This window comes from Peromyscus californicus, unplaced genomic scaffold, assembly GCF_007827085.1.
Source record: "Peromyscus californicus insignis strain IS unplaced genomic scaffold, ASM782708v3 Scaffold_3__1_contigs__length_106647218, whole genome shotgun sequence".
Lineage (NCBI taxonomy): Eukaryota > Metazoa > Chordata > Mammalia > Rodentia > Cricetidae > Peromyscus > Peromyscus californicus.
In genome coordinates, this window is record NW_026294551.1 from 33,832,937 (window position 1) to 34,408,237 (window position 575,301).

Consider the following 575,301-nt stretch of genomic DNA (forward strand, 5'->3'; position numbering starts at 1 on the left):
TAAAAAATAACAAAGAAAAGAAAAAAAATGAAGTATATTGACCCAACCAAAAAATTAGCTACCTTGGGGCTGGAGAGATGGCTCAGCAGTTAAGAACAAACTGCCTGGTGTCTGTAGAAGCCAACAAAAGACATCAGAACCAGGTGGTGGTGGTGGCGGCGGCGGTGGTGGCGCATGCCTTTAATCCCAGCACTCTGGAGGCAGAGGCAGGCGTATCTCTGTGAGTTTGAGGCCAGCCTGATCTACAGATCGAGATCCAGGACAGGCACCAAAACTACACAGAGAAACCCTGTCTCAAAACAAACAAACAAACAAACAAACAAAAAAGAAGACATCAGATCAGATCCCCTGGAACTGGAGTCACAGATGGTTGTGAACTGCCATGTGGGTGAGAGGAATCGAAATCAGGTCCTCTGGAAGAGCATCCAGTGCTCTTAGCTGTGGTGGTATTGTGTTCCCCAAAATATTGTACACCCTAATAAACTTATCTGGGGTCAGAGACAGAACAGCCACTAGATACAAAGGCTAGAAAATGTAGCACTCACACCTTTAATCCTAGCACTCCACAGATAGAAATCCCTCTGGATCTCTGTGAGTTCAAGGCCACATTGGAAATGGGCAGGCATGGTGATACACACCTTTAATCCCAGAAAGCAGCCTTTAATCCCAGGGAGTGGTGGTAGAAAGCAGAAAGGCGTATAAGGCATGAGGACCAGAAACTAGAAGCATTTGGCTGGTTAGGCATTTAGCTGGTTAAGCTTCTAGGCTTTTGAGCAGCAACAGTTCAGCTGAGACCCATTCTGGATGAGGTCTATTTTCTCTATGTAAGATCACATCACTCATACATGCAGAGTCTTACATCACTCTTTCCCCCAACTCTGCCCTCCTCAGAACTTCTAATTGATCAAAAAATGGTGTATTAGTTTTCTATTACTGTGTAACGCCATCACCAAGTCAACATATGAAAGAAAACATTTACTTAGGGCTTATGGTTTCAGAGGGTCAGAGTCCATAATGGCAGCATGAAGGCATGGCAGCAGGAACAGCTGAGAGCTCCCATTTTACTCTGCAAACAGGAGGCAGAGAATGAGAGCATTGAGACTGTCTTTTGAAACCTCAAAGTTCCCCCAACTCCTGTGACACACCCAATAAGGCCACACCTCCTAATCCTTCCCAAACTGTTCCACCAACTGAGGACCAAGTATTGGGATATATGAGTCTGTGGGGTGTGTGTGGGTGTGTGTGAGTATGTGTGGGTGTTATTCTCATTCAAACCACCACAGATGGTGGATGGACCCCTTGTCTGAGTCCTGATCTCAACAAGAAGCTTTCAGTCCTTGGCCAGCAAGTATTAGGTAGCAAACTGGTTTTCTTTTTAAATTATTTAATCAGTGTATTGTGTGTGTGTGTGTGTGTGTGTGTGTGTGTGTGTGTGTGTGTGTGCATGCACACAGGTATGTGATGTATGCCTGTGGGCACATGTGTCATAGCATGCACATCTGGTTGTCAGAGAACAACTGTGTGGAATTGGTCCTCTCCAGGCTCACGTGAGGTCCCTTCATCCCCTTCACCATCCTGCCGGCACAGTGAACCATTGTTCTTAGGAAGGTCAATGTGGGTCCCTTCTACTCCTAGGTTGTTTAGCAATTGTGTCCTGCAGGAGTGTGGTGTGTTTTTTCCCAAATGATTTTTCCATATGCATGGGGTTGGTGGAGCATCTTCCCCTCTGAGAATGCACTGGATTTCTTTTCTAATACCCAGTACTTTTCTGATAACTTTAGCCAATTCTTACTTATTTATTAGATCAAGGTGGGTGTATCTGTTCTTACCACTGTGACTTAATGCTGCACTGGAGAGTCTCACGGTATAATGCAAACAAATAAATAATAAAATAAAATAAAAATTAAAGCTCATAGTTATTGGGCAAGAAGTAAGGTAGTCCTTATCCACTGATGGTTTAAAACATACATGGAATCCAAGAACAGTATAAAAAACTGTAAGAACTGGAGAGATGGCTCAGTGTTTAAGATCACAGTCTGCTCTTACAGAGGACCTGGGTTTGGTTCTTAAGAGCCATATCAGGCAGCTCACAACTGCCTGTAATTTCAGTTCCAGGGGATCTGATGCCTCTTCTGGCCTCCAAAGGCATCTATGCATGAGTATACACACACACACACACACACACACACACACACACACACACACACACACACACATACACACACACTAATTTTTTTCCAAAAGCCATATAAGTTACAGTGGTGTCACAAAAGCACAAACATACTAAGAGGAAAATTTAACAGTATATTTATAGCATCTCCATGTTGAAATACTGAGAGAATTTACAAGTTCCTTCTCCAATTCTGTAACACCAGAGAAGTATCCAACAATCAAGTTCAATTCTGATGCCAACTATTCAGAATTACTCGCACCCACAATTCAAGAGTTCAGTTCTGTAACACCAGTTCTGGAACACCCTAGATTTAGCCACCAGACACAAGTGGAGTGTGCCTGATTATAAATCCAGGGGTTTTCACAACCACTTCCTCATGCTTGGTCTTTCAGGAGTGACCCCCAGTACTTAGCAAAGCACTTTGTTTACTATTCCCAGCTGTAAGGCATACAACTGGAAGGGACGGAAAAGATGTGATAGGCACTGTGGGTGATAAAATGTTAGTAGCAATTTATCCTGGGTGACATCAGTGTCCTGCCCTAGTCACCACCAGGAAGTATCACTAGATGATTAGTATGGATTATGGTTAGTTTTTATTGTTATTTCCATAGTGACCAAAGTGAATCGCCTCCATCGTCAGGGTAGTCCTGACTGGTGACACCTTCTCAGAGTGGATGTCCAGGGGTTCACATGATTGAATTGTTCCTGGAGTCAAACCAGAGCTGATGACCATACAGAGATCCCCTGACCTTGACTGTCCTAACATTTACACTAGCTAAGCCAGACAATAGGCCTTTGCTTCCCCATTGCTTAGGTCTGAAATGTGAACGTCAACTCCAGAGGACGCCCTGCTTATACCGAAAGCTCCGAAGACTTCATTTGAAGAAGTCACTTCGATTAATCTTGGCATCTGGATAGAAACGAAATTTGGGACCTCAATTACCTGATTGAGTCCCACGCAGCCTCCGCCAGCAGTAATATTAATGAGGGCAGCAATCACTTCTCTCTCTCCGAGGCCCGATTGCAGCCCCATCCCCAGCAATCTGTCCTTCAAGTGCACCGGAAGTGGCATTATTTTCTCCTCTGTTGGAGAGAGAGGTTCAGTTCCGAATCCTTAACCCTCTGTGCTCCGCTGGCTGTAGAATGTTCAGGGTGCCGCTGTTGGATGAATCTGTCACAGTCAGAAGCAGTGAGGGTCATCTCAACCAGCACTCACCACGCGACTTGGAAAAGAGGCTTTTCCAAGCCCATTCATCAGCTGAAGAAACTGAGATTACAAGAGTCTAAGTCAAGCTGGATATGATGATGCTTATAATCTGAGCCCTTAGGAGGCTGAGGCAAGAGAATGGGAAGTCTGAGGTCAGCCTGTGGCCACTGAGGGACAGAGCTGTTTCTTTTCAAAGGTTTGCATGCTCTGGGGACAGAGACTTCTCCTTGGTTCTTGGTAAAGAAGGATAATGAAGGTGAAGTCTGATTGCAAGAGTGCCTGGGGGAGAAAGAATTTGGCTGAGGAGACAGGAGGGGGGCTTTCGGCAGGCAGGTCGTACCATTCCGCCAGCCTCCCAGGCAGCAGTCTGTGTCTCTGGCCTCCATTTGTCTGAAGTGCCTCCGTGGTGACCCTTGTCAATCACACCCCTAGTGAAATATGGGTGGCATGCTTTTGATCCTGAGCCACCTGGCATGCATCTGGTCAGCTGCCTGGCCAGTGGGCATGCACTCAGAAAGTGAATTCCTCAGAGGTGAATCAGCAGGATGAGTGAGTCCCAGGAGCAAATCCTCATCAACAGTGGTCAGGCGGTGAAGGCCAAGGCCACGAACCAGGACAAGATGGAGAGCCTTCTCCCAGCTCTGTTCCCATCACAAGCACCAGCTGGCAACTGCTAGCCTGTCTGAGGGCGGAGGGCAGAGTGCTGTGAAGAGGGTGAACAGAGCAGCCTGAGCTTCCCTCCCTCCTGTTTTTTTGTTTTTTTGTTTTTTTGTTTTTTTTTTTTTTTGTTTCCATTGAAAAAAGAGCTAGGAAGGCCTGGTGACGGTCACCTGTAATTTCAGTGCACATAATTAGAGGCAGGAAGACCAAGAGCTCAAGGGTCCTACCCGCTATGGGCCATATGAGACATGTATTCTCTGACTATGGCCTTTGGCTTGGGGCTTGGCCTTTGTTTTACTTTGCTTTTCTCTTACTGTGGTAAACACCATGGCCAGAAGCAATTTATGGAGAAAAGGATTTACTTCAACTTCCGTTCCCAGGTCACGGCCCATCTTTGAGGGACTTTGGCGGGAACCTGGAGACAGGAACCATGGAGGATCGTTGCTTGCCAGCTTGCTCTCTGACTCACTTAGCTGGTTCTCTTATGCAGCCTAGGTTCTCCTGCCTAGAGACGGCGCTGCCCATAGTGGGCTCAGCCCTGTTCTATCAATCATCAACCAAGACAGTACCTACCAGACATGGCCACAGGACAATCTAACTGGGGCAACATTTTTGATGGAGTTTTCCTCTTCCTAGGTTGTATCAAGTTGACAATAAAAACTAGCTAGGGCAGCCTCGAGACTTGCTTTGGCCAATAGTATGTGAAAGTGATAAGGACTAGAAATGGGCTTGTGTGTTTGGGACTGCCTCCCTGTGCCCCTTGAACAGGCCTTAGACTGGGCAGGATAAGCCAGGCATGGTGACATACATCCTTAACCCCAACATTTGGGGAGTGGTGTCAGGGCGGACCAGGAGTTCAAAGTCATCCTCAGCTACATAGCAAATTTGAGAGTAGCTTGAGCTACATAAGATCTGGTCCCAAGCAAACAAACAGACAGACAGGCAAATGCAGCTAGGCATGGCTCTTTAATCTCAGCATTTAGGAGGCAGAGGAAAGCAGATCCCCTATAAATTTGAGGCCAGCCTGGTCGACACAGTAACTTTCAGCCAAGACTGCATAGTGTGACCCTATCTCAACAACAACAACAATAAAACAATAACAACAACAACAACAACAAAACAAACAAAAAGGTGAGCAAACTGGGTTTAGCGGCCCATGTGCGAAGTCCCAGCACTCGGGGTGCTCACAGGACAGGAAAATGAGATTTGCTTCAAGAGACCCCACAATGCGCGTCTGACGTAGTGAGTGCATTGAGCTGGATCTAGGAAAGAATCTTTCATCAACTGAAATGCCAGGAAAATGGAATGTTTGACTGGAGAAAGGTCTTCCACCCCAGAGGGCTTGGAAACGGCAAGACAGGCTCTACTGCGCACCACAGAGTCTTTTATCTTTTTGTGATGATTCTCTTGGAAAGAGAAAATACTCAGACTCGAATTCATTTGTAGAGAAGGCACTTAAGACCCAGAGAGGGCAAGGAACTCCCAAAATTCAACAGTCAGGGAGGCTGGACCCAAACCTGCATGTGCCTGCCTGGCGTTAAGATCCTGGAAGTGGCCAGGTTGTGGCGGCGCATGTCTTTATTCCCAGCACTCGGGAGGCAGAGGCAGGCAGATCTCTTGAGTTCGAGGCCAGCCTGGTCTACAGAATTCCGGGACAGCCAGGGCTACACAGAGAAACCCTGTCTCAAAACAAACAAACAAACAAAAAAAAACCAAAAAACAAAGAAACAAACAAGATCTCGGAGCTGGCTTCCAGAGAATTCTAGCACTCAATGGGAAATGGATTCTAGTGTGGGCCCTAAGATCATTCCTGGTACAGAATGAAGTCTTCACTGGTGATGGGTGTGTTTTCACTACAGGGAGGAAGACAGGGAAATAAGTGAAGTGACTTTTAAAAATAAACATGCTTTACTGATTATAGGTAGTTTTCCTTTTATCTGACATTCTATTGTCTCAGTTCTTCAATTTAATCAAATAATTTTTTATTTTTATTTTTATTTTTTTTAAATTTCAAGACGGGACTTTCTCTGTGTGTGGCTCTGGCTGTCCTGGAACTCTCTCTGTAGAGGAGGCTGGCCTCCAACTCACAGAGATCTGTTTGCCTCTGCCTCCTAAGTTTTTAAACCTACCTTTTACTTGGGCATTGTGGTGCATGCCTATAATCCCCAGCACTTGGGAGTCTGAGGCAGGAGGATTGCCACAAGTTTGAGGCCAACCTGGTGTATGTATCGAGATCCAGGGCTACTATAGTAAGACTCTCAACCACACAAATAGAATGACAGGCAAAGGAAAAGTTAGCTTTTCCACCAGCAGGATGGCTCAGTGGGAAAGGATGCTTGCCAGGCAAGCCTGGGACTTCAGTTGGATCTCCTAGACCCATGGTGGCAGGAGAGAAGCAAACGCCAGTTGTCCTGTGACCTCCACATACACACCCAATTTTAAATGTTGCCATTTACTATTATTTCCTTTTTGCTATGGTGGGGATGAACCCAGGGCCTCACACACGCCAGGCAAACGCCATACTGAGCTACTTCACCCACCCAGGAAGTTGTGCAAGCTTGGCAAAATAAAGCATTGTGAACCTTGAAAGTCTTCCCAGACGTTTAAGAATGACACAGGCTGTGAAACAGGAGGTCTAGAAGCCACTGTCTGGATGACCTCCAGGGACATTTCCAAGCTAATCTTTCTATAGCCTCTCAATTTTTAAACCGGAGAGGTCAAGTATGGGCTTGGCGGGCCCCCGGGACGCCCTTGGCCAGCAGTTGTCTCCAGGCGAGGGAGCCGGCAAGGTTGGCTGCCTCTCCTGAGCACAGGAGACAGGCCTCTTAAATTGTGCTCTACACAAAGGCAGAGCGGCTGGCTTTTTCTCTCAGGTGCCTGTTTCTGCTGATTCAGTGGCAACCAGTCAGCTGCGTCCCCTCCGTCTCTGTCACAGCGTTATGATGGAGATCGAGTTTCTCGTCTCCATGCCGGTCCCAGATGAGTCGCCAGCAGCTAAGCCCGGCCTGTTTGATATGGATGACACCTCCTGGCAGACACCATACCCATTGTCCATCACTCAGGGCACAGAAGCCTGGCTCAAAGGTTACCCGGGCAGACTCTTAACCACCAGGAAGTTAAGCAGAACAGGCTTCTGGGAGACTACAATCCTACTGTTAGCAGGGTTCTGCTCTGGACTCCCCTGGGCTCCCAGGCCTGGGCGTTCTGTGAAAGAATTCAGATGCAATGCGCTGAGCTCAGTGAAGACAGAATTTATCAGTGTAAAAGGGGCCATCGCAAGGGAGGAAAGCACACAGGGAGTGCTGTGGAGGAAGACCCTTCCGTGGGTGAGCCTGGACAACGGCCGACTTGCATTTTTACGTTTTAAAAAGGTTTAGTGTGTAAGTGCGTGTGTGTGTGGGGGGGGCAGGGTAGGGAGCTGGGGGAGGGCTGTGGTTCTCTCATGGCACCTTTCTGTAGGTTCTGGGGATTGACCTCAGGTCTCCCGGCAAACACGGCAAGTGCCTTTATTCACTGAGCCCTCTAGCAGCCTATGTATGTGCCAGGATACATTTTTTTCAGGTAGGATTTTTTTTTTTTCGAGACAGGGTTTCTCTGTGTAGCTTTGCGCCTTTCCTGGAATTCACTTGGTAGTCCAGGCTGGCCTCGAACTCACAGAGATCCGCCTGGCTCTGCCTCCCGAGTGCTGGGATTAAAGGCGTGCGCCACCACCGCCCGGCAGATTTTGTTCTGTTGAAATCTTCAACATAGACAGCTTTAATGAGGGATGTTTTCCTGTCCAGGTGATTGACAGGCCCCTTTGGATTGACAGGAGGGGCAACAGTCTGCTCCCGTTCTTTATCAGAAAGCCTCTTGCTAACTGCTGATCTTATTGGCTCCTGGAACAGGGTTGGTTTTTTTTTTTAATCTAGTAATGACCCTCGGTCAGTACAGGAGTTGTATCTCCCCCAGGACTAGAGACAGGACAACCCAGGCATCTGTCCCACCCAGCAGTCCCAGTAGTTTTATAAGCTGTTGAGGGGTTCAGCCCCAATGACTTCCAGTTCTAATTATCTGAGTAGCTACTTAACATTATTTCTTTGTAGAACAACTTCATTAAGATACAATTTTTATGCTGTACGATTTAGTCAAGGTTCTATTTTTTAAGTGTATTCACTGATATGTGCAATTTCACTACTTTTTATATCTTAAAAAAAGACATCCCTTGCTGGTCACGATGTCGTACTTGGGATATCCTGGCACTCTGGGAGTTGAGGCACGAGGACTCAAAGTTCAAGGCCAGTCTGGGCTGCTTAATGATTGAAGTGTGAATCTAATTAATCGTATCAATAAAAACCAGGAGTCAGATGTCGGAGTAACAACCTGAAAGATCAGAGAAGCAGAGGAGCAGCCACCAGCGACTTCTGACCTCTCCAGATCCTCCAACAGAAAAGGCGGAGATCCTGTCTCTGCCCCACCTTATCACTTCCTGTCTCCCAAGTGCTGGCTGAGATTAAAGGCACGAGCCACCACCGCCTAACTTCTTTGGTTAACTAGTGGTTAGCTCCACCCTCTGATCTACCGGCAGCTTTATTTGTCAGAACGCAACAAAATATCACACAACAAATGATGCTGTATCGAAAACAAACAAACAAACAACAACAACAAGACACCCTCTGCCCTTTAGCCGGATGCCCCAGAATGCCCCAGCCCATGTCCTTCTTTCTGGGCATTTGATATAAATGCAGTCAGGCAGTATGTAGCCTTGTGTGGTGAGCTCCTATCAAGTAGTATAATGGTCCTGGGGCTTATCTCTGTTGTAGATTTCTCTTTTCCTTTTTTTTTTTTTTTGGAGCTGAGGACTGAACCCAGAGCCTTGTGTTTGTTAGGTAAGCACTCTACCATTGAGCTAAATCCCCAACCCCTTCTTTCGTTTTTAAACTTACTTGTTAGAGCTCTTTCATTACCAGAGACATTAGGGTCAGAACCTGAGCCCTGACCGCCTTCCAGTAGACCAGGCTTAGTCACTCCCCCTCGGTTGGCCAATTGAACAAACAGGTATTAACGATGAATTTATTCATGGCGAAAACCAGAAAACGAGGGATTTATTCTGTGTGACCACATTAGGAAGAGGAGCAAAGGAGCCCAGTGAACCCCAAGTCCACCGTCCGGGTCCTGGCATTAATAGAAGACAAAAAGGATGAGTCGATAAGCAGCCTGGATCACGGTGTGGTCCGGCCCATCACCATGGTCTCAGCTTCAGTCTCTCTTGCATGGTGGTCTGGCAAATTATCAGAACTTGGTGAAATCTCTTCCTGGGAGACAAGTTCCCACTCTGGTTGACTCCAGGCTTCAACCTTTTCCTTTCCCAGCATGAGATTCTTGGGGAAATTCCAATTTCTTGGGGTCCTTTTTTTCAATAATCTGGCAGACAGAGAGAAGGGCACAAGTGTCTCTTTAAAATATCCTCCCTCCTGGGCTGGAGGGATGGCTCAGTAGTTGAGAGCACTGATTGCTCTTCCAGCAAACCCGGGTTTAAATCCCAGCACCCATATGACAACTAACTAGCTATAACGCCAATTCCGGGACATTCAGTACCCTCTTCTGGCCTCCGAGGGCACTTCATGCATGTGTGTAATGTACAGAAATGCCTGCAGGCAAAATACCCACTCATATAAAATAAAATTAATCTTTAAAAAAAATCACCTGCTGGGACAGTTACACTTTTCGATTCATAGTGAGGTTGAACAGAAAGCAGAGGCTTCCCACCCTACCCCATCTCCATGCCCTCCCATGCACCACATCTCACCATCAATGTCCACGCCAGATTGCCCACGTTGGTTACAATTAATGAGCCAACCCATCAGCTGAAGTCCATAAAGTAAACTAAGGTTCACCTTTGAGAGGTGTGTGTGTGTGTGTGTGTGTGTGTGTGTGTGTGTGTGTGTGTGTGTGTGTTATTTTGTTCTGAGACAGGGTATATGTAGCCCTGATTGGCCAGGACTCTTTATGTAGACCAGGCTGACCTCAAAATTACAGAAATCCTCCTGAGCAGTGGAATTAGAGATGTGGGTCACCATGCTGGGCTCACCCTTGGCTTTGCACTTTTTTTTTTTTGGTGACTTTTAACAACCACATAATGACATGTATTCACCTTTAACATACCAGACAGAAAAGTTTCACCGTCCTGAAGACCGTGCGCTCTCTCCTGCCCCCTCGTCCAGAGCGATTACTGCTCTTTTCACCATTTCTGTGCTCCCAAATGTCACCCAGTTTGGGGTCTTTTTCACCACGGCTTCTTCCACTTAGGGACGTGTCTCCTCACAGTGTGGTCCCTCACTCCTCTTCAGCTCGCCATAATATCTGATCGTCTGCTTGTGCCACAGTTATTTACCCATTCACCTGCTGAGTGAGGCTTGGGTGCTTCCCAGTTAGGGCAACCACATACCTATTATGTATCATTCCTTTTCATGCTTGAATGATAGTCCGTCGTATGGATATACCACATTTATTCATCCACTTCACTGATGGTCATTGGGTGATTTCCTCCTTTTGGCTATTGTGAGGAGTGTTGCTGTGAACATCCTTGAAAATTTTTATTTGAGTGAAAGCTGAGCCCATTTTCTATTCTTTGGGTCATATGGTAACTCTGTGCTTAATTAACCATGTGATAAACTTTTCCAAAATGACTATCACTTTGCCTTCCCACCAGCTGTAAAGAGGATTTTAATTTCTCCACATTCTCTACAATGCTTGTTGTTGTTATTGTTTTATCCGGTTATCCTAGTGGGAGTGGGGGGGCAGGCATCTCACTGTGCAGGGGAGTGGGGTGGCAGGCATCTCACTGTGCAGGGGAGTGGGGTGGGGGGGCAGGCATCTCACTGTGCAGGGGAGTGGGGTGGCAGGCATCTCACTGTGCAGGGGAGTGGGGTAGGGGGGCAGGCATCTCACTGTGCAGGGGAGTGGGGTAGGGGGGCAGGCATCTCACTGTGCAGGGGAGTGGGGTGGGGGGGCAGGCATCTCACTGTGCAGGGGGAGTGGGGTGGCAGGCATCTCACTGTGCAGGGGAGTGGGGTGGCAGGCATCTCACTGTGCAGGGGAGTGGAGTGGCAGGCATCTATCTCACTGTGGGTATTTTGCATTTTCCTAATGATCACAGAACATCTTTTCATGTTGCTCACTTGCCACTCGCTCATCTTCTTAGAAAAAGATCCCTCTGTCTTTGCTTATTTTTAGATTGTTTGCTTATTTTTGTTTGTTTGCTTTTGTTTTTGTTTTTTAAAAAAGAGTTTCTCTGTGTAGCCCTGGCTGTCCTGGAACTCACTCTGTAGACCAGGCTGGCCTTGAGCTCAGAGCTCTGCCTGCCTCTGCCTTCTGAGGACTAGGATTAAAGGTGTGTACCACCACCGCCCAGCACAAGCTTTTTCTTAAGTTCATATTGAACTAATTTGTTTATTTCATTCCTTCATCATGGTGCATGAATGGAGGTCAGAGGGGAACTTGTGACAGCTGGTTTGTTCCTTCCACCACATGGATCCTAGGGGTAGGACTCATGTCATCAGGCTGGGAAAGGAGATGCATTTGTGTGTGGAGCTGTCTTGTTGGCCCAGGAGATGTTTTTAAAATACACCTTGTGATGGTTCATCTCTATCATCAGCTTGCCTGGATTTGAAATTACCTAGGAGACACACCCTCGGCTGTTTCCAGAGAGGCTCACCTGAGGAGGGAAGACTCATCCTGGATGTAGGTGACACCACCCCATGGACTGGGGGCCCAGACTGAACAAAAGGCACACAAGGAGGAAGCCAGCTGAGCACCAGCATTTGCTTCTCTCTGCTTCCTCATTGTGGATGCAACCTGGCCGGCTCTCTCATGCTTCCGACACCCATCTTCCTGCCGTGACGGACTCTGTCTCCTCAAAGCATGAGTCCGAATAAACCCTCCCTGCTCAAATTGCTGTTGTCCAGCATTTTGTCACAGTAGTGAAAAAAAATAACTAATGTGCATGCCCGAGCGTGCACTTAGGATCCAAGCCCTTTTTCCTAACCACCCACTCCTACACAGTGCTCACTCCCCTCTGTGACTCCTGCAACACTGGAGAAAGAATGCAAGACTTCTGCTTTAAACTCATCAACTTCTGGGCAGAGATCTAAAAGACAGCGGAGACTGAGAGAGAGGCCCATACACCAATGTTCATATCAGCCCCATTGGCAATAGTGCTGAAGACCATTAATGACTGTGTGCATAAGCAAACAGTGAACACACACAGTGGAACAGTATTCAGCTTAAAAAAAATGGAATTTGGGGTTGGAGAGATGGCTTAGTGGTCAAGAGCGCTTGTTTTTGCAGAGAACCTGCATAGTAGTTCACAACCATCTGTAACTCAGTTCCAGGGGATCTGACGCCCTCTTTGAACTCAGCTGGGACCAGGCACACATGTGGTGCACAGATATACATGAAGGTAAACACTCAAACACATAACAAATAAATCTTAAAAGTTTGTTTTTAAAAAAATAAAATTTAAGGGCTGTAGAGATAACTCAGCCAGTAAAATGTGTGCCTTGCAGGCCAGGGACCTGAGTTCAAGTCCCAGAATTCATGTTAAAAATAAAAAAACTAGGTGTGGTGGCATATACTTCTAATTCCAGTGTTGGTGCCTGGGGCTTGTTGGACAGCTCCCCGCCCCCCCCCCCCCATACACCCCTACTAGTGAAAATTCTGGTATTTGCTAACATAGATAACTAATCTTGAGGATTTAGCATTGAGTGAAATAAGCCAGAGACAAAAGATAAATATTACATGATTCCATTTACATGAGTTCCTTAGTCAAATTCATAGAGTCAAGAATTAGCGTGATGGCTGAGGCACCCCCCCACACACACACCCACACCCCCCCAACCCCATGAGGAGAGATGGATAAATGAGGGGTCAGGGTTTAACAGATACGGACTTGCAAATGGAGCAGTTGTTGTACAAATGCAGGAAGTTGTGGAGCTAGAGGATGCTGATGGCTAGGCCTCCCTCAGTGAACGCACGCAACAGCCCGTGACTGTACACTCACAAAGTGAATTTTACACTGTGTGTATTTTATCACAGAAAAAGTGAAATAAAAAAGCAAGGAGGAAGTACTAAGGATGTAGCCCAGTTGACAGACTATCTGCCTAGCATTCACAAGGCCCTGGGTTCAATCCCCAGCACCGCATAAACTGGTCGTGAGGGTGCACACTGTAATCCCAGCGCTTTGGGAGATGGAGACAGGAGGATCAAGTTCAAGGCCAGCAGGACTACACAGTAAGCCCAAGGCCAGTCTGGATTGCATTAGCCCAAACAAAAGGAAAGTATCAAAACTCACCCACGGACTCATCAAAAAGCTGTGTCCTCTGTGGGGCCGTGAGTTTCCACAAAGTATATGTCAGAAACCAAGTGCAGAGCTGGCAGCCAAACCTCACCAGAACGTGTGTAGGAACAGGTAGAAGAGGACAAGAGCCGGAAAGTGACATCCAGGGTAGCTAGCCTTAAGGGAGATTCCCTCTGAGTTTAGTGGCCATGGTGATTAGCAGGAAGAGATCGGGCTTCTGAGTCAGTTTGACTCCATGTAACACTGGGCAAGTTATCTTCTCGCTCTGGACCTTGGCATCTCCATCTGTAAAATAGAAGAGACCAGGTGCCATGAATGTGCCAAGGGATGCTCAGAACCAGAGAAGTAGGCATAGAGACCAGAGCCCTTGAAGACCATGCCCATGCTGCCTCCAGCCTTGCTGTCTATCTGATGCTTGATTTCTCCGGTCCTCAGTTTCCCCATTTTCAAGGTAAAGGTGCTTATGTCTGTCCCTGTTACATACTGTGAAGGTGTCAGGTTGTTGACAAAGCATTATGTAAATGGAACAGCCTCATAATGGTGATAAAAAAATAAATAAATACTTGACATTATAACGAACCATTAACACAGGGTACTGTGATTAATTAAAAATGATCCCGCATATTATGCAGCCATTAAAACAGATAATTATGAGGCAAGCAACACCATTTGTGGCAGGTAAGAATGCTTCCAAACCTGTACAAGGATCAGACCTAAGTAAAATTGGGTGTCACATAGACAAAGCCTAGAAAAGACAACAATAATAGAAAAGTGATTATTGAACAGCAGCACGGAATGGCTTAGAGGTAATTTAAACACATTTCTTTAAAGCCATCAATATTTAGTATTAATAAGAATATGCTTTTTAGAGCTGGGTGTGGTGGTGCACGCCTTTTATCCCAGCACTTGGGAGGCAGAAATAGATGGATCTTTGTGAGTTTGCAGCCGGCCTGGTCTACAAAGAGAGTTTTAGGACAGCCAGGGCTACACAGAGAAACTCGGTCTTGAAAAACAAAAAAGAATATGCTTAAAAAAAAGAATTCATTGTGGTGTGGAATTGTGTGCAGACTGCCTGCATTTGAATTCTGGCTTAGCTGGAGGGCTAAGAAGAGTCACCACAGGAAGGCACAAGGGCTAGCCCTGCAGATCCCTACGCTGCTGCCAAGGCTGTCCCTGCCAGCTCGTCTCCGTTCCATCTCCCACTCAGGTGTCAGCACTGGTATGCCAAGGCTCCTCCTGGTATCACCGTAGTAGAAGCAGGGTGGTTCCCAATCTGACACAGATTGATACATCTCTATTTTATTGGTCACATATCAACAGAGCATAGGACATGTAACTGCTTTCTGTTGAATTTTGCATGGGTATGTGTGTACGTGATATGTGCGTGTAGATGTGTGTGTGGGTATCGGAAGACAGCCTTAGGGGTTGGTCCTCACCTTCTACTTTGCTGGAGACTGGCTCTCTTCACGGCTGCTTGCACCAGGCTAGCTGGCCCCGGAGCTTCAGGAGATGCCCTTGTCTCCACCTCCCATCTCCCGGTAGTGGTGCTGGGATTACCGGGGCGTGCCACTACGGGGCCTGGCTTTTATGTGGGTTCTGGGGGATCTACCCTCAGGTCAGCAGGCTTGCACAGCACACGCTTTACCTATTGAGCTATCCTCAGCCCTGGGTATATTTATGTCAGTGAAAGTCTTTTCTTCCAGCTCAATCCCCAGAGCAGCTGCTGCTCACCTTCTGAGCTGCGGTTCCTGAAGTTCCGATCCCTAAGTAAATGCCACCATTTCTTTATTTTACATCTTAAATCTATACACACACTTTCTGCTACATTGGAGAACTTTGCTCACTCATGCCCTCTTCTCGCTCATTTCCCTGATGTAGTCACATTGCTCTCTCAGCTACAGCTATCACTTTTAGAAACATGCTCACACTTCTGGTCCATCCACTAGCTCCTTCCACGAAGGCTCACTAGAGCCGCAATAGAATAGGCAGCAACTGCCTCAGCCTCCCCGCTCTCCCCACTTCCTTCTCTTCAGGTTTCTGTGTTACACAGCCAACAACAAGTATCCATCTATTTCTCTGTAGAATTGAAAGTAGACAGGAAAGAAACTGTAGCCATGTTATCTATGCGCACACACCCTCTCCCGCCAACATTCCATAAACAATATAGTCTAATGACAACATTGCATTAGATGCTGTGTGTAATGAAGGGGAAGTCTAGTGTACAGGATGGGCACAGGTTACATGCAGTTACGAGGCCATTTGACGTAAGAGACTTGAGCCTTCGAGACTTTGTGCAGCCACACTGTCTACTTTCCCATCGTCTTGACTGAAAGCACTCTCATTTTGTTTTATAACTCCAACCACGCCTTTCAGGCTGTTTTTTTTTTTTTTTTTTTTTTTTTTTTTTTTTTTTTTTTTGGTTTTTTTGAGACAGGGTTTCTCTGTGTAGCTTTGTGCCTTTTCCTGGAATTCACTTGGTAGCCCAGGCTGGCCTCGAACTCACAGAGATCTGCCTGCCTCTGCCTCCCGAGTACTGGGATTAAAGGCGTGCGCCACCACTGCCCGGCCAGGCTGTTTTTTACTGTGTGGATGAGGGGTGTGGTGGTGGGGCAGCACACACGTGGAGGTCAGAGGACAACTTGTAGGAGTTGGTTCTCTCCTTCCACAGCGGGTCCCAGGGATCGAACTCAGGTTGCCGGTCTTGCACAGCAAGGGCCTTTTCCCACTGAGCTATCTCTCAGGTCTTCCCTGCTTGTATTATAGGTTGTTGAGTCTAAGATCAATAAACAGGGTCTCCAATAATGAGACCACGAGCATCGTTCTATCTCATTTATACTTACTTTTATTTTAAAATTATTTACTGTTATTCTGTGTGCACAATGAGTATGTATGGGCGTGCATGCCAGAGCATGCCCGTGGAGGTCAGAGGACAGCTTTGAGGGGTCAGTTTTCTCTTTCCACCTTTGGAAGGTTTCCAGGTTTACCTACAAGCACCTCTATCCGCTGAGCCACCTGGATGGCCACTAATGTCTGCTTTCTTGTGATACTGTAGTGGTATTCACTCTGCCCATGACCTTGGGCTGTATGTCCGAAGGAGGCGGTGCTTCTTGCTGTCGTTAAGTGAAGTCACCTATTTAAAGGAAAGGGAGAGGGGTCACGAGTCCCCTTCTCCTTGGTTCCTGGTTCCTGGCATGAGCGGACCGCCAGGTGGATTCACTCTGGTCAGAACAGAGGATGACTTCAGCTGTACTCGGTTCTGTATTCGTGAGTGTATTTCCTCAAATTATATCCTAATAAATCTCCTAATACTCCTTAAGCAGACTCCCGTGGATTCTCGCTTTATGACACTTTTTTGATGTGGAATTTGAAACATTTATTATTTATTTAAAGTTTTTTTGAGACCCAGTTTCTTATCGCCTATGTTGGCTTTGAATGCAATATGTAGCCAAAGATGACCTTGAACTCCTAATCCTCTTACCTTTACATCCCAAATACGGGGCTACAGCCCTACACCACCATGTCTAGACACTTTTCTTTCTTTCATTTATGTTTTCACTATTTGACTTCATCGTATTTTCAATTTCCCCTAACTTTCCATCCCAGTTGAAATTCTATTGATTTTTGCCTCCCCGCTGAGCCCCAAGTTCTATAACTTTCCATTCTTCAATATAGACGGCCATCATCCGGGGACCTCCTGCGGTGATGTGAATGAGCGATGTCTCCCATAGGCTCAGACATTTGAATAATCGGTTCCCAGTTGGTGGTGCTGGTTGGGAAGGTGGTGCAGCCTTGCTAAAGGAGCCGTGTGTGTGTGTGTGTGTGTGTGTGTGTGTGTGTGTGTGTGTGTGTGTGTGTGTGTGAGGGCGCAGGCTTTGTGAGGGTACAGCCTCATCACACTGCTTGGCGCTGGCGGTTGAAGATGGGATCTCTTGGCTTCCTGTTGCAGCAGCTGGCTGTGGTGTCTCTCCCCACGATCGCGGGCTGTCCCTCTGGAGTCATAAGCTAAAACAAACCCTCTTCCTCTGTAAGCTGCTCTTGGTCAACGGCATTTTATCACAGCAACAGCAAAGTAACTCATACACTTCCCTTCTCTGCTCTCCTGGGTCCCGTCGGTTTCTGAGATTTTGGCGGCCATTCCTGGTTTCTTCCTTCTTATTTTGCCAGAGCCTATCATCAAATAAGGTTTTACATAAAGGTGTGCACAGTCGATATCCCTGAATGTTTTATGATTGGGAATCTAGTCTACATTTTCACTGGATTGATGGTTGACAGAGGCACTGAGACCTAGGGAGTAACAAGTCAAATGCCCTTAGAGCGTGGAAGGCATGAATCTACTGCCTTCTGCGATGATTTTTCTGTTGAAACACCTCCACCCCCACCACAACCCTGTAGCCCAGGCTGGCCTCAGAGCTCAGAGTTCCAAGCACAGAGCTAATGGCCATGAGCCATTACATTTGGCTTTGTTCCTCTCCTTCCTTCCTTCCTTCTTTTTATCCTTCCTTCTTTAAAGAATTTTTTTTTTTTTTAAACAGCATTGGGGATTGAACTCAGGTCCTTGCCAACACTAGACAACTTATCTACTACTGAGCTACCTCCCTGGCCCTCTCAGCCAAACTTTATTTGGGGGAGCGACTGGGAATCAAACTCTGGGTCTTGCACGTGCCAGGCAAGAGGTCCTACCACTGAACTCAGCCCCTCTGCCCTTTTTAGCTGTTTCGATTACCCAAACTGACCTCAAACCCGGTGCCTTGATCCCCACCGTGGCTTGGACTGCAGGCCTGCCCTGTGCCTGCTTTATTCCTTCGTTGTTTTGATGGCCTATGGGGTCTCATATGCGGCACAACATGGTCGTAACACTTGACTAAGGAGGAGCCACCACTGTGGTCTTGTTTAATGCTAAGGAGCCCGGCCTCCCACGGAAGCTGTCCTGGTGCACTCGGTATCCTGGGCTACCTGTTAGCTCCCAGGGCCATTCCTAGGTGTGGTCTCAGTTCCTTCGGTTTTCTGAGATTTTTCAGTCAGGGGTCTGCGGCGTCCTTGGCTGTTTTGAAAGTGTCTCGTGTTTCCCTTTGACCATTTTCTCTGCCTTTTTGTTTTCCTTCTTCACAAACTCCCGTAGGTTAGCCAAGAAATTTGATCCTCTCTAATGTCCCTCATTTGTCGGCTCCTGATTTCTTTTCTCATCTCTTTGTCTTGACACTTTTCAAGTTCAAATATTTAAGTTCAAGAACAATTTCTCTCTCCCGGTTGTGACATCAGAGTCTTCCAGGAAAATGTATTTTCGTTACATTGTTTCTGTAATAACAGAGCGACAGCCATTTCAAACAAGTTTCACTTAAGAGTTTAAGAATTACCATAAAAACAGAAAGCGAAATTGCCTTTAATGAGGGAGGCTCTGAAAATGTAAGTACAAAATGAGAGAGGGCTTTTAGAGATGCAGTGAGGACTGTGGTGTGTGTGTGTGTGTGTGTGTGTGTGTGTGTGTGTGTGTGTGTGTGTGTGTGTGTTTGCTGGGGATTTAGCCAGGAGAAAAAGCAGGGTGATGTTACCTAGCTGGGTCAACAGGATTTCGGTGCATCCTGTGCCCTCGTCCCAGCCAGCTTCATCTCTGCTGAGAGGTGGGTAGGGATGCTGAAAGGGACTTTCCCGGAGCAAGGCAGTGAGCCTGTGAACATGGGAGCTGATCTAAGTACGAGGGGAGGGGAGAAGTTAAGACGCTTGGGGAAGGAAGTTTAGATAGCGGTCCAAGGCTGGGCTTGAGTGTCGGTGTAGGACTGACGAATCAAGGAACAGAGGGACCATGGGGTTAGCTCAGAATGCCTGCTTAGCATGTGGAAGGCCCTGGGTTTGATCCCTAGCACCACAGAAAACCAAGAATAGCAGCCATAAAAGGAGGATGAGGATTTAGCTGGGTGTAGTTGTGCATTCCGGTAAAGGCAGAAGGATCATGAGTTCAAGGCCCGCTTGGGTTACGTGTAGCACCTAGCTACAAAAGCAAGCAAGAAAGCAAGCAAGTAAGCAAACAAACAAAAACAGAAGCCAACCAAACAAAACAAAAAACAACGCCCCCCCCCCAAATACCAGAGGCGTTAAACTGTTGGAACAACCAAAGCTGTGTGTAATTAAGAAAATCGGCATCATCAGCCCATTCCAAAGTCAAAGCCTTTCCCCCTATGTGTAGGGTCTCCTTCCAGTGAAGACAAGGCAGTATAGAGACCCAAGCAGAAGTTCAAGGCCTCTGGTGTTCCAGGACTGTGTGTATGACGCCCGCCTGGGAGCCCGCCTGTGTCTTTGTTTACGATGAGATGCTTGCTGTCTGGAGTGTTGTATTAAGCACCAGAGACCCCATCCCCACCCTAGCTGGGTTTCACTGTGAGAGTAAGAGGCGCTAAGTATCCATGTGTGTACATCGGGGCCACTGATTCGGCCATGCAGCCACCACAACTACCCAACTGATGCCTCTTCTGTTTCTTGCTGGAGTTGGAACTCCGGGCCTTGCCCGTGCTAGGTAAACATGCTACCACCGAGACGTGCCCCAAGCTCTGGTTCTTTTCCTTTGTGCACAAGTAACTGAGGACTCAGGTCACACCTGGCAGTATTATCCTTTAGAGAACTTGTAACATGGTAGTAGGGCTGTTTGGAGCATGGCCAGGTGATGCTCGCCTTTAATCCCAGCACTGGGAGGTAGAGGCAGGTGCATCTATGTGAGTTCAAAGCCAACCTGTTCTACATAACAAATTCCATACCAGCTAGGGCTACACAGTGAGACTCTGTCTCAAAAACAGAAATAAATAAAAATGTAAAAATGCCTTTTAAGCTGGTTAAATAGTTCGGCTGATGGAGGCGTTTGCCACCCAGGTCTCATGATCACACGATCTCACGATTTGATCCATGCTGAAAGGGTCACAAAGTTGTCAGCTGACCTTTACATGTGCACCATGGCATGGATACACCCTCCCCCACCAAAAATAACAAACATTTTTTTTTTAAGATTTATTTATTTATTATGTATACACTCTTCTTCCTGCATGCCAGAAGAGGGCTCCAGATCTCATTACAGATGTTGTGAACCACCATGTGGTTGCTGGGAATTGAACTCAGGACCTCTGGAACAGTAGCCAGTGCTCTTAACCTCTGAGCTATCTCTCCAGCCCAACAAACAATTTTTTAAAAAGAGGAAGGCCTTTTGTATCAAGTACCTGGGTTATAGCTTGTTTATATTGAAATAGTAGTCTAAGTCTCAATTTTTTAATCTATAAAAAAGGCAGCCTCAAAAAAAAATTAAAACAAAAAAAAAATTTAAAAAAAAGGCAGCCTCATCAGCAGCCTCAGTGTCCATGTTTTCAGCTACTTGAGCAGAAAATTCTAGAAGTATATACCTCAATACATTTTAACTTATGAGCTAATTGGGTGATGAAAGCTCATGTCATTCTGCTATGTCCTATCCAGGACCTGAATCACCCCTTTGTCCAATGTATCTGTGCTGTGTCTGTTACCTGCTCTGTCATCACTGAGCGGTGGTTCCAGCCACCAGGATGACTTTGAAGGTGCTGCCATGATTCCGCTCAAAATGAGAAGGCCAGTAGGGGCTTAATGCTGTCCATCAAGTCCTAAGTCATTCTCCCCACCCCACCTCATCTCCAGTACAGCTCAGCAAGGTATTCTAAAAATAAACACAGCCGGGCGGTGGTGGCGCACGCCTTTAATCCCGGCACTTAGGAGGCAGAGCCAGGTGGATCTCTGTGAGTTCGAGGCCAGCCTGGACTACCAAGTGAGTTCCAGGAAAGGCGCAAAGCTACACAGAGAAACCCTGCCTCGAAAAACCAAAAATAGATAAATAAATAAATAAAATAAAATAAACACACATACAGGCCAAAGAGAAAGACAAATTCATACAACTCTTATCACAGTAAAGGCTGGCATTCTGTTCTCTTATTGGTAGATATGAGCTTTTTGTTTGCCGGAGGTTATTGTTGTTTGTTTTCAACAGCCTTGAACTTGTCATCCTCCTGCCTCAGCTTGCAGAGTGCTGGGATTCTGTAAGTAGTAAAGAGTGTATGCACAGGATGGGACATGGGATATGCAGGTGTGTTTGTCACTTTCCTCACTGGTGTCCCTAGACACCCACAAGAAGAACCTTGAAGGAGGAAGGCTTCATCCTGGCTCACAGTTTAAGGAAGGATTCAATCCATCATGGCGGGGAAGGCAGGGTGGCTGGATTAGGAGGCAGATGGTCACGTGCTCCTAGTCAGGGAGTAGGGAGCAAATAGGAAGTGGGGTTAGGCTATAAATCTCGTGGCCTGCCCCCAATACAGCTGTAGTAGGCCTAAGTAAGTTTTTTTCTTGCTTCTGGACCTCACATTGGTGTGTATGTGCGTGCGTGCGTGCGTGCGTGTGTGTGTGTGTGTGTGTGTGTGTGTGTGTGTGTGTGTGTGTGTGTGTTCACACGAGTATGGGGAGGCCAGGGGACACCTTTGAACATCATCTTCAGGAACACTGTCCACCTCCATGGAGACAAGGTCTCTCACTGGCTGGAACTCACCACTCAGGCTAGACTAACTGGCCAGGTAATCCCAGAGGACCTGTCTCTTCCTTCCCAGCCCTGGATTGCAGGTTCAATGCACCAGGTCCAGCTTTTCATGTGTGCTCTGGGGTTTGAACTCAGGTCCTCATGCTTGTGAGGCAAGCACTTTATTAACTGAGCCATCTCCCACATCTTTACAGCGACAAAGCTGTAACAATCCAACTTGGCAAGGTATCCTTCAAGAGTGGTCACAGTGGCATTGCTTGTAATAGCAAACGTTTGGAAGTAAGGACTCTAAATGGTCATCAGTGGGGAAATAGTTGGCTGTGTTATGATACGTTCATGCCTATATGCTAATAAAAGGAAAGCAGTGTGCTCACATGAGTTGAGATACTTTGTTAAACTGTAATCTATATGCTGTAGGTGCACCAATTCTGAGGATAAGTCTCTACGTATGTTGACAGATGTATTCACCTGTATCACCACCCTGATCAAGGCAAGAGTGTTTTCTTCACTAACAGTTTCTCTCCTGCTCCCTCCCTCCACTCCATACCATGTGGTTACAACCACTCTTCTGACAGCTAACACCACAGATCCATTTTTTTCTATTTTTTTTTTCATTTTTCTTTTAGGTGTATGGGTATTCTGCCTGTATCTATGTCTACATGTGTGTGCAGTACCCATGGAGGCCATTCAGATGGACTGGAGTGACAGATGGTTGTGAGCCACCTTGTGGGTGCTGGGAATCAAACCCAGGTCCCCTGGAAGAGCAGCCCATGCTCTTAACCACCGAGCCATCTCTCCAGCCCTTTTACCCCCTCTATTTGTCACTTTAAAATTTTCTAAAGATCTGTTTTATTTTGTGTGTAAGAGTGTTTTGCCTGCATGTATGTGTGAGCATCATGTGTGTGCCTGGTGGCCTCAGAGGTCAGAAGAGTCTGTTGGATCCCCTGGACCTGGAGTTAAGGATGGTTGTGAGCCATCATGTGGGTGCTGGGAAGCACACCTGGGTCACATGGGTAGGGTCCTCATCTAATAGAGGCAGTATTCTGTTAAGAAGATATGCCAGAGAGCTTGCTCATTCCTATAATGTTGATCCTTGATCCTGCACTTCCAGCCTTGGCACTTCCTAGCCTTGGCACTTCCCAGCCTTGGCACTTCCCAGCCTTGGCAACTGTGGTATCTCATATGGCCACCTGAGCAGACCAACACAGTGACTGTAGAGCAGTGATTCTCAACCTTCCTAAGGCTGCGACCCTTTAGTGCATGTTGCTGTGACCCCCCAATCATAAAATTATTTTTTTGTTGCTACCTCATAACTGTACTTGTGCTACTGTTATGAATTGCAAAGTAAATATCTGATATGCAGATATCTGATATGCGACCCCTGTGAGAGAGTCATTCGACCCCCAGGGTGTCACAGCCCACAGGTAGAATATTCCACTCTGTTTATAAACCAGGGTTTGTGTACTTTTCATGGATGGATATTTGGGCTATTTCAGATTTGGTGCATTGGATGTTTATACAAGACTTTTGTGCATATACATGTGTATTAATTCTCTTGGATGTGACCTGGGAATTGAATTGCTAGGGTATTGTCTTAGTTAGGGTTTCTGTTGCTGTGATAAAACGCTATGACCATAAGCAACTTGAGGAGGAAAGGGTTTATCAGCTTACAACTCTCAGGTCACACTTCACTCAGCAAACAGGGCAGGGAGGGACCTAGAGGCAGGAGCAGATGTAGAGGGCATGAAGGAGTGCTTCTCACTGGCTTGCTCCTCATCGCTTGCTTAGTCGGTTTTCTTATAGCATTCAGGACCACCAGCCCAGGGGTGTCATGGCCCACAGTGAGCTGGGCCCTTTCATATCAACCATCAATCAAGAAAATACAGCATAGACTTGCCTATAGGCCAGTCTGGTGGGGGCATTTTCTCAGTTGAGGTTCCCTCTTCCAAAATGACTCTAGCTTGTGGCAAGTTGACACAAAAATTAGTGAGCACTGGGATATAATGAGTATATATTTAACATTATTGTTTCACTGGTCCTGTTTTCCTTTCTCTGGGTACCAAACTCCCAGCCTTACATATGCTGGGCATGTACTCTCTATCATGAGGTTACATGTCCAGTTCTTGATTTTTTTTTTTTTTTTTGAGACAGAGTCTACTCTGTAGCTCAAACTGACCGAGGATTACAGATTAGGTCCTGGGGTGATCTTGAATTCACTCTTCCTATCCCAGTCTCCTTCCTGTTGGGATTACAGATGTGAGCTACCATGTTCTGTTTATTTTTCCAGGTTTTAGAAGTTTTTATACAGTATAGCATGAATCATTTGTCAGATATAGGTACTGAATGTCTGTGGTTTGTCTTCTCGGTGTCTTAATCATGCATTGTGGAAACCAGAAGTTTTAAATTTTCATGAGGCGCAGTTTGTTTTTCTCTTTTCCCATCAGTGTCTTTTGTGTTAAGAAATCTCCTCAGATTCCAATATCATTTGTGCCTGTTTTATTCTAGAAGCTTTATAGTTTTAGTTTTCATATAAAGGCCTAGGCTCCATTTGAGTTACCTTTTAGGTATACCATAGAGTATGGGCCAAGGTTCATTATTTTTTTCTCAATTAAATTGCCTTTGAAGTGGTGTCTAAATCAGTCGTGGTTGTATATGTTCCTACCTATTCTACAGGTTCCGTTTGATTGACTTCTGTCCGTCTTTGTGTTAACGCTGTTGCAAGACTTGAGCCCAACAACACAGATCTTCCAAGTCTGCTCTTACTATGACTGTTCTAGGTCATTTCAATGTTCACTTAAGTTTTAGAGTCAGCTTGTCAGTTTCTATAAAAACAACATCCAAAGCTTGCTCAGGATGCTGAGAAAAATGACTTCATGGGTAAGAGCAATTGCTGAACAAGCATGAAGATCCCAGTATTCACATAAAAAGTTGGAGGTGGCCCCATGCTCCTGTAACCCAGTGAGAGGAAGGTCTCTGGGGTTTGCCTATGACCAGCCTAGCTCCAGGCTCAGTGAGAGATCTCATCTCAGGTGACTAAGGTAGAGAGTGGTAGAGTGGGTACCCGACATCCTCCTCTGGCCTCCATGCATGCAATACACACACATATACTACACACACACACACACACACACACACACACACACACACATACACACACACCCCTTACTAAGATTTTGTTAGGATTACAATTTGTGGGAGAATTGAGCTCATAGCAATATGGAGTCTTCCAATCAATGGACATGAATCTTACCATTTATTTAGATCATTTCAAATTCTTCTCAGTAATGTCTTGGTTTTATTAAAATTTTCTCCAAAATATTTAAGTATTTTGTTGTTTTTATAAATACCATTTATTACATTTTATTTTTCACATTTTATTTTCCAGTTATTGTTAGGCAATATAATTAATCTTTGTTTGTTTGTTGGGTTTTGCTGTGCAGCTCAGGCTGGCCTGAAACATGTGTAGCTCAGATTGGCCTCAAAGTCTCTTCCGTTCTGGGATTAGGGGCATGCTCTACCAGGTTCAGTTTACAATTTTTGTCCACTTACTTTATCTTGTAATTTCTTTTATTAGTTCTGGTATGATTTTTATGGATTCCTTTGGATTTTCTGGGTATTAAGTCATGTTATTTACAAATAAAGGCAGCTTTATTCTCATTTGCAATCTTTTTCTTTCTTTATCTTCTTGTATTGGCCAGCACCTCCAGAACAATGGGGAAGAGATTTGTGAAGAATTTGTAGGCCCAGGGAGATGGACTCAGTAAAGAGTTTGCCACACAAGTGTGGGGACCTGAGTTCAGATCTTCAGAACTCATAAAAAGCTGAACACAGTCGAGGGTGCTTAGAATCCCAGGAATTGGGTTGGAGGAGAGGAAAAGATGGGAGATTCCCCAAAGCTCACAGGCTGGCCAGCCTAGCTTCAGAATCAGTTAGAAACCCTGTCTCTCGGGCTGGAGAATGGCTCAGAGCACTGACTATTCTTCCAGAGGTCCTGAGTTCAATTCCCAGCAACCACATGGTGGCTCACAACCATCTGTAATGAGATCTGGCTCCCTCTCCTGGCCTGAAAGGATACATGCAGACAGAACACTGTATACATAATAAATAAAATAAATCTTAAAAAAAAAAAAGAACGAAACCCTGTCTCAGCCAAGCACTGGTGGTGCACACCTTTAATCCCAGCACTTGGGAGGCAGAGGCAGGAGGATCTCTGAGTTCGAGACCAGCCTGGTCTACATAGTTCTACAACAGCCAGAGCTACACAGAGAAACCCTGACTCAAAAAATAAAGGTAGGCAGTGGTTAAGAGCACTGGCTGCTCTTCCAGAGGTCTTTAGTTCAATTCCCAGCACCCACATGGTGGCTCACAACCATCTATAGTGGGATCTGATGCCCTCTTCTGGCCTGCAAGTGTAGCTAGAGTTTTCCTGCCCACAGTCAGGACAAATCTCTCTCACCTGCCAGTCCCACAGCCACTCAGACCTGACCAAGTAAACACAGAGACTTATATTGCTTACAAACTGTATGGCCATGGCAGGCTTCTTGCTAACTGTTCTTACAGCTTAAATTAATCCATTTCTATAAATCTATACCTTGCTATGTGGCTCGTGGCTTACCGGCATCTCCACATGCTGTTTCTCATCGTGGCGGCTGGCAGTGTCTCTCTGACTCAGCCTTCCACTTCCCAGCTTTATTCTCCTCCTTGTCCCGCTTATATATCCTGCCTAGCCAATGGCCAATCAGTGTTTTATTTATTGACCAATCAGCAACACATTTGCCATACAGAACATCCCATAGCACATGGACACATGCAGATAGAGCACTCACATACATAAATAAGTCTTTTGGGGGAAAAAAAAGGTAAGGGCAAGAGAGATGATTCATATGATTATTTTTTGTTTCACATTGATGACATATTTTTATTTACAGAAATAAAAATTATTATTAAAAACAGTGCATCCACACTTGAATTTTTGTTTCTAGAAATTTTTAAGTCCCAAAATGTAATGTAAACAGACTCTTTGAGGAACTCAGAGGCCTGTGAAAAGCAAATGAAGGCAACTGACCCACTGTGGTGGTTATTCTAGAATCAAGTATATGTTGAGAGCTTTATTCTGCAGTCTGTCCATCTCCTCAAGCACTTTTCCCACCTTCTCACTGCCTGGGTTGGGTCATTTGTCTTTTTCCTTCTTGGCTTCCTTGAGATTCAACATAGTGTCTTCCACTTGGATAATTTCTGGAGACAACATGGCTTCTATAATTACAAAGCTGGCCATCAATAGCTTCCAGCCTGTCTTCTGGAAGGTGTCCAGAGGAGCAGGGACAGATAAGGACAGCAGAACTAAACTTTGCAATTGCTTTCTGGATAGTCTCGACCTGAGGGAGATAAGCAAGGAGGAGAACACCAGGGCTAGAACCTCTTCCAACTCATGACTCTGGGAGTTGTGCCTCTGTAGATGTACCCAACCGTCTTATTAAATAAGAAACACAGAACCAATGCAAAGAAGAAAGCCAAGAGATCAGAGCTAAGAGCCTTACCCTGCAGCTAGCCTCTTAAGCCAAGAGACCTCTCCGAAAGAGACCTACTTCCTGTGTGTTTGTCTTTATATAGTCTTTCTGTTCTGCCTTCTCATTGGTTGTAAACCCAAACACATGACTGCCTCGTCACTGCCTGTCTGTAGAGACTTCCAGGTCTTCTATGGTTGGGATTGAGATTAAAGGCGTGTGTCTCCAATGCTGGCTGTATCCTTGAACACACAGAGATCTACCTAGCTCTGTCTACCAAGTGCTGGGATTAAAGGTGTGTACCACCACCGCCACGCTCTTGCTATGGCTCTAATAGCTCTGACCCCCGGGCAACTTTATTTATTAACATACAATTAAAATCACATTTCAGTACAAATAAAATATCACCATATGCCTCCATGATGGAGAAGCTGCTTTTGGATGGGAGGAACGCTAGACTGCCACCCTTGGGTGAACTCACACCTGGGGTGAGAGCATCAACGGAAATCGATCAGAATTTTTGCATAGGTCAGAAGGTGCCTCATAGCAAATCACCTGAACTGGATTAGTTCAGGGTGACAGTTCATCACGTTGGGGAAATCAATGTGGCAGAAACTCAAAGCAGCAGGTCACATTGCATATGCAGTCCAGAAGCAGAGAGGATGAATGAATGCATCTGCTGAGGTGGTCACATGTGTTCCCCTTCATTCTGTTAATAGTGTGAATTACATCAATTGATCTTTCAGTAGTGAACCATCCTTGCATTCTCGATCTAAATCATATTTACTGATAATGCATTTTTGTATATTGGTGCATTTGATATGCTAATGGTAGAGGGATCTGCCAGAAGTGACAGATCAGAGTCAGGCTACTGCAGTGGCAGAAGCATGCAAGGTATGGAGCACAGGAAACCTCAGGGAGGGGACTCCAGACATCCGTGAAGAGTTCACTACAGGTGACTGGATCCCTCCCATGCTGCTCATGCTCAGTGTGGCAGCTGGACAGAGACTCCAGAGACAAGAACATCTGGAGCCCTGGAGCTCTGCTCTAACCCTGTTGGAGAACACCAAGTACACCAAGAAAGACCCTAGAAAGAAACAAGGACAGGGACTGGAGAGATGGCTCAGCAGTAAAATCACTGCTCTTCTAGGGAACCTCAGTTCAATTCCCAGCACCCACACGGCGGCTCACACCTGTCTGTAACTCCACTTCCAGGGGAGTGAAACCCCCACACAGACATACATGCAGACAAAACACCAATGCACATAAAAATTAAAACTAAATCATTTAAAAAAAAAAAAAGGTTTAAGAGCTGGAGACATGGCTCAGTGGTTAAGAGCACCGACTGCTCTTAGGTCCTGAGTTCAATTCCCAGCAACCACATGGTGGCTCACAACCACTTGTAATGAGATCTGGTGCCCTCTTCTGGCCTGCAGGGACACATGCAGGCAGAATAGTGTATACACAATAAATAAATAAATCTTAAAAAAAAAAAAGATTTATAACCAGTTGGGTGGTAGTGGCACACACTTTTAATGCCAGCACATGGGAGGCAAAGGCAGGTAGATCTCTGTGAGTTTAAGGCCAGCCTAGTCTACAGAGCGAGTTTCAGGACAGTCAGAGCTACACAGAGAAATCCTGTCTTGAAAAAACAAAAAACAAACAAACAAAAAGGAAGAAATAAAGAAAGAGAGAGTGAGAAAGGACATAGTCCAGGAGGAAGGGCTGAGCCTTTGAATCTCAGTGCAGACTGACAGAGGCCAAGCTTGTGTACGAGGCTCTCTTCCAGGTGATTCTAAGTTGTGCTGATGTGACAGAACTAACCATTACAGAAGGGCTTGCTCTGTCTCATAGTTTGAGGGTGTGTTCCATCATGGCAGAGAACTCACAATCACAAGAGCTTGGGGAAGCTGGTCCGTCCTGTCTGCAGTCAGGAAGCAGAGGCAGATGAATGCTGGTGTTCATCTCTTTGTCTCCCTCTTTATTCAGACCAGGACTCCAGCCCATGGGATGGTGCCACCTACAGTTAAGGTGGATCTTCCCACCTAACCTAGCTAATTCCTCACAGACATGCCTGGAGGCTTGTCTTCTAGGTGATTCTAGAAGATTCTAGATCCTGTCATGTTGACAACGTTAACCATCACACTCACATGACAGTAGAATAACCATGTTAGAAAGAATAATTCAGTGTCACTCAGAACATTCACAGTGCTGTATATAATCATCATGTCAATCTAGTTCCAAAACATTTTTATCACTACACAGTAAAGCCCTAAGCAGGGCCTGGTGGAGTAGGCCTATAATCTCAGCCACTTTGGAGGCAGGATGATACCAAAGTCAAGGCCTGCCTAGGACAGAGAGCAAGTTCAGGGCCAGCCTAAACAATTGAGGTTCAGTCTCAAAATAAATACTAAACACATAGTGCTATGTATGGGGGCTATGTCTGTGATCTTAGTACTCAGGAGGCCAAGGCAGGGAGAATGAATGCTATGAGTTCCAGGCTAGCCTGGGCTACAGAGTGAGACTCTGTCTCAAAAAACTAAAATGTCGGGTTTGGTAGCACAGCCTTTGATCCCAGCACTCAGGAGGCAGAGGAAGGCGGATCTCTGTGAGTTCAAGGCCAGCCTAGTTTACATAGTGAGTTCCAGGCAAGCCGAGGTTACATAGTGAGACTTTGTCTCAAAACAAATAAAGAACTAACTAAATAAAATAAAAGACTTCAGTGATGGAGCATTTGCCTAGCATGCCTAGGGCAACCCTGTGGCAACTGAGCAGTCCCTGGTGATTTACTGGTAATAAACCATAAAGAAATTCATTTTAAAAAACAATTCTTAGGTAAACTTATATTCTACCATTTATTAAAGATGAAAACAAATATGATTACTAATGCTAGCTTATTTAGACATAACGAGTTAAGTTTTGCCTGGATGTTTGACACTGTAGGTGGAGGGTACCTTCAGAGATTTTTTCAGAGTTGACCATTATTTCAATTTCATAATTGAAAATGATGAGAACATCACTGTGTATAAATACATAGTACAAAACAGTTTGGAGCCATTTCAGAAGTTGCTAGAAATCCTGCCCCCATCCCAAGCCAAAATTAATTTAATACTCTTTTTAAAAATACAACTAATAATAAACGGGACCTCTTGAAACTGAGAAGCTTTTGTAGGGCAAAGGACACGGTCAACAAGACAAAATGACAGCCTACAGAATGGGAAAAGATCTTCACCAACCCCACATCTGATGTCCAGAATATATAAAGAACTCAAGAAACTAGACATCAAAATACCTAACAGTCCAATTAAAAAAATGAGCTATAGAGCTAAACAGAGAATTCTCAACAGAAGAAGCTCAAATGGCTGAAAGACATTTAAGGAATTGCTCAACATCCTTAGTCATCAGGGAAATGCAAATCAAAATGACTCTGAGATACCACCTTAGACCTGTCAGAATGGCTATGATCAAAAACACTAATGACAGTCTATGTTGCAGAGGACGTGGAGCAAAGGGAACACTCCTCCACTGTTGGTGGGAGTGCAAACTTGTACAGCCACTCTGGAAATCAGTATGGTGCTTTCTCAGAAAATTGGGAATCAATCTCCCTCAAGACCCAGCTATACCACTCTTGGGCATATACCCAAGGAATGCTCAATAATACCACAAGGACACATACTCAACTATGTTCATAGCAGCATTATTTGTAATTTCCAGAACCTGGAAACAACCTAGATGCCCTTCAACTGAAGAATGGATAAAGAAAATGTGGTACATATACACAATGGAGTACTATTCAGCAGAGAAAAACAATGACATCATGAGGTTTGCAGGCAAATGGATGGAACTAGAAAATATCATCCTGAGTGAGGTAACCCAAACCCAGAAAGACAAACATGGTATGTACTCACAACTCATAGGAGGATACTAGATGTAAAACAAAGATGACTAGACTGCAACCCACAGCTCCAGGGAGGCTACCTAGAAAACAGGACCCTAGGAAAGACACAGGGATCGTCCCGAGACGGAGAAATAGATGAGATCTACATCAGCAAACTGGGGGTAATGGGGAGTAATGGAGGGCAAGGGTAGGGGGAAAGAAAGCTTAGGGGAGCAGGAGGTCCTAGCTGGATCAGAAACAGAGTGGGAGAACAAGGAAAGAGATACCACGATAAATGAAGACACCATGGGAATAGGAGGAAGCAGAGTGCTAGAGAGGTCCCGAGGAATACACAAAGATGACTGCACTATAGACTACTGGCAAAGGTCGAGAGGGTGCCTGAGCTGACCTACTCTGGTGATCAGATGGCCAAACACCCTAACTGTCATAACAGAACCCTCATCCAGTGACTGATGGAAGCAGATGCAGAGATCCACGGCCAAACCCCAGGCGGAGCTCCAGGAGCCCAATAGATGAGAGAGAGGAGGGATCATATGAGCAAGAGATATCAAGACCATGATTGGAAAAAGTACAGAGACAACTAGCCAAACTAGTGGAAACACGTGAACTGTGGACCAATAGCTGAGGAGTCCCCATGGAACTGCACCAGGCCCTCTGAATAAGTGAGACAGTTGTTTAGCTTGAACTGTTTAGGAGGCCCCCAGGCAGTGGAACCGGGACCTGTCCTTGGTGCATGAGCTGGCTTTTTGGAACCTAGTGCCTATGCTGAGACACTTTGCTTAGCCTTGGTGCAGGGAGGAGGGGACTGGACCTGCTTCAACTGAATGTACCAGGCTCTGCTGACTCCCCAGAGGAGACCCTGCCTTGGAGGAGGTGGGAATGGAGGGTGAGTTGTGGGGGGGGGGGGTTAGGCTGAGGGGTGGGAGGAGGGAGGACAGGGGAATCAGTGGTTGGTATGTAAAACCAAATAGAAATTCTCTTAATAAAAAGAAAAAAATACAACTCAACTCAGCAACTCAAAGAGCCACTTATTTCCTTTTTATTTACTGTGTATTTGTGAATGCAGAGGGGTGTGTGTGCACCACAGCAGACAGAAGATAACTTTTAGGAGTCAGTTTTAGGAGGCAATGGAACCTGGGGATCAGACTCAGGCTGTCAGGGTTACATAACACGTGCTTTTACCCTCCTGAGCCATCAAACGGCAATTTTTAAAATCAATGTGATCCAAATATATGAATATACTAATTATATCCAATATACTATATATCCAAATATACTAATTTCATCCTTATATGCTGAGGAATGACAGCAGGACTACAGGAATGATCTGTTTTCTATAATTAAACCACCATCTTCTGTAAAAGCAGAAGACTGAGGATATGTTAAAGCTTTTCATCATGCCAGTCTCGAACCCAAGCCCCAATGTTTCTTCATGATTTTTTCATGACCTGGTGGCATGCAAAGAGTCGAGTGTATATGTGCACTTAAAAACCAAAGCTGCAGAGCTAGACAGGCTCATGATGGCCCTTGTGTGAAAAGCCACCTCACAGGGGTCACCTCAGGAAAGACGTAAGACAACCAAGCCACTTGGCATTTGTAAAGAAACAAAGGTTGGCCAGTCATGATGGCCCAGGCCTGTGATCCTAACACTTGGTTGAGAATTTGAGGCCCGCCTGGGTTACACAGGAGACCCTGTCTCAAATATCTCAAATAATAAACTAATAAATAAGTAAATAAAAAGAGGGGCTTGGGAAATGGTTCAGTCAGTCAAGGGCTTCCCATGCAAGCATAGGCACCTGAGTTAAGATCCAGAGCACCCATGTAGAGAGCCAAATGTGATGACCACACCTGTAACCCCAGCACTGAGGGAATGGAGACAGGAGGGTCCCTGGGGCCTAGCTGAATTTATGAGCTTCGGATTCAGGGAGAGATCCTGTCTCAAAAAGATTAGGAGGAGAAGTACGGAGGAAGATATCTGATGTTGACCCCAGCCTCCACGTGCACACACATGCACATGAATGAACACATGCATGCACATGCACACGCACACACACACACACACACACACACACACACACACACACACACAAGCAAGCTTCAGCTATCAGCTGTGTCCTGCCTTGTTTGGTATACAGCTCCAGGCCTTATAAACACAGGGCTTTAAGGCTGTAAAGAAAATCCTCACAAGGAAATTTCCCCCAATGGAAAGCTAAGTAGACTGCAGACCCTTGCCCTTCACACAATAGAGCTGCCTACGGGCTCCGGACGAGCTGATGAATACCACCGTCCAATTCTCTCAGACGTTATTGAAGGATCATTTCCTCCTTTGAAGTAGAGCGAGGGCATTTGTGTGTGTGTGTGTGGGGGGGGGTGTTTCCAAGCCTGTAAGCCTCAAAAACAACCGCCCCTCAAATTCCAGTTGTGGGGTGGCTCTTCCAAAAAAAAAAAAAAAAAAAAAGAAAGAAAGAAAAAAGAAAATAATTAGAAAAACACTTTTATCTTCCTGAGAGATAAACTCCAAGATTCCAAAATACCCCCAAAGTGAGAAAAATGTATTGTCTAGTATGTGTTTCAAACATGGGGACAGGAGAGTGGAGTGGCTGACCTTGGGCCTGGTGTCTAGGATCCCTTTCAAAACAATGCTGCATGAGCGCAATGCCCCATCAACTCATGAGCCAGACAGCTGAGTTCCCATGATGCAACTCGCTGGCAGGTTAAGAGAGCACATCTCTCCTTGAGTCACGTGTTCCTGATCGCTGTGAAACTTTGCGAGCTATTGCTGGTGTCCTGGCTGCCGGGAGTCGTTGCTGCTTGTTTGATGTTACGTGATTGTTAGTTGATGCACTGACAGCGGGTTGTGCGTATATTTTACTTGCTACTAAAAATTCTTCTTGTGCCAGGCGGTGGCGCACGCCTTTAATCCCAGCACTCGGGAGGCAGAGCCAGGCAGCACTCGGGAGGCAGAGCCAGCCTGGTCTACCGAGCAAGATCCAGGACAGGCACCACCAAAGCTATACAGAGAAACCCTGTCTCAAAAAACCAAAACCAAAATCAAAACAAAACAAAACAAAGAAATTCTTGTGTGATTCAAGGAATTCTGGTGATATCGAACAATGGCTCTTGTTTTTCTGAGTGAACAAATGCTGGAGTTGTAGGTAACGAATGTGGAGAGCTTCCTGGAGGGGAGGCATCAATCAAAGCCAAAGTAGGGCAAATGCTTAGCTTGGCCTCTTCTCCGGAACCAGAGAGGCCGCTGGCTCTATGGGCACTCTAGCAGTCCTGAGGCTCACAGCAGAGGACCAGAGCATCCTGCTGAAGCCCTCTCTTGTTCTCCGAGCATGCTCATTACCATACAGATTCTAGGGTCTGCAAAGCTGGCAGTATTGCCTATGTTCCAGGATGTCCCAGGCCCCAGCCTAGGCTGGAGCTGACCTCCCTGGGAGTTTGGTAGGGTGTGGGAGTCCGTTCTCAGGTTCCTTGTGGCTTTACCCAGCAGGTCCGCATAGAGGATGATTAGGACCACGGGCCTGAGTGCAGGTGTCTGAGATGGTCTGCACTTGGCTGTGCTGGGGGAGGAGGTCTTTTGCTCCACCCCTTGGCGTCTCTATAAAAACCCTGGGACAGAGACAGTCGGGGCCCGTTGGAATAGGTTTCAGGCCCTCTCGAGGCTATCCTTTATTTTCTATCTGTTTATCTCCGCAAGATTCTCCGCAATAAATCCTTCTATCTAATATTTCCTGCTGCTCGCACTCAAGAAAACTCTGGGGAACTGTGGGGGTGGTTGGGTAAACGCCCCACAGTAGGGTATCTACAAATACGGGTGTCTGTGATCTTGGTTACTCCTTTGTTTCTTTTGAAAATATTTTATTTTTATTTTATTTGGGAGTGGGTGGGATGTGTACCATGGCTCTTGACTTACAGGAGGCAGTACTCTCCTTCCACATGTGAGTCTCAGAGACTGAATCCAGGTCATCAACTTTGGTGGAAAATGACATTATCTGCTGAGCCATCTTGCTGGCCTCGTTTCTTTGCTTCTTCATCTCCAACACAGACCTAGAGTCTCATGGTGTCAGTATTACTATTAGTCACAACCGGTCACAGCCAGCATCTACTGAGTGTTGACAGTGTGGGAGTCTGCTGTACTCTTAGAATGGGGTATTTTATTTGATATTCCCAAGAATCCGCTAGGGTTTAACCCTACCCTACAATAAACAGCCTGATGCGGAGAGGCCAAGCGACTTGTCCATAAGTGGAAGAGTAAGAGACAGACTTAGACAATAGATCTGTAGGGGATCTGCAGGGGGAACTCTGATGAACAATCTCTGTCTCTGTATGACCTTGTTTCCATGAGTGTGGGCAGATCCCGTGACTATTAACAGTACTTGGTAGTGGTGATAGGTATCATACGCTCCCCAGGATTATATGCCTTCTGTAAAATGCTGTATTAGGCAACTGGAGCAAGACAGTCTCCTGATGGCTTCAAGGAAGCAAAGCATCCCTGCAGTGAACTATTCATGGGCCAATCCCCATGGGGAGAATGAGTGGGTAACCTCCAGGGAATGAAGTCTTCTTCTATTCCCAGCCAGGGAGAACTTACACACACACACACACACACACACACACACACACACACACACACACACACGAATTGGGACCTCACATCTCAGGGAAGCACACAGACTGGCTGTGTCAGTTACTCTTCTGGTGGTGGTGAGCAAAGACCTGACAGAATTCAATCAAGAGAGAAGAGGCTTAGTTTGGCTCACAGTTTTAGAGGGCCTATATAAGCCCCTGGAGCCACACGAGTGACCAGGCCCCTCCCCTGAAGACCTCTAACTGCCAGGTTCCACCCACAGAATACTCTCACTGCCCTAACTTCAGGACCCTGCCCCCATTCTGCAGAGCAAAAAGCCCAGTCTCTGGACATGAAATCCCACCAATCTCCACCCTGGAAAGCTCCACCCTGAAAAGTTCCACCCCCTTCCCAAGAAGCTCTATATAAGCCCTCTTCTATCCTGTTTAGTTTGCTACTGTTTCTTGCTGGAGCAGAGGCAGCCACCCTCCTGGTATTTTCCCTCCCAATAAATCTCTTGGGTGAGGTTTGTTGTGCGGTGTGACTTTGTGGTATTCCTTGGCTTCCAGCTGCCAGGATACCTTCCCATCCGAGCTGCAATGCTTATTACATTTGGTGCTGTGACTCAGATAGGCTCTCCTAGTGCCTGCATTTCCCATCCTGGTCTAAGCTGCCCTGGGACCCTATCCTCCATCTCCAGTCCACCTGCAATAGACTCACCTTCTGACTCACTGCTCGCTCCGCACCCCATCCACTAGCACCAAATAGGCAAGTTTTCCCTTTGGTAGGTGTAAATGTTTCCCTGAGTCTGAGGAAGTGACCGTTGAGTGTCCAGCACCCCTCTAGTACTCTTGGAAGCGGAGTTACCCTCAGCCACGGTCTTTAAGGCTACATCTGGCCCTCTTCACCTGACCACACTCCCCCACCCTTGGAGCTGCAATCAGGCAGTTTCCTTCGGCCCAGCTGGGTTAAAGCATCCCTTTCTGTGCTCCCCGCCCCCACCCCCGTCTTCCCCACAGAAAGGAGCCACAAAAGCCTCCTTTTTCCAGTCCTTTCCTCTGGATGAGACCCTGCCCTGGAGCTCAGTTTTCTCTTTCCTTCTCGCCTCTGTGGAAGCCCTGGTACCAGGCACCCGAGTCTCTCCACTGGCTTAGCCAGGCTAAGCTTGCTACACTTGACCCCTTTGAGTTGGGTGACGACCCTCTAAATGGCTTGTTTCTCATTTGTTCGGTCCTCCCTGAGTCCAGGGGACGCCCGTGACTACAGGCTGCAGTGACCTTTTCCCTCACCTCTCTCATCCATGGGAACTCAGCACTCCATACCCTCCCATTACCCCTTGGGATGCCTCTTAGAAAACTTCCAGCCTCTCTACCTGACACCTGACCTGAAGGGCACTAAATTTACTCGTTTTTGCAATCAAATTTGGCTTCAATACCCTTAGATAATCAATCCAAAGGGCCACCTACTGGCACCTTAGATCCTATTATTATTCGGAACCTTTGCAAATAGGAGAGAGATTTCCCCAGTCCTTATTTCTCTTCTCCAAGCCCTGTTTGTTTTTGTCTAGTCCCCCGCCCCAACACACTGTGTGAATGCCCTGTCCTTTAAGTGGGAGTTACGAGCGATGGAGACCTAGAGGGAGGGGGAGAAAGCAAAGGGTAGGCCAGCTGCAGCATGCCCACACCCTGCACACACTCCTCCCTGGCTGGTGCATCTCTCAGCTCCTTCCTGTGGTGTCCTCTGTCTGTGTCCAGGGTTCAAACATCCCTACCTTAAAGCCTTCTTTGTTAGCTCACTGGATTCAGTTTTTCCGGGATTCAGGGGTCTTTTAGGTATGAGGGGCATTGGACCACTTTTATGCTGTCCCACTTCAACTGAAAGCTGACTCTGGAGTTAGGGTGTGGCTCCCCCTCCTCTAGACCCAAGCATGCTTGTTTACAAGGTTTCCTCCAAAGTCTCTGTCCCACATCAGGCGAGCTACCTGTTTTGTGAGAGAAAGGAGAGCAAAACAAAATCAAGGGACAGGCTATTCCCACTGGGGACTACTGCTACTCATCTCATGCGCTTTTGGTTTTGTTCTCTAAAGCTTTTGCTAGGTCTAAATCTTGCCTCAAAGATCTGTAAGCATGTTGGGTAAGGTTACCAGTCTGAAAAATCTGTAACACTGGGGTTAATAGTAAAAAATCTATACTTAGGTAATCTTAAAGGAACCATGTGGTGTGATGCCATTTTAGGATAAACCAACCAAGGAGGAAACAACTCCCAGCTACGAAGCCCAAGCCAAATAATTCCTGCCCTATTTTCTATCACACTAGTGAACCTTCCCTTATCAGCCTCAGCCAGTAGCCCCTTCTCTTTCATGTTTCCCTTTCTCCCTCCTCAGCAACAGGCTGCCCACCCAGTCAGGGCTGAGTGTGTGGCATTAAAGCACAGTACTCGATATCACATGTAAGACCTTGCTCTATGAAAACCAACTGTATATCCAATATATTACCCAACAGTACAACCTCACCTTCCACGATGTTTATACGATTCTTGCCAACAATCTTCTCCCGGAGGAGTGTAGGCAAGTCTGGGGCCAGGCGGTGGCAGTCCCCGACGAAGACCCTGAATGGGATTACAGTACCCCAGGAGGCATCCTAGCTAGGAATGGATTTATAACTTGCCTCCTGGCCAGTATCCACAAGACCACCCTTAAGGTGGTAAGTTATGAAAAAGTCCAAGGGGGTCATCCAGGAAAAGCACGAAAACCCATCTCAATTCCTAGGCCACCTTACAAAGGCCCTCTTGCAGTATCCCAATCTGGATCCCGAGACCCTGGATGGGAAACAAGTTCTTATGACCTACTTCTCCCAGGATTTCCCTGATACTAGGGCCAAACTCAAACGTCTAGGGAGAGGACCCCTGACTCCACAGGCAGAGGTCTTCACTGTGACCTTCAAGGTAAACCACGGGAGAGAGGAAAAAGCCCCAAACAAAAACACCTGAGGAAGGCCAAGGCCTCTCAGCTGGCCAAGGCAAAAACCCAGGCTCTCTGGTCTCCTAAAGCCCAAGAACCTCTGTGTCCTTGATTCAAATGCGGTCAGGAGGGCTCATTGGGTCCAGGCCTGTAAAAACCCTCATAAACCACCCAGACCATGTCCAAGGTGCCATCAACAAGGACACTGGGGTGTTGGTTGCCCCTATGTCCCTTGCAGCATGGGGACATCAAGCCCAGATGGCCCTTCATCTCACCTCCTTGGTCTGGCCATGAATGACTGAGGGGGCCTGGGGTCCCTTGGCCTGGCCACCGCCATCTCTGACAGCAAGCCTCAGGTAGTTATCACAGTATCAGGGCCATCCTTCTCCTTCCTTCTGGACACTGGGCCCACTTCTTTGGTCCTGACGAAGTTTTAGGGACCCACCTCTCCTTCTCATTCTTCTATTTTTGGAGTAAGGAGACAGCCTTACCAGGCTCACCAAACCCCAGCACCGAGCTGTATCTTTAGGGGTATTTCCCTTACCCATTCCTTCCTAATGGTGCCAACCTGTACCATCCTCTTGCTGGGAAAGGACCTCCTAGCCAATGTGGGAGCCTCTGTTTATTTTGTTCCCCCCATTCGTTTGACCCCAAGCTCACCAGCCATTCCCTTCCTCCTTCTCCAAACCACACGATCTGACACACCTCTTCTTTATCAATCTCTCAGGTAGATCGCTGGGTATGGGACACCTAAAACCCCTCTACAGCCAAACATCACAGCCCTTATCATTCAACTACAAAACCCCAACAAATATATAACCCAGGCTCAATATCCATGTTCTTTCCAAAACCTCAGGGGACTTAAGTCTCTCATCTCTGACCTAAGAAAGAATCTTCTGCTCCTCAGTTCTCCCTTTAATACCCACATACGCTCAGTTATAAAAACCAATGGAACCTACCACTCGGTTCAGGATCTCTGACTTATCAACTCAGCAGTAGTTCCCCTTCACCCCATAGTGCCCATGTCTTAACATTTCAAAATGACCCAAGTTGCTGATTTGACTCTTAAGATGTGTGCAGACCATTTGTTTCTTCTGGCTTCTGCTACCCATCATATTTAGTTCCAAATTCTTCGGCTGCTTCTCCCTCCACCTGCTCTATCCATCCATCTCTCCTCACCTACTTGGTAAACGTCCTCTCACTGGCTCCTGGAGCCTGCTACACCCTCCAGGGCCTCACCATGTGGGCAGCCCTCCCTGTTTTCTGGCCTCCTCCCCCTAGGAGCTGCCTGCTAAGCCCCACAGCTTCCTTAAGCCCATCTGGGCCTCTTGTCCCCCCTGTCTCTCAGCTCCCACTTGGAACTCATAGAAACTCCCTCCAGCGAGTTCACTTTGCGACCCTTCCCCACTTCCTCCATGGACTCCGATTTTATGAAAGCCTCTCTTTGGCCTTAGTACAATTCAAACGGCCAAAACTGACATTCTCAATTTTCAATGATGATGACTTCTGCCACTGTACAAGCAAATGATCCAAAATTCTCTTGTATCTAAACTTGCTTTCTTTTCTTTTTCTTCTTACCTACACCTATCTGGGGTAGCTCTTACACATGGATGTTTATTGTCCAAGAGACCCTCACCTCTAATCAACAGTCCGTCCTGGCTGTCAAAGGCTGCTTCAGTCTCCTCTAACTCCCTATCCATCTCTCCATCACTGGGGCTTATCACCTCTGCATGCTTTCTCTATTCCTGTATGATAATTCCTGTACTGAAAATAAAAATCATAAAAACAGGGTTTATGATAGAATTTAAAAAACAATGCTTGCCGGGCGGTGGTGGCGCACGCCTTTAATCCCAGCACTCGGGAGGCAGAGCCAGGCGGATCTCTGTGAGTTCGAGGCCAGCCTGGTCTCCAAAGCGAGTTCCAGGAAAGGCACAAAGCTACACAGAGAAACCCTGTCTCGAAAAACCAAAAAAAAAAAAAAAAAAAAAAACAATGCTTGTTTAATGAGGTATTAAAGCTGCACCTTCATGTACTCATACAGGAACGTACAAAAGTTCTAAAGGTCTGAGAATGTGAAAGCTTAAGTGAGCACTGAGGATAACTTCAGTTCAGAGGGTCTAAGAAAGTGTTGTCTGGGGATGTGGAAGCTTAAGTAAGTTTTTTTTTTTTTTTTTTTTGAGACAGGGTTTCTCTGTGCAGTTTTGGTGCCTGTCCTGGATCTCGCTCTGTAGACCAGGCTGGCCTCGAACTCACAGAGATCCGCCTGGCTCTGCCTCTCAAGTGCTGGGATTAAAGGCGTGTGCCACCACTGCCCGGCAGCTTAAGTTAAGCTTCAAAGGTATAAGAAAGTGCTATGTAAATGAAAGATCTGAAGGTGTAAGAAAGTGTTTTAAGGTGTCATGTAAATGAAAGTTCTGGAGGTATAAGAAAGTGATTTAGGGTGATGGAAAATGTTTCAGATTTCTTTCTTCTCTATGCTACTGTTAAATCTATCCTTAATGGTTCAACTAGAGCACTTACACAGTAGGGTCTGGAGACCACTCACCAGCAGGTTGCCAAAAGGAGATACTTATCCCTATGACACCTAAATCAGCTTCTAAAACACCTGTTCCCTATTCCTTCTTTCTCTATGATCAAATTAGAGATCACTGTCGATGTTGGCCAGATGTAGGCTGCCCTTAGCAGTCCTATAAGAGATAAGATCCGACAACTTCAGAAAGACCTTCAAAAACGTAAGACACAGCTTGCTGCCTCTGGCCAGTGGGTCACTGAGGGTTCAGTATGACACTGGATGCCGCCCTTCTCACCCTCTTTCCCTTCTCTTCTTAATCCTACTGTTTACACCCTGCCTTATAAACTTCCTGTCTAGATTTCTTCAACAACAGATCCAAGAGATTTCTAACCAGACTTTCAACCAGTTACTATTACAGGATCGCCAGTCCCTAGCTACGGGGCCAGAGACCTGCAGCATGTAGTTACATCCTGGCTGTAACCAGGATGCCCAAAGAACCTTGATCCCCTGATTCAGCAGGAAGTAGTCTAATGATAACATCGCCCCCTTTCCTGTGACCTGATTGTTTATCATTACTAAACAAAAAAGGGGGGAATGTAAGCACCTCGAGCCAGGCCCCTCCCCTGAGGACCTCTAACTGCCAGGTTCCACCCACAGAATACACTAACTGCCCTAATTACTAGACCTTGACCCCACCCTGCAGAGCAAAAAGCCCAATCTTTGGACATGAAATCCCACCAATCTCCACCCTGGAAAGCTCCACCCTGAAAAGTTCCATCCCTTTCCCAAGAAGCTCTATATAAGCCCTCTCTGCTGTTCAGTTTGCTGCTGTTTCTTGCTGGAGCAGAGGCAGCCACCCTCCTGGTATTTTCCCTCCCAATAAATCTCTTGGGTGAGGTTTGTTGTGCGGTGTGACTTTGTGGTATTCCTTGGCTTCCAGCTGCCAGCATACCTTTTCATCTGAGCTGCAAGGCTTACAGCCTAGGCAACCATACGGGGAAGTCATGATGGAAGGCTTCGAATGTTTGAGGTGCAGCTTGTTCACGTCCTGGTAGGCTGAGAAGCAAAGAGAACAGAGCCAGGAGTGGGGATATAACTATCAAAAGCCTGGCCTGAGGGGCCAACCTCCACCAGCTAGGCACCACATCCCAGCTGGACACCGCATCCCAGCTAGGCAGACTCCCCAAACAGCACCATCAGCTGGGGTCCCAGTGCTCAAAGCTCGAGTCTAGAGGGTAGGTCCACTTCATATTCAAATAGTAACTAACACTGGCCAGTTCCTGGACTTCAATCTGTGAGACCCTGAGCAGAGTGTCCTCCAACCCAAGCTCAGACTCATGACCAATAAACAGAGATACCGTGTGTGTGTGTGTGTGTGTGTGTGTGTGTGTGTGTGTGTGTGTGTGTTAAAGATGGAATCTTATGTAGCCCAGGCTCACCTCAGACTCACTGTGCTTTTCCTGTTTCAGCTTCTTGGGTTTGAAAATTACAGGTATGCGTTATCATGTCCAGCAAGTATGTTGTGTTAACACGGTTTGTCTGTGTTGATTTCCTACAGCTTTTTCCTAGAAACTTAGACACAGAGAGACTAGAGAGATGGCTCACGAGTTAAGAGCATGTAGTCCTCTTACAGAGGACCTGGGTTCAGTTCCCAGCACCCACATCAGGCAACACATGCACACAACCACAATTTAAAAAAAAAATAAATAAAACTTAAAAAAAAAAAAACCCTACCAGCCCATGAACTTAACCTCCCCAGTTTATCTTTGCAGCAGTTGCCTACACTTTGTGTCCTCTCCCCCTACCTTTTCCTCTCTCAAGAAGTTCCCACATAGTATCTTTGAAAGGGACCAGTGTAAGCCCGGTGCGACAGTGCATGCCTGTGTTCCCATCATTCAGGGAGCTGAGGCAGGGGGATGATGAATTGAAGGACAGCTGGGCTGCAGAAAGATACCCTGTCTGAACAAAGCAGAGAAAGATAGGGGAGGGGAGGGGAGAGGAAGGGAGGGGAGGAGGGGAGGGGAGGGGAGAGGAAGGGAGGGGAGGGAAGGGATGGAAAAGGGAGTGGAGAGAAAGGAAGAAGTGGGAAGAAGAGGGAGAAAGAAAGGAGAAGACAGACTGGGGGGAGGAAAGAGGAGGGGAGGGAGGGGAAGAGGGGAGGGAAGGGAAGAAAGGAGTGGGGGAAGGAAGGAAGGGCAGAGGACAGGGGGGAGGAGGGGAGAGGGACTGGAAGGAGGAATCCTGACTGTGTTCTGCCCAGGAGGCGGGAAACAGTGGGCCACGCACAATCAGCTCTCTATCTGAAAGTCTGATCAGCAAGACGCATGTGCTGCCGGCTGGCTGCCTTGTGACAGTTCTAGGCAAGTGGAGCCTTTGGATTAGGATTAAAGCTGTCACCCAAGGATCAGACCTAGCAGGAATGTGTCCCAGTGGTACCATGCAGTGGGAAGGGAGTATTCTGAGATCTGAATCAATGCTTATATAATTATGGTGTTTAATTGCATTAGCGCAGGGCTTTTGGGGCACATTTCACCTTGACTTTGAGGGCTGGAATTTAAAGTATGGCCTGCAGGCCACATGCAGTTGGAACGGTACCACATCTGTTAGATACTTTCAATCTATTGACTTCATTGAGCATGCCAGGAAAAAGTCAATAGCACAGAGCCAGGCCGCCTAGGCCGCCTGAGTGATTTTTCCAAAAATAAAACCCGAGTCCTGTGTTCAGAGACCAATAAAAATGAAAGGTTCTCCTTTTCTTGTTGACCATACATGTCCAGGCAGGCCTGTGCAGAGCCTTGGTGAACAAGGACTGCTGTGTAAGAGTATAGAAAGGCCTTCCCAGGGGACACTGGGTTCCTTCACTAGTTACCACAGCAAAATGGGAAGCCAGGCAAGTCTCCCCTCCAGGCAGAGTTGACACTGTCCTGGGGACCATGGGGTCACCTTTTCCCATCATGGTTTTCAAAGAAAGGGATAGGACATTCACAGCATGAACCTCAAGGCGCAGCCAGCTGAAGGCTGGGGTCAAGGGAGTAGCCTGTCCAGCCTGGAAGTGGCTGCCATGTTTCTCTGCAAGCTGCCCAGAGAAGAAAGACTCGTGGTTCATCTTCTTGTAGGGTCTCCAGGCACTAATGCCTTGTGTCTGTGTGCGACCGGAAGTGAGAGAACGCTCACCTGTTTAAAACTGTCCTTTGAGGTTGAGATGGGACTGGGTTGGTAGAAAGCTTGCTGGGCATGTGTGAAATCTTGGGTTTAATCTCCAGCACTTAGTAAACTGGAGATGGTGGACATACCTATGATGTCAGCATAAGCAGGAGGATCAGGAGCCAAGACCATCTCTGACTACATAGTGAATTTGAGGCCAGCCTGGGTACATGAGACTTTTGCTCAAAATACAAGGCCTTTGAGCAGCCTTAATAGGTAAAAGCACTTGCCACCCAAGCCTGATGATCAATTTCTGGAACTCACAAATGAAGGAGGTGTCTTAGTGACTGCTCTGTTACTGTGAAGAGACACCATGACCACAGAAACTCATAAAACAAAGCATTTAATTGGGGGTTGGCTTACAGTTTCAGAGGGTTAGTCCACTATGGTCATATCGGGGAGCATGGTGGTACACAGGCAGACACGGCCCTGGAGCTGAGAGCTTTATACCCTGATCCACAGGCAGCAGAGAGAAAGAGAGAGAACCTGGGCCTGGCATGGGCTTTTGAAATCTCAAAACCTATCCACAGTGACACACTTCCTCCAACAAGGTCACACCTTCTAATCCTTCTCAAGTAGTGCGTGCACCACCACTGCCTGGCCTAGAGAACCAATTCTTAAAAGTTTTCCTCTAGCCGGGCGGTGGTGGCGCACGCCTTTAATCCCAGCACTCGGGAGGCAGAGCCAGGCGGATCTCTGTGAGTTCGAGGCCAGCCTGGACTACCAAGTGAGTTCCAGGAAAGGCGCAAAGCTACACAGAGAAACCCTGTCTCGAAAAAAAAAAAAAAAAAAAAAAAAAGTTTTCCTCTGATTTCCACACATGGTCTGCAGCATATGTGCACACCCCATTATCACATCCCCACACACCCACCAACACCAACACCAACACCACCACCAACAACAAACAATAAAAACAACCAGACAATCATACTTAAAGTAACACTGAGCTTGAGCTTGGCTGTGGCCCTGGGCTCCCTGGCTCTGGAGTCCCTGAACTCACAAGCAAGAAATTTCTGAAAGCTAAACATTTAGTCTTAGCTGAACTTTAGGGCCTTGGCAGAAATGGAAGAGGACTTCCTCTTCCCTGAGGGTTGGATAGGAGCAAAGGTCCGAATCAGGGCCTTAGAGGAGGAGCAGCCTGGTCTTGTGGAGAAAAGAGCCTAGAAAATCAGGATTCCAGGGCTACCATCACACCTGCCACTCAAGTGGCCAGGTATAAGCTGGGGTCTCAGGTCTTGGAGAGGATCCAAAAACCAATAGAATTTTGGGCCAAATAGAGACAAGTAAGGTTGGATGTGGTACCTATGTTCCTAGCATGCAGGAGGCTGAATCAGGAGCCCGGGCTAAACAGTGAGACCCTGTCTCCCAAGAAAACAAGAGGAGGGAGAGAGACAAGAACCAACTTTAACTAGTCATTAAGAAACAACACCTAAGAAGATTCTGGAGAATCACAGAACAAAGGTGCGAGAGTCCCCAGGATTGTCGCTCACACCCCAGCTGTGAAAGATGCTTGCGAAAGACAACTGACCGGTCCTCAGAGACCTCGAGGGAAGAGGGTGCCAAGACCCCTCTCCCCATTGTCTTGCTCACTTCAATAAGTAGGGTGAGATCTCACCCATGCTGTGTGTCCCTCCTGAGTGTAACTCCATTCCACACTTCTGCACTTGAGACCTGTTCGGTGTCAAAGTCCATAAGTGCTTGATTGTTTCCACTTTATGTTGGTTATTTCTTATATTGTTCCCTCTTTCCAGGTCTCTCTCTCTCTCTCTCTCTCTCTCTCTCTCTCTCTCTCTCTCTCTCTCTCTCTCTCTCTGTGTGTGTGTGTGTATACACCTGTCTCTGTCTCTTTATTTTTTGGGGTTTCTTCTTCTTTTGTTTTGTTTTGAGACAAAGTCTTACTATGTAATCTTGGTGGCCTGGAACTCACTCTGTAGACCAGGCTATTCTGGCTTTGAACTCACAGAGATCCACCTGCCTCTGCCTCCCAAGTGCTGGTATTACCGGTGAGCTCCACCATGCCTGGCACTAGTTCCCTTACTCTGAAGGCCTACATTAAGTCCTGTTCATTTCACTTCCCTCCTGCTCAGCTAAGGGGTCTGAACACCTGTCTATTGGGGACCCTTCCTTTCCTTCCACTCCTAAAGGGGACACACTAATCTGCTATCATTTGCAAATAACTTGCAATATGAAGATGTCAGCAAAGGCGGATGGGGTGGTAGCCCTGTGATGGGGCTTTCACAGAGCCCCAAAGGGACCATTTGGAGGCTTACTTATGAGAAAGGAAGCATTGTCTATATTTGCCTCCAGAGTTGGAGATTTCTGTGTCACAAACCAATGACTTTAGCGATCATAATATTCACGGGCTTTTCCCGTGTAGGAGGGCTATATATTCCACTTTACTTCACGTATTTATTTGTTTGTGTGTGGGGTTGTATGGACTTGTGAGTGTGGATGTGTGCACAGTTTTGGTTATGTGCATGTGCAAGTGTGCATACGCGCATGCGTGGAGGCCAGAGGCTGACTTCAAGTGTCTTCCCTCAGTCACTTTCCACCTTTACGTTTTGAGACAAGAGTTTCTCACTGAACCTTAAGTTCATTGATTGGCTAGGCTGGTTGGCCAATGAGCTTCAAGGGGCCTTTCTGTGTGTCTCTCCCCCCCAGGCACGTACCATCACACCCAGCTTTTTATCTGGGTTCTGGGGATCTGAATTCCGATCGTCATGGGTGCATGGCAGGCATGTTACTGACTTAGCAGCTCCCAAGGCCACATTCCCACTTTATTAAGGGTGGACTTGATTATATGACCTGGGTCAGTGACACTTGGCAGAAGTGACCTATGCCTCTTCTAGATAGGAGCTTAGGGGACCCATGTGAATTCCTATGACATAAGCCTAGCAATAGCCTGCATAGGAGGCACCCCAACACCCCAAGTCCTGAAGTGAAGGATATATGACAGAACGATGCAATGCCACAATTGGCCAATTATATGACTAACTTAATCGAAGGAGCCCCTGAGACCTCTGGAATCACACAGGTCAGAGCACATATCCAGTCTGCTCAGATGGAGTACTCAGGTGTGTAGCAGGGTCCTGTGCTGTTGTTCCCTTTGGGGTCAGGGGCCAAGCAGGTGCAGAGTCAAACCACACAGACTCTGGGAGAATGTGGAAACAACATTTATTCAGGAAGAGGCAAGCCTTATATACCCTCTACCCCACCCTGGGGGGAGGTCTGATGAATATGCATCTGCTGGTGTGACATGGCTGCCTCTCATTGGTCCAGGTCATCTCCAGATCATGTTTCAGCTGCTGTTGCTAAGACCATCAGGCAGACCCAGGCTGGCTCTCAGAAAGTATCTTTTTTACTTGTTTGGGCCGTGTGGCCCTCAAGTCCATTAGGGATAGTTATCCTACACAGGTGGAGTACCCAGATAAAGGCCTGCTTGCTGGCTCATGCCCATAATCCCATCAATGCAGAAGCAGGAGGATCACTGCAAGTTTGAGACCAGCCTGGTCTACATAGTGAGTTCCAGGCCAGCCAGGGCTACACAGTGAGGCCTTGTCTTAATAAAAGGGTGTACGTATAACTTGGTAAAGTGCTTGCCTAGCATGCACAGGACCCTAGCTTCAATTCCCAACACTGTATACACCAAGGATGTTGGCACATGCCTAAAATGCGAGCCCTTGGAAGGTAGACACAAGAGGGTCAGAGGTTGAAGCCGACCTGGAATATATGAGAACCCGTGTCAAGATAAAACAAACAAGGGCTGGAGAGATGGCTCAGCAGTTAAGAGCACTGGCTGTTCTTCCAGAGGTCCTGAGTTCAATTCCTAGCAACCACATGGTGGCTCCCAACCATCTGTAATGAGATCTGGCACCCTCTTCTGGCCTGCAGGCAGAACACTGTATACATAATAAATCTTAAAAAAAAAAAAAAAAGATAAAACAAACAAAAACCCTAAAAACAAGAACAACAATAAAGATAGCCCAGTGCAATAATCCAACATCATTCTAGCTACCGGAGTGCCTGAGATGTCCATATAATATTTCATTGCCATTCTGTGCTTAAGATGAATCTTGTTTTCTGAGAAAGTCAAGGGAACACAGCGATTAGGTCACTTTCCCAGAACTGCAGGCAGAGCCAGACTTCACCCTCAGAAGGCTCAATCCCTTGCTTATTTTACCCCAAGGAGCTGCTTCAAGAGACCCTGGCCGGCCTCGAAGCAGTAGCACATGAAAGATGGCAGCTTCTGACTGGGTGTCCTCATCCAATTCTGTTTTTAGCTATCATGGCTCACAGTGCTAGGTTTCTGGCCTTTATCCTGGGTTAATGACTGAACACGTAATTGAGCTCCTGTAAACTTGAAGCGTCACAGGCTTTTAAAAAATGAGGTTTCGGGTCTGAGGGGATGACTTCATAAGGGCGCTTGAGGCAGAGCTTGAGTTATACCCCCCAGGACCCTGGACCCACAGGAGAGAAGGAGAGAACGGACTCCTACAAGTTGTTCTCTGACCTCTATACATTCCTTACCATGTGTGTGCACACACACAATAAGTAAATATTTTAAAAAATTTAAATGAACAAACCCCAGAAACCCTTTGCTGTTAGTGCCCATCTCCCCGTGTCAAAGTGGCAAAAAGTGGGTGCTTGACCTGAGCCTCCCATACCTCCCGAAGGAAGTCTGATGAGTGGGTTTCCTGCATTTGGGGGAAGGTGCTCGTCAGTCTCACCTTTGTGTGGCCGGCCAGTCTAGGCTTTGTGGGGAGCTTAGCAGAACAGGCTCCCCATTATCTAAAGGCCTGGGGCTCGATGACAGCTTTCCATTTCTGAGCTTGGCAGAACGGCCACCTTCCTCAGGAAACTCTGGCCGCTGTCTCCCCGGGAGAGGGAAACTTCTTGAAGGACCCCTTTCAGGAGAGGAAAAAAAAAATCACCGCCAAAGCTCCCATTGGCATAAACACACCTATTCAGGGCTCTCTTGCAGATTTCTAAAGAGATCTTTAAGTAGGAAAGACGCAGAAAAAAAAAGCAAAAAGGGGATTCCTAGAATTTGATTCAAAATGTGGGGACATAAATAAGAAAACAGCTCACAGACGAGGATTGGGGAGGGGAGCACTGAAAACCCTCGCAAGTTCTCCAGGCCAAACCCTTCATTTGGATCGTGACATTTTTCCTACTTGAGTTTTTACATAAATGGTTCTCTGGCTGTCTAGGCTATAATTTGTGTAACATTTAGCGATGGAAAAAAAGTTTAGACGAAAGCAACCGATTCACTTCACTTCTCAAGAAGCTGGCTTGGAGCTTTCTGCTCTTCTTAGAAGTTTACTTTCTTTATTAAAAACAAAAAATCAAAACCTTAACAATGGGCTGAGAAGACGGCTCCGTCTGGAAAACGTTGGTTGTGTAAACATGAAGACCTGAGTTTGAGCCTCAGCGCAATGTAAAAAGCCGGGCCTGGTGGCATGCACTGTACTCCCAGAACTGCGGAGTGGAGTCAGGCCGATCCTCAGGGCTTGTTGGCTGGCCAGCCCAGAGTAACCTGGCGGCCCCAGGTCCTAGTGAAAAACCTCGTGTCAAACAAACAAACAAACAAACAAACAAAAACAAAAACCAAACCCAAACCCAAACCCAAACCCAAACCCAAACCGAAGGCAGATGGTGCCTGAGGTACCATATTGGAGGGTGATCGCCCCCTACCCAAGCATTCATACACATTCGAATACACACCATTTTAAACGGTGTGTTGCGTTCATTTTTTTCTTTTTAAATTTTTTTATGGTGCCGAGAAATGAACCTACAACCTCATGCATTCTGAGCAAGTGCGCCAGTATTCAGCCCTGTTTTTTTTTTACTTTATTTTTAAATTTTTTAATTTATATGTATTAACAGTGTATATTAATAGGTTGGTGTGATATTTCCACACAAGTTTTCAACCTGCTCTGATGAAAGGCATCCTCCCTTAATCCATCCTTTCCCTGAAATTTCATATTTTGAAGGAGAGGTTTGAGACAGTTTTGCTAATATAGCTCAGGCTATCCTTGAATCTCAAGCCTCTTGCCTCAGCATCCTAAAGCTGGGATTACAAGGGTGTGCTGCCACATCCGGTTTTAGAAGCTCACTTTAAAAGATTTCTCTCTCTCTCTCTCTCTCTCTCTCTCTCTCTGACAGTACCTCATTTTTCCAGGTTGGCCTTGAACTCACTAGACAACTGAACTACCTTGAATTGCTGATCCTTTTGCCTCCACTCCGGAGTGTCGGGATTAAAGGGGTCCACCACCATGCCTGGAGTTTCTGACCAAAGCTAACCTTCACGCTCATTCTGAACTATACAAGTCAAAGACCATCCTTCAACCTGGGCAAAGGTGTGGCATGAGAAACAGAGAGAAAAAAATTAGTGGTCCAGAAGGAGTCACCTATGAGCATGCCAAGAACAGGTTGCTTATGTACCGGATGGTGATGGTTGTGTATGAATGTGTTAGGTTACTGCATGCGGTGGAGAGGTTGAGTGTGGCTAGCTCACCCTTGGGGGCGGTGGCATAGCTTCACACCGTATCTTGGTTTGGACTTAGAGTAAGGTTTCTGAATTGGTTTGTGAAATGTGACACTAAGAGGTGTGTCTAGGCAGGGGCTTCTGGGCTGCAGTCATATTGTACTGCAAATCTGCCCACTTTTCTGAATTATTCTGAAAAACCCTTTCCCGTTCCTTTCGTCTCCTTTCTAAGCTTCTCTTAACAGCTGGGGCCTTTTCCAACGGCATTGGGCTTCCTCACCCACAGAGGAGAGCCCATCACCATATGGAGGAATGGACCCAGGGAGGAGTCAGACACTCAGCGCTTACTTCCACAGGGCTGACTCCTTCAGTAGCCATAGGGCCAAAGTGTCTCCCGCCTTAGGATAACCTAGGATCAATCAATTAATTAAATAATTAATCTTTGTGCCTTTATGAGTGCTTTGCACGTCTTACAGAAGGAGCCCGAGTGTGGCGGCAGAAGAGGCTATTAATCAAACTTTGTGAATCTGGGTAAAATATGACCCACTGAGGCACTCCACTTGAAATTTCTCTGCCCTTAGAGCTCTCTAGCGCTCCTTCCGGAAGTTGGGACTGGGCTTCCGTCCCAGCCTTGAAGAGCTCTACGTCACATGCTCTGAGAAAAGGGACTATACTAGTGGGTCACTGGGTTCCCCACTCCCAATCCACCCATTGGGCACAATAAAAAATGTGAGTTAGCCAGGCAGTGGTCGCACCCGTCTTTCCCAGCACTCGGGAGGCAGAGCCAGGCGGATCTCTGTGAGTTCGAGGCCAGCATGGGTTACAGAGTGAGTTCCAGGAAAGGCACCAAAACTACACAGAGAAACCCTGGGGCTGGAGAGATGGCTCAGAGGTTAAGAGCACTGACTGCTCTTCCAGAGGTCCTGAGTTCAATTCCCAGCAACCACATGGTGGCTCACAACCACCCGCAATTAGATCTGGTGCCCTCTCCTGGCCTGCAAAGACACATGCAGGCAGAACACTGTATACATAATAAATAAAATTAAAAAAAAAAAAAAAAAAAGAAACCCTGTCTTGAAAAAAAAAAAAAAAACAAAAAACCTCCTCCCCCAAAAAAAGGAAAAAAAAGAAAAAAGAAAAAAAATGTAAGTTAGCTTGTGCTAAAAACCCATCATAGCAGGCATTACCCAGACTCTTTCTAACTGTGCCCTACTCTGCTCACCTCTGAACAAACAGCTACTGATTTGCTTCTCAACAGGTAATCATGTTCTTTGGCACGGGTACGGGGCAGGGGACTTAGGCAGTCCTTAGAGAATGAACCACGATTGGTCCAAGCTAACTGCTATTAGACTCCTGCGCTCATGTTCGATGGAAGTGATGGATAAGTGATGTCTGGAGTGTAGCTCAGTCATAGAGCACACGCTTAGCATGAACAGTGTCCCAGGTTTGACCCTCCAGTGCAAGGAAAAGGAGAAAAAAAACCTTATTTGACCCAATCTTGGCAAATACTAAGAAGTAGAGTGCTTGGGCTTCTGGGAAAGATTTCCCTGATAAAAAGGGCACTGAGGGGCAGTGAGGTGGCTCAGTAGGAAGAAGAGCTTGCTGTCAAGTCTGAGGAGCTGAATTCCATCCCTGGATCCATATGATGGGAAGAGAGAACCAACTCCTATAAGTTGTCCTCTGACCGCCACACATGAGCTGTGACAGACAGACAGACACACACACAGACAGACAGACATACACACACAATTGTAATCATTGTTTTAAGTACAATGAAAGAAGCACTCATTCTTTCCCTTCTAGCCTTTAGACTTTTTTGGTAGATAGGAAGTGACGTTGGGAGGCGTGGCAAATATATCCCCATAAAGAGAAGGCCAAGGAAACCTTTCAGAAGCTGGCCCAAACCCTGGCGGCACTGAGCCGCTGATTTGATATAAACTAGGGACGGGACTCAGCCCGCCACACCTGTGAGAGCTGAGCTGTCTTCTCACTGATCGGGCCTTGCTCCTGAGTTGTTGAAGCTGGTGTATGTTGGTGAAGTATTGTGAGTACCACTTTTGCCCTTGGTTTAGAACCAATACCTGTGGAGTTTATGTTACCTTAGCCGCTGTTCTCTTGCTGTGAAGAGACACCAGGACCAAAGCAACTATTAGGAGAGAAAGCATTTAACTGGGAGCTTGCTTACAGTTTGAGAGGTTTAGTTTAGTCCATTATCATCATGGTGCAGAACATGAGGTCATACAGGCAAGTGCTGGAGTAATAGCTACATCCTGATCAGAGAGAGAGAGAGAGAGAGAGAGAGAGAGAGAGAGAGAGAGAGAGAGAGAGAGAGAGAGAGAGAGAGATTTGGGCTTTGTATGGGCTGTTGAAACCTCAGAGCCCATCCCCAGTGACACACTTCCTCCAACAAGGCCACACCTCCTAATCCCTCTAATCCTTTCAAATAGTGCCAATTCCTGGTGACTAAGCATTCAAATATATGAGCTGATGGGAATCATTCTTATTTAATCCACCACAATTATTCTGTAAGGAAAACACACTCCTCCACCCAATTATATAGCTACTTCAACTGGATAGACAGTTGTCTGCAACTAACAGGTCCCTACCTTTGCAGTCAGGAGTCAAGAGAAGTTGGTCACTTCTGAACCATGCCTGTAAGGACTCCCATGGTGTGTGTGTGTGTACGCGCGCGCGCGCGCGCACACACATGTGCGTGCGTATGCATGATGTGTTTGTGTGCATGACATGTGTGTGTTGGGGGGCAGTGCACATCCCATGGTGAATGGGTGGTCAGAAGACAACTTTGTGGAGTTGGATCTCTCCTCCCCGCTTTATGTGAGTTCTAGGGATTGAACTCAGGCTGCCAAGCTTATGGGGTGAGTGCCTTTACCTGTGGAGCCATCTTGCCAGCCTAGCTCCCTGATATTTTAGAGGAAGTTGAGGTGGGGAAAAAGCAAGGTGACATCAGTGGCCTGGGCAAAGGAGCTATCCGAGCTTGATCAGGGTACTGAATCTGTTCTTCACTGAAGGGTTGAGATGGACATTTATCCTCGTTGACAGAAAGCGTGAGAGCCAGTTAACCTCCATCTCATCTGTCCACTTGCTTTTTTGCCATACCATTTGATGAGCACTATTGATAATGTCTTTTTTAGAAATGAAGCTTGGGGATCCATCGGTCAGCCAGCCAACCAATCAATCTTGTTGTTATACACCACCGGGAACTAGAGGTAACTTCAGGGAGAGGGTTTGTGGGTATGCGTGCTACACTGTACTCCCATTCCTTCCGCTACGTTCATCTTCCCTGGACCATGGACAAACACACGGGAAGAAACAGATCCCGATTCTGTTTCCCCTGCTAAGTACATGTATGTGGTTCATTCAAGGGACTACTAAATGATTTGACCAAAGAAAGAAACAAAATAACCAATTAGACCTTTCAAAATGCCTGTTTTTGGTGGGTGTGGTGGTGCATACCTGTAACCCCAGTGTAGAGGGAAGTTTCTCTGCCCGCCAGCCCCACAGTCCCACAGCCCCCTCTAAAATGATCACTCAGAGGCGTATATTAATTACAAACTATATGGCCTATAGCTTCAGCTTCTGGCTAGCTAACTCTTTCATCTTAAATTAACCCATTCCTATTCATCTATACGTTGCCATGTGGCTGTGGCGTTACCTGTCTGCTGACATCTTGTTGCTCCTTTGGCGGCTGCTGGCATCTCTCTCAGCTCCACCCTTCTCTCTGTATCTCTGCTTGGATTTCCTGCCTGGCTGTAAGTAAGCTTTCTTGCCATAAGCCAAAACAGCTTTATTTGTTATCCAATGGAAGCCACACATATTCACAGCATAAAGAAAGACATCCCACAGCACCCCAGCTCTTGGGAGGTTGAGGAAGGAGGACTGAACATTTGAGACTAGGCACCCCAAAGGGAAAGTCAAGAGTTCAAGGCCAGCACTGTATACTGAGAATCTGAATTTAAAAAATAAACAAAACAGCCGGGCGGTGGTGGCGCACGCCTTTAATCCCAGCACTCGGGAGGCAGAGCCAGGAGGATCTCTGTGAGTTCGAGGCCAGCCTGGGCTACAGGGTGAGTTCCAGGAAAGACGCAAAGATACACAGAGAAACCCTGTCTCGAAAAACCAAATAAATAAATAAATAAATAAATAAATGAATAAACAAACAAACAAACAAACAAACAAACAAACAAAACAACAACAAAAACTCATCTTCTACCAAAACTTGATGTTTTGTGTGTGTGTGTGTGTGTGTGTATGTATGTGAATGTAAGTGTCCAAGTGCATGTGCATGCAATTAACATTTGCACATGTGCATGTGTGTGAGACATCCAAAGGACAACCTCAGCTGTTATTCCTTGGACACCACTCACCTTGTATTTTTGAGACAGTGTCTCTCAATTAGCCTGGAGATCGCTAATTAGGCTGGGCTTGCCAGCCAGTTGGCTTCAAGAATCCACCTGTCTCTACCTCCCAACCCTGGATATAAATAAGCATGTTGTGCCATCATGCCTGGCTTTGGGATTATTTTTTTCTTTTGGTGCCACAAAGCTATGTAGCTGCCTGAAAAAAAAATTTTAATTAGGGAAATAAGACTATCATATCCCACTTTCAACCCAGTGCATTCAGAAATACAGTAAAAAGGAATCGCTCCGTCTTTCCACATTTTTTTTTTTATGGCACACTTTGTGCCTAGAAAGGCTTTCTTTGAAATGGAAAAGCAACTTTCCTACTAAATATGATGATGAGAAGCAGAAACACTATTCTTGAGGTTAAAAAAAGGTTTTTCATGAGTCTACTAAGCCTTGTGTTGGAGCTCATTGAAAAGCTGACTTAGAGAAACAAGATAAAATGGGCCTCTATCTCTGCTAAGGATCTCTCTCAACGCTACAGCTCATCCCGAGGCTGCTGAGATCAGGGAGAGACTGTGTGTAAGCTGGTCTTTAGATGGCCATCTGAAAACTCATCAAATGGCAAAACGTGAAAAACAAAATCACCTCTGAAACTTTCAAATTGCATTGATCTGCGGCAGAAAGCCCTCACCACAGGAAGAGAAATGATGGATGAGGGCTCATGGGAGGGTTTTCTTTAAAGTGCTTTGTGGGGTGTGTGTGTGTGTGTGTGTGTGTGTGTGTGTGTGTGTGTGTGTGTGTGTGTGTGTTTTAATTTATGTATGGAATTGCCTGCAGACAGTAAATACACTATATTTGCTATATTTTGAGGAAGATAAAATTATCAGGCTGTCTATGTATTTCAAAGCCAGCGAAAACAAAAACAGCTTTGAAGCCTCTCCTCCTGGATTTTTTTTTTTGTCCTAATCTTCTAAGAGATGGTCTTGATAATATTTATTCTTTTTCTTTCCTTTCAAATACAGTTGAAAGTAGCATTTTCTTAGTTAAAATAGCAATGCAAGCTTTAATTAGGTCAACTAAAGTACTCGTGGAACCTGGCGGACGATTGAAATGATCCTGAAGGACAGGCAGGAGTTCCTGAGCAGCACAAACTACCCTTCGGTCTAAACACCTATTCTCCCCTGTCCTTAAGCCCCAAGCCTGGGTGGTGCCCACCAAGAGGGCACCCTAGGCTTTTGTGTAGCAAGTTTCTCACATAAATCCCTACATACCATCTGGACAGGTTTCTCTGTGACATTTCCCCCTCTAACAGGGGGAGTAGCCACCCATCTCCCATGGGCCCAGGATAACTTACAGGGTTTCTCTTTGGATCTGTGGGCCAAGGGAAGGACCATACTTGATGCAGCCATAGAGGACTGACCAGAAAGACTTTGTTTTACATTTTGAATACTCTAAAACATCAGTTTCCCACAGAATCCCATCCTGTGACTTTCTGGCCTAGGAGAAAAACCGAGATAACTTTGTAGAGGGCAAGGCAGTGAATGTTTCAGGCTTCTGGACAGAAATAGCAACCAGCAGTATGGGATCACACATGCGTCCCTTATTCCATACAACTTTATTCATAAAAATAGAGAATGGGGTGCTGGAGAGATGGCTCAATGGTTAAGAGCACCCACTGCTCTTCCAGAGGCCCTGAGCTTGATTCCCAGCACCCACATCTGATGGTTCACAACCACCTATAACTCCAGTTCTAAAAGATCTGACACCTTTTTCTGATTCCCCTAAAGTACTTGAACACACACAGACATACATACATAAAAATAAAGTTTTTAAAAGTATTTTAAAAACGACAACGAGCTGGGCAAAGTGGCTTGTACCCTAGCCCTTGGGGCAGAGGCAGAGGTCAAAATCATCTTCAGCTACAAAGTGAGTTGAAAGGCAGCCTGGGTTACATGAGACCCTGTCTTACAACACGTAAACAAAGCAAGAAAAGGCAGGGCTTGGGGACGTGTTTGCCGTGCAGGCATGAGGACCTGAACTGAATCCCTAGCATCCACATGCAGTGGTCTGCTCACCTGTGATCCCAAGCACTGGGAAGGAATATGGAAACAGGAGACCCCCTGGAGCTGGCCGGTCAGCCATTCTAGTCAAATCAGTGAACTTCAGGTTCAGTGAGAGACCCTGCCTCAAAAAAAAGTGGTGCAGAGCAGTCAACGACTCGTTTCCACAACCACGTGCACACAAACACATGCATGAATGAGTGCGTACACACACATACACAAAAGACACCATGCCTTAGAGCCATTCTTGGAACATCTCTTGGGTTGCTTTACCGAATGTGGCCCAGTTCCTAGTTTCTGCCTGGTGGTACCCTGGCGGCTCTGATGAGGAGAGCGAAGGCCAAGAGCGACTCCCACCCATTTAGTTACACAGGCTACCTGAGCCCCAGGCCGTGGATTTGCCTGATGGAACCTGTTGTGCTCACCAGGGTGCAGACCCACACATTAATGAACCAGTTGGCTGCCCTTCATCCCATGACCATCGCATCCCTGGTCAGATACTCTGTTCTTGTCTCCTTCACTCTCTCAACTGATACCTGATCACAGAATTGTCTCATGAATAATGGTTGATAAGATGGAAGCATATTTAATTGCAGCATCTAAGGCTCTTTATGGACTGGTACAAAGGCTGAATTACCCACCGGGAGAGCAGATTCTGTGGTTTAGACCTTCAGTGTCCCCTAACGGGCGTGTGATAAAAGTTTGGCCTCCACGGCAGGATTGATGAGAAGTTGTCTGAAGTTTATTTTCATGCGGCTATGATTAAATAACCTGACAAATGTAGCTTAAGGGAGAAAGAGCTTGCTTAGAGTCACAGTTCTGGGGGTCAGTACATCCCAGTGGGGGGGGGTCATCAGGCAGGAGCTTGAGGGAGCTGTCCACATCCCTTCTCTTATCAGAAACAGAGTCACGGACGTGGGCCGCTGTGTGACTCCCTTCTCCATTCAGTGGTCCAGGACACAGCCGGGGAAACATGGGTGGGTCTTCCCGCTTCAGTTAGTACAAACAAGATAGTCCCCTACAGGCATGTCTAGAGGCCCACCTCCTACGTGATTCTAAGAGTCTGTCAGGTTGACACCATTAAGCATCACCCTTAAGGGGTGGGTCCTAATAGACGCCCTTAAGTTATTTGAAGACTATCTTTCAAGGAGACTATGGGAGTCTGTCTCCCTCCCTCTCTTTTACTTCCTGGCCATAAGTTGAGCACATGTCTCCACTATACATTCCTATGATGATGGGCTATTGTTCCACAGGCCCAAAGCAATGAGGACAATTACACATGGACTGAACTCTCTAAAAGTGTGAAGGAAAATAAAAATGTTCTCTATATGAAATTGATTATCAAAAGTATTTTATTTGCTTGTATGTGGGGAAGGTGTGTGTGTGTGTGTGTGTGTGTGTGTGTGTGTGTGTGTGAAGGTACACTTGCCCATGTGTGCACACATGGAGGCTAGAGGTTAATATTCAGTGTCTTCCTATATTGCTCTTTACCTTATTCCTGACGCAGGGTCTTTCACTAAACATGGAGCTCACTATTTTAGCTAGGTCGGGCTGGCCACCAAATTTCCAGAATCTGCCTGTCTCCACCTCCCAGCTCTGGAGTTATGGAAGAGTGCCACCATGCCTACTTTTCTCACGGGTTCTGGGGATCTGAACTCAGGTCCTCACACTTGCATAACAAGCACTTTACCCACTGAGCCGTGTTCCCAGCCCCTCACGTTTGATATTTAATACAGTAACAGAAAGCTGGTTAATATGGTAGGTAGAGTACCTGGGGCCCATGGGTGTTTTCGGGGGCCAATGATCATATTTTGGTTTAACTTACTCTAGAGTAGAAGAAGAAGAAGATAACCATAACTGTAGTAATGTGTCTGTCTGAGTAACGGTTATCTTTCTACCACTTTAGTTGTTAAGTATACCTTCAGAAGAGGCCCACAAAAGAAATAGAGTCTTTCTTAAGGCTTGTCATATAAGGCAGCTGTGGTGGTCTGGATGAGAATGACCCCCATGGGCTCATACATACGAATACTTGGTCCCTAGTTAGTGGACCTGTTTGGGAAGAGTGAGGAGGAAGGCTTTCAAAGGCCTATGCCATTCATTTTCTCTGCCTTATGGTTGCGGATCAAGATGTGAGCTCTCAGTGACTGCTCTAGCGCCATGCCAGCCTGCCTGCTGCCATGCTCCCCACCATGATGGTCACGGACTCTAATCCTCTACCGTAGCAAACCCCAAATTAAACGCTTTCTTTTGTACGTTACCCTGGTCATGAGGTCTTATCACAGCAATATATCACAGTAATTATGAAGACAGCATACCCCGTTAAATTTGAATTTCAGATAAACAATGAATATTCCAGTCTGAATTTATTATGAATACTACATGGGTGGTATTCATTATAAAGAATTATGTGGCTGGGTGTGGTAGAGAAAGCTCACAACCACAGCCTTGGCAGGGCTGAGGTAAGAGGATTTCAAGTTCTAGGCCAGCCACATAATGAGACTCTGTCTGAAAAAAAGAAAAAAAAGAGAGAAAGTTTATTTGGAATTCAAATGAAACAGGCATCCTGTGCTTTATTTACTAAATCTGGCATCCCTACAGGGAAGTCGGTGTGCCTCTGGCTGGCGTCAGCTGTGGCTGCAACCCCCCCTCCCGTGCTCCTTGAAGTGTCTTACATTAGACTTCTCAGAAGCAGGCCTTACAATGGGGATTTCTGGGCTAGTGCTGTAGTTAAGGAAGTGCTCCCAGGAGAGACTCAGTGAGGAAACAGGAGCAGGACAGGCAAAGGTGAGGCTCAGGCCAGGTCCCCCCTCCGCCACACACACACACAGTAACCTTCGAAGTGTCCAAGGTGGAGGAGTTGAGCGGAGTGTTTCGTCAGAGCCAGGGCAGAAGCAGAGGCTGGTGTGAGCTCAACTGGTTTTATTCCCTGACCTTTCCGTAGATCCAAAGGAAAATGATAAGTCAAGCTCATAAAATGGGAATGGATACAGCTTCCTCCTGCCAACCGTATGTCACAAGAGAGGCCTATTCCTCACAGAGGGGCCCTACACCTCATGAAAGGGGCCTATTCCTCACTGAGAGGCCCTACACCTCATGAAGGGGCCTATTCCTCACTGAGAGGCCCTACACCTCATGAAGGGGCCTATTCCTCACTGAGAGGGTCCTACCTCACAGAGGGCCTTATTCCTCACTGAGAGGGCCTATAGCTCATGAAGGGACATGTTATCTCACTAAATAGCCTGTACCTCATAGTGGGTCCTGAGCCGTACAGAGAAGACCTATAATTACTGAGGAGTCCATACCTCAGTGACTGGCCTATAACTCACTAAAGGCTCTTCATCTCCTGGAGGGGTCTATACTTCACATAAAGGCCTCTATTTCAGTATATTACAGGGCCTGTACCTCACAGAGGATCCTATACCTCAGTAAGGGAGCCTATACGTCACTGAAGAGGCCTGTACCTCACAGATGGTCCTATGCACCACTAGGGTGCCTATACTTCACTTAGCGAGGGGGCCTATATTTCACAGAGAAATCCATACCTTCGAGGGGCCTATACCTCAGAGAGGAGCCTATACTTCACAGAGGGACTTTGATTTCTCAGAGGAATTATGTCAAAACTCCTGAGAGGCTGCCTTATTACCATAGAGATAGCTTCTTGCTACCACTTTTCCTTGTTTGACCCTGTCACTGCATCATTAAGAGTATTCAGCTGCTCTCTCTCCTCTCTAGGCAGACTACATCTGAGCCTTGTCCCCAGAATACCCGTGTCCCATTCATCACACCTCTATTGTTCTCCAAGCACGCCGTTCACCTTCTCACCCTGTGATCTTCCTTCTAACACTTGTTCTTCCTGGAAAGCCATTCTTACCCTTTTCTAAATGGCTTTTATCCCCCCCCCCCCCCCCCTTTTTTTTTGAGACAGGGTCTTGCTACGCAGCCCAGGCCAACCTGGAACTTTCTATGTATCTCAAGCTGGCCTCAGACTCCCTGAAATTCTCCTGCCTCAGTCTCGCTAGTATTGGGATCGCAGGCTTGTACCACAAGGCTTGGCCTGGCTGGACCAGCAACATTCCCTCCTACCTCCACCTCTAAGAAAAGCTGCATTCTCCTGGGGCACCTCCCGTTCCTCTGCATGTCTGAGAAGTGACTTCTACTATACTGATGCATGTCCTGTCTGCTCTCTGACTCCCTGTGGCCTCTGCTCTGGCAGGGAGTGGATCTTATTCATTTGAATATTCCCAACACCTCACCCCTAGTGGTCCCTTAATTGTTTGCTGAAAGAATAGATGGATGGATGATGGATGGATGGATGGTGGATGGGTGGGTGGATGGATGGATGAATAGACGGATGGATGGATGGATGATAGATGGGTGGGTGGATGGATGGATGAATAGATGGATGGATGGATGGATGGATGGATGGGTGGGTGGATGGATGGATGATGGATGGATGAAGATATTTAGCCTGTTACTTTGCTCAGATAGACACTTGGCTACAGCTGGCCAGTGCTGCATTACTGTAGGCAATGGTATGTGTGCTGACCATGGCAGCAGAAGCACTGAAGATAAATGGGGAAAAGCAAACCAACAAACTTCATCCCTCTCTAGAGATGCTGGCTTCCACATCTGGACCCCACCCTGAGACCTTTCCCAACCCCACAGGAGTATCCCGGTGGATGAGTCTGTGATCCTCCTTATCATCTATCTGTCTGTCTATCTATCTATCTATCTATCTATCTATCTATCTATCTATCTATCTATCTATCTATCTAACACGTGTGTGTGTGTGTGTGTGTGTGTGTGTGTGTGTGTGTATGTGTGTGTGTGTGTATACGTGCATGCACAGTGTATATATGGGAGTGGGCACACATATACCACAGTGTATCCATGAAGATCAGAAGGCAGCTTGTGGAAGTTGGTTCTCTCCTTCTATCATGTGGGTCCCTGGGATCAAACTCAGGTTGTTAGGCTTGTGTGGCAGGTGTTCTTCCCCACGTTCGAATCACCATGCCAGCCCTGATGATTCATCAGCATCTCTGTATCGAGGTGGGGGATCCTGGCCCTGGTCCAACTCCACTTCTAGTTTAGAATGGAGTATTTGCCCCCTCTTCACCAGCCCCTCCCTGTTGGGGCTCTTCCCCCCCCCCCCCCCCCCCCCCCCCATTTACTGTCTTCCAGCTCTAGAACTTATGGTCAATAGCTTAATGTGAAGGGAACCAAGAAATCCCATGACCAGATTTGACCCTTCTGCCTTGAACACCATCCTTAATCAGATTTACATTCATATGTCCCTTTGGACATTCTAAGTGCCTCCTGCCTCTCTGTGGCCTCAGCTCACTCGAAGGCCCATTGCTATGGAAAGGCGGCAGGAGCTGAGCTGATGACTGACTATATAGCTCTCACAGGGCTTGAATCTGGTGTCTGGCAGCTGAGTGGCTTTAGCGAGGCTATTCATCTAGTGTCCTTATCCAACCATGGTACTAATACCATAGGACTGATGATACAATAGGCCATGTAATAGCTGCATGGAACATGGGCTCCACACTTCTTGTTGTTGTTTTTGCCATACCTGATCCTAGATTTACCTTCCTAAAGATCCTGGCAATCCAGGGCTCAAAGTGGCTTGCCATCTGAGAAAGATCCACAAGAGGTGTATACCCCTAGGACCCAAGACTTCCTCTAGTGTTCAGGGCAAGGGAGGGGGCCGTGCACCAGATGGACCTGGCTGCAGACACAGCAAGCAACTGAACAAAGATGTTGGGCAAGGAGCACCAGGTGCTGAGCAAGGGTCCAGAGTGCACAGCTCATTCCGACCAGGTGGAAAAGACAATCATTCTTAGGGGTCACAAGGAAACATGCTCCTGTTAGGAGGGGACCAAAGGGGACTGAACGGCAAAGGGAAAATGATGAGAAGAAAAACTGGAATGCTATCTTCACAGCTGGTCCAGGCTCAGTAGGAGGTGACGCTTGTGTGGGTGGGTCATCTCGGGCACCCTTGGCTGCTCCTCGCCCCCTTCAAAGACTTGCTTTCTGCACAATCCAGTAGGTACTGCAGCACCCGCCCCGCAGGAAGAGGGCTGGGCATCGTGTTGTGGCCCTTTCCTACCCTCGCCACTGACCACAGGCTCTGCCTCCTTTCTCTCGTGCCTTTCCCACAGCCAAGTCCAGAGAAGGGTCTGAACAGTTAGCGATGGCTGCCCTCCCTCTCTAGTTTGATTCAGATTGCCCCTGTGCAGCCCACATCCATGCATCCATCCATGCATGCATGCATCCATCCGTAGGCTGATCCTTCATTATCTGGCTACTCACTTATCTCCCAAATATCACCTATAATACTCCAAGCACAGAAGGGATACAGGGGGACTTAAGAAGGGCCAATCAGTTCCCTTGGTGCAAGAAGGAAGCTGTCAATAAATGATTTTAGGATGCTGCCACAAATGGCTATTCAGGGTACTATGGAATACAAGGTTTGAGGGACTGGGATTGTGGGTCACTAAAAAAAAAATGCATATTAGCTTGTCTCAAAGAATGAATCAGAGTGTGCCCAGATTTACAGATGTTCAGAAAACATCTAAGCGGAGACCAACAGGACTGTGACAATTTGAATAGGAAGCATCCCTCCAAAAGGCGGGTGGTACCAACACAGCAGGGTTCTGAGGCGGGGTTTTTAGAAATGAGTGGACCATGAGGGCTTTGACTTCATTAACGGATTGATCAGTTGATGGATTCATTATTTTTGGCCGTTACCAGCCGTAACTTCCGTTACCCAGTGGGAAGAAGTAGGGTATAGGGGTGCGGGTGGGGTGGCTTTGAAGGGTCTATCTTGTGTTCTCCCACTCCTTATTCCTGTCTATCACGAGATGGGCAGCTCTGCACGGCCACACCCTCTCTATTACTATGTTCAGCTTTGGGTCAGGCCCAAAGCCATGGGGCCCAGTAACCACAGACCAGAACCTCTACAACGGTGAAGCAAAGTAAGTCTTTTCACCCCCAAGTTGTTCAACTCAGGTATTTCTGTGACCCTGATGAAAGCTAAGGAACATTGATGGCCTCAGATGCTTGGATGTCTAGATTTGCCTGGCTTCCGGGAGAGCCTGGTTTGGCTATCACGTAGGGTAATTGGAGAATAATAACAGTTGGAGCTACAGAGACAGGGTAGTGAAGACTGGTTAATTTATTCACCAAATATTTACTAAGAACTTACTATGTGCCAGGACTGGTCTATGTGTTAGGGACAGAATGGTTAAATGTTGACTGTTTCCTATTCTTTTAGGTATTTCCCCAAGAATGACATTAAAATATTTTTTTATAATTATTTTATTGTTTTATGAGTCTGGGTATTTTGCCCACATGTATCTCTGTGTACCACATGCATGTCCATGGAGGCCACAGGAGGAAGTTGGATCCCATGGAACTGGAGTTACAGATGGTTATGAGCAACCGTGTGGGTGTTGGAAATCGAACCTGGCTCCTCTGGGAGAGCAGCTAGTGCTCTTAACTGCTGAGTGAGCTCTCCAGCCTCTCAAGAATGACATTTTGAGATGCCTTTCTTTAGTTCAAATGTCCTAGCTCTTAGAAGGATTAATATCTTGAAAACTTAAACAAGATGTCATTTGTTAAGGCTCATGAAGGACGGCCTGGCTGCTGGTTCCCTTCAGCCATGGCTCTAATGGGATCTGTTTCCATCTTAAACATTTGTTTGGGTATCGCCTTCATCCCTCAGGAATCAGCCATCTCCAGGTGGCTCCCAGGCTTCCTGAGTGGTCACAGAGGCAAACTGGCTTGGTCTCCTTGACCTAGAAATGAATGGGTAAGTTTGTGAACAAAAACGAAAGTCCATATTGGCAGTTCTGGTTCCTAGTTGGAATGATTCAAATGAGCCCGAGGGGACCAGGGTCGATAATTACAGACTCCTGGCTTCTGACCTCAGCACCTGCTTCAGGACATGGGAGGACCGATGTTCCATGGCCATTTGGAGGACAAATGCAACACTATTTCCTCATTTGCCACAGTCTGGTCTAGACAGCTGAAGGAAACTTTAGAATTCTTTCACACCAGGCATTTCATACGTCCGCACAGAGCTTGAGAAATGTTGCTGGATTTTCCTAGCTGTAGTGGTACAGTCCAAGAGGGAAAAAACAAAAAAACAAAAAAACCTAAAACATTCTTTCTTGTCCGGATAGCTCTGAGTTCAAATCCTGCCATTTCTTAATTATATGACCCAGACAGGTTAAGCAAACTTTGAGACTAATTTCCCTCATTTGTTTTTATGGGGCTGTATGGAATATCAAAGGATGTTTATGTTTTTGGCCAAGGCTTCAAAATACTGACGGAAAAAAGTAATAGGGGGCAGGACTGAAGAAATGACTCAGTGGTTAAGAGCAATTACTGCTCTTGTAGGGGACCAGACTTCAGTGTCCAGCACCCACATCAGGTGGCTCGCAACTGCCTATAACCCCAGCTCCAGGGGATCTGAAGCCCCAGCCTAGTGTGTCTCACGTGCACAAACCCACACTCAGACACACGTTCAAATACATAGTTTAAAATAAATCTTAAAAAAAAAAAATCAACGAACCAGGTGTGGGAGTGCACGCCTTTAATCCCAGCACTAGAGAAGCAGAGGCAGGCAGATCTCTGATTTTTTTTTTTTTTTTTTTTTTTTTGGTTTTTTGAGACAGGGTTTCTCCGTGTAGCTTTGCGCCTGTCCTGGATCTCGCTCTGTAGACCAGGCTGGCCTTGAACTCACAGAGATCCGCCTGGCTCTGCCTCATGAGTGCTGGGATTAAAAGCCTGTGCTACCACTGCCAGGTGGATCTCTGAATTTGAGTCCAGCTTGGTCTACAGAGTGAGATCCAAGACAGCCAGGGATACAGGGAGAAATCCTGTCTCGAAAAAACAAAAAAACAAAAACAAAAACAAAAATAAAACAAAACAACAACCACATCAACAACAAAAACAAAATCCAAAACCCCAAAACAAACCAGCAACAACAACAACAACAAAAACCACACAGACAAAAAAAAAAAAAAAAAAAGAAGAATATGCATCCAGTGTGTGGGAACGCAAATGAAATGCACAGCCTTTTCTAGCAAAGGGTTAAATGAGACAAAGGACGCTCCATCTTTAAAGAAATCTGTAAAGACACGTTTGGCAGAGAGCCTTCCCCAGTCAGCGTTTTTCTAAGGTCAAGGTACACGCTCAAGGTTGTCTCATGTTCTCCAAAGTCGCTGCCTTAATTTAGCCAATCACAAAAGGATGTGAGGCTGATCTCTGACCACTCAGAATGGGGCACAGGACCCTTTTGCATCAGGAATAAAAACTCAGCTGACCCTTGCTGGGAGTGCTTGCCAGCCTGACCCGGCCCAGCTACACAGCTGTACGCAGAAATGACACTTTCTGCCTTGCCAGAATACGTAGACTGTGTGGTCATTTTGTTGAGACCCACCCCACCCCCCACCCATTTCTAACATTCCTCCTGAAGTGTTAGACGACATAGACAAGGCCTTAAAGGATGCATCCTGGGACTGACTTTGAGACACCGGACTCCAGTATTCCTCAAAGGAATACCCAGAGTCTTAGAAGTTAAAGCTTGATTGAAAGTTGCCAATGAGACAGGGGATCAATTTCCCTTAGGAGAGTGCTTCCCCCTTACTACAAATTTAGAGAGTAAGAGTCAAAGAAACCCTAATTCCCAGAGTGGGGCATAAGGTGAATGAATTCCTTGCTAATGCAATAAGGCAAGAAAAGTGAAAGGTATATGGATTGATTGTAAAAGAGGAAATAAGACTGTCTCTATTCAAAAATGGCATCGCTGTCTGCATTTAAAAAGTCAAAAGAGCCGGGCGGTGGTGGCGCACGCCTTTAATCCCAGCACTCGGGAGGCAGAGCCAGGCGGATCTCTGTGAGTTCGAGGCCAGCCTGGACTACCAAGCGAGTCCCAGGAAAGGCGCAAAGCTACACAGAGAAACCCTGTCTCGAAAAACCAAAAAAAAAAAAAAAAAAAAAAAAAAAAAAAAAGTCAAAAGAATTAGCAAAAATAAGCAACTAAGAGATAACAGACAAGCTTAGCAAGACTGCTTGATGCCTAGTTAAAACACTAAACTCAGCAGGACGCTTACAGCCTACCAACGAACACTTAGTAGACTTTTTATGAAAGTTCTGTCAGCTGGATGCAGTGGTATGCACCTGTATCCCAGTCACTGGTGGAGGCTAAGGGAAGAGGAGCCCATGAGACCAGGAGTTCAAGGCCTGCCAGGTAACCTAATGAGACCTGTTTCAACTAACTAACTAAATAAACAAGTAAGTAAATTTAAAAAAGTAGTTTTCTTTTGTATTTCATCTTTTTTTTTTTTTTTTTTTTTTTTTTTTTTGGTTTTTCGAGACAGGGTTTCTCTGTGTAGCTTTGCGCCTTTCCTGGAACTCACTTTGTAGTCCAGGCTGGCCTCGAACTCACAGAGATCCGCCTGCCTCTGCCTCCCGAGTGCTGGGATTAAAGGCGTGCGCCACCACTGCCCGGCTTGTATTTCATCTTGGAGTTTCACAGCATGTTACTTTGCAACTCATTTTGAGCTAATTCTAGGGGATTAGGGAGATGGCTCAGTGGTTAAGAGCACATACTGCTCTTGCAGAGGACCCCAATTTGGTTCCTAGCACCTTTGTCATGTGGTTCACAACAATTTGTAACTCCAGCTCCAGGGGACGAGTCTAGCGCCCTCGTCTGACCTCCATAAGTACCTGCACTCATATGCACATACCCCTCACCACATACACATGATTAAAACTAAAATAAAGTAGCCATAGTGTTGTACATGGTAGAAGACTGAGCTCTTGGTCTAATGTTCTGTGTGTGGTATATGTGTATGTGCATATGTGTGTACTAGCCCACCTATGCATGTGGAGGCCAAAAGTCAATGTTGGGCATCTTCCTCTACTGCTTTCCATCTTAGTTTTTGAGTTATGGCCTCTCACTGAACCTGGCACTTGCTATTTTAGCCAGATCGGCTGGCTAGTGAGCTTCCAGGATCCGCCCATCTCGGCTCCCCAGCGTTGAGATTACAAATGGGTAGCGCCATGCCCAGAATTTTTACAGAGGTGCCAGGATCTAAACTGAGGTCCTCATAATCGCACAGCAAGCAGCTTGCTCACTGAGCTGTCTGTCCAACCTGCTTTTTCTTTTCCATTTTTTCTTTGTTGTTTGGGGTTGAGGATGACAATGTTGTCTTGAGGATCCCACAGAAGCCTCAAGGGAGGACAGTTCAGGCAGCTACTGAAGCTGACTCTTCTGCCTTTGGCCTTTGTCTCCATCCTGGGTCAGCTTGGGGAGCCACATGAAGCTCACTGAAGAGGTGGGGGTGACATGAGGGATTCCCAAAGGGGAGTTAATCTGGCGGACCTCTAGAATCCAGGAACCTCAGCTTCCAGAACTCAATAAGAGAGAGATGAAATATAATGAAAGTCTTTCAATTTCCTTTTGCATAAGCATGAATTATTCACCAAAGATCTAAATTCTGCTTTATTACAGCTTTAGATTTATCAAGGGGAGAAAATTCCTTTTCTTTTTCGTCTTCTCTAGAGAGGAAAGACGACCTCGCCCTGCTCATCAGCATAGTGTAATGTAGTGGTCACCTTTAACAGTGAAGAAGGGCAAAGTGCCCATGGGCAGGAAGCCAAGCAGTGTGGTGATCAACATATGTCCTGAATGATTACGCTGCCACACCTCTGCCCAGATGTGGCCAGGGTCGTCTCTGTCAGAGGGGATCACACACAACCTTTTGTGATGACCTTGATGCCAGCTGTTCCCTTTGTTTTAAGAACATTGCTGATCTGACCAACTTACATGCTGGTTCTGAAGTGGCCCAGCGAGGACCCTGCGAATGCCTTCTGACCTTGGCCGTGAAAGGGAGGTGATGCAATGGCAGTGGAGAACTCAAGGTCAGGTTTGAGCTCCTGCCTTCACTGTGTGAGTGCCGAGTTCTCCGCGTCTGTTACTCTCCATCCCATGATCCCGGAGGCTCAATCATTAGCCAGGCTGTGTGTAGTAGGTGACTCTGACCTACCAGAGACAGTGCCCTCCGGTATTTGGGCTCACTCTATCGGAAAAGCTGCCATGGTGCTCTGACAACCTGAGGAGTGATGTCAGATTTAATTTGGCTGCAAGGGCTTTGCAAACCTGAGGTGCAATGTATTCCAGAACCTGAGTAACTGTTGTTGTTATTGTCCTTTCCCTGAGATTACAGCTTCGCAAGCATTGTTTACGACCTTGGGTATAGTCCCTATGCCCCAGTGAAGGATGACTGGTTGGGCTGTCTTGACACCGATGTTACCCATGATTCTCTGAGGGTGAAGACTTCAGAACAAGGAAGGGGAAGGGAAGAAGTCAAAAACATCTCACCTTATATGTAGTCTGGGTATAATTTAATACCCACATGTGTTGTCACCCTTGTCACTTAAGTGGCACAATAGTGATGAGGTCACATGCTTGTGTCACCATATTAACTGCGATGTTTTTTTTTTCTTCTGCAAGTATGAGATATCCCAACTTGAGACCATGTGATGGAGAAGCCCAGATAGTGGGACAGCTTCAGGCACATCTGGATACAGGTGTTCATATCGTGGAATGAGGATGCAGTCTCCAAGTTTTCACTTCATCTTAGCTGAAAGGTGGAGAAGAAATCAGCTGCTGTTTATTTTTCCCTTGTGGAACCCAGGGCCTCACACATGGTAGGAAGTGCTCTACCACTGAGCCCCGGCCATGCTTTTGACTGTTTCTGAGTCTTATTAATTTCACAGACAGGCCTTGAGCATTCAATCTCTTACCTCAGCCTCCCAAGTAGCAGGGATGATGGGCCTGCACCACAGAGCCCGGCTAATCTCCAGTTTTAATTTTACTTGTGCCTGGCTTTGAACTCCACACTGGGAGATCCTTCCAGCTTTCCAGAATCACTAACTGTCCAACTAACAGTTCCAGCTCCATACAAAGACAGCTCATTTTTCTCAAAAACACCAACAGACCTTTGGTGAGTTCCAGGACAGGCAGGACTACAGAGAGAAACTCTGTTCCAAAAAAACCGACAACAACAAAAAGTCAAGGAAACGGTCCTGGGCTTAAATTGGGTGATTTCTGTAAAATGAGGTGAATACAGACAGCATGTGTACAAGTCACAAGCACTTAGTTGATGGTTATTTATAATAATCCATCAGTTAATTACATTTCTTAGGTTGTTTTTTGTTTGGTTTGGTCTGACTTTTGGGGTTTTTTGAGTCAGGGTTTCTCTGTGTAGCCCTGGCTGTCTTGGAACTCACTCAGTAGACCTGGCTGGCCTCAGAGATCCACCTGCCTCTGCCTCCCGAGTGCTGGGATTGAAAGCATGCACCACCACTGCCTGGCTTTAGGTTTTGTTTTTTGAGACAGAGTCTCATTGTGTAGCCCATGTTGGCCTGGAACTCACAATCCTCCTGCCTCAGCCTCCCAAGTGCTGGGATTACAGGTGTGAACCATCATTCATGGCTTTATTTATTGTATTTTAAAATTCCTTTATGGAGAGTAGATTAATCTCTGTATGTCTGGTGTCAGATACAATGCCCAATGCTTAGGCAACATATGACAACCTCCTATGGGATTAAAGAGTGAATCAATATGGACATGGAATACTGAAATGCATTACATTACCTCTAAAAAGAAATAGAGTGTTTAGGTTAATTTTATTTAATTAATTTTTAAAGCTCATTTTATTTATTATTTTTGGTGGTGATGTGTGTGTGTGTGTGTGTGTGTGTGTGTGTGTGTGTGTGTGTGTGTGAGAGAGAGAGAGAGAGAGAGACAGAGAGAGACAGAGAGAGACAGAGAAGGACAGAGAGAGAGAGCGAGCAGGAACACATGTGCCGAGCTGTACCTGCAGAGTTCAGAGGAACAACTTTTGGGAGTTGGTTCTCTCCACCCTGGTTGATCTCTTGAACTCTTGATGGTCCTGCCTCAACCTCCCGGCGCAGAGATTACAGGGATGAGCTTCCATGCCCACTATCTGTTAAGTATAATATCCCCCGGTAGTGGGAAACTCCACTGATAGAATAAATCAGATCAGGGCAAATCAAACCGAATTGAAGTCCAGGTTTTAATCTCAGCAAAGCATTCCCGGGTGGTCCCAGGGTAAGAGCAGAAACCCCCAAGGGGAAACCAAGTGGCAAGTCTGTAGGGTGGACCCAAATACCCTGTGGGCGTGGTCTTTGAGCAGCTCCAGGGGAGGAGCCGCTGCTTGGCTGGCTTTCTCATGGGCAGGATCTGGAGAGAGAGAGATGTAGCCGAGGTGGGGCTTCCACCTAAACACTATCTTCTTTTGAAAAAGATGAACACCTTGTTAAGTCCCGCTATACCGTCCTGACTTAAATGTTATTGTTGTGCATTTAAGTCCATCAATTTCCCTCTCTCAAAATCTCCCAAACCTAATATTGTTGCTGCTTTCCCGACTGGGCATTGCCGGCACCTTTTGTTTACATGCTTTTCCTTCCTGTCCCCCACACCTTTGTTTGGATGAAGTGTTATTCTGTCAGAACTGAGGGTGTGTTAAGACCAAATTCTCTCAGGTTTTGTCTGAAAATGACTTTTTGCCCCTTCATTACCGGTACGGGATTGAACACGGCAATCGCTGCCTCTCACCACAGTGAAGGTAACGCAAGCTGTCTTTGGGTTTCAGTGGCTGCTCATGAGTAGTAAGTTGTCTAGAACGCTTTTAAAAACAACCTGTGTCCTTGGGCCAGCAAGATGGCTCAGTGAGAAAAAGTACTTGCCCCAAAAGCCTGGTGACCCGAGTTTGAACTCTGAACCACACTGGAAGGAGAACATGGCTCCCAAAAGCTGTCCTCTGACCTCCACATGCATGCCTTGGCACACAGACACACAGTGATAAACACAACAGGAAATTTTAAAAGTCATCTGCTCTCTCTCACGATGTTCTTAAAATATCCTTTATGTCTTTGGTGTTCTGAAAAGATATCGATGGAGAGGGATGGAGAGATAAATCTTCACAGGGACTTATTCTAGGAAACCTGTCCTCTGATTCTCTGAGACTTTTTTTTACTAGGTTTTAATTATGTGTAGGTGTGTGCATCTATGTGTGGATATGTGCACATGAGCATGAGCATAGTTGCCCCTGGAGGCCAGACGAGGGCATCAGGCTCCCTGGAGCTAGAATTACAGGCAGCTGTGCGCCACCAGATATGGTTGCTTGGAACTGAACTTGGTTCCTCTGGAAGAACAGTAAGTGCTCTTAACCGATGAGCCATCTCTCCACAACCAAAGCTCACTCCAGTTGTTATTTCTTTTCTAGTTTTTTTCAGTTGTCTTTTTAAACCTCTTGGTCAATTCTGTGGCTTCTTGCATATCCTTTCATGAATGGGTTTTATTTTTACTGAGCGTATTAGACATCCTTCACTATCGCCTTTATCTTATTACTGCAGAATTCTGCAGTTTTGACCCCGCTTTCTGCTGCTTCCTATTCTTAGCTCTTAGGCGCTTTATTCCACTGTGTGGTTAGCTCATTTCTTTCTCTCTGCCACTTAACTTCTACCATCTTTCTTTGTTATTTTGGATGCAGGATACTTGGAGGTCTGGGATAAACTGGTTTTCTCTATAGAGGACCCCACTTTTGTTTCTGCCAGATTCCGGAGGCATTTCTGTTCCTGGGGTCATCCCAGTTATATTCACTCCACTTGGGGTATCCCGACCACCCACAGGGTGCATTTCTTTTGCCATAAACTTTTGCCATAAGGGAAAGCATCACAGATGGCTTGTGGCTTGACTGTTTGGAGGTAATTTCTGACACATATGTACACACACAAACACACACACACACACACTGTATATCAGCGCAAGTTTGAGGGAGTGCAAATTTGAAGGTATTTCTAAATTTACTCTAAGGCTGAGGGCATAGCCTTTGAAGCTGTTCCAAATCTGTGCCAGAAGATCACTTCCCAAACTCCTCCTCCTTAGGCAGGCCTCCTGTGTTTTTCTTCTTCTTGCGAGGTCACCAGCATCAAAGGTCAAGTTCTCCAGGCTCAGCAAATGCCCTTGGAACACGGATGGCCTTTCTGCCTCACCCGACTTGATCCCAGGTACAAATTCCTAACTTTACCACTCACTCTCCAAGGCTCTTGAAGGATTATGTTGCTGCCAGAATTTTCAGTTACTTTTCAATAAGTGTATTGATCTTGCCATGCTTCCAGAAATGGAAATTGGTCACACACAAAGGAAAAGGTTCATGTTTTACAATTCAACGGTCTTCATTAACGTAGTGCCAACAGACGGCATCCACTGAACGTTCAGTCCTGGTTTTGGAGGTTAATCTTACTGTGCATTTGAAAAGCGCTTTTAACTTTTAAGTTGTTTTCACGTGTATCTGTGGTTCTCAACGAAGCCAGCACTGCCCTTGGGCGGTCTTTATTTTATCACCACAGATGGGGACCTCAGGGACACAGAGTGGGGCATCTGGGACAATGAACTCTGCAATGCATAGGAAAGTCCAGTTTAATAAATAATTTGCCTGTGACCCCTAGGACATTCCAAGACTGGGTATCATATTTTGTCCTGTGTGAGGGGGTAGGGGGTTATTTTAATGCCTCACTTCTTAATATGACCTAGTTTATTGAAGAGGCTATTTTCTTTCATTTTTATACTTTGATGGTCTTTACTTCCTCTTGGGATATTACCATTATTAAGATTCTACCCCTCTGTTTCTTATCAGGTGCAAACAAGTGCTGTGGGTTGTCATTCATCCAACACTGGTTTCATTGTGCACACTGGCACCCCTGCTCCTTGATTCCCTGATCTTCTAAGTAAAAATGAACACATGGACTTTGACAAGTTACTGTCATCTTATGCTTCTCTGCTTACTAGCAAGCACTCAGCCCTGAACTACATCCCCGGACCTGTTTTTTATTTTCAGACAGAGTCTTGCTAATTTGTCAAGGCTGACCCTGAACTCCCTCTGTAGCCTAGGCAGGCCTCAAATTTGTTACCCTCCTGTCCAGTCTCTTGAACAGCAAGGATTCCAGGTCTGTGGCAGCAGGCCACGCTTTATTTCTTTTTGATAGGGTCTTACAAAGGCACAGTGCTTTGCTGGGGTCACCCAGCTTTCTCACGAGGGTTGATGACTGCGACCTTTCACCCCTCTGATTTCCCATATGTTTGTTTATCCTGTCATCGGGGCCCTAAGGAAATCAGACTTGTAGAAAAGGTAGTCCCGGGCTGGAGAGATGGCTCAGCGGTTAAGAGCACTGGCTGTTCTTCCAGAGGTCCTGAGTTCAATTCCCAGCAACCACATGGTGGCTCCCAACCATCTGTAATGAGATCTGGTGCCCTCTTCTGGCCTGCAGGGATATGTGCAGACAGAACACTGTATACATAACAAATAAATAAATCTTTAAAAAAAAAAAGAAAGAAAGAAAAGGTAGTCCGTACTCTCCAGGGGAGGAGATTTAATGGAAAAGCAGTGGCCAGCTAAGAACCACCCAGCACCACTGATGTCATCAGAGTGGCACAGAAGCAGAGGGACCACTACTGCAGGAGGGACCAGGGACAGAGGGATATCCGGAATAGGTTCACTGGGGAGGGCTTCAGGATGGGTATCAATCTGGCAAGGTGGTGTAGGATGGCTGGAGGAGGCAGCAGGGCATAACTCACTTTGTCCAAACAAAAGCAGCTAGGTTGAAGCCCAGCGTGGTGGCTCTCATCTCTAGGCCCAGCACTTGGCGGGCTGAGGCAGTGTTGTCCTAAGTTTGAGGCTAGCCTGGACTACAGAATGAGACCCTGTCTACAAAACAAAGGAGTTAGTTTTCCTAGAGCAGTGCCCACCCTACTTGGTGACATAATTCAGTGCCAGAACAGGCAGAATGACCCTAAGAGAGACATCACGTGATGCCACAGCTCACTGTCTACGAATTAGAGATAGGAAGGAGAGGAGGTGGGTTAGTACACTAATAGCTAACAGCAAAGGAAGATGTAAATTTATTTTCAGGGCAAATGAAGGGTTTAAGAAAGCTATCGCCGGGCGGTATGCCTTTAATCCCAGCACTCGGGAGGCAGAGGCAGGCGGATCTCTGTGAGTTCGAGGCCAGCCTGGTCTACAAAGCAAGTTCCAGGAAAGGTGCAAAGCTACACAGAGAAACCCTGTCTTGGAAAAAAAAAAAGAAAGCTACCTTTTGTAGCACTGTTTCTGCTAAGGAAGTATTAGAATCCACTGAAATTGCCTGAATCAAGGAAATGGGTGCACACGTCCTGGTACATTCAGTTACTTAGTACACTGTTCATCTAGCCTGCCTCATTCATAAGTCAATACACAGAGAGTGGAGTGTGAAGGGGTGACTAGGGACTAGGGTGACATACCACTGTAGCTTTAAAGGGACATGGGACCTTCAGATGCAATGAAGGGCTCCTGAGTAGACCATGGTTTGAAGAAATCCTGCGTGAAAGAAGTATGGAGAACACCCGAGAAATCTGTATATAGAGTGGGTATTTGTGATTATTAAGAAGTTATTGACTGGGCATGGTAGCTCACGCCTTTAATCCCACCACTTGAGAGGCAGAGGCAGGTGGATCTATCTGAGTTTCAGGCCAACCTGATCTACACAGTTAGTTCTAGGCTAGCCAGGGCTGCATAGTAAGACCCTGTCCAGGAGAGAGAGAGAGAGAGAGAGAGAGAGAGAGAGAGAGAGAGAGAGAAGGAGGAGGAGGAGAAGGAGAGGAAGAAGAAGAAGAAGAAGAAGAAGAAGAAGAAGAAGAAGAAGAAGAAGAAGAAAAGAAGAAGAAGAAGAAGAAGAAATTGTTTTCAAGTTATATATAGAAAATATCCCCTTTGGGATGCCTATGGAAGTATTTACAACAGAAATGTCTTGGTATCTGCAATTTAGTTAAACTATTTCAGCAAAGAAGTAGAAGTCACTAAGACCAAATGTTACTAGTTTTTATGGAGGAGATTAGTATATAGTTATTAGCTTACTCTTTCTATTTTTCCAAGTGGTTGATAATTCCCATAGCAAAAATTAAATTAAACCTGGCACGGTGATGCATGCCTTTAATCATAACACTCATGAGGCAGAGACAGGCGGATCTCTGTGAGTTTGAGGCCAGTCTGGTCTACAGAGCGAGTTCTAGGACAGCCAGAGCTACAAAGAGAAACTCTGTCTTGAAAAACCAACCAACCAAACAAACAAACAAATAAGGAAAGAGAAAGCAAATGCTTATGAATAATTTTAAGAACAGAGAAAATTACTTGTGATATCAGGTTAGTTGAAAGAAAAGCAGGAATCAAAACCTAACTGTGGTCTTCCCACCGTTTTAAAAACGAATAAGCACAAGCCATGAAAGATTCACGACGGGTTTCACACACTTTACAACTGATCTCCCACAACTAACTGTGCAGCAATGGTGCTGAGACCCCAGGCCTGCCCACTCTAAAACCCGAACCCCAGACATGCCTGTTCAAAAATCTGTTCTTTTCTATTAGCAGCCGTAGGCTTTCTCCATGAGCAACCAGATAGTAAATATTCTTGTTTTGCTTTGCTATGTAGCCTGGGCTAGCCTGGAACTATGTAGCCTAGACTGATCCTAAACATTCTATAGTGTTTCATACACCTTGAACCCAAGGTCGTCTTCCTGCCTCACCTCAAGAGAGCTAGGATAGCGGGCATGAGTCATCACACCCAGGGCAATACTTTCAGTTTTGAGAACCACATGGTCTTTATCACAACTACAGTGGTGCTGTTGCAGTAGGATCTAGAAATCACGAACAGTGCATAACCAAATAAATGTGGCTATATGTTCCAATAAAGCTTTATTGACCAAAACAACTGTTGGGCCAGGTTTCTGTTAGTAGCATTTCCAACCTGTGGCCCAGGGGGCCACCTGAACCCCAGGATAGATATGAGTGTGGCCCAAGATGAGATGGTAAACTCAAAACGTTATGAGGGGTGTGTGTGTGTGTGTGATTTTCTTTTTTTGGGGGGGATTGAGTAATTCAGTTGCAAGGTTCTTAAGAATGAACTGTAGATGATAATGTCATACAGAAATGTCAAAAGTTTGGACCCGCCTGTGCCCCTCCCTTCTTATGAGATGCTGACCTTGAAGAACTCAGGACAGATACACAGAGACCTTGTTGAGGGACAGGACAAAGAAGGAATTGTACTTAATTGCAATTCTCTCCTCTATACTTCTTGGCACTTGTCTGTATTTCCTTAACTCTTCAACTTGCATTGTTATTTTTATGTATTAGCTTTAAATATGTATATCGATTTATTTTTCCAACTCTTTTTCTACTTATTGTCTGGGCAACAAGTATTCCATTGCACATTTGCAAAGTTCTAAGCTGCGAGGACACTAAGGCTTCACTGTGAGAGGCCTCCCCACTTCTAAGCCACCTACATCCCTCCCCCACAGGCAACTAATGTTATTCCATTCTCTGTATTCTCCAAAGAGATGTTAGCCACATGCAGCTAAGTCAACAGAGCCACTGTGTTGGGCAACTCTCAGGGACACCATTTGTATTGCACTCCTGGGCTGCTACTGACATAGGGTAAAATGGGATTGTGTTCCCTGAGCTGCACAGCAAAGGGGTCTAACCAAGGATAGTTGTTAGCACATGTACACATGATGGCACACTTGCATATTCATGTAGGTACATTTTATATATATATATATATATATATATATATATTTATTTATTTATTTATTTATTTTTATAGATCGAGCTATCTGTCTATCCATCTATCCATCCATCCATCCATCCATCCATCCATCCATCCATCTCTACAGACACAGTGTATTTTTTACTATCCTCTTTCTTGGAACTAAGGTTAGCATGTTGTACACATTGCTGTGTATTTTGACCTCCCCCCCTACCACTTACTAATGTATCTTGACACTTTTGTTACATCAGTTTATAAACTGTCCTCTGGTTTGAGGATGGGGATAATGGATGGTAACCTTAGGGTGTCTTCCTCTGGAGTTCTTTATGTGCCAGCATTGTCCTAAGCACAATGCTGGTATCAACTCCTACAGTACTCAAGATGGCACTGAACTCATGATCCTCCCGCCTCTGCCTCCTAAGTGCTAGGATTAGAGGCATGAGCTACCACAGTTGGCTTTATTTCAACTCTTTTTTTTTTTTTTTTTTTTTTTTTTTTTTTTTTTGGTTTTTCGAGACAGGGTTTCTCTGTGTAGCTTTGCGCCTTTCCTGGAACTCGCTTTGGAGACCAGGCTGGCCTCGAACTCACAGAGATCCGCCTGGCTCTGCCTCCCGAGTGCTGGGATTAAAGGCGTGCGCCACCACCGCCCGGCCTATTTCAACTCTTTTATATCAAACTGAAACAATGGGTTTAAGCACTCATTAAAAAAATAACTGCCCTCCCCTCCCCGTCACCAAACTCTTAGCAACCACCGTTCTACCATTGTCATGAATTTGACCCCTCTGGGAACCTCCTATAGGTGGAATCATGCACTATTACCTCTTCTCTATTTGGCTTCTTTCACTTGACATAATGTCCTCTAGCCACTTACATTACACTATACTTATTACATGTATTATTTTTCATCTTTTTTATGTAGGGGTAATATTACACTGTATGTCTATACTGCAGATAAGCATTTGTTTATCTACTCATGTATTGATGGGCTCTTGGGCAGTTTCTACTCTTTGGATACTGTGATGGTGTTGTTGTGAACATCTGTGTACATCATATTCATTTCATGTAGCTGGAGAGTTTTTTCTCCAGGTCCCGCCAAGCCCCAGCAGTCTGACAGCCCACTTATAAAATAAACACACAGACGCTTATATTATTTAAACTGTTTGGCCTAATGGCTCAGGCTTCTTGTTAACTGTTCTTATATCTTAAATTAACCCATTTTTATAAATCTATACCTTGCCACGTGGCTCGTGACTTACCGGCATCTTCACATGCTGCTTGTCATGGCGGCGGCTGGCAGTGTTTCCCTCTGCCTTCCTGTTCTCTCAATTCTCCTCTCTGTTAATCCCGCCTATACTTCCTGCCTGGCTACTGGCCAATCAGTGTTTTATTTATTGACCAATCAGAGCAACACATTTGACATACAGACCATCCCACAGCAATTTCACAATTATTTTTTACTAGGAATGTGTCTTAGGGTTTCTATTGCTGTGAATAGACATCATGACCATGGCAACTCTTATAAAGGAAAACATTTAATTGGGTGGCTTGTAATTCAGAGGTTGAGTCCATTATCATCATGGTGGGACATGGCAGTGTGCAGGCAGACATGGTGCTGGAGAGGTAGCTGAGAATTCTACATCTTGTGCAGGCAACAGGTAGTGGTGAGACACTGGGTGTGGCTTGAGTGTATATGAGACCTCAAAGCCCACCTCCACAGTGACACACTTCCTCCAACAACGCCACACCTACTCCAACAATGCCACACCTCCTAATAGTGCCACTCCCTTTAGGGGCCATTTTCTTTCAAACCACCACATTCCACTCCTTGGCCTTGTAGTCATATCATAATGCAAAAATGCATTCAGTCCAACTTCAAAAGTCTTCATAGTCTATAACAGTCTCAACCTTATTTAAAAGTCTAAAGATCAAAGTCTCTTCTGAGATTCATGCAATCTCTTAACTGTAATTGCCTGTAAAGTCAAAATAAAAAAGCAGATCACTTATTTTCAACGTATAATGACACAGGATGTACATGACCTTTCCAAAAGGATGGAAACGGAGCATAGTGAGGAAATACTGGACCAAAGCAAGACCCAAAACCAGCTGATCAAACTCCAAACTCTGCATCGTCATGTCTGATGTTAAAGTGCTCTTCAGGTCTCCAACTCCTTTCAGCTTTGTTGACTGCAACACACTTCTTTCTCTTGGACTGGTTCCATTCCCCGTTAGCAGCTTTCCTCAACCGGTATCTTACGGCTCTGGCATCTCCAACATCTTGGGTCTCCAAGGCCAATCCAAGCTTCTCCTTCACAGCTTCACACAATGACCTCTCTGGGCCTCTATTCAAGGACACCCCTGACACATGCCTGGCCTCAGCAGCTTTCCTTAGTCTTGGGGGGAAATTCCATAGTTCCTTTCTCCTATCCTTAACTCCAGAACCCTGTGGCCAAAGCTGCCAAGTCTGCTGCTTACTGGGGCTGAAACATGGCCCCTCATTCAATTACATCTTTACCAGCTTTATGTTTTCCATGGTTTCCTTCACTGCTTAAGCTTGGCTGTCCTGGAACTTGCTCTGTAGACAAGGCTGGCCTCAATCTTAGTCTGTCTCCCAGGTGCTGGGATTAAAGGGGGTGCACAGCCACACCTGGCTTTAAGCTTTTCTTTAATTCTTTTTCACAAGTTGGAAACTTAGCAGGTAGGATCCTGCCCTGAGATCACCACTCCTTTATTCCATTTCTTAATCCGTTTATCTCCTTGAACACGGGATTTAGCTCTATTCCGCTTCCTGGTGCCCCTTTTCTCAATCTGTACATTTTGTATTTTTATTTTTATTTATTTTTTTTTTTGATTTTTCGAGACAGGGTTTCTCTGTGTAGCTTTGCGCCTTTCCTGGAACTCGCTTGGTAGCCCAGGCTGGCCTCGAACTCACAGAGATCCGCCTGGCTCTGCCTCCCGGGTGCTGGGATTAAAGGCGTGCGCCACCACCGCCCGGCCATTTTGTATTTTTATTTGCTCAGCGTGCTCCTTTTCCTTTGAAATCTTCATCAGAGTTACCACTAGTAACCACACAACAGAGTCTATACTGGGCTATTTTGAGATTTCCTCTGCCAAGGGAATTAATTCAAAACTCTTCACTTTATCCTCAGGCAGACTCTTAGGACAAGGGCAAAAAGCAGCCACATTCTTCACCAAAAGATCGTAATACTGGTCTCCCAACCACACACTAGCATTCTTTTCCTCTGAAACCTCTTGAGTCAGCCCCCACAGTTCAAATCCCCCTAGCAGCACTGTCCTCCAGGCTCCTACCAGGATGGCCCATTAAGCAGCACTTACATTATTCACCTGCTTTTCTAATCCAGTCCCAAGGTCCGTATTCCTTCAAACAAAAGCATGATCAGGCCTATCACAGCAATACTCCAGTCCCTGATACCACCTCCTGCCTTAGTTAGGGTTTCTATTGCTGTGAAGAGACACCATGACCATGGCAACTCTTATAAGAGTTTAACCAGGTGGCTTACAATTCAGAGTCTATTATCGTCATGGTGGGACATGGCAGTGGGCAGGCAGACACGGTGCTGGAGAGGTAGCTGAGAGTTCTACATCTCGTGCAGACAACAGGTAGTGGTCTGAGAAACTGGGCATGGCTTGAGCATATATGAGACCTCAAAGCCCACCTCCACAGTGACACACTTCCTCCAACAAGACCACACCCACTCCAACAAAGCCACACCTCCTAATAGTGCCACTTCCTTTGGGGGCCATTTTCTTTCAAACCACCACAGAATGTGTATGTTTAGTTTCATTTTTGTCTTATTTTGTTTAGGTTTATTTTTGTATTTTATTTTATTTATTTCTGCATGTCCTGAGCCCCTGTGCCCACAGGCCATGCACCTGCCCACTCGGTGATGTTTCTTTTACAAGTTGAGTGGGGAGCCGGATTTACACAGGATCGGATCCCTGCCTGGCTCCCTGTGTGATGCACCACCCGCTCGCTCTCCATGCCACTCCAATCAAATGCTCTGCAGCCTGATGTTTTGTGAACAAGTTCACATTCGCACCTTTCACTGAGTCTCGTGTTCATCCTGGCTATTTCTAAGGACTTCAAATCCACTTTTTCAGCTAATGATCTCCGAACACACGCTTCGTCTTAGGTGTGTATAGAGAACAAGACCGGCAAGGTCAGTACTCTTGTGAATGGGAGTGAGAAGCGGGCAGTGAGTGAGGGAACACGAATCAACACCATAACTGCACAGGGCGAGAAGTGCTAAGGAAAAAAAACAAACAGGATAATGTGATAGGAAGTGATGTGAGGTGAGGTGGGGAATATTTTCCATTTAGGTGTTCAACTTCTCTTCCCCTGGACTTTACAGACAGTTGCTAAAGTCTGGAAACAGCCTTCCTGTGTCAACACGCGCACCCTGTAATTTCAGTGATCATCTCTTGAATGTATCCCTTTTCTCGGATGATATTTTAATGTGGGCTTTTCTGAAAACAAAGCTGCCCTTTGGAAGAGTATTAAGGAAATTTGAGGCTCATTCGTTCAACAAATACTGGCTGAGCTCCCGTGCCATGTTCCAGAACGTTCCAGGCATCAGACCTGTGGCAACGAACAAGACAGTTGAAGCTCTGCTTGCACAGAGTTTCCAGATAACTCACTAGCAAGGAAAAAAAAAAAACTCTACTTGGCTAACAGCTCATTTTGAGAAGGGATGGGACTGAGGTTGCAGAAAAAGTTGACGGAGGTCAGAGCACGTAAGGCCCAGGCCCAGGGGTTCCGTGCAGTGGGGAGCGATGGGAGGCATCCATTTACATTCTGTAAAGTCCGCTTTGGCCACCATGATGGGACCAGGAGGCAAGGAGGACTGGTGGGCCTCTGTGAATACCCCACCTACGAAAGAAGCCGGCACACAAAAGACACGCAGGGCACACTGGGAGTTGGGGCTAACCGCTCGGGTGTGTGTGTGTGTGTGTGTGTGTGTGTGTGTGTGTGTGTGTGTGTGTGCTTACTTTGCATGCACAAGGCCCTGGGTTTAATCTCCGGTACCACCACTGGATGAAGGATGTGGGGAATTTAGGTTCAAGACCGGGCTGGTCAGATCCAGAAGCCGATGAGGGACTCAGGTGCAGAGGAAGGACTCTTGAGAGGAGGCACCGGCCAGGGCCGTTGGTTGTAATTTCCCCCAGTTGGCTTCAGTCACCAGCTTGGTTAAATGGAAAGTTTGAACCATCTGCGAGTAATCTGCATGCCTTTACTCACCTGCCTACCCACTCCCTCCCACAGAGGAGGAGGAAGAAAGAAGCCGAGCCCGGAGCCGGCACGGCTGCCTTCTCCACAATCATGTCTCTGTATTACAGTTCCTGTCACCTCACATTACACATGAATAACTAATCAACCAAACACAAGCCCACTGATGAAAAAAACAAGGCGTGTTGGATCTGGAGTGTGAACAGGGTAAAGAGTAATATTAATCCCACTGGTAAATAACAAAATGGGAGCAAACAGAAGGGATGTGAAGACCAGAAATGTGCCGAGGAGCACTCCCGGAAGAGAAAACCTCCCGTGAACAAGGTGGAGGGGGCCCACAGAAGGAGGTCTTCATACTCGCATCACAAAGATTTTTTTTTTGGCCCTTCTGTGTGACCATAAGGAATATCACCCAGGATCAGCTAGCTCTACTGGCCACTGAAACTCCACTCTGCCTGCCTCCCTCATTTTTACACAAGTCCCATCATGGTCTCCACTATTCCCTAGCTGTCATAAAGGTTATTCTGGTCACTAACTAGTACTAAAGTGGGAGCCAACAGAATTATTAGCTGTTTGAACTGTCATAACAGGTGGCAATATTCTGAGTGTATAATAGGTGTCTAATAAATGCACACTTCCAAGCCAGGCATGGCAGCACACCTTTAATCCCAGCACTCAGGAAGCAGAGGCAGGTAGAGCTCTGAGTTCAAAGCCAGATTGGTCTACACAGCTAGTTCCAGGACAGCCAGGGCTACACAAGGAAACCCTATCTCAAAAAAGCAATAAATGCACACTTCCCCAAACTTTTAAATGAAGTAAGTTTCTGCTTTCATTAGTTTTCTGAGGGGGTCTTGTTTTTTTCTTTCTTGTTCTATGGATTGAACCCAGGGCCATGCGAATGCCACATAAATGCTCTACCACTGAGCGACCCGCCAGATGTTAGGCTTTAAAGACTGGATCTCACTACAAAGGCCAGGCTGGCCCTGAGTTCAGGATCTTCCTGCCTTAGCTATCAGAATGTCAGGGTTACAGACATGCAGCATGATGTCCAGCACCATCTTCATGAAAAGTCTTGACTGCTGTGGATGAAATGTCCAGTCTTTATGTGCTGGCTAATTTTATGTCAACTTGACACAAGCTGGAGTTGTTTGAGAGAAGGGAGCCCTGGTTAAGAAAATGCCTCCAGAAGATCAGGCTGTAGGCAAGCCTGTAGAGCATCTTCTTTCTTTCTTTTTTTTTTGGTTTTTCGAGACAGGGTTTCTCTGTGTAGCTTTGCGCCTTTCTGTGGTGGTATTTTACTTGTACTGAAATGTGATTTTAATTGTATGTTAATAAATAAAGTTGTCTGGGAGTCAGAGCTATTAGAGCCATAGCAAGTGCGTGGCGGCGGTGGCGCACGCCTTTAAGGAGCTGGAGGGTGGTACATTCAGGCAGTGACGAGGCAGTCACATGTTTGGGTTTACAACCAATGAGAAGGCAGAACAGGAAGACTTTAAAGACAGACACACAGGAAGTAGGTCCTTTTCAGAGAGCTCTCTTGGCTGGAGAGGATCCCTGAATCAGGAAGGGTGAGGCTCTTAGCTCTGACCTCTTGGCTTTCTTCTCTGAAATGGCTCTGTGTTTCTTATTTTATAAGACCGTTGGTTACATCTACACCTTTCCTGGAACTCACTTGGTAGTCCAGGCTGGCCTCGAACTCACACAGATCCACCTGGCTCTGCCTCCGGAGTGCTGGGATTAAAGGCGTGCGCCGGCGAGCATTTTCTTAATAGGTGGTACCATCCCTGGGCTGGTGGTGCTGGGTTCTATACGAAAGCAGGCTGAGCAAGCCATAGGAGCAAGCCAGTAAGCAGCACTCCTCTATGGCTTTTACATCAGTCCCTGCCTCCATGTTCCTGCCCTGATTTCCCTCAGTAATAGACTGTTACCTGTAAGTGTAAGTCAAAACAAACCTTTTCCTCCCCAAGTTGCTTTGGTCATTGAGTACATCACAGAAATAGTAACCCAAATTAGTACACTCTATATCCAGTGAGTGGACTAGAAATGTTTCAGCCCTTGGCTCAATGACTTCTTTTTCTTTTTCAAGGTTTTATTTTGTTTTACGTGTATGTGTCTGAGTGTATATACATGTGTGTGCAGATGTCTGTGGAGGCCAGAAGAGAGCATCAGATCCCTGGAACTGGAGTTACAGGCACTTGTGAGTCCCCTGATGTAGGTGCTGGGAACTGAACCCAGGTCCTCTGTAAGAGCAGCAAGTGTTCTTAACTGCTGAGTCATGGTTCCAGCCCCCCCTCAAGCTTCCCGATAACATCTAATATTAGCAAAACTTCTACTGTCTTTTTTTTTAAAATAATGCTACTCTGTATCCTTACTACATACTTGGCTATTTGACTTATTTTTATTTTATGCGTCTATTTGTCTGTGTGAAAGTGTCAGATACCCTGCAAGTGGAGTGACAGACAGTTATCAGCTGCCATGTGGGTGCTGGGAATTGAACCGGAATCGATAATGCTCTTAACCACTGAGCCGTCTCTCCAGCCTCTTCTATTGTCTTTTATAACCTTGGATTTTCCTGGTTCTAATCTTTCATCTCCCCCCTGCCCCGTGTGTGTGTGTGTGTGTGTGTGTGTGTGTGTGTGTGTGTGTGTGTGTGTACATACATGCATGCGTGTTGTGGTATTTACCTGTGTGCATATGGGATGTCGGGTGTCCTGCTCTGTCACTCTCCACTTTACTCCCTTGAGACAGGAGTAGGAGCTTGGAGCTAGCCAGCAGCCAGCAAACTCCACTCCCCCAGCATGTAATAACAACAACTTTCACAGGGATGCTGGGGATTCGAACTCAGGTCCTCAAGCTTGTGCACCAAGCACTCTTACCCACTGAGCCATCTCCCCAGACTTTGGCTCTAATCTTTTCTTGTTCCTGGGTTCTCCTCTCTCCTACCCAGTGGTTCCTTTTCCTCCTAGATCTGAAAGTGCCTATGCCTCAAGAGTTCTGTTTTTCTCCCCTATCACTCTGAAGAGATTAATTGCATCACCGTTCAAATCAATGCATGTCTCCATCATCTGTCACACTGGATGCAAAGAACCTACTTGTGGGCTTGTCTGTCCTTATGGGACTTCAGGCTCCTCAGTGACAAATGCCCTAGATTTATCTTGGTATTCCCTCTGCCTGGTACACAGCACACACTGGCTCAAATGGGCAGATTCAATCCTTCAAATGACAGTGGAGGTAGACTGGGTTATTACTGTCCCTTTATATGAGTAGGGGACCCCCCCCCCCACACCGCCACACACACCACCACCCACCCACCCACACACACACACACACACACACACACACACACTGCACATCTCAATGAGGTAAATACCAGAGACATAATTCCAGGTCCTGGCTCCCAAAGCATCACGGATTTGGTGGAGAGCCATCCTGATATTGCCAATCTTGAAAGGATAGCGAGGCTTACTGTGGCGCCGTCTTGAGGACCAAGGTCCGATCCTTCTCATGCTCGTCTGAACAGGCTTGCCTTGCCAGCCCCTCTCTTAAAACACAGCCTGCAGGACTGAGCATGAAACTGTGTGTGGCCTGACCTGCTGGCACATGCTGGGATTACCGCCTCCCTCTTCGCACACTCGGCTGTACTATTAATAGAGCTGAAGATTGCATTAGGGTTCTCCCCAGTCTCCTTGGGCTGTGGGCTCACATCAAGCCCGTGATGGGCTAACTCCCCACTCTGTCCCCCCCTCCCGCACCCCTTCTGTTAGGCCAGGCCTCCCATCAACCACTTGGGCAATTCATTTTTTTTTTCCTAATGCTTGTAATTATCTGCGACCCACACTAGTAGACACAAAACCAGGTCTTGCCTTCCTTTCTCATGTAGCATTGGCTGAGCAGGTGATCTTGAAGGCCTGTTTAGAACCCAGAAATGGGGTGAATCTCTATTGAGAGGGCCTCCGGCATCATCACACCCACGAAAGTAAGAGGTTGGCGACAAAATTCACTTTTTTGAGTGCATTTCAAATTGTGTCATGTTCCTTACTATCTGCCTTATACGACGGTTCTGTTTTGGTAGTATTCTAATTCCAGTGTTGATTTGCAAAGCCTCTGGCTCCTCCTGCCATGGGGACAGCACATTTTTATTTGTTATGCCCTCTCCAGGCACCATTATTTTTAGCATGAATGTCTTGCCTAGCAAGCAGTTTGTGCTGCAGCCCTACTCCTTGTTCCCCTTACAGCTAATGCTTCTTTTTCACTCCCCTCTCCCATCTCTATCCTTCTGTGAGTGTCAATACCATGTTTGCCTAAGCAGATTTGATTCCGAGTTATCTGAATTCCCTTCCTTTTAGTTTTTTGAATTTTAGCTGATTGGTAATAATTACAGAAATTGCAATGTGGGCTATTGTGGCGGGTCTTGGCATCAACTACAGGAGAGCCCTCAACTGGTGAGATTTTGATGTCAGAATTTGGTAGCCAGAACTTGAACTCTAGGATGGGAGACTATCAAGGGAGGGGACAGACTCCTCTTCCCTGCTCCACCAGAAGAGGGAACCCACAGTAAAAGGTGCTGCCTCTGTTGACCAGACGAGGGCGCTCACAACCACAGTCCTCCAGAGTGCAAATTTCTCATACAAAGAGGCAATTCCTCACACAAGTCTGCGTAGATGTTGTTGGATTGGTCTTCTGGAGACACAAACAAATGATGGAGTGACACCCTTACCATGCTACGTGTATGGCTGCTGTGGTCACCTTCTGTACCGTATAAATGGGAACAAGAGTTTCTAAAACTAATGTGTAGTCGTGGGTCTGTGAGCCTGTTGGCTGTCTGCGGTGGATGGGCCGAGTGTCAGTGTCCAGAGTGACCACAGAGACTGTTGAAAAGTCCCAAGATACAACTTAGAGAGTGTGTGAGAAGGGGGGTTTGGGGTGGGGGAGACCCTGTACTTCCAGCTATGATATTTAGCCTTGGTGGAGGTGGGGGGGACGCTCCAAGGCCAGCAGAGAGAAGGTGGCCGAGGTACCATGTCAACTGTTTCCAGGTGGAGTTAAAAGGCATAGCTATTTTCTTCTGGGAGCCCGGCCCCTTTCATCAAGACTAAGTTGGTGGCTGATTAAAAAAGAAGAAATGGAAGATTAAGTCTGAGAGGCCAGAGGAGAAAATGGTTTCCAGGTGGGAAGCCCTGGACAGAATGGTGAGGCTGTGCAGCTCCTCTGTGAAGACAGCATGTGCTTGAGCCTACCCTCTCCCCCTCCCTGGCAACACTGGGCGACAGCCAGGCCTAGGCAGCAGAGGGCTTCCTAACAGGCGGGCATGAAGATGTTTAATAAAATATTTACCTCCATGTGTAAGAATAGCGATGACAGAAAGGCACGCAGCAGTTAAACAGTCTCTACCAGACACGGGAGAGCAGCCCTGGGGTATTTTCTTTTCTTTCTTTTTTTTAAGAACGGAAGCTTCCTGTGTAATTCTCGTACCCACCATACTCTGGGAGCCCGCCTCCTGCTGAAGCTGAGAGGCACCCAAGTCAAACTTCCAGCCCGCCGCTGGAATCTCCTAAAGGTGACCGTTTTCCGCTGAGGCTCGCCCACCCTCCCAGGAAGGCCCCTTTCCCTCCGCTGTGGCCATTCTGTAAGTCCTACCGTTCATGAGCAGTCTAGCTGGTGCACCTTGGCTGCGTGCTATCATTTGCAACTGTAGACGAGGAAGGGGAACAGACCGGGGTGAAGGGAGTAAACCTCTTCAACCGGAACACGGGATTTCTAACTCTGTCCAACCTGAACATGGAAAGGAAAAAATAAGAAAAGAAAGCTGTTGGATAAATAAATGTATTTTAAGTTCTTTTCACGCTTTGGCAAAGCTTCTGTAGTCTCTTCCCCAGTTTGGAAAATGAAAACAAAAACAAAACATTTTCTTTCTCGTTGAAGTTAAATTAGACTTTTGCATATGTAAACGTATCACACAAGGTTAGAAGAAAAATAATTACATATAAAGGTGTCAGACCAGTAAGGGTGTTTAAAAACCATTAATTTTGCTTTCTCTCACATCCTTCATCTTTTTGAGGGTTTTTTTTTGGTTACTGTTGTTCCCCCCCCCTCTCACCCCTCCACCCCCCACCCCCAGTTACTTCCTACTTCCAGTGGCTTTCCCGTACTACACAGTGCCAGAGGAAGGGCCGACTTAGGAACTCCATACACATGCTCATTTTCTATCAGAGGAACACAGACTAGCCCTGGACTTGGTAGTCATGGTTCCTGAGGAAAGAAACTATTTATTTATTTAAAGAAAATACAAAGGCCCCATTACTTTTCAACGGGGAATTTATACTTGGTGAAATTTTCATGAATAAAAACTCATTTCACTAAATGTTTTCTAGTAAAAATACAGGTCATTTTTATTTTGGGTGCAAAGTCTGGCGGGTCTGTTTTGAAAAGTGAAGGCTTGTGAACGTCTGGGAGGCGGAGAAATGAACAGACTCTTTAATAAGCAAGGCGCCCAGCATGGCAGAGAAATGCAATACCAGAAAGTAAACAGAGCATTGTGTGAAAAAGAGCAAGTTGAAATTAATCTTGCTTTTCCAATTTGAAAACACGCTCGTGGTTGTTAGCAACTGAGTCAAGACATTTAAATCACATATATACTTTTCTGTCTTGACAGTGACCTTTTCTGAGTATGCAGTAGGGAGAAGAAGATGAGCCAAGCCACGCTCCTGAAAGAGCATTTCAGTTAATTGAACATGAAATGTGTTGCAATCTGATCACATTAATAATACACGATTGCTGTTCTGTAGCTAATATGCAGTTCATTTGCTCAGGGTCCAACTAAAGCATTCTACAAATGTTAGCATATGAATCCTGCTGCAAACCTATACACTAAGCAGGTTGTATACAGTGCATCTTGAAGGATCTTTGTATTAGTTATCTGGGCTGTGTAACAAATCGCTCCAACACTCACTAGTTTCAGGAAACACTAGGTTTACTGAACGGTGGCTCAGTGGTTAAGAGCACTCGCTGCTCTTGCAGAGGACTGGGGTTTGGTTCCCAGCATTGACATGGTGGCTCACAACCACCTGTAATTCCAGTTCTAGGGGGTCTGATATGCTCTTCTGATTCTATGGGCACCAGTCACGCACATGGTATACATACACACATGTAGCTAAAACACTCATACTCCTAAAACGAAAATTTAAAAGTCTATTTGTAAAAAAAAATTAGGGTTATAAAAATCAGGCATATTTAAAATGACGAGCAACATGGGTGCTTGGTAAAATGCTTACCTATCATGCACAGAATCCTGGGTTCCATCCCCAGCACCCCACATGGTGGGCATGGTGTTACATATCTGTCATCCCAGCACACAGGGATGGAAGATTCTGGATTAAGAGCATTTGCTGCTCTTTCGAGGACCCAAATTGGTCTCAGCACCCATGTAGGGTGGAGCTCGACCTTCAGTAATTCGTCAGCTCCAGGGGAGCCGACGCCCTCTTCCAGTCTCACCCAGCACATGCACAACCATGCCTACATACACATACACAGACACATACATAAAAATAAAAAAAAAAAGATCTTAAAATAAAACATACAAGGCAAAAGAGGAAGACATAGAAAAATGTGTGACTATAGTGGAGGATTTTAACAGTTCTTTTGCTACCTCTATTAACATACATTTCAAATACAGACAGAAAAATTTGAGAAATTTTGTGAGAGACTGGCAAGTCCAGCATATAAAATATTTGAATCTTTAAAATCATGTATTTTGTATATTACATTTGCGTCATGTATGTCTGTACATGTGGGAGCATCACTGTACACACGTTGGGGGGTCAGACGACAACTTGCAGGGTGTCGGCTCTCTCCTCCCTCCCTTGACAACAAGGCCTTTACCCACTGAGCCATCCTGCCAGACTTCTATCACAGAGAACTTTTAATGTGCCCCTTTAAAAAGTGACATATGAAATAAACGAAATACTAGCAAGGCTACAGACAATCTAAATGGAATTAGCGAGTTTGATCTGGTCAGGTCCATGCAGAAAATTACTTAACAATAAGTGACATACACTTTCTAAAAATATACAAAGTATTTATAAAACATTGGGCATGTACCAAAGCAAGCTTCAGTCAGTCAAAAAGTTTGATTCACGTAGAAAGTGCCTTTTGAAAAATTCTAATTCAGTTGGTTACATATGAATAACATTTTCAAATACTTTTCACTTTTATATATTCTTTTAAAAATTTATTTATTTTTGTTTTACGTGCATTGGTGTTTTTTTGCCATGAGTGTCCAGTCCCCTGGAACTAGAATTACAGACAGTTGTAAGCTGCCATGTGGGTGCTGGGAACTGAACCCGGGTCCTCTGGAAGAACAGCCAATGCTCTTAACCATCTCTCCAGCCCCTAGAAATTCTTATTATTGCTAACTAGATAATCAGTTAAAAGTCTCCACATCTTGGGGAATGCAGTTTGAGTGATACCTAGGTGAAGTTTGTAACCTTATAAATCATAAAATGGAAGTGTGAAACAATTAATTAGGTTGTACATTGTGGCACACGGCTATAATCCTAGTATTTGGGGGCTATGAGAGACCCTGTCTCAGAAAAACCAGCCTGAACCAAGTAAGACGTACTAACTGTGCCATCAAGAAACTAAGACAAGGCTGCCAGAGGCTGGGAGTGGAGCAGAGCGCTAGAGAATTCACCAAGTAAGTATGCGTGAGGTTTTGTGTTCGATACTCAGCCCTGGAAAAAAGAAAGGGGGCAGTGAAAAGTAACAGAATACATTGGAGAGCAAAAAGAATGAAATGAAATAACGTTCAGTAGTTACACGTATAATCTCAGCACTTAGGAGTACATTTTTTTTTTAAAAAAAGATGTAATACTACGTAATACTCTTATTCTTAAGTGGTAAGGAAATAAGATATATCAGACCAAAAAGTAATGAAACAGGAAAAAAATAGTTACCAAAAAAAAGAAGACAAACAAACCAAAACCTAAAACATGATTTTTTTTTAAAAAAAAAGTTGTAGAAAGTAAACTCCAGTTAAAAAACACTCAGACCGGATCCGGGTTCAACTCCCAGCACCCACATGGCAGCTCACAGCTGTCTGTAACTCCAGTTCCAGAGGATCCGATACCCATGGTAAAACACTAATGCACATTAAAAACAAACAAACGAAAACAAACAAAAAAGCCCACTCAGACAGGGGCTGGGGAGAGGGGAGCTGTTAAAAGCAAGAACTGCTCTTACAGAGAGGCCTAGGTTTGGTTCCTACCACTCACAGGCAGTTCACAACTGTTTATAAGAAACACGCACCAAAACTAAACAAAAATAAATAAATACATCACAATTTAACTCTCCCCTTACAGATCTCGGAGGAGCATACACAAGGTCCCAGGTTTGACCTCAGCTCTACAGATAAAACAAAACAGACCAAATCCCTCCAAGAACAACACAGTCAGACCTCTGGCCCAGTTGATCTAGATAAGGAAAGCCATGTGGAGCATACCTTTGGGATGAAGCTGATAAGCATTATAGAAACCACTGAGTTTAAGGTATGGTACAAGAGAACTATTAGCCGAAATTTGTTATTGTTAGGCATTTGAAAACCCAAATGGCAGCAGGGTATGGTGGTACACGCCTCTTTAATCCCTGCACTTTGTGTGTGTGTGTGTGTGTGTGTGTGTGTGTGTGTGTGTGTGTGTGCGCGCGCGCGCGCGCGCGCAGAGGCAGGAGGATCTCTGTGAGTTTGAGCCAGCCTGGTTTACAGAGCAAGTTCCAGGACAGCCAGGGCTACACAGAGAAACCCCTCTTGAAAAACCAAAGCCAGTCAATCAACCAGCTAAACAAACAAACAAAAACCAAATCAATCAAACAAACAAAAAACAAATGGAATGGATAATTTCCTGGAAAAATATAGAAAAATTAAAAAAAAACTGAAGAAATTTATAATTATAAAGAAATGGAATCCATTGTTAAAAAAAAAACCTATGAAATGGCTATCCCAGACCCGGAAGTTTACCAGAATGTTCTAGAAAACGTTTAAGAATAAATATCATCTTTTTGTTGTTTGTTTGAGATGGGCTCTTATGTATTTTTGGCGGCTCTAGGACTTACTATTCGGATAAGACTGACCCTGAACTTACAGTGATCCTCCTGCCTCTGCCTCCCAAGTGGTGGGATTACAGATGTGTACCATCTTTAACACATTGTTCCAGAAAGTGGGGGAGAGGAGAGAGCAGCATTTTACCATTTTAGGAGGCCGGTCTAAACAGACAAAAGCATTAAGGGGAAATTGTAGCCAATTTGACTTCTGCACATGACCACACAAACACACAAAAAAGGCTCTAGGGCAAAACAGACAGCGACACTCACTCATCTGTCAATCCGTCCCCCACCAAAAGTATTTATTGCCAACCATGAACCAGCAGGTACTGTACTGGTACAAGGAGAGCAAAAATGGATGGGAGCCCGCGGCCTGGCTGAGATGGGCAATAAAGCAAATGATCACACAAGGAAAGGTACACAGAGGACCTTCTGCTGGGTTAAGTGTCTATCAAGAGACATTTGACCTGGTCAGAGAAGTGTGGGAAAGCTTTCCAGGCATATAAATGGACTAAGAGTCCTTGGGCAGCTGTGGGAGGCTGTTCCAGGGCCTTGGGTGAGAGAGGTCTGATATACAGAAGCAAGAGAGAGAGAGAGAGAGAGAGAGAGAGAGAGAGAGAGAGAGGGCTTTGATGAACCAGTGAGATGGTTCATTGGGTAAAAGTTCCTGCCACGCAAGCCTGACCTCACACCTGAATTCAGCCTCTGGAACCCAGGAGAAAGGAAGAACAGACTCCTGAAGGTTGTCCTCTGACCACAGACACACACGTGTACAATGGAAAGAAACGTAATAAAAAAAAGATGGATTTGAGCGATCTTTACGAGGTGAATTCCACAGACGCCTGGGTGAGCTTGCACACAGTGAGGTCAGAGTTCAAGCATGTTGTCTCCAGGCTGGCTGAGGACATTCATTGACAAGGATTCCAAAAAGAGGGGAGAACAGTCTGCGTGTGGCTTTGGCCATGTTGCATCTAGAATACCTTTAGGAAGGGGAAGTGGAGATGAATAGAGAAGAGGACACTGAGCCGAGCCTGGAACTCTGGTGAGGTGAAGGTTGGACATTTGGAGTGACATCAGCATGTAGGTGGTATTTAAATCCAATCCTGCTCAGAAGGTCATCCGGGGACGAGGTACCTGGAGGAGAGGATCAGGCTGGAGAAGCACACCAACATTTAAAGGGAAAGCAGAGAATCAGAAGAGGGCAAGAGGAAAGGTGACCCACGACCAGAGAACCCAGGGGAGTGTGAGAATGGGCAGAGAGGGGAAGGAGGAAGTCTCAGGAAGGAACAGCCTAGCCCGGTAGAGATCTTCACTGGTACCCTGAGAGAGCCAGCTAGAGAAGAATTGCAGAATCTTACAAATAAATACCCCAGTGCAAAGGGCAGCAGCAGCCGGGTCTGGGGGACAATGAAACTGCTCTGCGTGTTTATCCTGGTGGGCGTCATACAGTCTGGACGTTTGTCAAAACTCAGAATCACAGAGCAAGGGAAGGTCTGTAACCAAAATGTTACCACCTGGGGAAAACAACACCAAACCAACCAAAAACCTGCAGGAGGTTGGGCATGTGGCTCCCTTGGTAGACTGCCTTCCTTCCCGGCAAGCCCGAAGCCCTAGGTTTGATCCCTAGCATCGCATCGCATAAACCTGGCATAATCCCAGCAGCAGAGGCAAAAAGATCAGCCATTCAAGGCCATCCTCTGCAATCTAGGGAGTTTGCCATCAGCCTGGGCCACAGGAGACACTATCTTAACAAAACAATAATCTGCGAAGGGAAAATAAAACTTGGTGGTGGTGGTGATGGGGCCAGTGGCAGCTAGAGCTCTGGTGAGGATTCAAGGCCAACCTGGGGTGGCAAGATTGTCTCCGATAATACCAAACTAAGTAATAACAATGGATGGATGGAGCCTTCCCCTTGAGTGCTTTATCAGGCTCTGGCTTGGCCTCTGCAGTGCTAGGAGCCCGGTCCCCCCAGGTTTTCACTCAACCCACCACTTAACAGTTCAAGTCTACGTCAGGAAGGCAGCTACCCACTTCTGCCTAGTGAGGGACAGCTTGGATAGGTACGCTGCAGAGCCAAAGGGCACTGGACCTTGGCCAGGGTTCCTCTTAGGGACTAACTGGTTGAGATGGGAATACAGCCTGACAGCATGGCACCTTTGGGACTCCCATATTCAAGGAAGGGGCTGGATAAGGAAAGGAGGCCTCTCTACCTCTGATGGTCTGTGGTTCTGTGGTAAAAGTCCAAAATATAATCCAATTAGCTGTGTCGCCTGTATGTTGTTATTGAGCGTAATCGCAATAAACAACTACCAACATAACATGCGGCTCTTTAACACGTGGGTCCCCAGATGATTTGAGAATCAGTTTGGTTGGAGTGTCGGGAAACGGTATGGTGTGTGGTTTGAAGTCTTATGAAGTGCTTCCTAGAAGTTATATTCAGTAACCATTCATAATAAAACATGATCCATGTAAACTGGCAATTAAAAAGGGGACTTTTACATTGTGCTCTTCAAACGCTCCACCCTACCCCATCAATCCTGTCAGAGAGGCATTTTCCCAGTTTAGGGGACAGAGAGATTGAAAGTCCTGAGCACTCAAGGCTTTGGCTGGTGTTGAGATTTTCCAAACGTTCCGAAACCCATAGTGGGCACGGCACAGTTTTGGTGTTGAGTGTATTCCATTGTCTCCTAATTCTATGAAAATTAATGGAAAAGTGTTAATTGGGCATCAGTGCATGCTTAACATTAATCAGGGCATTTGATGAACCACAACTTTATGTTGCCCCTCATGCCATATTAACTTGGTTTATTGTAATAATTTAAAACAATAAGGATAATTGTATCCGTACTCTTTTAAATACCCCATAAATTGAATACAGCCTGAATCTGGCCAGCACGGAATCCGAAGTGTGCAATGTCTCTGGGAAGCTACAAACATCCTTTTGGAGTTTACACTTCTCCAGGGGAGGAAGGGAGCTTTTACTAAACACCTACTGCGTGCCAGGATCCGCGAGGCACCTTATGGCTCCGAAAACGGGGGAGGGGGACGCTTTGTTACCTCAAAGACCTCCCCCAGGTCTTGGGAGATCTAGGGCCATTTCACTCTGACGCACTGTTACTCTACATAGGAAGCCCGAGTAACTTTAAACACAATAAACAAAATAGGTAACAGACGAATAATCGGGGCGGGGGGAGGTTCTGAAATAACCATCCATCCTAGCCACCCTCGAGACGCTCCCCCACTACCACTCATTCTGTATAAACATTTGCTTGTGAACCCCAATCATTTGACCTTGACCCCTAAAAGCCCACTTTATTATTATTTTTAAATCGTGGTTTGAGTAACGCGCAAACCCCGTCTTGAGTGTTTTCTCGCCCCCTGGTATCGCGCCTGTTTCTCAAAGTTCCAAAATAACCTTCGCGGGCACGGCTCCGTACCTCTGCCGGGGGAGGGCGGGGAGCCGTGCAGGACGTGCCGGTGTGGAGCGGGAGCCAGAGAACTTGCCGCGCGAAGGGAAAATAAAACTTGTGGCTGGTGTTTGTGCGGGGGGTGGGGGTGGGGGGGGTGTCTCCTCCATCCCGAAGCCCCTCCGATTCCCGGGGTCTCGGGGACCGCACCGGGAGCGCAGGGTGTGGGTGTGCTCCCGGCGTCCTTGACCTAAATTTCCGCGCGGTGGCTGGAAACCGGGGCACAGAGGCAGGGCGGGCGGCGGGTGCCACCTCCAGGATCGGGCGCAGGGACCCGAGAACTTGAATGGCTAGCGCGAACTAGGGGGGTCCGGGGCGCTGCCGCCTCCCCGCCCGGCGAGCCGCCCGGGCTGAGCTCCCCGCGCCTCCCCCCTCCCCCACACCCAGCCCATGTGATCTGAGCCGACTCGGGGTGCACTTCCCGGCTCCCCGCCCCGCTGACGTGGGCCCCCCTCCCCCGCCTCGAGTCTCGGGGCTCGCGCGCCGCCCCCGGTGGGTCCCGCTGCCACGGGGGGCCGAGTGTGCGCGCGCGGACAGGCGGGGCGGGAGGAGGGGGGGGGGGGAAGCCGAACGGGGTGCGTGACGTCACCGCATTGGTTACACGACGTTCTAGAACTCCGCCCCACGTGCGCGGGGAGGAGGGGGAGGAGGAGGAGGAGATGGGGGTGGGGAGGAGGAGGGGGAGAGGTGGGGATGGGCCGGGGGGGGCGGGGACGGGGGGTGTGCGAGGCGGCGGGGCTGAGCTGAGCCGAGCCCACGTGTGACGGGCTCTCGCCGCTGGCCCGGCTCGGCGCTCGCGGAGCTTCGCAGCCGCCGGGCGGGGGGAGGAGGCGGGGGAGGAGGGACGGAGATCTGGGGCTCGGAGCCGGCCGCCGCTGCGCTCCGCTTCGCTGTGGGGCTCGGTGTGTCGGGGGTGGGGGGGCGGGGGGGCTCCGCTATGGAGGCAAATGGGAGCCCAGGCACCTCGGGCAGCGCCAACGACTCCCAGCACGACCCCGGGTAAGTTTCCAGCCGCTGCCCACCGCGCCGCCGCCGGCTCGCTCGGGGCTGTGCGGGCGACGGTGCGGAGCGGGGCATCCGCGCGCCCCCCGCGCCCCCGCGCGCACCCCTGGGGCACTCGCGCACCTTGGGGTGGCGTGGGGCGGCCACCTTCTCCCCCAGCCCACCTCCCGGCTCGCGCTCGCCCGCTCCCCCCCAGCTTTCCTTTTAGCTTTTGTAAGTTACACGTCAAAATGGCCGATCTGACATCGGTGCTCACTTCGGTTATGTTTTCTCCCTCTAGTAAAATGTTTATCGGTGGACTGAGCTGGCAGACCTCACCAGGTAAGGGAGGGAGGGGGGGACGCCTGGGTCCCCCCCTTCTTGGTTTCTTTATTGCTCTTTGTTATCCCAGTGTAAGAGCCCCCCCTCCCCGCCATTGGCTCCCCACTTCTCCTGTGCAAGGTTATTTTTTTAAATAGCAAATCCTTTCCGAGCCCTCTACGCGACCTCTGTTGCCGAATTTCCCCCGCGTGTGCAAAAATATTGCAAAAACAAAACAGAATAGCAACAGAAAACTACTTTTGCTTTTTGTCCTTGATCAAAATTTGCATTGCTTTTTCCCTCTCCACACCTTCTCCCACCTCCCCCCCATCTCTCTCTTTCTCTCTCTACAGATAGCCTTAGAGACTATTTTAGCAAATTTGGAGAAATTAGAGAATGTATGGTCATGAGAGATCCCACTACGAAACGCTCCAGGTAACGCATTTCCTTCTGGATTTTGCCTTTATTTTAGAACAAAGTTTTAGTTTTATTTTTGGAGGTGTCTTCGGAAGTAGCTAAGCGGATTTAGAATGGGGCTGAGGCGCGTGGCTGGGCTGGAACGTTGCTCCCCCCCCCCATAACCCCAAAGGTTATTGTTAATTAGGGCCGAACTCTGGATTCAGAGACGCCCATCTCTCCCGCTTGAAGTCATTTTCCTGTCGCGTCTTGTTCTCTTGTGTAAAATGACATTCAGCTTCATCCACTTTCCACATAGTTTTTTTTTTTTTTTAAATTTAAATTTTTGAGTGTATGTCTTTTTCCCTTTCCCAAACTCTGAAGTCCTCTCTTTGGGAGGTGGATGAATATCTTAGTGCCCGGTTTCCTTCGGCATAAAACAAAGCCTTAAGAAGGGAAGAGGAGGAGGAGGAGGAGGAAACTGAGGTGGCCAGAGTGGAGAGGCACCAGCGTGTTCCAAGTTACCTCTAGCCGCCCTGCCCCCCCCCACCCCCCCGGTCCCGCTTCCCCCACTAACCTTGGTATTTTTCCCTCGCAAGGCAGAGAGGGCTGTGGGCTAGGGGGAGAGTAGAGGGAGCTGGTGGGGATGGGGGTACGTGGGGGGGGGCAACTCTCGTACCCCAGTCTGCAATACAGGGTCTCCTTGTTGCTTTCAATGGTGTCACATTTTGTTTTTCTCCCTCTTTGTCTCCTTCCAGAGGCTTCGGTTTCGTCACCTTCGCAGACCCAGCAAGTGTAGATAAAGTATTAGGTCAGCCCCACCATGAGTTAGATTCCAAGACGGTAGGTTGCTTTGTTGTTGTTGTTGTTGTGGTTGTGGTGGTTGCTGTTGTTTGCCCCTTTTCGGCGCCGGTCTGGGCATTGACAGCCCTGTTTAAAGGGACAGCGCCTTCTTCTTTTGCTTCTACGCTAGAACTGGGTACTTTTAAACAGCTAGCGAGTTGGCTCAGAAGTTTGCCGCGGTGGCTGGGTTTGGGGGTTTCTTTTGTAGTCTGTCCCCACCGCAGCTTCAGACGCTGCCGGGCCAAGGCTTGTGGGGGAGGGGGGGGGGGTCCGTTCCCTGAGAGGGTAGCCTTCCGCCAGGGGACCTTGCAGAGAAACTCCACCGGAGAGCAAATGGAACTTTCTTTGTCAGCCGAGCCCAGCCTGTGGCGTTGGGATCGGCTTGTAGAAGGGAAGGCACTGCCTGCTTCCTGGTGGAGGGGGCAGGGGTTGGGATCAGGGGAGGGGGGCGCGCATCTTAGGTCCGGGCAACAGGTTTCTCTGGGAGGCCAAGTGATTTGAGATGTGGTTTGAGAAGGAAAGGGAGGGTAGACACTGGCCGAGCCAATTCGGGCATCCAGTGGGGTTACTCCACATGGCGTCGAATTGAAGGCTGATAAGGTTTCCAAGTGATTGCTCCCTGTCCCCCTTTCGGATCCTTTCATTGGTGCGTGGGTACTTTTAAGACGTTAGAAGTTCATAAAATCCAGAATTTGGAGGTGAAAGTCCCTAGGTGAGAGTAAGAGGAAAAAAAAAGATGTCAGTCTGGGATAATAAAGGCAATGATGGAGGAGGCTGGGCAGTCCCCAGTGGTTTGCTTAGCACCCCCCCCTCCCCGCTGGCTTCCTGACTCCCCTCCCTTCCCTGTGTGCTTACCAGAATTTCACCAGGATTTTTACCACTGCTTAAGGCAGAGGCCTCAAGGTGATATTCAGGATGTGCCTTTGGACTGCACAGGATGGTCCTGTTCTGTTGTGAGCTCGTGGGGTGGGGGGGTGGGGGGGTGAGGTAGCTGCCCACGGCAAACTTGACCCTCACTCTCTCTTCTGTAAAGTCCGCAGAATTCGAGGGTCTTCCGAGCTCTTTGGTCTTTTAACACTGAGTGGAGAAGAGCCCCCGTCAACCTTTCGTGCACTTGAATTGATTTTGCAAACTCACCCTCTTTATACGATCCGAGAGGTCAGATGTTGCCCTGACCCCCCCCAGAAAAGGCCTTACACACTTAGATCTCTTTATTAATTGCCCTAGACTTGTCATGCCTGCAGGCTCAGCCTGTTTGTGCCGTCAGATCATTTAATATCAAGAGTAATCATTGATAAGGTGATAAGGAATGTCTGAACAGTTTATTTCTTCCTCCTTGACTTCTTGGCTAGATCACAAAGCTAGGGAGATTTCGCAGGAAAAATTCAAAGCGGATTTGTGATTTCTCGTGCACTCCTTTTGCCCGGGTGGGAGAACTGGAGTTAGGTTTTAGTGGGTGCTGGTTAGTCAGATCCCTCAGGATCCATTGCTGGGCCTTGGGCTTTTCCACCTCTGTTTGTTTTGTAGACATATTTTGATTGCTATTACTTAGTATAACCTAGCTTTTGACTTTGTTTCAACGTTCAGTGCAGGAGGCAGAAGCGGTTGGTTTATTGACATGGAAACGAGGATCTTGTTTACTGTTACCTTAAAAGCTTTGTTTAGGTAAAGGCCATTCGCATCCAAAATAGTACCCTAGTGTTTTCTAGAGGACTAGAGCCAGTGCTAGCTCTGTACCTAAGTAACTAATGTTTTCATTTGGGGTAGTTTTCTTTCTTTCTTTTTTTTTTTAAATAGTTGACTGGGATGTACAAAAGGTTGGGATTTGCCTTCTTCTTGCCTTGACGCCTCCTAGGCCTCGGAGATCTCGGTGTGGAAAACTCTGCACATGGGAGAGCTCTGCTCTCCGTGTGACATGCTGATGTCACCACCACACACGTACAGGGCAGTCCCAAATTGGCTTTTGGTTTTGCGATTTTACTTTATTTTTTTTTAAATCTTAGTACTTCATTTTCTTCGCTGTACTTTTCTCGCCCCAGCTCCCAGCCCTTCCTGGATTGTACCTCTTTGTTTCCACACAAACAAGGTGACTTCTCTCTGCACCTGTGTGTTGTTCCTCGGAGCCATCAAGCCTGAGGAGTGCGTCTTTTGAGTGAACAGAGACGAGCATGTGTCTCCGTTTTGGCGACAGAATGGAAATCCACACCTGTTGTATTTCTTTTGTAGAGAAACTCTAGTCAGTGCTGGGCACACCTGTAGACGCAGTATTAATCTTGTTCCTAGATCCAAGACTTGGGTGTGTTTTAGCTTTTGAACAGTAATCTCTCATTTCTCAGGTGGTGCTTACAAGGTTTGATTTTTAGGTCTTTAAACTACCCTTAATAAAAGTGATTTTTGTCTTTGTATGTCTCACAGGCTGGGCCTCTAAGGGACCCAGGGATTATTTGGGATGGGGGAGGGGGTGGCGAGTGTCTCACCCCTGCAGTTATTCCCAAAGCATTATTTTCTTAAGCGACAGGTTCAGATTTACTTTTTAAAGGGCTAATTTATGATGCGGAAGCCAGAGCTCATAAATAAATAACTTGTAGCAAAACCTGTGTCTTTCTCCACGTTGAGCTGTGCTCAAAAGATGTGTGACGTTTAGAAATCTAATGGAAACCAGTGATGGGATTTTTTTTTCTTTTTAGATTCCTCCCTGTTTTTATCTAGGCAGTAACTTTTTTCTTCTCACGTCAGCTGTTAGACTCAAATGCTTTTGTGGGAATTGTAAAGCTAGTCACTGATGGAGAATCATGTGCTCTGTTAGCCAGCGGCTGATGAAGAGTGGGGAGCTTTTTCCATGGGGTGGAGGTGGGGTGGGGGGAACACCCTAGTCACTGCTAGGTTTCCACTTCTGTCCAGTCATTTTCTTTTTAACCCTCCCTGCAATGGCCCTTCTAAAATGGACTTTGGGTTGGTCGTGTAGTTTTATCCCTGTGGGTTTTTTGTTGTTGTTGTTGTTTTGTTTTTAATCCATGTGTATTTAATTTATACATTTACCTTTCTTTCCCTCTTTTATTACAGTTTTTTTTCTATTTTTTTTTAAAGAAACAAGTCACTGATGCCTGCTTTCTCTGAGATATACCCACAAGAAATGCAAATGATTTTTTTGAGGCAGGGTCTCACTAGAACTCAACTATGGCGTCCCAGGGGGGCCTTCCAACTCTCAGTGAGCCTCCTCCCTCAGCTTCTCACATGTGTAGGGATTCCAGGTGTGAGCCGCCATGCCTGGCTGTAAAAGACCTTCTTGATCATGCTGAGTAACTTTACTTTGCTGACACTAGTGAGTTAATCTGAGCTGAGCATTATGTTGGATATTGTTGATTTGTGACTTTTTTTTCCCCCTTTGGAATCCCCTTTCCCCACTTTGCCAGGGAGAAGAAACAATTACCTATTTACCTACAGCTGGAGGAACATGGCATTTAAATTTTTTTCCTTTAGATAACATTGTACCCATCATTTCTGGCCACACATTGCACATTAGCTCTGGGTACCATTTCGTATTCAGGGTCTGTGGAAGAGAAGTCCCGTGTCTGAGTAACAGTGCATGAGCTCTAGTTTATAAAGCCCTTCCTTCTCTAAAACACATGGTGGAACATTCCAGAAAGGTGAACTTCATAAGTCCCATGGGGAGAAGGATGGTAAAAGTCGACATCAAAGCTGAAGGAGCTTTTGAATTGCCCAAGAAGTTACTAAAAGCTGAGGTTTAAGCCTGAGAAATGAGTGATTAATAATTAGATGGTTGGTTATTCATTTTTGTCCCGTGCTCTCCAAGCTATTTCATTGACTTCTTCCTTTTTTATTTTTTTTACTCCAGATTGACCCCAAAGTTGCATTTCCTCGTCGTGCACAGCCCAAGGTAAGTAGGAGAGCCATGGATGGGATGTTAGCTAGACTTTGAAGTTCCAAACCGAGCACTGGCAGCTGTTGGAGGCTGGGGTTGTGCCTTCAGGGCGTCAGCAGAGGGAGGTGAAAAGCCCAGGTGAGCAGTTCTGTGAGGTATCCCTGCACCTCCAAGTCAGCATGCCAGTATGAGTTCCAAGCATCCAGCTGGGAAGAGGGGCAAATGTGATCCTTCGCAGGAGGGCGTGGCACCACCTGCCGCAGTATTTATTCGAGTGTTCTGTTTATTCTAAAGCAAGGCTGAGATCCCATTAGGAAAAGTTGGACATTTCCCTGTGCCTCTCTATGGAGGGCCCTCTGTCAAGCGAGGCCTTACAATCCGGAGGATTTGGAGAAGAGCAGATTTAAGTTAACAGCTTGTCCTTTCTTGGGGGAAAATAAAACACCTTTCATAGAACCCCCTAAAGTTGTAGATCTGGGGGAGGGAACTAGAGATGTTCTCAGGTTCAGGTCCTCTGGATCAATCAGAGCCAGTAGAAACAAACATAGCTCAGCTTCTGAGTTCCAGAGAGTTGGGGCCTGGATGGAGGAGGTTGAAACACCGTGGCCCATAGGAGTGGCATTGCAAGATGTACTTAAAGGATTGAGAGAGCGCTTGCATTTCTGTAAAGTGTGTAGTCAACAGTGTTTCCCCAGTGCCTGCCAGTTGTGGTTCTGAGGAGGCAGCTGGAGCCAGCCCTGCATGCAGCTCCATCAGGCTTATGGCATTCATGTTTCATTGGTTTTCTGTCCATTGGACCTCAGTAAATCCTGTATCCTTGACCTTCTTGGGGGTGGGGGCGCTATGAAATTTCTAATTGTGGGCGCACAATTGTCGACAATGGCTTTTGGAAAATTCAGTTTATTCCTTTAAGCGAAGGCTCTCAGAGTGGAGGGCCTCTAATCGTACGGAGGAGAAAATGGTTTTGCACGTTGGTAAAGAAATAAGGGATGGTATTTGGAGAATTTCAGGTCTGCAACCTGCCACTTGAATGAGTGAGTGAATCTTTTTTTTAAAAGATGGAATCCACATGCCTTACGTAAGCAGAAGTACATACTTGAAGGTGGCTTTTCCCCCTAACTCCTAAACAGATCCTAGCAATTAATGAAGAGCTTAGATTCCTTTATGTGGTGTAAACTTTGGGGTTGGCTCTAACTGTGTGTTGCTTCCCATGATGTGTGTGAGCCTTCCCATCTCAGAACCAGCAGTGTTTCCTGGGTTTGGAAGAGTTGCTACTTATTCTAGTGTGACTCCTCAAATTTCCAGGTTAGTCATGTGATCACTCCTAACGTGGATCCGATTTCCCTTTAGGGAAACTGGAAAAATCCTTAACTTGGTGACACCGCGGCTCCAGCCCTGTTCCCTCCGCCCCTTGTTTCCCTCTCCCCGCCGACTTTCTTCTTCAGCCAGGGGAAGGTGGTATTTCACGGTAATGTGCAGTGGCATTGGCTTTTCAAACATTCGCCTTGAGAACAAGATAGACAATGTCTGAGACTTGTAGAAGGAAAATGGACTTTGCCCATTTCCCAGCGCAAGCCTGGGGTGTTTGTGAGTTCTCAGACTTTTAGACATGTATTAATATTAAGCCAGTTGAAAAAGACCAATTGGCCTACAAATTCAGGGATTTAGGAGCGGGGACCCTATCTCTTAAAAAATTTAATGACAGGTCACTTTGTAAAGGACTTTGTTATCCTTTATCCACATCTGAATCCCAGCTCTGCCTCAGTTTCTTCGTCTCTGAACCTGGAGTGGATAGCAGCTCCTTCACAAAGGTTTTGTGAAAAATGAAAGCGTGGTCTGGCGAGGGCCTCACAGCGCATCATCGTCACCGTTATTATTGCTGGTTTAATCATCATTAGGATGGCGGTTGTTTGCAAGCTGGACCACCTGGCTTCAGATGCCAGCTGTGCCAGTCATTAACTGTCGTGAACTTGGCCAAATCACTTAGCTTCCTTGAACTTGCTTGCTTTTCTCATAGTTTCCTGTAAGTGAAATAAACATGCTTCTGGAAGGGTCTGATACATGGCGGTGCCAAAGACGGATCCACTGTTATTACTGATGATTTTTGAGAGAGGCCTTGAACTTGCAATCTTCCTGCCTCTTAACCGTTATTTATGGGAGAGCCTCACACTAGTTCTCGGAGAGGTGGAGTGATAATATTAATTGAATGTGTGTACCAGGCACTTTGTGAGGGGGTGATGTGTCACCTCCGTTGGACAGATGAGGCAGCTCAAACATGGAGGGGTTGAGTAGTGACTGATAGAGAAACACACACCTAGGCAATCTGCCTCTATAGTTAGACCCTTGACCAGTGTGTGGTCCTGTTGGGGTACCACTGGGCACTGCCTCCCTGTCAGGAGCGAGGGGACAGGGCTCTCTGAGGTCAGAGAGAGCAGAACCAAAGTCGTTCTGAGTGAAGGTCCAGGTCCTTGGGTTCTGGTCATTCTCCTTCCCTTGTGACGTCATCCAGTTGGAGGACGCTAGTGTTCTCTAACTGACCCCTTGGGGTATCCTTTCAGGTGCTTCTGGGGTTGCTCAACCCAGGTAGGCAGAAAGTTGTTGAGGTGCACATGTGTCATGGTTAGGAGCTGGAATAGCGTAGGCAAAGGACTTGCTCTGTTTGATTATTTTCCCACAGAACTGAGCCTGGCCATCAGGGTTCCAGACCAAGGTGACTGTTGGGGTCGGCACTCCTCCCAGCTGGTAGAAGTCTAGAACTTTGAGTGAAGCCTTATTTATGTTTTACCTTCCTTTCATAAAACTTGTGTGTGTCTCTGTGGGGCTCATGGTGACAGGGCAGACTGTACCCCTCTGTGTGGACTGGGTGAGGCTCTTGTAAACGGTGTGTCGGCTTGTGTTTCAGTTAAAACTCATTTCTCTGCTTCTGGCCGCCCCTCCCTGCTAACGGTTGCCAGAGAAATATTCCGTGGAGGTGTTAAACAAGACGGGTGGAAAGAAGCTGTAACTTGAGACCAAAGAAAATCTGTGGCAGTGAAGAACGGATTTCATACGAGTACTGTCATAATATTCTTTAATGTCTCGTATAAATAAAAATCTGTTTTGTCCAGAATTTTAATGAGCAACGAAGGCAGGCTGTGGAGTCCTGCAGCTCTCCCGTCTCACCCTTTGTGATGCGAATGTTCACAGGGCTTATTAGCGCGTCTAGGGACCACTCTTTGGAGGCCAGTGGCCATTCATTAGCAAAGTTACATTTTCATAAGGAAGTGTTGGGATCGTTCTGTGTCTGCCTATTTCACTGGGGGCATTTCATTTTGTAAAATACGTAAGAGGATTCTGCCCCACCTCCATCTTTTTAAAAATTAAAATGGTCACGATACTCTAAAAAGATGACTTAATTTGAAGCTGCGACAGACCAGAGGCTGACAGAGATCAATCACGCCGGGTCCTTTTTGTGTCTCCTTTGGGTCCAAGTGTCAGCTGCCTGGGAGAGTTTTGTTCCAGCCTGTGGCTTCTTTTTCTTTTGTGGAGGAACCAACAGACTCCTTAGCAGCTAAGGGCGAGAGTGGAGCCTGGGTGTGACTCACCATCTGTCCTAATTGTCCTTGGGTATAAGAACACTGTTTCCTGCTGGACAGTGATGGCGCACACCGTTAATCCCAACACTCAGGAGGCAGAGGCAGGCGGATCTCTGTGAGTTCGAGGGCCAGTCTGGGCTACAAAGTGAGTTGTAGGCCAGCTAGGGCTACACAGAGAAACCTTGTTTCAAAAAATATCAAAAAGCAAACAAACAAAAAAACCAAACAAAAACCCAAAAGTACAATCTCCACTTTTTCCAGTTATTGTTTTCCAAAGTTACTGTATTCAAGTTGACTTCATTTTTTTAATGGACACATCAAAGCATAAACATTGCACAGACATAAAAATAAGTTACATGTGGGGCTGGAGAGATGGCTCAGCGGGCAAGAGCCTTTGCTGCTCCTGGAGAGGACCCAAGTTCTGTTTTCAGCACCCATGTCAGGGAGTCAGACACTCTCCTGATCTCTGCAGGTACTTGCACACACTTGTCCCTCTCTTTCTCTCTCTCTCTCTCACACACAAAACCATTAAAAAAAACTTCAAACAAAAACGACTTATCAGCAGGGAGCATGTGCTGTTTTGATTCCTGTGTGTGTTCACTGTGTCCTGAAACTCGAGAGGCAGAGACCTTAACTGCTGGTGGAGAGAGATCTAGAGCTGTCATTTGTTCAGCCTGCTTCCAGTTGCCTTCAGTGACAGCTGGGGGCCTGTGGACATACCACTGAAATCCCATCAAGCCTCAATTTCCTTCTCTTAAAAAAAATGCTATACTCCTTACTATGTTATTTTGGAAATGAATACAGATTGTCCCTTGGGAGCTGTATATGGTCAAGCGGTACCCAGCACATGTCTGCTGATAGCATTATAGAATTATTATTATTATTATTATTATTATTATTGTTTGTTTGTTAAAGGTCTTATGTATCCCAGGCCAACCTCAGAATCATTTTGCAGCCAGTGATGACCTTGAACTCTTAGTCTTCCTGCCTCTGCCTCCCAAGTTCTGAGATTACAGGCTACCACACCCAGTTTTATGGAGTACTGGATAGTGAACCCAGGGCCTCATGCCTGCTAGGTAGCCACTCTGCTAACTGAACTGTATTCCTACCCTTAGAATTATCTTAATAGAGTCAAAAAAACTGCAAAAGTAAAGTGACTTCAGGAAAAAAAAAAAAACTTAATCGGAATATAAGTCCCCTGGCTGCTTGGAGCTTTTGGTGCTCAGTGCTCAGTAACTGAGTTGAATCCTTCCTGGCGTTTCCTCCCTGGAGGCAGCTGCCACCCGGGCGTGTTCTGTTGGGTGCTTACAAGTCACCACAACAGTTAAGCTCTGGAGGGTTGAGCTAGGAGCCAGGTTTTCTCATTCCCATCTTATCCTTTGACGTTACTTTAGGGTCCTGAAAGGTTCTCCGTGAAGCGTGCGTCCAGATGGGTGCAGTGGCAGCCGGTGCACACCTCCCGTTCTGGGGGAGTGGTTTCTTGGCAGCTTTTCCAGGGTGGAGGGTGAGATGCCGGCAGCTGGCCTTCCCTTGCCGCTGGAGTCCGGGTCACCCAGCATCTCGTCTTCTTGGATGATCTGCAGCTGTCATCTCGGCAGCCATGGCTCAGCAGCCATCCTGGCAAGTTTGCTTGGTCCTGCAAGGATGTAGTGGTGTGTCTGCGGCCCTTTTCCCCACCAGTGAGGACCTCGGAGGATTAATGGCTTAGCTTCTTGCTTGTCAGAGAGCCCTGCTCTTTCCCATGTTCCAAGTCCTTAGCAGGTGTCAGCTCGAGGAGGAGGGACACTTTGTCCTATAAATGTCCTCTCCCTGAACGTTGCCTTTCCTTCCAGGCTGGGATCCCCTTGTTCATGTCAGCCTGCTAGGATGACAAAGTCCCCGTGTCCCCTGTAATATGGCTTTTGGTAAATAGGTGAGCCTCCTTCCTGTCTCCAAGCAGGGAGAGGGACAGGAGAGTCTGGGGGCCCGTCTTTTGGGCCTCTTGATATAGTTTATGTTCTAAGTGTCCACTTTCAGATCTTCATAGCTAGAAATTCTTCAGCTGCCAGAATACACCAGGGATGTGTGACCCTCTTCTCCATCTTACTGAATTTAGAGTATTCATTTACATGAGATCATGTAATGGGACAGCAAGTGGCTGGCCCCAAGAACATACCTGCTCAGCCCTCAGCACACTCCAGCTCACGTAATCCTTACTCATTGCTGTCTTTGGCATGGGCTTTCATTTGCAGGAGATTTGAGAGCACCTGAGTGCTTCCTTGGGCTTCCTACTGCCCACAGAGCAGTTTAAATGCATTGGCCTTGGGTTTTGTCTCTTTCAAGATCCGTGGGAGGGTCTCTTTCCAGCTTGTCTCACATCTTTCCTTACTTCCATGGTCTTGGGACTGAGACCTTTGAGGGTCCCATCACTTTACGCCCTTTTCCCTGATGCATCCCATGACTGAGCTATCCCAGCTTCCTCACGAAGCCCAGTCCTCCACTGCTTTCTGATGCCTCGTTAAGTGGCGTCTTCACGCACACACCACTGAGCATTCTGATCTTACACAAGCCAAGACAGATGAAGCATTACCGGGCAGCATACTCTTCAGGGACCCCTGTCGTGTGTGTGGTGACTAAAATGAAGTGGCATGGAGCTCAGTTCTTTCTCTGGATTTCCAGCGTTTTAGCTTGTCCTCAGTTACGGTTCTCGCAGCCATGGCCAACTAATGGAGCACCTACATCCTCTAGAGGTTGGGGTGGGCATTCATTTGTTTATTGATCGTGGAGTGCCCAGTGCGTGCCAGCCACTCGGAGGCTCTGGACACAGTGTGGACAGGAGGACAGGGCCTCTGCACTCACAGAACCTTCATTCCAGCATGGCTGTGTGAATGGAGCACTCAGGTAAGGAAATCCCAGGTTATCAGGAATGAACTCCAAAGCCAGGCAGAGTGATGGTGAGGTGGGGAGGGGCCGTTCCTTCATTGAAACAGGCACTTGCCACTTTCAGCAGCTCAATGATTATTTACCAAGGTATTTTATTCTGAGCTTTACAGTATTTTACTTTCAAGCCTTATTGTCTCTACCAGATAATAACCCCAAAGGTATAAGTGCATTGTTTATAGCTAACAACCAGACCTCTTAGCTCTCCAAGAGGTTTTGTACATCATCTACTTGGATTTAAATGGAGTGAATGAAAAAATAATGGAGACACAGTTGTGGGGGTCAGTAACATCTGCTCCAAGTTGGGAGCACAGCATTGACCTGTGTGACAGGAAAGGACATGGTCTACACAGTAAAGGAAGTTGGGGACAGCCTATGGAAGAGGGACCTCTAGTCTGGAGGTGGTTTGCTGCTGGCTCTTGAAGAGCGAGAAGGAAGAAGAATGTCGGAATGCTAAGGCCGGCAGAGGGTGTGTATTGTGCAGGGGTCTGGGTTGAGCTTGGAAAGTAACACATGTTGGGGTCGGGTTTGATAGCTAGGCATTTTTTTTGGCAGGGGCTGGGAACCTGTTCTGTGTGCAGGCTCCCAGGGTCCCAAGGGTGCTGCCTGGGATGCTCTGAGATCTTCTGGACCCCCAGAGAAGCCAGAGTCATTGAGAATATGGTTGGTGCCACGTCTGGGAGACTGTCACACACTGGACTTGGTGCTTATGCTTAAAGGGTAATTCACATTGTTCTCCAGGGCTGTAGACCGTCTTTAGGTATGGGGCTATTGGGGAAACCCCCTCTGATCTTTGGGGTGAGTGACAGCTTACAGAGAATCTGCCGTTCTTATGTTTCTACCTCTTACCCCCCCTCTTCTGTTTTCTTAGCAAGGGACCACAGCGTAGACCACATTGTAGAGTTCTGTTCTCTGTCCTTGTCTAAGCTGTGGTCATGACCTCACCCTATGTGGAGAGTGAGGTGACATTTTCCCACATGGAAGTCGCCAGTTGCTAGTGACACCCATTGCCTGTTGCTCAGAACAATGGGCTTGTGACTTCATACATCATGGCAGCTTGTGATCTCCTTTGCCTGGTGGCCACTTAGAGGGAAGAACATGTGTGTTGGGAATGTCCATGTCTGCTTTCCCTGTGTGATGTGAGGGGCGTTGGGTGTGGTCTTAGGGCCACGCCCCCGCTGTTCTTCTATGGCACCTACCTGGGATGTTTGGTCCAGCTAAGCAGCTATCGTAATGGAGGCTAAATACAGCACTCTGTTGCCTGTTCTCTCTTCCTTGAGGATAGTGCCAAACTTCTAAGTATCTGGCAAGGCTCGCCCCCCACACCCCCCAGGGTGTATGCCTGGCTATTGTATTTTCTTACTTTAGTCTGAGATTTTGAATCTTCTCAAAGAAAAAAAATTTGATTTGGAAATAGAGTTAGGATGTACAGCATAGTCTCAGTATTCCGAACCCTTTAGTTCAGTTGTCACAGTGATCTTCTGTCATCCTTGATAGAACCTCCGCTCTACAGGTGGGCCAACTGAGGCCTGTGAAGGTAAACAGCTGTTTTGGAGCCACAGAAATAGCAGGAATCAGGTTTGGCCTTTGGACCCGAGTCCAAGGGAATCCTAAGGTCTCATTCCCCTCAACACTAAACTTTCACCGCTACATCCGATGTGAGTGGTACATTCAGCCTGAGACCTCTGTGCGCCATACTGTGAATGCAGCCCAGAATAATTGTAGATGACAGTGTCATGTCTCAGTGTCACATGGTTGGACACCTTTGGTAGACCTTAACTTCTTTTACTTAGTCTGAACATTATAAAGTACCCAGGCTGGCAGGTAGTATTTGTTACAGTCTATTCGCAAAGCTCCAGGGTATTTTCCATTACTTTTATGTCTGAGAACCTGTTGGCATAGTGAAATGATACTTTACTTACAATTTTATGCCTCAATTTTTTTTTTCTGTGAAATGGGACCATCTCTATAGTAACCCATCCTAGACTTGTTAAGGGGGATGAAATGAGGTGATGCCTCTGGGGGCACATTGTGGATACAACGGAAGCATGGTTACCTGTCTCTGTCCCCAGAGATGGCACTGTCCATACCATAAGAAGACTATACCCAGCAGCCTGCAGATAGCTTGGCGTGGTTGCCCTTTATGTGAGTCTAGCACACTGAGATGGGAAGCTTGGTGTCAGCCGCTCCCCCGGCTCAGGGGTCCTGGCTTTCAGGGCAAGATAGCATGCACCTCTTATCTTGGCAGTGCTCAGTGGGCGTGAGGAATTCATTTCCTTCTCTGTGTAGGATGCCTGTGTTTTTGCTGCTTTTGAGAGTAACATCCTAGGCTGCAGCTAGGGAAGAGCTGGAGACCCCACTGTGAGAGAGGTCTCCTCCAGAGCCTTCTCTCTCCCAGGGCTGGTCTTTATCTGCCTGGGGTAGTTCCACCAATGACTGATCTGAAAGCACCACGTTCATTTATTTGTCACTGGCTGTGACAGGCAAGTTAATGCTAATGGATTCTTTTTTTAGCCGGTTGTCTGGGATGTTTCTCCCAAATGTCCTGAAATCTATGGCATTAGGGGAATGTGTAACTTTTATGGTAGGGGAGGATTTAAAAGATAAATAGGGTTTTGTGTACAAGGGGTTTGCATTTAGGTTTGGGGCAAGAGCAGCCGTGGGGGGTGGGGGCTACGGGCGAGCACACAGAGTCGTCTTTTAAGAAATCCATTCAGAGCTCTAAATTGCTGTTTCTGTTTCAATTATGTGACAATTTCAAGGGTTTTGAAAAATCTAATAAAATGGTCCTGATGATGCATTCTGGGGACAGTGCTTCGGAAGATGCTGGAGAATAAATTCCTTGGGGGTCAAGAGATTGTCGTTCCTGCCACCTCTGGGCCTGCTTCATCTGAGTTTTTTACATTTTTATTGTTTTGAAGGGCAGGAAACGGTGTAGGAATGCATTCAGGGCTTCTTCCATAGCCTCCGCCGAAATGAATTATTCTCTTTGCGCAATTGCGAATACACGGCCACCACGCTCTTTTCTTTCTTTCTTTTTTTTTTTTTAAATCCTAAGATGACATACTGTAAACGACTTTCAGAGCATGATTTGTGTGTGTAGTGATGTTGAATAAAGCACCAAAGAGAAGCCACTAGAGGAGGGGGCTGAGTGAGATGGGAAGCTCTGTAAGATTTTTTTTCTTCTCCCTTTTCTCCCAACCAAAGCTTTTGATAGTTTCCCAGAGAACAGAAGTTTACAATGGAAGGGAGCTTCTGGCCTGCCTACGGAGCTGAGTGTAGAAAGACACAGTGTAGCAAATGGGACGCTGAGTGACACTAATGAGGTGACCGCTCTGGTGGGAGGGAGGCCAGGAACCAGCCAAGTCCTGGTTCCCATGATTGGTTCCCAGCTAATGTGTCACGCGCTTTTGTGTGCACGCATGTGTGCCTGTCCCTGTGTGTGCACAGGCGTGCATTTTTGTTTCCTCCTCTTTCCAGCGTAGGTTTGAATGCCAAGCCCTGAGAGTGTGTTGCAGTGCCCTGCGCCCAGATTGGCCGTGTTGGTGCCCCCCATTTCCAGTGGCTTCACAGTCAAGTATGAAGTTAAAAATAGATAAAAAATGATATTTATGTGTGTGAAAGTGTGCGTCTGAGTGTGCACACTCAACGCACCTTGGCATACACGGGGAGGTCAGAGGACAGCTTGCAAGAATTATTTCTCTTTTTCCGCCATGCGAGTCTCTGGGCTGAAACCCAGCTTAGCAGGCTTGGCAATGAGCGCCTTCCCTTCTGAGCCGTCTATTCAGCCCAGAAGTCAAATTTTAAAGCGGGTGCTGTTTTGTTCTACTCTGTGGGCACCTGCTGGAACCAGAATGGGTGATGTGTGAGGTCAACATCATAGAGCTGGACACTGTCGGTACACCGAAAGGGAGAGTATGAAAACCCATATTTTTATTTCTGAGATGGATTCTAGCCAGGGGAAGAGAAGAAGAAAACCTGTTAGCCACCAGGCATGGTGGTGCACACCTTTAATCCCAGCACTCGGGAGGCGGTGGAGGTAGGTGGATCTCTATGAGTTCGAGGGCAGCCTGGTCTACAAAGTGAGTTCCAGGACAGCCAAGAGCTGTTACACCGAGAAACCCTGTCTGGAAAAACCAAAAGAAAAGGATCTTTTCTGATAACACTTCACACTGGTGATATGAATAGGTTGTTGCAACACGTGCCTTTTAAATAATTTAGTGTCTTGGAGGGTCTTACATTTCCATGTTCAGTTTGGCGGGAGAATTTCCCACTATTTGAGAAGAACTGCAGCTTCACAGGTGGCTCCCCTGGGAATCCGGGGAGAGGCTTTGGGGATGCTGACTTTGTGGGCAGGCCCTCAGCGTCCTTGGCTTTGTTTCAGAAGGTCTCCTTCACTGTGACACTGGGATCATATTGTTCAGAGCGACAGGCAAGTATTGGAAAATCTGCTAGAAGCTCCTGGAGATCGGAGCTTGCCAGCACCTGGGTGGGGCGGATGGAAACGCGGTGCATATTAGCCTGTTTTCACACCTTTCAACCCTGTTCCCTTGGGGCTCGCTCCCAAATGTATCATTTTTATAGCCAGAGGCAAACAAACAAAAGAGTTTCACACACACATAAGATAATGTTTGGGAGAAGCCAGCCGGTTCCTCTCTCGTCCCATCCACCAGGGGGACGGGGATCAAATAAAGCTGTTGGACCTTGGGCCGAGCACCCCCCTAAGACTGCTCAGTGTATATGTTTCCTCATCTGTTTTCAAAGCAGATAATTGGTTTTAGTGAGAACTTCTGACTTGATTAGGGGGCCCTTAGGAAATTAAAATGTGTTTGAATTTCACAAGTATAATTTTAATTATACACATTTTGCATTTTTTTCACTAGGGAGCCAGGTTCAGGGCTTGTTTCCCTATACTAATAGGGGCGCTAAAGTAGACGATGGCAGAGCATCTTTGGCAATAAAAATCCTTGGATCCGGTCATGTTTCTCTTGCCGTATATGGTGGACGGGTTACCATCCCTTCATGTCCCATGTCCTTGTTAAAAATGGGTTTTCGCTGTATTCAGGCACCTGTAGAGCCGGCTGACATTGTGGGGAGTGGATCTTGTTATGTGTTTTTCTGCTGCACTCACCAGTAGAATTTAATTCAAGTCTGTAGGAGTGCAGGTTCTCTGTGAAGCCTGTGTTTGGCATGATGTCACCTTAGCGTGTCATGATCGTCCTTATCGCCCTGTCATCTTATTTTCTTGATGTCCGTGCCTTCCCAGCATCAGCTCTCCTGGCTGCCTCTCTTCATCATGACCCTCTGAGATAGAGGCAGGCTGCGGGGACCACCTGGCCTCCTAAGAGAAGGCCTAGTTGAGTTTATGGGAAATGAATCCTTTTCAGAACTTTCAGGGCTGGGCAGACAAAATCCCCCAAGTGCTAGGGAAAGCACATGTGGGTTGGAACTTAAGCATCCTCAGACATGTCCCTGTGTGTGGGGACTCTAAGGAGCTATCCAGAGGGTCCTCTGACCTTCTGTACTCTTGTCTTGCTTATTGGCAGAAGAGATAAAATAGAATAAATAGTTCTTCTGGACAGAGGCGTGAAAGTACCCTGTGAATGACCCTGAGTCATACAGGTTGGGACCTGAGAACGTGGGAAGTGAGTATCCCGCATATAAGCATATAAGCTGTATGCTCTCTATCCCTTGATCCCGTGCTTTCTAAGTCATGGACTTTACTGTTTGTGTCATTTCCTGTTGAGGTGTTACTGCCTCCTGGATTCCTGAACTTCTTGAGTTCGAATCCTTGCTCTGCCAAGTACCATCGGTGCAGCCTCGAGCACATTGTCCTGTTCTGTGCTCAGTTTTGTCATTTGTAAAGCCGACAGAATCCTAGCACCTTCACAGGGCTGTGGAGAGGATGAGCTGAGTTAACGTAATACATGCTTAGAGTGGTGTCTAGTATGTGGAATATTACATACATGTGAATTAGGAGCTGTTAGGAAGGGCACTGTCCAATGGCAAGTTTGTCAGACTCTTGTCTGCTTAAGATGGTGTATGTGCCGTGGTCCGCTGTCTTACATATTTATTATGTAATACTTGAGAAATACAAAAGAATGTGTATATGTGTGCATGTGTGCGTAAATGTAAACATGAGTGACTTGGGCAAAGCTTCAGTGTGATTTGGGTGTAGACAGGTGCCTGAGCTGTAGCAGATGAGTTGTGAGTTTGTGGGGAGCTTTGAACTCTGGGATCTAGTTTGAAACTTGGCTCTGCCACTAACTCTGTGGCCCTAGGAAGGTACGTAAATTTTGATTCTGCTCTTAAATATGGGAATAATGGAGTTGTGTGGGATAAATGAAGCAGCATAAATAAGATATTTGATATCTGGTTGGCATTTAGGAAATGCCAATTGTTTGCTCCTATAGGAAAAAATATTTTTAAAACCAGTTTTGGTTTTTTTAAGCCTGCAGTTAGAGAAAGCCACCAAAGGTTCAGATTTTCACCGCTTTATTTTTATGTGTCTGAGTGTTTTACCTGCATGTACGTGTGTGTGTGCCTGGTACCCAGGGAGGCCAGAAGGCACTGGATTCCCCTGTAACTAAAGCTACAGGTGGTTATGAGCCACCATATGAGTGCTGGGACTCGAACCGGGATCCTCCCGAAGAGCATCCAGTGCTCTTAAGTGCTGAGCCATATCTCTAATCCCTTAAATCCATTTTGAAAGCTGGTTATGGTGGCATACATCTGCAATTTCAGCACTCTGTAAGTGGCAGACAGAAGAAGCGGGAGTTTGGGGCCATCCTCAACTCCAAATATCTTGAACCAGCCAGTTACCAAAAAAAAAAAAAAAAACAAAAAAAAAACCAAAAAACAAAAACAAAACCAAAACAAACTCTCTTGAAAACGGGAAAGTTAGCTGGGGTTATAAAGGGCACAGGCCTTTATAACCCCAGGACTCAGGAGGCAGAGGCAGGCGGATCTCTTGAGTTGAGGCCTGCCTGTTCTACAGAGTGAGTTCCAGGACAGCTAGGGCTACACAGAGAAACCCTGTCTTGAAAAACAAAACAAGACAAAGGAAATAACAAAAAAACAAAACCAAAAGGAAAGAAACCAGGAAAGTTACAGAGCCCTGATGGTGGTGAGAACATCAGGCCTTAGCTGATGCATCATCTGCCCATAAGACATGAACGAGAGGTTGGTGTTCTCAATCTGCACAAAGCGGGCCGCCGCAGGGCCTTCATGCCACACAAACCCCATTTTCAAGGGTATAGAAATGACTCAGGATTCTCAGATGGCCCTTTAGCCCTGAAAGGTGCTTCTGTGTCATTGATGCTGGAGGCAAACTGGAAATGCAGAGCTGGGAGGTGAGAGTCTGATTAGAAGGGAAGAGTAGCTTCTAGAAAAGGTCTCCAGTTGTGAGTGAGAACAGGTGACAGGGATGAGGGGGACGATTGAGATGGGCACAGCTGCCTCTTCCGTAAAACCTTCGGGTCCTAGGGGATGTGGAACAATGGATTTTGCTCTGCAAGCCCATGAACCCCACTGCATGGGTGGGATAAGTTTGACAGAGCTCAGGAAATAACTGCAGTGCTCAGCCAGCGGCCTGGGAGATGCCGACCCTCAGACTTCCTGTCAGGGCTGGGAAAGCCTCAGGTGCCTTAGGACTCTGGAGTGGGGGCCTAGTCTCCTTGCTCTCTCCCACGTTAGGCCCCTCTACTTGATGTCCACTGGGTGGCATTTCCCAGGTGCCGGGAGTAATTGGAAGTGAACGCGCAACATGGTGTGAGGTGTGTGTGTGTGGATGTTAGTGTGTGCGAGGAGGAAGGATAGGGTAGGCAGAAGCCAAAGGGGGGTGGCCAGGAGGAGGGAAATAGCGCCAGATTACATTGACTAATTGTAGGGAAAAAGCCATATTTGCTGCTCCATTAAGTGGTCGTCAGGCTATGAAGCAGTTTATTGTAATTAATATAGAAACAGCAAATAAGTGTCGAGTTGGGAGTGGAGGGTCTCTGGGAGGCCTCCCTGCTTTGGCTCTCCGTGTTCACTGCCCAATTCCTTGTCCTTTCAGGGAGTCTCGGGGTGCACCATTGGTGGGAGGTCATTGGCCGCGTTTTCTGCTGGTTTATTGTGACACATAGGAAGCTCTCTTGCGGGATCTCTCTACTCCAGACTTCTTAGGGGTCTTAACATTTTCTGAGGGCGGAGGAGAGATGGGCCCACTCGCTCTGCTATTGCTATTCTTGCCACAGATACTTTAATTTCAGCACATGCAAGAGGCAGGTTACACGTCCAAGTCCATCGAGTTATGGGCCGTGTGGAGTTGTGATTGCTTTCCTTGATGATTTCTTGTTCAAATCAGCAGTGCTCTTAATTTTCCAGATGAAGTAAAAAGAAAATTGGAGACTCCCCTCCCGCCCTGTGTCTCTTCATCCAAGATTTTCTGAGCGTGACTCTGATTTGGAGGGTTAATATTAATTAGGAACCGGGCTAGACCTCGGTTGCTTGATGAGGTGGCTTCAACTGTCCTGAGAAATACGGCTCTCTTTGGCACATTTCTTTTTTATTTTTTTTATTTTTGGTGGAAGTTTCTGGGCTTTGAAGCCAGAGGAATACATTTGCAGAGAGAGTGTGAGACCGGAAGATGCTTGTTATGGTGGTGCGGTCAGTTCTGCGTCTGGACCCTAGAGGAAGGAACAGCACCACAGAACAGGAATGGCAGGTCTGAGTGCGTAGGGAGTGTGACGCTCAGTTCTTCATAGGCTAGAGTGTGACAGGCCCTGGGTGGGGCGGGGCTGGGGGTTGCTGGAGAAGATGGGCCTACTTACTGTGAGGCATGTGTTCTGTGCCAGGCTCAAAGCCGGGACTGGTGAGACAGCCTGAGGAGGGCAGCCCACTCTGCCCTGTAGAGTTTACGTCCTGCGAGGCCGTGTTCGGGAAGCAGCTAGTTTTCGCGTGATTCCTTACTGAAGTGCGGCTCCCATGAAAGCTCCCAAGATGGTGGCTGGTTGGTTTATCATAACAAGGAAACAGACATTCCGTCTGGTAGGGTTTTGGAGGGCTTCCTGGACAAGACTATCAAAGCTGGAAGAGTGAATGGAGAGAGAACTTGGGGAAGGGAGGACCACGGGCTCTTCTGCATGCTGAGAAAAGTCAGGGTGTCCAGCGTGCCGGGTGAGGAGGCAGGAGATTGGCAGTGAGGCTGGGAAGTGGACAGACCCTGGTTGTACTCTTTAAGGGCTAAAGTGGTGGGAAGGGAGTGTGGAGATAGATAGGCCATTCTGAGTTTGGGGAAGATTACTGACATCTGTGTCGGAAATGGCTTGTGAGAAGCCCGGACAGATGTGTGCTTGGGGAAAAAAAAACTTACCGCAGTCATCTGAGTGGGCAAAGATGGCTGACTGTGGAGCGTGTAGACCAGGAGGTGGGTCTGAGAGCCAGCATGAGATTGGTGGTTTGTGTGACTGGAGGAGGAAGTGTTGAGGGTGTGAGGCTGACTGGACTTCTTGTGTGTGCGAGGGGGCAGAGCCCCAGACCCTGCCTGCATGAGACGGCGGTACACAGGGAGATTCTCCTGGCTCAGGGTTGAGTATAACCCCTCAGTTGGACCTTTGCACAGTCCCTTTTACTTCTTATTCTTTTTTTTTTTTTTTTCCGAGACAGGGTTTCTCTGTGTAGCTTTGCGCCTTTTCCTGGAACTCACTTGGTAGCCCAGGCTGGCCTTGAACTCACAGAGATCCACCGGCCTCTGCCTCCCTAGTGCTGGGATTAAAGGCATGCGCCACCACCGCCCGGCCCCTTTTACTTCTTATTCTTACGAATGTTAGGCATTTTATTATTTTGTGTGTGTTGGTTGGAGGGGGTTGCATGTCATGGCATGCCATGCGGAGATCAGAGACAGCATTGTGGAGTTGGTTCTTTCCTACCTGTGGGTCCCAGGGATCAAACCTAGGTCCTCAGCCATGGTGACAGACACCTGGACCCGCTGAGTCATCTTGCCCTCAGAGAGTGCTTTCAGAGCCTTGTTTTCAACAGCCTTGCCTTTACACGTGACCACCATTACTCCAGAGGCACAGACACTGCTTTTGCCCAAGGGGGGTGGGCCGGTCCAAAGCCAGCACTTGGTCTCTGCCAGGCCTTTTGTAAAGAAAGAGGAGGAAGCTGGTACAGTCCACTCTATAGGGTAACTCAGAGGAAAGTCACGGCCAAGTACAGAAAAAAGGATGCTCTGAAACCAGGGTGGTAGAGGCTGAGATAAAACAACCTGAAGATGTGGTTTCCATCCGTTTAGAGCACATACAATGAGGGGTCAACAGAGGATATTACATTTAAAGTCTGTCCCTGCTCTGACCTCCCTGCTGGCTGTATTTCCCGTGAGGTCAGTTGCAAGGAGATGGAGGGAAGAGTTGACACCCAGGTTCAGTTTCTGACCATGCTGAGATACCCTTGTTTTACAACCTTAGTTTTCCCAATCTTGGCTTGGGTTGACAGACTCATTTTAAACAAAAAGCCAGGTGTGTTTTAGTGATGGGGGAGGGGCCCTCAGAAACATCCAACAGGGACTTTGAAAGACCCCAGAAAGCAGGTTGGTGGTCTGTGGCCGCAGTTCCCAAGGGTTGGGAAATATTAGTAACCAGGAAGTTTCTCTCTTATTTTTCTTACTGCTTCTCCGAGGAGCAGTCTGGAAGGTATATGGAGACGGGACAGGTCTGAAGAATTCCTGCCCCCTGCTGTATAATAAATCTGGTACTAAAATTAGTGCCGGCCTCCCAAGCCATAATTCTTGCTGAGGCAATAAAGAAGTGTGTGCGTGTGCTCATGCCAGTGTGCGTGTGTGAGTCCAGCTTGTCTCTCAGGACTGTGGGATGTCAGATGAGTAACTGGGTCTCACGATTGATTTTGTATGACAGCATCTCCTCCGCTCCCTGATTCCTCTCTCCCCCGTGATGGAAGTGTAGGGAGTAGGTAGATGGTGGGTAGAGGGGAAATATTGCCACTTGTCTTTCAGGTTTGTGTAAATCTCTGTCACGTAGGTAGATGTTCTCTGGGAATCTGTTGGAATGTTTTATAATTGAGTGTTTTACTTTGGTGACAAGACATTACTCAACTCCTCTCTGGCGTCTTCCTCATGCTCCGGGTGGGGCGAGAGTTTTCCTTCTAGGGAATTGTGTCCACACGAAAGGGACTCATTTGGGGTGGCCAGCTAACAGCTTTAATAATTAAGTGGGCATTTGGGTCCCTCAGTGCAGTTTTCCTCCTGTTAGGAACAATCTGCTTTTAAAAGAACACACTCACCTTTAAATGTAATGGCTGTGTCAGGAGTTGTATTTGATTTTCAATTGCCCATGTCCAGCAACGCTGTTATTCATTAAACAATAAAATGTTTTTAATCTTCCTGCAGCTGTGTTCACTGTACAGGACTTACTTTTGGGGAGGAGTGGGATGAGGGCCTTCCGTGTGCCCTCTCTTTTTCCCTTTTGTACTTATCAGGGCTTCTAGAAAGTGGGGATGGAATCCACTCCAGTGAACTTTCCCAAGTGAGTGGCCGGGAAGTTTATAAGCAGAGACCACCTGGGGTCTGTCTGGAGCGACTGTCCCGGAGGCTAAAGGGCTTCCTTTGTGGGCAGAACCCAGAAATGGGTTTGAATCAGGCCCTTTAAAAAGTCTGTAGCTTTTCCTCCTCACTCCCCGACCCTCCACTTTGGGAGGGCTTGGTTTGTCCGTCATAACCAGAAACAGGTTTGGAGCTCCTGATCCATTATCGATGCGTTTGAGACGAATACCAAACCCGAAGCCACTTCAAGAGCATGTGCCTATAGATACGGAGGAAAGAGAGGATGAGAGGGAACGGGGAAAGCAATAGTCTCTTCCAGATCTCCTGAAGCAGAAACAGAAAAAACCCAGGGCCCCCAGAAAGGCACAAAGAGGAAACATTCTGCTCAGAGCGATCACAGTTAGTGCTTGGGTGGGAGGCCCTGCCCAGTGAAGGCTGTCGGAAGAGTCAAGGACATGGTGCCCTTCCCAGGAGGTGCTCTCAGTGGTGCCTCTCGGATTGGGGCTGGTTATCTCGGGCTCCTGGTGGAAGAATACACGTTAGTGGCATGGGCAGGGAGCGTTCCTGTGCTGTCTGTCCCAGCTGGCCTATGTTTCTGTCCCAAAGATCCTTCAGTTAGGAACTATTGCAGGCTCTGTATCTGTAAACAGTTTCTAAAGGGACTCAGTACCAAGAAAAACTAGCCACCTTCAGGCAAATGAAGTGTTAGAGGACCAGGCTTTCCACTGGGAAGCACCTTGCTTTGAATTCTTGGATCAGCACAGCCCAAGATCTGTGTTTTTTACAGCTTGAAAAGGGCCCCCTCGAGTCGAGCCGTGACCGAGTACTGGTTCCTTTTCCTCCCTTTTGAATTTCTCCGTGTTACCATAAGAGTCTGAGTTGGCTGGGCTGTGCCCGACACCCCGCCTGGTTGTCCTGGTGACGCCTGGTTGCAAGGTTTTGAAGGTAGCCCTGCGTTTGTCCCCACCCCCTGTGACGTGTGTAGAGTGCAGCTGTGGCCCAGAATCTATTTGAACTGATCTGTCTCTCACTCCAAACAAAAAATAAACCTGAGCGCTCCATGTATGTATTTTTGAGGTGCGTGTGTGTGCTTTTTCTCTCGACAACTTCGTTCCCTACAGCTGTGCAGCCACAGCCTGGTTTGAAACCTGTGAAGTTTATTTGTCTTTAAATGACGAGGGTAAATAGGAGGGCAAAGAGGCGAGCTCTGACTCCTACCACACATCGAACACCGTAATCCTAATTTTTTATTTAAAAGCGTTTTGTTAGAATACCGTATGGGGAACGGGCGAGATGGCTCAGTGGGTCAGGCGCTTGCCACCCAGCAACGCAAGCCTGATGACATGAGTTTGAACCCCGGAACCCACATGAAGGTGGAGAGAACCGATTCCAGAGGGTTGTCCTCTGACCCCCGTCTGCACACCACCCTAGTAACAATTTTAAAATATTATAAGATAATTAATGCAAAGAAAGTTTTTCCATCTGCTGGAATTTTTCAACTATGCTTTTTTTTTTTTTTGTCGCCATGGAGATGAGAACTTGGGGCTCAGTGATGTCACCTTTCCCACTGGATGGGCTGGCTCTCCAGGACTGGACTCAGGAGGTCCAACCTGCTGGTAGAGGGAGAGAAGTTAGTTAGCCAGAGGCTTAAGGTGCGCCTGCTCCAGCAGCTAGTCAAAGCTCTCTTACCCTGGGAAGGCAAGTTGGCAACAATGTACGGGTGTTAAAACGGCTTTGTCTGATGTTCTTTAGGGTTTGTTTACTCTCTCTACTCTCCTTTCTCACAAGTATTTCTCTCCAGCTTTGGAAGACATTGCATTCCTGTTCAGGATAAACATGGAGCAGTAAGGTTGAGCTTGGCAAAGAGGGAATCTGAGAGAGTCTGTGGCTGGCCCTCACCCCACTTCCCAGGTGAAATAGCAGAGTCCCAAGACTGCCGCGGGGGCTGTTCAGAGTTACCCCATGTTCCTGGGACTGAAGTGTTTCTTTTTTGCTTTTTCCATGTCTTTCAAGTGGGTAAAGTGGGTAGCAATATGGCAAAAATCAGACAGCAGAGTCATGCAGTTTCACAGTGGGGCGGGAGGTGGCCGTTTAGGATGGGGTTTGCATGACTATCTCTGCTTCTGGTACAGAGAGAAGGTAAGGGAAAGAAGAGGGTCGGGGAGGAAGGGAGGGTGGGGGGGAGGCCAGGAGAGAGTCTGGGGAGGCTTCTCCCAGAGAGCTGTGTAAGTGTACATTATCAGCTGATGGGAGCCTTGGGAACCCCCGCTTATATTTGGGAAGCTTTTGTGTCTATCTGTTTTGAATTCTGTGGTCTAGATCTAGATGTTTAAAAGCCGTTACAGGAACAGTTCCTCAAAGAAGTATTTCTATGAACTTTGGTGGCCCTGGAACCCTGTTTTTCCCAGCAAGCCTCTGCATTTTTAGAAATGTTTTCTCATGGCCTGCCCCTTAGCAGAGGCCCCACAAATACTTTCTGTCATGTAGTTCTGATTTCTTGAGCAGGTGTTTGGGACTGTGAAGGGTTTTATTTAAAAAAAAAAAAAAATCTGTGGGCTCTTTGTCTGGGAGATCAATATCTTCTGGTGCTGCATGGGTGAGTGGGAGGAGGGGCCTGTGTGACGCCCCTGCGTTTCTGATGAGGGCAGGTGGAGGAGGGTCATGTGGCTCAGATGCAGTGCAAGCCCTTTCTTTCTGTTCGCCTCTCCCTTTCCTTTGACTGATAGCCAATTCTGTGTTCCATTCCTACCATGGAGACAGAAGAATTTCATGTAGGTCAACAGGACTACCAGCTGTAGCCGCCACCGGTTTTTGGCATTTAAGGAGCTAACTTTCAGATAGATTTGGATCTTCAGATTGAGCACCCGTTTTTAAGTGTTTCTGGGTGGGCAGACTCGGGAGGTAGTTTGTGGCACTGACACTTTTAAACTCCAGTTTCTCCTGGAAGCTGTGTGTCCTTGCCTTTTCCTCGAGGGTCCTAATAAGAACTGCTGGGCTAAATCAGCGTCTCTGAGAATCATTGACTCACTAATTGCTCATAAACGGAGCCCTGGCTTCCCCCTCCTGCTGAGAGCACTTTTCTCTTCCGCTCCTCCTCAGGAGTTAGGCAGACTTTCTGCAGGGTTTTAGAGGTAACCCATAAAAGAGTTTGGCCTGCTGCTGTTGCTAATTGTGCGCCTTGGAGGTGACCACATCACCAGCATCCGGGCTCCATAAACAAGGGGCTGCATGCCAGTGACCTTTCCTGCCTAAAACTGCAGGGCCCAAGGTCGCCAGCTTGATGGGGAGTGCCTTTCCCAGCCCTCTGTGGGCCTCAACTTAATTTGCTTGTTTCCTGAGGCAAAATGACCTCCCAGTAAACTTGCCAGTCAGTCTCCTTTTAAAGAGAACAAACGAAATGAGGCTAGGTGTGTTCTTTGGAAGGAATGGGCAGTGTGGGAGGGGCGCAAGTGCTTGTTAAAATGCCTACTTGGGGTTAGACTTGCGTGCGGTCAGTGGGTTAGGACTGGAGGCCCAGAGCGCAGCTGGCGCTGACGGGGTGGGGGCCACAGGAAGGTCGAGAGGCAGCTGCAGGGCAGAGGCTGTTGAAGCCGCATTGAATATTAAAAAGAAAGCATTCTGGGGCTGGTGAGATGGTGTAGCGGTTAAGAGCACTGGCTGCTCTTCCAGAGGACCCGGGTTCAATTCCCAGCACCCACATGGCAGCTCATAACTGTCTAACTAGAAATACATGCAGGCAAAACGCCAGTATACAGAAAATAAAAATAATTTTTTTTTTTAAAAAAGCATCCCCCCTCCCCCCAATCCACTGTTTTTTCTAGTATTCCTCAGATCAGGGATCTCAAGAAGCTTTTATTAATTTGTCTATTTTTCTGCTGAACTAAACTGTTACTGCAAAACTTCATCTTCTCCAGGATCTCTTATGGAACCCAGGAATAATAACACGGTAATCTTAAGGTAGCAGGGTGTAGATAATACAGGCCAGTTCACCCTTAGGAAAACCCAAGCTGCCTGGGCCACCTGATCTTGGAAGGCCCACCATGTGGGAGTTTGGGATGCTCCTTCCACAGTTTCTACTCAGCCTTGAGAGAGTGTGCTGGGGCAAGAGCAATTGGGGGCACTCTGCAGGTAGAGGATTGCCAGTATCCTAACCCCAAGTCTGGTTATTGGTTTGTGTTGAGTTCAGAATTCTGGCTCACTGTCCAGTCCTGGGCGGAAGCTGGAGCTGTGGTTCAGGAAGCATTGTGGTACCTTCCGCCTGTCTGTTCTTCCCGGAAGTATCGCACAGCCCTCTTCTTGCCTCGGTAATGTAAGGATCGTAAGGATTGTAAGTGGTGTGTGGACTCTCTTTTTCCAGGGGCCCCCTGGGTGAGTGAGTCAGGCTATTTCTATGGAGTGGAGCGTAGGCTGGGACTGGTCTCAGAAGCCCTGAAGGGATATTTGGGCTTCCTTCTTCATTATCTCTCCCTGTCTAAGATCAGGCACTGCTGTTTGGTGGTTAGAGCCTCTTACTTGGAGATCATTCTGGGATCCGAACCTTGACTGCGTGTCCTGGCTAGATGATGTAATCCTGGAGCCTCTCTCTTTAGCCACCAGTAGAATAAGGATGATCAGACTTGGTGGCTCCTGAGGAGGATTCACACTCTGCAGAGTACCTCACACAATGCCTGCCATCCCAGCAGCCAGCCTGGATGTAACGGTTGTCGCTGGGCCAGGGAGGAGATTTATGTTGTAGCCAAACCTTCCTCAGTGAGTCAGTCACCTTTGCTGCTTGGGCTGGGAAGCCACAGTGGGTGCTGTTAGGTTCCCTGTCCTGGTGAGTTAGCTGTGCCCCCCTCTCTCTGCCAAACCCCCCCCCCCCAGTGTCTGGGGAATTGAGGGTCGGTCTCACTGAGTCCCAGCCTCTCCTGGGTCAGCCCTTCTTTGCTTGGGTCCAGTCCCTGAGCCGTGTGTACAGGGCCACTGGTTCCGGTTGGTACTTAGACCTTTTTGGCTGTCAGGTAGGGGTGGATCTGTGTCATGACTAAAAGATGGCATTGGTGGCTGTTGATTCCTGCTTCTTTGGGTAGGAATGGGGGTGGGGTGGAGGATTTGGAGCTTAGGGGGATGGGTGATAGAAGGCACAGAGGAGGCCATGGTACGATTGTGGTGTTAATGTTTAATTATCGGTGGTGCCCTAGCCTAGGGTTTCACAGTCTTGACACTGTTGACATTTGGGGCCAGATAAACCTGTATGTGTGGTATAGGGAGAAAGAGATATGAGACAGGGAAGCACAGTGTGCCTGGTCTCTGCCTTGAGACTCCAGTGAACCCCACCTTCTCCACGTGGTTCTCAGTGTCTCCCAGCGGGGTGGCCTTCTGGTTGAGAAGCATTGATCTGGCCCCTTAAGTGGCTTCTTTTTAAGGAAGGGATCCTTTATGGGTTCTGAGGTTCTGTTCTGCATGCATTAGAACCTGCTTACGGAGTTCAAGAGCAGGAGGATGCCTGGAAATGTACAGGGTCCATAGCCAGGCTGCCGCAGGCCACCAGGCAAGTGCTCTTGGGCTGTGTGACCTTTCACGGACAACCCTCTCTGTTGTCCTGGGCTCGAGCTCCCATCTCTGTACGGGTTTTGGGGAAGGACCTTTTCCTCGAGAGCCATTGCCTGGTCCTGTCTTGGTGTCGCCACCACTTGCTTCCACGCTCACAAGTTGTGCCTGGCACACCCAGACCCATCACTTGTAGGAAGTGACTTTCCTGCACGCGGTGAATAGAGTTTAAGGCTTTGATGAAAAATGAATTATTTTTCAGAAAAGGTTTGGCTTGCCAGGACTCTGTGCCAGGGAGCTGCCATGCAGCAGGGGTGGGTGTGTGGGACCTGGCCTTGCGGTACGCAGGGTAGCTTGTTGGTTGAGAGCACAGACCTCCCAGGGAGTTAGTTACAAAGGTCCACTGTGGGGCCAGTTAAACAATCCCTCTGTGCCTCGGTGTTCTCATCTGGGAGATGGAAATGAGAGTAACAGTGACGGCTTTGGGTGGTCGTGAGCCTGAGGGAGCAAAGAGCTGAGCCTGGAACCTGGCAAGGGGTGTGGAGGGCACTGTTTTCACCAATGGCATTTTTCTGTCGTGGACTCGTTAGCTGTGCTCGTGAAGTTTTGTGACAGTGATACTTTGTTTTTATTACATTGATATTGTGCCCGGCGCGCATGTTCATTGTGGAGGTCAGAGGACAACTTGAGGGTGTTGGTTCTTTCTTTCCATCATGTGGGTTCCAGGGATTGAACTCGAGTTGTTAGTTTTGGCAGCAAGCCCCCCTTTTACCTGCTGAGCTCACTGGCCCCAGGACGGTGGTTCATAGTCTGATGGTGCAGCACGTTCTCATGGGCCCTTTCCTGGGTATGTCGAAGGTCCAAGATTCAGTGTTGCCTGTCTCTGGTGTCACCGACACGTGGTCTGCGGATGACCTAGTGACTCTGAAATGGCAGGGTCATGCTATCATTAGGAGCAGTGTCCTTCAGCACATACTCTTCCCAGCATCCTGATTTAGGCCTTGGGCCACTTGGTAGGCAACCGGGCCTGCAGGCTACTGATCACGGCCCTGATAGTGAACTGGGGACAGCATAAGGCTGAGGAGGAACTGTCTCCCTTGGCCTATGGAGCATCCCTGTCCCTGCTGTCTGCTGAGCCGTCTCCCCCACGCCCAGTTCTTGCTCTGCTGGAGCTAGAGCTGGAGCCGCAGGCCTGTTTTTCAGGTTGTGTCCTTTCAGTGGGTGACTGGAATGTGTGTGCCTGCAAAAGAAAACATCAAAATGTTTGGGGAGTGTTTTAGGAAAATAGCATGGAGCAGATTGCCAAAGGCTCGCTTATATGCCTCTTTTTCCTTTCCTTTTTGCTCTGTACATGTGCGATCAGCATCCGGGAACATTCTGCAACACAGCTTTGGCTTTTCTTACCCCAACTGTTCTTTCTTACAGCAGAGCGGATACAATTCAGCACCAATAATACTGAGCAATAAATAACCCCGAGAAGATGAATAGCCTTGTGTGGTGGTAAATTAAAGTTGATTTATTGCACATAATATATACAGGTGCTCCTAATGTAATTAAGCAGTGAGGCTTTTAAATGCTGCAGAATCTGAAAGAAGACCCAAGAAAATTGGGTCTTAATAAGGCTTATTGAAATAACAGCTAAACATGCTGCTTAGTACTATTAGGGGATGCTGAAAGATGGATCTGCTCTGCTGTGCCTCTCACTGTGGGATGGCACACCTGACCCACTGTCAGTGGGGCCTGTACTAGAATCGCTGTCTCCACAGTAGGACTGGGTTAGCTTGAGCTGTGCCTGCCCTTTGACCTTGCCCCTTGTATAGAGCCATCAGGTGACCAGCCATGGAGCAGGCTTTTGCCAAGTATAGGACAACGGAGTGAGGCTGTGGGATCGAGGCCTTGGTCTCGTTTGGCATCCCAGTCAAGCTGACAAGTGAGGGTTCATTCACAGAACAAGCTCACCAGTTGAGTGCCGGGGATGGGAGGCAGGATAGAAGTGGAAAACAGAGTCTATCTTTAGGGGTGGGTAAAGGGGTGAGAGTGTGGGGTGCGTGATTGCAGAGAGAGCAGTGGAGAATGTCCTTGGGAAATAGAATTGGGGATGAAGCCACGAGACGGGTTTACTCAGGAGAATGCCCGAGAGCCCAGTGCATTCGGAACTGGGAAGGCCTTGGAGAAACAGGGCAGGTCGGAGCTTGGGGGCAGTAGCCTGGCAGGAAGAGTAGGGTTGTCAGGAGGCATAGAGGAGTGATGTGGGTGGATTGGCGTTTCAAGCCTGAAGTAAGGGGACTCTGCTTGGAGATGATGGGATCATGGATGCAGGTGAAGAAGAGAAGAATTGGAAGTTAGATGTTTGAAAGTTCTTTGCAGCGTTGTGAGAGACAGGGCTTGGGGACCGGAACAGGGCACAGTCAGTGTGGATGGCAGGGCATTCAGAGTACATGCCTCAGGTTGATGAGGGCACTAGTGGGGTGGTGGTGGTGGGGTACACGAGAGAGGTAGATGAGCACTCGGCCAGTGGTGTCAGAATCCCTCCGAGTACTAATCAGGAGCGGAGGTGGAGGGGTTTCTCTGAGATCTTCAGCTGTCGAAGCGCCTGGGCTCCCAAGGGATACAGATGCCTGTGGACCTGTGGCTCTCATGGAGAGGTGGTGCCAAGGTTCTGCTGGAAATGATAGAGCTATTCCACAGAGTGATTGGGGTCGGAGGTGCCGGTTTGGGGTGTGTCTGGGGGTTGTCTTAGAGGCTGAAGACTCAGGAGCTGAAGGAAATAGCAGTGTTCATCAGTCCATCGAGGAATCTGTCCTCTCATTTGGTGTGCCCCACCGGAAGAAAACCTACCAGACAAGCACCCTGACTGTAGCAACAAAATAGGCCAGGGGGAGGTCATTCTTCTCCACCAAGGGTTTCAGAGTAAGAGCATTTTCAGTAATTAACTGACCTTTTGACTCTAAAGAAACTGTTTCCTGCAGAAGTCCTTTTCTGGGACTCATAAACTCAGTGTGCGTAGTTTATGGGACCCATCAGCTATGGCACCCAGTTTATCCTAAGAATGGTTCAAAACAGAAGCCAGGACTTGGTCAGTGACACTGAGCACCTGTGGCTTTCAGAGCTGTTCCTGGGTGGATCCCAAGCCTGGGGTCACAGGTCAGACTGAGGGGAGACACTCAAGGCTTTCCTGCTGGGAGGAACAGCCTCCCATGACACTTCCTGAGTCCTGCTTGGAGTAGGAAGCCATTGGGGGGTGTGTGTAGCTCTCTGGCCTGGCTCTTCACGATGGATCAGGGCCTGTCTGTACCTATCATTACTTGATTTTTTTTTTCTTTTTGCAGAATTAGAAAAGACTCAACTGTCTGATCAAAATTTCCTTCTGGGTATAGAGCACATCCCCTAAATATACAATCAGGGCTTCATTGTTGTCACGGACCGTGGTTCAGTAGATATTGAAGATGGATAGACGATGTGTATTCACTTTTTCTGAGGCTTGTTCAGGGAGACTGAAAAAGTCCCTTGTCACCTTTAAGTGGTTCTGTTCCTCCCTCCTGTTGTGGGACTCGAGGGAGATGGGGTGGAAGTGGCTCTGTCCATGACCCCCTAGGAAGGCTTCGGGAAGCAGACTTGTTTATTTTTGACAGCTAGAACAAATCCTGTATGGGGAGTATCCTGCTCTGACCAGCAACAAATTGAATATTCGTGTGACCTTTTTCTTCCATCGTCGGAGAGAGTGGAGAGGGATGAGAGCACAGCATCCTCTGTCATCAATCTTGCCTCCTTGTTTGCTCAGCGCAGCACTCTCGCAGGTACCGCTTGCGCATCTGCCTTTGATGCTCAAGTGCCGGCAGGTGCAAGGGGCAGCACCTCTGGGGCTGTGGCAGATGAGCAAGCAGAGAGTGGCCGGCCACGTTGGGTGCGGAGGTGGCGGGAGAAGGAATCGAGCTTATCCAGCTCTTCCCTCTCTGCTGAAACCAGCTGAGTGAGGGTGGCATGCCCAGATCAACTCAAAGCGGAGTGAAAAAGTGAATCCAGGAGTCCAGAAGCTTATGGGTACCACCTCGGGGCTTTCCCTGCCTCCCCTGCATGTCACATCCTCTCCAAGGCAAGTCATCTTGCCTTTGAACCATCCTGCCACAGCCACAAGTCAATTTATTCCTTCTTTGTGCTCTCAGAGGACCCTGCAACTTGGCTAAGAAGGAGGCATTTGTTAGTTCGTTTCTTCCTTCATTATTCATGCAGCTAGTAGTAATTAGCATTTGGCGGTGTGGTTGCTGGGGCTAGTTGAGTTGTTGTGCTCGGTCACTGAACAAACATTTGTGGATCCTGTGCCCTGGGCTGGATACAGGGTGTGGCTCTAGGGTTACTGAGATGGGGCCAGGGCCCCCTTTGCCTTTGGGTGTGTGGTCTGTGTGGGAAAGAGGGTCATTAAGGGGAGGTGCTGAATGAACCGGGGAAGGATGCTGAGGGTGGTTTGGGACCTTGGTGGGGTTGTGGGGTCGGGGGTAGGGGTGGCAGGGAAGATCTGGTGTTGGTGAGAGCTTTGTTAAGGTGTGCCAGCTGATTTGGACCTTAGAGAATGAATAAAAGCCCTTTAGGGTTGGAGAAGCAGAGACTGCTCATCCTTGAAGGTGGACAGGATTCTGGGTGTTTTGTTCCCCAGCATGGATGATGGGGTGTGTGTGTGAGCTGAGTGGCCTCTGCTCCCTTCTTTCTGTCATTCCCCTTGCTTGCCAGGGAGATGGCTCACAGTTGGCAAGGAGGAGAACAGCAAAGGGCGCTGTGGAGTCTGCGGGCTGAAAAAGAGCAGACATCAAAGCCTCGAGAGGAGAAAGATGAGCCTTGCCACGGTCACCAAGAGAAGGCTCCCACAACTATGAGCCCACTTGGTGGCCCTTCAACTAAAGGTGGCTCTGGGGAGACTTTCTCCCCCCTCTTCCGTTAGCAAGTGAGGTGGATTGAGGGGTCGCCCAGAGCAGCGTTGGAGATGGTATTGAGGCATTTGGTGGGGCCGCCTCCCCCTGGTGTGTAAACTCCATTTTTCTTTGTTCTAGCCAATGTTTTTTTTACTGATAGGAGTTGCTGAGGGGCTTGTGGGGGAGGGGGGAGGAAAGGCTCCTGTATAAACAGCTGTCTTGCTGATTCAATCTACAAAGTGGATTTTATAGCTCAAGTATTTGTTCTCGCTTGAAAATTCCCAAACAGCCCTGTCATTTCCTTAGCTAAGAGAAGGGGGTCTTTGAGATGTGGGGGCCATCTCCGCCCATCGAAAACCTTCGTTGAGGGGCGGGGAGGAGGAGGGAATTCCAGAGAACTTTCTTTGAACCAGTCATTTCTAAAACAATCTCATGCAAAGCGCGGAGAACTTTTCTTTGCAAAGTTTGAGTTACCAGTTTACACTTCTTTCATCTTGAGTTAACCACATTCTTTCTTTTTTAAACCCTCGTCTTCCCCAGTCATCACAGCTGAATACCTGCTTAATGTTTGCATGTAGACATTTCATTTTCTTTTTTTTATGCAAGATTTCATCATTGCGTGATCTGAGATAGTTGGTTGCCCTGAGATTATTAATAAATTGAGATGGTTAATGGTGTGTGACTCAGAACATATATTTAAAAACAAGTTGGAATAGAAATAGGTCTTTTACAAAATTAATTTTTTTGTTAGGCTCCTCTCTTGGGCCTTTTTGTTTGAAGCCAGATTGCTTTGTAGTGTTCATATAGGCCCGATTGCAATTAGCATAAATTACTTTTAAATACCGGCTAGTTGCTGTGGAGAGAGGCCAGGGCTGTGGCTGCTTATGGAGGGTTAAGAGCCTTGGTCATTGTCTGGGTTTTTAATCTCACTGTAGATCAGACTCTGTTCCCTTGGAGGCTGGCAGATTGTGTCGAAGATCGCCTGCTTTGATGGTGAGGAGGATTAAGGCCCCTCTCCAGAACCGGGACATTTCCTTCCCAAGGCAGAATAGATAATCATAAGACACTTGGTTTTGCAGGAAGTTATGTTAAATACCGATGTGGAGCCTGGGACAGAAAGCGGACGTCAGTGGAAACCTGGTGAAATCTAAACAGTCTGGAGTTTGCTTAGTAGCTTTGAACTGGTGTTGATTTCATACCGTGGTCAAGGTAGCGTGGAATGAAAGCTGGCGACATTAGGGGTGACTGAGTCAAACGTGCAGGGGACCCTCTACCTTTGCTTAGGCTTCCGTTAGTGCCAAGTTATTTTAAGATAAGACACAATTGAACGTAGGTTTGGGAGTTGCTTTAGTTGAGAGTGTTTCCATGCTTTCAGAATGATCTCTATGTAGGGAGGACAGGTTCTTCCTATTCTAGAGACTGAGAAAGTAAGGCCTCAGGGGCACCAGGGAGTTTGCCAGTGCCCATGACCCCACAGCGTCCTCCTCCAGCTCATGCCATCCCTCTACAAAATGGTAACCAGTGGGTCTCCTCCTTACCTCACTGCGTCTTCTAATTCTGCTGGCATCCACTGCCTGAGCTGGACAGCTAGCGTCTCTTCTCCTGTGAGGATCAGATAATTGCATTTAAAAAAAAAATACTAGTTTCCTCTCATCCCATGAGTATAAAGGTTTCTTCTAGAACCCTGATTGGAAGCTTCCTGGGAGTTGAATTTTGTCACTTTCTTTTTTGTTTTAAAAGTGTTCCTATTCCACAGATAACACATAGTTATGATGTAAAAATTAGCCATTAGAAAACGTCCAGCATTGTAAGGAATGGTTCCCAGGGCTCTTCCCCACCCTAGTGACACATTAGAATCCCCCCACCCCCACCCCCGTCTCGCCTATTTGTATCACGGATCTCTATTGAGGCTTACAATGACAGGTCCCTAGTATGAATATCGTTTTGTAGTATGCTTTCCAGTTGGCGGAGTCTCTTTGGATGGCTCTGCCTGTGGGAATTGGTTGTCTTCTTGTGTTTGTACTTTTAGGTTGTCCAGCACCATGCTGGGAGCCTTGGAAGCTTGCAATATGTGAGATTATCATTGTTACTGCTGCTCGTGTTGTTGTCTTAGAGCAGGTAGGACTGGATTTAGATCACATTCGATTCTTCTTTTTTTTGGGGGGGGTGTTTCAAGACAGGGTTTCTCTCTGTAACAGTTCTGGCTGTCCTGGAACTCGTTTTCGCTTTATAGATCAGACTGGCCTCGAACTCACTGAGATCCACCTACCTCTGCCTCCCAACTGCGGGGATTAAAGGCGTGCGCCGCCACCACTGCCCTGGTCACATTTGATTCTTATGTGCTTTAATGAGGAGAGAAGATGGAGGGGTGTTTTATGGTGTAGTGCTGGGAGTCGGGTGGGGGTTGAGGAGGAGGAGGGAGGGACGGAGGCAGAGTACCTATGATCAGCTTCCTGGCACAGATGCCACCTTGGGATTTCAGGGACAGATTTTTGAGCACTGGTGAGTGTATTGGGGAAGGGAATGGTAGACATGAACAGATCCCTTTGTATGGATGGAGACAAGGATGGATACAAAAGGTCTCTTCCTGGAAGTTCCAGATGACTGAGGATGTCCTCAGAATATAGCTAAGTTAAATCACAGGTGGACACGAAGGGTTGGGTTAGTGGAAGGGAGGGCAGTTTGGGCAGGGCAGGGGATACTCAACCTTTGGCCTCCAGTAACTCTTAGGGATCCCTGGAGCAGAAGGAAATAATGAACGGTACAGGGACATTTTCACCTGGCAAGTGAGTTGAGCCGAAAGAACTAAGTCTTCATTAAAGAGTTTCTTCTGTAAGAAGGAACCTGTGTTAGTCAGCTTTCTGTTATTGTAACAAAATGCCTGAGACAATCAGCTTACAAAGAGAAAGGGTTATTTTTGTTGAGGTAGCACACCATGGCAGTAGTGCCTAGGGCAGCAAAACAGCTCATTTTGTGCACAGGAAGCAAGAGAAGGCACCGGGGTTCTGTGGTCCTCTGCTAGGGATGTCCCTAACAACCTAAACACCTCCCAGCGGCTTTACCTCTGAAAGGTTCTGCTGCCCTTTAAGAGTGCGACCCAAGGGCCTGTCCTTCAGCGACACATGGCCCTTTTGGGAGCTGTTCAAGATCCAGACTGTATCAGAATCTGTGTTCACTTGCAGTCCCCCACAGGGGAAGCTTATCCAGAGAGATTCTGATTCTGAGCACAGCCCATCCATGAGTGAGGGATGGTGGTTGCCTCTAACTTGTTGGATTCTAGGGGGCCACTGGCAGGTCCCTGTTTCCCCTCTGGAGGTTGGGGTAGGGGTCGGGGCTCTACACACTGGATTCTCAGACCTACCTTATTAAGGAAAACGACCCAGAAAAGAGTTAGCTGTGTGGTTCCAACTCCACTAACTATGTGGTGTGAATAACAGCTTGCTAGACTAACCCTTGCTTTGTTACGGGAGTAGATACATTTCCCTTTTGGCCTAACCTTCCCCGGGCCACACCCCTAGATGCTTTACTTAACTCAAGGGGAATAGGTGGTAGTTACTATTGAGAGCCCTTCACAAGCAGGCTTCTGCAGAGAATGAGAGGTCCCACAGGAGAAGGCTGGCACCAAGAGAAGACTGCAACTTGAGTTTAATGTAATATTTCACCGTATACATTATATATATATACATTACATATATAATATACATTACACACACACACACACACAGCACACAAGGACGAACATCCACCTGTTGGCCATGTGGCAAACTGTTCTTGATAGTCTTGCCTTAGATTTGTCTGCCTTGTACCCTACCTAAGAAGACTTCATTTTCATGCAGACTAGTGTTTAATCTTAGCACTTGGGAGACTGAGGCAGGAGGATTGAAGGCTCCAGGCCAGGCCAAGCTATGCAATGAGACCCTGAGCATGAAAAGAGCAGACTGAGGCCTGTGGCATTCCTTTGTGGATAGCATGCGCGTCTGATACCTTAAATCTTCAGCTCTAGTATTCATTTTGACTTCTGTGTCTCTCTGAAACAGAGCCGCCGTGCACATTTGGGGTGTGTGCCCCGAGTGTATTAGGATCCACGTCTGGTAGCAGAATTGCTGCATCACAGTCTATGCGGGGGTTGGGTTTGAATGGAAACTGTTCTGAGGAAGCTCTCGGTTCCATGTCGTCGGTTTTATTTATTTTTTTATTTTTTTGGTTTTTCGAGACAGGGTTTCTCTGTGTAGCTTTGCGCCTCTCCTGGAACTCACTTGGTAGTCCAGGCTGGCCTCGAACTCACAGAGATCCGCCTGGCTCTGCCTCCCGAGTGCTGGGATTAAAGGCGTGCGCCACCACCACCCGGCCCATGTCATCGTTCTTATCGCCCTCCTTCCTCACCAGTCCTTACCATGGTCAGAGTCGTGCATTTGTGCCTATCTTGTACTTTAATTTCCATTTCACTAATCACTAACGAGGGGGAGCATCATGCTTGCTTCTTTTAGGGAGTGGAGTCTAAGCACTAACACATTAGATGCCGCGGACCCCCAGCTGCATGATGGTAGGCCGCATCTTCTTCAGGCTGCTCTCTTGCTGTGGGACAGCAACAGGCACATTTTTCAGTGTTTCAGTGAGAGTTTGGGGTGTGTGTGTGTTAGCTCCGTGTGTGGGGCTTTGAGAGCCTGATGAAGCTGATGCTTCCTTCTGCTGACCCCTTATTTTATTAAAAGTCCATGGGTGACAGCAAGCTGGCTTCAGCTCCATCTCGTCTTGCTTGACAGGGGCATGTTGTGCCTTTTAGTATAAACAGGCAAATAAATTAGAACTCAGGAGAGGTCCCCTGGGTTTGGTGGCAGTAAACCTTGAGGGTGGGAATGAGTCCAGGGAGGCCCCAGGGACAGCCCCAGGCAAACAGTGGTGTCTGTCAGGCCCTGGGAGCAGGGTGGGGTAGGGTATGATGGTGTGTAGAGGCCTGAGTAGGGCTGGGAGGATGGCCACAGCACAGGATCCTCTTGGGAGTCATAGGGTGGTTCCCCAAATCTGAACGAGGACCAGTAGTCGGGCAGGGAGAACCCTGCCATGCCAGAGGCTTTGGGGGAGGCAGCTTTTGTTTCAATACGTGTTCAGTTGAGTGCTTTTATGTGAAAATAGACCTTTGATGTGCTGGGAACGGAGAAGGAAAATCTGCTTTAGCACCTGGGAAAGAGAAGCTGCCTCTGGGGTGGGGGCAAGGGGAAGTGTTCTGTTCGGACAGAACAGAGCTGTGCACTCTGTGTGGGCTGTGGTGGACATGCTCATAACCCCATGAGAGGGTGGTGGGAGAAAGCACAGGCTTTGGGTCCAGCATGACATGTTTAGAAACACAGTGTTAAGGAGGCGCTATCGAAGGCTAGTGGCCTGTTTATAGTAGGGATAGATAACGGCCACATAAACACCACCTGTGCTTATGGACAAGGTCTAGGCGGGAACAGGACAAATAATAATCACTGATTTTGTTTGTCTGGTGGGCTAGTGGGTGTTTAAAAAAGTCCTGTGTTATTATTCGAGAAAAAGTCCTTCCTAAAATAAGCTTACCCTGAGTGGCCTGTCGTTCTATTAGGCCTCTGTGGATACCTGTCAGCTCATTCACTCACTGTGCTCCTGTTAGGCTGGGTTGTTTTGATAAAGACAGTACTAGTCCCTGCCTTCCGGAAGCTCAGGCACCCGTTGTGGGATTCTAGAAGGTAGGTGTCCCCGGAGTCATGAGCATCACCAGGTGTGGGACCCAGTTTGTTGCCAAAAAAAGTCAGCAGTCACAGAGACTTTCGGAAGGACCTGGTGTATGTGTGTGTGTGTGTGTGTGTGTTGTGTGTGTGTGTGTGTGTGTGTGTGTGTGTGTCTGTCTGTGTGTCTGTGTCCATGTTCCAGAAACATGGAGGACCTGGAGGAGAGAGATTGCAGTGGCGTGGCGCTCATCCAAAGGGGAGAGGCCAGAAAGGGGCTGTAGCATGTGTTCCTGGGTTTGTAGGAAAGGAGCGCGCGCCTAAGAAGCATTTACTCAGAATTCTGGCCCTGGTACTGACCATCTGTGTTTGAGCAGTAAGTTAGTTTTGGTTAGTTCTCCTTAAACATGGGATGTAATCTCGTCCCACACTCCTTGGAAAAATGGAGCATATCAGAAGAGGCCTCCCTAGAGAGGGTCTTGCTTACAAAGCCTCTGCAGCCCAATCCTCGGGGAATCCAGGCATAATGACTGTGCACTGAATACCCACCGTGTATTTTGAAGGGGTTAGGGAAAGACAGCAGAAATGGGACTGGCTGGAGCTTGGGATGCAGGAAGTTTACCCTCTGGGGTGGGGGCATTCAGGTAGGGAGAAAGCAGTCATAGGTCAGGGAGGCATGGTCAGGAGGTTCTGGAAGGATGGTTAGCAGCCCAGGCTTTGGGAACAGCCTTTAGTCAGGATTCCAGGTGAGGGTACGTGGGGTCTGCAAAACATCCCAGTCAGGAGCCCCAGCAGATCTCGTGTCCGACTCGTGGTAGTTGGCTGGCGTCTCATTAGTGCTGGAAGAGGGGCCTCAGTGGCTGGCGTGGCTGTCAGGGTTTAGAGAAAGCCAGGTGTCCCTGGAGTCGTGGTGTTGAGGGGAGGTGAGGGAGAAATTGCTTCCTTTGCTCTTTCCCTTAGCAACACACATTCACCCTGAGCTGATTGGGCATGCTCCTTCCAAACAGATAGCTTTCAGGAGGAGTTAATAAATTAACATTCGGGGAGAAGAATCTGCCGTGGTGCCAGAGAGGCCTTGGCTGCCAGAGCCAGAGACGTAGCTAACAGAGTCAAAACACGCGTCCATTGTTGTGACATCGGGCCCTCCTTGGAGTGTGCAGCTCAGAGAGGGGGCAGGAAGATGGATCCAGAGTGTTGAGTGTAGCCCTCGCAGCTCCTTTGAGGACACACTCTCACAGCATGGAGGGTGCCTGCCTGACAGGCAGGTTGGAATTCACTTGCGTGGGCTCAGGTCCCCTGGAGGCCAGGGTTACAGATTCTGTTTCTCTTTTCTTGTTGAGTCGACTTTGTCTCCCTCTGTCCTCTGACTACTGATGACACCTCATGAACCCACAGGTAGTGTGGAAAGCCCCAGCTGCGCTGTCAGATTTCAGACCGTTTGCACTGTGTATCGTTGAAGGGAATGTGATGTAGGTATGCATCATTGAGCACGTTTGGAGTCTTGACTGTGGAAGACAGAAGCCAAGGGAGTACTTGAGTTCAGATGTTTGCAATCAGCCTGGACAACATGGCCAGATCCCACCACCAAACAACTACCACCACCAAACTACAACCACCACCAAACTACAACCACCATCAAACAACCACCACCACCACCACCAAACTACAACCACCACCATCAAACTACAACCACCACCACCAAACTACAACCACCATCAAACAACCACCACCACCATCAAACAACCACCACCACCACCAAACTACAACCACCACCACCAAACTACAACCACCACCACCAAACTACAACCACCACCACCAAACTACAACCACCACCAAACTACAACCACCACCAAACTACAACCCCACCAAACAATCACAAGGACAGAACACATGCAGAGGGTGTGGCGCTGATGCTGTGTTGGGCTTATCCATCCAATAGGGATTTATTGGACACCTGCTGTGTGCTCTGAGGACAGCAGGGGACACAATGAACAAGGATCCCAGACCCAGTGGGTCTTTCTTTCTTACCATCCATTCAGGGTAGAGAGAGGCGTGGCTCCTGCCTCCCCCGGGGTGTAGAAAATGACCATAGACTCTGGGGCCACTGGATTCTGTCCCACTTACTTCATTGTATTCAGTGAGGAAGAGCTTTTCTAGCCACCACTTGAGTTTGTCTCTGCTTGTCCCTTACCACCTGCGGGCCTCTGGGGCTTGGAGTTCACGCTGCCTGTGGAGAAGAGCAGTTCCTGCCTGCTAATGAACAATCTCTACTGAGGCCCGCGGCTTACAAAGTTAGATTTCACCTGTACTTGGTGCGCACACATGACCTTATGGTAGTGTGGCCACAGAACTGTCCTGGCCAGCTTTTTGTGCAGATGTGGACACCTGCCCGTGCCCTAGCTCTTCTCCGTGCCCCAGCTGTGGATCTGAATTCTAGGCGAACAGCTCCACGACCATCTCACATGATGATGAGGCTGATGACTGGATATTTTGCTGGCTAATTTTATGTCAACTTAATATAAGCTAGAGTTGTCCGAGAGGAGGGACTCTCAATTGAGAAAATGTCTCTACTGTAAGAAAGGGGAGAAGGCAGGCCACATAGGGCGTTTTCTTAATTAGTGATGGATCAGGGAGGGCCCAGCCAGGGTGGTGCTGGGTTCTATAAGAAAGCAGGCTGAGAAAATTGTGAGGAGCAAGCCAGTAAGCAGCACCCCTCCATGGCCTCTGCATCAGCTGCCCCCTCTAGGTTTCTGCTCTGCCTGCTTTCAGTGATGAACTGTAATACAGAATGAGTGAAATAGACCCTTTCCTCCCCCAGTTGCTTTGGTCATGGGGTTTCATCACAGGCCCAGTCCCCCTAAACCAAGCCAGAAAGCCTAAGTGCAGGGGCAGGAAGGAGACTGTGTGGCCCCTCCTGTCTATGGAGCTTCGGGCTTTTGGTTAGATGCGCACACTCTCTTGGCTTCTTTGACCCATCACCACGTTCTCACCACTTTGCCATCAGCTCTGACGTATTCCTCAGTGCGCACACCGTGTTTTCCTGATTGAAAGTGTGGCACGAAGAGACCATGACATACCTAGCCAGGCTTCTCTAGTTGGGGAGTCTCAGGCTTGGAAAAGGAAATTTGCAGTTAAAAAAAAAAAAAAAAAGTCTTGCTGGGCGATGGTGGCGCACGCCTTTAATCCCAGCACTCGGGAGGCAGAGGCAGGCGGATCTCTGTGAGTTCAAAGCCAGCCTGGGCTACAGAATGAGTTCCAGGAAAGGCGCAAAGCTACACGGAGAAACCCTGTCTCGAAAAACCAAAACAGAAGTCTTTTCTCACATCTATTTCTATTGTGGGTTTGTACATGTGTAGTCAGAGAACACCTTGAAGGAGTCAGTCTTTCCTTCCACCATGTGGGTTCTGGGCATCCAGCTCAGGTTGTCAAACTTGACTATAGCTGCCTCTACCCTCTGATCCATTTCATTTGCCTGTTTTGAGGGATGATTTAAGTTTCTGATTTTTTTTTTTGTTCCCTGGACCTTCCAGTATTCCCCAAATCCTTACGTCCCACCCTCCATGTTTTCTGAAACTCCACAAAACCCCGTCTGATGGTTAATTTCCCGTTGTCTGTCTGGCTTGGCTCATGGTGCCCACTTGTGTGGGGAAACTCTCGTCTAGGTGTTGCCGTTTGGGCCTCTGTGATGAGGGTGACATTTTACATGTGATTATACACTAAGCAAACCTCCCTCCTTAATGTGGTGGACACTTCAGATTCTTGAGAGCAAGCGGTCTTAACAGTAGAATGAAGCTTCCTAAGGCAGGAAGATGGGGGGCGGGCTTGGAATGGACCCAGGAAACCCTCTCTGACTTTTTCTAGGCTGTCGGCCTGACTGCACATTCCATGATTCAGGTTGCAACATCAGCTCTTACCTGACCTGCTCAAAGAATTTCAGACTTGGTAGCTCTCGCAAATTGCACACCGATTTCTTAAATCGGTCAGTCCATCCATCTGTCTGAGCATCCATCCATTTATCTGTCAGTCAACTAATCAGTCAGTCTCTGTCTATTTCCTCTTGGTTCTGATTCTCTAGAAAACCCTGTTAGCCCCTATTGGAGCAATCGCTTGTTTGCTGGTTTTTTTTTCGCCCCCATGTTGGAGAGTGTGATGACGGGGATAATGCCTGTCCGGTTCTCATCTCCCTCTCAAGTGCTTCCAGAGAGCTAGTGCTCAGTAAGTATTCGAAGAGTGAGTGAAGGCATCTGTATTCCCTGAGAGGTGAGTGGCTCTGCTTCGTTGTGGTCTCTGCTCTCCCATTTATCAGTTCTGGGTCCCAGGTCCTTCCTTTGTGACACAGGGACCATCTCTGCCTCCTGGCTGGCTTTAAGGAGTAAATGAGATGGGGTTTCTGTTGGGTAGGAGTGGTTTGGAGTTAATCCAACACGAGGGGTGCCCTAGGCTGAACATCCCGAATCCGAAGTCTTCCCTACACAACCGCAGATGGAAAATTCCACACATGGTCTTGTGATGGATTGCAGTCAAATCTGGGCACACTAGAAATATTGCCTAAGATTACCTGCAGGCTGTGTGTTCAAGGTATACACGAAACATAAATGAATGCTGTGTTTAGACCTGGGCCCTATCTCAAAGACATCTCGTTCTGGATTATAGCAAACATTAGAAAACCAAACACGAACTTGAAACTCTTCTAGTACCAAGAATAGTGAATGAAGTCTACCCAGCCTGTCCTAGCAACCACCTCTGCCTCCGTCGACATTTTGCAAGGTTGTTTCACAGATAATGATAATGGGCAGAACATTCTAGAACAGTGGTTCTCAACCTTCCTAATGCTGTGACCCTTTAATACAGTTCCTCATGCTGTGGTGACCCTGAACCATAACATTATTTCCTTGGCTACTTCATAACTGTAATTTCGCTACTGTTATGAATCGTAATGTAAACATCTGTGTTTCCCTGTTGTCTTAGGCAAACGCTGTGAAAGGGCAGCTTGACGCCAAAGGGTCATGACCCACAGGTTGAGAACCACTGTTTCAGAACATAATGGGTGTCATAAGTGCCAATTACCCTCCAAGTGCCAAGCTCTTGCATGAACTTTGTCTTTAAATATAATTTCTATTTGTGTCTCGTGAAGCAGTTTTCTTCCACTCTCTCTCTTTTGGAGGCAGCATCTTGCTGTGTAGCCCAGTCTGGCTTCGAACACGCAGCAGTCCTGTCTCAGTCTCCCTAGTGCTGGAAATAGAGATGTGAGCCATCACACACAGATCCGTGTCCCAGGGTAAGGATGAGGAAATAAAACCCAGAGCTCTCTGTCCTACAGAGGACTCACTAGGTACCTTTGGGTTGTGTGCCTACTTAATAGTTGGGCTCAGACCCTTGGTGGGCCAGCACTGTTCTTTCCCCTGGGGTGTCTTTTTTTTTTGGAGTCCCCAACCTTTTGATTGCATTCCTACCGACTTTCGCTTGGTGTGGCTAGCTGTGTTTTCCCACAGTGCCGTGGGAGCCTGTGTGGCTTTTCATCTGTCCATCTGCTTCACTCTACCCTGACCGTGCCGCTCACCTACGTTTTGTAAAAAGTGAGTTGGTTGTTGGGAGAGGCTAATGACCACCGTGGAGATAGAAAAACCAGAGCTTCTGTCCCTAGGGCTGGGCTTCCCATAGACACTAGAGGAAGATAGTTCTCTGGCGGCGTGAGTCTCCTGCAGCCAGCTGTAGGCTGGCATGAAGTGTGTGTCATTGGGTGTATGGTGACAGTTGCGGAAGACCAGCTTGCTTCACTCCGTTCCAGACTTCAGCTTTGTTGAGGTGAAGACGAGCTTTATTTTATTTTTTTTTTCTAAAATTTTGATTGAGATTTTTTTTCAGATTTATGCATACAAATGGGGAAATTGTCAGTGTTATTGTACCATCAAAGTAATAATTGTTTTGAAATCTCAGAAATTCACTTTCATTGATGATTTGACTGTGTTAGCTCTATTGGCCTTTTTTTCTAAGATGGTCTTAATGGGGGCAATCTTTTGGGTTGTATTTCAGTGATTCCCCCAGGTTTCTTAGCACTTTCTCCTGGCCTTGGGTTCATGTTTGCTGATTAGGCTAAATTAGATGGCTAGGGAGCCCCAGGGGTCCCCATCTCACCCTTTCCCCAGCACCAGGGCTTTTTTTTTTTTTTGAGACAGGGTCTTACAATGTAGCCCTGGCTGGTCTGGAACTTACTCTGCAGATCAGGATGGCCTGACCTCCCAGAGATCTGCCTCTGCCTCTGGAGTGCTGGGGCAAACGTACCAGAGTCTTGTGCAGGGCTTTTTGACGTGGTTTCTAGGATTGCATTCGGGTCTCGTGCTTGCATGGGAAGCGCCTTCCTGACAGAGCTGTTTGTCCGCCTGTCTCTCTCGGGCTGCTCATTCCACCTCAGGCCCCCAAACTACACCCTCCAAACTACACCCTCCAACCCCGAGGGCCTTCTGATGTTGGTTTCCGAGGAAGGCACAGACCCTCTCAGTTCCATAGTACCCTGAGGCTAACCTCTCTCCCAGTGGAAGGTTTTCCTCACCTCCACTGAAGCTTCTAGGAAGGAATTTCAATGGTACCAGGACCTGGAGGACCACTTGGGCTATCTTATTTACCCTATGGCACCATTGACAGAATTACACCTAAGGCTGATGAAGGTGCCCAGTGTTTTCCAGGTGCTCCCATACAGACCTTCCAGGCCATGATGCTCACTGTCATGAGCTAGTGAGGCCACCGCCTTAGCTATTAGCCCCATGAGATCACGCAGAGAGGACTAACTAGTCTTCTTAGCAATGCCAGCCAGGTTTTCTGTGGGCTGAGAAAGCCTTTGAAAAGAAATGTTAATATTCTTCAATAAGTCAGAATGCCCCGCTGAGACTCTGAACATTTGCAATTCTGTAGTTGCTCTGTTCTCCTGGGCCAAATCATCACAGGGAATTTTAGCTTCAAGTTCGGGGCTAAGGAACTTTGCTGTGCTCCTGTCTTCCCTGGGAGCTGGAGGCTGTGTTCAGAGCGGGACTCCTCTTGTTCCTTGGATGGTACCCCCTAGTGCCAGTTTTATCCAGAAATTGCTTTGGGCTTTCTCACAGCTTAGATTCCCTCCTACCACCAGCCACTTCCAGCGTGGGCTTGGAGAATAAGTCGTTTTAAACCTCTGCTGGCCTCTTGTTATATGGCCCTACTGCGGGAAAGAGCGTCTGCTCCAGCATGGATGTGCATTGGGGCATTTGTACGGTGTACCCATTGTGTCTGTGGCTGAGGTTGCTGTAGAGGTATGTGCTGTGATCATTAGGGAACATCTGCACCAGTGAGCTTGTGATTTGGTCTTTGTGACTTGGTTGTCCTTGAGGGGAATTCTGGATTGTCAGGTAGCAGTTCCATGAGCAGTTGGGGGACAGGGTCCCTGCTTGGGACTCCTCCTGTCTGTGGATGACAGCCAGAAGGAACGAGAGAGAAATCACGACTCAGTGGCAGGAGGGCTCTGGAGGCTCCAGTAAAGAGCTTTGGGAATCAGTGGATTCAGAAGCAGTCTGGGTCTGCCATCAGACACAAGTGAGGGTCTGGTGCTGTCCACTGGGCCTCAGCTTCCTGAGCCTGGCTCCTTGTGGTGATTAGGAGTGAGAAGGATTCGGCTTCGGTGAGTGAATGGGTATGTGTGTGCGTTCAGACCTGGTGAGTTAGAAGTTGGCATAGGAAGGGGTGGACCACATCTTTTCTGGTGATGCTTCTTTCCTTCCTGGTCCCTGGCTTGTTTGGAGCTGTATCCTGCCTCTGTATCTCCAGGTAGGAATCCATGTACCGCCTCTTGAATTGCTTCTGGGGTAATTGACACATTGCTGATCTTCCAGAATGTGCTGGAACAGAACACCTGGTGACATCAGGCCTGAGAATGCAGGACTCATAGACTTGGAGTCTCTGAGAACATGTCTTCTTGTATGTGAAGGAAAGAACTTGTCTTTTCTTCCCAAGAGAAGGGAGAGAGGTAACTTAGTTCTTCCCTTGGCCTGAGACTTTCTACCTGTTCAGTGGGGACGTTAGTGTGTCCTTGCCTCTTAATGCATGGCAGGTGGGGGCTGGACAGTGGTTAAGAACTTTTGGTGCCATGACACTTTCGAAGAGAGCCTGAGGCCAGGCGGACCTGAGTTCAAATCCTTTTCTGCTTCCTCCTGGCTGGAGACTGTGGGCATGTTCAACGTGCTCCCTCACACTCAGTTTTCTTATCAGCACAAAAGACGTGATGATGAATTTTGACCACAATGGCAATAACTAACAGCTCAGGACCATTGTCGTGAGGATTTGGCGAGTTTCTGGCACAGAAATATCAAATTCAAATACCCAAGTTCCTGTAGTACCTGGAACAGCCGGGCACTTGGTGGTACATGGTAGCTCTTGTTAACTGTTGTTCGTAGGAAACAGGGCTGGTCCTATTGGAGTTCAGTCATGGAGGCTTTTGTTTCCTCCAAGTGTAGGAAGACTTTGGCTGTGGAAGTTAATGATGGGCGTAGGAAGCGTCAGGTCTTTGACTTAGAAGCAGATAATGAAGGGGTTCTGGGTCATTTCTGAGCAGCTCGGGGACAGACATGTTTCTTGGGCAGGGACAAACCTCTCTGGATTGTGAAGTCTTGTTTTGCAGTGAACACTTGGTAAAAGGGACCATGGTGACTTTGGACGCAGTGAGAGACGAACTCCTTGTTGTTCCAGGAGGCTTGGGGGGGCCGTAGGAGGAACCCCAAGTGCTAACGGTTGATTCTGTGAACACTGACCGCAGAGAGCTGTGAAGCTTGAGGAAGAACGAGGGAAAAGCCTGTTTGAACCTTCAGGGACAAGCCTGTGGAGGATTGCTCTGCTGTCCACCAGGAGAGGGGCTTCTGCAAGAACTGGGGTTACAGCGTCTTGGTGCCTCCAGGCGACTTCGGAGGGCAAAAAGTGCCTGAGGTCCTCAGCCTGGGTTGTAGAGCCCTTCCTGCTACCCCCATCCTTTTCAAAGATCATCTTCAAAGCCTCCAGCAGAGGAAACCTGAGAGGCAAGGGAGGAGCAGACCCGTGCACGGGGCGCCTCCCAGCCCTAGGGATGTGCCTGGTGGGGGAGAAAATGCTTTGCAGGAGTTTCAAGGCTAGCTAGCCTGGTAACCTTCAGAAAAGCCGACCACGCAGTCTTCCAAGTGTAAACTGACCCTGCAGAGATAGCGATCCTTTCATATTTCAGGTTCTGTGTGAAAGGGAAGAAAAGACATTGCAGGAAGGTGCCTGGGCTGTTCTTTACTGGCACGGAGGACACCCTAACTTTTAACTGAGCTCTCCTCTCTGCTCTTTGAACATGAAGGATGTCAGGATTTTGTAGTTGCGGGCATGAATGGACCTGCTCTGGCACTCTGAGCACATGTTCTAGGGCACCGTCTTCGTTCCAAGGAGGGTCAAGGTTTCCCTTTGCAAAGGTGAATGCTCCTTTTTATTACCTCACCTGGTGCTGTCTTCTCTCCTCGGGGCGGCAAGTGAAGCTTGGCCACACGCGGCATCAGATGTGTCCATCTGACAGCTACTTTGGTCTCTTGTGCTGGCATAACACATGCCCGCACATGGGGAGGTCCACACCCAGGGTGGGAAAGTAGCCGTCCAGATCTGCGTCACACTCTGCCCAGTGTTTAGTTACCACTGCCTTTTGACAAAAGAATTAGGCTGTCTTCCTGGTTTTGAATGGAAGACCTTTTGTGTATTTACAGCAAATGTGATAAATGCTAGTCTGTGGAAACCAGCTGCCCCCATGGCTGCGGGGCAGCGTCTCTTAACACCTGGCAGTTTGCATTTCAGTATGGTAGATTAAAACACACACGCGCGCACGCGCGCGCACACACACACACACACACACACACACACACACACACACACAGAGAGAACACCCCCAAAACTCAGCTCAAAACAGTGATCTCTCTTGGTAGCCTGGAGGGAAACGAGGAAGGAAGGAGCCGCAGACCCTGGCAGAGACAGGCGAATGGAGGCACACGTCTCCATGGGAAGGCAGTTCCTGAAGGCAGGAGGAGGCCATTGCATTCACTTCTGCCCCCAGGTCGAGCTGATGGATACCTTGCATATCCCAGTCATTGTGGTAGGCAGGATATCGTAAGCAGCAGAAGGTCAGGTGAGCCGTTCAGAATGTGGGAGGTCCAAAGAATGACCGAGGAGACTGGCCTGTGTGGGCAGCTCAGGACGGCCTCCTGGGGCAGGAGACTGGACTGGATCCTGAAATAGGGTATTAGTTTCTTAGGATCAAGGTAACATAGTGCCACAAGCTGGGTGACCTCAGCATCGGAAACATCGTGTTTCATAGTCAGGGGGCTCTGAGAGTCCAAGGTCAAGGTTCAGGACGTTGGTTCTTCAAACACCAGGAAGAATGGTTCATCAGTTCTGGGCCTTCCTCCTCTGCTTATCATGGCCATTTTCCCTTTCTCTACACTGTGCATTCGCACATAGGAGCACATGTGCCTGTGTCCCTTTATAAAGACAATAATCATGTCAGATGAAGGCCACTCCCCAGACCCCATGTTAACCTAATTACCCCTGTAAAGATCCTGTCTTTACATATGGTCACATTTAGAAGTTCTGGGGGTTATAAGAATTCAACATCAACATATTTCCAGGGGACACAGTTCTACCCATAGTAGATAGGAGGCTGGGTAGGAGAGGATGAAGAATGAGGAGTTTCCCACTCAAGGGAACAGCTAGGCACAGCCATAGAGTAAAGAAAGAGCAGTGTGCACTGTGTGGCATGTAAGTTAGAGAGCTGTGTATTGTGTGGCATGTAAGCTGGGTACTGGCAGGAGATGGAAAAGCCAACATAGAAAGAAAATAGCTCTTAAGGGCTTCCAGAATCAAGCTGAGGAGCCTTGGAATTTGCAGTCTGGAGCCTGGCAGAGCAGAGTGTGGACTGACCATAGGATGTTAACCTGGAGCCTGGCTGAGGTATAGAACCCCAGGCCCTACCCTGAGCTGCTCAGCCAGGTACCTGCATTTTAACATCCCCCCAAGTGAATCAGGGGTTGGCTGCAGCTTGGGAAGTGCTGATCTGGAGCTACAAGTCCTTGCCTTGGCTTCAGATGCCATTGTGGTCAAGCCTCGGGGTGGGGGTCGGGGGCTCCAGTGTCCTTGGTCTGCCTGTGGAGTAAGCTATGGGAGGGTTCTGCTCCCTGTGTGATTCTCCATTGCAGCTAGTATTGATATGGGCTGATGGGAGGAGGAAGTGTTTAAACAGGTGTGTGGGTTTGGGGGGAGTGGAAGGCGTGAACACTGTTCTTACCAAGAGCTGGGTTACCAAAGCAGCCCTGTGTTACCTGCTGTCTTGTTTGGAAAGGTCAGAGTCGGGAGGGACAAAGGCAGAGGCCGGCCTGATCACTAGCACTGTGTCTCTGTCATTTACAGGGCCCTCCGCAGAGGACAGTGGTTGCAGTGCTTGCAACATCTATTGGGTGATGGGGGTCCTGGTGGAGGTGGAGTTGGGGTGGGGAGCAGATGTGCAGGAGTAGAGAGGCATTCCCCGCCAGGTTTTCTGGAAGCATTGTACTGATTTCCCATAGCCCCCTAGGTTCTGGAAGGCTCGGCCCACTCCTCGGAAAGGATGCTTTTCATGGCTGTTGCGTGTACCAGATAAGCCCTCCAGAGCCCACTGGTGATAAAGGTGATCTAGAGAAAACAAACATCACTGAAAAGGCAAACAGACCCGAAACGCCCAAACAGCGTTTATCCCAGTTTAGCGCTGAGACTTGGATTAAGCAGGTCACATGGCCCACAACTTTCCTTCAATCCTTAGGAGACTTCTCCCATGGAAATCTTTTTCGGCAGCTTTGCAATTTTGATTTTCAGTTAATTAGATTTGTGCTGTTTGGGAGACTTGGTTAATGCATTTCACCCCACAGAGCTAATTTGCCTCTGTCTAAATTAGGTCTTTGCTATGGTGGAGGGTGTACACGGGATGCGGGGAATTGCGACTCGACCCACACGGGGCGCCGGGAGGCGGCTAGATGGTAAACAAGAGAGGCCTTCGAAATCACCACTTGTCATCATCGTCATTAGTGTGGGAGATCTGAGGTCCCACTGAGTGCTCAGAGAAAGGGCATCACGTGACTGCAGGGTGGGCTTGTTACACACCTCGTGAAACACAGCCCAGTGTCTCGCTGCCTTGTCAATCCCAGGCTGTCGTATTAGCCCAGAAGGGATAGCCATTTGGAGAGGGCAAGGCAGTGAGTGGATAACGTGGAATAAAAAATGTCTGGTTCCCCAACCCCTTAGAAGGTGTCTCAGCCAAACCTTCATTTTACAAGCTCAAACAGCCGAGGCCTAGTGTCATCTGCCTCAGAGTTTGGAAAATCACTTCTTTTCCTTCCTTTTCTTTTCCAGGTATCCTTGTCCTGCCCCACCTCCCCCAGCTTTGGCTGGATCTGAAGGATGGGGCAGGTTAATCTGATTGCATGGGTATTGAGAGATGACCAGAGACACCAGGTGGAGGTGCAGGGCCAGTTTTACGGAGTCATCACCAATGATGCCCTTTGTTCCCCTTCTCCAGTGTCAGAGATTATGTGTGCTAGTGATAGGAGACTAGGACTCATAATTTAATAATTGACATCCTGCTCATCTTCTCCAAAGGCTTTGAGACAGCCAAAAGAAAGGGGTGGGGAGGTGGACCTAAGGAGATGGAATCAGGTCTGCTCAGAAGGAGTGTTCAGAAGCCATATATGGGGATGGGCGGTATTTTCAGAGCCCCGCTGTCAATAGGGTCTGTGCCCATCGGACATCGCACATACTGGCTAGCCTGGAGTGGGGAACAAACCATTTCACCTCCTTTGTCATCTCCAGTGGGTTGGAAGTGTCCTCCCTACTGGAGTACTGCTGATCAGTGAGTGGGAGTGTAAACTCGATTAGCCATGTCTGTGAGGGCCAGGGGCGGTGGGGGGCGGGCAGTGTGCACACTTGTTGTTAACCATCTCTTCAGTTCACGACACCGACAGAGAGGATAATGTGTGGAGAATCCTATTTGAGGCATTTGGGAAAAGAGAGGCATAACCTTTGTCCTTTGGAAAATTATGGTCTCATCAGCAAGGCAGAACACACGCCCGAAGATGGCTTAGTGCCGGGAGAGCCTCAGCATTCACAGTTATCATTTTTAGCATAAGGCCCTGGTCCTCTGTATCCCAGATTATAATCTTGACACACAGAGTCAACAGCACAGAAATGCACATAAGGATAGACAACAAGACTGAGCTAGGGTTTGTTTTAGAGGCTAGGCAGCAGGCAGAGCCTAGGGAAGTGTGCATTTGGGAGCTCGGGGTAGGGAAGCCTTGGCTTTAAGCTGTGTATCTCAGCAAAGATGCTCCAAGGAAGGGCTTTAAAGCAGGATAAGGAAAGGTAGGCAACAGGAGCATGTCCGCAATGAGGGGTGAGGTTAGATGGGGATAGGGTGAGGGTTTTCACTGCTGCTGGCTGGCCGTCACCTGTGAACCTCCTTTATCAGATCTTTCCACCTCTTCCAGAATCTTGCATGGTTTTGTTTGGTTTTCTCTGTTGCAGTCTTTGGAACGTCAGCTCTTGCTCCACTTCTGAGGTTACCCCATTGATGTTTTCTATTTGTCGTGAGGGCCTGGTTAGAGACATTGTGGGTTATGCTGAGGTTGGGACTCTTGTTTATAAGAGTTTGAAGGGAGAGGATGTGGGAACGTCTTGTCTGAAACACAGGTCTGAAAAGGTGCTGGGGGAGAAATGGAAGACAGACATGAACCCTCCCAGTCTACCGCTGAGTCCAGACCCCCGAGTAGATGGAGTCTCCACGCAGCAAGCTTTCCTGTGCTGTGGTGCCTGTTAGGTGCAGAGAAGATGTTGTTGCACCACAGGAGCATCTGGGCTCCTCAGGATGCAGGGCTGATTTGTTAGGGGTACATTTCCTAATGCAGGTTGCGTGAAGGAATCAGGAGGCTGGCTAGAGAGATGTCTCTCTCTGCTTGGTGGTATGGTGGCTGCAGGTCTGACTCAATCCTTCATCTTGGGGTGTGTGGGCCCCCCAAATGGCACTGTCCTCTCAGGAAAGAATGGTAGCCATGGTTTTGTCACCTTCTGAGCTTGTAGAAGAGAGAACCCTGGGTGATGATACTGATCAGGGCCCTCTGTCCCAGGGTGGGCTGAGGTAGTTTAGGTGGTAACAAAGGAGGCATGCAGAAATGGTGGGGAGCGGAGAAAGCCTGTGCCATCATCACTGGTGACCAGAGGCCTTTTTTAGCACCTTCCAGGGCTGGGTGTTGTCTTGTCGGTCTCTTTCCTTCAGCTGGGGAAGCTGAGATTTTAAGCAGACTGACTGACTGACCTCTTCAAGATCACACGAGTAGTCTGGTGGCAGTGTTGGGACAGTGACATGAATGCCCCAGTTCCCACTGGAAATGCTACATTTCCTAAATTCAAGATGCTTGCAGTGACTTACACATGGGTGGCATTGGATCATAGTGGTGAAACTTCCAGACCTTAGCTTCAGTCAAATGGGGTAGAGACTGTTGATGGAGAGCTTGCTTTCTACCTGATGGTGCGATAGCGTGCAGATTGCTTTGAATACATTTGCTCAGTGTAATCCTAAACAAAATCGAAGCCTGTTGGGCGGCTTTTTGTTCAGCTCTGGTGTCTGATGGGAAAGCAGGCTCCCCTCACCTGCTTAGCTCCGCAGCTGGCAGCTACAGAGCCCATCCCAGGCCCCGTGTTTGGCTCTTCCCACTGTTTCTTTTTGAAGGTGGATGAACAGAACAGGCTGCAGCCTGGGAACCTCTGGATTGTTCTTGGTGTCAGCATCAAGTGAGTTGATGCTAGGAGTCCTGCTCCTAGCCAGGCCCCTTTCCCTGCCTCACCTCACTCTCAGCGTCTTTGGAACAACAATGGCTTCTTGCTTTAAGTGGTCACCGAGTTGCTGCCTACGAGTTTTCTGGACACTTGCTGCTGAACTGTGTTCCGATCGAAAGCAACACAATTACTCTCTGAAGCTTGAGGGCAATTGTGAACACTTACAGTCTGCCTTCTTGTTCAATACTTGCCTGGAGTGTCTCTCTGAGAGGGTTGGAAAGGCATCTTGGATGGAGATGGTGGTTGGCTCTGTTGCTGGGTTGGGCTAGCTGGGTTTTATTTTTTTTTTTGCCTCTGTTGGCAAGGGAGGGATTTTTTATTTAGACATTCACATGGGGACTTGAATCAGAGCGGAGGTGACACCTGGCCTTTCAGGTGCAAGCCAATTTGCAGAAGGCTAGAGAGGATGGCTAGGCATGCAGGGCTGTTCAGGGAATCCTCCGGGGAGAGGCCCTGAGGGGCGGCATTGTCAGATGTTCCCTGCCAGTTTGCACAGCGCTGGGAGGCAGTATTTTAAGACAGTTGGGGAGGGTCAGAGGTTCCTACCTTTAGAGACTCATCAAAGAGCTAAGTGGTGCCCAAAGGCAAAGAATGATGCTCCCGGAATTTTGCATCCTGTGCACATGCTCTTCCTTTGTCTCATTGGAATAGGAAGGCTGACTGAGGGGCACCTCGAGTCCCTGTGTTCTGATGCAGAGAGGGGAAAACTCTGTAAACAGATCCTGCTGTCTTTGCAGCCAAATCATGGGCCCGCCTGTAGGGAGGAAGAGGACCCAAGTACAGGGGTTTCTGCGGCTGTCGCTAGCTATTCTCTGGAGATGGAAATGGGTATCTAAGTCAGTCACCTTCTTATCTGGTCCCTTTGTCCCTCCTTATTCCTTCCTGCCTCAGGCTCAGCATCTGTGCCTGGACCAAAGTGAGGAGCGTGTAAGAACATCCCGTTGGTTCACCGGGGCATTATCAGGAGCCATGGATTTTGGGGCCTGGGGTGGCAAGGTATAGTGTGCTATGGCAGCTTCCCATGAACACCCTGGATGCTTCTCTGCCCTCTCTGCATATGGCCTGGCCGAAGGCCAGGAAAAGCGACCAAAGGTCTCCTCCTAGAGCTTTCAAGGCCGCTGGGTGGCTCTTGTCCCTCCCACGCAGGCTTCTAGTCACTGCTACAAACACCAGGCAGTAGGGGTGGTGCTTAGGAACACTTTGGGAACTGCCATTAGCTTCGATTGGCAAGGTGGCTTAGAACATTTGATCTGGATCAGAGAAGGGAAGGGTGGTGAGAAGCCCCGGCCCTAGCCTCAAGGTCCTCGTTGGGCCCCAGACAACTCTTTGGAGCACTCAGCCACCCCTCGGTGCTTCCCTCCTTCTCCACCCTGCTTTCCTGCTGGGAATCCCAGTGTGGCCTTGTAAATATTAGCTCTGGAAACACCCGAGCCTCTCAGGAGACAGAGAAGTCTGTTACACCAGAACGCATGCTGACCTTTCCCCTGGACGAGTCCGCGGAGTTTCGTGCAGGGGAAGGAGGCAAGCCGTCTCCCTCGTCAGCTCCCCGGGCAGCTCGCTCACCTGATGAGCCTTCCCACTGTGCCGGAGAGAAGGGAGACAGCTGGGAAGGGCCATGGAGGCAGAAGGTTGTGCTAGGGGATGCTCTTATTTTTCAGCCTCCAGAGACATCCTGTGTTGGCCAGGACAGCTTTGCACTGCATTTGAAACACCAGGTCCCCGAAGGCAGGCAGAGGGGCTGGCTCTTCTTGACTCCCAGCAGCATAGAGGAAGAGCTCTGGATGCCTGCCGGAGTCCATCCAGGGAATGGATCCTTGCATTGTGGTCATGAAGCAGGAGTTCAATGTCAGTCCCTTTAGAAGGGAGGCAGATACCCCTTTTCTTGCCTTTTTGAATGTTGGCTGCCCTCTTTAAGATCTGAACCTCCGAGTCCAATTAGAAGAACCTGTATGGAAAAATTTATTCCTGTTTCAGGAAAGGGTAAGAAAAATATTTGTTCCCATCATCAAAGTGGAAATTTAAGTCAATGACAATGGAAACTATTTCTGGCCATTCTCAGACCAGAGAGAGGAGGGGCTGAGTTGATTCAAGCAGGGCGGAAGAATTCAGGCACTGTAAATTTTAGGGGTGAAATAACAGCGTAGAAATAAAAACTCCCCAAGGAAACATAAACCAACCTTTAATCAAACATAAACAACAGGCCACAAGTCCCCTTCCCTAGCTGAGCTGGCGGCTCCAGGACTGCTAGAGTGTTGGATCATCTCCCTGCTTTTCAGAAGGTCCTTGTTGGCATCAGACAACTTTTTGGAGCACTCAGCCACCCCCTTTGCTGTGTCCTCCCCCCCCCCAATCTAAGTGCAGCAGTTGTAGTCCCTAGGTTAGGTGGCACTTGGAGGGCGTCAGGGTGAAGACTGGCTGAGAGGGAAGGCCATTTACAGAGTGTGAGTTATATTGGTTGCTTGGGGAAAATCAGCTGGGTTAGAACAGTCTAGCTGCTGGGAAGTGGTGTGTGTATGGCCAGTGCAAGGGGGCGGTGGCCGGTGTGTGGTGTGCATGATGCTTGGGGGGCGGGATACTAAGCCCATTGCTTTTGTGAAAGTTTGCAAATGCCCATTAGGAAAAGTCAGAGGAGCAGCTGAGCCCAAGCTACACCTCCCTGACCCAGTTTGGGGTCGTGAGCAGGTCTGTTTCTTGTTCTGCACTAGACAGGGATTCTAGGAGTTCCGGGTTCTAAATCTTGCAGCAAATTGAAGTAAACCTGAATCAGATTTTTTTTTTTTTTTTTTTTTTTTTTTGCGGGAGGGGGGGACATTCTGAAGAATTTGATCAGAAAGTTTAATTTTTCCCGTGGACTTCTGAGATCCACGTCTGAGAAATGGCGTGGGGTGGGACTGCGCCAGCGAGTATCCAGGGACGCGCTGGGTTTATCTGGATGCTTGGTGACCAGTGTTCTCTAAGGCTTGACTTGTCAGAGTTGCTGCTTTTCAGCCCTCCTCTTTGGGGTGGTCCTCTCATGTGAGGGCCACCTGGGCTTTTGTGACAGTGCTGGGTTCTGGCTTCCTAAGGGACAGGGACACGTCAGTTGGCATGAACTACTCTGCCAGCTGTGTGAGGGACAGTGGCTCCAGCCAGTCCTGGGGCCGCAGTAAGTAGTGCTTCTCTGCAGAGCAAGAGGTTCTGGTAGAAGCAGAGAAGGCACGTGGTGTAGGTTCCAGATGGACCATGGTGAGGCTGTAACGGAAGTACCAGTGGGAAGGGGCTCCCAGGTTTTTGAAGAGGTTTGGAATTTTCTCCTGCGTTCATCATTGTCTCGTCACCTGCATTTGTTCCTGCTCTGTGAGGAATGTTCTTCACGCCAGTCGCAGGAGCTGGCTTTCTCTTTGGGTGATGACTCAGTTTACCAGGTCATTACTTGGTATCTGTTATGCAGTGGTGTGTGTGTGTGTGTGTGTGTGTGTGTGTGTGTGTGTGTGTGTGTGTGTGTGTGGTGTGTTTTCAGAGTTAGGAACAGCAGCACCCAGTCCTTAAGAAATACGGGATTTTAGCTGGGCAGGGTGACTCTTGATGACATTAATCCAGCACTCGGAAGGCAGAGTCAGGCAACTGTGAGTTGTAGGTGAGCTTGGTCTACATAGTGAGTTCCAGGACAGCCAGGGCTACATAGACCCTGTCTCAAAAAAAAAAAAAAAAGAAAGAAAGAAAGAAAGGAGGTTTAGAGGAGCCGTCTGAGGCCTGGGAGCAGAGATGGTCACTGGTCTTTGAGTCACTCAGTGGTCCCACTATGACTAGTGGTCCCTCCGCCTCATCAGTAGTGTCCTTGACAGCAGAGAGGTGCCATTGTCTACCTTATGAACCAACTGTTCAGTTGTTGTCCTCCTGGGACTCTCTTCTCCTGACTGTCCTTGTCACCTCTCTTGGCTCTGTGGCTCGAAGGGCAGGTGGCCGGTGCTGTCGCCTCTTCTGATCCATTGCTAGGTGTGTTCCGTTTGCCTCATCGAGTCACAGAGCTGGGCCCGAGCTGGGCCCTATGCACTTTCAGTGGTGCGTGTTGCCAACTCATCCGTGACGCTGGAGGAGAGGAGAGAGGTGGTTGGTAAGAAAATCAGGGACTTCTCCCTGGGTTGTAAGGTGGCTCCAATAGTCACCTCGTCGTATGGTACCTCAGGATAGGTGACATTTATGTTGAGTCACTAACAAATGCCAAGGTGGGGGGAGAGGAACCTATAGAGAATATTCTGAAACGCCACGACCCATGATGAGCAGTTCTGAGATGGGCATGCAGGAGCACGGTGATGTTTGGCCTGGCCTGGTGACTTGTGCCTGCAATCCCAGCTGCTCTGGAGGTTGGGGCAGAAGGTTCCCAGGCTCAAAGGCAGCTTGGACAAGTTAGGGAAACCCTGCCTCCAAATGAAAATTTAAAAGGGACTGGAGATGTAGCTTAGCTGGAGAGGACATGCTTAGCATGTGCAAGGTCCTGGCTTCGATCCCCAGGACTGCCAGAAAAAGGATGTGTAGAAAGTGGCCCAGGATGAGCCCTGCACCCCCTGTGGCTGTGTTCCTGGATCTGGGTTACCCTCTTTTGTGTTATACTTTGATAAGGTGCCTCTGTACCACACCCCACCTCAACTCTGAGGCACTGTACCCCTTTGCTGCCTGAGTTGGTGTTGTCTTCATGTTTGACCTGACCAGGGATGGGTCTCCTGTCTGGATATTCCTTCCCTCCCTCCCTCCCTCCCTCCCCTCCCTCCCTCCCTCCCTCCCTCCCTCCTTCCTTCTTTTCTCCCTCCCTCCCTCCCTTCCTGCCCATGTACCTGAAAGCAGTATAATCATATTCTTCCTAAGTACAGGCTGAGCACAGTAGTAAGGGGAGGGGCTTTGGTGCGGTCTCTGTCACTTAGACTCTGACCCCAGCCTCATGCGTTTGTCTCTCTTGTTGCTCCTCCGGGCCCTCTTGGGCTGCCCGTTGTGGATGATGGCTGTTCCAGAACATTCTCTATAGGTTCCTCCTGACTCCCTTTGCATCTGCTGCTGCCTCCTCCAGAGAGAGTCACCTACCTGTCTTGAGGCTCTTGTTTCTCCTTCAGGTGTTCGTTGAAATTGCTTTTCCTGTCACCCCTATTTATTTGTCCACTCCCCCTTCTTTTAAAGTCCCTGTCTCCGTCCGTGTTACTGCTGGGCTACAGAGTCTGACCTTGTCTTCAGACCGCAGAGCCTCTTCATCCTGCTGAGTATGATGGTCCATGGATTTTGCTGAAAACCATCCCAGTGTCCTTGATCGGAAGCAGGCGGGGTAAATGGGTGCTGTGTATGTGATGCACACACCTGTTGCTTGTCAGCGATGGGAAACCTCTAAATCCAAGCCTTGGGTAAAGGATCTCAGACTGCCTGTTCAGGTTGGCCTCTTCCCACTGCAGTCGGACTGTAGACCATGTCTTGAGCAAAGATTTATGTTTCCTTAGCATCTTCAAGAGCAACTGGCAACACAAGAACAAATATCCCTAAGAGTGGGTTGGATGAATGGATAATTGTAGCCAGTGCTTGTTAATGTTATTAGGCATGCACTGAGTACCAGGCTCTGTTCTTAATGCTTTACCCACTTTCATTTGTCACTCTGTGTGATGGTCCTGCAGGAAGACACTCATTGGTCCCCAAGGTATAGATGATGGGAGGATCCAGGCACCTGCTGCTTCAGGAACTATCTTAAGTCTCATTGCTGGGAGATCGGAATGTAATCTGAATTCAGGAAGCCTGAGTGGTAACTGCCTGCCAGAGTGTCTGGGGAAGGAGTGGAGGTGTTACACTCAGTGGTTGAAACACAGTTGGATGCAACCTGGAAGCCCGGGAAGGCCTCTGCTTGGCCTTGCTCTGCAAATCTCGGCAAATTTGATGTCAGAGAGCACCCTGGGTAACGTGATAGAGTGACTGGCTATGGGGCTAATAAAGACGAAATCTCCATTCAGTGTTTCATAGAACACCAGTAGAAACCAGCACCACAGAAAGCAGGTCATTCACATCAAAGGAACGGCCGCCCTTTCTCATAGTGTCCAACATCTAGAATAGGACAACCCTGAGTGAGGCCCAGAGAGATGGAGTAACAAAGCCAGTGTCTGTTGAAGGAACTCAGACCCGATAGTCTTCCATGGTGCCATTTCTCTGTCTCCAAGGTGTTGTCCAGAGTGAGGGCAGGGCTGACCTGTGGCTTTCAGCCCATCACTGTGGAAATGCTACCCTTGGTTGGTTAGTGTACCAGCTGACTTTCTGCTTTGTGAGTTGGAGGGGGTGGGGGCTGACACCAGCAGTGTGCTCTCTATTCAACACATGTCTCTTTTGAATCAGTCAACTGAAATTTAGTCGTGCACACCAGCAAAATGTATCAACAGCGCCCTTCATCCCTCATCCCTCTCCCAAAAGCAAACTCAGAAACCTTGACCCAGCAGTTCCACCTAGAAGAATGTCATCTCAGGCAGTGATCAAACAGAGTTCTTTTTAAATCATAAAGGGCTTATTCAAGGATGTCCATTGTCACACTGTTTATACAGGAAAACTGAGCCACCCAGCTGCCCAAACCCAGAGGATTAGCTAAATTAGGTTGTATCCTTCTGATGTGTTCTACAGCCATGGACCTTGCTGATTGATGCTGAGGTGTTCATACCAGCTGGCTTCAGTGGCACTGGGGACCAGTTAGGAAATCTGGCTTTCTGTAATGTGGTTTCATTTTAGGTTTGATATAAATGTATAATAATTCATTTTTTAGAAAAGGAAATACATATAAAATTTTGTCCATGATCACATTGAAAAACCTAGGGATTGGAGAAAATGACCCAGTTGGTAAGTTGCTATGTCCTTCAATTCCCAGAACTGCGAGGGGACATTTGACCTGTGTCTGTGAGAGGCAGATCACAGCTGGAGAGGGAAGGAGCATATCCACTTGGCCTTGTGTGGAGACCTGGCTGCACACTTCCAGTAAAGGACAAGTGTCTTGTCCTGAGTACAGAAAGGTGCCATGCTCTTCTCTACACAGGCATTCGGGTCTCCCCAGTACAGCACCTAGACAAATGACCTCTGGGGTGTCCTCAGTGGCTTGTTCTTTTGTGAAAGACTGTAAACACAGCCTCTACTCCTAATGGTGAAATAGACAGTTAGTCGTGTTGTCTCTATAAAGCCTATCGATGAGGACAGAGAATATAAGATGGTAAACAAACAGACCTGAGTTAAAATCTGTGTGGCAGAGGGGAGGGAGGGTTCTTTCAGGCGGAGGGGAGGCCTCACCTGGGCTATCTGCAGGACACTGGGACACAGCTTACTTCCCCTCTCAAGAACTGCTTTTCTTGAGTTTCCCTTTTCAGAACAGCTCTGCATTCTACACAGAGAGGGTTATTACAGGTTTCCAGCACCTCCAACTGCATTTTGAAAAAGCCCCATTTCCGTTGGCTTGCTTATAAAAGACAAGTGAATAATTTGTTTTAAAAGGTAAATGGTAATACTTTGCATTCCCAAGGGCATGTGCTGTCCTTGAAACCTGAATGTCCAACAGTAAATTATTTGATTCCTTCCAACAGTACCCCTTGTGTGGAAGGCAGCTATAAACATCCATTAAGGGCAGACTACTGGTCAGGCCAGACTCAGAGCTGTGTACTTTCCTACCCAACTGGGTGAGCCAGAATCCCACTGTACCGTTTGCCTTGGGGTAGGGGTGGGGGTGAAACGGGGCCACTGAGGGTGTGAAAAGGTTTGCTTAAGACTTATTTACGTGGATTGGTGCAAAAGGGTTTGTCCAGCCTGCTCTGCCCTTCTGTGTGTTTGTTCCCTGCCAGCAGCTGATGGGCACAGGGAACTGTTCTGCTCGGCACCAGGCTGTTGAAAGCATAATCAAATCACAACCCTCATTTTCTGAGTTACGTAATTTTGCAGAATGGACAGAGAGGCTCCTGGGAAAACTGTCTTTCCTCCTGTGAATTTTCAGGTCCATTTATAAAATGAGAAGCTGGGTTGAATAGATGACTGTGAACGGGCCGAATAACCCCATTTCACCTCTCCGTGTCTCCGAGGTTGAGTGGCCTTTGCCCGTGGCGCCTTCATGGAAACTGTTCTAAATATAGTTCCTGTTTGTTGTTGAATAATGACACGGGAGGGCGGGTGGTAGGGTTTCCAACTCCTTTCAGTCAGCAAGCAGGACAGAAGGCATCTCGTCCAGAGGGCCTCTTGAGGGAATGTGCCCTCAGCATTCAGGTGGTGCGGCTACTCCGGCTTTCCTGACTGTGAACTGTGACCAGCATTCTCAGCTCCCTGGGACCTACCCAGTCTCTCCCCCAGAGCCTCTAATCGATTCCTAACTAGCCCACAAGTGAAGAGAAGACATATGACTGACATTTACTAGGCCCCGGATCTCTTGCTTCTCCATCCACAAGTCTTAGCTAATGTTCAAGAGAGCAGATAGCATCCAGAGCCATGAGTACCAGTCTGGTTTTTTGCAGGGCTCATCACAGGGTGCTAGAAGGATCATAGGCCAGGTAGGACCCCAGAGTTTCCAGTCTTTGGTACCTGTGACTTTCAATTCTTACTTCTGATCACACGATTGCTTTCCTTGCCCAAAGAGGCTTTTTGGTTTTGTTGTTCTGTTGTGTTCTAGAACAGCTTTAACTGAATAACGAACCGTTTTGAACTGGCCCTGGACATGCTATTCCATCTTCCTGGCTGTGTTTCTGTGCAGTTTCCCGATGAGCCCTCAGCTGCAGGCAGACCTGCTTTGAGGCATCAGTCTGGGGTCAAGTGACTGGATTTCTAGACATTTCCATAAAAGCTGCGTAAACGGAGGAGAGTTGAGATGTCAGGAAAGAGAAGCATGTGAACTGCGTAGGGCAGTTGTCTGGTGGACTCTGTTGCACCAGATGCCCAGGAGTTCTGCCATATCTGAGTGAGTCTCCTAATCTGGGAGGGAGTGCAGCTGGTGCATGGAGCTCCAGGGTGTCCTAAATCTCCGTGTCATATGACCCAAGACTACCAGATGGATGACCCTACCTGGTAATCACTGTTTAAGTGTCCCAGGCTCCTCTAAGGCCATCTTGATGCAGTGAAGGTCTGTTGGGCACCAAGGCATAGGAGGGCAGGTTTTCTGTGAAAGTAGAGGTGGTAGTGGGGTGCTAACCTCAGGAGTTACGGGATTACAACATCTTAAATTGCTTTTAATGTTATTGACTTGGTGTTTTAAAGGCATACTGAAAAACGGATCGTGTTCTTCTTTTGCCTAGTAATTTAGTAATATATAACATTTGCTTCTCTTTGAGGGTCTGGTAAACTTTATTCCTTGTGGGAAATACACTTTGAAATTTGATCCTGTTGCCCTTTTTACTTAGGTGGCCAGGAGCCTCGGAGTTCAATGTCAGGAGGAGTTCAATGTTAGGAAGAGACACTTCTATGAATCGGGTTTTCAGATTTATTTTACCACCTCCCTGTGAGAAAACTCTTTAGTGTGATTGGTTTATGTCTCATTGATGGTCATCCCAGAGCCTTTGGGAAAGAAGAGAGTTGAGAATCCTTTACATATAGTTCTCTAACAAAAATAGAGGAAGGCCCAAGGATTTCAGACTAGGAAGAAAGTTGTAGAACGGGAAAGCTCTCCGAAACAGATGAACAGATATACTTACTAGCATGTCATTCAAGAGAATAGATCTACGAACCAGACCTCCAAGACTAGCATTCTGGCTCTGTACTTTTATGGGCTGTGTGACGTGGATAAGTAGCTTGAGACTCTCTGTCACTTAGCCCACATCTGTAGAAGGGGCTATCTCCTGCTTCAAGGTTTGCTGGGACGATTAGCTGAGCTAATATACAGAGCCATAACCTAAGAAATGTGTGTAGCTCCTGAAAGTGTCCTGTTCGCTTTCCCTGTTGGCAGCATTTGGTCCACGTCTCTGCAGACGACACAGTGGCCTCTGAACGCTTCTCCCTGGTCTTCCCTTCCACTCTGACTTCTTTACACCCCAACTTTCTGAGTGTAATTAGCCAGGACGCCACTTGTGCCTTTAAATATTTTTTAGCGAGAAGACGACTTTCCCCATGGGTTGGCACACTTTCCCAGGGGACTAAGGAAAAGATGACATGCTTTATTTCTTGAGGCAGCACAGGCTTTGACTAGCCCCAGTGATCCCTGTGGCTTGGCAGTGATGGCTTCATCCTGGACTATGACATTGGAAGACCACTTTGTTTCTCTGTGCCTCAGTTTCCCTATAATACTACAAGGATACGTTCAATTCCCTTGTCACCTCCAGGGAAGCTGGATTTTTTTTTTTTTTTTTTTTTTTTTTTTTTTTTTTTTTTTTTTTTTTTTTTGGTTTTTCGAGACAGGGTTTCTCTGTGTAGCTTTGCGCCTTTCCTGGGACTCACGTGATAGTCCAGGCTGGCCTCGAACTCACAGAGATCCGCCTGGCTCTGCCTCCCGAGTGCTGGGATTAAAGGCGTGCGCCACCACCGCCCGACGGGAAGCTGGATTTTTATCCTGTGTCCTGTGGGTGGAGATTTTAAGCTGTGAGGGCTTGTTGGGCCCGTCTTCACGGAGAAGGATTAAAAAGCCAATAGTACCTTGGGATTGAAGGGTTCGAGTCCCATTTCTTCCCTGCTCCTTGACAGTGGCAGAATGCTGATAAAATGGAGGACTGGCTGAAATGAAAGCTTTCTTGCCATTTGGGTAGTTTGGATAAAGGGAGGCAGACTTCCCAGCTCCTCTGGCCCCAGAGATGGACATGTAGAGACCCACGGACCGGTGGAGGACGACACTCCCCAAGACCCCATCGAAATGCTTTTTCTCCTGCAGACTGAGTGCAGCACAGGAGATGGGAAGAGACGAGAGCGAACAAAAGCGGCCGGCAGACACGGAACTCAGATTTAGCCGCAATTAAAGCAGGAAGACTTGTACCAGCGCATTTTTTTTCTAATAATTACCCACTATTCTCGGTAGTTAGAGCCGGCACACCCTTGCCTGCCTGCTGCCTACCGTGTCAGTGGTTAGATCGATTTTCATGACTGATCTTTCCCCTGGCTTAAGTACACCCCAGCACTGTGTTGGGTTTCTCTGGACATACTCTGGTCTTGTTTATGGATACATATGTTACCTCCTACCCACATTGTCTTGAGAAATCAGTAGGTGAATTACTAGCTTTTCCTCTGAAATGGATCAATTAATGCATCTGTGATAGCATTCTAGAGCCAGGGTGGGGTGGCGGGTGAGGGGTGGGTGGGAGAGTGGGTGGGGCAGAGGGTGGGAGTGGGGGTGATGGTGCTGCTAGAATCCTAGGCCTGCACCTGCCTGACCGTGCTCAAGATGGTGGCGGAAGTGAGCCACCGCTGCCCTCCTTTACAGCAGCTGGCTCTCTGCAGGGAAACACCAGGACCCCTGGAGCAACCTGGGCCCACCTGAGTGTTCTTCAGTGGTTCACTGTGGGTGGAGCTTTGACTGTCTTCCTCCTGAGCCCTCAGCTGCATGGCCAATCCAGCCTCTATGCTTTGTGGAGCTTGAGGCTCCGGGGCCTAGTTCCTGGCTTTATATATATATATAAAAATATTTAAATAAAAAAAAGCTGGGCATTGTGGCTTTAATCCTAGCAACCAGAAAGAAGAGGCAGGAGGATATGTGAAACCCATCTCAAAAAATTAATAACACCAAATTGATGAAAAGCAAAAAAAAAAATCCCCAGGAAAACAAAAGAGAGAAAAACATTTAAATCAGTTTTAGAAAGATACTTAAAACATATAAATTTATGCAATACCAAGATGTTTTAATGAATGTATACAATGTGTCATCCATGTTAGTGCTAAATATACCTGTATTTATGTATTTATCATTCCCTTATGATGAAGGTACTCAAAACCACCCTTGGTAGCTTTTTCAGACACACAGGACATCATTATCTATCATTTTTTCTGTTTTAATATTTGTAAAATCTGAGTGCTTTTAGTTAATGTATATATTTAATATAGTGACGACTTCTTTTCTAAGAAAAGCTGCCATAAATGAAATTTAGGCCTTCTGGTAGTTTTTAATATACAGAAAACCAAGGAAATATTATCCAATCCTTAGTGCGAGGAATCGGCATCTCTGTTAGTTAGCCATTGCTGTGTAACAAAAGGCTGGAGTTCGCTACCTAGCTAAGCTGGCCGGCACTTCTTATCTCATGCAGGGATGTGGAACAGGTTTCTTAGCTGGAGGGTTCTGGTTCAAGGGTACTTATGAGGTGGAGGTCTAGTCAAAGTTCTGGGCTTCAGCCACATTGGAGGATCTGCCTCTGGGCCTCTTCGCCGGGCTGTTGGGGCCACTCTAAGGGTCCTCCCAGTATCTAAGCCAGCTTCTCCAGAGCTTAACAACTAACTACCGTATTCTTCCAGCTCCTAAAACTGTCTTCTAGGCTTGGCATTGCTAATTTCCCTGTGAGGAAACACAGGCTCAGGGAGGTTGGTTAACTTAACCAAAGTTACTGGAAGCCAGTGATGAGACTAGGCTTCTGTCTCTGGTAGCACCAACTAGTCTGTCTTCTTCTAGAGAGCGACAGTGTTGTTTGTGTTTTTCTAATGCTGTGGTCTTGGAGTTGACCCCAGGAACCCCCTGGGTCACCATGTCGCCCTCCAGCTGTCTGATGGGACAGGAGTGGTCAGTCCCCTGTAGTCACAGCTTGAATCATTGTCTTGCCTTTGAGATGTGTTTGTCTTTAGTGCCTACTCCTCACCCTTGGTTCTCCAATTCTTCCTTCAGCCTCATCCCTTACGGCTGGGCGTCCCTGAGGCGGGGCTGTTCCTTAGGGAAGGCATGGTTTCTGTGTGGCTTGCTAGCCACGGGGCTCAGGGACAGCGAGGATCCCTGGCGGCTGTCGATGTTGTGTTTACCACCTTGGCAACAAGCGGCTGCTGTTGGCACTGTGGCCCGGAGTCCTTGGCCAGGCACCTACTTGGGTTGGGGGGCCCCCACTCCATGGCATGAGTTGGTCTGTGGCCAGGCCAGAACAGTGGCTCTTTCTTTTCAGAAGTAAAAGATTATTAATATGCTTTTCTAATTTAGAAAAGCAATGTCTGCTCCTTATAGATGATTCACGGCGTTTTATAAATGCTAAAAGTGAATGTTTTTAGTATATTAGCATTCTTGCGCATTTGTAGATACGTTTAAGAACAGAATTGGAAAAAAACCCAGATTGTACTCATACAGTGGTGTGTGTGTGTGTGTGTGTGTGTGTGTGTGTGTGTGTGTGTGTGTTTCCAGCTTCTTTATTTAATAGTCTTTTGTAACTATTTCCACGTGTCACTAGGTGGTTCTCAACAACATGGCTTTTAATTGCCATGTAACATCTCATCGTCTCAATGTGAAGTATAGATATAGTTTCAATGCACCTCCCTGCCAAGGACAGAATGTGCTATGGTTTAGTTGCATACCACACAGGATGGCCCGGAGAAGAGAGGGCAGCAGCTTCCTGCCACAGGCCTGGGTTTGACTTCCAGTATTGCCACTTGAACACATTATTTACATTTGGAACCTCAGTTTCCGTAGCGTGGGGCCATCGCTTTGCACTTGTGAGGGTTAATGGGATGATGAATACCTACCTACCTGTAGGGATGCTAGCCAAGCTGCGAGCACCACTGTTCTTGTTGAAGACCCAGGCTCTGTTACTTCCATATTGGTGTTCCTCACAGACATCCCACAGTCACTCCTTTGAATCCTAGCTCTAGCGCATGTGTCTGGACATCGTCATCCTTGGAAGAGCTTTGGAGGGGTTTGTGTTTAAGTCAGGAGAGCTGAGTGTAGAGATGGACTTGTTGGATGACTGACTGTTCCTTTGGAGCTGAGAGCTGGGTATGTTTGAGGTGGCCTCAGCTGTAATGGTGAAAGGGACAGGGGCTGTCTGGGGTCTCTGAGGTGGAGGATGGGGGACAGGCACTAGAGCAAGAAGGGGCGCTAAGGCTAAATGCTAACCAGGGCTTGTGGTCTTATGGGAGAAATTCTTTCTGAAGAGTAGGTAAGTGTCTTGAGGCTGTCCATCTCTGGGACTTCTCTAGGAGGGAAAACAAGAGAGACACTGTCCTAAGTTGGAAAAAACAAGGGAGGAATTGTGGCCTGACTCCCACCCTGCTGCCGTTGAAACGGTTGGGTCTTCATGTGTGACATTCACTCACATGTCTCCACATGTCAACAGCTTTGCTTTGATCCTCATGGCCTCTTCCCTTGTCGGGCATAGTCTCAGTACCCACAGCACCCTTTCACCTTTGGTACTCAAGAAGTAAGTGTTGGATGAGTGACTGAGGACAGGAGAATGTCCAAAGGAATAATGACCAGCCAAATCTGAGGCTCAAATAGTGATTCTTGAAGGTTCGCAGCTAGGGACCCAGGTGTCAGAAAGAGTTCCTCCTGGCAGGTGTTGTCCTCTGGCCACATTTTGCCTCTCTAAACTGTAGCTAGAGTTTTCCTGCCTGGCCCACAGTCAGGACAAATCTCTCTCACCCGCCAGTCCCAGAGCCACTCAGACCCAACCAAATAAACACAGAGACTTATATTGGTTACAAACTGTATGGCCGTGGCAGGCTTCTTGCTAACTATTCTTACAGCTTAAATTAATCCATTTCTATAAATCTATACTTTGCCACGTGGCTTGTGGCTTACCGGTACTTTACATCTTCCTTGTCCTGATGGCGGCTGGCAGTGTCTTTCTGACTCAGCTTCCTGTTCTCTCAATTCTCCTCTCTGTTAGTCCCGCCTATACTTCCTGCCTGGTCACTGGCCAATCAGTGATTTATTTATTGACCAATCAGCAACACACTTGACATACAGACCATCCCACAGCACTAAACAAGTGGGGATGGCTTGCCTACCTGTTGAGGAATGGGGAGCCTGTTCAGAAGGGCAGCCTGCTGCTTGTCAGGGTGGGCACCAATCAGAAGACAGCACAGAGCAGGCAGTCCCGGGGGTGCTTTCCCTCAGTCAACAGGAGCCTGTGGGCAGGACTACTGGGAAGATGCATCTCTGGGGCCCATTGGCAGTGAATTATAGGGCACGTGGACATTCTAGGCCCATATTTCTGTCCAGGTGTCTGGGACGGCATAAATAAAGGGCAAGTAGCCTGGTGGGTCCTGTGCAGACTTGTTATACCCTGGTTGCTTAGCGACCCTGAAGGCTCCATAACTCAGTCTGGCCCTGCCTTGGGGGTCTGGCTGGTGTGAATCCACTGCCTCACTTAGTGGGCCTCCCTGTAGATCACTCCACAGTACTGTGTGCGGCAGGAACTTTTCATTCACAGCTCGGGTATCTGAGTCTTAATGCAGAGCAGATAATGTGGGCCCAGCAGTTTGTGGGGTGACTGCCTTTTCTCTTCCCGGCTTCACCTCTAGGAGGTACTGAGAGAGTGAGATGGATCCACGCCAGACTTAGCTCTCCTCTATCTTTCTGTCTCCTTTGCCAGGAGGGTCCTTTATCTGCTCTTCAATTCAGTGGCTTCTGACGTACTTTTCTGATCTGTGTGATTTGTCGGGGTGCCAGGCTCAAGTCTGAGGACTTAAAGAAGAGGGGAGGGGGCATGGGAGGACTGGAGACCCAGACTTCCTTTGTAGCTTTCAGAAGAAAAGCATGCCTGTTAAAAATAAATGACGCGCCGGGCGGTGGTGGCGCACGCCTTTAATCCCAGCACTCGGGAGGCAGAGCCAGGCGGATCTCTGTGAGTTCGAGGCCAGCCTGGACTCCAAAGCGAGTTCCAGGAAAGGCGCAAAGCTACACAGAGAAACCCTGTCTCGAAAAACCAAAAAAAAAAAAAAAAAAAAAAAAAAAAAAAAAAAAATAAATAAATAAATAAATGATGCAAATATTTATGTTCAATATATCAAAGAGACAAATGACATCAATAGAGATTATAGAGGCGTTCCTTCGAATTGTCCATCACACAGGACTCCTGGGACAGGCACGGGGCAGGCCCCAGGTATCAGTCAGCCTGGGTCCTTTGAGCAGTGGCTTTGCTTTTCGGCATTCTCTAGGGCAGTGGTTCTCAACCTTCCTGATGCTGTAACCCTTTAACACAGTTCCTCACGTTGTGGTGACCCCAACCTTACAAATTCCTTTCGTTGCTACGTCATACCGTCATTTTGCTACTCTTATGAATCGTTCCGTAGTAGCTGTGTTTTCTGATGGTCTTAGGTGGCCCCTGGGAAAGGGCGGGAACAGGTTGAGAACTGCTGCTGCTCTAGACGGTTGGGCTCTGAGGGCATTGTGTCATGGATTGCTTGCTTCAGGACTGTCTTGAAAGCCAGCTAAGACCTGGTGAGTGAGATGGTTCAGTGGGTCAAAGTGTTGACTGCCAAGTCCAACGACTTGAGTCCTGTTCTGGGGTCTGCGTGGCGGAAGCTGCGAACTCTCTCACACGTTGCCCTCTGCCCTCTGACTGTGGGACATCTATGCTTGATGTGCGCGCGCGCGCAAGTAAAAGCCATCTTCCTGTCTTCCTGAGCTGATTGCCTCAACGTCTGCCTTCACCCGCGATTCCTTCTCTCAGGTGTGTTTTGCTCTGTTCCCCTCCCCCCTGTCACCCGCCCACAGTTTCTGAAGTGGACTTGGTGTGCTGTCTGCAGTGGGGACTGTCGAGAGTACAACAGCCCTGCTTCCTGCCTTCTACTTCTCTCCATATCCCACCATGCTGCCGCTGTGTGAGAGTGAGCGAGCCCTTGGCTTCATGTGCTTAGAGCAACTGGGGAGCCTGCTTCTGCCTGCACAGGGCTCTCCATCACCCCTGGAGGCCCCAAGGCCCCCATGGCTCCTGGAAACGTGCTTGCTTTTCCGGGTCTCTGCTCTGTTTGCTTGGGCTAAGGTCTTGAGAGGGTTTCCCCAGCAGAATCTACTGACCCAAGGCCTGTCGGGGGCATCCGCCAGGGCTGCTGCAGGGAACGGGAATTAAATCAGCCCCTTTAAGTTCTGAAACCGGCTTGTGAGAGCCTTGGAAGCCAGCCCAGCTAAGTTCAAGTATGGGCTCCAGCCCCTTCCATCTCGTTGACCTTGAGTGATAATATGTAACATTATCTGGGCTCTTGGCACAGGTTGGTTCATCCGAACTCCATGATGTCTCAGGCTTTTCTGCAGCAGCCCTGGAGAAAGGCATCAGTCTTAGCCCACTTTACTAGACTTTAAAGGGACTCAGATGTGGGCAAGTGATGGTCTGCCAGGCTGGCAGCCCGACGGAGCTTGCCTCTGGCTCCGCCCCTGCCGGCGACTACACGGGGGTGTGCATGGCCGTGCTCTGACTTGCCGTCACTCCCAGGGCTCACCTCAGTCTAGTCTCTGCCACCAAACAGAGGGACAGTGTTCATACTGCAGGACTTTTTTTTTTTCGAAGCCCAAATGAGATGAAACGTAATAGATAGAGCGAATGTGAGTTTCTTTATTTTGTTTCCCAGGCACAGGGAGTGGGACAGGGAAACAGAGAGACATTCATGCCCTGCTTGGCAGCCTCTGTGGAAGAAGGCAGGCCCAGAGAGGGGAACTGTGGGGATCCCCCTCATCGTGAGTGACTGTTTCATTGGAGAGGTCCTCTCAGCCTGCCCCTCAGTTCTGAAGATAGAGTGGGTGCTTCCTGGACAAGGGACATGCTGCTAAGAGCCTTCCCTTAGACAGGCCAATCAGAGCAGAGATCTGGTACCCCTCCTGTTTCTGGGGTAGTGTGGACTCCAGCTGGGGCACCCTCTGCTGAGATCTCTGACAGGCCCCGTGTTGACAGTGCACCCGAAGTCACTGGCCTATCTTGGCTGTGTCTCTTGAAGCCCTGGCCCATGCCTCTGGAAGGAGCTTCAGCAAGGACACAGGGTCATCTCTGCACTGGATTTTCATTCTGCCTTAAACATCCGTTCGGTTCCAGTGTGCTCAGGTGTAGGTGCATTGCAGAGACACTCAGGTGGTAGCATGGCTGGGCTATGTGGATTCCCCACAAGGAACACGACTGAGTTGGCTGAGGGAAGGGGGTTAACCAGGGCTGAGTCTGGAAGGACACAAAAACCAGAGGCCAAAGCTAAGGAAGGGGGTTACTGGAGGATCAGGGTAGTCCCAGCATGTCTTACGACCTAATCAGAACTATAGTAAGCCCAGACTGGAAGGCAGAACTGGGGTTCTGGGGTTCAGATCTATATCTCCCCCCGCCGGGGGCAGGGTGGCACAGTACACAGAGGAGGCCTGAGAAATGGGAGCTGAGAGACTTATATGGAGATTTGATGGGGTGAGTGGAGGTAACCACAGTGAGCCCAGACCAAACCCACAGTGAAGGGAGCTCTGGGAGTGCCTGGCGGGCGGGCACCCAGCTGCCTGTGGGGACTGTGCAATGTTTGTGGTCAGGACGACTCGGGTATGGGGAGGCTCCTGTTGTCTTGTCTGGCTGCCATGACGAGCCTTCCTCCTGCCTCTGGTCTCCAGTCTGATGCGTCATCCCAGTGGCGTTACTTCTGGGGAGCGTGTTTTTTAGCAGGTGGGAGCAGTGGGGACAGAGCTTTGTTGGGCAGTTTCGCTTTTCTTGCTTATATTGGACACTTCAATGTGCTTCCCCCACTTCTTTTCTTGCTCTTTATTTATTTATTTATTTTTGGATAATGGCAAAATCGCCGCTCGTGGGCAGCGGCACAGATAATACAAAACAACGCTTTGAGAACAGCTTTATCTGAGCACAAAGCACTTGGAATTGAAGACCCCCAGGGACTTGCCTCCGCCGCTCAGCTTTCTTCTCCCCTCTTTCCCTTTCTTTTCACTCTCTCCCTCTCCCTCCTCGTCCTCTTTCTTTTCTTCATTCAGACTTGCAGTAGAACCGGAGTGAGCTGCGGATTGCCCTATTTTCGGCTGATTTGCATGTTAGAGAGAGCAGAGTAATTGGTGTTTAACCAGAACAAAAGAAGATCTGTTTTCTAAGAGAAAAAGAAGTTTTGAAGTAGCCCCCATGGCATCCGCCGCCGCCGTTGTCCCCCCTCGTTAGGAATTGAGTAGGACGGCCCTCGTAACGAGGGTGTGGGAGATACTGCTTTCCTTGGGATGCTGTCCGAGGTCATTGGTTTGAATGTTGTGTTTGATGTGGATCTGAGGGCTGTTGGCAGAACACCTCTTTGGGACATTGGACATTCTGTCCCTACGGGGGGATAGGCGATGAGAAGCTTTGCTGAAACTCTGTTGATTTCTTGGTTGAATGCACCCAGGGGGCCACCCTGAGCCTTGAGTCCTTCTCCACATCTTCAGCGTGCTGTAATGAGAAGCTTCTTGGCAGTTGTCACCGAGTGCTCTGGAGGGCAGAGGTCGGGAGAAGCTTGGTGGCTGGATCCTAGTGAAAGGATGAGGAGTCGTTAGTTTGGGGTTTTTTTTTTTAATCAGGGATGCTGAAATTAAGATGAATCCCTCCCTCACTTGGATCGGAGAGAAGAAAGATTAAATCTGGACCAGGAAAAAAACCTTCTTAAAAAATTACTTTTATTTATGTGTTTTCTATGTTTGTGTGCACATGTGTGCCTGCCGTGGCTCACTCGTGGAGATCACAGGATAACCTCTTAAAGAGTTGGCTCTCCCCTTCCTCCATGTGGGGCCCGGGGCTTGAACTCAGGTCATCAGGCTCGATGGCCGGTGCCTTCACCCGGGAACCCGTTGACAGCCCCTGTGTTGCTCATTCTTCAGATGCACAGAAACCTCTTTAAGCGATATGTGTGCTTCCTTTCCTTCTGAATTTCACCGGTGTCTGGTGGTAGGATAAAGTCTTGTGAAAATTAAGTCGAATTTTGAAGACTTTGGGGGAATGTTTCATCGACCACAAAATCGTCGTCGTTGTGAATTTGAAAATAAAATGCCACCGCATAGACTTGGAAACACCAAGGGGAGAATGACTTGTGTTCATAGCGCTCTAAACACCTTCCGGTTTCTGTTGCTGTAACTCTGGTTTGTATACGCATGCATGCTGAGGGCAGCCTCTTCCCTCCCTCCCTCCCTCCCTCCCTCCCTCCCTCCCTCCCCCCTCCCTCCCCATCTCTCCCCACCCCCTCAATGATGGGGTCTCCTCCTGGTTTGTAACTTACCACATCAGCCGTTCTGGCTGGCCAGTGAGCCTCACAGGTCTGCCGTCTTCACATCCTGGCAGTGGCATTCTAGTTTCAACACTCCCACACTGGGCTATTTTAACCTGGGTGCTGGGGATCAAACCCGGGTCCCTGTGCTCACAAGGTAAGCACTTTACCAACTGAACTGCCTCTCCAGCTCTAAGGACACACTTTGAAATGATCCTAGACTACACTGATTGCTCTGAGACTTGTGTTTAATCAAATATTTGTTTCATAATATCAGTTGACGAACTTGTGACCATGATCCCCCCCCTTTTTTTGGAGGTCACCTGAATTTGTGGTCATTCAGTATTATCTTGTAGAATCTGATACCAGATTAGAAAGCTGTAGCACATGATGGCTGTCCTCAGAAAGCTGTGCTAGAAATCAGTAACGCTGTATTTGTGTGTTACTTTATCTTTCTGGAAAGTCTGTGAGATCGGGAAGGGTTCTCGCTATCTGGCCCACTTTACAGATGAGGAAACAGAGCCAAGCTCAGAAGGCGGAGCTGAGCTGAGATGCCCCAAGTCCTAGACCTCAGGTCCTTAGCTTTGTCTACCAAATATCATCTTACCCTTGGTTCCTTTCTACTTCTGAAATCACTCAGAAGTTACAAGACCAGCTTTGTGAATAAGTCTAAGGGTTACCCAATATACCTGCCAGTCACTACAGACTTAAGCATAAGGATAGTTTCTCACCTAACTCCAGGACAGGTACTAACTCCCGGAAGTTAACTGAGGGTTAGGGATATATGGCTTAGTTGGTAGGGTACTAGCATTGGGTTTGGTATTTAGCAGTTCCTAAACCAAGCATGAGAGCATACACTCGGGAATCCCAGCATTTAGAAGGTAGAAGACAGTGTGAGCAGAGGTTCAAGGTCATCCTTGGCGTAGCAAGTTCGAGACTAGCTTAGAATATATGAGACCTTGTCTCAACAACCAACCAACCAACCAACCAACCAACCAGCCAAAAATACATTGCTGTATTCCTTTCATGTGCAGATGTACCACGTGTGTTCTGATTTTGCCGGTCAGCCTAGTATTGTCTGTGTAGAATTCTTTTCCCCTCCAGCACGGAGAGAATAGAGGATCAGGTGGGACACTGGTTTCTGTCCCTTCTTTGTCAACTTAATCTGGAATATTTCCGCAGCCTCACTTTGCCTCCACGTCATTGTCACTAAAAAGAATATACTGTTTCCAGGCTGGCAACACGGCTCGAGGACCTGTGTTCAGATCCCCAGTGTTCCCTTAGAACCAGGCTTGTCTGCATGCCTGTAGCTCCAGTGACTGGAACACGGGGTGACAGAGACAGGTGAATCCCGGCAGCTTGCTTTCCAGCTCGTCTGGCTAAAATGGTGAGCTCCAGGTTCAGAGACAGAGACAGAGACAGAGACAGAGACAGAGACAGACTCTCACAAAATGAGGCAGAGAACAGCTGAAGAAGACACTCTCGTTTAATATTGCCTCATGGTTGGAATCAAGTTCCGTGATCCTGGCCAGAATCTGAGGTGTTGGTTTTCATGTCCTTCCCACGCTCTCGTCTGGATGCTCTTGCACTTGATGTCCGTCTGCCTTTCTTTGATTACCTGGCCAAGGTGTTGTTTGATTTCTCTAGCGTGTAGTTATTGCATGGTGGTTTTTTTGGGGTGGGGGTGGGGGGGGAGGGGGAGGGGTGGGTGGGTGGGTGGATAGAGTTAATAAGCAGTCTTTGGAGGAGAGACTGATCATGCTCCTCATCAAAATTTCCACCAGACTTAGCATTTGCCTAAGATTCTTGCCTGATCTGGTGTTTACTGTGGTAGTTATGGAAGGGTTTTCCAGCTTCTTCGCTCCCTCTATTTACCACCTGGTCTGCTGTGAGCAAGAGCCCCTCCTTCCCGTTAATTTAACATCTACTTATTATAGAAATGAGCTCGTGGGATCCTAGTATCTCAGTGGCTTGAGATCATTGCTGGACTTAATAACTTTAGTGCTCAGATTGCCCCAAATCAGGCCAGTGGGAGAACCCTCCTTCAGGTTCTTCCAAATGTATTGAAAGCACATCTTTCCTGGTCATAACAAAAGTTGCAGAGCTCATCTTGTGTCTACCTGGCCTTAGACTTGGAGTCAGTCATCTCTCTAAGGCGCTGGGTCCCTTCACTGGGGAATGGAGTCAGAGTTCAAGACACCAGTTACTGGAGTATCTTTGCTTCCAGCCTATTTCCCTGGTGAGATCTGGGAAGCATGAGGGTTACTGTACACATACATGCTCACACCTGGGTGTACCCGTGCATGAAGTGCACACGTCCTTGCACATGCTTCTGTGAGCCCCAGCATTTGGCTTCAAGAGTTGAGTGGCCAGCACCGTCCTGTCATATCTAGGTTAGAGCTGTGGTGACCTACTCATGCCCTGTAGTGACCAACTGCCCTGTTGAGAAGTGTTTGTGTCTTGTTTGCTCCTACCCCACCCCACCTGTCCTGCCTCAGGAGTGCTAAGACACTGGGGTGCACTACCATGTCTGGCTTCAAGACCAGGAAATGCTTTGTTCTTGTTGTCTGAATCACGAGTTGGACATTTTACAAAGTGTCCTGTTTATAAGAGAAATGTAAACGATGTGAAGTCTGGTGTCAGTTCTCCCTCCCTCCCTCCCTCCACCCCTATTAGTTAACTTTTAGATAATGCCTTAAAGAGCCAAACTCCATCTTAGCTGTATTTGGAACACATCAGCCGTGCTCTGCCATGGAACCCCATGTGGCAAATGTACCAGTATCTTATGTGGCTGACCTCTCTGGCTTTAGTAGTCCATGTTCCTATTCACTGTGTTCTGGAAATGAATTCTGGCAACTGGCTCTTCCCCCTGCCGTTCACTGTACACAGTGCAGTGTGTTCTTGCCTAGTAAATTCTAGTAAACTAGAAAGTTCTAGGTAAAATAGGAGTTAACTCGACTAATCCATAGTCAGTCAGCCTATCAACATTTGAATTATGGGATCAATATTCCAAGACACGGCTTCCTTAACCATTGTTTTAAAGTAATGAACGCAGGGCTAGCATGAAGCTCAGTTGGTAGTGGACTTGTCTAGCACGAACAGTGCTGTGGGTTAATCATCAGGACAATATAACCAGGCTTAGTGGTACGTGTCTACAATCCCAGAGGTAGGAGGCTCAGAAGTTCAAGGTCATCCCTAGCTACATAGCTTAACACTGATGTGGGCTACATGAGACCGTGTCTTAAAGGGTGAGGGGGCAGAGAGCGTGCACCCAGGGTTTTTTCTGCCCGTAGACCTTCTAACGAAGGAACGAAGCAGGTCCTCGAGCAGGCCTGCCTGGGCTGCGCCGCTCCCTGACCTGTCTCTGTACTGTAGAAGCCGCTCCCGCAGGCAGTGAGGCAGAGCCGGCCTGGGCTCTCTCTGCCTTTTCCACTTGGCATTGTGGTATCACCACTCTGGGCTCTCTAATTGGGGTCATTGTGTCTGTGTGACTGGGACTAGGATGCTCTGCCGAGTTTCTGCCCACGGCACCCCTGGAAGCAGAGCAGCCGACTTTGGTCTCCCGTTTCTCGTTGGCCGGGGATGTTTGTCTCCAGTTTTCCACAGTAGCGGCCTCTGTGCAATTATCTGGGAATGACATTGCTGTCATTCCCTCCTCAAGCCACCTAAGCTATCTTTTGGTCTTTCTTAGGATATTGAGTTTCTAAGTCTGACGGTTCTTCCTTCTGTCCGCTCACTGCACCATTCTTAGCCCAGGCCCTGCATGTGGTCCGGGGCCGGTGGTGAGCTGAGGTAGGGTAGTGAACAGAAAGCCTGTTCGGTTCCTGTCTTCCTGAAGGGCACAGCCATGGGCACAGGGGTGTGCATTGTTCCTCCAAGCTCTGCTGCACATTCAATCTTTTCTCACTGACGTGTGGGTGCACACACTGTAGTTGAAAGAGGGGGATCGGTGGTATTGCTGTAGGAAAAAATATACTAGCCCCCCACATGGTAGGCTGTCAGTTCGCTTTGACGCTTCCCTGGTGCTTCCAGCAAGCACATCTCGAGACGCTTGGGCATTCCTAGGGTGCCGAGTACGGGTCTGTTAGACCAGGGACTGAGGGAGGTGGGCAGGTAGCAGTTAACACCTGGGTTGTTCTCTGGGGACTAGGGACCACTGGCCAGACTCAGGAACTCCACTGTTGAGGTGACATTTGTACCCAAGGAAGTCACCTCATGGATGAGTTGCATGATTGAGGTGGTCTCCCCAGGTCATACTCTAACACCGAACTGTGGCTTACCCGCGTTTTGTCACCGTTTCAATCAGGATGGGTCTGCTACTGCTTATACTCATTTGTGTTCACTGTCGGAGATGCTGCCTGGAAGTCTGCAGCCCACACGATAGACTGCAAGCTTTGTTTCTGGTTCAAGGGCTTCTTGTCCTCCTAGCAGGCCAGAGGAAGTGTTTGGGGGCGCAGGGAAACCTTGAAGTTCTGCAGCAGGCAGTTCCAGGGTGTCCCTCCATGGTGGCTCCTGACCACTCCTTTTCTCTCCCGTAGCTCTGAAAACGAGTTCTGTGATTGTGACCCTCCTCTGCCTACCTGCTTCCTCTTTTCTTTGAGGACCAATGTTATCTGACTTCTGATTCAGAAACTTGGGGGTCTGCAGGGTACACGCGTGCCTGCGTGCATGTGTGTGTGTGTGTCCTTGAACTGGTTGGAAAAGGGGGGACATTTCTAGAGAGTGCATCCTGGCAGAGAAAGCACCCGAGGTTCAGGCCTTCTCCTGGTGGCACAGCTGGAGAGTAACATTTAAATCTTCCTCCTAATTAACATTTCTGAGTGATCCTGACAGTGATTAGAGAACTACGGGAAGGCTCTCCAAAGACCAGGGGAAGAGGAACGGAAGAGAAAGCTCTAGAAAGATCGGCTTTACCAGGGTGAATTATATACATTTGTGTCCAAGCACTGTGGAGTGAATAACAGTGCTATAAATACTTAGACAAATAGACCACTTTTTATCAGTTTTATTATAATTGTTCACGCCGGTACACAAGTGTGCTTGACTTCCAGCTTGCCTGCCTGCAGTTAATGGCGGTGAAACGGAGAGATGAATGTCAGAAAATACTTTCCTTTAGGCCTTTTGAAGCCAGTTTGAGGAGCATATATACTTAGAAACATAAAGGCGGGGGTAGAAAGCCAAGAGTTTACTTTTCAAACCTAGGAGCAGTTCAGAATCCAATAGGACCTAACCGTCCATCCATTGTTGCCCTCTGAGAAGAATTAAAGTGTCGAGTGGCTCCAGCGGATATCCTCTTAGTGGTTTCTCGCTGACTGGTGCCATGTAAATTATAAAGGAACCATATGGAACTGCTTGGTATTAAGCGTTTTATGTTTTCCAATGATAGTTATTTTAGGATATAATCTTCACAAAATCTGCTGTTAATGACTGGTGTGTTTTCACCTGAGGTTGTGAATGCTCCAGTGCCTGTAAACAGTACCAGGGGCAGGGTGTGTGTGTGTGTGTGTGTGTGTGTGTGTGTGTGTGTGTGTGTGTGTGTGTATGTGTACACGTACGTACACGCTTGTGCAGCCACCTGCCTGTGCCCACTCATGAGAGGATAGAACCATGAACCATATTTCATGGTCTGGTGGACCGTATGTTACTTTCCGCCTTCAATTCCAGACACAGAGCTTTGGAATAGCCTTGTTAAGGCTTATGCTTATTTGTCCTGAGTGAATGCCAGTCTCTAGTATATTCAAGAAAGGGGTGTATCAGGAAGCACAGGGAGTCCTGGATGGGCTCCGTCTGCAATCGGCCCTCAGAGACTGCTCCAGGGTGATCAAATAGCCCCGCCTGTAAAGCCCTCAGAGACTGCTCCAGGGTGATCAAATAGCCCCGCCTGTAAAGCCTGTGGTCTTACGGCGCCTTCCTTTGTAGCCACTTCTCTTCACACCCACCACTTAGTTTTGCTGGACGGGGAAGCCTCTGTGTCCTTGCTGAGGGGATTCCCTGCCCAGGGCACACTTAGAGCCAGCTTTCCTGTTTGGCTTAGGCATCCCCTGGCCTTTAGCTCCTCCCAACCCTCTGTCCCCTCCTCCTCTGCCTGGTTTGTGCCACCCCCCCCCCCCAATGTCTTCACCCACAGCTCTTACGAGGCTTTCTCCACTCACTCATGTTAGCCAGGGCCATGTTAGCATGGAACAGATAGTTCAGAGAACAGGTCACTTGCAAGGCTTAAGAGGTAAGGACAGGGGTTGTTGTTCCACAAGGCACCGAATAGCTACAGCCTCTTTGCCAAAAGGGCCATGACTAGAGATGGGTTGTGGGGAAGGGTCCCGGTTAGGAGCTATGGGTGCAGAGGAAGAGGTAAACAGCCCAACAAGCAGAGATTGGACCCCAATGCCCAGCCTCAGCCTCTTCTTGCCTCCTCTGGATGCTGACTTCTGCTAACCAGAGCTACCCAGAAGCTGGAGACTGTGGGAGACCAAGGGCCCCATAGGTGGAGGATGGCTTTGGAGGGGCCGGTTGAGTGCAGGCACCACAGCCATGTCTTCTCTGCAGGAGGGTTCTGTCAGTAGTCACCTCTGGTCACCCCAGTTATAGGGGTGCCGGGACAGGGGCTTGGCCCGTCTCCGGTCTACATTAGTACCTCCCATTCTGCAAATCAGTGTGCCATTCTAGGCAAGTCAGAGTGCTTGTGTGGCTTCGAAAACCTCCTACCCTCCCACTTAGGAGCCTTCTGGCCTGTGTCCCTTCTTCATGTAAGTCCTGGCATCCCCACTGACCAGGTCATTGCCGGACCACGATTTGTGTTCATGCAATGAATGGGTGAATTAGACAACCAGTGAGTGAGGAGACATTGGGAGGAAGGTGTAGGGCAAGTCATAGTCTCATTCTGGGGTCCTTTCTCACCCTTAAGACACGGGAGGCATCCGCAGGGAGCCCAGGAAGGTTGGAGCGCCCAATTTGTTAAGTGTTGTGTTACTGACCAGGTACCCACATGTAGTAGACTCTTAACAAATGTCTGTCAAGTGAATGATTGGATATTAAGTCATGAATGTGAACCAAGATAGATTTTTCTTTACCAGCCTACTTCTGAGATTCAGCGGTGTGTGAGATCTTGGGCTGCCCACCATCCCTTTTTGGGGACTTAGGATGACTTTCATGTTTTTCCCAGGTAGGGAAATCTATGGCCACCAGTTCTGTTCATCCCCTGTGAGGGATCCTCAGATGCCTGAGTGTCTTATATAGTATATACTGTTTTTTTTCTTAGATCCTCTCTATCCAAGTGTGTGTGTGTGTGTGTGTGTGTGTGTGTGTGTGTGTGTGTGTGCGCGCGCGCGCGCGCGCGCGCACATTTACTTTATAAATTTAGTAGGAAGTTAACAATGAATGAAACCATAGATAATTTTTAGAATACCCTGTATTAATAGCTATTTAAAACTCCTGAGTTGTTTGTTTCTGTAATTTTTCATGTATCATTTTTGGGCCAGAGGTGACTGTAGGTAACTGAACCACAGAAAGGAAAACTGTAAATGAGGGAGGGCTACTGTGCGTTTGGATTTCTGAACTGAGGACTCCATTTGCTCCTCTGGTGTAGAGAGGGGGTTGTGGGGAGTTGAAGAGAAACAGGACTTTAGGGCTTTGAAGAAGAGAAGAGACTGATGGTACAGAAGGCTTCCAGGTATGTGTAGCCTTGTTGCTCATGGGACCCCGTGTGCATGCCCTTGCCTACCAGGCAGTACGATGATGTTTCTCCTTTTGCTCTCCTGTGTCTGTATGTGCAGTGATTCTGGGACATGGTATTGAGGGGCAAAGGCTGGGGGGCGGGGGCGGATAGGTGTAGGGGATCCCTGATGACTGGGCCTGGAGTCTGGGCCTTAGAAGAGTCATTTTGTGTGTCCAGGCTCCTTGGCCTCCTCCTGGTCTGTATGGTTTTAACTTGGAGAGAGCCCCTTACACTAGCTAGCAGTTACTGTGACCGGAAGGGCCCCTCCTTGGCATAGTCTAAGGCCGCTTGAGCCCTCCAGGTCTCTCTGCAGTTTCACAGTGTGATGGGAAGGATCAGGCTGTGGAAAGCGGGAAACTAGTAATGACTGGACTTGGTGAAGGAGACTCTATTCATTTTAGAGAAATGCTTAAAAACTAATTGGTTCTCTGCTCCTTGGCTTTATTCTGATGAAGCCAGAAAGAAAAGTCAAGATGGAGAATTTCCCACTGTGACACCTTTTATTTCTGGAAAGTTGAGTCATTTAATGATTCGAATATCAACAGCCCACTGGCCCATCTTTCCGCAGACAGCTCCCGAAAGAGTGTTCTCTTCCAGGGAAAGACACAGTTCCTTCCACTGGTGTCTTGCCAGTTCAGGGAGAGTCTGGATGCCTGTGTTCCTCAGCCTGTTGCTGGGCCTGGACTGGCCACGATAGGGTAGGCTTTGGCCTCAGCCCTCTGTTCCCACCGAAGTTGTCCATAATCCTGCTGTGGGGAAAGTTGGAACAGATGCGGCTGTACCTTCCCCAGTGGATAAAAGTCCAGGATGGATTTGACCAGACTCCAAGGCACCGCTGAATTTTCCTGTCCTGTGTATTTTCTGTCTTTGAGGACCTTCTAGGAGTGGGTGGCTAATGGTGGTCTTGGTGCACTGATGCATGGCATAGTTAGAGACAGAGAGGAGCATCTGTTTCTAACTTGGAACAGTGTGCCTGTGGGTGGTTCCTTAGGGAATGGTAGTGATGCAGTCCAGTCAGTGATGATATTTCACCTAGGAGGCTGTTGGCTAAATCAAAATCTTTGTTTCCTATGTGGGATCTCACCTCATTGTGCTCAGTGGATTTCCAGAGTTTAACTTTGTGCTGGCTAGTTTATGTCAACGCGACACAAGCTAGAGTCACTGGAGAGGACTCAGTTGAGAAAATGCCTCTATAAGGTTGGTTTGTAAGCAAGCCTGTAGGGCATTTTCTTAATTAGTCATTGATGGAGAAGGGACCAGCCCATTGTGGGTGGTGCCATCCCTGGGCAGGTGGTCTTGGGTTCTATAAGAAAACAGGCTGAGCAAGCCATGGGGAGCAATCCAGTAAGCAGCACCCCTCCATGGCCTCTACATCAGCTCCTACCTCCAGGATACTGCCCTGTTTGAGTTCCTGTCCTGATTTCCTTTGATGATTACCAGAGATATGGAAGTGTAAGTCAAACACCCTTTCCTGTCCGAGTTGCTTTTGGTCATAGTGTCTCATCACAACAATAGTAACCATGACTGAGACAGACTTGAGTTTCTCCCGCTGTATCCCAGTACATTGAAGAAGGGCTTATGGCTTGTCCTGTTATTTCTTCCTGGTTCGTCCTGGGTGGTGCCTAGGTTGGGATGGAGCCCCTACATCTCTTTCCCCATTTTGATGAACTGTAAGTCTGTGGCAAGGGTTAGCAAGCTCTTTTTCTTTTTAGTAAAGGGTCACATAATCAATATTTCACTCTTTGCAGGCTGAGAAGCAATCCTGAGGTGGTTGTATAGGTGTTCATAACTGCAGCCGGAGAAAACAAATATACACAAAATTTTCACTGATGAAATCTGAAATACAATAATAATAAAGTACATTTTTTTCATAACTCAGAATTGTCCTGAGAATAGATATTATTGTGGGGGAAGTGCATTTTGCCAAATTGGAGTTCAAAGTTATTATTTCTGCTGTCAGAACCACTGGGAGGTTCAACTGTGAGGTGTTCTTAGTCTGCAGAGCACGGAACAGTGAACAGCAGCCCAGATGTGGCTTATGCTGTTGGTCAGTAGGAAAACTCTGGGGAGTTTGGCTTTGGAGTGGGTCTTCTAGATGTAGAGTGTCTGAGGGTTCCATTCTGCGCCTGCCTTACCTATGGGAATTTTGTTACTCATTATATTGTGTCAGAGAGGGGACCTACTGAGAACACAGACCATGCCCTCGGGCAGCTTACATTCTAGTTGGAGGGAAGATAAGTAAATATAAAATATGATTTCCGCTCGTGGTAAATGCTGTTATCAAGTGCGATAAGTGATGTTTAGGGAGGTCTCTCCTGTTGCTGTGGTTTGATCATGTCCCCCAGACAGTCACATGTTAAAAGTCTAATGTCCAGGTTTATATACTGGTGGCATTTGGAGGTGTGAGGCCCTTGGCAGGTAATTAGCACTTGTTGAACTTGTGAAGATGGGACCCATAAGGTAGCATTAGTGGCTTTATTAGAAAAGCAGGGGAGAGCAGAGCTAGCATGCGATATCCTCCTCCTTGTTGTCATGTAGCCAGAAGGTTCTGGACGCAGCAAAATGTCATGCTTTAGACTTGCAAACTTTGAGAACCATGAACCAAATAAACTGTTCTTTACAAATTACAGGATCACAGTTATTATTTTTTTTATAATAATAGAAATCAGGCCAGCATATCATTTGGATAGACACCGGAATTAAAAGACAGAACCCAGCACTAGCGCTTTGGGTGCTGTGATCAAAAGGGTATTTTCAGGAAGGAACCAGCTTGTGAGTGAGAGGAGCATAGGGGATCTGATGGGAAAGGTCTGATGGGGAATGGGTAGAAGATGACTTTGAAAGAGGGAGGCAGAGGCAGGTGTAGGAACCCCTGAGGCTCACAGACAAGCGAGCGATGGGATGTGGTCCCGAGGGCTGGTAGACAGACAGTGATGGGGACACGGCCCTGAAAGTGTGGAGGCAGAGAAGGCTGTAACATAATTAATGGTGGAAGAAGGTTGCTCCCGCTGCCTGGCAGAGAGTAGAGTCAGGAAGGCAAACGTGGAAGTGGTTTTCTGGGGCCACAAAACCGACTGTTGAAATAGATTCTAAAAAATGTGGAGACCTGTGGTCAGTGTTAGGATTGTTTTCTGGGTCATCCATAAGTCAAGATCTTCTTGGTTTCAAGGGGTTCGGTGTGGAGCAGTTGGAGCAGAAAAGGGCCTCCCGTGGTGGTCTTTGTAACCGTGAAGTGAGTTTTTCCTGGCTTTATTGCAGGTGGTCCCAGGCTCTTCGATGCTGTCCTCATGGTTCTCTCTGCTCCTTGTCACTCCTTCTCTACTCCCTGGGTGGGCCTGTTTCCCACTGTCACGGTTAATCTCAACTATTAACTTGATGAGATCTAGAAACCACCAGGGATGTGGACTTCTGGGCATGCCCATGGAGGGTTCTCTTAGTCTCTTTGGTGGGTAGACCTTCCCACTGTGGGTGGTACCATTCTCTGGGCTGGGATCCCAGGATGAAGAAAGTCAGCCGAGCATAGACATTCATCACTGTCTGGTTTTTGACTGTGGATGAAATGTGACCAGCTGCCTTAAGTTCCTGTTGGCCTAGCAGTGGGACAAATAGTGAAGACACCCACCTTTGATAGACTAGTGCTTTCCGTGAGCTGGGGAAGATGGCCACCAGGATCCTGAGTTCATAGTGGCCTGACAACTCCAGGGGCAGTACTGCTTTCTTACTGCATTTACATACCACTGGTAAGGAAGTTCAGTGATTGGGCCCTGGTTTCTCAATTTGCATATTTTCCCAAGGAACTTAATCTATTGGCCCTCTTTCTTTCCTATTTGCATATTCTTCCAGGGACGTTTACTGATTGGCCCTGCCTTGTCCTAGACCAGTCTTCATTAATAGCCTCTTGAGGCCAGAACAATGTGTGTCTAATGTCTTTCCCTTTTGGTCTCCTAACCTTTCTCTCTTCCTTCTCTGGCTGGGGTCTGCCACTTGGGGAAGCATGCCAACATGCCGGTGAAACCTGTGTCTTTACCATCAACACAGCCGTAGAGGAGGAGACTGGTGCAGAACATGATTCTTTTACTCCAAGGCTTGACCCATGCAGTGGCCTGGATGGGTTCCAGGGTTTGATCCACTTCTTAATAACCTTTCCTTGGTCCTGGAAATGCCTCTTGACCTTTCTGAGGCCTAGCTTCCTTCTCTGAGGTCACTGAGTTATATAATATGACAAGATAGTCAGTCACCAGGCACTCTGGAAGATGCAGAGTGCCATTTACACGATGGCTGCTTATTGGTCTGTCTAAGTCACGGGACAGAGAGAGTGGCTGGGAGCAAGGAGAATGGTACAATTTTGTTCCGGACCTTACTCTCTGTGCACATACCATTTCTGGCTTCCTTGCGTAACTTCTTGCATGGTGGGCACGGCCTTCATGTTTGTCTTTTCGATGCTGTTGTGTCCTGATTAGATCTTGAGTAGAAATCCTTGGGTGAGGATGCTGTCTTGGGAGAACCACTCTGGATTAAGCTGTGTTTTCTGTCTTTTGGCCAGTGGTACTCTTAGCAGTATGACATACGCAGCATTTTAGATTGACAGGGAAGAAAGGACAACAAGTTCTATGTTGATAAGATTTAAGTAAGACTCAAAGGGAGAAAATAGAAGATGATGAAGGAAACACACAACGCTTCCAGCATTACCATGTACTGCCTTTGCTCCTGGTTCTTTAATTATACCCGTGGTCTAGCCGAGTGTACCATCTCAATACCCAGATGGTTTTTATGTAAAATTTTTTTTCAAATGTTAATTTCCAGTGACTGATGTTCTCTGCCTAAATCATTTTCCATTGTTCATATTTGATAAGAACTGTATTTGAACTGCTTCTTTCTAAGTTGGAGTCTTTTGTAATGGGGTTCTACTTAGTGGTTTTACAGGTGTATGAAAATGCTAAGCTGTGTATTGTACTTGTGAGTCTGAAAATTCTCAGTTGCAGCTAATTTAAGGGGGAAGAAAAATTAAGAACAGGTGATTAGCAAGCCCTCTCGGTTTTGAATGCTCTCGCCTTGGGGTTTTGTGTGTTCTTATTCGTGTGCAAATTGGCGTGGTTATTTTGGGCTTGAGATGCCAGGATCACACCGCCCTGCCAGCTGCCCTGGCCCTTTCAAGGGGGACCCTTCCCCAGTTCTCCAGGCTGAATTGTTCCTAGCTAGCTCAGCTTTGCGTTCACCCTAATGATTCAGGCCTTCCGGAGAAAACAAAGCAGGCCTCCCCCCCTTCTTCTTGAGGAGAGACTTGTTTATTGCCACAAAGGCACCCCTTCTCCTGGAGCAGAGGACTGGGCCTCTCTGGACAACCAAGAGCTGCAGCTTACAGTGACTGCAGCTCCTGTCTCCATTTGGGGGTTTCTGTTCTCTTCAATGGCGTCAGCTAGATGACTTAAGCCTCAGGATTGCCCCCAAAGCCCCAGTAGTCAGGCCTTGCTGCCACCTTTGGGGAAAGTAGCATTGGGAAGGCAGTGGTCAGGAGGGAGCTGAAGGACTGTGGTTCTCAGAACCGGAATGCAGCCACCCACATCCCACACTAGCGGGAAGGTGAGACCTCCAGATCCATCCTAGAGGTTTGTGCGTTTGAGGCCCCACTGGGTTACACTTGCTTAGTCCTGGTCCCTGTACTTGCCAGAGCAAGGAGCGCTCTGCATAGGCCACTTCGACTTGCTTAGTAGCAATGATGTTAATGCAGTTGTGCCGCCAGCCCCCTTTCCAGGCCTGTGTGGCCACATCCTGTTCATTTAAGGGTGAAATCACAACCTGCTGGACTTAATTTTCAGTTGAGGGGCTTTTGTGTGTCTCTTTCTACAATCAAAGGATTCTGTTATCATGCCTGGAGATTCCATCGGTCAATATGAAACGAGTGTGCTCCAGGGAGGAATGCACACGGTCAAGATCAAGAAATAATTTTCTTTTTTACTGGATGAGCCATGGCTCTTGACCACATCTGTGTTTGCCTCACCTTTGACATGGACTTGATAAGGCAGCCGGGGCGGCTGGCCACCCGGCTTCCCTGTGAGTCAGTCGGTCACACCCCTGCTTTCCTGCCTCCGTCTCGAGTGGGCAGTCCACTGGAACATCTTGGAGGACTGCTGTCTGCAGGTACTCCCCACTGGCAAACTTGGCTTCAAGCGAGGTCTCCTGATTCCCAGTTACAGACCGTGTAACTGTTTGCCTCCAAAGAAAGCAGAAAAACCAGAAAAATGGAGGGCAAAGAGAGGAAAAGACTTCGGTGGGGTTTTCTCCGTGTATTTTGTTTTGTTTTATAAATAGTGTTTTAGTACCTGCAAAACCAGAAAAACTCCTTCAGGGATTTTTCTCTAGGCTGGTTCTGGTCGTCCGCTGCCTGTGGCCTGTGGCCTATGGTTTTTCTGGCGACTACTGATTTATTTCAAGTTCAGGGTTGCCTGGGGACCACACTCAGGAGTCCGGATTTGCAGCTAGAGCTGAGCTGTGTCCCTGGAGTTAGGACCATTTTTCTTATTTGTACAGAGGCTTCATGTGGGCCAGTAGGACACTGGGAGTCAGCACTAAAGTTCAGGGATCATTTGGAGCCATGAGACTGGAGCGGGAAGGTGGACCTGAGATGTGAGTTCCTGATCCTTCCAGGGTAGAGGGGCTCTTGGAGACTGGCCCAGGGAAGTTAAAGGATGCTGTGAATACCAGAAGTTGGGTTTATGAAAAATGATTTTAGAGCAGATAAAGGAGTGCCTATTTTGCCATTGCTTCTAACAGTTGCGCAGGAATTCCATACCTAAAGTGTCTTGCATGTCAGCATCCAAGTATCTACTTGAAGGGGAAGATGTAGATAAAATGAGGTTAGGGTCATTTGCTTCTTTCAAATCCAGCTCCGACGGACATAAAGTAGACTCATAGTTCAGCTCAAGGTTCTTGAAGCCAGCAAGATGAGGGTTCCAGATCCTGCTTCCAGCATCTGGGGTTCTGAGCAGGGACATGCCTGTCTGAATCTTAGCCTCTTCATTTGTAAATACACACCCCTGGCTGTGAGAGTGTGCCCTCCAAGAAAGCGGGTAGTCGAATTACTGATAGTTTTGTCTGACAGAGTCACGAGCCCAGTCTTGGTTGGGGAAATTGTGTCTGCCTCCCAGTACTATGGTGGTCTGGTGACAGACATCCACATTACACAGAGTCTCCTACGTTCTGTCCCGGAAAGTTCCTGCTGTGGCTTGAGGTGAGCCCACTGCCATTTGCCACCCAGCTGGCTCACTCTTTTCTTCTGAGGGGAGGTGATTCCCCTGTGAGTGTCCCGGTCTCCTGGTCACGCTGCCTCCTTAAACATCCCGCCCTGTCGCTCTGTGGGACCTTTGTGACCTGGTAGCGAGGCACAGTCTGAGAACCTGGCCCTCCACCTTATCACTTTGGCACTTCTCACACTGTCACCCTGGTTCAGCACCGCAGAGGTGCTGTGGAAACTTTTTTCCAGAAAGTTCTTTGCCTTTGAGCATGGTGAGGAAGTGGTTGCTGGAAGTCAGAGAAGGTGCCGAAGGCTTCAGAAGCTGGATGCAGACCCTGGGAGAAGGCTGGTGTTTGCTGCAGACCAGGGCTTAGGGTAAAGGGCTGGAGCTAGCTAGCCTTGCCCCATGACCATCACACCTGCTCTTTTTCCAGTCAGTGGACTTTCTGCTCAGCCTTTGCAGAGGATTATGGGTGTAAAGAGTGAATCTACTTCTCTTTCCTGTCTTTGCCTCTTCTTACCCTCAGGAGCCTCTGATCATGAGGAGAGACTTCAAACAGTTGTTCTTTGGGGTGTGTATGATTGGACTGTGTGCCTGACACATGCTAGTCAGGACTCTACCACTTTGCTTCTATCTCCGGTCCCCATTTGCCTTTTTTTTTTTTTTTTTTTTGAGAGAGTTCTTTCGAACTCATTGTGTAGGCCAGGCAGACCTTGAACTCAGCAATCCTTCTGCCTCGGCCTCTTGAGTTGCTGGCTATGCAGGCCTGTGCCACCAGGTCCTGTTGGGAAGCAGCTTCCTGGAAGTGTCCCAGGGGCCACTTGCCTGCTGGGCTGGGCTCCCCTGGGGAGGATTGCCAGGCCCCAGCAGAAGATGGAGTGGGGGCTGGCAAGAGAGAGAATCCCCGACCAGGACTGTGCATCTCTGCTCTGCGGTCAGAGGTCCTGAGCCCCGTGTCCTTGAATGCTGCGCTGGCCTCTAGGGCTATAGGATTGGATTGCCGAGGCCGTTGAGATGGGTGTTGTTGCTGGCCACGCCTGTGACTCCGTGGAGAGAAGATGTGGGAACTGGCGTCAGCGCTCCTGGGGTGATTTGTCTCCAGTTTCCTAGTCTTATTAAAATTTAAAAATACCTTATTACTTCCACAGAAGAAAAAATTTAGAGAATGGGAAAAGTGAATATAACATTTTGTTCGATATTAAAAGTTAATTTAAGACAGAACCAGCGGCCTAGACAAGTGTCTTCTCTTCTCTTCATTTGGTGGCATAATTGACCCCTCACACCTCCATCCAGCTTCACACTAATTCAGCAGAGGCTAATTACAGGGCGCAGAGCTGCCACATGGGTCCGAGCGACATCATTCTCAAAGTTTGAACTTGTCCAGAAAATTTGCTACAGATTGTAACAAGTGGACTATTAACTCAGAGTGAGGAGAGGTCTGTGGTATCTCCCATTTAATCAAATGGGGTGTGTATCAAGAATAGACATTATACTTTCTGGACTACAGTTTAAAAGCCCCCCCCAAACCCTCCCCCCCCCCAGTGCTAGGGATTGAACCCAGGACTTGAGGCATGATAAGATAAATACTTTACCCACGAGCTGTCCTCTAACTGAAGTCCCATATTCAAACACACAATTTAGTGTAAAATCCCAGAAGATCTTGGGTCAGTTTTTTTATATATGTGGTCAGCCTTCCAAAGGTAGAACAATTGATTTCATTTTCTTACAGCTTCTGAAAAGTATCCTTGCCAAAAAAGCAGAAACGCTATAAAAAGGAGGGCTTCCTAAGTAGTTACATTATATCTCAGATGGCAGGATAATTAGTTCCCCGGAAGGGTGTGCGCCCTGGTGACCTCTGGTCTTGGCTTTTGGAAGTTAGCAAGCTTTATAACCTATACGTGGACTGGGACTTTGGAGGGGCCCGTGGGATTACCTAGACACCAGTGGAGCTGAGAACCATGGGAGCAAAGGAATTGCCTGGCTGTCCCTGTCAGAGAAGCAGCCAGCTTAGGCCAGTTCCCAGTTGCTCTGGGATGAGGGTGGGCTGAAGTGTTGTGGTGTTGCTCGTGTTTGAGGGACAAAAGGCTTCATCCTGCAAGCCAGGATCTTACGGTGTTCCTGAGAGGAAAGCTCTCCCGAGCCCCATGTCTGGAAAAGGAGGGGGTGAAGTCACATGTCTCAAGCCACCTGACCCACCACGGAAATGACTACAGGACCCAACTGTTTGCCCTTTGAGTTTATGGCTTCCTGAAGTGGCTGCTGTAATGATCCACTGACTGTTGCAACTGCATTTCCTGAAAATTTTATTTTATAGTTCTGAAGTTTTAGCTCTTAAAGCTTTTGAACTTGAGGTTTTAAGTTGGAGAAGCCATGTGGTTCTAGAGAGGAGAGTGCCAGGTTTATTTTTCATGCATGTCCACAGGGCCTGTCCCATCACCCATTTCTTCTCTCTTCATATGCTACAGCTTGAGAGTTCTTTCAGGACCAAAATCTGTACTAAGTTCTTTATCTTTGTGTTGTACCATTCTTACAATATTTTTGTTTGTGTGTGTGTGTGTGTGTGTGTGTGTGTGTGTGTTTAAAGTGGCTAGAAATGGCAGTACTCAGCTCAAGAATATCGCTTGTAATTGGAAAGTTTCTGTTTAAATAACGAGAGCCGCTGGTCTGAGGACATAGGTCAGTGCACCAGTTACCTAGTGTGAATGAGACCCTGGGTTTGATCCTCAACATCTAAAGTAAGAGCATTGCCCCTTCTTCCCAAGAAAGGTCTGCAGGTGGAGCTCAGTTAGTAGCGTGTTTGTCAAGCAGGTGTGAAGTCCTGGGTTCCACCCCAGCACCACATAAACTGGCGGTAGTGGCTCATGCCTGTGATCTCAGCACTCAGGAGGCAGAGGCAGGAGGATCAGAAGTTCAAGGTCGCTCTTCTCCACACTGTGAATTTGAAGCTAGTCTGGAATACAAAGGATGCTATCTCACAGTGGAAAAATGGGGGCTGGAGAGATGGCTCATCAGTTAAGAGCACTGGCTGCTTTTGCAGAGGACCTAGGTTCAGTTCTTTTCACCCATGTTGTGGCTCAAAACCACACAGAATTCCAGTTTCAGGGAATCTTAATTTTATACTTTCTTCGGCCCTCCATAGGCACCAGGCAGACATATGGTGCACATACACACATGCAGACAAAACCCTTATACACATAAAATAAATCTCAGAAAATTGAAAAATCCAGAGGAATAAAGCTGTTGAAATGCATCTGTATGTTGGTGGGAATATAAATGGTGCAACCCTGGAGGTTTCTTAGTAATTGGACGTAGGAGTACTATATGACTCAGCAGTTCTACATCTGGGTATGCGTGCACATGTGTGCACATATACATGTATGTATTGCATACATACATACACACTATATTTGGAAAGGCAGGAACTTGGATGGATATCTGAACATCAGTAATCATTTCAGCATTGTTTGTAGTAGTCAAAAGGTAGAAACCAGGTAGTATCCATCAACTACTGAATGGATAAGCGAGACATACAGACTAGAGTATTACGTCATCCAAAGGAATCCTGAAGACTGTGCTAAGTACAACGAACAGTCACAGAAACCAGTTCTGTGATTCCTCTCCTCTCAGGTCTCTGAAGGACTTGGGACTATGGAGACAGGAAGTAGTATAGTGGTCTACTCTTATATTATTTTACCACTAAAAACATAATAAGTAAAGACTGGTGGAGAGTCGTGTGTGTGTGTGTGTGTGTGTGTGTGTGTGTGTGTGTGTGTGTGTTGGGATCCTTGTCTTTCTGAAACTGCTTTGAACCCACACTGTGGGCGAGGCCTGGAGGCTCCTCCGCCCTGTGCTGATCTGTGTTTCTCTTTCCCGGGTCAGAAGCAGCTACCCCCCTGGAGCCTGCCTTTTCTCTTGTTCTATGTGATTATTTATTTGGTTCTGTTTTCAGTCACCTCTCACTGCATTTGGTAAGCGTCTATGACCTTATTTGTTACCTCAGTGAGACGTGCTGGAAGAACAAGAAGATCTCCTGTGGGTGCTACAGGCCTGAGGCTGGGCTGACGGCTTCAGAGACGGTGTCCATCCGTGCAGCAGGAACCCTGAGTCCTTAGGCAAAGGCCGAGAAAAGTCAAGGCTTAAAGAAAATAAGAGAAAATACATAGTTCGCCTTGCTCTGGAAACAACGCTTGGCTCCGGCACAGCAGGTGGCCGAGGAACTCAGTCTGGGGAAGGCATCAGGCTTGCGGTGCAATCAAAGTTAAGTGCAGAAATTTAATTAAACAGCATCAAGGATGGCAGAAACTTTGTAAAGCTGCAGTGCATTGTCAAATCCAACAGTTATTCCAAGGAACACAATCCACAGATGGTGTCTAATTGATAAATTAAAGTTCTCCTTTTCTAATGGGTTCGCATTTAAGCCCAGTTTCCCACCCATGTGCTGACCGCGACTTCTGTGAAGCTCCTTTCCTGGCTCTATGAGGCCTGCAAGGGGGGAAAAAAAACATACACCACACTGCGCCCCTGGTCAGCCCCTGGCAGGGCAGCGTCTGTTGGGAACTTGGATTTGAGTGTGAGGGACCTCCTGCCCCTGCCCCGCCCCCAAAGTCCTTCCAGCCCAAAGCCCCCACTTGTGGCTGTCTAGTCCTAAAAACAGAGCAGCCGGGGCACCTGGGTCCTGTGTGTTCTTTCTGCTCTGTTGACCTGGCTCTGGTGCTCAGATCTGCCTGGACCGTTGACTTTCCATGACCCCTCCTCCTCTCTCTCCTTATATCATCCCCGTCCCCCGTTCTCTTTCTTGCATTTCTGGCTTTTATTCACCATGGCACTAGATTTTTTTTTTTGGTATAAAACAAAAGCCTCAATTTATTAAAACAAAACAGAATTTAAAAACAAAATCCAACCGAGAGCCGTCTGTTTTTCAGACCTCGCAGCACTTCCTGTCTGTTAGCAGTTGCTATCCAGAGAACTGACTTTCATTTTAGAGAAAACATTTGCTGTTTGCAAAGTTCCAGTTATGTTCAGAGACGCGCATCCCGGGTTGAGATGCAGTGACACACACAAACGTGCCCTTGAAAGTCAGCAGATGGGAAAACTGAGGCGTGCGGTTCTGAAGAGCTCCGGCAGAGCACACTCTGTGAACTTCGGATTCCTGGAGATCCAGCAGAGGCCCTCGGACACACGGAGCTGTAGGCATTCATTCATTCATCCTGTCCAGTGTGCAGGAACACTTACTGTGCTCTTGGGGTGCTCACAGGAACTTAGAGAGGGGTAGGGGAAGTCACATGGAGCCCACAGGGACAATGGGGACAAACACCACAGATGCCACAGGTCGGCGCATTGGCACCTCTTCGCAGAGGTGCTCTAGAGGGAAAGTAGGGCGGTTGTAGGACCTGGTCTAGGGGCATCTGTGCGAACATCAAGGATGCACATCTTAGCACGAATGGAGAGGAGCCTCTCTGAGGGCAGCACCCGATGGCATGCTCGTGCTCTAGGAGAGTCAAAAGCAGGGCACTGGGAGAAGCTGGCGGTGGACAATGTCAACATGGCCGATTAATTCCTTTGTATTGAGCACTTCTTGCATGGCTGGTGGTGTTGGGAACTTAACATAGCCCATTTGTCTCTTTACTTTATTCCTATATATGTGTCGGAATCTTTCATCCCTGATGTTGAATATAGACCTTAGGGTTCTGCCTCTGCAAGGGTAGGTAGGACTCTACTATTGAACTACAGACCAGCCATAGCTCAGCATCATCTGTAGTGGGTGCCTGGTGCATTGAGGGTCTCAGCAGATGTTGAATGAATGAATAAACTCTCTCTATGATGGATATTATCCTGACTGACCTTGTAGTCAGGGACACTCAGGCTCACAAAATCAGTTTGTACAGGTCTATGGTTCTGATGGCTTCCATTTGTATGCTGAAGTCTGTCTGTCCCCACAGCCTGGAGTTTTGTCCACTCCTCACCACCCTTTAATGGGGTCACGTATGTATACCACCTGTTGGGGTGCTATAAATAATAGTGTTGGGGGCTGTAGATAATAGCCCTGCTCTCTTCTTAGGCTAAGTTGGTGTTTCCATCTCTTAGAGCAGAGGAGAAATAAAACAGCCTTTTTTCCTATAGTAGAGGGTCTGAGTGTTTGTTTTGTATACGCATGTGTGTTTATATGTGTGCCAGGTCCAAGTGTGTTCAGATGTGTGTTTTCTTCCGTAAGGTGATTGCTTAGACACACTGCACCTTTTTTTTTTCCCCCGAGACAGGATTTCTCTGTGTAGCTTTGCGCCTTTCCTGGAACTCACTCCGTAGTCCAGGTTGGCCTCAAACTCACTGAGATCCGCCTGCCTCTGCCTCCCAAGTGCTGGGATTAAAGGTGCGCGCCACCACCGCCTGGCACACTGCACCTTTTTATTGAGGCAGGGTCCCTTACTGACTTGGAACTAGCCAAATTGTCTAGGTTGGCTGGCCAGCAAGCCCCAGGGATCCACCCATCTCTGCCTTCTAGTTCTGGGATTACCACTATGAGCCATCATTCCTAACTTTAAAAACAACAACAAAAGCAATTAAAAAAAAAACACCAAAGCCACAGGATTTTCTGAGGATTGAACTCTTGTGCGTATACAGCAAGCTCTTTACCAGCTAGTTATCTTCCCTGCCCTAATTAATACTAATAGTAGTAATTATTATTATTATTTCAAGACAAGGTCTCTCTATTCCAGGCTGGCTTTGAACTCATGATCCTCCTGCCTTAGCCTCTGGAGGACTGGGGTTCAGGGAGTGTGCCAGCATATCCAGGTAGGGTCACATTTAAAACCAAAGCTTTTCTTTGTACAGGCGGCCTACCGGGGTTCAAGACTCAGCCATGTAACCTTGGCTTGATCTTTCTTTGCCCCATGTCCTGTTGTTGTCTTAGAACAAGAGAACAGAGGGGATGGGGAGGGAGGACGAGATCATCTTTGCTTGTTTGTTTGTTTATTGTGAGGATGCTGTGGCAGAACCCGGTTTAATCGTCTGCTGTTGTTTCCTTTTTGCATTGGTGTGGGTGGCTTTGGAAGCCCCTGTAGTTTATGGAGGCGAGCTGTGCTGCTCGGATGCCAGATGATGTAGCCGAATGCCTGCCGGCTGTTTATTTGCTATTCTGCCATTCTCAACACAGCGTTCTTGAGTTTGGAGGCCCAACACTGTTTGATCCCCCTCCTCCTCCTCCTCCTCCTCCTCCACCTCTAAATATAACCAGCCAGTCAATCAGTCTTGGCAGCCGTCAGGGCTGGGGCTGTCAGATAGAGCTTGCCTTGGATCCTCTGAACTGTTGGCTTGTTTTCCCAGCTTCCAAGTGTATTCAAATAGTGAGATCTGAATTAGCCTTGCAAACATGTGGGCAGGTGGGGCCTCCTGGTTGAAGAGGAGGCAGCGTTTTGGTATACAGTGACATTTTCCCCCTCCTCTACCTTCAGTAGTAGAGCAGAGACCGAGCTGAGCGGGGGAATGGCTTCACGCTTAGTGAGCAAGATGTGTGGGTGTGTTTTCCTGAATTGTGATTACATTTTTTTTTTCTTTTAAATTTTAAGTTTGTTGCAAGAGAGAAAATGAGAAACTGGCAGGTGGTGGGGATTACTCGAAGGCTGTGGTGGATGGAGGCGGAGTACAGATGTAGTTTGGGGGCGGTTTTCCCACGGTATTTCAAGTGGACTCTGATGCCCCCATCCTGGCTGTGGATCCGTGAAGAGCCTTGGGCTTCAGAAAGGACACAGCTTCCTGGACTGGGACAGCCCTTCCTGCTGTTGCCTGAGGCTATTCCTGTAGCCTAAGAACAGGGTGGCTCCTGGTCCCTCCCCAGAGGCTTGTTAAAGGGACCTGGGGGAAGCTACCAGAAGATGATAAATCCCAACCTGAGAGGCACCCTGGCGTCTCCAGGGAGAAGGGTTGCACACGCATTACCACCGTGTTCATTCCCAGATGCTTTTATCTGAAGCTTCATTTGAGGCTGGGTTCTAGTTGCCATGGGCATGGCCCGGGCACAAAGGTCTCCTGCACTTCTGCCAACTGTGTGGCTCCCTGTAGATCTGGGCAGTTCCACAGTTGGTGCCAGGGTCAGGTGCAGTCATCATCCACTGACAGGCGGGCGCACTGGGTTCTGTAGGGCTCCTGGTCTTTAGCTGAGTTTAGAGAGGGAGACCACCTTAGGCCCCAGAGGTACAGAGACCTGGGGGACATGGCCCTGCCCTCAGGTGGCTCCCGCACCCCAAGGTCATTCTATGAATGAATCTCCCAGAAGAGGTGTTTTCAAGTTGTGGTCCAGGACCCTTGGCTATCCATGACACCCTTGTATAGGATCTGTAAAGAGATATATATTTTTCCCATAGTCATTCTAAGACTTGGTCATTCTTTCATGGATATACAGTGGAATTCTGCAGAGGCTGTGTGACCTGCATTGATGTTTCAGTTGGTGATATATGTACATTCCTGGCAAAAAACCAAACCAACCAACCAGACAAGAAAACCCTCTGTTTAGATTTCTAAACACTAAATGTTGATATAATAGGCACATGAATTTATGGTGGTCTTTGCTTTTTAAGAAATAAAAGTGTCAGACTGGGGAGGTAGGTCAGTTTGTAAAATGCCTGTGAGAGAACCTGAGTTCAATTCCCAGAACCCATTGGAAACAAAAGAGTATACCCTCGTAGTCCCAATGCTTGGTGGTGGTGGTGGTGGACGGTGTGCAGGCAGATCACTGGCACTCACTGGCCTACAGGACAAATTCCAGACCAACGAGAGACTCTGTCTCAAAATCAAAACAAAACAAAACAAAACAAAAAAAACCTGATGACCTGACCCCAGAACATAGAACATCACAGAGAATATAGACAGCTGAATGGCAAGTTGTAGTAGAGCTGAGGTGTGTACAACCCAGCTCTGAGAATAACAGATTTTTTTTTAAAGATTTATTTATTTATTATGTATACAGAGAAGGGTGCCAGATCTCATTACAGATGGTTGTGAGCCACCATGTGGTTGCTGGGAGTTGAACTCAGGACCTCTGGAAGAGCAGTCGGTGCTCTTAACCTCTGAGCCATCTCTCCAGCCCCGAATAACAGATTTTGATCAGTGATCTGAGGCAGGAGGGAGACTTTCTTACCCGGGCTTTGAAGAATGAACAGGAGCTTATATTCTAATAAGAGCAGAATGCACAAAGGGTCTGCAATGTGAAATATCTTGGTGTGCCGTCCTTTCCTCCTCCCCAATCTCTGAGGCCTGAAGTAGTTTCACCATGGAGTTTTCTCTACCAGGGTTTCCATATTACGCTGCCTTCTGGGCATGTGATGAAATTTTGGGAAATGCTGAGAAAGCATGTCCTAGATTCTGTTGCGATCCCCTGGTGGGCTGGTGCTTTGGGGTATTTTCCATGACCGTTGAAGGTGGCTACGCTGTTGGCTACGTCAGAGCGACAACAGGTGTCACTGGCTTCATTCTTAACAGACCTCCTCCTTCTGTCATGGGGAAGCTTGGGGAGAATGGGAGCATGGGTTCTGAGCAGCTGCATGGTACAGGGCACTGTAACCTTGAGAAAGGTAGTGACCTCCCTGAACCCATGTGACCCTTAGGAATAGAGCAGGCAAGAGATTGTACTGAACAGACACACGTGCATCTGCCAGGGAAAGGGGCCCTCTTGTTGCTGAGTAATTTGTTTTGGATTTGTTCCTGGGAGATAGTCCAGGCCTTCTCCACTGCTCCTGGCTTTGCAGAGCCAGGTAGTGCAATGCCCAGACTAGATGTTAGTCAGCGCTGAGCTGGGAAGGGGGGCAAGCAGTGGCCCAGCCTGTACCTGGGTTAGGTGCCGCTCTGTGAGTCTCGTACTTGTTTGCAGAAGGTTCCTGTAAGCAGAACCTGGCATCCCATTTGAATGGGTGAGAAAACAGAGTCACAAAGGGCCTGCCTCAGTTTGTGTCAGGCTGGGCAGGCGTCAGGCTTCATGCTTTTTTGATCTCGATACTGTATCTGCCATGTCCCCAGAGAATGGTGGGCCTGTGATCCGGAGGAGTTCAGAGGAGAAAAGAGCCAGAGTAACCCCCATTCTCCCCTTAAGAACAGAAGTCAGAATAGAGGGCCCCAGAAATACAGAATTGTTAACCAGGCTGATTAATCAATAGACTAATTAAAAACCAGGCACCTTTGAACACCACAGCCGGGTTAATTGTAAACCAACGTTGAAGCGTTAAAACTTGCCCAGCCCGTGGCTTTGAATTATTAACTGAATGAGTTAATTCCAAGCCGTCAGCTTAGGTAGCTGTGAAAGCCGAGGTTAGTTGGAGAATTAGTGTGCCCTTTCCTGCCGAGGCCTGCCTTGGCGCCGTGATCTTCTTTATCGGGGCTGCTGTTCGCATTTTAATTTAGGATACCTTAAACATTAGGCAGACCAACACAAATTCAGATGAATTGTGGAGAGGGACCAGGAAGAGCCAGTAAAGAGTTGGATTACGTGTTTCTTTCCTGCTGAAAGGCCTGTCCTCGTGTCCCAGCATTCCAGTGGGAGAAAGGGCTCTGATGAATCTTTGCAGCCTGCAGCGTTGGCCGCAGATGACCCACCCCATCTGTGTGTGTTTCCGTCTTTGGAGGCCAAGGTCCGGGAGTGGGTTCTCAGGAGCCACCCCTGCACACCAACTCCGACCTGAGACCCCTGTAACACTGGGTGATGGCTGAGTGACCACCCCATGTTTCTGTGGGGGTTTTAAGCAGACTTTACCTGTTTGGGTAACTGGGTTAAGGGTCAGCCCCTGTGGCATGGTTTCATGAGTTTCGATTCTAACCTCGCTGGGTTTGTGGAGCCAGCAGACGCTCCAGCCCCTTTCCATGGAGTAAGTTTGTGCCACAGCCCCATGGAGTTTGCAGCAAGGCTTCCACGCCCAGGTCCCTCGGTGCAGGCGTGAGGGACCTCTCCCGACGGAGTCACAAGGCAGCTGGGCTGCTGCTGCTGCTGAAGAAAGTAGTGTTTCACTGAGGCTGTTGTACAGTGCCTGTTGTTTCTAGAGTTCTTACAAAGGGGTCCTGCTCGCTCCTCAGCGGAGCCCTGTGATCTAGCTGTTCTCCTCTACACGATGCACACGGGTAGGCTCAATGACGTCCCTGAGTGTTGCTGTTTTCTTCTTAATTTGCTAAATGGGCTTTAAAGCGGGAGATAAATGTAAATTTCAGCTCCATAAAATAGTCACTTTCAAATGCTCATGACTCAAATTAATTAATTAAAAAACAGCTTAACGCACTACTCCTGCTGACAGACACGCAAGCGTAATGGCTGCTCCGTTCGTTCACACAGCGGATGGCGTCACGGTAGGAGTTCCGTCTGCGAGAGAGCGGGCTTGACCCTCCTGACTTGGACGTTTACAGAGCAGAGAGCCAACCCTGGTTTGTTTGTTTAGAATATTGATTACTGCTTCTGCCCTCCTCCCAATCACAGAAACTTGAGGAAAACTTTGAGAAACTATCAGTATTAGGTAAAATGTCCTGAATCCCACAGTTACCATTTAGACATGATGGTCATTAATGCTTTGGTGCATTTTCTTCCATCCCCTTTTTTCAAGGCAAAAAAAAAAAAAAAAAAAAAAAAAAAGGATGTGTGTGTGTGTGTATGCATGCATGTATACATGCTCAGACATCATTTGCTGATTTGCTTTCAAAACTTATTATTATGGGGGCTGGAGAGATGGCTCAGTGGTTAAGAGCACTGACTGCTCTTCCAGAGGACCTGGGTTCAATTCCCAGCACCCACATGGCAGCTCACAACTGTCTGTAACTCCAGTTCCAGGGGATCTGACACCCACAGCAAAACACCAGTGCACATAAAATAAAAATAAATAAATTAAAGAAAACCCCTGCAATTAAAAAAAACCCTTATGAATCTTTCTGCATACCATTCACATTCATTTTTTTAAAGACATAGTTCTTACTGTCTACGTGGTATGGCGACTTAAGATTATACTTGATGTGATCAAAGCCTGTTACTAAATGGTTACCTTGTTGACAATTTACTGTAAATAGCACTGGCATATAAACTTATCTGCCCCGTCTTATAGTGTGTATCTAAAAGTGACATGGTAGGGGTTAGAGACCATGGATACTTTATTTGTTTTTGAGACAGGGTCTCACTTTGTTACCCTTCTGGTGTGGAACTCCAGTAGGTCAGGCTGGCCTTGAACTTGCAGTAATCCTCCTGCCTTAGCCACCCCACTGGCCACTTCGAATATTTCAGAGACGCTTAAAAAATACCTTATGTATATATGTGTATATATACATGCAGTATGAGTGTGTAATAAAGCTACATGATCAATAATATGTGATATTATGAATATTATGTATGCTTAATATATAGTATATTTTAAAATGTATTTTCAGTTGAAATTGTCCCCCTAGGGAAAATGGCACTATTTTATACTCTCGACAGAAATTTGGGATTTTAGCTTTTCTTGATTAGGATTTCTATTGCTGTGGTAAAACACTTTGGGCAAAAGCAACTTGGGGAGGAAAGAGTTTATTTCATCTTATACTTCCAGGTCATAGTCCATCACCGAGGGAAGCCAGGGCAGGCACCTGGAGGCAGAGGCTGATGGAGAAGGCCAAGGAGCGGTGGGTGCTGCTTACTGGCTTCCCCCCTGGTTTGCTCTGCCTGCTTTCCTTTAGACCCAGGACCACCCGCCCAGGGCAGCACCACCCACAGTGAACTGAGTCCACTGAGTCAATCATCAGTGAAGCAGATGCCCTACAGACTTGCTCACAGGCCAGTCCTCTGAAGGCATTTTCTTGATTATTATTGTTCCCAGATGACTCTAGCTTGTGTCAAGTCGACAACAAACTAAACACAAAACAAAAACAACAGCAACAACAAAATCTAGCCAGCACATAAATTAATTTTTAAAAAAATCAATAAGTTCTAAAAATAATCATAAGGGTTAATGGTAGAACACTTGCCCATCATGCATTAGGCTGTAGGTTTGATTCCCAGCACTGGAGGGAAAGAGAAACCAAAGCTCATTGTTCATAGTACACAATGCTGTTGGTGCTGAGGGCGAGGCTGATTTCCAGTCTGATGTCTCTTGGTCCACTTGGCCCTCTTCCCACTGCCTCCTTCTGTGCGTTTGGCAGAGTCTGTCTCCAGGGCTTGTTGACCTTCCTTATCTTCTGAATGCTCACCTACCTGCCTGGATATCTTACTTGGTTAACATTTATCTAAGTTTGTGGCTGGAAATAGTTTTCCTCTGAATGAGAACCTGCAGCACAACTGTCTCAAGAAAGCACTCACACAGGTATGGGAAGAGAGAGTGTGGGGACCCTACCCCGTCCCATCACCCCCCCCCCCATCCTGTGTTTACTACCGGTTTCCATCAGTGGGCTCCCACCCCCCTGAAGGTCCTTTCTGTAGTAGGTGCGGATAAACAGAAAAGCATATCACACCTGCCTTCTATTTCTTTCATTATACAAAAAAGCAACAGGTACTTTCTGTTGTTAAAAATGTAGACCAGACAGAAACCAGTATTGCCACCTGTTTCTAGAGGAACACACATCAGAGTCGTCACCCCTGCCTGGTTGTCCTTATCACTGTGTGTCCTTTCTTGTACAAGCCACACTCAGTTCCAGGTGTGAGGGCATGTCTCAGACCATGATTTGAAATTGATCACAAGAGTGAGGACAGTTTTTCTGAATATATAGATTATATTAACTGATTGTAAAACAAAAACAGAATTATGAGTAGGAAAGGATCCAGGATTTAAAGTCAGCAAACATTAGGCACGGTTAGAGAACATGGGCCTCCTCTTGTTTCGCTCTTTCATTTTATAGGTGAGAAAACGGAGCCCGGGTGAACATTAGTGTGTGCCTGCCCTGGGTCAAGCAGCTAGTGAAAACCAAAACTAAAATGTCAGACTGGTTTATGTCTTTTTGAGTGATGATAATGATCTGTTTTTAAAAACAAAAGAAGAGGCAGTGTTCTGGTCTGGTTTCAGTTGTAGAGAGCCGAGTCCGGTGCTGTCTAGTGTAAGCCAGAAAGGAATGTGTCGGCGAAAGGTACGATACTTGTAGAAACCATTAGAACATGTGGAGAACCCTCCAGGCTATGTGCTCAGGAACCAGCTCAGAGCCCCGCCGCACGTCTTGGTCTTCAGGTAGCCACCACCTCTCCGGGCATCGGGAGGTCATTCAGAGTCAGGAAGGGGATACCACAGCTGCTGTGTTCAGAATCGAGGCCACCATGCTGTCTCAATCAGGAAGCCTCCGTTGCCTCAGACTTTCCAGAAAAATAGATTCTGCGGAGACACAGGATATTGCCACTGAAATAACCAAACACCTCCCTGACCCCGCTGCCAGAGGAAACAAAGCCCAGAATATACCACTTCCCCCTTTGAACTAAGCTGCGGGGCAATCCTAAATAGTGATCCTCAGTTTTCTGGCCTTGCGTAACAGAGAGGCCTGGGAGGAGGCTGTTGGAATTTTACCACGTCACTTCAGCACCTGAGGTAGGGACCAAATGATAAGAAATAGGCTTGAAACCCCACCCCATCCCGTGTTACAGCCACATACCCCATACGGTAGACTAGCAGAGAAGGAAGAGCCCCCACAGCAGAAACCGTGTACATAGACCGGCAAAGGAGAAGCACTCCTCAGTAGACAACTAGAGAATCTAGAAGATGAAGTTGCGGAGAACATCTCGTCATAGGGTGGTGACGCCCTACCTTATATTGTTTTAAGACAGGCTGTTTACAGTTACCATTGCAGTTCTGTAACCATTAACGTAAGTGGTATGTGGTAACATGGCATGATCCTGGGTAAACTGAAGTTCAGGTCCAGGTCCAGACCTGTTAAAGGTTTCCCATCAGTTCCTTGAACTTGTATTCTGAATTTCCTCAGTATAGTTTATGTATTTATTTTATTTGCCCTCTACTTTTTCTGGGGCAATTTTCTTCATACTATGGGAGGATCCTACATTGCTTCTCCCATCCAAGTACTACTAAGGAGGCCCAGATCAGACAATCTCTTGTGTGTTCAGGCTGCAGGCTCTACACTGCTTTTCAAAGGATGGTTATTCCAGACCTCCCAGGGGAGGCCATTTAACCTTCATTCTGTGAATGGTTGGCATCTGGGTTGTGCTTTAGGCCCGACGGCAGCTGGGACGCAAGTCCCTGCATGCTATCAGGATGATCATCTTGGTTTCCAGACCCTCACTCCCTGGAGTGGGATTCTGGGTACTCCTGAACACTTTCATACGGATAGGACTAAGGGTTTGCCTCCCAAGTGCATACTATCTGGTGTCTTACAACTGTATTCAGGTTTGACTGGGTTCGTGTATCCTTGCTGGACCATGAGCATTATTTGCAAATCTCCATCAGATTGAATTAAAAACAGGGCTTATGGGAGAAGGAAGAGAAACGTCGACAGAAGTTCAAAATTTGGGGGATGGTGGCTGGAAGTATAGTGGTCATCACAAGCATGTCCTTGGTTGCAGGTGATCAGCATCCTTCCTGACTTGTTCTGGTCAGGTAGGTCGGCAGGAAGCTCTATGACTCTATGAAGCATTTTCTTGTGGTCAGAGGTGTGTCCGACCCATGGCTCAGATGCTGTGTGTGACTGCATGTAGCCCGGAATAACTGTGGGTGGTGCCTCGCACCAACTTAAAATGTGATTTTTTTTCAGGGGTGAGGGGGGATTAACTCAGTTGCAAGGTTTTCAGGCATGAACTTTGCAAGTGACAATGTCATATCGCATTGTCAAAAGGTTGGACATGTCTGGCTATATAGAAAGGAATGGAGAGAAAGCCTTAGAAAGTGAAGTAGCTTTGGAACGCACTGTTCCCTCCTGAGCAGTTTGCCCTTCTAGACCCGTGGGTACAGCTCTGCTGCCAAACCATCTCTGAGCATGTTCAAATAGTGACAGAATATAGCACTGGATGGGTTCTAGATGAGTCAGACTTCCCAGTGGTTGTGGAGGCCAGGTGGGGAGCAGGGCCATTAGCCGGGCAGAGCTTCTAGATTGGCTGAAGATAAGGAGAACAAGATGAGGAGACATCACACAATTAGGAATTCAGTACTGACTTAGGTAGGGAGTTGAAGACATACCCAGTGTCCTAGTGATGTTTTGTTTTGATTTTGTCAACTTGATACAAGCTAGAGTCACTTGGGGAGAGACCTCAGTTGAGAAAACGCCTCCATCAGATTGCCCGTAGGCAAGTCTGTAGGGCATCTTCTTGACTAATGATTGATGTGGGAGGGTACAAGTCACTGTGGGTGGAGCCACCCCTGGCCACAGGTGGTTCTGGGAGCTTTAAGAAAGGTAACTGAGCAAGGCAGTAGGCAGTGTTCCTCCATGGTTTCTGTGTCGGTTCCTTCCTTCAGGTTACTGCTCTGACAGCACTCTATGAGGAATTATGAACTGTCAGTTGAAATAAACCTTTTCCTTCCCACGTTGCTTTCGGTCATGGTGTTTTATCACAGCTGTAGAAGACACCCAGCAAGGGGAAGGGCACTGAGGTCACCCAGCATGGATGTTGTTGGAGGTTCCAAGATGCAGTGGCATGGTAGGACAGGGAGTGGTGGGGTAAACAGAAGATAAAGCTAGAAATGGGAGACTGGGTTCCCAGCTTTCCTGCTCTCTTCTGTGTGTGGTCCTGCACCTAGAGGACATCCATCTCCACAGCAAAAACCCACAAGTCCTCTTTGCTGGTTGCGGCTCTGACTACCTAGGGTCAGCTGCTAGGGTTGACCTGTCCTGTCTCTAAACTTGAGCCCACCTGCTTGCTTTAATTGCATGATACATGGATTCCCTCTTCTTCTCCAGAGAAGATTTCTCTCTCCTGGTGATCAGCTGTTGATGCCCCCGTAGGATTAGAGTTATTTCTGTCCGTTTCTCCCTCGGGCCGTGTTAGGGAATGAAAAGTTGCATGTTGGGGCAAGGGCCGGATGAGGCCCTTGGCAGGCTCATGAGACCCATCAGTGACCATGTCTTTGCAGTTCTGCACAGCATCCACATGAAATCTGACTGGATCTGCAGAGTGAAACTGCAGCACACCCCAGGAATGCTATCCCATTCCTAGTCGAGGGAACTAAGGCTCCTAGAAGTCACGTGTCTTGCTCAGGACAGAACAACTGGAACGACTCACAGTCCAGCCAAGCCTGGGTCCTGGAATGTGTGTGCAGAGCTTTCTGTACATGGAGCTGTGTGCCTGCGTACTTACCTTGACAGTGGCCACAGGTACTTCACATGTAGTTGTCAATGAATATGTTTCCATGGATTCTGGAAATGATACCACTTGGGGCGCCGCACATTCACTTCTTTTCCTACTGTTTACCACTGAGATGAGTAGGGATGGAGGAGGGTAAACCTTCCCCAAACGTATCCTGTCACCCCTCATCCTGCCTCAGAGGCTGAGCCATTGTGGGAATGTCTGTCTTAATTACTATATTTCTTGCCTAGTTCCCCAAGTTTAGGGATGTTGGCATGTCAGGCTTTGAGTGTGGGTCACTGTGGGGAGAAGGTTCCAGAGTATATCAGTCTCTCATGAGGACTGGTGCGTTCTTCTCAGATCCATAAGTGAGTGGCTGCGCCTGTTTGTGTGCTGGGCGTCACCTTGGTGAAGTACTGACAGGGGTCAGCCATAGACCTGAGCCTTGGTGTGGCGCTTGCCTTTTCTTCACGTGCTCTGCAGCCCCGTCAGAAGTGGTTACTGCATGCACTCGTCCCGTGTGCCCTGAACTGAGTGACTGAGTGACTTTACTCTTGCTTCATCCCGCTATCCACCCCCCCTACACACACACACACACACACACACACACACACACACACACACACCACACACACACACACACACACACACACACACACACACACACACACACCCCTCACACTGCTTCTGGGTTCCCACATTTTTATAAGCCAGGTAGTGAATGAACTCAGTGCCTTTGAATCTGCTCTCTCCCAGCCCTTCAATTTCTCAAAGTTCTGTTTTCTCCTCCATACACCCCGGGCCCATCTGGAGGGGGTATACGGTCTCCCTTGGAACTTAACAGAAGGGTGTCTTTATTCAGTTTGACTGCTGCTATTATGTGGTAAGACATTCAATAAAAGTCGTGATTTATGAGACTTGTGGCTACAGTTGGCTTTGGCTTCCCCCACCCCCATTAATTCTTTTCTTCTTTCTTCTTCTTCTTCTTCTTTTTTTTTTTTTTGCTTTGTCATCTATCAGTGAGAGAAAACCCAGGCCTGATAATTTCTTGGCACATCCTGTGTTCAGTTAAGAATGTCAGCTGTCAGCCTGTCAGGAAGTTATTTCTTGAATTGGTTTTTTACCTCTTGCCACAGTCCATAAACATGCAGAGGCCCTGCTCGGTCCTGGAGGCAGGTGATAAGGGGCCGTGGAATGCTGTGGGGAAAGGAGTGTGGCCCCCCACTCTGTGACCCCTCCCTCAGTGACCACGTGTGCAGCTCACAGTCAACTTGGGCTTGCTGGGTGGGAAGAGGGGCCCTTTAGAGTTTCCAGAGTTTTCTTTGTTCATGAATTCAGCGCTTCCCTTATCTTTTATTTATTATTTATTTTTTTGGCTTGGCAGTTTTAGAAATCCCTCCTCTGCTTTCTCTTTTCTTTTTTCAAAATATGTGCCTGTTGGATAAAAGGTCCTTGGAGTAGAGGGCCATATACCGAGTCCTGGCTGCTAAAGATAGACTAATTGATGGAAACAGGTTGTCATGCAAGTGTGGTGGGGGGCAGGCTGGAGACGGTGAGCCCTGGTAAATGCCACATTGACTCTTTACCCGGCTTCCCATCTACTACTCTTATTAGCTGTTTGCTGAAATGCATCCAAGGTTCTGTGGAGCCACCCACAATGGCATTAACCAAGTTGTGCCCTGCATCTTAAGCGCCTGGTTAAGGCCCTGGTACAGCAGTGGCTGGAATCAGTCCATGCTGGGCTCCGAGAGTGTGCATAAAGAAGCTTTTAACCCGCAATGGGTGGCCAGGAAGGACCAGGAAGGCAGGGCTGTGGAACATGAGCGAAGCGTGTGGCCCTTGCTTCTTGAAAGCGCTTTCATTTGGCTGGGAGCCGTGCTCCCCAAAGGCATTGAAACATCGAAGACTCTCATCATCCTGCTCTCCTAAGTGAGGGTGATTGGGAACAGGCTGAGAAGCCCGGAAATGCTCACCAGGCTCCCTGATTCTATTCGGAGTAGGTTTTCCGACTTTTCTTGGGTGAACCACTTGCGGGTAGGGGAGTTCTCATATGGAGTCCCCATAACACCAAGTGAATACAGGTTTTGCCTTCTGGTTATTGGCATCTTAGAAGGTAGATGCATTTTTGAGGGCCCTGGGGCCTCTGAATGTGCAGGTGTCCTACTCCCAGTAAGGAGTTGGCCTCGTCATATCTCTGCAGCCTGCCATCGCTGTGAGTATCTGTCTTTGTACTCGTTTCTGTTCGTATCAGCATTCACCAAGCTCTCATCTATCAGCTGAGAGAAATTCTCTCTCTGGTAGGCTCTCTGCTTCCCTCTGGGCTCATGTGTGCCTGGGAATGTAAAGCAATCATTTGCTTAGCACTTGGGCTACGTGGAGCCTTTTACCATGTGGGCCCAGGTTCTTCTGGCCTCTCACCTTCTGTGACCGCCTCCCCTCTTTCCACTCCTAGACAGGATTTCACTCTATAGCCCGGATTGGCCTTGAATTTGAGATCCCTCTGCCTCAGCCTCCCAAGTGCTAGAGTTTACAGGTATGTACCACCACACCAATCTCTTGATAGTCATTTCTAAAACTCCCAACTTTGAAGATGTTTCTTCCAAGTCCCCCAAACCCCTTGCCTCCCAAGCAGCAACAACCCTTGGTTCCCGTAGTTCTCAGCTGCCTCTCTTAGAATCAGCTAGTAATATACCCTTTTCTTGGTCTTTTGTGTTCTTGTTCAGTATGTCCCCATGGCAAATTGCCTCTTGAGAGCTTTCTTGTAGAAAGGAAACCTTCTTCCCCATGCAGGCTTGAGCATTGAAATGTGGTTGTCACCCATGAAAAATGTGAAATGTCACTGGATTTTAACTTAAAATTGCGTTTCAGTCACCCTACGTGGCTGGTAACTATTGGTCACTACAGATGCAAGTCTTTTTAAAAAAAATTTTAAATTTTTATTTTATGTGCATTGGTGTTTTGCCATGTGAGTTGGATCCCCTGGAACTGGAGTTACAGACAGTTGTGAGCTGCCATGTGGGTGCTGGGAATTGAACCTTGTTCCTCTGGAAGAGCAGTCAGTGCTCTCAAGCACTGAGCCATCTCTCCAGTCCCCCCGACCCCAGATTCAATTCTTGCATGTCTTTGCCCTTTCAGAAGCCCTGGCAAGGGGCTCTGCCATCCATAAACACCTGACACAGAGACATTGTCCTGTCGAATGAAGCCGAAATGTCTTCTTAGGTGGAGAGTTAGATTGGTGCGGCTTGTAGACTCTTTACCTGTTTTCCATTCAGTTTGATTTTTAAGTTAGTGGATTATGTCCTTGAGCACCACCGACGATTTGGGGATCCAGAGGTGAATAAGACATGGTCTCTGCCTGTAAGGAACTTATCTAACGGTGCTGGTAGGGAGCATCACCAGCCGGGTTCAGTTTGCAACCTAGGAGGGTGCAGAGAGAAGGAGGCTGATGTTTTGGAACGTTCATTCATTAGGCAAGTGTTCTTACTGCCCAGGTTCTGGAAGCACATCTGCAAGTAAAACAGAGAACCTGGCTTCACCAAGCTCGGGTGACTAGTAAACCAAGTCAATCTTAGGGTATAGTAGAAGACGAGAAGTTGGAAGAAGGTGTGCACAGTCCAGGAAAGCCTAGTGGTGAACGTCTAGCGTATGAGTGCGATTACTGGGGCTCCACAGTCTTGGTGAGTTGTGATAGGAGGCATGATACTGCGGGGTGGGCTGGGGTGGAGGTGAGGTTGGGGACAGCGCCCGTGAAGGCCTGAGGAGGGGAAATGTGAGTAGTCGGAGTGCAAGGTAGAGTGGAGAAATGAGGAGATTGGGAGCCCTGGAAGGGGAGTGCCCTTGGGGCCTCTCTTGGTGATTGGCTCAGTTGCTGATGTCTGTCTTCCTGATTTAAGGTGTTGGCTCTGCCCGTAGGACAATGGGCCCAATTATTACTTCCCTTCTGTCCATAAAGATTCATTCCAGGTATCTGCTCCCGGAGTCCTGATGACTGAGGGGCAGTGAGAACCTCGCCAGACCTCCTGCCGTGAAATCAGAGGAGGATCCTCTGCTTCGTTTTCAGGTCTTTCTTGGAGCGGACCGTCTTCTCTGGGTTCTCCCACCCTACCCCATGCTTTCACACATCCCTGTCCTGGCTCCATTGGGGACACGAAGAGTCTTTTGGGGGGTGAGCAGGCTTGGAAGCACAGGCAGGGCCAGAGGAAGACAGTGAGGTGTTCTGAAGGATAAGATTTGTGGGCCAGGGGAGGACCACATTTCCAGCAAGTGTGAGGGCGGCACGGGGAATGCGCCTCCCTGAGCCACAGATGTCCCCTGGAGAACAGCTGCACATAATGATCATAGTTTCTGAGGTATCCTGGGTTTCAGGAATGCCCATTTTGCTTAGGAAGACAAGGAGGGCCTCTGTGAAGGGCAAGAGAAGGCTCTTAAAATAGGCTGTGATCTGCCTGAGTTCAGGCAGCTGCTTGGAACTTAATGACCGATGTGCCTTTGCCCGCAGGATGGAGTCCAGTCTCCTTGGTTACAGTCCACAAGACTCCTGTGATATCACCCTTGCTGTGTCTCCGTCCTTATCTCCCAACAGTTGTTCTTTCCACTTGATTTCCGCTGCAGCTTTGTCAGACTCAGAGGGACTGAAACACAAGTGATGATATTTCATGCTTATGTGACTGTGCCTGTCTGAAAAACTTCTGCTCGACCTTCAAAACCCTAGTCCGGCATCTCATCTCTGAAGCTTTCCATTCATCTGACCCAGCACATCATCCTTCCTTCCATTTCTTTGGCATATTCATGCCATTGTGTGCATGTTCCTTAGGCTTCTGGGGGGAATCTTCCAGAGCAGAGGCTCAAACCTTTTAGTTTGAGATTCTAGGGCTGGTAGCGGTTGATGTGGTACTCATCATTAGTTAGTATCAAAGAATTAATAGCAGATGGCATAGGTGATGGGAATTTGCTGAAATATCTGTGAATACTGTTGCTTTCTTATCGGATGTCACCAGTGAGTTTTGACATTCAAAAATACCCCCATCCAATGGCCACCCAGTAGCAGAGGGAAGGGTTTGTCTGACTCAGTGTAGAGGGACCTGTCCATCACAGCACTTCCTGCTTCCATCTCTGTGGCTGTTACACAGAACTCTGGCCAGCTGTTTTCCTTAGGAACAAAGGCTTTTATCTCCCGAGAGCTCGTGCCCAGCTTCACAATAAGAAGTGCATGGATTACCCAAGAACAAGAGAGGAGGCAAATATGGTGTCCGGGGACTTGGAATCGTCTGCAGATTGCTTTTCTTTCTATACTCTGAGTACAGGCATGAGCAAAGCAGATAAACGCCCCCAATTCCATTCTGGTGGTAAACTGACCACTGTCTTGTCCTTGGAGGCATGGTTTCTGGGTGGTGAATTTGACTGAGTCCTCATCCCAACACCTGGTACACAAGCACACACAGAGTCCCAGTGTGTGTTTGTGTGTGAAGGGAGTGAGTGGCCCATGATGAAAGAGCTTTAACTGGATGGACAGCTTTTTTGTCCCTGATGCAAAGCAGTTGCCAAGTGCAAGGTGGGCGTGGCTACCATTCCAAAGGCTGAAGATACTCCTGCCCGAAGAGCACAACCATGGCCCACGGGAAGCAGTGGCGTTAACTGCTTTCACCCCCACGTGCAAGCCCATCCTGTCAGAAGTGCTCCTCCGAGAGAGCTAGGCACTGTGCACTGGGTCACGAGACTGCTTTCGTAGCCCTCTACAGTGAGCGCACAGTGAGTTCCCTGCACATTGGCTGATAGGTATGGCTCCCCCATTGCCTCTTAACCTCAGCAAACGGCCAGCCAGGCCAGTTCGTGGGACGTGCACGGCTTCTCTCTCTGGTCTGCCTCTTGCAAGCGCTCTTCCAACGGAGCCGACCTTGTGGCTATAAAACGTCAGTGGTGGCGCACCTTTAGTCAACTTCCTGGCTGGCCCCGCGCTGTCTCATGGTAATATTCTTGCTTGCAGGGTTGTTTCTCTTCTCTCTCCATTTACCCCACTGGAAAATCAAGTTTTCTTTTATGTGAGAGTTTATAGAAGTATGTTCCTGGCACGAGCAGAACGCGGATGTATTAGGATATTGGTGTAGCAGAGAAATATTACCTCTGAGGCGCAGATAGCTTTATCTTTCCCATAGAATGACCTTCCTAATGGGGAACAATTTGTTCCTCTCCAGAAGGTTCGGTGCGCTGTGGAGGTGAAAGCAGATAAAGCCATTGTCTCTTGTAGGCTGGCTGTGGTGTTTATGCTGGGGTGTCTTCAACCCTCCCAAATGGTTGTAAAGGCTTCGGCCAGAGGTGGGCGCAATCAGGGTGGTGTGTGGGGTAAGCTGAAGGAAGCCTGAGTAACTAGTTACTTAGCTTACAGAGCCTACTTCCGGCCTTTGCAAGTGCTTTTTATTCTGTTTATTTGAGAAGCAGGCAGGGAAGGTTTGACCCTCATGCCCAGGCGAGCAGGCAGAGGAAGAGAAGGAAAGGGGGTGGAAGAATGGGAAGGGATTGTGTCTACCATTCCGGCCCCAGGGCTAAGCATGTTTCATTTGCTATTTATTTTACTCCCCACCACCTTTTTTTAAATTTTTTTTTTATTTTAATTTTAAGGAGCGCACATGCACACACAAACAGTTTCTGGTCATGCAGTCCAGGCTGGTCTAGAACTCTCCACATCCCTGTGAGCCCAAGCATTCTAGCTTGCTGGTGCTCCTGGTGCCTTCATACGTGCTCTTGGTCTCATTTTGTAGAGAAGAAGATAGAGCTCTGTGGATTGTGTTCGAGGCCACTTCTTCATAAATCCACAGCAGGAGTTCCTCCTCTTTCTGGTCTGAGCACTTGGCCGGCTCAGGGTGCCGGGACCGGCGCCTGCTCTTGCCCTTTCTTCAGTCTCTAAATGTGGTGCTCTTCTCAGAGCCTCTGCCCTCTTGGGTTTAGGAAAATCGCCTTGCTTCTTTTTTGAGGGGTGAAACAGTTAACAATATGTAACTTTGGGTGTCCGTCTAACTGCAGACAGGTCTCTGGGTTTCCTCTTCTCCCTCCTACTTGTAGAAGATGGGGGAACCACACCAGCACTTCCTATGGGGACAAGAGGGGTTGATTCCTGCCCCTCCCACTCCACCCCATGACAGTTTAAATTTATGACTTAACAGAAGGTTGGGTATTTCGAAGACCACTCAGCCCAGGGTGCAATGTGCTTATCTCTCTTTATGTAACCCTTGCCTCACCTTCCTGCCTGTTAAACACCCTCCTCAGGATGTTTAGAACAGTGGCAGAGGCAGGAAGGAGTCTTGGGATGGGGAAGCTGACCCCTGACTGCATCTTAGTCAGCAGAACCTGTATCTAGGTATCTTCTTCCTGGTTCACGCCCTCTCTGTTGTCCAGACCTTCTTGCTAGAATTGAAACGGCTCGGCCTCCATCGTTCGCTCCACTTGCTCGCTCCACTTGCGGCAGATCTGTTTTTCTCCTTAACAAGACTGAAGAGCCCCTCCCGCGGTTAAGCCCTGTGGGGGTTCTGCTCCTTTCTCTGGCATGGCCTGCAAGGGGCTTCCTGTCTCACCTGCCCAGTTTCCTCTTTCCTCTGTGCCATACTAGCAGCCACCGGCAAATCTCGCTGGCCACTGGCGATGCTCGGGCTTCTGCTCTGGAGGCCCTTTCCCCTGCCTCTTCTAGGCATCCCTGGCTGACCCTCACACTTCAGGCCATGGCCAAACCCTGTGTTCCTAAGCCCAGCCTCTTCCTTGGCTGTGACCATCTTTGAAGTGGAATCAGCTCCCATCAACTTTGCATCCACCAAGCCTAACACAGAGCTTGGTCCTTTGACAGAGAGCCTTCTTCTCTGTGTTCTCACTCTGCTTGGATCAGTCCAGGTCTCTGGAGAGTGTTCTATGGAGATGCTTTAACGTACTTGTTTTGTGGTGTTCTTGCAGCAGTTCCCATAGGCATCGTCTCCATCTACAACATGCCCACTTCAAACTGCACACATAGGGAAGAGGCTGCGTTGGGACAGTGACCCAGCTCTTGCTAGTTCACACTTCCTGAGGGCTTCTGCATATCAGTTCATCTTTTTCTTTGTGTTCTGATGGAAAAGGGCCTGACCATCCATCCCGCCTCCCTTTTCTTCCCTGAGGATTCCCTGAAGTGGCCTCTTGCAGAGCCCTGGCTGCACAGTCTGACCTTCTGGGATGTATGAAGAACTGTTGATGCTGGGGTCTGCCTCTGGACCCCGGGATTGGGAGTCACTGAGGGTGGGGCTGGGCACAGTCTGTTGGCACTAAGATGGCAGTCAGGGCCAAGCGTCTGCGCAACGGGAGCACCAATGCCATCGCGCACAGCCCTCTCAGGGCCGTGGATTAGGTAAAGCGTGCTCATCAGGAGCTGATTGCCACGTACATCTAAACTATGGTAATGACGGTAATCAGGGCTAAGGGTTAAGGCTGCTGCCGTTTGTTCTTTTCATGAAATCAACTGGAGGGCTTGGGGGCTGGGGTGCAGGGGCTTCAGAACCTGCCAAGCAGCAGAGTTTTTATTCCATCTAAAGAGGAGCAGGCCAGGTTGTTGTTCTTAAATTACTGGAGGGATGGTTCTAGAATCCCTCTCTTGGACTGTCTTCCCGGGGTTCAGCAGCATCTACCGAAGCATGGCCTGCCTTAGTTGTGTATCTGAGGGTCTATAATCCTTGCTGTGTAAGTGATGTGACTTTTTTCAGTCCAGCTTCTCAGTCCATCCTTTTTGTTTCCTAAAGGTCATTGTGGAGGACAAGGAGACCCTCCACAGAGACAGGCAAAAGAGCAGGCATATGTTTTTGATTGTGAGGTGGTTTGAAACTTGTGGAAACCATCTACCACCCTGGTGGTATCTACATAGTGTTTGGGAGACAGAAAGGGATACTCTGAGCTTCCCATGGCTGCATGTGCATACATCCTGATAACTGTATATGGTCCAGATTCCCATGGCTATGTGTGCATACATCCTGATACCTGTATATGGTCCAGCTTCCAGGGAGGAGAGCTGCAGACATTGTTGAGCTTGGGGGTAGACACTGGAGGGACTAGAGCAGAGAGGTGATGGGATAGATCTCAGGGAGGCTGTTTATATACACAGGCTCAGTCAGAGGGTAGGTTTTCCTTAGCATTATTGTTGGAGGGAGCAGAAAATCAATCAATAAGCCAATCAATCAATTGATTTCTCTCTCTCTGCCTCTCCCTCGTGTGTGTATGCTCAATTATAATGCCACAGTAGCAGGTGGTCTCAGTGTGTGTTATTTAGGCTAAGATCTTATGCCCATTTGACAGAAGAGCAAAGTTCAGAGCTATTCGGGAACTTCACTCATCCCTGGTATACTATACAGAGATGTACTCAAACAAAGGCAAGTGTGAGGAGACTGACGAGAGACAGTCGAAACTTTCTTAAGATTGGGTAGACTGACTAGAGACAGTTGAAACTTATTCTTAAGATTGTGGTGCCTTTTTTTTTTTTTTTTTTTTTTTTAATCTCTGCGAAGAATCACTCTGGGTCTGTGTCACCACCTTGGGCATATTTCGAGGGAGTTCTCTTAGGGTGGGTGCCGAGGGCTCCGTGAGCACAGGCACTAACTAGAAAGGGTTTATGGCAGTCCACCATCCTGTCTGGCTTCTCTCCTCCCACTCTCCCCAGAAGTTCATAAGAGTTGCCTCGGCTGCCTGTCAGGGGCTCTGGAGGTGCCTCTTCTGCATGCAGGCAGGTGCACATGCCTTGCAGGGTCATCACAGTAAAGGATGCTCGTTTAATGTAATCGAATGCCGTGGCTCTAAAAGACACTAGGTTTTAATTGCCGCAATGTATAATTGTTGGAACACTGGAGAAAGTTTTTGGGGGGCTTTCGCTACAGTGAGTTCAACTCGTGCAACAGTATTAGGGTGTGTGTGCAGGGGGTGGGGATTCCCAAGGATAGAGTGATGGAGCAGCTGTCTGTGGGTACAGAGCAGCTTGGATGCCTGTGGCAGGGATGAGGGCCAGCCATCTTGCTCAGCGTCAGTTGCTGTGTGGATCACGCTCCTTAATTTCCTGTGCTTTTCCAAAGCAACACTCATCTCCATGCCTTTTCTGTTACCGCCTCCTCCCCTCCCCCATCCCAATATGATTCAGTGCCACTGTCTAGGATATTACTCTCTGATACGATCTGTGGACAGGTCACCCTGTGGCTGCAGCTTTCCCCCAAGGGTAAGAGGAAGTAGTATTTTTTAAATGAGTCTGGGAGGGAGCCATGCAGAGGGTTTCTGGGAATGAGGGTGGGGTGTGCGAGTGCCCGAGGAAAGAAAGCATCCTGATCATTGCATTATGAGATCACGTCCTTCTGTCAACTGAGTTACTGTTATTTTAATCAGAGGTAATGTTGTAACCTGACTGTGTTGTATAATTGTGTGTAAATTATATTCCAACCCCATATAGATGAAGGCTATTTTTTTCCCTTCCAATTTTAAAGCCAAATTGTAGCTTGAACCCTAGTGTTCTCTGGCAGATAGCTCTGGACAGGGGAAGAGAGAGAGAGAGAGAGAGAGAGAGAGAGAGAGAGAGAGAGAGAGAGAGAGAGAGAGAGAGAGAGAGAGAGAGGAGAGAGGAGAGAGAACACAGAACATTGGCGGTTGTTTTCCCAATTAGTTTCCCCTGAAGTTAAATTAATTTCTGAAGTAGGCAACATAAAATATTGTTACTTACACTTTTCCTTCTGGGTGTGCAACTGCAGGTGGGTGACTTGAGGCCCGTGGAGTTCAATGAGGACAGAGCAGGAGGAAGTACCCAGAGGGCACCTTCTGGGGTGCTTGGGTTGATCCTAACCTGTTTGCATCCAGGGTCTCAGGTGAGGGATCCCTCAGGCTTGATTTTGGAGTTATGCTGACATAGAATTTAAAAAGCCATACAAATTGAACGTTGAGACATACAGCTCGGTGGTTTTAAGTATATTCACAGATAAATGCACCCACTCACCCATCCACCTACCCATACCCCAACAAAATTGGGATAGAAGAACGCTTGTCCCTTGAAGGAACACCTTGGGGAATGGTTTTGGAGCCCTGGGTGGTGATGTTGGGAGTGCTCTTTGCCCTCAGTTCACATGTTTTCAGAATAAAGCCTGGGATCAAGTTCTCAAACGCAGAGGAACACTGTCATGTAGAGAGCAGCGTGTAGTCTGTCCTTGACTTTGGATTCGGTGAGCGCTGTGTTCTGGGGTTAATGGATAGAGAACCTGTCTAGGACCTTGGCAAGCAGTCCTCCTTAGTACACATCTTGCCTTTAAGTTGAAGATGATTCTTTTTGCTGAGTCTGGATTTCTCTGTCTACTTGGTGGTGGTGGTGGGGGTGATGGTCTGGATGCTTTTCAAGCCCCCACTGCATGCTAGCGTTCTAACACCTATCCCGAGTTTTTTCCATCAGAGGGTTCCCACGGCAAGAACATGGGAGAGAGGAACCTGGGCTTCTAGGGATGAAGACGTTCGTATTTTCAGGGGACTTTGAACTCTTTCCCAAGACCTGATAATAGCAAGAGTGGATTTGATTTCTCAGGGCCTGTACCCATTGAGGGCTGTCTAGATTCGCTTCCTACCTTTGTGTGCATTTACTGTGTTTAAGAGATATTTGGATTTTTTTTTTTTGGTCAACTTTCCTTCTGGGATTACTTTATCTTTGGGATTACTAGCATCTTTGGGGGCAATACTATTAGATCTAGCTTTCCTCTCTGTGTCTTCTTAAATATATTTCCGTCTAACCTCCCATCATTCCCTCTGTTTTACATGTATATATGCGCGCGCACACACACACACACACACACACACACACACACACACACACACACACACACACTATTTGCTTTATCTTACTTTGCAGAAATTTAATTGGTAGCCGGGAATGATGACTAATGCCTATGGTCCCCGCAGTTGGGAAGGCTGAGGCAGGAGGATTGCCACAAGTACAAACCTGGACTGTAGAATAAGACCCACAAATGGGTTGTTACTCTTGCGTGATCATTTCAAATGGAAGCATAGTTTTTGTTTTGTCTTCATGGAATTTTTAATACTTACCAAAAAATCTGCAACAAAATCCTCCCCACCCAGCATACCAGCTATCTAGTTTGAGGCAGGAAGGTGGGATGTCTTTGCAGCTGTAGTTAGCAGCTGGCTAAGGCCATGTGTAAACAGCAATTTTCAGAACTGGCATGCATGCTGGGCCTTTTGTAGCGCCAAGGGGTGTGTGGAGAGCTTTGGTTGTTTAGTTAAATTATGGGTGTAGATGCAAAACTTCACAGCGGGGCCTTGAGAACCTGACCATGTCCTGCTTCCCCATGTGCACACAAGCTGGAGATCACACACACGCGCACACGCGCGCACACACACACACACACACACACACACACACACACACACCCCTACCCACCCATACACCGCTTCTCAGAGGAACACCCTAAGCCATAAAGGGAGAGACACCTTGGGAAGCCTTGTAGTCCTTGTAATCCTGTGTTCACAGGGCTCTTGGATAGGTCTCTTGCATCCCCAGTAGTGTAAAGCACTCCAATGTGAAGATTTCCTGCAGCCTCCACCAAAACCCCCAAACCAAGGGAAGTCTAAGGTTAATTACCTGGGGGGTTTTGGACTGAGCTCTCTGTGGCTTTTCAATTTCAGTGCACTGTGGGAGGCAAGTGTGGCCCCTGATCATTTTGGTGTGCAGTGGCCAGTGTTCAAGACTCCATGTGTGGAGCCTGCTGATGTCAAGGTTCAGGAAGACGACACCAGTGATTCCTTCACCAGGTAGAAAGGATTTCTCATAACTCAGATGAGCATAGAGCGTGAGGCCAGTGCATACTTTCTCCTAGTCACCTCTTCCAAGGTCAGGAGAAGGTGAAAGTGTGGAGGGCTACTGGATAGTTTTGAAGAAGTAGAAGCCAGGGCTCAGGATGGACTAGAGTTACCCTGAGCACACACCAGCGTGATTTATTACGCATGAGCACACCTGTGCACACTTAACATCTACACACAAACCTTACATGATGTTTACTTGACTGTGAAGGCTCCTGTGTAGTTCCACGGGGAGCCTGAGCACAGCATCCCAGCCCTCTCTGCATCCTGCCCTCCTTAGTAGCCATGGAGATGGAAGGGAAAGGGAAGAATCTGTGATTGCGGGTCCTCTGCCTCCTGCATCCCTCACCAGAATGCAAATCACAGAGCAGTCTCCAGTCCGTTTGGTGGTAATGGTGTCAAGATTACCCAAGTAGATCACCCCATTGCCCGTCCTCCCATCCCAGAGGCTCTGGTGGGAGAGGTCATGATGCATAGCCCCCTGCCCCCCTGGCCGTGCGCCCCTCTCCTAAAGCAGCTAACCAAGCTGACGTTTTCCCTCTGGCTTTTTCATGTCTGGAAGGTTCTGATGAAACCAGTTTCTCTTTAGTGTTTGCTGAGGAGTGAGAGCCATCACTTTATCTGAGCCGGATCCTAGAAAGGATGTTTTAGTAACTCCGATGCTTTGGTGCATTGTCCAGAGCCTGGGTTTTCTCATCTTTCCCCAAAGGGGAAGGTTTTAAAGGCCTTTGTGGGGAGACTGTGTAGATTTATAGTTGACTGCTTGTCTCCATGTTTAGGCCTCTGTCTGGGCATGCTCACAGCTGCCAGGCAACAGTGGAACGGGTCTGAAGAGATCTTTTCATTTAACCGGTGGCTGAGCTTCAGGAGTTGAGATGAAGACAGGGCGATCGTTTTTCTTCTTTGGGTTCCCAGGAATGTTTGGAATCTAGGTAGGGCTTCAGCTCTGTGTCGCCCGACTCTGAGCAGTGAGCAGGCCACAGGGTGTCTTCCATGGAAGGTCCCACCAGAGGTGCTCTGAGGTCTGCACCAGGACGTCTGAGGCCATGTTAACATTTCTTTACAGGTTTAATTACTTAGTTGGAGTTGGGTGTGTGTGTGCAAAATTAAAGCATAGGATTATCAGGTATTACATAGAATTGAAAAAGTGTTTTTGAAATGACTGAGATTTAGGATGGGGTGATAGGAGTTGATTTCCTCTAGAGCTATTTGGATAAAATATTTTTCTGCTGTCCATTTATTTTAAGTATAAAGGATGGATTCAGTAATTAACTCTGGGCTCAGCTTTAGTGACCACTAAGCCGTCGTCTTCAATGTGCCCTGCTAGACTCTTTGGCATATGGTATTTAACTTAGGCCTCACGGGAGCTTGTGTGCTAAGCTAATTGTTCTATCTCCATTTTATAGTGGATTGAATTCCACGTTCTCTTAGGGTGCGTGCTCCTGTGCCTAGCACTTACTGGGTCTGTTGAGTGAATACATAAGGGAAGTTAGGTTAGTAGGATTTGACCATTAGTAGGTATAGGAAGAGATTGAAGTCTGAAGACGGCCCATATTAGTTAGCTTTGCTCATTGCTATGACTGAATGCAGCTTCAGGGAGCAGGGGTTTACTTTTGGCTTGAGGTTTCAGTTCAGTTTAGTGGAGGGAACAACTTCTAGTATGGAGACCTGGAATCAGTGTAGGAGAGTGAGTGAGTGTGAAAATAAACACATGAGCCCGGTTCGCTGCTCTTCCTACTTCTGGTTCCCTGGGCCCCTGGCCTTGGGCATGTGGTTCCCCCTTAGTTGCTGGTTAGTACCTGCCAGTGGGTACTCACAGTGCTCTCACAGACACACTCAGAGGTGTACTTTCCCGATGTCTTCGACTCTCTCCATCCAATCGAGTTCACAGGCAAGATGAACCTTTATGGGGCTTTGATAGAGTTTGACCGTCAAGGAGATCTTAGTCTATCAGAAAGTGAGAAGGGAGAGGAATGTCAGGAGCAAGAAGAGGTTGCTGCCAGCTCATCTAGGGAGCCTGGGAGGTGGGCACTGTGTTGTGGATCCCGGCAGGATCTTTTCGAGAGTGTCCTCATGTGCCTCGCCGTCTCATCCTTAGCCTTCGCCATGGGGAAGAGAAAACCAGTAAACCACAGCTTTAGACTCCCATGCAACAGGAGGAAGCAGCTGGCAGGCTCACAGTATCCACTTGAAGTAGTGCAGAAAGCCCTTCATGTGCTCTGGTTTAGGATCAGCCATTGGCCACGTGGCTCGTGTGCCCACTGAGAGCTGCCTACTAAAGCCTAAGCTTCCTAAAGTCTGGATGTCTCTTTCTGACTCATCCAACCCAGTCTCGGACTCATGAGGCTTGGGTGGCATGGGTGGCAGAGGGGACTTTGTGGACCTGGCACAGTACCTTGTGGAGTAGAGGAGAGACTCCAAATCCAGGAGAGTGAGTCCTATCTAGAGTTACATGTAATGAAACAGTGGAGTTGGGTTCCTGGTATCTTTTCTACTCAAACGTGTCAGCAGTGTGCCCTGGATGTGCAACATGACAACCGGGTGATGTGCTGTGGGTGTGTCGGTTCATTCATTCACTTTCCAAATATTTTAAGAGTCCTGGTGTGATCGCTATCCAGTAAGGTGTGGTACCCGTCCTGTATCCTACATCCAGCAGTAATAGCATAGATGACTTAAAATAATAATAATAAAAAAACTTGGTGCCTACTGAATTTTCTTACTCTTTGTTAGATTTTTATCTTCAATTATTTTATTTTATTTTTTCCTTTCGAAACAGGATCCCGACCGTCTCAAACTCTGCCCTCCTGAGTGCTGGGCTCAGAGTTGTGTACCTGCCTTTCAGTTTTCAATTTTGACATCAAGACCCCTACTAAGACATTTTCCAAATTCAGTCTTCTCCTCGATTGTTTATTCCTCTTATAGGACTTTTGGTCCTTGCCCTAAGCAGTTTGTGTGACATGGCTTCCTTTTCCCCTTCCTTTGGAGCTGCTCGGATTCTAGAACATGGGCCATATTTGCTTATTTTTGCACGCATTGGAGTTCAGTGTTAGCTTCCGTTTGCCTAGCCCCATTGTTGGTGTTGTAGAAGTCCTACAGAGTCAGAGCCTGGACATTTGAAGGAGAAAGTGATTTAGCATGAATCAGAGGGGTGTGTGTGTGTGTGTGTGTGTGTGTGTGTGTGTGTGTGTGTGTGTGTATAAGCTGTGTATGGACGCAGTGTCAGGTGACTTCAGAGGAGGTGAGATTAGCGTCAGGCTGGCTGGGATAGCACATGGATATTTGGGAGTTAGATGAAGGCCATGGAAACTTGGAAGATGGTTGCAGCTCGCCATGGGGAAGGTCTGGGAGTAGAGAGGCATTCCAGGGAGAAAGTCCTGTGAGAACAGAGGTGTGGAAACCTGGAGGTTAGTGGGGCTGGCGTAGGGTTGATCAAGTTGAACTGCAGGCAGTCCAGAGGGCGTTGAAGGTGCTCAGGGCAGAGTTCAGGGTGGTCCCTGAGTGCGAAGTCAGCACCTGTCTTAGCTGCAGGCCTAGGCCAGCTTGAGAACAGCTGAGCCTCGGAAGCACGTACCTCCTTTGGATTGTCTGTACAGTTGTTTTTTTAAGTAAGGGGGATTGAGCCAAGGCCTTGAGCATTTTAAGCAAGAGCTATCCCTCGTCCTTATGTATTCAATTAAAAACCAGTTTATTAGTTCCTTGAGAACTCTGTGCAACATGCTTTGATCATGTTCATACCCCCTCCCACAACTCTTGCCGGTCCCGCCCCCTTTCCCCACCCATCCAACTTCTTTAAAAAACCCATCAAGAGCAGTTGTGCTGCCCATATCGTCTTGGGCGTGCGGTCTTAATTGACAAGGTTTTGGCTACTATCTGAGCATCGTCTTTATGCATCTAGCTGTGTTTTGTTTGTGTCTCTTTGATTTTAAAATAGCCTGCTGTGGGATTTTTCTCGATATGCTAATGAAGCCATGTTTTGTGGCCACAGAGGTCCTAGGGGCCCCCTCTGCTGTCAAGAAGTTCCAGTCTGCTCTGGTAGGCTGAATGCCTAAGATAATTCGGAATAGCTGACTCCAGCATCCTTAACTATCTAATGGTCTGGTCCATGATGCTAGCCCAGGATCCAAACCGCCTTCCTGGAAGAATATTGGAGCAAGGCTTGTTGAAGTGTCTTACCAAACACTGCTTCTGATAACCCGGTTAACCTGTGCCCTCCTCTTGTCATCCCTTGCAGATGGTCACAAGAACAAAGAAAATATTTGTAGGAGGATTGTCTGCGAACACTGTTGTGGAAGATGTGAAGCAGTATTTCGAGCAGTTTGGCAAGGTAAGTGCTGCCCCGGATGGACAGTAGTCGTCCTTGAACTTCCCTGTTGCCATTTACATGAAACTGTGGACGCTGCAATGGGAGAGTCTGGCTTTGGTTGGCGTGGAACCTTGTGCGCCTGCAGGAACACACAGAGTGGCCTTTCAGTACTGTTTGGCTGTCATTTGCCAGCCGCATGGAGCCAGGACTGGGAAGGGATGTGGGGTTGTGACTCACAGGGCACAGGCGCCCACAGAAGCTGTGAGAGGTAAAGCCCTGTGAGCCAGTTCTGGGATTCCATACACCTTGTATTTCTGGGAGATGACATTCAGAAATGAGGATGTCTGGGGCCCTTGGCCGCAGAATGTTCCCCCTGTTAAGTGCCCAAGGAGACTTAGGAAAGATGTTGGCTGTACCCGTCATCATTCTGATCTGAATGCCCACGAGACAAGCAAAATGACATCCTGAGGTATGCTGTTAGGGCTAGGAGTCCTCAGTCAGGAAATGGAGGGTGAGGAGAAGGTGTGTGTGGGGGGTTAAATAGACATATGAGATTAACATCTGTGGGTGTTGGCTTTGTCAGCTGCTTTCTAGTTGGTGAAAGAGGCGTATGAGTGGGTTCTTCCTGAAGGTGGCCATCTCCCCAGATGTCATGCTGCCCTGGGCTGGCCTTTATGTGGTCCTCTTTCTCTAGCTCCCACAGAAGCCATAGCTCTAAGGAGGTTGACAGGTGAATGGCTGAGCTGGCCCTTCACTTCCTGCTTCTTTGAGTAATTGTGGGTGTTGTTACGGGAGCCCAAGCAGGGGACCAGCTCCTTCCATCATAGTTCTATGCCTTCTCTGCTGACAGGCTGACGTGGCAGAGCTCTGTGGTATCCTGGGAAGGTGCCGTGCCCACTCAAAGCTTTTATCATTCATTTACTCCCACGATGGCTGTCCTATTTGCCACAGTCCAAGACAAGGGCACTGCCACCCACTAGTTGGCCTGAAGGTTCTGTGCTTTTGCTCGCTTGCCCAGGGCAGTGGACAGCCATGACTCAGTCACCATTTGTGTCTCTTCATGAGCCACTGCCTGAGATGAGGGCCATGACCTTTATTTAGCTTTGAATTGAAGATACCCCCCCCCCCCCCCCCCCCGCCATCTCTTGTATTAATCAACTTCTGCATGGATGGGAGACCACACAATGAAGAGAAAACAGTATCTTCCAGTTCAGCTGTGCATTTGGCATGGCATGGAATTTCCCACCCAGGTGGGTTTTGAAAGAGGCCTTCCTCATAGTCCTTCTGAACGTCCGGTCTGGGGGCTGACTCCTTCTGGGTAGTTCACAGGGAAAGCAAAGTGTGCTGATGGCCATTGGAGTTACAGGGCTTCTCTTTGCAAGAGCAGTTTATGACACTAGGGGAAGTAGCCATCCTTGGCCCCGCCCTGCCTCGGGAGAAGGATTGGAAGTAATTAAATGAGACAAGTCCTTCTTGCACCATACTCTGGGGGGTGGGGGCTCTTTGCTTTCTTTCCGCCTTCAAATTGAGTCCAGGGGTGGTGTTTGCAAACACGAGGCGGGATTTCTTTTTCGAGCCACAACCTGCCTTGGAATCTCCTAGGCCCATTTGCAGGTGTCAGGGAGGTTGCTGCTGCCTGGATGAGCTGTTACTCTGTTCCAGACAGGCTCATACTTGACGCAGACGGCGCATCTCTGCACATCCCCAACTCGGCTTTCTTTCCTCTCGGATCTCTCCCTCTTCCTTCCTTCCTTCCTTCCTTCCTTCCTTCCTTCCTTCCTTCCTTCCTTCCTTCCTTTAGTTGTTCCTCCTGAGCACTTACAGTCGTGACTCAGAGTGTCAGCAAGCTTCGGCCTTGCCCACGGTGGCTTCCAGCACCGCCTTGAGAACACTTGCCCCTTTGTCTCGGCAGCAGTCACAGACCATCTTCCCCAACATGGCACTTGCTGGGTTGGATGCTGCCCAGTTAATTGTGCAGTAATCTTTGTGGATTCTGTCAGGATGCATAAACTTAGGGAGTGTTTTATTAAAGGACGAAGGAGGCTTTGGAATGTATCAAAACCTGTAACACTCTACTCACCAGCTAGTAGCTCCTTTCATACATGTGCTCTGAGTCTTATCTGGGCTTGCCTTCCGAAGAGCTTATTTGTCGGTTGTTGGAGTCTAGTGGCCCCTTGGGCAGGGTTCACCGCCTCTCTGGATTCTGGTATTGTTCATTTGAATCCAGAATGATCAAAGTAGGGAGAGTCTTCTCGTAGGCCTTGGGGACCATGAGTAAAAACCAGCTGTTGCAAAAGGAAGTGGGTAAATTGACACATTGACTTACCCTTTGTTAAAGTGTATTCTGGTGTGTGTGTGTGTGTGTGTGTGTGTGTGTGTGTGTGTGTGTGTGTGTGTGTGTACACACGCCAGGGGTTGTGGAGACTGCCACATGAAGCATCCTCACAGCATGCACATGCACATATATGCCTGTGTGAGGTTGTTTGGAGCTATCTTGAAGCAAATTAGTGAGGTATAAGTTTGCTGCCTCAGAGGAATACTGCTCACTGTCAAATACCAGGTCAAGCCATTCCTTTCTGTTATCTTGTTCAGTTTTTCCCTGGGAGATCGTATTTGAGTGCTGCTAGGAGAGGAAGACTTGGTGTCTCTGCAGTATGCACAGGAGAGTGCCCCAGACTTGGGCACCCCCACCTTCTGTCTGCACTGAGAAGAAAGATGTCCTGGAGCCTCCTCGATTTCGAGGACGGTAGAGACCATAGGGATTTAAGTTTGAGCCAGAGTGCACACCCTGCTGCTTCTCTGCTTCCGTGTCTGCACTTTCACCTCAGCCTCCATGCAGGGTGCGCCACGTTTTAGGTTTCACTCACCGTCATTTGCTGTCCTCTCCCTTTTCCTGTCTTGCCTGAGGTGGCAGCTGCTCCAGCTGTTTATTTCAGGTGGCAGTCCACACGGACGGGACTGCTGCTGTCAAGGGGCTGAGCTAAGGGGAGTTTAAATATGTCATTGCTGTGAGTGGAGTGGGTGCAGAATGACACACACAGAGCTTTAAATAGCTCAGAATGGAGGCTTAGCAACCCTTTTTGCTTTTTCCCATTTTCCTCTCAGAAGATGCCCCCCCCCCCCCCATTAAAAATGCCGATACTTGTTTATATTAAAATGTGGTCATGAAATGAAGCATGGGACTCAGCAAACTTAGATGGCTGTCCTTCCCCACTAGGTGGCTGTTTCTGGTGCCTTCCATGGAGAATGGCAAGGTAGAAGGTATTCTAAGGCTTCCTTGCTGGGCCTGACTATGGGATGACCTCCAGCAACACCTTGGCAGACCTTGGTTCTGGCCTCAGTTTCCCTTAGAGGGAAGCTGTTGACAGATTTGTAAAGGCTAGTAAATTGCTTTGCAACCCATATGGTCTCTATTGTAGCTTCTGCTATTGTAGGGTGAAAATATCTGCAGCCAGCATGTAAACAGATGGCTGTGGTTGTGTTCCAATAAAACTTTATAAAAACAAACAGAGAACCAGATTTGTTGACCCCTGAACTGAATTATTCCTAAGGCTGGTCTTTAAGCTGTGAAAGTCCTGTAGAGAATGTTTAGATGTAAGTAGATAGATTATAACCCAGTATATTTATAGACTAACAAAAGAATACATTGCTCACAGTAGTGAGCATGGTATGTAGTAAGCAAAACAATCTTCAACACAGTAAAGTTTATTTCTGGGCTTCGTGATTCAGGGACAGTGCATCTTGATTTGAGACTACAGTCTTTATTTGGAAAAGGGCACTATTTATAATCTGGAATCTTCGTCGTATGAGTAAGAACCAGGAAAACTGAGTAAGTTACTTTCAGTCTTCCTTTTCCAGGCACTGGGTCTACATGATTGAAACTCAGGACGTTCGGATCTTAATCTTAAGATAGTTTTACTGTGTGTTGATGTTTCTGTTTTACAGGTACATGTTTTGGTGCTAAGCTTTTAATGCATTTTAAAATGTGCTTTCAAGGGTGTCAAGTGAGACACATGGCATCTCCATTATGTGGGTGATGAAAAAGAAGTTGTCTAAGATCACACAGCCCAGGCTGGGTGAAGCCTGGGTGGGCACTTGTGGCATAAGCTAGCCTCCACACTCTTGATAGAACCCTGCCTCTCCCCTGGCAGGCAGCAGACAGCACGCACAGAGAGCACGGTTTATTCATTTGTCAGAAACGCTGATGTCCAGTAATTTATTTAACTGCCTTGGTTATTCGGTGAACATTATCTGTGTTCATGATTTCATACATACAGGAATGATGTATATAGACCATTCCAAAACCTGGCAGATGACTGATGCTCTGATATGCCAGAGCAGAGCCACCCCAAAGAGCTCATCTCTTAACCAAGGTGCCCTGGCCTGGGGAAACACTCCCTACACATAGGTTTTTCCTCCTCCTCCTCCTCCTCCTCCTCCTCCTCCTCCTCCTCCTCCTCTTCCTCTCTCCACTCCTCTTTGTCCCCCTCCTCAAGTTCCACTCTCTTACATTCTTGCAAGGGATTTGGGATCAAAGAGGATTGGAAGCAGAATGACCCCTCTGCCTTGTCCTGGATAGACTAGAAAGTTTCCCACTTCCTAGCTGCTCCAATGATGCCAGGGCAGCTCCAGTGCCCAGTTCTGCTCGCTAGGTGATGCTTACTTTACAGGAGTCCAGTGAGAGCCATGGAGGCTTCCAATTATACTTCACATGGCGAGCTGTGTAATTAGTTTGGAAGACTTATGCTTAGTCATTGGTTTATCCTAATCGGCTTTGGCTTTTCCCAGCAACAAAGTGAGCTTATTTTGCTAAGCTCAACCGACTCTGCACCCTTTCTTTGTCTTGCCGTTTATTGTCTCACTCCTTTCATTCTGTTTTACTGCCAAAGTTCTGTTTCATTAGGCCTCCAAGTCATTTCCAATCCAGTGGGCTGCTACAATCCGGCCTTTATCACCCGCTGCCCCGGTTCCCATGTCCCTTCTGGGCCAGGGCCTGAGCTGTGGTTTGATAGGAGGGCTTTAACCCCTTCCTGGGCCCGCTGCTCAATGGTGGTGGTGGGGGCATCAAAGAAGGACAGGGTTTGGGAAATGATGGCTCCTCAGGTCCCAGGGAAGAGAGCTCTCTGGGAAGGAGGTAGAGGGTTCTTTGTGCTCTCCTTGCTAGAGCTGAGCTGTGTGAAGGGCTGAGAAAGTTAGCCATGGCTCCAGAGAGTGGCGTCTGAAAGCCTTATGGGGGAAAACAACTGGAAAGCAGAATGAACTGACTTTTTCATATAGGGGTCTCCTCATTTATCCCGCGGATGTGGGGGTTGGAGGGTACATATGTTGAGAGTGTAAACCCGGTGCCTGCTGCTTTCTAGCCCCAGGCTGTAGGTAGGGGTATGGAGGTGTGTCTGTGACCACCATTCAGATTTCTTTTGCTACAGAAAGTGTGAAGAGAATGTTACCCAGAAGGAAAAAAAATGGTATAAAGCCTTTGAAATTCGAAAAAGCAAGAGATTTGTGAGAAATAAGGAGGCAAGTTACTGGAAGTGGACTGTGATCCTGGGGTAGATTTTTATCACCTCCAAATGTGTGGTACAGATAAACAGCTCTGAACGGTGCTTGATTCTCTCAGGAGCCTAGAAAACAAACATCTGTGTGTGTCCTTTGTGGCTGTGTGATGCTCTCACAGGGCCTTCATCTTCTGAAGGGGTTTGCGAACGTGGGCTGCCTGGAAGGTGGGACTTCATCAGTCACCTGCTTGGCCTCTCCAGAGTCTGGAGTGTTCCTGAAAGTGTCTTCACTTGCAAGTAGGGTCAGGGAGGTTCGTTCCTTCCCTCACTGGCCGGCCATGGTGGAATTGTAGGTTTACGTTTTCGTCCTGTGGTAACCCCTTGCAAAGCCAACCCTGTCTCCATGTTACTTCCATTGTCTGTCTGGTGTGTGTTGTTCCTCACTTCAGAAGCACCTCCTCGGAGAAGGGGACATGGGGAAGGTCCTCCATAGGGGACAGCAGAGAGCTGACTCATTTCCCATAGGCACCTTTTAGGCCCCAGGGCAGACTGCGTGACCACCAGTTAACAAGGTCCTTGTGCTGGCCTGTAAATCATCCTGGTGCTCCAAAATTTTGTGTTTTCCTGTTCACTTCAGCCTCCCAACTCTGTTTCTGTTATGACCAGTGGAGTTAGAAATAGATTCAGCTCCCTAGCCTCGATTCTCCTAAATCTTCATGTTTTTGCTTCAAACAAGAATTCCTAAAATAGACAGTAGATTTCCAGGAAAGCTTCCCATTTCCCTCTTAGTGTACAAAATATAGCCAGCTGCTAGGCAAAAGGCATCAGACATTATTATTGCACTGTTAACAGTGTTTTAAAATATACAAATAGAAAAATATCCCGATGCCTTCTGGGTTGCAAGCTGGGAAAAACTTTGAGATTATGTTAATCAAATGGCATGTTCATTTGCATACTAGGTAAAGGAACAAGGCTTCATCTATGGCTCTTTCACTCTCTGTCCCAACACGGTTTAGCTTTACTTAATTTGAAAGAAGGCAGGGCCCAGGAGCTCTTGGGAGCAAAGGAGTTAATGAGGCCTGTGGTGGGGAAGGGAGGGAACATGAAGTACTTCCAGGGGGCTCACCTTCTCAGAGTCCTCCTGGAGGCCTCTGAAGAGGTCACTTACAATGGAGTTGTTAGCATAAGAAAGGAAAGCTTTCTCTCCCGAGATGGTTTTCAGTGGGAACTGAAAATGCACCAGAAACCATGGCCCAGGCTTGTGCCAGTGGGGGCAAGGGGTGGTTCTTCAGGGAGAGAAAACACAGTTCATTTAGACTTGGCATAGACATCCAACTCGATTGTTCTGTGGAGTGAGCATTGATATGGAGATCCTGCCCCGCCCCCACCGCATCAAGAGGGCGCCCCATTACATGGGTCACGTATGCTTTTCTTTTTCCTTGCTCTCTCTTCTCCTTTCCCCCCCCCTTCCTTTGTCCTCACAGAAACGGTCTGTGTAGAATGGCCCGGTTTTTCGAGTTTTCTGCCCCGTAAGTTTTTACAGCTCCCTATTTGGAGACTCCGATATCTTTGAATTAGCCGTAAGTGGGCTGCCAGTCGGTGCTTTATTTACATTCGAAGCCACAGTAGAGAAAAGACCCGGGAAAAGCGTTAATAAGCAGGAAGAGGCAGAAGCATTGCATTTCTGACTCTTGCCAACCTCACCACTGCCTCTAAAACCAATCACGAGGCTCACGGCTGATATTTAATAGCTTTTAGCTGATTATTTTTCTTCTCCTCCTCTTTCTTTTCTATCCAAGTTGACCTGGGTGTACTTGAGCGGAAATGAAGTCATCCAAATGCTGAATTAGAATAATCACGGCCCTCTAAGAATGAAATGGAAGCAGAGATTAAACGGTGGAGGAAAGCAGGCATTACTAAGCACCAGGGAAACTTTGCATAAAATAAAGAGGAGATTGAGTTTGTCTTCTGCTGTTTTCCATTTCCCTGTCACTTCGTGCCATCTTTCTTGGTGTCGAGCTAATGGCAAAGCGGGATCTGCTTTGCTTTAAGGTCACATACTCTCTGCCACCTGGGTGTCAGGGCTTTCTTCTTTGTGTTTCTGCGGTGGAAGGATCCGGATGGAGGGTCTGTGGCTGTGGAGGGCGCTAGATTACTTGTTGCAGCTGGAGTGGGTGAGGCGGATGGAAGAGCGGAAAAGAGGGCAGGAGGCAGCATACAGCAGGCCAACCATCCTGATGCTGTGACTGACAGGTTCCTGGTCGGGCCAGGTAAAGGTAGAGTGACCAGCTGTAACTGTACTAGTAAGGGGAAGTGGAGTCTTAGCCCGACTGACTACTTTATGCCCTGGAAAGGCCGGTCAGGTTTGATCCCCATGACCAGGCAGATTTAAATACTCCTTCCTCTGTGTCCTGAAACGCTCATTCACACCTGTTTACATTTTACCCTCATGATTTATTCCAGCAACTGGGGTGGGGGGGCAGTTAGCACAAGAAATTGTTAAATGAGAAAGTGCTATGGGGGAGGCAGGAAAATTGGTAATGGTGGTTTGGAGGGTAGCCTGCCTTTGGGCTCCTGATTGACTCCTACTTGGGGATTATTTCTGTGACTATTGAAAATAAATAATAATAATAATAATAAAAACATCTGCCCTCACTCAGTGAAGAGTGAGCTTCTTGTAGTTAAAGAGCAAAGTGAGGATTTAATTAGATTTAAAAGCCCAGCAGAGTGGTTTGTTTACAGGAAGTGGTTTTTAGGTGGTCTGCTCTAGAAGATGCCGTTCCTGCAAGTGGGTTTCTTACAGTGAGAGATTCTTGGTTGTTGAGGTCGCTATCGGCCTTTTATAATTGGAGGCAGAGGTGAATATTTTCTGACTTGCTTATAGCGTGTTAGTGTTAGCATTCAAAGAAACCACTTATGGTGCTTTTCAGTTAAGGAAAAATAAACGAGAACGTGGAATGATCAGAGACAGGCTTTCTGACTGGGTTCCCACTTTGTTCTGGACTGTCAGAAAGGCATCAAAGGCCGCAGGGAGAGGACATGCTGTAAGCCTTCTAAGGCATGAGACCTTTTTTTTTTTTTTCATATTTGTCTCTTTAAAAAAACACCCAACCCCCCTTTTCCCGTGGAGTAGTGAAAGACGGAAGAATTATCAACCATGTAGCTGTCCCAACTTAGCTGCCGTCACTGTTCGGATTCAGGGATTCCTTCTGTGTCTACCTTTAACTCTTCTAGTTGAAGCCCTGGGTTCTTGCTTCATGTGAGATGCTCATGGTGAAGGATGGGTGCCTGACCAGCCACCCGGCATCTTCCTGGAGGTTACCAGTAAACACCTACACACACACACACACACACACACACACACACACACACACACACACATCTCTTTAGACAAGGACTTTAGCCCAGGCTGGCCCCAAACCCTGTGTGTAGTCAATAATAACCTCAAACTTCTGATCCTTCTGCCGCTGCTTCTTAAATGGTGGGCTTTTTAGGTACATACCACCACATCTGGTTCTATGTGTTGCTGGTGTTTGAACCCAGGAACTTGGGCATGCTGGGCCAGCGCTCTACAACTCATCTACATGCTAGCTAGGCCTGGTAACTGTTACTTAATGACTGTTTGTTAACACTTGTTATATAGAATAACTATTACGGCACAGAAGTCCACAAGTGTGTGATTCTTGTCGAAAAATACAGTCTTCTGTTTGCTTGAAAATAGCTCCTGGCCATGTCTGCCTACCTTTCTGGTTACAAGGGGGACTGCCTTTTCATTCCTTGACCTTGAGAATGAAACTCTGGGGTTGGTTACATTTTTCAAAAAATCTCCAGGTAATTTGTTATAGTTTTATACCTCACATGGTCTTCTAAAACCATTCAGCTCTGTCACTCTATCAGACAAGAGATAAACACAATATGGAAATAAATGTTGGTGGCTTTGTCTCAATAAAACTTTATTTACAGAAACCAGGAGGCAGCCTGATTATACAGCAGGCTGTAGCTTGCCAGCACACAAGCTTAGGATGTTGCCTGGTTCGTAGAAGGTTTTATTTATTTGTTTGTTTTTTCACTTCTCTGATTCAAACCCAACTCATCTACTTACTAGGGAGTCCTTTCACTCCTCTGCCTCTGTTTCTTTACCTGCAAACCAGGATAAGGACGGTACATCACACACACACACACACACACGTAATGTTTGCCTATTACACGTAAGATGACCATGAGAATTAAATGAACAACTGCATCTGGAGTTATTAGCATCCTGGCGGAAACAAAAGATCGTAACTCAGGTCTTTCACCAACCTGGGAACAACACAAACTGAAAAAGTTCTCTCCAGATCCTCACGACATAAAGATGAGGTTGTATCATTTTGATGAGATGTACCCCGAGTTCAGTCCAGCCACCTCTGTGATTCCAGTTGTACCCCGAGTTCAGTCCAGCCACCTCTGTGATTCCAGTTGTACCCCGAGTTCAGTCTAGCCACCTCTGTGATTCCAGCTTGTGGAAGACCTTCAGGTTGCTCTGCCTCTGGAGAACACAGGATTGTCCAGGGCCAAAGAGGAATTTTTGTAGTTGGACCCTGTGGATAAACTCTTTTAACTTTTCTGAATGATGAAGCCTTTTGGGGAGTAAAGAATATTATCTGGAAATTGTCCCAGGAATACTTAGCTGATGTTTATTAAAACACATTTAAATATATTGATCCACTAATGTGTTTACTGCATTTATTTTGCCTCATGGGAGAGCTTTTCACATCCTCACTAAGTTTTCTTTCCTTTTCCTGTACATATGATTCTCATAAGTTTGGTTTTCCGGCCTCCTTTGAATTTACAGCAAATATTAAGGGATGGGAAGATGTTAATAAACTCAGTGTAAAGCAGGGGGGAGAAAACCCTATAACGACAAAGAGCCTTAGATCTTCAAAGCTCCATCCACATCATGGGACCACTTAGTGCAGGAAAAATAGCCATTCCTCCTCATTAGGCCCAGAAAGCGCTGCGCCTGTGGCCTTGCGCACGGTTCGCTCTTGATTGTGCCATGCCATGGATCTCAAGGATGTTCTGGGGACCAGGCACTGAGCTGGGAGCCACTGTCCCAGGAGTAAATCAGACAGACACCAACCCTGCTTCCTTGTAGCCTGTTCGCGTGAGGTACAGATGGACAAGGACAAACTCTAAACTAGCAAGCAAATAATAAAATGAATTTCAAATTGTGTCAGGAAGAAACAAACCAGGCAGGGCTGGGGAAAATCCAGACCGGGTCTGTGAAGAGGGCGGTCTTGGATTATTTACCTGTAAGCCCAATGTCCGCTCTTTGCCTCCATGAGCCTTCGCATTCCAGTAAGCTGGGGCCCAGGCAGTTTACTGGTGGGGAGCCTCAGGACTGGCCTGGCCAGGTGCTTGGTAAATAGTCAAGGAATGATTGGATGAGGTCTCTGATTAGAGGGCAGAGCTGTGACAGTCATTAGGAAGGAGCTTCAAGTGGTGAAATTCGGATTGCTTTTTTTTTTTTAACTGGGCTTTAAGGGAGTATATTATTCAGCTTTAGCTGGGGCACTTTTCGTGGGATCCTGATATTCTCTTGCAGATCAGTGTAAATGAGAGTATCAGGCCGTAGCCAAGGCTCTGTGGAACTAAGATAGTATTTGGGCACCGTGGGCAGGGCAGCAAGGCCCTTCCAGAGCGGGTCTTGCCACAGAGGGTCCACACAGGACTTTTCCAGAGATGGAAGGCATGCTCGGAGGCTAACCCTGACGTCTCTGTAGTCCCTCTCCTCTGCTTTTCTTGCTGTCTTTGGTCTAAGGAAGAGCCTAGCTCTTTCAAGTGGCAGGACTTCTCAGGTGGCCTTCCTGATTTTTCAGGAGACAGTAGAAAGCCTTGACTTGGCCAGGCTCATAGGTGTATGCATCCTCCAGGGTTGGACACTAGGTGGTAGTTGGGGCTTCTCCCTGAGACTGACTGAATGGTGGTCAGCCAGGTTTGGGAATGCAAATGGTACAATTACGTTAGGCCCAAACACAAACATTTCTGTCATTCTGAAATCCAGTTGGCGCAAGGGAGGATGTGTTGGTGGGACATCTTCCCCTTGAAAGAATGAAGGAGCACCACTGTTACTGAGGGCGAACTCTCAGGCTTTGTTTAGATGACGTGGGATAATATTGAATGGTTGGGACTTTGGAATTCAGTTGACCTAAGCTTGAACATAGATGTATCGATTTAACTGTCCTGAGCCGAACTTCCTGTCTAGTTAAGTGGGCCTACATTTTCATTTACAGGGTTTGTAAGAGTGAATAGAGTTGGGGCTGGAGAGATGGCTCAGTGGTTAAGAGCACTGGTTGTTCTTCCAGAGGACTCTGGTTCTTTTCCCAGTGCTCGTGTGGCAGCTCACAACTGCCTGGGACTCTAGTTCCTGGGGCGTCTCATGCCTTCTTCTGGATCCTGCAGGCTCTGCATGCACATACCGCACAGACACATGCAGGCAAAACACTCATCCACAGAAAACAAAGTCAATACGTTTTATAAGCGTGACTAGAGACAAGTTTAGTCAGGGTCTGGTACCTAGGCATCCAGTGATGGCCTCCTCTTACCTTCTCTGCTTCTCCATCTGGCTCCTCCCTCCCTTTCTCCCTTCCCATAAAGTCTCAGGTTGCACAGTATGGCCTTGAACCTCCTGTGTGGTTGAGGATGACCTTGTCCTTCTGATCCTCCTGCCCCTACCTCCTGAGGGCTGGGACTACCGGCATGAGTCATCACACTTAGTTTTATGAGGTGCTGGAGGTGGAACCCAAGGCTTTGTGCATGGTAAGGAAGCCTTCTACCAGCAAAGCTGCCTTTGCAGGACCCTGCTGCCAATGACTGACTCCCCACCAAGTCTGCCTCCCCTTATAAGCACCCTGCTTTCGTCTGCATAGATCTCTTCCTTCTGCCAAGTTTCTAAGGGACTAGTTTCGTAGTGACTCCAGTGCCCTGCCTCCCTAGCACCTCCTCAGGCAGCCTTCTGACAAATTCAGCATCTTAGATACTGCTAGATTTAACCCAGCTGGAGCTACTGGGTGGGTGGGTGAGCAGGGAGGATTTGGCTTTTTCTCCTCTTATGCTAATGAAGTGAATATGGCAAGGAGTCACAATATTTTCTTTCCAGGCAAAGAAATGTTGTAGTAGAGAAACAGCATGCAGGGGAAGCAAATGTGAGCGCGCTGGATTCTCTCGAGGGAGGAACGGGACAAATTGTCAGCTTCTGTTGAGAAGATAATGCTTGCACTTTGATAAATGCCAAGTTTCTGTGGAAAGCCACCATCGTCTTAGTGATTCCCCCAAGTCCTCACATAGGCTGACAGCTGCAGCTTTGCTTAGACGCAGGGATTGGTTGGGAGTGGGGGCGTGTGTGTGCAGTTGGTTGGTTTGTGTTGAGAAATCTGTTCAAAGTAAGCAACTTTGTAAGGCTAGAGGTCCCCAGCGCAGCTAGAGGGGGGTCCCCACCCCTCATGGAAGAGGCACAAGAGACCCTGAAACAGTTATTCTCCCCTCTGCTCAGAAAGCTGCTGCTGTAACTCCATTCCAGTTGATTCCAACGGGCCTACTCTGAGAGAAGCGGCTCTTTCTTCAGACTGGGCTTTTTTCCATGGCTGGCTGTCCGCAGCATCCCTTCTTGATGAGGCTGTGTCTGAGTCGACTTCAGTACCCATCATGCCCTGGATAGCTTCTCTCAGAGTTACTCCTCGGGCGCTTTGTGGATTCTACTTAACCCCTTCTGCTAGGTGAAGCTGCCAGTCTCAGGCATGTGCGGAGGGAGACCTTTGACTTGGTGGGGTGGTTTCTGGCAGGAGGCTCTCAGGGTCCTGGAGACCATGGAAAGGGCTGGAGGAGGAGGGAGGTGTCCATCAGCTGTGGTCAGAAGACCCTGGCGTGGTTGTACTTGAACTCTCATCCATGCACTCAGTCACCATGTCTCAGGAGATGAGTACCATATTGGGCTTGAGAGCCCAGCAGGGCAAACTTGCTTGTCTCTGGGGAAACATGCACTCCAGGATTGGAGCACCGGAAAGTGAACTGCAGTTTGGAGACGGCAAGAGGAGCCGCCTGTCCTTCATTCCTGCCGTCTCATCTGTCCAGGGCCTGCGAAAGCTGGGCTGTGTTCTCCTTCATTTGGCACCAGCCTGAACATGGGCCTAGGAAGAAGTGCTTGGCAGGCTTTTGTTCTGGATCCATGGAGGATCAGTATGGACACAGAAGGCAGGGAGAAGCCCAGAGGTGACTCGCTTTGTGCACCCCTGGATAAGCAGTCCTGTGTGTACCCACTTCAGGAAGACCCAAATCATGATTGCCCATTCAGTGGGCTTGAGATAATGTCTTGCTTTGTCGCCAGCTGGAGAGGGGTGCAGGGGGCAGCCCAGATATGAACATCTACTGTCACCTTAGCCTCACCCTCACCAGAGGTGATTTGCCGACATCACTTGATTATTTGACCCCAGAGTTGGGCACTGGGAACCGTCTCTTTAATGGAAGAGAACCACAGGGAACATTGCAATTCAGTCCCATGGCTTCCTACATGCCTCTCCCATGGAATCTGCTCATGAAGTGATTGGGCCGCCCAAGAGAATGAAATGGCCAAAGCTGACTCCTCAGATGCACCTTGACATCTGAGTGACAGTTGAAGTAAAGGAAAGCCTGTATAAGTCTTGAAAATTAAATGCATTGAGTCTACCCACCCCTTGCCCCTTAAAGCAGCAACAACAAAAAATGCCATTTGTAGCTAGAGTTTTCCTGCCTGGCCCAGGGTCAGGGCAAATCTCTCTCACCTGGCTGTCCCACAGCCACTCAGACCTGACCAAGTAAACACAGAGACTTATATTGGTTACAAACTGTATGGCCGTGGCAGGCTTCTTGCTAACTGTTCTTACAGCTTAAATTAATCCATTTCCATTAATCTATACCTTGCCACATGGCTCGTGGCTTACCGGCATCTTCACATGCTGTTTGTCATCGTGGCGGCTGGCAGTGTCTCTGACTCAGCCTCCCACTTCCCAGCTTTATTCTCCTCCTTGTCCCGCCTATACTTCCTGCGTGGTCACGGGCCAATCAGTGATTTATTTACCAACTAATCAGAGCAACACATTTGCCATACAGAACATCCCACAGCAGCCGTTGTCTTCATAAGCATCAGGTACATTCAGTTGTCTAGTCCTCCGCTCGTTTCTTACTGGTATTTGAATTCTGAGCACCCTGCTCTTGAACCAGGGTTGGCAGACTTCACCTGGAAAGGGCCATACAGTACACACTTTCGATTCCATAGACCATTCAGTCTCCAGTTCGGTCACTGGGTTCTGATGTTGTGCACAAAGCAGCCACAGACAGTATATAAATGAACGTGCATGGCTGGGTTCCAGTTTTTATTTACAAACACCAGGCAGCAGGCTGCATTTGGACTGTAGCTGTAAGACACATCCCTCGGTCTCCACCTCGAGTCTCAAACTAATGATTTATATCCCAATATCATAAGAGTCAGTTGTAAACTTACTTGGGAAGCATGGGCATGCTCATTTGAAATAATAGGCCTTATAATGTCAGCAGTGGAGGCCCCTTTTCCAGTCTGTTTGGAAAAATCTTCTAGATTAGCCACAAATACATGGATTGTCTAGAGGAGGGCACGTGGCAGCCCTTGCCAACCATGTTATAGTGCGCAAGGAGCAATGGTCTGGGGCCTGGCTGCTTCTCTGGCATGGTCTAAGGTATTGTTGTTAAGCACCCGCTCTGGATGTCTGTGGTAGTCACCAACTAGAGGACTGTACCCATGAACACATAATGCAGTCTTGTTCGGTCACACACTATTTCTCCAGCTGCATTCCTGAACTCGTCAGGCCCGAATGGAAGCTTCATGAAGCTTCACGCAATGGCTCCTTGACTCTGCTAACTCACACTCATGAGCTGAGAATTTGTTTATAAACATTTTCCTAAAAGAAGACGAGGGGAAGAAAGATCCACATGGATTCGTTTCTGCCTCCTACCCCTGCTTTTTAAAACTACTAACAAACGCCGGGCGGTGGTGGCGCACGCCTTTAATCCCAGCACTCGGGAGGCAGAGCCAGGCGGATCTCTGTGAGTTCGAGGCCAGCCTGGGCTACCAAGTGAGTTCCAGGAGAGGCGCAAAGCTACATAGAGAAACCCTGTCTCGAAAAACCAAAAAAAAAAACAAAACAAAACAAAAAAAAACAAACTACTAACAAACAAAAAAACCCAAAAACCAATGATACTGACTTGATGGGCCATGAGAATGTAGAAGCCAACATTTGCTGATAGTTGCCTAAAGCCTGAGCTGAATTCAGCTAAACACACACTAAAAAGAGCGATATATTTATACCTGAAAAAAACTCGATTTGATGCAAGCTGCTTATTTCTCCATTGTGGTCACGTGGACCGAAGTTCTTCGTATGAAATGTAATTTACACAAATTAGTCCAAGGCAGGTAGAGTGTGAAATTAAATTGATGCCTTGATTTCTGTATTCTCCGGTAAGTATTCCTCTGAAACTTTGTCATTACTATGCTGGGAACTTGGACGCCCTCCCCACCCCACCCCCATCGCCTATCTCTTTCTGTTTTTAAACCGAGCAGTTCTGATTGGTTAGGAACACGAAACAACTTTAATTACAGGCTAAAGAGGCTTGCTTCATTTTACTTGGTGGCTAAATATTAGAGTAAGCTCCTTTTGGGCTTCTAGTGGAGGGTAGAAAACTTAGAACTTAATGTGTCTGTTAAACTTTCAATAATTGGTAGCAAGCCATTTAATTTCTTTGGCTGTGACTAGGGCCATTTAGTGGAGGGTTTGTATATTCAAGGCCCTTGGATAAGACAAGACAATACAGGACAGAGGTTCCAGGGATTCACTGTAGGCTTGCCCCATCTATCTGGACACCCTGTGTCCTTCCTATGTAGTCCCAGCCATCTCTGAGATCAGCTGTCAGCCACCTGGTGTCCTTGTATTAAGTGCAGGGTACCCAGGCTCAGCTCTGACCACCTGAGAGGAAGGAAGGAGAGCCTCTCTATGCTCAGAGTTAACCCCATGGCTCTCTGAGGGGCCTGGGCAGCACATTTTTACAAGAGCAAAATTGACTTGACCTTGTCAGCAGAGTGCCAGTCCTCCAGGATGGAGCCATCTGTTGGTCCTTGAAACACTGTGGACTGCCGTCCTCAGCAGAGGAGGCAGGGTGCCTCTCCAGGACCCAGGACCTCTGGTTGCATCCTTATTGGTAACTTTCTTTGAGTTTACCCTCAGCCAAGTAGGCCTGGGTCGGCTGCACTGACTGGGGAGTGACTCATATCTGTCAAATAACTACTGGCTGATGTTTGGAGGATGCTCTGAGAATGAATTACGGGCTCTCATGATTTTTATTTGTCTGTGGTGGCATGGGTATATTTATCTCTCTTGTCCATGCTCTCCCCCATCGCCAAGCCTTTGTCTCCATCTGAGTCAGCATGACATGGTTTGAAAATTGCCTGTTTGGCTTTTAATGATGATTAATGTCCATAGCCATGTTTCAAATTTAGGAGCTCTTGAAGTCTCAGAGACCGTTACCAGGAGCAACCTGCTGAGGGAGTCGATCACACACTGCACTTGCTCGTCTCCAGCCCGAATTGGAGTCCTTCTGAACATCTCCACCTTCTTGGATCTTCTCATGAGGAGCCGAGTGGGGCAGAGGGAAACACTCCTGTCTGGGAAGCTGATCCCATCTCTTGGTCCTATGTAATTAGTACTCATCATGAGGCATGTCCAAGGGTCACTCCTGCCCCCCAACTCCCCAAATCAGGGAGGCCAACGAGGAGCTTAATTTCCCCAGCAGCAGGTGCCTGCCATCTATCTGAAGGTGGTTGCCAACATCTGGTACAATTGCCTCCGCAAGCACAGTAACAAGGCGGCCTGCAGTTCAGTTGCGGAGCGAGCATCGCCGCTTTAATGATAACAAGCTGTTGGCCTCCCCTCTGAGATGAATCCATCTCACAGATGTTTGTCTAGTTTTGGCAATCGTATCGCACTATAGCTTTGGTGATTATGCTCAACTGGAGACTATTACAATAAAAGAAGTTTGAACTTGTTCCATTTTTACATCCCACCCCCTTCTCCCCTGTTCCGAGGTATAATTTATATCAGTGGCTGTAATATCAGTTCCATTACGAAGGCCTCTTTACTTTTTATGATGTCGGTGGAGCCGCAGCTTATAGCCTGCCTTCCCCCACAGGTTAATGTGTTTTAGCTACATCAACGCTTTTAATGTCCTCACTTAATGGCCCTGTGACAGTCCTGTGCCCTCCATTGAAACTGATGTTGACATGGGGAGGTCATGTGAGTACATCGACTTACTACCTCAGTCGTAGTTAGTGTGTGTGTGTGTGTGTGTGTGTGTGTGTGTGTGTGTGTGTGTAGGGAGTGGACATGGATCTTGGGGGAGGCTTGGCTGCATGTCCAGGACAGTGAGGAGATTGGAGAAGTGTTAAGAGACAGGTCCAGATCCACAGAACTTTCCAGACTGGTGTTGGCCTTCCTCCCTTCTCTTCTTTTCCATTGACTCTTGTTGCTCTTCCCTTTCTCCCCCAAAAGTTATAAAATGCATACTGAAATGAGCTAAGCAACAATATCACAGTTTGGGGAAATGGCACGTAGAAGACCAGTGCATAGCTCTATTTATGGAAAAGGGAAAGAAGCAACCAACCCATTCAAAACTCTATGCAGTGATGATACATACCAGGCATTTTCTTTTGTGTATGTATGCATGTATCTGATCACGTGCACATGTGTGAAGGCCAGTGGTCAATATTAAATGTATTCCTCATTTTCCCCTTTACTCAATGTATCTACCATATGCATTTGTATGTGTTGGTGTATGTGCATGGGCATATGTGTGCACATGGAGACTAGAGATCAAAGTCAGGTCCTCCTCTATCTTTCTCCACCTCAGTTTTTGAAACAAGGCCTCTCACTGAACCTGGAACTTGCTGATTCAGCTGAGTGGCAGGTCTCCTGGGATCCTCCTGTGTCTGCCTCTTAGGAGCTAGGGCTAGAGACATGTGCCACTGCGCTCAGTTTCTTATATGGGGACTGGGAATCGGGTCCTTCTGCGTATGAGGCAAGCATCTTGCTACCTAAGCCGTCACCACAGCCCATAGCAGATTCTTAAAACGTCAGCTTTCTTTTTCCTTTTTCCTTCTGTGATGCTGTTAAGCCCAGGGTTCTGAATATGCCAGGCAGGTGCTCTACCACTGCGCTACACCTCTAGCTCAGTAACAGCAGTGTTTGATCGCATCTCTTCTATGTGCTGGGTACTTAGCTGATTGCTCGTATTGATCTATAAATATACAATTCTCACGGCACCCCTTCAAGGTAGGCGTTCTTGGACCCATCGTCACAACTGAGGTAAGTGAAGCTCAGAGCAGGAAGGTGCGTGCTCAGTGCTTCGGAGCTCCTGCCAAGAGGCAGAAGATGATCTCAATTCTGGGCTAATGAGCTCCAAACCCATCTCATTCCCTGGTCGTCATTGTCATTGCTAATCTTGCTTGTGGCCCACACTGATGTCATGGAAAAATCTGCTCAGGCAAGATGTGGCATTGAGAGATAAATCACAGTCATCATTTAACATTTACACCCTCCTCCCCATTTTAATTTGGATATTACTTTTCAAAGATTAGGAAATGTAATTTTGGCAAGGTGGTATTTTTGGTAGTGCATTTAGGAGAGGATGAGTCAGCTTTAGCTGTGGACATCTTATTGGTGTTAGGGTACCACATGCTTCTTTTCTTGGCCAGAAATTGATTATTGTTCTCCAATTCTGGTGACACCTCAGGAGGCCTTGGCCAATGGTTCTGGTCACTTGTATAGGAGCTACTCACAAGAGACCAGGAGGTCCTCTTTGTAGCTGGAGTTTTCTCTGGTTCCACCCAGCCCTGTGGTCCCGCAGCCACTTATAAATATAATCATTCAGGGGCTTATATTAATTACCAATTGTATGGCCTATGGCAGGCTTCTTGCTAGCTAGCTCTTATAAATTAATCCATTTCTATTAGTCTGTGTTTTGCCACGTGGTCGTGGCATTACCAGTCTGCTGGCATCTTACTGCTCCTTTGGTGGCAGCTGGTGTCTCCTCCGCCTCTGCCTTTCTTCTTCCTGTCTCCCTCTTGGATTTCCTGCCTGGCTGTAACCTGACTCGCCATAGGCCAGAGCAGCTTCTTTATTAACCAATTATAGCAACACATATTCACAGCATACAGAAAGACGTCCCACAGCACCACCTCATCCTGGTCTCTGGACAGGATACTATACTGTAAGCAATTCACATATGTGAGCTTGTATCCCATTGAGAGAAAGAAGTTCTTATAGCAGTGTTTTATTATTACTATGATAGAATCTCATGTAGACCACATTATGGTCTTGCTACATAGCCAGTTTTGGCCTTGAACATTTTCTTTCCTATACCTCTTAAGTGCTGGGAACACAGGCATGCACCACCACAGCAAGCTTCAGCCTTGTGATCTACTACAAAATAAAAACCTGGGGTGGCTCACAAGAGACAATTGTTTTCACTAGTGACTGAACACACGAAACTTGAAACCCAGCAGGTTTTTGAATGACAGCCTCTTTGTCGTAGACTTAAGCTAGGTTTGTAACCTGGACCATATCTTCTCATTGAGAATTTGTTGTGTGACGTGGAACACCATCAACTCATTGTTTATTCTGTGCCTTCCAGATTTTCCCCAGCCTTAGATTTGTATTCTGTTGGCTGTGACCCCACCAGGTGATTTCCCGTGGTTGACGTGTCTATCTTACCTGTCTCAGTCCCTGGTGCTAGCTCCCTTTTGTGAATGGTCAGGATCCCTTAGTTGCCCAAGGTCAAGGCAGGGTTTGCCATGTGGGGGTGTCTTGTCTTTCTTGATTCCTCTGTGTTGGCACAGTTCCCCCAGGCTAGAAATCAACTGTAGGATTTTCACATCTACCCCAAGGGTGACATCAGCGTTCCTTTTAGGCTGTGCTTGCCTGCCCTTGCCCACCGAATTAGCTCTAACTTAGTGGTAGGTCCTGAAGCCAAACCGCCAAAATGAACAAAGACGCGGTGCAGTCTTTTCCACTTTCTCTCTTGCAGTAGTTACAATAGTATTAAAAATCCATTAAATTTTAATGTACCCTATAAAATATGTGCTCTTGTGAAAGCAAGCTCAGATAATTATTTCTGATGAATAAACCAAGAGGACAAGTATGTATGAAGTTCATGCTACAGCATTCAATTTTTATTATATACATCTCCTGCAGGGGCAAGCGTTGTGATGTTCCAGCTGGTTGTGGAGGGCCAGTTCTTAGAAACCCTTCGGGGGCAGTGTGAACCCTGAACTCTCCAGGGTGTTCTTAGAGCTCATTATTCAGGAAGAGAAAGAACCCTGTGTAGTGACCGCCGCCTTGTCTTAAACCGCTGAGAGCGAGGACGAAGGGAAAAATAGCACAGAAGAGCTGTCGTCCTTGGCTCCCAGGTAGACTGTGTGCCGTGGACAACCAAGTTAGACAAGTCCTTCCACCCAGTGGCCCTGTGCCCTCGAGCTGACTTCTGTATTTGTTACCTTAATAGGGTGGAGGTCGGCCATTCTCTCTGCTTTGGGGCTATTAAGAGGAGTCTACCTGGCTCAGAGAGGGGATTCCAATGTGTGGGTCACGCCTTTCCTTCCTTCTCCTTCTGAGGATCCTTTGAGACTCTTTGAAGTTAGGAGCCAGAGCTACCTCCTGACTTCTTGGACTCTGTCTGAGTGGTATAGAGTTTTACGACTGTTAGGCTTAGGGTTTCTTCTTCCTTTGGTGCTGGGATGGTATACCCAGGGCCTTGCATTTACTAAGCACTACCACCAGGCTGCCACCCCCAGGCCCCTGCTTGAGAAATAGTGATGCATCCTTGAGCTCCAGACCTGCATATGCCCCAGAGATGGAAGCTTAGGGTGGTGTCTGGCAGTGCCGGTAGTAGGTGGAAGTGTGTCCTGCAGAGTGGGTGAGAGGTTGATGGTCCCCTGACACTTGTCCCTTCTCAGCTGCCTCCGACCTTCGCACCTGATAACAGGTTTCCCCATCCTTGGTGGCACCCTAGCTGAGAACCAAGCAGAAGTACTTGGCTTTCAGACCCTCTGGGGTTTGTTGGAGGCTGTGCCTAGGAATGGACACCTGATCTGCCATGTGGATTTTGGGGGGTACCACTCCCCTCTTCACCTAGGGCTCAAGCTTCTTTCTGGGGTGGATTTGGTGTCCAGCAAGATCTGGTCCTGCAGGAGAGAGGGCAGAATTCAGGAAATGATTTCACAGTTGTTACGGTTTGCAAGCCATGGGTTTGCTCAAGCCTTCCCAGGGCGGCAGAGCTTCGTGTCCCTCACATCCGACAGCATTTGGCATCCTGTAGAGGGAAGGGCCAGGGTGGTAGGTGGGTTTCATGGCGGTATTCTGGAATATTCCAGGACTAGAGCTTCTGGGCTCAGGGTGAAGAGAGGGCAGCTTTTGGCACAGAGTTGGATGATCTGTGAATGACGGGAGTGTATTTTTAACTGTGTTGTGGTGTTGTTGGAAACAAAAAGGCGTACTGAACAGAAATGAACTACAGAAGGAAACAGCGAACTGGTGGCCTTGATCGTCATCTTCAGGAGACATCACAGCAGTGTTCTGCTGTAGCTTCCCAGAGTCCTGTCAGCACCCAAATAAATGCAGTCCTACATGTTCATGCAAATGGCATCGTATGTGGTGTTTGCCAGATGAGATGTTGCGTTCATCACTAAGTCAGAGGCATCTTTGCGCATCCTCTGCTGTTCCTGTGGTCTCACCATACCCTGCCTGACTTCAAACCCTCAGCTGGAAGCATTTAGGTGGTTTCTGATATCATTAGGATCGTTCTTTGGAATTACAAGCAGTCCTGTCAGAACCACCCTGGTGAATGCATTTCTTCCCGGCGCCTGCTTTACTCTGACCCAGCAATTCATTTACAATAAGGAGATAATAATACATTTTACAATTTGCTACTTATTGCCAAACTGCCCCACAGGGAGACTTGTACTAATTTACATTTCTCCCAGCGGAAGGCGGAGTCCACTCCGTGCTGGTTTTTGGACTCTGGAGTTTTGCACATAGATTTTTCTAAAATTTACATCCCCCTGAAATTTGCCATATGAACTTTTTTTTTTTTTAATTGGAGCGTGAGGGGTCGGTTTGACTTTTAAATGTGTTCTACACCGCTTCTCTAGCCCTTGGTCATCCCTGAAGCCTTGAATTGTTACTGGATGGACCCCGAGCTTACGTCCCAGATTGTCATCTTGGACAAAGGTGACACAAGATCAGCTGTGGGCATGTTTAGCTGTGATTCTTCGGGAGGTTTTGGTCGTTGTTTCTAGCTGTCCACCAGGCTTGTGCTATACTGGATATAGCTGAAGACAAAAAGTGACTTTTCCTCCCTTCTTTCGCATAATACATTCAGCAATTCCGTGCTGCCTCGCAGAAGCGTCGCCATTGTTATTTAAATTCTGCATTGCTCTTTTAAGATAAAGGTTCAGCTTGCTACCTGTTTATCTTTCCCCTGCAGCTTAGTGGGGACCACAGGCTGCTACTTTTGAGAGTTCCCCTGGAGGTGTAGGGCACAACACCTTGCACCCACAGGCGCCCAATGCCTGTTATTTGGCTTGTCTCCCTTTACAAAGTTTTAGCATTGGGAGTTCTGAGTCAACTTTTTCCCCCCATTGAAGACATGTTTTTTTGATCTTCTGCCCATTTTGATTTATTGAATGAAATAAAGAAACTGCCAGGAGCTTTTCATATAGCAGTTGCTGAAGTGGCCATGCAGTGACAATGTCCCCACCCTTGTGGGCACCCCAGACAGAGCAGAGGGGTCCCACAGTGAGTGCATTTCCATGTGGTGTCCAATGTCCCTTAGTGGGCAGAGTAGGGTGGGGGTGCTGAGGACATGGAACCTTCTCATCTGTTACCTTCTACATCTGCATTTGATAAGAACCTTCTTCATAGAAAGACCTGAAAGTTCACAGACCCCTGCTTTCAATAGCAGAGTGCCCTCTCCAGCCGCCGAGGGATGGTTTTAGTTAAGCATAGCTCGCTGGAGAAGTGTCTGGGGAAGGGATTAAGAGGAAGCCAGCACTTCTCAACAGAAGGCCCAGCTTCAATACTCCAGCATAGTTAGGAGGAGGTTTCTTGGCTTCTACACACTGGAGTGTCTATTTGCTAAGGTGTAGGTGCCCAGTTACTTCAGTTCTTACGATGATTTTTAGTGATTAGCCCTCTGTGGGCAGCCTCCGGTTTCCATTCAGTATATGTTCACAAGTCAGTATGTATTTGTGATACATTCTGTAGGCCAGGCATAGAGACGGCTAGGCATTGGAATCCAGAGCCCAATCCAGGAGACTCCCAGACTCTAATCGGTGACACAGAACCTTGGCCATAGCCCTTGTCCTTGGTGCTGTACACAACTTTTCTAGAATATCTGGCTCTTCCAAATGGGGGGGGGGGCACAATGGGGGGCAGACGGGGACGGGGGGAACGGGACACAACGACATCCTTCCTGTATATGAATGTCCTTAGCCTAACTCAGACTCCAGTAGGCCTGGCCTCGGTAGCTAGAGTCTTCTGATGTTCTTGACTATTCTTAATTATTCCTACTTTTCACATAGATTCTCCACAGCCAGCAAATACACAGAATTGTGCTAGGATTCCTGGGGTGAGGAGAGAAGCTGGTCTGCGTCTGGGAAACTTTGGATTTTATGTGTAGAAGATAATGTCATGCATTTTGACTTCCCCATATGGAGAGGAGAAGCTGATGGCTTGCTGTCAGATGCACGGAAAGTCATTTTCATAGGGCGGTGTCTGTGCCGACCACCCAGTCACAATCCAGTGACTCTCAGTGCCACTGACTTTCCCGACTGGATGTTGGCGCTTCCATCCACTCACCCGGCATCCAGGGAGGCTGTGATGACGGGGAGGACCATCTGTTAGAGACCAGATAGCAAGGACGTCCGCTGCACATGGAAGGTTGGCCCGAATGACCAGCTAGAGCTTTTGATGTTCTGCGTTGCCCCCCTTCCCCCCCGCCACTCCATTTGTCTTCTGTTTTGGGGTAGTCATCATTAATGGAGCTGTTGCTTTTTTGTTTAAAAAAACAAAAACAAAAACAAAACCACAACCCGTCAGGTCCAAGTCACTTACATTCATTATAGAATGTTTATTACAAAAAAAAAAAAAAAAAATAGGGAGAAAGCAGCTGAGCAAAAGGAAGTACTTAGTGTCATGGCGAGCCAGCATGATTAGCATTTTGGGTTGTGCCCTTCCAGACTTCTTTGTTGCTCCTTTGCCCTGCATGGACCCTGGAGGCAGGTGGGTTTGGCTGCCAGTTCTCGGCCTCATCACTTCCCAGCTGCTTGACCTTGAGCAAAGCTATCTATAAAAGCAGGGTGATGCAATAGAATGTAGTCTATAGGCTTAGGAGTCTTAAAGGAAATAGATGCACGTTAGTCCTTAGCAGAGGACCCCAGACACAGAGACTGCTCAATCCAGAGCTTATTTAAATCATATGTGTCTTATTATTCATAAGAGTGGGGGCTCCCTCCAGAGCCTTGGGGTAACAACAGATGACCGTGAATAAAAGTATCTACACATTGCCCATCCATTGGAAATTCTGTTGCTACTAAAGAAAACACACCCTGGTGTTAACTGTGGTACACTTTTCATGGTAAACACCAATATTGTTGTTGCATGGTAATTAGGTGAGAATGGCAAACAGGTCTCATCAGGGATTGTAATTCATTCCCGTTGCCTTTAAATAGTTTTTGTTTTTTCAATTCCTGCTAAGTCTCAGCTTGTCTTTTTGTCTTCTTGTGAGGTTCTCCAGCATCAGTAATGAGTGTCACTGGTCCCCTGGTGCGCATGCTTCTCGTGGGTAGGAATGATGGCTTCTTCTTTATACCTCTGTTTCTTTCATTCTGTTGCTATGATAAAATACCCTGACAAAAAGCCACGTTGAGAGGAAAGGATTTACGTCAGTTTACAGTTCAGGGTTCGGTCCATTGTTTTAGGGAAGTCAAGGCCGGAGGAACCTCAGACAGTTACATCACGTCAGTAAGAGCAGAGAGAAATTGAATGCATGTATGTTGTCAGCCCACTTTCTGCACTCTTACACAGTCAAGGGCTAAGCCCAGGGAGTGGTGGGTGGGTCTTCCCATCTCCATTAAGACTCTCCAGACAGACACTTAGAGACATGCTCATAGATCATCCTGATCCAGACAATCCTTCCTTCAAACTTTCTTCCCAGCGATTCTACATTCCATCAAGTAGACAATTACAACTAACCATCGCAGTACTTGACCCTGCAGCGTATTGGGGCCCAAGATGTGCAGGTGACCCAGGATGACTGCCCATGTCTTCAGTTCCTCACAAGTCTTCACTTGACGCATGTGCTCTAAAGACAATGCCTTTGCTTCCCCTGGATTTATTTTCTTAGTTGGGCCTCATGTTTACCCTCCTCTGCCCAGGAGGCTCCAGCACCACACTCGGTGGGTTCCATCTGTCTGTCATCTTCTCATGGCTTGCACTTGCCACGGCTCCCTGTTCTCTGTGCTCGTGGAGGCTTAGCCTGTCCTCGCACCAGAGAGTGGCTGAGCCATGCTGCAGAAGGGGAGGAAGTGGGTCCAGGCCACTGCGGTCAGGGTAAAGGGTGAGAGAAAGAAGCAGAGGTGCCCTCACATCCTGTAGACCTGGCTTGGCTGCCCTGCCCACGTCTGCTTCCTGAACTGGGTCCTGATTATGATTTTAGGAGCATGGAGAAGCTGTCTCCAAGACCCACGAACAGAAACCCCACTTACCCTGCCTTTGAGTGGATATGGTGTTCACTGTTTTAGGATCACATTCCCTCAGTGGTAACTGATGGTGGTGCCCTCCGCTGTGGCCAGGTAGCATGTCTTTGTATGTGCCTTGCACCTGGGTGTCTGGAGGCCAGAGACACTTGTGGTCTCATGAGGAGGGTAAAGGTCTCAGTAGCTCCTATCATCCTTAGACTGGCTTGTCAGATCTCAACCGCCTCTTTTCTGTCTCGTGGACGGCATTCCTCCCTTAACCTTACCCTGGAAGACTGGAGGGGCTGGAAAAGGTATGAGGCCTCAGGTTTGGTTCTGTATCTGCAACACATCTCCAGACCCCTGCTGCCCTGCCGTCCAGCAATGTCTATGTATCTGCCTGGGCAGACCTGCCATTTAACTCTAAACCTGGAGCCCTCCCTTGCTGTAGGCCAGGCTGAGCAGGGAAGGAAGAGAAGGCACCCCTAGCCTGAGTAACAACACCCAGAGCACCCCTGTGTATCCCACTCTCCCCACTCCACCCCGTTTCCCCCCTCAGCACGCTCAGCCTTTAATTGTAACTATTAATCACAGGAGTTGTGTCGCACTTCATAACCCTTTCATTAAATGTTAAACGTTAAAAATCGAGCTTTCTTAATTGAATTATTGAATCACCAGGCACTTAATGTGGCTCTGGTGAACGGGAACCGGAGACTTTCAACCTTGAAGGGGGCTTAGTTTTCTCATCTGGGACATGGAGGGTTTGTGAGGCCCAGAGGAGCCACAGCTGGTTGGTGATCCCTTGGTGGGTCTTGAGCTGGTGTTTCCTGGTGTGTCTGGTCTAAATTTGTGGCCGGTACGTTTTTCTAGGTGCTCCCAGCACCAGGGTGAGCTGTTCGTGCCCAGGCCTTTGATAGACCGTTCTTGTCTGCTCGAGCGGACTGGTCTTGAGCCCCTTACCCTTACCACCTTCTGCAGAGAGTCACCCCTGGATCCCCCTTCATTCTCCCGCCTGAAGCTGTCCCTAGTTCCTGCCTGCAGCCAGGCCCTCAACTCCAGCTGCTGGGCATTTGCAGTTTAAACAGTGCTGGCTTGTGAGCCTTCCACAATCCTCAGATGGGCCTCATTGCCTACTGTCTGGCTTCCCGCCCCACATTCCTGCCTGGGAGAACTTTGGTGTTCCTGACAGCTCTTTCTGATTCATTTCTGGAGCCTGATTTTATCTGCCGAGCACCTCCGGTGTTCACCTCTCCACATTCCTGCCTGCTGACCCCATCCTGACCCAGGCTTCTGCCTTCCAGCCTTGTCCCAGCTGTGCTGTCCGCTGCTGCAACACCACCCCTCCACCCCACCCCCACAATCTCTGACTGCCCTGGATGGCCTCTGTTCCCTACTTCCTGACAGTGAATCTGCAGTCCCCTCAACTCGGCACAGGTTGATGGGCCTCTTTTATGTGACAGGCGCCCATGCCAAATGCCTGCATCTCTTTAGGGCAAGGGTTTGTGACCCATGGTCGCACTGAGCAGAAAGGTATGTCGGGCATGTTAAGTAATGCTCTGAGGTGGTGTTCTGGCTGAAATGGAGTCCCGTACCCAATCCGTGTCCCTTTGGAACTTCAGAATGCAACTTTGTTTGGAAATAGGGCCTTTGCAGCTATAATTAGTGAGGCTGTGCCAGGCTGGGGCAAGCCCTGTCACCGAGACTGGAAGTTGGACTGAGAAGCCAGCTGTGGGCAGGAATGCTCTGTGAAGACAGAGATGTGCTCACAAGTGATGGAGCACAGCGGAGGGCTGAGCACCAGTAGAAGGTTCTCCCGGACTCTTCAGAAGAGCCAGCCCTTCAAACACATTGTTTTCTGACCTTCAGCGTCTGGAAAAATGAGACCACAGGCCTCTAGTGTCTGAAGGTCCCAGGTGCTGTGCTTGCTCATGGCAGCCTGAAGAAGCCAGTCTAGTGGGGAAACGCTTTGGAAAGCAGGGCGTCAAGTTCTGAGGCACTGTATATAGTGTCCCATCTCTCCCTGGCTGCATGGACTTCACCAGCATGAGTTTCCCTTGTCCTATCCAAGCATCACTGTTAGGGTCCCCAGCGTCCATCTGTGGAGTTGACGACCCCACAGAGCACCTCCTCTTCAGAGCACCCCCTCTTCATACATCCAGCTCATTTGCTCGCTTCCCCGCTTATGCCCCCCATCTCCTTCCCCAACAAATTGTTTTCATGATATAATTTTTTTTAAAATACAGATTTTATTTTGTGTAGAACAAAATAAGGTTGGAAGTAGAGTTTTTGCAAAGGTAACTAGTTTAATATGTGGTACACTGGATTGGGAGAGGCCCTAGTTTTTACAAATGTTTTGTTGTTGTTGTTTGTTGTTTTTCAAGACAGGGTTTTTCTGTGTAGTTTTGGTGCCTGTCCTGGAACTCACTCTGTAGACCAGGCTGGCCTCGAACTCACAGAGATCTGCCTGACTCTGCCTCCCAAGTGCTGTGATTAAAGGCATGCGCCACTGCCACCTGGCTAAAAATGTATTTTTACTTATATCCATGAGATGACTCAGTGGGTAAAGGTACCAGCTACCAAGCCTGACAATCTTAGGTTCAATCCCCTGGACCCATGTGGTAGAAGGAAAGAATTCACTCCAAAAGTTGTCCTCTGACCTCCATATATGAGTCATGGTGGGCATGCGCACACAGGTGCACGCAACACACACACACACACACAGAGAGAGAGAGAGAGAGAGAGAGAGAGAGAGAGAGAGAGAGAGAGAGAGAGAGAGAGAGGAGAGAGAGAGAGAGAGAGAGAGAGAGAGAGAGAGAGAGAGAGAGAGAGAGAGAGAGAGAATAAATACAAATAATTTTTATTACATTCTTGGTCATCAGGAAAACAGAACAGGCCACTGTAAGAGATGGTGTTTGGGGTTTCTTGTGGTGGGGTAGTTGGACAGGAAAGCTCACTCCCTCAGTAGCTTTGTGACGTTCTGGAGCCCAGTCATTTTCAGCAGAGGGAGGGAGGGCAGTGCTAGGCTGGGTGAATTAGCAGAAGCAAGACAGAGGTCATGAGAACTGGGATGGGGGAAGGTTGCAGGTAGGTCCTCTAGAGCCTTGTGAGCAAAGGAAGAAGTTCGAATTCTAAGAGCCACAGGAAGCCTCTGGAAGGCTCTCAGCAAACAAAGGACAAAGACTGTCTTTAAAGGTCACCCGGTCTGAGTTCCCTAGGGGTTGAGTTGGGGAGACCCGGGGCCACCAGAGGCAGCCTGGCCGATGCCCAACAATCCTTCTGTGGTGTTTCTCTAATTCACTGCCATCCTCCCTCGAGCCCCTTTGCACTTCAAGTCAATATAGCACGTTTACCACTTAATTGGAAAATCGTTTCTACTTGTCCATAGCCTCACCAGCCAAGGAAGCTGGGGGACAACTCTGTTTCAGAGGAGGCTCCTTGGGATGTCTGTAGGCCATCCATGATGGGTCCATTGCTCTTCTGGTGATGGGTTTATGTTCCCTATGTAACCATCTGAGTGGTGGGAGGAAACTCACTCTTCCTTGAAAATTCTTTGTGTCTAGGAAGTTCTGTATTTGAGTGTTAACTCAGCTGTCCTTGAGGAGACACGGAAAGGTGGGAGACTGGACCTCTGAGAGGCTGTGGGCCTTGAAAAAGAATGGAGCCCAGGTCTTTGGGGACCATGAACCCTGCAGTAACTCCCTATGCAGTCATGCTAGTGGCTTAGCTCTTTGGATGAATGTGTGCCCGGTGGTGGGGAAACACAGTGGTGAAACGGTTAAAACTAGGAACGTTTTGTAACAGATTGTGGAAGCAAGCAGACGTGTGTGCACTGCAGAGGTGAAGAGCTTTGGAAGGAGATAAACATGGAGTGGCATCTGGGTAGTCTGGGGTTAGGAAGTGGCCCTCACTGAGTCTCGGTATGCTGACCCATGAGATGGGAAGACTCATAAAGACACTCCCTTCCTGGGCCACGGCTGAGGAGTGAATGAGCAAATTCATGAAAGGCACCCAGTCAAGGGCTTGGCACAGGATGTCCACTCAGTAAATATTTGCCATTATGACGAGCACTGGGAGCAGATGATATAAGGAGGAAGAATGCCTGTTCATAAATTTCTGGGAAAACTGGTGTACTTGTGTTCTGGGTATTGGGTTCTCTGCAAAGAACAAAACCAAACAAAATCCCCGAGATCCAGCTTGTAAATAATGGGAGAGAGATCCAAGGTAGAGCTTGTTCAGCTAGGATGGACCTAGGCAGGTATGGGAAATAAAAGCTGAGAGATTGGTTCCAGAAAGAGGAGAGTGGGTGTGGGTAGCCCAGGCTAACTAGGAGGGGCAAGGAACCTTCCAGAGCATGCAGAGGTCGAAAGTTGAGTCCAACCTTAGAAGTAAGACTATGGGTTGCTGTGGACGTTCCAATAAAGCCACTCACTCCTCTGTGACAACTGTGAATCATAAAAGTTGGGCCAGTGGGGAAACTTCCATGGTTAGGGCACCTGCCACCTAGCCTCGAGAACTGACTCCTACAAATTGTCCTTCTGCCTCCATGTGTATGCTGGAGCACATGTGTGCTCATCCACTTGTATACTTGCACACACAGAATAAAACAATGTAATTTTAAAAACTCATACGAGTTTTAGACCTGGGAGGGAGCATTGAGCCCTCCTCAGAAATTAGACAGGGATATCATGCCACAGAGAGATGTTCAGGTTTAGAAGGAAAAGTTTTCCCCACCTACCTTCTCCTTCTCCTGGGGAGAGGGGAGGATCCAGCCACCTGCTGCTCCCCAGCTGAGAAGCCTTTGACACCAAACTCTAGGACATCAGAGGCATTGGATGTGTGCATATATTGCTGATGAGTCTCCAAAGTGGTATGGGAGACTTGTGTGGCTGGCGAAATGTCCACTGACCCTCAGGAAAGCCTTGCCCATCTCTCTGCACAGGGTGGAGTTTGGCATTTTCTTGGGAGTGTCTTTGCCAGTTGGTCACATATGCTTTTGGGCAGTAACCCAACTTTCAAATTTATGTTATTTCCCATCCTAACCCATTTCCTCATCAGCTTTTAAAATCATATTCTAAGTATTTTTGTAAGATTCTTCCAGTCCCTTTTGGAACAAAGTGAGGTAAAAATAAATAAATGAAGATGCTTGGCTTATTTTTCAGGTCGCCCTCACAGAAGACTCTGAGCCAGACCTCTTTGATGCCAGTAGACTGAGACTCACATTCCAGCTCTGGGAGGGCCTGACATGGGACTGCTGTTCCTGGGGATCTTAGCATGGCGACAGGATGGCCTGGGCATTGAATTGGGGACATGCGTGAAGGCCCGGGGAGAGAAAGACAGGCTTTTTTCGTGGGTGGACATGTAGCTGCTTCCATTCCTCACAGGGGCGCTTCCTCAAAGCTCTGTTCTTGGCTCTTTCTCTTCTTCCACACGGGACAGGGGTGCATTTTCCTGACCTGAGGTATGGGGAAAGAAAAGAAGAGGACTTGGTGTTCTTGTATTACGTGTGGATCAAACAATTCCCAATGGGGCCCAACCAGAAAGAAGTTACATCCTGTTTCTAGCAGCCCACAGTAAAGCATTTCCGCCTTGTTCGGTAAACAAATGCTTGTTTGTTTTTTTAGTGTTGGGGTTGAACCTAGGCCTTTGTGTGTATGCTAGGCCAGGGATCTACCACTGAGCTGCATCTCTCTTCCGGTGTGCATTTTGAGATAGGGTCTACCTAAGTTGCCAAGGCTGTCCTTGAACTGGCTCTGTAGCCCAGGCATCTCTCCTCAGTCTCTTGGGTAGCTGGACCTAGAGTCTGTGTCACTAGGCCTGGCTCAGTAAATGTTCATGCAGTGTTCCATCCCGTGGAAAGGGAAGGTCTGGCCTTCTCAAGGCCTCCTCAGCAGGGAAACTGACAGACAGCATCACACAGATAGGAATCCACTTGTAATTACAGATTGCCCTAGGTGCCATGGAAGGAAAACAGTATGTTCTGTGTGCAGGGGCCTCTCTGGGGAGGCTTGCCCTCTTCCTACAGTCTCTGTTGTCCATGCACTGTCCCTACTCACAGCTTGGAAGCCCTCCCCTGAGCCCAACCGGGTATCCACACAGGGGCAGGACAAGGATAGGAAGATGGTGAGAGCAACACATTTTCAGTTCCCCCCACTGGGCCACCTGTCCCAAACGGCAGGGTTCCCATGGGCAGCCCTCTGGGGATTCTGTAACGGGTGCCATTTCTCAGAAGGAGCTGGCCACGGAGATAAGACCACAATGACAAGGGGGCCATAAATTGTTACCTGTGCCCTCGGGGTACCCCGCCTCTTCCTCCATCCCCCTCCTTCCCAAGCTGTGGGGTTGGATTTAGCAACAGGCTTTTGGTTCCTGGGATGGAGAGAAAGCTGCCTTTCTGATGGCTGGGCATAATCGCCGAGATGCAGAGTGCTGATAGCAGGCATCAATTTAATTTCTGTTGCTCGGTGACAAGGAGGGGGAGGGGCAGGAAGGTCAGGGCTATTTTGAAAGCCACTGTTCAGTTAAGGAAACAAAATATTCCCTCTAAGGAATTTTCAAAAAATACAATCTTTCCTGGGTAGAAAAGGTGGAAGTGGGTTGAAGTGAGGGCTTTCGTCAGAAGAATGGGATAGCCTGGAAGACCCCATGCCGTGAGGAACCCTGGGCCCTAAACACAATCTCGCTGGTCAAGATGGAATTGCATCTCATGTCTCAGTCCTTGACTCCTCGGAGTCTCAGGGAAAATGAGGATACCTTCCTTAAGTGTCAGGTGCCTGAGATATGTGGAGGCCCAGTTGGTGCTGGGACGTCTGGGCTGCTATGGATTGTGGGATCTTTTTTTTTTTTTTTTTTTTTTTTTTTTTGGTTTTTCGAGACAGGGTTTCTCTGTGTAGCTTTGCGCCTCTCCTGGAACTCACTTGGTAGCCCAGGCTGGCCTCGAACTCACAGAGATCCGCCTGGCTCTGCCTCCTGAGTGCTGGATTAAAGGCGTGCGCCACCACCGCCCGGCGGATTGTGGGATCTTTCAGGCAGGAGGGCCAAGTGGGATTGGTGGATCTGGGTGAAGATTAGGCTTCCCTGGGTCTGTGACATTTCTTAGTCACACTGTGGGATTGTCTGACTCGGGGCACATTGCAGAAGCACCTTTTTGGCTGGTGGTAGAAACTGGATTCTTTGGGGGTGGGGGGTCGAGGGGTGCTGGAGCTGGGCCAGTCCTGCTCTTATCTGGAAGTAACATTCGTTATCAAGCACAAGATGGATGTTGAAGATTTTCTGTCAGCCACAAGAGAGGAATTTTGACTTGAAAGGACTTGCAGTCTGGAGGACTTAGGGTCATTTCCTAAGTTACTAAGTTCCCCTCTGATAGCCCCAAGTCTCGGGTCAGTGTGTGAGAACCAGAGAAAAGGAGTTTGAAGGAAGAATTGGAGACTCATAACCCAGTGCCTTAAAGGGTCCCCCAGCCTGTAAATGCTGCTTACAAGTTACCGAGGGAGGAAGAAAGCTTTGTGTGCCTCTTTCCAGCAGTCTGGAAGTGCTTTGTAATATTGTGCCTGTGAGATTTGAGCTGTGAGTGTGGGGTTCAGAATCAGGAAGGTTACCTTGCTGGGGCTTTTTGGATGGGCTGCATGATCCCATCCTTACCGTTGGATCCCCTCAAAGTCAGGGGGTTATTTGAGCCTCAAATCACCGTTGATCATTTTTGACTTGGAAATCATGGAAGTCGTTTTGAACCGTGGCTAACAGGATGGGGAGGCAGGGGGCAGTCAGACAGGAGCCAGAGAGGTGGTGATAGTCATCCATGTGCAAACAAAGGACTGAAGGAACAAAGGGTCAGCCCCTAGGCCCAGCTGCTGGGGCTTGCTCGGGAGAGGAAGCCATGAGCCCAATCCCACACCTTTATTTAATAAATGTTTGGAGACAAGGTTTCATGTAGCCTCTAGTACGGCCTACAACTTATTGTGTATTTGAGAATGACCTTGAGTGGATCCTCCTGTCTCTACCTCCCAAATGCTGGGATTACAGGTGCCAGTCTCCGGCTTCATTTCTTCTTAAACAATGTGTTTGCCATCTTGTGAATAAAGACTTCTTTCTGTATCTGTGAATGCAACCTCAGTCAGATATTCCTCTTCAGATAGGCCTACCCTGGGCTTGGGGCGCGTGCGTGCGTGCGTGCGTGCGTGCCTGCCTGCCTGCCTGCCTGCCTGCCTGTGCCTGTGTCTGTGTCTGTGTCTGTCTGTCTGTCTGTCTGTCTGAGTCAGAGCTAGGCTTTCTGTCCAGCATGTAGCTAAAACAGGTTTAAGAGCAGGTGGGGGACCCATACCACTGCCAAAGGTCAGAGGTCTTTGCTTTTGAACTGGTTTTCTGAAAAGTGGGCAGGTCTGTTTATAGCTTAGCAGATTTCTTCAGGTCTTAAATGAGTGGCAGCTTGTGCAGGCTCACATACTGGAAACTGAGGCAGAACTGGTGTGTGCCCACTGCTGTGTGGCTATGTCCCAGCCCCCTGTAGTCTTGAGTGAGGAGGGTGGGCTGCTGGTTTTGCCCTGGGTTTCTTTGTCCCCAGGAGAGCCTAGCTACACTGTGCCTGGTGGGATGATACTTGGAACACTCCAGAGACATCATAGGGACCAGACCTGGACCATTTATCTCTCCTTACCCCCAAGGAAACAGAAGCCCAGAGAGCAAAGGGCCCAGAACTGCCTCTGGTCTTTTTTCCTGAGGATAAGGGCTCTGGCGTCTCTTTCCTGTCAACACTGCCCCCTGCTGCTGCCCTGTAACAATGGGCACCTGGCCACACTGGAGATAATGTTTTCAGGCAGAGCAGCCGTATGTAGGAGGCTGTGACGCTGGTAACCCACGAATGTGAGGCCAGAGCCTTTATGTTTTGTTTCCATTGACGAGGATGGGTTTTCAGAACCACCCACTCCCTTGCCTGGGCTGGTGACTCATAGGGACAAGATGGCTGAGCAGGGAGAAGGAGGGAGTATACTCTCTCCAAGGCCCATTTTGATGCTGATATTGGACCCTGAGGATCCCCAGCAGCAGTGGCCTGAGTCTGAATAGCTCTAATTTGCCTCTTCTGGAGTCAGTCAGCTATGCAGGATGTCCAGAGCTGAGCCCTGCTGTGTAGTCCCACTCGGCCTTGCGGCCTGAGCTAGGCTGGCTGGTTTGGGCTGCAGGGATGAGGCTGGGGATTTTTAGGGAAATAGGAAAGTATCAGTACAGAGAAAGACTTCTCTGCAGTGACTAAGAGCAGCGTTTGATTTTCAGCTTTAGGGCTTTATGGTTTTTTGAACCTCTTCCCTCTTAGAGCCTACTTTGGGAGGAGGAGACCCTGGGGAGAACAGGCCCTTCTGTGATCGCCGAGCTCTCTTTCCCATTTCCTCTCAGCCTCCCTGCCTCCCTGCCATTGCAGTGGTTAACTGGGATATGAGGAGTGCCTCGCCCATGGCCTGGCACAGTGAGTATACAGGCAACATTAATAGTCACTGTGTTTATCAACATCTTTCAGGCAAATACAGTCCACACAGGGATTTCTTTTATTGTAATTTCACTGTGCTTACTTCAAGAGGAAGAGACTAGTGTGGAGGGACCCAGGAGCTGCATCCCCTCCCTCCCGCACACCCATTCCCTTGTCCAAGCCTTTGGACATGAAAGTTGGGTTTCGCATCACATAGTGGTCTTGTACATCAGTACAGCCGATTTTGATAAACCCTCAAAGGGTGTTGACCTTCTTGGTTTTCAAGCATGAATGACTTCACTCCCTTCAGGAGGAATTGCCATGAAATTTAAAGGCTTGAAGGGGATTTTGCATGGGAGTTGCTTTCCTTGAGCCGCATGGAGTTTGTCGGCTTCCTGAGAGGTTTCTGCAGCCGGACTAGTCAGCCATCTCCCCTCCCGCTCTCCCCAGAAGGAATGGATGTTTTGTTCAGTGTATTTCTTCTCCTGGGAAACATCTACAGCCCCACACTCTATTGTTCTAGGTGAGGTGGACGAAGACCGAGGGGATGTTGAAAAGACCCTGGAGAGGCCCCCAGGGCGAGTGGAAATGAGGAAGGCGCTGGCCTGTGGCCATGTTACCCTTCCTTTCTTCCTGACAGGTGTATGGAATGGCATCTCCTGCTGGCCTTCATGGAGCCTTAGGATATCTCTGGCAGACAGGGCTGGAAATTTGATGCTGTGAGACAGGAGGGCCTGAGAATGCTTATAAGAAACTGCCCTCATTCCAACCCAAGGGCTGGCGAAAGGCATACTGGGCTGACATACACTCTTTCAAGCTAACCTCAAAGGGGTTAGGAGTCACTTTCCGCCTGGCTAACTCTTAGCCTGGGGGGAAATGGGGACCGTGGAGGTTCAGGGCATAGCAACTAGCTCATGTCTGACTACTTGGGTACTTTGGGGCCCAGTTCCTCATTAGACAGCTCATCAGAGTTCATAGCCAGGGCTTGAGGGAGGAGAGGGTTGGAAGGGGTTTGTGGCTTTGAGTGACTTATATCTGGCCTCAGCTGTAGGTGAAGAGAGAGCACATGCTGAGCCCCTTGGGGGTTTCAGAGTCCTTGCTTCTCCTGGCTCCTTTCTCTCTCCACCCACTCCCTGGTTCGGCAGAGGCTTGCAGAGCTCCGTAGGGGCCTTGTGTTCTGGGGCAGCAGCTGTTGGTGCTGACTAATGGGACTTCCTGGCGGCTGCAGTGGCACACGTGGCTGTAGCCGGAACTACTGCCTCTCATCTGCCACCCTGTGCTCCAGCAACTCAAGAGGGGTTAGGGATGCTGCTGCTGCTGCTGCTGCTGCTTGTCATGGTCAGAGGCTGCTCTGAGGGAAAGCCTAGGATGCTCCAACTTTGGGCTCATAAGATATCTCTGTGCAGCAGGGAGTGTCCAGTGCCTGGGAAGGATACCTAACATCACCGGCGAAGTAGGACCATCCAAACTAGCCTGTTCTACCTGTGTAAGCCAGGCCCGCTCCATCTTGAGGCTTACTGGGGCTGCAGGCTAGACACAATTCGTCTGTAGCTATGTGTCCTTGGCAAAAACGTGCCCTTTCTGTGAACTCCACTTTTCTCAGAGGCAAATGGTCTAAGTATCATTCCTACCACACAGGCTTGTTGAGAGAGCCGGATGAGAGCCCAGCGACATGTCTGGCCCAGGGGCAAAAGCCAGTCTGCTTCTTCCTTTGGGAAGGACTGGGTTGATGTCTTTCTCTCCCTCAAATCCATAGCTGTTTGTTTGTATCAGGTCCTCTGATGGCCACTTCAGGAGTTGCAGCAGCTATCCACTGAGCTGGGGTGGGAGGTGGGGGCCTGGGACAGACAGGGGCCGAGCAAAGAGAGATGAGAGAACCTGAGCGTCTGCTGATTTTGCTCCCTTTCCCCTCTGCACACTCCTGTGTTTTCAAGCCTGAGAAGAGACCTCCAGGACCTTTCAGGGATGAGCATTGCTGAGTCCCCAGTAACCCCAGAGAGTTCCTGACACAAGGGCGGGTCTCCTTCATCCGACAGTCACAGCTAATGTTCCTGTAACATCTGGACGGAACCATCGGCAGCTTGAGGAGACAGCCTTTGTCACTTGCTCCACGCTGTAGATAGGGCTGCGAGGTCCATCTTGGAGGGGTGCACGTTGCTTAGAAGCACTTACCCCAGAGCGGTGAGATGGTCAGACCTTCTGATAGGCTGCTTTGGTTCCTGTAGAGCAGCTTTGTCCCAAGAAGAGTAGGAAACAAGATTCTGGTTACCGCCCGAAGGGTCTGGTGGCCTGGCTTGTTTCTGGAGGCCACATCTGTGTAGCCTGATACTGAATATGCTGTGGGAGGAGTGAAGGCCTTTCAAGGCACCCAGAATGAAAGGCAGGCTCAGTGGGGGCTGTCCTCTCCCTGACTGTAATTAAACCTCTCAATTCACTCTCCTTTTCAAGCACCAGCTTTTCAGGGGTTCAGATGACAGGACCCCCATTAATACTGGAAACAGGAGGATCCACAGGGCATGAAGCCCTTCCCTTCACCTTAGTGCTGAGTCTTCCAAACAAAGGGAGGAGGGAGGCGTTCTTGGTCCGGTAGCCTATGTCTGGGCCTGTTCATGGCGATCCCATGATGGCTGTTTTCTCCAGGATGCAGCGTCCCAGGGAGGTTTATCAGCTAAACCTGCCTGGCTCCAGAGAGGCCACCGCAGACTTCCTGATAAACACCCCCTGGTCATGAATGCCTTTGTGTAAATTTTTGGAGAAGATCCCCAAAAGCCTGCTTCGGGTCGCTGTACCACGTGTGTGTCTGGAGACGAACGGTGTGAGGAAGATATTTGCTCCTGAAATGAGACATTCTGTTCAATACCTAGGAGTCTTTCTTGTAACATTGAAGTCAGGTACTGAGCTGCCAAATGCCAGGGGTTTGAAGTTGAAAGTTGACTCTGCCCCCTGTAGTGACAAAGCTCTGTCAGCCTGAATTCCAATTTCCCGGGATTTGGGTCTGTTGACAGACAGCTTACTGTGCTTCTTCAGCACCTTTGGGTCTGTGTTTGCTGTGTGGTCGGTTTGGGGGTTTTGTTGTTGTTGTTTGTGTGTGTTTTGGTAGTTAGGGGAGGAACGGGTTACTGACAGGGCAAGGGGGCATTTAACCATTTATTCTTTTTAGTAGGTTTAATTGTATGAAGATTATAATGCATACAAGTGCCTGTAATTAGGGGAGTTGGTTCTGTAAGACAGTGTTTTAGTGAAGAAAATTACAGTGTTCATAAGCCGTTTAAGGAGGAGGCAGCATATATTAACATGCAACCAGTTTTTGTTAATTCATGCCAACTGTTTACCAGTACTCCCCGGAGGTATGTCCCCGAACCCCATGATGCTTCACTTTGCGATGCTCTCCGTTGGTCTTCTTGGGCTTCCCTGCAGCTAGACCAGGAGTCCCTGTTGTGTGAGGTTGGGGCCCAGGCCACTGGCTCTTTGCGCTGATGATGCTCATGCTCTACTAGTGGAGTGTCAGCCTCTATATGAGAAACCGTATCCGGGAAGATACTACCTCAGACCCTCAGCAGCATCAAGAACAAATGGAACAATGTCAGGTTGGAAGGGGCTGGGTGTGAGGATAGTTATTCAGGCATGGTGGGCAGAGCTGTCTCTCCAGGGATAGGACTGACCTAGGTTGGAGAGTTTCAGGTCAGTCACATGGTTTGTTTGGTCCCCAAGGCAAAAATAAGCTTTGTGAGTTCAGGGGACAGTCGACCTGAGGGCACCAGGGAGCCAGAGGCTTACACAAGGGAGGGGTCGGAGTTTGGATTTATTTTTGAGGCATTTGGAAGCAAGAAGGGAAGGGTCCACTGCAAGGTAAGAGTGGGATGTCTGTCTCTGCCCCTTGGGGACTCTGCCACATGTCAGTGTCAACAGTGTCAAGCATGTAGCATCACGCTTGTTCCTGGAGGTGAGCTTTGTCTTGAGTTTTCATGGAGACCCATGGGCGACAATTGAAGAAAAAAGTTGACCTTGTCCATGGGCCGTAGAGGTGGTGCACCCACATGCTGTGGGAACAGTATGACCGACTGACTCCGTCGAGAACAGAAAGCATGGCTCTCAAGGAGGCACGGGAGACCGAAAGAACAGATGGACTGGGAAGGGCTTTCTGGGACCTCCACGAGCCGGAGGTTCAGTGTGTGGGAGGTGCACTCTGTAATCTGCCGTGACAAGAAGTCAGTGTTTGGGAGAAGGGTTGGGGCAGGCCTTAAGGCTTGTGATTTTGCTGTGTGGGTACAGTCACATTAGCTGATGCTAGGTTGCTTCACAATAGCTTAACTAAACAGACTGCCTCCTTAATGATACTTCCGAACATCCTCTGACCATTCAAGTCAACGAGTTCTGAAGTCAACCCTGTTCTGAACGGGTGACCCCAGATAGAGTGGACTAGCTGTAGGTGACGTGGCCTGTGTGTGTCAGTATCCTGGCTCCTCCTGTCACACAGAGAATGCCCAGCTGCCCAGTCAAGCCGGTCAGAGGATAAGTATATGCAACAACTTTGGGAGTCTCAGGTTTTATAGCTGAGCCTTCAACACTTCCAGTGTCTGAAAGACAGGTGGTCAGTCCCCAGTGGGTTACTGGAGCTGGGAACTCTGTTCCATGCCGCCATTGTTCTAGAAATGAAATCTGTCTCTCCCCTCCAGCCCTGGACAGTTTGTCTGGTGGGCAGCCTCACGTGTCAAGAAGCTTTTCATCTGAAATATCTCTGACGTGTTTCTCCTGTTCCATTTAGGGTAAGCTGTGAATGCCAAGGTCTCTCAGTTTCGATTTCAGACAAGGGAGAGTCGAGGATAAAGTTACAAGTTACTTAACCGGAAGCCGGCTTGTGTGAGTCGGCTTCCTTGGCGGTCCTTGCTAGGGCTCTCTGGTGGGCACACTCCTCTGGCCTTGCCGAAAGACGATTAGCTAGGATGAAATAAAGATGTCCCTAATTGTGGTGTGGGAAAGCAATCCCATAAGCATTAATTTACTCAAGCCCTCAGAGTGTGAGAAAGAGCCTGCCTGACGTGTTTTTCTTTTCCATTAACACTCCTGTGATAAACAGCTTAGATGCCCTGAGAAAAATTAATGTAACTATTGTAACCATCGTGCACATGTAGGTAATTTATTAAGGACAATTAAAAGGCTTTAAAAATCATCCGTGAGGTAAAATGAACAGGAAGCTGGTACGTGGTGCCTTTTGGCAGGGAGCCCGCCCAGAGGTGTGTGGGGCCCTTCTCTTCCTATTGCCCTTACTCCATTAGCATGACCGGACACAGAGAACAGAGGTCCTGGTGCTCAAGCTGCTAATGGCCACCATTCGAAGCTGGCTCCCTCTCTAAGGGAGACGGTGAACCTGTCATTGGCACCCTCCTTTTGGGGCCTCTCCTCCAGCCCTCTGGGACTTGCAGGGTCATACCTGACTGTTGAACTGAATTGACATTAGCGATGAAAGCCTTAGAAACAGTTGGGAGAGAGAAAAGGAAGGCACATGAATCATGATGACACTATTGTGGTGTCATTTGCTACCTAGTAGCCTGGACCCCGGGTCTGGCACTGTGTTATGTGTCTGAACCGCAGTTCTTGCGTGTGAAGTTAGCGGTGTAATATGAATGGAGGGCAGTGCCGGGATCACATGTGACCAGGTATGCCGGAGTGTGGCACCAGGCCACCCATGCACTCAGTGCTCGGTCAGCGTTTACTCTTCTCTATTGTCATTAAGGGCATTGTTGTTACACTGCTTGCTAAAGGCCAAACTGAGATTCAAACCCAGAGTCTAACTCCAAGGCCAGTATCTTTGATGATGTAGTGGTACCTGCCCCTTCCTACCCCTCCCTCTGAGCACCCCCGACAGGTCTTATTTTGTAGGGATGCTGGTATAATGCTTCGTGTGAGTGCGAGAACACTCAACACTGCTGGGGGCATGGGGATCTTCAGAGATGGGGCAGGTGGTGCTCCTGGCTTCACCCAACGCCAGCTCCTGTCCTGAGTCTAAGCCAGTGTGTGGAGCTACTTTTCTTGTCATCACAAAGACAATGCCAGCCAGAAACAACCCAAGGAAGGAGCGAGTGCTCCCTCACAGTGTGCGGTTTCAGTTTATCGTGGCAGAGAGAGAGCCCAGCACATCACGGTGGGACCGGAAGCAGGGAGAAGAGAGTGACCGTCATTCAGCCGGCCTCCTCCTTCTCCTTCCACCTGGATCCTCAGGTGCTCCCCACATTCAGGGCTGGTCCTTGTCCCTCAGTTAACCCTCTGTGGGAACCCACTCAGCCGACCATGTGCCTCACCCATCTCCTAGGTAATGCTGAACCCTGCAAAGTTGACAGTGAAGTCCATCCATCCCAGCCCACTGCTGAGGGATGTTGGCCCCCACATGGGATTTTCTGCACATAGCCTGCTTGGGGCTAAGATTTGGGGTTTTTGTATTGTTTGGTGACCTGAGAAATCTTTGACCTTCTGACCAGAAGTTTCTTTTTTCAGTTACTTTTAAATGAAAATACAGTTGCGTCATTTCCCTCTCTTTCCTCCCTCCAACCCTTCTCATGTCCCCGCCCTCCTGTGTACCCACACTCCCTCAGATTTATGACCTTTTTCATTATTATTATTATTACACTCACAAATACATAAATAGCAACTTGCTTGTCTGTTTTTGCTGTTGTGAGTATGTGATGATTTCAGGGCTGACCACCTTGCACCTATAAAAGGGATCATCGCTGAGAGAGACTAATTCTCCATCTCTCAGCAGTCACTAGTTGTCTGTAGTTCTTTGTTTAGGGGTGGGACCACTGTGAGATCCCCACCCCCAGGTGGCTGTTACATGGCGATTGATATGATCATTGTTCAGATCTTTTTGGGCAGCCGTTTCTAGGAGACACAGTCTCACAGCAGCAGACTTCCTGGTCCTCTGGCTCTTATAGTCTTGCGCCCCCCCCCCCCCAATTTTTGTTTTTTTGAGACAGGGTTCCTCTCTATAGCCTTGGCTGTCCTGGAACTCACTGGCCTTGAACTCACAGAAACCAACCTACCTCTGCCTCTCAAGTGCTGGTGTTAATGGTGTGCACCGCCACTACCACTGCTCAGCTTCCTGCCCCTTTTCTGATGTTCCCTGAGCCTTAGGTGCAGGACTTATGCTATAAATGTATCCACTGGACTGGGCTTCCCATGACCTGTTGGTCTATACATTGTTACGGTGTTATTCTTCAAATGCTGTAGAGAGAAGGTTCTTTGATGAGGCTGATAGTACATTTATCTGTGGGTATGAGTATACGTTTTAGAATGTAGTTAGGAATTATGCTGGTGACCAGAAGTTTCTTAAACATAGATACATTAATATGGTGTGGCTTTTTTGGGGGTGTGGTGCCGTTGACAGTATTTTGACTGGCCTATCTTCATTTTATTCTGTTTTTCTCCAGGCTTGATCATAGACACATATGTTACATGTCCATTATAGACATATGCATCTATTTGCAAGAAGTAATTTTTAGTTCATGTACTGACTAGAAAGGAAAATGAAGTGTGTTAGCTCAGACACGTCAGACACGACAGATTTTCCCCCTCACATGCTGCAAATGAGCAGAGAAAAATGACTTGCTTTTGCTATTAAAAGCTAGAGAGCCTGTAAAAAATAGTAAATTATAGAGACATTATCAAAGTTTATAGGCACTAGAATTTGACCTTCAGCAAATTCAACATCACTGAGGGAACAGGGTTTTCTTTTCTTTCTCAAAAACGAAATTGGAGAGGGAGGAAAAAGATTTATTACCTTGTGTGGTTAAGTGGCAACAGGAAATGGCATTTCCCAGAGAGAGAGAGAGAGAGAGAGAGAGAAAGAGAGAGAGAGAGAGAGCGCCCAAAGTGCATACTTTACCAGAACTCAGTATCCCTTGAAAGATTAGAACTTGGGGCTGGAGCAATAGCTCAGTGGTTAAGAGCACTTGCTGATCTTGCAGAGGCCCTGGGTTTGATTTACAACACTCATATGAAAACTCATAGTCATCTGTAACTCCAGTTTCAGGGGACCCCATCCCCTCTTCTGAACTTTGTGGGCACCAGGCATACATGTGGTTCATATATATACATGCAGACAGAGCTCTTGTGTACAGAAAAATAAACTTTTCAAAAAGTTAAAACTTTATGGAAAGGTTGTTTCTTTGCACAGGTCGCCCCTCCTCCCACCCCGACTCTTACTTCATGAGTGTTCATACAGAGCTTTGCTGTGTATCTGTGCTTTTCTGTATCTGTACAGGGTATAATGGGGTATCACGCTTCCACAAAACTCTTCCCCACTTTACTCTGCCCTTTCCTGACGGAAGAGGAAACTCGGGTGGTAATGTGTCTGCAGTTGTCTTATTTCCTCTAGAGGTCCAGGTAGCTTCCTTCCTTTTTGATAAGGCAGATTGAGTCCTTGGGAATGACTGGCTGGCCGAGGCGGGTCCATGTCCAGAAGGGCTGAAGCACAAAGGACCAAATTCCCGTGTCACTTTGCCTTTGGTGACTTTGAGCCCTGTGTCCAAATGCAAGACTGTGTGGTCTTCAAGGCAGTGCTCTGGCTGACTTGACTTTCAGGCAGGGGCCCAGTTAAGGGAAGATAGCCTTCGTCTCCCTGGCAGATGTCTTGTCCATCAGCGCAAATGAGGTCCATGATGAAATCAGACACTGGACGTGGCGGATGGAGTTTGAGGAAGCCATCTTGGACGGATGTTATTTCTGCAGCAGTGGACTGCCATCTTTTTCGGGATTTTTTTCTCCCATCTGCCCATCTGTCCTGTGACATTGCTGCTGGATCAGGAGCCAGCCTGGAGGTGGCCCCTCTGCACAGGAAGCTTTTCTGCCTTTGCTCCTTACCTGTTCCTGCAAGTGTAGGAGTCTAGCTCTGGGGCTTTCTGAGGTTGGGGTTGAAAGAACGTGGGGACTCAGTTGATGGAGAGCGCTGGGCTCAGGCTGATCAGGCCTATGTTCATTCTAGCAGCCTTGTTGAGCTGTGGCCTTTAAAACTCCAGTTGAATGCTGCCCACCTTTTGGAAGTGACAGGGATATCTCTCGCCTTTGTTGGTATCTTAGTTACTTTTCTGTTGCCCTGTCCACAGTTCCAGGTTAGAGTCCATGACCCATAATGGTGGAGAGCATGGCAGCAGGCATGTGGGAATGGAGCTGGGGCAGTAGCTGAGAATTTACATCTTGACCCACAAGTGAGAGGCACAGAGAGCGGGGAGAACTAACTAGAGGTGAAACCTCAAAGCCGGCCTCCAGTGACACACCTCCAACCAGGCCACATCTCCTAATCCTTCCCAAACAGTTCCACTCCCGGGAGCCCAAGTATTCAGATATATGAGCCTATGGGAGCCATTCCCATTTGAACGTCACAGTCAGTTAGCCCTCAGGTTCCAGAAAGGAGACCGTGGAGAACGTCACCCTCACTGGGAACTGGGCTGAGAAGAGGCCCTACATTCTTCAGACTTTGTCGTTTTCATGAGTGACAACTTTCTCGTTCTTTCCTAAAAAACACTGTCCCTTGCTCTAATTTCCTGGTCCCAGGACAGGCTTCTCTGGCTGTGTGCTTACTCTTTAGGCTCTGTTTAACAGGCACTGGTTGGGTCTTCACCTCCAGCACCCTGTTAGCTAGTTTAGCACTTTCCATGTGTACCCAGAGAGCTGTTTCCGAGCGGGGTCTGAGGCATCCTGGCGTGAGGCTTCAGACCTTCTTCAACATGACTCTCAGTTCTCATCTTAATCAGTGCAGTAGGACTGTCCCTGCTTCAGCCTCCAGAGACCCCAGCAGCCCTGTCTGTCCTCACCGAGGGGAAACAAGCTGACTAGGACCACTCTGCCTACAGCCTGCAAACACTGGATTGCTCTTTCTCCTGATTGTATGTGCCCTCAATCTTGGACTGTAGGCCCTAGATGTGGGAGGCCAGGCAACGGTGGGGTCTGTCAGCACATCTACTTGCTGGCTTTTTGTGGAGATAAGGATTATTCTCTCAGAGTGTCTTTTTCTGAACTTAGGATATAAGGGGGGGGGGGACTACTTGTTCCTGGGAAGGCTGCTATCTAAGGAGGTTTTGATTATTTCAGAGTTCCCGTATATAGCTGCCAATCATTCCTTACCTACGATGAGCCAGTACTAGCAAAACATAGTATGCTTCATCACATGGGTGTTTTCTAAGCAACCACAAAATGGTGAGCATCACCATTCTTTCTCTGCCTGGGAATGGAGCCCTGCCCTTGGCAATGTGGGGAGCTGAGACACAGGCATGAGAGTGGTAGACTTCTGCCTAACGGAGATGGAACAAAGCTGCATAAGCAGCCTTGGCTGAGGAGCCATGTCTGGTCAAGGGGCTTCTCACTCAGACTTGTCACTTCTCTATAAGGCCACTGTCATGGTTTTCAAGGTGTCTTGTGACATGTCTTGAAACTCGATATCCAGGTGATTGTAACATATGATTGTAACGTAAGGATTTGGGATTGAACCTGCGTCCCTGTAATTTACTCTGTGGGGAGCAGTCAGCAGTTTTATCGGGCAAAATAAGCTTAATGTTAGCCCCGGAACAGCAGCCAGAGCAGGCAGGCAGGAGCACCTGCCTGTGCAGAGGATGCGCCCTGTGCTAGGCACACTCCTGCATTTAATCCTCACCGCAGGCCTGGTAGCAGGAGCTACATTTTAACCTCATCTTGCAACGAGTGAATGGATGTCCCTAGAGGTTAAGTGACTTGGTCAAGGTCACATGGCTAAAGGTTGGTAGAGTAAGGATCCCAACCTTGTCTGACCCCAGGGTTCTTACTTTTCTCTGCCTCACCAGAAACTGCCCCAAGCTGGGCAAATTCTAACATTAAGCAGAAAGAACTTCATGACCCTGTATTCTGTTATCTGGCTGGTGGTCAGGCAGACATCCAGAATGAGGTCTCATTTATAGAGCGAACCCTAGTGAAATTAGAACTCCCCACCTAAGGGCTGGATTGGAGAGGGTGCTCCCTAGAAGTTCTGATTGGATCGTGAGCATTCTTCTTAGCTGTGTTAACTGATTTGGGGGAGCCTGAGGCACAGTGATGAGATTAGCCTGTCTTTGGTAGCCTCCACAAACAGCCCCAGACTGTGGAATGTCAGACACCCTCTTCCTGTGTCTCCATGATGGTACCAGTGTGCAGCGGCCATGTACTTCTGCTTCCGTTCTCAAGGAACACATACCATGAATGTGTCCAGCCTACCTCAACCCCCTACCGCTGCCAATGCCGCGATGTTTCTGACTTGCTCGGCTTGAGTCTGAGTGTGCTTCTGGAACTTGGCATAAAGTAGTAAGTGTATAAGTGCAGGGGACCATAGACTCTTCACTAGCTCAAGGCCGGAAAGCTGCTTGCTAATCCAGCTCCCCATACTTAGAAGTAGGTGCTGCTGTGGTCGCATGTGGGCTTACAATCCACTTCGCGTGTGACCGTGGACACTGCTGGCCCGCTGTGTATGCCTGGGTTTCCCCACCTCCCTTACTCTCCCACGCTGCCCCCAGGAGATGCTCTCTGACCTGGTTCTCTCCCTGCCCTTTCTGTGGAGCCCATGCGAGGATGCCCTTTGCTTTTAGAACACCGCCAGCTGCCCACTGCAGCTGGCATAGGAAGCCCTTACTCTCTGTGCCAGTTTACAGAGAAGATGGTCCTGTGGTCACCCCCCTGAATAATGCAGAGGCTCCTCTGCCCCCTAGCCCTCCTGTGGGGAGCTGTGTTTGTTGTTGGAAACCCTTGGCGTGTGTCCCAAGACTTGAAACGAGGGCTTGAAGCCCTCCTTCCTGCATTAGCATCTATTTTCCTTTTGTCACAACCGACTTCCTGTCCTTTCGCTTGTGTTTTTAAGCCCTGGAACGTGTGAGTGGGTGTCGGGGGGATCCAAGTCCTTGTCCACTGCTTGCCTGGTTCTGGGGGACTCTTATGCATTAAAGATGACAGCTGTTGCAGAGAGCATTTTTAAACAGGCCCCGCTCCCTCTGTGTGCCCCCTGAGCGTTCAAGTTTCTGTGTATAGCAAGTCCAAAGCAAGCAGACACGTTCTGGAGAGTGGAGCTGAGGTGGGACTGAGACGGCTACAGTGGGGGAGAGCCCCCAGCTGCAGTTTGGAGCTGCTGGTCTCCTGCGCGTGCTTTGAGAAGTAGAGTTGCATCGAGAGCTTAGTGGAGCCTGTCTCTTGCTGTGGCCTGCTAGACAACCACGAGTGAAACTTGGGGTTTGCCCCTCCCTTAGGCATGCATGCTCACACTCCTGCACCCATGTTCTCTCCTTCCTTCTCCCTCCCCCAATATCAGTGAATTCACCTGCTCACACAGTCACACCCCGCCACCCCAGCTGAGGCCCACGCATGGGTGCTATGCCCAAGCTCTGTAGACAGAATTCTAGAAACTGATTGAAGCCTCCCCAAGAAGCCTTCCACTGTGCACCTTCTGCTACAAGTACAGCGAGGAGTCTCTGGGCAGCAGACTCAACACTTGGAACTCCCATTCCCCGTTAACAGTAGTGGCTGACCATCTGCATCTCCAAGCTTAGTATCATCCACTTGGGCACAAAAATGTTGTGTAATTCCTGTCGTTGGCAGGGAGCTCCTGGGAGAGAGAGAAGACAGGCACTCAGGCACAAGTCCACAGCACTCTTATTGCCTCCCAGCCTCTCTTAGAGGGAGAGAGCCACCCTGGTCCCCTGGTTTTTGGAGAGTTGGTCTTGATTGAGGACTTGCCAGAGGCCATGGTCGGGAGCCCAGTCAGAGCTGAATCCCAAGCCTGCTGGATTGAGTCACCAAATCATCACTGAACAATGCTGATGCAGCTCCCAGAGCTGCTACATCTTAGAGTTTATTTTAGGCAGATGATTGCCTTCTAGGTCATTTGCAACCATTTAACTATCCTTGGCAGGAGGACTGACTTGAGCCAAGGCTCTTGAGTTTGGAACGGGGCATCATCTTTTCCCACGTAGTCTCTATGTACCAGGCCTTATGGCTTCACTGGCATCCACTCCACTGTCCGGATGGAGAGGAGAAGGAAGTATGGCAGTGCCCTGTTCCACAGGCCTAGAGTTACCATGCTTGCCTCGATGGCCATGCCTACCAAGCTCACCCTCTCTCTGGGCAGAATTAGACTCTGTGTAGAGGACTAGACATTTTCCCCAAAGGCCACAGTTCCCCTACACATTGAGAGGTGTCGGACACACAAGTGAGGCCAGATAATGCAGCAGCTACCAACTTAAGCACTCCTTGAATGCAGGACTTCTCCGAGCCTTCAGTCTGCCGTTGCGATGTAAGTGACACTCCCCGAGCTTGTCTTATCGCTGAACTTGTATTAAGGCGGGGGTTGCGGGACTAATGTCTCTTGAAGTGTTCTGTGAGAAGCTTCTAAAAGTCTTTTACGTCTCTGAGACATCAGCTTCCTTGGCTGTACACAGTAGGAGCTAGTCAAGAGTTCTTAACGTCTTCACCGCTTCTCAAGTAAAATTTCTCCTAGAGACCCCGGGCCCTCCAAACACTGTTTCCCTCTTGAAAAACCAATTACTCAGTAAATATTAGGGAGTAAAGTGAGTTCTGACTTATAGAAATATATATCAGACATTTTATTGCATGTATTCAAATATATTTCCATACAATAGATCAACTTGAATGTACATATGCTTATGTATATGTGTACACACATATGTATCCACACATGTAGTATATATATTGTATAATATAGAGTCCATCAGTGGCTAGCAGAGCTTCAGTGTGATTATACAATGATTTGTCAAAAGCGGAGAACATAGACTCAGTGTGCAATTTTTGGTTAGCTTTTAGAAACTGGTTGATACCGTCTGGATCGTAAGGTTGGAAGTAAAGTCAGGAATTCCTGAATTCTTCATGTCTAGAAATATCTGTGATCTTGGATCGAGAACCTTTGGATTGGATGGAGACCTCTCTCCAGCTGTGGTTTCCCCCTTGTTCCTGCCTCTTGAGCCATGTGCCAAAATCACAGTGGCTCCACCCATAACACTAATCAGTGACCCTGTAAACTCCAGAATGTAACTGGACTGCTAATTGCTACTGGTGCTGTGGTTTGAGCCAGGTTTGGTGTGTAGGATGCACTCTTTGCAGGCCACAGGAGGATAATTTGGGAATTCTCTAGCCTGTTCTGGTGCCTGGCTGCTGGGCACCTGGCAAGTGCATTGGGCTGTTTGCTTTGGGTAACTATGGCAGCCCCTTAAGGGCCACTGGAGGATTTGATTCCAGTCTCGATGCCGATTGTTTGGTACACCACCCAGAAGAACGCCTGCCTGGCTGTGAGAACTGGAGAGACGTTTCCAGAGGCAGGCCTGTGCTATTTGGTGTTTTTCTTCCTGTGTGATGAGCAGGAAGAAAATTTCCTGAGCAAAGCTTGAGTTTGGGGATAGTTATTTGGCACAAAAGGTAACTGGCATGTTCGGGGACTTTTCTCACGAGCGTCCCTGTGACATTTAACAGATGGCCTTTGTGCTAAACCTGGGTCCCTGTCAAAATGCTCTCTGCAGTTATTTTGAGAAGGGATGGGAAAGAGTGAGGTGTAAGAAGGTGAAGGACTCGAAGCAGGACTGTTGACCAAGGTCAAAGCTTTTCAGCAAAGGGCGTTGAGAGGCATGGAGACAGGAAGAGAGATGTGAATCATCTGGCGCTTTCGTTTCTCTGATGTCAAAATAATGCAGGATCCTCAGCCCTTGACTCCTGGCTTCAGATCCCGGGAAGCTAACCCAGGCAACCTTTGGGGTTAGTGTGGGACCCTAATGCCTGATTAGACAGTTTTTCAGTAACTGTAATCAGACGTTAATTTGTGCACCTGTAGACCAACACCGTAGGACACAGCCCTCATGCTGGCAGTCCTCGTGGTAAGGGAGAGCCGTGGAGAACAGGATTGAAGGTACCAAGGTGAACGAGAGGAAATGGTGCAGAAGGTGGGCCACCATGCCAAGTGCGAGGGAAAGGGGCCTTGCAGGTGGAGCAGGAGCTGGAGGGACAAGTCCAAATGCCTGGTAGGATGGCTTGCTCACGGTTCTAGGGGAGGAGCAGCACAGACTGTCCTCAGAGCAACACAGAGCATGGAGTTAGAGAAGTGCAGAATACAATACTCAGAGCTGAAGCAGGGCTTGGGGCTGGGGTGAGGCGGGGAATGGGTAGGACCACATCTCGGGGGTACAGAGGAGTTATGGCTCCCAAAGGCTCTCTAGGTAGCAAGCAGAGTCTGTTCCAGGAGTGAAGATTGGCTGAGAGGGCAGCGTGTTCTCTGGAGGGTGAGGGTTATGTGCCCAGTCTGCACCAGGAGTGTGCTTGGGTGGCTGGTGAGAGATGAGGCAGCAGGATGTGTCAACACCGAGTTCCTCGCTGGGCAGCTTCTTTTGTTTTGTTTTGTTTTTCGAGACAGGGTTTCTCTGTGTAGCTTTGCACCTTTCCTGGATCTCGCTCTGTAGACCAGGCTGGCCTCGAACTCACAAAGATCGGCCTGCCTCTGCCTCCCGAGTGCTGGGATTAAAGGCGTGCACCACCACCACCCGGCTACACCACCACCACCCAGCGCTGTGCAACTTCTTACCGAGTGCTTCATGGGAAAGCAGGCTGGATTGTCTCGAGGACCCGAAGCAAAAGGCTGAGTTTTCCCTCATCCCAGTGTGCCATTCCTGAAGTGGGATTGGCAGTACTCACTCCCTGCATGTGTGAGCATGTGCCCACAGAATGGGCAACTGCTTCCTACATTTGACCCCGCTCGCTCAGAGTGACTGGGCAGGTGTCACCTAGTCTCTCTTGCCCCTATGTACATGGACAGCCTTCTGTCTGCTCCCTGGTGGCACCCAGTCACTCCCCAGGCAGATGTTGGGTAGTAATTAGTCAGCCCAAGCTTTGCAGGTCCAATGACTTGTTGGCTTAAATTTTAATAAGTACAGAAAAATGGAGTGCTGATTTATTAAAAACGAATCCTCCCGGGGGTAGCTTCAGCAGTGGGGCCTGGCAGGGGAGAAGGCAGGTGGTGGGAAAGTGCTGTGCAGGGGTATTGCTTCTGCCCTGCCTGTCTGCAGTGGGAACACAGGCCCGGCCACCGAGCCAGGGAGATGGCAGCCCTGTGCAGGCCTCCTTCGAGCCCTCCTTCCCCTTCTCCGGTCCTCTCTCTCCAGTGTGAGTTTGTTATGCATGAAGTAGAAAGTTCCACAGGTTTGTGACTTCAGCTGCAGAAAAACATCATGTCATAGCCCTAGAGGTCGTGAGGTGAAGTCACACTGCAGACTGAGGGGTTCAGGGTGGCCCTGTCCCAGGCCTCTCTCCTGGCTGTTGGCAGGCGACGACTGTCTCTCGTGTCTTTGCCAGTTTCTTCACATGGCCTTTTCCCTGTGCACCTGTCTGTGTCCCTGGGCCACCTTTTCTGTTAGGACCCCAGACCCGTTAGTTCGAGGTCCTTTCCTCCTTCTCATTGAACCTCATTTTAACATAACTAATTACATCTGCGGCAGCCTTGTTTCCAAATAGCGTCACATACTGAGGGACTCGGGGTTAGCATCACAGCAGCTTCGTTGTAAGGAAACCATACAACCTGCCCTAGCTTCCTTCTTCTCCTCCTCGTCTAGCCTTCTTGACCCCTCTGACCCCGCCTCACTGCCTCACACCCTGCACCCCGTGTCCTCCATTTCTGTGGCCATCTCATCCGCCCTCAGCCTTTTGTGGTTCACCTTACTATTTAGGTCACAGTCATCCAGCAGAAGTGGGCCAGTGCCTTTCCGTGAGCCGGATCCCCCTCCCTGCTTTCTGCAGCAATGGGCGCTGGCTGTGTTTACAGGAGCCCCAGACAGTCCCAAGGCTTCTCTACTGAGAGACTGAAGAAGTCCACTGTCCAGAGTTTACTTCCAAGCAGGGCTGTGAGGGTGGGGATGGGGAAAAAAGGAATCCGTGTGAGTCTGCAAACTTGAGAGAGAATTTCCTTTTATTGATCAAAAAAGCTTCCAGCACAGGCCAAGGACGTCCCCTGTATGGGCCTTATCCTCCTCAGAGGCAAGCCGTACAGGCGCAGTGCAGAGCTGGCCAAGTTGAAATCCAGAAAGAGGGGAGTGTTGGCCCCCCTAGCATCATGGGCCATTAAGTCTCTAATGTGGCAGAGGCCCCTGGGTTTGTCTTCTCTGTTAATTGCCAGGATGCTACATTTTTTTTCTCTGCTGCCCTGGATGGGTGTCATGCCTTCAAACACACATTCTTCTGTTGATGCTCCTTCAGTGGGCACCAGTGACGACCCGAGGTCATAGTCTGCAAATCTCAGACTTCACTACAGTCCTCATGAGTGAGCACCTCTCTCCCTGCTTATAGTTTGGTGGCCCCAGACAGATCTGTGGACTTGATCGTTCTCCACCTTCTGCTAGGACCCCTGGCTCATTTTCTGCCTGGGAACAGTGATGCTGGAGCTCCTAGCATTGTGGATGTGGTGATGGGGATGGCAGGCAGGTCTGGGGGAGCCTTTGACGAGGACCAATAGTTCTGAGATGACTTTTGCTCACGGGGACTTTCCAGGGTGAGTAAAGTTAGAGGCTCTTGGGGTTTTGAGAAAGCCACCTCTACCAAACCTCTCACAGTTTCTATTTCTGAGGTCACCCTCCTCCTGACCAAGGTTGCCCCTTGCCTGGTGGTCACTCACCACTCCGGGACTCTGACACACACACCCCCGCTGTCTCAGCCACCGTGTTCTCCTTGACTGGCTACCATAATCAGAATTTCTAGACTGTTCTTCCACCAGCCTTCTAGCCTTCACGGTCCAGTCCTGCCCAGCCACGTTTCCCTCTGTGTTTTCTGTGCTATAGTGTGGTCCACTTGCCTCTGTCCTGCGTGGGTAGATTCCCTACTCTCAAGCTTGTCAGACTCAGGTCCAGCCTTCAACACGAGTTCTGTTTAGTCGTCATCCTTGTGACTCAAGCAGGATGTCCCGCTCCTGTGTTACTTCAGTGTCACTTTCTTCTTTGCTGATCTAGACGACCCGTCTAGCATCGGCTACACTCCGAGTGTCATCTGCTGAGACTTGCTGGGTACCTCTACTTGGTCCCTCCGCGTGTTTAGTTTGGTTCAGTTTGGCCAACACTCGGATATACTCAATAAAACCTTCCTAGGCTTGGGGTGGTCCTGCCTCCTTGGTGGATACATTGAAGGATGAAGTGGGGGAGGGGGTTGAACGTGGGAGAAAGAAGTGGCGTGGAGGTGCAGCACAGCCGCAGAGCCGCCACAGAAACGGAGGCAGGTGAGAGGAGCGTGCGCCTCTCTTAAACCAGAGGGTCAGAGAGGAAACAGAGTCAAACCCCTTTCTCTGAGGAAGGATGTGAGGAGGACAGTTGATTGATGAGGGGCACAGGTAACTTCCCTGGCTAGTACCTCTTGGGTATACACTCTTCGAAGCCCTCGAGGCCACTCTGTGTCTGTTCCTCTCTTTGGAGACAGCTCCAGCGGGCAGCTTGCATTGGCCTCCTGCTTCAGCTTGGCAGGAAGATGATAGCTCTTGCCAGAAAGTCCTTAGTTCTGAGTGGAAAACAGTCCCCGTCTGGCTGGGACTGGGATTCACGGGTAGTGGTAGAAGTCTTTTGCACCCTAGCAGGCCATAGGGTTCATCCTCAGCAAAGAGGGGAGTTGGGGTGATGGGGCAGGGTGGGGGGGAGGGGGGAGAGGAAGAATGGACATGAGAACACGGCTCCATTGTCGGGCGCGACAGAGCCCGTGATTATGTGCACCTAACACGACGCACCGTATGTGACAGTGTCTTGTACTCTTCTGTTACGTGGTGCTTCCTGCTGGCAATTTCTATTTTATCCCTACCCTGGGAGCTGTCTTCCTGTCCCACCCATACACCCCCCCACTCCCATCTTAGAGTACCTGAGTGTATCCGTTTATGATGGAGCCTCAAAGAATAGTTTTAAACATAAAGATATTGCCTGTTCTGTTACTGTCATATTTCCGCTTAGGACAATGAAGTGACTGTTTCTGAAAACCTAAACAAAGGCACAGAGGAAGCATTTTGTTCGGACGTGAGCCAACCTATCACAAACACCCCATTTCAAAGGCAGCCATCCAGGGCTGGGTGTAGCTCAGCACAAGAGCATTTGCCTGGGTGAGGTCCTGAGTTCAAGCCCCAGTACCACTAAACCAAGCCTCAAACCAGCAAACACAAAACACGGAGAGATTCCTCGGTCTCCTTTCTTTAGTGGGGAGGTGGACCATTGTCCTGGCTTCCTGAGAAGCTGCTCTGGTTTTTATACCCTGATGAAACTAGTTCTGGTTGAATTTAGGGTCTCCCCGGGTACAATGGAAGACAGGTGGACTCAGATACAGGAGCCCAGTGTTCTGTCTCATGTCTCGGCTGCAGAGCCTAGGCTCCCAAAGCGTCCTGATAGAGGGGCTGAGCTCAGTTGTACACTCCAAGCCTAGTTCCCTTCCCTGGATGCCTCCTGAACCCCACCATCCACCCTCACCCCATCACTCTTCTCAAGTTTGTGGGTGTCTGAGCAGCCCAAAACCCGGGCTGTACTTAGCTGTGCGTTAGTTTCTTTAAGCCCCAAGAAGGCTGAAGAACATGAAGCTTTATTATGCTATGCTTTTAGAGACCATTCGCTCAGCTCTGAGCCTGGGAGAAGGTTTCCAGGGTCTATTAGGCAGCAAGTGCTTTGATGGCTTTGGAATCATAAGGTTGATTTGAAAAATTGCCACCTAATGGCTTACAACTGGAATAAATTTCCCGAAATTGGACCTTGGAGGGAGACTTGGGTGCACACGCGGGGGCTTCTCCCCAGTGCACCACACACCATGCTGGGCAAAGGCTCTGCTCTTTGTGGCCATCAGGGCCAGGAGGCCCCCGTAATTAGGCAGGGGACTCTGTCACTCTTCATTTCTCAATTTGGACTGAACATTGTTGGCAGCAGCTGTGGGGAGGCTTCAAACTGGAATTTCTCCCCACTGGCCTTTAAAAGGCCAAGGCCTGAGAATTCCTGAAAAATTAATGGGGTCTCTGTGGGTTCTTCCCTCTTGCTGGTAACCTGGCCTCTCCCAGGCCCGCCGCGGCTGCGCGGCATAATAGCTCTCAGCAGCCGCTCTTTTGTATGCAAATATGACCTAAAGAAGTCGGGGAGGCGGCCGGCCATTGTTGCCAGAGACCGAGATTTCAAACAGCCACCAGGCTTTAAAATATTCCAGGCAGATATTGAAAATGTCAGCAGCCGGTTTCTCCTTCTTCCCGAGCTCTCCTCCCCACCCACCCCCCCAAAGCCTCCACCCCACCCCTCCCTTCTGCCACCCACCCCACCATAAAATATAATCAAAAAAGCTGGTAAATAATTTAAAGAATTGCCTCAAAGGATTCGCACCACTAGAAAGAGACTCCTTCCCCTGGTTTTAAGTTGGGAGAAACTGTTTTCATCCCCCTCCCAATATTTAAAATATTCAGGAGTGTCCCGCAGGGTCTTGAACTCATAAGTGCCTGCATTTTTCTCACTGTGTTCTCATCCCCTCTTTTCTTTATTGATTTTTTTTTTAAGGTTGCTGTCGGCAACATTTAGGTCCAACTTTCAAATGAAAGTCGTATTTCAGATACGAGTCTGAAGTCAGACCGACTTGAGGTCTGTTACCTTCATCCGAGTTCTGGGTCCCTCCTGCCTCGTTTTACAGAGTGGAGCGAATCTTGGCTACTGGGACTTTTCATCCTGTTAGCTCCTTTCAAAGGGACCCCTTCCCTTGTGAGCAGAAGGCAGTGGTGCCTTGGATGTGGGGCTGTCGCACATCTAGACACTTCCTCAGCTAGGGCTGGACCTCCAGGCTCACCCTACATGCCTTGGGAAGGGAGAAAAGGCCTCAGCCTGGGATGGAGTGCATGATGGAGAAGTTCAAGTTCTGCGTTTCCCAGAAGTCCTGGGGCCAGGAGTATGACTGGCCTGGTAGAGGTGATTGTAGCTGGGTACAGAGCCTGCACAAGCACTGGGTGAATGGAAGGAAGAAGTGTATGATATATGAACAAAAGGAAGGACCGAAAGGAGAGAAAGAAGGACAGATGTGTAGATACAAGGCAGGTAAAGGCCTTTTAGGTGTTGGATGGATGGAAGGATGGGTGGAGAGATCCAGTTGGGGGTGGATGGGCAAATTCATTAGAGAATAGGAGGGCAGAAGAACAGGTGACAGAAATTTGGGTGAAAAGTAAACAGGTGGTTGGTAGATGGAAGAAGAATGATGGGTACTTGATTCTTGTTACGTGTTTTCTCATGCTGTACCCAACCCAAGCACCTGCTTTTAGAAGTCTGGGGCAGGTTGAAGATTACAGACCCTGTCCTTGAATCCTTACTTATAGGCGGGACCCTCCAAGCCTACTCTGATGGTGCAGTCACGTACTGAACATACTGGTCCCTCCCTCCTGCAGCCCATTCTGCCTGAGATTGCCCCTGTGAACTGATGTTGTCTGGCTCATAGATGGTTGTTGTCAGGATCTGCCAAAGAGCTTGGGCCCAGCAAATAAAGGTCACCTCGCTCGCACCCTGGTCTCCCAGCTTAGCCATTGCTCCGTGCTGGGCGAATGGCAAGGGGGCTAGGTTAGACATTGTTGTGTGGTTTTAGGGGACCTGAAAGAGTGTGTGCCTAGAGGTGCCAGGAGTTCAATGAAGTCCTGCTCGAAAGTCCTTAGGAACCTTCAGTGACTACTCGTTCCCTGTCTGTGCAGCTGGAGGAACATTTATCATTACCAAAGGTGGGGGAAGGGAAGGTCCCAAGGAAAATGTGCGGAGTCTTGGGCTCCGGAGGTGAAGCTTACTTGGCAAGGTTCCTCGGGCCTGATGTGAGCACTTTGTATGACTTCAGGCTGGCCCTGTGGAGCACAGCTGAGGATGGCCTGCTTTGGCAAGACCCTTAGAAGGTGTCCCGGGAGGAGTCCATCGCTCATCCTGTCTCCTTGAGACACAAGACTTTTTCTTGTTTCTGTCAATGACCTCCCTGTGAGATCTTCATCCTGGAAAGCTAAGGCTGGCTTTCCTCGACAGGCAGAATGCACGTGCCCTCTGTATTTATCCTCCAGCACGACGGCCTGTTGTTTCTGCCTTGGAGACTCAAATGAACCCACACACAAAGTTGGTAGCTGCCTCAAGAGACCATGGCGGGTATCAAGACCCCTCTTATGTTCTGAAATCTAGAACAGCCCCGGCTTAGTCCCCTCTGCGGAGTCTGCCAGAAAGACAGACATTTAGATCTCCTACCTCGTCTCCCAGCTCTGGTTCCCTTTTATTTTAAAACCGCTAAGAAGGGAGATACGAGGTCTGTGATCTGTAAGCATAAAGGATTTTTAAACTAAACAAGAAAACCAATTATTTTTCTAACTGCTTTACCCCTTCAAATCTTCCCCTGTAATGGAGATTTAGAACCCATCACAGTCGGGCTATTATTTCTGTGTAAACAGTGTCATGCCCTATTGCACCAGGCACACAGTCAATTTTTTCCATTACACTTAGACACAGTTGATGAGGGTGCCGAGTCCACGGTCTGCCGGGCAGGTTTTAGTCTATGGGTGTGCATGACCATGATCAGCAGTGGGGAAAGGGTTAAGAGTCCTATCCAGGGCCACTCTGTTAGCTACTGAGCCCTGTTACACTTCAGGCCCTGGCTTATGAGGCTCAGGGACAGAGAAGAGTTGACCAGACCACAGGGACAGCCAACCAAAGAATTCTTCAGGTGGATAGGATATAGTGGTCTGCAGGGTTCCTTCAGGGTCTGTTCATGGAGCTTCTGAAGTACACGTCTGTCTGGGTTCTGTGGCTGTGACAGGACACTGACCAAAAGCAACTCGGGGAGGAAAGGATTTGTTTGGCTTGCATGCCCCATCACTGTCCAACACGAGGGAACCCAAAGCAGGAACTCAAGCAGGGCAAGAACCTGGAGGTGGGAACTGAAGTACAGACCATGGCGGGATGCTGCTCACTGGCTTGATCTCGGAACTCATTTTCAGCCACCTTTCTTAATCTCCCAGGACCACTATTCCACTGTCTAGGAGTGGAATGCCCACAGCTTGCTAGGCCCTACCACATCAGTCATTAATTAAGAAAATGCCCCCCACAGACTTGCATTAGGGCCAGTCAGATGGAGGCATTTTCTCCACTGAGGTTCCTTCTTCCGAGATGACCCAATTTGTGTTAAGGTGACAGTATGACATCTGACTTACAGCTTGGGAGCCCTGGAATGAATTTTGGAGAACTGTAGCCCACAGGGCCCCTGTCTTGCAAAGCATGACATGCTAGAGCTTGCCCTGTGCCTTAAGGTTTCTGTCCCCACGTCCCCTTTGTCTGGCCTTTCTATCTTGCAGCTATGAGTCACATACTGCCTCCCTGAAAACTCCCTCTTTACCCCAGAGCTGAACCCCAACTGGATGGCTGTCCTGTGCTGGTTTGGGGATCCCTTGTTTTGGCATGCACCTGTCTGATTGTAACCACCAATCTGTCTTTTCCAGCAAAACCTAAGCTCCTTGAGGGTAGCCCTGTGCCCTCATCAACTTTGGATCATAGGGTCCAAGTCCATCTCCCCATTGTGAATGAGGAGGCACCCTGCAAGGATGGAGGCAGAAGGCCTGGCAGTCAGCCCAGCAGCTCACTGGGTGGGGAAGGTCAAGCAGCGAAGTCAGTGAAGAGATAGACGCTGGAGGCAGCTTGTCTAGGATCAAATCCCTCCGCTGTCACCTGGACAATCTCAGAGACGTTGTGGTCCCTTCCTCTGCAAAGTGATGGATAAGAACGTTTATCGGACGGGGCTGTTGTGAGGTCTGAATGGGTTGGCATGCTATCTCAGGGGCCGTTCTCAGAGCCACAGACTGTTCCTTTGTTCCTGGTGCATTTGGACCATCCCCTCCGGCTGAGCTTGCTTTCTGCCCTTGGAAGGCATTGCCTAAAGCAGTGGTGGAGAACTTCATGAGGGGTGTGTTTGCTCACGGTGTTGGCCACACAGTTGACCATCTGAGTAGCAGATGATCCTACCCACTGTTACACTACTGTTTCGTGTATGCCACTGGCCTAGGCTCTGGGGACTTGAGTATAAACCTTTTGTATTGTTCTTATAGCTTAGTCTAGAGATTGTAAAGCTAGATCACTGATGGACCCAGCCAGCCAATCTTTATGAAGCACCTTTGTGTACAAGCACTGTACTTAGAGATGAGCTGTTTGTCCTGAGTGCCTAAAAGAGTACTTTTGGAATTCCTTCAAGGAGGTTGATCCAGAGAGTCACTCAAAGTGTGCATCTCACCCCTCATCTGTAGGAGATGAAGCAGCTGACACACACACACACACACACACACACACACACACACACACACACACACACCAGGGTCTGTCCTTGAGCTTTATTTATCTAGTTGAGGCAGATGCTCTCTCAGCCTTTGGTTCTGCTGTAAGCCTCTAGGATTCACTCATGCCCCAAACCGCAGGCTTCCAGGAAGCTATGGACATCTAGTGATGTCTTCAACCTCAAAGCTCCTGGACTTTTTCCTCTCTGGGAACTGTCCTTTGGGCAGGCGTGCCCTCCCCTCCTCAGAGGCCAGTGGGATGGGTCAGGCTGGAGAGAGTGCTGGCGAGGCTGAAGGGCTGCTTCTCCCACCAGCGAGCGGACTGTGCTTCCAGCGGGAATGAGTGTCCACGTGATGGGTCTCCACAACAGTGACCCAAGAGGAGATTCGGATCTTACTGAAGATGCCTTTTAAGATGTCCTCATGGGTCTGATTGAGCATTGGTCCCAGTGCAGCTTGGCAGTCACACTGAGACTTGTTTCTGGACTGACCGCCTCCACGTGGGGAGAACACATAATGGGACGCACATGGTTTTCCCTAATGGGCCATTTTAGGGAGAAGCCCTGCAGATCCTGCCAGTCTGGGGTGGCAGCTGGGCTCCTGAAAGACAAGTAGAGGGCCGTCTACCACCTCCAACTAGAGGGGATGAGAAGGAGGGGGACCATCTTTTTAGAGGTTAGAGTGCCTTTGAGGCCACCATGTCTGAATTCTGACCCCACCTCCTGTCGGCCCTGCGGCCTTGAGCAGGTTATGAGCCTTATTTTGTTTATCTCTAAAATGGAGTGATGATGGCAGGAATAATATCTATAGGAAGATTGAAATGAGGCAGTGTATATAAACACTTCATAAATAGCGTGTGGCCATAGCAGCTGTTAAGATCATCATTTTCACCTTCAGACATGACTGCTGCCTTGTCCTCGTGCTGCGAGCCCCGAGCCCCGCATTCCTGGACTGTTCTTACCCACTTACAGGGAATGCTCCGTCACTGAGGTTTCTTACCAAGCCGCTTTTCATTAAATGTGCTAACCAGCAGATCACCTCCTCTTCCCAGGAGCGTAGGGCTGCCTGCCTGGGGATTTATGCGTGTGTTTTGTCTGTGATGCATAATACATATGCGTGTGAGTACGTATGTGCCTCCCCTCCCCCAGATGTATATATAAGTCATTCCCCAAAGAGAGATTTATTTCAAGGAACAAATGCTTCTGGTTAGCTTCTGTGTGGATCTGATCCAGCCCCAAGCTGTTAACCATGAGTAGAATTCATTGATGGCAGAAGGAAATGAAAACAAACGTTCCCTGACATGGGGCATTTCCGCTGGGGGCCCCTGGGAGTTCTCCTCCTCTATTAAAATATCTACCAAATTGGACAGAGGAACTTGGCAGCCACAGCCTGAGCCCTCCCATTGTTTCTGTGGGGAGGGTGTGGGCAGAAGCTGTGCTTTATCCTCTCTGTTCCAGAACCTTCTCCCTGGTGAAGTAGGTGGCTGAGTACCCCATGGCTGGGCAAGGGTCCAGCAATGGCCAGGGGTGAATGCTTTCTCTCTGGCCTACTGGAAGCCTCCACTGGTAAGTTTGGGGGGGGGGTGCGTGTAACCCAGGGAGCTTACATTCCTGAGATGGTCTAAAGCCTTCTGTTTAGCCCCAGCAGATGGAATATGAATGTGTTTTTGATCACAACCAGCTGACAGGAGCTGACCCAGACATTATGATTTGACTGTTTCTCCATTTGGTGCCCCCCCTTCCTTATGGGGAAGATGTTCCTTTTATGAATGAATTTGCTTCAGGGGACAGAGTTCAGCATGGAGGAGGAGAAGGAGATACATGCTCTCACGCAAAGTTGGGAGTGTTTGCTGATCTGTAATATCCAGGACCTTTTCTTCCCTTTCAGTCCCTAACAGTGGGTCACAGCAGCGTTTTCTGAGGCCTCCAGAAAGTTGCTAGTTGCATTCATTACACAGCCACCCTCTTTACTCTGTCTGCAGGGTAAGAATAGATGTCCCATTGTTCGCATCTTTATGCCATATCTCAGTGAAGTCATATAGTGTGTTAAAGTCAAATAGTGTGCAGAATATTTGCATTTCTGACTCTAAATAAGGGTTTTTTCACCTGCCCACAGGAAACTTTGCCATAGACAATGTCCTGTGTATCTCCCAGCCTCCTTGGTCACTGGATACCACAGATATCAACACATGACACACGTGTGTGAGTGCACGCACACGCATGCTCTTGACACACGACACAGAAATCAGTGTCTTCAGAGAAGGGAATTTTCCCTGATTGAGAACCACCTATTAAAATTCATGTTGTTAATACTTGGGTGAGAGTAGACAGCTGAGGAACCGCGTGTACTCAACAAACTTGTGACCGCTGTGTGCAGGCACTGGAAGGTGCTTGACCTCTAGTCACAGCAGGAGTCCCGTGCTCAGGAGCTCAGGGAGTTATCAGAAAGGCCAGACTAGGCTTCCTCTCTTCATAGAGATCTGGAGGACCACGGGTGCCTGTTGAAAGTGCTCCAGAAACACGCAGATCACGCAGGCCTGGCAAGAGTGAAACTTGGGGCTTTGTCTCATTCGTTCTGAGGAGCTGGTAGGCTGCGGAGGCCCCTAAAGTAAGCTCCCACCTTACTTCATTGGACCTGAGTACATTTCCTAACTCAGAACATCCAAAGTTGTTTTTCTTAAAATCCCTCACAGCTTTTGGAAATTTGCCTTTAAAGCAAACACATGAGGCAAAAGCTCCTGGGCCTTCGCCCTTGCAGTTTCAGTTAATTGGTGCCCAAAATATCTGTTCATACTACCCATAACCCCATGTGTCGGGGTGCGTCAGACGCAGAGACTCCAGGTTGGGTTCCTTGGGAAAGTGAGGACCTCCAGAGAGGAGGTAATGGGAAAGACTCTGTGTGTGTGTGTGTGTGTGTGTGTGTGTGTGTGTGTGTGTGTGTTTTGTGTGTGTGTGTGTGTTTGTGTGTGTGAGAGAAAGAGAGAGAGAGAGAGGGAGAGGAGGGGCAGAGATAGACAGACACACGGACACATTCAAGCACACAAAAGGAGGAGTACCAGGTTGTTCATTTTTCTCCTTTAAAAACTCCAAGAAGGCTTTCAGACTCCTCCTGTCTGCCTGTCCCCCTCCCGCCTGCAGAGATCTTGGTTAAGCCTTAAGCCTCAACACCACCAAAGAACAAAGCCGCAGACAATCTCCCCCTTCTGACAGTGTCAGCTGTGAACTGAAGATCTGAATAGCCTTTAAAATTGTTTTATTGTTGTCAGCGCTGCGGAGTGGTGTGTAATCTTTGTGTTCTGGAGAATCTTTAATTGGCACAAAAGGGCAGTTTAGCCGGCATCTTGGAGGAGGTTTGTCATGCAAACGGTTAGTGCCTGCCACTCACAACATGTAGGGCTATCTAGGCTGATTTGCATCAGCAGCTCCCTCTGGTTAATAGCCTTGTATGTTTCCTGGGGGTCCCTGAGCAGAAGTCAAGGGGAACCGAGGCACCTCTCCCGCCTCTGCACCCACACTGCTTTGCAGCTGATTGCCAGCTCCTGTCACCGTCCCCCGAGCCTGGGTGGGGTGGGGTAGAGAGGATGCAGTGGCTGCAGGAATCCTCAGTTTTCAGGCTGGTTTGCAGTCATTAAAAGCAGGGGACCTAGAGTAAGGCGCCTGGGTTTCTTTCACAAGCAAGGCACTGTCCTTACCGCCTGTGTGAATTGGGGGATGCTGGTGGTTGAAATGGCTGTACCCCACAATTTCAGTGCTTAACGCAACAGAAGTCTACTTCTTGCTCACTTGACTGTTCTGAGTGGAAGCTCCTGGTTGGCTTCTCTTCCATGCAGTGATTTAGGGACCCAGGTTCCTTGAGTCTTATAGTCTTGCCCTGCCTTAGGGCCCGGGCAGTGGCTCAGATCAGAGGGCCTGCACACTGAATGACATCTGTCTCATTTAACCTTGGCAGCTCTTGGAAGACACACTCCCAATTTCCAGGTGGGAAAATCGGGACTCCGAGGAGTCGGGTAGCTTGTCAAGAGTTACACCGGGAGCCTCATTAGCAGCCTTATCTGCCCTTATTTCTTGTTTAAAATGTGACCAGAGTTCTTCCTTTCCTGTAGCTTTATCCTACGAGGCCCTCTGCCCCTAGTTTAGTGGGTTTTTGGGTTTGGGGGCTTTGCTCTTGAGTGACAGAGGAGTTCAAACATCTGAGACATGTCTTAGCTTTGAAAAGGCACAGAGGCCGTGGGGGGGGAATCTTTTTCTCTGTCCTTCTTAGGTTCAGAGGTCTGCATCATAGCCTCTGTGTGTGTGTGTGTGTGTGTGTGTGTGTGTGTGTGTGTGTGTGTGTGTGTGTGTGTGTTCGAGGCGGGGCGGGAAGCTGTTTATCTGTCCTCCAGAGAGCTCAACACAGCAGGTGGGCACCGCAGAAGCAGTCTCTTGACAAGCAGGCCTCTCTCCTGACACAACTGTCTGTTAATGGATTCTGAGTCTGGCAGTTCCTCCTAAAGCGGACTGCCAATGAGCCCGCCTGTTCCTGTGCTTAATGCTGCTGATCAGAAATGAGTTTCCTTTTGACGCCCTGTGCTGCTCTCGACACGGCCTTGATCAAACAGCAGAGACTAGTTAACCATCCCTAGGCATCTCCTCCCATCCCTGTGCCCCCACCCTGTCCTACAAGCAAAGTGACATGGACAGCTGCAGGAAGATGAGCTTGAGACACCCCCCCCCCCAAGCTCTGCGAAGGCCGTACATGTTCCAGTAAAGCCCCCTGAGTGCTCTCAATGAGCGTCGGCCTCTCTATAGGTGTACACCCAACAGCGTAGACTCACTGAAAAGGCCCCCAGAGGGGGCCCTGCTCTGTGTGTCGCAAGTCAGGGACAGGTTTGCAACAACCATAACTCCCAGAGACCCACGGGCTCTCAGAGAATGTCCTCTCTTCATAGAAGGGGACTTAGCATGTCCTTCCCTCCTGGGAGATTCCTGGCAGGAAGGTTGGGAATGTGTGGCTATTGTAAGAAATAGTTGAAGCCCTGACTCAAGAGGCCGCCATGGCCCTGGTCCAGTCTGCCTGAGCGGCCACCGGGACTGCAGAGGGGCACACAGCTCTTCTGTCTCCTCTCTCTGCAAGGATGCTGACTGCAGCACAGAGCAGATTTAGAGAGGAGAGTCCAAGAGCCCCTGGCTGCCTGGTCCTGTGAGGACTTGCCCACTCTAGGGAAGTTTCCGGGGCAACTACGCACTGGCTCTGCAGCCTTACAGCAAGAGCTGAGCTGAGCTAGGCACATGGAAACAGGGTGCCCTGCTGACTGAGGCCCAGAGCAGACAGTCCATGAGAGTACCCCAGTTTGGTTCTGGGGAGGTTGGCAAAGGAGATAAAGAAGACACTTGTGAGAAGTACCACATGGAACGGAACATTCTAGAATCTTCTGTGCCTAGTTGACTTCTGTGCATACTCCTTCAAGGTAGTTCTTTTTTTTTTTCCCCCAGCACAAAAGGACAAGTTCAATGTCTGATGAAAAAGGCCTTCGTTACTTAATTCTTCTGTTTGGTTTCAAATTACAGGACTTGAAGCCTTTCAGACACTCTGCTAAATATGTTAGCTTGTTCCCCCCACCCCACCCCAATCAAAAAAGAAAAGGCCACGGTCTCTGGAGTCAGTATTTTAAGAGCTCTATCTGCCCCCAAACCAGGGGAGATAGATAGATGACTGCTGACATCTCTCGGTTCTGTTCAAGGCCAGCACTGAGGTCACTGGGTTTTTGAATTCTCATATTGAGCCAGCAGTGTGATAGAGGCCACCGTGAGGTCCCAGACTGCCTGGGGGGGGACAGTGCTGCTCAGAGTGGAAGGAGTTCAGGGTCCTAGCTAGGTTTCAGTGTGAAGCCATCTGGTGTTTGGCCTTGGGCCGGAGGCCAACCCATTTATTGCATTATTCCTTCTTCCCATCACTAAAATACACATTTGTTTTCTTTTTTAAAAGAAACAAACAAACCAGGACTCAACTGTGTGATCCTCTGAGAAGGCGACTCCTTGCCCTCTTTGCTGTCTGGTTGTTTATTCTTTCGTTTGTTCGAAGAGTCATTGAACGGCTGCAGAGTACCAGTGGCCTTCTGGGCACCAGGGATGCTTCACTGAACAAACCGGGCAAAATCCAGCCTGCCAGACGAACAGTGTGTGCTGGATGGGTAAAGGAGGTAGAAGAGAAAGTACTAGAAGAATGGGAGAGTGGCCTGGGCAACCTAGGCCACTGGGGGCTAGGGGCCTGATAGGATGGGAGTAAGGACGTGCCGAGGTTAGACCTGCAGTCTCGAGCTGTTTGTTGGAGGATGGGGTTTTGAATCTTGGGGTGAAGAAAGAGGTAGCCCCTCTCCACAGCTGGCACCAGGGATCCTGGATGAGAGGTTTCCCTGAGGCGTCTCAACACTGGCCTTCGGTCTTAACTAACTCCTTAGACTCATTGGTCTTCATGGCATTGCCTTTTCTAGAGTAGATTTGATTGTCTCGTTCTTCCTTTGAACAAACTATCCTTTATACTCCCATTTTTACAGCGAAGGTTTAATCTCAAGCCATATTATATTTAATGAGGGGTAACTCAATGTTTCTTTTGTACTGTAGCGGGAAGGACATGCCAGAAGTATCAGGGTTGGGAGTCTGGGTTCTCAAGTGAAGCAAAGCTGGGCTGGAGTTAAAACTCTAATTAGCGTGTGCCAAGTATAGCCCCAGAGCTGGGGACTTCGTTTGCCCTTGGTTGTAGGGAGTCACCTGACCAGCATAGCCTAGCCCTCCTTCCTGCCCATATCTGAACTGCTTTTTCAATGAGTCCTACTGTGTGCCACACAGGCTCCTTCCCAAGCCTTTCACATCCGTTTAATCCTCATTAACAAATCTGGGCATGGGGAGTCCCTTTTTTTTAAACATGTAAATTAACTGATCATCACAAAGATCCTGTAACATGCCCAAGGTCCTATAAGTTTTCAAATGTATCTCAGAAGGACTAGATGCCAGAAACCTCTGCTCCACACCGCCTGTCCAGTCCGCCAAAGTCCCAGTGGCCAGGACAAAGTGCTGTTTCAGATGGGAGCCTGGCAGAGCTAGGATGCTAAGAGGTAATGTCAGTGTAACGATGAAAAGCGAATACATAAATAGCCCATGTCCCAGCCCCTCTGTTAGAACCAGCCTTAGTCCTTAAGCCAGCAGCAGGACCCGGATTGCTGTTAGCCACAGGCTGAGCATTTTGAAGCTGGAGAAGAGATTCCTTGTCACTTTGATCTGAGTATCTGCCTTACCCCAAGCTGTAGAGGAACAGATTCAGAATCTTGAGATTGAATCATGTGAGCAGGGTACTCACCAGGCCTACCCCTACCTCTTGCCTCTGCTTGTCTAGACTTCAGGCCTCAGCTGTAGGGATGGTGTGCTATAAATAGACCGGAGGAAAAGGTTTAGCACAAAAATCCCGTGTTCTCAGAACCGCTCCACTGCTGTACTATTGAGCCAAGCTGTCCTCGTCTTGGTTTTTATTTGCTTGGTTTTATATTTGCTGTTGTTGTTTTTGAGACAGGCTTTCACTATGTAGCCCTGGCTGGCCTGGAACTGGCTCTGTAGACAATACTGACCTGTGATCTTCCTGCCTCCAGAGTGCTGAGATTAATGTATACTGTGTGTGGCTGCCATGAAGTTTTCACAAGTAACTTGTGAGTTACCGTGAAGGTAGCCATACCCCAGTGCAGCTTTTGAACATTTGAACGCTGTTTGAACAAGAGGATGACTTTAGTTTCATACCTAAGTGTGGCTAAAGCACTTTGCACCTCCCCACAGTGCCAGTGATGTTGGAGATGCTGACGGTGGACGTTGGTAGGGAAACTCACGGAGTTTCACACACTGTTCTCATTGGTCAGGCACAGCACTGGAAAAGCAGAGAGCCATTTCCTCAGGATTTGTGATAATTATGGACATCCTTAGGGCTCTTCCCAAGGTTGTTTAGCCATTCTGTATGGAAGGACACACGGGTCTCAGGGACAAGGTAAGGTGTTCAAGCGGTTAGCAGTTGCTCCTCTTGGGTTGATTTCCTGGAGGAGATTGCGGAATAGCAGCCAGCAGGTAGTAATGCTTTGCAAAGGGGATGTATCCATCCCACTGAAAAGCACAGAGCCCAAATAATCCCTAACCTGTTCCACCCAAATAGAGAAGTCAGCAAATAAGTCTACTTTCTTTTTTTTTAAAATATACTCTATTTTATATTTTTATGTGCATTTGTGGTTTTGCCATGGGTGTTGGGGTCCCCTGAAACTGGAGTTACAGACAGGTGTGAGCTGTCATGTGGGTGCTGGGAATTGAACTCGGGTCCTCTGGAAGAAAAGTCAGCGCTCTTAACCCCTGAGCCATCTCTCCAGCCCATAAGTCTACTTTCATTGTACTGTTTTCTTCATAAAGATCCTTTATGTCGAAGCTGAGTGACAGCGTATGCTTTTGCTACTAAAATGGCATCGCTGATATTAGAAGAACTGTCCCCCTCTCCTCCTCTGCTACTAACCTCAGAGCTTTTAAAGTGACAACTGGTAATTGTGGTGGAGAGTTATCTCTTCCACATAGTACTTCCCAGAGCCCCCGCAACTCTAACTTGGTAGGGTCCAAATATCCCAAGGAAGAGAAATGATTCATTTGAAAATGTACAGCTCACCTGAGGTCATTTGTTCCCTAACTTTTAGCCCTTTGTAGAAGAGGCAAAAAAAATTCCGGCAGCTCTGGGAGATCTTGGCCTCCAAGGGACTTCAATGCTGTCAGGATCAATCTAGACCTCTCGGCTTGAACACAGGGTTGTATATGCTTATTAGAGCCTCAAATGTGATTCGTCTTGATTGCAGCTTTTATACAAAGGAGTTAAGACATGAGGAGGAAAGATAATACAACTATAAACTGCAAGACAGGTTCTTATGAAATCAGTAAATTATTCATTTAACGGTTTGCTCCTTGTTGATTTCATGTTGCTATGACACCTCAAGATGGAAGCCGTTCTGTCCACGGGCGCAATAGGGGCCGAAAACAGACGCACAAATCCTGGAGGGAGGCAGATAATGCACTACGTACAACCTTCAGCTGGCCACTTGATAAATTGCCTCTTTATCTGGCAAATTCCAAGGAGATCTACTGGAGAGGACAGAAAGAGATATCTCACAGTGGCTAAGGTTTTTTGGAAGAGACCCAGCCGTCTCAGGGTTTGAGTCAGAATCTCTTTAAGAACACATTGTGAATGCATTGTGTGCCAACGGCATGCCTGTCTCCTGAGATGCAGGAAACACCGTGGGCTCGCTGTTTTTTTGGTGTCCTCACTACAGTGCCTGACTTCATTTATTACTTTGATGGGCAGAGAAAACTGCCTGCCGACAGTCATGTCCTTCCTTAGCTCTTCTAGCCTTACTTTTTAATCTTCCTCCGCTCATTTTTCTCTTGATAAACTGTTATATGCAAGAAATTTGGGCGCTCTGGCCAAGACTGTCTGTCAGATCTAATGGAGTTGCGAGGGAGAGGGAGTAGGAGAATTTTGTGCTGGTGTGGCTGTGAGGGTGGTAACTGATAGACCTTGGATAAGTCCCTGCCTCTCTGTATTCCTAGCCTCTTTATCCACAGCATGAGGCATTTGGGCAGGATGCCTTGGACTGTCCCTTTCTGCTCTGACACCCCACGTTCTGCACTTAACAGTTTTTGTTAATACTTAGTTCTTGAACAGTATCATTGTGAGGACCTGAAGACCATCTGTGCCTGCATTTGGAAAGTCAGGGCCAGACCCACCCCTAAATGCAATGGACTATGTGGGCATTTTCTTGGAGGAAGATTATTAAGAATGTAGCTACTCACTCTGACAGCTTGATAGATGTAGTGGTTTTTGCATGGCATCCATGTAAGAATGGACTAAGAGGGAGACATTTTTTGTTTAGCTGTATGTGTGTGTGTGTGTGTGTGTGTGTGTGTGTGTGTGTGTGTGTGTGTAAAGAGTGTTTTTCACTTCAATCAGATGTTAAAAGTTTGTACAGAAAAAATATGAACAATAACTGAATCTGATACCATTTTATATTTGATTCTATTCACCAGAACCTGCCTCCTATAATTTCTGCTTTGGGCCTTAATGCAGTAGTGATAATAAGTGCTATTATGGCCACTGTGAGTGGCTACTGCCATCCTTGTTTAGTGTGTTAGAGTCTAGCCAGGGAGTGGAAGCCATGCAAGTTATTTACAAAGAGGCAGTTACAGTACAGGGTAGAGGTGGGCTGCTGAGCCTGCTAAATAAAAACATTTCAAATCTGAATCAGGGGAGGGGCATAGGCTTTTGAGACTGACATCCAAGTAAATAAAGAACTAAAGTAGCTACAGAATATTCCAGAGATGTCTAGGAGGTCCCTGGATTCCCACACTTAGTATCTCTGAAGAGCAATTCAAGAGACTGGTTTATGTGTGGACCCACTCATATGAAGAGGGTGTTAGGGGTGGAGGTGAAGCGAGAAGAGGCAGGAGAAAAAGGCAGGGGACAAAGCCCTTTAGTGCATGAGAGACAACCTCCAACAGAGGGCCAAAGCATCACAACCAGAAAGACGCTTCTTGACAGGGAGTTGTGGAGGACCTCGACCCCCTTGAGGATTCAAAGCCAACTGTTGAGGTTCAGATCCCGACCTTGCCATTGACTGTCTAGGAGACTTGGCAGCATGGGTTCCCCATCACTAGTATGTCTGAATCTCTTAGAATTGGTGCGTGCCTCCTTTCAGTTTCTTAAAGTTTCCAAGCGACAGGGAAGCCGCTAGTTTGGGAGTCACACTGAGAACCAGTGCTATAATGTGTGCTGTGGACACAGCGTTTGAAGGACAAAGGACCACCCCTCCTCTGTCAAGGCTAGCAGAGGTATACTAAGTAAAACTTAGAGACAGAGATGCAGAGGTAGATTAGTTAAGGCCTTGCCCAGCATGCACAGAGCCCTGGGGTTAATCCCCAACACTACATAAAACAGGTATAGTAGCACATGTCTGTCACTGCTTTTGTGAGCTTAAGAAGTGACTCCTACCTGGTCTTAGTTACTGCTAAGAGAAGGGACTGTCACTGTCAGATTCATACAGCATCACTGGGGTCTGATGTTCTGGAATCACAAGCATATAAGAAAAGCTCCCTCCCTGATGCAAGAACCCCCCCCCCTCCCTTCACCACACCCCCATGCCTCAAAGCCTCCCTGTAGCACCTCTTAATGGTAGAGCCTAATGGGGAGCCAGTGGCAGAGCAAACATGTGATATAGTGGTTTAATAGGTCCTGGCACTAGATAGAACACCAAAGATAAAACCATGAATTTGCCAGTCCTGGTAGCACACACCTTTAATCCCAGCTCCTGGGAGGCAGAGGCAGGTGATCTCTGAATCCAAGGCCAGCTTGGTCTACAGAGTGAGTTCCAGGACAGCCAAAGCTACACAGAGAAACCCTGACTGGATAAAAATAATAATTATAAAAAACAACAACAAAAAAACCCAGCAATATGTGTTTGGTTGGTAGTGTACCTGCCTGTTATTCGGGAAACCCTGGGTTTGATCTCCTAGAACCACGTAAACTGGGTGTGTTTCCTGTATGTCTGCAGTGCTAGCATTTGGAAGTGGAGATTGGAAGATCAAGAGTTCAAGGTCATCTTTAGCTATGCCAGCCTGAGCAGCGGGAGACCCTGGCTCAGAACAAAGGCAAAAACGTAGACTAGTGACAGGCAGACAGGTTGTACTGTTGTTGAAGAACTGCTCTGATGGCATCTGTCCCGCTGAGCCTTTACTGGCTGTGTCCTGGCACACGTAACCCCTCCTTTCTGGAACTTCCTCATCACTGTGCTTCTTTGGCGATAGGTGTCGTCCGCCAGCAGGAAGGTGAGCTTTGGTGGAGCAGAACCATGCCCTCCTGTTTCTGGATCTCCCCTGGTGCCTGGGGCATGGGCTCCCTGGAGGTGCTCTGTAGAGCTAAGAACTTGCAGTTCCTGTGTGTGCTGAGCATGGTTTATTTTCCGTTCCAAACCAAGTTTCCTGCTTGGCCTTGGACACACAGGCTTGGACTATTCTAGTCCCAGCAGAAGTAGCCTAGGTGTGAAGTTGCAAGTCAGTTGTGAACTCCCCACCTCTGGCATGTCAGGGTGGAGGAAGGAGGTCATCAGGGCCGCCAGGCCTGCACCTATACTACAAGCCCGCTTCACTTGGAGGCTAAACCTGCCCATATCACACCAACATGTCAGACCCCTCTGAACTACCAGGTCCCCACCAGTAGGCCAGATCTATACCAGTATTCCAGACCTTCACCAGTGCATGAGATGTACACCTTTGCACCAATGATATACAAAATCCATTGCAGTATGCTAGATCTACCCCAATGTATCAGATTCACACCACTTCCACCCCACTCCTCACCTAGCCACCCCCCCCTCCAGATCCCCTTAGTGTTGCTGGGTCCGCCTCTACCCACACCTGCTACAGTATATCAGGGGTATGTCAGGGCGCTGGGTCCACACCAGCGCTCCAGATGTGTTCCCCTCTGTGTAAGCTCTGGAAAACCTAGGGTTGGGGACTTGGGTTTCTTGAGCCAAGCCCACGCCGTCAATCACCTTCCAAGAATACAGAGTCAGAATAAGAGCTTCTGCTGCTTCGGAAATGAGATTTCCACTCATGCAAATGGCCCTCTGACTTTAAACACCCACGTGGGTGGGGGCAGTGCGTTCAGCTGCTCGCTTGGTGAAGGAGGGGGACATCGCAGGGGGGTTTTGTTGTTGTTGTTCCTCTGGCAAAGGCGGGCCGAACGCTCCCTCTGATCAACAGGTTCACAAATACTATCTGAGACCCAGAAATGAATTGATCAGAGGCCCCACTCGCCTTGTGGAATTAGAGCAGAGATCCTGCTTTCTTTTCACTTGAGTTAATCCAAATGAGCTGAGTCTCCTTTCTATAGGGAAGGGCAAAACAAAACACATACCCAGCCCAGCAAAAGTGAAGCTTTTTTGCTGCCAAAATGAGACTCCAAAAATAGTTCAGGTCATTGGAATCACGAAGGAAATAGCATTTTATATAATCTCTCTCTCTCTCACAGAGAACTTGAAAGCGATTACTTTACATGCGAAGAGTTTGTGGGGTTTATTTCACCTACTTTTGTCTGCTGGCCAGCCTTTCTTGTCTTTGCTCGGGGTAAGTCCTCTGAGCTCCTTTACCCTGAATAGGGAGGATGTAAAATGGCCCCAGCTGGAGCGTAGAAAGAAGAGTCAGATCCAAAGAGTGCCTTCATCTCTGATGCCCAGACTGCTTAGTGGTGTTTATGGTATTGCCTCGTATTTGTGGATCAATGAAGATCCCCATTTGTCCAAAGGCCACAGAGACCCATGGGCCATTAGCCATCCATGTCCTTGGCTGCGGAGTCAGGAAGTGTAATTCAAGGAGAGAACCATGCATATACCAAGGGCTTTGGGATTGTAAAAGAGAGCAAGACCAATCTTGCCAGGCAGAGGAGGGCGCCTAGACTGGAAGAGCAGGGTGCCCCAGGGTGTAGCCTGAGGTTACAGATGTGGGACGTGCAGAGGATTTGGGGCTACAGTGTGAGGAGGTACAATGAGAGAGTCCAGAGCTGTGCTCTGTGGAGCCAGCTCACGGCGCTGCAACGCCAGAGTGTGGTGGGCTGTGGTGCCAGCCCAGGAGTTGTGTCCTCATTGTTGGGCGTCATCTGTGTGCCCCACATGGGCTGCACTCAGATCCTCTGCTTTTGTGCTCCATCTCAGGGGTTTAGGAACTTGGAAGGCATTTCCGTCCCTCCCTTTTTCTTGTCCACACATCCAGTCCTGTTTCTCTTCTGCACCCTGAAAACATGGCGCTCTCTCTCTCTCTCTCTCTCTCTCTCTCTCTCTCTCTCTCTCTCTCTCTCTCTCTCTCTCTCTCTCATTACTCTGCCATTGGATCTTGTTCTCCCAGCACTTGTCCTTGAAGTGACAAAACTCCTTTCTTGACCTTCAGGCTTGGCTTCCTCCACTCGTCCTTTATCTGCTGCCAGAGGAATGATTTCAGAAGGCTGGGCTGGCCGTGCCATTTCCCCACCCAGCACCTGCCTGTGGCCCTTGTCCCCCCCTAGAGGAGAGCCTAAGTAAAGTGCTTCAGCATGAGTGCTCCTCTGTTCCTCCCCACACAGCGAGGTTTAGTCACCCCAAGGTGAGGGATACCGTGCACTGTGTCGAGTGAGTGTTTTTAAACGAGCTGTGCCCTCTGCTTGGCTCTCTACCTTCCCACCCTCTGCACATCCATCCTAACACCAGCAGACGTCTGCAGACCTACCACCCGACTCCTCCCTTCCCCACCTGGAACACCGATCCGTGTCTCCCTCCTTCTGTTCCCATAATACTTCCTATCTCCTCTGTTCCCATGGCCCAGTGCCTTGTTGGTATTGTTTTTGCTTGTCTATCATGTTGTTAGATGGGCACACTTCCCAATCCCTAGCTCTGTGCCAGGCTCACGGTGGGTCCCCAGCTGATGTGTGTGTGGGGGCGGGGGTGGAGGGATACATGGAGAGAGCCCAGAGGAAGGAGAGCCCCCTGCATTTGTCCCGGTGATCATGCTGTTCTCCGAGTGGGCCTCATTTCTCCTGAGGGTGGAACTAAGATTACTGGAGAAAACAACCAGGGGGAAACTCATTTGTATATCGCCACCTCACCTCCCTCCTCCTTGTCCCAGGAGGAAATGATATTTCCATACATCCTAAACATCCGCCTCCTTTAGCATCTGCGGAAGCTCAGTTGAATAATGAAAGATAATCAGCAATGGGTTGAAATTGCCTTTCCTTTGGCAAGGTTTTTTTTTTTCTTTTCTTCTTACTGTCATGTCATAGCTTTTGTACTGTCATTGGGGCTTTTGTATGTGGACTGGGCTATGATGATTCTTCACCCAAGGTGATCGTTGGTGTGTGTGTGTGTGTGTGTGTGTGTGTGTTTGCCTTGCACTTTTCAGAGGCAGACATGGCTTAGAAATATGTTTAGATCGTGCAAAATGAAGATACAGTGAGGCTGACAGCATAAGAACATGGCAAGCAGGAACCCGATGTACTGGCCCAGGGCACCACACACCCTTCCTGAGGCAGCTTCCTGGAAGAAGCACTGCCAGGAGCTGGCCATGCCCAAGGCCGTCTCTCTGTTAGCCTGATGCTCGGTCATGTGTCATCAGAGCCATTAAGGGTCATTAAGAGCCTTGGTGTCTGGTCCCAGCTCTACTGCCAACTGGCTGAGTGGCCTTGGGCAGGCCGCATGACTTCTGGGGTCTAGACAGCACTCTCCTGTCAAAGGAGGGTTTAGATGCCATCTCTGGGGGTGTGGTGGAACTTCTCAGGAGAGAATGAACCACTTGGAGAATGAGGCAGGGGACAAGGGCTGGGGCTGCTGGGAGCAGGCGCTCTGAGGAGGGAAGGAGAGGGAGCAGCAAAGAGCGGGTCTACCCAGCAGGGAGGAAGCTGCCCTGAACTTGAGCCAAAGGACTCTAGACTTCCAACCATGAACTTTGGAATTCCAAATTGGCCAAAGCAACTCCTGGCCTGGGCCCAGTGAGACCAGCTGGTTCTGCCCAGAGGCTCTTCCAGAACTGCGGTGGTGTATGAGTCCCAAAGAGCTCAGCCAGACTGGTTCCTCTTCTTCCACCTCTTAAATCGTTCCCCTTGCCTCTCCCCTGGTGCATGAAGGACCCCATAGTATCCCGAAGAGCCCAGCATGTGCCAGGAACTGTGCCAGACACTGGCAACACGACCACCACATAGTCCTGCTGGTTCTGGTTATCACCCCACCCAATTGTGTTCCCCTTTGTATGTATGGGATAGGGGAAGGCATGGAGACAGGGGAGCCAGGACTTGTGGGAAGGGTTGACTTCTACTGTGTGATAGCCTCATTCTTCAGATGGTGAATCCTGTGTAAGAAACAGGACTTGGAGAAGAAAAGCAACAAGTGGATCCTCTTGTAAGGCCAAGCATCTCTTGAGGGTAGTAGACAAATGGGCATTGATGTTTGAGGACAGAACTGGGTAAGCAAGTGGGTATAGCAGGAGTGATTACAATGTCCAACTGATGGGTGCTCAGGAATAAAGTGTGTTAACTTTAAATTCAAATGGTGGCACCCCTCCAGGGACCCAAGAATGTGCCGGACCAAGAGCAAGCTGGGCAGAAAGATGGAGGAGGACCTTGGAAATCTTTGAGCAAGCTCTTTTCTCTTCATGATAAACCAGCTGAGGGTGTAGCTCGGTGGTGGAGTGCTCACCTAGCATGCAGGAGGTCCTACAAAATCTGTCCTAGCATCAGGAAAAGAAACGAACAAAAACAGCTCCAAGTGGGGAGTCACCCAGCTGATGATGGAACAGTCAGTGTTGAGATTTAGGAGATTATGTGTCCGTACCGCCTGGCACTGAGTAGCTGCTAGTCCTTTCTCTTACTTGTTTAGAGTATCCAGCAACAGACTCTCCCTTCTGACACCAGGGATCTCTAAGTGTGTGTTCTCCTAAATTAAGTATGTGTAGGATTGTTGTTGACACCTGAGGAAGCTTCGCAAGTATCTTAGGGTAGACACCAGGCCAAAAGGCTTATTCTTGGCAGGTGGCATATTTTTCAGCCTCTCAGATTCCCTCTGGTAGGAATCCTGTAGTCATCCTCTCATTAGATCCTAGAGAGTTTTGGGGCCCCTGCTTTGAAAGCCCGCCTCCATCATCCAGGAGGAGAGTGGGATGGCCTTTGCAGGGGCAAAGTAGTTGGGGTAGGTTGGGCTCACTTCTGTGCCCTGGTTCTCTAGGACAAAGAGACCTGGGGGATGGCATTTGGAATAGAACTCCAGGCTCAGGTTTCAAGATGTCTTAGGCCCAGGATGGCCACAGTCTTGGAGAGGAGCCCTGGTGTTGTGTTTCTGCAGGACGAAAGTAGGACGCATCCCCAAAGAACTTTGGTTAAAAGTTTCGATCTCAATTCCAGTCTTCCAGATTGTTCTGAGTGGCTGGCGTGCCTGGTGGAGGTAGGGGTGGGGTTGCATTCTCCTGACTCCACCACCACCTGTGCTATTTTTCTCTTCCTTTAGCCAAAGGCAGCAGCTTAGTGACTTAGCCGGTCACTTCGAAGGGCTCAGACTCTTTGGAGCCAGTGTGCAAGTTGGCAGCATCCTCAGAGCACCTGGCCAGAGTTCCTGGGGTGGGAGGGCGGATAGATGGGAGGTATCACACTGCCCCTTGTGGGCTGTGGTGCTCATAGCTTGTGGTTGCCTGGCACTGGGCTGAAGGGCTTCTGGGGCCTTAGAGCGTTCCTATGGTCTGTGTTCCTCCCATGTAAGACCTAACCTCCCACTCCTGTTTTCTTTCTGTATTCTGAGAACTGGTTGAAGCTTCTTGGAGTGCATGCTTAGGCACGGTACCATGCAGGGGAGCTAAGAGAAGGCAGGTCTGGAGTGATGGATGCGGGTATCATGAGGTTCCAGGATGTGGCCTCTGCATAGCCCGTCCGCTTTCAGTGCAGCTGAGGTGGCAGCAGGCAGCCGGGAGAACATTTGGAGGGAAGGAACAGTCAGCTCAGGGACCAGTGTTTGTGGCTGATCCTAGAGCAGACTGCAGTAGTGAGAGGGTCCCAACCCTTTGCGGGGCTTCCTGGGAGGAACAAGTGTCAGACGGCATTGGCATGGGACCCATGCGATCAGAGAAGATGTGCATTTGTGGAGGCGGAGATCATCAGCTGCCGGTTCTCCCTTCCAACTCAGGAGCCACTGAAGACCCCAGGGGAAGGCAATCCAGTGCCAGGTTGATGGCAGCGACGATTGTTTTTGCTGCGCCTCTGGTGGCAGGCATCTGAGGCCAGTCCCCTCCCTGCCCCTGTTAACTTCAGCATCTCTGGCCTAGCAGCTTTGCCTCTGTCCCCTCCTGCGTGATGAGCCACAGTACTGGCCAGAAGGAAGAGCCATGCTCCGAAAGTCACAGTTTTTCTCTTTTGGAACTTCCCTCTCCTGACGTGCATTAATGTTATAATTTGCTCTTGAGACCACCCAACTCAGTTGTCATTAAAGGTTTTTCTTCCTTCTTTCTCTCTCTGTCTCTCAACCCAGGTTTGCTCCTATTAACACAGATGAAAAAGATAGTTTCTGGTGTCTCATGTTCTGAGTTGCTTAAATCCTTCATTTGTAATTCTCCACAGCATTTCTCTAGTAGAGCATGGCTCCATCCCATTGTCAGGGTCTCAGTAACTCTGAAGGAGAGCTAGTGAGGATTGTCAGGGAAATTCTGCCTGAGCTCTGGTGGCGGTGGACAAGTGGGTGTCATGGTATAAATTATTCGATGTCTTCCCTCCCCACAGTCATCTTCATGATGGCGTTGTGGTTTAGGGTGACCCCTCCTGGGCCCTTTAAGGTGAAGACATCAAGAAGTGAAAACCTCACAGTAATTGACCTGATCAATACTCAGGGTCCTCAAATAGATCCCTAGTTTGGCAGCCCATGTTGGACAGGCACGAAGAAAAATCGTTCAGATGGATACTGCAAAGCTTGCAGCAGCTAAGTGATGCTCTTTCTGAGTGTGTCCTGGATCCCAGCCCCATCTACGGATGGGAGAATCCATTGAGTTCCTCGGCTGTTGGTTGAATATTTTTGTTCTCCCTCCATTTCTTACCAATTTTCCAGTGTAGGGAGCAAAAGTCAATTATAATGAGAAAAGCCAGGGCAAAAGGGCAGAGAGATGAAGCCCACTGTGCCACATTTTGGCATCAAGAGAACTCCATTCCCATTTGCAGGAGGCAATCCCAGACTCTTGCCCCAGCAATGGCTGTGCCGCGCCCCCCAATTCTAAGTGCTAGCCAGAGGGTTTGAAATACCAGCTGGGTACTCTGGAGGCCCGGCGAGCTACTCTCTCTCTCTCTCTCCCTCTGCCTGACATGACTTTCAGGAGTCTGGCAGGTGATTTGCATTTGTCAGGAACGTACAGGAATGATGGCATTATTCTGGGGATTTCTGATTTGTCACATGATACATTATGGTTGTAGAGTTGATACAGTCTGGTCACTTAGTTGATCTGTAGCCAAAAAAAGGAAAAGGAAAAATAAAAGGGGGAGAAAGCCTCATGCAGAGGCCTCTGACCTCACTTGTCACCCCCGATTCTTTTATCCTTTGCTCGTTGAGTGCAGAGAAACTATTAATAAAGAGGTCGATGTGGGGATGTCAGTGATGAGCGCTTGCCAGTGGACAGGACTAGGCCAGCGGAGGTCTGGGCAGATGGGTGCCAGTAGAATGTGTCAGGACTCCTGTTCCCTTGTTCTCTGAGTCCTTGCCACCAGAGCAGTCATTCGGGATCCGAGGCCACGGTCTGGAACAGACTGAAGCCCTGACAGGGAGGGACGTGGTTTTCTCATCTGCCTGTTGTCATTGCCGAAACCGCTCCAGCTGTCCAAGCTGGTTCACCCCTGGGAACGTGTCCGTGCCCTTTGCAGGTGGCATTAAAGGGAAGCATGTGGAGTCAGAAAGTTCTCATCTCCTTTGCAATCGGTCCTTGGAAGAAAATCGTCTGTTGGCGTGAGCCTGGGAGCTTGCACTTGGACCACATGCCCATGAGTCTACCAGACTGCTCTCGGCCCCTGAGAGTCCACCTTTAGTCACTCCCTGATGGGCAGCAAGCCTGGATTCATCCGCACCTTCGTCTTCATGAGCACCCTTACAGTAAGGGTTATGGTACTACCCTTCACAGATGAGGAAACAAAGGTCCTCAGTGCCCTCATAACAGGAAGTAATAATTCTTGTCAGAGTTTATTCGCTTTGCTCTAGTGTGCGCCTCCTGCAATAAGGGGGACTTGTTAATAGCCATTGTCCTGGTTGTATAGAGACGGCAAGTCTAAGGCCCGAGGTTTGTGATATTCCCCGAGTGAAGTTGGCGTGTCTGGACTTGGATGCAGAAGTCTCGTAGAGGGGCAGTACTGCACAAGATGCCTAATGGTTAGATCCCTTCCTGGTGCCAGGAAGAGACTCTGGACCGGGAGTAGAGGGGGATGGAGGTTCTCGAAGGGGGTATTGTCAGGGTGATGAGAACTGTGATTGGCTATGTCCCACCTTTGGTCTGAGCAGTGAGTGCTGCACCTTAAGCATCCTGGGCATTTTGTTCTCTACAACCCAGCAGATACTCTGAGCATCGCTCTTGGACCAGCCCCTGCCAGGTCCTTTGGCATCTACTCTGTATCTACCCGGAAGTAGGTTTTTGCCTCTTTCCTCAGTGTGAGGAGACTGAGGCGCAGTCAACTGAAGAAACTTGTCCTCAGCCACATAGCCAGACCCTGACAGTGCCACTTTGTCATTTAGCAAGCTCATAGCCCTTGCTTTATGCCAGGTTCCCTACTGGGGCACCAGGGAGAAATGACTGAGCAGAATGGAAACAAATCCTGGTCATTTAAGAGAGCTAAAATCTAGTGGAGGGAGACATGAGATAAACAGCAACTCAGATAGGAACTGAAATAACAACACATTAGGAAGAATGGGACAGAAATGGAGCCAGGTGCAGAAGAGGGGAGCCGTGTGGTGGGGGACAGCTTCAGAGCAGTTCAGGGAGTTGGTGGGGGCTGCGGTTGGTCACGGTGAGTCTCAAGGTTGCAGTTTCATGTCACTTGGTCAGGGTGAGTCTTGGGATTGCAACTTCCGTCATCTGGTCAGGGCGAGTCTGGAGAGGGCTTGGAGGAACATTCCTCACCAGATGTACGACCAGTTTGGTCTGATGGCCCCTCTTTAGACTGCGTGCGGGCATGACGTCCTAAATTAGCGGCCTGACCTCTCCCCACAGCTGTCTCCACTTGACTCTTTCCCTGCGGTGTCCGACGTCATTGCTCTGATAGTCTCCCCGGCCGCCTCCTCCTCGTTCTTCCTGGTCTTTCACAGTTTGGCCTTCAGCTTCGCTAGCTTGGGGTGCCACAGTAGCTCTAGAGTCTCCCCATCCTCAGACGCTCACCTCTCTCGTTTCCTCGTGTAAACTGGGATCCCTTCACCCTTGCACCCCAGCACCCAGAGTGGGGAATTAATGCTTTTCTTTTTTTTATTTGAGGAGATCTGTGGCTGTCATTTTTGATATCTTCTGTTTTTGTATGCAGGAACGCAGAGCACAATTAGAATACAGTTATATATCCTCATAGTTATTAAAGCTTGGATTAACATGACATAAAGTTTTGTCTGGGGAGTCTTTTGCTATGGCTCAGGGAGCATTTTCTGTGACAGTAATAGGCTACAGTTAATATACTTGAATGATACTAGAATCTGTGTTATAAGGCAGAACAAAAGGGGTTTATCTGCAGCTGAATTACAAAGGTGGAATTATCACAGCGAATGATCCACAGAGATCTGGGCTTAATTATTGTCGTTTGTGTCATTTTAGCATAATACAGGTAGTTACTGGGGCAGAGTAGATGTGCAGGAGGGCTGGCCTGTCAGTCACCTGCTGATACCCAGGCAGCCGCCCCCACCCCCACCCATGACCACCTTGCAGGCTTCCTGCTCCTCAGAGCCACAGAATCGCAGCTCTAGCCGTCTGTGACTGTACGGTGATGCTTCCAGGGTTACGGTGTTCTCTCAGTGTGTTTTTAGGGACTCCGTGTTCCACCAGCAGCCCAAATCTCTCTTCTGCCTCCACTTAGGTACCTTGCCCTTCCTGCTTGTCACACCCTCCATGAGGCTGATGAACAGGCTGATATGACAACTGTATTTTCCCTGCCCAGTACCGTAGCTGTCACCTTCCAGAACTTAAATGTTCTGACAAGCAGAGGAGGCGAGCTAATGTGCTCTGTCAGCAGTTTGGTCACGGAGCCCGGCTGTGGCTAGCCCAGGTGTCTGGCTGCAAAGCACTCAGGTAAACGACTTGCCCAGCTGCTTCAGGAGGACAAAGTGTGACAGCCCGGGAGTCGGGAGCACCAGGCAGCCCCCTCCTTCCTCCCGCCGTCACATCCGCCATCTTTCAGGAAAGCCGCAAGTTTCTTGTAGACTTCAGGAGAACACTAAACCTGAATGGGGTGGGCCAGCAGCTTCCCCTAACACTGTTTCCCAGTGTTCAAGGTCACCATTCTGTCATCTACCTGCCAGGCTTACAGTTCCAACTTATTTTGTTGGTGGCTGATTTCAGTTCCCATCTGACTATTAACTCCAAGAAACATGGTCAAAGTGTTTCCTTTGGGCCCTTTTTAATGTAGCTTTCTCCCACCCCACTCCTCTGTCAAATTTATCTTCTGAGCAGCTATCACATTGAGGCTTTTGGGGAAGCTTTTCAAAAACTTGTCCCACCTTTAAAGTCAAGGAAAGGCTTCCTGTCTACAAAGATGGTTCATGTCTACGGTCCCAGCACTCAGGAGGCGGAGGTAGGAGGATTGAAAGTTCGAGACCAGGTTGGCCTACGTAATGAGTTCCAGACCAGCCTGGGGTCCAGAATGAGATCCTATATCCTAAAAAGCCAGGGACAGAAAGCCAGGGAAGGGAATAGCCCTTGCCTGGCAGCCACACGTGGCAGGGAGTGCTCAGGGACTTTGCATGCCTTCCTCCTACAGTGAGAACGGGAAGCCTGTGTGCCTTGCTTGAGGTCATACGCCCGAGAACTCAAGAAGACAGATTTGAGAAGTCTATGTTCCAAGGCTGTGCTTTCGAACTAGCCCTGAATTTCCCTGTGGCCTTCTGAATTTGTCCGGTCAGGAACAGTGGGACCCGGAATGAAAATTCCTAGACCTCAGCCAGGAACTCCTGCTTTCAGGGAAGCCTGGGGCTACATATGCGTTTAACAAGGCCACCAGATGTGCTTCCTAGAATCACGAGTGGCTGGGGGCCACAGCACTGTTCTCACTGTCAATGCTAGCACAGCCCGAGTATCATCATGGACACTAACAATGGCTCTGAAATCACTCCGCATACCAGGGAGCTAGTCCTTGGTTCACAGTTCACCCCATTGGGCTCAAGTGACGGAATGTGGGAGCACTGGCCTCAACTTCCATTAGAGCCAGAGAGAATACACGGAATTCTCTTCACGTTTCCCGTTTCGCAAATGAGAGGACTGATCGTTGAAGGAAGAGAGTTATGCCCAGGGACATGTTCATGGCAAAGCTGGTCCCATCGAAGTTACTCCTACTGCCCACTACAAAGGAAATGTCACCCTTTGCCTTCCCATTGCTAAGATGATTTAAAAGAAGGGTTGCTTTTAATTAGAATAAACACAGTATTTTTCTTACTGCAACAAGGCTTTCAAAGGGAGGGGAAAAAAATCTCAGTACCCCAATTATGCCAGAGCGGTCCCAGCCCTATCCAGGAGTAATTAAAAAATACAGCTGACGCTTGTTCTCGGGCTTGTTTTTAAATGAATAGCTAAGTATCTGTCAAGATGATGAGCGCCCAGGCTGCTGACGGCCTTGCGATCTCAATTTGCTCCCAGGAACTGCAGGGATGAGGATGTGAAAGCTGTGCTTTTCACTGTGCGGTCAATGACTGCTGGACCATGTCGTCCTTCCTCTGGCACCAGGGTGGAAGGTGGAAGGGCTGGACTTGGGAGTTAGGTTAGTCTAATTCCAATGTTTCCTCCTCCCACAGATGGAGGAGTTTGGGGTGCCCTGGTCTGGCACTGTGCTTTTTCACTTGTCCAGGGTCACTGTGGGGTTCTGACCTATCTATCGCATGTGAACTTCGTTTCCCGTGACTCTGGAGACCAGAGCCATGGACCACTGAATTGGCCACTGGAGGTTTTAGTCAGAAGGAGCAACCCTGCCAAAGACATCAGCAGCAGCCTTTGGTGTTGGGATCTGAGTGCCTGGGCCAGACTTGTCCAAAACAAATAATAGTCTTTTATGTTTGCAGCCACACAGCACTCAGCCAAGAGTCCTTGGTTTTTTCATTTGTTTTGTTTTGTTTTTCATGCAGTTTAGGGTTGAGGGATGAAATCCCATCGGTGTGGACCAGGCATCACTATTCATGGCCCCAAGACAGACTCCACTCAGCTCTCAGAAGGTAGCTCAGCCCCCAGGAACCTGGAGTGGTGTTAGACTAGTCTTTCCCTGGGTCTCTGTCTGGAACAGACCCTGCATGCTCAGGGTGGGCCCCTGGAAGGCATGAGTGAAGACTGGGGATGCTTCCTGATGAAGCTGTCCTTGCCTCATCACGTGTCCTCGGGTTGGTCTTTGAAGGAGAGACATCGAGCAGCCTGCATTCTGGAAATTCTGTTTGTATACTCTTTGAAGAAGCCGTCTGCATTCCATAATCATGGCATGGCTGTGTTTCTTAGGAGCTCAGTCGCTTTCTGTTCAGTTGAGGCACTTTCAATAACTATATTGCCATCAGCCCTTCAGGGCAGTCATTCCTTGTCTATGAATCTTGGACCTGCAGTAGAGATTATACACGCTCAAGGCCTACAGCACGTTTTTAGATTATCCAGCCCCTTTCTAGGAGGGTCTTGTCCACCAGGACTGCAGGTGGATGCAGAGTACAATGGCTTTAATGTCCTCCTACAGCCCTCTAGGAGGAAGACCCAGGGAGAGAGCACAGAAGAAGACATTTATAGACTGTCTAGGGTACACCAGGCCTTTCACCCCCATACCTAGTTCACGATGTTTTGACCCAGAGTTTAGGGGTCTGAGCTTGGAAGTTCACTGTTGACATTAAATCCAGGCTCTACCCCGTGTAAACAGGATGACTAGAGCCAAACTGTTGTGCCATCTGGAGCTGAATGTCCTTGTTTATAAATGCAGGTGGTGATGATAGAACCTCCCTGAGGGGCATAATGTGACATTTGAACTAGATAACGTGTCCGGTGTAATAAGAATTCGCTGCTTTTATTCCTTTGTCGTAACAACCAAGGAGTGGCGACTCGACGTGGCTGTCACATTAAGCCAGTAGGTGCTTTGCCATCCAGGAAGGTTTGGGCTCCTGTACCTGATGCTGGGACTCTGCTAGGGTTGGAAGGTTCTGAACAGGCTGCACAGTGTGCACACACCAGGGGCCTGCCACCTGTCCTGCCTTCGCCCAGTTACATACTCAGGTGCCGTCCACCTCCCATGATGCTGCTGTGGCCTTGGGAGCAGCTGGGTTCGGGTCTGGGTTCCAGCCTGTTCACCAAACCCTGGGCTTCTGTTAATGACTAATTGCTTTGTTTGTTCTGTATGAGACACTTAATTTTTTCCCCGTGATTTACTCCTCTTTGTAATTAGGTATAGTGATTAGAATCTTGTTCTTATTACAATGGAGTTTTGCTTTTAATTCATGCACATTCACCAGGCCTGTCTCTGTTCATTGATTGTCCCCAATTGGCTTTTCCCAAGCTGTCATATAAATCACAGTTCAGGGGTGGCTTAGAGACTGATGTGAGTCCAAGGAACCAAAGAGGGCTGCCTGGGAATTCCTTTGCATTCAGCTGTGGAGGAGCAATGCGTTCCTGGGGAAGAAGTCTCAATAATTGAGGTACAAAGAGTTGCAAATTAATAAATGTCCCTTACCGTATTATCCCCTGCATAGTGCCTTTTTAAAATTAAAGATATTTTACACACACACACACACACACACACACACACACACACACACAGAGAGAGAGAGAGAGAGAGAGAGAGAGAGAGAGAGAGAGAGAGAGAGAGAGAGAGAGAGCGCTAAGAAAAGGTGTGGAAAGTAAAAACAAAAATTTATAAAACTATTAACCAGTATTTTCTCCTGCTCATCAGTGGTTTCTGCGCTGTGCAAGTAATGCATGCATGCATTAAAAAGTAAAACTGTTTGCATATCCCTTTTGTGATAGACTAACAACGCACATGTATCAATTCCTCCAAGATCACTGCATATCAGCAAGATTCTGAATCTTTAGAGTCCTAGGGAGCGGTTAGTCCCCAGAGTTTCATTTTTTTGGTTATTGATTGGATGTGTGTGTGTGTGTGTGTGTGTGTGTGTGTGTGTGTGTGTGTGTGTGTAGTGCATATGTGTGTGTGCATGCACACATGTAAACCAGAGTTTGATGTCCAATATCTCCCTTGTTTGCACTCCACTCCATTTCTCTATTGCAGTGGGGTCTATCACTTGAACCCAGAGCTTCCTAGTTGAGCTGTTCTTACTAGCCAGCAGCTGGGGGTCCGCTGTTTCCACCTGAGCATTGAGATGATAGCTGGGCTGCCACGTCTCTCTGGCATTTACGGGGGTACTGGGCACAAGCACTTTACCCTTTGAGCCATTTCTCTAGATCCAGAGCTGCTTTCTGTCTACCAGTCCAAACATGCCATGATCCCTTGGTCTTGGGCAAGGGTAGGGCAGGCAGGAGATACCTTCAGTGAGGTGCTAAGGCCAGAGAAGTGTGAATTCAGAGTGTTTCCTTTGCTGGTTGTAGCTTTAGATCGCTGGATTCCTTGGACTTTGGTTTTTCCTTTCCATTTTTGGCTTTGAAAAGTAGCTGATGCCAGAGTGCTCTCTTCCCGGCTGGCTTCTTCCCTGCACGGACCCCTTTTCTCCCATATCTCACTTCCATCCTCTGCCCTGCCTGCGCCCAAGGCCAGGTGCCCAACCATCATGGCCAGGCCCAGGAATCTCAGGGTTTCTCCATGGTCTCCTTTCTGTTTCTCCCACCATGGAGGTTGGATCCAGGCAGGTTCCCATAAAAAGAGGAGCTGGGGGGATTGAGTAGAGACCAGCTGACCTGGAGACTGGACTTTCGGGGGATGCACTTTTATAAGGCTGGAAGGCAAGATTAGTCCAACCTGCCCTTGGCCATGTGAACTTGGATGGGGCCCCATGGGCTATAGAAACCTGGAAGGTTCAAAGCAATCCTTCAGGAAAAGTAGCCAGATACACACTGAAAGAGTAACTAGCAGGCAGTACCGGGAGAGAAGTGCCAAGAAAGTGCGGGAAGTTTCTAGGAGAAGGTTCATCAAAGCAAGAATAAGCTAGTCTCCCTTATACATGGAATCCATATCAAGTCCACTAGTACACACTGGAACTGAAAGTGGACCTATACCCCATACAGGTACACACACACACACACACACACTGTCCAAACTGTGTCCACCTTTACAAAGGACTATCAGGCCCTCTTGTGTAGTTTGATATATGGCAGCAGATGTAGCGTGAATCCTTTTCCTGTTTCACCATCTCAGCAGGTGGACTCTCCCTGTAGCTCCCAACCACCTCAGTTTCTTTTATTTGTTACTAAACCAAGAACTTTCACCTTTGCACTTAGAAGTCGTGCCTTAGACGTTCTTTTTGGCGTCTCCGAAGCATCAGCTGCACCACCCTTGTGCCTTGGGGCCAGCATGAGGACAGAAGGGATCTTTGAGCATAAGCACGGCAAAACCATGAAGTTGAAATGAGAGGCAAGATGCCTACCTGCCCAGTAGCCAGTAGCCTATGCAGCCTTTAAGCAAAGGGGTGATTCACATCCCAGGCAGGACAGTGTGGGGTGCCATCCTGCCACAGTGGTGTGTACTGTGAGTTGTTTACTTTGGGGATTTCCCACTTAATAAACACATGGGAGCCAAAACTGCAGGTAAGAGGGACACACAGAACATGGAGTCCATCTCCGAGCCTGTTGGAAGGGGGAATGGGGGTGGCAAGGTGTGCAGCTTCAGATTCACACACATTCGACTTGGAGGTCCCAGAATACTGGTGTGGTAGGGAAACCACAGCAGAGAAATAAAGGGGGCCATCCAGGAGGATTGAGAGGCGCCCCGAGGGAAGAGGGACTGTGGAAGCAGTTCTTACAGGGAACAGAGTGGAGAGGAGGGTGTGGCCACAGGGCAAAGTGGGTGACTGCCTGAAGCTCTGAGTCAAGAGAAGAGAAGGGATCTGGGGAAAGTTAGAGGGGAACACAGACCGCCATGACTGGGAGCATCGGGAGCAAGAGTGGGCACGTAAGGAAGCTAGGATTTGGGATAAAAGTCTGAGTTCTCTTACTCAGTAAGGCAGGGGCCCTCCCAGGACCCAGGAGGAGAGGCAGGTAGATCCGTGCGCTCCAGTCCAGCCACGGCTATAGAATGAGATCCTGTCTAAAAGAATGGGAGGTGATAGGCCCTCTAGACTTACCTGAACAAATTGTCTGTGTCAACTGTCATCCCCTGGTCTACCAGTGTCTTCCCAGAGTTGTCCGACCAGATGGTCCATGACTCTCATGGTTGTACACTGCTTTGCAAGGGGAGGAAAATGACCTAAAGTCAGGGTTATGCCAATTTGGGGAGTGTCACATATCCATCCAAGAACTGGTGTGTAAATTGGAGGCAGATGAAGGGACAGGGTGTCAATGCAGACAAAAGAGGAGCATCTTCTCCAAAGGACTGTACTCTCGGTGGCTACTGAAGAGGAACTTTAATGACTTTTCTTCCTCAGAGAAGCCACAGTTTTATTCTGTGGTGGAGACCTTTCTAATGACAGCAGCCTTCCTTTCTACCTCCTGTCCTCTGGCCATGCCCCCCCTCTTCCAGCAGCCACCCGCCCGCAGGCTCTCTTTAAAAATAGACTTTCATGCATGAAGAAGCATCATAATGTAATACTGGTCTTATCTGCACACTTACCCAGCAGGCATTTACAAAAGACAGTGGATGAGTCTTCTGTATCTCCAGGGCCCACAGAGGTGGCACATTTTCTTTTGAGACATCCTCACCTGGGTCTGGCCAGACAGGACCCCAACGGGGCAATTAGGCCTGATCAGAACTGCTCCCTGGGAAAGGTGCCCATGCCTCTGCCTTTGCCGGTCATCAGTTCTGCGCTTTTCTCTCTTGATAAATGTTCCAGGAGGAGTGTCTTAAGGACCCAGGGAAACCTGTGGGGTTATTATGGCTCATTTGGTAGATGAGAGGGACCTGTAATTTTCCGTTGTGTATTTGTATGCACAGAGATGTGATAAAGACAGCTTGTGGCCTCTTTTGAGTTCCAGATGTCTTGTGAGTGGATAAACAAAGCTTTTTCCTCAGGCTGTGGGTATATGCTTCAGTTTGCCGCCCATGCCACGTTCCCTGGGCATGTTCCCCAAGCAGCCATTTTGTGTTGAGAGTTCTTCCCTGGTTATGTAGGAGCAAGGAGAAGCCTGCCCCTTGGAAAAGGATGTGTAATCCTAGGAGGTCTGCCTGGTCGTTCCAGAGATCTTGAGATCTCTGCATGTGGATGTACTTAGTGTGTTTGGTTAGAGTTAAGCAAAGATGGAGGTTCCTTTTTGCACCTGTGGAAGATGGTGCGTGTGTGTGTGTGTGTGTGTGTGTGTGTCCAGTCCAGATTCACAAATCAAATACATTTCAGGCTGCTAATTCTGTTGTCCACTGAGGTGGTAAATCCTTTCTTAAAGTTACTTGTATTAGGCTATGAAAATTCTTTCTTAATTCTCTTCCTTTTATTTTATCTTTACAATTCTTTTGTGGCCAGGTCTGGTGTTGCACATTCTTAATCCCAGCGCTCTGGAAACGGACAGGAGAGTTCAAGACCAGCCTGGTCTACAGAGCAAGTTCCTAACCAGCCAGGGTTATATACCTGTCTTTGAGACAGGGTGTGTGTGTCTATGTCTGTGTCTCTGTGTGTCTGTGTCTGTGTGTGTGTCCATCTGCCTGTGTAATATGTGTGTATGTGTGTGTGTGTGTGTGTGTGTGTGTGTGTGTGTGTGTGAGAGAGAGAGAGAGAGAGAGAGAGAGAGAGAGAGAGAGAGAGAGAGAGAGACCCTCACTGAACCCAGAGCTCGCTAATCCCCTTGGACTAGCCGGCGGCAGCAAAGCCCAGGGTGTCCTAGCTCTGGCCCCTCAGCTCTGCAGTACAGACAAGCACCACCGCACTTACCTTCTTACGTAGGTGGGGACCAAGAAGGTCCTCACATTTAAGATTCTTTTATATTGATTTTGTCGGGGGACAGGGGTTGTTGCTTTTCTGCCTCTTGTGTATGCATGTGTGGCGCATATGTGTCCCTTTCTTAACCCCTGTGATGTCTAGAAGCATTAAGACCAGGGCTTTTTCCTACCAATGCAATGTGTCCTCTGCAAAGCAGGAATCTTCATATACTTACTCCAAAGAGTCCACCTTTGCTCTGTGTGTTTTCAAAGGGCTCACTGTGGACTCAGATTCAGACTGTGGCCTTTTCCTCTAAATCTCCTCGCGCTGATAAATCTTTGGCCTTTGAAAGTGACTGTGAGTTTTGGAAACCATCACCAACCTTAGCTCCAGATGACACGTGGCCAAGATTGAGTATGCTGGTTTTGGATCTAAATGTGACTGGACTGGAAAATAATAAGACTAGTTATCTTGCATGACTTGAGAACAAACTAAAAAGGAACACCCTCCCCCCCAAACCTACTCCCTCAAATCCAGATCTTGTTAAGCAAACCAGAGGCCTTCCACAGTGATGCCCTTGAAGAGAACATTAAGCATTTGGTGTTCCTTAGTCCCCAAGACAGAGGTGGCATTGTGTGGATCTTAGCTATATATTAGACATGGGGCCAAGCCAGTTGACACCAGATGAAATGTCAGGGTCAGCATGAGTTAGGAGAAACTTTCAATGGAGGAGTTGTCCTTTCAGAGGAGCTGCTACGGGTTAGCCAGAACTGAATTAGGGACAACCACCCTGAGCGCTTCATCACCCTTCCGTCCGCTGTGGGCTGTGCAGTGATTCACGTGGCCACACCCTGTGACAGTACCACCTTTCACCTGCTGCCCTAACTGGCTGCAGACAACCCAGAGTTCAGGCCCTGCTGGGCCCTGGAAATAGATAGAAGTCAATGTCCTGCCCCGGGGAACGTCAGCCTGTTTGCCCCGGGAATGACTCAAGTGACAGGAATCTTCCATCTCATTGTTAAGCTGTGAATGAAAAAGTCCACTTGAGAGCCACACTGGCTCTGGGTGGCTCACGGGGCCTAAGGATTTGGTGATGGCTGCAAGGGCATGTGGAGGGTTTTTGTTTGTTTGTTTGTTTGTTTGTTTGGAAAAGAAGAGAAGCCACACATGAGTTCACACACACATTTTTTTTTCTTTTTAGTTTTTAAAATGTATTCATTTATTTTTGAGACAATTTTGTTTTGTAGCCCAGGCTGGTCTCGAACTCAGGATACTCCTGTCTCACCTGTGGGCCATTATGCCTCTGTCAGTCTTTTTGTTTTGTCTTTTTTTCTTTTAACAGGGTCTCATGTGACCCAGACCACATGAAACAGACTATGTAGTCAAGGATGATCTTGAATTTCTGATCTTTCTGACTCAGCTTCTCTGGTGCTGGAATTGCAGGCATGTGCTACCACACCTGATCTATATAGTGTTGGGGCTCTAACCCAGGGCTTCCTGCATGCTAGACATAACTCTACTGCTGAATCACATCCTGGCCCATAGTCTCTCTTAAGAAGTCCTCTTCCAAGCTTGGGGTGTGTCCCAGAAAGTAATGGTATAGTTCTCAGATGTGTGGGCAGCAGAATACAGCCCCCAGCACACCAGATGTGTAGATCAACTAGCAGAACTGAGAGGTAGGCAGGACCCCAGAGCTGCCGGCACCTGCTGAGGATAGCCATAGGGTAGATACCCTGGGTTCTCATGTGCTAGGAGCTCCCCTGCCTCTGTGAGGTCCCGAGGAGCTGTGTCCTCAGGATTCTGAACTCCCGAAGTGACAAGAGGCCACAGAGCTATCGCTGAGACCCATCCCTTTAGACACAGTCCTCCAGTCCCAAGAACATGTCACTGCAATGAACATGGTTCCCAGGGCCTGGTGAGAGCTCCCCTGACTCCAGTCAGCCTTGGGCAGGGGTCCTCGGCAGCGCTGCCTCTGTCTTCCCCGTCCGAGGGATGGGGCAGAACACAGCTTCTCCAGGGGACCGGGGATTAATGAGCTGACATTTGAAAACTGCTTGGGAGATGAATTGGAAGTGCTAAGTATTCCTGTTTCTCGTGGAAGTCTGAAAATAACCACGCTGAAGCTTCCTAATAAATAACTAAACACGGAGAGCGAGGGGGAAATTTCAGTCGTCTGGAGAACATTTGTCTTAAGTACTTTTCTCTTGAGCGGAACGGAGGTGCCGGGAGAGCTCTGAAGGGCATTCATCTGCCCACATGACTCGGCCCACAAAGGAGCAAATGTGGAGCCACCGGGGCACGGTGGGTGCTGGGGGTGCATCGGTCCCTTCCTAACTCCAGCCCCACGCTGTTGCCACTCTGAGAGATTCCCGACAGCAGCAGCAACACTGTGTCCCCATGTGTGAGTCCCTTCCCTGGGGTTTTCTGGGTTTCCTAAACTCTTCCCACCCTTCAGACCTGCTTCATTCTTGAAAATGCTCGACCGCAGTGTTCTGTGTTGCTCCTGTCCCAGCACTTCCTCTGCCACCATCAAGTTCATCCTGTGGCCGAAACTTCTGCTTCGGCTTGCCTTTCCAGTCTCAGACCAGAGAGGCACCAGTGGCGTGTTCCTCACAGATTTGTTGGCAGTCGTTTCCTTCTTAAATTGGCTCCGTCCCATGAGGCCTTCCTGTCCTCCACAGTTGCAGCCCTCTGGGGCTTTGACCCCCTTGTGTGGTTGGATTTTCCGCAGAGCTCTGTAATTAGCCCTGGGAGAAGGTAACACCTGGGGCTCCTGAAACCTTCCTTATCATATAGCACGGGGTGGGTGTTGGGACTGGTGACCCCCCATCCTTGAGCATCCTCTTTCCTCCTGCCGTAATAACGTAAAGAAAATTATCTTGATTCCTTTGGTGTGGTTCATAAACAGTGGCCCCTGCCCCTCTTCACAGTTTTAAAAGCCACACCAAGTGCTGAAAGCTGCTGGGGCTGCCTGAGACAGGCGCATGTTTCCACCAAATGCCTTTAGAAACAGGTCTATGGGAACTGGGATGATGGTTCATCTGTAAAACACCTACTGTGAAGCCAGAGGAATCTGAGTGCAGACCACCCAGCACCCTTGTAAAAGGTGGACGTGGCTGCACATGTGTGAAGCTCCAGTGCTGGGGTTGTGGGATTGAAGAGACAAGCAGACCTCAGGAGTTGATTGGCTGGCCAGCCCAGATGACTCAGTGAGCTCCTGCTTCAGTCAGAGACCCTGTCTCAAAAAATCAGGTGGAAAACCATGGAGGATGACATCCCAACCTTGACCTCTGGCCTTTGTACATATGCTTCCCCCACACAAATAATCATACCCCCCCCACACACACCACACCCACGTGAACATCTATGCACACACAAACATAAACATAAATAAATTTGGAAAGTCTGTGTCATAAGCCATGTTTCTGGGACTGTAGCCCTCAACACATTGCGTGGGATTCCAAGTAGCCATGACAGACCCTTAGGTCACCTTACCCCCTGCCTCCACTGCTGCTGTCCCGGAGGTGGGGGATGGGTGCCAGCCCCTGCGGTCAGTGGGTGGGTGCCTTTGCTTTAGGGTTCCCTTTTTGTTTTGGTGACCAGCACCTTGGGACAGTGATCAGTCTTGAGCCCTTCAAGGCTGTTACCATTCTGTCCAGGGAATGACAGAGGCCTCCATGTTGTCCTGTGGAGTCCAGCCCCAGAAGTGGGTCAGCCAACCTGGCACATAGATACATTCTGTAGAAGTCACTACTCCATGGCATTGTCACATTGGTCGCTTGATCTTAAATTAATAGTGATTGGAGGACAAGGGCCTACTTTTACTTCAGTGGCTCAGAGGAACCTGATCCCCAGGGCTGTTTCTTTCTGCCCTCACCTGTGACGGTCAAGAGCAGTTTCTTGAGTGCCACATGGCTCCAGAGGCTAGCAGAGCATCTTGGTCCTGTAGTTCCTAATGTTTTCTTAGGAACTAAGAACAGATCTAAGCAGTTGAGCAGCGATTTAATCACAACCAGAAATTCAGATGATTTTGCCAGAGGTCTTCAGGAGGCATCACCACCCCCAGGAGGCAACCATTCAAGGAAGAGACTGGGGTTCTCTTCGTTTGTTTGTGTCTTTGCTGTCGAACCCTTAGGATTGAGGCAGTGAGGGTTTCTAGTGTGGCCTGGCTACAGGAAGCATGTGTCTCTGTTGATTTCCAAGGAAGAGAAGTAAATGTATCGGGACGGACTTCCGGCTCCTGCGATCTTTCACAAGGCATTTAAAGGAACAGCTCCTGACAGTTCACCCGTGGTTACAAGATTTTTCTGCTTCAGAAAGCAGAATACCATAAAAGTTGTACAGCGCATATACACGATTTGAAGGGCGGGGTGAGGCAGATAGCGTGGTTGGCAGCAGAGGACTGAGGGCTTCCTGAGGTTCCAGAGTTACTGGGGGACCGGGGCGAGCCGGGAGGCCGCACACAGGTGTGCTGGGTGGCCTGTCATCCTTGCTTAATTTCCTCTTCCCGGGTCCCAATTTGAATCGCCGAAATATGTTAGATTGCTCGGCGTTATTTCATTTGCCTCCTTTGTAATTCCTTCTTCCCGCAAACAGATGAAAAACACAGCGCTAAAGCGAATTGACAGCTCCTGAAATGAGAACACTCTTCATCCTTGGAGTGTTGATGTAGAAATAAATGAAGGCAGAAGCTGCCTGTTGGGTCCTGAAGCGGCTTGAGTTGGTACTCTGTCGCTGCTTTTCGGGGTTAGATGTTGGGTACGGGCCTTTTCTCTCCCTTCTTGTTCCCTTTAGGGAATTATGTGGCTTGGGAAGTAGGAAGAATAGTTACCCTGACAATACTCACTTAACAAGACCTAATGAGGAGTCTAGGAGTTTCCATCCTAAGGGGTTCACAGAAGGACTATGGGGTCCTTAAGTTGACTTTATCACTTCAACAGACACTTACTGGGCACTTTGGGTACCTCACCCTAAACCCATAGGGGCCAACTAAAAGGTCACAGATACATACATTGTTTAGGCCAGGTAACCCAGCTCCATACCACCAAAAGCCTCTATTATGACCATTATTTAAAAATAATCTTCCATGCAAGTTCAATTTATTTTGTAGGTGAGATACCACTATATATGTATGTATTATGTATATATAAAATAATGTATCTACTACAAAGTGCTCTTGTGTGCCCTTACCCAACTTCCCACAATAATGCTATCATCTGGAATCCTAGTGTGTCTGTTAAAACCAGGAAAAAGTGCAAAAAGTGTACTGTATCATCAGTTTTCATACCAGCTGGTATAGGGGTGTGTGTGCAGGTGTGTGTGTACCTACATGCTTATTTGAAAATATTTATGTTGCCGGGTGTGGTGGTGCACACCTTTAATCTCAGCACTCAGGAGACAGAGACAGGTAGGTCTCTGAGTTCCAGGCCACCCTGGTCTATAGAGCGAGTCCTAGGACAGCCAGAGTTACACTGAGAAACCAGAAACGAGAGAGAGAGAGAGAGAGAGAGAGAGAGAGAGAGAGAGAGGGAGGGAGGGAGGGAGGGAAGGAGGGAGGGAAAAGGGAAGAAAACATGTATGTGGTTATTCTAATAGCCATCATCATACTTAGCACTGTCCTATTACCACACACAAAAGCCTTGTTTCTTATACACACCCTGCCCCGCCCCAACCCTGGTGACACAGATCTGCGCTATTCCCATGATAATAATTTTTATCATTCTACGGGTTACAGAAATAGAATCATCCAACCTTTGATATTGTTTGTTTTCTTTCTCGTCAGCATGATTTCCTCCAAAAGATACATGCAAGCTGTGTGTGTACTGTGGTTCACGTGTCTCTTTTGATATTGAGGAGCATTCCGTTTTAGGATGTGCCTCCATTTTTTTTTTCCCTCCCATTCCCTCTGCTTCTAAAAGAAAATGTATTTGCATCCTTGTAGCCCAGTTCATAAAGCCAGGTGAGCGTGTGTAGTTAAACCTCCCTCATCCATACTGATTTCACTAGATCAGACTACGTGGTAATCAATAAAAAGGCTGTTAGTCCATTACACATCCCTTATCTAACCGACATTTGTGAGCATCTGTGGTGCGGGTGCCGGAATGCTTAATGGCAGTACCAGACCACTGGCCCACCGCTTTCCTGGATCCTCTGTCAATAATTCCTGCTTCTCAAGGCAGGTGGGAGGATAAACACTGGTCACTGTTTTCTTTTCACTCAAGGAAACTAGCCACCCCGCAGAGCCTTCCCAGGAATGCACATTTTTGGGGGGCTGTGGAGTAGGATTTGAACCCCAGCCTTTAAGGCCACACTGGGTTCCTTTCTCTATCATTGCCCGCAGCCACAGAGTCACTGAGAGCTGCTTTGCCTCTGGAAAGTGAGAAAGAATGGGCTGGGGCTCCTATCTTCTTACCCCTGTCTGCCTTAGAGAAATTATGATCCTCTCTGAACCGGAAGTCACTTTCCCAAGCAACTGACCCCTTAGCCTTAGCTGCGCTTAAACCTTGTGCTCAGCAGCATTGTGTTAGCCATTATCTGAAGATGTTTGGGGAAATTTTAAAGCGACAATGGAGAATGTCTTAAAAAATAGTCACTTAGCACTTCATTTGGCTAATTTTGGACAAGGTTTGAAATGAGAAACCCATTGGGTCTGTGGCCCAGGACTCTGGGGGTGACTTTGCGACCAGGTGCCAGGGAGATTGTTTGTTGGGTGGCCCACAGGACAGGAAGCTGGAACCAATTCCATCAAGACCTGGGGTGGATTTGGGGATGAGCAATGCTTGGGGCACTCATTCGGGTACCTGGTGCCCTTCAGTTCACAGGATTCTGCCTCCTGCCAACCCTGGGCTGTGGAGCAGAGGAAACTGCTCTTTCAGGCATCTGAGTGCTGCTGTGACTGAGTTCAGACCAGGCAGCTCACCCCAGGGGGAGGGGAGAGGCGCTCTGAGTCTTTAGACCAGGAAGGATGCAGATGTTCTAGGAGAGGGCTATTGCACTGGGAGTGGCTGTGTGTGGCCCCTGGGTCACCTCTGATGTGACTCCAAAGGCTACAAGTTCTGAGGGGATGTAGATTGCTCTCACCTCCCAGTTACCCCGTCTTCCCAAGCTCTGGCTGAATTCATCAGAATGGCAAGCTGTTAGCATGTCGGGGGGAGGGGGGGTCAGAGCCTGTGACAGTTCTCTCCTTGGCTGCGTGTAATCAAGGCAAGTGGATGGTTCTGGAATCCTATGGGGCCAGAGTCTGCCTCCCATCCAGCCCACAGGAAGGCAGGCACAGGGAGGTCCCATGGCTTGAGGTACAGAAAGCCTCGGAGTCATCAGGATTCCACATTCCTTTCATTTCTGCTCTGCAGCTAACTCTGTTGGGCCGACAGAGAAGACTCAATAAATACTGGCTTAATGAATAAATTCTGGCCACCTTAGATAAGTGCTCATCTCCCTGTTTCCTCATCTGCCCTCTCCTGTCTGTAAAGAGCAGAGTCAAGGGAGACGTGTGCACACAGAAGCCCCTTGTTGATGAAGATAGGCCCTGGTCCCACCGTCAGGCCAGGTAGCTTCCCTCCCTGTTCTGCAGGCAGCAAGAAGTGGCACATGGCCCGAGGGATTGGAACCAGAGATTGGAACCTGGACTTCTCAAGCCGGCAAAATGCCTCTCCTCCCCCTTCCCTTCCCTGAGCGGATGGCTGCAGCCACGCTTGTCACCGTCCGAGATTGCATTGGCCACAGGAGATGTGGATGATTTTTCCATTTGGTCCTGATGTTTATTTCATGCCCATCAATATCAGCCCGTATTAGGACAGATGAGGTTCTTATTTACAGGCTGTGCATTTTCACACTTGGTAATTATAAACCCTTCCCCTGGTCGGTCAGAGTCGTGCAGATCCATTTTGGCAATTAGCAGTTTAGTATTTGTTTAATGGGAATGCAAGAGACTGTTACAGCACATCAACGCTCCCCTAATGATGGGCCTCTCTCCTCTGGAGCTGGCAGGTTTGGGCCTTTTTCACGGTAGGTGAGGCCTGATGGGAGAGGTTGGAGACAGGGAGAAAGCAACATTCAATAGCCTGCCCGCCACTCCCCTCCCCCAGAGCCCACTTGCATGCATGCACGCACGCACACACTCAGCAACCAGCCCTGAAAACGGGTACTGGATTACCAGAGCACAGCAGCCGCCACTCAAGGAACGTCACACGAGAGGCCGTTAGGCCAGATGCCATTTCCATGTGACAGCTGTTAGCCTGCAGGATCCAACTGCTTCTCCTCCAACAGTTCATGCCCAGCCTCTCTCTCAACACCTCCCTTCCCTCACCTCTTCTCCACGCCCTGACTCAGCTCACCTCAGAGAACACCTCCTGCCCCCTCCCTGGGTGGTGCTGGAGATGAGGTCTTTGTCTGAACAGCTGACAGGGAGTCCTGACTCTAACCAGAGCCTCAGAGGGCAGACTCCTGCTGTCCCTGCTCTCTCAAGATGGATCCTCCTGTGACTGTCCCCCCTGCCCCACCAAGGGCAAGCTGATCGTGTTAGTGGCTGTTCTTTGGTGTGACCCACTTTTCAGTGGGTATGTATGTATGTATGTTCATGTTCGTGATACAGCAAGAGAATTGCTCAGAAGAGCAATGAATTAATTGGCCCAGCTTCACTCCGGACAAGTGTGTTCTGAGCCAAGGACTCAGTGGCCACCATGCAAGCCTTCCTGCCTGCCCTAGGGTGAGAGGCATGGTATGTATTTGTAAAGCTCACTGTGCCCTGCAGACTCTGCAGGCTGCGCCCTGGATTGACTGCCAGGACTCCTGTCCAGTTCCAGCTCTTGCACTGGGACCCTGGAGGAGCCCAGTGATTAGCTTTTAGAATTTTGCCTGACTCCAAGAAAGAAACCCCTATGTCCTCCTTCAATTCTTCAGTTTTCCCCACCTCCTATCCATCCCTTTGGGGTTACCTAATCGCCTCTGACGGTTTGGAATCTTTTAAGGTAGTATTTGTTGGTTCATCCAGAAGATGGTAGCACCACCCTAAGCTCTAAGGAACTTAAGAAAATGGAAGAGTGACAGGAAACCAGAGCTGAGGGACTCGGCCAGTTTCCAGTCCTGACTCCACTGTTACTATGTGTGATATACCAGGCAAGTCACTGAGTCTCAGCAGCTCTAATTTCTTCAACCTATAAAATGGGTATGATGGTATCTACCGCAGAGCTATTGCAAGAACTAAATAGACTTTGTAAATTGCCCTTTATGCTGTGGTAAACGGTCACTATTGCAGTCATCACTGTTCATCTTTACTGGGGGGCGGGGGGGGGGGGCGTTTCATAAATAGAATCTGCATTCAGACCAGCTGAACAGGAGGCCTTGCCTGTAGGAAAAGTGCCTCAAGCCAGGGAAGGCTTATCTAGGAAACCCCATACCCCTCAGGACCCCAGACAAGGGTCCCTTTGTTCCATCTGTAACTCCTGTCCTGATGAACTTTGAGGTTTGGTTTTACATAAGGAAAATGGGAAAGTGGGGAGATTCTACGAGGATTAAAAACACAAAAGTAAGAAAAACAGGACCGATAGAACACAGTCCTGTTTGTGAGGGTAGAATATTCTAACCAAAAGACTCGAGAGCCTTTAATGAAGAGTTTGGGAAATACGCTCCATGCTTGTGAACTGAATGCTAAAGACGCAGTTAAAACTGCAGATTTTATGTTACATGTATTTTACCACATTTTAGAAAAAGGATGTAAAAGAAACCAAAAAGTTTCCTTTCCTGCTGTTCAGTGGAGACGTGAGTGGGAATCAGAATAAGCAAGTTCTTGGGGGCTGATGTGAGCCAGCATGTTGGGCTTCTGGAACAGGCAGCATCTGCTAGCAGTGGTCAGAACGAAAGTCCCGAGGACACCTCTGTTGCTGGAACCTTCCAGGACGAATGCACAGAGAAGTGACAGAGAGTTCTCTTGACCGCAGCTGGGGAGGCGGGAACCTCGATGGGGCAGAGGGGCAGAGGTTTGAAATCCTGAGACCAGCATCAGAGTCATGTGCCCTTGCCAGCTCTGGGATGAGCAGTGGGAAAACTGGGGCTCAGAGAATTGATGCTAATCTCTTTCTCATGTATTGATATGAAGACCCAGGCTATGATAACTCTGTGGAAATATTAGGGGGAGGAGGAAGCTCATTAGGTTGTCTTGAAAGTTCTGGGTTCATTAGGTTGTCTTGAAAGTTCTGGGTTCAGCCGGGAGGTGGTGGCGCACGCCTTTAATCCCAGCACTCAGGAGGCAGAGGCAGGCGGATCTCTGTGAGCTTGAGGCCAACCTGGGCAACAGATGAGTTCCAGGAAAGGCTCCAAAACTACACAGAGAAACCCTGTCTAAAAAAAAAAAAAAAAAAAGGTTCTGGGTTGGGGGATTTAACAGTTGTTGAGAGTGCTTGTCTAACATGCAGGAGGTCCCATCCCTAGCACCTAATGATCTAGGAATGGTGTCCTGTGTGGAGGGCTGTAGTACCATCGCTCAGAAAGTAGAAGGATCAAGAGCTCATGGTCGTCCTGGGCTATATAAGTGTTCAGAAGCACCTAGGCTACATGTGAGACACTGTCTCAAAAATACACTTCTGGGTTCAGTTGTTGGTCCTTTTGGCTACTTCAGAACAGAATCCTGATTTTCTTAGACTAAGAGCAGAAGAAGAAACAGGGCATATGCTTGTCCTTGTGTCCAGCTTCCCACCTGTGGGCAGCTCAAGGCCCACTAATACCAGCTAGCTTAATTTTAAGACACCTGCTGTGAGTAAGGCCCCTCCCAGGACAATGGTCCTCTGCGTGTAAGAACACAAATCACTAGGGAGCCAAGGAGGCCTTCTGCCAGGTCCCCTATAGAGTGAGGGTGTGGCCTAGGTAACCTTAACAGGCCAGAGCAGGTGTCTTAGGCAACAGGTGTTTCAGCAGCCCTTCGGGTGCTACCGGGAACAGCAGTCAAGGCAGAAACCACTGGTGCAGATTGCAGCCTGAGTTTAATGGGATTTTCTAGACTGCTCCCTCTTCTGCCTGCTCTCTCTCTCTGTGTCAGTGGTTAACACAGACACCACCGCCCCCTTTGTATACTGAGACGTTCAACTTCAGAAACTGACATAGTTGCCATAGATTTAGGGCAGAAGCCACTTTAGTCTAGACACAGCCATTGGAGCAGGAGTGACCCACACTTCACGCAGCACAGGTTCCGGCACCGTGTCCTAGGTGGTCTCGCCACAGCAGAGAGAGGGCTTCAGAGCCTTGAATTTCCAGAGCGTAGTAAGGCCTCTAAACTCTCCGCACTATCCTATTACACTTCATATCACCAGTCCTGCGCTTTCGGGGTTGATTTAAACTAACTTTTAAAGCATCCGTGTGGGAACAGGAAGAGAAGTCTAAAGGCATTTGTCCTGGGGGGCATTGGAAGAGTGGAGATTTCTCCTCTTCCTTCTTTTCCCTCCTTGAAGCTGACCAGTTGATTTAAGGGCCGTTTGAAGTGTGGTTTCCTGCTTTGTTCTTGATGGGTACGATGTGTGGGTGTGTGTGTGCCAGTGTCCCAGGAGGAGTAGGGGGTGTGTTGACCACAGCAAAGCTCTGGAACGGCCTCACAGAACAGTTGTTTTCAGTGGGGAATTTGATGCTCTCAGACAGTCTCCGACCTGTTCGCCCTCTCCCCCAGCATCCTCTACAGCCTGCCCTCTGCATCCTCTGCGGAATCCTTACCCTTGGATCTTAGAGGCCGTCTCCTACAATTCCCTCCTTTGTCAGCCTCTACCAGGGGACAGACAGGGAGGTACCTTGAAATCCCCGGGACACTGAATCTGGGATGAGAACCTGGTCCCTTCCTGGGCTATGTGCATCCCTGCCAGTCTTGGTCATCCGCTCCTGGCTCCTGCTGAGTCAGTACCAGCAACTCTTTTTATCTTTAGCCCTCTCCTGGGAACAAGTTTTCTGTGTCCTCAAATCAGGTCGCCTTTTCTCACCTGCTCTCCATGCTGGGGAAGCAATTCTGCAAAGTCCCAGGCAGAGCAAGCAGTCCAGAGGACTGAGGTCAGCTAACCAGACAAAAAAATACTCATGACTTCCCCTTGCATGGACATCTCTGCATGGTGACTGTAACGGTTGCTTGATCAGCCACCATGAGCTGAGACAAGTAAAGTGTAAACTTTGGATACAGTCTACATCATCTGATCACTTCAGAATCACCCAGCAAAACTGTCTGCCTCATATGAAATCTTGGAGGCATTTGAAACAGGGTTTGCTCATTCGTTAAAGAAATCAGGGTAAGGCCGGGCGGTGGTGGCGCACGCCTTTAATCCCAGCACTCGGGAGGCAGAGCCAGGCGGATCTCTGTGAGTTCGAGGCCAGCCTGGTCTCCAAAGCGAGTTCCAGGAAAGGCGCAAAGCTACACAGAGAAACCCTGTCTCGAAAAACCAAAAAAAAAAAAAAAAGAAATCAGGGTAAAAGAGGCTTCCCTGCTGACTTTGAGTAATTATTGCTGAGTGTTCATGGGGCTCATTTGGTGAGAAACATGTTGCCATCTTCTCTTGGCCTTTCTAGGACCTAGGTCTCCACTCTTGCCGCTTGGATAAAACTTAAAAGCGGAGGTCCTTACACACCCTAGTACCTGTGTCCATCTGAAAGGCTCCATTTGCAATGTGGAACCTGGTGGTTTCATACTTGACCCTCACTTCACATTCCCCCTTTTCTGCCTTTTTTCTTGCCTTTGTCTGCTCTTTAGTGTTATTTAAGACTATCTTCTGAATGCAAGGTGTTCTTTTCGAGTTCTTTATTTACTTGCTTTAGGAACAGGGATTATGTATGCATTAGCTGGTGCCACAGGAATGCTGTGTGACAAACTGCATAACCTCAGTGGCAGATGGGAACTGCTCTCTCAGGAACACTGGGAGTAGTTTACTCATCTTACTGGTCTCAGCTGTGGAAAATGGGGAAAAGTTGTCCCGTACCCTGTGTGCCTCATCCTTTAGCAGGCCAGCCCCGGCATGCACCTCTCATGGTGATGGCCAAGGTCCAAGAGAGCAAATGGAGACATGCTGAGTTGCTCCAGGCCAGATACACCCTTCTCTCCAGCTCATTTTATTGGTCAAGTCCTATTCAAAGGGATGGGAGACAGGCTTCTTCTCTTCGGGGAGAGAAACTACAAAATTACTGGGTGTTGGATCATTAATGTGACCTGTCCAACAGAGCTGTGGGACCTGCCCCTTGTTTATACATAGGCTGATGCTTTGCAAGTAGGGAGTGCCTGATACACGCAGGGTGTGTAGAAGTAAGTGAAGCTGCCACTAGCTTGATTTTTGGGCTAAGATTGGGCTGACCGCCCGACGTGCAGTGTTAGCAGGTGTTATCCGTTACAAGGGAAGTTTGCGTCATGCAGGCCGACACTAGATTCGTTCTGTATTGGTGCAGGGGCAGGTTGATTGACATTAAGGAACCATTCTCCTTGTCATCTTTTCCACTACTGGTTCCACTCTGAACTCTTTAGGATGTTAGCTGTGGCCAAAAGAAGAGGTGCATGTCAAGAGGGACCGCTGGCCCACTCAGCAGGTTCTCTAGGGGATCTTCGTCGTATGTGTTGATAGGAATATACTTTAGAGGAGAAAGCAGTCTTTGGCAAGTGCCCTTAACTCCTTGTTCTGGCTCTCACTCTTTTCGGTAGGGCAGGGGAAGGGGCCACAGGCCAGGAGGAGTACCTGTGGCATCTGGGGGCTCAATAGGTACACAAATCCTGGGGTACCCTACAGGGATTCTGTGGGCCAACCACCTCTGGGCAAATCTGATATGGATAATGGCCCAAGAGACCATCAGTGCTGCTCTCCTTCCGTTGATACCTGTACCTTGCTGAGGGAGATTTACTGGAACCTTCCATAGCCAGAAACTCACATTCCTTCCAGGCTCAAATCAGCGAGTGTCCCTTTCTAACTGTTGACCTGAAAGTTCCATGACCTTGCTTTTCCATTCCTAAAGATCGGCCACTCAGAAAGGCGGGGCTCCGTGTGAACCTGCTTTGGGTCATTCCTCGAGAGTTCTCATGGTTAGAATAAGCTCTTCTCCCACACAGACCAGGCTCACACTAGTGCACGGGACAACGCCACCTAAGGTTGAGACACCTAGTCTTCTTCCCTCTCTCCCTCAGGGGATTCACAAGACTAGTTAGGTCTGCGGGGGCCTTCTCCAGTACAAGGAAATCTGTGAGGTAACATGCAAAGACATTGCCCACACAAAAGGTTGATGATAAGGTCCAGGGCCATGCCCCTCAAGGAGTATTTCACAGGGTGAATGATGCCTTCTTCCTGAGATCAGGAAAACCAACAGCTGATAGCCCTCAACTCCACACCCATCCCTTCTCAGCCCTTCCTGGAGGCCTGTGACTGCACAGCCAACTCCTTTGTGCCAGTCAGATGCACACCTGTGCACAGGGGCTCCTGTGGGACAGAGAGGCCGAGATGACTCCCGGCTAGCCGGCCCTGGCCCTGACACCAGGCATCGAAACTGTGGCCCCCATTTCTCCTTGGCTGAGACTTGCACAGGCCGCTTCTGTTTGATTCTCGCAGAACCGTGAGAACCAGGCCCGTATGTGAGGCCGTGGCGTTCATTCTATTCAGTCTTTGTGTATTCACATTCTCCTGCTTTCAGCTCTTGCTGTTCTGCCAGATTTCCATCGCCTTGATGGCTTCTCTGAATTAATAAGTGTTTTGCAACCACTGAAAAGCCCCCCTCACCCCCAGCACTGGGACTTATCCATATTGATCCCGCCCCCCCCCCCGACACACACACACACACACACACACACACACACACACGCACGCACACACTTCCTCTCCAGCTACTTCTTAGATGTTGGATTTTGTAAAGTGTTAATAGAATTTTTCTTGCACCCTGACACTTTATCTATTCAGGAGGTCTTCGAAAGTTCCATTGTACAGCTGGACTGCAGGGGAAAGAGCCCTATTCTCTACAACAATGCTTGCCCCCCGCCCAAACACACACACAGGTCCTCCCCCACGCTCACCAGGGTGGAGGGAATGTGGAGGCTACAGAAGAAAGCAGGCAAACTTAACTAGAAGAAGCGGAGCCAATTACACACTGCTGAAAGACGGTTTTGAGGGGAAAAAAAAATTTTTTTAATTCAAAATATTTATTTCCTAGGGGGATCTGAATTTCAGTACCAAAACATGGCCAACACAGAAGGGAGGCTGTTTCCTTCACTGTTGGGCATTTTCAGTTCAAAATCAGGATTTGGCAAACATCTCAGAAACTGTGGAGATGGGTGCGAAGGAGCAGATGCCGCCTTTACCTGCGCTCTCCGCAGGCCTTACCCCCAACCCGCACCCACACCCCAGGCATCTGAATTCCTCTGGCGTCCCTAGGTCTGAGTCTGAGATGCCATATGCTGGAGTGTGACTGTTCTGTGTACAAACACACCGGTTGATCTTATGGTGGTTTGCTTGGGTGGTGCATGGGCAGCGGATGGCCTCGGCAGGTGTCTGGGGGACTCTTGAAGCCTGCCAAGGCATGGGGTCCAGGCACAGCCCGGGGAAGGAGGCCCTGTTCAAGTAAGTGATCTCAAACTAGCTACCCTGCCAGCTGGTGCCTGGGAGAAAGGGGGGCTCCCTGCTGGAGGAGTCACCAGGCAAGGCTACCCTCCCCACAGCAAATGACTGCAGGAGTGGGGCGGGGGGGAGGGCGGGGGGACCAGAAGGGGAAGGCCCCAGGAGCCTGTTTGTTCAGCCTGGGTTGCTTAGCAACAAAGGGGGCCCTGCCTCTAGAAGGGATTTTTAAGTGAGGCAGAGCTCTTCCAGACTGTCTTGCCTACCTCGCCCATTCTTGCCTGGACTTCATTTTTTTCTCACTATTGTATGTGATAGGATCTAGAAAAATAGATTCAGTTTGTCCAGAGGCACCATTTTAAACTTCATTTCATTGTTTCACCCAGGAGGAGTGAGAAATGAATAGCCTGTGATTCCTCTTCAGGTGGCTTAGCTGGACCCTGCCCCCCACCAGCTCGCTTGCGACCCTTCACGCATAAGTGAGGGCTAAGATTTTTCCAGCCACATACGCAGACCCAGACTGCTCCAAGCACAGAGTTAGTCCTCTGACTAACAGCTTGTGGAGCCATGTGTGTTGGGTTGTGTTTCTGCATCCGATGTTATATGCAAACGGCCTGGAGAGAGCATCCACTTCACCCTGGTGAAACAGGTTTTCTCTGGGATAAAGGTGTGTCTTGTGGCCTGTACGATTAGATCTACAGAGAAGTTCTGAAGCCGGAACTAGTTGTTTCTTGAGATCTGTGTGGAACCCTACCGCTAGAGTCGTCCAAGAGTTGCAGGGTATGAGAGCAGAACAGACAGAAGCTGCCCTCGATGCTTTTCTTGAATGCCTTGGAAGAACCCGAGCATCTGTGCACCAGTGTGCTAAGGCTGCCATAGCAAAGCTCCACAGGCTGGAGAGTTTGAACAACCGAAACAGATTTTTCTAATGTCTGTTTATTCCAGAAGCCAGAAGTCCAAGATTGAGGCAAGGCAGGACTGGTTTCTCCTGAGGCCTTGTTGGCCTCTGGTTTCCCAGCGCTGTGTGTCTGTCCTCTGAGGACACCATTCATGTTATTAGGCCCATCCTAATGACCTCATCTTAATGTTGTTGCTGCTTTAAAGACCCGGCTTTGGGTAGAGAGATGGCTTGGCGACTTCATTGCGCACTTAATGGCTTTCACAGAGGTTCCAAAATGGGTTTCCCAGCACCTGCGTCAGGCAACTCAAAACCACCTGTAACTCCAGTTCCTAAGGATCTTACACTCTCTGTTGGTTTCCACAGGCACCCGCATACATGTTGCACACATACACAGACACAGGTGTGTACACATAAATAAAAATTTTAAACCTTTTTAAAAATAAAAGACCCAGTCACCTATATGGTACTAGGAATTAGGACTTTAATTGATGAGTTTTAGGGAGCGCGGTCCAGCCAGTCAGAGTGAGAATGCTGAACTCTGTTGTTTATGAGTAAACAAGCTAACTACCCATCAGAAGAGAAGTAAGCTAGGCCCCTTGCTCCTTGGAATACTGTCCAGCTGTCATGATGTAGTGACCTGGGTGGAATATTTGATATATTGTAATGCCATATGTACACCAGAAAAGAACAACAAAAAAGGTTCCACAAATGATACAATATAAACAATTCTAAAAGAGGTATGGATTTTTTAAAAAATTATTTTTAATTATACGGGGTGGGGATGTATTTGTTTGTGAATACAGGTGCTCATGGACGCGCGCGCGCGCGCACACACACACACACACACACACACACACACACACACACTCTATCTCTCTCTAAAGGAAACTACACCATATGTTAACTAAGGTTATGCCAGGTAGAGAGTTTTGTTTTGTTTTTTCCTTTTTACAAATACTCTCTATTTAAGCAACTATTACTTCGGTCATGGAAACCCCTCCCTCGCCCTGCACAGTCTGTGTTTGTAATGTTCTCTGTGTCTCCTGAGAAGTCCTAAAGCAGCCTCTGTTCTCTGTTTCAGGTGGAGGATGCGATGCTGATGTTTGACAAAACTACCAACAGGCACAGAGGTAAGATGGCCCTGGCCCTTCACTCTCTCCTGGCCTCCAGCGCGACTCACCTCCTAGCCCACTGACAAAAGACGCAAGGAAGACACAGACTCCAGCAAATGGACATAACCATCTGTCAAAGGGCTGTATATTAATAATAGCGGGCCACCATAGCACAAGGAATCCAGATACCTGACAGTGCAAACCACCTTGACTAGGAAACTCCCACTGAATTGAGCAGCCATGACTGGCACATTCATTCAGCTTACCTTTCTCACTCTGGCTCTCTTAACCCCTTGCCAACCTCAGCACTCAGTGATCCTGGTAGAAATTATTCGTAGTCATTACTCAGTCGGACTGTCAATTTGCGTCGAAGGAGGTAGCTTAGAAAGCAGACTATCAACCTACAGAGTGAGCTAGAGGAGGAGGGGAAACCTTGTCTTGATTCTCTTCGCTGATTACAGCGATTGCAGATTTGAAAATGTCCCGTGGAGCCTCGCAGTGCTTAGGGGACATCTATATATATTTATTTGTTCCTCCTGGCCAGTCTATGTTATAGAAAATGGGTCTCACTCAACCTGGAGTCCCCAAATCTTTGAAATGATTTGCACAGTGTCTGAGCTTTGCTTAGGAGTGGATTCCTAGTGTTGAACAGAAATGTCCAAGAGGACTCTCACCAACACCTGCCAAAAGAATGTGTTAAAATTGTTGATTTAAATGGGAAAATGAGGGGAATCTAGATCATCTGAGGTAAAAGTCAGAGGACGTTGTGACTTAGTGCTCTGTGCTCTTGTGCTCCGGAAGTGCCATGTTTCTGGGGTTCCTATTAGCAGGGTGTTAATGAGCCACGCGTCTGAAGAGGGGTGGGCGGGAAAGGATGTGGGGTGCTCTCCAGGGAAGGAGCCCTGAGTCAACCCAGAGAGCTGTTTCCTTACCACGTCTATTGCATTTAGATGTTTCTCCGTTGTTTACATTCCTGCTGTCACCTGTGATTAGAAGCAGTTACCCAGCACTGACTGAATCTCTTTCCTGTCTGGAGCAAACAGCAGAATGAAAGAGAGGAAGGAATGAAGGGGGGCCAGGGAGAGACTTGCACATCCTGCCCTAATATGCCCAGTAACCCAGCTTTCAGTGGCATTCTCAAGAATGGAGAGTTGAGCACTGGGTGGATAGGGCAGGGTAGAGGAGAGAGATGAGGAGACAGAACTGAAGAGGTGGGGCGGAGGAAGGTTGCCCGTGATGTATGATTGGTGATTCTTTTCTTTTTGGTTTTTTGAGACAGGGTTTCTCTGTGTAGCTTTAGTGCCTGTCCTGGAACTCACTCTGTAGACCAGACTGGCCTCGAACTCACAGAGATCCGCCTGGCTCTGCCTCCCGAGTGCTGGGATTAAAGGCGTGCGCAACCATCGCCCGGCTTGGTGATTATTTTCTGACATCATCAGCATTGTCTCTGTGGTATTACAGATGCCTGAGTACCACTCTGGGCATGGTGGCCACAGGCTTGTCGTCTCCTTTACTCAGAATGCTGAGATGGAAGAGTCAGCCTGGGCAACATAGATTGATTCTGTCTGCAAAAAGTAAATGTAGAGGGTCTGGGGAGACAACACAGTGGTTAAGAGAACTGGTACTGTGTCAGAGGACAGCAGTTCAGCTCCCAACACCTACCTCCCGTGACTCACTACCACCCATAACCCCAGTTCAAGGAGAGGCAAGGCTTATAGCCTCCATGGGCATCTGTATGTACATGCGTGTATACGACACACAGTCACACAAACAGATGCCGCCTAATTTTTTTAAATGTGGAGCCAAAGCAACATTTCTTTGTGTCTCTCATAATTTGATCTCCACAGGCATCTTGGGAGTCACAGAGTTGTTGGGACTGTGGGAGAAATTACTGCATGTTTATGTCTCCTCCATTTGTCCATTATGAAGTCAGAGTGGAAACAGTGACGTCTTAGGGTTTTTAGTCCTGTGATAAAACACGTCCAAAAGCAACGTGGAGAGGAAAGAGTTCATTTCAATTTCTACTTCCACATCAGTCTGTCATCCAAGGAACTCAGGGCAGGAACCGAAGCAAAGACCAGGGAGGAATGCTGATGGCTGGTCTCTTTCTCCTGGCTTGCTTAGTCTGCTTTTTTAGTCCAGCTGCGTGGGGTGGTACTGCCAGCAGTTAGCTAGGTGCTCCTGCACCAGTCATTAATCAAGGAAATGCCTCCATAGACTCACCTACAGGCAACCTGATGGAGACATTTTCCCAAATGGGGTTTATCTCCTTAGATGACTCAAACTTATGTCAAGTTGACAAAAAACCCAACCAGGGCAAGTATTTACTCTAATAGTGTAGTTTGGCAAGTGTAAGGCCAAGCGTAAGTGTGAGTAAGTGTTAGCTTTTACGATTAGTATCTTTACCATTTTGTGGCTGAGATACCAAGGTTCAGGAGAGGGAGATTCCGAGTCCCCCACGAAGCTTCCAGCCCGAGGCTACTGATTCCAGACTCTTTCTCTGTGTGCCCAGATGGGAACAGGTTTTTCTAGGTGAGTGAGCCCATCTAAATGTGGTTCCCATCAGTCAGTATCAGAACTCACAATCTCAGAAAGTTGCTGGGCCACATCATGATGACTGTTTCCTTTTCTTATTTATGTCAGGGTCTGGGATCAAATCCAGGACTTGGAGCACAATGAGTTATTTTCTAAGCTCCCTGTGTATGCATGTGTGTGTGTGTGTGTGTGTGTGTGTGTGTGTGTGTGTGTGTGTGTGTGTGTGTGCTCCTGTGCGTGTGTGCACCCACATGTGTAAGACATGGGGAGAAGCTAGAGGTTGATGCCGGAGTCGCACTCGGTTTTAGTAACTGAGGCAGGGTCTCTCACTGAGTCAGTTAGTTATCTAGCCAGCTTGCCTTGGGGATCTCCTGTCTTCTCCTCCCCAGCAAGCTCAAAGACAGACCACCACATCCACCTGGCTTTTATGTGGGTGATGGGAACCCAAACTCCAGCCTTCACACTTGGACAATGAGTGTTTTACCCACCGAACTGTCTCCTCAGGCCATGGCTTTCTTTTTTGAGTACAGGTGGAAGAAAGTGTTTCAGGCACACTCAGTGGCATGCCCTGGACCTTCTACATCGTCACCTCTTCAACACTCACAGCAGAGCAGGGACAGGTTTGTCCTCCACAGGCTCTGAGAGGGCCAACAACTTGTGTCATATGACTGGGCACTGGTAGAGGTCAGCCTCAGAGGATGTGCCTGGGAACATCTCCCTTGCTTGTAAGGACCAGGGTGCACTACACTCATCTTTCAGAGGAGAGAAAGACCAGACAGCCTAGGGTGCAGAGATGGAGCTGTGTTCCTTCTGTGAGTGGGAGTGTAAGCATTGGTGAGAGATGGAGGAAGAAGGTCTCAGGGGCTTCAGGACATCTTTGCTGGCCCTACTGAGTCCAGACATGGTGGGCACTGGGAGCAGGAGAGAGGGCAGAGCCTCGTGGTTTAACATCCACCTCCCTTGCCAGAAGTTAAAACCCCTGTAGCAGATGCAGGACCGACTCTTATGATTTGTAGTCTCTGAATGGGAAGCGAGCTGATGATGAATCTCAAGGCAACGGCAGAGCATTGAAATAGGTGGGAGCCTTTGAACGGGACCCACCCAAGAGTGCCCAGGCTGCACAGCCATGAAGCTGGCCTGGAGGTGTAGCACGATGGTGGTGTCTGCTGCTTCGTCCTCCGCAGTCTATGTACTTTCTGTGCAGATAGGAACTTTTGCCCGTACATGTTTTCCAGCCTCAGAACAACCCAGAAGTCTCTCTTGGGCTGAGTGCTAGGCCTGGGGTAGTCCCTGCATTCAGAGCGTTTAGGGAAGTGAGAAAAACTTTTAAATCCGAGCAGAAACACGAGTCCTGTCTGCCAGTACCATTCCCACACCCCAGGCATGGTGGAGCATGCCTTGAAATCAGGTGATAAGCCCCGGAAGGCAACGCTGGTGCTGTCACCTCACCTTCGCCTTCTCAGCTTCCTGCCTCCCTTATCTTGTGGAGGGGAAAGGGCGACCGTAGCAGAAGGCGAGGCTCCTCTCTCCTCGCACTGCCTGCAGCTCTTCGCTGAAAGAGCCCGGCCTGGCCGTGAGCCCCAGGTGTTACAGCATGGTTGGATACCTCAAGCCCCTCACCCCTTGGATAGATAGCCCGGGCTCCTGGGCTGGGCTCACTCCGGCCGTTCTCCCCATTCAGAGGCAAAGGGGAAGTTAGTTGCCACTCTGCCCTCTGGCTGCCACCATCTCTCCCTTGCTCCCTGAGGTCCCTGTGGAGAAGAGACAATCCTGAGGCATGTCTGAGTGGCAGCTGACTTCTGTCCACTAAAGGACCAGCCTGGTGGCAGTAGTGCCGTGGGAGAGAATCCAGGGGATGAGAGTTCAGACTCTGCCTCCCAGTGGAGCTCTGTATTGTGGGGTGCTCTCATCTTACCCCTAGATAAAGCTGATCGTCCTCTAGCTTCAGGAACCACCCCCGTCCCGCCAAGGTGGCAGAGGTGCCTGGGGGTTCTCTTTCCACCCACCAAGCATCTGACCCTCGCAGTTTCTTTCTCTAAGAATATGGGAAGGGAGTTGAGGAGCCGCAGGACCCAAGTGTATCCGGCCTTTCGCTTTGTAACCATCGCGTGTCCAAGGTGAATTCCTTTTTAAAAAACAGCTAGGGCGGGAGGATGTGAATAGTTTCTGTGTAGGTGGGAGTTCTGGGAAGCAATTCTGCAAGGGGTAGCCTGCAAGAGGCTTATTCGGAAGAGTCCTTGACTGGGGGTGGCCAGATGGGGAATCTGGCCTATGACAACATCAGAAATGAGGAGGCCCATCCCTGTCCCAGGGAGGATAAGGGGTCATCTCTGTAATCACAGGAGCCATCCATGGGTATATTCCATCTAGGAAGCTTGTGTGATCTGGGCTGTGTTCTGGTGAGGAAATTTGAGAGGGGTATACCGTAGGACATCTTGGGGGTACTCCCTTGACTGGGGGTGGCTAGATGGGGAATCTGGCCTATGACAACATCAGAAATGAGGAGGCCCATCCCTGTCCCAGGGAGGATAAGGGGTCATCTCTGTAACCACAGGAGCCATCCATGGGTATATTCCATCTAGGAAGCTTGTGTGATCTGGGCTGTGTTCTGGTGAGGAAATTTGAGAGGGGTATACCGTAGGACATCTTGGGGGTACTCCCAGCAGCCAGAGAGGCAAGATGTAGAGGATGTCCTTCATTTCTGAAAGGGGCGCAGGCGGGCATCCTGTCTCGACACCCACCCTGACTTCCTCTCTCAGAGATTCATGCCTGTTCCAAACAGACTACGTTCACCAATGCTGGGCAAGCATTGGAGCCAGCACAAGGACTGCATGTGGCAAACAGCCGTAGGTCGACTGAGCTACCCAGGGATGCATCCAGGCAGAAGCAGACACTGAAACGTTCGCTCAGCCTGTGTGACCTGCAGCCCAAGCTCATGGCCACGCTGCAGGCCTGGTACCGGGCAGTTCTGCAAACGGGAGAATCAGTGAGGGCCTAGACTGCCTCCTCACATTTTGCTCTCTGTATGCACCCCCCTCCTTCTTGTTGTCCATGCTGCTCTTCATTTTCAGACAGAGAAACTAAGTCACAGGAAGTGACTTCTACTGGGAGAAGCTGGGAGCCATCTTTGTTCCTGCCTGTCATTTTATCCCATGGTCTTCTGTGAGACGATCTGTGTCCCCTGGGAGGGAGAGAATGATGCCTTTCCAATTTTCTCAGAGGCATTTCATTTGCTCTCTAAAGCTTGTTAGAGGTAGCCTGGAAAATACCGGGCAGATCATCAAAGGGTTTAATCATCTGGGGGCAAGTTGGTTGCTTTATCCTTGCAAATGGCAGATAAGATCTTGAACTCAGCATTGGGTATTGATCCCAGGGTGAGGCTGGAGTGGGCACCTGAGGGAGAGGTAGGGAAGGTGGCTAGACACTGTCCTTCCAGTTTGCTCTTTTGCTGGCAAGAGGCTGAGAATCGGGAGGGAGAGAGGGTAGCTCAGCTCTCTTTCTGCTGTCTCCACAGCTCAGCCCTGTAGAAAGTGTGGAATGTGGGTTGCTGAAGTAGATAGAGTCTACCCTCACTCTTCCCAAGGGAACAGAACCCCCCAGCACGAGGGTTATTCCAGGGAAACCTTAGGTGACCCTTCCTGTGACCTCAGACCCTGGGCTCCTGAACTCCTGGGTCCCTCCAGGGGAAGAGCTGGACAGTTGGGGGCCCTTGTGGGAAATGAATGGGGTGTCTTGAAGCCAGGAAGATTGGCTAGAAAGGGAATAGTTTCTGGCCCTGGCAATCCCTATGGCTGCCATTACCCAGCAGGCCTGTTTGCTGTGGAACATTGCCAGAGGCAAAGGAACAGGATACACCGAGAGCAAAATAGAGATTAGCTTGATGGATGACTCTTGCCAGCAGCCAGCGTCACTTACTAAACGCAATGCTAATGACTTCAGAGAGAAACTACAGCTCCAAACAGCCATTGCCCCACCAGAAGGCCCTTCCCTGGCACCAGCCACATCAGGTCCCTGGAGCAGAGAGGTCCTGTCCCTGGGTGGCACAGCGTGGGCAGAGCCAGCCAGAGCAGTTGCTCTGGGCCAGCTCACCTCAAGGCCACTGGACCCAGACCGTGGCTCCCTTCTCGACACTTGTTAAGTCTCCATCCCAAAAGCAGTTGGCCCAAGTTTAAGGTCTTGGTAATTTGCGTAAGCAGTTTATTTATTAAAATGATGCCAGTAAAATGTAACTGAAGCTGTGATAGAAGATAATGCTTTTCTGAGGAGAGAAAAGAAAAAAAAAAAAAAACAGTCCTTAATGTCTTGAATACCTGCCAGACACTCACTTTTGAAATTGACCTCTCAAGCCCAGATTGACTCTTTTATATACACCATATAAAGATGATTAAGAATGGTACTGTAATTATTTGTTTATTGATGCCTATTTGTCAAAAAAAAAAACCAACCCAGAAGCATGTAAAAAGAGATTCACAGAGACATAAGTGATATTAATTTTTTTTTAGCTTATAGTAATGAACCCCTGTACTCAGGATGCTGAAAGAGAAGGAGTATGTATTCTAGGCCAGCCTGGGCTAAGGACATAAACCCCAGTTTTGAAATAAATAAAAATAAAAGCATCACTCTGTTAGTGTGTGGTACCACTAAGCAAAATGACAAGATGATTATCCCTTCCCTTATAAGATTCTAGAATTGATTTTATTTACCTGTGGGGAGAGAGTAGGTTTCACAAGCTTCAAGTGTGACTGAGTCTTTAAGAAGGATGTTTGGCAAAGAGGCCAAGTCTGGGAGGAGGGCTGTTAGATGGGGCTGGAAACATAAGAATGAGTAATGTCTCCGTTGGCTGTGACATTATTAAAACATGACAGGATGTTTTACTAGTGCCCACCTGTGGGGTCTAGAGCACGACCTGCCTGTTGGCCTTGCTAGAATTATAGCTGTAGTATTTTCTACCTCTTCTTAAATTTTTTGATTTATTACTCTGTGTGTGTGTGGGGGGGGGAGAGGCATGTGGCTGTGTGTCACGGTGTGCATGTGAAGGTCAGATGAGAACTTCGGAGTTGGATTTCTTTGTCCACCTTTACTTGAGATCCAGGGACAGAACTCAGGTTGTCAAGCCTAAGCCACAGTCACCTTTGCCCACTGAGGTGTCCCACTGGTCTGTATTTTCCCACCTCAAGTTCTGTCCAGAGTTTGAGATGCATGAACAGGTTTATTGAAAACCTGTAAGCCAGTGGCTGGTCATTATTGGTATTGACATTAATTCAACAACTGAGTTGGAATACAGGCAGTTGACAAGCCTGAGGCCAAGGGCCTGACTCTCACACAGCTTTCCTTCTAGGCTGTAGTGTGATGAAGCCCCCCCAATTTTCCAGTTGGCTGTTAATAGCAAGTACAGGGTCCTGATGGGGTAACACGAAAATCCTGTTCTCCTCCCAGAGTGAACCATTCATCCATCGTCAGTGTGGGCAGCTGTTCAAGGAAGAAATTTCCAAACCAGGATTCTGGGAAAGAGTCGTTAGAATGGCATAGGAAGGAACTCAGTGTCCCCGAGTCCCTTGTGGTCTAACTTGTACAAAAGAAGTCTTGGGGGCCAGGTATGGCTGATGTGAGCCTTGGCTGATGACTTTGGGTACTCGAAGTCACTCTGTTAGAAGAGTTATATGCAGGCTTGAAGTTGGGCACACTGTAGTTAGACTGAGGAAGAGCCTCTAAGTTCAAGAGAAGCAGTAGTTGAACCCCACTTCCCTCGCTGCTAGTTGAGCATGTGCTGACCCTGAGGGTGTATGAGGGAGTGGTATGCTTCTATACCCCCACTCTCCCACCCTGTGAGGGACCCATGAACCTCTAAACCCTGAGCTAATAGTTAACCCTCAGGCCCACACCCTTGCAGCGGTGAGGGTGAAGGAGGGGAGGAGCGAAGAGCCCCAACCCCCTACCCAGATCCCTCGTTTAATACCAGCCTCGGAGCTGTCTGCCCATTTTATTTTCTCATTAAATAAACACCATTAACCTTCCTGAGAAATTGGTGCAAACATGACCTCGCAAATAACCAATTAAAAGGGCAGGGTTGAAAGGGAATGTGAATTTGAACATGTAGAAGAAGCCATTAAAGATTCCGGTAGATGTCCCAGCCCTGGCAACATCGATCCGAGACCTTAATTTTATTTCTGACAGGAAAGCAAGGAGCACACTGGAATTTTTTATTTTTTTATTTTTTTTTCTTCTTCCCTGAGGTAACTCAATTCCGGAAGCGCCCATTCCGGCGCTGTCTCTTGAGATATTAATCAACACAGTCGCTTGGTTTCTGTTCACTTGCTTTGCTCTGCAGACAGGAGGACATAACTGTCCACTCCATAGCAACAGGTTGGGGGGGGGGGGTCACGCTCCAGGGCCAGTGGGGCCTGCAGAGTTAGGGGTAGTTGGCTTCCTGGGGGAACTGTGTTTTATTTCGCCCCAGGCAAAAATCATCAACTTCTTCTCTGGCACCAAAAGGGCAGTGAGCTAATAGACCGTCCTGCCTCCGATGACTGGGGCCGGAGGAAGCAGAGAAGGAGTGGGTGTGGGGTCAGAACTTCGTTGACCCAGAAGTGGGTATTTGTAGAGTCAGAAAGAGCCTTTTGTTGGGTCCCGTTCCCACAGAGGCCAAGGCTGTGAAGAGCTAGGGGAGGGCAGAGTGCAGTGGCCCTGAGAGAGTGGAGCCCTGGGGTTGGAGCCTTGATTAAAAGCGCCTCCTAACTTGGCACCCCTGTACATTTCTGGAGGCCATGGAGGGCTGGGCCAAGGGTCACAGAAAGCCAGGGGAAGTTACTCCGCTGTGAACTCAGAGGTCCCGGGCGGGGGTGAGGAGGTGGGGCGGGGGCAAGATTGAGCCGTGCTAGGCCCGAGCTCCTGTTGGATGTTTGCAGGCTAGAGATGCCAGGGTTACCAGCCCATCTGTACCACTGTGAACACACTCTGTAAACAGCCCACACTTAGGGCCAGCCACATGGCTCCCAGTGGGTTAATCAAGCTTTGAGAGCCCTGCTTGGCTTGCTTGTGGAGGTAGTGACCTGCTTTGAGAGTTCCTGACTCAGTGTGCAGAGTGCCCACAGCAAGTAGGGGGTGCTCAGTAACCTGCACTTCCCTCCCCGCAAGAGCATAAGTTTCTTTTCTTTAAACATACAAAAAAAATCTGTAATTGAATGAGGTGGACGCCAATGTCTAAAATATTTTTCCTTTGTACACAGCATGTATTGCATGGGAGTAGGCTTCCTGGAATGCCTTAGTGGTTAAGATGAGCACCTGGCCCTAGAAGCACAGAGTTGGAATGGTAGCTCTGTAACATGGCTGTGTGGTCTTGGGTGAGTTAATTAACCTCTCTGTGACACAGATTCCCTGTCTATCAGACAGGAAGATAACACGGGGTTGGGTTAGCGTGAGGCTGACATCATTTGGCTACAGTCCAGCATCCTTACGCTTCATGCATGCATGCATATCACAGGTTCTCAGGGATGCAAATGTATGTACATCACAACTCATTCTGCTTCTGAGAAATGGGATTAAATGACCAGAACTACAGAGGTAGAGGGACTTTTTTAAATTGTATTGTCATTTACCTTTTGAATTTATGTATGTTCATTTATGTACATTCATTACCTAGTCAGATATTGACTTTTAAATCCACCCCAGTGTAGCTATCAACACGAAGAAGAATTTTTCAACGAAGAAAACTTCGCCCCACTCAGCACCCTCAGTACTCTCTTCTACCTGTCCCCGATGTCTGCATAAACATTTTGAAAGCCAGTTGCAGTCCCACGATTTGTACATGGTGTGTGCAGACTCAGCGGAGGGGGGGATGGTGACTCCTGCCTTGGCCACTCCAAGATCAAGAATGGCTCCCGCCAGTCTCGATCATCCTCTCTGCACTGAGCTGCCTGTGTCTTGGCTGTTCCGTAAACAGGGCTGGGTGGAGGGGATTTTCTCACTAGCTGTTACTCTTCCCAGACAACGGGCTATTATTAGAATGGCTGGCCTGGCCCTGGCCTGAAAAGAGGCCTGTTTGCTTCATTTCATCCAAGGCCAGAGGAGAGGCCAGACAGGGAGGCCCTCCATCCCAGATCGCCAGTGCTTTGTAAGTAAGGGAGAAACGTAGACCCACCTCTTCCTCCAAGAAGGTTAGTTAGCATGAGGACCTTGCACAGTCGTCAGGTAGAGGCCATTGTGTCCTCCTTGATTAGAGGTGTGTGTGTGTGTGTGTGTGTGTGTATGCGCGCGCATGTCTGTGTCTCTGTGAGCATCTGTGTGTGTGTGTTTGTGCACATGAGTATAAGTGCCTGCCAAAGCCAGAAGATGGTGTTGGTTACAGGCAGTTGTGAGCCACCAAACGTGGGTGCTGAGAACCGAATTTGGGTCTTCTTCAAGAGCAGCAGTGTTCATCTTTGAGGCATCGTCCAGCTCAACTAGTGTTGCTTTCTTACTCGGAGAATTCTGTTAGTGCCACTGTTCAGGGAATGCCGGCTGTGGCCTGTTGTCCCACAGCGGTGTGGACTGTGGGGTTTTCTACAGTGGAAGATGTGAAGGATTGAGGCAGGTTCTCCAAAAGGGTGCAGTGAAGTTCTAACCTTTCCCACTTCACAGCATGATCGTATTTGGAAATAGGTCTGAGTCTTTGAAGATAAAATCAAGTTCAGGTGATGTCTTACTGGAGGAGGTTGATCCAGTATGACCAGTATCCCTCCCTGTAAGAAGGGACATATGAAGGGAGACATACGAGCAATGGTCCCTGTCACTCAGAGGTGACAGCTGGAGCAATGCAGCTGCAAGCCAGAGAGTGTTGAGACACACAGAGCACACCTCCCCTCAGCACAGCCTCGCCTGTACCTTGATTTCCTGCGTCTAGTTTCCAGAACCAGTACAGAAGAAATGGTTACTTTGAGCCCCACACCCCTACCCAATCCATCCGCCTGTGGTGCTGTTTGAGAAATACTGTGGAAATAATAGCACAGAAGAGAAAGCAATGCTTGATATTCTGATGTGTCCCCTTGCTTGCTAATGGCCTGCTGTTCGGGTGGCCCTGGTAATTCTCTTCCTCTGAGCACTCCTGTTCATGCCCTTCCCCAGCCAAACCATGGGCCAGAGAAATTAGAAAAAAGGGAAGTGGGTACGTGTCTGTTAAGAGAGAGGGCTTGGTTCCATTCTCAGCACTGAATCATAGTGACATATGCCTGTAATCCTAGTGCATGGCGGGTAGAATCAGGAAAATCAGAAGTTCAAGATTATCCTCAGCTATCTAGTAAGCTCAAGGCCAGACAGGGCTACATTAAGTTCTCTGGAAAGGAAATAGGGGAGAGATGAACCAAATCATTTTATTATAATGTTTAATATTGTTTGTAATTTAAGTAATTTTTTAAGAGGAAAGAAAGGAATTAGGAAAAGAGACCTTTTATGTCACCAAGAACACAGTCCCCAATGTAGTTATGCCTAACCCAAGTCCAGTGCGCTGGTTTGAAAAAAAATGGCCCCCACATGGAGTGGCACTATTAGGAGATGTGGCCTTGTTGGGGTAGGTGTGGTCTTGTTGGAGGAAGTGAGTCACTGTGGAGGCGGGCTTTGAGGTCTCATATATGCTCCAGCCATGCCCATGAGACAGTTGACTTCCTGTTGCCTCTTGGTCAAGGATATAGAATTCTCCAGCACCGTGTGTACCTGAACACCACCACACTCCCAGCCACCATGCTCCCAACCATGATGATAATGGACTAAACCTCTGAAACTATAAGCCGCCACCTCAATGAAATGTTTTCCTGTGTAAGAGTTGCCATGGTCATGGTGTCTCTTCACAGCAGTAGAAACCCTAAGACATCCAGGTGACTAAGACCTCCACATTGACATTGGCATGTTAAAGGATGTGTTTGTGTGTAGAGAAACACTTGAAAAAAGTCCTGGGTTTAATTTTCGGTTTAGTGGCACCAGGGATCAGTCACCTCTTTAGAAGCCGAGGAATAACAGGCACAATTAGGAGCTGGCAGGATCCCCAACTCTAACAGTGCAACCAAGAGTGGGGGGTTCCCGGGTGGCCTGTTCTGTCTACCTGCTTATTCAGGAAAATAGAGCACAGCAGTGAGAGGTCGTTAAGAACCACGGGAACTGGTGTATATGACAGCCTGCCTTGGCACCCCAGCATACCTCCTCTTCCACCATGGGGCAGGTCAAAGGTGGTAGGGAAGACTTCTTCATTTGCTTACGTTGTCCCAGAAACCCTTTCAGGTAGGGGTGTTTGCCAGATGCAGTCCTGGAGTGAGCTTTTAAGATACATCAATGCAGTGGAGGGTCAGAATGGCAACACCTACTAATCTCTTGTTGTAAGGGAGCTGGTGGGCACAGCCGTGATAGGTAATGCCACCCTGGCATGGATGGAGTTCTGTTAGTCCTCAGGTGTGACTGGCAAGCCCAGCAGTGTACAAAAATAACAGCCAGGATTTAGAAGTGATGAGAGTTGTATGCCTTTGAGCACTCCCTCCAAATGGGAAGTTTCTCCCTCCGCTTGCCGCCCATTTAGAATCAGGAGATAATTGAAAGCATCTCCCTCTCTGGCTGTGTCCCAGCACCCTAGGCAAAGCCGGTCCTCCACCAGCTCTGTAGCGGACATGCGTAGTGCTGACATCAATTCATTATCTCAGAGGGCTGGGCTGGTTCATGGATGATTCATGGCTCTGCTTTCCACTGCCGCTGGAGGTGACATCATCCATTCAGGCCCAGAATAGACATGGAAGCAACCGTGACCCTTGCTCTGTGTTTCTCACCAGCCCTGGGCTCCGTCCCACCTCCCACCCAGCTGCTGTGTGTCCACTTGAGTAGGAACCGGAACTGTGGTGATCCTGGGATACCCTTCCACAATACTGCCTTAGGAGGGCACGGATGTGTTTCCATAGTGTTGTGTGACCTTCCTCAGAGTCCCATCTTTTCTCCCAAGCCCTTACCGATAACCCAAGAGCCGCTTAACCCTGGAGCCAGCTTTGATGTCTGCTTGTCAGGACTGGCTTGGTTATGCATGGTGATGGCTAAGCCAGAGGTCTCAGCTGGATCAGAGATTTCAACCGTAGGGTCATCTGGGGAATTTGTGTGTGTGTGTGTGTGTGTGTGTGTGTGAGGGGGGAGTTCGAGACAGAGTTTCTCTGTGTAGTTTTGGTGCCTGCCCTGGATTTCGCTCTGTAGACCAGGCTGGCCTCAAACTCAGAGATCCACCTGGCTCTGCCTCCCGAGTGCTGGGATTAAAGGCATGGGCCACTACCTCACGGCCATCTGCGGAATTTTTAAGCCTTACCAAATTCCTGGGTCCTGCTCTAGGTCGATCAGTCAGTGAAGTGAGCCTCAGGGCTGGGAGCCTGGTGTTCTTCCATCAGCATCCCAGCTGATACTAGCGTGCATTCAGGTCTGGGAACGTCTTCTGCATGCATCATTTACTTACAACGACTCCTAGAGCTTTAAAACTCACCAAAGCAGATCCTGGGCCCTGCAGTCAGGGTCCTTTATTTTGGACCGGTTATCCAATACCTAAGGAAAACAACAAGCTAGTGAAAGTTCTGGATTACTAGAAAAGCACAAGGCGTGCCCTGGACATCTCTGTAGGGCCGCTGCTAACAAGTGGTTTGGAGAAAAGCCCAGAAGTATTGGTTGGTTTAAAAATAATTCTGCCCTGGGGCTAGAAATAGAATTCCGTTTCTAAAGTGCTTTCCTAACATGCACAAAGTCCCGGGTTCAATCCCCAGCACCACCACATAATTGGGGACATTGGCTCATGCCCCGCATCGGGAAGGTAGAGGCATAAGGATCAGAAGTTCTAGGTCATCCTCAGCTATATAATGAATTCAGGGACAGCCTGGAGCACACAGGAGTCTCATAAGTTTTAAAATAAAAATAGAGAGTTGGGGAACTAGGTCCACTGGTGAAGTGCTTGCCTGAAAAGCAAGAGGACCTGCCATGAGACCTCCATCACCCATTAAGACGTGAGGTGCACATCTTCACAGTCCCAGTTCTGGGGAGGCAGAGACAGGCAGATCCCTAGAACTTATTGGCCAGCCAGCCTAGCCTAGTCATTGTGTCCCAGGTTCAGTGAGAGACCTTGTCTCAAAACAAAGAGAAAGGGAGTGACTGAGGACGATACCAGACATTGACCTCTGGCCTACATGAGCACAGCAGCACATACACCCATGCGCACACAACCCAAGTCTTGGAACCCACACTTCTGCCTAGTGGGCCCAGAGGAAGGTGTGCTTTAGCCAGAGACCCGTGCCAGACTCAGAATGCTTCTCCGCTTCCCTCCTAGGCCAGGTAGAAAGTTGTACCCTCACAGACACAAGATCTCTGGTCTTGGCATCTGAAGTCTCCTTTTAATTAAGTTGATTCATTTGCCCTGGAAAGAGATTTCCTGATTCAGCTAGTATGTTTATGTATAAACGATGCTGGAAACACCTGGCAATTTTTCTGACTGACAATAAAAAAAAAAAATGTAGCCTGAAAATTATGGTTTAATTTGCTTCCTCCCCCATTCTGTCTTACCTCTCAAAAAAAAGGGAGGGGGTAAGGTTTACAAAGGAAGCTTTGTGTTTTGCCCACAGTGCTAATCTGTTTTACAACAGAAACACGTGTACCCACAATTCCTAATAATTTCTTTTTACTCTATTTTTAGAACTGTGGGTTTTAATGGACAATTGAATTGTTCGTTGGCAAATGGGATATCATCTAATTGCATGTTTTTATTTATTGTGAATTTGCAGGTAAGTCCCAAGGAGATTGGCAAGCACATAGAAAGAGCTAGAGTAAACAGCTGTCACCATTTTATTTTCCAAGATTTCAGAGCTTTGTTGCCTCTTTGAGGCTGCAGCTCAGCTGTGTGTGTGTGTGTGTGTGTGTGTGTGTGTGTGTGTGTGTGTGTGTGTGTGTGTGTGTGTGTATGTGTTGGGGGTAAGGGGACTTCTGCAGGATGCTTGAGGAGTGCACACACACACCAATGAGAGTGTGTGTGCAAGTGGAAGGGATGGTAGAACTTTTATGTGGCCCTTGTTAGAAATACACTGTAATCAAAGCTACTGTACAAAAATCAAATTAGAGGGGGTCGGAGAGATGGCTCAGCCATTAAAGAGCACTGACTGCTGTTCAGAGGACCTGGGTTCAAATCCCAGCACCCATATGGCAGCCGACAACTGTCTGTAACTCCAAGATCTGACACCCTCACACACACATACATGCAGCCAAAACACCAATGCACATAAAATAATATAAATAAATAAATTTTAAAAAATCAAATTAGAAAAGTAGGTACCTGTTCACACATACCCCTGCCTCTGTGTGTGGGGGCAGGGGCGATGAAAATGTGTGCACACAGGATTGATTGCAGGTCAATGTAGAGACCAGAGGAAAACTCATGTGCTCTGCCTCAGAGCAAACTTTTCTTTTCTTTCTTTTTTTCTTTTCTTAAAGATAGGATTTCTTACTGGCCTTAGATTTGTCAAATAGGCTAGGTTGGTTTACCAGCAAGTCCCAGGGATCCTCCTGGCTCTGCCTCCCCAACACTGGAATGCAAGCACGTGCCACCATGCGTGGCTTTAAAAAAAAAAAAAAAGATTTATTTATCTATTATGTATACGGTGTTCTGTCTACAGGCCAAAATAGGGCACCAGATCTCATTACAGATGGTTGTGAGCCACCGTGTAGTTGCTGGGAATTGAACTCAGGACCTCTGGAAGAGCAGCCAGTGCTCTTAACCACTGAGCCATCTCTCCAGCCCCCCATGCGTGGCTTTTTATACATGGGTTCTAGGGATCAAAATTATGTCCTTGAGGCCAACACTTTACCAAATGAGCTACCACCTCAGCTGTTTTATATTTTTTATTTGTTTGTTTGTTCTGTTTTTTTGAGACAGAGTCTCACTACATAGAGCAGACTGGCCTCCAACTCATAGAGATCCGCCTGCCTCTGCCTCCCAAGTGCTGGGATTAAAGATGTGTAGTACCTTGTCTTGCCTTTGTTCATTTACTTATTTTCTTTTGAGGCAGAGTCTCTCATGGAGCTCAGGTTTACCTCACACTCCCATCTCCTGCCTCAACTTCCCCAGCGCTAAGTTGACAGTCATGAACCAACAAGTGCCTGCTCTGTGTGTGTCCTGGTTTTAAAGGTTCCCCTGGATGCTCTTGCCTGGTCATTGGTGGCATAGCTAACCTCCCCCAGTGGCGGTTTCCACCTGCGAGCATCTCTGCTGGGTTTAGGTTTTGTTTTTGTTTTCTCTAAGGTTCTTCAGCAAAGGCGGTAGTAGGGCTGGGCAGGTAGCTAGCAACGCTTCCTGCTGCCAGGGCGGTAGCAGCTGGGGCGGGGAAAGGAGAGCAGCTGGGGCAGTGTTATTAGTCATTCCACGAAGAAATTGAGTTGATAAATAATGAAGCAGCGATGTTAGCAACACATGCTGCAGGTCAGATGACTTCGATGAAAGCCCCCAGTTAAGTGTGTATAATGGTTTGACAATATATATGCTGTCTAAAAACATCCGATTTTAAAATGGAAATTGGACTGTTCGTGGCATCCTTAGCAAATATGCCAAGGCCATTACCAGAAGGAGCTTGGAAATCTGAAAGATGATCTTCCTGCTGAACGTGGCCCCGCCTCTCCCCTTCTCAGCCCCTGCTCAAACTCACTTTGTTCCCTTGTCCCTTGCCTTTTCATTTTGTTAACTGTTTTGATTTGTAAAACACTACGCCTCACACTACGCTCCTTTATGAAGATTTACTGTGCTGTTCTTATCTTTCACCTTAAATCCTTGATAAGAGCATTTTAAAAATGAAATTGCTACCTGACACTATTATAAAGTCTTGGCTGGCAGCCAAGGTGGAGACAGGAGCTGGGGAGGAGGGAAAGGAGACTGAGCTGTGAGAAAGGAAAAGATTTTCATGGGGTACTAAGCGTATTTTTTTTTTTAATTTTCCTGGATTCTAGAAGCCTTTTAGAAATTTAAATGAAGTATTGCTATAGCCTTGTGATGCCCTTTACAGTTGCGTGTCGTACCAGGGACTGGGCAGTGGGCACTCGGAACAGTAAGAGTTCCTTAGGCCAAGGTCATCCACACTGAAGATGAAGTTTATGCAAATACTTTCCTGTGGATTGGAATGGGTGGGTGGGTGGGTGGGTGGGTGGGTGGGTGGATGGATGGATGGATGGATGTGTGGGCGGATGGATGGATGGATGGATGGGCAGATGGATGAATGGGTAGGTGGATGAATGGGTAAGGTGAATGGATAGATGGGTGGGTGGATGAATGGTGGGGGAGTTGGGTGGATGAATGGGATGGATAGGTGAGTGGGTGGGTGTATCCACAGATAGATGAATGGATGGACAGACAGATTGACAGCTGCCATATTTATCATTTGGGACAAGTGTCTTTACAGCTCCGGTCATCCCCACTTCTGTGACCTACCCTGTGTAAGCAGAGTCTCCTCTAGTCCAAAAAGCTATGGTGGCTGACTAGAGGAGGGCGGAAAGGTTAGAGTCGATTGGGGTGCACCCAGTGCCAAGTGATCTTCGTGTGTCCACAGAGGGCATCTATGATGGGGTGTGGGGCATCAGGAAGTAGAACCACCTGATGGAGCAGGCCGTTTCCATTCTAATAGAGTGACTTAAGGAACTCCTGTTAATTCCTGCCACTCAAAGGCAGTCATTCTCTCCCCATAATAGACCTTGTTAACCCCTCTCCGTACTGACTGGCGCTTTTATTATGATGATGACTGGAGGACTCGAGTCTGGAGGTTAGAATGACAGGTTTTCCAAGTGCCTGGTGGAGAAGCGGGTATATAATGATGGTCTTCCATGGCATGAATGGTGGCCACCGCCTGCTCTGGCACAGACATTATTAGATCTGAGTCTCCTGAAGGGCCAATTTGTGATGACCTGGTATTTACGATCCTAGATGATGGGGGTAGGGGACAGGGAGGCAGCAGAAGGGCCCCTCATCATCCCATCAGTGTGAGACAGCTGGGGTATAGTCTAGCTCCTGGGTGCTGAGGCCACAGCCCGCGGGAGGGCCCCGTGAGGAGCTGGCGATTCCAGAGCCACAAAAGCCAGTTTATCAAACACCTCATGAAAATATAATCCACGACAAAAAAAAACGACTGCTTTGGGGAACCGTCTTGTCTCTTTTTGAGTGGAGACTAGAGACAACCAGACAAGGCTCAGTGGTGACGAATAAAGAAACGTTACTTTCCGAGCACAATCTTCTGTTCCTAGTCACTTTGCAGCAGACATTCAATCAAAATGCTAATAGCAGCGGCAACAAGGGACCGTGGTTATTGTAATACTAATTGATTGGTTGGAGGGTGGGTTTTGATAAGTGCAGCTGAAGATTTCTGAAATATGATTCTCTTTAATTACTGGGATGCTAATAAAAAAGAACAAATGATTTAATGATGATTTCCGAGGTAATGGCTTAAAGATTTTGTTAGAGTTTAAAATGAGATATGGTGACTATGTACCGTGAAAACAGAGCCCTGGTGGGTGGCCCTTTCCTTTGTCAAAGCCAGGCATGGGATACAAGTCCAGCTTGCCCTTGCTAGGCTGTGTGGGGCAGTGGTCAAGGACTCTCCCGGGTTGTTGGGGAACCTCATGGATCTAGCTTGACATTTCCTGCAGTCTGTGTGTGCTGGCCCATCTAAGTACTCTTCTTGGCTTTCCCAGCTGACAGAATGTGACCTCTAGCTCTGGTACAGAGTGATACCCAAGCTCCAACTGTAGTGGTTCATCCTATGCTTGAGGACCTTGACTTTGTGTTATAGACAGCCACTCAGTTTGGGACCACTAGACACTTTCTGTGTTCCAGGCACTGTAATAGTGTCCAGCAGCACTTCAAGAAACAGGGTAAACCAAATTCTAGCCTGCTGTGAGCTCCTGTCCTCCGGGGTGAAGGGATGTGCTTCCCATCGTTTCAGGGTTGGGGGTATAATTCAGTGATATGAGTGCTTGCTTGTCCAGCATGTACAAGGCCCTGGGTTCAGTCTCCACTGCCACCAAGAAGAAAAAACAAAAACATTTCTGGTCCTGCCATGGTGAAGGTGTGGCAGGTAATGATGGTGAGCGCTCTGCTTCACTCAGGTCGGTGCTTGGGAGTGGCCATCTTGAGAAGGAGCCATTTGAGTTGGGAGACAGAGAATTGTGAAAAAGCATTCCAAGGAGGTGACTGGGTAAGGACTTAGCGCAGGGAGAGAACCAGGGACTGAGATGGGGAGCAATGAACATAAGTAGAGAGGTGGACAGGCCAGATTATGAAGAGGTGGTGAACCGGGCCCGGCATACGGCTCTGCTCCCTTACAGCCCCACTGGCCCTAGAACTGAAGAGGGAGGGCCAGGTGCATGATGGGATGTGGGAGGACAGTCAGCCAGCATTGCAGAGCTCCAGCAGGGGCTTGGCTTGCAGTGGAGGACCAGGGCGGCCAGGGCACTGGAATCCATATTTAAAGGCAAGACCAAATATTCCAGTAGACTGGATTGGGGGTATGACACAGACTCTGGACTCTTGGCAGCTGAGGAGATGGTGCTATTGGTGGGTTTGATAGATGGAATAGATTTTAAGAAGAAAAATCTGTTGTTCTGATTGAAGCTCCCACGGAATCTGTGTGGTAGTGTTTAGTAGATGGCTATGCCGAAAGTCTCTAGAGAATTAAAGGAAGCCACTCAATTTTGCCTAAGGCAAAGTTGGAATAGACATTGTTGGTGTAGAAAACCATAAAACAGGGAAATGTGGTGACTCTGGGATCCTTCAACTCTTCACTTCTTCCAGCATCCAGGGGTCCCTGTGCATGTCTTTTGTGCCTTGTCCTCAGGGTTTGATGGAAGATGTTGCATCCAGGGGCCAGAAGTGTTACTGCAGACACAGGGAAGAGCGGTCCAAGGCTCATGGCTGCAGATCCATTACAAGTTTGGTCTCTTCCTCCTCCAAGGGTGCTGAGGGCTCGAGGGGCAGTGAAGGTCCTGGAGAGACCAGAGCCCTGTCCGCATACTCTCCTTCCACCCCCTGAGGGCCTCCAGCTTCAAGGTCTTGACTGTAAAGAGGGGCTCATACTGATGGGGAGGGGGACTTAGGGAGCTACCAGTATGAAAAATTGGTGTGTTTTTGTTTCTTTAGAGAGAGCAGAATTCAGATTTGTGTTACTGGGGTGGGAGTGGGGGCTTAATTGGGGCGGAGAGGCAGTACTAGCCTTCCTTTCAATTTGTCAAGCTTTCTTTCAAAAGATCTGCCAAAGAAGAAAGGGTAATTAATAGGCTTGAAGTCATTTCCGATGTGTCAGGATTTCTGCCTCGCTTCCAAGTGATAATGCTTGCCGGCTCCAGGCCTCTAGGGAGCCTTCCGTCTTATTAACTTGTCTGGGAGAAACGGGGAGTGGGGACAGCTTGGGCCAGTGGGTGACGGGAAATAAAGATTTGTGGTGTAGTGAGCTGTAAACACCAGGGCCCAATAAGTTGAGGGGAACATGAGGGGGTGGGAAAGAGAGGAATGTGCCTAGACTACCCTTCAGCAGGAAGCCACGTCCTCGGCTTCCTGGGTCCCGTGGCCATCTGACCTTCTAAAAGATTCTTCAGTGTAACCCCAGGGAAGAATGGCACTCTAATAAGCAGCATGTTGACATGAAGGCATCCATGTGTGTTCACTTCATTTCTCTTACTTCCTACGGTTGCCTAGAAGGAAATAATCTCCCACTAAAATGCTGTTTGGACTTCACAGTAGCTAATTCTCTCTAGCCCTGGAAGTGGTCTGCCCACGCAGAGACCTCCAGCTTTGAACTTCGTCAAAGACGGAGCTGTTACAGAGCATATATTAAGTGCCTAATCGTGCATAGCTCCGTCTGAGACTTGGCCTGTTGTATGTGCCTGCTTCCTACCCTGGGGCGTGTTTATGGTCGGAGGAAAGAAGCTGGCCTCTGCTTTGCTACAACTCGGTTGCCTTGTGCAGTGCCCACTATGGAGGCAATTAGGTCTTGATTGTGTGCATGGCGATGGAGTCAGATTCTACCTCCATTTCTGCTTGTCCCTTACCACCATAACTCCATTAGAGCAGCATCTGGACCTCTTTCTCCTCTCCTCCGTGTCCTTAGCTATAAAGTCAGCCGCCTTTAAATTTTCAGGAGAGAGAGACAGACAGACTGTGCACATTCTGAAATTAACATTGACAGTCTGCCATTCCACTTATCTGATGGATGACTGATACTCAGAGAAATTAAGTCACTTAGCCAAGGTCACGCAGCCAGTGTGAGGTAGAGACTGGATACGAACCAAGCAGCCCTGCTGGATGGTGACCCAGCCCCCTGCCCCCATGATGGGCTTTGGGATTATGTGCTTGAGGGAAGGCCCCTTCAGGTGGCCTGGAAGTTAGCTGACATGGAAGGCCCGACAGAGTGGAGGAAGGAATGTAAAAGTGGGCGGGGACTTGTTCAGGAAGAACCTGGCATTGGCTTCCCAGTGTTAGAAACCTTCTTGACACTTCTGATCAGGAGTATCGTCTATTCTCGGGCCAGTGTCACCTCTGGGAGGGCAGGCCACTCTTGCTTTCCCACTCAGCCACCAGCCTCAGTGGACAAGTGAACTCCCCTGAGCCGGCCGGAAATCTCAGCAATGGAGCAAATGCCCCAGCCGGAAGCATGGTGTGAGCCCAGAGCGGGACTGGGTGCCTGGATGGCAAGAGACAGTGACTAACAAAGGTGACCTAGGGGGTGTAAAGCCCAGGCACCTTCAGGACCCTCCATGTTCAGGTGACCTGGGTGTAAGCAAACCAGGTCCACAGTGGGGCTTCAGGAGGGACACCCACTGCCCACATACTGTGTTTTCATGTGGTCCAAAGCAACCATGTTTGAAGTCCTTTGGGGTCACAGGGGAAGAAAGTAATGTCTTGTTTTCTGTCTTTTTTTTTTTTTAAACATGTGCCTCTTTTGCCTTCTCCAAAAGTAATTATAAGCACAGAATCAATGTAGGCCCAAAGCCAAAGGAACTCTCTGCTCTTTCTTCCCACCCTCCCTCTAGCCCCTTGTCTTTGTCTCTGAGTCTGAAGCCTTGCTGGCCAGTGGTGGAAATCCCCCCCCCCCCCCGGCAGGAGGGGCCTCTCGAGGCGGCGTCCATCTTGCTGGAGAGCTCAGAACAGGGCTGTGGTTTGTGAGGCTGGTGCACACGCGCACACCCGAACAGCACCCCCTCCCTCAAGTCTATCTCCTCTCTTCATGGTTGCCTTTCTGCTTCCCTCCCTTCTCCTTCCTTTTTCTTGTACTAGGGATTAAACTCAGGACCTCCTCCATGAGAGGCAAGTCCTCTACCACTGAACCACATCCTTAGCCCTTTTCCTCGATTTTATGGTGAGATAGTGTCAAGTTGCCCAGGGGGGCCTTGAACTTGCGATCTTCTTGCCTCAGTCTTCCAAGTAGATGGCATTACAGTCCTATCTATGCCTTTCCTTTTCCTCCCTTGTTTCCCAACTCCTTCTGTCTCTCTTTGTCTCTCTCTGAGCAGGCACACACACACACACACACACACACACACACACACACACACACACACACACTCACACACTCACACACACACACGCAGTATCTTACTGTGTAACCCAGGCTGGTCTTGAACTCACCGCAATCCTCCTGACTCAGCCTCTTGAATGCAGGGATCGTAGCCAGGTACCACTTGCCTGGCTCTGGTGGCATTTCCCATTAAACCAAAAATTGTAAGCTGAGCAAATCATCAAGGGCTCACCTTCCTGCCAGACAGCATACTGATGGGAGATGTTTGTAGAGTGTAGGCTAGAGGTGTGGTCTGAGCCTCGTGAAGTTGCTGCAGGGGGAGGAAGGGAGTGATAGTCTGTAGATGGATGCAAAAGGCCATCGGTGGAAGCCTAAGGGAAGTCACAGTTGAGTTGGAAACTGACTTTCAGCCAAGAGTAGATACCGGCAGCACTGGCTGATGCTCAGTGTTTTGTTTCTTGATGCAACCACCAAGTATCAGTGAGCATGCCACCATTTTTACCTCCCCCACCCCACCCTAGTAGTGCTTCATATACAGCTTCCAGAAGCAAGACTTCACGTTAGCAACAAGATGTCTGATGGCCCATGTGCGTCAGGGGCTTCCACCGGGCTTCTGGGGTGGAGAGGTTTCCAGGCTGCAGTTGCAAGGCTGGAAACAGTGGCGTCTCCAGCTAGGGGCCGGGATAGATGTGCATGCAGAATGCTCCTGTAGAAGAAGCAGATCAGGCAGGAGCTGTACCCTCCAGTCCCCCCGCACCCCTGTCACCATGATCAGGCCAACAGCTCACCCTCTTTAGGTCTGTCGCCTTCCAGAAGTGCTGTCTCTTGCACCTCTTGCTGCCCTGAGTATTACAGCCTTCTCATGTTACAGCAGAGAGGCCTAGCATCCTGTGTCCTAGCTCCAGAGGACCCGGGCATGTGACCTTCAGCATGTCACCGCACATATTTCCACCACTGCTGAGCCACCAGACCTTGAGGTTTTCACTGTCTGTGACACAGAACAATGCACACAGCTCACGAGGGGGGTTGCCACTGTTTAAGTTCAGAGTCGTGGTCACTGGCCTGTCATTCCCAAGTTCATTCTGCAAGAGCCCTGGGAGCTCAACTTGCACCCTGACCCAGATGGCCTCACTGCCCCACTGCATCCAGACCCTCTCTAGCCTGGACCGGAAGTGACAAGCCGACCGGTCACCGGGAGTCACCAATCTGAAGTGTTGTTGTGCCTCAGTCTGAAGGGTCTTGACCAAGGGGCTTCCCTGAGCCTGGAATTCTTAAGTTCTATTCCCCAAAGCAGCTCCCCATCTTAGACAGTCGGGTGAGTTTCCTCACGTCCGTACAGAAACTTGGTGTTTGAAGTTCATCTACAACCAGAGAGTGACTGGTTTTCATGTTCTCTCACCTCTGACCTCTCACCCTGTGACACCCTCTGCCCCCTTCTTTCTGTGATCATTCATTGTTCAGAGCTTTGGTCGGTTTTATTGTCCTGTTTCGTTCATTTGTAAGCATCAGAAGACATTCGAATTGCTTTTAGGAAGCGGATGGGCACATCGGTGGACACAGCCCAGTGACTGTGTGGTTGTAGAATTGGTGTGGAAGAACCAAGCTGTCCCAATTTTGGAATTGGGGAATCTTGCCTTTTAACCAGCTGATACTAATCTTTGAATGAACTTTCTACCCCTCCCTCCCTCCCAAAAAAAGCAGAGGGGTCTCAATGCTTTGGGGGTGGTTTGTTTGTTTCTCCTGCTGTTTTAACAATTTTGTAGACCCACTGGAAATAATGGAAAGTGCCCAGTCTTTTGCAAAGTAGGATCAGAAATGGCCTGGTTGCAAATGAGGCCTTTTGCCTCAAGACGGTTCACTCCTCACCTCCCACCTCACACACAGACACAAGGCCAAGCTTCTAATGGCTGTGCTCTTCAGTTAAGCGTCTGTGATTGAACTGGACGAGAGCTCAGAGCTGAGGACCTCAGAGGACACGAGACTCAGCTAGCTCAAAACTGCCCCTTTGAAAGCTGTTTGGGAAGCTCAGTCAGAGGTTAGTATAGCGGCTTCCACTTGCATAATTTTTCAAACTTCAGCCACGGATCTTCCTGGATCCCTCGCTGGCTTTTGATTTTCTACAATGAAAGATGAATGAGATTTAGTAGGAGGGGGAATAGGGACTCGTTTTCTCGCCCCCACGTCCACTGTGGCCCTGGTGCTGACTTTGAAAAACCTTCCAAGACAGGCAAAGGGTAAAGAGATGGGTGGACTGACTACCTTCAGCGGCTTTCTGAGGTTAGATCTCTCTCTCTCTCTCTCTCTCTCTCTCTCTCTCTCTCTCTCTCTCTCTCTGTGTGTGTGTTTGTCCCTCCTCTGTGTGTGTGTGTGCGTGTGCGTGCGTGGGTGTGTGTCCCTCTCTCTCTGCCCCTCTCTCCCTTTCCTCTCTTCCTCCTCCTCTTCTCCCTCCCCTCAGACCCCTGAAATACACTAGACTCTATCTCTGCTCTGAATCTTCTGTCCCTATTCTCATCGCAGAGGGCCAGAGAGGAGGGTGCACGGGCAGCCCAGCCAGCAGCCTTTGTGACTTTCCTTCCGCCTGGCCAGGAGATAACTGCTTTTGAAAGTTGCATTTATCTGGAAAGAGCAGCATGGCCGGAGAGGCTGTGCGGAAAGAGCTGGCGGCCCTTCTGTGATGAACGGATTGGAAACTTTTCTTGTGAAGCAAAAGCAACCCACAAGTTTGTCTCTTTCAAGAGAAGACGAAATTGAAAGTGAAGCCCCAGAGAGATAAGTTTCTTTTCCCCCCCATCTGGTGCTTCATGTCGGCTTAACAATTCTAGGAGGGCCCTGCAAATGGCAGAGACCTCAATTTCCCCCCTTTCTGGGCTCCTAACTAGAGAGGTTTGCAAAGCTTAAGGGGATTAATGCTCTTTAAACCTTGCCACTGCTTCTGTTCCTCATGGGATCGGGTGCTAATAAAGATGTACCAGCCTGGAAGGGCTGGTAAACACTGCTTTGTTGCCACGGCAACAGGCGAAACAAGACCTACACCAAGTATTGCTAACAAGGGTCCTTATGATCAAGAGTTTAAGGAGGTGGGGGAAACGGTTCTTAAAAATGCAAAGAATCTTGGCGAGGTAATTAGACTTGGTGCTCTCAAAGTAAATTTACAGTTTTCCAGAGCATTGCTAGAGAGCCTTGTCGCTTGCAAAGTCACCCTCCATCAAGTACAGCGAGCGACATCGTTGCTAAGAGCTGACGGCATCTGCTGCCAGTGGCTCTGATGAGGCTGGAGCTTTGCGTCCTGAGATATCTTCTCCCTCCTCAACAAGCCTACAGGCGCGCACTTGCTTGGGACTTGAGAGAGTTCTATTGCCTGCCTCCTTGGTGTTGAAAGGTGCTAGAGAATGTTCTGCACCTGCCTTCCATTCAGTATGGAAAACAACCCCCATGTCTGGGAAGCAGGCTGAGCATGCCCCTTGTTCTGCCTCACATCACCTACTTGCTGACCCTGGTCAGTACAGATGTGCCTGTTTCCCAGGCGGAAGAACAGGGAGGTTAAAGGAACTTTCTAGGACACTAGACCTGGGATTTGGACCCAGGTATGTCTGTGGTGCCCAAGCTTGGGCTTTTGTGCCCTCCCTGTATAGACTCTTATCTGTTCTGTCCCTCCTGCCTAGGTAATTGGCATTCTCTTCTCAGGACTGTCCCCGCATGTTTCCCTCTGCTGTGTGTGAACACTGATGGTTTAGGCTGCTCTGCATGTTTTAAAGTTCTGTGCATAAGTGGATGAAGAACAAGGCGTGCCCCCTAAGTGGAGGTGAGCTTGCTAGCCTGAACCTCCCAACCCCCTGGGAGGAGACTACTGGGCTGCCCAGCCACACCCTGTGAATCATCTCGAATATATCTCATGCCCTCCAACCAACCTGCCTCCAGGCCTCCCCTCTTTCTCCTTTCAGAGGGCTCACTCAGAGCTGTCAATCAGATCCTGTCCTGTCCAGGTACCCCAGCCTGGCCTCCAGTGTAAATGGTAGCAGAACTTTTCTGTCCCAACTGCCTGGCAGCCACTTCCCAAATTACCACACAGAGGCTTATACTAATTATAAATGCTTGGCTGATGGCTCAGGCTTATTAATAAATAGCTCTTACATTTAAATTACCCCGTGTATGTTCAACTATGTATTGCCACCCGGCCACATGACTGTGGCTTTACCCATCCTCTGGCATCTTGGTTCTTGGGCAGTCTCCCTGAACTCCACCCCTCTTCATCCCAGTCCTCACTTTGATTGTTCCACCTGATTGTTATCCTGCCTTGCCATAGGCCAAACAGCTTTATTATTAACCAGTGAGAGTAGTACATATTCACAGCACACAGAAGGATCATCCTACAACACTCCAGGATGCTGCTGATAAGGACTGGCCTACCTGCTGCCTCCCAGCTCCTTGAATACCAAGCTGTCTCTCAACTTCGAATCTTCCCTTCCCTGTCCTTGGGCCAACTCCCAAGAGCCTGAGGGTGTGTGCCCCTTCCTCCTGCTGCACCCTCCAGGCATTCCTGTCATCTTTTGTTTACTCTGAAGCCCCTGGTTACTGTAAGACCTAAAGGGCAGAAGTCATGTTCTATTTTCTTTCAATCCCTAGTAACTGGGATATAGTAGGTGCTGGATATTTGCTTATTAACTGGATGAGTAACAATTCAGACCCACCAGGTTGCTATGACAACAGATGTTTCAGTCTTTGGAGGTCCCAGGGTCACACAGCCACCTTCTTGAACCTCACCTTGAATATCCTCATCCCCTATAGCCAGGACAGGTTGCCTAGCCTCAGACCTACCATTTTGTGTCGTGACTACTAAACACCGTATCTCAGGCCAACCTGGAGGAGAGCATGCCTGGCACTTTGCCCTCAGTGTTCACACTGTCTGCGTTTTGTTGCTTGTGAATTTCTTTTATGTTGATAAACTTGGAATCGGGCTAGAACTGCGTGGGGTTTATTCTCTAGTACCCATCACGAATGTGATGATAAACGTTGTTTATTGGCTTCTTTTCCCTTCTCCCCGCAGTATCAGGTTTCTCATTGAATTTGAGAAGCAATAGCGATTGATTAAGTTGCAGCAGAGCTTGCCCTAAAAGGAAGTGATTGATAATCCGTTTAGGTCCGGCTTGCTCGCTTTTCCCCTCCTGATTTCCTTGGCCACTTTTTCAATTACGAGCTGTATTTAGCTTGGTTTGCCCATCGTAACTCATCTCCCCTTCCTCTCGGATCTGCAGGGAAGTTGGAATGCTGAAGTGGTGACATCTAATTATTTCCTGCAGACATCAGTTAGAAATGCAAGAATACATTTTCCTTGAGGTGGACAGTCTGGGGGACGTGGTGCTGTGAGGTGGAACACCGCCGCACCAACTTCTGTCTGGCCAATAGGAGGGAACCGAGGGTATGACGTCATAACCTCCTGGTCACTGGACTCAGATAGAAAGAACACATGTGGCCTTTGTGGGATTGATTTCCCAAGTTGACCAAGCGGCTGGTTGTCTCATGGCCATCAAGTACACTTCGGCCATCTCGATAGTAAAGAGAAAAACTAAGCAGAGGCCTGTGACACTGCGGAGGACATCCACACTATTTCCTTCAGAGATGTGGTTTTACATACACCCTTTCCCCCTCCCCCTAGTCCATCCTGGGGAATGGAATCTAAGGCTTTGCACATGCTAGACACTGTTCTACCCCTGTGCTACATCCCCAACTTTTTCTAAGTTTCACAGGGTCTCCCTAAGATGCCAAGGCTAACCTCAAACTCGCCCTTCACTGCCTCGGCCTACTATGTAGCTGGTATTAGAGGGACGTACCTCTCAGCCCAGCTCCTCTACTGATACATTGGAGAAGCCTGGCCATCCCCAAAGTTCCTTCACTGTCCAGTTTTCATAGTTTGCAGATCTCACAGGAGAAATTAAATTCCTTTCTAGGTGATCCCTGCTGGTTCATGTGTGTTCAGTGTGAGCCCTCATTGGTGTTTCGGGGTGTGTACTGTCATGGCCGCCTCGGCAAGTGAGTGGTTTCCCAGATGGACAGAGGAGAGCTAGAAATGGCGGAGTGTCTTATCTTGGATCACTTGGCGAGTGGAGTTGAGGGCACCCTTGGGATATGGAGGGTGCTCTACAGAAGCACACCTCATCTCTGCCTGAGGAGTGAAGAAATAGAAAAGAAAACAGCGCGCCTGTGCATTATCTTTCTGGGAATGTAGAGATGAGGTCATTCAGGCCCACCCATGGAGGGGCAGGCTGGTGTGAGGCTGAGGATGGGGCCAGGGGAGTTTGTGCTTTCTTCGTATGCTCCCTTCACGAAGAGGGCAAGAGCTGCTAACTAGATTAATTTGTGTTGCCTCTTGTGAGACCAGAAATATTCTAGGGAAAAACAAAAACCCCAAAAAAAAAAAAAAATCAACGCAGGAAGCAAACAGGGCTGGAGGCTTTTCCAAGGCATGAGGAGAGAGTCAAGGCTCTCTCTCGGGGCCAAGCCTCTGTCTTGCCTAAGATGAATGTGGTTGGGAATGAATTCAGTAATGTCTGCACCACCCAGCTCACTTCTGAGTCACGTTCTGCTCTGCACAGACTCACTGTCCCCCACAGTGCTAGACTGGTCTATCCACTGCAAGACAAGGCTCTGTGCAGGCTCCCCCACTACCCCCCTACCCCCCTGCCCAAACCGCTCTCCATTTGGTTGGGGGAGCACAGGACTCACTGGATGTCTTATGGGATGGCCGAGACCCCAATTGCCAGCCTGCATAGATTAAGGAGAAATAACCACAGTCTGGGTCAGAGTTAATGGAGTAAAACATCAGCACTCTTTTCCTGGGCACCGATGTTTCTTTTCGGTTTTTGTGACATCAGCAGGTGATCAGCATTCTGGAGCCAGCTCCCTTTGCCCTCCACAGCGCTTTCTTTTTCATGGGCATTTTGTCGAGAAGGACAAGGCATAGGAGTGGGCATCCTCTCAGTACCCTCCTGTGTTCCAGGAGTGCTAGAGATGGGGCTTGCCCTCTGCTAGCACGGGCGACTGACGAAACAGTTAAACGAAGGGAGAAGGACGTGCTTAGATGACAGAGAGAAACCCCTCACGGCTGTGGTCGGCATAGTCACCTCCTCTATAATCACACCTCGTCAGCACTGCCATTTCTGGGCACCACATGGTCTTCTGAGGGAAGACGAGCGCGCTATAAATGGCCTGAGAACTGTCTCTGTAAAAACATGGTTAGCAATGTGGTGCTATAAATAAAGATCGCTGGTTCCCTTTTGGGCCCTGCTCTGGGGCCCTGCGTCCTGGAGTGAGTGAGTAAGTTGGAAATAGGGTTTGCAAGACAGAATTAGTGCCTATGGTTTTGCCTAACTTAGGCTTCAGTAGAAATGGTGGAAGATACAACCCTGCCTGGCAAGTTGTCTTTGGTACCCAGTTCTCTGTGCATAATTCAGCCCTGTTCTGTCGGCTCCAGGGAAGCCTGTCTTTTTCCTATAGGAGTGGGGTGGGAAGACGGGAAGCCCATCAGTTCACCTGGCCAGGTGGGAGCCGCTGCCCTGCTGGATGGACACAGGAGGACAAAAAGTGTGACACACACAGCCTGGCATTCTGAAAAGTGGTGGCACGTGTCATCATTCTGAGGCAGCACCCCTTTATCCAGAGAGGGGGTCTGGCAGCATTTCTAATTAGAACTGTGTAGGTCAGGACGTTATGCCTAAGATTCGTTTGAAGTTCAGGACCTTCATACCGAGAGGGCTGCTTCGTTCATCATTTGAATTTGCAGCTCTGGAGCCCAGTAAGGCTGAGTTCATATTCTAGTTCTTTCTGCATATGTATGTGATCCTCTTTGCCTCTCTCGGTTTCAGTATCCCTATCTGTAAAATGGGGATAAGAATACTTCTTCAGGCCGGGCAGTGGTGGCGCATGCCTTTAATCCCAGCACTTGGGAAGCAGAGCCAGGCAGACCTCTGTGAGTTCGAGGCCAGCCTGGGCTACAGAGTGGGCTCTGCCAGGATGGGTACCAAAACTACACAGAGAAACCCTGTCTCGAAAAACAAAACAAAACTTCTTCAAAGCCAGGCATGGTGGCGCACACCTTTAATCCCAGCACTTGGGAGGCAAAGGCAGGCAGATCTCTGGGAGTTTGAGGCCAGCCTGGTCTACCGAACGAGTTCCAGGACAACAAGAGCTACAAAGAGAAGCCCTGTCTCAAAAAACAAAACAAAAAAAAAACAAGCAAACAGCAACAACAAATACTTCTTCAGATGATAACTGGCATAGGTGAAATGGGAGCATCAATAAAGAGCCCGACAGGTAGGCGTCCCCAATGGTAGTAGCGGCCGTTTTCATCCATAGCCCTTCCCATCTATCCATCCACCCACTCAGCCAGCCATCCATCTGCCAGTCCATCCATCTGTACATTCAGTAAGCAGCGCTGTGTGCCCAGAGCTGAGCGTCCTGGATCGTGGGGAAGTGATGCCGGGTTTGGTAGCTGGTTCTCTCTGGCTGGGGCATGCAGAGCTGCATGCATGACAGGGCCTTCTTAGAGCAGTGCTGTCAGGCTGGAGGATGGTGAGCCAGCTTTCCAACAGAGTGCACCCCTGCTGCGCATGTCGGCCGGCTCTCTCTGGAGAGTGAGGAAAAGACGTCTTTTACAAAGATTCTGTTGGAGGAAATACTTGTGTTCGTTCTTCACCACCAGCACAGCTTGCAGTACTGTACTTATGTGCACCAACACTGTCCATGCACTAACAGGTCAGACCCTCGGCCTTAATGAGGGATAGAGAAGCCTTGTTTGTGAATTGTGTGCAGAGCGTTTCACACCGGCGGCAGCAGACCCTACAGGCTTCTGCTGCGTAGTGACGTCACAGTTCCTTCCTGCTGCTTCTCTGGCAGGTTTTACCCTCTCTAGCACTGCTCTTGGGGGGGCATTCACTCATTTGGGCCCCTCTCCCCAGCCCTGTGTGGTCACGCCTTCTGTTTTTCAATGTTTTATTAGCATCTATTAATTTTACATCATGTTTCACTATGATGTTTTCATACATGTATATAATGTGTTTTAATCATAGTCATCTCCTGGTTACCCTCTCTTTTCCCCCTCCTACACCACACCAGCTATTCCCCTTCCTCTTCCAGTTACTATACTAGCCCTTCTTCTCTCTCTCTCTCTCTCTCTCTCTCTCTCTCTCCTCTCTCTCCTCTCTCTCTCTCTCTCTCTCTCTCTCTCTCTCTCTCTCTCTCTCTCTCTCTCTGTGTGTGTGTGTGTGTGTGTGTGTGTGTGTGTGTGTGTGTGTGTGTCCCAGTAAGTTTCATTCTGTTACTTACAGGAGCCTGTGTGCCTTACTGGTGACCACACCACTCCCATCAACTACTTCCAAATCTTCAGGGACGGATCTGGCCTCCTGAGCTGTCTCTCTCTTCCATGGCAGGTGTTGACTGGCCAGTCCAGTCTTTGGCATACCTTGTGCAGGTGGTCATAGCTGCCTTAAGTGTGAGGGCACATCTGTGCCCTTCCTGGAAGTCAGCATCCACACCACGTCTCCACTTCCTCCAGCTCTCTTACCTTCTTTCTGTCCTTCTTCTGTGGTGTTCTCCAAGCCTTAGAGAGAGTGTTATAGATGTCCTTGCAGTCAAAGTCATGTATTCTCTGTACTTTAACCAATTCTGAGTCTCTGAAGTCACTGCTGGTCACTGCAAAAGGAAGCTTCTCTGACCAAAGCTGACAGGAGCATTAATTGATAAGCATAAGCATAGTTAGTTAGAAGATGGTGTGACAGACCATGATATGCCGTTTAACAAAACAACAGCAATAGGTTTACAGTGCATGCGGCCAGCTTTACAGTACTAGACATAGACTTCCCCCTTTAGAGCAGGCATTGAATCCAATCAGGAAATGATTGGCTACCCCTTGTAACAGACTTGCCACTATCACACCAGTGGGCTCATCAGACTGGCCAGTCAGTATGGTTGCGTATAGTGTCCACAACTGAGAAAGAATATTGATGACGGTACTCCTCTAGCAGTCCATGACATCTTCCAGCAGCAGGGAAGGAGAGTCAGTCCCTTTTTACAGATGGAAAAACCTGAGAACAAATAGGGCACTTGCCCAGGGTCTCCAGGAAAGTCTGCATGGAGCTGAGAAGTGAGTTCAGTTCGCTGCAAAACCCCAAAGCCTGCTTCCCTCCCCCTGCACCCTCTGCTTTTACATGTAGTGTACCAGGCCACAGCTGCCCTTCCTGGTGTGGTCTGCGGTCATCCCAAATTTAATACCCCTGCAGTGGCCACTGGTAGGTAGAGTCTGTCCCTCCCCTCCCTCCATCTCTCTGTCTCTCTCTGTCTCTCACTGTGTCTGTGTCTGTCTCTCTCTCTCTCTCTCTGTCTCTCTCTCTCTCTGTCTCTCTCTCACACACACACACACCCCATGCCTACTTTGTGTGCAGATGAATCCTGTCCCCAGATGCAGGGTCAGTGTTTTCCACCCTCCTGATACCCTTTCAGAGGATGCCGTTGTTAAGGAATTCAGCAAAGATCTCATTGTCTGGCCTGTTACACGCTCCAGTGAACAGCCCACCTGAGCCAGAAGGGGCCTGGTGTCTCCTCTGATGCGTGTCACATTTCCTGAACGCAGCAGCAGCAGCAGCAGCACAGGCCATCCTTCCTGAGCGGCTCCTCCACCAGTGTCCCACAGCACAGCTTTACTGTCGTCTCAGGACACAAAAGACCCTGTGGTCCTACTGCTGGTCTTTCCCACCTGTGCAAGGGGCACGCCCCCTGTTTGTGGATCTCTTGCCACAGCAGAGCACAGATGGCTGGGCTTGAGTGTAAAAGTAATTAAGAACTGTCCGGCAGCTAACATTTTTATGGGCAGTGGCCCAGGACAGCCCAGAAGGTCACCTTGGGTTGGATGAGGTATCTCATGACTGCTACTACTAATTGCTATGGTGATGGCCTTGCCTGAGGTCCCTTGCTTTTGTGACCTCAGATTCTTTTCCTTTAGCTGGGTCAGTTCTGGAAATGTGGGTCCTCCCAATAGGGAAGATCTAGGGTTGCTGGACCTCCATGGGCCCCAGCGAGGGGGCCTGGAAACCTCCAGTAAGCACTGAGGTCAGGAGGGTGACACGAACGGAAGCCCTGGGTGTGTATCCCTCGGTCCAGCTTGACTCACTTCACAGGTGCCCAGAATCTGTGTTGAGTCCTGGAGGATTCTGGAAGTGGCGCTCCTACCAGGCAGGGCATGCGGCCTTATCGAGAAGCCACATTGGTTCAAGTGTGGTCCTTATCTGGAGCATGGGAGTCTCAGCAAGTGTGTGACTGACGCTGACTGTGTCGCTCAGCATCTGATGCAGGCCCATCCAAGGCACTGTGCGTACTTTCATGAACCCTGCTTATTCTCTTGCCTATACTCATGTGCAGCCTTGTATTCCCCAAACAGATGCCTCTTGGTACCAGTCATGATGCCTTGGGTCGTTAGTTACCTCTCTGGGTATGTCTTGTCTCAGCGATTTCATTAACAACGAGTGTTGATGGGAGAACCCCACGGTGCCAGGTGCTGTCTGAAGTGCCTTATGCACATTTAATGTGAGCCTTATTTAATCCTCACAGAATTTCTCTCTGATAGGTGAGGACCTTGAGACTCAAGGGGTACTTCTTGGCAAAGCCTGCACCAATGTGTGTCCATTATGGCCTGACTCGGAGCCGGGGTACCCCACTTTACATCCTAGGAGTTTTTGTACGGTCCACTGCACCCACACACCATGGATACTTCTGAAGGGGGAGACGGCACAGAATGATGATGGGTTCCCCATTGTCTGTAGGATCGGTAGGACTTTAAAGGCTTCTCGTGGTTTCCTCCCAGGCCGTCTTCCCAGCGGCACCTGTCTCACCCGGCTCTTGAGTCACCCGCATCTGGAGACCTCTCAACTTTACACCGCCTCCTCTTCCCCCCAGCCCCAAGACTGTGCTTCCCACCCTGTTGGTGCCTGGCATCTTCCTTTCCCATAGTCCACTTGGATGGCCCAATGGACAGATGACACCTGCCCGAAGCCCCCCTCCCCCGCTTCTGTGCTGTCATTGTCCTTCCTTTGTCCCGTCTGTCCCAGCTTTGCTGGATTTGTGTTGGGACTGTTTACCCTCTCCTGCTAAGGACAGGATTTCTCCAAAGACAGGGACACATTTTAGTTCAGACCCCTCCCCACAGCCTGGCTCAGGGGGCAGGCAAGCGGGATGCCTTTGAGCAGCTTGGTGGAGTAGTGAACACTGTATCCACCTAGTCCCCCGAAGCAGGGGAGGGTGGCATTTCACACAGATGGCCCCTTCTTGCTATTCTCCTCTTTCCCAGACTCCCTGGGTTTGGTGAAAATTGGCTGTAGTCATGAGATACCCCCGTTGCCTCCAAAATAACATCTGTTTACTTTCCCAGGGAGAGTAGCAATTTATGATGAGCGAATGAAAGTAAAAACCTTTTTCCTGCTTTCAGCTGCCTGTGCTTCATGGCGGAGGCACTCGGGCAGATCCCTAAAGATATCCTCACAGATTGGAGAACTTGAGGGCAGTGTGAAGATGTAGCCTTGCAGACAGGGTTCAAGGTGGAACAGCCTTTTGGGTTTTCTCTGGCTTGGAGAAATTGAGATGTGCCACGAAGGACCTTGAGACTCAAGCTGTACCTTTGGTCCTTGAAGGATGAGCTCCGTTCTCAGGACCAAGACCCACTTAGACGTGGAAACAAACACAGTAGTTAGTGCATGCTTGAGGCTCCGTGTAAGTTAATTCCTCTTGGCACAGCCCCAGATATCTTGATTAATGGCCTGTGAAGTGCTGAGATATCTTGATAATGTACATTTTACATTTGATTATATAATCAATTATGTGTCTCCTAATAAAATTTAAAATGAGCCCCCCCCCAAAAAAAAAAGCTATGAAAGACTGAACCACCATCAAAAGAAAATACCTCTCGATGGGTTTAGCGCAGTCCCTTCCTTTATGCCTCTAGTTGGGTGTGTGTCAATAGGCACCGCGGCCAGATGTCTACTGTGTCTCCCTGTGCCCAGGCTGAAGCATCATTTTAGGGCACAGGGTATATAGTACAGCTTTGCTCTGAAAATGATTTTATTTGCTCCAGCACTGAAGGGATGAGACTTTGGCTCGGCTCCTGCAGCTCAGGGCCGAAATGAGACGAGAACTTAGCAGAACCAGGCTTGCTGACGACGCTGCCACCGATCCGGTCATGGCCAGCAGCTGGTTTATGAAACAATGAAAGGCAAGTGTTCAGAGGCGCACCGAGGGCCTCGTAGAGCCAATTAGTAGTGTGGCTTTCTCTGCCTGTCTCTGCAGCAGCCGCGCCTGCCGCTGGGGAGGCGACAGTGTTTAATAGAAGAGGCATGTTCAGACCCATCCTTCCAGGGCTCGAAGAGAAGGACCCGGGGACGGTTCTGATCGATACCCTGGAGGGTGATGTCTCTCCAAGGACGCTCACGTGGCACGGGGAGCGTGTGTAGGGGACAAATGCTCATTTGTGTCCATAGACGGAAGGGTCTGTTCCCAACAATCCGTTCTGTCCTGCAGACAAGCCGCTGCGACATTTTCGTTCCCGTTTAAAACAGTGCTATCAACCAGTTGGAATATAAGCCCAGAGTATCGCAGGGAGTAATCTAATTAGTATGAAGTCAATTCAGTCGCTCCTTTTGTATCTCGTGATTAAATAAGTGGGGAAAATGGCTTGAAAATTAGGTGCTAGAACGACCCAATTACATTTCTGTAGCTTTTTGTATTCAATTTCATAAACAATTTTGCTCTTCGATGGTTAATCAGTGAATGCCTTTTTCCAGTTTGAAAAGCACTTTTGAAATTATAATGCAATTAAATTGTGTGTGGATGTTCTGGCATAGCGCGTGTGAAAGCCGGGGGCTTGGCAGGCCGCCATGTTGTACCTTGACTGTAATGAGTCCCCAGGCTGGCAGCTTGCGAGTGTCATTCATAATATTGTCCATGCTGGGTTACTGTAAAGTGCAGCTGCCTTAACCGGCAGTTAACCAGCGGCCGCCAGTCCCCTCTCTTGAGCGAGGCATGTTTGCCTCATGCAACAGGGCTATGCCCAGAGGTGACGGAATGGTAGCGCTCCTCCTGAGGCTTGCTGAGCCACTGGGCGGTTGGGTGTCTTCCTAATGGATGAAGCTGTTGCCTGAGAAGCGATCTGCTCACACGTCCCCTAAGAAGAGCAAAATGAATGTGTCTTTCAGCAGCTTGGCCCTGCGTCTGTGTCTGTCTAATCATAACAAGTTAGGGGAAGGGGGGAAGGGAGGATATAGAAATCCCTGGAGCACCTTGATCAAGACATCACATTACGTTAAATACCCTTCCTGAATCCCTACAGTAACCCCACCAAGGCATATCCGTGCCTGTGTTTTATGGCTGAAGGCACCCTGCATGTCCAGGGTCAGTAACTTCCCATGAGTGATGCCTCTGAGGTTGGGACCTCAGTTTACCTCCAGAAACTGTGTTCTTTCGTCATGTCTGCACCTGTCAGGAGCCCACAGTCTCTGGGAAGGAGGTGAGAACATGGGCCTTCTGATTCTAAAGAGAGATGTCTGGGAGTCCAGAGGGAAAGCTGTATGAAAAGGTAATGTGCTGAAGCCACTGTGTGGTCCTGTTTCCCACCCTTTTAGGCATCTGAGTGTGAGTTGGAATGCTCTGTCATGCTGTACAAAGATATAAAAAAATGACCCAAGATTGGGATCTGGAGAGACTCCCGGGGCAGACACTAGCCCTGGCATGATCTAGTGGCTGACCCTCACCAGCCCCCAAATCTGTCTCCAGTCAATAGCAAAGACTGCCTTTCCTCCAGTGACTCAAAATATGAAGTCTGTAGAAAGCAGGGCCCCGCCCGCCCGCCCCCATGCCCTCACAGTGGGGAATAATTGGATCACTCTGACTCTAGAGTTTTCTTAGTGGCTTTTCATGGCCCAGCTCCTAACAGTTAATATCTAACTGCAGCCGCCGCCGATCTCTCCTCTTTCCGAGTGGAGGAAGGTGCTTGCAGTAGTTATTCTCTGGTCTGTGGAGTCGGGGTGGCAAGCTTTACACCAAGGTGAACCCTGGGAGGCTGGAGAGCTGTGATGGTGTTTATTGGTGAGAGAGAGGGGTCAAGAGCACACCTGGGTCTGGCTAGCCAGAAGGGGCACTCACTGAGAGGGAAAGTCACAGAGCTACCTCAGATTCAGGCAGACTGTTCCATGCTGCAGCCTCTTTTAAACCAGTTTTTTGGCTGTGTGCCTGGGAGAGCATGGATCAGGTGAAACATCTGTTTGGCCGTAAAGCTCCACAGAGCTAAGTTGGGGGGCTGAATGAGGTGGGGCGGTGGATTAGAGGAGGGAAGATCGGGTTCGTGGGACGGAGCTTGGCTTTAGCTGGCAAGCATGTTGGTAACTGCAGGTATGTGCTTCTGGCCATCAGCTGGCCAGGTGTTCCCAGATGGGAATGGAAGGACCTTGATGATAGTTCCCTGATGACAAGCAAGTGACAGCAAGTTGGAAGTGGGTTATAGTCTGCTCTCCAGGTGTTTGCTCCTTCCTAGAACATCTGGAGAGAAGATGGAGAAGAGGTACCTCTGGCTCAGCCTGAGTCTAGGGTGCCTGTTTTGCTGGTGGATTGTCTGAAAACTGGCCTTCCTCTGGAGAACATTGCCAAGAGAATCCCTGCAGTGATTCCTCCCCGTGCAAGACCTGACCTACTGGGTTTGAACTTCTGGAACTGAGCTTGAGGTTCCAAAACAACACACCTTAAAAGCCTGCACAATGAAGCCCCCAATTTCTGGAGATACTGGGTTTTTGAAGATGCTTAGAAGAGAGAGGCTAAGTGAGGGCCCAGGCAGCAAACCATCTACTGTGAAGACATGAGGACTTGAGTTTGGATTCCCAGCACCCATAACAAGCTGAGCATGGGGTGGGGGTGGGGGGGGCTTATGTCTGTAATCCCAACACTGGAGAGGCAGGCAGGCAGATTCCTGGAGCTCACTGGACAGACAGGCAGCATAGCTGAATTGGTGAGCTCTAGGCTCAGTAAAAGACCCTGTATCAGAAAACAAGGTGGAATGATTACAGAAATCCCTCGATATCAACCCCTGACCACCACATGCACACACATACATATGTCCATATGCATATACACATGGACATTTACAAACATACATACACACAGTGCTTAGAAGAACAAGAGGAAGAAGCTGATATAGAAGGAAGAGGAAGCTACTCCTGACCTAATTTCTGATCCAAAATAAGATTCAGAATTGCAGGCTGGAGAGATGGCTCAGTGGTTAAGAGCACTGACTGCTCTTCCAGAGGACCTGAGTTCAGTTCCCAGCACCCACATGGCAGCTCACAACTGTCTATAACTCTAGTTCCAGGCAATCCGACACCCTCACACAGACAAATGTGCACATAAAATAGAAAAATAAATAAAATATATTTTTTTAAAAGATTCAGAATTGCTTTTTAAGTAGATGACTGTCCGAAACCAGTGAACTTCCTGGAAATCGCATGAGAACCTCAAAACAAGGAGTTTGAATTAATTAATACAGAGTCCATCTTGCCCCACAGCCCTTCGTTCTGGGTAAATGGAACCAGTGACCTCCCAGCAGAAGTATCTGGTCCTTCGATCAGTAAATGGGTCCAGGGAACCAGGCAGGACCTGACACAGCCGCACCGTGAGCCGGCCTAACGGCCGATCTCTGCAGAACCGGGGAAAGGCTTGAGAAGCAGACCTGCCTAGATAGATAGAGACCTTGAGTCTGCAGGAGCTGAGCCCTGTGAGAGCACGCTCAGGAGAACACTTACAAAAGCAAACTGAAAGGAAATTACAGGGCGTTCATATGATGGATTATTACACATCCATTAAAATGATGTTTACAGAGAGTTTTTAAATGACATGTGAAATGGTGATGACATAATATTGCGTGAAGAAAGCTATAAAATTTATACACACTGTGAATCGCATTAGAATTAGAATCACCTGGGGACTCTTAAAGAATATCAATTCCCAGGCCCCGCCTCACACATCAAGTCTGTCTCTAAGGGGGTCCTGGGTAGCCTTTGAAATCCCTCCTTTCCTGGTGGCTTTGATGCATCCCGGTCTGAGAACGACTACACAGAGTAGTATGCATTTTTTCTAAGGGGAGAAATTCTCCAGGCTGTGACCAGAGGTTTCTCTGGTGGAGGAATTATGGGGTGTGTTTAAATCTGCACCTTCATCATTTGAGTTTTCCAAAGCTTCGCCAGGAGCCATGGTGACTGGGGATAGTTCTGGAGACCCAGTTGCGCCTCTGCCCTGTCCGCCTCTTCCCCTTCTTTTTGTCCTCAGTCACAGAGTCTACTAGCCTGGGAGTTTAATTGCGGTTCCCTCTGTGAAAAGGCCATAGTTCCTATTTAAACTATTTATCAGAAAAGCAAGCTGCTTGTTACAAAGGGGGGAATTCAGAATGTCCGTACTTCTGTGGGTGCCAGCTGAGTTCAGGGGCAGGGGGAGGGTCAGCAGAGGGATGTGTGCTGTCCATGGGCCATGCCTCTAAACTGTTCCTGCTAGATGCTCACTAAGAGGAGGTCCCGATAAACTGATCTGGTAGTCGCGTGTCTGAGAGTTGGTGGGGTTGGTTTCTTCCCAGGGCTTCTGGACAAAGATTGCTGGGCAATAGGACAGACTTTGGATGTCTCTCCTGCTGCAGATTTGAGCAAAATGCAAACTTTGAGGTGGCTTCAGGTCTTTTACCCATTATGGCCAGTGGGCTGCGCCACAGTGAAGCCCAGAGCGGGGCCTTGACTCGGCTGTATTTGGTTGCCTGGTGGACGAACTGGGTCCAGGGCAGGACTTCTCAGCAGAGGGATCAGGTGCGGAGCAGCCTCCCTGGAGGCCTGCTTCTGTCAGATGGCATATATCCACTTTCTCCTCTGGATACTAGAGATCTAGTGACCAGGGACTCCTTTTGTTGTCCTTGTCTTTTAATTCGCTGTGTGGTCAAGGTCAGAGGGCTTCCACTCTGTTCTCTTCCCTTTTGGCTTGACCTGGGACTCATAATCCCTTCCGAAGCCCTCATTGGATGATTGTTAGGGAACAGTGAAATAACCTGTGGGAATGAATGGCTTTGAAAAGACTGTGGTAAAATAATGACGTGTAAAGAGCAAATCCAGACACTGGTCAGTTCTTTTCGCTCTCTGCTGCCGCCGCCTGGGCAGGTGAGCAGCTTGTGCCACATGGGAAAATCCATACTCACTCCACAACTGACTGTGGGCCTCTAGTCCCCCCCAAATCAGGAGGGACACAAGCTCTCTCCTTCCAAACACTCGTATCCCTTCCTGCAACTGGACCCACCCATAGCTACCCTTGCAGAGCCCAAAGAAAGGTGCTTCATTCAGACAGATGGTCTTTTCTCTCTGCTTCGTATCTGAAAAGCTCATCAGCAAATAAAAGGAGTAGATCTGAGGCTAGGCGGGCCGAGACAGGTGACCCCAGCAGGTGTGTGCTCAGATCCACTCCTCAGGCCAGAGCTAGCTGGGAACCAGTGAAGGATACGGCACCACCCAGGAGGAATGTCACAGGTTCGGATGAGGATCCCAAGGTTTAATCAGCAAAGCTATTTAGGTCCCAGTAAGTCTGGCGGTGAGAATTATCTTGTGCCTCACCCTGCTCCAGAAGTGGTGAGTTTGCTTAAGCAAGATGGTATTTGGCACCAGCAGGCTGGGAAAGAGCAAAGACCTGACATAGAAGCCTCCAGAAAAAGAAGTTGCGGAGCCCGCCACCCCACCCCCCCCGCCCCCCGTAGGCTGCTCCTCATTAGTTTCTGTAGGGCGCAGCCTCAGAGCACTGGCTCCTGAGGAACTAACCATCATCCTTAAGGAAAGCTGCCCAGATTGGTTATTCCATACTCGCTAATCTCTGTTCCTTTTGTCAATTTGAGGCAGGGCAGATTCAGCCTCAGGTGCTAAGCCAGGAGTGATTGAATCTAAGGAGGCCAGCTCTTGGAGGAGGGGACATGAAGCCTCCAGCACAAAAAGCCCTTCTTGTCCCGTTCCCAGCCTGTCTGCCAGCTTGTGGAACCCAGAGATGATCTCCATCCATCACCATGGTGCCACATTTGGGCAGCACCTGTTCCCCTGCCGTTCTGATTTAGAGCAATCTGGATTTAGGTTTCTATTGGTCAACTATACTTTTTTTTTTCTTTCTCAAGACAGGGTTTCTCTGTGTAACCTTGGCTGTCCTGAAACTCGCTCTGTAGACCAGGCTGGCCTTGAACTCACAGAGATCCTCCTACCTCTGCCCCGAGTGCTACTCAGGATTAAAGGCGTGGGCCACCACTCCCGGCTGTCAACTGTATTTTTAACTAAGCTGAGCAGCAATGGCAGAGGTCACTCTGTTGGGCATTGGGTAACTGGACAGTGGTTAGAGGCATTCTCATTGGAATTGCCTGGAAAGTGTGGACACACCTAGCATTTCAGCCTGAGAGTCCCAGATGGGCACAGTGACCCTGGCCAGAGCAACCCCAGGACCCACATGTGCAGCCAGTGGGAAGATGAACGCGGCCTCCTGGGGCACCGCTATTGGGCTTCACTGTGTTCCTGGAAACGGCTATCTGTCTGCCCTTCTTGTCCATCATTTGTTAGTGTAAAGATACTAGTTTGCTTCTGTATTTTACAAATGTGCTGTTCCTTATGATGACCTTGTGAAGCAATAACGGTATTACAATAAGTCATAATGGTATTGATAACCAGCAATTTCTGAGTATTGATCCCTTCTGATGCATGGTGCTTTGTGCAAGATGACTTACTACATTGTATTATTAATAAGACATGTAGGGAGGGTATCATTGGGATTCCCGTTTTTCAGATTCATTCATGCATTTGACAATTTTTTATTGAGTGCAAGCTCTAGCAAAAGGGAACTCATCTGTGAACCTTGCAGACTAAAATCTCTGCCCAGGATTTTAACACTGTTGACCCTGAGGAGGTCCTGTGAGTTACTCAAGGTGGTGTAGCCCAATGGGTTGGGACTAGAGGTTGTACCTGTGTGTGCACGCACACGCACACACACACACACACACACACACACACACACACACACACACACACACACACTAGACCAGTGGTTCTCAACCTTCCTCATGTTGTGATGACCTCCATTGCTACTTCATAACTCTGATATTGCTACTGGTATGAATCATAATGTAAATGGCTGTGTTTTCTGATGGTCTTAGGGAACCCCTGTGAAAGGGTGGTTCAACCGCAAGGGGTCATAGCCCACAGGTTGAGAATCAGTGTTCTAGACCCTTTGAGCGTCTTAGGCTTGGCACTTATTAACAGGCTTAGGCCTTCAGTTACTTGACCTCCAGTGACAGGTTGTGCCGGGCCATAATGGCACTGAGTTTTCTGGTTGCCCTTTCCAGGGCTGATGGAGAGGGAAACACAGGCTGCCACAGACAGAACTGGGCTTACATCCCGGCTCCACCACTCACTTATGGAGAGAAGCCCCAGGGCAAGTGGCTTTACTTTGCTGAGTATTCTTATTCCTTGTTTGTCCAAATGAAATAACATTGCCTGCCTCGAGGGCAAGCTGGAAGGATTAGCGATCATGAATATGGAAGGTTGGAGTGTGACTTCCTGCAGAATAAATAATGGTGCTGTGTGATGCTCATGGCAGTGGCCCGAGAGGAAGGAGCTAGGAGGGAAAGTCAAAGAGACCGATCCTGGGAGAGACTGAGGAGGTAGCTCTCCCGTCACCCCAGTGGCTTCAGGGGCTTCAGAAATAGATCTGCAGCCCCTGTCCACCTGTGTCTCCCAGCCACAGCACTTGTCCTTGTGTCTCAGCCCAGCCATGCTCCTGGTTCCCTGGGGAACGTGGATGGTCAAGGCATTCCTCAACTCCTGGTGTTCCTGCAGCCTTTGCTGAAGCCTCTGCCTCTTTGTTATCACGGTTTGGTTACGTCCCTTTGCAAGCCAATGAAATAAAATAAGCATGTTCATTAGACCTCTGGCTTACAGAAACCCATGCTGGGCAGGGCCTCAAGAGTCTATAGCACAGATCCCTGGATGTTTGGAAGCCCATCTTTCAGAGGGGTGGGCACTGGACAGAGAGGCTAGCCATGTACTTGCACACAAACCTTAAGTTACGAATGCTGTTCTGCTCTCTATATCGTGTCATCCCCAGCCTCATGGTGGGTTGTTATCTGGGAAAGAAACACAGAATGTGTTATGTATAGTGCACAGTACTGGAGTCACAGCAGTAACAGGTAGCCCTAGACAGGGCAGGGACACCTGCCTGAGGGAGGAAGCCTTCATTTTATCTTCTGCCAAGGGCAGCAAAGTTTGTGGTGTTCATACTTAAAGGTAACTAGTGTCCCCTAGATTCAGGGACAGAGATGCTGTGTTCCCTTTTTGTTTTACAGTTTTGTTTTGTTTTTGTTTTTTTTTTTCGGTAGTTTTTTGTTTGTTTGTTTGTTTGTTTTTGTTTTTTAAAGATCTGAGCAGAGTAGATTTCTGCCCTGGCTGCCTAACCCCTCCATGGCAGTCTGCAGCACATCTGAGAGACCTTGATTGGGAGGTCCAGAGCTTTGTTTTATTTGTGAGTTTCTGTGGCACCATTGCCCTAAAGGCCGAAATAGTCTGTCTTGTTGGTAGAAGAGACAAAACCAAGTTTGACTTGGCTCCGCCTGGTGTTGACTTGAAGCTGCCCGCCGCACTTGCCCAGTCTCAACTTTCGGTCACTGCACAGCCTTTTCGGTGGGTTTTCCAGAGAGGGGAAGTGACTCTATGTGGCTGGGCCCAGGGTCCCAGAGTTGGCTAGCTTCCTGCTCTTTCTGTTCCCAGATTCTCTGTCTTCCCATCTGCAGCGAAGCAAGCTCTTGCCTTCAGAACAGGCTCAGGACGGAAGTTGAGGAAAGTTACTGTAAGACCAAGGAAGCAGCCTGGGCCTCCTTTTCTTAACATCACGTTTGGTCTGTGCTGGCTTGTTTTATGTCAACTTGACAAGCTAAGTCACTTGGAAAGAGGGAACCTTAACTGAGAAAATGCCCCCACCAGAGTGGCCCCTGGGCAAGCCTGTGATGCAGTTTTTTAAATTAATTATTGATGGATGTGGGAGGGCCCAGTCCATCATGGGTGGTGCCACCCCCGGGCAGGTGGTCGTGGGGTGTATAAGAAAGCAGCACCACCACCCCCCGGCCTCTGCGTCAGATCCTGCCTCCAGGTTCCTGCCCTGCCTTCTCAGACAATGCCCCACAAGCTGTAAACGGAAATAAACTCTTCCCTCCCAAAGTTGCTTTTCAGTGTTGAATCTCAGCAATGGGAACTCTAGGACATTCTGTTCCTAACTGACTTGATCCTTGAAAAGAAAACCCATTTATAAGGGACAGAGTGGAGACCATCCTCCTAATCTGTGTTGCTGAGTGCTGGAGGCTGTACAGTGAGGAGCGGGATACGGTGCTGAGCCAGGCCAGCAACAGACCTGGAGCTCATACACCTCACATAAGAGTTGTCTTTCAGCCTTGGGGGCAGAGGCTGGATATTCTCCATTGTAACTTCAGACAAGTTTCTTCCGCATCGTAGATGTCCAATTAATGTTTATTATGGGAATAAACATATTCCATCTTTCCTTTTTTTTAATTTAATTTTTTTATATTTATTTTTTCATTGGTGTTTTACCATGGGTGCTGTGTGCCCTGGAACTGGAGTTACAGACAGTTGTGCGCTGCCATGTGGGTGCTGGGAATTGAACCTGGGTCGCTCTGGAAGTGTTAACCACTGAGCCATATCTCCAGCCCATGTTCCATCTTTTCTAAGGCCAGAATGAGCATTGTTTTTCTCGTCAGGTTACAGGCAATGCTTACATTGTAAAGAGAGAGCCAAATGAAGGTTTGGCGGATGAGATTGCAGGGGTGCTTCACAGGATGCCAAGTTCCAGTGGGATCCGTTTTCTCTGAACATCGGGGTGATGGAGCTGCCGAAACCGCCACAAGGGCTATGTAAAGAGACGTCCAGTGAGCGTCCACTACTCCATATTGCTCAGGCTCCGTGCCGAATGTCATACTCCCTTCCAGAAAATCCAGGTGAAGAGAGGCAGTGACACAGCAAACCATTTCAGACTGGTGACCAGGACAGCGTTTCCAAAGACACGCTGAAGAAAGCTAGAGCGGACTAGTGGAAGAAGAAAGAGCTGGCGACACTGGATCTTATAAGACCACCCTAAGAGGAGGGCCACGGGGCGCTCCTCTGACTAGGTGGCTGTGAGTGGCCAAGATTGAGCCTGAGGGTAAAGAATATACCAGTGCCTCAAAACAGGCAACTCTTTAGAAAGCCGTCTTTGAGGAGGTGAGGGGGGTCCTAACCCTTGCCTTAGTAGTGCACGTGAGAAGAGAACAGGGCTCAGGTGGGGAAGGAGATGGGACCAAGGACAGCCTTACAAATTCAAGGTAGATCTTGTGTTAGGAAACTCAGCCCTGGTGCCCAATCATCTCAGTGTTTCAAGAGGATTTTTTATACAATTACATCTTTGTGATCTGGTCTCTCTAATCTAGTAGATATTGGCTTTGTTACCGTATTTACTGCCATACTTGATATGTGATAGACAAGAGACGGAACATAACAAAAATATTCCCAAATCCTGTAGTGTACGAGGAGTCCTTGCCTGCTTGAGGTGTTTAGGAAATAGAGAACATAGCCCAGTGGTGGTGATGGCGTATGCCTTTAATCCCAGCACTCAGGAGGCAGAGCCAGGCGGATCTCTGTGAGTTCAAGGCCAGCCTGGTCTACAGAGCGAGATCCAGGACAGGCTCCAAAGCTCCACGGAGAAACCCTGTCTCGAAAAAAACAAAACAGCAACAACGAAAAGAAATAGAGAACATGTTGTCTGGGAGTCAAGAGTGTAAGGAAAGTCGGCTTTTGCTTGTGAAAGAACTACAAATTTCATTGCTCAGAACCAAAACAGGACGTAGGGTGAGAGGCCTTTGCTCAGTTGCCCCCCTCTACAGTAGGCTGAGTCCCTGCCTCTCCCAACACCAGCCTCATCTTGATCCTGTGGGGTTCTGTCCCCAGCAGGTCACTGGGTCCTCCAGAGGTTGTTGGTGGTTTCTTTCCTGCCCTCCATCCCACGGCCTCGCTGAGCTTCAGAGAAACAGACAAGTGTTGGGCGCAATGAAGCCCTGGCTTTCCCTGCAGCACCCCTCCCCTGTCTAGAAAGCCCATTGTCTGGGGGAATGATTGCACCGCTCCAGTCTGTCTGCCACTGAACTGTGGGTTGTTGTTCTCGCCACCTCCAGCCCCACTCTGGGCCCCCACATCTATCAGCAGGGGGAAGAGACGAATACCTGTATATTAAAGCTTTGCGCATCTATAAATCTGAGTTGATTCTCTGCTGGTGACAGCCCCGAGTTCTTTCTCCCCACGTTTGACATGACCTAATGGTCTTACAGGTGTTGGAGTGCTTCTCCAAAGCAAATGAAAGCGCTTAGTTAGGGGACGCGTGAAATGGCATTGTTTGTTCAGGGCACCTCTGCAAAGCTGGGGGATCATCGACGCATTATCCACTCTGTGCTCCAACCCTTCACGGCACCGGGACGCCACTGAAGGAGCCTCAGAGTTGGCTCTGGCAGCCTGGCCTTTCTGTAGGGGAGGTGCTGGGATGCTCGGACTCATTCTCAGCTCTGTTCATTCTGCGAGAGAGCTCGGGGCTAATTGGGAACAGAAGGGATGCCCAGGGGACGAGAGAGGGAGGGTCTCACCAAGGTAGAGGAGTGACGGATATTTGCTTATAGCAAGAGGAGAGTCGAAACAAGATAGATCCCTAATGAGAGTTTTGAGCATGTCGCGCTGTGCGTTCTCAGGGGCTGGCAGCATGGGCTGCCGTATTTAGTTGCCTGGCTGCTTGGCACCAGACCAAGTCCTCTTGAATATCAAGTTTCATAAGCATGGAACAATAACAAATCATTAGAAACCCCCTGGGAATGGTGGGTGGAGAGTGGTCGCCTCCTCCCCCTGCCTTCCTCGTTTCCTCTTCCTCCTCTTGTAAACCCGTCTTTCAGCTCGGGTACGTCTCCCCCATTGGAAACAGAGAATGGCAAGGGAGGGACGGGGTCTGGAAACCTCGCATGTTGTTAATCTGTTATTAGGCAGAAGTCTTCCCACCAGGCTGGGTGCTCAGATGCCTCATTGTGTGCCCGGGATGGAATTATGCATCCTGAATAAGAACTGCTGTCAACATGCATTGGTTTGAAAACATTAGAGCATATGGTATGTGATTATCTGTATTGTCAAGTGCAATAAAGTGAATTTGGATATAATAAAGAATGTAATATTTTAGAAATTTGGTAATAAACTAAGGAAAGGATGACAGCTGGGGTTCCTTAAAGCCCCAGACACAATACATTGAAGTTACTGGCCTCTGTGGCCAGCCAGGCCAAATGGCCACTCCGTGGCTTAGTTGTATGTTACGATTTTCAAGTCAGAGAAAGCTCTGTTGTCTCCAGACTGATATCTCTGAGGACACTGGAACAAACTGACTCCTGTGGAAGGCGGGAGGAGGTGGTGGTGGCTCCTGGTGGATGGTCAGGCCTTGGTGTCACATCTGGCCCCCAGGTGTACCCTGCGGCCTGCCTGAGGCATTTTCCGCTTCTCCCACTAGTCAGGGGCCGTGTTGTGCCGGGTGTCAGGACATCCTGAGACCCATCTACCCTTCTCTCTGCAGCCTTCTTGGCTCCCATTTGGTTGGAGAGGTGTTGTCCCAATCATGAAAACTACAAGTCACTCCCTGGGGAAGGCAGCTGTTTTCTGGAACTCTCCTCCCACTGGGTCAAATGATGAAATAATGTCTTCAAGGCAGTATATCAGGGAAACAGATCTCCAGAGAGGGATGACAGTGACAGCTTCTGAAGGGGACTAAGAACTGTGTCAAGTTCATGTGTGCCTACGCATGGACGAGAAAACGGATGCTGCTGTTTTGTGAGGCTGGGATTTGTGACCCTGGGAATTAGCTTCTCCCATCACTGTGACCAAATACCTGGCAGAAACGACTTAGGGGGGCAAGGTCCATTTCCACTCACAGCATCAGAGGGATTTCAGTTCATGGCCCTAGGGATTGGGTGGTGAGGGTCTTGCTCAGTATGTGGTGATGGGAGAGACTTGCCCACATGGCAGTGGATAGAATTAAGATGGCAGGTGACTGGAGCTAGGGTCAGGTAACCCTCAGAGGTCCACCCCTAGTGACCTGCTTCCACCAGCCAGGCCTGACCTTCTAAAAGCTCCACAGCGTTTGAAATAGTGCCACAGACTAGAACCAAGTGCTCATACTGGAGCCTTTGGCAATGACTTCACATTCAGACTATAATGTCTCATCTGAACACAAAACCCAGGCTTCTGCCCCTAAGAACTTTCTCTGCAAATGAGGAGCTCTTGCCTAGCATGTTCGGTTCCCAGCATGGGGCCAAGATTGGAGTGGGAGGCAGCTTTTGCTAGTCACAGTCCACAGAGAAAAACCCACATGCAGAGCTAGAACAATAGCTCTATGGTTAGGAGCGTGATTGCTCTTCCAGGGGACCCGGGTTCGATTCCCAGCTCACAACCAACCATCTGTAACTCTAGTCCCAGGAGTTCCAACGCCCTCTTCTGACCTCCAGGGCACTGCACACACGTGGTGCACAGACTTACACACAGACAAAACACAACCATAACCACATAAGTTAATAAATAAATATTAACCAAAAAACAAATGAACAAAAATCCCACGTGCAGAAGGCCTTCCCACAGGAAACTTTTAAATTGTTAAATAGCTAGTGATCTGAAAAAACTGCTCCGGGGTTGGGAAATGCAGCCAACTGTCTTCATTGTCTTTTCACTCAGGCCTGGCAGAAGGTAATCTGTTTGCACAGTTCTCTAGATAGCCTTTCATTTCTGCTTCCCCAACTCTACCACGGGGAAGCTCATTGCTGCCACCATGAAGTTGTCACCATCCCTGCCTTTACTGTCCCGAGGGAAGGAAGCACCTGTTGGCGCTTTCCTGGCAGACTGCTTTCCTGTTTCTGACCCGGGACTTCACCGCGACCCCTGACCCAAGTTCCAATTTCAGCATTTGTCTTGGCCCCCAGAAACGCCAGGTATGGAGGCCAGGCCCTTCCTTCCACCTCAGCCTGCCCTGGTTCTGCTAGTCAAGGCTTCCTTTGCTCAGCCAGGGTGACTCCTTCGTTATTAAATGTGGAGACTCTGGGGTGCAACCGTTGGGTCAAGTTAAAACCATTTGACAGCTAGGAACAGAGATGACGTTTGGTCCATTTCCTACTTGGGGACACACCTCTGTAAACCCCAGGACAGGCTAGGCAGAAGCCTAGGAGTCTAGTGACAAGTTTTTTCTCTTAGAGACAACAGGAAGGTGAGTCCAAAGCACTCAACCTTGGCACCTCAGGATTAGAATCCAGGCCGCTGGCCTCTGCCTCCCAAGTGCTGGGATTAGAAGCCTGCTCCCCTGGACCCAGCCCACACCCAGTTTTATGTGGTGGTGCTGGAGAATCCAACCCCAGGCTTTGTGCTGTTAGGCTACATCTCTTCGCTGAGGTATTTTCAAGTCTCACTTCTTCCAAGCAATGTTAGGTACAGAATCCTTATAAAGGAACGACAGCCTCTCTCAAGCATGATAACGGGAGCTCGCGTTATCATTTAATCCTTGTGCCAGCCCTGAGAGGTCGGCATCTTGATTCCTATTTCACAGGTGGGGAAGCAGGGTTAGGGAGGTTAATGGCTTGCCCCAAATCACATAGCCAGTGCACAGCGCTACCAGATTTCTCGCACATTCTCAGATCCAAGACTCAAGCTCTTCCAGTCCACAGCATCTCATTGTCCTTCCTTAAGGAAATCCGCTTTCTCTTACGACCAACCCTTCCTTCTGCGTGGGCCTTTGGAGCCAGGTCTTAGAAACATTTCCTTTAGTAAAAACAAACCCGAGTCCCCATCTTGGCTTTCTTCTTGGTATTCTCAGGATCCACAGGGCGGCCAAGGGTCAGGCCTAGAGCAGTCTGCCCATGCTCTAAAGTCTCGGGGTTGCCCACCGACAGCCACCCCCACCCCACTGAAGAGCTGGTAAAATTGAACTGAATGCTTCTAATGATCTGTGAATGTATTAATCCTACTTTCTGTTAATTAACAGTATGATAAAGCCGGCATTTCGTAAGTCAGCGCTTAACACATGTTTTAGCAATTATGTACTTAGTGGTTTGGATTCAGAATGCTAATAGAATAAAATTTTAATGAAGATACAATGCTTTGAAAAATTGATTGCAGATCAGAGTGCAGGTAGAGCTGCGGTTAATGTGCAGGAGGTGGGGGGGCTCGGTTACAAGGATGCAAGGGATATTCCCCCCAGTACTTCTGAGTACTTGGTACTGCTCAGCTCAGAGGGGCCAGAAGTTCTGGGATGGACTGATTCTTGGTTCTCTTGAGTCTCTTGTCCAAAGGCTTCTCCTTGGTCATGGCAACTCACATCTATCTGTAACTCCAGTTCTGTGGGATCTGACACCCTCTTTTGGCCTCCTCAGGCACTAGGCACATACATGGTGCACATGCATACTTGCCAGCCAGCACTTATACACATGACATCAAAATAAATCCTTTTTTTTTTTTAAAGAGCATGTATCTCCCATCTATCTTATTTAATTTTCCATATATATAATATACAGGTACCACTATGTTAATATATCTCATATATTATCAGTCCTACCAAAATAGGAATTTAATAGGATGCATTTGCAATGAGCCATAGTTACAATTTCATTTATTAATAATTAAAGTCATATTTTTAGTGAGAACAAAGATGGAATTGGCTGGTTTTTGAAATTTTCTTTGCTTTAACCCGTTGTGATCCAGCTCCCAGCTTGGCTTGTCTCGTTTCTTGTGGTACTGGGTTCTCAGCCAGTGTGACTGACAAAAACACGTCTCACAAGGCACGCAGGGGGAAGAGCGCGTTCGCTGTGCTAACTAAATCATGGTACTAATTTTCCAATCCCATCCTCCAATTATGCAAAGGATTCTGTTGAGATTCAGCTTGTAAATTTCCATCTTCCCTGATGTCAATCAGTTCTTCATGCAAACTAATCAAGTGTTGCATTTTTATATTTTTAACAAATGGGTTCAAAATCCACTGAAATCTCTCTCTCTCTCTCTCTCTCTCTCTCTCTCTCTCTCCTTTTTAAATGAGTCTGTACAGTTCTGTTTCTGAGTCTTCTAAGTATGCAGACATAAGAGCATCGGTAGATGACCCAGTTCCATCATTCCTAACAACAAAATCTTGGAGCAATGGCAATATTTCCCCAACACTGGTTCCGAGAGTGAGCCTCTGCGGAACCAGTTCCCGGTTCCCGGTGCAGGGCGGGTCTTCTGAGCTCACTTGTCCCAGCTTGTCCCAGCTCATCGGAGCACAGTTAAAGGGGTGTGGTGTGAGTGGAGAGGTAGGTGTCTTGCTGAGGTCTGTGACAGAAGGGGTCAGCTGCCCTCCTCCTGTTACTTTTGATGCACTAGGGTGGTGGTGGTGCAGGGGGTGCCTTCAGCCAGTCTCATCACCTCCATTTCCTCTCTGTCACACACGAATGGCCCAGGGTACCAGCTGTGCTTGCTGCAGTGAGTAGACGAAGGGCCTGTGGGGCCTGTCTCGTAGCTTTCCCTCTTTCTCTTTATCAGCTTATTTCTGTCATTACATTTATTTGTTTGTTTGTGTATACGTGCTGGCGTACATATGCCATGGCCCAGATGTGGACATCAGAGGATACCTGTGGGGAGTCGGTTCTCTTCTACTGTGTGGGTCCCAGGGATTGAACTCAGGTCGTCAGGCTTGGTTGGTGGCAAGAACCTTAATCTGCTGAGCTGTCTCTCTCCTCCACCTCCCTTCACCAGTTCATAAACTGCTACCTTAAGGGTCTCTCCGACCAGGACCATTCACCCCGCGTGTTAAATATCTGTGAGTCTGGGCTTGGTTGTGTGTGCACCTGCGGCCCCAGTTTCTTGAGAGGCTGAGGCAGGAGGATGGCTTGAGGCCATCCTGAGCAACCTAGTGAGACTTCTATCCAAAAAAATAAACAGATTGGTGAAGTTTAAGTTGTTTTCAGAAGGCTAGAAATGACACGTTTGGTTTCTACAGCCTTACTGCGCATCTCAGTCACACACGGACACAGGGGTGCTACTCCAGACCTTCCTCAGCCTCACTGGGACCTGGCCCTCAGCCTCATTTTCAAATTTATTTCCTAAGTGATTCTGATGTGGGAGTCACGGCCCAGAGAAAGCCACTCTTGCAGACCGGTGCCTCTTCGACTTTAATTTGCATAAAATCACCTGGGGAGCTTGCAGATTCAAGTTCAGTCCATCAGGGTGGGGCCTGAGACTCTGCATTTGCCGTGTGTTCTCAGGCTGAGGCTAGGGAGCCACCTGAGTAGCAGCAAGCAGCTACACAGCCCCTCCTGCCCCTGCAGCCCTACCCCAGGCCTTGTCTGGTGAGCTTGGGAGCATATCCATTCCCTGTAGCAGAGCGGTTACCCCAGCTGGGCTGCTGGTCTCAGCCTCTCAGAGAGATCTGGCTTCCAGATGTCAAGAACAGCTCCTTAACAGCCAGAAAAATACAATAGTCTGGACCCAACCTGTGGTAAATCGGCTCGACAGCTCCTTCCAACCACTGGCTCGAGCAGCAAAGGGCTGGGGATGCTGACGGAAGTGACGCACGGGCAGAGGTGCAGTGGCCATCTTGCCAGGGCTGTGGTTGGCGCTGTGCTAAAGCCACGCCTCAGCATAAAGTTCAGAGAATTTGTGGGAGTGTTTGCAGAGCTGCTTCCAAGTAGTGAGTTTTTCTGAAATTTGGAGCCTGATCTGTGGTCTGTAACTGTTCTCAGGGACTTGTCAGAAAGAGGAATTGGCTTGCTGAGATGGCCGCTGAGGAGACAGAGAAGATAACAAACAACCAGGCCAGCATGACTTCACCCAGTTTGGCCAGTGCTGGGTTTGACACTCAGGCTAACGGATGCCTTTCTGTTTCTTTAAACGCAGACACATTCGCATTAACATTAGAGACAACCCCCCCCCCCCCCAGCCCCCGGACAGGGTTTCTCCTTGTAGTCCTGGCTGTCCTAGAACTTGCTCTGTAGACGGACTAGGCTGACCTTGAACTCAGAGATCCACCTGCCTCCCGAGTGTTGGGATTAATGCCACAACTGCCCAGCACATTGGGGCCCTTTAATCTCCTAAAGTGGCCTGGAAGTCATGGGTGCTCTTGACCGTCCTGAGCCACCTCCCACAGGCCTATGGCTGAATTTTAATGAGACAGGGCCAGAGGCAAGGGAAGGCACATTAAAGACAGAGGTTCATGTAGGGAGAGGCTGTAGCAAGTCTGGTGTGATCGCTGGTAGGGGGTGGCTAGCCCCTCATAGGTAGAGGATTGTAAACCATGCTCCTGGGCAGTGGGGTGGATTTCATTATTTCTGTTTCCCAGAGGAAGTTTCTGAGAGTCAAAGTGGTCAAATAAGGTGCTTCGAGTCACACCGGCAAATGCTGATGGATCATATCTCTGCCAGGCTCCGAAATCTAAGCCCTTCCCCACGTGACCTCACTGGGCAGCATTAAGTAGACTGAAACCCCCTTACTCAAATTTCTCACTGGCTAGGTGAGGCTGGAAGATGAGTCTCTGGAAAGGTGACAGATGTAAAACCCACTCTTTTGGTGATGTGGATGCCTTGCCCACTTAGCTATCTCCTGTAAAGAAAGGCTTCCAGCAGCCCCACTCTCTCTATGCTCAGGAAACCCTACAGTTGAGAAACCCGCAAGGCCCCACTCCCTGCCGTGTGGAGCCTGCCCAGACCTCCCCAGGCACTGTGGTTCCCTGAGCAGGCTCCAGGCCGAGGCAGCACATCTTCCTGTCCTTGCCACAGCTGCAGATGACCTCAGCCTCCTCCACCCTGCTGGGCGCACGCTGCAGCCCTGGCACCTTCTCCCGGGGTCCTGATCCGAGCCAGTTGTCTAGCGATTTAATTTGGTGAATTTACCACTGCGTCCCAGAGTTTATATTGGCACTTAACGGCAGTAATATGTGTCTCTCGCGCCAAGAACTGACTATTTTCCCCAACCAAGATGGAACACTACGCACAAAAAAATAGGTTTGTGAACTAATCTGCTGCCCCGACAAGTGTCATTCACAGAGTTGCTGCTATGGAGCGCACTCAGAATTAAATGAGGTTGGGGTTGTCTGGCCTGGACCACAGGTGCCTTTTCCCTCTCAGTTAACAAGAGTCTGGGATGAGACACCCTTCCCCGCAGCCTCAGGCCTTTTAAAATCACCCCATCAGTATTCATGACAGAGCCCCCTCTTAGAGAAAAGCGATTTGGGGCGGGTTGGAGGTCTCTCCCTCTGCTTCTTCTCAGTCTCCTTCCTACCCTCCCCTGCCCCCCGCTCCAGCTCTCTGTCCTAACTCCTGCAATGCACAGCTCTGTACATTCGTGTAATCACTTTCACGGGCCCAAGTGGATGCCCCCACTGCTTTAAAAAGAGAGAATATGTTTCTCCTACCCCATGACAGTTTCAAAATTCTAAAGTAGAGCTTGGTTACCGGTTTTAGGAAACCAGAGTATCCATAGGAATGGACACTGGGTCTGCCCTTGACACTTTAGTGTGAGTGGGTTTCTTTTGTTTGGTTACTTATGTTGAGATGGTCTCACCAAGTTAACCAGGCTGACCTTGAACTCCCGAATTAGCTCAGGCAGATCTTGGACTTGGGATCCTTCTGCCTCAGCTTCCTGAGTAGCTGAGATTACAAGCTTGTATCAGGACAGCTTGGGAACCCATTTACAGTCCTGAGGGGAAGCCACTTTGCTGGTCCCCAGTCTCCTGACCTGTGTATAAATCAAAAACTGCACACGAACTCACAGGCCAGAGGGCTGGCATGCTGGGGGAAGGGCACTTGCTTCGCATGAGGACTTGAGTTCGAATCTGGGCATACCTACAAGTACCTGTAACCACAGCACTGGGTGGAGATGGAGGTGGGATAGGAGGATTCTGAGAGCTTGGTGGCCCTGCAGCCAGCCTAGCCAAACCTGTGAGCTTCCGGTTCAGTGAGAAACTGTGCCTCCGGGCAACAAGACAAAGATCAGCGATCCCAGGAGAGAGACGCCTGCTCTGGCTTCCAGGGTGTGTGTGCATAGACCCATGTACCCAGACACACAACACACAACACACACACACACACACACACACACACACACACACACACACACACACACGGGAAATGACTCTCAATAAAGTATCTGCTGCATCAGCATGAGGAACAGAGTTCAGAGCCCCCAAAACCTACATAAAATACCAGGCATAAGGATACCTGACTGTAACCCCAGCCGGGGTGGGATGACAGAGATCCCTGTCGCTCATTGGCCAGTCAACCTAGCCAAACTGATAAGCTTCAAGTTCATTGAGAGACCCTTCTCAGAAAATAAAGATTGAGAGCAGTCAAGGAAAGACAGTCAGCATCAGCCTCTGACACACACAATCACACGCACACGTGCCACAACTGTGCAAGTGCATGTACACGCACACACACACCCTTTATTGCTTGGCATCCAGGCACTGAGAGATAGGATCCTGAAAAATTCCCTTTCCTATGGAAAGTTCTACATTCTTTTAAATAAGATGATCTCTGCTCAGCTTTGCTTGAATTGGGAAACAGAGGGTGGAGTCAGACATGTGTGGACATCTGAATTTCAGAGACCTTGGTAAACATGCAGGTGCCCGAGCCACACCATGATGACCCAGTTAGGAGGCTGGGGGAGCTTTTTAACGAGCTCCTCCCCCAGAGGGGACTTGGGCAGAAACACCAGAAGGTGGGCTTTAGGGCAGAGTGTGTGCCCATCCTCCACTTGGTCTAGGGGTATCTGTACACACTCCCAAGTGACAGTGGCTGTAATTTAAAAAATAAAAAAAAAGTAACTTGTAACTAAATCCTCACAATATACTGGCAGGCTCACAGATGCCGCCTGACTTGTGAAGATCTCGCTTCACATTCCAAGGTCAGATGTTGACCCGAGCATCCCCTGGCCTGAGCGGAAAGAAAAGCACCCTTCGAGCTGAGAGCCTGGCTCCCTTTTGGCAAATACCACCCACATAGCTTAATACTAATTCGGGGAATTCAGTCTTGTGCAGTTCCAGGGAACTAGATTGGGGATCTGCTGGTGCTGCTTCTGCTGTCTGTGCCCCCTCCCCAGCCGCAGCCCCCAGAGGTGGCTGGAGAGACGCAGGTGTGAGCTGGCTCGCTAAGTCCCTCTCCCCTCCTGATTAAGTGGTGTGAGGGAATAAGGGAGGCCGAGTCGACTCACGCCGATCTCCACCTTGCCTGTGTGCCAGCCACTTGTAATTCCCTGCAGCCCCAGACGGCTCTGCACAGCAGAAAGAAATATGACCAGGCAAGTTGAGAAAATAAATTAAACTAAGTGTCAACTTTTCTTGTTTCTCTCCTCATTATTAAGAGATGGAATGGGGCTCGTTTATCAAGCAGGGGGAGAAATTAATTGACACGGCTTTAATATCATGATGTCTGGCGTGTCTGGTCACATTCCTTCATTTTGGGGGGAAAGGCATTTTATTATAGTTTACAGCAAGCAGCTGCCAACCACTGGTGTAAATGAGGAGGCAGGTGCATGAAGGATGCCACATTGGAGGGACTGTGACACCGCCCTGAAGGGGACACACCGGGGGGGGGGGGGGGGGAGGACATAAAGAAGAGAGAACGGCCTGTCTGCGGGCCGCTCCGATCCATCACAAGCCTGCTTGGAGACCTTAGGGGTTTGGGGTGGGAGTGATCCAGCCCCTGCCTCTGCTGGACACCTGGGCCAGAAGTCCTTGTTCTGAGCCACGTCATTGAGCCCAGAGGCTCAGTCCTCTGTACAGTGTGGGCCGGGGGACCCTCTGTGTTCTTTGTTCTTAATAAGACCAGAGAAGTGAGTGCATTCCTGTGTATCTCCCAGGGCATCTGACTCACTGAGAACCAGGCATCCCACTTGGTAACCCAGCCTCACTCAAGAAGGCCTGTGGCTGGGGTCTGGAAGGAGTCAAAGTCCCTCACTCTGTTACCCATTACATGATTGACTGACTTCGGAGACCCTTGTGTTATCTTCCTACGTAAAAGTCCTCTGGGGGGTGGATCTCTGAAGCCTCACTGCCCCCCCCCCCCTCACCTGCCTTCCTGGTCGAGAAATCGGGATCAGAGAGCACGGGAGAGAGGCAGGTGTACAGCTTCCATGCCTTTCCCATGCTTCCTCTTTGCTGTCCTTCTGCTGGACGTTCAGGATGAGGGGCTCTTGCCCAGTTTGCAGAAAAGGTTTGGAGTGGTCCGCCAGAAAGGAAGTACTAATCAGAGGTCATCGGGCCCACCGTGGGCTTAGTCTTCCATCTGTAGAGTGGGAATGGTCCTTCCTCCTTTCCCAGGTGGGTGTGGGGCAGACTGACGGGAGAAAGATTGTCCAACAAACATGGATAAGCTTTTGCCTATTTTTGTGTATTACGATTTTTGGTGTTCATGGGGACCAAGCCCAAGACCTTGAACATACTAAGAAGCACTCACCTCACCATATCCCCAGCTCCAAGATCATTGTGTAGAATGCAGACAGAGCCTGAGTAACCACATTGATGCCAAGCATGAGCTATAACTGAGGGAGTCCTGTCCCTGGATGGTGGGGAATGATTTCACTGCTCTAGGGAAGTGTGTATAAGCATTCGAGGATGAAAATGGACCCAGTCCACTGTCACCTCAGCCATTGCACAGTACCTCGTGTCTGGGACACCCTGATGGCTCTCTTGTGCTGAATTTCATTAAGGTCACCCGTGTGACATCAATAACCAGAAACATGTTGTTTCTTTTGGAACGGCAGCTCGGTGTCCCCCCACTACCCATCTCCCAGAACTAGTCAATCTTCTGAAGTAGGTATTTGTTGGGGCAAACCCAGGACACATGGAGTACCTCCCAGCCCCGCTGAACTGATGTATGTACCCTTTCCCCCAGACCTTCTTCATATGGGATCACGAGACAGTTGCCATACACACTGTAGCCCATGTAGTGGGCCAGAAACATTCCGGTGTGGGGATAGAAGATGTTCCTAGGCCACCTGGGGCTGGCATATGTGATAAATATGCAAGGAAGCCGCTCCAGAAGCATGGAGTAGGTTGAGAAAGCTGACCCGGAACTGTGCAGAGCAGCTGGCTGAGGGCAGGAACTATGGAGCCTGACCTGCTTCCCACCAGGTTGCCTTGGAGAGCAGGTATGAGAAGCATTTTTTTTTCAAGCCAGAAAGTTCTCACCACACCCATACCCAAGAGATTCGCGTTTGTGCTGGAGGCAGGCCTCAGAAGTTGGCACTTTCCCTGGGTTGTTAGAAAGAGGGGGAGGAGGTTATGTAAGTTCTGAATATTCTTGCATATGCATACCTTAAATTTTTCCTGAGACACACAATAAATTAGACAATGGGGGGGCGGTCTCCTTTGCTTTTTTTCTTCATTAGCCACAGGCATTAAATCACGCCTTACGCCAGTTTCTGTGGGCAGTGCATTAGTAATTACCTATTGGTGGTCATTGGCCTATAGAATAAGAGAAGAAAATTATTTTTGAGGCTAGATGGAGGCTGTTCCCATCTTCTCCTCCCTAATGGCCCCCCAATACTCTATAAGTGCTTTGGTGACCATGTTTAGAGTGTTTAGAGTGGGTCCTTTTAATCCTGAGGTGTCTTGTTTCCATATTTCCATTCTCTTCGTCTGCCTTTTATCGCCTTGTATTATTCTGATGAATATTCAGTTTTGCTTTTTTGAACAAAAGAGGGAGAAAAGGGTTGACTGTTACACGCTTCTCTTAAGTGGGTTCACTTGTTAGTTTCCAGTAATAGCTCCATTCAAGAGACTGCTCCATGTCAGTAAAGGCAACCTGCTCGCCGCCACCCTGCTTACTGCCCGTTCCGAAAGCCCTTTGTCGGGGGTGAATCCTCTTACCACCTTCTTTGTCCCAGTTCTGGGGGGCTCCTGGAGCCCCCTTGGCAGTGCAGGGTGCACGTGAGGCTCTTGGAGACAGTGGGCCGGTGACTTTCTGTGGCTGTCACGCAGGCCTCAGCCCCTGGGTTCTTCTCTGTTATCAGTGGTGGCTGGATTGAGTTCAAACACCTGGGTGTGGGGGTCCTTCCCTCAGCACCAAGGGCAGTAGGACACCGACCAGGGTTGCTCACAGGGGCTCCCTCCTGGGGCTCTGACAGAGTACAAGCTCTTGTGAACTCACGACAGGTAGAAGCCATGCCTTGATGGGGACCAGCTCAGAAACCCATTTTTCTCATTTGTGAGAAGAGGGAAGGGACTCTTGGGTTACGGGGGGGAGCAGAGTTCATTGTTTGGCCTTTTTGGTGGTTATTGCTGCTGCAGCTGTTATGAGTATGTAGAGATTGGCATCCAGAGGTTGGCATTCTTCTCTCCACCTTATTTATTTGTTTGTTTGTTTGTTTGTTTGTTTGTTTGTTTAGATAGGAACTCTCACTGAACGTGGTTGCTCTCTGACTGGCTGGCAAGCCCTCAGGGATCCGCCTGTCTCTGCCCACTTAGCACACACACCGCCAGGCCCAGGCTTTACGTGAGTGCTGGACATCCAAACTCACTTTCCACCCCACGCGGCTTCTCCGGCCCTTTGGCCCTTACTTCTGAATGAGGATAATATGTCTCTCTTAGCCATCTGCATGCCTCGGTTTCATGAGCCTTCGTGAGATTCCACTTCTGGCTTTCCCTCGGGAAGACCAAGGGTAGCTGCTCCTTCCTGCCTGCCTCCCAGCCCTCCCGAGGCTCTGGGGAAGCTGTGCATTCAGCAGGTTGTTGTTCAGAAGCCTTTGATGCCGAGCACGCCACACGGAGAGGAAAGGACAAGCGCTCTGCGTCTGTGCTTACAAAGAGACCGAGAATGCGCCGCCGTGGCATAGACAGAAGAAGTAGACGTTTCCAGGTCTGGCAGGCTGGACAGGGCTCCCGTCTAGTGAGCATCAGCTGAAGTTTGGGATGGCAAACAGGTTCCAGAGACGGGTGATGGAGCATGCCTTCACAACCCTGTCACTCACTGCCCTTCATGCCAGCGAACTGTGCACTTAAAAAATGCTTAAGGTGGGAAGTTGTAGGCTGGGTCTATTTTACCACCATAAATTTTTTTACTTTGAAAGAGAAAACTATAATGCCCAAAGGGGGTTTCCCCACTCACTGCCATCCCTCTCAGATTCCTAATCCCATTATTTCTGTCCTTCCCTCGTCAGCTCAATTCACTTGGGGAGGAGGAAGGTGTTCGACACAGAGTTAGTGATTCATTGGAAATGATAATGCACCTGTGAGATAAAAATGATTATATGTTGAGGAATAACACTTATTGATAATTAAGTGTTTCATTGCTTCTTTGCTTCCCCAAATGGAATAAATAAATATTTTAGACATAATCAAGTTTGTTTTCTCTATTCAGGCCAAACAGACAGGGATGTTGAAGAGATATAGATGCTTCAAATGCTGCCAGTGAGTCTTGACATTACTAAACTGTGATGTATCCAGGGTGCAGAGGCTTCAACCCAGGCTCTCCTCCTTCCGTCAGGAAAACCTTTTTTTTTTTTTAAGGATTTGGTTATTTTTACTTTATGTGTTATGAGTGTCTTGCATCACTTGTGTGCAGTGATGAGTCCAGAAAAAAAGCATCAGGTTCCCTGGAACGGAAGTTACAGATGGTTGTGAGCCATCCTATGGATGCTGGGAATTGAACCCAGGTCCTCTGGAAGAACAACTAATACTCTTAATCACTGAGCCATCTCTTCAGGCCCAGGAGAATCATTTTTTGTGATATACATGTTCCGAGTCCCGAGAGGTTAGGGAAGAGGGACCATCGAGGAAAGTTCCGAGTCAGAAGCCAAATTCATGCCAAGAGCCCTCTGGCTCCCTTACAGCCACGTGCGTTTTAATCCCCACTTCTTAGCTGGTTGCCTCCTTCCTGTCTGCCTGGTGGCCCAGCACAGTGATAGTGACCCGGAACAGTGACTTCCATGGTGGACCAGGGGGTTACGTGGGCACATAGGTGCACCGTGCGTGGAAGAGCTCCACCCTTGCCTCTGTTCCGTTGTTAAGTACGAATACGCTGGGCCACCAGGGGCCTCCACACCTTCCCTCCACCTCCTGGAGTGCCGCTGGCTTCCTTCACCTTCTTTCCTGATAGCTCGAATGGGTCTGGCTCATTGAACCACATTCTCAGGCCTTCTGTCCAGAGCACTGTGATTGGCCAGTCAGCAGCCTGGCTGGAGGAAGTGTGGTCCCTTTCTGCAGAGACAGCAGGAGCCTGTCCCCTCACTGGATGAGTGTCCTGTGATCGCCGCCGCCGTGACCAGTTATCTCACTGGGCTGTGGTGGTGGCTGCACTCCCTGCCCAGCTGTAGGCGGTAGTCCGTTGGCACATGGTGGTTGGTTGCGACTCTATCACCTGTACCATGCCTGCCGTTGCCCTCCCATAGCCTTTTCTCTGTATCTCTTCCCATCTCCCGCCTCTTACGAGGACACCAGTTGTTGGACTAGGAGCGCTCCTTAAATCGGGAATCTTTAATCACATTTGCGAAACCACTTTCCCGGGGCTCGGGGTATAGGTATGTATTCGGAGGGTCACTCTTCAGTCCTCTACAGTCACTCTAGTTAGCAGTGGGGTAAGACAGCAACAGAAACCCTAACGCATTTGGGCTGGTTTATTTGCAAGAGTGCTGAGGTGGGTCCGGGCCAGAGGGGTTACCTTCACAGGCAGATGCGGCCCACAGGCTGGATGCAAGGGACATGAGATAGGGGACTAAGCGTCAAGGAAAGGTGCCACCCAAAGAGAAGGAGTCCAAAAGCTCTGCAGGTTCTCTCCAGGGACAGAGCTTGGGAAGTGTGAGCCTCCATTTTAGACAGCTCATGCGTGATGTCAGGCCTCAGGGTACTGAGGACACAACTTTCACCCAGGGGTGCTGAGAAACCTTAGCGGTTTGAGCCCCCTCAGCAGACAATTGTGTCCTCCTTAGAACATGTCAGACACCTGCCTCACGTGCCTGTGATGGCCTAGGCTGTGTGTACGCTGTGGGAACATCAGTTCAGTATTTGGTACATGATAATAAATGGCACAGCCTGAAGATCATGACTGCGTTTGTGTGGTCGTCCTGGCCTTCTGTTTTCCTGCAGGTTGTGTGAGAGCAGGGAGCCACCTTCTTTCCTGAAGACTCGCTCGAACCTGCTGTGGGAACTGTGACGTAAAAGTTCTGTGTGTCAGCTCCGTTTCCCTGGTAGTCCCTGGAAGTGGTAGTAGAGTTGGTTTTATGAACCGGAAGGGACTTGAAATACTCTCTTCCTACCTTGGGTGGCTGAGCCCCCAAACAGACACAGGAACTGGAAGGGGCTGCGTCTGCCTCCTCCTCATTGACGGAAGCAATGATAACCAATGCTACAAAACCAGCCAGTCGGATTCTGTCTTTCCGTGCTTCTCGTTCACATCTTTGGAGAACAGAGTGTCTTAGTTGTTGGGAAAATGCCATCGCTTGTAAACAACGGGCCTCTTACAGTTCTGGAAGCAAGAAGTTGAGTCATGGTGGCAGTGTGGTCACCCCTGGGAAGGGCTCCTCTGCAATCTTACAGAAAGACACCCCATTGTGGCCTGACTGGGCAGGAGAGGAAAAAACAAGCTATCCGGCCTTTCTCTAAGGGCACTAATGCCACTCTTCTGAAGGGTTTCTTCCTCATAATCAACTTCACCACTTTACCTTCCAAAGCAACACACACACACACACACACACACACACACACACACACACGCACACACGCACACCAGTCCATATCCCTGGGAGTCCAGATCTGGGGGGCCTGGTGTCTGCTTGTACTACCTTTACTTCCAGGTACCAAGTGTTAAGGTCCAGAAAACAGAAGCAGGTGCCCAGGTTATGCCCAGGCAAGACTATAACCAGGCCCCTGCCTCATCAGCGTCTCTCCATCTCTGCCCAGGTTCCCTTGCACGTGAGCGCCAACACGACAGCTGTGCTCAGTGCAAAGTGGTAGACCCACCATGTGTGGGCCCACATGGTACCCTGGTGCTTACTGAGTAGGGTCATAGATGGGGACACATACTGGAAGCGCCGTTGGGGGTGGAAAGAGAAGAAAGGAAGGGGCAGGAGGGTGGAGAGAGGCACGCAGGATGCTGAGCGGCAGTCGCCTGCCAAAATTCTTCAGTGCAGCTGGTCTAGTAAAGCCGGCCCCCAGCCGAGTAAATACAGTGGATAGCTGACGGGCTGACAGCAGGCATCACACAGTCTTAAACTGCCCCAAATCCACAGTGTGTTTGAAGCGGCTGTAGCAAAAGGATGCCCGCACAGAACAGAGGCCTGCAACTTTTAATAGTTTCTTCCAGGCCTCAGGATGTCCTGATGAGGTATTAGAGGAAGTCATTCAGGAAGAAAAGGACCAATAACCGCCTCCGCATGGAGGCCGACCCGAGGGCTAGCCATCGAAGCTCACAGAAAGGGCCAGCAAGGCCCCGCAGAGATCCAAGAGGCTCTCTGTAGCCCACAAGCCTGCCTCTGCACAGAGCCAGCAGGCTCCGACCCTTGTAAATAACAGACAAGTAAATTTCTTATTTGCTTTGGGGCAAATGTAAGCCACACGGTGCCTGCTGCACGTGGGTGGAATTCTGACTGCTGCCTCGCCGTTGGAAGGGTGCTGGGTACAAATAGGAATCACTGCCTGGAATCACCACAACATCCCCATCCCCCCTGCCGCCCATCTGGAGCCTGTCCTGACTGCCGGCCACCCTGCACATCCTGCAGAGACCAAACTCACGCCTCCTCTCTGTTTCTCCTTTTTTGTAGGGTTTGGCTTTGTCACTTTTGAGAATGAAGACGTTGTGGAGAAAGTCTGTGAGATCCATTTCCATGAAATCAATAATAAAATGGTAAGTCAGGAGGGACTGTCCTGGCCTGGGGAGCCCTTTCTCTGCGCCACATCCCTGTCTTGTGAGTGACGGCAGCATCAGTGTCATGCATGCGGTAGACAGGGAGAGGGATGAGGGCCAGGCTGTCACAGTTCAGCCCCCATTAATGGTAGCAGTTGTGAGAAACAATAGCCAATGAACTCTTTCAGTGAAGGGCCAGGTGGAAGTAATGATGTTTATCTGTAATACCAGTACTTGGCATTCAGGAGGTTGAGGCCATAAGTTCAAAGCCAACCTGGTCTGCAGAGTGAATTCCATGCCAGCCAGGAATGTGTAGTGAAACCCTACCTCAAAGCCCCCAAAATAGACCAGGCATAATGATGGCGCACGCCTTTCATCCTAGCACTTGGGAGGCAGAGGCAGGCGGATCTCTGTGAGTTCGAGGTCAACTTGGTCTTTGTAGTGAGTTCCAGGATGGGATGGAGAGACCTTTTCTCAAAAAGCCAAACAAACAAAAAGTCAGAAATAGCCTGGGGCAATAGCTCAGACCAGAGTACTTGTTAGCAAGTCTGAGAACCCAAATTTGATCTTCAGAAGCCCTATAAAGGCGCACGCCTTTAATCCCAGCACTCGGGAGGCAGAGCCAGGCGGATCTCTGTGAGTTCGAGGCCAGCCTGGGCTACCAAGTGAGTCCCAGGAAAGGCGCAAAGCTACACAGAGAAACCCTGTCTCGAAAAACCCAAAAAAAAAAAAAAAAAAAAAAAAAAAAAAGCTGAGTATAGTAGTGCACTCTTAAAATCCCAGCACTGGCAAAATGGACGCAGGCAGATCCCCAGGGCTGGCTGGCCGGCCAGCCTACCCTAGTTGATAAGTTCTGGGCCAAGGAGAGACTCTAAGGGTAGGGGTAGGGGGCTCATCTGAGGAACAACACCAGAGATGGTCTTCTGGCTTGCACACATGTGCACTCCCCACACACAGTCATATACATTACCATCCCTACACACATACACAAAGCCAAAATTAATTATACAAATAAAAAATCCAAATAGTAAGTATTCAGGCTACCCTACATAGTTGAGACCCTATCTCAAAAAAAAAAAAAAATTACCAGTTTTTGGAGCTGTTTATCCGACCATTGCAACCACTCTGTTCTCGTGCAAACATGTCCTTAGGCCCTACATACGTGAATTTCCTGTGGCACCCCCTCTCTCCTTCCCTCCAACACAGAATCCAACATTCAGGGCAAGCACTCTGCCTTTTGCTACATACTCAGTTTCTCATAGTTTAACCCTTTAATAATATAAAGGAGTATTTTTAAATCTCGGACCTTATAAAACACAGGCAGAGGCAAGGCATGCTAGATATGGTCCACAGGCTGGAGTTTGCAGCCCCCTGATTTCAACCATGCTTTTTTTTTTGAGGGGTTGGCGCGCTCAAACTCAGAGATACTCTGCTCCTGCCTCTGAGTGTTATCTGTGATTGAAGGTATGTGCTGTCCTCCAGCCAAGCTTTTGACGAAAGGCCTTGAGGAGCCTCTCTTAGGGGGGTTGCCCGGCTGTTTCTCTTTCTGACGTCATCATCAGCTGCCTCCTCCTTAGCTGTCCCTCCTGGTGGAGGAAGCCTCAGGAGGAGCGGAGGTTCCGCCCCTGGAATTCTGGGGAGCCAGGGAGTCCACCCACAGAACTGGCCACCAGAGGGTGCCATGCCTTGTGTGTGGTGTCTGCCTGCTCCTTCTCTCACCCCACACCCCTCCCAGCTTGACTGTGGGGTGACGAACCCTTTCTTTGTTGGTTCTAGAAAAAAAAAGAAAGCTCAACAGGTGTTTCTGGACGCATCTACAGGTCCCCCAGAACATAAACATTTAGGCTGGCCAGCAAAGCCTCTGGCCCGGAGAGAAGAGGGTGGGTAGGCAAATTTGGGCTTCGACCGCAGCTGTGACTTTGATATTTTTCTCCCTTTTGTCAAAACATTCCTTGCTTCTGAAACATGCATTCAGATATGCATTGTATATCGGTCTGATATGTGTTCACCAACTTTAGATTCAATAATAGAGCTTTTAGTGTGGATAAGATCAAAGCAATCTGCTTAGCATGTGGTGCTGCAGGCTGGATTCAATATTTGACTTGCTAATTTTTTCCCAGGGCACTAAAATAATATTGTTCATATTGTTCCTAGCCATCATATGCATCCGAAATGAAAATAGTCTTTCTTTGCATGGTGTATGTTGGCGGCATCTGCACCGGCTCTAACGTGCGGTGCGGGACATGGGCGGAGGAGCACAGCACAGGGTCCTTCCTTGGCTTTGTCCTCCAGGTGCCGTTGCCTTCCGGTTGGCACTTCCCCACCTTAGGCCGCTGTTCGCTATTTCCTAAGCTAGAGAGGTGGAGGACCTATACCTGTGCGCAGATGCCTCCTGGAGCCTCTGCGGAGCTTGCTGTTGACAGGCTCCAAGGGAGGTGGGTGGGGCTCAGGGAGCGGAAGAGGCATCAGAGGATGCGGGCAGATGCCTGCCCGTCCTGTATTCCCAGCAGTTCACTGGGAAGGATGCAGTGACCGCGAGAGATGAATTCCAGGGTCGTTATCGGCAGACTTTGAAAGGAGCCTGTGACACAGGACGGGACTCATCCTCCGCCTCCGTGGGGAAAATGAGGCCCGGGATTGGCCCCTGGGTTACCCATAGTGAAGGAGCATAGGTCTTGGGCTACTCAGTGAGCTGTATAGACTCTTGTCTGAGTTTGGGGTGAGAAGGTAATCCCTCAGATGACCAGGGAAGGAGAATAAGGACATGTTGAAGGAGACAGAACCTGTGGCTGGCTGACTGGGAGTCAGAGGTGCTGGCAGCCCTTTCCCCAGGCCTCTCCCGTGTATCAGGGCCACTCTTCATGTCGGTGGCACTGCGTGATGGTAATTGATGGCTTTGGGAAGCCTCTAGTATAAAATGCTTGTTTTCCTTTCATCTGGGGTGCTTGTTCTGTACGAAATAAGCAAAATCGGAAGTGGACAGAGAAGGAGAAGGCATGGGAACAGAGTAGTTCAGATCCCAGACTTTAGGGTGTCAGTGAAAGTTCTTAGCCTGGACCTACCCAGAGGAGGGATCAGAGGTTCTGGGGAGTGGGGGCAGAGGCAGGTCACTGAACCCCAACAAACTAAGCGAAGCCTGCCACTTCCCTGGGTTGTTGAAGGCTAGGTGTGCTGCCGTGAGCAAGGGCTTCACACCCAGCTTCACACCATGTTTGCCTCAGGACGCAGGCTTTATTTGCTATCTTGAAAACCTTTCCTTCAGTGAAGAAACACAGAATTTAAAGGAGGGAAAGGGAGTTGGTGGAGGAGCCCGTAGCCTGAGTTGCTTTTGGATTCACCAAGAAAGGAAATGCATCTAAACTGTGCCATAGACAGAATTTGAATGAGCCACCCAGAAAGACAGAACCGGAAGACCTCTAAGTCAGAGCAGTTGTTTAAAGGGACATAGGAAGGTTTGCTATTCCGTGCTATGAGACTGGAAAGGACAACCCCCCCCCCCAAACCTTGCCGTCACCCCTTAGTGCACCCCCTCTCTCACATTCGCAGATAAGATGGGTCGCCGCCTTGACTCACAGAGGTAGAACATGAATCCTAGAACTTTCTAGCTCAATGGCATACACCTGGCATTCACCAGACTGAATTCATACTTGTGGAGTGAGTAAGGGAGTCCATCAGGAGCCAATCACCGGACTCAAAGGCACACCATAGTTCCCACGGCCATTTCTTTTCTAATTTGGTTCGTGAATCTCATGAGCTTTTTAGAAAGCTCTTCAGCATCTTAGAGCTAGAGCAGGTGGACGGGCCTGAGGAAGACAGGGTCATAGAACAGCCTCCTATCTTGAGGAGACTGCCTCCAGGGTGGGGTAGACGTTTGGGCCGGAAGTCTCCACATGGCCCTTCCTGTTACAGGCTGCAGCAGCTGAGATTTTAGGATGTGTCCGTTTGGGTTGCTGACCACTTGCTTGGTGCATCTTGCCTGATTCGATTGTCACGCCCTTTCTGGTAGACACAAAATCAAACCGTTTTCCCCATTTTACAGATGGGCAAAGCAGAGACAAGCAACTGCCCAAGACCACACAGTCAGCACAAGCAGTCCCAGAATTCAGTACTGGAAAGCTGTACTCCTGAGCTCATGATTGAACCCTGAGCTCATGATTAAACCCATAAGGCTAGCCTTCCTCCCTAGACCAAATCTAGGCTATCACGATGGTCTTACTGGGTTAGAAGTCCTCCCATGGCCACTGAGCATCCTTTTTCCTCAGCCCATGTAGTTTCTTGATCTCCTCATTGAAGGCTGGCCAGGGAGGAGGACCGAGTTTGGGCTGAAGGGTCCCGGTCAGCCATCAATCCAGGCCTCTTCCCTTGATCCTTGGGGCATGATAGAGAGCTGGCTGCCACTCAGGGTCAAGGTCCAGCCCACAAGAGCAAACATGCAAACGCAGGCCTGGCGCAGCCTCATGACCCTCCTCTCTGACCGCTCTGCAAGCCCCAGTGCGGGTGCAGCGAATCACGCCTCCCATGGCGGCGTGGCCCTGATTGAAGCAGGCCTGTACCAGCAGGGACACTTGCTTGATTAGTCAGTCACCAGAGCCCAGCCTGCACGCAGCTTCCTGATGTGCCAGGCCGCCACGGGGAAGGAGGTGAGAATTGACATAGAGCCAGCTTCTGGGTTCCTCTGAGGCCCGGCACAGCCCCCATCTCAAAACGATGTTGGAGAGATGCTCTTACCGCGGTTGGGTAAGAAAGGAGGATGCAGAGTGGAAGGTGCCGGGGTAGAGCCTTCTCCTACACTCCGTTCACGGGGAGTTGGTGTTTCCAAGTACCATGCTGGTACCTTACAGGCACAGACAGTGCCACTGCCCGCCTGCCTTTCACGCAGCATGCTAACTGAGCACCGCCAGTCCTCCAAGGGGAGCACCAGAGCTTGGTGGGAAGGAGGGACTTGCATGATGAGACAGTCACAGGTGGAAGAGCTGAAATTGGTTTTTGTTTTAACCTTTTGGGGTTATTTTGAAAATAATTTTTTGCTTACCTATTTGTGAGTGTGTAGGTGTGAGGGTGCCGTGATGCATGCGTGTGTGGAGGTCAGGGGACGACTAGAAGTGGGGCCTTCAAGTGGGGCCCGGGGATCGAACTTATATTGCCAGGCTTGGCGGCAGTCACTTTACCCACTGAACAAGTACCACAATAAGGGAGGAGGAGGAGGAGGAGGAGGGGGTTAGGAAAGAAAGGCAGGCCAGGGTTTCCATGTCTGGTGATTAGAGTTTCGAGCCCCCTCTCTTGTTCCTTTAAGGCATTCGCACTTACAAAATCTGCCAAGCAAGACATGGGTATAGCCTCTGTCTTGGAATGAATGGAAGCTTAGCAAATGCCCCCCACCATGGTCAGCAGGCAGTCCCGGAGTGGGCAGCCTGTGGAAGCAGGTAAGGAATTTGAATCAGGCAGTGATTTGAGTGCCCATTAAAGACTTGAGGGGAGCCCCAGTGGAGGATGTCCACTCATGATGGGTGCCACTGGTGCTGTGGTACCGCCAGTGACGGGGGAAACGTTATGTGGGAATGTGGAGGTGGGACAGGACAGGCTTGGTGCTCATCCCCTGCCAAGCTAGCTCCCTCAGCATCACCTGTCAGTCTTTCTCATCAGGGAAAAGATTAGCTAACCCTGGAACCTCCCAGAGCCCAGTCTCCTCTCTGCAGAACCATGCCTTCCTGCTCTGACCATGCTATGAGGCACACCTGTTGGGGGTAAGGGTTTGATCCTCCTGTCCCCTTGGAAGGACCCGCTGGGTCATTTAGAGACACTGAGAGCTTTGGGATCCGAGCCAGAAGCCCGGACCCACTGCTGGCTTTGCGTGACTCCTCCATCTCCCTGCACCTGCTTCGTCCCTCTGCAGCTCAGATGAAGCCCTGGTTCTGTTCTGGTCCCAGAGGCCTTGCCTACTCTGTGGTCACATTTATAATCTGGAAGGCTGGCAGGAATCCAGCTCTCCTGAAAATGCTCTCAGTGACAGCAGGTGACAGCAAGTGACCTCCGTTTGGCCTAAGCCAAGGGCCAAGCTTTCTGTAAAGGGCCAGATAGTAAATATTTGAGGCTTGAAGGACCATATGGTCTCTGTCACAGCTATTCAACACCACCATTGTAGCCAAACACAGCCCCAGACAGTATGTAAATGAGTGGGCGTGGCTGTGTTCAAATAAAACCTAATTTACAAAAACAGGATGCAGCCAGCTGGATTCAGCCTACTGACCATCATCTGCAACTGAGGCCTAAACTAGTGTTAGAGTAAGTCCAGCATGAGTGATGCTTGCATCTAGGGCCCTCAGGAAAGGGTTTTGCTTAACCATCAATCAGTCTCACCATACAATAGTGCTTTGTGAAGCAGAGAAGAGAGGATGCCCCAGTAGACAGTGGGTGGGGCTTGAGGAAGTGGCATCCTGCAGGAGCGCCTCATTCATGAGAGAGCACCCAGCCATGGGCAGGGGGAGAACGAAGCGAAGGTCAGAGGTAGTACTGTCTACCCTGTATGCCTCCTTGGCAGCTGGCACCACAGACCCTCTCTGCTGAGCATCCCACAGTCTGATGGACTGCCTCATACTAGCTTCGTGACCTTGGGCTAGTTAACGTCTCTGCTGGTCGCCCTTCTCAAGACAAGGACATGGGGGTAGGGAATAACTCCTGCAGAAAGGGCTGTGACTAAGGATTACTCAGGGTTTGAAACATAGCCAGGCCATACCAGGCTTCGTCACAGTGATCGATCTTTTTAATATCATCGTTATCATTGTTCTCAGAATCATTTTGATTGAGTAAATAGGAGATCCCCAGGGAAGAAGGCCGAAGGACTAGTTCCTGAGTCCCCGTGGGAGGGAGATACTCCCAGTGTCTCTGACTGGAGATGGTTCCCAAGAGAGGAGAGGTACACAGCCTCTGGGACAGAGCAGCAGAGTTCTGAGATGGGATTCTGTGTTTTGTTGTTGTCGTTTTTAAGATTATTTTATTGTGTGTGTGCACATAAGTGCAATTGCCAGCAGAAGCCAGAAGAGGGCGTTGGGTTCCCTGAAGCGGGAGTTATAGACTTGTTGTGAGGTTGTGAGCCTCCTCATGTGGGTGCTGCTGGGAAGGAAACTCAGATCCTTTAACAGAGGCCCTCGTAGGCATTCAACCATCTCTCCAGCCCCATGGCATGAGGTTCTTCAGGTTCCAGGAAAGCTGAATCAGACCCTTTGGCTGAATCGTTCTCTGAATAGGTTCCAGAGAGCTCACTTCCAAGAGCAAAGCTTATTGTGATCTGCAGCCTGCCCTCTGCAGCTCACAGCACACTTAGGGGACCAAGCCTTAAAGCAGAACACTGAGGAGCAAGGCACAGCAGGACAGTGAGAGAGCCGAGCTGGCCTCTCCAAATCAGAACCACAGTGCTGGGCCAAACTGGCTGTGGAACCTCCCTGAGGCTGGGGCCAGCATCTGTGCCCTGCTTCTGGCAGAATGCCTGGTGACACAGCTCTTATCCTCTCCTTCAGACATCATCCTCATCCCCAAAGACGGAAAACTCAGTCAGGAACCAGCCCCCGAAAGTGGGGGTGGTTGGGTGGGTGGAATTAACTGGGCTTCTGTGTTCACTATCCTGTTTGTAACGTGGTTCTCACTCGTAAGCTAATTTTAGCCATCCATTCTGCTTCTGTTGCCATTTCTAAAATGAGAATGTCAAATGCAATATTAAACAAGCAGGATGAAGGCAAAAAAGGAAATGGCAGAGAGGCATTTAATAAATGAATCCCATGTTTACGTGGGAGAGCGAGAGATCCCAAGCCCTACGCATCACACACGCATGTGTGCACACGCCCGTTTATGTACAGGCTCTGCTAATGGGGGCCAAACAATTTGTGTGTTGGGGGAAGCCTGGGAGAAGTGGAGGGGGAAGTGGGGGCGGTCTGTGGGAAATGTGTGCTGCTCTTTAGGCAGAAGTAATTTAGCCTGCGGGGAGGGAACCACCCAGTCAGAGTTCTGGCCCCTTTGTCCTTCACCGGTCCTCCAGTCAGGTCAGTGAAGGAGAGGGAATGAGGACAGGGTGCTGAACCTCTGGATTTTCCATACCTGCTCACCGTGGCCCCCACTGACTGACAGGGTGTGGGTTCTTGAGAGGGGAGCACACAGAAGCTTCTGGAAGAAGCCCTCCCGTGTCTTCTCTAGGCTTTGAGACTTCTGTCGTGGTCCTTTCTTTGACCTCTCCCTGCAGCTGCTCCGCCCCACATCCAAGGAGCTTCAGGCTGCTGCTGAAGCGGCACCTTCCTTCCCTGTCTCCTGCTGCTTCAGTGAAGCCAGCTCTGGGCTGGGGTAGACACCCACTCGATCTTACAGCCAGATTTGGACACCTGCCGGGGGGCCAAGCTTCCTCTTCACTTTGAAATGCCCTTGCAGGTGCCCACAAAAAAAAAAATAAGAACAGCTGCCGCTACTGCCGTCAGCTTTTTCCTCAAATAGTACAGCCTGCCAGCTCCCCCAGCACACCTTGCTGATGAATGCAGGGAGCTGGGGTTACTTGGGGGTGGGGGTGGGGGTGTGGAAGGGTCTCTGAGGAATAGGACTGGGCCCTGCAGGTGGGAAGGGCAGCTGCTTTTGGTCTTGCTCTTTGGAATCAAAATGAGCGTGGGTATGAACTGGCTTTATCTTCTTCAGAGGTTTTCCTGCATGCTCTGCATAGAGCAGGGTACGTGGTAGGGTCTTCTGCAGGGTAAGGCTTTGTGAGATGGGTCTGTAGGCTTGGCCCCAGCGGGATAGGGGCAGTTGTCGGGTTCTGCCTTGAAGGTGAGGGGTCTGAGTGCAGAGAAGTTAGCTGTACCCCAGAGCCCAAAGGTAGAGCTGAAGTAAAGCAAGGAGCTGTACTCGAGATTGCTCTCTGACACACGAGGCCCACCCTGCCCTGGGACTGGGGCGCAGTTGTCAGGGGCATGTCTCAAGCAGCGCTGGAGACTGGAGACTGGCTCTTCTCCACCTATTGCCCAGGCTCTCAGCACCTCCAAAGGGAGTCACATCCCCTGTATTCCCCTCCGTGTCCACATGCTTCCTGCCTTGCTCAGTGCTTAATATTGCTGGTTTATGACCTACTTCACTTTGCCGTCGTTGGTTTTAATAAAAACACTAAGCAGAGGAAACAGTGGATGAAATTAATGCTGTAAGTGGTGAGGAAATTAATTCTGGAAGCTGGAGTTGGGAATGATTTTGTGGAAGAAATAGCATCAGATTGGCCCTGGAGGCTAAGTGGGGGCGGAGAGGGCAGGACCCACAGGAGGGAGCTGGGGTTTGAAGGTGGAAGCCCTGGGCCTGGATGCTGACTGTACTCTGAAGTGGTAGGTTGTTTTTTTTTCCTGAGGCCTCAGTTTCTTTATCAGAGAGAAGGCCAATTAGGCTGTTCCACCAAGTAAATGAGGCCCACGTGCTGTAAAGCAATGGAGAAGAGGGGACATTGTTTGAGGGCTCCATGTGTCGCACACTCTGCTGAATAACTGTAATGTTTATTATATGATCCATGGAAGTATCTTACACATTACACACGCGCGAGCATGCACGCACACGAGAGTGTTGTGACTGCCCAGCAGGTGGATAGTGATGCATGATCACCCTGTTCTTTCCTTCTCTCAGAATAACACACTGAGCCGACTCTGCAAATTAAACCAGATTCTGATGCTTCCTACCCATGGGTTCAGGTCGTTTATGTCCAGCGTGTGTCTAAGGCAGACGGCACAGCTGGTTGCCTTTATCTCTTCTGTTGGCATGTCCATGGCTGCCGTTACTACAGTTGTGTCCTCTGTATCTTCATGGGGGTGTCCTGTCTGCGTAGTCAAACCAGCTGAGATACCATGTACAGATGGCGTCTCTGGTGCTTGGCAACCAGCTCTCTGGGTCTTGAGTATGAACTTTCAGAGGCCTGCCAAGGATCTTGCTTTCCATAGGGTCCTCAGAAAGGCCTCTGCTGGGTAGAGAACGCAGTTGGGCAGTGGCTAAGAGGAAGGAAAGTCTTTGCCTTCCATGGCAGTGGTTGTGTGGGGAAGAGTAAAGGGGTCTCTGGAGGTGGGCCCATCTGCCCCTGCCCTGTGGAGACATCTTTATAGCTTTTAGATTCTGGGTAAATCCTGGGTGTGGGTCTGTACAATGTTCCCTCCCCTCCCCTTTCTGGATACCAGCAAAGTAGTTGGCTTGGAGCATCAGATGAGCAGGGTTCACCTGGAATCTTCTAGAACAGCCACTTGATTAAGGAGGAGGCCAAGCAGATCCTGGGCCAAGGCCCAGCCAGGCCTCTTGGGGCTGTCAGGAGTCTCTATACAGACATAGGTACCAGCATAAAAGCTATGGGACAGCGTCCCCTGAGTTCTCTATCTCCCTCCCCCCTCTCCTTTCTACCAGCCAGCCAGTCAAGGTCAGTGTCTGCGCACTGGGGAGTTTTATCCTTTGAATCAGGCCTCTGGCTTCCTTGAGAAGCAACAGTTTTCTAACATGATCTGTTTGTACACACTGGCCTCTTCAGGCCAGACAGTGCCCCCCACAACCCCTTGTTCAAGGTAGTACATCAAGGCCACAGGTACAGCTCTTGGCTTTCCCTTTGGCTCTGGGACTGCATGCTGACTGGATTGTTTGTGAGGAAGCAGGGAAAACACGTCTTTTCACTCCTTCAGAGATCAGCTTCCTTCTCGGACTCCCTGGCTCCCCACCACAGATGCCTAGTGGTTGCAGAGACTTCAGGTTGTTGCAGGAGCAACCATAGGGAAGCCTTCCCCATAGACACTCCGGCGCCTCCCCTAAAACAGTACTCCTTGACATGCGCTGTGCCTTTAGGCAGACCTCACATCCAGACACAGGCTAGAGGTGTCAGAAGGCTAGGCCTGTTTCCATTCTACAGCCTAGTACATGCAGGAAACAACGGCATGTGCTTGTAGTCTCGGCTCCTCGGGATGCTAAGATAGGAAAATCATGAGTTCAAGGACAGCCTGGCTACGTAGACAGCATAGCACAACCCTTTTTAATAGTAGATAGACGTATTGTCATAAAGGGGCTTGACAAAACTACCGTGTCCCTGTTGAAGTTGGTGACTGCTCTGGTTACATAAGAAACTGTCCCCATGTTTAGAACTCGCAAATCACAAAGTTTGCAATGTAGTCTCTGACAAGAAGGTTTTAGGATTTTCTTTTCTTGGAATGCTGGGGATCACCAGAGCCATGTGTGCATGAGTGCCCAAGCACGGAACCCTGCCCTTTGTCTGCAGCATGCTCTCGAATGGGAAACAAACCCACCCCTCCCCCTCCAGACACAGACATGGAGTGTGTGCAGGTGCTGAGGTGTGTGTGGGTGTGTCAAAATGCTAAAAAAAGATACCAGCTGTTCTTTGGGCTATCTTTTGCAACTTTCCTATAAGTTTGAAATTATGTCTATGTCTTCGGGTTTTCATTGCTGTGAAGAGACACCCTGACCACGGCAACTCTTACAAAGAAAACATTTAATTGGGGTGCTCACTTGGAGTTTCAGAGGTTCGGTCCATTACCATCATGGCAGGGAGCATAGTGGTGTGCAGACAGATGTGGTCTTGGAGTGGAAAGTCCTTACATCTTGACTCAGAAGCAACAGGAAGTTGACTGACTGTCACACTGAGAGAAGCTTGAGCAAAAGAAACGTCAAAGTCCGCCCCCACAGTGACACACTTCCTCCAACAAGGCCATACCTCCCTTTGGGAACCATTTTCTTTCAAACCACCACAGTCTGAATAACAAGTTAGAAACAATAATACTGCTGGGGTATAGCTCAGTGGAAGAGCATCTGCCTAGCATGCACAAGGCCCTGGGTTTGATACCCAGCACCACCACCCAAAATAAAAAAAGGAAAAAAAAAAAAACGAGCAATAAACCTACCACCAATTTGTTTCTAATGTCCACAAAAACCCATAGAGGCCCATAGTGCTACCATGGAAAGGGAGCTTGTATGCTCTGCCAACTGCCCTATGATGTCAGCAGACCTCAGTGCCCACTACCCTGAGAACCCAGCCAGCAGGCAGCAGGATGGCAGAATGCCTCCCACCCTCCTATCCAATGCCCACATGTCAGTGACCTCGGGCAGTGCCTACCTCGAAAGACAGCCCGTAGATCTCCATGTTGCAGCTGTTTACAACTTTTTCCCGGTCTCCCTCACTGGCTCCGAGCCGGCATAGGGCACACGGTAGAATGTGGTGGATGTTACACAGTGCCAGGAATCCCAAGGCTCGGTTAGAAGCGTATGCAGAATCTCTTGGAATGTTCATTCTGTAACCAGGCCAGATGTCCTGGAGAAGCTATATGTAGGTGGTATCCATCGTCGGTCTTGGACCCTCAACTTAGTCAAGGCTTTCTCTCACTCCAGCCCTCGCCACCATCTGACCACAGCTCCATGAGATAACCCAAGCCCTATCAACTCAGAGCTCTGAGGAAGACAATCAGAGGCTGTGCAAAGCCACTGTTTGGGGACATTTAGTGCATGGCTGTTGATGTCTGGAACATGGTCCAAGTCCAGATGCCCTGAGTCTAAGACCAGAACCAAACAAGTGTTTTTGGGTTTTCCTGTTTGGTTCTGATTTTCCCTCTAGATCTTGGGTCAAGCTCTCTGGCTTGCCACAGGGACAGGAGAAGATAGCCCACGTGTGGTCTAGATCTAGAGATAGAGAAGGGGCAAGTCCAAAAGACTCAAGGCAGTTTGATGTTCAGAGAGCACTTGCCTATACCCTTGGCGAACGAGGGAATGGAAGTCCTCTGTGCAGGGGCTCACCTTGTTTATTGGTGGATCCCCACATCCTGGCTCTGAGTTCTTCCACAGAATCAATCAGCCTGAATCTCCAGGGGCAGGGAGTGGGGACAGACTGTAAGCAGCCCTCTGGACCTGAGCAGTCTTTCCTGAAGCTCCCACTGCTGGCCAGAGCAGGCTCCCTGCTGTGTCCAATGCTTCTCCTGTCACTCAAAGGCCCAGGACAGGCTGAGGCCCCAGAGAGTTCGCCTGCCATGGCCTCTGGCCTTGAGTGCACTCGCTGTGACAGGGCGGGTGGTTGACAGAGCTCCTGTGGTAGGTGCTGCCAAAATGCCACCAGCAAAGACAGCAGAATTCCACCGAGCTGCCAGCCCTGCTCAGTGCTGGAAAGAGTAGGTGGGTTTGTTTAAAATACTCCCATTACAGTTAGTTAACCTTTATGTTCCCTAAATGAAAATTGTATAAACCTGAAATTTCCGTTGATCGGGTTGCCTAGGAACAGGCAGCAGGTTTTCATAAGACAAAGCAATAGATTGCCACCGATAGGGCTGTTAGGAACTGAGCTGGTTAGCCGCATTATTCCCATCCTGGTGTCAGCCTTAGGTAATTATCTGCCTGCCTGCTCAGGGCACGCCCATCTTCCTGTGCTGGGGCAGCTTCCTGCAAAGGTGACTTCTCAGCCTCCAGCCCCCAGGATGGGGGCGCAAAGGCAGGGCCTAGGGCTAATCACCATGCCTGAGCTATGAGGGGAAATCTAAAAGACCCGATGTGGTTGAATTTATTTCTTTTTAATCACCTTTCTCTACCTCCATGCAAGAGGAATCCCCCAATAACCCTAGTGATGACAGGCTGTTGCATTGTTTTATGTAAACATGCAGCCACTACGCGGCAGGAAACAGAAAATACACAGTAGCAAAATACACCATAAATTTTTAGCTGCTCTAAGACAACTTTGGTAGATCTTTTAAATATTTTTAGTGCAATATACACACTTGGTTTTTTTTCCCTTCACAAGGTCACTGTCATTTATGTCTGTCTTCCTGCAGGTAGGGTAACTAATGTCCTGGTCTGCCTGGGACCTAGGAGGTCCCCAGTACCAGTACCTCATGGCCAGTGTTTCGGTGGTACTTGACCAAACTCCAGTTCATCAGTCTCCTGTTCTGTTCGTTTGTTTGTTTATTTGTTTGGATTTGTTTTTTAACTTTTTTAAAGAGGTGTGTGTGTGTGTGTGTGTGTGTGTGTGTGTGTGTGTGTGTGTGTGTGTGTGTGTGTGGCTTTTCTGAGACAGAGTTTCTGTGTATAACAGCCCTGGCTGTCCTGGAACTCACACTGTAGACCAGGCTGGCCTCAAACTCACAGAGATCCACCTGCCTCTGCCTCCAGGGTGCTGGGATTAAAAGCATGTGTCACCACGCCCCGCCTTGAAAATGTATTTTATTTTATATATATCAGTGTTTTTGCCTACAAATATGTCTATGTACCACATGTATGCCCTGTATCTGCAGAGGTTGGAAAAGGTAGTTGGATCCCCTAGAACTGGAATTATGGACAGTTGTGAGCTACCACGTGGGTGCTGGGACTGGAACCTAAGTCCTCTACAAGAACAAGTGCTCTTAACTGTTCAGCCATCTAGAAGCCCCCATTCCATTACTCTGTGTGTGTGTGGGGGGGGGGTTGTGGGTGTGTATGTGTATATGTGTGTCCGTGTGTCTGTGTGTGTGCCCTGCCACACATAGGGAAGTCTTAGAGGACAACTTTAAGCAGTTCTCTTCTTTGACCATGTGGGTCAGACTCAGGTGGTCAAGCGTAGCAGCAAGAGCCCTTACATACTCAGTGATCTCATCTTACCTAGTCGTTGGCTCATTATTGTTGTTGTTGCTGTGCCTGGCAAACAGCCTTGGTCATAGACCCTCAGTACACATTTCTACATGTAGGATTATTAGATCAAAAGATGGGCTCATGGTAGGTTTCTATATATTAACCAGTTGCCCTTCATGAACATCCCAGGGCTGATTTCTGCCTGTTGTGGATTGACTGTTAATTATGCCCTACAGCTCATACATTTGAACCCTTGGTCCCTAGCTGGCGGTGCTGCTGGGAAATCTTTAGGGGATAGAGCCTCTCTGGAGGAAGTCTGTCTCTGGGGGCAAGCCTTCAGTTGTTTTGCTTTGTTATTGTGTTACAATGTATTTTTAGTATGTGTGTCTGTCTGTCTGTGTGTGTCTCTGTCTGTCTGGGGAGGTGCACTTACACACACACACACACACACACACACACACACACACACACACACACAGAGGTGCCAGATAAGATACCCTAGAGCTGAAGTTACAGGAAGCTGTGAGCTGCCTGGACTCAAAAATCAGCCGGCCGTCCAGGCGCGGCCGTCCGGGCAGTAGTGGTGCATGCCTTTAATCCCAGCACTCGGGAGGCAGAGGCAAGCGGATCTCTCTGAGTTCGAGACCAGCCTAGGCTATAGAGTGAGTTCCAGGACAGGCGCCAAAGCTGCACAGAGAAACCCTGTCTAGAACCCCCCACACACACACACACAAAAAATCAGCCTTCCGAAAGGACAGTGTACGCCTTTTTTTTTCCCCTTTGAGACAGAAACTCACTATGTAGCTCTGGCTGTCCTGGAGCTCACTATGTAGATCAGGTTGGCCTCAAACCCACAGAATATGCCTGTCTCTGTCTCCCGAGTCCTAGGGTAAAAGGCGTGTACTACCACACCCAGTTTACAGTCAATACACACTCTTAACCACTGAGCCTCTCCAGCGTCCAGGCCTTGATGTGTATGTATCTCAGCCCCTCGTTTTCCCTGCCCTTTGCTTCCTGACTACAGTTTCCTCACAACTACAGCCATGCCTTCCTCCACCAATCCGTGAGCCAAAACAAGCCCTTGTTCGCTGAAATTGCTTCTGGTCAGGTATTTGATGACATTGGGAAGAAGTAATGCACTTTCCTCCGTCCCCATACCCGCAGGACCCTCATTTCAAACAGTGCTGTCCTCAGGACCCATTGAACAGACTAGAACACATCCTGTGCGTGCGTGCGTGCGTGCGTGCGTGCGTGCGTGCGTGCGTGCATGTGTCTGTGTGGATGGGAATCAGAGGGCAGCTGTGGCTGGCAGTCCTTGTCCTCCTGCCTCGGGTGAGACACAGAATCTGCTGTCTTTCCCCTGCCTACACCAGCTTTTCTGGCCCACAAGCTTGCAGGATTCTCCCATTGTCCTCACTGGACTGCTGGGACTATAGATGCTCAGGCTGCACGTGCATCTCTCCATGGGCTCTGGACCTCTGAACCAGGTCTTCATGCCTATGTGGCCCATGTCTTCATCCACTGAACCATCTTCCCAGTCCCCAAAAATATTTTATTTTGAAGATATGTTTATTTTGAAGATATTGTTTGTTTTTTCCGAGACAGGGATTCTCTGTGTAGCTTTGGTGCCTGTCCTGGAACTCACTCTGTAGACCAGGCTGGCCTTGAACTCACAGAGATCCGCCCTCCTCTGCCTCCCAAGTGCTGGGATTAAAGGCGTGCACCACCCCCCACCCCCCATGAAGCTCTGTGCTTCTTTATTAACTTGTGAGCTGCCTGTTTGTGTCTTTTTCCTATTTTCCTTTCACCTTGTTCATTTCTTCTAATCTACGAAATAAAAACAAATAAACCTCTTTATTGTAAGCATATCTATCATGCACACTGAGTGATTTTTGCCCATTTTTATAGACATTTGTAGTTACCACTCTTTAAAAAGCAAGAATAATACCTGTTACATGGTTTCAGAGTAACTATTTTAGGTCAAGTTTTCCCCTTGATCACCAAATAATTTCTTTTCTTTTTCTTTTTTTTTTTTTTTGAGACAAGACCTTGCTACATAATCCAGGCATTCCTCAAACTTGTAATCCTCCTGCTTCAGCATCCCAAGGGCTTAGATTAGAGGCATACACCCCTACTCCTGGCTTTATAATTACTACTAAAAATACTAAGTATTTTTAATTGGAGTATCTGGGATGAGCATATCTCCCAGATTGATCCTCTGTGTAGGCCCCCCCTTTTAAGCAGTGTGTACTGCATACAATTTAGCTAGCGCACTCTGGCTGCCTCAGACACGCCATAAGCAACTGTAATCTCCTGTGATACAGCGATACCCCTGGCAGCTGCTGAACCGAGTGAAGCTTTTGCTCCTATACCATATGTCCCCAGACTGTTTTCAACTAAGCTACCCGATTCTTCTTCCTCCGCCACAGTCAAGCTCCCATGCTGTTACTGCTGACTGCTCTAAGCGCCCTGCCTTGCCCTTGCAACAGCCCATCTTTATCAGCAATGAGCTTGATTTACAGCCAACGGTGCCTGTTAAATTCGCCTGTAAACCAAAAGCAAGTAATGCTGAGCAAGCTCGGGCACTGCCGTCAAACCACGCAGGAGCGTCCGCAGGCCACGAAGTCATTTACTAGAGTTTCAGGTTTTTATTGCACGTCTTTATTTATGTTGGAGTGCATGCGCCATGGCATGCCCAGGTGGAGGTCAGAGGACAGCTCTGAGAGGCAGTTCTCTCCTCCCGCCATGTGAGTCCCAGAGAATGAACGCAGGACATCAGGGTTGACGGAAAGCGACTTCACCCACCGAGCCACCTCCCTAGTCCTAAGGTTTTTACTTTGTATAAGAAATATTGTTCAGTAAGCGACCTCCGTACACCTATGTAGAATAGGGTCGTGAGATTTTGGAGGCAGAAGGTAAATGGAAAGATTAGAACCACCAAAAGACACACGTGCTAAACGCAAAGCCAGTAATCCATAGGAATAGAGTCTTTGTTAGACCTCAGGACTCCCTTGGCAAGTGGGGTGGTGTGGGGTTCCTTGGGGATTGAGACATCACTGACGTGGTAAATGTAACACCTGGCTTCAGGGCCTTTGCCTGCTGGGGTGGAATGTGCTATGTTACTCCTGAGCCTCTGATGTTGAGTATTCTCATCTGGGAGATGGAGCTAGGACTGAGTACCCTCTCTGTTTCATAAAAGGAGGTCTCTGATGGCCTGATGTGAGGAGTCCCTAGCCTTCAGGACCATCAAGGAAACTGTCTAAAAGGCCAAACAACCATGAAAGATGGTTATAATTGCCGCTGCCGCCGCTGCTGTTATCCACAGGCCCATCCATCAGCTGTCGCCGCCGCCACCGTCTTAGCCATCATGATTTCTGCACCAGGTTGCAGCCCCCTGTGTGTATCTGTAGCCTGCGTCCTCGCTGCCCTTCCAGAACCTAATTTCACCCTTGTAGGTTTTTCCAAAGCAGGATTTGCACAAGTGGTGTGGCTTCTTAAATATTTATTTTGCAGGCCATTTACTCAGCACAGCTATTTTTACAGTGAGTAAGGAGAAAGCTAAAAATAACAGCTCGTAACCCGATCGGTTCTGCGTCTGACATTTACGTGGAATTCATTTGCATCTCATTTGTCCTCTTTTCTGTTTAACAGGTAGAATGTAAGAAAGCCCAGCCGAAAGAAGTCATGTTCCCACCTGGGACGAGAGGCCGGGCCCGGGGGCTGCCCTACACCATGGATGCGTTCATGCTCGGCATGGGGATGCTGGGTGAGTCTGCACAGGTGTGGGGTTGGGGGAGCACAGTGGACCGACCGGGGGGGGGGGGGGTGAGGGTTGTGGCGGCCTGTACATGCTCCTAAGTCGCTTAAGTGTCCCTTAACTGATGTGAGCTTCAGTTTACCTGCGTGAGCTGCCCTACCCTCATCTTCTAGTGAGGGTGATGGGTTTCTCTTTGAGATGGCCATGGCAATCAGTTGGGCATCTTGCCTCATCCCTAGCTCACGGTGTGCTTCAGACTGTTTGTCCATCCCCTTCCTCAGAGACAAAACAGAGCCACCCTCCCCTCTCAGTCTCAGCCTTCTTGGCCCAGTGAGAGTTCCTGAGACCTAAGAACTCCTTGCTGGCTTAACTTGTGTGGACTCAGGCTACAGTTTTCTAAAACTCAGAAGAGGCACTGAAGGGTGGCAAGGGTGGGCACTAATCCTGTCTATTTAAATGATTAACATTTTTCTCTTGGGATATCAAAATTTGCATTTAAATGGATGTTTTAAATAGCCTGTTTTACTCTTTATTTGCAAAAAAAAAAAATGATGAAAGACAAAGTGTGTTTGTTCTGACTAAAAATGATCTCTCCTGGCTTTTAGAGAAATTGAGTTGCATATTATGCCCCTTTCCTTAGAGGTATCTCTGTCCGCCCTGCGTAGATAATTGAAAATCTCACCGCTTAAATGGCATGAAAGATGGAGAAAGCGTAGGAGATGCGTAATGGTGTGGGTCGCAACAATAATTAGAAATTTCAAGGCGAGAGAACGGTATTTTAGTGCAAGTTATTGTGTGTCGGGAAAATACTAATTAAATGGGATAAATGGTCGTTAATGGTAAAATTCCATTCAGGCACATGAGCTGTCTAGTTTTAATGGGTTTTCATTTGGCTTGGCTAAGAGTCCCTCTTCTATATTGTTTGATAAGCTCTTTGTATGTTTTCAGATTTGCTCCTGTTGAAATCATTCCTGGCTTAGTTTTAAATGTATGAAACTTTTCATGCTCTTACAAAGAATTGTATCTACTTGTCTGAGAAAATAACTTGGGCAGGTAAAGCTATATTGAAGAACTTTAAAGACAGAGAATGGTGCCATTGAGAATATTTTTGAAATGGCCAATCTATTAATTCTCGTCAGATTAATTTTTAAGGCTTAACAGAGTTTACAAGAGAAATCCTATTATAATTCCTTAGAAACTGCCTGTGTGATTCTAAAACTTACCTAGAAATAGAAGCATGGAAGAAAATAAAATGTTTTTTTGTTGTTTTTTAAGAGAAACCAGAAAACACCAGTTTGACTGTATATCAAAGCATTGCATAAAGCTACAGTAATTAAAACAATATGGTCAGACCAGAGTGCAGCTCTGTTGGTGGAATGCTCACCTAGCATGCCTGAAGTCGCTGCACAAAACTGGGCGTGGTGGTGCACACCTGTGAACTCAGCACTTAACACTCGGGAGGTGGAGGCAGGAGGATCAGAAGTTGGCTTGTGTATTGAGCTCAGGAACTATCTTATGGTAGACAAGATTGTCCCCGGCTTCTGTTGGCTTGACCCCACTGATCTTCTACTTAACAGTGAGGCAGCCGTTGTGTATTCAGTAGACACCGCTTTGACTGTTGAGTTTGGATCTTTTCCAGGCTGGCCGTTTACAGCGCCACACTCCCTGGGGTTGCTGGACAGGGGCAGCTACTGAATGGTGGCTTGTCAGAGAACAGCCATGTTCTCTATCAGAAAGGGAACTGCAGGCAAGTCTGCCGTGGGCTGTCACTTAGCCATACAAGTTGGAAGATTAGGTATGGTAAATATATTTTTTGGCATACCACACTTTGTCAGTCTGTGGTAAGTTTATCAGGTGTAACTCCATCATCAGCTGAAAGGACACACACTTGATAGAGAAAATTCGAGAGTCTCCATAGATCCAGATACATGTAAGAGGGTATCCGTGCGTTGAAGTCGCTGCATACATGTGGAAGCCCCGGGTTTCTCACTGAACTTGGAGCTCATCAATTCAGCTAAACTGGCTGGCCAGTGAGCCCGACGAATCCTTCTCTTTGCCTTTGAGCGCTGGACTTAACTACGACACCTCGGTATGTAGGCGCCCTCGATGGCCTTTCTGTCCTGGATGATGCAGCGTGGTCCATGGGCCTCTGGCCCTTTAGGAGGAATCGGGAGGAAGACTCCGTCCTCCCTCACTGCTTCATTGTTTGCCTGTCTTTCCTCTAACATGGTAGTGTGGCCTGGGGTGGTCTCCTTTTTGGGTAGAGTCGCTACCTCCATAGTGCATTGTTTGCACATCAGTCCTGGGACCCATGCTATCACCTCCCCTAACAGTCTGGCTGATGAACTTGGCTCCTACAGGAAAAAAAAAGAAAGAAAAAAATCTAACCCACTGAAGAGCCAGGCAAGGTGGCACACACCTGTAATCCTAGCACGTAGGAGGTGGAAGCGGGAAGATCAGCAGTTCAAGGTCATCCTTAGCTACATGGCAAGTCTGAGGCAGCCTGGGCTATGTGAAAACCCTGCTTGATGAAAAACAAACAAAAAAATTAGTGTGAATAACCAGTCACGGTGGCACACAGCTGTAATCCTAGCACTGAGGAGGCTAAGGCTAGACCACAGACTCTGACCAGTCATCAGAATGAGACTACTGCTACATCATGAGACCCTGCAAAATAAATACTCCTTAATGAAGGGAGTTTCTAAGAAGAATATTTAAAAGCAAAGTATAAGCCACTGAAATGTTAAAAATTCACTCATCCAACATGTGTTTACCGAGTGCCTGCTTTGTGCCAGCGTGAGAACCTTGCTTGCAGTCTCAGAGAGCTAGTGCTCCAGTCAGGAGCTAGTGCTCCAGTCAGGAGCTGAGACAGTCAGCCTGCTGGTCTCATGACTTGGGCACCATGGAACTAATTTTCAAAATACTTTTCAGGATTTTCTCCATCCTCTGGGAGGTCTCATGAAAGGGAAGCTGACGAGTGTATGGGAGTATGGCATTCTTTCTTAATTTCTCTTGATATAGCTTCCAACATCCTTGAGGAAAATGCAGCATGCTTTGACTTTCGCTTTCAGAGCCTTTAATAAAATAGAATAAAAGATGGTAAGAATTCCTTAAAAGAGCATAGGGGCTGAAGAGGAGGGGAATTGCTCCAAGGCCCCACCTCTTACTTCTGAGCCAGACAGAACGAGAAACCATGCCATCGGAAAGGTGCTTTTGGCAGCCCCCGGGTCCTGCCCCATTGTCCACATTCTGTGGGAACACCCATAGTCATCCAGCCTGATGCTAGTTTTTCTTGATGAGAGTGGACTTAGTAAAATCAAACACATGCCTGTTGATGTATTTGATTCTCTTGGCCTTCTCTGCCTTCAGCCTCATAATCCCACTGCCTTTAATGCTCTTGGCCTGGTTGGGCACATGCTGTTTATTAAACACGTGGTAGAGAGAGAAAGCACAGTGTTGAAGCCTTATGGGGAAACTTCCCTTAGCAGTCGGGGGAGAAGAGAGGTGCTTCAGGCCAGCTAGCGAGTAGCCAAACACGTTCTTATCCTCACTTGTCTCAAGAGATCCTTGCAAAACCCTGATACAGTGCTCCCCGACATTAATGCCTTCTAAATTGAAGGCAATAAATAAATAATAAGTAAAATCAATAACTGTTGAAAGGGCCTGGGGAGCCGTGATCTGCTGACGTTCACTCCGGATCAGGAGAAGGACAGAACCCACAGCTTACCTTCCTAGAGTTGTCTATAGACCCCACTGGACTTTCTCTGTCCCCCAAAATACCGGTTTGTCTGTCCTAATTTGTGCACCTGTTTCTTGGTAGACAGAGCAGCTCAGAATCCGGCCGTTCCTTGCCGCTCCGGAGCAATGGATCCATAGAGCCTTCTGAGTCTGTGAGACTGTCCTTTGCTTGCCAGAGTAGTGACCGCCAGTTTCATGTGCACATCAGCCCTAGAGCATTTTGTGATGTGGCCCATGCCCCTAAGGGACGGACGCTTTCCTTTCAGATAGTTTTCGTTAAGGTTAAATTAGTGTGGGTGTGGAGGAGTCCCGACAACTTGAGAGAGTTCTTGGGCTGTGTGACTTCATAGAGCGGCTTTCACAGCCTTGCCTAGGAGGGGCTCTTGCTACTTACTTGTTCGACCTTGCCGAGCTACCATGGTAGCCCCAGGCAGTGCTGCGCATGTAGCAAACACTCACTGTGCTCTGTGGATAAATGGCCCTTCTCTCCTGTCTCTCTAAAGTCAAGGGTCTGGGGAAAGCCTCTTTTCGGGATACTCGGTGGTTGAGTAAGCACCTGGAAGAGCCACAACCTATCCGGGATGCAGACACCTCTTAAGTTAGGAGCAAAGATCCATAGCCACGGTTTTGAGAGGCCTGTGAGCATCCTAAGGAGGGGGCCGCAGAAAGAACTTTCCAGCACACCCGAGTTCTATTGTCCCTTTCTGACTTGTGCAGCCATGAATGGAATGAAAGCCTGGGTGTGAGGAAGGTGGTCATCCAGGCAGAAGGCTTCATTTTTTTTTTCTTTAGTGACAAGAGATAATTACTGTGGGATTGATCAGGCATCCAGAGTACTGGAGCAAATAAATTGTGCAGTGGCCAGCGAGGGAGGGGCCCAGCTGCTAATGGAAGTGGTGGCTGGGTCATCCTGCTGTAATGTGGCTTGATGGAGCGGCCGCGTGGGTCTCCCGTAATGTGCTATTGATATGCAGCCAGCCAGTTTCCCCTGTACGGCCTGGGCCCTGAGCCACTGGAGCAGAGCTGGGCTGCACAGCCGCAAATGAAGAGGAAAATTGAAGTAATGTTGTATTATAAATTTATAATTTCATCTGCCTGACAGAGAGGCTGTTCAGGATTGGGGGTATGGAGATGAGATCCCCCAGCGTGGCAGGTGTGGAATTTTTCATCTCCGTTCCGTGGGCAATGATGATATTGGCCTATCCGGAAGAACGGGGTGAGGCCCAAAGTTTGCGTGCACTTGGCTGTACTTGCCTTCTTTCGTGGTGAAGACTTTAGGATCTATGTGAGGGAAAATCCACGCAGTCAGGTCATACAGATGGCTTGAGTGCCAGGTGGGACTAGCCGTTCCACTGTTCCTTACCTACATCCGGGGAAAATGATGCATGAGCTTTTTGCTCTTGCTGTCAAATTAACACTTCAGATTTAGGACCCTGCTCTGAAGTTGGCAGCAAAGGAGCCATTTTTCTTCAGGAAAGCCCCTAGGCAATAGTGATTTGACCATTTGCCTATAATCCATTTATCAATATTGTTGAAATAGTGCTATAAGAAATCTAGCCCTGAAAGATCTGATTTGATAGTGGGTGATTAATTTAGAGGGAAATTGAGCTGCCTAGCCAAGAAATAAATTCCAGAGAACAGCCCATTGCACATGCGTTCGGTCAAGATCTCCGGGGCCTGGCCACCGCTCCACACTCTGTCCCATCAGGTACTCTGAGCTCAGTGGCTTAGGCTCGTGCCCCTCTGAGACCAGCAGGGAGAAAGTTGCTGCGTCACTCTGTCTTGCCTCTCAGCCTTCTGCCAGTGGGGCATCAGAGGCCTGGCGGATAATCTCACCAGGACAGAGCCAGTGACAGGGCCCAGATGCAGTAGAGGTAGCCCACTGTGAGTTCAGTGGGACTGCCTGTGTGGGAAGGCGCCAGCTGTAGCAAAGACCACAGCTGGTCATTGCTGAGAATTAGGGCACATTAGTGCCGCCGGTGACCTGCAAACTTCCTACCTGTGGCAAGACCCCACCTTTAAGAGAAAGGGGGAAACCTCTCTGCCTTAGGTCAGAGTCGGATGACAGAATCCCATAGGTCTTGATCAGCTTTTGAATTGACATCTGCTTCTCAGTTCTGAATGGTAGGAAATCCAAAATCAAGGCGAAAGCCTCTGTTTATCATGACAGTACTCTGGCCTCACACAGTGAGAGTCAGTGGTCTCCCTGGAACCTTCCTTGAAAGAGCATTAATCCCATTTATGAGGGCTGTGCTCTTGTGAAGCAATCGCCTCCCAAAGGCCCTTCCTCCTGATACAGTACGTCAGGTTGATGGTTGGGATTTCAGTGTGAATTTAGGGAGACTCAAGCCTTCAGGCCACAGTCATCCCCAAGGGCATGGTCTTGAGCCAGGACTAGATTCAGGTCTCCTGACCATGAGTGACCTGGGTCCAGTAGTGAAGCCATCCACCAACCTCTACAGGAAAGAAGCCATGCAAGGCCTAACTTTGTGCCTCTGAGGCACAAACACTGACTGGCAGTGGGAAGAGCTCCGAAACCTGACTCGTGGTGGTGAGGAGAACGTAGTGAGCAGGCCTTTGCCCCCAGCCTTGGCTTGCAGGGTTGGAATGTGCTTGGTGTGATACTCCGTGCGGAGGTAGATAGTGAACCCCCAGAGCTTGTATTCAGGGGTAGTGTGCAAGGAGAGGAGAAACAGGTAGAGAATGGCCACTGCTCCAAAGTCTCACTGAAATGGCTTTCCACCATCTTTTTGGTGGAAATAGAAGAAATACCTCTGGCTTCTGGAGGCGGCAAAGATTATTAACGGAGTGGTGGTACTCAGACTTAGCAGGGAGGCTGGGGAATGGAACCTGGAAAGCAGGCAGCAGCTTAGAGAGCTAAGCCATCAGAGCTGTAGCTGCCAGCCAAGGGGACAACAGCCCAGGAATGGCCTGGTCAGAGGGCCACTTGGCACCTCTGGATGCTGGATTGTCCTGCTGATGCCAGAGTAAACTAAGAGTCACCTGCCCATCCTCTGTCCACTGGCTCTAGCTGCAGGTCTCTGTGAAGGTTTACATTGGCCTGCCTCCCAGGCAGAGGCAGAGTTCATTCAAGGGCTGGCCGAACTGACACCCACCAGACAGCCACCTCAGAGGCCAAAGCTGAGGGTTAGCCAATGTGCTGGTAGGAGACCGAGGTGACGTTTTTGGAGTATGATTGTACTGAGTTAACCCACACTGGGTGGAAGGAAGCAGAATCAGTCTCTGGGGATGAGGCAGGAGGTAGCTGTGGAGCTGCTGTGACCAGGGAAGTTAGGGTACAAGAAGGCTCCATTCACCTTCACTCTAGTCAGAATCGAGACAGGGGCACGAAGAATGAGGTGGACAGTGCCAAAGTGACCTCTTAAGTGTGAGATTGTGTCACAGGCTGGGACAGGCCCACCCCTTCCAGGACTCACCAGAGGGCTCTCAGCACCCCTCAGTGCATGATCACCCGCTACAAAAGGATCTGGACAGACTCTCTACCATGAATTGTCCATAAAAATTCTGCACCTGGCCTTCAGAGCTCAGCTGGAGCTTCATGGCCCATATTTCTACACAGTCCCTCCAGCTCTTTTGAAGACACATGTCTGTGCCCTGTCTATACTAGGACACGGCCCCTGCCTCCCCCAGCTGTGGCTTGCTGAGCCGAGAGGCAGCGCTCTGTGTGGCTACTAAACTGCCAATCCCAGAGTGCCCCTGCCCTGTGTGGTGCTCTGGCTCCTGTCCACTGCCTTGGAAGAAGGCAGTACAAGGACTTTAATCTCCTACTGTCAACATCTTTAAGGTAAAGTACATTCAGGGTAAGCTCTCCAAATGTCAGAGCCAGACGCAGGCACCGTGTTCCTTCTTCCGTGTGGCATTTACTCTACAAGTTCATGAATGTACCTGGGCTTTGGGCAGTCTGGCTGCCTAAATATGGGTTAATTGTAAACATCCTGATGGTCACACCTCGAGGCGTGGGAGAGAGGGGATCCAGGGTTTGGATAGAGACCCTCCCCAGAGACACATCATTCTGTGACAATAACTGCAGCTGGTGCTCACTGCCACCTCCCCTGAAATGTCACCCCAGACCCAAGGCCACTGTCTCACTCCTCGTTCTTTCTCTCTGTGTTCAAGGCTACCCTAACTTTGTGGCAACCTATGGCCGAGGCTACCCTGGATTCGCTCCTAGCTATGGCTACCAGTTCCCAGGTGAGTGGCTTGGATGCTGGGGTTTTGGAAATTTGGGAGGCAGGCTGCATCTGCAGGGGAGCAAAGAGATGCTCTAATGGAGAATGCAATTTGCATACCTGGGTGTGCGTGACCTTCCAAGTCTCCTCTGGTCCAGGGTCAGGGTATCGTTGGGGCTTTCTAGTGGACTAGAGTGTTTCCTTGAGGCTGGTGCCAAAACGGGAGGAGAGAAGAGATGGGAAACCCCTTCTGCTCACCTCCTTTGCCCCCAAGCCTGTTCTCTGTCTTCTCCTGGGGGATTAACTTCAGGCCCAGGGCTTGTTGCTGCCCACTGCTCTTTACATCTATCTGTCTAATGCCTCCCATCCTGCCTTCCCTTCCTCCTCTCCTCTAACCCGCCTGACTGCCCTGACATCGGGCTTTTCTGGTATATGTTGGTGAGGTTGCAAGGGTCAGCCTTGTGCTTCGTGCCCTGAACGGGCTGCGCAGATTATCATTCTACTCCACATAGATAGCAGCAGAGCATGGCACTGCCCCCACATTCCCTGGTGCTTCAGCCCTGAGGGAGCCAGTGGGCGTGGTCTGGGGAAAATGGGGAGGATGCTGCAGGAAGTGATGCTTTATCGGTGTTGCTGTTCTTCATGAGGTAAATCTCCTCACCATCAAGCAGTACAAATGAGACTATATTAAGGTGCCTAGTTGTGCCAGAGTCAAAGGCCAGATAACATGGCCAGAGCTGATGTAAGGGAAGTCTGTGCTCCGTGGTTCTCTGTGTGCGTGGGTGGGGGTGGGGGGCCTATACTCAGTGGCTGTACTTGGGGTTATCACATCTCTACTTGGAGATCTGGGAGAAGTGATGAGCAGAAGGCACAGAAAGCTGGCCTGAGGGAAGGCTCTCTGAGCCTGAGGAGCTAGAGGATGGAGGAAAGGTCTCAGGTAGCACTGGCCTCAGCTTAGGCTTTGAGATGGTGACAGATGTATAGGGCTATGTCCCGTGATTCTGGCCAGCTTTGGAAACCTAGACACTTACCCTGGCTCTGGTACCAGTTGGACCAGTGGCTGTGGCAAGTCACCTACTTCTGGGTATCACTTCTCTTATTTGTGAATGGATATTGAGTGGGACCTTTGAAAGACAGTCAGTGCATCTCTTTTTTGACTATGTGGTCAGAGAGAGAAGGGAGATAGATAGAGCTACAGAAATTCAAGATGGGTGGAGTGGCTTCCCTGGGACCTAGCAGTTTCCCCATCTGGGGGATGCTGTCAGCAAGGATCCTTGGTGGGCCCTCCCTGCAGCCTCTCTACAGCTTGTAATAGCTTGGACTCCTGGTCCTGAAGGACAGAGAATATATATTCAGGCTAGAACTGTTCCTAGTTCATCCCCACTACAGGTAGAGCTCCCAAGGCACAGAGACAAAGAGTCAGAGTAAGCAAGGGGCAGCGATTAGCCCAGGCATCCTGACTCCTAACTTCTAATCCTTCTCTGTTAGCTAGTATCCACTTGTCAACTAAGTACCATTGGCCACTAAAACTTAGATCTGTAGTAATTCAAATTCAGGAGAAAGGAAAACCTGAGTTCTATATTCACACTGGCCACATTCCAGTGGCTCAGCAGCCACATGAGGCTGGTGACTAATGTCAGAGTGGAAAGTAGTGTATTTCCATCCCACTGAGGGTTCTGTTGCTCAGTGTTGTTCCAGAGATTAAAAGAAGTGACGTGGTACTCTAGAGGTGTGTACATGCAGAGTTGGAGGAATACAATGTGAAATACTTTGGGGACTATGAGGTGGACCCCATGCTAAGACCCCTGTCTTGTCTGAACCAGCTAAGGAAGCATCTGGTTGAGTCCTGACTCTATGGCCCACATCCTTGGGTCTACCCCAGACAGACAGACATGCCAGAGTGACCTAGCTGAGGCTAGGCAAACTGAGGTGGTGTTCCTCGGGTGCCTGGTCCCTTCTGGGAAGTCAAGGCTTTGATAAGGAGTGGGTACAGTGTCTATGCCTGGGGATGCTGTTCATCTTCATCATGGTGCTAACTCCTCAACTGTGGCCAGTCACTAGGGTTAAATGGGTAAAAATCAGCCTTGAAGGCAGACAGTGTTCCCTGGCCCATAGGGTCCATTCTCAGCCACCAAACTTTCTGTTTCCTGTCCATTTGTATCACACTTTGAAGCCTCTTAGATTCTCTTACCCCATGACCAGAGAGGAACAACTATCTATCTGCAGCTGAGGAGGTGGGAGCCGCCCAGTCTTTATCTTAGTATGTCGAGAGCCAGGTTGAGGTCAGTGCTCACCCCACTCCTGACCCTAGCCCCTGGGAGTTGTCCTTCATGGAACATCAGCACACATCCACTTGTTCTGACATCCTGCCAAGCCCCGCCTGGCTCTAGACACAAAGCCTAGGCTGGCTCCTCTGTCCCTCCAGTCATGAGTTCAGGCTGTGGTCACTCCCTCCAGAATTAAACTTGACATCGTCTCAGAGCTTAAGACTTGGTGGGCTTCTAGGGCATGGAGGCTTTAGGATGTTCTGACTTCATCTCCTGCCGCACACCGTAAGGACTGTTGGGGGTAGGTGTGGCTAAGGAGGCAGACGGGCTGCAGAGAGGTGTGCTCCAAAAGTGCATAGCCTAGTGCACTGTCTTCTCCTCACCTGCTCTGGGTGGTTCTGTGGAACGGTTCCCATGCCCTGGGGCTCAATCCTGGCACTTTCTCACATTGGCACAGCTGCCATCACTGCCAAGTTGTCCTGATGTTTTTTCTTTGTGGTCTGAATGGCCTTACCCTGTGCCCACTTCCCATATCTAGCCCCTCTGAGGTCACGCATGAGTCCCACACCCCTCCTAGGCCTTCTGAGTCCATCATAGAGGAATGCTGGGAGAGAGATGACAGCCACCGCCGCCCCCACCCCCACCGGTTCTCAAACCACACCCTTCACTCACTCACAGGAACCTGGTCCTTCTCAGCACACAGGAACCTAACCCCTTCCAAGGTGTTCTTTGCATGTGTCTTTTACCTTTACATCCGTCTCAACTGATTGGGGTCCAGGTCTCACCCCACCTGTGTGATGTAATCCCAGCAGATCTCCTTGGGTCACACAGCTGTGTAAACGGGTTTAACCCCTGCAGCCACCTGCAGGAGTCTTTGAGAACAAACACCACGATGTTCTGAGAAATGGGTTGTATGGCCTTAGGTCAGTCTTGGGTTGGGGCTCTTTTCTAGGAAGGCTGAGGAGCCTTTAGCAAACGGCTGCTGCCTCTCCTACTCAGGGGTCTTCCCTAGCTCTATATTCTCATCAAGTCTGGAATTGTGGTCCTGCATCAGTTGTCTGCCCGCTTCCTCCCATCATCCCCTTCTGGGCTTCTCCCCTCTGTTTACTCTGTTAACTAGTAGCTGTGTTTACCCTGTGTCTGGTCCTATTTCACTTTTCAGACTATTTGCTGATTTTGATTCATGAGATGTAATTGTTATCAACGAGCTCTTAAAAAGAGGCATCACAAGTGGGGCTTTGCCATCATTTCTAGAGAGTACACACTCCTGCCAGAGCCACCCCATTGCTGGCAGGGCCCACTGAAATCTGTCCTGTCTGGCTGATGGAGTGCGTGAACATGATTTTCCCTGTTTTAAATTCTGGAAGAGACCTCATTGTTTGGCTTTGTTTTGTTTCAGAAAACTTTCTGCTCCTGCTCCCCCACACACACACACACACTTTGCTTCCTGAATGCATTGTGACCAGTCCCCCGCCCCCCAACTCCCCGGAATGTAGGGACCTGCTCACAGACTTTGTAGGGATTCCTCGGAAGGATCATGGAAGACGTTGCCTTTTTAGAATAATGATCAAGCAGGCTTGCTGGGCATCTCACAGGGCACAGAGTGAGCTTTTAAATGCTGGTGAGCCAGAGGGGTCGCAGCTGTGTGGTCTGGAGGGAGCACCTCTGTCTTGTGGCACATTGGCAACGTGAACACAAACGCACCCTTCTGTAAAACCATGTGGAAGATGGAATCTGAGTGAGCAGCTGAATAAACACTCTCCGGTTGCCATTGTCCTTTGGGGCCCGTCTCTTGGTGGCCATTGCCACAGTAAACTCATCTGTCTTTGAGAAGTGACAGCAGAGTCACCCTGGCCCTGTCACTTGTTGTAACCCAGGGGCACAGACCCCCACTGGGCTCCCCTTCCCCAACCACTACCCTAGCTGTGTGCCTTACCGCTACCCCATGGCTTCCCCAGGGTGGGAAGGGATAGGACATCTGGGATCATATAAATCAGGCTACATCTCAGGGCTAGCACCCTGACAGTCACCCCTACCCAGAAGGATCTTGTCATGCTGACCCCATCCACTTCCCTCTTTGAAGTGTCCCTCTCTTGTGTTAGTGACGACAGTCCAGTCGCACCCACAAAAGCCAGAGTTTGTGGGCAGTACCCATGGCTCTGTTGGACTGGCCCAGTGAGAGCAGATCTGTACATTCGCATTCCAGCATCCTTGGTATTCATAGAGCGGGTGGGTGTGGCAGGAGGTCTGTGCAGTTTGGCTCCCCTTGCTAAAGATAACCGATGCAACAGTTGCCTGGTTCCCTTTCGTGTTTTTCTGCAGGCTTTTTCATGAGTGCTGGTGGCGCTTGCTCTTCAAAAACAAAACTCGTAGGCTTCGCCTCTTCTTCCTTTGACCTTGGCGTCTGTGAACTGCTCTGCTCTGGTGAGCATGTCCTAAAGTGCTCGCCTCTCAGGCAGTTCAGTTCAGCCATTGTGAATTTCCCCATTGCTGTAAATAGTTCATCGGCACTGCTCCCTAATGACATTTTATGTTTCCCTCTGTAAGCAACTGAGGTAGAAAAATAAATTGTTTACTCCGGACATGCTGTGTGCTGCCGTCTCTTAGCCTGAGAGTGTCCTGTTCTCGCTCCAGGGGAGGTGAATGCACTAAATAACCGGTATGGTGACAGCCAAGTTCATTTTGTAGAAGCATGCCAACTCCCCCTGGCTGCTGCCTGGCCCCGGCTCTCCCCTCTTCCTCGGCAGAGAGCCCTGTGCTTTCGCTGGAGGTGATCTGTCCTTGAGCAGAGACAGAACATCTGCTCACACCAGCTGTGGGATAGCACCCTGCCCCTTTCTCTGCAGTCACTGTCTCCCATCAGTTCAGACAGCACCCGGAACACTCCACATCTGTGCATCAGGTGTGGGTCTGCACGGTTGTGCACAGGCCTAGGCACACATCTTACATTCACTTTCCTAACCCCCAGAGCAGTGCAGGTCAAGGACAGCAGACCTGTTTCTGGATGGAAACCTGAAGGGTCTCTTGTTTCAGGGCCATTTGGCCACTTAGTAGCCCAGTGACCTTGTTCTCTGAGTAGTGAAAGTGCCTTTTTGGCTGAGTTAGAAATGAGGGGTGGAGAGAGACAGAGACAGAGAGAGGAGAGAGGCTGCAAATATATCATGCAAATCAGTAAATGCTATAGAGTGAAACATTTCAGAAATAATGAGCATTGATGTTGCTGATGAAGTAAGCTTTCCAGAGTGATTTTCTCATCCTCTACCCTCATGATGGTGCTGCCTGGATCTGCTTTTCAGCCATTGGAGTGGCATGGGATCCCCCAGGGAGTTGCCAGGGCAGGCCTCGGGGGCTTTAAGAGCATCAGTGAATGAGGAGCTGGCAGGAGGCTCTTGGAGTAGGTGAGGTACGAATCACGTTTCAGAATGGGTCTAGGCCTCCAAAGCATGGGGTGGGCTGGAAGACGGTTTGCAGATAAGGGGTGATAGAGGCAGTCTTCCGCAGCAAGTTAGAGTGTGAAGGGCTAAAGGGCAGTCCAGAACCTTCGAGAGTGAGTCCAGAAGGATGTCCCCTCCTGTCCGCACCCCATCTTTCTTCTCAGCTTCGCCTTCTCAGCTACATTTCTCTTCCTTACCTCAGGCTGGCTGGTGGCCCTTTGGGATCTTCCATCACTACTAAGGACAATAAAGTCACTGTGGCGCCAACTGCCAAGTCTCACCTTAGCTATGGAGTGCTCCAGGCAGCCAGGAGAGCCAGGCCAATGTCTTTTAACCCAGCACTTATGCCTCACTCCTGAGCCATTGTGTGAAGGGCAAGGGCTATGTAGGTCCCAGGCTGGGGATTCCCTTCTCCAGCAACTGGGACTAGAAATTCCCAGTTTGTCCCCTGACTCTTTAGCAATGGAAATTGGGTCTCTGATGCACTGTGGTTGAATGGAAATTGGCTTTCTAGGCTATCAGCCTTAGAGTATCCAAGGCTTGGCTATCTTATTACCATGTCAGGACTCGAGGCCACTAAACCACTCACTACCAGTTCTTTACTCCCAGTTTCTTACTCACTGGTGACAGTCCCTGGTGCTGGCTGAGCAGTGCTCAATAGGAGGTGGCCTGAGGTGAGGCGCCCTAGAGAGGCCCTGTTCATCTGGAGAGGTTCTCAAATAGCCTTTGTCAGCTGAAGCTGCTGCTAGGTAACCTTGGTTCAAGATACAGAGTCTTCGAACAAAGACAGTTTGATGGACAGTCACATCCTGCAGAGGCAGGGTAAGCAGCCTGGATATTCAGGAGACAGTATTCCTTAAATGGGCAGGCTGGGGGAATGGCCCTGGCTGTGGACAAAAGGCTGTGACTTACACCAGCTGCCAATTCTGCTTGAAGAACAGGATTCAGAAAAGCAGATAGTAAACTCTCCAAAGACCTCCGGTCCTGTCTAGAGTGTCACTGGGCTGCTGTGAGGAACAACCCCAGGGCCCTTCTGTCGACTCCTTTCTCTAGCCCTCCGGAGTGACAGAGACCCTCAGGGTCAGTCCCAGTTCAGGAACAGAAGGTCTGGACATGTACTTGGAGGACTGAATTCCACCATTGTCTCCCGTGTTCTCTTCTCTCTGGCTAAGTTCTCAGAGCCTTGGGCCAGGAGAGGCCATCCCAGGGCTATCCTGGTGGACTCTCAGAACCCAGAAATCGGACATCCCTGCCCTACAGTGTCAGCTCAGTCTCCTTGGTCCTGCTTCAGTTTCTAAGGGGCACTTTTCCTCACCCTCACTCTGTCCCATCCCAGAAATACCCACACTGGGGACTTTTGTGGCACCCATGTGGTGACCTCTCACCAGCTGGGAAGCAGATTTTGAAATGCCAGGGTGAGAGGTTAGCCTCCTAGGTTGATTGATGGAGCTGAGGATTCATGCATCTGGGCAGGGCCAAAGCTATAAGCAGGGCGTGGCCTTATAAGGAAGAGCCTTTTCTATCTGCCCTATCCCAACCCCTAATCTGTCTCTGCCCTCCCCATTCCAAACTCCTTTCTAGTGGATGCCTCTTCACAGAGGCAGCTCCCAGAGGCCATCCTGCTGGCCACCTGGCCCTGTGTATACTCTGGGATTTATCCCCTCATTTGAATATTAAAGGCAAGCTTAGTCAGGAGGCAGATCTGCTGCTTTGAAAGTCAGCAGAGCACCCCAAATCCAGCCAGGACTGGAGGGAGGCTTGTGGGGACTGTGGGTGTGCAGTATCACCGAGCGATCCTCGCTGGCATGGAAAATCAGGAGTTGACTCTATTCCCAGATGAAAGCACAGCACAGTGCCTAATAGGCACTTAATAAACATTTGCAGAAATGAATTGGAGCAATCTGAACTGACAGGAATTGCGGGTTTCACTTGCGATCAGCTTTCTGTGCCTCTTGAAGCTGCTCTGCATAAATGAGAGGACTCCGCTAAGTGAGCGCTCAGCTCCCCATGGTCACACCACACCAGGCACACCCATCTCTCTCTCTCTCTCTCTCTCTCTCTCTCTCTCTCTCTCTCTCTCTCTCTCTCTCTCTCTCTCTCTCTCACACACACACACACACACACACACACACACACACACACACACACACACCCCTGACTTACAGAAAGATGGGAGAGTTCTTGCCTTAACTTGCCTAGACACTGGGTCTCAGTGTCCCTACCTATCAAGTGGAGGTTTGCTACTGTGTTTCATAGGTTGCAGAGGGGGGTTTGTGGGAGCAGGCAGGTTAACAATGAAGGAGGCTGTGGGTGTGCACCTCCTTCCCAGGGAGCTGAGAACTGGTACCCACCACATCTGTCTCTTCTCGCTGGTGCCTACAAGCTCTCCCACACCTTCTCAGACTCCTGCGCCACCAGCCCCTTCAAGTCCCGCCAGGGAGAGACCCTCATCACCCTTTCTCAGGCCTTCCATTTTTATTTCATCAGCAAAAGTAAGTGAAAGCCTACGATGTACACAACAAAATTACTCAGAGTGGGAAACTCTGGGTAGACTGCTACAGCAGGCCCGAGGGGCCAGGATTCCATGCCTTCCAGAACAGCCAAGGACAAGCAAGGTTTCCACTACGCCTCCCACCCAAGCCAGAAAGAGATTTTTCACTGAGTTTGGCTCAGCCTGGGCCCACTGCCAAAAGAGCCCATTGGCTCTCTGTTTCTCTGGTTGCTGGAGAAATGCAAGGTACAACCACTGCACCTGCCCCAGAGAGTCTCTCAGGGCACAGAGACACTGGGCCTTAAGCTCAGAGCCTACAGAAGCGTCACATGTGTGGCCAGCTAGGGCATGCCCAGTATAACCCATGTGGCGGTAGCAGCGTACGTACGCAGGAGCGGAGAGCACGGTGGAGGGAACCGTTGTGGTACCTGGAGAGCTGTTGGGAACAGGCAGTCTTGGTCTATTCCTGCTACAATAACAAAACATAGCCTGGAGCTCGCAGCAGCAGAAATGTATTTCCTAGGTAATTCTAGATGCTGGGAAGTCTGAAGTCAAGGTCCCTGCAGGTTTACTGTCATGGTGAGGGATACTTCCTGGTCCACAGATGCCCCGGTTTCTTGCCATATCTTCCCTTCGTGTGTGTGTGGGGGGTGGGGTGGGGGGATTGTGAATTATTTGAAGTCTCTTTTTTTAAAAATGATGTATTTATTTTCTCTCTCTCTCTCTCTCTCTCTCTCTCTCTCTGTGTGTGTGTGTGTGTGTGTGTGTGTGTGTGTGTGTGTGTGTGTGTGTGTGTGTGTGTGTGTGATGAGGTGGAGTGTGCCTGCCGAGGAGCATGTGAGGAGGTCAGAGGACATCTTTGTGTTGTTGGTTCTCTCCTTCCTCCTTTATATTGGTTCTGGGCATTGAGCTCACATTGCCAGACTTGCTCTGGAAGTTCTGTTGCGCTGGCTTGCTGGCCCTGGCTTCTCTTTTATAAAGGTGCTAGTCTCTACTGAGAGAGCTCCATTTACTTACTTCCCAAAGGTCCCTCCCTGATACCCTGCAGGTTAGGATTTCCACATATGCATTTGGGGTGACAGACATATGCAGATCAAAGCAGTTAATGCCCAACCTAAGCTTTGAAGCACGCAGGACAGTTCATCAGGTAGGATCTGGTGAGATGGCTCGGCAGTTAAGAGCCCCGGCTGTTCTTCCCAGAGGCCCTAAGTTCAGTTCCCAGCACCTACATCTGGTGGCTCACACCCACCTTTAATCTGTAGGCAGGGAATCTGGTGCCTTTTTCTGGCTTCCACGGGTACCTGCACACGTGTGGCATGCAGACACATACACATAAATAAAAAGTAAAAGAAGGTAAGTTTCCCCAGTAGATATTACAGGGGCGTTCCAGATCTAGGGACCAGCAGGCAGAAAGTCAAAAAGCACATGACTCTGCTCCATCCTTCCCATTCCTGCCTCCATTGATTGTGTGGTCACCATCTGGGCAGATCCTGTCCTTGTACCAAGACAAAGACAGCAAGACAGTAGACTCTGCTGGTGGGGTGTCAGCGCAGACACTTTGTGACGCAGGAATACTGGCCTCACTTGAAGCCTCCTCCAGGCACATTCACCTCCTAAGACAGCAGCAGCCCAGCCTGTCACTCTACCTCCTAGTGATGGCTACTCAAGGCTCTCCAGGCCTCCTCATCCTGCCCGCAACCCCCACAGTCTCAGCTTTGAACGTTCTTGCTTTCAAGCAAGGTTAGAAGCAGGAAGAAGCAGCATCCTTCCCCTTTCCCTATCCAGGCCTCCTCCATGCATTCTTCTTTTGCTGTCAGCCCAGAGTTAAAGACACCTGTCATGTCACAAGCCCTGAACCCAGTGTTGGTGACATAGTGATAAATGAGAGACCAGTCCTCACTTGCTGGATATAGAAGAACAAACAAGATTCCACTTGACGGAAGGACCCAGAAAGGATTCTCAGGCCCTGACTTGCTGCATTCCCTGCCCCCTGCCCCAAACCTGGAAACTGTTGTTGAGAAATGTTGGGAGGGTAGCGTGTCAGGGCAGGGAATAACGGGGAAAGGCTGATCCTGCTGATTCCACTCAGTCCCAGGCCTCGGGGACCTATGTTCACACCTGTGATGATCTCATCACAGGGCCATGGCTGCCTTGGCCAGACACTCCCTGCCATCATGTGACCCTACTAGAGTTCAAGCTTATGCTTGAGAAAACGACCCTTAGCTCACACGCAAATTATGCATGTTACCCATGAAAGCCTTTTGGATGCCAAATCACATAAATTAATAGGATTTTAGAATGGGAAGCACCAAAGGGATTTCTCGGCTCTGTTGCTGTTACCTTGGGCAATAATAATAAAAGAGTAGAAATAGAAATTTTTAGTCCACTTGTGCTAAGCACTTCACACTGCCATCTTGACTCCTCACAGCGGCCCCACAAAATAGGCACTAGAAGCTGTGTTCCAGACAGGAGAAAAGGACAGAGAGAGGATTAAGTGTCTTGGCAGGACATGAGTCTGTCTGTCTGTCTCTCTGTCTCTCTCTCTGTCTCTCTCTCTCTCTCTCTGTGTGTGTGTGTGTGTGTGTGTGTGTGTGTGTGTGTGTGTGTGTGTGTGTGTGTGTGTGTGTATGAGAGAGAGAATCAGCCTTGGGTGGCAGTCCAGAAGCACTGTCCACCCTGTTTATTGGAAACAGGTTCTCTCATTGTCCTGGAGCTTGCCAAATAAGTTAGGCTAATTGTCCAGCAAACCCCAGGGATCCACCTGTCTCTATCAGTTCTGGGATTACAAGGACGTACCGTCATGCCCATCCCCACCCTCCACCCCGCTTTAATGTGGGTTCTGGGAATCAAACTCAAGTCTTCATACCAGCAGTGCAAACAAATGACCAACTGAGCTATCCCCCTGACTCAGCCTTTCTGCTTTAACCACCTTTGTCCTTATTTTGCCTTCTCTCTCAGCTGCAGCCCCTTCATCTATTAATGAAGTGGAGGTGGCTTTCTTGTCCAGTGCGAGACGGTCACAAGGAAATTCTTTGACTGAGTGAAAGTGTCCACCATCGTCATTAGTGTGGCTTATTGCCAAGGCCAGGCCTCTCACAGCCAAGGAAAGGAAGACAGAGAAAACTGTTCTGCTCAGTTCCAGTCTGTGAACTGAGGTGTCCCTCTGCTAGCTCTTGGGATTTTTCGTTACTGTATTTCTGTACTTGTTGATAAATTGCTGCCCTGAACTCCAAAGAGCCTCTGGATTCTCCCGAGTAGAGTTGGTGCCCAAAGCATCCTGTCCAGAGATGCCAGGGTGGATGGGAGTGGAGTTCCAGTTACTCCTTTATGGAGATGGGACCAAGGGCAGAGCTGGAGCTTCCGGAAAGCAGGAAGTTCTGGGTGTCCGGCACCGGCTGTCCTGATCTGTAGAGGTGGCTGCGGTAGGGCTCGTGGCCGCGGGAACCCTATGGAGGTGGGTCTTTTGAGGAACACCGCCCCCCCCCCCATGGGAGGAAACTCAGACCAAGCATATCAAATCAAAATGGCTCAGACCATGTGGGGGAAAACATGATTTTGGCTATCCTGGTCCGTTCTGTGTTTGAAAAATCTGGGTGGCAAGGAGTAGTATAAAATCTGTTTAACTCGGCTGTGTGGAAGTGTTGAGATTGGGGGGCTAGGTCAAGATTCACCGCCTTGGGAATTCATCTGTTCCCTCCCCTCCTGCTGTTCCATCTTGGAGGGGAAGATGAGATGGCATGGCCACACCCTCTACTTCCGTCCCCAAGACTGAGTCACCTAATTGCTGCCTCCATCTCTAAGCAGCTTGGTCCTTGAGCTCTGTGGTAACGCTGAAACAGAAGCCAGAAGGTTCTGGGACACAAGTTCCTCACCTCCCCTTGGCACAGGGGACCCATAGTCTCCTGAGATTCAGCTTATCCTGAGACTTAGCCGTTTGTCTCTTTGGCCTAGAGAGTCAGTTTGTATGAATCTAATTGCAGAACTCCATCCCACTAATAGAACCCTATTTTCCCATCAGGAGCTACAGTCACAGGGCAGGGACTATGAGTGTTGTTCCAGTGCCTAGGACAGTGCCTGGCACACAACAGCTGTTCCATGAACATTTAGCAGGAGGCCAGGGGTCGAGAACAGGTTTTGAGAACAGGTCTTGGAGGGTTCTTTGGCCAGCACGGGTCCTGACTGCAGTGCTCTAACCCTCTGCTGTGAGGGCTTGAATGACTTGAGGTGGAAAAGGCCCAGAAGAAGGATGCTAGACTAAAGTCACCAGATAGGGTGACTTCCTACTCTAGGGGAAGCTGGACCTGGAGCCACAGGTCTGTAGTCCCAGCTACTCAACAGGCATAGGAAAGAATCACAAGTTCAAGACTAGCCTGAGCAACTTACTGAGACCCTGCCTCAAAATAAGGGCTGGAGATGGAGTTCAGTGGTAGAGGGCTTGCCTAGCTTGCACACGACCCCGGGTTCAATATTTAAAAAGACAGGGAAGTAGAATATTGCTAAAACTGTGACACGTCACAGATGCATCGTGATGCACCTTCCTTTATTCCCACCAAAGAGAGTTAACATGTTAAATGGCGATTAGGTTAAAACTTATCCAGGGTGAAGTGGGAGCATGTTTTGTGCCTGCCTTCCATGTTTTAGGGGCTAACACCCTGAAGAGAGCAGGCCCGAGATGTCTGCCCTTTACCCGTGGCTACAGACAGCCTTGGTTTTCCAGTTAGGTTCCTCTGTTTCCTCCCCAGGGACAGCTGTCAGGTTCTAATTTATGTATTTTCTCTGCTGCAGCCTAGAGCCAACGGTGAGACATTCTTAGCTCACGTTCTCTTCAGCATCCCCCTGCCTCAAGCAGCAGCCCCTAGCCCCCTCACCTGTCTAAGGGATCTGCACAGCCCTTGGAACCTCCTGGGAAAACTGGTCTCACTCCTCAAACAGCCTGTCTTAAGTCAGGTTCCTGTTTTGAATGCCAGGAGCTCAGGGCTTATTCTGTTCTTTTTGAAATGAACGCGCATCAGCTTCCGTCAAAGCAGACCATTTCTGTTTGATCCTGGAAATGTGTCCCTTTGGTGATTAGCTTTGCCTCCTCTTTGGAGCCTCCGTTCTGGTGTGAACCCCTGGTTCCTCTAGTTCCAATTACGTACCGCCCAGCTTTCTTCCAGCCTCACCCAGAAGTCAGAGTTGTGAATTTCCTATAAAACGCTGAGCCCTACCACCCCAGGCAGGCCTGAGCAGCCTGGGCCAGCCAGAGTGGCAGATGGTAATGTTTCCAAACTCGTGTAGGACATGTTTCCTACATTCTGGGTAACAGTTTCTTCTTTTGGTGGCTTATTTTTCAGTGTTTGGATTCAGGAAAGCAACATTTAGATTAGCCAAGACTGAACCAGCTATAGAGCTATGGAAACTACTTGTAGGGAGAGGCAGGGTGTGCTGGGGGAGGGAACAGAAGAACATTTGATCAGGCAGACTTAGAAAAGACTGTTCGTATGGGACTTGAAGAAAGATCCCCCAAGTCCTATCTCCTGAAGCTATGAGGAGCTTCAGAATTCTCTTTATCCTTTTGGGGGTCCATGACCCATCCCAGGTCACAGAAATAGCATTGACCCCACTGGAACTCCAGCAGTGCCCCCCAAGCCCGCATCTCTTCCAAACAAATATGGAATAAGGAGACAGAAAAGACCTTTGACCTCCCAGTCAACCAGACAGGAAGCAACGCTTTTCAGTGTTTACAAAAAGCAAAGCCCTCCCCCCAATCGCTTCCTATAACTCATAGCTTCTCTGCCTACATTGTGTGCCAGAAACTTCCAGAAGGCTTGATTCTATTGATGGGGGTGGGTCCAGGGCAACCTGTGTTTTGTTGTTTTTTGTTTTGTTTTGTTTTGTTTTGTTTTGTTTTGTTTTGTTTGAAGCTCCTCCATGAGATCTTGGAACCCACTGTTCTGAATCCTATTGGTCCCAAGAATTTGGTTCCCCATTCTATTCCCAGGAGGCCCCTTGCGAGGTGGAAGAGGTGACTGAGTATATAGCTGTGCCCCATGACTTGACTTAAAAAGAAAGTTTGTTATTAGCTGGGCTGTGGTGGCACACACCTTTAATCCCTGCACTTGGGAGGCAGAGGCAGGCGGATCTCTGTGAATTTGAGGCCAGTCTGGTCTACAGAGCGAGATCCAGGACAGCCAGGGCTATACAAAGAAACCCTGTCTCGAAAAACAAAACAACAACAAAAAAGAAAAAGTATGTTATTGTTTTACTTTATTTGTGCGCGCACACATGGAAGTCAGTGAACAACTTTCAGAGTCTGTCCTCTGCTCCCACCTTGTTGAAGGGGGAAGGCCTTCCTTTTTTCGGCCTGTTGCAGACTAGCTGGCCCATGGGCTTCACCACATCCAGCTTCATCCATGGGATCTGAGGCACAAACTCAGGTTTATTGGCAGTGTTTTTCCCCGTTGAACCATCCTGCCAGCCAGTGACGTGACGTCTGTCTCTAAAGGTCCTCAACTTTGACTCTATGCTGAGGAGCTTCTAAAGGTCCCAGTGCCTGACTGTACCAAAGACTAAGTCAGTCATGATCCCTGGGGACGTCAGCATGTGTAAACACTGTAAACCAGGTAGTACCACGTGGTTCTCAGCCAGAGTTGGAAATCAAAGTGTTGGGCAGAGCTGGGCACTCCTGTGTACCATAGACTGCATCCTCCTTTGTGTTTCCCTGGCCCCTGGGAGTATGTGAGTTTCCATCCTGGGCTGGAGGGCCAGGGGGATCAGGCTGCTGGACTGGCGGGTGGCGCTGTCCTTAGCTACACTTGACCCATACAAGCAACTGTCAGCCCTCCCACACACACGATAGGTACATATCCTGGTCAGTTAGAGTTTGGGAGGACTTGGAGCTGGAGCCTAAGTGGGCCATGTGACTTAATCCTGACCTAGAAGAGATTGTCACTCCGCCAAGAGAAATAAGATATGCATATAAAAATAGCTGTACTTAGATAATACAGAAGCCATTAAGTGCCACAGAAGCAGGAAAAAGTAGGTGCAGTATCATAATTTAAAAAAAAATTAAAACACTGTTGACTTATTATTTGCAGTGATGTCATGATTCCAAAAAGTCCATCAAAGTGTGTTACTCACTGTCAGTGATGTGGCGGTATCTTTCACTTAGACAAGTCACTGACCCCAAAGTTTCGTTACCATCAACCCGAGGGGACTTAGGATTGCCATCCTCATAGATAGACAGGCTCATGTGGGGCCCACAGCTAAGGGACTGTAACAGTCGTCTTGCCAGCCATCCTGCCTTGCAGCTGAGAGGAATAATGTACCCTGCCCAAGTCACACATGAAGCAAGGTAGGGGTCATCCAGGGCTGGAGGCCGAACTAGCTGAAGAATGAGTCTCTGGCTCTGACCCCATCTGCCGAGAATGCTCCACAAATCCAGTATCCATCCATTGGCCTGGTGCTAATGTATCCAGGCCTCCTCTCTAGGATTGGAAGGTTCCCAGGCAGGAGGAACATGGTACATTCCTGTTCACAGGTAGCCAGCCTGTAGCTCCCAGCCTCTCTGGGATTTGCTCAGCAGAACATTCCCCCCCTTCCTGCTGGATTCAATTGCTAATATATCATGTCCATTTGGGCAGTTATCATCATTAGAGATAAACAGAATACATGCTGTTATTTTGAGCGGTGGAAATTGAGCTTTAAAATGGCACCATGAAAGGAGAGACGTAGTTGAAGGGCTACAGGTCACTACTCCCTGTAAGGAACTCAGGTAGGTCCCCATGTCCTTGTGGCCACATAACCATGCCTTCTACTGTGGAGAAAGCAGGACAGGCCCTGTTCTTGTCCACCATGGGGCTGGTGGCTGGAGAGAGATTTGATGACAATGCTCCCATGATACTGGCTCACTCCCAGACATCGGGAAGAACTGACAGACAGAGGTGGCCATGCCGGAGCTGCGGCCTACACACAGAGTGGCTCCCTCTGCAGCTGCCGCTGGTAAATCCTTCTCTTCGTTCACATCTGTGGCTGAGGAAACTTCCATCCCTGGAAGAGTATTCCATCTCCAGCAGAAGCCCTTATCTGAGCTGAAGGATAATGGATTTCCATTTTTGTCAAGTTTTTTTTTTTTTTTTTTTTTTTTTTTTTTTATTAATTCTCTCTCTTTCTCTCGGACTTCTTGCCCAAACTGCTTAACTCTAGAAAATAGACCATTTGTTAACAAATCTTGCTGACCGTATTCCCTTCCTTCAGCCAAGCTCTTCTGACGCTCCCAAGGAAACCTCCTCTGTTGTGTCTGGGGTAAGCAAGCACCAAGGAGTAGTAGTAACCTTTCTCTCCTGCTGCTTCTTCCTCCCTAGCGTCCCCTGAGCCCTGCTCCGGGCCTGTAGCAGGAGGCTGGGTGGACAGAGAGAGGTTGGGACAACGAGAAATAACCTGACTTCTTCCTTATTTTCCTTCAGCGCTTTCCACCAGCACCATCTTCAGAAATCTAGAGCCTGCGTGGAAGAGCTGGGGAGAGGACTAGGTGGGGAGTCCCAGCCCAGGCTCCCTCTGGGAAGGGAGCAGCGAGGTCTTCATGGGCGCTGGGAGACTCCTTCCCAGCCTGGGCGAACCGTGCACAGTTATTTCACCTGGTTTCTCTTTTCCCCCTTCAGCAGCCCTATTCCCATATTTAAATGCAAGTATGTCTCCTTTTCATTGGCATTTTAAGTAGCTTAGCGTGACCTTTCTAGAGTAGCTCTTTCCCCTTCGAACGTCTCGCCCTCCGTAGAACCACGTAGCTCGGACCATAGTCTTAGTCTAGTGAGCTTCTAGTTCGCTCTGTGTGGAGGATGCTCCTCCTTTCTTTGTTCCTCTGCTTCCGGTGCATGTCTTCTTCCCTTGTCCAGTCCAAGTGCCTCATCAGACAGGCTCCGTGGCTAAAGTCAAGCAGCTCTTTGGGAGGCTGTTTGGTGGGTTTGCAGGGGCTTCTGGTGCATCATTTAAAAAAAAAAAAAAAATGGCCCTGCAAATGGGTCTTGGGATCAGGCTGCAAATGTCTACCCGGTAGCCGCAGATATTTTGTCTTTATGTATGTGGAAGTATGTCTGTGTATGCTCCAGTGCGTGACTTGTGTGTCAAGTTAGCAGCCAGAGAAGCCCAGGAAAGAGGAAGGACTCAACTGACGTCTTCTCTCGTGTGGACATTTTTCGGCCACATACTTGGCCTCAGCTTCCTTCCTGCCTGGCCTAGCTTTGCTAGACAGTGCGAGCCTTAACCACAAAGGATCCCTGGGCAGGGGTGGGAGGCACTCCAAGCTGGCTTCATCTGAGGGTGGCCTTATATACTGGAGTCACATCTACGTTCCCTGTTACTGCTGTGGAATGGGATGGGATATAGTCTGTGGTAGTTCACTTATCTGACATATGCGAAGCCCTGGGTTCCATCCCCAGCACCACAGAGTAATATCGTAATAATACAACTCTGGGAAGATTGAAACACTGACCGGGATCATGAAGAACCACAGGGATCACCCCAGATAGAGTCCCTCAGCCATCCGACATCGGCCCATGTATGTACTCACCTGGGAACACCCAAACGCTTCGCCCTCAGGCCTGGGGCCATGGCATGCTGACAGGAAGCTTTGACCAATCTAGAGCTCAAATGACCAGACCTTTGGAGAACTTTCGGGAGTGAAGCCATCTCTAGGCCATGGCACCTTTTCTGTGAAGAAGCCAGCCCCAGGTCCTTCCTGATTTGGAGCTCCAGCTGACCCCCACCAACAGGATCCCTGTAAGGAGTAGCAGGCCAGGCCTGGGGCATCATCAAATGTCAATGCAGAGTCAACAGAGACCTCAGCTCAGTTCTCAGAAGGCATAAGTCCTCCTCATGGTTGACTTATTGCTGTATGCTTCCTAGAATACACTTCTGGAATAACCAATGTGTGAGAGTCAGATATCTAAAGATATTGTGTCTTCCAGAAGCCTGAGAGCCACTGCTCTGTATCCCCCAACGCTGTCTGTGAAGCCCTTCCCAGCTGTCTTGTGTGTGACCTGGGGTCCTCTGTGGCTCCTCTTGACTCCACCCCTCCGTCTCTCCAGGCTTCCCAGCAGCGGCTTATGGACCAGTGGCGGCAGCGGCAGTGGCGGCGGCTCGAGGATCAGGTAGGAAGGTGTGCGGGGCAGGCGGCTCCCAGGCATGCCTCGTGTGCAGGGCAAGGTAAAAGCCCTGCCAGTCTGTGTGGCTGCGTCTGTCCAGCACCCCTCTCACCACAGCCCAGGGGAGGGGGTGGCGGGGACAGGGAGGTGCCACGAAGGCCCAGCCACCCAGGCCTGTTCCTACAGGAGTCTGCCACAGTCAGGGGACCGCAAACCCCAGGCAGAATTGTGCGCCCATTAACAAAGAGAAATGGCCTTTCCCTTTGGCTTTGGACCGTCCCATCTCCAAGCCCAGCTTTGGGGCATTTTGGTCACTGCCGTCCTTGGCTTTGGCAGGTTCAGAAGGTTCCCTTCCTGGGGTTGCTGACCTAGCCAAAGAGGTACTAGGTAGGCTTTCTCTCCAGCCACGGCTGGCAAGATGGGCTTAAACTCCCAGAGCCCTTGAAGCCAGATATGAACCAATCCTTGAGGTCAGAAAAGGAGGGAAGCTGCGGTAGCCTGAATCCCAGTTGCCCTAGACTTTTCTAAGCCAGGCGGCCACCAATGACAGGGGAGCTTTCTCTCCCATGACCTTATCCCCAGCCTTTTAAAAGATCTGGAAGCCTCCAGTGGCAAGGGAGTATTTCCCCAGCAATACTGTAAGGTCCAGCCAGAACTGGGGTGTGTCACCCCACCAGGAGAGCCACAGGCTTCCTGCCACGCACCAGGCACCTCTGCTGGCAGCTGCTCTCTCCACCTCGCTCCTCCCTCCTGAGCAGCTTGGCTCCTGGCTCCTTTACCCCGCCCCGCCACCCCACCCCACAAGCAGGGCACACTGGAGCACTGATTCAACACATCTAGGCTCTGAAGAGAGTGGGCAGGATGGGGTGCTGGTGAAGGTACCAGGAAGTGGAGCGTTAAAAGCCCAGAGGGCAAATGCCAAAAACCCAAACTGGCACAGTGAGGCTCATTAGAAAACGTCAGAGAAAATCCGTTCCATGCAAACTGGCGCTGCCTCTGAGCTACAAAGGATCCTCTCCCCCAAGAGACCCACTGGAGTTTTGGGATTTAATTGAGGGCGGGGGCTACCGAGGGGCAGTTTGACGGAGAGCTGGTGATTGGCAGGCAGTCTGGAAAGTCCAAATAGCTGGTCATTCTCAATTTCCATCCACTCGAGTCTCTAAAGGCACCACCTTGCCCTCTGGCCAGTGTCCCTTGGTGTCCCCTACTCCCTGCCCTAGGAAGGTGCACAGTTGCATCGTGTCTTCCTATTTCTGGTTGGGGGGATTTTAACTTGAGTGTTTTGGGGAATGAAAAAAAAGAAGCCTCATTCCTACCTGTGCCTGGGAGGGGAGACAGATCAAAAGAACAGTCTTGAAATTTGTGAGTGTTGTTTGTTTTCTCTGTTCAGTTTCTTTCTTTTGATAACTTTTGGATTATGAAACTAAACTTTAACCCGAAATTAACCCTGCCTCTCTCCCCACCCCACCCCGTTCCCTTGACTTCATGGCAAGTTTAAAGGGCAGTATGGGATTCTTTGCGAGTCTGAGAGCCGTCTCCCAGTCTGTGCCCCCTTCTGCTACCCCTGCCCATGCACAGACCCCCCCCTCCCAGAGCCAGGCGGGAGCCCCACTCACCCACCCCTCTAACTCCTAACCCTCAAGGTCATCTCCAACCACACATTTTGTTTCCAGGATCAGTGGTGTTTTCTTTGTAGCCATTTCCATCGGGAGCCAAAATCTCCCACAGGCCATCAAGGTCAGCCATGCTCATCACTGCACTGTTAGTGAATCGTATTCAGGAGTACGCTCCCCAGACCCCTGCCCACCCCAGCCTGGGTTAGCACAAACAGTAAATCCTCGGCTTGAGGTACCCACCCGAGGGGAAACCCCCAGTGCTGCCTAGTGGCTGTAGGCTTGGGCTGTGCCCACGGTAGAGAGAACATGGTCTGATCTGCTCATGGAGACTACAAACCCAGCCCAGAGCCCCACGTTTGGACTTGGACCAAGGCTGTAAAGTTGGGGAAGGAGACTGCCTTTTTCTCTTAACACATTTTGGCCCATCGGGAGACTGTCATCTTCTTCCCTCAAGAAGATGAAATGAACTCTGAGCCTGGAAGGTTGGTCAGTTAAGTGGCCCTTCATTGGCAAACACTGTTGTGAACTGAGAAAGGCCACCCAGCAATGCATGCTCTACACCAGGCCCAATAGGAGTCCCAGGCACTGATGACCCAGATTTCCCTGTACCAGCTCCTCGAACCTCGCCCCACCCCACCCCCAGCTTCCCGCTCCCCCAGCCTCCTGAGCAAGCAGCCTGCATCAGGGGTCCTCACAAACTCGTTAGACTCCACTGATCACTTTCCTGGAGCCTGGTACCATGCCACACCTGACTCCAGGAAATGTGGTCTCGGCTTCCAGGGACTCCTGGACTTGGGTTAGGGGTTAGACATCTTCTGGAAGGCAACATTTTTGTCATTATTTTTATCCAGCCCCACCGTTTTAGTTTTCAACCCTCTCTACCCCCACCCCTTCATTTTGACTTCCTTTCCCACGTTGGAGAGCACCTGCTGAGGGCCATGGGGGGTGGGAGGCAGCTTGGCTCTTTCTCAGGGTGGCAACTCCTATCTGTCAGGGCTGTGGTATCGAGGAAGTCAAGGGGGAGGCCTTGAGCTTCTGCCTCAGCCTGTTTCTCGGGGCTAGCCTGCCTACCTTTTCTTACTTCCCCCAGGACCTGAGGTGAGCAGGGCACAGGCGTCCCAGCAAGGGGTCCCTCTGCCGACTCCTAGATAACTTCACTATCAGTGGTCACTTTTCTTTCACGTTCACCTGGAAGTCTGAAACGTCATCTTTTCTTGTGCTCAGTCAAGAGTTTGTTTATTTTGATCGTACTCATTCAGTCCCAGCGGCACCACCCCCCCATCACGTCCCATCCAAACATAAATCCGCTTTGACAATTGACCACCCCTCCCCCAGCCTGAGGAAAGCAGTACCGATTCTCAGGGTACTTTTATTTTGGGGGTGACCTCATGGGTGGGTCCGTGTATCACCGTGAGAGCTTGCAGAGCCGCCCCTGGTATCACCCACCGACCCCTCCCCACCCTCAGGCCCCAGCCAGGACCCCTTACTGTACTTTATACTTGCCAGCTTTATTCCAGTCTAGTGACATGAGCTCCTGATGGTGGTGGTGAGTGTGAGCAGTCACGTTTCTGTTGTCTTTTCTCTTGCTTGGTTGGGGCTGCGGTGAGAGAGTGTCTCTGAGGCATACTTTCCTGCCTCTCTTACACTAGGACCTGCACACCTCCTCTCAAACACTCTTCTGAGCACGCTCAGCGGGAAGGTTTGTCCACACCTATTAACCCTCTCTCAGTGTCCAGCTTCCTGTTAGCACCAGCTGGTTTGCATGTTTTGCTTGTTCAGATGAAACAGTTCAAGAAACAAACTCATATCCAACTCTCGAGAAATGTCTTTTTTTGTACACTTTCGTTTTCTATTTTTTTTTTTATCAGTTACAACTCCAAAACACCTGTTGTCTAGTAAAGCATTTCACACCTCCCTTGCCTGTTCTTAGACTGTATGTATCTGTGGGACTGAACTAAATGCATGCACTGTAGTAGATTGTCCTGGTAGCTGTAGCCGTAGTTGTAGAACATGCATTGTTGAGTTGATATTACAGGGTCTCCGAAGGCGCGGCCCAACACCGCCGCCGCCGCCGTCTCAAGGGTAGCGTGGGGACCAGGAAAGAGAAGGGGTTCCATGTTTTCAATGTTGCCAAGGGGCTTGGATCCATGTTCTCGCCATCAGCCACCACCACCTCTCCTCACGATCCCCACTCTCCCAGTCTAGAACTGGGTCACCCCCCTCAGCTCTAGCCTCCCCAACCAAGATCCGGGTTCACCATAGCAGAAATGAATGGAGCCAGAGTTGGAAGGGGTCATCCAGTTCTTCCGAGTTCTTACCTCCCCCACACCGTTCTTGAACAAAGCAACAGATCTTTTCTTGTTTTGTTTTGTTTTGTTTTGTTTAAGGATCATCGGCCAGGCTTCTCTAAGCTCAGCCTCTTCTTGAGCCCTTCAGGTCCCTACGAAAAAGTCAGCCTGTGTCATCTGCTCCTGCGGGTGGAGGGAGGTGAGATGTGGTAGGGAAGGGGCTGAGAGCTTCAGCCCCTTGCAGACAGGGTGTGCATTTAGCCCTGGTTGATGTTGATATTGACTCTTAGGAGTGGTGATGATGGAAGGGGTCAGTGGGGTCTGTGATGGCCCAGCATCCCTTGAGTGATAGCAACTGGCATGGCTTTGCAGGGAAGAGAGAAGTGTGATAGGCCTGGGACAGCCAAAGAAGAGGCCACCTAGTTCCCCCTAGGTCTCCCCAGAAGGGTTTTCTGGAGGAGACCTTCGTTTTCCACTTTGAGCATGTGTGGTCAACCATCTTTGGACACACTGTCTTAAGGCATATGTGACGAGCCATAAGTGAGTACCAGAGATCTCAGAGCTTTTGTCCCTAACTTTCTAAGACCATATGAAGTGAGAATAGTACTTACTACCCAGAACCTACATGTCAAGTCGTGGTGTGTGACGGCTCTGACCAAACCCTACAGTCTGACAGGGGCATGGGCAGAACCTGGACGATACAGGTTATCTACCACGGGATACAGAATTCAGGAAAAAGTCACAGAGCCCATAACATCTTCAAAAGGCTGTGTCATGATAAAACGAAATTGAAGCCTCATGGGGGAAAGAAGCCGAGATGCTCTGGCAGAGTTGGAACACATGGGAACTGAGCATGCGCCAGGCCAGACAGAATGAGGACACCAAGGCTCCAGGTGGAAAAATTCAGGAGGAGCAAGGTCTCCCTGGGGACAGGGGAGGTAGGCAGAAGAAAATGGCTGAGACTAAGCTTTAGTGCTGCCGCAGATGCGAACTGATTCGGGCAGCAAGTGGGAACAGAAACCAGAGAGCAAAACCCCAGGCTACTGACCTGCAGCCTGCAGAACAGAAGGAGGCTCTGGTCCTGTAGTCTGGAGCCCTCAGAGCTCCATCCCAGAAGGCAGGTGGGCAGACTAGCATGCCTGTCGCAGGACTCTGCGGCCTCTGCTGAACCAGAGGAGGAGATTAGGGCCCAAGGAACTGGCATAGACATCCCAGGCCTCCTGAGATGGCTCTGGACCTCCGCTGCCACCTTTGTGAAAGTGTCTCAAAGCCCTCCTCCCATGCTGGAGGACATCCTGAAGCCTCGATCCAGAGGACATAAGCAGTAATCTCGTGGCTTTCAGGAGAGTCCCTGTTTCTCACAGTGTCATCTCTGGCCTGATGATGACAACCACCAACTTCATTTTAAAACAGGAAAGTGAGCTGGGGAGATGGTTTAGTGGGTAAAGTACTTGTCACACAAACTTGAGGATCTGAGTTCAGATCTCTAGAACTCAGAGAAGCCAGATCTAGCATCCTGTGACAGCACATACCCCCCATCATTAGGTGCACAGCCAGCCAGGTCCCGGAGGCCCCTGGACAGCCATTCTAGCTAAAATGGCAAGCTCCAGGTTCAGTGAGAGACCCTGTCTCAAAAAATAAGGTGAAAAGCAATAAAGGAAAACACCTGACCTCGACCTCTGGCCTCTACATGCATGCACACACACGGGTAAGTACACCCTGCATACGTGCACACACATGGACACACACACAGGTGAGTACACATGCACACACACACAAGTAAGTACACATGCACACACACAGGTAAACATACCTGCAGACATGCATGCACACACACAAGTAAGCATACCTGCACACATGCACACACACACAGGTAAGTACACCTGCACACACACACACACAGATAAGCATACCTGCATACGTGTACACATACACAGGTGAGTATACCTGCACACATGCACGCATACACAGGTAAGTACACCTGTGCACATGTGCACACACACAGGTAAGCACACCGACACACACACACACAGGTAAGTACACATGCACACATACACACATGTAAGCATACCCGCACACATGTACACATACACAGGTAAGTGTCTACATGCATACACTACACACACACACAGTTAGAAAGGAAAATGGATCAGTGTGTGCCTTCCTCTCTGAAATAGCTTTTCTGTACTTCTCTCAGCAGGATCTGATGGGGGATGAGAGGTGGGGGAACGCAGGACAGCTCTCTCTGCTTTCTGGTCAACCTCCCGGTGTTAGCAACAGACATCCTCAGGGGCTGTGGCTGTGTGTGGGGAAAGTCATGGGGAGAGCCTCTCCATAGGATACAGCCACTTTGTTACTGTGATAGAATCAGTACGGTGGCCCAGAGAGACTAGGTACTGAAACTCGCTAACTTACCTTACCCATGGGTGTTCCTTCAGTGCTCATCTCTCAGGCCCCTGGCCTGCATTCTAGAGAACACCTTATTTCCCAGCTTGTCATTAAAAGTTTCATTTCTAAGAGAGCCAGGACTTTAACCATAGACTGGCAATGGGTTTTAAGTAACTTCACTGAATCTGTAATGATGTGCACGGCTCCTGCCGCTGACCTCAGCTTCATTCATTTTCCGAGGGCTTTTGGACCAGCCCTGTGGAGGATACAATACATCAGCTACAATCAATAATTTTGTAATAGAAATACCATGCACTTGATAAATCAACTCTAGAGCAATTAGTGACTAGCCTTAAAGTCCAGGCCGAAGTATAAGTTAATCCTGAAGCGAATGGAGTGAGGGAATGTTAATGGTCTTTAAATCAGTGGAATGGTTTTCAGTAGGTGACATGTTCCTGCCTTGCCTCTGAGTGGCTTGGCCATCGTGTGCTCTAGAGGAGTGGTGGTTGTTCTCCTGGGCACTCCACAAGTGAGGAGAGCGTATTAGACAGGCCCTAGAGACTGCCCCACTGGTGGAGGTGCTGAGGGGTGTGAGAACTCCTGAAAGGTGGCCACTCTATCCTATCTAAAGAAGGAGCTGGAGCTGGAGCGCAGTCGGTAGTGTGCTTAACCTGACATGTAAGAAGTTCTGGGTGTGATCCCCAGCATTGTACACACCTGGCAGAATGGCACACACCCGAAGTCAACCGAGGCTGCAATCTTAGTATAGATGAGTAATTGCTGTGCAGTTAAAGACCACAGAAAGTAAAGGGCCCCTTTGTTTCTCGGTGCTTATGAATATTAATAGGAAGGTCTCCCTTTTCCAGTTTGGGATGCCATAGGGCAAGGGACAAGAAAAGAGTACTTTTGAGCAGCCGTGATTGGCTGTTGGGATTCTTTTGTCAGAGCATGGAGTGGGAGGGTTCCTGCCACCATCTCAAAGTAGACACACCTGCTGGGAAGTTGCCTTGAAGAAGGGTGTCTTGTTAATGAGAAATGTTAGAGGCACCCCCCAGATTTAATAATACAATGATAATAACAATTCATCAGTAGTTGCTGTTGATGTAAGCGAGCCAAGTGCTGCTGTGTGCTAAGCCCACACACCCTACCCCACTTAATTCTGAGACCATAATGGGCGTCATCAGTCCCCTTCCCATTTTAAAGATTACAGACTGTGCCTCCGGGGAGATAGCTTATCTGAGGCGGAGGTGACAGGATTTGAGCCTACCCCATCAGCCTGTGTTCTCAGCCACTATCAGCAAACGGCTGAGCGAAACTGCAACTTTTAAACACTCAACAGAAAGGCGCCGCTGTTCCCACTCGATTCTGCCTCTCCTTAGGGGAGGCGATAACCCAAAATCATTTACAAGTGGTCTCGGGAGGCATGCTACGTTTTTTTTTTGTTTGTTTGTTTGTTTGGTTTTTTTGTTTGTTTGTTTGTTTGGTTTTCATCTGCAGCCTCACCGCCGTGGCTCTGCCTGGCCGGCCTTTGGCTGACATTTTGATCTGGTCCCTGTGTCCATTCAGACCAATGTCAGACAAAGGAGACCCAGAAGAGGTGTGGTCCCACAAGGGGGAGCCAGGCTGAACGGAATTATTGGAAGGGAACCTTTAGTTAAAATACAGCTGAAGGAAGTTAGTCACCATCTGAGGTGATGGAGCTAGGGAGGGAATCTCTGGGCAGGCAGACTTCTCAGCTGGGAGGAGTCAGCATCCCTCCCTTTGCCTCCGCACAAACTGCATCTGGAAAGTGGTTGGGAAACACAGCCCAGCCCTAGAGCAAGGAGACCATTGGCTGCCCAGTTGCTGGGGCTTTGCTGTGGGCCAATGGTGGAGGAAGGGGCGTGGCCACCGACGCAGCCGACTCCTTGCCCAATCTTCTTGCGGGGAGGCTTGGGCGCCAGGTACCATAGCAACTGCAAACAGGGGCTCATTTGTTTTGTAGATGAGTGATTACTACACAATTAAAGACGGCTAAAAATAAATGGGCCCTTTGTTCCTGGCTACTTATTAATATTAATAAAGTGGTCTGTCCAGGTCCATGGCAAACACTGAATGCAAGCTTGGGTGTCTGCGGTGGAGACTGGTGTGTGAGAAAAGCCGCCCAGCCCTGCTACCCGGCCACCTTTCCTCTCTTTCTGGAAGTTATTTCTGACTATGTCTTGGAGAGGGTGGGCTTCCCTGGCCTTGGAGAGTTCAGCATTACAGATACACACAGCACCCAGGGTAACCTGGACTCTGAAAGTCAGTCAAGGCACAAACTTAGCCCCTCCCCGCCACGAGAGAACAGACCAGAAGCAGAGCAGCACCCCCATGATTGGAAGAAACCCTTTGTCTCGTCCCTGCCTTTGGTCTCACAGTTTCTTTTTATTCCAGTACCGCAGCCTTTAAACCTTCCACTGAAGTAGCCCCTGAGATTTCGGGGGGCCCCCCTCCCAGCCTCTCTTCCTATTTGCCTGTCTTGAAGAGTAAACTCACTAGGTCATGCTAGGGGTCACGCTGAGTTCATCACCTCCATTCCCTAAGTCTTGACCTTCAAGGTTCAAATAGCTAAGAGGAAGCTGAATCTGCCCAGAGGTGCAGCTGGGGGAAGAGACGCCTTGTGTGTGAGAAATAGCTCAGAAGATAAACCCACAGGAGGACGGGCAGGCCGTCAGACGACATGGTTCCGGGCATGCATCCACCTCAACTAAGTGAGGATTTCAGACTTACAGGTCCTAGTGGGTCGCCTCATCTCTGCGGCTCCATGTTGTTGCTATGCCCGGAGCTGCAGATCCTCTGTTCTAGGAGGCATAAGCAGTGTAAATGGCAGTGGCTTAAGGGTAGCATGCAGAGAAATCCAGGAGCATCCCAGGGATAGGGAACTCGGTGGGGGTGTGGAGTGTGCTCTTGAGAGCAGTCAGCCCCCGGGGGCTGGAGGCATGAAGGTGTGGCAGGCCTTGTGTTCACAGAGTTAGAATCGCATTTTTAATCCATCAGATTTCCAACCTTAAGCGTGCTTGGTGGGACCTTTTAGGGTTCCGTGGTTCTGTTTTTGTGGGTGGTGTTCATTAATAGCAGAAGGTCCTGGGGCTAAAGGGACGTCCATGGCTCAGTTGGTAAAGTGTGTGCTGTTGCAAGCAAGTGGACCTGAGTTCTGATCCCCAGTGCTCACGTAAAAGCCAGGCCCAGCTGCATCTGTAATTCCAACCCTGGGGAGGTAGAGATAGGTGGATCCCTGGAGCTGATTGGTCAGCCTGCTTAGCCAGATTGATGAGCTCCAAGTTCATTGAGAGACCCTGTCTCAACTAAGGTGGAAAGCATTAGAGGAAGACACTAGACATTGGCTTCTGGCCTCCACAGGCACGCGCGCGTGCGCGCGCACACACACACACACACACACACACACACACACACACACACACCACAAACTCAATAACAGAAGACCCGCTAATCGCTGCTAATGAGCAAGTCAGCCTTAAGACTTGGGTCAGTGCAGGTCTGCTGTGGGCTAGAATCACCTGGAGTTTTTGTAACTTCCCCATTGTGGGCCACATTTTAGACCCATCAAATCAGAATCTGGCAAGCGAAGCCCAGGCAAAGCCAGTGTGTAACCAGAGTCTCAAGTCCCGCTTGGTTTTATAGCTGCATAACATCCCTGACCATGGCAGACACCCAGCAGGAGAGGTCACCAGGCCAGGTTTAGGGTTCCTATGGGCTCAGAGCTCTTCTACTTGCCAGGGCCAACAAAGATAGCCTTAAGGGCTCTTTGTCTCTTTGGCATGACTCTTCCCACTTTCCTTGAGACCAGCCTGAGATTAGGAGCAAGCAGTTTAGAGCAACAGTAAACAGGGAAGCAGTCCTACTCCTAGACTATTGACAAATGGGGGCCCCTTGCTAAGGTCGGGGTTTGTTTGTTATTAAAGACCTAATTAGGAACATGAGAGGGAGCTGAATGGCTCCTCGCTTGGTTAATTAGTGACATGCATGCGCCCGCTTTGAACTTCAAGGACACAGAGCTATTAGTGCTTACATCAAAAATGGATTAAACTCCTGTGCCTTTACAATCATTAAAGACAGGACTGCTCAAGTGGAAAGCCTTTTGTACAGGTCCTCAAGGGACTGTGCCCTCCTAACCCACCACCCACACCCTGCTACTGGATCCCCTGGCACTAAGATACTGTTAGATGCAATTGGGCCATAAATGCCAATCGGCCATAAGGCGTCCCAGCTCCCCTCTGGGCCCAACAGAGTGGGATGGCCTTTGAAAGCTGAGATAGTCCTCTGGGGACCCCACTATGTCCAGGCACTTTTGAAGGGGGCAGGAGTCCCACTTACTGACTCCCTAGCACTGACCGTGTTTCTGGGTTTGCGGCAAGGCTCTTTGTTTTGTGACACAGTGGAAGGTGCCCTAGTCCTCAGCAGAGATGGAGTCCCCTGTGTCTTGTTAGGCACCACCCAACCTCAGGTGGCTCCCTGGCTAGTAAGAGAGATGTCTGTAGCACCAAGCTATGATTCAAGGAGGGTTACCTGAGTGTCGGGACTGAGATCACATGTACTTTCAAGTTAGAATGGGATTCAGTCCTAAGACCCTGGGTTCGCTCATCTGTTACACCGGGATGATGGTGTCCATCTTACAAGCTGTTTTGAGGGAGTGGCTTTCCCAGCCTGGCCCCTCTTGACTCCCTAGCTCTCACTAGTGGTACATCTCCTGCACTGCCATTCCTAACAGGGATGTGCTGGCAACTGATTCTGCATGGCTTTTTACCGCTGCAGGAATACAATATTAGGCCATCTTTAAGTCTGTAGTCCTGGCCCTGGATTTCACAATCCTTCAATGTGTTTGTAGTACAGGAAAAAATGTATACTGGTCAGATAAGAAGTATAAGAAGACACAAAGGATCTCTGGCTGGGACAGGCAGGGATGTGACCTTCAGGATGAGCATGTGGCGCAGCGTAGCAGCAAGTGGCTGTGACGTAGGGGAAACCATATGGGTTTCTTCCTTGGTAAGTTAGGTAGATGGTGGGCCTCGAGAACGAAGGCGGTTCTCAGATCAAAACGGGCCAAGGGTCAAGATCTCTCAACACTGACCTGGAGGTGGCCTGGACTCACCAAACTGTTAGAGAGGAGGGGGCTGCTTCCAGTCTTGGGTTCTCTCTTTAATTTTGATCTCAGACCCTAGAGGGCTGGATGAGGAGACGAAGTTCAGATGTTGGGTGGTTTAATGCAGCGTTTCCGGGGTGCTCTGGCTACAGATGGGTTTCCTTATCTGCTGCTACTTTCCCGTTGTAGCAGTACCTGGACTTCCGTGTCTTTTCCTAGACCTGTAGGAAGGCTATTGTGATTTACGTCACTTCCCCACTCCTGGCCCAGCCCTTCCTGACCACAGGTCAGCCCAGCCACATACAAGATGGCAGCCCGCTAGCTCACTTAGAAGTGTGCAGAAAGCTGCCTGCAGAACTCTGGCCTAGCATCCCCAGCTAAGGGTCCGCTTTCCCAGGATAGGTTGCTGGTTCGTTTCTGCTCCCATCTCTGAGATGAGATAAGAGGGCTTCATTGGGTCAGCCATCCAGGCGTTTTCTTGAGCATAAAGAAGCTTTTAATTTAATGTAAAATGCCTCCAACTCTCATCAAATACATTCCTCTTGCTTTGCTATCCTCCTGAGGCATGGCAGGTGTCCCAGACTTTGGTGTTGCCCCTCCCCCAAGAGCCCTTTCTTCGGGTCCAGGGTGATTAAATACACCAGATAGATGGATTGGACCCTCTTGTAAATCACCTTCAGGTTTGTATGGCAAATGGATTGCATTTTCCTCTATTGGATTTTGCTAAATATGCATACAGTACCTGTGTTGGGCTCTGCATATACCCGATAAGTCACAGAGCTTTTTCTCCTTTTCATTCTCACAGCAGCCTGGTGACTCAGACTGAATAAGGGACACATTACTCATGTGTTACAGATGAGGACATAGGCTGGACCAGGGCACACAGGTATCAGGGAAGGGCCAGGGTCAGACTCAGGTCTTCTGACTCCAAGTCCAGTGTCCCCTCTCTCCATTATGCCTGCCTCCCGAGGGTACTGCCTGGACTGGGAAAGTACTGGAATCAGGTGCAGAAGGAGGAACCAACTTAGAATTAATCCAGAGCCTGGACATTGCTCAGAATTGCTGATTGGGAAGTGAGCCCCCAAACTGTCAACCTAGCACAGGCCTTGTCCCAGGCCATATAAGTGTCAGCTTCTGCTGCAGACACGCTATGATATTCCTAGATACTACACACGTGCACACGCGCGCGTGCACGCACACACACACACTTACACGTACACAGGCATGCATGCACACACAACTGGACTAGCAATACAGTAGTCAAGATGCCCTTCTTTAGCCCTGAAAAATGATGTCACCTCTCTTCTTCCTAACCTGATCCTGGAGTGGGGGGACCACACCTGACCCTTTCAAATGAAGTTTGGTGCCTAGGGAAGGGGGCCCTCCATTTCCCAGAAAGCACCTCACCAGAACTGTGCCTCTCACAGCTTGGAGTAAGAGAGGGTCCTCAGATCCGCCTGTGACCAAGCAGGCAGCTAGCACACAATATGTGGAACTGTGCTCATTTCCAGGAGAAAAGTCAAGTCTTTTGTCCCGGCTACCTTCCGGCTGGCTGCTATCAGCTGGCAGGAACAGCACCAAGGGTCTGTCTCTGTCCCTTCCTGAAGAGAGTTCATGATAAGGCCTTCGGACCTTATCATGCCATCTGAAGTGGGGCTCCGCCACAGGAGACACAGTTGTTGACTGAGGAGCTTAAAGACGCATCTCTCCTCTGTGGCCAAACCAATAAGGCCATAGATTCTCCTGTCCCTGGAGAAGGGGACCAGCCCAGAACTAGGTACCTACTGCCTGCCTGCAGTACTTTGCCGAGTCTTCCACCCTTGCCTGGGGCTTGGGCTGAGCAAGTGCATATTAATGGAACTGGGGGTGGCTGTAAGCCACATTCTAAGATGGTGCCTTTCTTTCCATAGTACTGTTAGCATCACTTGATGAAATAGGACTGGGTAGGAAGGAGTGCTGTAGGCCTGAGGTGAGCTCGCTGTGAAATTCCCTTCAGACCACCTCAAACACCAGGCTTCCAGGTGCTCATGGAACCAGAAAAGTTGCCAAGGGTGGGGAGAATACCCACAGCCCTCCTGCCTTCTAAGCCTTCCACAGAGTGCTCTGGACAGCATTCATCCATGGGCATGCTGCCTCTTGTCTTTCTCTGGCTGGAATAGTTCTGTAGCTGGCTCCCCTGCCTTCTTTCCATCCCCTGTCCAGTATCTTCCTGGAAACACATCCTACCAGAGGAGGAAGAAGCTGAAAAATCTCCATCTTCCACTTGCAAGTTTGCCCAACCCTGTGCCCCACCCCTACCCTAAGTCAAAGCAAGCTAGTTCCTTCCTCTGGAGAGGTGGGGAGTTGGTGCCGGGGCGAACCAAGAGCCACTGTCCAGCTCTTTACATCTGCTGAGCCCAGAACGAGAAGGTATATTCCACCAAGATAGCGCCACCTTTTGGATATCTCGGCTGGATATTTGCCTCCTCGAGGAAAAAGGGCCAAATGCTATCTGCAAGTTTAATCTTCTTTACTCAAAAATCCTGCTGTCCCTATTGTCTGCCAGTACATTTGCAAATAAGCTATTCACTCGCTTTAAGCCTCTTTACCCCGCCCCTTCCCCCTTAACCCACTCGCTCGGTTGTCTTGTTTATTAATTTCTGGGCCAGTGCTTCAGAGAGGCTCATCCTGCCCACAGGCATCCAGAGGCAGCAGTCTCCCTCTCCTCTGCCGAGGCGGGAGCCAGGCCCAACTTGGTTGGGCCCACCTTGGATCTTGTGTTCCTTTCTCAAGTGCAGTATCCTGAATCTCTTCTCACTCCTGTGACAAGTACATGGGGGAAAAAATCGATCCACTTACATGTTCTTCAAAGCCACAAGAGAAGTGAGGTCGTCCAGCTACAGGTCCCCAGGCAAGAGGGACTCCACTCTTGACTTCAGATACTCTTTTTGCTGTGGAAAGCAGCTGTGACAGGACAGGGGAGAGATGCCACAGGAGCTAGGAAGGGGGAGTGAGCCTTGAAGACAAGGGAGTGTCCGTCACTCAGGCTTGGTTTCTTCAAAACGTGCTAGCTATGGTCTAGCAGCTGCGACCCTCACACTCCTTGGTGGTTTCAAAACCAGTAAGAACTTCCTTTTGCGATTGAAACGGTTTGGGATTTTTTTGTTTTGTTTTGTTTTGGTGAGGGTGCTTTTGTTTCTGTTTTTTTTTAAGACAGGCTCTCAGTGTGTAGCCTTTGCTGGCCTAGATCTTGCTATGTAGACCAGGCTGGCCTGAACTAATAGAAATCCCCCTGCCTCTGCCTCCCAAGTGTTGGGATTAAAGGCGTGCACCACCACCCAAGGCCTATGATGGAAATGTTTTTAAAACAGAAAATAAAGTTGAGTCTACTAAGAGGGTGTAAAGCTGAGCCAGAATCCACCTGTTGGACAGGCTGGGGCCCTCCAACTCTTCACACTAGGAAGGTGTGATGGGGCTAAGGACAGGCCAGGATGAAGCCTAAGGTGATGTCACCTTTGGCCACCCCTCCCCCAGACACAGTGCTGAGTCTCTGGCTGTGTGGATGCCGGCTCTCCCTCTGTAGCCAAGGTGCGTTCTAAGCTTTATTTCTCCCAGTCTGGAGTTTCTACCTGAGATAATGTAACCACAATGCACTGCGGTCGGGCACTCTCTCTGTCAGCTGGTTTGGTTAGTATGCTCTGCATTCATACTTCTTTGTCTTTTTTTTTTTTTTTTTAACCAAAGGAAAAAACGTTTAAGTCCTTCCCTCCCTTTCCTTCTCCTGCAGGAGGTGAGTGTGTGGGTATCCTCTTAGGACCATTGGCTCCACCCCAGCCTTAGCCAACCTTCAGGTTACCATTCCCACCCATCCCCTCCCTCCATCCCCTGCTCTGCACCCCAAAAGAGGACTCTGCCGCCATCATTCCTGTTACGTTAAGATGCCCGAACTTTCCATGACACATGCCATCCTCTGACCACTTCAGTGTTGCCGACTTTCATGCAGGGTATAAATGGAAGTGGGGGGAGGGGGGGAGTAGCCTGTCAGGAGGGGGGAGGGGTGCAGAATAGAGATCTTTTTATGTCTTTTCAAAAAAAAAGAAAAACCACACACATACAAATTCGTCATTCAATGGATCCAAAAAACAAAGAGAAATGAAATGAAACATATATATACACACACAAAAAAAAATGAATCCAAAAATCCCTTTCCCAAAGATTTTTTGTTTTCAAGGACACAAAATTGCTTTTGTTTCCTGTCATGTTTTAATATCAATATTAACACAATGTGTAGTCTAAAACTAGTTCCTTTGTAGTTTGCATGGGATGTGAATGCTGTCTCAACGTGCCCAAATCTAGAAGACTGCATGAGCGTCAATTCAGATGTGAACAAAGTCTCTCTCTCTCTCTCTCCATATTTATCTCTATTTCTATTGTGATAACTTGATAGGCAGTGAGGCACCTCCGGTTGGTTGCCATACTGTGTTGAATGATCGTTTTTGTTTTTGTTTTTTCTTCTTCTATCTATTTCTGGAGCTCCAAGCTTCTTAGTGGTTAGCCTGGGCTGAGTATTCTTGAGTCCCTGCTGATGTTTTCGCATGGCCTTGGTTGAGTGTTAGAAGTTGGGCCTCAGCTGTTTTTTTTTTTTATCTCGAGTGTTTGGCTTGTAATGGTCGGTGCATGCCTGGCTTCTGGCCTCATACCCAGCTCTATTCTCTGCACACCAGTCCTGAATAGCTACAGTGCTCAACCGAATTTTGGCGCGCCCGCTTCCCCGGCAGGCTCCAACCCGGCGCGGCCCGGAGGCTTCCCGGGGGCCAACAGCCCAGGACCTGTCGCCGATCTCTACGGCCCTGCCAGCCAGGACTCCGGAGTGGGGAATTACATGAGCGCAGCCAGTCCACAGCCTGGCTCGGGCTTCGGCCACGGCATAGCTGTAAGTATCTACCTCGCTGCCTTCCTGCCTCCTCCTTCCTCACCAACTCCACACAGCCCGTGGGGAGGAAAGTCCAGGGTTCAGGGCAGAGGAAGAGACAGGGTGATCCCCATCAACAGCAGGCCAACTGAAGCTCCCACCTGCTGGCCCAGCCATGTAGTCTAAGGTGTATGGACAGCTCTATTCACCACTCCATCACCTTTGGCCTTGGCAACCTTGAACCACTCATACAACTCATGGCCATGGCTACAAAGTAAGAATAGGATATTCTTACCCACCCACCCCCAAAAAAAAACTGGGTGAGAATGAGCAGCTAGCCTAAATCATGTTGTCCTGGCATATGAAAAGTCTTCATGCCATTCCCTCACCTCAGTGGGCAGGACCCCCGCCTGCTGTCCATTTTGGTGGCAGTAGTGCCTGGAAGGTGGTAGGGGGGAAGTTCCCTCCCAGGCCATTCCTTTGCTAATGTTTCTTACAGTTTCCAGGTTCCAAGTAAGTTCCCATTTTCGCTCTTTAGCTGCAGCCCCCAAAGGCCAGATGCATTTGATATCTGTAATGCTCTGTGGTTCTTTAATCTGACTAATCCAGGCAATGGAAATTTGCTTAAGAGATTTGCATGCTGTTCTCAGATTGTATTGTTCTTTTCCCTCCTGGTGTGTGAGCATGAATGTGCCTGAGCCCACTTGCTGGCAGCCCCCTCCATTTTTGGAAACAGAAAACGGTCCAGTCTCTGCCCTAGCCAGCCTCATTCTTTTGGAGGCAATTTGATTTTGAGTGGGGATGTGGGGGCGGGGTGTGCTGTCCCAGGTTATATCCTGCATCAGATTCTGTATCTGGGAGAAAGCAGGCAAACTCTGTCTTGGGGACTATAATGGGGAGACCAAAGCCATTGTGAGAGCCTGGGGGGACCAAGGCAACTTCATTCATGCCTCCTGGCATTGGAAGAACGTGCGCGCGCGCGCACCCCCCCCCACACACACACACACACACAGGCATTCTCACACAGACACAGATATTCACATACTTGTGCATGTCAGCCAACCCTGGCCTGTGCTTCTGAGTTCTCATCCATTCCGCTCCAAAGCCAGTATTACTTGAATCAGTAGTTTGATGAGTCTAATCCCCTTGGATCAACTGTAGTACCAAATCCAGAACATTGTTATTCAGCCCAGAGCTGCATCAATTTGGGGGCCTGTCCATCAGCGCTCAGAACACGACTCATTTCCATTTTCAGCAGCTAGAAACACACACCCTGTTTGTTCTTGAAAACCTGGGTCTTGGGACCTTCACACTGTGATGTTATTTCTGAAATAATCACAGGCCATCACCGTTGATCAGCACCGACATTTCTTCCCCCAGATGAATCTTTGGAGACCGAGGACAGAGATCCTTGTATCTGCCCTGTGGGGGTTCATGGTCACCGTGGGCATTGTTTGGGATTTGAACCCCTCCGAGTCTGGCTCTTGGTTTCCCCTTGGGAAGCATACAAGCTTGGATGGGGGAGTGACAGGGCAGGAAGGGAAGGCGCTGGGGATGGTGTCCCCCTGACTCCTCATGGCACAGTGTCTCAGAATTACATATTCATGCTGGCAGCCACAGACCGTACTCCTAGAGATGACCTCCTTTCCCAGAGTATGACGATCTCTTCCCGTGTATAGCGCACTGATGACCTTAACACTTGTGCAATTTTAGGGCCCTTTGATTGCAACGGCCTTTACAAATGGATACCACTGAACAGGTGCTTCGGTTGGCATCTCACTCTGAGGTATTGCCGTCTCTGCCATGCGTCTCCGCCCTGCCTGCGTGTCCGTACACATATGTGCCCTGCTCATACGTGTACACACATGCCCATCTCATCACATCACATCTCTTTCTTCTCTCTCTCTGGACCCACTTCCTTGGAAAGGAAAAAATCCAATCTCTTAGTCTCTCATTTCTTCCTCTAGCTTTTAATCATGACCCTCATCTGCCCTCTCTCTCTCTCTCTCTCTCTCTCTCTCTCTCTCTCTCTCTCTCTCTCTCTCTCTCCCCCCTGCTCATTTGATTTGGTTCTTTGGGCTCCATTTCTGTGTCTTCCTCACCCTCATCTTTTCCTTTCTTGACTGTGGGAAACTGGAAGGCGATCTCATATTGTGCCCGTTCCAGGGAGATGGAGGCGGGTAAATTGGTCTAGTGCCAGTCCCAGGGCCAGGGGATGGGGAGCAGAGCCATTCTCAAAGTCCTGTGAACTCACCCTGTGGGTTTCTGGGGCTCAGCCAATGGGGTTTGTGCAGCCAAACGGCCTGACTCCATCTTTTAGAGAAAAGAAAACATTTTTTTGCCAGTTAACTGTGGAGTAATTATCAAGATTACCACACGAAAAGCAAATTAAACTAACAGCATCACCTGCCTAACGTGAATTTGGATCCCTGCCAGTTTCTTAACCTTTTAAACTGAGCTCGAGTTAATTAAACATTTTTAAATCACTTTGATGGAAATACAGAGGTGGTGGGACAGAAGAGAGCAGGTAGCAAGCAGGCCTCCTTATCACCTTCTCCTCCTCCAAAAACGAGTATCTGCCATGCTTGGGAAGAGCACCAGGCAGAGGGCTGGCCTCCTCACGGAAGCCCGAGGTCTGTATTGTGTTGGCATATAAGCTGGAGGATGGGATGGCAAGTAATGTGTCTCTCCAGAAGAGGGGAAGGTGATGGCTGAGGCCTTGGAATAGATCCTACTTGGAAAATCCCATTAACTTTTCACTCTTGGAGCTGGGGTGGGGCGTGGGAGGGAGGGGGTGGCTCTGGGTTTGTCTTCTCTGGAGGAGAGGAGTTGGGGAATTGCTGGGTAGTGGATGGGGACCATTTGAGTTGAGCTCCACAAATCCTTTAGATTCCTCCTATGTTGCTGCTCGACTAACTCCACTGCCTCTCTTAACCAAATAAACCCTGTGTATGACTTTCCCATTCCTTACCTCCATTGCCCCCCCACCGCTGGCAGAGCCAGAATCCACTAACAGTCTAAAGAGAGCTATTCGCTACTAATTAAGCTGGGTTTGGGGGATTGGGGACAGTGAGGTCCCTCTGAGAGCTAGGAGGACGGAGAGGACCAAGAACTCTTGAGGGCTGAAGATGAACTATCAAAGAAAGAGGGACTCAAAAGAGTGCCTAGGCGCAGCATGTCCCCCGAGGCCAGCCGCTGAAGCTGCCCATGTCCACTCCTCCCCCACAGTCCCGCCTCCTTGTAAGGCTGCTCTGACCTTACCATAGGGAAGGTAGAGGCCGGCCCCAGGCTATAAGGATAAAGTAGCCAGGAAAGCAGCCGCTTAAAGCCACTCCTGCCAGTCAAGCCACGCGATTGCGTAGCAGCTGTGAAAGACTAGGCAGGCACATCATTTGTCTCCCGCAGAAGTGACCCTCTGACATTTAGTACCACCCACAGAAGAGCCCAGGCCGGCAGGCAATCCAGGATAACCCAGTCAGCAAGCCTGAATCCTGGGCCTGTTTTGGTTTTCTTGAACCAGAACTGGTTATTTGGTTTTGGGATTTTGTTTTGTGTTGTTGTTGTTTTAAGTTTTTATTTGTTTTAAGTAGTTACATCAGTCCCTTAGTATATAATCTCTTAGTACAAATTCACGTTTTTCAGTCAGTGGTAGTTTTTGTTTGTTTGATTGTTTTTGTTTTTGTTTTGCTGCTGGGTTTTTGGGGTTTTTTTGGTTTTTTTTTTGGGGGGGGTTGGTTTTTCGAGACCTGGTTTCCCTGTGTAACAGCTCTGACTGTCCTGGAACTCACTCTGTAGACCAGACTGGCCTCAGACTCACAGAGATCTACCTGCCTCTGCCTCCCAAGTGCTGGGATTAAAGGCATGTGCCACCACGCCTTTTTATATTTTAGTTTTTTTAGTCTTTTCTTAGGCATAGCTTCAAAACCAAAAATTGAAACAAAAAGGGGGTCTCCTGCCAATGTATGGTTTGACCAACTAGCTGAAACCCGCGCTGACTCTACTTCCCACCATGAACTCCAGAACTTTCCAGCCCCATGTCAGACCTGTCTGTCCCCTTCCCAGCATCAGGCATGGCTTAGATACCTGGTTTACCAAGCTGGGAAGTCAGCCATCAGTCATTTGCATTCACACACACACAGTCATACAGCCTAGTCCTCTGACAGCTGTAGGCGAGAGCTCAGAATGATCCATATGTGTGCCTAATGTTCTCTCTCTCCTCCCTCCCTGCTCTATGTTCTCTTCGGGATGCGCCTGACCTCGCTGCCCCGCAGAGCATACCTGGATGTCCAGGCAAGACTGGGCGAAGTTTCTGAGTGGCCCTTTGTTTAGGTGATGTCCTCAGACCTGGATCCCCACCAGCCTCACTCCTCATCCCAACCAGAGTGGCACACTTTGGATTGAGGGTTGACTACGTCTCATCTCACCACCCTGCTGTAATATAAGACAACAGCTTTTAAACGTGTATATAACCCATGGTTTTGGTTTGGTTCTTCTGTTTGTTTTTCTTGGTGGCCTCCCTCTCCCTCCCCCCTCTCCCTTCTCCTTTGGAATCTCCCTGAATCACATTTGGTAGTGATTTCTGACTTAGCCTGGTGTCACCGTAGCTTAATATCTAGTTCACAGCTAACCATAGTATACTTGTTATATATTAAGGAGTTTTCTTTTTTTCTTGAAAAAGAGTTTTGTTTTGTTGTTTTGATTCTGTTCTCACTTTTAAAGGATGCTGAGATGGTGATGTTACTCTCCATTTTGGGTACCAATTCTGAGACTGTAAGAATTTTCATCTGGGACTTTAGCACACACTGAAGCAAAGTTGTGATGTGCGGAGCGGGAGGTGGGCATAGACTCTCTCTGTTGCGTTGTAGAAGTGACATGCAGTTGGCTGCCTAAGAGACTGTAGCAGTTCATTTTTGTGACGTCTCTTTGTTAACCTAAGTCTATTTTCGGCAATAAGGTAAGGACGGCCGTGTTTTGAGGGTCCTCCTTTTCTATGAGTGCTTTTCTTTTTCTGTTCAAAGAGGTCAGATTATAAGGTTTTTTGAAATTGTGAATTCTAAAAAACAAAAAACAAACAAAAAAATGTTGTAAATATAATTCCATTAACTACATAGAAACTATTAAGAAAGAGAATCAAAAATATTTTTGTGGGGGAGTTGCTCCCAGGCAGTTAGGTGCCCTGGAAGAAGGGAGGGGAGGGAACCTTGATGAAGCCGGTACTAAACCACAAGAGCACCCAGCTGCCAGGGCCACCCGGGATTCCACTCTTAGCGCCTCTGTTGGTGTGGTAGACCTAAGAACCGCATTAGCACCCCGCCAGCCTAGCGACCTCTCTGTGCACAGCTTCAATGTTACGGTCTAGCTAGATTTTTATTTAAAATATGAAAAACTGCTTTTCCCAAGACGTTTTTTAAAGGAAAAAAAAAACAAAGCTACAATTTTAATATTTAACATATTTAAAGTTTCAAAGCACACCTGTTTTGGCTTAGGGGAGGGGCAGGGTGGGGACATTCTTTTTCAGTCTTAATTTTTAAATATCTGATCATTTTATATTGTCCAATCATTTCAGCACCTCCAAAGGTCCCTAGGGTACTCTGCCTCTCTCCTCACCCTGTCCCCAATCCTGCCCCCAGAGAAGGGGGCCCATGGGCCAGGAGTGGATAAGCCTGCATGAATACACCCTTTCTCCATTCACTTTCTATTTACAAATTAGGGAAGCAACCTTTCGGTTTATATATATATGTTTTTTTTGATACCTCAGTGCTGCAAGTATCATCAGAGAGGCTATGGAAGAGTTGTTTTTTTTTTTTTTTAATTTATTGTAGATGTAAACAGAATTTTAAAAATAAAAGGTATAAACATCACTGCACTGTGACTGGGGGAAAAACTGACAGTTTCCTGTTTGCACATGTTTGACATTTGGCTGTTAGAATATATGGTCCTCAGTTGGGGAAAGACACTTAGGATGAAGGATATTTTTTAATTTAACTTTTTTTTAAACTATTGGTAATAGGTCGGCAACAGCAACTGTAGACGTCCAGCTCAGTAGACGGCATTCAAGCATATTGTAGTGTGGATATATATTTTTTTTCTTTTTTAAAATGTGATATTGACATTTTATTAATATTTTTTAAATTGTTACGTTTATAAATTTGGTACTTAAGGCACAGCCAGTATGAGACACTGAATGCGACGTTTATTATAAAGAACAGCTGCACTCCTGTTTTTATAAATTTTACTAACAAATAGACTAACATAGACATTCACAGACACGGTAGCGCAAAAGCATCTTCACACGAAGTCTCCAAAAAGCTAATTCAGGAAGAAAGTAAAGAACCCTGCTTCTGTTCTAATTAAATGCAACTTAAAAAAAGAAAAGAAAAAGAAAGAAAATCATGTTCTTTGTTTTTAAAATAAAATGCTGGGTTGTTTGGGAAGGTTTTGGATTTGGGGTGGTTTTTGTTGTTGTTGTTAATTGTTTTTACGTTTCCAAACAACTAAACCAAGTACAATGCTGGATGCTTTTAAAACACGAAACTCGTTCAAGTCATCAAATAACAAAATAGAAGTTTTACTTTAAAAAACATCAACGAAGAGAAAGAGGGCGACACTAGGTTCCCAGCAGTTCCGTGTCTAGCTAGGGGATGAAGTCCTCCTTTGTCCACGTTGGTGACGTCCTGTCCCCCAGCCCCTGTCCATTTCTCCACGTCCCCATCACCTCATAGTGACTCTTTGTTGACCATCCTTTGTTAATAATGTATAATATGGCTCTCTTGTAAGCGTGCTGTCTTGGTATTAGCGTAGTGACTTTTTTTCTCCTCTTCTAGTACATATTGATAGGTGTAACGTAATTAAGGTTTAAAAAAAAATTAGACATAGTTATTCAGATTTAGGACCAGTAAGGATAGAACTTTCCTTATTTATGAAAAGAAAAAAATGCTAATAATTTGGGGGCAGTTTTTTCCTTTTTTTTTTTTTCCGAGTTCAAATTTAATTTTATTTTTGCTGATTTGATGTGGTTTCAACTAACCCAAGGTCTCACAATGTTCAAATGCCGGCAGACTCCACGGCGTTTTGTAGGTCCCCGCCCCCCTCTCTGTGAAGGGGTGTGCCATACTACCTTAAATGCAAACACTAGATATGCAAAACTGGATTTTTTTAATTTATTTTTTAAAAGAGGGAGGCGTGGTATATTAAAATGATTTTACTAAGAGAAAAAAATATTTTTTTAAGGATGCTCAGAAGAAATTGATAATCTGTGTGAATATGTTTTAGATGTTTATATACATTTTGAAGAGACCCAGTAGCCCATAGCACAAATCTTGTGAACATCTGATATGTTTTCAAGTGGCTACCTAGGTTAAGGTTCACATTAGTCCCCCCCCTCCTCATCTAGAACTCCATCTTAAACGATTTTTGTGAATTCTTTTAACACTGATGTCCACCCCTGTCTTTGTTTCAGTTAAGCTCAATAGCGAATGTGGGGACCTGCTATCATAACCTTCCCTTGGGGAGAAACTCTCTTAGCTAATGGCACCTCCGTGGCATTATCAAATAACCACCAGGGGATTCTCTGGCTTCCAGATCCATCTGCCTGAGACCCCAAGCTCCTCTCCTCCCAAGAGGGGGGATGGAGTGGCAGTGACTCCTGGTCCTCTTCCTACTTCAGCCTGGATGTGGGACTGGTGGAGATGACCAAGCCTGGGTCTCCTCCCCAGGAGCCTCTGCGTGTGTGGTTTGTGGCCTTCCTCATACCCATTGGGAAAACGAAACAGCCTCACACTCTATCCCCATCGCTCATTGGCTTGATTCAAACGAAGCCCCAACAGGCCTTTGCGGTTTTTTTGTTTTGTTTTTTTTTAATCCCTCATAACCATTCTCTTAATTTGAACTTGTAGCTTGGGCTTTAAGGTAGCATGGCTCGATTGTTGTCAACTTAATGTCTCGCTGCACAGCAATTCACAGCCAGTGAATGTTACACACACATCTTGCTAGACTAGTATAAAAATCATTGGGTAACTGTGGGTTCTAATGACCTGAAAGGTGTTCAGTTTTGTTTGGGGGGGGGGGTGTTGTTTTTCTTTCATTTCTTTTTTTCATTTGAGAATTTTGGGGAGAAAGTATTTTTTGGTTCCGACTAGAAAAACAAACGCTATCTTGAGCGTTAGTGGAAACGCAGGCTAGGGACTTTTAGCCTCCACCACCACCACTACCACACCGCTCCATTCTGCCATTCACTCACTGCAGCATCTTCAAGAATAAAGCAATATAGTTTACCACATTTGTCTTTATTGACGGTCAGCCATGCTTTCTGTGTTATATTACGTATGAAATTGTTTACAAAAGAAACACTAACTCATACTTCTCTCTCTCAGTTGGAAGCGACGCACAGGGGCAGAGGGAACTTGGAGGGCAGGTGAGGGAGGGCAGAGGGGGTTTGCTTTTTGGTTTTTTGGCTTTGTTTTTCTTCCTGGTTGTGCTTTACTAACCAGATCCTCCAAGGAAGGCAGAAGCCAGCCAGGCAGAGAGAGGCGAGAGAGGGGCAGGCTGTGCGGGTGAGCACATTGAACGGACACGCTGGGAAGCCCCCCCCACCCTCAGCTAGAGCAGAAAACCAATGTCACCTGAGCCCAGTCCTGGGCACAGACACTACACAAGGCAGCGCTGGAAGTGAAGCAATACTTTAATCCTGTCTAAGTTAGTTTTCTTCTGTTCTTTCTTTTTTTTTTTCTCACCAAAAAAAAAAAAAAGTAAACTAAAACACAAAAACAAACAAGCAAGCAAACAGAAAAACATATAAATAAAACCCACCCCTCTCGGGGAACAACCACAATTCAAACACGGCTATTTAATGATCAGAAGGTGTTGTCTCAGATAGGACTTCATTTCCGGAAGGCAGGGCACGAGGGGGAAGGGGGGGTGGAACTGAGAGACAGTTCCAGAGCCTCCATGGAAGGCTCCTCCTGCTGTATTCTGTACATACTGTACCACCCTGTGTGGGGTCTGTGAGTGTGCTCTTGAGTAGCGTGGGCTAGCCAATCTGCCATTCATGGTGTTATAAACTCAGAATTCCATATGTAATAGGATGCAGGTCTAAGCGTTTCATGTGGACATAAATGTATCTAAATAAAACTTCCCCTAGCACTGTGGCTGACCTCACCCTTACTTTTATACTTTAGTATGAAACTGATGAGAACTTTGGTAGTGAGTATTTTTTTTATATATATATACATATATATGTATCTATATATATATATATATCTCAAGCATCTTTCAGGTCTTTGTGTGTGGCTTTCTTAAAGCCCTGTTGTAAAAAAAAAAAAAAAAATTACTATGTGGATGGCAGTCTCTCACATCACAGATGTGGAAAGTATAATTTTATATTTGTATTTTCAAATAAATAAGTTTGTGAAAGGTTTCCATCCTCTACTGTGGTCCAGAAATCAATGTGTTTGTCTGACAAAAAAAATAATAAAATAAACTGTTTTGAACAGAGTCGTGTAGTGTTCTTGCACTTGCAGAGGCTGGGGTGGGCAAAGCTGCTGTGGGGTTTGGGTCTATCACTGAATCTTACCTTCATGCTCTTACCCCACAGCCAAAAAAAAAAAAAAAAAAAAAAAAAAAGAGTCCTTTTCCTGTTCTCTCAAGGAGCCATTTTTGTGGAGTGACCAGGGAACACTTGGATGAAAGAGCAGACCTGGAATTAAGTGATGAGCAGTATGCACAGGACCTGTGGGCAAATCCCTGCACCTTTGTGGTCATAGGGCCCAGGTGGAGAGAGGGTATGGAACGGATCAACTGGTTGTCCCGCTTGCTGGCTTGGTCTCTGCCCCCAAAGACTTCAGAGTTGCCTTAATAGAAATAATTAGGATCACAGACTAATGGTGCAGAAGGATAGATCATGGGTAATACTTGCCACTTTCTCATTATAGAAAGAAAAAGAAGGAGGCCCAGCTCCTTAAAGGCAAATCCATGTCCTGGTGGTAACAGGTAACAAACAGCCCAGGTGGGCCTGAATGAGTGACCCGTCTTGGCTACGGGGGCCTGGAGGTAAACAGCCTTGTCATTAGTTTATTCTGAGAGTTTCCCAGGAGCAGCTTCATCAGAAAAAACAGCCCTGGGACGGAGTTCCCCTCCGCGTTCTTGTTTTTCACTTCATCTGAGGGCTTACACCCAAATCTTGAAGGAAGAAAGATGCACCTCAGGCTTCAAACTGGAGCCAGGCCCAGCTCCCGTGTGCCCACAAACACTCTACCATGTTCCAAAACAGTGGGAGATTGTAAGGAGCCGAGAAAGCCCTGAGTGGATGTGTAAAGAGCAAATGAAGTTGAGTGAATGTGTCTTGTCACAGGCATGGCCCTGTCAAGAACCATGGCATGAGACCTACAGGAAACGGGCAAAACCTTCATCTTGTCAGAATGTGAGTGTTCACAGCATGTCTGAGTGTTTTATTAATGACTGCTCAGTGTTTACATTCTGAGGCTCCTCATTCACAGAGACCTCCTACACAGACCAGCTAACTCCTTCCCCTGTGCTGTGCGTAATGAACATGCTGTATGAAACAAAAGTGCTGACGTCTGGGTTGTTGCAGTAATTAGTGCCACTCCATTCAGAGTGCACACGGCCCACCTGACCCCAGCTTGTCTGTGTCCGTTTGTCTGTCCTCCCTTTATTCCCTCAGGGCCCCAACCAGGTTTCCAGGACTAATAGAAAAGAATCATTCCTGGTGTCCTGCAAAGACTGAAGGCTAATGAGAACTGATTTCAGAATCCCAGGAGTTCCAAGCAGGGGAAGTGAACCGGGCTCCTGAGAAAGTCCATCCAAACATCTTCCTCGCCCACATTGCTCAACTCAAAGGAATCCTCGGGTCCAGCCCCTGCCCAGGAGCCTGAATAGAGAGTGGGTGAGCAGGGGTGCAGTGATGCCCCAGCTTCACCCCTGCTTGTGCTTGAAGTTTTGATGCTCAGTGTTTAAAGGTCACTGCCCCGTGACCTTACACCTACTGAGTGGCCAGAGGAAATTTCCTATGTTTGCAGAACACACAGAAGGCTGAAAAGTAAAAGTCCGAGAAAATAAGCAAATGTAAGATTTAAATAGGAACAGGAATGTCAGAGAAGGTTGAGCTCAAGGCTAAAAGTGCCCAACAGGGTATCATGTAATGACAAGACACAATATTTTGTTGTTGTTTTTTTGTTTTGTTTTTTCGAGACAGAGTTTCTCTGTGTAGCTTTGCGCCTTTCCTGGATCTCGTTCTGTAGACCAGGCTGGCCTCGAACTCACAAAGATCCGCCTGCCTCTGCCTTCCGAGTGCTGGGATTAAAGGCAGGCGCCACCACCACCCAGCAAGACACAATCTTAAGGATGCTAGAAGGTGACAAGCCCTAGCAACACATTAAACATGTAGAGGCATTTTAAAATGTCCTAACAAATGATCAAACCCATTAAGAAGTGGAAGACTAGAATAAACTGACCACAAAGAGCACTAAGAGTGGTCAAAGGACCTAATACTGGAAAAACTGACTAGATCCAAAGAGATTACAAATGGATTCATTTAACTGATAAGTTCAGTGCCAAAACTCGGTTGTGATGATAGAAAAATACAGAAAGTATTTCTGTTTTGAGAACACATTGTCCTGATGTCAAAACCTAGTACATAACTAAGATTTTTAAAAGATGCAACTGTAGGCTTAGGAATTCAGACACAAAAATTCCAAATATGGTTTTAACAAGTAAAACCAGAGTGTGTTAAGGTATAATAAGAGCAATTAGAACTTCTTCCAAGAATGCAAGGGCATGTCAATAATAGGGATCTGTTAATATAAGTCACTATATATAAGTAAAAGAAAATGACATCATAGTAATGTATTTGAAAACTACAGCAGTGATTCCTAATTAAAACACCATAGATTGCCAGGCAGTGATGGTGCATGCCTTTAATCCCAGCACTCAGGAGGCAGAGGCAGGGGGATCTGTGAGTCTGAGGCCAGCCTGGTCTACAGAGTGAGTTCCAGGGCAGGCTCCAAAGCTACACATAGAAACCTTGTCTCAAAAAAACAAACAAATAAATAAATAAAACATCATAGAAATAGGAAATGAAAATAGTTGCATACAGTACAGCAGAGACTATTTACTAAATCCAACATGAATGAATATCTTAAATGGTATTTCAATTAAAATAAGAATATGGGGCCTGGGCTATAGCTCAACTGCTTACCCAGCATGCAAGAAGCCCTGAGTTTGATCCTTAGCACCACATAAAAAGACTGTGGTAATGTGCAGTCTGGAGGTGGAGGCAGGAGGATCAGAAGTTCAAGGTCATCTTTCACAACATAGCAAGCGAGAAGCCCGCCTGGAGTACAGGTGATCCTGTCTCAAAAAGAGGAGCGCTTGAGGAGGGAGGGAGGAAGGAAAGAAGGAAGGAAGGATTGTATAGGGGCTGCTCCTATTATTGATGTTTAATCTTGTCATGGAGTTCCTAAAAGCAATGTAAGTTGAGGAGACAGATAAATAGGTTAAGTGCTTTCCACGCAAGCATAAGCATATGAGTTTGGTCCCAGCACCCACATAAAAAGCAGGCTTGGGCCGGGCGGTGGTGGCGCACGCCTTTAATCCCAGCACTCGGGAGGCAGAGCCAGGCGGATCTCTGTGAGTTCGAGGCCAGCCTGGGCTACCAAGTGAGTCCCAGGAAAGGCGCAAAGCTACACGGAGAAACCCTGTCTCGAAAAACCAAAAAAAAAAAAAAAAAAAAAAAAAAAAAGCAGGCTTGGTAGTTTACACCTAGAACCCCAGGGCTTTACTGGCTAGCCAATCTCACAGAGTCAGCCAGTTCTAGTGAGAGACCCTGTCTCAAAAACTAAGATGGAGAACAATTGAGGAAGGTCACCTAATGTCAGCCTCTGGCCTCCACATGAACACATGTGCACACACACAAACGCAAAGGCGATAAAATGTGTAAGTATCAGAAAAGCAACAAACCCACGCGTATTCTCCCAGAGGTTTGGAGAGACTCTAGTAAACCAAATACATAAAGATGACGACTGGTTAATGTAAAAAGTAAGGTGACTGGATACAAAATAAATACACAAAAAAATTAGTAGCCTTTCTCCAGTAATAAAAACGAGTGATAGTGATTGGAAAATGATTACAGGTAAGTTTTATTGAAAAATATGTATGCTCTATAATAACGGTTGTATCTTCAACACTAGAGAAGTGGTTGAAGAAAGCCAGGCCCACTCAAACAGAAAATAAAATGGCCATTAAGCAGTGACTCTGGACTCCTATCGGACGGCTTTACAGAATGTATGGCATACACTTGAATAAAGCAAAGTAGCTAGTAAAATAATAGATGTTACAGTTTTGTGGCAAAGCAAACTGACAAAACTACATATGCATGCCTGTGGCCCGCGTATGTAGATCACGTCATGTTTACTTGGGGGGGGGTTAAACTTGTCCATGAATCACCAAGGTGGGGGTATGGAGGGGTGAAAAGCCTGAAATGTGGAAGTAGGATAGAGTGAGGGGATACAAAGAAACTGATTCGTTCACTAAAATGTATAAATTCAGTGTTTGTTGACTTTAAAACGTAAGCATACATAGATGAGATTTTTTTTTTAAATTAGGAGTAGAAAAATATTCTTTAAAAGAGGGCTGGTGCTCTAGCCAGATGTGGTGGCACACACCTGTAATCTTGGCACTCAGGAGGCTGAAGCAGGAAGCCCCTTTGGGCTATAGAGCAAAGCCCTTTTGAAAGAAGGGGAGGAGAGAATCCTCCCATTTCAGTAATGGTGATTCCATCTTAATAGATTAAATGGGAGGGTTGGGATAGGTTGCCAAAAAGGATGCTGGCTTTACTTGTTATTTCTAGATCTCCCAAAGAAGCATGGGGCTGGCGAGATGGCACAGCATTAAAGGTACCTACCTGCTGCTGCCAGGCTTGATGACAAGTGGAATCCCTGGGACCCATGTGGAAAGACCTGCCTCCCACAGGCCACCCTCTGGCTGCCATATGCAAAATGTGTGGTCACGCATGCAATTTCTTTAAGTAATAAAAGCATGATTTTCCTATATTCAGAAATAAAATTCATTTTAAGTTAGCATCTTTAAAGGGAGTTTGGGAGCAGTCCATGGGAGAAGAGAAAAGCTTCATGTGATGATTATAGCAGTCTGTGGAGTTTGTCCTTGTTCTGTCTACCTTTTTCTTTAAAAAACAAAATTACTAGAGCCAGAAAGATATCTAAGTGGGATAAGAGCACAGGCTGCTTTTCTAGGGTACCAGAGTTTGACTCCCAGCACCCACATGCCAGGTTACAAATATCTATGACTCCAGTTTTGGGGTTTCTGACATTGGCCTCTGGAAGCATCAGGCACACATGGTGAACAGACATATGGAGGCAAAACACCCTTTCACATAAAAATAAATCAAATAGGAAGAGTGGTGCTAACCTGCAGGCGCCTCACCTTCTTAGACTAATGCAGGCTTTAAATGCAAAGGCTTACGAACACTGTCTCTTCCATAACATAAGCCGACATAACACTCTGTCATAGTTTCCCTTTGTCGCTGTGATGACATACCCTACAAAAGCAATATAGGGGAGAAAGGGTGTTGTTGTTGTTATTTTGTTGTTTTAAGCTCACAGTCCATCGTATCAGAGAAGCCACAGTGGCAGGATCTTGAGGGAGATGGTCATGTGACCTCCACAGTCAGGAACAGAGCGCCATGAATGCAAGCATGCTTACACTCTGTTCATTTTCATCACCCGAGCCCAGGGAATGATATTGCCCACAGTGGGCTTGGTTTTCACATATCAGTTAACATAATCAATACAATCCCTTATAGCATAAGCCAACCTGATCTAGACAATAATTGAGACTCCCTAGGTGATTTTAAATTGTGTCAAGTTGACAAAACTATCCCTCTTTTAAATGGGAAAGACTCTCTTATCTAGATTAAGTTTGCCAAACACCCGAGGAGTTGTCCTCCCATTTCATACCAAATGCTAAGGAAGCAGGCACTCTTAGATCATGGCCTTTTGGGACCCAGGTCTTGTGATATGCCATCTGTGTCCGTTACTTTTCTATTGCTGTGATAAAACACCATGACCAGGACAACTTAATGAAGGAAGGGTTTATTTGGGCTTATGGTTCCAGGGGGATAGGAGTCCATCGCCATCATGGCGGGGGAAGCGTGGCAGCAAGCAGGCACGGTGGCTGAAGCACCTCACATCTCCAAAAGGCAAGGACAAAGCGGAGTGAGCTGGGAGTGGCTCAAGTCACTCAAAGGCCGCCCAAAGTACCTGTACCTCCTCTAACATCTCCTGAGACTCCCTAAACAGCGCTGCCACCTGGGGATCAAATAATCAAATGCCCAAAACTATGCAGGACTTCTCATTGAAACCATCACTCCCAAATATAAATACAGTTGCTCTCCCGACTCCTCATTCAGTCATCAACCCAGCACAGGAGCCGACACCTTTCACACGAGGCTCCCTGGGCATATCAGGTCATAAAAATAGTGTTCATTTTGGTTCTATAGATACAGGGGAGTCTGTGTGGTTATTGCTAACAAATACAGACTTTTAGTTAGGATTTTTACTGTGTTGTTGACTAGTTCCACTTCCGATATATTCCTACTATGGGTTGCATGTGAATGTTGACAAGACACAGAGAAAACAAAACCAGACCCAAAGTGTAATGGCTGATAGATGTGCCATGATTACTGGTGATCTGAACCAGGATGGTGTTTCCCTCCTCTTGAAAGTTACAGTGTCTGTTCCAAAGGCGATGAAATCCTTTCTAAGCTTCATGCTTGTTCTATCTGCAGGAAACACCTTTTCAATAATGAAAAGGGCAACTTAACCTTCATTTTTTTTTACATTTAATTTTCATTTTATGTATTTTTACGTGAATGAGTGTTTTGCCCACAAGTGTGTTTTGTGTACCACATGTGTGCCTGGAACCCTGCCAGAAGAAGGTGTAAGATCCCTAAGATTGGAGTTACAGATGATTGTGAACCATCATGTGGGGTGCTGGGAGTTCCTGGGTCCTCCAGAAGAGCAGCCAGTGCTCTCAACCACTGAGCCATCTCTCCAATCCCAAGGTAAAATACCTTTTGGGGGAAGGCTAAATACAAATAAAATTAAAACTATTCAAAGTACATCCACATTGGGACCATCACAAATTCTTACAGTCCTGGAGGGGCTGGCAGATCAAGGTAGTTCATCATACTTACCACTTCCTTATAATCCCAGCTCCTCGATTCCATGCACACTCAGACTTGATTGATGAGTTAATGCCAGGGCCACACACATCCGGATGCTTGTCTTGCCCCTCGTCCTAACCAGTGTACATATTCTCTGTTATAGGGAGTCCTGGGTCAATGCTTAGGAACAATGAATACCCTGTGCAGTGAATTTGTACCAAATTCATGTGCTATAGTTATGTCAACTCAAAAGCAGAGCACAGAATATGAAATATTTGGAGGGAGGGGATAGTAAATGAACCCCTTTGCTTTTGTTGAAGAAAGTCGTCAAATCACAACAGCTTATAGTCAAGGAAACCATTGAGATTATTCCCTTTTTCTTCCCTCAACATATGAGAAGGCCAAGGCACTGAGAGAGATAGCGTACGAAAGGCCTCAGAGAAAGCCCATAGTGAGAGCTTTGTGAATGTTGCGAATGAAAAGCTTGAGTCAGGGAGTCCTCGAGCAAAGCCAGATATGGCCGTGCATACCTGTATTCCCAGTACGTGAGTCCTTGAGGGATTTTGAGTTAGAAACCAACCCACATGGCATAGTACCAGAGCAAAGAGCTATTTGGGCCTATCAGGGAAAAAGGTGACCTGGATGTGGCTGTTCACAGTGTGCCTTTCAGAGGGTACTGTCACCTGTAGAGGGGCCTAATGCTTAGAGGTCTAACCTGTGACAAAGGAGAGAGTCCTTCCCATGAGAAATTTGTTTATAATGGCCTCTTGCCTTCCGCATAGACAATTTACACCATCCTGGTCATCGTTTTGGCACTGGGGACCTGGCTTTCTGTTTCCAGGGAAATACCCTGTCTCAGGTGGTTCTCTGGCTCTTCAGGTAAAGGACTCAAATTCAGTGTGTCACCACAGTAGGGAATACCATCCAAGATTTATTACTCAGAGACCCTGGGCAGAGAAGGCGTAATTCATCGAGAGGACTGTGCCCTGTCCTGGACCACACAAGACAAGGGGGGATAAGAGCACAAGCAGTAGTACTACATATATGGAGGAATAGGATGTGAGCCAGTTAAGTTTGTGGAGAAATGCCTGCATGGTCCATGTAAAGGAAGCAGAAGGAACATAGCCCCATCCGTGGGATTGATGTCTTGAAAGTCTTACATCCAGCCACCAGCTTTGACCATCTGAGTGTGGTGGTCCATTTCTGATGCTTCAGCAGCAATCTTTTCTCTGTGCTCCTGTCCCTGATGAGGACTGGAGCATCTTGGTGGAGCCTTCCTGCTGACACCTGGGCTTCCATTTTCCAAAGAGGCCAGCTTGACTGGTAGGTACCATCTCTTCCTGCTTCTCTCATAGTGTCTGGATCAGCCAAGATCTACTCAGGAAATCAAAAGTAAACTCACATGAATAGAGATAAATCAACATGAGGTACTGGTTAACCGTTTATGTGGGTCTTCATGAGATCTGGGGAGTTAGTCTGCATAGGCCATTATAATAAAGTAAGATCAGCAAGACGGCTCAGCTGGCTCTTGCATGCCACCAAGCCTCACAACCGGTGCTCAATCCCTGGGACCCACCCCACAGAGTGGAAGCAGAGAACTGACTCTTACGGTATGGCAATGCATTATGGTAAAAATATCTCTTACATTCTAAGAGCCTGGAACTTTTGATGGACCTCACAGCCAGAGTTAATAATACACTTGAATCACCTAACACTTAAGACTGCTATCCTACCATGTACTCAGTCTGTTTAACCTGCCTTTAAGCAAACAAGGTAACAACCAACCTTACTTGCCTTAGATTTCCTGTGTAATCACCTTTTACAAGCTAAGCTAAAGCATAGCTGTAATCTTAAGTTATGTACTCTTCCATTCTCCTGAGTAATGCATGTGTGTTTCTGTGTGTTATGATAATCCTTCACTGCAATTAGCAAATATAGGTCAAAAACAATTTTATAAATGAACATTCACCATAAATGTTAAAAGCAACTGTCTTAGTTGGGGTCTCTATTGCTGTGAAGAGACACCATGACCATAACAACTCTTATAAGGAAAACATTTAATTGGGACTGGCTTACAGTTTCAGAGGTTTAATCCCTTATCACCATGGCAAGACATGGCAGCATGCAGGCCGGCATGGTGCTGGGGAAGGAGCTGAGAGTTCTCTGTCTTGATCTGCAGACAGCCAAAGACTGTATGACACACTGGGCATGGCTTGAACATAGGAGACCTCAAAGCAGGCCCTCTCAGTGACACACTTCCTCCAACAAGGTCACACCTAATCCAACAAGGCCACTAATAGTGTCACTCCCTATTGGCCACGCATTCAGACACATGAGTCTATGGGGACCATATATATTCAAACCACCACATTCCACTCCCTGACCCCCATAGGCTGTAGTCATAACATAATGCAAAATGCATTTAGTCCAACTTCAAAAGTCCTCGTAATCTATCATAGTCTTTTTAAAAAAAGATTTATTTATTTATTATATATACAGTGTTCTGCCTGCATATATGCCTGCATGCTAGAAGAGGGCACCAGATCTCATTACAGATGGTTGTGAGTCACCATGTGGTTGCTGGGAATTGAACTCGGGACCTTTCGAAGAGCAGCCAGTGCCCTCTGAGCCATCTCTCCAGCCTCCGTAATCTATCATAGTCTTGACAATGTTTAAAAGTTCAGATTTCAGCCAGGTGGTAGTGGCACACACCTTTAATCACAGCACTTGGGAGGCAGAGCCAAGCAGATCTCTGTGAGTTTGAGGCCAGCCTGGCTAGAGAGCAAGATCCAGGACAGGCACCAAAACTACACAGAGAAACCCTGTCTTGAAAAAACGAAAAAAAAAAAAAAGCTCAAATTTAAAAGTCTCTTCTGAGATTCATGTACTCTCTTAACTGTAATCCCCTGTAAAATCAAAATCAAAAGGCAGATCACATACTTTCAACATATAATGGTACAGGATGTACATTACCATTCCAAAATGGAGGAAAGGGAGCATAGTGAGGAAATGCTGGACCAAAGAAAGACCAAAAACCAGCAAGGCAAACTCCAAACTCTTCATCTTCATGTCTGATGTCAAAGCGCTCTTCAGGTCTCCAACTCATCTCAGCTTTGTTGACTGCAACACACTTCTTTCTCTTGGGCTGGTTCCACTCCCTGTTAGCAGCTCTTCTCGGCAAGTATTCCAAGACTCTGGCATCTCCAACAATCTTGGGGGCTCCAAGGCAATCCAGGCTTCACCTTCACAGCTTCACACAATGGCATCTCTAAGCCTCCATGCCGAGACACTCCTGACACATGCCTGGCCTCAATGGCTTTCCTTAGTCTTGGAGGGAGATTCCAAAACCCCTTTCTTGTATCCTTGACTCTAAAGTCATAACCATGGTCAAAGCTGTCAAGTTCTGCTGCTTGCTGGGGCTGAAACGTGGCCCCCTTGTTCAATTATATCTTCACCAGCTTTTTGTTTTCAATGGTTTCTTTCACTGCCTAAGCCTGGTTGTCCTGAAACTCAATCTGAAGACCAGGCTGACCTTGAACTCAGAGATCTGCATGCCTCTGTCTCCTGAGTGCTGCGATTAAAAGCATGTACCACTATACCTGGACCTAAACTGTTCTTTTATTTCTTTTCACAAGTTGGAAACTTAGCTGGGTGGGGTCTTGCTCTGAGGTCATGACTCCCTTTATTCCATTCCTTAATTTGTTTATCTCCTTGAACACAGGACTTAGTTCCATTCCACTTCCTGGTGTCCCTTTTCTCCTCAAATCGTACATTTTGTATTTTTTCCTGCTCAGCTTGCTCCTTTTCATTATAGATCTTGTGGGAGCTCAGCTGGGAGACCTGCTCCCACATTTTCCCCAGGGAACTCTTGAGGAGAGAGGGATAAGAGATATTAGATAGAAGGATAGAGGGGAGAAAAACAAACACAGGATAGTCGGGGGGGGGCTGGATCCTTATCTATTGGCCCCTCCTATCTCTTCTAAAGGGCTATTTATAGAAATGCCAAGGGGTGGAGCAAAAGACCTCCCCCTAAGTCAGCCAAGTATAGACCCTTCCAATCATCTAGTAACCACGCACATGCTCAAGCAATCCTCTAATGCAGCTCTGCTGGGTAAATCAAGCTCAGATCTCACTAGGAAACTTTTGTGGGCCTCCACAGGATCTGCATAAGAGTGACGACTAGCTGGTCGGTGGTGGCGCACGCCTTTAATCCCAGCACTTGGGAGGCAGAGGCAGGAGGATCTCTGTGAGTTCGAAGCCAGCCTGGTCTACAAAGTGAGTTCCAGGAAAGGCGCAAAACTACAGAGAAACCCTGTCTCGAAAAAAAAAAAAAAAGTGACGACTAATAACCATAGGACAGAGTCAATACTAGGCTGTTTTGAGATTTCCTTTGACAATGAAATTAATCCAAAACTCTTCACTTTGGCCTCAAGCAGACTTTTTGGACAAGGGCAAAAAGCAACCACATTCTTCACCAAAATATCACAAGACTGGTCTCTAGTCTAACTAACCTTTTCCTCTTGAGCCAGCTCCCACAGTTCAAATCCCCCCAGCACCACTGTCTTCCAGGCTCCTACTAGGATGGCCCATTAAGTCCCACTTAAAGCATCCAACGCTTGTCTAACGCATAGTCACAAAGTCCATATTCCTCCAAACAAAAACACAGTCTAGCCTATAACAGCAATACCCTAGTCCCTAGTGCCAACTTTTACCTTAGTTAGGGTTTCTATGGCTGTGAAGAGACACCATGACCATGGCAACTCATAAGGAAAACTTATTTGAGACTAGCTTATAGTTTCAGAGGTTTAATCCATTATCACTATGGTGGGACATGGTGGCATGCAGGCAGACATGGTGCTGGAGAAGGAACTGGGAGTTCCACATCTTGATCCACAGACAGCAGAAAGAGACTGTGTATTGCACTGGGCATATCTTGAGCATATGGGACCTCAAAGCCTGCCCCCACAGTGACATACTTTCTCCAGCAAGGCCACACCTACTCCAAGAAAGCCACGCCTCCTAACAGAGCCACTCTATATGGGCCAAGCATTCAAACAGTCTATGGGGGCCATACCTATTCAAACTACCACAGCAACATACATACATTGCTTAATAAACAATGATGTTTGTAGTACTGTTTGTTGTCTGAGTCAGTTGGGGTCAGTTAAAGTCAGTGAAATAATTAATCCCTTATAAAACTCTGTTAAAGATTTCTTTTTATGTATTTATTTATTTATGTATTTATGTATTTATTTATTTATTTATTTATTTATTTATTTATTTTTTGGTTTTTCGAGACAGGGTTTCTCTGTGTAGCTTTGCGCCTTTCCTGGAACTCACTTGGTAGTCCAGGCTGGCCTCGAACTCACAGAGATCCGCCTGCTTCTGCCTCCCGAGTGCTGGGATTAAAGGCGTGCGCCACCACCGCCCAGCTATTTTGTTTTTTTGAGACAAGGTTTCTCTGTGTAGCTTTGGTGCCTGTCCTGGATCTCACTCTGTAGACCAGGCTGGCCTCAAACTCACAGAGATCCGCCTGCTTCTGCCTCCTGAGTGCTGGGATTAACGGTGTGTGCTGTCACCGCCCAACTGTTAAAGCTTTCTGTAAGGTGTCCCTATCCTTTGTTCCTCCTCCATGTGATGCTTTCTATGCTGTTCCATAAAAGAGGGAGAGAAGCCCTTTGTTAAGGACAGGGACAGGGACAGATTCACAAGACAGCCTTCAGGCAGGCACAGATTCAGACTCATGCAACAGACAGGCAGGAAGATGGAAGACACAGAGAGACTACAGTAGAGAATTCAAACCCAGGATCCCTCTTGGTTAAATGACACCAAGGGGAAGTATCTTAGTTAGGTTTCTATTGCTGTGAAGAGACACCATGACCTCAGCAACCCTTTTAAAGAAAATATTTAATTGGGGATGGCTTGCTTACAGTTTCAGAGGTTCAGTCCGTTATCATCATGATGGGGAGCATGGCAGTGTGCAGGCAGATGTGGTACTGGAGCTGAGAGTGCTACATCTTGCAGGTAACAGGAAGTCAACTGACTGTCACACTGAGGGAAACTTAAACAAAAGATACCTCTAAGCCTGCCCCCACAGTGACATACTTCCTCCAACAAGGCCACACCTCCTAATGGTGCCACTCCCTTTGGTCCCCAACTCCCATGTCAGACAGTTCACAGCTGCCTGTAACTTCAGCTCCAGGGGACCCAATGCTCCCTTTCTAGCCTCCGCCTGCACTCACATGCACAGACACACAAATTAAAAATAAATTTTTTTTTTCGGTTTTTCAAGACAGGGTTTCTCTGTGTAGCTTTGCGCCTTTCCTGGGACTCACTTGGTAGCCCAGGCTGGCCTCGAACTCATAGAGATCCGCCTGACTCTGCCTCCCGAGTGCTGGGATTAAATGCGTGCGCCACCACCGCCCGGCAAAAATAAAATATTTTAAGAGATGCATATATAAAAACACTTCCACTCTCTCACATCTCTTTCTGAGCCTTTTAATACAAAGAAACTAATGTGTATAACCATCCCAATGTCTCGTGTGCTACCTCCCTCATGTCTAAGGGATACTTTTTGGCACGCTAAGCCTTCTTCACCTCAGCTACCGGGAGATCCAGTAGTATAGTCTATGATATTATAGCCCTTGCCCCCTCCCAAATTCTCATTATTCCCAGCTGTCTAGTTAGCTCTTTAGTGGTCAGAATTGATTTGATTGGCTGACCCTCTCGTCATTCTCTCTGCTGCTTGGCTGATACATCGTTGAAAAGGAGAAAGTGGTTACAGTCATCGCCTTTTTAAGGACATCCCTTAGCTTGCAGACGTCCTTCATCAGCCCTCCAAAAGTTGGTGTGGGGCCAGAGAGACCCCCTGGGAGACAGGATGAAGCATGTGGCCACACCAACAGCCTGGCTCCCCTTCTGCCCCCGCCACCCCTCCCACAGGTCTCTGGTTAATTGCCATGACATATCGATGGGCACTCTCGGAGGAAAGAGCAGGCAGGCTGGCCCGCAGCATCCCAGCTCAGCAATCATCACTGATTAAAAACTAGTTACGAAGCAATGAAGATAGAGTCTTGCATTAACCAAATGACCCTGAGCATGGCCCAGCCCAGATAGATGGAAGAGTGTATGAAAGCAAGACTTATGGCGTCGGCAGACCTTCAGGCCTGTTTGAATTCTGGGAGATTTATGAGGTAGTGACAGCATTTGGCTGGACTGGATTCTGGCTTTCTGCTTCATTCCCAGATGTGCCTGTGTGCTTCTGATTTCCTGTGGACTCACATCCTATTCGGAGTAGCCCGGTTTGGCTGGACTCTTACCTGAGTTTAATCTGAATCTTCTGATTATATGAAGTAGAAATGTATCATATTGCCAGTTTCCAGAGAATCTGAATTAGCTCCACCACACTTAATGCTGAAACTATCCTGAACATAATTTAATCTTTCTTTAATGATTCCAAAGATGCTGTGAGGTCTTGCATTAATCCAAGTCATGGTTATGAATATCAGAAGTTAATACTGACAAAAGGTAAAAGTTCCCGTGAAGAGGGAGGTAAAGAAAAGACGGGAATCAGCACAGGCAGCTGTTTGACAGGAATCCAGGTGTGACTGCGTGTGTGGGTGGGCGTGTGGAAGTGTGGGCTGACATAATTTCACCTGGCTAATTTAGACATGGCCAGTTGCAAAGAACGACACTATCCATAAGTTGACCTCTCCTTGGCTCCCACTTGCTCCCGTGATTCCCCAGGAGAATTTGGTCTTGGCCAAGTTGGACCTCATTTGGGCAGTTTTAAATGAAAGGAGAGGGGGAGAAATGTCCAGTCCAGGAAAAAGCCCAAGAGCCCAAACAGAATCCTCTTTAACAAGTAAAAAAGAAATGGACAGAGGTACAAATGATGGGATGGGAAGAGACAAGAGCCAGATTGACAAGGAGAAAGTTATGTTAAGGAACAACTACCGGGGCTGGAGAGATGACTCCTCGGTTAAGAGCACTGACTGCTTTTCCAGAGGACCCGGGTTCAATTCCCAGCACCCACACAGCAGCTCACAACTGTCTGTAACTCCAGTTCAAGGGGATCTGACACCCTCACACATACAGGCAAAATAGCAATGCACATAAAACTAAATTTAAAAAGGGACTACCATGATGGTAAACGTAGGGTGTGTATGTGGGAGGGGAGTGTGTGTGTGAAATAAGGACAGCTTTATTATTAATACTTTATTAGGTTGTGGTGAGCTCTATGCAGCCCACAGGCTTTGCTATGGACTCAAATAAAAAATGTTTGCATTCCTCACCCCCAAAATTAATGTCTAAGTCTAAATTCCCAATGTGGGAGGGCAAAGCCTTTGGGGAATGAGTAGGTCATGAGGGTGGAACCCCTCAGGAATAGGATTAGTACCCTTATGGGACCCCAGAGAGCTCCCACATGCCTCTCTTGCCCTGGGAACACATAGCACAAAAGTACCATCTGCAGACCAGAAAATGGGTTCTCACCAGACACCAGATGGGCCAGTTTCTTGACCTTGGATTTGCCAGCCTCCAGAACTGCTTGTCATTACAGCCACCCAGCCTGTGGTGGCAAAACAAACCTGTGCAAAACTAAGGCATTCTTTTTGATGAAAGAAATCTTCGAAAGCATAACCACACGAAGGCTTTGAATCACCTTATGAAATATTTAAATTACCTTTCTCCGGATCTCCCTGAGTCACCCCGGTGTATACATGGGGATAGGAAGTCAAGAATAAGAAGGCCTCGCTGTTGGGGAAGGACCACTGAGGGACACACACACACACACACACACACACACACACACACACACACACACACACACACACACTCTGAGTCCTCCAGAAGTCATTCTGCGGACCAGAGCCAGCTGGTGCCAGGCCAGCACCTCTGCCCCCACCCCCTCCCACCCCCCCCACCCCGTCTGAGTGGTAAGCAGCTGTGTTTACCTCCGTGGTGTGCATCCCCGTCCCTCCTCAGGAGAAAAGGGCTGGCAAGCAAGGCTGTGCCTTCCAGCTGGGGATGGAAAACAGGGTAGAGCTGTCCCACAGCCAACACAGGAACCGAGGGATAGAACCAAAGGCTCCACCATCGATTCAGTGGTGTGGCTCTGTGGAACTGCAGACCAAACTTAATTATCTTTTCCCCAGAGCCCAAATCCCGTCGTTGCCTGCCCCTCAACCCAACCCATCAGCGGCCTGTGTATCTGGGCCGTCCTTTGAGGCTCTGCGGCAGACAGTGGCCTGTCCTCTGTGCCCTCACACTGATGCCTTCGCAGGCGATGCAATGGCCAGCAGTTGTCCTCTCTGTCCCATCCAGGCCCCACGACTGCCAGAGGGTGCGTTTTGCCCTGTGAGACAACTGTGTCCCTCCTCTGGGCTCCCTGATGACCATGAGGTGAGCGCCTCGGCTCGCCACCGTTTTGATTCTGGCTCCCCTGCCACCAAAGCCACAAAACCAGCCAACCACGAACTGGAAAGTATCTGAAACCCTGAGCCCAAATGCATCTTGCTGGCTTTCATTTTCCCTGATATTTTGTCCGTACACGAGAAAAGCTGAGTAATATAGGAGCACTGTGCCTGAATATAATACACATCCAAATGTTACAGAACAAAACACACATTATTTTGTTATAACTGCTTAATGTTTCTTGTTTATATCTTGTGCTGTGCATTGCATATTCGGATAAAAGTTTTTTGAAAATGGATTCCTTGTAGTTTGACTGTGAAGTGTCCCCATGGGCTTGCATGTTTGAACACTTGGTCCCTGGCTGAGGGTGCCATCTGGGAGATTGTAGAGCCTTTAGGGGGTGGCACCTCATTGAAGGAAGCAGGTCCCTGGAGACGGAGCAGCCCTGTCCTCTAAGTGGTGCTTCCTAGTCAGCCAGGCAGCCTCGCCCTCCTCCGGACACCACAGCCACAAGCCACTCCGATCACCACGCCGTCTCGGCAATGATGGACTCTCTCCTCAAACAACGAGCCAAGGGCCTGGGGATGTCGTTCAGTTGGCAAAGTGTGTCGAGTGCTTATCATACACAAATCCCTGTGTTTGATCCCCAGCACGACATAAACCAAGTGTGGCTGGGAGCCGCCATGTGGGTGCTGGGAACCCAACTTGGGTCCTCCACAAGAGCAGTAAGTACGGTAATGGCTGAGCCATCCCCTCAGCCCCCTCAAGTTGCTTCTTATGAGGTACTCAGTTAAAATGGCAAGAAAAAAAAATCAACTAATACAACATATAATTGAACTGTATTTGTGAATTTCCTCTCAGGCTTGGAAAGAGAGCATTCAACGTTTTTATATAAAGGAAGTGCTACGTCTTATAGAGTTGAGAAACACAGGCTCATAGCCTACTCCTCTCAGGAAGGCTTCCAAATGCTTCCGGTTCAGCCCGTCTGCTGCTCCAGCCCCATTGCCCATGCTTCCCACCACCGGCGAGGCTCCCTGGACCCCGGCTTCCACATTACAAATCACCATAAACACAGCATGGGTGCCACTGTCCTAACCACTGACTGGCCTTCCTATTGAACCCTGCACCATTGCCCCCTCCCCTGCTTCCTCAAGCATACAACAGACCCACAGGTTGGAGCCATCCCCCTGCCTCCCTGCTTGGGACCAAGTCCTCCCTCCTTAGGAGCTGCCACTCTGTAGGAGAACGTAAGCAATGGCAGGCTGCCCCCAGGCAGTGTTGGATATGTGATATGTTTAGTGTATAGGACAGTTTGCTATTGGCGCTCACCTTCCTTACAAGTCATCCCACAGTTAAGGATGCACCAGGGTCCAGGGGCCTCAGGCTAGCTGTACCCCTGCTCCACTCTGCTCAGAAGCTCCGGGCTGCCTTTCCCACAGGATTGGTTCATCAGCTTGTGTGGCAGCAAGCCAGCATGCCATATGCTCCATCATCCAAATGTCCAATCTGCCAAGAAGAACGCATTCGAGAGAAACTTGCTTTTTATAATTAAAGTTTTCGGCATTCTGCATCCAGTGAAATCATCGTGGTGGCGGCCTTGGGAGATTTCTGTGGAGCTGCCCATCTACTGTCTGTTTGGCCTTCTCACAGTCAGTGGAGGTGGGCCAGCAATGGGGACCCTCTGCGGGAGAAGGGGCTACAAGCCAGCATGGAACTTGGCCTGGGGCTCCCAGTCTGGCTCGAAGCTAAGACCTGGGGGCTGGGTGTGGCTGGGGAGGAGGTAGAGAGGAAAATGAGTGACGGAAGAGTCTGAAGGACCCAGGATCCAGGAGCCCCGGCTCCACGAAGCCCTGCCAAGCCATTGCATTAGGTAAGAAAGCAACTTCTGGGGCTGGAGAGACGGCTCAGTGGTTAAGGGCACTGTCGCTCTTTCAGAGAACTGAGTTCAGTTCCCAGCAGCCACATGGCAACTCACAATCATCTGTAACTCCTCCCAGGGGATCCAACGCCCTTTTCTGACCTCCTCAGGTACCAGGCAAGCACATGTTACACGTAACATACATACATACATACATACATACATACATGTAGGCCAAACATTCATACACACAAAATAATAAAATTAATTTAAAAAAAAAAAAGAAAGAAAGAAACCGCTTGGGTGAGCAAACTTGCCAATGAATGATCTACTTCCGGAAAACCAGCTCTGATATCCCTTCATCGGTACAGACACTGCCCACAGTGGAAGAGTATCTAAGTGGTAAAATGTCCGACGGAGGAAGGGGTGTCTAAAGGGCTGAAGGCAGGCCAAGAGAAATCTAATTTCCCTGAGGGGCTTTGGATCATGTCATACAAAATGTTCTCAGGTCTGCCATCTGCCATGTACTAGATGTGGGGCAGTGTTCTAGCAGATAGAACTGCAGTCTGGACTGAGCTAAAAGAAATCAAGCATAAGGCCGGGGAGATGGGTCCGTTGGGACAGTGCTTACCGTGCAGGCATAAGGACCAAAGTTTGATCCTTGGCACCCATGTAAAAAAAAAAAAAAAAAAAAAAAAAAAAAGGTAGGTTGTGTGTGCCTGTGATCCCAGCAGAGACAAGAGGCAGAGAAAGGAGGAGCCCGGGCTGCTGGCCAAGCAGTCTACCCAAATTGATGAGCTCCAGGTTCAGGAAGAGAGCCTGTCCCACCCCACCCCAGATAGGATGGAGAGTGGTTGAGGGAGACACCTGATGCCGGCCCCTGGCCTGCACATGTACACACACCTGTGCACGAACACATACAGGGGGAAAGAAAAGAATAAGCGCTAGGTGGGCCTTGGGAGGAGACTGGGTAAACGATTTGGTGAAACTGGTCATGGAGAGTAAATATGGGGCATGCCACTGTTAGGAGGTTACCCGGTGGTTCAGAGTTTCCAGAAATGTTTGCAAATGAACAGATCAAGTTGCCTCTTGGGAAATTAAACTGAAACATGGGAGGTGGGCAAAGAGGAGAGGATGCCCATCAGGCAGGCTTTGTCTAATCTGCAAGCTTCAGGTCCCGGGCAGCAACCATGTCTCCAAAAAAAAAAAAAAAAAAGGATGGGCAGCTCCTGAGGAATGGTACTTAGGGGTTAACCTCTGACCTATGCAACACACACACACACACACACACACACACACACACACACACACACACACACACAATACATTTGAGAAAGAATGGACCACACAGTCATTCATTAGACTGTCTGGGGATGGAACTCAGGCCACTGACTGAGAAACATCTTCCAATATCCTCAGGCCCCATGATGGTGTTGAGAATCCCTGTGCCCCTCGCTTGGTTCTGAGTGGTTCGAAGCAATTCTGAGCCTCTCCCACTTTGTACCCTGCATTAATTACAAAGCTTCAGAACCCTCTTGCTCTTGGGTTGAAAGCCAGATCCTACACCTCACCTACCATTGCTTCTCTGAACTACTTCGTGCAGCTGGGGTGTCGATCTGTGGTGCGGTTGCCTAACATGCACGAGACCCCGGGTCTGCGGCACTGCAGGAGCTGCCTGGAGACGTTTTTCTAAAGGTCCCACAGGTTTCACCGGGTGGGAGAAGAGGTGGGAGAAGAGGCAGATATCCTTGAAATCCTCTGCTGAGCTGTCCTAAGACACAAACTCAGCCTGCTGCGCTCTCCTGCCCTCCTCCCCTGAGCCCTTTTGCAAAGAATCAAAGGAGCCTTTTGTGTTCCCCATCCCCTCCTCCCAGGAGCCTTTCAAGGTGAGCCAACTCGGTGAGACAGCTTCCAGCTCCGGAGACTGCATTCTGCTGAGGGAGGGAGCTGGCACTCCATCTGGAGCAGTGGGACGGAAGCTCCCCACACAGAGCCGTCCCTGGAACCCTGCTCAGCTCTCCCTCCTTGCACTCAAGGCAGCTGGCATCCAGGGGAATCGAGTGACAGCCACACTCCAGGGAACTGAGCTGGCTGAGACTGAATTTGGTGGAGTGATCTATAGTGACAGAGGAGCCTTCGGCTGGGACACTCAGCAGGGGGCAAGTCCAGGCCATTTAACCTTCAGAGGGACAGACAGTCTCAGGACTATGGCCACCTGCTCTCCTCCAGTGGGAGTGGCATGGTCAATTGTCTCCTAATTCCCTTCTCCTATTAGTATTCTAGAAGCTTCTAATGATCTTCTGTTGCTATGGTCCTGATTATAAGGTGGATTCTGCCCACTCAGGACCTCCATTACTTCAATACACAATGGGGTACACTTCTCAGTGAACTGTTTGCTTTTTCCCAAACTCTGGTCCAGCAGCTCGGGTTACAACCACTGCGTGCAGGAGCTTTTCCATTCCAGTGCCTGTACCACCTCAGACTCTTGCCTGTGGCTCAAGTTTAAGTACCACTGGGAAAGCCTTCTTAGCCAGATAGGTGGATTGAGCGCCCCCTGCTGGTCTCCCCAGCCTGTGTTGCCTTTACAGGCTGTGTAACCTGTCTCTTGAAAGACAAAGATGTCAGATGTCTCCAGTTCCTGAATCTCAAGCTCCCATCACGGAGGCTGGCAATGGGCAGGTGCTCAGCAAACTCACGTTGAATTTAACCACATTTGGCTTGCCTCTTCCCAAATAAACCCCACCAGGCTGGGATTACACTGAGACTGAACGATGATGGAAGAGTAAATAGGGAACCCTGAATCCAGATTTGGTTCCCAGCATCCACGTGGCACACAACCACCTTCAACTTCAGTCTCAGGGGATCCAATGCCTCTTCTGACCCCTGTGAACATCAGACATGCATGTGATATATATTGATATATATATATATATTGATATATATACACACACACACACACACACACACACACACACACACACACACACAAACACACATATATCCAAAACATCCATACCCATAAAATGCAAATAATTTTTTTTTAAAGAAGTTAACAATCATGTTAATTTGAGTGGACCATGCCCTCTCAAGTTTCACCAGTTGTCCCAATAAAATCCTTTAGAGTAAGAGCTGCAAACGGGGATAATGCGTCATCATTAACTGTAATGTCTCATTAGTCCCCTCGAGCAGGAGGGCTTCTGTCTCTTGCTGACTTTTGTGGCCTTGACACTGTAAGATTGAGGGCCAATTATTTTTTCAGAGTCCCTCAGTTTGGGTTTCCTCGTGTTTCCTCCTGGTTTGAGTCAGGTGACATCCTTTGGTGGGACTATCACAAAAGGGACACTATGTTCTTGTAGCATCCTAAGAGGCGACATACAGTTGCCTATTTGTCTCATTACCAGAGGTATCTTTATTTATTTATTTATTTAGAGACAGGGTTTTGCTGTGTAGCTCAGGCTAGCTTCATTTTCATGATCCTCCTGCCTCCGCTTCCTAAGTGCTGGGATTATTTATGTATTCTGTCACACTCAACTCTCTTATTAATGATTTTAACTTTGATTTCCTGGCTAAGCAGGGTCTTTCAGGTTATATATCAACAAATTCACTCCTTTTTCTGTTGTAACTAGTAAAAAACACTAGGGGAAGATACTGTGATGTTTTGTATATACCCTTCTTCATGTGTTTCTTGTGATGTTTGTTTGCTCATTTTTGCTTTTTGAGACAGTCTCGTCGTGTAGCTCAGAACGGTCTAGGACTCACCATGTAACCCAGACTGGCCTCAAACTCAGAGCTATCTTTTTGCTTTCTCGGTATTACATGGCTGTGCCACCACAGCCCACCTTCATTGAGCGTCTTACCCACTGTCATGGTCTGAATGAAAATGGCCCCCATAGGCTCATGGGGAGTGGCACTATTGGAAGGTGTGGCCTTGTTGGAGTAGGCGTGGCCTTGTTGGAGGAAGTGTGTCACTGGTGGTGGGCTTTGGGATTTCAGACCCCAAAGCCACTCTCTCTTCCGGATGCCTGCTGATCCGGGTGCAGAACTCTCCTCTCCAACACCATGTCTGCCTGCACACCGCCATGCTTCCCACCGTGATGACAATGGGCTGAACCTCTGAACTGTAAGCCAGCCTCAATTCAATGTTTCCTTTATAAGAGTTGCCATGGTCATAATGTCTCTTCGCAGTAATAAAACCCTAAGATGCCCATTAAGCTTATCATTGACTAATAGTTCATGTCTGAATTAATTACACTGTGCTGGAAGCCATATTTAGAGATCTTCTAAAGACATTGTGCGTTCACACTTATCTGTTGGTATTTTACTATAGGGGAAATGTGTTTAATTGTATCACTATGGATTCGGGGATCGTTGTTTAAAAGATGTGGCTCAGTTGGTAGTGTGCTTATTTACCATTCATGAAACCCTGGGTTCGATCTCTGGCACCACACAAACCTGGTGTGCTGGTTCTTAAACACTTTTCTTTTCTCCTGGTAGAGGATATTCCTGTCTCAACCTCTACTGTGTCTGTCCTAGAATCATGCATCTCTTTGATGAGCTCTGGCTCCTTTTGAGTGACAATTAATCTCAGAAGTCAAACCACAGCACTAAGGATGCTCAGTGGTACTGGGATATTGCTTCTCTGAGGCTTTCTCCATGGACAGAGCTAAAGAACACACACACACACACACACACACACACACACACACACACACACACACACACACCACATAGATGTGTGTGTATGCATATGTATACATACCCACACTGATAGCTCTGTTTAAATGCTTATACATCTAGACATATATTGAAAACACTCATTCACCCTGACTCATCTAGTTCAATTCCAACACCGCTAAACTCATTGTAACACCCCCCCCCCTCTTCTGTTGATAACTAACCTCCTCTCTGACATCCAGGCTCCCTTAACCACTTCATTTTCACTCACTGAATGACACATGTGTGTAAGTGATCTCTCATCACTTTGGGGTCACAAGGAACATAACTTGGGCTTTTAAACATCACATACAGGTAACTGCTGGTACAACCGCACTACCGTGTGATGTTTTCTGCCTTTCAGGCTCTCTGTTGTGACTCCCAACAGGGCGCTCCTCCTTCCAGGTCGACAGGCCTTTTTCCCTGCTCGGGCCCCAAAACTCCACGCTCCCAGCCGCTGTCGGAGCTTCCTTCTGTCACATACGTGCCACCTCACTCTGCTAGGGCTCTTCAGCCCATACTCATCACTCACTGCTCGTGCATAGAAGCCGTTAAAAAAAACTACAAATTGGAGCTGTAGAGACGGCTTCATGGTTAAGAGGTTGCTGCTCTTGCAGAAGATCTGGGTTCAGTTCCCAGCACACACACTGATTGGTCACAACTGCCCTTGACTCCAATTCCGGAGGTATGATGCCCTCTTCTGGCTTCGGCAGGCATGGCATGCATGTGAGGCACATAAATGCCTTTCTGGGATCATGACACATAGATACTCTCTTCAACCAACTTGGGCTCTGACATTATCATGGGCTGCTGTCCCCTGCCCTTCAGAGGGACGCCATTCTTATCCACTCAGCTGACAGATACCAGCAGTACCTCCATGCCAAATCTCACCACCACCCTACCTCACCTAAATATGTGTCCAACTCACTGGAAATGTCAGGTTCTTAGTTCTGCAAGCTTTTCACAGCAAGGGTTTTTTATAGCCCCATTGCCCTTAAATACACACACACACACACACACACACACACACACACACACACACACACTTCATAAATCATAGGCAGTGTTGTGTCCTTCCATTAGCTAGCATGTGGTAACTGGTTGGCCATAACTTCATCAAGGACTGCAGAATGCTCTTCTCTCCTCCTTCAGAGGACGTGACATAGAATTCACCTGTGGCTCACACAGGGAAAGCAGATGTTGACTTCTTCCCTCTTTATTGGTAAGCTTAGATTTTTTTTTTTTTTTTTTGGTGTATTTCTGCTTGCCTCTGTGTGCAGGAGCCAGAAGAGGGCATCATGCCCCCTGGAACTGGAGTCGAAGGCAGTTGTGACCAACCAATGTATGCACTAGGAACTGAACCCAGATCCTCTGCAAGAGCAGCAACCTCTTAACCACGGAGCCATCTCTCCAGCTCCAATCTGTAAGTTTTTAGCATTTTCCAAGAATGGACAATGAGTGATTTTTTTCTTTCTCCTGGTTTAAAAAACACGTGGGCAGAAACACAATTTACATGTCAGTTATTTATGATGATCCAATTGTCCCACCTTTGGTGTCTTCAGGATGCCACTACAGAGCTTTATTTGGTGACTTCTCATGTGATGAGCTGTTCTGGGCACACTGTACATTTTGTGCCTCATAATTAGAATGTATTAGTTCTCAAGTAATCCCAAGGCTCATTTGGGGGCAATAGGATGTGGAGGCCACAGTCTGGTCTCTAGAAGGTTCCATTACCGGGTTGGCCACTGCTCTCAGTCTTGGCAGAATGCAGACCTAGATGGGAGCACCACAGCTCCAGGCTTCACATTGACTTTCCCCACACAGACCCAGGATTGCATGGTGTGGCCCTCAGCGTCACCCGTCTCCCCTGTGTGCATCCCACTGACAACCCCCATCTGCAATGAATACAGTGCAATTATTCCATCTCACGCTATACATCCAACAGTATCCGGTTAGCAATGCCAACGTTATCCTCACTGATATGCATTGTGATAAATCATTTAAGGAAACTTCACAGTTATTTCTGTTGGGGTAGATCCCATGTGGGATGCTAATTAAATTAATTTGTCTTCAAGTCACTTGGAATAGTTCTCCTCTGTGTTTACAATGCTGCCATGCTAATCATGCATAGGAGGGTTGCTGTTTTCCTCTTTCACAACTTCCAGACTTCGAAAATGTTTTATGATTCGTTTTCTTAAAAAAAATGCATTTGCACAGTTCCAAAGTTACACCAGAGAAACAAGCTATCTTAAAAGAAATACTGGGGGTGTAGCTTGGTTTGCAGAGGGCTTGCTTAGCATGCACAAATCCCAGAGTTTGATCCCCAGAGCCACATAAAACTAGGGGTGCCCGAGCATCCCTGTAATTCCGTGTTCAGGAGGTGGAGGCTGAAGGCTCATAAGTCCAAAGACATCCTCTGATACATTGGGAATCTGAGGGCGGCCTGGGCCGAAGATTCTATTTTAGAGAGAGCAAAGTAAGGAAAGAAGGGAAAGCAGGAGAGGAGAGGAGAGGAGAGGAGAGGAGAGGAGAGGAGAGGAGAGGAGAGGAGAGGATTCCAAAGTCAATCTCCTGGCATCTGAAAAGTTCCTAAACATGCTGGAGGGAGAGGCACAGAATCATGAGGGTCTACGTTACTGACCCCCTAGCCAGTTCTCAGCGATGTATACCAAAGGGTCCTAACATTAGAATACAGACTCCATGCTGTAACGAAGACCCCAAACAGCCGCAGCATAGAAATCTCACCAGTTCCAGCAGAGGCTCTCCAGCGCTGGGGTGATGGGTCCACTGCCCCAGGAACATGGCCTCTTTTCATCTTGTTGCTCCGGTACCCTCAACACATGGCTCCTTCCTGCCATCCAGATAGCTGCCATCACATCCCAACACCAGTTAGGAAGAAGTCAAGGGAAAGGGAAGGCAGCTGCTGCTGAGAGGCAGTACTCCGGAACCGAACAACTCGCTCTGAGGAAGGGTGGGAAACAGTCATTTACACAAAAACGGAGGGTCCACTAAAGCTGAGGTTCTGTTACTACAGAGTAAAGAGGACAGGGCTGGGAGGCTAGGTCGGGATAATGCCAGGCAGGCATGGTGGCCTCTCTGTAATCCCAGCACTCAGGTGGATGAGACAGGGGACCCACAGAGCAAACCGGCTAGCTAGACTGACTGAACTGGACAGCTCTGGGTTCAGATGAAAGACCTCACCTTAATGGATAAGGTGGAGAATGGAGGGAGATATCTGACTCCATCCTCTGACCTGCACACACCCGTACAACTGCACATAAGTCTAGGTCCACCTACTTGTGAACATCCATCACACATGCACACATACCACACACAAAAGAAAAGGAGAGAGAGAGTGCCTGTCACTCCCATGTCCTCCTGGTGATGTTAAAACATCTGAGGAACCAAGCATTTCTACCAGGAAACTTCACACTGATGACACTTTTTAATGCTGGGGATGGAATGGAGCGTCTAACCAGGCATAGACACAGACAGAATTCGGGGACAGAAACCTACCCTTAGCTTATGTGGGAAAACAGTTCTCCATAGTCAAGGTCTCTTCTTATGAAAATCAGCCTCTGCTCCAACACAGAGGAAGACATCTCCCCCTGAGCTGAGAGCCACACTCAAGGATGCTTTTCTGCAGTTTGTTTCTATTGTATTTGTTTTTGTACAACTCAGGTTTTTATTCGACAGGATCAGGGAAATATATATGCATCCATACATACACATATATGTATATTTTTCCCCAAATTGCCAATCAGTAATGTGAGGCTTGGGACAGAGGGCCTCACACAAAGTGCCGTGTGACCGGGATCCCTGACAGTTTCAAATCCTTGTTAGTGTTGCTTGAGCACCTAGAACAGGCCAGGCTCTTGGCCGGCATGGCAGCACAGGAGGATGAAGAGACGCCATCCTTGCTTTAAGGGGCAGCAGAATAAGGAGATGGCCTGTCACGACATCGGTGCCATCAAATGCCATCTGAGGACAGTGTGGAGGGAGGAGCCTGCAGGCAAGCTCCCCAAAGGAAGTGACACTTGAGTCAGGAGAGCCCAGGGCTGCTTTCCAGGCAGACAAGTGCAAGGTCATCTTAGGACACAGTGCTTGAACTCTCAGAGCCCAATTTCTCTACCTAGAAAACAAGGGGGGCAGACTGTGTGTCCTTTACAGGCAGGCTGGTGGATTCAGAGGCAGCTCCTGAGCAAGGGTCTTGTGCCTGGATCAGCATGAGCAAGTGTTCTGAGTGTCCCTCAGAGCCCATGGTGTGGTCCCTAGAGAAGCCCCATTGGGAGGTGGGGCTAAGGGTGTAGGTAGTTCTTTGTGTTCTTAGGTCGCTGAAGGTGAGCAGTCCTTGGACTCTCTCCACAGTTCTGTGAGAAGGTCATTAGGAAAGGAGCCAGCTCAACCCTACCTGTACCCTAGCCTCTGTTTCTTGAGACAGGGTCTCATGTATCCCCTAGCTGGTGAATTTACCACATAGTCAAAACTGACCTTGAACTTCTGATCTTTCTGCCTCTACCTCCTAAGCTCTGGGATTACAGGCTTGTTTCACTATGCTCATTTTATGAGGTGCTGGGGATCGAACCCAGGGCTTTGTGCATGCTAAGCAGGCCTTCTACCCACTAAGCTACATCCTCATCCCCCTGCCTACCCTCTCTTACTCTCTACTCCCTGTACAAATGGTAGTCACCTACTTCCTCCTGCAGACTCCTGCCAATGCTATGTGTCAGGATGTGCAAAGTAGACTGATGACAGAGCTCTTCTTCCCCTCCCCCAGCTGGGGAGACAGCAGCCCTGCCATTGAACTGACTGTTCCACATCATCCTCCAAACCAAGCAAGTGTAGACTTTCAAATGGAAATCCCCAAGATAGAGCCACACCAAGACCCCAGAGAAAGCAAAATGCCTCCAACAAATGGATAGAGTCACCTTCGTGGTTCCCAATGAAAGCAGACCCAGCTTTTTTTTTTTTATTGCAAATCTAGAAAATAAAACACTCCTCTCCAAAACATAGGTGGCCAGACAAGGAGGCTCATTCCCTGCGAGACTTTGAACAAGTCATTTCCCTCCGAGAACTAATGTTTCTAGTTCCAGGATTCCGAGAACATTCCTAGTGGCCCCATCCAGCCTTGGGGCAAAGACAGAGTTGGGGGAACCTCTATCTTTAAGGCTGCCACGCCACCCACAATGGTGTACTTATGCCAGCTGTCCCACTGCCAGGTCTCGAGGACAGCAGTTGCCATGGTGTGCAGACTCAAGGCTTGGTGTGCTGATAAGATGTGTTTATTCGAATACGAAGGTCAAGGAGTTGAGTAGTTGGTATTCCGGTCATACAGAGTCGTTTGCACAGTGTCACTAATAATTAAAGGGGGTTTTGACTAATCTAGTTGCTCTCCCTAAATATACTCTGCTCAAGAAACTCATCAAAGCAGAGAAGTAATCTTTGAGGTTATTAATCTCCTCTGCTTCACAGCTGGGGCAAATTTATTTGCTTGAATTAGCATGTAATAAACTTATAATAAAGCTGCCAGAGCCAGGGCTTGGTAGGGGCAGCTCCGTAGAATGGGCAGTTTCATCTAGAAAATGGGGTACCAGTCCCCAGGTCACCACTGCAGGGTTTCAGGAAGACAGGAGGCTGCCCCCAGGAGCCAGAGAAGGAGCCACCTGGTACGGGAGACCCCCAAGTGCGACTGTGTAGACCTTTGCAGACCGACAGGTCCACCCTCCTCCTCGCTGCCCCTCCCCCAGGCAGAGGTGAGGAAACAGTCTCAGAACGCACAGACACGTGGGAAGTATGGCGACGCCGCTGGTGTTCCCCAGCTGAGAATGTCAATGCAAGGTGTGGGCCAGCTGTCAGCCCACGGTCACGTTGTCATCGGCCATGCTCTCTGTGAGGGCTTTACCCGGGAGCTCTGATAGACCCCTGTTGGAGTCCTCTACCCAGAGTCCTCTGCTTTCTTTGACCCCTCGTCCTGCCTTTTCTCTGGACCTCGGTTTCCCCTAGGCATCTTCCTCCTCCCTCTGCCAAGTAAACATCCCTCCTTTGTCCTGAGTGGAGACCTTCTAGATGTCTTGGTTCTTTCTGCCCACCTAGTCCCTCTGGTCACTCTGGGTGGGTGGGTGCTCCAAACCTGGGGAAGTGGTCGCCCCAGGTGTTGCAGCCACAGACAGCCCCCTACCCTTCTTGCCTTCTGTTTTCTGCCAGTCTTCTTGCCTTCCCTCTGTCTGTCCACACAAAGCCAGCTCGCTCTGCTCTTTGCTTCTTGATCTCACAGGGAGGCTGGTGAGATGGCTCACCCAGTTAAGGTAGGTGCTACAGAAGCCTGGTTTCTGCCCCTGGAACCTACGGAAAGGTAGAAGAAGAAAGGCGACTCCCCAAGCTGCCCTCTAACCTCACAGGTGCTGTGGCATGCACCTACACACACTTAATAAGAATAAATAGGGGCTAGAAAGATGGCTCAGAGGTTAAGAGCACTGACTGCTCTTCCAGAGGTCCTGAGTTCAATTCCCATCAACCACATGGTGGCTCACAACCATCCATAATGAGATCTGGTGCCCTCTTCTGGCCTGCAGTCATACATGCTGTGTACATAATAAATAAATAAATCTTTTAAAAAAGAAAATCCTAAAAATAAATAAATAAATAAATAAATAAATAAATATTTTGTAAACTTTGCTTCAGCTGCCTCTTGGGAGCCTAGACCTCATGCTGGATTGCCTTGCCCAACCTAAATCCAAGGGGAGATTCTTGGTCTTACTACAACTTGGTAAACCACGCTTTGTTGATGCCCATGAGAGGCCAGCCCTTTTCTGAACAGAAACAAAAGAGGAGTGAATTGAAGGGTGGGGGGGTGGAGAGCGAGGGTGGGGTGGAGGGGAGGATGGGGGAGGGAATGGGAGGATAGGAGGAAGGGGAAACTGGTAGGAATGTAAAATAAATAGACAGATAAATAAAAGAAGAAAAAAACATGCAAAAAGATATCCTAAAGGATCCCAGGCGTTGCAGCCACCTGAGCTAACTGTTGCAGCTCAGTTAGTAGGCTGGTGTTTAAGGCCTGAAACCTAACTACTTGACAAAGGTAGACAGTGCAATAGAAATTTCAAAGCCAGTCTGGGTTATAGTAGGGCAGGTTCAAGGTCAGCACTGTCTAAAACTAATATTAGACATATAGATGATAGGTAGATAGATAGATAGATAGATAGATAGATAGATAGATAGATAGATGATAGATATGTATATATATATTAAATGGGTGTGGGGGAGCTGGAGATATGATTCAGCAGTTAAGAGCACTGACTGCTCTTCCAGAGAACCCAGATTGGATCCCAGCACCCACATGCTGGTTCACAGCTGTCTGTAACTCTAGTCCCAGGGGATCTGATGCCCTCTTCTGGCCTCTGTGGCCAATAGGCACTCATGTGATACACAGATACACTTGTGAGCCAAACACTCATATACATAAAATAAATAAATACGTTTTAAAGGGGGTGTGGCTCTAGGCATGTAGCTCAGTTAGTAGGTATGTAATGAGTTTTTTTTCCTGTCCTTCCAGCCAGCTCCCAAATAACAACACAGACTTCTCATTGATTGTGAAAGCTCAGCCTTTAGCTTAGGCTTATCTCAACTCGCTCTTATAACTTAAATTAACCTTTTTATATTAATCTAGGTTCTGCCATGTGGTATTACCTCTCTTCCATCTTGCACCTCCTGTTTCTTCTCCGTGCCTGGCTGGTGACTCCGCCTTTCTTTTTCCCAGAGTCCTCACTGTCCCCCGAAGTCCCGCCTCACCTCTTCCTGCCTAGCTATTGGCCATTCAGCTCTTTATTAAACCAATCACAGCGACACATCTTCACACGGTGTATAAATATCCCACAACAGTAGACTGATTGCCTAACAACCGTGGGACCCAAGGTTCAATCCCTAGTGCCCCAAGCAAACAAAACCAAAGGAGACGTCCTGGGAAAATAGCCCCATGACTCCCCTCATCTGAGGTGGTATGTCGGGGTGTTGATGGACCCTCACTTTTGAGAGTTGTCTACGAGACAACAACCTTCCCGGTTCCAACGGTGATCAGTCTGCCTAGCACTGTTTTGATAGGTTCTACCACGGTAGCCTCCCACACAGCGAGGACGGGACAAGAGGAAGTGGATCCTAACTCTAGCTGCCACACCTGCAGCCAGTGCCTCCTTCCAGGCTCATCCTTCAACTACCAGTCTCTCAGGGAAGGGCACAGAGGAGCAAGGGAGAAAGAAGAGATGCTCCGGCCTCTCCAGGGGTCCCTGTGTCTAGACACAAGGTCCTAGGCCAACTCCCACCCTCTGCAGCCTCACTGAGGGGTTATGGGCATGCGGAGTTACTGACAGGGCACAGTCTCCTTTTAGAACAGTATACAGCATTCACTTCCAGCAACAGACTGGCAAGTTTGATTACAATTACGGCCTATTTCTTAACGTAAGGGTTTAAGCAGGGGCTGCAGGGGTCCCTGGTGACCGGTGTGCATTCACCCAGCCTGAATTTCCATGCTAGAAAAGCCACTAGGGGAGGAGGGACCAGGGTGCCTTTGACAAAGGGCTCTGGGAGATTCTAGTGAGACCTTCCTTAAACCATAAGAAGGTGAGTGCTGCCTGCCTCAGGGCTGGGGCGCTGAGGAAGCAGGGGTGGAGTGGTGTGAACTCAAGAGGCATCTGCAACAATGTTCCAAGGCTCAGCCTTTGACCTTGTCCATCTCTGTCTTTTCTCTCCGCATCTCGGATGAAGCAGAAAGACTGGCTTATCAAATTTGCAGTTGACACAAAGCCAGAGGGATTGTTAATAGAAAGAATGGCAGAATCAAGATTCAAAGGCATCTTGACAGGTTGGAATAATGGGCTGAAAACATGTAAAAGGGATAAATGTAAATTCCTGCAGTTAGGTGTGTGTGTGTGTGTGTGTGTGTGTGTGTGTGTTTAGATGTTTCATAAAAATCAGATGTGAGAAAGAAAGCTTAAGAGCAGAAGTGACGGCTAGGCAAGAAGCCAGGGAAGCACAGTTAGTGTTCAGAGCAAGAAAGGGGGAAACAACATGTTAATTAAATGTATGGGAAACTGTATTCGATAATTTAAATGGTTGTACACCATGTGTATGGGGAAGGCACTATCCCTTGTACCCACTTTACAGATGAGGCAATTAGGCTCAGTGACGCTATTAATGGCCTCGATGACTCATGGAAAATTCTGATGGAGCTCTACTTCACATCCAGAGCTAATGCAGTATCCCTCTCTGCCCATCTCCAGGGTAATCTTGATTCATCTAAGCTAGTCAGTTCTTTGCTCCTCCCCAGTAATAGTTTGGAGAGTGACACATCATTCAAAGAGACACAGGGCAACTACGTGGAGGAGTTTCCACACAGTTTTCCTCTGTGTTGAAAAGAAGCCCCGGTACTGGAATATGGTGATACACGCCTATGATCCCAGTACTAGGGAAACCGAGGCAGGGGGTCATTATTTGTTTAAAGGCTGCCTGAATTACAGTGTGAGGCCTTGTGTCAAAAGAGGAGGAGGAGGGAGAGGAGGAGGAGGGAGAGGAGGAGGAGGAAGAGGAGGAGCAGCAGCAGCCACGGTCATACACATAGATGTCCATCCTGCCTTTCATCTCCAAGCATTGTCAGCGAACGGGCTCTGGGCCTGGGTGCACTGAATGACTCAGGATTAGATAACCGAATGCAGAGGCTGGGGGTTGCAGAGGTGGCCCTCTCCCTGGCTGCCCAGCAGACACTGGACTAAGCAAGCTCAGCCCACCCGAGATGCCTCCCAGGGAGATGATAACCCACAGTCCTGATGAAGCCCACATGACTTTAGGTTTTTTTTTTGTTCTGTTCTCTGTAAGCATCTTGCCTAATACTCCAAACCAAACGAGACTTGTTGGTCCTGGTAAGATCACTTTTTGGAATACTTATGCACATGTGTATGCGCGCACATGTACACACACACACACACACACACACACACACACACACACACACACACACACGGGAGGGAGGGAGAGGAGGTAGGGAACTGTTTCTTTCAGCCCTACGTACGGAGACCTGACACTGTTTCTAGAACAGTCTTAACCAGAAGCAGGCTGAGCTTCAGCAATCCTGACTCTAGATTCTGGACCCAGCAGTGGTTTAGCCTGGCCATGTGCCAGTGTGGCCACAGTGCTTCTGGGTGGTTCCGGAGACTCCTCCCACTTGGTGCACCAAGCTCACAGGCTTGCAGCTCTGTGACTCTCAGCATTACCCACTGTGGGAGCTTTTCCTTCTCTCCGGCTTGCATGGACCAAGTCCCTTTATCTTAATATTAAACTCTACTGTAGATCCAGGGTGACTATGTGACCAGGCCCCTGGCTGAGGGCCAAGGTGGTGTGTGTGCATGTGTGTGTGTGCGCCCCAAATCTGAGTCCTTTCTCCAAAATTGTTCTAAATAGGCATTATGACATCTGGGATTGCAACATGGGAAAGTGGGCCTTAGACCTGGAAGGAACCACACGCCTCACCACATGGAATAAACCAGAGTACCTAAGAGGAGGAAGCAAGGCCAACTTAGGAGCAGAGGAGGGGAGAGATGGATAAGGGTAAGGGTGCCACAGCCTCCTCTCCTCTGCATTTCCCACTCTGGTACTGCACCCTCTGAGCTGGGAGACACTCACAAGTCTCCCTGTTTTCCAGAGCTGCTTGATAGGTTTATGACATTGGACCTCAGAGAGTTCCGGACAGAGCCTTGGCCTCTCCCACAGCCATGGTGCTCCCTGGCCCTGGAGGTGTGCTCATCCGTTGACAGAGGAACTTTCCATGGGCGACCCAGTGAGGGTGAAGCCCTCTAGAATCTGTGTCCAGGATGTAGCCATGGTGTGAAGGTGGAGGTGGCGCGTCTGGCTCCGCCTCTGCTTTATCTTGCTGAAAGGTCACCCCAATCAGTGCTACAAGCCCAGGCCTGAGAGATGAGAATGGATGCAGGGTGAGGATGAGCCAAAAATGGAAAGCATGTAAGATGAGATATAGACTCGTCTGTGTGGTCATGAAACTCATTTCTTTATTCGGTCAGCAACTCTGCACCGAGCATCTACTTCGTTCAAGGGAGAAGATCAAAGGCCTTAACACAACAAAATATTTATATCAATATTTTCACAAGCCAGGCGGTATCTGAGGCAGCCACTGCCCTGGGCCTGCTAGAATGGAAGCAGCCAGACAAAAATGTAAACATGTGGGTATGGCTGAGATCCCTCTGGGCTTCCGCAGCATCCTGAGCCGCCTTAGTTAGCTTCAGGGCTCCTCATGTGGCATTGGGCCTCTTGGCTGATGAGCCTTTTGCTTCTATTAAAACCATAGGCTTATTTTTAAAAATTTTCCCAGAATTTATATTCATTTACCTGGTGTGTGTGTGTGTGTGTGTGTGTGTGTGTGTGTGTGTGTGTGTGTGTCTGTCTGTCTGTCTGTCTGTCTTTGAGTAAAGAGACTTCAGAAGAAAGATAGGAGGTCCTCAGACCTGAGACCTTAGGGGGTCTAAATGCTTGGAAGATACAAGAGGTCGTATTTACAACTTAAACTACCTGTCCAAAATTCTTTGTTGAGCTTAAACAATAGTACAGTCTCCCCCTCTCTGTAATACGGTAGCGAGGGCTCCTTTGTCCCATTAAGGGCTGCCGTGAGTGATTGATAGGCTGCCTCCGGACAGCCGAAACCTCTCTCCTCCTGACAGCATCAGCAATAGCCAAGCGGAAACTGACCCCAGCTGACACAGTCATCTTAAAGTATCTCTGTTTCCCTGCTGCCCGGACAGAATAGCTGTCACACTAAAAGTAAGGGCCCCGCTGGGGATGGGGGGACTGGCCTCTCCCAGGGCTGGTGATGAAGGAGTCTGTGATGTCAGGGTTCAGCTGAAGGCCAGACCACATGGACCCTGAGAAACTGGCCTTGGGTGGATTGTGTTCTGAGAAGTGGCTCTATGTCCAGATCTCGAGGCTGAGCCAGGATGAACAAGACATTGTCATCAACAGCATCAAGAAGAGCTTACTGAGCATGTGCTGTGTCTTGTTTTGACTCTGTCGAATCAAGGGACAATGACACCAATACAGCCCTTCCCTGTGGTGTCTTGCAATACGCTAGCAGCGGTGACACCAGCCATTGCTGTAGCCTTTGGTGGGGGAAGACAGGATCCCAGCAACTGTAGAGCAGGTTTGGAATGTGTCCCCAAGGTGACCTTTTCAAATCCTCACCCCAGTGTCTCATAATGTGACTTTATTTGGAGATAGGTTGCTGCTAGTGTGTCTCCTATGAGGCCAGCCTGGCGCAGGTGGACCTGTATCCACGTGACCAGCGTCCTTAGAATAGACATTGAGACGGCCACACAAGGGCAGAATGGCCCATGACAATAGTAACAGAAACTGAAATGCTGCCCCTGCAAGTGAGGAGCAGAGGGGCACACCACACCATGTCAGGGATGACCAGGAAGCCTCTGGAAGCTAGCCGAAGTGAGAGAAGGTTCTCTTCCCAGCTCACTGTGAAATAATAAGGATGGTCAGTGAGCCCCCAAGAGCTAGCGGAGGGGAGATCTCCTGGAAGCTTGCAGGAGTGTAGCCCTGCTGGCTCCTCGTCTTTGGGCTTCAGCAGCAGGCTGAAATAGGCAGGAGATGTGTGTGAATCCTGTCTCCACTTTAGGGAAGATAAAACCAAGGCTATCCCTGGCACCCTGAGAACATCCCTGTTCCAAGGCAGCTGCTGCTGATGTCTTGGTAGAAGTGCCCTGGCAAGCTAACAGGAGTCCAGGGAGAGTGGGGTCCACAGAAAGAGATGCTTCCTGACAGGGAGAATGACCCAGCTACTGCCAGTTCCTCAGGGAGAACCTGGGCAATGAAATACCCTGACACTACCCCCCTGCCCACCCTCCAGGGTCCTAGTTCTTTGTTCTGACTTCAACATCTCCCAATAGGGGGTACAGCTTGAAGACAAGACTCTCTTTCTGTTGTTAGTTGGTTTGGTGTTTTGAGGCAGTCTTATTCTGTAGCCCAGGTTGGCCTCAAACTTATGGCAATCCTTCTGTCTCAGTCTCCTGGAGGGTTGCCATACCTGCCTCAGAGTTTACTATCTAAAGAGTAACTGGGGACCAGGGCTTCCATCAGAAGTAGATTTGGGAAAGAAACATAAAGAAATTAAGGGACTGTTTCCAGTCTTGGAGAATCACGACTTCCTGAGGCTGTTGCAGATGGCTAGGGGCCTGAGAGCGCAGGAAAGTCATCAAGATCTGGTGTCCCTCCCTGCCTCTCCTCTCCTTGTCTAGGGTATAAAACAGGAATACTGCTTCCTTGCCAAAGAATGGCTAGAGAGATCTAGATGGCCTGGGAAAGACCACATACATGAGATTATGGCTCATTGACCTAGAACAGTGACCTAGTCTAGAGACTGGGAGAAGGAAATTTGGGCCAGGCGGTGGTGGTGCACACCTTTAATCCCAGCACTTGGGAGGCAGAGCCAGGCAGATCTCTGTGAGTTCGAGGCCAGTCTGGTCTACAGAATAAGCTCCAGGACAGGCACCAAAACTACACAGAGAAACCCTGTCTTGAAAAACAAAAAACAAAACAAATAAAGAAAAGAAAAGAAAAAAGAAAAAAAAAGAAATTTGGATCCTTGGCCTTGCTGTGGGTCACAGCAGCTTCTACCTTGGTCCCTTCACCCAGCACACTCAGGAGGGTCCTGCACTACCTGGGACTTCCGTGTAGCTTGGAACTGTCCCCTCAGTCCATTGGCTCTCCTCTCTGAGCTGGGGACAATCATGCCTGCTTTTCTCTGTTTCTAGGGTATAATGCGAGTCCTCAATGAATATTTGCTGATCAACTGAAAGATTTTCCCTTAGAAAAACAACTGCAGACTAGGTCCACAGGAGGCCAGGGAAGCCAGACCAGCAGGGTGGCACAAGGGGACAGGGAGGAGGAGCATCTCTTCCATCCCCCACACCCAGGCTTGCCCTACAGCTGCTGTGGGCAGGTGGAACCAGGGAAACGCAACCTGGGGGAGCAATCCCATCCCTACCACAGACCCCCAAGCTTCCTGGGTACCATCACTCAGGTCCATTGTCTCCAGACAGACAGCCTCCTGGACCCTCAGGGCGAAGGAGTCCTAGGGCTTCTCAAAACTTGCCAGATGGGCTGAAGACAGGCCAGTACAGGTCAAGAGAAGAGGGGACACCCGTTCTAGCAGACAGAGCAGCGAGGAGAAGGGCCTTGTAGATGGCAGGCAGAGACTGGTCCTCACCTGTGTACTTGACCACAGACTCGTCCCTCTCCAATGAGAACAACACTGAGGCTTTAATTATAGCTTGTCACTCATGTGCCTTCTCCTGAGAGATGGCCACGCTGGACGAGTGAGGGAAATGAAGCTCTCACTTCAAATGGTTCATCCTGATGGTCAGGAAATTTCAAACTCATAGCACTAACATCCTGAATGTAGCAGGGTGGGGCCTCCTGATGTCGAGCCCTTCCCTGGTTTGATGACTTCCCACCCAAGATGGGTTGGGATAGCCTCCTTCTTTCCCCAGTCAGATAAGAACAGACCCATGGTCACCCAGAGGAAAACCATGAGCTTGCATTATGGTGGACTCTTCCATCATTTTAAAGATGCCCCAGAGGGAAATACAATACTACTAACAGTTTATCATCTCCTTCTACCGTGAGCCAAGACCTTTTATAATGTTGCACCCTCTTCAGCCCCTGGAACATTCATAAACTGGTTTTAATTATCATATGCTTTTAATAAGAAAAACCAAGACTAGAGAGCTTTCTTAAGGGCACACAGCTGGGAGTGAGACCAGAACCCAGATGGCCCAACCTCAGAGCCAATCTTTGGAGTCCTTTGCTTTCCCCTTACACTTGCCCTCGTTACGGTAGAAGATGTAAAGGTTTGTCTGTTCGCCTCTGCCAAGTACCACAGATTGTTCTCAAAGCAGTCAGCAAAAGGCACCAGCTCTCATCATGAAGACAGGCTGGCCCTGAGCTCCAGCATGCTTATCCAAGAGCTTGGAGTCGTCACTGGGCATCTTCACACTCATCAGGGCCTTAGTATCTGAGAGCAGCTTCTCTACCCCTGGCCCCTGGGAGGGGTGGATGTGACACAGAGAAGCAGCAGGACCCAAACCCACTACAGTCACCCTGGGGGCCTCCCTGAGCCAAGCTGGAAGAAGCTATTTGAGGTCACCTTGTGTAGCTGAGGGTCACTCCTGGTTTCAGACTGAGGACTCTAGGTCAAGAGAATTAGACTTGGTGCTGATGAGGGAGGGCGGGGCACCCCCGCTGCTACTTGCTATCGGGGCAAGAAAACCCAATCTGGGTTCTGGATCCTGGTTTTCTATTTACAGGCTTTCCTCCAGGTCTCTTGTCCCCTTGAGCCCCCATTTTCCTCATCTGTACAACTCAGGTGACATCTTCTACCCAGGTCATAAGGAGATTCAGAAAGTGACGTGTAGACACTTGTCCCTGTGCACAAGCTTTCTGTGACATGGCTGCAGAAGTGGGGAAGGAGGTGTCCTGAAGCCCTAGGATTGGGTCTCCGCCTCGTTGTAAACCCCCACGCCCAAGCTTTGAATGTGAGCCTCATTTCTTCAGCTCACTGGGTGGAAGTCCGGGAGGGTCTCGTGTCAACTATTTCCTCCCCCACCCCAGCAGCTCAGCTGTGGTAAGCTGGCTTCTCCTAAAGGTGAGCCTCAGTAAGGATAGAATGTTCTGGGTATTTCAAATGTCTCCTTTTCTTCTCACCTGGTGGGCAGCAGAGCCCCAAGACATGTTCGCTGCTGTGAACTTAAAGGATAAAGTCTGCACTGGGCGGTGGTGGTGCACACCTGTAATCCCAGCACTCGGGAGGCAGAGGCAGGTGGATCTCTGTGAGTTCGAGGCCAGCCTGGCCTACACATCGAGTTCCAGGACAGCCAAGGCTACACAGAGAAACGCTGTCTCCAACAAACAAAAAGGAATAAAGCTTGCAATGGGCCGTCAGAGCTAGTTCCCCTGAGCTTGTGTCCCCAAGCCCTATCCACCAAGCCTGCAGGGACCTGCCAGTCCGACAGTCACAGCTCAGGTTTGCCTGCCCAGTCCTAGGCTTCCACTCTTGGGTCTTTGCTCTGGGGCCTATAATTCTTGGAATTACCCATTGTCTGGACAATTCATGGGCAGCAGCAGTTTGCCTGGTGGCGTCACTGGAGGTCCAGTCTAAGAAGTGTGGCTGGCTTCATTTGGCTCTGATGCTCACTAGGGCAGACTGGTGGCAGCTCCCAGTCTGCCTCACTGTGCTCACCCAGGAGCCTTGCACAGTGCACAGATACCTCCCCTGATGTCTCAAGGTTTATGTTCATCTTGCCTTTTCTTGTCACCCAGGGGAAAGAGGTGACAGGCTCTACACATGAGCAAGGAAACTTGACCAGACGAGCGGGGTCATGCAGTGCTAGGGAAAAAAGTTTGCCTGGACCCAGAACCCCTGCCCACTCCTAATTACTCTGTTCCCCTCCTTACAAGTGTCCCCTGGTCAGCCAGGCACACAGAGCAGCTCCTATCCCCCAAGGAGGCCGCAGAGTGGCACCATCTGGACCGGGTGAAGGCTGAGCCGCTTCTCAGACTACGGGGTCGGGTTACTTGGAAATCTGTTCAAATAGAGCATTGTAGTTCCATGAATTCAGTTCCTTCTGTTGTCCTCATTGAAGTGTTGAACGCCCGGGGGCATCCTGCCCTCCTTCACAGACACATTTGTCACGGGAATTGATTTTAAAAGAAATCAGGATGATGGCTTGATTGCTTTTGTTTGAGGCAGGAGGACAACTGCCACCTGTCTCTGCTGTCCTGGGCTTGGCTAGACTCTGGGAAGCTCTGGCTCTTTGTCCTCAAGCAGGAGTGCTCTGGAGAGCACCCGGGGGAAGCTAGGAAGTGAGGTCCTAGTACAAGCTGGAATGGCGGGAAAGTGGAGTTTCTGGAGCTGTGGCCTTGGGGCAGTGATGTGTGGCCGGAGGATCCAGATTTGGAGGAGGCAGAGATACATTCCCAGGAGGGACTCTGTACCTCAGGTTGGAAACCAAGAACAGACAGATGCAGCTTAGTTCAGGACTCAACAAAACCTCCCAATCACAGGCGCGCTAGAGTAAACCCCAGGAAGAGGAGAATGTAGTGAAACAGGATGGACATAGAGGTTACCCATGTCCCCCGTAAGTGTGGGAATGGCCACTGCTAGTCCCCTGCCCTCAGGCAGCCATTGCACTCGGTCACCCCTGAACAAGACTGCCTTGCCCTCCAGTACTGGAGAACTCACAGTATTTCAGACCAGAGCCCCAGCCCATTGTTCAGAGACGGGACTTGCATGGACGCACCGTGACAGCTGGCAGAGCCAAGGCCATCCCACCTCTTGACCACCAGATGAGGCAAGAAGGAACGTCAGACACCATCCTCAGGCATCAGGACAGTGAGGAAAAGGAAAGGTTGTCGGGGCCACCTTGACCTTCAGCAGGGAGAACAAGGCCTCTGTCAAGCTGTCTTCTCAGCCACCTCGCCCTGAGCCTGGTTCAGGTTCTCCTGTTTTCTGGGACTGGAGAAAGCCTACAGTAAGCCAAAGTCCCAGACAGACGCAGGTCTCAGTGTCCCTAGGGCCACACCTCTCAGCACAGCAGAATGTTCAAGCCACTAGCCACTCGCGCTGGAGGAAGGGCAGTGTGCTGACCCTGGCGCTGAGGAAGTTGGAAAGCAAGATTGGGCCAACGTTGTGGAGTGTGGATGGGCTTCCAGGGCTACATGCAGCCCAGAGAGCAGGCCTGGGGTTGCTGACGGGTCCCACCTTTGGGGTCCTCTCCCCTTGCTGAAGCTTGTTCCTCTGCTAGCCATGTGCTACAAACGGGGCTCCCAAACCAGGCGTGTTTTTAAGTCTCTTTGCAAACCCTGGTGGCCAGAGCAGGAACTGCAGATAGACGTCCCACACACCATCTCCGGGTCAAGTAGAATTGAGCCATGACCCTCATGGCTCACTGGGAGAATACTGAAGGGGGAAAGAAGCCCATTGCAATGCAAACCTTCCCCTCTCAGCTTAATACCGTGAGAGGCTTGGATCTCAGGCCCCTCCCGGTACTCACTGTAACCCGTCCACGCTCTCTTCTGCTTCTTCCTGTCCCTGCAGCTGGCTGGGACTCTCCTTAGCCCCCTGGAAAAACTCCAGCTTGACCCCCTAGTTCACAAGTTTCTCTCCTCTCCTAGCTTCCGTGAACTTTGATGCGGAGATCGACTTGCCTTCACATAAAAAAGGAATGATTTTTGGCAAGGGATGGATAGCAATCTCAGGATTCTCTTTGTATGAGAGGGGCATCTGGGATAACACCAATCATTTTGGATCCTGGTGCACTGAACCGTGTGACAATGAGTTGTGTGCTCTCCCTGGGACTCGGTTTCCACAGCTGGTAAGGCGACCATTATCCTAGCAACTTTGTGCGTTGCAGAATTGAAATCTCCTGAAGAGGTAGGAGTAGGCGAAGCTTCAGGGGAAAAATAGCACATTGACAAGTCATCTTCCCATCCTGTCAGCAAGGCAGAGCCCTCACAGAGCAGGACAGCAGCCTTGCCAGAATGACAGGAGTCACAGAAACATGGATTGGAAACCAAGGTCAGCACTGCAGGACCTACTGGTGGAACTGGAGTGCAGTCTGCGGGAAGGTTGGATGGGGATAATTTCCTCCATTACCAGGAACAGAGAAGAAGGCTACTCACATGTATATGCACACATACACACACACACACACACACACATACACACGTATGCACACACACACGTGCACACACAGACAATGGTACTCTTGTTCCCACTCAATGTACAACCCTGTGTTATTGGAGAAGGAAGGTGACCAGTGAGCACAGTGATGCCTTTCGAACTGGACTTTGGGGCCAGTTTGACCTTTCCTTACCAAAGGTGATGTATGCTCTAGTGTTCAGCATCGCTGTGTGAGCTAACCAACACTACCGCCACCGCAACACTAAATGGCTCAAACGCACAATCAGTGACCATTCCTCCTGGGTCCCCTGTAGTTAGGTTTTGTTGTTGTTGTTGTTGTCATTTACTCTTTGGGGGCCCACTACCCAGTTCCCAAACAAATACACAGAGGCTTATTCTTACTTATGAATGCCTGGCCTTAGTGTGGCTTGTTTCTAGCCAGCTTTTCTTAACTTAAATTATCCCATTTACCTTTTGCCTCTGGGTTTTTACCTTTCTCTATTCTTTTTTTTTCTTTTTTAAGAATTTTTTATTCATTTTACATACCAACCACAGGACCCTCTCTCATCCCTCTTCCCACACCTTTCTCTATTCTATATACCCCTCTTTCCTTCTTACTCCATGGCTGGCTGGGTGGCTGGGTGGCTGGGTGGCTGGCCCCTGGCCTCCCCCTCTCCTCCTTTCCTCTCTCCTTCCTCTTCTCTCTTCCCTTTTTTCTCCTCCTATTCATTCTCTCTGCATGCCAGCCCCACCCATCCTTTCTCCTGCCTGGCTATTGGCTGTTCAGCTCTTTCTTAGACCAATCAGATGTTTTAGGCAGGCAAAGGAACACAGCTTCACAGAGTTAAACAAATGCAGCACATCTTTGCATCATTAAACAAATATCCCACCGCATAAACAAATTTAATACATCTTAAGCTAATATTCCACAATAGTCCCCAGTTGCCTGGGAGGGTCTGCTGACATGAACCAGGCTGATCTTGGCCAGTTCGCTCATGTGTCTACAGTCAACTGGTAGGTAGACTGGCTGTCTGGTCTGTAATGCCTTGGATGGGAGAGCCTGACTTTGCTCCATGTGGTCTCTTATCCTCCAGCAGGTTGACCTAAGCTTGTTCTTGCATTCAGCTTGCTGCTATACCACGGTTGGCTAAAGGGCCTCTGACGGAAGTCACAGTAGAAGATTCTGTGAGGTTACAGGGCTGATGGCAGGGGACACGGGATGACAGGAAATTCAGGCTCTCTGCCTAGTCACCTGCAGTGTCCTCTGAACTCAGCTCCCAGGGCTACGGCTTTCTTCTTCCACTACGTGTATGTGTGTGTGTGTGTGTGTGTGTGTGTGTGTGTGTGTGTGTGTGTGTGTATGCATGCGTGAGTGTGTGTGTGTGTGTGTGAGTGTGTGTGTGTGTGTGTGTGTGTGTGTGTGTGTGTGTGTGCTTATGTGTTTATTGGGTGCACATATGTATACATGTGGACATCAGAGGTCAATCTCAGAGGTCATTCCTCAGGTACCAGCTATGTTTTTACTTCTAGACAGGGTTTCTCACCAAGTAGGCTAAGCTGGCCTAGAACTCACCAAGTAGGCCTAGCCAGACTGGAACTCACCAGCTGTCCAGAAAATCCCGGGGATCTGCGTGGCTCCACCTTCCCAGCCCTGGGATTACACGCACACGCCACATGCTTGGCTTGGCTTTTTAAACATAGATTCTGGAGATAAAACTCAGATCCTCACTGCTTTCAAGGCAAGCACTTTACTGGCTGAACCATCCCCCCAACTGCCTGCCCCCCTTTAATGGAGGCAAGGCAAAGTTCACAAAACATAAAACTCACCTTTTAGGTGTTGGTTGGTGGGTTTTGTGGTACTGGGAACTGAATCCAGGGTCTCACACATGCCGGACAAGCAGTCTACCGCTGAACTACATCTTTAGATCTAGGACAGAGCTTTTCAACCTTCCGAATGCTGCCACCCTTTGATACAGTTCCTTGTGCTATGCTGACCCCCAACTGTAACATCATTCCCGTTGCTACTTCATGACTGTCATTTTGCTACTGTTATGAATTTATTGAATAACAATAAGTTCACCAGCCCGCGTGGTTTTGATGGCAGCAACTTGCTGTCTAATCCTGCCTACCTAGGTAACCTAACGTGATGGAAATATCTGTGTGTTCTGATGATCTCAGGAGACCCCTATGAAAGGGTTGTTCAGCCCCCAAAGGGGATGAGACCCACAGGTTGAGAATCACTGATCTAGGGTATTTTTGATGTTGGTCGTGTGTGTGTGTGTGTGTGTGTGTGTGTGTGTGTGTGTGTTGGGGTGGGGAGAGTGTTTCCTTTATTTATTATTTATCTGTTTATTTATTTAGACAGACTGCAATTGTTGTTGCCATCAGGATGTCCTCCCTACTCCCAGGTGCCCCTCATTGTACAGAAAGGTGGTTTCTCAAGCTCAGAGACTCCGTTTCCCAAGCAGTTTTTGACTCCATTTTGAAAGCGGACTGTGACTGCCAGTTTGGAGTGGACACAAAACTACACCACCGGCCAGGCGCCACCCAACAGCTCAGACTGATAAGTAACTTATTCCTCGGAGTCAAAAAGAACTCACCTTGTAACTTTACTGGGCTGAGTCTGTAGGGGGCACATGAACATATTAAAAAGACAGCAGGGAAACCTGGCCCAAGGACTCCTCAGACACACCAGACCTGGGATCCACAAATGGTCGGACACCTAACGCTGATGGCATGGCACCCGCCAGCTTATTATCGGATACCTGGTGTGTGTGTGTGTGTGTGTGTGTGTGTGTGTGTGTGTGTGTGTGTGTAGGACTAACAGGCAGAGGACTCCCCAACTGTCCCTGGGGCGTCAGCCCCCTGCGGTCTCTTGGGGCAGCCGTTGACTGTCTACCCATCCACCCGTTCACCTATCGAGACCCGCTCTGCGGTTTCCCTCTCACTCTGGACCCAGCTCAGCCTTTCCCCTCACAGCTGCACCATCCCCACCCCTGACTCCAGCAGCCCCAGGAGCTGTTCCTGGCACCAGTCTGGTTCGTTATCTCGTCAGTTCTGACCTCCTCGGCCCACTGCCGAGCTCGGCTGCCTCCTCTTTCAGCCTGTGTTCATGCTGCAATCTGCACATATGTGTAACTGCAGATAGACGTCACGTGTGGTGTGTGGAATGAGAGCTAACATTAATTAATCAATTAAGACTGGAGTCAGAGAGCCCGCGTTCACCTCGGCCAGATTAGACAGCAAGTTGCTGCCGTCAAAACTGCGGCACCTGGTGAATTTATTGTTACTCAATAAATTCTGACATTGCAGAGAGACATAAATGTGTGTGTCTGTGTTCCCAACATAGCACATTCGTGACAGTTGCCCAGACCACTCTCAAATTCCTGGGCTCAAGGAATCCTCCTGCCTCAGCTTCTGAGTAGCCGGGATCATGGATACATGCCACCATGCACAGTCACAATTAATCATGTTAAACTGAACAACTGAATGGCATTTGGTACATGCACAGTATTGTAAAATCAGTACCTATATCCAGCTCCCACATACTTAATTATTCCCAAATAAAGTCACAGTTAGAAGTTACTCCTTGTCGGGCGGTGGTGGCGCACGCCTTTAATCCCAGCACTGGGGAGGCAGAGGCAGGTGGATCTCTGTGAGTTCGAGGCCAGCCTGGTCTACAAAGCGAGTTCCAGGAAAGGCACAAAGCTACACAGAGAAACCCTATCTCCAAAAACAAAAAAAAAAAAAAAAAAAAAAAAAAAAACAAGATATAAGAGAAAAAAATTACTCCTCATTTTTCCTTCACACCTGCCAGCCCCTGGCAGTCAACAACCATGTGTTTTCTGACCACTAGCTCTGGACATTTCATATCAACGGAATGTGTGACCTTTATGGATAGCTTCTTGACATTGTTTGCAAAGGTGTGTGTACATGTGCATGCTACATCACCAAAGATATACTATGTATCTATCTTCATTCTTTTTTATGGCTGAATAAGAGTCCTTGGTATGTGTGCCACGGCTGATTTCTCCGCTATCAGCGGATGGACATCTGGGACACTCTACTTGAATTGGGTGACTAGAGCAGATATATCATGCATGTGCAGTTGTCTGTATAAGTACCTATGTTCAATTCCTTTGGATCAACTCCCCAAAAGAAGGGAGAATTGCTGGACCATGTAAGAATCCTATGCTTAACTTGTTTGAAGAGGCCTGATTCCTGTTGTTTTTAAAAATGGCGAAAGTGAAATTACTTTGTAGGGCGGCTTAGAGAAAATGTATATAGAGTGTTCTTCGGGCACAACCTCAATGAATGGTTTATGTAACTTTCCTTTTATTCTTTAATTCAATAACCATTTATTGAGCCCAGGATCAAAAATTATGGGAGATGCTATATAGATATATGGATATATAAGATATAAAATATCTATAAAACATATGTCTGTATTTTATAGACACATAAATATGTCCCCAGGGTCTCTTCCAGCCCGCACTTTCGAGGCTTACCTCCTTGCTCCTTGCCTGGTGTGTCCTTCACAAGCTGAAGACAAAAGACTCTCTCTTCCTCCCTCCCCTCACCAATTCCCCAAGTGGCTGCTGGCCTCACTGCTCCCACCTGAATCAGTTCAGACCACCTATTTCAGATCTGTCGGCTCTTATAAATGTAGCCACACACCCGCAAAGTGAGATAAAATGGCAATGTGATTAGTGTGTGTGTGTGAGCGCGAATGCTTATGTGTCCCTGTCTCATGCCTTCTGTAGAGATTAATACATCACAGCAAACACTTACAAAAGGAAGAATAAAAAAAAAATAAAGGGTCCGATTCTCCAGACATTCAATAACCAAATGTCACCCACATGGTAAGCAATAAAATAAAAATATATGCTTAGCAGAGGCAATATAAATATGATGTATATTTTGAAGTTGGATAAGGGAACGGTAGCATAAAAATAATACCCGATGGCAAATCCAGGAAAGAGGACTTTTCAAAGTGTAGCATTCCTTTGGGCTGCCATTTCTCTAATATCACAGTGTCTCCAACAGTAAACAGGTTGGTTGAACTCTGACAGAAGTACCTAGAATAATGGGGGCATGGGAATTCTCGCCGCTGGCGGCTCCAGTTGGACTTAGCCTCTCTCTCCCTCCACGTCTCCCCACACTCTCTGCAGACAGCCCAGGCCCAGTGGACTGATTCTGAACCCGACCTTGCCTGTCTCCACAAGCTCCTCCCCTCTCAAAACTTGTTCTAGGCCTCATGCCTTCTGGCCTCCACAGCCTGCCTCTGAAGGTAGGGGAACAAGTATTGTCCTTGTCATTTTATAGATCAGGAAGCAGAGGGCACAAAGTTGATCTTTAAACCTAGAACTATAAAGTCACTCACCCACCCCTTCACCTTAAAAGAAAAGTATCTTTTCTCCCGCCTTAGAAACTACCATTTTATTTTCTAAACCACCTCACCCAAAAAAAAAAAAAAAAAAAAAAAAAAAAGACAAATAAACATGAAAAGGATTTCCACACAAAAGTGATGGCCCAGTGGAGAGACGGTTCAGTGGTCAAGAGTGCTTCTGTGCAGACATAAGAACAGAGTTAAGATACTACTGCCGGGCTGGAGAGATGGCTCAGTGGTTAAGAGCATCGACTGCTCTTGCAGAGGTCCGGAGTTCAATTCCCAGCAACCACATGGTGGCTCACAACCACTTGCAATGAGATCTGGTGCCCTCTTCTGGCGTGCAGGGACACATGCAGGCATACTGTATACATAATAAATAAATAAATTAAAAAAAAAAGATACTACTACCACCCTGTAACAAGCAAGGTGTAGCCTCACATGCCTGGAAGTCCAGTGCTGCTGGTAGGAGTGTGGCTGGGCTTGTTGGCCGCCAGAAGTCCAGTGCTGCTGGTAGGAGTGTGGCTGGGCTTGTTGGCCACCAGCCTAGCTGGGAAGCATAAACTGCAGGTTCAGAAAGAGACTGCCTCCTCAAAGGATTAAGGTGGAGAGAGATTAGGAGGATACCAGCTGCTCTCCTGTGGCTTCCATGCACACATGTGCATACACACACACACACACACACATACACACACACACACACACACACACACACACACACACACACACACACACATTCAATAATCCTCTATAGTTCAGCATAAACTTGGATTCCCAGTTAATGTTAGTTCAGGAAATAGAAACCCCCTTTTTTGGGCATCAATCAAAATATAATCAGAAAAGTAAACCCAAGGATACATCATAAATATCAGAGTATATTTTTAAAATTAAATGTTGTTTCTTTTGTTTCATTTCTTTGTTTTGAGACAAGGATTCACACTAGAGCCCACATAGTCCTGGACTTCATGGTGTAGCCTAGGCTAGCCTAAAATATTCAGTGATCCTCTGGTGCCACCATCCTGCAAGGTGGGATTTCAAAGAGTCATCACATCATTTGTGTGTTTCTTTCTTTCTTTTTTAAAATGTTTTTTTAGATGTATTTATTTTACGTGTATGAATGTGTTGCCTGTATGTATGTTCGCCACATGTGTGCCTGGTGCCTACAGAGATCAGAAGAGGGCATCAGAGTCCCTGAAACTGGAGTTCCAGATGGTTGTGAGCCACCAGGTGGGTGCTGGGAACTGAACCCCGAGTCCTCTGCAAGAGCATCAGGTGCTCTTAACCACTGAGCCATTTCCAGGTCTGCAGTTTATGTGTTTATTTAAAAATATCTTTTCTAAGTCTTCGTTACTAGTTTTATACAGAAAATAAAAGTCCCAAATTCTTGGGTGTTTTACCTATGTCCAAATGAGAGCCCTAGACTTGGGAGGCACATTGTTCATGTGGGAGAAAGGGCCCAGTTCCACGGCTCCAAGCAAGTCACTTGACTTCTCTGGTGTTCAGTTTCCCAGGATGGATAGCAGGGAACTAGATGATCTCTAAGCTGTTTTTCAGTTCTCAAATGTCATAATTTTATCTCTAGAACAAAATGGTCAATGTCCCTCAGGGAAAACCCTTAAGCAAGAGGTTCTTCATGGCGCCTCCGCCTCTATCACATTCCTGTAAGAAAACGATCAGTAGAAGAAGAAGAAGAGAGACAGACAGCTAAACATCAGCCCTCTATCAGTCATGAGCTTAGTATGTAGCCTTGTGCTTTAGCCTCTGCTCAATTAAAAAAAAATGAATTTAGTGAGGATGAAAAATAAATGTCACACCAAGTGCCACCCTCATCAGTAGATGGTGGGTGCCTGGAGATGAACCCGCATTTAGTTTAGGAGGAGAGCATGCTGGGATCGATTAGTGATGTCTTCCACAGGCGTGGTGTGGTTGCAGGCAGCTGGACGGAATCAGCCATCCCCGGAGTGACCACTCGCTGGGCGCTGACTCCACAGTCCTCCTCCGAGAGTTCAGTAAAGGAAAAAGGGGGTTCAGAGTCACGGATGACAGGGAGCAGAACTCTGTTTGTTCAACTGTTTCTATACCGTGCATGGCTGGGGTTTGAATAATCTGTCCCCGGACGCTACTGTATTTCAGAAATTGCTACCTAAGGCAAATTCTCCGCTTTTAAACTCATTTCCTGAGTCAGTCTTTTTAAGTCCCACATTAAATATTGATCTGCCCTGGAGAGATCTAACTTATTTAGTGGAGACGTGGTTGACTCCCCAGAACTGTCAAACTCAGAACTGGGGCCATACCCCTCCTGAAGCAATAACCACCTGGGATGGTGACAGACAAGAGCACCACAGCCAATGTCTCTCACTCCAAGTCTCAAGGACAAGCCCTGTTCCTCGTCTCAAATAGACAGATGTCTCCTTGTACAAGCTCCTCTGAGGACCTTTCCCAGGAGATAGGGTCTGTTTACCAAGGTGGCCACTCTGTGCAGGTCACACTGTTCATCTGATGGCCTGTGAGGATGAACCCCAGAGACCCTTCTGCCTGCTCCCAGTGTGCCACCTCTGGGGCTGTTGCTTCCACGCTCTGACCATCACACTCTCTAACTCTTCCTTGAGCCAACATTCTGGCCCAGTAACATGGAACTAGTTCTCATCCGCAGCCCTGGTGAGCTTGGCTGTGATGGTTGATTGACAGCAGGCTGGCTGGCTCTTAAAGAAACCCTTCTGCTGCATTTGCTGGTGTGACTCTAGCAAGGAAAAGGAGAAAAGGACCAGGACAGAGACAGACACACTCAACCTTCTGAGTGTGTCTACCCGCTGAGGAAAAGGTTCCCATGTTCCCCTCCAGCCAGTCCAGCACATGGGGTGGGCTGGAAAATCCAGGGTCCCACATGACCTTTCTCTTGCTGTGGCCCATCTACCTCCCCATACAGAATCACATACTTCTATTTCCTGCACTCTGGGCCATCCAGTCATTGCTGGGGCACAGCCAAGAAGAGTCCCCAAGACAGCAGATACAGACTATCTTCCTGGGTGGGCAAATCAACTGTACTTATAAGTTTTAGTTAACTTTCTTGCCATACCTACATTCTATGTTACTTTACCCAGTGAGCCTAGAAAGACGCATCCTTATCCTGGGAAGGGAAATAAGGAAGTTGAGGCTCTGAGGCTGTAGCCACCAACCATGGGGCTGGGGGGAGGGGGAGGAGACTGCTTCAAATGAAAGAAATTTAAAATTCACTTCCTAAATCTATCATGTTCCAAATGCTCAGGAGCCACAAATGGCTTGTGGCGACCATGTTGACAGCACAGAATCACAGAGCCCTTGATGTCACCGTGGAGGGTTCCATGGGGCGATGCACTGAGGGCCCCAGGCTGGGTAGGAACTGAGTAGCAGTCAGTGTTTAAGCTCAGACAGCTTGTCTATCCTGACCCTCTCTGCTGTGGAATCGAAGGAAGAGGTGAGATGGAGAGCGCCAGAGCACACTCCTTCAGTGATGCCTTCTGAAGACACAAGGCAGGACTCCTGAGAAGCATGAGACCTTCTGATGGTCACCTGCTTCACTGACTGCTGCTGTCCACATCGTGGGTCACCCAGTCGTGATGCTGTCATATCACCTGGGCAGAGACTCTTCCAGGCTGGAAGGGAGACCTGGGGATTATCTCCTCTTGACATTTCTGTCCCCTGTGTTCCTGGAGACGGGGACTCAGGCACGTGCTTGGACAATGAATGCCTTAGAACGCCTCCAAGTCCCTGAGATTTCTTGGAAGTGGTGGCGGTCACTCAAGGTAATTAATTGATTTACAAAAATTGTTGTGTGTTTCTTGCTTTTGAGACAGAGTCTCACTATGTATCCCAAGTTGTCTACAAGCAGGCCAGGTAGTGTAGGCCGGCATTGAACCCTCACTGTTCCTCTCAACTCAGCTTCCTGAATTTCTGGGAAACAAGCATGGACCATCATATCCAGTTTATGGGGTGCCGGTGATTGAACCCAAGGCTCCACGCATGTTTCATGGCTCCATGTCTTTCCCTTGATTTCCAGCCATTGTACCATTCACCGCAGCCTCCAGATGCTGCAGATGGAGACCCTAGGGTCCCAGAGAGGGCTCCCTTAACCAGTGAGGGTTTCACTTGATGAAGTGATGTTTGAAGTGTCTGCAGCCTCTGGCTTCTGGGGATGCTTGGAAAGGCAGACAGAGTAGCATGGCTTGTAGGACGCCTTTGAGGACTCTGCTATTGGCAAGAAGAAAATCTTCTATTATTTTGTCTCCTATATCCCCAGAACCTCAGAGAGTGAGAGGTAGGGCAGCATTGCTCACAGCCAGGAGGAAAACTGGAGTGAGAGGAGGAGGAAGCTGTCTCTTTAAAAACCAAAACCAAAAAACAAAAACAAAAACAAAAAAAACCCCATAAGGTCTGTGCAGCCCAGGCTAGCCTTGACTTCCCTATGTACCTGAGGATGACCTTGAACTCTCCAGTGCTGGCATTACAGGGATGCACCACTATTCCATTTGTATGGTGCTGGAGAGCAAACCCAGGGCTTCATGCATGCTAGCCAAATACTCCACCAACTGGACTGCATCCCCAGTCTCAAGCTATCACTTCTGGGCTCCTTCATCTCCCAGGGGTCCTCTCTATCCTCCAGGACCAGGTCTCATTTATGAAGTGTGACTTAATCAGGAGCCCTAGGCATTCCCGGAGCTCCAAAGTTACAATTGAGAAGGCCTCGTTCTGAATACCCTGAGCTGTGAGGAAACGCTTAGAGCGGGGTAAGGAAATGAAGAGAAGCGAGGCTTTCCTACGGCAGGACAAACAGCGCGGCCTCAGCTGCTCCAAACTGCACAGAGGGTCACCAGCCAGCCAGCACAAGCCACTAACACCCTGCTTCCTGCTCTGCCCTCCTGGGACTCATCCCACCCCCAGCCTCACCTGGATCCTCCCAAGCTCTTCCACATCAGATGCAAGGTGACCAACTGCCCCTGTCTGCTCAGCACCCAGGGGGCTCTTAGCATGTGGGATTTGCAGCTTCAAAATGGAACAGTCCCGATTAAATGAGGACAACTAGGTCACCCTGGATGGTGATGACATCTCTGATGAGCGTCTACCTGTTTTAGGACTAAGGGGTTGCCCTGTTTCCCTAGCATCCTGTGACTTCCAGGGTGATACCTAGGCATGAGGCAGATAAGGCTGGAGCAAGTCTGAGTGCCCATGGCACCAAGGTGTGCCTCTGCATCCATTCCAGTTCCCAGACTTTGATTTCCCCTCCTCTCAGCCATGGGACAGCACCCACACTGCACACCCCTTCCCCAAGCTCCGCTCTGTCACTAGAGACTCCGAGACACGTTACGTAACTTCTCTGTACCTCAGTTTCCTCATCTGCCGTGGGACTAGTGGTGCCTAGTTCACACCGTCGTCACAACAGGTGCATCACTGACTCTGGGTCACACTCTCAGGTTCTAGGATACACTAGAAGAACTTGAAAAGTTAAGTAAAGCTGCCCAGGCTGGTGGTTACTGCTTAGCACTGTGGAAGAACAGTTCAAACCCAGCAAAGACCCCGAAGACTGAGTCCGGGAAAGGCCTCGAGGCTTCCAGCTGGACTCTCGGCACGTTTGTGTGCATGATGCTTAATTTTCTCAGCAACGATGTGTGGCAGCATAGGTCAAGTCGTGCGGAGCAGCTCAGCTCCTCTGAGTATTAGTGTCCAGGTTTTTTATTGGTGGCTTATCTCTTAGGCAGAAAGCAGCGGCTGACCTTAGTTCCGCAGTCTGCAGCTCCCCTAGGGGTCAAACCGATACAGCATGATACAGGGTCCTGACCATAAACCACACTGTTAGCTAGCATAAACCATCTGGTGAGGATGGAGGAGGCCCCAGGGAGGAAGCAGTTAGTCCGTCAGTCAGGCTATTGCAAGGGCCCCGAGGCTCGTGGCCCAGAATCTTTTCAATGCAAACGTTTTTTTTTTTTCAAAAATGGCCTCATCCCAGATCAGCTGAGGCAACCCTTTAGAGCCCAGAAGTGTAATAACACCCAACATAGTTTCTGTTTCTTATCCGGGGATGGAGTCTGCTTCACGAAATCACCTGTATGTCGTCATGACTGCTACCGTACAGGATTAGATGCTTTCACCTGAACCTCTTCCTCATTGCTTATGTACTGGCCTCTTTCAGGATGGAAGGATATGTACTCAGATAACATCCTTGGCCTCTCTCTTTTCTCCCACCCAGAGAAAGGGGAGGACGTCCAGCCTAGTGAGTTTGGAGAACTGCTCACCCAGCTCACGCCACTTCCAGTCTCCCAAGCTTTCTCTGCTCACACCTCATTCCACACGTCCATAGATGCAGCCCTTTGGGGGACCCCCGGCTGTCCACCACCACCTGCGCTGTTCCTGGAGGTGACACCAGGTTTAGGGACAAGGTTCCAACTAGATGTGGCTGACAGATCCTAAACCACAATCTCAAGCAAGTTATCAGCTATCAAGGTGACATCTTGTCTCCATGAGCCTGTTTTCTGCGTTTCTCCTCAACTGGAGCTTAACCTGAGCAGGAAAAAGAGAGGTGACCCCCATTAGGCCCCTCAAGACCCCGAATGCACAGTCTTTCCAATGCTTGCAAAATCATGATTGGGCCTTTCCTAAAAATGTCCCTGCCAGGGTCCCCAGGTCCTTCTTTCTTGTCCCCTCCCCGGGATCTTCTGGTCTCTCCCACGCTCTGGTCATGCTTCCAGCTGTCTAGGACCCTCGAAATGTCAAGGTGTCAGATCAAAACTAAACATCGGTGGCTGCAGATGTGGTCTTGTTGCCACCAAGCGCCTAACTTCTTCTCAGAACACCACACACATCTTGAGTGCCTTTAGATCCTGTTTCCTCTACACAGGGCAGACCTCCGTTACCAGTCAAGCTCTTCTCCCATGCTACATTTGAAAACTGTGTATGTGTGCGTGCGTGTGCGTGTGCGTGTGTGTGTGTGTGTGTGTGTGTGTGTGTGTGTTCTCCCTCTGTCTTTCTTCAACTGTCTCTGCCTCTGTCTTTCTCCTGTCTCTCCCTATCTCTCCTCTCTCTTTCTCCTGTCTCTCTCCTCTCTGTCTCTCCTCTCTCAGTCTGTCTCTGTCTCTGTCTGTCTGTCTCTTTTCTCTCTGTGTCTCTCTTCTCCATCTCTGTGTCTGTCTCTCTCCTCTTCAACTGTCTGTCTCTGTCTCTCTCTCTCTGTCTCTCTGTCTCTCTCTCTTTCTCTGTCTCTCTCTCTGTTTCTGTCTATCTGTCTCCGGGATTTAGTGGTCTAAGAATCCCCCCCAGGAAACACTCCCCTCTCCCAGCGTTACCCTCAGCAGTTTCGGTACTTTGTCTCACCCACACTATACATCCATAAAGCTTTCCAAAACACTCCAGGACGGTTAAGAGCACAGAATAAAAGAGCTAGATGGTCCTAGGTTCAAATCCCAAGCCAGCAAGCTTTGATCTTGGGCAATTTATTGGGCTTGAGTCTTGGTTCCCTCATAATGCTGAAGTGAAGTGTGTCACGGTGTGCACTGTGGCTGATGACTCTGGGCTCTTCCGTGGTTATCAATATTACTGTCGCTAATCGCTGCTTCAGCTAAACTGGAGCAGAAGCTGCCTAGAGTTAGAGCAGAGACACAGCCCTTCTGGGTGGGTGGTTGACGGATGGATATTGTGCTTAACCATGGGTCACAAGGTCCTTTGGTGAAGGCCAACTTGAGGGGATCCAAATATTTGCATATTATTTGAGAGAGTCTGTAAATAAAAGAAGGGGATGGGTGAGGCCACATTAAGTCAGAGGGTTCTGAGCCTGGCTACAAGCTCTGGACTAGAGAGACCTCCAGGTCCTCAGGCTGATGTATGGCAGCATTTGGGAGGGACCAGCGAAAGAATATACGCGTCAGTGAAATGGGCTGATGATAAACACAAGTCACAGTGACTGCTAACGGCTCCCGTCACACACGTTGTTCCAGGACCCCAGAAGGGACTAGCCCAAAAACAGTCTGGTTGGTTCAGGGGTTTGTGAGGCCGAACGATGTTAAATGGGCGTGAGTGGCCTGGACTGGGAGCGCTAGTCATCCATTAACGTGGAGAAAACAGAGGACAGCGCTCTGCTTCTTGTGGCCAGTTTACCGTATGAAAACAGCTCTGTCCTGCCTTCAGGAGATGCCTGTGGGAGCAGAGGATGGGGGGGTACATTGTCTCATCGATGACGGCACACCCTAGCGACTCCTGCTCCATGAGTCACATGCAGGTGTCACTTTCACTGTTTTCTTGTGCCGTCTCCCAGGTGTCACCTGGAGATCAGTGTGTTCTCCCGGCCGGCCGAGCCCTAACAAGGCCCACCACAAGCAGCAACCAGTCTACAGACGAAACCGAGAGGAAGCCGAGCTCTACAAAAGCAGGAAGGGAAAGAGACAGACGACAGCCCAGCGACACCAGCAGACTGAAAAACCAAGCAGTGAGGGCAGGAATCACACAGTGCAGCCATCTGAGGCCATTTCAGGACGTGGGCCATCCCCCTCACGGTGTAGACCCCACGTTGACCCGCGCCAGTAAAACCGATGGTTAAGTGATGAATCACGAAAGCCTGGAGTCATTAAAAGAAAGGTAAATCTGTTCAACACAACCAGTTTCAAGAATATGCAGGAGAAAGGGCTACACATCCAAGCAACTGTACCATTACAAACAGGAAGCAGTTGGAGTGAAGGTTACAGGTCCTTCCTTGAGGGAGCTGGATAAATGGAACTTCACCCAAAAAAACTTATTTTTTTCCTTTTTTTTTTTTTTTTGTCTCTGTGTGGTGGTAGCAGGAAAGCAATAAAAATGGGGAGAGGGAATAAATGGGGACTTAGCGTTTGTCCTTCCATTAAAAAAAAAAAAACACAATCGTCCAGTTGCCCGCCAGCCCAGGCGCATGCGCGCGGGCCCTTCAGTCGTCCTGGCTCTTCCTGGTGACTCGCAGCGGGTCGTGGCTCCTGGCCAGCATGTTCTCCAGCCGCTGGCAGTGTTCCCGAAGCTGCTTCTCCCGGGGCAGGAGGAAGGTGAGCACCTTGTTGCGAACGATGCCCCGGTCCTCCTCCTCCCTCAGCCGCTGCTTCACGCGAGCGGCCTGCTCCTCCTGCTGGGCCAGGACGCCGTTCATCTCGCAGAAGGCGTCCTCCAGGTAGCTGATGGCCTTCAGAGCCTCCTTCTTGAAGTCCTCCAGCTCCCTTTGCACCGCGGCCACTTTCTGCTGCAGGATCTCCAAGTCGGCTGGTAGAGGGAGGCAGGAGGACCATGAGTGAGACAGGGAAAGGTCCCCAGACTGGAGCCCACTCTCCACCATCTTCCTGCCCTGTAAGGTATTCACCTTCATAAGGATGGACCCTGCCTGAAAGAGGGCTTCCATCATCTCCTCCTACAGAGAGGAAGCCAAGAAACCAACTGCGTCAGTTATTTGGGGGCTAGAGGCACTGTCATTTGGAGTGGATAGACCCATCTCATTGTGACATCAAGGCCCGTCAGCCAATCAGAAGGAAAGCTCCAGTTCACTACTTTGCATACTGCAGCTTCCTTGGCTGAGAACTTAACAACTGTGCTTGCTTCCCAAGTCTCCTGAGCCGAGGCTTCTCATTAATTCAGAACCGGAGTCCAAGCGTTCCTTTAACCCCCAAGGACAAGCTAAATCCCAGAGAGTGGAAAACACTGGCCAAGACAAGGTAGGCCAGGTCAGGTTCACAGACTGCCGAGACTGAGCAGCTTCCCACCCCACAAGGAGCACGGACCGTGTTACGGCCTGGTATCTGGGCTTCCTTCAGCCTCACCAGTGAGACAGGGTCCTCATAAGAGATGATGGCCGATTCACAGCTCTAAGATGCTAAAGGAGTATTCTAATCCCGAATCCATATCCTTCAACGATGCCAGAAGGGTTAGATGATCTTCTTGTTGGGATAAATGTGCTTGCTTTTGAAGTGGGGTCCACAGAAATACCCGACGGATAAAAATGAGCCGTTCATATTTATTCAGTAAAAACTTGCTGAGTGCTCACTGGGTTCTGGAACTAGGGGACGAGTGTGAGTAAGTACATGTTCCTCAGCATATCTGGATGGTGGCAGATAAGAAAGGGGAAAAAATGTGGATGGGTAAATCTTGTGTTTTTGCCTGGTTACTATAGTTTCTAACCACATTTGGCTCACAAACCTCTGCCTTTGCAGATTGCAATCTCTTGCCCAGACCTCCCTCCAGGGCTCCAAACATAAACATCTCCCCAAGGACCAGCCTCGAAGCCAATCCTTCTAGTGCTAGACAAATGACCTCTTTACCCAAGCTGGTTCCGGCTCTGCTGTCCTACGAGGGACCCTAACTGGGGCAGCAGCCATGACAGCATCTGGTGCCATGGTTTGGATGTCTGTCCCCTTCCCAATTCGTTTTGAAACTCTGTCATCCTCTCAGTGTTGAGAAGTGGTGGTGGGGGGGGGCTTTAGGAAGCAGCGTGTAGTAGATGGATATTGCCATCTCCAGAGTGGGTCCCTTATCGAAGTCTCTGCTTGCCCCCTTCCTGTGTCTTCTGCCATCTTTGCCTCTCTGCCGTGGGTACCTTCCACACGGGGCGGTACAGCATGAAGGTCCTCACCAGACACCAGCACCTTGGTCCTGGACTTCTCTGTTTCTGGAATTATGCTATTCTAAGGAAATAAATTCTTTTGTCGTCATCTTGTAGATTTCGCCGCCTCTGATATTTTATTTTGTCACTGCAGAACAACACAGAGGGAGCCCCCTGGAATCAGCTCGACTCCTTCACATCCAAGCGACCTCAGAGGCCGTCAGGTCTCTCGTCTCTGGGCACCCTCTCGTCCACCCTCCTGCACCGTGGGCCCGGCCTCACCACTTGGAAGCCATGTCTTGGCATTAGGTGGACACCTTTCCCCTTTGGGCCTGTTTCCTTCCTGGAGTCTCTGAGAGCCGTGGCCTACAGCTCTCTGGGAGAGAGAAATAAATCTCTGACGGGCAGATGCTGCCAATTTCCATAGTGTAAATACTCCCAGCATGGATAATTTTCAAGCTACCAACTTGCTGTCTCCGGGAAGTGAAGCACCAAATGAGCCCTCCTGAGCCGGGATAAGCCGACTCCAGCACCAGCAGGGCCCACGGTGAGGGCTGCTGCCTTCTCTGAGATGCAGATAGACTGTCTAATGGCCTGCATAGTCATCAGAGAGGGCCTATTGCAGGGACAGGCGCAGCTAAGTGAAAGTGGGACTTTGAATTGCAAGAAACTCCAATTACTGAGAAGGAACGTTGAATGGAACGAGTAACTAGGAGTCAGGGAAGCCAGAGTCGGGAGCCGCTCTGTGGTCCCGGATCAGTCATCCCCCGTCTCTGAGCCTGCTCCCCCAGTTGTGATGGGAGAGGTGGGAGAAGGTTTCTCTGCAGACTCCGGTGTTCAACGCCCCCCCCCCCCCCAATAGCCTTCCTTAGCCTCCCTCCCCTCTTTCCGTCACTTACGACTGTTACCTGGTTCTTCCAGGACCCTTAGGCACAGTAAACCCCAGCAAACAGCAATCATGTATTCCTAGACCTGTTTACGGTTAAGTGTCCTGCCTGCTGCCCTGCATACAATGGCGTGCAGATAACTACAAGAAATGGAATTTCGTTCCGTAGGTGGCTCTCCAGCGCCGGGCACCCCAAGCTTTTCTGCTGACACATTGACACCTACTGGCCTTCCCAGAAACCGCAGCCTCAGAATTGCACCTAAGAGTGGGTGGGGACCAGGGGGTTGATGGAAACAGCATGGGGGTCTGTGCTGTATTTAATTAGGGCTGAGTGTGGGGCATGTAATGGGTTCTCCATCAATAAATAATATTTCTCGGATTAGTGAAAGGGAGAACAAAATCAGTGTGTCTCCTCTAGTCTCGTCCCTCTCCCTCTTCCCCCTCCATCTCCTCTCTCATTCTTTGCCTCTTTGTTTCACACGGGTCACAAGTCACAGCTGAAACTGTGACACAGAAGCTGAAAGCTGAATTGGGAGCGCTTTCTCAGTTCCTCTGGTGCTGTTGAATGAAGCTCCAGTTTGTTTCTCGGAACCAGAAGGATCCCCCTTATCCTAGGATCGACAGGAAACTGAGACCTGGGGCTGTTGCCAGGCCTGTGGTCTCCTGAGCCTTCCGGACTGTGACTTACACCGAATAGGCAAGTTCTGAACTTTCCCCTGTGCCAGGAAGTCCCCCAATCAGGCCTGGCCTTGCGCACCACCTGCCCCCCATATGTCTTTAGAATTAGGACTGCTGATCTATCTGTTCCCTTCAAGGTATCAGGAGAAAGGGATTTAGACCTATCAAAGCATCCATGACCTTGAATCTCATTGTCATGAGGGCCCCTTGCCTCAGTCTCTTTCAGCTTGTCACAGCTTCCCTGTGACTCAAGATGACAGGGAGACATGAGGGATGAGGCAACTTTACAGAGACCCAGGCCTCACCCCCTGGGAGTCCAGTTCAGTCAGAATGGGTCGAGGCTCGTAGATGGCATGCCTTAAAGCTACTGAGTTTGAACATAACGTGTGACCCGGGTTCTGAATACCATTTCTTCTTGACCTGGGCACCTCAGGAATGGAAACACACAGCTTCCCTCCCAGTCCCCTGTGTTTTCGCCTCTGTCGTGGGATAGACCCCAACCCTTTGGGGAATTAGAGAGGACACCCACTCCCGTCTCTCCTGTCACCTCTTTGTCAAGTCACAGAACCCTAAGAAACCAGAAGCTCCTCATGCCCTGTTAGAATGGCGTCCCCAGCCATTTCAAATCCACAGTCTGCTCTAACCCAAAGTTGGCTCACACAGTCACACTTCTCTTCCTGGGCTGATACATAGGCCTCCCAATATCAGAACCAATTGGGGATTTGTACTCAAATAAATGACGAGAAGAACAGGCAACCAACTATGTCTTCCACGAAGAGTGGGTGTATTGTTAAGACCTTGCTTAATCCTCAGATGATCTTTTTTCGTTTGTTTGGTTGGTTGATTTTTTGAGACAGGGTTTCTCTGTGTAGTTTTGGTGCCTGTCCTGGATCTCACTCTGTAGACCAGGCTGGCCTCAAACTCACAGAGATTCACCTGGCTCTGCCTCCCAAGTGCTGGGATTAAAGGTGTGCGCCACACCACCCAGCCAGATGAACTTACTTTATATAATTTATTTTATGTGCATTGGTGTGAGGGTGTCAGATTCTCTGGAACTAGAGTTACAAACAGTTGTGAGCCATGTGAGTGCTGGGAATTGAACCTGGGTCCTCTGGAAGAACAGCCAGTGCTCTTAACCACTGAGCCATCTCTCCAGCTCCTGTCAGAAGAACTTCTTATATCACCATTCAGGCGGTAGCTATCTCTTTTCATTCTCCAATGCTGGAGAAGTGGATTTCAGAGCAATATGCCATACTCCCAAAGAGCATGTGAGCAGCTATTTCTAGAAAAGGAGACAGCTGTGGATTCTAGCCATTCTTTTCATAGACTCCCCTGGTCCTATGCCTCTCATGATGGTTACACTGGCCTAAGACAGGTCTCTATCCAAACACCTCTTCCAGGTAGGCTTTCACCCATCCATCCATACATCTACTCATCTATCTACCCACCTAGTCATCACCCATCCATCCTCCTCCCGTTCATCCTCCCACCCATCTATCTACCTAGTTTTCCATCCATTCATCCATCCATCCATCCATCCATCCATCCATCCATCCATCCATACACATATATCCATATACATACATTGCATGCTTACCCTGTGTTCTCTGAGCTAGGCAATAGGTGTTCAAGAGGAAGAACAAGACATAGAAGAAGGTCCTGCTCAGGGACAGCCAGCATTTCACTGCAAGAGGACAAACAGTGAGGTAAGCATATGGCCACGGGGCTGGCATCCGGTCCCTGAAGGTAAGAGTCAAGTTGTAGGAAGCCCCGAGGCTCAGCAGAATGAGGGGTTTGTGAGGTGACGCTCTGGGGAAGATGAGACACAAAGACTGAGAGAGACTTGGAGATAATGTTCTAGGGGACTGTTGTAGGGAGGAAATGGGGGGGAGGGGGGAGAAGCAAAGGAAACCTGGGTCTTGCTGTGTGTCTGAAGGCAAGCAGCAGCAGCAGGCAGCGATGACGGGCGGGGCGGGACCAATGGGGAAGGGGGAAGAGGGTTTCCCTCATGCTGGGTGTGTGAGGGCCATGTGGGGCTGCTGCAGCTCTGGGCAGTTTCCAACTCTGCAGCTGGTATCCCAGGCTGGGCAGTGAGAACAGACTGGAGTTGGGGGGTGGGGATGAGGATGAAGAACAAAACTTGGTGCTGTTCACCATGATTAATTAACCCAGCGCCAGAACCCCCAAGGCACGGTGCTAAAAATACCTGCTTCCCTCTGAGATGCGGCAGCTGCCACCCAGCAACTTTTAGCCATGCCATTTGTCATAATTTGACACTGCTAAGGAGTGTCCACAGGGCTGTGTTTCTGCAAGAATCGGACTCGTCCAGAGCCCACCAGCCAGCTGGTCCTTAGAACCCGCCCATGGTACATTTCTACAGTCTCTTTTTGTGTCTCAGAGCCCTGCCTGAGCTGCATCTGGATGTGACTGGCACCTGCCTGAAGCTTGCCTCCTCCCAGAAGGGAAAAGACCTGCCTCCAGAGGTGTGAGCCAATGCATTCGCCAGTGCATCCTCGGATGCCATGTTTCACACCACCGCCGCCCTGCACCTCGGATTGCAGCCATCTATCAGAGGCCCTGCCAGCCCAGGGCGGCACTTTAATTAAAATATGTAAAACATGCTGGTGAGAGTTGGCTCTGAACACACAGGAGCCTGCCTTGGACAGAAGTAGTGCAGGTCAGACCAGCTTGGAGCTGGCCCTTCTCCAGCCAGGGAGGGTAGGGCTGCCAGGGGGGCCCCTCCTGAAGGCTGGGGGCAATGATGTCTGAGACGCAGCATCCTCTGAGGCACAGTAGCCTGGGCAAGCAAGAAAGTCTGTTCAGTAGAGAGCTGCAGCAAGTCCACAGACCAGCACTTCTACCTCATGAGCTGGAAATGTGTGACATCAGCTACTAGTATTGGGAGCTATAATATTCTGTTCCCATCTTCAATACTAATTTTATCAAGACAGTTGTGAAATTAATAACTGATGCTGATTTTTTAATGCAGCACTGGGGATTTTTAAATTTTTATTTACTTTTTTATGTATGTGTATGAGTGTTTTACCTGTGTGTATGTCTGTGCACCTACCTTGTGGGTACCTGGTGCCCATGGAGGCCAGAAGAGGGTGTTGGATCCCCTGGAACTAAAGTTACAGACAGTTGTGAGTTGTCATTTGGGAGCCGAGTATTAAACCCAGGTCCTCTGGAAGAGCAGTCAGTGCTCTTAACCACTGAGCCATCTCTCTAGCCCTAGCAATGGGGATTAAACTCAGGGTCTCACACATGCCACTGATCTATATTCTCTTCTCTCTCTCTCTCTCTCTCTCTCTCTCTCTCTCTCTCTCTCTCTCTCTCTCTCTCCTCTCTCTCTCTCTCATAGTCATGGATAGATGGCTATATGTAGAAACATGCTTGAATGCCTGTGGAGGCCAGAGGACTCTGGTGTTATTCCTCAGGGGCTTCCCACCTTGTTTTGACTGCAGGGTCTCTCACTGGCCTGGGCCTGTCTCTGTGTCCCCAGCTTTTTTATGTAGATGCTTGGGACTGAACCAGTTTCAAGCACTTTGCCGACTGAGCCACCTCCCTGGCCACACTCCTCTCCTTCCCTTCTCCAACTTTTATTTTGAGACAGGATCTCATTAAGTAACTCGGCTGGTCTTGAACTCACTCTGTAGTCCAGGCAGGCCTTGAACATGTGGTCCTCCTGTCCTTTCCTCCATAGATGATAGAATTCTTCAAGACGTTTCAGTATCCCAGGACTCTGCATCTTCCCAAGTGTGATCCTGCTTCAATCTTTGCTCTCTACTGAGGAAGAATGGTAGAGCCTGCATCACTTAGGGCAAGGATGAGCAAACATTTTTGTGCAAAATTAGAAAGGAAAAAAAAATTTTTTAGGTCAGAATTTTCACACAAACTTCAGGAAGTGCCACGCTTGCATATTGTTTAAAACATCATTTAAATCTGCGTCCCCATCATTGAGGGTGTTCAAGGTTCTTACTGGAATGTTAAAAAGCGTCCAGAAGCATCCCGGGCAGCCTTCTGACGGCCGGGTTCAGCCTGAGCTGCATTTTCTGTACAATCATGTGGAATTTAGAGCACAGAGGGATCTAGGACTGGGGAGTCCAGTTGGATTCTGAGCCCCACCCTGGACCTGTGGCAAAAATAGAAAAAGCCCCAGAAGGTGTTCAGGGTCTGGAGAAGCAACCCCCAGGGGTGTGACCGGAAGCATGTTTCTGCAGAGTTGGAGGAGGAGGTGAGAGCCCGGCACAGCCCGCCGAGGCTCTGCCCACTTTCAGCTCTCCCCAGGGGAGGGGAGGGGAGGGGTGCCCACCACCTCCAAACTAACCTCTCTGCAAAGAAAGCCAGTGGGCAGTCCTCCAGCCAGGAGCAGCTCTCCGGGGGGCCAGATCTACGCTTGTGTGTTGTGGTGTCAGGCTGAATTATGTGAGTTTAAAAACCAAATCCCCTCTTCCTGAGTTACTCAACTGTTTGCTTGGCAAGGCAGGAGATGACCGGTGACAGGAATCTGGGCCTGCTGGTCGCTCCAGACGGAGAAGCTTTGATAACCTGGAAAACTCCAGACACCGGGACTCCTAATGATGAGTAATGAGCCCGACGTAGGAAAGTTATCCGGAACGGCTGCACACGCAAGGCTCCCGACCGCCTGGGCCTGGGCCAGGGAGATGGACACAGTCTTCTAGGGTCTGGGGGAGGAGCTTGGCCCACTCCCACTCCTGGCCAGCTCCACCCACAGTCCTGCAGCGAGAGGTACCTAGGCTCTTTTAAGGGTTGGTCAGAGTTCGTCTTTGCATGGTTCAGAAGGCAGAAACTGGAGAACAAGAAGTTTAAGTTCACTCGGTTACATACTGGATTAATGGTCAGTCCAAACGGACTACATGAAAACCCTATCTCAAAGAAAATAAAGTATAGCTTCCTCATTCATTCATTCATCATGTCTATTGAATGTTCCAAATACAGCTGAGCCTGAATGGGGCTTCTATTCTGTGGGAATTTTCAATCTCCCCTGGCCATAGACTCTGTAGCTCAACATCACAGACTGTGAAGAAGGGCTTTGAAAGAAATGACTGGGGCTGGTGAGTTGACTCAGAGGTTAAGAGCACTGGCTGCTCTTCCAGAGGTCCTGAGTTCAATTCCCAGCACCCACCTGGTGCCTCACAACCATCTGTAGTGAGATCTTGTGCCCTCTTCTGGTGTGCAAGCATACTCACAGAACACTGTGTACATAGTAAATTTTTTAAAAATCTTAAGAAAAATGAGTTTAAGAAAGAAAGAAATGGCTGGAGGGTGTCAAGCCCTCCAGAGGAAGGGACTCTGAGTTAGTCTGTCCTTTCTGGCAACAGGGACAAGAAATAAGCTGGAGGTGAAATCCGGATTCCCAAGCCACACTAGGCTTGGGGGTTCAGTTATACTCTGGGAGCATTCCTAGTGTTCAGCTGTACCTACGTCTCTCCCGCCACATTTCCCTCCTGCCCTGATATTAGTGGGGTATGTATATGTTAACCCCGAGTGTCCTTTTGCTTCGTGGAAACTTAATCCCAGAGATCCTTAACCTTTGGGGCATGTTGGAATCATCTTGGGAGAGTGTTAAAAATTGTTCAGGCCTAGGTCTGACCTCCAAAAGAATAAATCAGGAGGTTTTGGTAGGGTAGAGTTAAAATGGTTGGTCACATGGTTTTCTCAGAACTATCGATTCCAGGATGTGAGACTCTGACTTTTAAATCAGGGACAGTTCTGGGGAAATCAGGACAAGTTGCTCCCCCACTAGAGCATGCACTGTAGCTGTTAGCCAGTAACATTCCTTTGTTCCTTGAGTCACAGAATCCCAATTTTAATCATGTGGTGTGGTGCTTAAGCTGCATCGTCAGCTTGGTAGCATTTGGAATCACCTAGGAAACACAGTTCTGGGCACGTCTGTGAGGGTGTTTCCAGACTTAACTGAAGAGGGGAGGGTGGCTCTGAATGTGGGTAGGCAAGGGTCCTGAAGGGAGCACAAAGGGAGAAGTGGGGTGAGCATTACCATCCTGTCTCCCCACTTCTGCTGTGGACACCCTGTGACCTGCTGCCTCCTGCTTCCCCACTGCGACAGCCACCCGCAAACCGTGAGCCAAAGCAGACCCTTCTTTCCTCATGTGGCTTTCGTCCAGTATTTTCTCACAGCCACACGCCAAGTAATGAAGGCCTGAGGAGACAGCGCAGTTGGTCAAGTGGTCTTCAACCACGAGGGCCTGAGTGTGACTCCCAGAATGAGTGTGAAAAAGCCAGGTGTGGCAGTGTATGCTGAGGTCCCAGTGTTGTAGAGGCAGAGACAAGAGGACTGCCGGGGTTTGCTGGCCAGCCAGACTAGCCTACTTGATGAGTTCCAAGCCAATCAGAGAATCTGCCTCGAAACCAAACAGATAAACCAAAACCAAAAAAATAGAAGGTGGTCAGCTCCTAAATAATGACACCCAAGGCTGTCCTCTGGCCTTCACACACATACACAGACACAGACAGACAGACAGACAGACAGACAGACACACACACACACACACACACACACACACACACATTCACACATGCATACATAGACAGAATGATAAGCACCCCCTCTTGCATGTCACTTTGGGGATACTTCCTTCCAGAATGTCCAGCATTCCATGTGTGCCCTGGAATTTTTTTCTTCCCAGAAGGAACACTGTTAAGTGGTCACACAGCAAGCATGCCAGAATGAACAATAATTTATTCAAAATAAGTGACACCGTGCCAGGCGTGGTAGCACAGGCCTGTAATCCCAGCCCTGGGGAAGAAGAAGCAGGAAGATCAGGAGTTCGAGCCCGCCCTTGGCTACGTAAAGAGTTCAAGGCAGGCCTGGGATACGTGAGACTCTGCCTCAAACAAACACTTACAGCCCCAGGCATCCCAACAGCAGATGTGCTGTTCTCCGTGGGCCGAGCACAGGGCTTTCCACACATCACCCTTTCACAGCTTCAGAGCCACCAGGCCAGGAGTGTCTAGCAAGGCTCTTTGGCCCAGACAAATTAGGTTCATGGGCCTTGAGGCAGCGGCTTCGTTTTGCTCATCTTCCATTCAGACTTAGCCAATGAGACTAAAAAGCCATAAAATATTTAAACCATGGCGCCACTTCTGCTGTGGGGTCCAAGTCAGTAGTACTGTCAACTGTGACTGTTGACCAGCAGTCCCTAGGGATGGCTCAGAGTGCCGCTGGCAGCTGACGTTTGACATGTGGAAGGCACCTGGTGGTTTGGAGGTATGTTGTCAGAAGGGAGGCCTCTGCCAGATTCCCGTCTCTCCTCTCTCATTCAGGGGCTGAGTGTCTCTAATTCCCACTGCTACGGGCCTGGATTTGAGCTCATCTCTCAGAAGGCCAACCCCGGCCACCCCTCCAGTCCTTGGAGCATTGACTGCATTTCAGGTCTTACTCAATCCCACAGACAGACACACCTTCAGGTCTCAGACAGCCACTGGTCTGGACACTCAGTTGGTCTCGTTTATGATCATCACTGTCCTCGACTTACAGCAACTAGGTAATTGTCACAGCCAAGAAGGAAACCCCAAATGTTTTTTTCCTCTATAGGAAAACTGTATAGGGTTGTTACTAAAGGTGTGATAGGGTCTGAAAGACAGTAAAGGCTGAAGACATGGCTTGGTGGGTAAAGGTGCTGGTCTCACCTGATGACCTGAGTTCATTCGTTTGAACCCACATAAAAAGCCAGATACGGGGCTGAAGAAATGGCTCAGTGGTTAAGAGCACTTGCTACTTTAGCAGAGGACCTGTGTTTGGTTCTCAGTATCCACATGGAGACTCACTACCATCCATAATTCCAGTCCCAGGAGATCTAATGCCCTCTACTGGCCTCTGCAGGGACTGCATCCATGCAGTGCACATACATGCAGGCAAAAAACTCAAACACATTTAAAAAAATTATTTCAAAATAGCATCTCTTTTTTTGCTTTATTTTAAGAGATGTATTCATTTTGGTTTTTATGTGAGCATGTTGCCTGCTTGTATGTATGTGTGCCATGTGAATGCCTGGTACCTGCAGAGGTCAGAAGAGGACATCAGGCAGGGGTGTGTGTGTGTGTGTGTGTGTGTGTGTGTGTGTGTGTGTGTGTGTGTGTAAATAAATAAATAAATGTAAGGGGCACTAGAGAGATGACTCAGTGGTTAAGAGTGTTTATTTCTCTCACCCATGTCTGGAGGCTCACATCTGCCTGCAACTCCAGCATCAGGGTATTTAGCACTCTTCTCTGGCCTCTGTGGACACCAGAAGACATATACACATAAATAAAAATAAATAAAACTGGGGGTAACAAAATGACTCAGCAGTTAAAGAGCATATAATACTCTTGCAGAGGACCTGAGTTGGGTCTAAAACCAACATCAGGTGTCTGTAGCTGCCTGTAATGCCAGCACCACAGAATCTGATGCCCTCTTCTGGCCTCCAAGAGCACCTGCACTCATGTGTACATAGCCACACACACACATACACATAATTAAAATGTCTTTAAAACTTAAATACATCTTTTTTTAAAAGAAAAGGGGGGAAAAGCCAATAACGAGAAAGAAACATTCAAAGCTATATTCTAGCCTTCCTGAAAGAAAAAATTTGGAAACATTTCCAGAAAGCTAAGCTAAGAAGGCCTGACCACTGCCAAATGTGAGGTGGTTGTGATAATTAATTGGCACTGTCAACTTGTTTGGATATAGAATCACCATGGAAACACACTTCTGAGCATGTTTGTGAGGGCAGATCCAGAAAAGTTATCCTGTCTCCCCATGAGTGTAGGGCAGCACCAGTCTGTGGCACAGGATCCCAGACTGAATAAAAAGAGACCTGAACACCAGCGTCTGTCTTTCTGTTTCTTGATTCCGATGCTCTCTCATTCTCCTGCCCCCATGCCTTCCTTACCATGACAGACTGTATCCCTTTGAACTGTGAGCTGAAATAAATCCTCATCCCTTAAATTGCTTCTTGTCTGGTATATTATTTGTGACAACAGCGAAGTTTCTAACACAACAGTGTTTACAACCACACCCTGAGGTCAGGCAGGAGGCCTCCTCCTACCCTCTGAATGTCGTAAGGGAGCCAGATAGATGCCCATCCATGAACACTCTCTTCCACCTAGTTCCTCTGCTGAAGGTGTATAAACTGGACCCCCACACTCTTTTGCCAAAGACCAGGCACTCCCACCCAGCCTATCCCCTATGAACACAGAAGATGGAGTGGCTAGCCCAGAAGGGCCCACAAGCCAAACCTGTCTCTTACAGCATGCCTTATCGGGTTCCTTGCACTATGGGAGAGAGGTATCACAATGATCACACCAGCTGGGGACATCAATTCCGCAGCAGTGACTGAGACCATCTCACTTAAGCAATCCAGTGGCCCAGTGCAATGTAAGAACTGGTCTCTAGGAGAAGTATAAACAGAGTCCTGCTTGGCTGGGTGCTTGCCGAAGTCCATGCACCACAAGGGTGCCACGCCCCTCCCTGGACACAGCCTCGGAGGAACAGAGCCTTAGAAATCAATCAACCCTTCAGGACACTCCATTCTGTGTGCAGATCTCAGTCCCCTCTCTTCCCACGGGGGGAGGCCAGAGTTCACATCAAACGTCGTTAATCATCTTCCTGGGGGTGGGGGCTTATTGGACAGTCCTATTAATCAGAGGCCTATCACACCCACAGCCTGGCTGGGTCGCCATTGTCCTGTTCCTCACCTATCATAGAAAGATTAGATTATCAGTGACAGCTGAGACACCCTGTGAGTCACAGGAAGGCTGGAGAATGGGGTTGCTGTTATTTTTTTTATTATTTATTCTCCTGGTTTGAGGATGAGCTGTTTCTTGTCACATTGCATCCTTTTCTTCAGAGAATCAGCTCTAAGAATCCAATTTGTCAAACTGGACAATCATTGGCAAATCCATAAAACAAAATTTTTAAAAAGCCTCAGTGACTTTATAAAAAAAAATAGATAAAATAAAGCGGAAGGATTAAATGGGGCCTGAAAGGATTAGAAAATAAGTTGCATTTGACAACAATTAATCTCTGAAAACCAGGGGCTCTGTGAAAAGAAACAGGCAGAGGCATTCAGAAGGAAGGCTGGTGATCCACACAGGTCCCATCACCAGTACCTCTGGCTTCCTTCTAGAGCAGTGGTTCTTAACCTGTGGGTTGTGACCCCTTTGATAAACCTCTGTCTCCAAAAACATTTACATTACGATTCATAACAGTAGGAAAAGTACAGTTACAAAGTAGCAACAAAAATAATTTTATGGTTGGAGGAGTCACTACAACATGAGGAGCTGTATTAAAGAGTCACACACACAGCATTAGAAGGTTAAGAACCACTGTTCCAGAGTGAGGCCCAGTGTGGACCTGGGGTCAAGAAAGAATGAAAGGCTTCCAGGCTTTCTCCCAACTTTCAACAACCAGTAGCCTCTTAACAAAGCAGAATGTGGCTGCCGCACAGTCCCAGGAACCCAGCTCCCTACTCCGCCCTCGGTCACTCCACCGCTACTGAGCCAGCTCAAGGTGAGGCCTAGAGCACAGGAAACATCCAAATTAGTCAGGTCCAGGACCTAGTGACAGCAGAATCAGAGGCTACCTATGCAGGTGCCTTCCATGCCGAGAAGAATAGGAATCCAGAGCAAAGTCTAACCCAGAGGCAGGGCTCTAGAAAAAGAGCACAAGGACCATCCATCCCATCAGCCACTCGCTGATGAAATGTAGGATGGGAATTCCAGCCTGTCAATCAGCCAAGGTACCTGGGACAGTTGGGGTTTTATAAGTGTTGGCAACGTAGTCAAACACCACACGCACGCACACACACACACACACACACACACACACACACACACACACACACACACACCCCGTTCACTATTCGTGTTAATCAAGACCTATAGATCCATCCCATTGGACATTGAGCCTGAGCGCTGACTTAATCTGTCTCAGCTCAGAGAAGCTGGTGACGTCACATGGCTAAAGAGAGGCCGGGCCAGTCTGAGAAGATGGCTTGGACTTCCAGCACAGGCCTGTCTGTAAGGCCAGATGTGAGTGACCAGCCATTCACTCAAGAGCAACAGCAGTGGGAGAATGAACAGAGAAGTCCAGGCTTCAGCCCTCCACGTGGGCCCTGAAAGCTCTCACCTTTAAACAGAGCTGTGAAATAAAAGAAGGGACTAATCAGACAGGACTGATGGCTGGTGGCTGTACCTCTGATACCTCATTCATTTCATTTTCTCACTTGGCAAACCAGCTCTGAGTGCTTCCCAGTGTGTGGAGACCTCTATAAAGCCTGGGGCAGGGGAGCAGGGAGCTACTCTGGGGCCTTTCCATTGGAGCTGTGGGCCGGGAGCCGGAGCGAGATGTAAGTGTATGACCGGGTTGGCCACAGCAAAGCTCTGGGACTGGGGAGCCATGGTGTCTTTCCAAAGCCTGGCTCGACCACTTACTCGTTCATTGACCTCAGACAGATCACTCGACTTCATCTTAAAATGGAGAAAATATCTACCTAGGGAGATGGCTATGGAGATCAAAAGCGGCACGGGACAGAGGATACTGAGTCACGAAATAGTTACATTTCATCTTCAAAGGCGTCTGGTAGGAAGACACAGCATTGGATACAGAAACTTGAGTCGAAAAGAACCCTAGTTGGGGATGGGGATTGCTCAATGGTTAAGAGACTCACTGTCCAAGTGTGAGGAGCAGTGGTCAGATCTCCAGAAACCATGTAAAATGCCAAGTAGGCGTGGTGACCTGTCTGTAATTCCAGCCTAGGAAGGCAGAGCCCAGGGATCTCCAGAGCAAGCTGGCTGGAGAGATTAGCCAGACTGGTGAGTTCTGGTTTTGACTGGGAGACACTGTCTCAAAAAATAAGGTGGAAGAGCAGTCAGTTGAGGAAGGTTGCCAGCATCAACTTATGGCCTCTACATACATGCCTACATATGTGCTTGCTCACCCAAGCACGCGCACATATGTGTGTGTACGCACACACATAGACATAGATACACACACACACACACACACACACACACACACACACACACACACACACTAAAAAGAACCTCAGAAACTGTCTGATTCAGGCCGAGCATATGGGTTCATGCCTGTAATCACAGCACTTGGAAAGCAAAGGCAGGAAGGTCTAGAGTTCGAGGCCAGCCTGGGCTACTCAGCAAGACCCTATCTCAAAATAAAGTAAGAAAGGACTAGGGATGTAGCTTGGTAGCATATCACTTATTTAGCACATATGAGGCCCTGGGTTCAATGTCTAGTACTGCAAGCCTGGAGTGAGGGAATGATGGGGTGGGGGGAGAAGAATCATTCTGGTCCAATCATCTAATTTTTAACATAAGGTCCAAAGATGGCGGAGAGGGTGTTTTGTACGGCAGGCAGGAAGATGTGAAAGTCCATACTTACTTACCGGCATGGGTCCCTTTCAGCACTTCCTGAGGCCCATGCAGGCCATCTTGTTTTCCTACTGTGATTTCGTGGGAAACAAGGGAAGTTCCTTGTTTTATTTCAGAGCAGAGTCGCACAGGCCTCCGGGGCCCTCAAATAAGTCAGCAGCAGCAGCATTGGCTAGACGATATAACACATCCACCCTGTGCTCCTTGAAGAAAGATTTGTGAGACAACTCTGGCTGTGTTTGTCCATTGCAAGACTGAGACAGCTTCATTTTTAAAAAGGATTGCTCCCCAAGGCAGCTTCTGATCATTAGTGGGAGGTGGGGCCTCAAAGCAGTTCTGACATGTGGGGAAAAATCCTGCATGTAGCATCGTGGTCAGGCTGGTTGATCATTTGTGAAAGTGGAGCAATATTAACTGTTGGCAAAACTTGACAGGCATCATGCCTGCCTTTAGTAGGTGATTAATTAAAGGCCGCTGGAGGTACTGGTGTGGAGTGGCAGGCCTGGATTTGGTGCTGTGATAGATCTCAGGACAGATCCTGACTCGTCACTTAGCTCCAAGGCCTTGGGTTAACTTTCTTAAACTCTCTGAGTCCCCATTTATTCTTGTGTGAAACGAGGGTAATAAAACCTACTTCACAGGACTTTGGAGAATTAAACGGAAAATGTACGTGATCAGGAACTGTGAGCTTGCTCCACCCTACCGCGGTGCCTCTGGGAAGTCGAGGCGGGTGTTCAGCCATGGACAGACAGTCACTGAATGACTCTCATATGGAGTCCCTTGTCAAGTGCCGGCATGAATCAGCTCAAAGCTAAATTCAGGTTCATGTCAGCTGAGAAGAGAGAACAATGGATGCGTTCATGCTTTATGCTTCTGTTCAGGCCTCTGATCTGAAGGCCAATTGTCGGGTTATTTAAATGAGTCTGCCCCCCCCTCCTCGGAGCTGATCCGGAATCCGAAGTTGGAAGCCTGGCTGAGTTCTGGTTGAGGATGCTGTTTTGGATTTACTTGGAAGGCAACCTGAAGCCATGCAAGGAGCCATGGCCTCAGAGAGCACACGCCGAGCGGCCCAGTGGAGATCATGGTCCCATCTTCCTGTTGGGGAACTGGTCCCCGAGAAGATGTACCCCCTCTGAGGAAGCGAATTAAGGCAGGTGGGGGGATGGACCCCAGAGCCTGATGAGAGATAGTAACAAGTTGTTGGCCCTGGTTAAGCATTTCCTGTGAACTGAGTATGATGCTCTAAGTCTTTTGCCCAATTTCTTGTTCAGTCTTTATATGAGCGCTTTGAAATGGATACAGTTACTGAGACCAATCTGACCCAAGGCCACATGGCTCCCACGGGGCAGGGTCCATACTTAATGGCTTGTGACCTACACCAGGACTTGATGTCTGCCAGGCTTTTCCTAATGCATTGGCTTCCAACACTCCTGAGAGGGACCCTCACTTGTCACTCCTGCATCCTGTCCCATCTGGGTGTGGGGGTTGGGAGAACGCACTTAGTTTGTGCCCGGCAATTTCGTGCCTGTAAGCAGAGTTTTGGGTGTCTTACTTGGGGCTGTTTCTCTGCACGCCTGGATTCAAGAGATCTCGTGAGCTGGAGTTCCAACTCTATTAGCTGCAACACGCGCACGCTCACGTGTGCATGGACCCTTAGCTGCAAACACAGGACTGGAACCCTGCCCAGACTGGAGCAGGCAGCCTCTGTTTCTTTTCAGATTCCTTTAAACCCTCCAGGCATTCGGAGACCCGCACCCCAACGGGGCTATTGGAGCTAATCCTCACCTGCGATGCGTCCTTGGCTCAATGACCTTGCAAAAGCTCTCCCCCTGCTGCTTAGTTTTGGAGCTGATGGTTTGAAAAGAAAAAAAAAAAAAAAGGCAGAGAGGAATAGTTAGAAACCAAAATAAGTCTATTGGCAACCAGGGAAGAGACTCAGGGCTGGTAGAATCGAAGGAAGAATTTGTAAGCGTTTCAGCCACCTGAAATCGTGGCGCTTGCCCCGGCTCGCTTAATAAAAGCTGACAGCCGCATTGTTCCACCAAGACAAGGTAGCCGGACCTCAGTGACAGGGCGAGGAGAGCCGAGGGACAAAGGCACCAGCTCTGAGGAGGGGGCAGGAGAGGGGTTAAAAAATAAAGAGTGAGGGCTGGTGGGGGGTGACTCTTAATCGGGGGGCCTGGCAGGAGACCCTGGGAATGGCAGTCACTGACAGCAGAGACCAGGGACTCCAGATGGCTTTTTGTCTCCATGCAATAAAAAATGCAATCTGACAGGCCCTGGGATGGGACTGGGAGAAACAAGAGTCTTCAGGGCGGGCGTGGGGGTGGGGAGCAGGAGTGAGAGTGGGCTGGGTTGAAGGTATCAGAGTCATAGAAAGACAGAAGGAAAGAGAAAAAAAAAAGTGTAGTGGCCATATCTGCAAGCTGTTCAAAGGATGCCTGATTCCAGAGGTGCAGGGACAAAGCCAGTTGCTTTCTGGTCTTGGCAGGGGGACAAATTGGAACTGCATTGAATGTTTGGCCCTTGAAACAAGGTGAGACTTTGCCAGTTGTACGCCGATGTGGGCTCTTTGCGTCTACCTCCCGCAGCCCAAGTCGTTAGGGGATGATATAAGGCTACAGGGCTTCCTGGTGCAATTTAATTGTTCATAGACCGGGAGGTGATGAGCTCCATCGAATTGCACAGACGTCCTGTAGGAGACCAGCTGCCGTCTTAATGTGGCTTCTCAGAGGGGGGACACACCCCCACCTGCTCCACCAGGAGCGGACAGCCGTCCAGGGAAACAGTGGCGCCCCTGTGGCCTCTGATGGGGCTGTCGCTTTTTATTAAGTAATCTGTGCCTTTCAAATCACCGCATGTTTTCTTCCCAAAGGTCTTGGTTGCTGTGTGGGCCCAGCTCACAGCAGGCTCCCAATAAATATTAAACAGTGGCTACTGGTGACATCTCCAGATCTCATTGCAGGGGACAACTTGTCATTCAGGGGGATGGACCCCTATATAGGAAAAATGCTGTGGTCACAGTGCCTGGATAGCAGGAAATTTAAGGTATGAGGGTCCTAAGACAGGGAAGTAGGGCAGGAAGGTTAGTGGGGATTTCTACATCTGCTGAGGATGTAGGAAGGTTGGCATCTCACAGGATGGATGGAGGAAGAAGGAGCAGAGGCCTTTTCAAAAGGCAACATATCCATATTGATCAACATGTAAATGCACAACCCTCATGGCCCAGCTGGCACAGGCATGCATCTCCAGCAAAGGTACAGATCTGTGCAAAGCTGTAGATGTGTGCCACACTGATAAGGATGTCCATTCAATGCTAGGGAAATTGATGGTGCCTGATGGAGTATTCTACAGCTATTAAAATATAACGGGGGCCAGCAAGATGGCTCAGTGGGTAAAGGCACTTGCTGAGCAAGCCTTGCAGCCTGAGTTTGATCGCCAGAACCCACGTAAAGGTAGAGGAGAACCAACGCTACAAAACTGTCCTCTGACCTCCACATTAGCATTGTGACATGTTCCCCCAACACCCTCTCTCTCTCTCTCTCTCTCTCTCTCTCTCTCTCTCTCGCTCGCTCACACACACACACACACACACACACACACACACACACACACACATATACACTAATAATGAATTATAATTAATTTAAAAATGGGCTGGGAATGTAGATCACTGAGAGAAGTCCATGCTTAGCATGTAGGAGATAATGTCTACATAAATCTCTATCTGCTGATACAGAAAGATCTTTAAGACATAAGTGAGGCAGAGGAAGGAACACGGGTAAACAATGTGCATAGCATGATGTTGTATGTTTAACAAAAAATAAAACACTTAAAGATCTAAATGTTGGTCCATGAGTCAACATATATCATAAATGCGTAGGCAGGGCTGAGGCTGTAGCTCAGTGGTTGAGTGCTTGCCTAGCATGCGTGAAGCCATGGGTCCAATCCCCAACACTACAAAACAAAGCAAAATTCATAGGCAGCGGTAATCCTTGGAAGATTTAGGCAAGGGGTTGGCAGCAAGGGGATTGCAGAGGGCACTTTAACAGGCAGTTTGTTAATTTTTGGAAGAAAGATGTCTGTGCATCACCCATAGAATTTCAAGTTTCAAATGCACACTTCACAACATCGATGCATTTTCAGCATGCACTTTGGAGTCCTGAGTCCCTGCTCTGCCTCTGTGTGTGTGTGTGTGTGTGTTTATGTTTACAATTTCAGGCAAAATACTGTAATTTTCTAGGCTTCAACTTCCTCGGGTGGTCTTATGACCTACCTCGCAGGGTCGCTGAAAGATTTAATTGAGATATGCTCGGAAAAGCTCGATGCCCGGCACACACCCAGCACCCAATACGCAGGCCTGGTTAATGTCTTTCTAGACCAAGTGTCTCTAAGTGTCTCTCAAGGGTGCAGAAGGGTTGGAGAGAGCAACAGAAAGGCCCAGATAGTCCAGTGAACCAAGGTGGGTGGAAGGGGGAGCTGCAGACTGTGGAAACTGAACAGGTCCGGTGTAGCTCATTATATTCTGTCCTTGTGACTCAGATAACATAGAGAAGAGCTGAACTCTGGGCCCAGCCAGTGGAGGATGAGAGGTCGCCTTGCCCTTCGGCAACGATGGAGAAGTTGGCACCACAGGGTACCTTTCTTCAAGAGACCTCTTGAGGGTGGGACGTCTAGGGAAATGCAGGTCCTCAGCTGTTGCAGGGATTTAGTCTTGCTTGGCATACCTTCTTATCCCCCAAACAACGGTAGACTAGGAACAGCATCTGCAGAGCTCTCAGGCGGAGGCGGCCTTGAACAGTCAGCATTTTAAGTGTTGAAGGTGAGAGGGCGGGATTCAATCGGCGGCGGTAGAGGGGACAACCCTCTGGTGAGGACCTCCAGTGGACCAAGAGAAATGCACACAGCCCCTCGGCATCTCTTCTAGGAAACTGAGCCCAGAGAAGGTGCTGTGGCTTCTGAGATGCCCAGCGGATAAGCAGCCCAGAGAGAATGGAATTCTTTTTTGTTTGTTTGTTTTTGTTTTTTTGTTTTGTTTTGTTTTGTTTTCTGTTTTTCGAGACAGGGTTTCTATGTGTAGTTTTGGTTCCTGTCCTGGATCTCACGCTGTAGACCAAGCTGGCCTCGAACTCACAGAGATCCACCTGGCTCCGCCTCCCGAGTGCTGGGATTAAAGGCGTGCGCCGCCACCGCCGCCGCCCAGCAAGAGAATGGAATTCTGACTTTCTAGTCCAATGCTCAAGAGAAGCACAAGGTAAATCATTTACATAACTTAAGCTTCTCCAGTATCCATCCTAAGATGAAAAAGGAGTCAGTAAAATTAATATATTTTATTTAAACCAATATATCTAAAATACCATTTAGCCATATAATTTATATAAAAATTACTGAGACATTTTATGCTCTTCCTTTTCATACTAAGACCTCTAGTCTGATACAAGTTTGACTCTTATGGTTTGACTCTTACAGGGTGTCTTAGCATTTCAAACACCAGTTGCTCATGGCTGGTGGCCTCAAGATGAGAGGAGGCGTAGCCCTAAACCTTTGGGGTTGGGATCTGCCGGTGATCCAAGAGGGCATGTGTGGTAGGGTCAGGTTGGTTTGGTGCAGACAGGAGACTCAGGGGGGGGAAAAATCCAGGATTTGGTAGCTGGCCAGTTGCTGAGTGAGTACAGCCATTTGGATGAGAAATGTCCCCCATAGGTTCTCATATTTTAACACTTGATGTCCAGTTGAGAAGGTTATGGAACCTTTAGGGGTGGGCTTTGAGGGTTTCATAGCCTCAAGTCACTTCCTGCTCTCTGTCTGTGTTTCCTGTGTGTGGATGGAAGTGTGGCCAGCCAGTTCTATCTCCCAAAACTGTCACCCACTGGGAATGAAGCATTCAACACATAAGCCTATGAGGGACATATTGTACTCAAACCGTAACAGTTTGTAAGGTGAGATTCTTTCTGCTTTCATGGGTTTTTATTTCCCTTAGTTGTTGCTGTTTGATTGGTTGCACATTTTCATTTGTTTGTTTTCAAATTGTTTTAGATTTTCATTTGCGAGGACTTCGTGTAGGGCTTTGTAGTTGACCAGGAGACTAAAGCGGGAACTGATGAGTTGGAGGCCAGCCTGGGCTATCTAGTTCTAGTGCCAGCCTGGGATACCTAGTAGACCTTGTGCACCTGCACACGTGCATGCACACACACACACACACACACACACACACACACACACACACACACTCACACCCCACAGAGGGAGCGTGGAGAGAGAGGAGTTCAAAGTGGTGGTGGTTGGCTGTGTGACTAGGAGAAGTCCTCAATTTGGTGGCTGAGAGGTGGGGGAGAGGTGGGGGAGAGGTGGGGGAGAGGTGGGGGAGAGGTGGGGGAGAGGTGGGGGAGAGGTGGGGGAGAGGTGGGGGAGAGGTGGGGGAGAGGTGGGGGAGAGGTGGGGGAGAGGTGGGGGAGAGGTGGAGCAGTTGCAGACTCCTGGGCCGGTTGACATGCCTCATGTTAGAGAGGTTGGCGGAATTTCCTTGAGGGTCTAGAAGCCACCCCTGTCCAGAAGAAGTAGAGATTCTCATTTCCGGGAGCAGGCAGGAGGCTGGCTATGGGCGATGAGGCCTCCACAGCTGCTACATATGAGAGTAAAAGAAAAACCTCCTTGTCTCTTCTTTTGTGGCCTGGGAGCTAAGAACTAAAGCCGCAAGGAGCTGAAGGCTGCACCTGAAAACACATAGCCAGAGAGAGACTGAGAGACAGAGACGGAGCCCAGCGATGAAGTGCTGGCTAGCAAGGCCCTGGACTCAGTTAATCACTAGCACGGGGACTAGGGAGGGGCTGAGCCCGGCCTTCTGCAACTGCAGGTAATGAATGGAGATCAGGAGAGACAGAGATGAGTGGCGAGGCATCAGGCATCGCCAGAACATGCTTCTACATGGCGGGTACAGGGCCTCCTCATGCTGCCGGCACCAAGACTGCCAAGTCCTTGTTTGTCACCTTCAGAAAAGCAGGCAGTGACATCCAGATGAATGACTACTCTAGCGGGCTGTGGGGACAACTGGATAGATGGAAGTCAGGACTTTCATGTTCCAGGAGACCAGATCGCTTGGGGAAGACTCCAGGGATCCACCTTTGAAACACAAAACCTAATGATTGATAGCTTTGGGGAAGATGGTCTGAGGCTCACGGGAGGACCTGCAGTCTCAGTCAGCTGGGACCACAAGAGACTGAAGAAACAAAACAACACCATTCCAGTTCATGGGGTTTTTATCAGAAAATGGTCCTGGTGGACACAATGAAGAAACCAAGGAGACCCACAGAATCAACCCCCTGCCTCTCTAGGGCTTGAAGTCTCAGGCAAGATCTTTGGGGGACGTTTGGAAGCAGCTTACCCGAGTCTGATGGATAGCCTCCTGGTTTCTGTCGGCCAAAGGGATGTTGGTTAAAGGGTTAAATGCTTTTGGTACCTAAAGATGGAGGCGATCCATTTTCCTCATTCAAACATCACAGAACCAAACCCACAACTTTCCAGTATAGAGCTGGCTTCCAGTTTAGGGCTGTCTTGGATGTGGCGGCAGGGGACTAGGGTAAGAAGTGGGATTTCACAGTCCTTCCTCAGTTTCCCAGCTCTGTAGTCCTTTGCTCTCACCTAAGGTGAGAGGGGCTAATGGTTCTACCAACCCTCAAAGACTTAGGGCGAGAGGATTAATTAATGTGGCTAACATGCTCTGAGCTCCCTAAATGAGAGCATTAGCCAGGGGCCAACGTTATTAGAGTGATGACGGCTATTAGGATCACGCTATTGTTATTACGTTTGCTCTCTCAACCCTTAAATCACACTCCATCCTGCAATCGCCTGCGTTTTATGTAATTATAGCTTATATAGGTAACAAATGAATATTTCTGCAAGCCTGGGAGAGAGCCTGCTGCATACATTAATTTGCTTGATTAGTTCTCTATTTGATACGCTTTGTTCTCCCCAACCCCCCTTTCCTGCCCAGCTTCAACAGAACATTAATGAGTTTTAACACCTTGCAAAAATGGGCTCTGTCATGGGAATACCTCAAGTGTACTCTGGGTTTTAAATCCACACATTCAGAGGCTTCCTAAAGGTTAGGCAAAGGTTAACAAACAATTAATATGTTGAATCAGTGGCTAAATCTGTTTACCCAATCTCCACCATCTAAAGGCCATTAGCCATCAGCCAGCCACTTCACATTGATCTCTCTTTCCTAACTTTACCCCCTCCAGGCTGCTCAGATCCCTGAATAATTTGAGTTTAAAAGAAAGGAAGAAAACATCTTAGTTGAGAGCAGTAATTATCTCTGCAAAGTTTTGGGGAGAGTTCTGGGTCTGTGACCATTTAAAGATCACAGTTTTGGAAGCCCTGAGAGACTTGGTTGGAGAAGATGATGTAAGGTGGACGGCCTCTCCACCTCTCCTGTGAGTGGAAGATGAGGCAGGTCTGACATGGAGACTGTACCTAAAGGGCCTCCTGTTGGATGCTCCCCTTGTTAGCAAGAAGAGGCCGGAGAACAGGCATGATGCTCCTACCTTGGGGGCTAACTGGAAGAAGGCTTCTGGCCCCTGTCATCTGAGGAAACATTGCAGGGAAAACGGAGCCCAGAATGTTCCTTTCCTTGGGATTCAAGATGAAAAGATTAAAGAAGAGCCATAGGTAACCCAAGCCATGTGGTTACTACCACCTAGCAGGTTCCTGAACCCCATAAAGAAACCCATTGTTTTCCCCGGTTCTAAGTTGCTGTTGCTGGTGGTAATAATGACTACAAAAATGATGATAATGGCCTCGATGAGAGTGTCACTAACCATTAGACTCCAGGTACGTGTGACAAGTGAGATGTTTCTCCCTGCTGCACTGTACACACACACACACACACACACACACACACACACACACACACACACACACGAGAGAGAGAGAGACAGAGAGACAGAGAGACAGAGATTCAGACACACACAGATTCAGACACACACACCACTTTTTGCTAGTGCTAGGATTGATCACAAGGTCTTATACATGCTAGGCAAGTGCTGTACCATCAGATACATTCACCACCCCTTAGCTTTTTTGAGACAGGGTCTCACTGGTAGCCAAGGCTGAGCTCCAACTTGCAATCCTCCTGCCTCCACCATCCAAGTGCTGGGGTTACAGGTGTGTGCCACCATGTCTGCCTGGACTTTTTTAAAGGACCCATCCTACCCACACAATCCACCTCCAAGTTTGGCACAGCCAAAGCCGTCTCCCATCATGACCGCAGCCCCTGTCTTTTGCTGGGTTTGAGTTTCTCTCATTTTCTTTTCTTTTTATTTCTTTTTATGGTGTTGTGCCTGCAGGTATGACTGTGTGAGGGTGTCGGATCCTCTGGAACTAGAATTACAGATAGTTGTGACCTCCCATGTGGTCGCTGGGAATTGAACCTGGGTCCTCCGGAAAAGTAGCCAGTGCTCTTAACTGCTGAGCCATCTCTCCAGCCCAGAGTTTCTCCCATTTTCTAATCTCCTTGTTTTTCCACCAAGCCCCTCTGTTCTGAGGACCTGACCCTGTCTGCACACAGACTGCCAGCTCTGGCCCTGAGGTGTTCTCCTCCACAGCATCTGACATTTGTTTGCTCTGGGACCCTCGCCCCAGGTGCCTTGCTTAGGTTATCCTATCACTGTTCGCGACAACTTGAAAATCTTCAAATGCAACATTGTTTTCTGGACCAAAGTAAATGGTACCAAGGACTAGAAGCCAGTTCATAGTCTGGTTTTTGTCTGTGTTGGTATGTAATGCTCAAAAATGGTAACTGGGCTTGGAGATGTAGCTCAGTTGGTAGGGTGCTTGCCTAGGATGCACAAAGCCCTGGGTTCAACCCCAAGTACTACATAAAACTAGGCATGGTGGTTCACATCTATGTTCTGAATTCCCGGGAGGTAGGGGCAGGAAGATCAAGAGTTCCAGGTCATCCTCAGCTATAGTGCAAGTTCAAGGCCGACCTGAAATACCGAGGACTCTGTTTAAAAGAAGAAAATTGTGGTGCTAAGGTGGGTAAAGTGTTTGTCTTGCTAGTACAAGGACCTGAGTCCAAAATGAGATAGCATTCCTGAGAATGGCCTGAAGATTGTCCTCCGGCCTTCATGCAGGCACGCACATGCACGGCACGCATGCACTCACGTTTTAAAAAATGATAACAACCAGAAAAGCACCTTCCCTGACTGAGCAACCTGGACAGCTGTTGAAAACAATTGGAACCACTAGCTGCTTATGAACCAGGTGGGTCTCTTTGGGAAGGTAGATACATTGATCAGCGTGATCTGCTCTGGAGCCGTCCTTGATAGACTTAGCCGTGCACTGTTTGGAAACCTGGCTTTGTTCGGGTTTTTCTCCCCCGTGTGACACGCTGATGTGTGTAAATATCTTTGCTTCCAACTCTTCATGGCTGTGGACAAAATGGCATTCATGAAGGCATGTGCGGGGCATGCCTCTGACACTGAGATATGCCCCTCAACATCCCAGCTCACAGGAAGGAAGAGGAGACTGGAGGGGTGGGCTTCGGCCAGGACGTACAGCTGGGACGGAGGGTGAGAGGCAGTGGCCATCCAGCATGCAGCTAACAGGGATGAACCAGCTGTCTTCAGTGCCAGGATCCAGGCTCTTCACAGTCATCTGATTCCCTCCCATAAGAGGAAAGAATGTTTTATTTAACGAGAATTGTACACTGTCTCTTATCCCAGAGCCCATCAGATGAGTCATTTAAGCCCTCTGGCCTTTTTCCTTTACCTGGAAATGAGGGTGTTTGATGGGTAGCTTATAATAACAGAGGAGAAACTAGAAAAATCATAAGTATCCAACAATCATAATCTGGAAAAATAAATGGCAGCGCATCTCCTTAGTATATTATCTACCATTAAAAATAAATTTCACAAAGAGTTTCATAACATCCAAATGAGTTCATCTATCATGATAATTGAATAAAGGAGGGTGTACAAAATTACACGTTAGGTATTATAATATTACAGCTACTGAAAACATCATGCCTAGGATGCTGATGTGTTTTGGGGTGGAGGGACTGATGCTGACAGTTTTGAAACGTACCAAAAATGAGAAGTGGGGATGGACGCATGGCTTAGTGGGTAAAGCACTTGCCACACAATTGTGAGGATGTAAGTTCAAATCCCCAGAACCCATGCAGAGCCAGGCAGACCAGTGTTCCTGAGACGGCAAGATGGGAGGACAGAGACAAGAGGAACTCTGGAAACTCTTGAAGTAGTGAACAGCAAAGTGACCCTGCCTCAAACAGGGTGGGAGGCGAGGACCAGCCCCTGAGATCATCCTCTGACCCCCATGAGTGCTGTGGCCCACACACCACAGAATGAGCATGCATATGCATGTGCGCTTGAGCACACACACACATACACTCACACACACACACATACACTCACACAAACACATTCACACACACACACATACATACACACTCACACAAACACATTCACACACACATTCATGCACAAACATACACACACACACACACACACACACACACACACACCCCAAAAAAAGACTGGTAAATGGTAGATGGATAGCAAATGCTGATTATAGAATCTAAATGATTGGGTATGGAATGTTCACTGTTTATGTATATTTGGAAACTTTCAAGATAAAATATTGGGAAAATATGTGTAGAAAATGAGATACTGAAAAGCTTTCTCACATTGCAAACAGTAGCGTTTGCGTGAGGGAGCTATGAGTGGTTATCCCCCACACCGTTTCTAACACTCCCTTGCATAACAAGACGCCCAGCACTTACACACTTAATACTATATCTATTCATTATTTATCATATTCTATTTGTGACTGAAAACAACTTTTATTTCACGTTCCGGTTGGCTGGTGGCCTGTTCCTAGGCTGGCTTTGTTTGGGCTGGCTCGCGCAGCTGCACTCAGCGGGAGGCTTGACAGGCTTGGGGAGCCAAGAGGCCCTCCCTCACACAGTTGGACCAGTGTTGGCTGGCGGTGGGCCTTTCTCTTCTCGTGGTCTTTCAGTCATGCTGCATCATGGATGTAGTTCCCAGACAGCCTTCCAAGACAGCAAAGGTAGAAGGTACAGAGCCAGGGTGGTGGCACCTCCAGCACTCCAGAGGTCAAAACCGGAAGACCAAGAGTTCAAAGCTAGCCTCAGCTACGCAGCAGGTTCAAGGTCAGTCTGGGTTACACGAAACCCTGTCTTAAATTTTAACAAATAAGTTAAAAAAAAAAAAAAAAGGAAGAACAGAAGAGCTAAGGACACACAGCCCCAAAGTTGCCTAGCCCATCTCTTTGTCCTGTTCTATATGAGCAAAGTAAGGTTCAAAGCCAACCCAGATACTAAAGGTAGAGAAACAGACTCCACCCCTGGATGGGGGAGGAGCAACGAAGCATTTGCAAGTTTTGTGACCTGTGGAAATGAACCTCGAGACCATAACTGGGTTTCACGGTGGGATCCCCGCTGCAGTGTTTCTACTAAGGCTCCAGAGAGAACAATGGGTGCACTGGTCTGTTTTATGTTGCTAAAATGAAAGACTTGAGGCTGGGTAACTTTATTAAGAAGAGCAGTTTGTTTGGATTCATGGTTCTGGAAGTCTGAGGTTGATAGGCTGCATCTGCTGGTGGCCTTCACTCGGGAAGAGTCTTGGGATGGCATTAGGTCCCACATAGCGAGAGACAGGGAGTTGCATGTGCATGCCATTCAGTCTCTCCTCCTTCTTGTAAAACCCCCAGTAGTCAGTCCTGGTTTCCATCCTAGGAGCTCGTCTAATCCTAACCCCCTCCAGTGACCCCATCTCTGAACACAGTACTCTGGCAGTTTTCACTGTCTGAATACCTCTGGATAGAGATTAAATTTTATCACATAAGCCCTCGGGAACACACTCAAAATCCAAGTGACAGCGACAAGGGCAGAGAAGAGCAGACTGCCGGGCCACCCAGGCTGGATTTCTAGTTCCCGTGGTATGGGGGCATCACTGGCCTTCTGTCCACCACAGAGAACGCTGGGAAAGCATGTACCAGGGTAAAAAGAACAGACCCGAGCATGTCGGGAAAGAAAGCACGCAGCTGAACACAGGGATGTGGGGATGAGAGCCACTCACTTGGCTTCTCCCCTGGAATGTGAAGGAAGGGCTGGAGAGACAGGGTGGACTCTTGCCTAAAACTCAAAAGGAGATGGCTGTGTGGAAGGCAACCGGAGCAGGGGGAGGCAGGGAGCTGGTTTGGTGGGGGTAAGGATACAACGCACTCTCCCACGGCCCAGATACAGACGTGCCCTGCAGAGAGAGGTCAGACGTGGACACCAGAGTCAGGTCCACTCCCTGATGGTGAAGAAGTGACCACAACTGATGAACCGAGCTGTGGATGGGCTGCCTCGGGTGGGCAGCAGGGAGAAGCTCTGTCCAGGTAAGGACAGCCTTAGGGAAAAGAAGGGGAGCTGGGATGACATTTCCTAAGCTGGGCGTGGAGGCCCTGGGGAGGTGGAGACAAGCAAATCCCTGGAGCTCCCTGACCAGACAGTCTAGCCTAATTGCCAAATCCCAGTGAGAGACAGACGTCAAAACCCAAAGTGGACAGCTCCCAAGGACTGACACTCAAGGCCGACCTTTTGTCTCTGCATGTATAGAGGCATACCTGCATATATGTGTACCCCTATGAACACACATATACACAAAAACAAGAAGAGAAACACATGATACATGTGGCATCATCCTTGTCACCAAGACCTAGACCTTGCTAGGGGGCGCGCGCACGCACGCGCGCGCACACACACACACACACACACACACACACACACACACAATGAATGCATGGACAGGCAACCTATCTTACCAAGGTAAGGAGGAGAGAAAAGAAGTAGGGCTGTCTCTACCCCCACATCCGCAGGCCACACACAGGGAAGGGACAGCTACAAACACCCTAAGAGCTTATAGAAGCCTGGGACTTGGCATGTTATTGCCCAGAGAAACAAGGCTCCTAATTAATACCTGGGAGTGCTCAGGAAGCAAAGAGACAGGAACCCTGAATCCACAGAACCAGTGTGCACAGAACTGGGGAGGTAGGGGGCCATGGCTGCCTTCTGCCAAGCCCAGCCAATTCACATTCAATCCAATCACCTGGTCACTCCGTAGTTCCCAGTTGTTATACATATTTTTAGGCAGTTTGACTTATGAAGAGGGTGAAATATCAACTCTACTTTTAAAAAGAAAAAAAAAAGAGCTTTGTGCTCTATATTTCAAAGTGTGGAGCTTGATGGTAAAGTGTCCTGGCGGGAACCTGTACAAGCCGGAGAGGAGAAATGAGGTGAGCTCTTGGGAAACAGGAAGTGGGTTTCTTAAGGTCTGGTATCTAAATAAGACTACAGTGAGGCTAGAACAAGCCAGTGGTGAGCTCGGGGGTCCCTTGGGCAGCCCAAAGAGTGAGATCCTGGCCCCTCCCCCAGGAGGTCCAGCAGAACCGCAGTTTTGGGGACCTTAATGTAACCCTGTAGCACAAACACATTCTCTTACGTGTTCCCAAGGAAGGGTTGGGAACCCTGCTTCCAGATCACACCAGGGAGAGGTCTTGGGGAAAAGAGCGCTTACAGCAGCCCTTCGGAGAGACCCCAAGAGAACTCAGGTCTCCTGACGTGAGTCAAGGTCTCTCTGAGGCCTTGTTTTATATCTGAAGAAAGAAAAGGGTTTCATTGTTTAAAAAGAGCTGGCAGGCAGATGATGGATGGGGGGCGGTAAGCCACACGGTGGTCTGTGGGTCACTGAAAGGTTTTATGCATAGATTTTTTTTTTTTTTTTATCCTTAAAAACAGAAGGAGCTGAAATGGTCAGATCTTTCCTGCCTAGCAGCCAGTCCCTGTCAAGGTATTGATTGCAGAAGTGACCACATTGGGGGGGAAAAAAACACGGTGAAGACTGATCCTAAGCCACAAGCTCTGGAAATTGTGTCAATGGCTGGCAATTAGCATACATGTAATCCAGGCTCCTCAGAGGATGAGCAGACTGGGTCTAAGCTGACAGGGCCTGATGGATGGAAGCTCTGCTCCCCACTCCCAGTGCTCCCTGAAAGAGCCCCCTGCCTGGCTGCTGATTGCAACCAGTGGCCTGTTTTTCCTACATCTTCCCTCCCTACCTGAGCCTGAATGTCCAATCCTGGAGGGTTACTCCTTCCATTAGCCACTGATTGCTTAACATGCCTCCCTTGTGCCCCTGATTTTGTTCTCAATTTAAGAGGATAGGGAGGGAGCAAGACGCTGCTGTCATTGGTGACAGGGTGTATGTGGTGGGGGGGAGCAGGCTTTTTTTTTTTGCCTCCTGTAGCCCGGGATGGTTAGAGGAGACAGGTGGGGGATGATCAATCACTTGCAAGGACATGTGAAGTGATGCACTACATCTTTACCAAGAAGTACATCTGCTTCCAAACCTCACTGGTCCTGATGGAGGTCTGTAGTCAGCTGATCTCCCTGCCAACAGGTAGAAGTCGCCATGGAGCCTTGGACAGCTCTCTCCAAGACCAGGGTCTCACTGTCAGCTGCCCATCAGCAGCCCAGCCATTCTAGTTCTTAGTTCCAACTAGTTCTTTGTGGTCTCAACACTGTTCATCCTCCAAGATCCTACTCCTGTCTTCCTGAGTGTGTAGTAAAACTACATTTCCCAGCTGCCCCTGCAGCTAATGGGTGCAGTACAACTAAGAGGTCCCCCCTGAAATAACGTGAATGGAAGTGAGAGGTACCATGTCTAAGCCAGGAGCCTTGGGACATGTGGCTGTGTCTTCTCCAGGTTCTGTCCCTTTCCATTCAGTTGGAGCCACAACAGCTCAGCCTCAACCCTGAAGACAACACTCCAGGATGATGGAAGGCTCTTGGGCGGAAAACTCAGCTCAAACAGTTACACATGAAGGAAGCAAACTCCGACATGCCCCAAACTACTTATGTTCTTGTGTATCTTAGTCCCAGCAGCCAAACCAATGGGCCAGTCTAACCTACAGCCCTCAGGCCTACCACCCGAGAACATTGCAACCCCACCCCACTCACAGACTCCAGAGAGAAGACAAGAGAAAGGCTTCCACGGCAAGACAGGACAGCTCTCAGCCCTAACCCGAGTGAAACCAGAGGCCAAGGAGACCAGCCCCAAAACCTTCTCACTTCTCCCCCTTCCTTAATTATATTCCCATTTGTAATCCAGACCCTGTCATTCTGTCTCCCTTAATGGCTAGTTTCTATTCTGGTCCTTTCTCTACCCTATTATCTTTTACAATATTCACGAGCTCAGGGGAGGAAGGGTAAGCTTGCCCATCCCTTTTCTCTCCGTCTTTTTAAATATTTCAGTTGTTCCCAATCCTGGTTTTTGCATTTCGATTTCCTGTGGTACAGTAAATTTATCTTGGTCATTCAATCAAGTTCTCTCCCGCGCTCCCCCTTATCTTTCTGGCTCTGGGCTGACTGAAAATACCTACATTATCTTTGCAGCCGATATGCCGACTGGAGGAAAATCTGCAGATTGCCATGATAGGGAGTTGTCTGAGGGGAACCTTGGAGCTGCTGAACTCATCAGGACAAGGACACAGTGGGAAGCCTCCCCTGGCGACTTTCTTTCAAGGTTAAGCAAAGTGCTGGTCTCTTCCAAAGGCTTGTGAGAACTCTTCCCTTTAGCCTCCGTTTAGAGGCAGGCCTTCCTCTGGATTTTTGTCCTTCAATAGATTGAGCTTCCTATGAGTCCCACCCTACACCTGGCCTCAGACAACATGACCCCTGACCCTCTGCACCTCAGACAGCTATTTTTGAGTGAATGAGGGCTGTACATGTAACTCCTGGTGGAATTGCAAATCAAAGTTTCCAAGGAATGTTCCTCTTTTGCTGTCTAGATTTTAGGGGCACAGGGGTAGGGGGTGGAGGGGGGAGCTTGAGACAGACACATGCCATAGTCCAGGACGGCGTCTAATTCATGATCTTCTTGCCTCAGTCTCTTGAGTGCTAGAATTATGTACAGGTACCACCATACACCACCATACCTGGCTAAAGAGGCATTCTTTTATTATTTTTTACAAGTATTTGTTTTATTTTATGTATATGAGTATTTTGCCGGTATGTATGTATGTATGTATGGTCACCACGTGTGTGCAGTACCCACGGAGGCCAGAAGGGGACATCGACCCCCTGAAACTGGAGCTACAAACAGTTGTGAACCACTATGTGGGTGCTGGGAACCAAACTTGGGTCCTCTTCAAGAGCAGCAAGTACTCTTTAACCACAGAGCACCCACGAGACCTTCTTTCACTTGTTACTCCATCCATGGAGATCAGGGCACCGTGATGGTGGCAGATGCAAATTTGTTCCATCTAAAAGGGTCAACCAGTCCAGAACCAAGTGTCCAGTGGGTCGACCTCAGGGCATACACCTAAGCCCATGGCTCTGACAACAGGTGGGCCTGGCCATCTCCTCACACACTGGAAGTGCTGATATTCCTCCACTGGTTCTCAGCTAGCTCCTTTCCACCCCTGCTCCCTTGTAACAGCACTATTAGGGAACTGACAGTACTTGGGCCAGTGGAAGCGGGTGTGTGCAGATCATCATTCAGCAGCCCCTATGCAGGACTGATGAGCCCACATGGACCCGGTTGTCATATTGTCTCATCTGTTTCTAATGCACAGCTTGGCCTCCTGTGGCCACTGTGACAATGTCAGCAAGGACAACCCTCATTTTGACTCACTTCTTCCCTGCCCATTGGATTCCACTGCTGTTCAACGCCCCCCATCCCCGGCACACATGTCAACCTTTTGCTCCCTTTGCATCTGAGGACTCAGGTTAGGGAAAGAACAATGTTTGGACCCAACCAGATGGACCCCTCTTAGCAAATCTCCTATGCCCTCGAAGCTTCGGTTTCCTCGGAGGCCTTAACACTTGGGAATTGCATTTATCTTCCTGTGAAGGGGACCTGATCAATGTGGCTTGAACAAGATAGAGATTAATTTCTCTCTCGTCTTGAAAGACAGAAAGAAGAGTCCAGAGTAAGGCAGCCACATTTCTATGTTTTTCCTCCACCAGCCTCAGCACATAGTTTCTGTCTGCAAGGCTTCATCATGGCTGCGGGTGTTTCAGACATTGTGAATACATTCCAAGCAGTGGGTGACCAGAGACAGCCAAAGAGCTTCCACTCGTCTCTCACTGACTGTAGCTAACTGAAAGGGAAACTGGAAACTGTATTGTCACCCGAGAGTCTTGTCCAAGGTCCTGGCACTAAAGGACACTGGTCAAAATGACAGTGTCTAGCCCTGGAGCAGAGGTGAGGTGCGGAGGAGCGGGCATCAGTTCTGAGTCTTTGCTCTCCTGTGCTGGGTGGCCACGACTGTAACAGAAGACCTCAGGTAAATAATTTATTAAACGAAAGTTTACTTCACGCATGGCTTGGGAGGTTCCAGTGCTAAAGTGACCCCAGTGCTTCGGGCCTCCAGTAGGGGTCCTATATGACAATATATGCCAATGTGATAAGAGCAGGAAGTGCGGGCAGAGGCACTCTCCTCACAGCCAGGGGACAAAGGCAGACCTGGAAAGAGACTGAGGTCTCCAGCACCCTTTAAGGACGCGTCCTCTGTGACCCAAGAGCTTCCTTCTAAACTGTACCTCCTGGAGATCCTGTCACCACCCAGTCGCATCACCTGGCGACCTTCCACAGCCCAGTACAGCATCATCCATGCGACAGGGGTGGCCGAGGCGCTGAGCCCACGGCTACAATTCCAGCGTCGTCTGATTACCGGTGGGTTCTGGAGGAGTCTGTGGTCCTCTGTGGCGTAGGAGGTGCTTGACGCACACCGCCTGTCGGTACTCCTCTGCCATGACGTTTTTTAAAATTCATTTGTATTCCTAGTTATTCGTATATGTGTGTGGGTTTGAGCATGTGAGTGCAGTTGCCCTCAGGGGCCAGAAGAGAGCGTTGGATCCCTTGGAGCTGGATTTACAGGCATGGGTGCTCAGAACTGAACTTCTATCCTCTGCAAGATCAATAAGCTCTCTTAGCCACTGAGCGATCTCTTCAGTCCCAGCAGCGATGTTTTCACCTACTGTGACTCTGCTCTACGCCTTATCTGAAGAAAGACTTGTCCTTGGGATCAGTTGAGGGTGAGGGAAAGAGGAAAGCGACCATGTTTTCTAAGTGGCAAGGGAATTGTCCTCCATTTTCTGCAACCTCTTCCAAACAGAAAGGTCAAAGTCGAGGGAGAATGGACGCAGCAGTGTAGACTGATAGCTTTATGTCCTTTTGGTTCATCTAAAGCCAGTTCAGTAATGAAAAGTCAGCCCTCCCACCTCATCATTGCCAAGGGTATTCCTGCAGAGGCCATTCCAGGCCCTGGGGCATCCACTTGACCCCGAAGCCAAGGAATTCAGTCTAGAACAGAGATCGGCAACTGCCGACAAGCCAAATCCAATCTGGTAAATTATTTTTTTTTTTATAAATAAAGTTTTATTGGCACACAACTGCAATCACGTGCTCACGTATTGCCTGTGCTGTTTTTGGACTACAACAGCAGGGTTCAGTCTGCCAGATAAAAAGCCTAACATTACCACCACCTGGCTCTTCACAGAAATCATGCAAGCTTTTCTCTAAGAGAAGGAAAATAGCACTTAAAAACATATATATCGGGGCTGGAGAGATGGCTCAGAGGTTAAGAGCACTGCTTGCTCTTCCAAAGGTCCTGAGTTCAATTCCCAGCAACCACATGGTGGCTCACAACCATCTGTAATGAGATCTGGTGCCCTCTTCTGGCCTGCAGGGATATGTGCAGATGGAAAACTGTATACATAATAAATAAATAAATCTTTAAAAAAAAAACATATATATCAGCAGGCACCATATTTCAAATGTTCTACTGGACAGATGTATGTTGAGGCACAGGGAAGACTAGCAGAGGAGAAGAGCAGGAGGAAGACGTGAGACAGCCCTAACCTGACCCACAAGGCTTCGTGTAACACGGAGAATAGAGCTGGGCAGCTAAACACCAGCTTTTAAAAAAGAAAATATTGATTGGGTGTGCTGTGTTTAATGTTCTTATAGATTCCTAATATATCAATTAAGATATCAATTAATCTGACCCATTTGGAAAGCAAGTTGGAAAAAAAAGTATTAAGAGCCTTAGACATATTCCCACTCTTCTGGGCATCTATCTGAGCTATAAACTATAATGTTAGAGAATCTTCATAGGCAAGCGTATCTACTGTGGTGTGACCTAGAACCTAGAGCGGCTGAGATGGTCAGTTGTATAGGGGTTACAGCAATCAGGCTAAGGCTACAGAATATCCTATTGCAGTGGAGTTAAATGATGTCCCCAGAGAGTTTAGAAGTTGAGGTGATCTGAGCGCATGAATGGACTGCAAGGTTGTATACACTTCCATTAAAGTTATTAAGTCAAGACCTTAACATTATGGCCAGAGCTCCTCCAAATTCACAACAGTTATCTTTAGGGAAGAGGGCATTGGTGCTCTCTTTTCAACACTCCTATGCTTTCTCTTTCTGAATATTTCTTTCCAGAACGTGGTTTTATTTCCATAATGGAGAATTCCTGTATCACTTTGAATCCTAAGGGCTTTTGAAGGGTGTTGTCAGTGACTGAATATTTATCCTCCCATCAAATGTTAAAATCCTAGTCCATGGTGTGATAGTTAGGATAGGGAGCAGGCCTCTGAGAGCTGACTAGGTCCTGGGGGAGAGCCCCATGAATGAGATAGTGCCCTTGTAAATGAGACCCCCAAAGACTCCTTCCTTCAGGCATGGGAGGACACGGCGAGGGGACAGCTATGTCTAAGCCAGGGACCTGACCTTTGTGACACACTGAATCTCTTGATCTTGAACTCTTCAGCCTTCAGGACGGAGAGATCAGTGTCTTGTTGAGAAGCCACCTGGTCCATTAGCAGAGTAGACTGATACAGGTGCCCAGTGGATCCTCGACACCATGAGGACAGCACAGGAAGCAGGCCTGAGTCACCTCGTCTATAGGGTCAGGAAAGCAAAAGACCTGGAGCCACAAAGATGCAAGTGTTGTGTCCAGAGCTCAACCACAAGCCACCTTGGGCCCCGTCTAGTCCTCCACCTCTGAGAACCTTGGGGGTTAGGAGTTTGTGGCCTCTCCCCACACCCTGCTTCTTCTGGTGCTAGAGTTGAACACCTTGGCAGAATCCCATGAGCATCTGCAGAGGGAGGGAGTTGAGGGTCAAGGGGAGAATGAAACCCTTCATTTCCTCCAGGCACTTTTGGGTGGCCTTCTGAAAGCTTTCTTCTTCTCAGACTGTCTGCCCAGTTCTGAAATCTTCAGGTATGCTCAACCATATGTGTATTGTTCTTTATTAGAAACAATAGTGTTTGTTTGGACATCTCTCCCATTACCTTGCAGTGGGAGTTGGGAGATAAAAAGAGGGACTGGAGGGATGTCTCAGTGGTTAAGAGCAAATACTGTTCTTTCAGAGGTCCTGAGTTCAGTCCTCAACACCCACCACACAGCTGTCTGTAACTCCAGCTCCCAGATCGGAGGTCTTTTTGTGTGTGTGACTCCTTGGGTATCTGTCTGGACTTGTGCATGTATCCGCACCTTTATACATAATTTAAAAATAAATTTTTAAAAAAGACTGTCGAGATGATTCAGCAGTTAAGTGTGTGTACTGCTCTTGCAGAGGACCCAAATTCAGGTTCCAGCACCCACATCAAGCAGCTCATTACTCCCTGTAACTTCAGCTCCAGGTGAGCTGACACCTTCTGGACTAGGCAGGTACCTCCACCCATGAGCACACACTGTGCACGTGTGCGCGCATGCACACACACACACACACACACACACACACACACACACACACACACAGAGAGAGAGAGAGAGAGAGAGAGAGAGAGAGAGTAATAAAAATAGATCACAATAAAACATTTTTTTTAAATAAAGGACAAAATAATATGGAAGCCAGTTCTCAATCTGGGCGATAGTTTGGACACTGTGGGCAGCAGGTGTCGCGTCTGCCTCGACCAGCAAGGAAGACACAACACCGAGCTCTTCTTCAAGCTGTTTTTTATTCAGGTCTTTTCAAAATCTGTGTCCTTTGTTCTTCTCTTCCCTAGGGAGAGCCCGCCCAGCCTTATATAGGTCTCAGACCACCAGCCATCATGTGCCACATGGGATTCCTGGATAGGTGCACGTATGCCTTAGCAAGCCGAAATTTAAAGCCAAGCCAAATAAGGAGTTGTTTAACATAGAGAGCACTCGCCATCGCCATCGGGAGGGCGGGGGGCGAAAGCCAGAGCCATCTCAAGAATGCAGCTTCACGCAGCTCTCTACAAGCAGGGTTGCCTGTAGTGGGGTCGGCCTGCAGATCTCAGCCCTCAGCTTTGAGTCCGCTGGAGCGGGCCTAAAAGCCTGACTTCGCCTTGATGCAGTCACCTGACCTTGGCCAAGACATCTATGCTTTTTGCACCCCATTTGCCTCGCTATAGATTAGAGTGTAGGACGCTCTTCCAGGAAGTATTGCTGAAAATATCAGAAACGTTTCTGACGCGGCCCATGCAATCACTGGAGCGCAGCAGGTGCTCCAAGATGTCATTCTTATTCATACAACGATCTGTTCTGGGCACCCTGGTGACGTGAGGAGCAGTGACCTGGAATCATTCGGAAAGAATAGTGGGTCTGGTATGTTTTCCAAACAAAACAGGACGCTGTGCTTTTCCCCCCTCTCTAGAGTCTGACGCATTCAGCCTTCAAGGAGCAACTGGAACAGAGTGTCCCTCCCATACCCACCTAACAGTGCAGCCCTCCCTGAGCCATGCAGGTCTGAAGCCTTCCCTCCGTGGGACACCAGCCGCTGCTGGAGCCATGCATTTACTAATCCATCACAGAGGGACCGACGACCTCTCTTCGGCACTGAATTGCCTCCCCATCATCCTGGACTCCCATGTATTGGGGCTGCATCTCTTCAGCTACAGGACAAGCCCCTCCAGGGCTCCATTTTTTATTTTCAGTAGGTGATTGACACTTGCTGCCCAGTAGATCTTTGCTGTGGGTCTCTTCCACAGGAAGTACAATGCTTCCTAGCTGGTGAATGGTGGATGGAGCGGCTGTGACTCTGAACATGCAGAACTACTGCTTCCAAAGACGAAGGAGCCCACGGACATTCCTAGATCCCGGATGCCTGGGGGCCTGGGGGCCTGGGGAGGGGGGGTACTGAAGCAGAGAGATCTTACCCAAGGCTAGCCTGGGCTTCATAGTAAGGCCCTGTCTCAAATAAACTAGGCCAAAACAAACAAACACAACAAAAAGGAAAAGGATGATTCAAAGAATTTGCAGGGCTGAGGGATTGCTGCACCCCTCAATGGCTGACTCCCCCAGCTGAGAACACATTAGTGGGCCAGTGTAGGGGGGCCACTGTTCCCAAGTCAAGGACTAGGTTTGTATCTGGGTCCATTCCAGGGCGCTGGTTGCTCCCTGCCACCCATAGCCAGCTCTGGAAGTCCCAGGTCGCAGTCACCCCAGGAAAGCCAGCCTTAATCGAGAAGCCTGGCAACATGCCAACAGGACACAGAGGTCAAGTCTGATGCGGCTGAGTCAAATCTGGATGCTTTAGGAAGGGGGTGGGGTGGGGCTCCAGTCCTCCCATATCCCTCAGAGCTTTGCTTCCTGGCCTGGTATTATAGCTCTGAGAGACACAGACTTCCGAGCTCTCAGCGGGAGCAGCTGGATCCCTGCTCTCCCTCTGTGGCCTGGAGTGCCTCTGGGCAGGCCTGGAGCAGTCACATGCAGCTGACAGCTGTGGGGGCACCAGGACTCAGTCACATGGCTGCCCTGTGCTTCTGGCCTTCCCTAGGGACCCTTCCCTAGGGACAGCTGCTCCTTCGCACGTGGGAGTAGCAAAAGGCTAGTGGTGTCTTGGGGAAGGGGCAGAGGAGGGTGGGGACTGGGTCACACCACCTGCGGCACGTCCTTTACTCCAGTGCTTATCTCTCTTTGTTGGGTCCCTGCAAGTTGCTTTTCCAGCCAGAAATCGGTATTTCGGCGCTCCCCAAAGAAACCAGCTCAGGCTGGAACTTTAAAAGAAAAGCAGATGTTTGCTGAGTGCCTCCGGCCTGACCTCAGGTCCTCCACGCCTCTTCCCAGGCCTGAGCTAGGCAACCCATCACCTAGGATCCCTGGCAGAGGCCAGGGCTTGAGCCTGGGCCCCCTCTTTGAACGCCCCTATTTTGACATCAGCCCCCAACCCAAGAGCCGGGACCTCCGACCTCTGTCTCACACCACCCTAAGACCCTTTCCCCGGGGCGTAGGTTTTCCATGGACCTCCGTAGAATCTTCTGATTCTGTGAAGTCACTTTGCTACCTACCACAGCAGCAGCTAGCTCCGGGAATCAGGAGCTGGGGAAGGCCGCAAAGGAGTCTCTCCCACCTACAGCCAGGCCTCGCTGCTTGGCCGCTCGTGGCGGGAGAGCGCCCCCTGCTGCCCAAGCCCAGCTGGTACCACACACCGGACACACTTCTGGCTCAACCTGATCAATAAATAGAAAGTGTAGACTCTACGTGCCAACATCGGCCTGTAGTGACAGTTGGGGTGTAACAGCCCCTCCAGGGGCGTGGATCAGCTCTCTGAGGCGCTTCGATTAAGAGACGCGGTCTGGTTTGAAGCCGTGGCTCCGCCGCGAGCTACCCTCAGACTTGGGCATGCGGTTTAACCTCTGAAACGGGTTTCTTCATTAAACTGAGATAATCAATAGCACATACATCACAGCAATGGTTTGCAGAGATAATTCATGTAAAACGCACACTGAGCTTTCAATAACAGTAACTCGCTGGTATCGATTCTGCTGACACCCCTACAAATGAGTGATAAGAGCTAACAAGGGCTCATGGACCCAAGTCAGGGGATTTGCTATTCCAGGGCGCTTTCATCATTAAATGGATCTGGTCTAGTTCCATGGGCATATTTGAGGAAAACAACTTTGCCTAAAGGGGAAATAAATGCCAGAGACATTCACAGGAACATCAACCACAAACAATTACTAAACACATTGATCAATGCTCCGAGCTCCACCATAAAGAGAGGAGAAAGTTATGGCCCAGGAGCACCTGTCCCCCGCTATCAATACCCTCTCATTGGTGGATTACATCTATGGGCTGCAAAAGTACTGAAGTATATCCCCACGACAAAAGCGACTGAACAACATGCCCCTCCAGCCAGTGCCCACCCCAAACGTCAATGGCCAATTCATGGCGTCATGGTGTCTTCTCCTTGTCGGGGCTCTCAGGGATGATAGATGCAGCGTTTGTGACCACTGCACTTCACCTGCCCCTGTTAAGGTCACCATGACCAAGCCAGGCGGTGGTGGTGCACACCTTTAATCCCAGCACTCGGTAGGCAGAGCCAGGCGGATCTCTGTGAGTTGGAGGCCAGCCTGGGCTACAGAGTGAGTTCCAGGAAAGGCGCAAAGCTACACAGAGAAACCCTGTCTCAAAAAACCAAAAAAAAAAAAAAAAGGCCATCATGACCTGCACACAGTTCATCCAGCGGTCCATTCTCAAGCCTCATCCCTCCACCATCAGCAACAATTTCACATCGTTGGTGGTCCCTCTCCGCCCCCCCTCCCACTAGGGAACTGTGCCTTCCCCTCTGGCCCAGCTCCTCTCACCCACCAGCGTGTTTTCCTCTGACTCCTCTGACTTCATGTGGTCTTCTCACACCTCTTCTGTGGGTTGTGCCCATCTCCTAGTGGCCACTTCACACATGCGGTTACACTAGCCAAACAAGGGGGTCATCCTCTCTCCCTGCTACCTTTCTTCTTCCCCCACCCCTTCTTAAGACAAGGTCTCACGTAGCCCAGGTTAGCCTCTAACTCAATATCTAGCTGAGGATGGCCTTGAACTGGGATTACAGGCTTGTCCTGCCATAGCCAGCTCTAAGTGGTGTTGGGGACCAAACTGAAGGCCTTGTGCATGCTGGGTAAGCACTCCGCCAACAGATCTGCATCCCTTACCGCCTGACACCCCTACCAATGAGTGGGAAGAGCTAACAAAGGCTTTCTTTCACACCCTCCACTGGAACACCAGCAAATCCAGTCAGGTTTACCTTCCAGATATTTCTAGAACCTTCTGGTTTCTTGATCACTCCACTACTCTGCATAGTTCATACCATCACAGTCTCCTGGATGCTCTCCCAGCTCCTACCCACAATCCTCTGCTGGTATTTCCACATGCCAGTGGATAGGGTCTCCTCCGGCAAACGTCCCACCTCTCCTTTGCTTTAACTTTCCAAAGATTCCGTGTTCAGAAAGCACGGTTCTCCACAGTCACCTGTGATTGTGCCCTTGGTGTCTTCTCTGACTGATGTCATCAGCCTTACTCACGCCAGGCCTCTTTGCTGGAGTGTACCCAGCGTGATTCTGCCACAGGGGCTCTTTTCCTTCTTTCTGGAATGTTCTGACCCCAGGCACCCACTGGGCTCCTTCCTCACCTCATTCACTGTTCGCCTTCTCGGCAGAGAGACCTCTAACAAGTTCTACATAAAAGGCGAAGTCCACCCCTTCCTCTTTACATGATGGATTTTTTCACGGCATTCATCACCCCTGGATGTATCATAAATCTGATAGTTACTTTGTCTCCTCCAACTAGGTCATAAGCTACAGGAAAAGGAGGAACTTGGTTTTGCTCACTGCTATGTCCGCACTTCCTAGTACACTGCCTGGCACATGGCAACTCCTTAATACATGCACTAACTGTAGGAATGAATTAGTCCACACTGAAAGTCCAACCCACCACTCAGGGCAGAGATGTCTCCATGACTCTATGCCTTGCCTGTCACCAATGATCTGCAAGACAAAGAGTGATAATGCCTCTGCCTTCTTGGTTTCAAAACTATCGACCCTGGCCTGGTGGGTAAAGACGCTTGCCAACAAGCCTGACAACCCGAGTTCGATCCCCAGGCCCCACATGATGGAAGGTGAGAACAGACTCCTTCAAGTTGTCCTCTGACCTCCACATGCACACTCTGGCATGTGCGTGTGCGCACGCACACGCACACACACACACACAAGCACACACAAATAAACAAGTAAATGGAATTAAAATTTTAAGAAAATAATTTTAAAATATTGATTATGTAAAGCTTGGACCTTCTTATTCATCCATTTCTGGATTCGCACATTCGATGGCTTTTCCTCTCCATCATAGAAGCGTCTCTGCTTCACACTTGTGAAACAACCCATCTCAGATGTCCCTGTCATCCGTCTCCCTCATTCACTCATTGTCCCAGTAATATGCTCAAAGAAATGAGCATTCCGGTGAGGCCAGCTGGGGCTGGGGTGGTCCTGGCTGTTTCTAATATCACTCCTAAATAAAACCAGCGATGCACCTGACCTTGTAGACTCATGGGGAGGAAAGGGGTCAGTGTTTCTCAACACAAATCTCCTTTCTTGTTTCACATAATGATGAAGTGTAGGCTTGCGTATCCTACAAGAAAGCCTGAGAAGGTATTTAAAAAATGATGGGAGAGTGGCTTGGAAATCACCCTTATTCCACAAATTGTTGCCTCCCTGGAGTCTCCTCGCTTCCTAATGGCATTGCTCTCCCTTCACCTGACAAGCATTTGACTGAAGAGGGCGGCATGTAAAGTCACCAACTGCCATTAGTGGCTAGATACTAACCAGATGTGTTTACAGGGGTCTCAGTGATGCAGAGATGGAGGGAGGGCTGAGGCAGCTGGAGTTAGAAGTTAGGCAATAGTCGGGGTGGGATTCAGAGGCAGCTGGATGTTTGGGAAAGGACTGGGTCCAGGAGTGATTTCAGGAGTAACTGGAGGGCAGGGAGAGCTCCGAGCCCTGATTTGGGAGAGTTCCGGATATGGAGCCTGGATCATTAGACACTGAGATTCCCAGAAGACCATTTAATGTTCTATTCTGTACTTGTAAGCTCTGCTTGCTCCTCAATATCTGTGCATGTGTGTGCGTGCGCAAACGCACACACACACAGAAGTTAGAAGTAGATAGATGTCATATGTCTTTCTCAATTGCTGACCACATTATTATTATTATTATTATTATTATTATTATTATTATGTTTGTTTTGTTTTGTTTTTTCGAGACAGGGTTTCTCGGTGTAGCTTTGCTGCCTTTCCTGGAACTTACTTGGTAGCCCAGGCTGGCCTCAAACTCACAGAGATCCGCCTGGCTCTGCCTCCCGAGTGCTGGGATTAAAGGCATGCGCCACCACCACCTGGCCCACTTTATTCTTCTGAGACTTAGTCTCTCATTCACTCAGGCTCACCATTCACCTTGTCCGGCTAAAAAGCCCCAGGATCCTCTTGTCTTTAACCTCCCAGCACTGGGATGACCGTCATGAGCTTCGGACCTCAGCTTTTATGTGAAGTCTGGAAGCTGAGCTGACCCCCATCCTTACTCCGCGAGTACTGAGACATCTCCGGGCCCTCCAGCCCATCGTTTTGTCCCCAGTATACTCACGGCTCCAACCCACCGGCCTCACCACCTCCCTTCTGTGAGTCCTGACCCCCATCCTTAGGTTGGGGTGATGGTAGTCTTTCCCACATAACTTTGTACTGAGACATAGTCCATCCCGTGTGAAGGGTTTTGGACAGTTCCTGGGATGCAGTAAGTGCCCAAGAAATGTCAGCTCTGTCACCATTATCAGTTACTCCCCAGCCTCCTCGCCTGAACCCTGAACTCCCGTGCCCTTCTCCTGTCTCCAAATCCATCACTGTTTTCCGGTTCCATTCTGCAAAGGAAGCCTTCGCTGTACGTCTTGTCATTGTAAGTTGAACTCAACTTGGAGACTGCTCCCTCAGCCCACGGCATTCCCTCCCTCAGCATCCACATCCTCTCTCTCTCCCTCTCCAGTGTGCAGAGCAAAACAATACAATCAGGGCAGAAAGTCCCTCCCCTGGGGGCACTGCCAACCTGACAGGCTCTGGTGGAAGCTTGCTTGTTTCTTCCTGAGCTCTCTAAGGGCTCGCAGATGTCTCTCTGCTTCCCCCTGTTACTCACTTTCCAAAAGAGGGAGGCTCATCAGATGCTGTAAATATTGTCATCTCTCTTTTTCTCCCAGCATCAAAACAAGCAGGGGATGGGGGAGGGCAAGTTTCTCTTCCTTTCAGGTGGAGTGTAAATTGGCAAAAACCTGCAAGGAGCTTACGTTCATGTCCTAGGAGAAAAGGAATAGTGACTTCATGGACCAGATGATCAGACGGAGCTCTGGGCCCATCCAGCTGCCGTGGGACTTGGGATACCTTCGAAGGAATCAGAATTCGTCAACATGGATGCAGACTGGCATGGAATCCAGTACAGGTCCTTGGGTAGCTGGGGTGTTAACTACTTCCTACGTTGCTGTCATAAACCACCTCACAAAAACAAATTCAGGGAGGGAGGGTTTGGTTTTGGTTCACAGTTTCAGGGGGATTTCGGTCCATCAGAAGGAGGAAGAGCTATGGCGGAGGCCACGTCAGCAGGGACATGTGATGGAGACTTCTCACATGTTGGTGGGCCAGGAAGCACAGAAGGTAAACCAGACGCAGAAGTGGGTGTATCCCTCAAAAGGCTCGCCCCTGGTGACCTACTTCCACCAGCTAGGCCTTATGTCCTGAAGGCTCGCAGTTTCCCGAAGTAGCACCACCCTCTAGAGACTAATTGTCCAAACACATGAGCCTGTGAGGGACAGCTCACATATAAACCAGAACCGTCAGTTCACATATAAACCAGAACAGTCCGTTTCTAAATTGCTGCAAGGTCGGACGAGGGCACTGGCTCCTGGGGTGAGGGGAGGTGGGGGGGGAATGAAGAGGTGGGGGGATGGGGTGGGAGGGAGGGGCAGAAATGGCCTCTGGTGGTTTGAAATGAGGCTGACAGAGTAAGTGGTCACAACTGACTTAAACTGCAGGGTGAGTCGATTTGACAGCACCTTCTAGAAAGGACCAGAATGCTTAAATGGGGGGTGGGGAGATGGGTTATTTCGTGTGTCATAACTTTTAAAGTTTATGTCTACAGAGGAAAATTTTTACCAGAGAAGGGGTGGGACAAGAGACAAAGAGACAAGGTCACCCCATATTTATAACTCTTTTAAGAGATTTATTTTAGCCGGGCGGTGGTGGCGCACGCCTTTAATCCCAGCACTCGGGAGGCAGAGCCAGGCGGATCTCTGTGAGTTCGAGGCCAGCCTGGTCTCCAAAGCGAGTTCCAGGAAAGGCGCAAAGCTACACAGAGAAACCCTGTCTCAAAAAAATAAATAAATAAATAAATAAATAAATAAAAAGAGATTTATTTTAATATTTGTGTGTGTGTGTGTGTGTGTGTGTGTGTGTGTGTGTGTGTGTGTGTGTGTGCAAGCAGGAGTTGCATAAGACCTCCACAGAGGCCAGAAGAGGATGTCAGATCCCTAGGCCAGGGTGACAGATGGTTGTGAGCTGCCCACTCTGGGTACTGGGAACTGAACTCGGGTCCTCTGCAAGAGCAGCAAGCTCCCTTAACTGTGGAGCCTTCTCTCTAGCCTCTAGCTCTGTATTCAGACTCAGAACTGTTGCAGGAATGTGAATCATGCAAAACCTGTAAAAACAACAAATTGGCCAAATGAGTCAAGAGCCTTAAAAATATCCAAAAAAAAAAAAAAAATCTGACTGTCTGGAGTCGGAGCCTAAGAAAATCGCTTCAAACACAGAAAAAGAGGTTGGCTGTGGTGTTATTCATAGTGGAGAGAAATGGGAATATCCCATCTGCCCATTTGTAGGGGAAGAGTGAGAAAAAAAAAAACAGAGGGATCTTCCTCAGGAACCGTCTGGCAACATGCCTGTGAGGAACACTCTGTGGGGCGCATTTTATAAGGCTGGAAAACAGTCACGCTAAGATTTGTGTACACTGAGAATGTCATAGTTGTAGCGAGCGGTGACAATTTAAAAGTTTGTGTACACAAGACTTTCGACACTTGGCACCAAATAGTCAAGACTGTGCTTCTTTCTTGTTTTTAATCTTCCGCATTTTAAAAAAAAATTGAGTGTTTCATTTTATGTGTATGTGTGTTTTGTCTGCATGTGTGTCTGTGAACCACACCTGGTGCCCTCAAAGGGCACAACAGGGCATTGGGTCCCGTAGAACTGGAGTTAGAGATGCTTGTGAACCACCACGTGGGTGCTGGGAATTGAACCTGAGTCCTCTGGAAGAGCAGCCAGTCCTCTGGACCACTGGGCCATCTCTCCAGCCCTCTACTGCGTTTTTAAAGACGTTGATAATGAAATGTTTCACTTTTTAAAAACATAATTTGCCGGGCGGTGGTGGCGCACGCCTTTAATCCCAGCACTCGGGAGGCAGAGCCAGGCGGATCTCTGTGAGTTCGAGGCCAGCCTGGGCTACCAAGTGAGTTCCAGGAAAGGCGCAAAGCTACACAGAGAAACCCTGTCTCGAAAAACCAAAAAAAAAAAAAAAAAAAAAAAAAAAAAAAGACATAATTTATTGCATCTTTGGGAATTTCACATTGTGTACCCCAATTCTGCTCATCTCTCAGTCCCCCTATCCTCCCCTCACCCCTGCAGTGTCCCCCCCAAAAAAGAAATTTTTTTTAAATTAAAACCAAAACAAAACAAACAGACCCTCTTCTCTCCTCTGACTTTCCTGCCTCGCCAACACCTTTTCACTCATCTTAGTGGCATTTGGAGCCTCGATGTGTCACACAGTAAACCCTTTTTTTTGGTTTTGTTTTTTCGAGACAGGGTTTCTCTGTAGCTTTGGAGCCTGTCTTGGACTAGCTCTGTAGCCCAGGCTGGTCTCGAACTCACAGAGATCCACCTGCCTCTGCCTCCCAAGTGCTGGGATTACAGGCATGCGCCACCACCGCCCGGCTCACAGTAAACCCTTTTGTCCAATCAGCCTTACTTGCAAATGTTCATTGCCATGAGTTCCAGGCCTGGTTCCAGGGTCTGGTTCCAGGCCTCTGGTTTCTGGAACACCATCATCACTTTCCCTCACCGAAACTCCTCTGGACATCCCGCAGCCTCCCCCAGTCATGGAGATCCACAGGACCGGTTCCTTCACGTGCTCCAACAACACATAGATGGCGTAGATGTTAGGGTGGGCCAACCCCAGGCCCTGAATGTGGGTGGGCCTGGGTGACAGCTGAGCTGATCAGTCCAGGCCACTGAGGCTGCCCCATTCAGACGAGGGGCGGGGCCAGCTCTTCTCTGCCCATGCAATCAGGACCAGTTCTCCAATGCCTGTGGTACTGCGGGGCAGGGCCGTCTCTCCTAAGTGCGGAGGGTGGGGGTGGGGGTCTCTTCAGCTCTCCTGTCTGCAGTGTCTAGTGAAAGGCAGGGCCAGCTTTCCCAGGGCCAACAAAGGGTGGCTGGCTCAGCACAGCCCTCTTACTTTAATCACGCATGGTTCCTATGACCTCCTGTGGTAACATGGGCCACAGACATCAGCACGATCCTAGCTGCAGCAGGACCACAGACCCGCACACGGCCCTCAGCAGCAGCTCGGCCCGGACAGCACCATGGCCCCAGGTGGCGAGCAGGCCACCCACATCAGCCTACCCCTCTCCACCTTCACTCACTCCATTCCGCCTCTTTCCACACCACATGAACAGTTCTGCTTCTCTTTCTCTCCAATACCTCCACCACACATTGGTTCATCATAACGGCACCCACCCGTCCCTCCAGCCCAAGCCTTCCTCAAGGCCTTCCCCAGCCTGACTTGTGGGTAGCTAGCACCTGCCTGAGCCAAATTGAAATGTTTCACTTTTAATATGAAAAATAATTGTAGGGCCTTCAAAGTAAAACACCCATCGAGAGCTGTTGCTTTAATAGCAAAATGAAAAGGTTTACACCGGGTTATTTTCCTAATTTTTTTCCTTACCATAGAAAAGTCTGCGGATGTTCAAATTCAGCCACTCTGAACATAGGAACACGCCTTTGCTCTCGCAAAATGCCCACGCTGCCTTAGCTTTCAAATACAAGTGGTGAAGGCTGTCCAGCAGGGCAGACGCAGTTGTGATCTGCGTCGCTAAATATAGACTCTGCTGCTCACACAGGAAGACCTGAAGGAACTTCAGATAAAATCTTCCACTGGGTGACCTGGTTCACCTAGACACTGAGTGCTCATCACGTGCAGTACTAGGCTGTCTCACAGAAGGTCTCCATGCCCTTCTTCTAGCCCAGGAGCCTGCAGAATGCAGACAGGGAAGGACCACAGAGTGAGATCCAAAGGGGGGTATGTTGGGGGGATGGGGCGGGTGGTAAGAACGTAAGTATGAGAAACCATTCCCTTCAGGCCCATGGAAATAGTCCAAACCTGTGTGGTAAGGACAAGCAAGGCTGACCCCCAACTGGCCCCCCATGACAGCAACTCAGAGGTCCCCACCCAGCAGTCCCTGCAGAAAGGAGAAACTTGAGTCAGCACGGAACCAGTGTCTTAAAGACAAGGGGGTTCTTCTGTTAGGGTCTGGCTAGGTGGGTGTGAGACAGGAAGTCTCCAAGGACACTCACTTCCTGAGCCCCTACTCTGACTTCCTGCAGAATGGCAAGTCTCCCTGGAGCCTGGCAGGAGGCAGCTCCAGAAGGTCCTCTGTGGCTCAAAGCTTTCGAGCCTGTGAGTCTTAACTCTTCATTCTGGCTGTTCTCCTTAGGAGACTGCAAGGGGCTGGAGATGTAGCTCTGTTGGTAGATTGTTTGCCCAGGATGCATGAAACCCTGGGTTCAATCCCCTGTGTGAATAAGCCGGGGACAGTGGTGTACAGTTCTAATCCCTATACTCAGTAGGTGGAGACAGGAGGATTGGAAGTTCACGATCATCCTTGGCGAGATGGTAAGCTTGAAGCCATCCTTGTGTACAGGAGACTCTGTCTCAAAAACAGATACAAAAGAAAGAAAGAAAGTTGATTAAAAAGAACCTTTAGGAGCTGGCGGGCGGGCGGGGGGGCAGGGAGGTGCACACTTTTAATCCCAGGACTCAGGAGGCAGAGGCAAGTGGATCTCTGTGAGTTTGAGGCCAGCCTAGTCTACATAGGACAGTCAAGGCTACACAGAGAGACCCTGTCTGGAAAAACAAAACAAAAAGACACACCAACAGAAGAAAAGAGCCTTCGAGGGACTCGCTGATGGCTGCATTGGGAAGCAAATGGGGGGGGGACAGTCTCAAGAACACTCTAATTGTTTTCAGGGACAGATCTGGTTTGACAGTCTCCCAGGGGACTTACTTCCTGGAAGGTTCTGGGTCTTTGATCCATCTGATTTCCCCTACCTTTATCTGTTTGGCCAATCAGAGATGGGGTTTTCTTCTTGTTATTGTTAATGTTTTACTTCCTGAGACAGTGTCTGGTGGTTTGAATGAGAAGTGTCCCCCATAGGCTCAGATACTTGAACACTTGGTCCCCACTTGGTGGTGCTGTTTGGGGAGGTGTGGGAGGTGTGGCTTACTTGGAGGAAGTAGTGGGGGAGGGGAGGACTTGGAGAGTATAAAGCCCCAAACCATTTCCAGTCTGCTCTCTCTGCTTCCCGGTTGAGCTCTCTGCTTCCCGATCCTGTTACCGTGTATGCGGCCGGCTGCTGTGCCTCCCAGCCATGATGGATTCCCATCCTTCCGAGAACTGTAAGCCCAAATAAAGCCTTCCTGCTTTAAGTTACCTTGATCACGGCGTTTTATCACAACTGAAGAGTAACTGATACAGTGTTTCACTATGTATCTCTGACCGACCGAGAACTTGCTATATATCTGTCTGTCTTTGCCTCCCCTGTGCTCCTAGGTCCAGCAGGACTAATGTTTTATAGGGAAACACTGCAGAGGATAATAAACCCTGGCATCCTTCTTCCAAGGTTTCCAATAATTCTAATAATTACCAACACACAGCTGATTGTCTCCTCCTTCTCTACCGGTTATTCACAAGCAAATCTCAAACACTACATCGTTTCATGCATGTAGCTGGAGAGTTCTCCAGTCCTGCCTGGCCCACGGTCAAGACAAATCTCTCTCACCCGCCAGTCCCACAGCCACTTAGACCAACCGAGTAAACACACAGAGACTTATATTGCTTACAAACTTACAAGCTTACAAGCTGCATCAGGCTTCTTGTTATCTAGTTCTTATATCTTAAATTAACCCATTTCTATTCATCTGTACCTTGCCACGTTGCTCGTAGCTTACCGGTATCTTACATCATGCCTCTCCTCATGGTGGCTGGCAGCATCTCTCTGACTCAGCCTTCCTGTTCCCAGAATTCTCTTCTCTGCTTGTCCCGCCTATACTTCCTGCCTGGCTACTGGCCAGTCAGCATTTTATTTATACAGAGCAATATCCACAGCACATGCATTACAAGTTCACAGGCACACTCATACACACATAATAAGTAAGTAAATAAATAAATGTAATTTTAAAATATATAAATCTGCCAGATGTGATAATGCATGCCTTTAATCTGAGCACTTGAGAGGCAGGAGCAGATGGATCTCTGCATTCAAGGCCAGCCTGATTTACATAGGGAGTTCCAGGGTAGCCAGACCACATTGAGACCATGCCCTTCCCCCACTGTGTGTGTGTGTGTGTGTGTGTGTGTGTGTGTGTGTGTGTGTGTAATAACATTTGTCTTTGATGAGAAAGCGGAACTGGGAACTGAAGCTAGGGCCTTGTGCAACCTACAAAGTGTCCTACGCAGAGTTCTACCCCAGTCTTAAAGTCTTTTTTTTTTTTTTTTTTTTTTTTTTTTTTGGTTTTTCGAGACAGGGTTTCTCTGTGTAGCTTTGGGCCTTTCCTGGAACTCACTTGGTAGCCCAGGCTGGCCTCGAACTCACAGAGATCCGCCTGGCTCTGCCTCCCGAGTGCTGGGATTAAAGGCGTGCGCCACCACCGCCCAAACGTCGCAAGTCTACCATATTTTCTTAAAGACCTTTTTTAGGTGTACGAGTGTATTGCCTACATGTATGTATAAGCACCATATGTGTGCCTAGCACCTGCAAAGGTCAGAAGAGGCCATTGGATCCCCTGGAACTAGAATTACGGATGGTTCTGAGCTGCCATGTGGGTGCTAGGAACTGAATCTTGGTTCTCTGCAAGAGCAAGTGTGCTTAACCTATGAGCCATCTCTCCAACCCAAGTCTACCATATTTAAGCAAAACAAAATTCGTTCTTGAAGATCCACGTATATCCAGGCAGGGTCTACCTTTTCCTGATATATATGTTCAGGTGTATTCATTTAAATCGGGATTCAGTGAAATTCCTTACAAAGGCGATTGATTGTTATGTCTTCAGACAAAGGGATGAATTCTGAAACAATGAAATGCAAATTTAGGGTTGGTGACAATGTAGCAGTCCTAACAGGTGCCAGTCATTGAAGCCAAGCAGCAATTGTCCAGCCATTCACCCGTAGATATCTATCAGGTGTCTCCCACATGCCAGGCCTGGGATAATGGCATGCTCACCCTGCTCAACCAACTTGCATCTGCCTAAGTGTGTTACCATCTCCCTCCTCCAGCACCCTGGATGGCTAACCTCGAGGGGCTGGATCTATTTATTTTTTAACGGCAGAGCCTATGCAGAGCTGTTTGTTTACCATATTTGGCATCCATGGTGATGTCATTAAAATCCCTCTGGACTCTGGCTCCCTCTCACCAGCATGGCATGCTCAGCACCTCCGTGTATTCACTAGCAGCCTCTGGGATGGTTTTCAGAACACAGCCCCTGGGCACTGAAGGTGCTTTCCTCTGGGAATATTACACTTTCCCTTGGGCAACCAGAGCCAAGCAAGGGTGAATTGGAGATTAGAAAAAGTCCAACTCCTTTGCGGGACTCAGGGTGGTCAACTCTGAGGGGCCTGTGCTCCGCAACTCCCCAGAGGTGGTGCGATCTGGGATAGGAAACCGGCTTCTCTCCCTCCCTTAGTCTGTTTCTCTGTCCTGCAGAGCCCCAAATCTGCTGAGCTCATAGCATATGTCCAGGGTCAGGATCTTGTTATGCCCCCCTGGAATCAACTGGACAGCTGAGGTTGGCCTCGAACTCATTGTGTAGCTCAGGCTGGCCTTCAACTCACTGTGTAGCTCAGGCTGGCCTTGAACTTGTGATGACCCTCCTCCCTCTGCCTCCCGGGTCCTGGAATCACAGGTTCTGTCATGGCCTGGGTTGTTCTTGGCAGACCCCCAACTTTAATATAAAATCCGTACACTACCTCTGATGTCACTCAGAACCCCATCTCTCTAGTGACCACCCACACTTTTATACTGTCTTTCACCTTATACGCCCCCCTCAAAACCTGGATGCTGAACTTCAAAACAACTTCACACGGGAACATCTCCACGCTTGCACTTAACGAATCATAAGGGTTTTTATTCACTTTACAAAAGAATTCACAACGGGGTTCTTCACACAGAGAGCCCCACTTGAGTGTTTAAAATAAAATTACGAGATTTTACAAAAAAAAAAAAAAAATCGACCTAAAGCAAATTTCCAGAAATAACATATCCCATATAAAGCAGGAGCCTGAGTACCGACCCAATAATTGAGACTTTCAAACTCCTCCTTGGGAAAGTGCTTTCTCCTGAGGCCCCCTGCTAAGTCTCAGATTCTTTTTTCCTCAGCCCCCTTGGCCATACCCTGAAGGGAGTTGCCATGGTGACCGTGGGACTGTGACCTCCAGAGTAGCTGGGGCTCAGAAGAAAGGAATTTCCCCAGTGTGGCTGAGAAGTGGAAAGCAGAGAGACAGAAGGATGGGTATTCTCTTTCCCCGGTGACAGGCAGATGTTTTTCCGCTAGGGAGACTGGGAAAAGGTCTCACATGCTTTCTGAGTGTCCTGGAGCTGGCTGACTGGGCTCACCCTTGCTACCTACCCACATGCCAAGATGCTAACTAACAACATGGGTTCAGACAATGTGCACACCAAAGAAAAGGCATCATCCTGGGAAGGCGGGTTGCCCCTGAATGACTCTTAATTAATTTATTATGAGAGGCCATGGGAATAAAGGAAGGGTCACCCCATATGTAAATGACTCTGTCTTTAATCCCAGGATCTGAACCCAGTTAACCAAGAACATGAAAGCCATGTCACGTTTCTTTAATTAGCTCAAGTGAGGAACAAACAGGCTTGAGAGCAGGAACCTGCCCAGGGACTCACTCGTTCCCCACCTACTTAACACAGAGACCACGATGAACTCTGCCTTGGTCCTTTCTCCTTAAGTTATTAACATTTGTAATGACAGATGTAGTACATGGTCATTATAACAAGTCAAAGAATGCAGCATTTTTTTTTTAATCTTTGTGCACGTGTGTGAGCAGGTGTGCGTGTGTCACCATGCACATGTTTAGACATTCTAGGATTACAGATGGGCACTACTGTGTCTGATCTTACATGGATTCAGGGGTTCCAAACTCAGGTCCGCAAGCCTGTATATCAAATGGGTTACACGCTGACCATCTCCCCAGCCTAATACAGGGTTTTTTGTTTGCTGTTTGTTTGTGTTGAGGCAGAGTCTCACTATGTAGCCCTGGTTGGTTTGGAACTCCCTACATTGACCAAACTGTCCTTGAACTCAAAGGAAGCCTCCTGCTTTACCACCTGAGTGCTGGGATTAAAATGTCATGCCACCACGTCCAGCAAGGGTTTATTCTTTTATTGCTGGGTGGTGTTTTTTTTCCAACTATTTTTTAAAGAGTGTGTGTGTGTGTGTGTGTGTGTGTGTGTGTGTGTGTGTGTGTGTGAAGAGTGTGCCCCAGCATGCATGTGGAAATCAGAGAACAACTTGTAGAAGCCAGTTTTCCCCTCCTACCATATGGACTCTAGGGATTAAACTCAGGTTGCCAGATCCAGCGGCAAGCAGCCCCACCCAGTCATCTCGCCAGCCCCCAGTAAGGGCTTTTCAAGTTTTTGTCTCCCATTGTACCGGTCCAAGTCATTTCTCATTGGCCCTGTGGACATCTGGAGTCTACAGCCTTCCAGATGGTTGTTATGTTATGTTATGTTATGTTATGTTATGTTATGTTATGTTATGCTATGCTATGCTATGCTATGCTATGTTATATGTTGTATTGTGTTATGTTGAAATAGGATCATACTCTAAAGCAGGGTGGGTGGTGGTGCACACCTTTAATCCCAGCACTTGGGGAGGCAGAGACAGGTGGACCTCTGAGTTCGAGGCCAGCCTGGTCTTCAGAGTTTCAGGACAGTCATGGCTACACAAAGAAACCCTGCCTTGGAAAGAAAGAGAGAGAGAGAGAGAGAGAGAGAGAGACAGAGACAGAGACAGAGACAGAGACAGAGAGACAGAGAGAGATGGAGAGAGAGAGAGAGAAATAGAATCATACTCTGTAGCCCAAGATAGCAATCCTCCTGCCTCAACCTGTCTTCTTGGTCTTCCTCTGAGATAACTTACTGGTATACAGCCCTCCCTTGTATAGGTCTGTCCTCCCTCTCCAATGCACACTGCCTTTTGCTTTTGCTCCATGACATCATGCCGTGGTGTCCTGGGGATTCCTCCAGATCAGTGTGACCCTAACTCACTCTTCAATGCCTCCACAGCAGCGTATGCATG

General features: G+C 48.6%; 2 protein-coding genes and 2 long non-coding RNA genes across 26 annotated transcripts; 2 read left to right on the plus strand and 2 right to left on the minus strand.

Moving 5' to 3' along the window:
* Positions 1-12,943: 12,943 nt before the first annotated feature.
* LOC128122303 (uncharacterized) lies at positions 12,944-97,557 on the minus strand. 6 transcript variants are annotated; one of them, XR_008222397.1, is made up of 6 exons: positions 96,919-97,557; positions 89,027-89,161; positions 57,484-57,589; positions 49,285-49,461; positions 42,306-42,409; positions 12,944-13,662 (listed from the first exon to the last, which is right to left on the minus strand). It is a non-coding gene; the product is annotated as an uncharacterized LOC128122303 (long non-coding RNA). The 6 variants fall into 6 exon arrangements; XR_008222398.1 differs by lacking the exon at positions 57,484-57,589 and having other exon boundaries at positions 96,919-97,551; XR_008222396.1 differs by lacking the exons at positions 12,944-13,662; positions 42,306-42,409; positions 49,285-49,461; positions 57,484-57,589 and adding exons at positions 64,730-65,267; positions 69,863-70,124 and having other exon boundaries at positions 96,919-97,547.
* A 297-nt stretch (positions 97,558-97,854) lies between these two features.
* Msi2 (musashi RNA binding protein 2) lies at positions 97,855-464,079 on the plus strand. Of its 18 annotated transcripts, none has more exons than XM_052757205.1 (15): positions 97,856-97,947; positions 98,231-98,271; positions 98,604-98,685; positions 99,405-99,489; positions 103,346-103,387; positions 221,627-221,719; positions 329,010-329,058; positions 393,977-394,059; positions 412,282-412,396; positions 420,263-420,337; positions 437,147-437,173; positions 438,572-438,634; positions 454,746-454,954; positions 456,647-456,719; positions 459,205-464,079. In XM_052757205.1, the coding sequence occupies exons 1-14, from the start codon at positions 97,886-97,888 to the stop codon at positions 456,686-456,688; spliced, it is 1,068 nt and encodes a 355-aa protein (XP_052613165.1). In that variant the 5' UTR covers positions 97,856-97,885; the 3' UTR covers positions 456,689-456,719; positions 459,205-464,079. The 18 variants fall into 18 exon arrangements, with proteins under 18 accessions (XP_052613173.1, XP_052613165.1, XP_052613168.1 ...); XM_052757208.1 differs by having other exon boundaries at positions 454,800-454,954; XM_052757206.1 differs by having other exon boundaries at positions 437,150-437,173.
* A 54,427-nt stretch (positions 464,080-518,506) lies between these two features.
* On the minus strand, positions 518,507-521,619 carry Ccdc182 (coiled-coil domain containing 182). The gene has a single exon (XM_052756950.1). The coding sequence runs from the start codon at positions 520,621-520,623 to the stop codon at positions 520,162-520,164; it is 462 nt and encodes a 153-aa protein (XP_052612910.1). The 5' UTR covers positions 520,624-521,619; the 3' UTR covers positions 518,507-520,161.
* A 1,569-nt stretch (positions 521,620-523,188) lies between these two features.
* LOC128121776 (uncharacterized) lies at positions 523,189-525,999 on the plus strand. The gene is made up of 2 exons (XR_008222256.1): positions 523,189-524,778; positions 524,995-525,999. It is a non-coding gene; the product is annotated as an uncharacterized LOC128121776 (long non-coding RNA).
* Positions 526,000-575,301: the final 49,302 nt, after the last annotated feature.

Bases quoted from the DNA above. Each gene is read 5' to 3' on its own strand.
- Msi2 (XM_052757205.1), top strand. From the start codon at position 97,886: ATGGAGGCAAATGGGAGCCCAGGCACCTCGGGCAGCGCCAACGACTCC. The intron at 97,948-98,230 runs GTAAGTTTCCAG...TTCTCCCTCTAG, and splicing joins GACTCCCAGCACGACCCCGG to TAAAATGTTTATCGGTGGAC. The intron at 420,338-437,146 runs GTGAGTGGCTTG...TTCCCCCTTCAG, and splicing joins CTATGGCTACCAGTTCCCAG to CAGCCCTATTCCCATATTTA.
- Ccdc182 (XM_052756950.1), bottom strand. From the start codon at position 520,623: ATGATGGAAGCCCTCTTTCAGGCAGGGTCCATCCTTATGAAGGTGAAT.